The sequence below is a fragment of the Lynx rufus genome, unplaced genomic scaffold (assembly GCF_022079265.1).
Source record: "Lynx rufus isolate CCGP_SWC_20201006 ecotype Redwood Valley unplaced genomic scaffold, mLynRuf1.p SCAF_1, whole genome shotgun sequence".
In the NCBI taxonomy this organism is placed as follows: Eukaryota; Metazoa; Chordata; class Mammalia; order Carnivora; family Felidae; genus Lynx; species Lynx rufus.
The window spans coordinates 28,523,400-29,075,230 of record NW_025814823.1 but is presented as its reverse complement, the minus strand read 5'-3'; the positions used below and the strand labels follow the sequence as shown (position 1 = coordinate 29,075,230).

The 551,831-nt window shown below is 39.7% G+C and overlaps 2 protein-coding genes and 1 long non-coding RNA gene across 4 annotated transcripts; 1 reads left to right on the top strand and 2 right to left on the bottom strand.

Moving 5' to 3' along the window:
- Positions 1-40,379: 40,379 nt before the first annotated feature.
- On the top strand, positions 40,380-54,180 carry RGCC (regulator of cell cycle). 2 transcript variants are annotated; one of them, XM_047080348.1, is made up of 5 exons: positions 40,380-40,652; positions 41,193-41,378; positions 50,585-50,692; positions 52,438-52,500; positions 53,786-54,180. In XM_047080348.1, the coding sequence occupies exons 1-5, from the start codon at positions 40,604-40,606 to the stop codon at positions 53,791-53,793; spliced, it is 414 nt and encodes a 137-aa protein (XP_046936304.1). In that variant the 5' UTR covers positions 40,380-40,603; the 3' UTR covers positions 53,794-54,180. The 2 variants fall into 2 exon arrangements, with proteins under 2 accessions (XP_046936304.1, XP_046936294.1); XM_047080338.1 differs by lacking the exon at positions 40,380-40,652 and having other exon boundaries at positions 40,738-41,378.
- A 23,560-nt stretch (positions 54,181-77,740) lies between these two features.
- Positions 77,741-89,488, bottom strand: LOC124511908 (uncharacterized). Its single transcript, XR_006961989.1, has 3 exons — positions 89,358-89,488; positions 88,887-89,122; positions 77,741-80,303 (listed from the first exon to the last, which is right to left on the bottom strand). It is a non-coding gene; the product is annotated as an uncharacterized LOC124511908 (long non-coding RNA).
- Positions 89,489-107,723: 18,235 nt separating this feature from the next.
- Positions 107,724-482,496, bottom strand: VWA8 (von Willebrand factor A domain containing 8). Its single transcript, XM_047074862.1, has 49 exons — positions 482,351-482,496; positions 480,747-481,482; positions 480,381-480,601; positions 479,771-479,883; positions 464,216-464,275; positions 461,974-462,051; positions 434,491-434,621; positions 431,139-431,249; positions 413,071-413,238; positions 408,534-408,698; positions 408,137-408,186; positions 407,069-407,177; positions 404,764-404,868; positions 392,457-392,588; positions 390,450-390,584; positions 390,280-390,357; positions 359,223-359,383; positions 356,892-357,005; positions 342,301-342,469; positions 340,164-340,241; positions 331,878-331,993; positions 323,239-323,345; positions 319,831-319,937; positions 309,012-309,083; positions 288,770-288,846; positions 264,122-264,197; positions 261,613-261,748; positions 258,250-258,369; positions 255,130-255,335; positions 253,694-253,845; positions 238,795-238,903; positions 236,940-237,078; positions 235,104-235,303; positions 227,781-227,891; positions 226,798-226,862; positions 226,242-226,367; positions 224,965-225,074; positions 223,981-224,135; positions 218,911-219,106; positions 211,116-211,197; positions 206,965-207,169; positions 158,087-158,195; positions 154,868-155,024; positions 144,555-144,663; positions 128,612-128,737; positions 126,759-126,917; positions 112,730-112,828; positions 111,540-111,778; positions 107,724-109,175 (listed from the first exon to the last, which is right to left on the bottom strand). Exons 1-49 carry the CDS (start codon positions 482,494-482,496, stop codon positions 109,067-109,069), a joined length of 6,834 nt encoding a protein of 2,277 aa, XP_046930818.1. The 3' UTR covers positions 107,724-109,066.
- Between the last annotated feature and the right edge of the window lie 69,335 nt (positions 482,497-551,831).

Below are 551,831 nucleotides of genomic sequence, written 5' to 3'. Positions count from 1 at the left end.
TGTTAATAATTATGTTTAATGCTAATTAAACATTGCAATCATTTATATATATACACACACACATATATATATATATATATATATACACACACATATATATATATATATATATATATATATATATGAATGTATAGATCTATCTTGAATCATGTACACCTGAGAATAATATGTCAATTTTATCTGGAAAGAAATACTAAGTATATATCTATTATTGAACTTATATGCACTTAACATACCCTTAAATTATATCAAGCAAAAGCAGTGAACTGGAGAAATAGAAATATCAACAATTATAGTTAGAGGTTTTAATACACATTTCTCCCCCTCAAAAACTGAAGCAGAGAGAAAGAGAAGCAGAGAGCAGTTATTGAACATAAATTGTACAATTCCCTTGAGCTATTATGTATGTAGAACTCTACACCAAATAGAGTGATTGAGAATGGCTTACTGTTTTTAAGTGGGAAGGACTAAGAAGGCATTTCTAATGAGATGACATTTGAATGGCTTTGCAGATCAGATATTTGGGCAAAGAGCATTTCAGAAGGATTAGAAAGGCTCCTTCCAGGTCTTGAGGTGAGAATTGTTTAATATTAAAGGACTGATTGTCAGTGTGTCTCTAAGTTCTTTAATACGTCATAGAATAAAAACATTTGGACAGTGTAGATTTAAGTAACTATGAAGCTTAGTATAAGAATTCTAAGATTTCATGGGGAACCTGGGTGGCTCAGTTGGTTAAGCCTACGACTTCAGCTCAGGTCATGATCTCACAGTTCTTAAGTTGGAGCCCCGTGTCGAGCTCTATGCTGACAGCTCAGAGCCTGGAGCCTGCTTCAGGCTGTGTCTATGCTGTATCTCCCTCTCTCTCTGCCCCTCCCTGCTCACTCTCTCTCTCTCTCTCTCAAAAGTGCATAAACATTAAAAAAAAAAAAAAAAGAATAACAGATTTCAGTGCCTACTGACCCCTGTCCTCTAAGAAGATTGTTAGGTCTGATAAGTTTTTAACTGTGAAATAGCTTCAACTTCTATAGTCTCAGTAATAGATTTGGTTCTATGCTGTTTATTAAAGAAAATTGTTTTAGGGCAACTGGATGGCTCAGTCGGTTAAGTGGCTGACTTGGGCTCAGGTTATGATCTCACGATTTGTGAGTTCGAGCCCCATGTTGGGCTCTGCTGACAGCTTGTAGCCTGGAGCCGGCTTCGGATTCTGTGTCTCCCTCTCTCTCTGTCCCTACCACGCTCACAATCTCTCTCTCTCTCTCAAAAAATAAATAAACATTAAAAAAAGAAAAAAATTGTTTGAATCACTAACCATATGCCTATTTAGCCCTACCTACCTCATTCCCCCGAGTATGTAGCTGTTAGTCCTAGTACACAAATTTCTGTTAGTATTATAGCTGTACTTTGGGATTTTGCACTTTTGGATAACTACTGCAATAAAGTGAACATTTTTAAAAAACTGATTCTATTTAATTTTGACCCAGAGAAAGAAGTGCTTAATGAAGAAGATAGACAGGAAGTTGCATTCAGAAAATGTGATCAGATGATCTGAAAGCATTCATAATCACCAGTTAAAACCAACAACCTGATCAGAACGAGACATAAAAACAAATAAAAAGAACACATTCTTCTGAAAGTGCAGAGCTCCTTCTTTCCCTATCTTTCCCACACTAACTCCTATTCATGATTTTGATCCCTAAATCCCTAAAAGTGTTTTGTGCCCCCTCCAAATGCATCCACAATACTGTGCACCTCCCATCATTACACTATTTATCAGCTCAGTGGTTTTTATGTACCTCCTCCAGAGACACTGTGAGCATCTTGTTCACAATTATGCAATTGGCATATATGCCAGCCACCTAGTAGGCATTCAGCACCTATTTGTTGATTTACTCAATAAGGGTAGGAATGATTTCACGGTTGTTTCTGAAAAGGATGATTGCTAATAATACATTTTTTTTATTTTAAAATTTCATTTAAATCCAATTTAGTTAACATATAGTGTAGTAATGATTTCAGGAGTAGAGTTTAGTGATTTATCACTTACATATAACACCCAGTGCTCATCCCAACAATGCTCTCCTTGTTACCTATCACCTATTTAGCTCTTCCCCCCGCCGCCCCAAGAACCCTCCAGCAACCCTCAGTTTGTTCTCTGTACTTAAGAGTCTCTTGTGGTTTGCCTCCCTCTCTTTTTTTCCCCCCTCTCTCTTTTTACCTTAATTTTCCTTCCCTTCCCTATGTTCATCTGTTTTGTTTCTTAAATTCTACATATGAGTGATATCACATGATATTTATCTTTCTCTGACTGACTCATTTCACTTAGCATAATACACTCTAGTTCCATCCAGGTTGTTGCAAGTAGCAAGATTTCATTCTTTTTGATCGCCAAGCAATATTCCATTATATATATATAAACATACATACACATACACATTATATATATATATACACACACACACATATATATGTGTATATATATATATATATATATATACACACATATATATATATAAACATACATACACATACACCACATCTTCTTTATCCATTCATTAGTCAATGAATATTTGGGCTCCTTCCATAATTTGGCTATTGTCAATAGTGCTGCTATAAACATTGGGGTGCATGTGCCCCTTTAAATCAACATTTTTTGTATCCTTTGGATAAATACCTGTTAGTGCAATTGCTGGGTCATAGGGTAGTTCTATTTTTGATTTTTTGAGGAACTTCCCTACTGTTTTCCAGAGTGGCTGCACCAGTTTGCATTCCCACCAGCAGTGCAAAACTGTTCCCCTTTCTCTGCATCCTTACCACCATCTTGTTTCCTGAGTTGTTAATTTTAGCCATTCTGACAGGTGTGAGGTAGCATCTCATAGTGGTTTTGGTTTGTATTTCCTTGACAATGAGTGATGTTGAGCATCTTTTCATGTGTCCGTTAGCCATACGGATGTCTTCTTTGGAAAAGTGTCTTCATGCCTTATGCCTATTTCTTCACTGGATTATTTGTGGTTTTGGGGTGTTGAGTTTGTAAGTTCTTTATAGAGTTTGGATACTAACCCTTTATCTGATATGTCATTTGCAAATAACTTTTCCTGGCCTTTTAGTCTTGTTGATTGTTTGCTTTGCTGTTCAGAAGCTTTTTATCTTGATGAGGTCCTTGCTTTTGTTTCCCTTTTCTCGAGAGACATGTCTAGTAAGAAGTTGCCGTGGCCAAGGTCAGAGAGGTTTTTGCCTGTTTTATCCTCTAGGATTTTGGTGGTTTCCTATCTTACGTTTAGGTCTTTCATCCATTTTGAGTTTATTTTTGGATATGGTGTAAGAAAGTGGTCCAAGTTCATTCTTCTGCATGTTGCTGTCCAGTTTTCCCAACATCATTTGCTGACAAGACTGTCTTTTTTTCTATTGGATATTCTTTCCTGCTTTGTCAAAGATTAGTTGGCCATACTTTGTGGGTCCATTTCTGGGTTCTCTATTCCGTTCCATTGATCTGAGTGTCTGTTTTTGTGCCAGTACCATACTGTCTTGATGATGACAGCTTTGTAATACAGCTTGAAGTCCGGGATTGTGATGCCTCCTGCTTTGGTTTTCTTCTTCAAGATTGATTTGGCTATTTGGGTTCTTCTCTGGCTCCATACAAGTTTTAGAATTGTTTGTTCTGGCTCTGTGAAGAATGCTGCTGTTATTTTGATAGGAATTGCATTGAATATGTAGATTGCTTTGGGTAGTATTGGCATTTTAACAATATTTGTTCTTCCAGTCCATGAGCATGGAATATTTTTCCATTTCTATGTGTCTTATTCAATTTCTTTCGTAAGCTTTCCATAGTTTTCAGCATACAGATCTTTTACCTCTTTGGTTAAGTTTATTCCTAGCTATTTTATGGTTTTCAGTGCAATTGTAAATGGGATCTATTCCTTGACTTCTCTTTCTGCTGCTTCATTATTGGTGTATAGACATGCCACAGATTTGTGTACATTGGTTTTTGTATCCTGCAACTTTGCTGAGTATCAGTTCCAGCAGTTTTTTGATGGAGTCTTTTGGGTTTTCCACATAGAATATCATGTCATCTGTGAAGAGTGAAGTTTGACTTCTTCTTTGCTGATTTGAATGCCTTTTATTTATTTTTGTTATCTGATTGCTGAGGCTAAGACTTCAAACATTATGTTGAACAACAGTGGTGAAAGTGGACATCCCTGTCATGTTCCTGACCTTAGGGGAAAGCTCTCACTTTTTCCTCATTGAGGATGATGTTAGCTGTGGGTCTTTCATATATGGCCTTTATGATCTTGAGGTTATGTTCCTTCTATCTCTACTTTCTTGAGGGTTTTTATCAAGAAAGATGCTGTATTGTCAAATGCTTTTTCTGCATCAGTTGAGAGGACCATATGGTTCTTATCCTTTCTTTTATTAATGTTATGTATCACATTGATTGATTTATGAATATTGAACCAGCCCTACAGCCCAGGAATAAATCCCACTTGATCTTGGTGAATAATTCTTTTAATGTGTTGTTGGATTCAGTTTGCTAGTATCTCGTTGAGAAGTTTTGCATCCATGTTCATCAGGGAAGTTGGTCTGTAGTTCTCCTTTTTAGTGTTGTTTTTGGTTGTGGGATCAAGGTAAGGTTGGCAAGTGGACATTTTTTATCTTTAAGTAGCTAAAGTGTCTTGTTGGCACCTGAATTGGATTGTATGTTGCCTTTGGCTTTTGGAAAACTCTGAACCTACAGCCAGATGGTCAGTACACCCCACAGGTGATTTAGGACTAGCTGGAGTTCTAATTATCAAAGGCCAGGAATACCTTTAAAATAAATCCTATCTGGGCTATTGCTGAATTCTGAAAGCCTGAAAGCCTATCCCCCTATCCTCACCCTGCTTCTAATCCACCAGGGATCTTCTAGGACTAATACTTTTGGCAGATCTGTGGCCAGTCTTTTAGTGACCACTTAAGGCATAAATCCCTCTGGCTTGCTCTCTCCCATACTCTCATCCGCATCTGTTTTCTCTTCCTTAGCCAAGCCTCCCTCTATGTCTCTTCCTTGTATTCTTTGCAACTTATCTTCTGGAAGTATTCCACTCATGGTCAACACAGTTCTACACATCTTGTCTCTGCTCTTAACACTTTCCCTTTATCTTTTAACCTTAACTGACAACTGTAATTGAGATCTCCATTATGCAGCCCTTTCAACTGGAGGGCTGTTTATTTTCTCACCATGTGCTTGGAGAGACAGTTCACATTATCTTCACTCACAGCAACTGCTTCCAGCCCATTACTCTTCCACTATTGTACAAAACCCTATGTTTCTTTGAGATGAATGCCACTGGACTGTATTATCCTAGACCCCTCCTTATTGCTGTCATTTGTCCTCTCTGTGACTCACAGACTTTCTCTTCTCTCCAATCATGCTGAAATTCTGGATGGTTTTAGGATGTATTTGGTGCACTCATTCAACACTTGCCTCTCAGTTCCTTGATCCCCCTTGCTTCAGTGATTTTCATCTTCATCCTCATCAAATTAACCAATCCCCAGGCCATATCCACTTCTTGTCATTGGTAGAAACTTTCACTTCTGAAAGAACTTACAAAAGCCATGCTGACTCTGATCTCCTGTTTCTTTTAAAGTGTTCACTTGGTTATTCCTCCATAGCTGTTGCACCTCATCTAACCCTCCCATGACTTTCTCCCAAATAACTTTTACCACCAGTCTTTAATACTTCCCATTTCTATCTTTGCTTTTATAGTTCCATCAGTTGAAAACGCTTGTCAACAACTTCCTCGTTCCATTGTTCTTCTATTCCATAGGCCAAGAAAAAAATCCCATCCTTGGTTGAATTCAGCTTGTTCTTCAGCCACACCAAGACTGCGAACAAAGATCATCCGGTATCATAGACTGCTTAGTGGGCTCCAATCTCACAGAGTTCATTCTTGGTTTCCCAGTAGGCTGTCTCTTACTCAGCTATTTAAAAAATTCTCCACTCAGTTCTCAGTATGCCTTTTCTGTTAGCCCCCTTCCCCTGCCCAAAGATGTCCATGTCCTAAACCTCAAAACCTGTCTATATGGCAAAAAGTCTCTGTAGGTGTGATTAACGATCTTGGGATGGTGGAGTACCTGGGTGGCTCAGTCAGTTAGGCGTTTGACTCTTGGTTTTGACTCCGGTTATGATCTCACGGTTTGTGAGTTTGAGCCCAGAGTTGGGCTCTATGCTGCCAGTGCAGAGTCTGCTTGGGATTCTCTCTCTCCGCCCCTCCCCTGCTAGTTCGCTCGCTCTCTTTCTCTCTCTCGGAATAGATAAATAAACTTAAAAAAAATTAAAGATCTTGATATGGGAAGATAATTCTGGACTACTAGAGTAGGCTCTAAATGTAATCACATGGTCCTTTATCTTTCTATCATCTATCTACTTATTTTAAGGAACTGGTCCATTTCATCTAATTTATCAGATTTGTGGGCACAGAATTATTCATAATATTCCTTTATTATTCTTTTAATGTCCATGAGACCAGTAGTAATGGCCCCTATTTTATTTCTGATGTTCGTATTATTGTGTCTTCTCTCTTTCTTGGTTAGCCTGGTTAGAGTTTATCAATTTATTGATTTTTTTCAAAGAACCAGCTTTTGGTTTCATTGATTTTCTGCTTTCAATGATACTGACTTCTCAAATTTTCATTATGTCTTGTTTTTGTTTTTTTGCTTACTTTGAATTTATTCTTTTTGCTCTTTTTCTAGTTTTATCAGAAGCTTAGATTATTTGCTTTAGATTTTTTTCTAATATATGCATTTAGTACTATAAATTTCACTCAAAGTACTGCTTTGCCGCATCCCACAAACTTTGATAAGTTGTATTTTCATTTAGCTCAAAATACTTCCATATTTCGCTTGAGACTTCCTCTTTGACTCATGTGTTATTTAGAAGTGTTTTGCTAGTCTCCAAATATTTGGAGATTGTTCAACTATCTTTCTATTATTGATTTCTAATTTAATAGTCTGGGAGTGTGTTTTGTGTGAATTTCATTCTTTTACATTTATTAAAGTTGTTTTATGACTCAGGATGTGGTCTATGTTGGTGAATACTCCATGTCATCTTGAGAAGAATGTGTATTCTGCTGTTGCTGGATGAAGTAATCTATACATGTCAGATCCAGTTGACTGATGATGCTGTTCAATTCAACTAGAATATGATTTTCTGGCTGCTGGATCTGTCAATTACTGATGGAGTGGTGTTGAAGTCTCCAGCTGTAATAGTGGATTTGTCTATTTCTCCTTGTACTTCTTTTTTTTCTTTTTTAATGTTTACTTATTTTTTAGAGAGAGAGTCAGAGTGTGAGTAGGAGAGGGGCAGAGAGAGAGGGAGACAGAGAATTGGAAGTAGGCTTCAGGCTCTGAGCTGTCAGCACAGCCTGACGGGGGCTCAACTCACAAACTGCGAAATCATGACCTGATCCAAAGTCGGACACTTAACTGACTGAGCCACCCAGGCACCCCGCTCCTTGTACTTCTATCAGTTCTTGTTTCATGTATTTTGATGCTTTGTTGTTAGGTACACACACACTTAAAGATTTTTATGTCTTCTTCGAGAATTTACCCCCTTTATCATTATGTGATGTTTCCTTTATCCCTAATAATTTTTCCTGATGTGAGGTCTGTTTTGTCTGAAATTAATGTAGCTATTCCAGATTTTTTTTTAGTGTTAGCATGGTATATCTTTCTCCATCCCTTAGCTTTTAATCTATCTGTGTATTTACATTTAAAGTAGATTTCTAATACACGGCAAATAGTAAGGTCTTGTTTTTATAAACCCATTCTGATAGTTTGTGTTTTTTATTTGGTATGTTTAGATCATTCGCATTTTAAGTGATTGTTGATAAACTAGGATTAATATCTACCACATCTGTAACTTTTCACTTCCCTTTTTCTTTAAGAATTTTCTAAAATTGGGGCGCCTGGGTGGCGCAGTCGGTTAAGCGTCCGACTTCAGCCAGGTCACGATCTTGCGGTGTGTGAGTTCGAGCCCCGCATCAGGCTCTGGGCTGATGGCTCAGAGCCTGGAGCCTGTTTCCGATTCTGTGTCTCCCTCTCTCTCTGCCCCTCCCCCATTCATGCTCTGTCTCTCTCTGTCCCAAAAATAAATAAACGTTGAAAAAAAAATTAAAAAAAAAAAAGAATTTTCTAAAATTGATAACAGACAACAAACCAACAGATCCAGGAAGCTCAGAGAATACTAAGAGGGATAAATACCAAAAAACCACACTTAACCAAACAATATTCAAACTGTAAAAAAAAAAAAAAAAAAAGAGAGAAAATCTCACAAGAAGTCAGAGAAAACAGACAAACAAACCCTACCTTATCTGTAAAACAAGGATAAAAATTTCATCAGACGTCCCTTTAGAAAACATGCAAGCAGAGGAGAATGGAGTGAAATATTTAAAGTGTTGAAAGAAAAAACCCACCAGCCAAGAATTCCGTATGCAGCAAAATTATCCTTCAAAAGTGGAGAAGAAATAAAGACTTTTTCAGACAAACAAAAATTGAGGGAACTTGTCACCAGTAGACCTTTCTTGTATGAAATGTTAAAATTCTTCAGAGAAGGAAAATGATATCTTAGAAACTCAGATTACATAAAGAGAGGAAGAGAATTAGAGATGGAATAAATGAAGGTAAAATACAGTATTTTATTTTTCTTATCCTGAATTATTTCTTATTATTTCTTAATTCTTATCTTTAATTGATCTAACCGATAACAATTTTTCATAATAATAAGAGCAATAACATATTGGATGACTATAGTATATGGATAAGTGGTATGAATGACAACAATGTCACATGAGACAAGAGGGAGTAATTGGGAATACTTTCTTATAAAATACCTGGACTACCCATGAAGTGGTACAGTGTTACTTCAAGGTTAGATTAGTTATCCCAAAGAACACAAAAACACGAATTCAAAGGGATACATGCACCCTGTGTTTATAGCAGCATTATGTACAATAGCCAAGATATGGTAGCAGCCCAGGTGTCCAGTGATTGATGAATGGATGAAGAAGAAGTGGTATGCATATAAAATGGAATATTATTCAGCCATAAAAAGAATGAAATCTTGCCATTTGCAACAACACAGATGAAGCCAGAGAGTATAATGCTAAGCAAAATAAGTCAGTCAGAGAAAGACAAGTATCATGATTTCACTCATGTGGAATTTAAGAAACAAAAGAAACAAAGGGGAAAAAGAGAAGTCAAGAAACAGACTCTTAACTATATAGAACTGGTGGTTACCAGAGAGAAGAGGGTTGGGAGAAGAGTTAAATAGATGAAGGGGATTAAGGAGTGCACTTGTCATAATGAACACAGAGTGACATATGGAATTGCTGAATCACTGTATTGTACACTTGAAACTAATGTAACTATATGTTAACTAACTGTAATTAAAATAAGAAGCTTAGGGACCACCTGGGTGGCTCAGTTGGTTAAGCATCTGACTCTTAGTCTCAGATTGTGATCTCACGGTTCATGAGTTCAAGCCCCCATCAGGTTCCATGCTGACAGTGTAGAGCCTGCTTGGGATTCTTTCTCTCCCTCTCTCTGCTCCTCCCCGACTCATGCTCTCTCTTTCTCAAAATAAATAATTGAAAAAAACAAAAAATAAAATAAAATAAAATAAAATAATAAAAACTTTAGAGGTGCCTCAGTCAGTTGTGTCCAACTCTTGATTTTGACTCAGGTCATGATCTCATGCTTTGTGAGACTGAGGCCCATGTCAGGCTCTGTGCTAACAGTGAGGAGCCTTCTTGGGATTCTCTCTCTCCCTCTCTTTCTGTCTGCCCCTCCCCTGCTCGTACATGTACACACACTCTCTCTTTCTCTCAAGATAAATAAATAAACGTAAAAATAATGCATATACACCAAAACTAAAAATAAAAACCTTTAAAAACAGAAAGCTAAATTACTTGTAAATATATATTGCAAACACTAGGGCAACCACTAAAGAAATGGTAAAAGAAGTATAATTAATGTGCTAAGAAAGGAGAGAAAATGAAACCATATAAAATGCTCAGTTATAACCAAAGAAGGCAGGGGCACCTGGGTATCTCACTCAGAAAAGTTTCAGACACCTGATTTCGGCTTAAGTCACGATCTCGCAGGTTCACGGGATGGAGGCCTGCGTCGGGGGCCTGTGCTGACAGTGAGAAGCCTGCTTGGGATCCTGTTTCTCTCTCTCTGCCCCTCCCATGCTCTGCCTCTCCTCCCCCCAAATAAATAAAACCAAATAAATAAATAAATAAATAAAACCAGAGAAGGCAGAGAAAGAGAAGACCAAAAAAAAAAAAAAAAAAAAAAAAAATACCCCCCTGACAAGCCCCAAACAAAAAACAAAACAGGAGCAATGAGTTCAAAACAGTTTCTACCTATTCTCTCTCTCTTTCTCTCTCTTCTATTGTCTGTCTAATCTGCAATGTCCAATTTGGTAATTCTAGACACATGTGGCACTTGGACTACAGTTAGTGTGTCTGAGGAACTGGACCTTAAATTCTATTTAATTTAAATTTAAATGGCCACAGGTGGCTAGTGGCTACCATACTAGTGACATCTGTCTAACAGTTCTTCCCAAAGGGGCATCTTTTGGCAATTTATCCATCCAGAGGGATGCCTTTTCCAAATCTCTTTTTAAGACAGCTATGTGTGTTAGCAGTTGTGGACTTCTTTGGGTTCTCTATTTATTTAGCTTCATTTTAAGCTCCTTAAGGTCACCTACCTGGTCTGTCTAGAGTATGAAACCCAGAGCTGAGCACAAAGTAAGTACCCATAATGTTGATAGATGCTTATAGTCACTAAGTGCTGTCACTGATCTGACCCTCACAATTGCCCTGTGGGAGAGGCATTATCACCCTCATTTTACAGGACACTAAAACCAGTAGGGATACTAGCTTTTCCCAGGGCCACACAGCTTTTCAGTAGCAGAGCAGGATTCAAACCTACTTCTTCCAATTTTGCATCATGCTGCTTCCTGTTGGTCGTGATGCTCAGTAGTCATGTATCTTACGGATTGGTCTGGCTCTCTTTGTGTTTAAAGTCTTGTCGGCTCAGCGAGAGAGCAGTTCCCTGAGGGCCATGCCAAGGCTAAGCCCACTCCGTGTTCTCTGACATACTTATTAACCAGTTTGCGCACTTACGTGTGGTTTCAAGGCTACAACTATTGAAGTATGTGGTTAGTTCACTGTTTCCCCACTGGAGGGCAAACTTGTCCAGTTTTATGTACTTTTCTGTTTTCTTAAGAATGACCAGAAGCACCGTACAAGGGCCTGAGTTGTTTTCTGTGCTTTAATTACTGCAGGGAAATGAGATGGTTCCCGTGTGTTAGAAGTTGTGTAATATATACATTTCTGATTCAATAAGTTGCCTTCTGTAGAGACCACACAGTCCAGATGCAGCGTTTGTTAAGTGGAAAGCCCACACTGCCCTGTGGCTTGTCAGCGTGGAGTTTTGCGAGGCAGAGGGCCCTGAGTGGAGAGTGGGAGAATGGGTGCCGCTCTCGGGCAGGTCACACCCTCCCTTCTCTACAGTTAGGAGGGTTGTCAAGGCACCAGTGCCCCATGGCTCAGGACTCTGGTCCTCAGAATCCAGGATTGTATCAGGCCCATTTCAGTTACCCCACAGTTACCTCCACTGGCACAGAGGAAGTCCCCAGGAGCACTGGGGAAGTTATGCTCAGCAGCCTTCTCCTAATTAAAGGGTAGAAGCAGCCACAGTTCTGGGCACCATTTAGTGAACTTGGCTGTCTTCCTGGGCTCAAAAGTCTAGACAATGGGAGTTTTGAATGTGGGACAAAAGTGAACTTTTAATGGCACCAGTCCAACTTATTCCACATCTGAGAACGACATGGCAGCTTATATAGGCAAATCTAGCTGCCTATAGTCATGCACATGGAGATTCCAGGTTGTCTCCATGCACCTATGGGTCTGCCTTTAAGCTTCGCCAAAAGGCCTCCCTCTGCAGACCCTGAGGAATGTGTCACGGCACAACTACACACGTTCTCCCATAGTCCCCAGGGAATCTGAACCCAACACAGCCTCTTTCAAGCATGATGTGCATCAGTCACTATCACCACGGTGACTTGTATTCAATGGGTTCTGAGATGCCCTCATCTCGTCTTCCATCTGTCTTTGTGGTGGGGGGAGAGGTTAGTCAGCAGCACGCAGCACTCCATCAGGTGCTCAACTCAGGGAGGGGCACCTGGAGTCAGAGAATACTTCGAGAGCACTGCAACATTGTCAGCTATTTAATTCTATACTTCATAAAAGGAATTGTTTTACTAGCAGATATAATAACTGTCTTATCTGTATAATGTGAAATGGTAACCCCTGACAACAACAAACAAAACAAGATGGAGAACTGAGGGTTGATGGTGGCTTTTGTGAATATTCATTGGTTACATATTCTTTTTTACTTCTTCTCACTTATGAGCACATGCATGTTAGCAGGCATCAAAGCTTTAGGAAAATTTGTGACAGAAAAACTTGAAGTGGAAAAAACACCATGAGTTGTTTAATTTTCTCACCAAAAGGCTGACATTATTCCATTTCAGCGGCAAAACAATGACACTGTGTCCAGATCTCCCAGGAGCGCTAACCTTTCAAGGCTCGGCTATGGTTGCAACCCCTCCCTAAGTGCTTCCCGGATTCCTCTGGCGAAGTTAATGCACCCCAAATATACATCGAGCCACCTTACAGCACTTATCACGCTGCATTTATCGTGCTTTACTTGGTGGGGCCTTATTTGGATGCATGTCTCATCACCACTACTGGACCGTAAGCTCTTCGAGTACAGGGATGAGCCTCACTGTCTGGGTTCAAGTCTCTACTTTGCCACTGAGCAGTGGTACGATTTCTGTCAAGTTAGTTAGACTCTCTATGACTTAGTTTTCTCATCTGCACAGTGGGGCAATAGGACCTTCTATATGGGGCTGCAGTGAGGATTAAATGAGTTCACAAGCAAAGCGCTCAGAACAGTGCCTGAGCACAGTTCAGTGCCGTAGCAGTATTTGCTGTTATTATTGCTGTCTTCCTATTTCCTGCAGCACTTTGGGAGGGCTTCCTACCGGGACTTGGGCTTCTGATGGATTTTACAGAGTAAGATGGCTTTCCACTGTGCCTTGAGGAATTTATTTTTAGACAACAGGAACTTTTGGCCAGCACCTCTCCTGGGACCTCTGAGGCCTCTAGGGCGCTATTACCTTGAAGGAAGCTGAGTGCTGCATTCAGGAACTCCCCACCAGGCAGCCCATGGCCCTCATCTGGGGAGCTTTAGAAACCCATCCAGGGCCCCTCACAGAGATTCTTTTTTCTTTTTTTAAAAGTGTTTATTTTATTTATTTTTGAACGAGAGAAAGAGTGAGCAGGAGAGGAGAAAGAGAATCCCAAGCAGGCTCTGTGCTGTAAGCATAGAGCCTGACATAGGGCTCAAGCCCACGAACTCTGAGATCATGACCTGAGCAGAAGTCAGACGCTTAACCAACCAAGCCACACAGGAACCCCAGAGATTCTTTCTTAGTTATCAGAGTATAATAATGGTCTAAATATATCCATAGGTCAACTCATGCAAACAGATTTACAAAGAATGGCAATTCTAACAATACCCGATATCGGACTGTACAGTGACCTCATCTAAAAGACCACATTCAGAGATTCGGATTGATTGGCCTGGGCCGGAAGCTGGGGAATATTTCTTTTAAGAACCTGTGCAGCCTGGGCAGAGAATTGCCATGTGTGCCTCTGGGACAATGGTTCTCTACCCTCAGCCGCTCATCACTTGAAAGCTTATAAAACACACTCGGGACAGTGAGATCAACAGTAAACCATTCTGCACACCTAGAAAACTGATCTGAAGATTAACACAACAATGTGCATAACCTGAACCACAGAACTCAGCAGGTACATGGCACTGAATGGTGAGCTGGGGGAGAAGGAAACCACAGAGGGCAGGGAACTGCTTTTGCTTGTGGAGAGAGGACAGAGATGGGGGCGGGGGGGGGGAGTACAGGAAAAGCACGCCCCCCCCAAAGCATCTGGAGAGAAAGTGGAAAAGTGGAAACAGCCGCAGGGACCGAACAGAACAGGCAGAAAGGAGAAAGACGAGTGTTTAAATTCCATTAAGATTCTATGAACAGGGGGAGCACAGAGTCTGAAACTCCACAGCTCCTTACCTGATGGAACTCTGGTGGGAAGGGCAAATCCCCAGGAGCAGAGAGCGAGGTCCTCAGGGTTCTCAGGTCACGGGCAGAGGCGGTTCCCCTGCTGGGAGGGCATCTGGTAGAGGCTGTGCAGCGACCTCACAGGCAAAATGTCCCAGCAGCCTCCAGGGAACAACCACATTCGCTGGTGCTGGAACGTTAAGGCACCAGATAGGTGTTGCAATTTACCAGAATCCCTGAACTGCTGCTATACGATTGTGTGAACTTTTCCTGGGATGGACTGGACCCAGTCGCAGTCTCTGGGCTTCAGCAGCAGCATGGTCCTGCAAATGTTCCTGGGGGTGGCCGGCACCCAGCCATTGCTCAGAGAGACCCTCCTGCAGAGGGTCTGAGCCGGTCAAAGCCGCAGTCCCTCACAAGTGAGGAGTCGGGAAACAGCCGCATCTGAGATAAAACTCAGGAGAGAGGTGCTGCCCGGCAGCTTGACGGCTTGGTCACGGTCAGTGTAAAAACGGAGAGTGGACGGAAGCTGGAGACAAAGGACGGGTGCGGATGGCTGATCCCGGAGAACAGAGTTCTGGTACCAGAGACTGGAGATCTGGGGGACGCCATTTTCACCCCTCCCGTGCACGCGCATACGCACCGACAAGCGAAACAACATCCACCCCAGTAAGTAAAGCAGCGCCATCTAATGGAGAACGGAGCTGTTACACTAAGACCTGCCCAGCCGGGCCAACCTCGCTCTTCAGGAACACCCCAAGTCTCTCTGCCTGCTTATTTTACGGACTACAAAGTGCTTCATAGTTTGACTTCAAGGGAAAACTGAGGTAATTTCAATAGCATTTCAGTCTGTTTGCTGGTCCATCTATTTAATTTTTTTCTTTTCTTTTTCTTGAATACAGAAAGAAAAAATTTATTTTTATTCTCAATTTTTATTAGAAATATTTTTCTTTAATTTTTTCCACTATGTTGTTTACTTTTTTTGTAAATGTTTCAAATTCTATTTTACTTCCATCGTTTCATTTTATTCTATTTCATTGTATTCATTTTTTCAAATTTTCAAACATTTTCCTTTTTTTCTTTTTCTCTTTTTTAAATTTTTTCTTTTCTTATATTTCCCTTTTTTTTTCTCTAATCTATCAAGCTCCTTTCAACAACCAGACCAAAATACACCTAGGATCTAGGATCATTTATTTGATTTTTTTGTGTTGTTTTTAATTCTTTAACTTTAATTTTTTTTACCTTATTAATTCCTTTTCTTCCTTCAAAATGATGAAACAAAGGAATTCACTCCCCAAAAAAGAGCAAGAAGAAACGACAGCCAGGGACTTAATCAACACAGATACAAGCAAGATGTCTGACCAGAATTTAGAATCACGATAATAAGAACACTAGCTGGGTTTGAAAATAGATTAGAATCCCATTCTGCAGAGATAAAAGAAGTGAAAGCTAGTCAGGATGAAATAAAAAATACTATACCTGAGCTGCAATCTTGTATGGATGTCATGGTGGCAATGATGAATGAGGCAGAGCAGTCAGTGATATACAGGACAAACTTATGGAGAATAATGAAGCAGAAAAAAAGAGGGAGACTAAGGCAAAAGAGCACAGTTTAAGAATTAGAGAAATCAGTGACTCATTAAAAAGTAACAGCATGAGAATCATAGGGGTCCCAGAAGATGAAGAGAGAAAAAGGGGTAGAAATGTTATGTGAGCAAATCATAGGGGAAAACTTTCCTAACCTGGGGAAAGACATAGACATCAAAATCCAGGAAGCACAGAGGACTCCCATTAGATTCAACATAAACTGACCATCAACAAGGCATATCATAGTCAGGTTCACAAAATACTCAGGCAAGGAAAGAATCATGAAGCACCAAAGGAAAAAAAGTACTTAACATACAAGGGAAGACAGATCAGGTTCAGAGCAGACCTATCCACAGAAATTTGGCAGGCCAGAAAGCAGTGGCAGGATATATTCAATGTGCTGAATAAGAAAAAATATGCAGCCAAGACTTCTTTATCCAGCAAGGCTGTCATTCAAAATAGAAGGAGAGATAAAAAGTTTCCCAGACAAACAAAAATTAAAGGAGTTTGTGGCCACTAAACCAACCGTGCAAGAAATTTTAAGGGGGACTCTCTGAGGGGAGAAAAGATGAAAAAAAAAAAAAAAAAGACCATAAAGGAACAAAGACTAGAAAAGACCAGAGAACACCACCAGAAATTTCAACTCTACAGGCAACAAAATGGCAACTAATTCATATCTTTCAGTACTCACTCTAAACGTCAATGGACTAAAGATTCCAATCAAAAGAAATAGGGTAACAGAATGGATAAGAAAACAAGATCCATCTATATGATGTTTACAAGAGACCCACTTCAGACCTAAAGACACCTTCAGATTGAAAGTAAGGGGATGTAGAACCATCTATCATGCTAATGGTCGACAAAAGAAATTCAGAGTAGTCATACTTATATGAGACAATCTAGACTTTAAAATAAAGACTGTACCAAGAGATGAAGAAGGGCATTATATCATAATTAAGGGGCTTATCCACTTAATTAATTGACCTTAATTGTTAGGTCAAGAAGACCTAACAATTGTAAACATTTATGCTCCAAATGAGAAAGCACCCAAATATATAAATCAGTTAATCGCAAACATAAAGAAACTCATTGATAATAATACCATAATAGTAGGGGACTTCAGCACCCCACTTACAACAATGGACAGATCATCTAAAGAGAAAATCAACAAGGAAACAATGGCTTTGAATGGACTTAACCGATATACTCAAACATTTCATCCTAAAGCAGCAGAATACACATTCTTCTCCAGTGCACATGGAACGTTCTCCAGAATAGATCACATAATGGGACACAAATCAGCCCTCAACAAGTACAAAAGACTGAAATCATATCGTGCATATTTTCAGACCACAACACTATGAAACTTGAAATCAACCACAAGAAAAAAAACTGGAAAGAAAACAAAACTTGGAGCTAAAGACCATCCTACTAAAGAATGAATGGGCTACCAAGCAGTTAAAGAGGAAATTACAAAGTACATGGAAGCCAATGAAAATGATAACACCACAGCCCAAAACCTCTGGGATGCAGCAAAGGCAGTCATAAGAGGGAAGTATATAGCAATCCAGGCCTTCCTAAAGAAGGAACAAAGGTCTCACATACGCAACCTAACCTTACACTTTAAAAAGCTGGAGAAAGAACAGCAAATAAAACCCAAAACCAGCAGAAGACAGGAAATAATAAAGATTAGATCAGAAATCAATGCTATCGAAACCAAAAACCAAAGCCAAAACCCAAAACAAACAAACAAAACAACAACAGTAAAACAGATCAATGAAACCAGAAGCTGGTTCTTTGAAAGAATTAACCAAATTGATAAACCACTAGCCACTTTGATCAGAAAGTAAAAGGAAAGGACCCAAATAAGCAAAATCAAGATGAAAGAGGAGAGATCACAACCAACACAGCAAAAATACAAACAATAATAAGAGAATATTATAAGCAATTATAGCCAGTAAAATGGGCAATCTGGAAGAAATGGACAAATTCCTAGAAACATATACACTACCAAAACTGAAACAGGAAGAAATAGAATATTTGAACAGACCCATAACCAGTAAAGAAATTGAATTAGTAATAAAATATCTCCCAAAAAAACAAGAGTCAGGGCCGGATGGCTTTCCGGGGGGAATTCTACCAAACATTTAAGGAAGAGTTAACACCTATTCTCTTGAAGCTGTTCCAAAAAATAGAAATGGAAGGAAAACTTCCAAACTCTTTCTAGCCAGCATTACGTTGATTCCAAAATCAGACAAAGACCCCACTAAAAAGGAGAACTATAGACCTATTTCCCTGATGAACATAGATGCAAAAATCCTCAACAAGATATTAGCCAACCGGATCCAACAATACATTAAAAAAATTATTCACCACGACCAAGTGGGATTTATACCTGGGATGCAGGGCTGGTTCAATATCTGCAAAACAATCAATGTGATTCATCACATCAATAAAAGAAAGGACAAGAACCATATGGTCCTCTCAATAGGTTCAGAGAAAGCACTTGACAAAATATAGCATCCTTTCTTGATAAAAACCCTCAAGAAAGTTGGGATAGAAGGAGAATACCTCAAGATCATAAAAGCCATATATGAAGGACCACTGCTAATATCATCCTCAATGGGGAAACGCTGACAGCTTTCCCCCTAAGGTCAGGAAGAAGACAGGGATGTCCACTCTCACCACTGTTATTCAACATAGTATTGGAAGTCTTAGTCTCAGCAATCAGATAACACAAAGAGATAAAAGGCATCCAAATTGGCCAGGAGGAGGTCACACTTTCACTCTTCGCAGATAACATTATACTCTATATGGAAAACCCAAAAGATACCACCAAAAAACTGCTACAACTGATCCATGAATTCAGCAAAGTCGCAGGATGTAAAATCAATGCACAGAAATTGGTTGCATTCTTGTACACCAATAATGAAGCAGCAGAAAGACAAATCAAGGAATAGATCCCATTTACAATTGCACTGAAAACCATAAAATAGCTAGGAATAAATCTAACCAAAGAGGTGAAAAATCTATACACTGAAAATTATGGAAAGCTTATGAAAGAAATTGAAGAAGACACACACAAAAAAATGGAAAATATTCCATGCGTCTAGATAGGAAGAACAAATATTGCTAAAATGTCAATACTACCCAAAGCAATCTACATATTCAATGCAATCCCTATCAAATAACAACAGCATTCTTCACAGAGCTAGAACAAACAATTTTAAAATTTGTATGGAACCAGGAAAGACTCCCCAATAGCCAAAGCAATCTTGAAGAAGAAAACCAAAGCAGGAGGCATCACAATCCTGGACTTTAAGCTGTATTACAAAGTTGTGATCATCAAGACAGTATGGTACTGGCACAAAAACAGACACTCAGATCAATGGAACGGAATAGAGAACCCAGAAATGGACCCACAAAGTATGGCCAACTAATCTTTGACAAAGCAGGAAAGAATATCCAATAGAAAAAAAGACAGTCTTGTCAGCAAATGGTGTTGGGAAAACTGGACAGCAACATGCGGAAAAATGAACCCGGACCACTTTCTTACACCATACACAAAAATAAACTCAAAGTGGATGAAAGACCTAAATGTAAGACAGGAAGCCATCAATATCCTCAAGGAAAAAGCAGGCAAAAACCTCTTTGACCTTGGCCACAGCAACTTCTTACTCAACACCTCTCCGGAGGCAAGGGAAACAAAAGCAAAAATGAACTATTGGGACCTCATCAAAATAAACAACTTCTGCACAGTGAAGGAAACAATCAGCAAAACTAAAAGGCAACTGACAGAATGGGAGAAGATATTTGCAAACAACATATCAGATAAAGGGTTAGTATCCAAAATCTATAAAGAACTTATCAAACTCAACACCCAAAAAACAAATAATCCAGTGAAGAAATGGGCAAAAGACATGAATAGACACTTCTCCAAAGAAGACATCCAGATGGCCAACTGACACATGAAAAAATGCTCAACATCACTCATCATCAGGGAAATACAAATCAAAACCACAATGAGATACCACCTCACCCCAGTGAGAATGGTTAATGTTAACAACTCAGGCAACAACAGATGTTGGCAAGGATGCGGAGAAAGAGGATCTCTTTTGCACTGCTGGTGGGAATGCAAACTGGTGCAGCCACTCTGGAAAACAGTAGGGAGGTTCCTCAAAAAATTAAAAATAGAACTCCCCTATGACCCAGCAATTGCACTACTAGGTATTTATCCAAGGGATACAGATATACTGTTTTGAAGGGGCACATGCACCCCAGTGTTTATAGCAGCACTATCAACAATAGCCAAAGTATGGAAAGAGCTCAAATATCCATTAATGGATAAATGGATAAACAAGATGTGGTGTGTGTGTGTGTGTATATATATATATATATATATACATACACATACATACAATGGAGAATTACTCTGCAATCAAAAAGAATGAAATCTTGCCATTTGCAGCTACGTGGATGGAACTAGAGGGTATTACGCTAAGCAAAATTAGTCAGAGAAAGACAAATATCAGATGACTTCACTCATACGAGGACTTTAAGACACAGAACAGATGAACATAAGGGAAGGGAAGCAAAAATAATATAAAAACATGGAGGGGGATGAAACATAAGAAACTCTTAAATATGGAGAACAAACAGAGGGTTACTGGAGGGTTTGTGGGAGGGGGGATGGGATAAATGGGTAAGGAGCATTAAGGAATCTACTCCTGAAATCAGCGTTGCGCTATATGCTAACTATCTTGGATGTAAATTAAAAAAAAAAATTGAAAATAAAATGTATATTAAATGTTAAAAAAAAAAAAAAAAAAAAGAACTCCAGACTCTCCCTCCAGATATTTCAATTCCATTGATTTGGGTAGAGCCTGGACCCTAGCATTTTTTAAAAGCTCCCTTAAAAAAAAACAAAAGCCCACCTATTTTTTGATGTTGAGATCCTCTGCTCTCCACAGGGCAGGGTGGGATGGGAGATGATAAGCCTGCAGAGCGGGAGGTGGCTGGGCTGGAGGGAAGTAGCAAGAGGATCATGGGAAACCATTCATGCCTTTATGTGAGAGCAACATCTTCCTAATACATGAATAAATCTCTTCCCAGCACATGATCTGAGACCAGTGCATGGAGGAAAGAACACAGCTTTTGGTGTAAGACAGGCGTGGCAATCCACCCAAAGTTGGGTGACTTTGGGCAGGTCATCTACCCGCTGTGCCTCCTTGGTGCTAAGGTGAGAGCCTGATCTGATCGTAACCTGCCTAGAAGCACTCTGTGAATGAGAGCTGTTATCTTTAGTCTAGTAAATGTTTGAGTCTCCTCTTTTTCATGTCTCTGCAAGATAGCTTTTGAGCCCAAAGAGGCAATTGCTTCTTCAAAGCCCTTTGCACATGAGGTGAGGGTTGCAATCCTTTGATCCCCACAAGTGCTGGGTATCAGGACTGTCCCTGATACAGCAACCATGTTTCCTGAATCAAAGAGCCAGACTAAACCTTATAAAGCATATTAAAAATTGTGAATGTTTAGAGGAAAAGATTATAAAGGGATGAAATTTCAATGACTTTAGGTAATATTTCATATTTTTTAATGCAAGTATGTATAGATTTCTGGTTTTTATATAGTATGTTACTATGTAAAATTGGAGCCAGTCTGGAAAATTCAAGTCATGGGTTCTAACCTTGCATGTTTAACCTTGCTGTTATATTTCTCACAGCACCTGGCTGCTCAGAAAATGAAAACAAGAAAGAAACCAAATTCAGAGATCTATGGAGACAGGTAAAGATCTCAAGGCTCTCAGTTTCTGGCTTGTTGTTCTCTCTTATCCACAGTCACTGTTGTTGGAGATATAAATGGTCTATTGCTAATAATTCTTTTTTCACTTCCAATTTCCTACTGGCCTTTAGAGTTACCACCCATGCTGCCTAAAAGCATATTATGAAATCCTCAAGACTAGCTTGTGAGAGTCCAAATTAACAATGGAGTTCATTATAAGAGCTGCTCTGCAGGTTATATGCTGGCCTGAGGGCAGGGTGCTTTTCTTCTCACCAACAGTGTGTGTGTGTGTGTGTGTGTGTGAGAGAGAGAGAGAGAGAGAGAGAGAGAGAGAGAGAGACAGACAGAGACAGAGACAGAGAGACAGAGAGACAGAGAGAGTAACAGTGTTGGGGTGTGTTTCTGCCATCTAAAGATGGCCAGAACTCAGCTTACTCTCTTTCAGTAGAGGGACGCCCTCCCACCAGCTATTTTTACTCTTGTGGAAAATGATCTTGTGACACGAATACCCATGAATTCCACTCCTGGAAACTTATCATGAATAACTAATCAGAAAAAAAGAGAGCTGTTTAAACTTATTTTTATAAAATTGAGAAAAGAGAAGCAGTCTAAATATTGCTCAATACAGAATTGGTAGGATAGCCATGGTGTGCACAGTGGGACCGTATGTAGCCATTCAAAATGATATGGGCAATTATACAGATGAGAAAAGAGTTCCACTGCTATTGTTGAATGAAATAAGTCATAATAGCATATATAACACTCCATTTATATATTTGTACACCTCTAAGTATGCGCACGTACACATCTATGCGTGTTAGCACTGGATAATGTTTACTTTGTATTTTTCCATATTGTTTTATTTATAGTGAACGTGGATTATTATTATAAATAGGTATTTTATAAAAACTGCATTCATCAACATAGTTACTATAACATTATAATAGAAAATATTTAGAGAACACTGTATTAGTCAGGGTTCCCCAGAGAAACAGAACCAGTAGGATAGACAGATCGATAAAAGAGGAGATTTATTACAGGAACTGGTTCACCTGGTTATGGACGCTGAGGAGTCCCCCAGCTTGCTGTCTGCGCACTGAGTGCGGAAAGCCAGTGGGGTCATTCTACTTGAGGCTGAAGGCCTGAGAACCCGAGGGCCGCTGGTACAAATTCAAAGGCCCCGGTGCCAGGAACTCTGCTGTCTGAGGGCAGGAGACGACGGGTGCCCCAGTTCAAGAAGAGTTGGGGCATGCCCATGTACACTGATGAGGGCAGATCTCTTCAGACTACTGAATCAAATGTTAATCGCTTACCCAGAAATAGTGTTTTCCCTGCCATCTGGGTATCCCAGTCAAGGTGACACATAAAACTAACCCTCAAGCACTACACACCCAGGCACTGTGCTAAATGTTTCTTATACTTGATCTCTATAATAGCCAGAAGAACTACAAAACCAAAATTCAAACCTGAAGACAACCTGAAATATTTGACAGCAGGAAAATTGTTTAAAAAGTGGAATTGTATGGGGGTACCTGGGTGGCTCAGCCGGTTAAGCGTCTGACTCTTGTTTTCGGCTCAGGTCATGATCTCCTGGTTCTTGAGTTTGAGTCCCAGTGTCGAGCTCTCTGCTGACAGTGCAGAGCCTGCTTGGGATTCTCTCTCCCTCCCCCATTCCCCATGGAAAGCGCACTCTCTCTCTCTCTGTCTCTCTCTCTCTCAAAATAAATAAATAACCTTAAAAAAAAAGTAGAATCATATGCCCTCATTAAGATTCCAATTATGAAAGCTGTATGGAATCACTGGAATACACTTAGCATATTGTTCAAAAGGCAAAGGTACAGGGGCACCTGGGTGGCTCAGTTGGTTGAGCATCTGACTTTCGCTCAGATCATGATCTCATGGTTTGTGAGTTTGAGTCCCACGTCAGGCTCTGTGCTGACAGCTCAGAGCCTGGAGCCTGCTTCAGATTCTGTGTCTTCCTCTCTCTCTGCCCCTCCCCGACTCATGCTCTGTCTCTCTCTTTCTCTCTCTCTCAAAAATAAGTAAACATTTTAAAAACAAACAAAAAAAGGCAAAGGTTCTGATTGCTGCTCTGTTCATGTCTGTCTGGGGGTGGAGGTCTGGAAGGTGTCAGCAGAAAGCAGTGGTATTATTATGGGTGACTTTTTTTTTCCTTTTAAAAGCTGGTGATGTTGGGGCATCTGGCTGGCTCAGTCGGTAGAGCATGCGACTCTTGATCTTGGGGTCATGAGTTCGAGCCCCACATTGGGCGTGGAGTCTACTTTAAAAAAGGTTAAAATAAAAAAAAAAACCCTGGTAATGTTGTTATATCATCTGACAATTTGGAACATCAACTTATTCTTGCAAACTTATAAAAATCCAAACAATTCAGCCTGACTTCCACATTGTGCCCCAATCTTCCACATTCAACCTCACCCCTTCACATTCCACTTTGTAGTTCTCTGCTCCAAGATGTTACAGGTAAAATGATCTCTCAACTCATCGCTGCGAACAGAGAATGTACCAGAGCAATCAATTTATTAATTTTCTTTGGCTGAGAGGAAAGGATGAAGTTTTAAGGATCTCCTGTTGAACAAAATAATTTAGACTTGAAATAATTTAAAGCAGTAACAGATGACTCTTAAATACAGTTTAAATACAATTTAGTATATCCGGCTTCATGAGTCAGGCAATTTAAAAATTACTATGGAAATTTTCAAATGTACATAAGTGTAGAGAGAATAGGATAACAACCCTCATGTACTGATTGCCCAGCTTCAACTGAGAGAAATGAATTGAAAAATGGGGTCCATGTCCATCTGACTTGGCCCCAGTGGCTGCCAATCTCATTTTACCTGTTCTCTTATCTTCTAGAACATATAAAGGAAATTCCAGATTCAGATATCCTGTCCTTTCACCTGGGTTTTCTCTCCCCTCTAAACACCATAGCATTGCCACCCCACATGTAATGTTTTGGGATTAAAGCTTACACGACACAGAAGAAAGTGGTAAACTTTATTTTTTTAGTGTTTGAGAGTAGTAAACTTTAAAAGGCCACCTGCTTCCAAGGGAACTTGGCACAGGCGATCCCATAAGGATACCTTCCTGGATACAAAATGCACAACAGCACAGGTACAAGTAGATACTTTCCAGGCAAGGCCCTGTGGAAAGACAAACTGGTAGAGGGTTTTCTTCTGAATATCTTCAGCCCCCAGATCTTTCTAGTCAGTTTTTTTTAAGACTTTTTTTTAAGTTTATTTACTTATTTTGAGAAAGAAACAGAGCACACAAGCAGGGCAGGGGCAGAGACAGAGAGGGAGAGAGAGAGAGAATCCCAGGCAGTCTCCATGCTGTCAGCGTGAGATCATGATCTAAGCTGAAACCAAGAGTTGGATGCTTAACCGACTGAGCCACCCAGGTGCCCCTGTCTAGCCGGTTTTAAACAGCTCTGATTAGCATTTTGTCTATTCCATGTTCCTCCATCAACAGCTGCTCTTGTCTGTCAGTGTCTATCTTAATTAACAAATGCCAACGAGGAGACCATGTAGGCTCAAGGCTACCATCAGGATACCACCTGCCACCCCGAATCAGAAATACAGGACCCAAAGGGGGACAAAGGAATTACTTTATTTTTTAGAAAGAAAACACCAAGGTTATAAGGTGTTTATATGTCTGCTTCCGTTCTGCTTTCTCCCTCCTCATGCCAACCCTCAATCTCTCTGAGAAACTTAGTGCTCCAGCCTCCCCACCCATCCCTTTCCTGGAATGTTTGCTCCCTTTTCTCCTTCTGGAAAGTGCACCAGCCGCTAGTTATTTACCCTTTCCCCGAACACACACCAGAAGCCACATCTTGGGACCTCTCTTGTGAAGATGCTTAATGTGATGTGCAGTATATCTCCCTACCCACGCAGAAAGGTTCTCGCTTGGGATTCCTATATCCTCTCATGCATCTATACCCACAGTTGCTGGCACAGTCTCGGAAGGGCTCAGCAGCTCTTCACGGCATGAATCAGCGTGCGGCTTTTCAGGGACTGATTATTCTTGGTTGGGATTTTCCAGCCTTGCCTGCCCTTGCCACCTTTCTGCAGCCCGTGGATGGTCTTTGCATCTCATGTCTGATTTTTAGTATCTGTTGCCAGAGGCTGGGAAGAGGAAGAGAATGGGACAGACCACAGCTGCTGCTACTGCCTTTAGGAAAGTTGAACTTTGGCAGTGTGTTTGGATTCTCTGTGCTTTCAGCTTTGTTTTGCCCCTGTCGTTCGTTAAACCAAATTTCCCAACCCTCGAAATGACCTCGGGAATGGTTGTCAGAGGCTGTGTCTTCAGGAACAGACGGGACTCAGATGCAGCTGGGCAAATCCACCAAGGCCAGTCTGTCAAAGCAGAAGTGGCAGAAGCCATAGAGACCCAAGGCAGGTCTGTGGGAACAATCTCCAAACTGTGTGCAGTGGGGTGAGTGAGGTGGGGGCCGGCTCCTCTTCCAGGGATTTCTGATGTTGCTAGACCTCCAGCCACATTTTGGGACAAACTGCTTGGGTACTGGATTCTCTGTTTTTCTGGAAGTGGCAAGAATGCCAGGAGGGCTCTCACTTTTCTGTATGCCTACCCTGTGTTGGACTGCCTTCCACGTTCCATAGTATTGAATCCTCATACCGCCCCTTAGGAAGAGGTTGTCTACAGTTTAGGAGCAAGGTGCAGCAGGCTGAGTAACTTGCTGAGGTTCAGGAATTAGTGAGAAGCCTGGGATCAAATCCATGGCCTCTCCCCACCCCAGGTTCTTTCCATTACCGTTGATGCTAGCAATGCAGAGAAGTGCTTCCCACTGGGTGGGATCCAAGAGGGGCCAAGGGAATTCCCTATTCGCCTATTCATTCATAGGGAGACCCTAATTCACCTCAAACTACTCAACGAGACAAGCGTTTCCTTTTTAATTCCTTCCTTTAATCCTACTTACAGGGAACAACTCGGTTTGGTGTTAGTGTATCTCTACTACTTTGCCAACATTTGCTGATCCCCTTTTTCACAAGAAAGGAGGCCTTCAGTAGTCATCTGTATCCCTAAAATTTTATAGTGTTTTCAAACATTTTTATTATTTTTTCTCAGTATTTTCGTAGTTTTGTTTTCTCAGTATTTACACTTATGTTCTCTTCTTTTTATGGCAAATTATGATTGTTTTTCATTTACAGTATTGCTATAACATTTTAAATAACTTGTTTACATAAAAAGATGAGTTGATTTAAGGAAAAATTAAGTAAATAAAGTTATAAGTTCAGGTTCTGGGTTGACCAGAAAACCACATGCAAAAGAATGAAGTTGGATCCCTTTCTTACACCACATGCAAAAATTAACTCAAAATTAGGCACAAATATATGAGCTAAATCTATAAAACTCTTGGAAGAAAATATCAAAGCAGATTTTGAGATCTTGGGTTAGGCAGTGATTTCTCAGATATGAAGCCAAGAGAATAAGCAACAAAGGGAAAAATGAATAAATGGAATTTTATCAAAAGTAAAAACTTCTGTGCTACAAATGATACTATCAAGAAAATGAAAAAAAAACCCACAGCATGGGCAAAAATATTTACAAATTATCTATCACATATATGACCTGTATTCTGAATCTATAAAGAACCCTTACAACTTAATAATAAAAAGAGAAATAACTTAGTTAACAAATGGGCAAAGAATCTGAATAGTTGTTTCTGCAAAGGAGATATGCAAAAGGCCAATCAATAAGTATATGAAAAGAGACTTATATCATCAGTCATCAGGGAAATGAAAATGAGATACCACTTCATACCTATTAGGATGGTTATAATAAAAAAAGACAGATAATATTAAAAAAAGACAGATAATAACAAGTACTAGCCAACTTATGGAGCAATTGGAACCCTCATCCATTGCTGGTTGGAATGTAAAATGGTGCAACTATTTTGGGAAACAATTTGGCAGTTCCTCAAAATGTTAAGCATGGAGTTGCCATTTAACCCAGAAATTTCACTGCCAGATAAATGAAAACATATGTCCACACAAAAATTTGTACATGACCAGAAAGTGGAAACGAACACAAATTTCCATCACCTGGTGCATAGATAAATAAAACATGATTGTGATGGTTAATTTGATGTGTCAACATGGCTGGGACATAGGGCCCAGATATTTGGTCAAACATTATTATGGATGTTTCTGTGAAGCTATTTTTTGGATGAGATTAACATTTAAATTGGTGGATTCTGAGTAAAGCAGGTTACTGCCCCCCTCCCCCCCCCCCCCGCCAATGTAGGTGGGCCTCATCCAATCAGTTGAAGGCCTAAATAAGACAAAAGACTGACCTCCCCTGAGCAAGAAGGAATACTGCCAGCAGATTGTATTTTGGACTCAAACTGCAAACTACCTCTTCTCTGGGTCTCCAGCCTACCAGCCTACTCCATCAGATTTTGGACTCACCAAACCTCCACAAACATGAGCCAATCTATTAAAAATAAATATATACATATACATATACATATACATACACACACACACACACACACCCTGTTGGTTCTAATACAGTGGTATATACCTTTAATGAAATACTATTTGGCCATAAAAAATAATGAAGTACTAATTCATGCTACAACATGGATGAATCTTGAGAACATGATGTAAGTGAAAAAAAAACCAGTCACAAATGTTATGATTTCATTTATCTGAAAAGTCAGAATAGGCAAATCCATAGAGACATAAAGTAGGTTAATGGTTCTTTAGGGCTGAAGGTGGGCGGGTGCAGGGAATGGGGCGCTACTGCTGGTGGATGTGGACTCTCTTCTCAGGGGGACGAAAATGTTCCAAAGTTAGATTATGGTTATGGTTGTACAACTTTGTTCATACGCTAAAAATACTGACCTGTACACTTTAAATAGGGGAATTATATGTCAATACAGATTTTTGTTTTTACTCTAGGTAGGAGGCAGATACAACAGAGTTCATGAAGAAAGTACAAATATGTCTGAAATTCTGGGAAACGCTGAACTGGAGCCTGATGTGCCTCAGAGAGTCTTGTGAACCTCTCTGGAGACACACTGTCTGTACATGTTTCCTTTTTGCTCCCTGTTGTGTTATTCATAGTCACAGCAAATCAATCCAGTTTTGTCCTAGACTGGTAGCTGTATTACTCAACCTGATTAAAAAATATAAGAGCAAAATATAGGTCGGCTTATAAAGTGAGAGGTAGAGACGCTGACAGATGCTAAGGAAAGAGTCTAAAATACACGTTGGACCACTGCCTAGAAGGAGGATGGAAATTTATTATATGAGGGAGGTTTAAATGATACTTCATGTTCTGAGTGTTTCCATCCATGAACAAAGAGCTGACCTGCTTTCAACCTTACGTGGAGACAGAGGTGGTGGGGGCCAGCTGCACATCCAGCGTCTTCAATTATCTCTGAAAATCAGCGTGCCTCAGAGATTCTTCAGAGAGCTGGTGCCAATATATTCCTGAGTGGCCACAGTCCATTCCCTCAAAAAAAAATTTTTTTTAAAGAATGGGTTAAACGTACAAATCAATTCTCTAGGAGTCTATGTATTAAAAAAAAACACCTTCATATTAAATAAAAGCCTTCATTAGGTAGTCAAGCTTTTTTTAGGTACCAATCCCTTCTCTGAAAACTATTGATCATGTACTACCCACCCCCACGTAGACCCTGTTGAGTAGACAGCAAGGGTTGTGACCCCACCTCACTGGCCACAGTGGATTCCACCAGGGGCAGATGTCTGACCCACACTGGGCCATCAGATTCTCCTTCCTGGAAATTTGGGAATTGGATATAGATGTTAGTTCATATGCATCCTAAAAGAATTTTAGAGTGACTTATGCAAGTTTTCATTATATGTATATGGAATTGCAAAGGAGGTTATTTCCTGGGCTTTCCAAATTCTTACATTTTAAAATAAAATAATCATATCACTCTTACCTAAATATCTAAATTCATCCATAAAAAAAGAACAAGTACTTTATCAACAACAGGACATTATACATCATTCTTTTCTTTTCTTTAAACCGATGTTTACATTCCAAATTCTCCATTTTGTGTTAGTCATAGTATCTTAATTCTCCAGAACAAAAATACTTACATAAGTTGAAATAAGAAATTTAAAAATTTGCAGTGACCATAAACCTTTAAGTGTGTTAAAAACAAGTAAATATGCTACCTATTTTCAGTGATAAATAGTTCATATTGATGAATATCACATATTCCTATTTATCCCCATTTAAAAAATCCTATCTATAACTATGTATCTGTAATCATTATATATAATGATTGACTTTGTTCAAATAATGCGCAAAGGAAACTGGAAGTAATTTGCATATCAATGTAACTCAACTCTTTGACATTCTTCTCAGCTTTATGCCCCAAATGCCTTAGTGATCTTCCAGCAAATATTATTTTAATGATCTATCAGTGGACAATTCTAGTAGCTCCTTCGTCCAATTTTGATATAAGCAATAAAATAGAAATTTCTGACTTGCCTAGTGGCAGATACTGTCAGTGCCCCACCCACTTCTCTGAGACACCAAGCATTTCAGGATACAAAAATAGTGTCTTATTACAAATATGTATGACTGTCTCCAAGAGCTTTCCCTTTGCCTTAGTGTGAGGGAGACAAGTGTCAGGGAGTTAATGCCCCTGAGGACAGCCTTCAGTCAATGACAAGAGATCCTGAGCTTCCTTGCTTTTGCAGGTGGGATAGTCCTGAATGTGTTCTATATCATCTTCCCAAGGTTCCCTATGGAAGTGAGTGCATTTTTCTCAGTGGTAACTTGCTCATTAGGGCATTCTCTATTGGCTTCATTCTCTTCCCTGTCACTTCTCACTCTCTTGCTAATGCTTCCTGGGATCACTTCCCTCATATTGCATTTGCCCTCAACTCTTGACCTTGGCAATGCTTCTGGGATAACCCAGCTGCAGTGAGTTGAACTGTAGCCCCCACAAAATATGTCCACGTTCCAAACTCCAGAACCTGTGAATATAACCTATTTGGAAAAAGAGTCTTTGTAAAAGTCATTAAGTTAAAAATCTCATGACTAGATGATTCTGGATTACCAGAGAAGAGTCCCTAAATCCAAAGACAAATGTCCTTATAAGAGAAAGAAAAGAAGGTGCAGAGACAGAGAAGGCCATGGGAAGACAGAGGCAGAGATAGGAATGATAAAGCCACGAGCCAGTGAATGCCTGGAGCCACCAAGAGCTGGAAGAGGCAAGGAAGGATTTTTCCCCTAGAGCCTTTGGAGGGAACACGTCCTGCTGACACCTTGATTTTGGACGCCTGTCCTCTAGAACTGTGGGCAAATAAACTTCTGGTGTTGTAAGCCTCCAAATTGGCAGTAATGTTTGTTATGGCAGCCACAGGAAACTAAGTTCTGGGGAAGGATGGTGGTGAGGGTTGCACAACAGTGGGAATGTACTTAATGTCACTGGACTGTGCACTTGAAAATGGTTAAGTTGGTAAATTTTATATTTACCACTACCACCACAACAAAGTAGAAATAAAGAAAAAATAATGGAAGCTAGAGATTAATAACAGAATTAGATTTAGTCAGTCCTCAAGGGATCCCATGGATTGGGGGGGCGATGTGTGCAAGAGGACTCTGTCATGTGATGTGGGGTGGGGAATGAGCTCCAGAGGGGTTGGATATCTTGTCTTATCTTACATTCCCCATCTGTATCCTTCAGTGGGGTTAAAAGAACAAACCAGAAGGCATCCTTCCATATAAAAACAAACTAACCAAATAAACATGGCATGATTTTATCTGGAATAGAGCAAGCTTCTGCATCCTCTAGACTTGGAAAGCTCCAGCAAAGCTCTTTCTTCCCTGGCTCTATGTCTACAGATGTGATGAGTGCTATCACTGAAACCGGGCTGAGTTTGCTAGGCAGAGCCTTTCCACCAGTGAGAGTTCTTGAATTTTTGTGTTTTGGGATTCCTTTGAGCATTTTTGATACTTGAAGCAATACTTTGATGATAGGTATTAACTTTTTCACCTAAAAAGTCCACACATCCACATCCTCTCGTGGATCCTTCCAGGAGTTTGTGGATTTAGGGTTACATGTACCTGCTCTAGAGGCTAGGCAATTTCATCTCGGCGTTATGCGTGCTATGTGAGCAGCGGCCAACATCGGTACCAGTCAGGCCTTACTCATAGTTGCTTCTAGAAGTTCACTCATAGAGGAGACACATACAGTGTTAGCTGGGACTTTCCCAGGTTTAAGTGATAAAAAACGAATCTAACAAACAAGTTAAAAGTCAATATATTTGGTTCTTTTAACTGGAAATGTCAGGGATTGTGGGTTTCAGGCACCCCCAGATTTAGGCTTCAAGTGTATCATCAGGATTGAGTCTTTTTCCATCCCACAACTCTTTTCTCCAATGGGTTCTTAGATTTTCCTATGGAGGCCAAGTTCTAGGTGTCTGTGATAAATACTACTAGTGCTAGTATTTGAGGAGGAGAGATGAATTCTTTCTCTCCCAGGGTCACATCCACCCTCTCTGTGTGGCCAGCCTGCATCTGGTGCCTCCCCTGTGTGTGGGAGAGGTGGGGCCATGTAACTGACAGCCTTAGAAGGTGGAGGAAGGAGTTTTTGAAAATAAAAGATCCTGGACAGAACAAAAGTAACAGATGTCTGCTGCAGACATGTATGCAAATAATTGTAAGTCCGCATGATGGATGGATATGATAAAGGAAACACAGCAAGGTCCACTGGGGACATGGAAGGGGTTATCAACTCTACTGGATGCGGTAACGCCAAATAAAGCTTCATAAAAGATACCATGCATGAGGCATTAAAAATATATTAATTATATTCAATGTTACTCATCTACAGCTCCGTGGCTATTGTCTTTCTTGTTCATTTTTTTGTTCTTAGATCCAAGCATGATCCCTGCATATTTTGGCAACTCAAATATTTGTTGAACTGGGGTTTTAGAACAACAGTAAGATAGCCTCCTGTTTAGATGAAGATTTAAAGAAGTTGAAGCACAAAAAGATCATTCTGGTATTTTCCATTCTACTTTTCGGTTGCCTTTAGTTAACTTTTATCCAGAGAATCAGTTTTGAAATAACATCAGAACTCAGTTTTATTTTTCATGTTATTTTTTTGTCACAAACATCTGACAGCCTTGATTTTATAAGTTCTCAGGCTTCTTGCCCCATGACCAAGCATTATATGAGCACACTGTGCAAACTGTAAAATCATGGAAAAGTTTAAGCCAATCTTCTGACTTATAAAAGCTTGGTAACTCAGTCTTTAACTTAGTCTTGTGATAGAATGCAGTCCGTAAAGAATCTGGACTGTTCTCTTTCTATCTGGCACCTCCCTAGAGAACTGATTTATAGATCTTTCTTGTCCTTCTGGTCCAAACAGACCTGAAAGCACATGGAATTTAGGTAGACTGCATATTTATTAAAGCTAATCTGGAGCCAGTGAAAAAATTACTAGGGGAGGAATTTTGACTTATTACTACCTGTTGTTTATACCAAATAGGTTTTTTAAAAATGTTTATTTATTTTTGAGAGAGAGAGAGAGGGGGAGGGAGAGAGGAAGAGAGAGAGAGAGAGCATGAGCAGGGGAAGGGCAGAGAGGGAGCGAGAGAATTCCAGGCAGGCTCCATGCTGTCAGTGTGGAGCCGAAAAAGGCAGGGCTCAGACTCACAAACAGTAAGATTGTGACCTGAGCTGAAATCAAGAGTCGGACGCTTAACCAACTGAGCCACCCAGGTGCCCCTAAGTTTATTTATTTAGACATGCATCCAAATAAGAGAGTGAGAGGAGGGGCAGAGAGTGAAGGAGAGAGAGAGAATCCCAAACAGGCACTGTCAGCACAGAGCCTGAAGTGGGGCTTGATCTCACAAACCATGAGGTCATGACTTGAGCTGAAATCAAGAGTCAGATGCTCAACAGACAGAGCCACTCAGGTGCATCTGCCCCAATTGTATTTTCAATGGACTCAGGCACTACGTTGAACTCACCACCCTCAGTTTACCTCCCACTGCTCTCTGGTCTATGCATGGACCTTTTTTATTTTATCTACTTGGGTGTTTATTTGTTGATAATATAATGAACACCCGTGAACTCATTATCCAATTAGAGAAGGAATACACCGACCATAACTTCCATCTTCCATATGGCGCTGTCCTGGCCCATTTACCCCCTACCTTGGACTCCTTCCACATGATGTAACCACAATTCCAAATTTTGTATTTTGTTCATTCTTGATATAAAATATTTTTTATCACACATTACATGCATGCAAACCATATAATGATTAGTTTTAATTGTTTATGACTTTTATAGAAAAGACATTATGCCATGTATAATCTTCGGGGACACTGTTCCCATTTCGTTTTCTATTACTAAGAGTCATCCATTTGTTGTGGCCGCTGTGATTCACTAATCTTCACTGCTATGTCATATTTTATCACGTGAACACACCAGCATTTACCTATCTGGTCTCCTGAACACTGGAGTTTAGGCTTTCACATTTCTTGCTGTAATAGAGAGCTGCAGTGGAGATTCACATATGTGGTTGTCTCTCCTGGTGCGCACCTGCTGGAGTTGTCCACGGTTTATACCTAGGAATGGAATGTGGGATGATGGCAGGGTATATGAAATCCAACTTTGCAAAACAATGCCAGACTGTTTTCCAAAGCAGTTGTAGTAATTTCTACTCTCACCAGCAACGTGTAAGACATCCTATTGATCTGCCCTCTTCAGAACTTGGTATTGCCAGATGTCTTAATTTTTGTCAATCGAATGGACGTAAAGTAATATCTCGTTATGGTCTTGATTTGCATCTCCTAGATTATTTACAAGGGACTCAATAAATGGAACAGAAAAAAATGATTATCCATGTGAAAAGTAAGTCAGATCCTAATCTCACATCAGACATGCAAATCGACTCCAGATGGATTAGAGATTCAAATGTCAAAAGCAAAAACCTGAAAATTGTTAGGAGAAAATATGGGTAAATATATTTAGATCTTGGGGGTAGGGGAGGATTTCTTAAACACTGGACACCAAAAAAAACCTCACTATAAAAAAGAAGTGTGATGAATTTGACTAGAATGAAATCAAAAGCCTGTATTCATCAAAAGACATGGTAAAGAAGGTAAAAAGCTACAAATTGAGAGAAGACATGTCACATATAATGAAGAACCTATCAAAAATAGCTTAAGAATTGCTACAAAATCAAAAAGGAAAGGACAACAACCCAGTAGAAAAATAGGCAAAAGACATTTTCATAGAAAAGGAAACACATAGAGCCAATACTCATGTGGCAAACTCAATTTCCTCAATTTTGAAAAGCATCTTTTGAGCGAAAACAGGAGAGTTTAAAAGCTACTATAGTCTTCTTCCAGGTTAAGCAAAAGCCAGACATCTAGAAAAACACAATGCAACCTTAAACGTTCCTCTAATACTCAGGGAAAAGTAAAACTCAAGGAAAGTAAAATATTTACTAATGTATTTTAAGTTTACTCTCTGATTTTGCTTATTCCTGTTGCCTTACACATTGTTGGCATTCAACAATGGTTAATTAATTGATTGATTTCCTGTGCCTGGTTCTCTGTAAGCCTAACTTTGATTTCTTTCAGACTTGGAACAGATGGGGCACATAGTTTTAAGACATTAAGAAACATTATAAAACGTGACCTTCCTTCTCTGAACTCTGTGCCCTGTTCGCTATAAGAATAAAGCATCCACGCGAAGGAAGAACTCAGATTTAATCTAAAAGGCATGGTATAGCTATGCAGAGCCCAGACCCTGTGGTTGAAAACAAAGTGCTTAGTCGGCATTGCGGCATTGCGAGGGAGAATCAGAGCACAAAAGCAGATGGGAATGCCCCCAGGGCCCACCCCCACATAGGGACCTTGAAATCAAACAAATGTGCTCTTATAAAACAGGCACTATATTGTAAGGTGACCTCACAGAGCAGTAGTTTAATAAAGGTGACATTTTAGAGAGGAGGTACTTCGTTTGCATCAGATTGTTAACATGTGAGCTCACTGTATTTGATTGACAATTTTTTGCTTAGGAAAACAGCTCAGGATATTAATATTTCTGAAGACTGGTCAGGAGGGGAGTATCTAAAGGAAACGGATGTGCTAATATTACCTTGTATTTTCTGCAGAAGCTATAACTTAATTAGTATAATCTTTGTGTTGGTTGGTTGGAAATTACATACTAAGAGACTTAGAATTTTGTTTTTTCTTTGACCCAGCAATTTGTGAATTTATTCCATGAGTAAATTCATGACTTTATTTAAGGAAGCAATCATGAATGAGCCTAAATATATAGCTACTAAAATATTCATCAAAGTATCATCTGTAAAAATGAAAAAGTGAAAATAATCTGAATGTGGAAAATGGGGAACTGATTAAATTGTAGTCTATGCACATACCCATTAAAATGATGAGAAACAATATTTGAAGACATGGGGACTGATCTTATGGTCACAGGTTATAAACAGCATATAAGGCATGATTCTATTTAAAGCATATGCACCAATGTATGCCTAAAGAAAACAAACTGGAGAGATATACACCAAGCAGAAGAGAAAAGGCAGCACAAATAAATAGAGGGCCACAGGACAGCCACAGAGCACAGACAGATTGGCAGAGATAGAAAGATTATGAGTAAAAACACAAACACAAAAACAAACCAACAAAAACAGTAGGACAATATTCGTTTGAAGGAATTTAAAAAATGTAAGCTGGAATCAACTCTCAAAAAAAAGAAAATCAGAGAAGATTCTTTCTTATTGCTGCTGTAACTGATTACCACAAACTTAGCTGTTGAAGACCATAGAAATGTATTATCTTACTGGTTTGTGCGTTAGGAATCCGGTAAGTATTCTCAGTGGGCCGCAGTCAAGGTATTGGTGGAGCTGTGCTCCTTTGTGGAGTCTCTAGGGGAGAGTCTCTTTCCTTGCCATTTTCAGCCTCCAGAGACCATCCATACTCCTGGCTTGTTGTCCCTTCCTCCATCTTCAAAGTCAGTATCTCTGATCATTCTTCCTTAGTCACATCTCCTTCTGACTATAGCCAGGAAGGGTTCTCTGCTTTTAAGGATTTGTGTGAGTTATCTCTTCACCTCAAGACCCTTAACCTTCATCACATCATGTTCGTTTTGGCACATTACTATGGGGATTTGGACGGGACATCCAGTTGTGATTGCTTTACAAAAAGCTGCCTCAAGTCTTTTTCTAGAAGGAGACCTGTGTGACCAAATGGCCTTCTGGAACCAGAAAAGTGTGTTAATCCTAGTGTAAGGCTGTATGATTAATTTAGGTTCAGGGCTGGTGAAATACATATCCCCCACCTCTCCTCAGGAAGGGATAAGATCACAGTTGAACAGTGAGGTCACTTATCATCTTTGTCAATATGGCCATGTGGCTGGGACCATGGGAGCCCCTGGAATAGAAAATGGAACAAGCCAGAAGGCTCAGTGGACTAGAGGTTTAACCTTTGTCTTTTGTCTGGTTCTACAGAAGGAAAAAACAGAGGTGGACTCATGTAAGCAATAAGAGATAGGTAAGAGCATGTTAACTGAAGCATTGTTTGTGACAGAGAAAGATTGGAAACAATGCAAATGTCCATCAACTGGAGACTGGATATACAAACTGTTCTGCAGTCATTCAATGGAATTCTATTTGGCAGATTCAGTGGAGGAACTAGATCTGTGTGTATCAACATATGTGAAAACAATGTTGAGTGAAAACAAACATGTTGCAGCATTAAAGTAGTTATGTAAATTTTAAAACACATAAAGCAATACTATGCATTTTTTTCTGTAAACATATAAGTAAATTTAGTTTCACTATAAAAACATGGACTGTTTTTATAGTGGTACTTACTGAGCTCATGGTAGTGGTTGTCTCTGGAGAGGGAAGGGGATAGGGCTGCGAAGGACAACCAAAGGGATATCGACCTTACCTATATTGTTATATTTCTCTTATTAAATGTAGTTGAAGCATATGAAAAAGTGGTCAATTTAATTACTTATTAGTAAAGTGTAAATTAAAGCCACAGGAAGAAGAGGAAGAAGGAAGAGGAGGAGAAAGAGGAGGTGGAGGAGGAGAAGGAGGAAGAGGGGGAGGAGGGTGGGAGGAGGGGGAAGGAGGAAGAGGAGGAAAAGGGTGAGGGGGAGGAGGTAGAGAGGAAGAACCACAGTCAGGTACCACAACACAGTCACTAGAATGTCCGAAATTAACAAGTCTAACAATATCGTATGTTGACACAAATATGAAGCAACTGGAATTCTTACACATTGAGGGGAGTGTAGATTCATTCAATCACTGTTGGTTTGGAAACTGTTTCCCAGTATCTTTGAAAGCTAAATATATGCCTATCCTGTGATTCTGAAATTCCACTCCGAGGTATAAGCTCAAGAGAAGTGAGAATGGGCCCCAAAAGAAATCTGCAAGGCTGTTCATAGCACCTTTGTTTATGTTAGCGGATGACTAGAGATAATCAAACCAACTAAGTTATTCCACTTCTAGATATATATCCTAGAGACTCTTCATCATGTACACAAGGAGGCCCAAGAATACTTACTGTACAGCCACTTACAGGAGCAACAACAGCAAAATAACAATGCAAGTTGCCCACCAGCAGGACAATGGCTTAATACTGCAACAATATGGATGGATCTCAAGGACATTAGGTTAAGTGAAAGAAGCCAGATATAAAAGAACACATACGGTGTGATTTTAAGGAATTTCACAATTAGCAAAACTCATTTCTGGTGACAGAATTCAGAATAGGAGTTACCATAGGGGTTTACTAACGGAGTGCTATTGACTAGAAAATGGCATGGGGACCCTTCTGGGGTGCTGACAAAATACTGTATCTTGATCCGGTTGGTAATCACACACGTGTATACATAGGGAAACTTTATCAACTATACACTCAAGATTTGTGCACTTGACTGTATGTCAGTTTTGACACACACATACAAAAAAATCCAAGGCAAAAATAACAATATGTTAGTTAACATGTGTTAATTCTCAGTGGTGGGTATAGAGTGCTATTACTTAATTCTCTATATTTTCTTTATGTTAAAATTTACAATCAGGAAAGAGAGAGAGCAATAGTTCTCCATAGCCAAAGTGATACCCATCCTAGAGGGGCCCTCTGCCCAGCCATCTCCCCAACACGGGGGTGAGTTGACAACAACCAATCAGCCTGTGTTAGTGGATACAAGGTTATCTTCATGGTCACTCTCTCAGGAAATTGGTGTGGCTGCTAAAGAGTGGGGTGTTTTGTAGGCTCTTTTGAAGGTCAGTGTGGCTGATTCTTGAGCTGACAGGGACCCTGAGCCATCACGCATGAGCTGGACTAGAGCGCCAGCCTCCCTGCACCCCAGCCCCCCCAAAGAAGGCAGAATGGTATTTGGAGGGCAGCTCCGTGGCCTCAGCTTCCAGATTGGTTGCTGCTCCATTTAGCCTAGGGCATCACCCATATTGGGTGCACGGCAAGTCAAGAGGAAGGAAAAGAGAGGAACAAAGAATTTAAGGAGGTGGGAAAAATAAGAAAAAGAGGTAAAATGAAAGATGCACATGCCTTGCCCTGCAGCTTCAAGGACCTTGGTTATCTGCTTCCTTCCTTGGAGCCTCTTTCTCCTATGGGCTCAGCTCTTCACCTTACACTGTGGAGGAAGGGAGGGTGTGGTAAAGCCCAAAGTGGCTCCGAAACCAGACAGACCTGCCTTTCTGTCACTGAGTGGCAACCTGCTTGACCTCTGGTGCCTCCCTTTCCTCACCGGTGAAACAAGCATTAATTCCACCTCTCAGGGTCGCTGTAGGGGCTGGAAATGGGGAATGCCAGGACCTGACCTAGGAGGCTCTTCATAACGGGGAAAGGGGGGTAAGAAGAGGCCTCTCTTCCCTCTGAGGTCAGTTTTGTGGGTCAGAGACGCTGGCAGCGTTGTCCAATAGAACTTTCTGAGATGATGGGTGTTGAGCACTTGATAGGTGTCTGGTGAGCCCTGGGGACTGAGTTTTTCATTGTACTCTATTTCAGCTGTTATATATTTACATAGTCACCTGTGACTAGTGGCTGCCGCAAGGGGCAGTGCAAGGAGAGTTATTCAAGGTCACGACTGCTCCCCCGCCAGGCGGCTGGGCAGGGTGGCCCATTGGTCTGGACACTGAAAGGCGCTGGGTATGCGCCGCATTTACGCAGTCATTTCTTCCCCTGAAAAAACTCTTCCTGAATAAAGTCGGGGCGGGCGTGAAAGCCCAGGACTGAGGTCAAACTCCGGGCTCCGGGATGGGAGCAATTAAGGTTTGTAACCGCGTGGACTCCACGACTTAGGTCCCTTCTCGTCCCCTACTCTCTCCAGTCTGCCTACAATCAGTAAGTCCCCTGGGGATATGCGGTGGGGACACGGGAGCCTCCCTCTGCGTCTCCGCCACCCGTCTGGGCCTCCTAGGGCTACTGTATTCTTCGCAGCAAACGCTAGAGGCTCGGCACTTCCCATTTCACAGCTGAGGAAACTAAGGCTCCAGGTTAAGGGCGCGCGGCAGGAAGCCGGGGAGCTCCAGCCCAGCCGTAAACTCTTTGGGGCTCCGGTGGCGACAGAGACACTTCGGCGACTGGGGTTGTCAGGGCGCGCGGGCGAGGCGGCGAGTAAATATTTGGGGCTGTAACCCGGGCTCCGGCAACTCACCGTCACTGCGGTTCCCGGGCGGGCGCGTGGCGAGGGCGGCGCCTGGGGGACAGGGGCGTCCCCGCGTGGCGGCCGGGACAGACCTCGCGGCCCCGCCCCGGCCCGCCTCCGCCCGCGGCTATAAGATGGCAGAGCGGGAGGGTGGCGGCGGTGGGAGAAAGAGCGGGCGTGCGCACCGTGCTGCAGGCTGCGCGGCGGGAACGCGGCCGGGCGAGGGCGGCCGGCAGAGCGGGAACGCGGAGCGCGAGAGCCGGCCCGGGGCAGCCCCGGCGTGGGCGCGAGCGGCTGCACCGTTTCCGAGCCCAGCACCTCCTAGGACCCTCCGCCGCGCGCGCGGGGCCGAGCCTGCCAATGAAGCCGCCCGCAGCGCAGAGCAGCCCCGCGGCGGCCGCGGCCGCAGGTGAGTGCGGGACCCTGAAAGCCCTGGCCCCGCGGGCGCGGTGGGGGGGCGAAAGGCGGGGGATCCGGGGGTGTCCCTTTACCCGCGGGTCCCCATCCTCCCCTGCGGTACCGTGCCCCTGGCGGGTTCAGCTGCCTTCCCCGCGCCGGGCTGGGGCCACTTAACGGGCGCAGCCTGACCCCGTCTTGCCACCGCTTACCCGTTCGCACGCGCCCCCGAGGGACGAGCGTGGGCACAAGTACCCTACAGCGCGTGGGAAAGAGTTCGGCCGCGTGGATTGGCTGGGTGACCTTTGGTCTGCAGCTTCATTCAGCGGAGGCTCAGTTTCCCCATCTCTAAAACGGGCACGATTCATACCACCGCCTCAGGGGCTGGTTGAGAGTATGAAAAGATAAGCAACGGGCAGTGACAGCGTGGCTGTCACTCGGCAGGCGCGCGCTGAATGTTAGTCATCTTGGGGAATGGTGGCGGCCCCCTCCAGGCCCGGGGACGGGATAGCCGTCCCGCCCCGGCACCTGAGTCCGTCATCCCTGTCCCCAGCCCCGGCCTTGGACTCGGCGGCCGCCGGGGACCTGACGGATGCGCTGTGCGAGTTTGACGCGGTGCTGGCCGACTTCGCGTCGCCCTTCCACGAGCGCCACTTCCACTACGAGGAGCACCTGGAGCGCATGAAGCGGCGGAGCAGCGCCAGCGTGAGCGACAGCAGCGGCTTCAGCGACTCCGACAGTAAGTGTGGCCCCACCGGGGAAGGCGCGGGAGCGCCGGGAACTCCCAACCAGGGGTCCTAGGGGCTCGAGTCTCAGTCTGCTTCTCTGGAAGCCGAGGGGTGGGGAGCCCAGCCAAGCGAGCCCTAAGGCTCCGCGCAGTCCCTAGGACGCCCGCAGACAGGCAAAACCCCCGGGTTGTCACGCGAAGCCTGTTGGAGGCACGCGGGTCTACCTGCTGCCTGCAGGTGTCCTGAGGCCGGAGGGTTTAAGCAGCTGCCCCGACTCAGCCAGACCGGGCTCCCGGGACCCAAGCCAGGCCTTCCCACCGTTACCTCCCCTCCCTTCCTTTGCCCTTTTCTCTCTCTGCATGTTTTTCAGAGTATGTGTAGAAAGTGCCACAGGAATGGGGGTGGAGGGAGACATGGGAGGGCACAATACCGAAAAATTTGTGAAACCAGAAGTTTCATAAGCCGCTGTTCTTGGGATTTTTGAAATAACTTCTTGCGTTTTCTTCTGGCTCCGAGCTCCCAGACCGGCTGGTGCCCTGCATGCGGTTTTTGAAAGACTCCTTGGCACGGCGGGGCTCGAGTATTTTCGGAAGTGTTCTTCTTCCTTTAGGCAGGTCCACCGCCGGGACCGCTGGCTTCCACAGCTCCCCCCACCCCCACTCAGGCTGGAGAAGGAGCCAGAGAGCAGATGGGCACAGAGGTGCTTCCTGGAGGCTTTTCTCAGAAGGGAGACTACCGCAGGGTCTCTTTGTCCTAAACAACCTTGCAAGTAGCGAGACAATTTGTTTTTTTTGTTTGTTTGTTTGTTTTTTAATTCGAGAACAAGTGGTCTTTAAGGATTATGGATATCTTTAAGGATTAAGGATATCAGATTACCTATCTGATATTAGGTATCAGATAGCAAATTTGGTGACTTTTCAAATTGTTGGTTTTCAAATTCTGGAAGACTATTTTTCAAAGCGAATTTAAATTTTTCTGACTTATTCTTGAGACTTCATTCCCTAGCTGGGTTACCAGCACGAATGCCACTCCCTTTGCTGCCCTTGACTCTGGAAGTGAAAGCAATGACCCAAGGACCTTTCCTTGTGATTCTCTTCTTTTGAAATCTGAAGCTCTTCCTTGTTCCAGAGCAAGGATATAGTCCCAGACCCCACCGTGAGCTGTCCTCCTGAGAATGAATAAAAGTGCTTGACACCCTGTTCAGGGTTTGAGTCAGAAACCTGAGGTCCATCATGACTTTCCTTGGCAGTCCTGCCCAAGGGTTAGATTTAATTGAAGCTTTTGAAGTGAACAGGGATGGAATAGTGTGCTGCTAATATTCTGTTTTGCATTTTTGGACTTGATTGCTAATGACCAGACCACTTGTTTTCAATTTCAAAGAGAAATCTCAAAACTTCTGAAATTTGTCTCAAAGCTGTGGCCAAACTTAAATATGTCTTCTTTTGCTGGGTCATGGAGCAAGTTATTCATCAAGTGCAAATTCTCTCTCCCACAAGAAAGAAAGCTGGGACAGACTGTCCAGTACTGCACTATTGCGAAGAACAAGTCTTTTCTGACACAGGGCCTCATTTGGCTAGGATGTGGTCTGAACTTGCCCATCCTGGGTGATTGCAGCTCCCTCTGGGTAGGGTTTCAGATCTGGGGCCTGTTTTCAGGGGCCTCAAAGAGAGGGTACTCAGAAACCCATCCTTAATGGTTTTGGGGGAGAAATTTGGAATAATCTATAGTTTCTCTTGGGGTGTATGTGCGTGCATGCATTGTGCTTTCTGCCCTTGTTGCTAACTGCTCAGCTAACCCTTAGTTTGGTGGCTAGAGAGTAATGGGGAGGGTATAAAGAAGGCTCAGATGATATTTGTCTTTTTTATGAATGTGTAGCTTATCCCCCATAAGACTGGTTAGAAATAGTCTTGGCAGAATCGGTGTATATCTAAACAGTAATTTCTTAAGGAAGCATACTGTGTGTATCTTAACTGCCACCAAATACTGAGCACAGACATTTATTATGCGTATTTGTCTGTTCAATGCTTTTCTGAGGAAGAGAGTGTTTGAGAGAAGTAGATCCTACTGAGATTTAGGCCGCCAAAAGGGAGACATACCAGGATAATGATAATAAGAGCAGCTCAGTTTTACCAAGCCCTTACTATGATTATTGTTATTATTTATTAGCTCTTATCAGTAGTGATTTCTTTGTTGGGCTTTAACTGTGTTATCTCATATGACCTCTACCACAGTCCTATAAGATAGGCACTGTTATCTCCATGTTTCTGATAAGACAGCAGAACCACGTGAGCTGTCTCTAAGACCTTGCTCTGTCACCATGGATGGTTGGCTGGAATGGGAATCAGGTCCTCAGGAATAGACCTGAAGTCCCATTGGACCCAAATCATTCACCTGTTTATCAACAGTGGTTGTGTCTCTTCAAGGCAGTCGTCATCAGGCTGGGTCCAGAGGGTCTTGGTTTCTACACCTGTAAAATGGAAAGGATGCTATTTAGTAGTACTGTTAGAAACATCCATAAGCTCATGATGAGGAAGAAAAAAATCACTGTTTCATGCTCTCAAGAAGACATTAAAATGCATACACCAGGCTCTATCACATAGATCAGATGTATTTGAGCTAGTGTCTTGCATGCAAATGTTACATATGAGCTACAAACCAGCAGTACCTTGATTCTCACTCTGCCTGCTACTTACTGCTCTATCACTCAGAAGATCCACCTTCCAAGATAGCTCAAAGTAGCAGTTCTGTTTTTTGAAGAACCCTTCCTTTTCTCATTAGAAAAAAAAAAATTAGGGTTGCTTGCATACAAAGGAGAAACATAGATATTCCCTCCACCCAAAGAAGCAAGTTAGGAGAGAAGAATGGACATTTAAAAAGGAATACACCTTCCTGGGCATCTGGGTGGCTCGGTTGGTTAAATGTCTGACTCTTGATCGTGGCTCAGGTCATAATCTCATGGTTGTGAGATCACGCCTTCTGTCAGATCCAACTGGGCATAGAGGCTGCTTGGGATTCTCTCTCTCTCCCTCTCAGCTCCCCACCTCCTGCCCTGTAAACACACTCTCTCTCTTTCTCAAAAAAAAAAGAAAAGAAAAGAAAAAAGAAAAGAAAAGAAGAAAGAGAGAAAGAAAGAAAGAAAGAAAGAAAGAAAGAAAGAAAGAAAGAAAAAGAAATACTCCTTCCTGTTCCTACTGATGGGGTGGGAGGGGGAGGTCCTCCAAAGATGTGAAGAAGACCAAAATGAAAATTGCAAGATAACTCCACATTAAGGATGGCATTCAAATAGGGGTTGATCAAAACAGGCTGGTTCCTTTCCCCTAGACTTTGGTCCAGCAGGTGAGATCTCAGACACTTTAGTGGGAGCAGTTTTAACATCAGCAGTGGAAGGGCAGTGTTGTTCAAACTTGACCCTTAGAGGGATTTTAGGGGTTGTAAACTTCTTTGGTTTTAACTTTTAAAAAAATATAGTTTTCAGTATTTTCAAAATTGTAAAGGCACACCATGATTTCTCAAATATGTCTAATGAAATTTTAACTCATAATTACTGGTTTTCTAAAAATTTTTAATGTTTATTCATTTTTGAGAGGAAGAGACAGACAGAACACAAGTGGGGAAAGGGCAGAGAGAGAGGGAGACAAAGAATCCGAAGCAGGCTCCAGGCTCCAAGCTGTCAGCACAGAACCTGATGCAGGCTTGAACTCGTGAACCTTGAGATCATGACCTGGGCTGAAGTCAGACTAATGCCCAACTGACTGAGCCATCCAGGCGCCCCTTTAATTACCAAGTTTTAGCCAATGTGTTAATTTATGTTTCCACTGAATGATTTTATATGAAGTTTACAGTATTACCTTGAACTTTAAATGGTGGTATGAACTCCTATCTCTGCTGTATTGGGATTTCACTTACCTTTTTTCCTTTGAAGAGAGGAAGTGTTTTGCTACTTAACAGGAAGGGTCTGAAGGCTGCTGGGACTGCAAGAGATATTGTGATGTTGTGGAGCCGTTTTAGGGAATGAGGAACTGGCTTCTTTCAGCAGGTGCAAGACCAGAACATTTGTATATCTTTTCCTAGTCTGCTCCAGCTTGGCCCTGGGAGAAGGTACCCTGTGGACAGTGGGTGTTAGCATGACAGGTAGCATATTGGCTGATTTGGCATAGGAGATCCAGAGACTGGAATCTGAACTTGTTCAAGCCTTGAGAGAACGAGAAGTTAGGAGCTCTCGGGCTGCCCTGGCACTGTTAGGAATTCCAGATGGGTGACAGGTCTCACTCGGACGGAGATCTCGAGAGGTGTCCAAAGGGACCCAGCGGTCAGGGAAGCTGGGACAATATTGGTGAAAGGGAAAAGGGCTCTTTCTTACTCTATCCTACTTTTAGTGAGGCTTTCAGGATTTAGATTTTGTGGAGGAGATTCACCCCCTCCCCACCACCATTCACTGTGGCAAAAGGGAAAGAGGTCCAAGGCTTTCTTTTTCTCAGTTAATTACTATAGTTTGCTTGTCTTCAACGTGTGGGATTGTTCTATATTTACAGGAGCTCTGGGCAAAGTTTACTGTCTGTGGTTTTACTTCCCTCTGGAGTAGCACATGTTGGTGCTAACCCTAAATTACCTTTCTCCCCACCCCCAAACTAAAAGAGCACAACTACCTTTTAAACAAGCTTCTGTTTTTACAGCTGAGTTTCTCAAACTCTGTTGGTGCTCTTAAAGTTAGATCTTTGTATATTGAATATGCTTACATTTCTTCTGATGGTGTCTTAGGGAACTTGGTACCTAAGTTTGAGGATCCTGGATTCCGCATGCCAAGTTGACTGGCCAAGGACATTTCTTTTTTTTTTTTTTTTAATTTTTTTTTTTCAACGTTTATTTATTTTTGGGACAGAGAGAGACAGAGCATGAACGGGCGAGGGGCAGAGAGAGAGGGAGACACAGAATCGGAAACAGGCTCCAGGCTCTGAGCCATCAGCCCAGAGCCCGACGCGGGGCTCGAACTCACGGACCGTGAGATCGTGACCTGGCTGAAGTCGGACGCTTAACCGACTGCGCCACCCAGGCGCCCCTGGCCAAGGACATTTCTAATGGGCCTTTGAGATGCCTGTGAGATGGGGCTTTAGAGCTGATTGAAGTAGATTTTGTGGAGCCCTGAAATGTAGTCTTATCACCTGCTAAGCTTCCCCAAATCATCACTGATTGTGTCCTTGAACCCCTCTTAATGGCACCACCTGATATTGGGGTGGGGCCATAATACATTAATATGCTATCAGCCAGCAACACATTGCCATCATTTTATCAGACTAACAGGCTGTTGTTTTGCAAGGGATAGAGTTCCAGAGGCGTGAAAAGAACAGGAAATTAGGCTTTACTTACCTTTTAATCTACCCCAATGCCTACCATGAAGTCTTGTTCATTGAGGCTGCTTAATACAAGTCCATGGAGTGAAATTTTATGGGATAAAGGAAAGTGATGTCTAGAGCTTGGGGGCACTTCTGTGTTGGTGGTTTGTTTTAGGGAGGTTTATTCGAGGGTGCCTCAGAAGATAAGCCTCTCTTGAGAATTTTGCTGCTATCTAAAGAAGAGGAGGAAGCCCAGGCTCAGAATCTTGCTTGTTAACCATTCGCTGTGGGGCCCTTTGCTCTCCTGGACAGGTTATCCTCCATTTAACTAGGAACTTTAGAATAAAATCATGAAAACCAGGGGCGCCTGGGTGGCTCAGTCGGTTAAGTGTCTGACTTCAGTTCAGGTCATGATCTCTCAGTCCATGAGATCCAGCCCTGCCTTGGGCTCTGTGCTGACAGCTCAGAGCCTTGAGCCCGCCTCAATTCTGTGTCTCCCCCTCTCTCCGCCCCTCCCCCCTGCTCACATCTCTCTCTCTCTCAAAAATAAACATTGAAATAATTAATTTAAAAAATCATGAAAATCATACATATCATACACGGAGTGGCTAGCTTACTATTTCCCTTTTGCTAAGGAAGAGACTAAGGCTCAGAGGTGAAGTGATTTGCACAGGGCCACGCGGTTGTCATATGGCCCCTTATCCCATACAGCTCTACTGTGGCAGCTTCTGCTGGGCCTTGTGGTAGCTTTGGGCTTCCTGAAGTTACTTTTTTTCATCTTTTTCATGAATGACATATGTAGAATATTACCACAGGGTGGGACTGAACTGTGGGCAGGTTTGGCTTCAGGATGCTGAGGGTTCGCTTCCTGTTGATGGTTGAATATTTTGGAGCCTGGAGTTAGGTCTGGCTCAGATTGTGCACAGAAACTCATGGAAAGAGAGAGGAATCAAGGTGTGGCAATGAGCTGCTGTGTGAACTTGTGTGTGTGGTTGGTTAGGAGGTGTGGGGGAGAGGGGAAGTGGGGAAGTGAGTGTATGCTAAGTTGACATGCTTGTGTGTGTGTGTGTGTGTGTGTGTGTGTGTGTGTGTGTGTTTGCATGTATCTATCTATCTCTCTATATCTATATAGGGGTATACCTATATATATATATACGTATATATAGATAGATATTGTAGCCAGAATTTTTTTTCTCTCTCTCCCTCATTGGGGGAGTAGCATTCCCCCATTCATTAGCAGTAAGAGGAACTTCTGATTATGTTAAGTTTGATTTGCAACTGAATTTATTAGGCAAGTAACAGCCAGTTTGTCTATATATTTTCTGAGTTTGAAGAAAATACTTGGATCAAAAAGGCATATTAGCACCAGGCTGTAAAGGCTAAGAGGTACACAGTGACAACGTCCCAGTACCATGACTCATTCTCTACAGAGTCTCCAAACCACCTGAGTTTTTCCTGAATCCTCACTGGATTCTTTTTTTCCTACCATTTTGCAATGGCCTTTTTCCTGTCTAGATCATTCCTTCCCCGAAAGTTCAATGACATTTGGTCTACTTGCCTGTGAGGTAAACAAACTGTGTGCGTGTGTCCCTTCCCCCCAAAGGATGGCTGTATGTGGATGTAAAATTGCTGAAAGTTGGAGCAGAATAGGGATGAAGTCCAAAGTCAGGGCAAGGGCCAGTGGTGCAGGGCTGGGTGGAGTGAGGTATGCTGGTGAAACTGGCTCTCAAGGGCCAAGTGTTTCTGAGAGATAGAGACCAGAGGTGTGGCCACGGAAGCCTGGGCCAGCGAGTCTCTGGGTTCGGCGGTCTGGGCCAGGGATGGGAGCGATGCTGTGAGGTGTCCTCAGAGCCAAAGATAATGTGCCAAACGCCTCATGTTCTTTCCTTCTGGCTCAGGGGTTTGGGCATGAAGCCGGCCTCCACAGGGCTCTCTGTGGTTTTCCTGCCCCTGGGTCTTACCTCATCTTTTCCCCTACAAGTTTCTCAGGTTCTATTTGTGGCGATTCTCCTACCTATTGCGTGGTGACAAACAGTGACGCCCTGCCGTAGGTCTGCCATGGACACGGCCGCTTTCCTGTATGTAAGGGAAAGGCTTTCCCTTGAGAAAATCCAGACTGCTCTAGGGGTGGGCTCAGCTGGAAAAGCAAGCAGAAGGACTTCCCCATTTGAGTTCCTGTGCAAGTGTCCTGAGACATGTTAATGGGCTGCCACAAAAAAGGTGTCCCATAGTTAAACTGGAGAAACAAGACTTCTCAGGGACATTGAAGCAGGAAGACCCAGTAGGAGTCTCCAAAGGTGCTCAGTGTTTCTCAAACTTAGTTGATCACATACATGGTTCTTCTTTCCCAAGGACCAGTATTCTGAGGAACATTTTTTGGGGGAAATATTATGTGTGGGGTTTGGTATTTTGGATCTCAGTAGGTGTTCATCACCAAAGCCCTGAAAAGTGACTGTGGTCCTTTTAGGTGACTTAGGCTGGACCTCTGAGGGGAGAAAAGATCGTGAGAGTTGGGCATGTCTGGAAAAGTGGACAAGATAATGCGTAGGTCAGGAAGATAAGATGGCACTGGGGCCACCTGGTCAGAGGAGGGTGGGAGGAAAGGGAGCCAGGTGTAGGGTCTGAGAACTTGCAGTAGCCTTTTAGGGATGAAGCTGAATTATTGTGTGATGAGAAACCTCTGCTTTGGAAAACGCTTTTTTATCTTTTATAACTTATTCATGTTCACTTTGAGTTATGGGGACCAAAGAAAGAAGTTTTTGCCTCCTCCTGAGTTGGAGGTCGTTGGATTCAAGTGAGTGAATCCCAAAGAGGACTAGAGTCCTGGCCAGGCCCTCTTGATTCAGCCGCCCTCTGTCACCTGAAGAGACTTTCCAGAGGTCATATCTGCTACAAGTGTGCCTGGCTTTGTGTTTTGTTTTAGCCAGGAAGACTGTTACTTTGTGACCTCACAGGCCACATCCTGCTTCCGCTGGCTGCTCTGCCTTTGAGCCCTTTGAGGGGGTGGAGCTCAGCCACCAGCTCCCTTTTGGTGTCAAGGCCACATGGCTGAACTGGCTGTGGGCTGGTTTCCTCATTTTTGGCAGGATTTAGAGAAGTAGAGTCTCAGAACTTCAGAGCTGGAAGGAACTTTAAGGATTTTGTAGCCTTCCCATTTTATTGATGGCTAAGCCGAGGCTCAGAGATGCTGTCTTGCCCAAGGGCGCCCGAGTATCTAAGTAGCTGAGCTGGTTGCCTTGACTCCCAGCACAACTCTGCTTCTGGGACCTTGCCTTGCTCTTGCTCTTGCTCTGGTCTTTGGGGTACAGCAAGAGAAGAAGCCACAGGATCACTCCAAGTGTCTATAATTGACAACGTCTAGAAGAAATATTTGTCTCTGACCCTCTAGCTTATCCTCAGAATGTAGGTTCTCAGGAAAACCAGGCCACAGACAGTCTTGAGCAGTCAGGGAGGATTCTGAAGTAATGGGACCCAACCTTATGTTTGTATTTCGGGGAGTTCAGAGGGCAGAAGGGACATTTTTCAGGAGAGACGATTCTTTAGGTCTAAAATCCTGAACCAGCCCCCCACCCCACAATAGCCAAGCATCGGCTTGGCTCTCAGACACCTGGGCAGTGGGATCCTGTGTGTTGCAAAGGAGGCTGGTCTGGTCGTGATCATCCTGTCACACTCTCCCTTTTTTTAGGGAAGCAAGGCCTTCAGTGTGCCTGATTGGACACACACACACACACACACACACGCACACACACAGGCACACACCCCTATCTCAAATCATTTTTGGGCATGACTATAAAATCTGGAAATCAACCTGTTTTCTTTACAACTTTGCTCCTTTGGGAGATGAGCTGAAGACCATCTCGAACGAGTTACATTTTCTTTCCTGAAAGGTGCAGATTCGCTCTATAGGAACAGCTTCAGCTTCAGTGATGAAAAACTGAATTCTCCAACAGACGCTGCTCCAGCTCTTCTCTCCCCCACCGTCCCTCCTCGGAAAGGTAGGCTCGTGAGTGGTGGTATGAGGGTTTTGGTTTCCTTCTTCTCTCACCCTTCCCGGTCTCTTGTCTCTTCCGCCTGACCCCCGACCCTTCCCAAATGTGCAAAATAAATAGATAAAACTAACATCTTCGTATGGTGTGAGGTGGAACTGTCCTTTCTCAGGATTCTGATCGGTGTAAAAATGAAATCAGGTAATTGAGGGGCAAGGAACCAGATCCGCAGGGAGAAAGAACGCTTGTCTTTAGACTCTGCTTTCTCTCACGTGGTGTAATCAAGACCATGCCAAATGACAGTGCTCTCTCAGACTGGTTGGTTCGAGAATTGAAAACTCAGCAGTTAGGGTTTGCAGAAAGTGAGATCCTTTTTATTGCATTAACTATGTAACCAATGCTTTCAGATTACCAATTTAGCAATTCAAGGGGGTCATCATCATGAGGCAAGCCATGATCTCACATGATTTAAAATAGCAGCTCCAGCCTGTCTCTACTGTGATATTAATAGACCTAAAAAGTTTTTAAAGATGCATGAGCAGTTTCTTATTTTTTGGAACTTGTAAAGTGTCTCCAGCTAGAGAGCTGAATGTTCTGTTACATTGGACAAGTGCCCTCTTGAAAACAAAAGGAGTTTTTCTCCTCAAGAAACATTATACTTGCTGAAAATAGTTGTAGAATGCAATAAAAATGGAACATGGTTAAAAAGAAATATGAAGATTCTATTACTTTTCTCACTCTTGGCATTAAAGGCAGAATTTCCCTCTTTTTCAAAAGAGTGATTTTTAAATTCTCCTCTCAACATAGCAGTGTTGAGCAGTCACTAGGGACTCTGCTGTTGTCCAGCTCTCTGCAAAACGGAGCTATTGAATTCAGAGAGACAGGGCAGTCTAGGAAGTGGCTGAAAACGTGCCCAGATTTGCTACCTGATCTTTAAGAGGTAGGAATTAAAGAAGGAGGAAAAAGCCCTAGTGGCAAATTGACTTTAAAAGCTGAGAACAACGAGCCATTTGTAGCCAGCCAGCAAGGGTTAATTAATACAAATATCCAGGCACGCGTTTTGGACAAGGCATGAATGACAAACCCTACAGGAACGAGTATATGTCTCAGGATATAGCGGGAACAAAATCAAGACAAGGACTGGCTGCCTTGTCCTGACAGCTGGATGGGATGAGGCTGTCCCAGACCTGGAGGCCTCAGTTTGCCTTTCTGTACCATTTTGACAAAGAACAGTGGCTCCTCCTTCATTTCATACCGAGGGCTGTGGTATTGCCCTGGGGTGGTGGCACAAACAAGAATGTGTCAAAGGCGAGGCTTAGTGGGAATATTGAATCTGGGTGTCCACTCTGCACTGTGCCATGCTTACCGGACATTTTTGACTGATAACTCAAAACCTACAGAGTCAAAAAAATCAAAACTTTTCATCTTCCTTTCCAGCCTCTCCTCTCCCCTGCCCCTCAGACTTTTAAGGTAGTGAAGAGAGATGATTCTTCTAGGTTGTTGGGGTGAGGGTGGCACAGGGGATGATGAACTGAAAAAACACAAGAAGGGGACGTCTAGGTTAATCTTCAGAATCAGTGTCTGAGTTGACTGTAAATAAACATTGGAGCAGACACTTGGGGTTGGTACAGGACAGTCTGAAATAACGTCTCTTAAGATCCAGAGATACAAAATGGGGTCGCATAATCCTGGGAACAGAGGGCTTCTTGAGCTGTCATTGATATGGAAACTGAAGGTCGACTCTTGTTTTTCAGCTAAACTAGGAGACACGAAAGAGCTAGAAGACTTTATTGCTGATCTTGACAGAACATTAGCGAGTGAGTACGCGCCTCGTATTAAAAAAATCAAACAGAAAACCAACCAACACCGCTGATAAAGTGCCATAATAGTTACCAGCTTGCCTGGGGGCAGGAAGTTACATCACTGGGCTTCTTTAGGTTCAGAAACAGGACCCTAGTGGCTCAGAAGGAAATTCTGAGGACAAGTTTGCATTAATGTAGACCGTGTGCCTTTCCAAACAGTGAGAACAGGTTACCAGCAAACAATGACATTTTGTTTGAAAAATGCAGAGTAGTTATTAGAGCAAGATTGGAGCTTTACCATCACTATGTCCTGGCAGGCTTTTTGGAGGAGAAATGAGCCGACTGACTACAAAAAGCATCTGTGCTAACAAGCCAGATGGTTCCATCCCATGGGCCAAGGAAGTGTTCCCAGGTTAGATCCAAGGATTTGGGAGGTCTGACTTCTAAAGGGTTGAATCCCAAAAGAAAGAATTGGCCTGGGGAGACCCCATAGCCAAAGGCTCACACCAATTAGTGAAAAACCTGGATTAAGTACACACTACTTTGTGTCCCATTTGGCAGTTACACTAATGGTACCCCTTTATGTGACTGGAAATGTTGGGAACTGAAGATATCAGACCATAACTACAATGGGGGCGGGGGGGTGTCCAGAAGACGGGGCCCTGAGAACCAATCTACCCACTCTGTTTCAAGAGGAAAGGATTACAGGAGCCAGAAGAATCAGCTAGGACTTCTGGGATAAAAGTTTCAGCAGCTCTACTCTTGGGGGGGGGGTCTCATTCAGTCACAGAGCAGAAGAATTTTGTCCTAGGGTCTTAATTTTTTTAATGAAAGAGTTGATTTTCCATAAGGAATGTTATATGCTATCCTCTGCTAAATAGCCAGGTGTAACCTGAAAAATTAGATCCAAAGCCGGTTATGTAAAAATGACCCTGTTCCTCATACTGTTTCAGACAGACGTAAATCTCAAGTGGAAAGTCCTTGTGTATTTTCTACATTCTCTTGCCCGTTCTCTTACCTGCTATACCATCCCACATCAGAAGACCCACGCCTGTTTTGACAGAGATTATTGTAATTACAGCACAATTTGTACAAGACCCGTGGAACAAGCCTGCCTACTTCATGGAAATTGCAGCTGGCCACCCGGTTGTACCAGTTAATCAGACATACATTACGTGGGAAACCTGCCATTAAGTGTGATGCTTTGATGCCTGTCTGCAACGGTGTTAAGCTCTGGTTAAGCCTAGGAACTGGAAACTCTTATGAGTGCATGATAACCTTATTTATCTCCTTTTAACAGGTATGTGAAACAAGGAGAAGTTCTGGGTCCTTTCATCCTAAGGGAGAAGCTTCGGAAAGCTCCGAGGACCCTGGTAAACTCAGCTACGGAATTTGCTGCCAGAGCAGATAGAGATGAGAACTCACCTACCAGCAGGCCATTCTCAGACTCGTTCTGAAACCAGCCTTTGATCATCTCTGGGCAATTTAGAGAGTGAAACTGACTTTGTTGACCAGCTTGCAGCATATTAGAACAGATGACCCATGCTAATATTGTATTTTCTCTCAAAACATAGCTTTCCTGTAATTTAAAGTGCATTTATGGAGATATTTGTAATTAATTATATATAGTTGGAAACAGTAATATGCTTTTCCCAGTATAATATATTTTTGTATGCAAATAAAATTTGAACTGGAGTCTGTATGTTGTAAACTTCTTTTTTTTTTTTAAAAATATCTTTCAATGTATTCTCATTCAAATAATGTTCTAGTGGGAATAACACCCCTCTTGATGCCTAATGAGGGCATTGAATGCTCCAGATCACTCTAGACAATAGGGTGGGGAAGTGTGACTTTGAACCTCATTCAGTACTCCAGAGGGAAATGCTGGTATACGATTCACGGGAAATTTTATTTTATTTGGTTTTATTTATCTTTTTAGGCTTGTTTATTTTGAGAAAGAGAGAGTGGGAGAGGGGCAGAAAAAGAGGAAGAGAGAAAGAATCCTGATGCGGAGCTCAATCTCACAACTGTGTGATGGAGACCAGAGCTGAAGTCAAGAGTCTGACGCCTGACCCGCTGAGCTACCCAGGCTCTCCTCATGAGAATCTTAATTTGAGGGCCATGGGTTGTTTTATTGACTGAGGATTGTGGTTTCGATGGAAGTTGGGTTTCTCTTCTACCTCTCTTCTCCTCATATCTTACCACCTTTTTAGGTGCCGTGGGCTCTTTCCTTCAGTTAAGGGAAACACTATTTGCACTCAAAATCCAGGACTGAAATAGGAGTGAACGTTGGGGCAGCTGGAGGACTTGAAAGTTATGGTGCTCTTACCAGATCTGTGTGTTAGGGAAGAGCTGATGGCACTGGCTTGATACTTAGGTTCAGGTGGCTTCTGTGGGGCTGGAGGGTCCAGACGCAAGGTCTTCCACAGGGTGGGCTTTGCATGTGGAAGGCAATGACCACCCCTACTTCCCACCACCAGCCTTTTGGGGAGGATGGAGAGAGCACAAAAACAGAGAAGTTCATAATTTTCTTATCTATGTTTTTCTATCTTTAAAACCTCTAAAACAACCAAGCATTACTCTGATAATCAGAATCAAGGTAGTTACAAACTCAATCTTTTTGTTTCTAGAGGCCACAAATCTAAAACATAACTCCTTGGAATTTTATTTATATCTTCGAGAGGTAACTATTATATTTGATCTGCTTTTTAGGGCATCAGAAAACTCCATGCCTTTTCTTTAACCTTTGTCTTTTCCTCAGGTTCTGGGAAAACTTTGGGGTTGAGCCCCAAATATTTTCTTTATTTCTTTATTGAGATATAATTCACATGCCTTAACATTCATCCCTGTAAGTGTACAATTCAGTGGTGTTTAGTATATTCACAGAGTTGTGCAGCCATTGTCAGTACCTAATTATGTCTCTCTGGAGTCGTCTATTCTGGATGTTTGGAATTAGTGGAATCATACAGTATGTGACCCTTTGGGTCTGGCTTCTCTCCCTTAGCATGCTATTTTCCAGGTTCATCCATGTTGAGCATGAATCAGTGCTTCATTCCTTTTAATGAGTGAATAATCACTGTATGGATATGCCATATTTTGTTTATCCATTTATTAGTCGAGGAACATTTGGGTTGTTTCTACTTTTTTGGCTAATGAATAATGCCATTATGAATATTCATGTACAAATTTTTATGTAGACATATTTTAAAATTTCTCCTGGGAATATAACTTGAAGTGGAATTGCCAGGTCATCTGATAATCCTATATTCAACTTCTTCAGGAATTGCCAAACTTTTCCCTTTTACATTCCCATCAGTAACATACGTGGGTTCTCATTCCTCCACATCCTCACCAACACTTGTTATTGTCTGTATTTTTGAATAAAGGCATCCTATTGGTTGTAAAGTTGTATTTTATTGTGGTTTTAATTTGCATTTCCCTGATGACTAATGATGTCAAACATCTACTTATGTACTTATTGGCTATTTGTATATCTTCTTTGGAGAAATGTTGATTAAAATCTTTTGCCCATTTTTACAAAGTTTATTTATTTTAAGAGAGTGCAAGCAGGGGAGGGGCAGAGAGAGAGAGAGAGAGAGAGAGAGAGAGAGAGAGAGAGAGAAACAGAGAGAGACAGAGACAGAGAATCTGAAGCAGGCTCCAGGCTTTGAGCTGTCAGCACAGAGCCCGACACAGGGCTTGAACTCATGAACTGTGACATCATGACCTGAGCTGAAGTTGGATGCTTAACTGACTGAGCCACCCAAGCTCCCCTCATTTGCCCACTTTTAAATTAGGTTGTCTGTATTATTATTGAGTTGTAGGAGTTTTCTATTTTCTACGTATTCTGTATACAGGTCCCTTATCAGATATATGATTTGCAAATATTTTTTCCTATTTTGTAAATCATGTTTTCACCTTTTTTGTGTGTCCTTTGAAGCTCCAAAGTTCTAAATTTGATGACATGTAATTTATTTTTTCTTTTGTCACTTGTGCTTGTGGTGTCATATCTAAGAAATTATTGCCTAAATCAAGGTCACAGAGTTACTCATGGTTTTTTTTAGGAGTTGCATAATTTTTTACAACTCTTACATTATACAAGTCTTACATTTAAGTCTTTGAAGACTTTGAGCTAATTTTTGTATATGATGTGAGCTGAGGTCCAACTTCATTCTTTTACGTATAAACATCCGGTTGTCATTGCACTATTTGTTGAAAAGACTATTTCTTCCTCGTTGAATTGTATTGGCTCCCTTGTTGAAAATCAGTATGGGTTGATTGATGGACTCCCAGTTCTCTTCCAGTGATCTATATGTTTACCCTTATTTTAGTACCACACAGACTACATTACTGTAGCTTTGTAGTAGATTTTGAAATCAGAACGTGTGTGTCCTCCAACTTTGTTCTTCTGCAAGATTATCCTGGCTGTTCTGGATTTGTTGCATTTTTATGTGAATTTCAGGATCAGCTTGTCAATTTCTATAAAAAAGGCAGCTAGGATTTTCCTAGAGATTGCACTGAATTTCTAGATCAGTTTGGGTTGCCATCTTAGCAACATTATGTCTTCCTTCTAATTCATGAATGTGAAATAGCTTTCAGTTTATTTAGGTCTTCTTAATCTCTTTCAACTGCTTTGTAGTTTTCACTGTATGAATTTTGCACCTTTTTGGGTCAAATTTATTCCTAAGTATTTTATTCATTCTGATGACAACGTAAGAAAACATTTGAGAATTGTTTTATTCCATAATTTTTTTAGATTGTTTTTGTTATTGTACAGAATACACTTGATTTTGCATACTGATTTTGTATCCTGCAGCCTTGCTATAACTGTTTATTAGTTTGAGTAGTTTTTTGTGTGCGGATTTTGTATACAAAATCATGCCATTTGCAAATAGAAATAGTTTCACTTCTTTTTCAGTCTGAATGCATCTTCCATTCTTTCTGTTGCCTCACTGCCCTGGCTAGAACTCCAGCACAATGTTGAAAATAAGTGGTGAGAAGGCACACCTAGTCTTGTTATTGATCTTGGAGGAAAAGCTGATGGTCTTTTGCCATTAAGTATGATGGTAGTTGTGGGAATATTTTCTTTTTTAATCAAACAAACCCTTGGCTTGTTGTCTAAACATAACTTCTCCATTATGTGGAACTGTTTCTTATTCACATTTGGGACCTTTATTTGCTTTGGATAAATCTTTTTCATCAGGATACCAGTGGCTGTTCATTGTCACTGTCATTTTTATTACTAGCCTCTTCCAGAATTGTGGACCTATCTGCATTTGTCAGCTCTTTCTTTATGGTCTCTTGGAACCGGGACTCCCAAAGTTAGAAGTGCAGGGTATCTGGTTTTTTGGGATGTTGTGAGGGTAGGGTCAGTGGTTTGGGGAAAAGAAGTGAATTCTTGGGGCATCTATGTGGCTCAGGTGGTTAAATGTCCAACTTTGGCTCAGGTCATGATCTCACAGTTCGTGGATTCGAGCCCTGTGTTTGGTCTTTATGCTGACTGCTCAGAGCCTGGAGCCTGCTTCAGATTCTGTGTCTCCCTCTCTCTCTGCCCCTCCCCTGCTCACACTCTGTCTCTCTCAAAAATAAATAAACATTTAAAAAAATGCTTTAAAAAAAAAAAGAAGCGAATTCCTTTAGGGAATTGTTGGGGTGAGGGTAGTTTATATTTTATAAACCTCTGTTAGATGAATAACTGGAGACAAGCAAGCTGTGGGTCATGTTGCAGCTTGGGGCTCTGGGTATGTTGAAAAGAGTGTTTTCAATACTTCCCAAGATGCATTTTAAGGAACACATTCCTAACCTGTTCTGAAAAAGAGGTATTAAGATCATACGTACTTGAAAAACGCTGCATGATATGTACCCTACTTTGAGATTAATTATGCACATTAGTACATAAAATACTTAGGTAGGGTTGAGTCTAAGCTGTTGGAATCAGCAAAGCCAATTATAGTGGCTTAAACAATATGGAAGTTTCTCACTAACAGGTGAGCAGTACAGGGTGAGTGCCTCGCTGGTTCAATGGACACGACTTATTGGGAAATTATGATGGAGCCTGGCTACACAGAACATTGGCCCCAAGTGTTAGAAGGCACATCACCACGGAAGGTGGTGATGGGTGGCCTACTGGCAATCAGTCAAGACTGGGGACCCTGAGTTTCTCCACAGAAATATCCTTCTGGGTATGGGATGGGACAAAGGAAGAGAGAGTATGGGCTTTCAAACTAGACCAGGTTAAATCTCACCATACCATGCAGCATCTGGGCAATCTTGGGCATATTTATTTCCTTTCGGAGGTTGTTTCCTCATTTATAAAATGGGAGTGTAGGTCTGTGTCTCCCAGGGTCCTTGTGAAGGAAGATCAAATATAGAAGATGTAAAGCGTCTAGTATTCTTCCTCCCCCCACCCCCTCATATCACAAGGACGTTGGGCTCCTGTACCCAAGGCAAAATTAAGCTCCATCTTACCCTACAGGGGTCCCAGAGGCCAGTTGCAACCACCCAGTTCCTCATCTGATAGAAGAAAGCCAGCAGATCTAGTCTGATAGGGCCAGAGGGAGTGAGGCAGGGAGAGAGCACAGGACAAAGGGCAGGGAGAGAAGCTTCAAGCCGCAGCCTTGCCACTGACTGGATTCTGGCCCCTCTCTGGGCCTCAGCTTCCTCCAGGTTCAGCCCCTACAGTTGAGTGGGCTCTGACCCTACCTCAGACTTGGAGCTCTTCTCTGAAAAGCAGATGGGCTATTTTTCTTGGTTTTTCAGTATGTGTTTCTTCCACACCCTTCTCCAAATGTTTTCCTGTGCTAATTTATTTGGCTAAGAAGGTTTGTGGTGACAGACACCAAACAGGAAATGGCTGTCATAGCTGCTGTCTGCAACTCTGGTTTTTTTTTTTTTTTTTTTTTTTTTTTTAAGGCTTTCTCCTGCATAGCTCACCTCTGCATTGCTTGGTGTTGATTTAGGTGCAGGGCTAAGTGGAAGGGGAAAGGGAAAGGGAAACACATTTTTAGAAAGGAGCATTTTCCTTCAAGTTCAAAGTTTACTAAAGGTTAGGGATTATGCACAATGGCAGTATTAGGTGGTTTCTTTCTACCACGGGGCCTTTGCACATGCAGTTCCCACTACCACTCTTCTCTGCTTTTCTCGTTAATTCTACTTCTTTAGAATTAGCTCAAGCATCATGTCCTCAGAAAGCCTTCCTACCCATACCCCCTTCCCCAGTCTAGGCTGGTTCCTCACTGCTATTCTTTTTTTAAATTTTTTTTTTTTTAACGTTTATTTATTTTTGGGACAGAGAGAGACAGAGCATGAACGGGGGAGGGGCAGAGAGAGAGGGAGACACAGAATCGGAAACAGGCTCCAGGCTCTGAGCCATCAGCCCAGAGCCCGACGCGGGGCTCGAACTCCCGGACCGCGAGATCGTGACCTGGCTGAAGTCGGACGCTTAACTGACTGCGCCACCCAGGCGCCCCCTCACTGCTATTCTTATAGAGCCCTCTTTAAGTGCACTCATCCTGGTTTGTAATGAAATGGTCATTAGTGTGATTTTGGGGGTTGATTTCTCCCCACCCTCCTGCAAGTAGAACATAAACTCCATGAAGGCAGGGACCATCTCTGGTTTGGCTTGCCATAGTATCCCCAGTGCCTGACATGGCTCCTGGCACATAGTAAGTGCTCAGTGTATACCTGTTGAGGGCATGGGTGAAATTTCTCACCTCTTGCACAGCGCAGGCAGATCAGGAGTGAGACAGCGTCCGTGGGTGCTCATTTGTCTTGTCTGTGCTGTCCTCTCACTTCCCTTGTAGGTTTTTTTCTGCTTTCCCTTCCCCAGGGCCTTGCTCCCACCCTACCAAAGCATCTGAAGAATTGATCCAGGACCAAGATTGCAGCTGGAGGGCCCATAACAAGCCTTTCCCAACTGCTTATCATTTATAGGGGGAGAAGGGACCTCTGAAGACAGAGAGAGCTTTGAGGCCCAAAGAAACAAATCTTTAGTGGTGGAACTTCAGACACCCTCACTGATAGTAGGGAGAAGAGGCAGACGTCCTAGTCTCTCCAGGGAGATGTCTGAAGTTAAGCCGACCCTGATCCTGACACAGTGTTAATAATTTTTCCTAGAACTCAAAAATTCCCAAGTCAGTAAAATCTTCTGAGCCCCATGGTGACAGAATATTGTTAACATACTGTGTGTATCTGAACATGTGAATGAATGCATATATGTGTACATGTGCACGTGTGTGTATGCGTGGGTGTGCATGTATGTGCACGTGTGTGCATGTGTATGTTATGGATTAGTTGGAAGGAAAGAGATGAAAATGTGGGTTCTGGTTTGGAAGGCCCAGGGGAAAAAGCAGAGCCGTTCCAGATCCCTGGAGGATCTGGTGTTGAGCTGCTCCCTGGACAGTTCTGCTTCCTAGGCCTGGACTGGCCTGCTCACCTATGGGCTTGTCCTTGCTTATCAACATTTCAAAACAGGATCACCTTTGTATTTGAGGTTTCATGCAGCATATGGGGAAGGGCCCATTCCTACGTGCTCCCAGGAGGCATTTGACCTGTTGTCCTAGGCCCAGGGCCAAAGCCTGTTCTGGAATCAGAAGAGTCAAGGCTTGGTTGTAGATTCTAAGCCAAAGGAAGCCCATGCTCAGCCAAGAACAGGTCTGGGAGGGGGAGGACCAGAGTGTGACCCCTCACTTGTCAAGGGTATCTGGCGGGCAGGGTCTGGTGCTGCCGGAAGGAGGCCCTGAGAGCCACGGGAGGGGAAGGGAGCAGCAGTGTCGTGACAGGAGGGATTCTGAGTGAGAAGCTGCCCTGCTCAGGAAAGCGGGAGTGTGGAGCGAGTTCCTGGGATAACTCAGGGAGCCGCAGAGGAGTGTGGGAAACATTCTTACCCATGACTTACCCAGTGAGGGTGGAGGTAGGTGAGCAGACTCAAAGGAAAGGAATCTTAAAAGAACACAGAGTTCAGGATCATTCTGGAAGGCGGGTCAGCAGCACACCTTTCAGATGGAACAAGGGCTGCCATCTGATCCCTTGTCCCACCTCTGCCCCGACTGGCTCTATTTCCTTGGGCTGATACACAAAAAGCCTCATCTAAAATGAGGCTGCCTCATTTTAGGCATCAGAAAGTGGACGCTGGGGCCAAAGGTTTAAGTGACCCTTAGACAAAAGTCTCAGACGACAAGTTTCAGGAAGGGGAAATCAGAGACGTAAATGTACCATCGGGAAAATGAGCTCCCCAAACCATTATAATTAACCATCATAATCTCAAGTGATCCAGGACTGATAGATTAGCTGTGCCCGGAAGGACATTTGTTTGCAATTGCTTGTGCACAGATAAGAGAAGTTGCATAAGGCCAGCGGCAGGCTAGGGAGCCAGGGAGCACACAGACAAGGAAACCGCCTGGGAAGGGAGGTCGCTCTGATTTGAGGAGGCCAGTTGTGCTAAGATGAGAGTCTGCCCTCAGAGGGGCCGTGGCACTGGTTTGGGGCCACAGCCTCACGGGTCCCAGGGCACGTGGGAAAATGAGATCTCGATCCTTCTCTGATTTTTAAATCTTGATTGAGACGGTGAAGAGATCGCTTCTCCTTGGCGGGTTGCTGCAGGGTGTTTTTCAGGCTGCACCGTTTGTAATTTGCGATTCTTTGTGCGAATTCTGCCTTTTCAATCCTGCCACACCCTGGGGTTTAGGATTCTGTTCGTGTTGTCTTCAGCCCTGTTCTGGAAGGTAAAACTGTTCCCTCCTTGGAAATAAAGAGACAGATGTACTACCATGATCTGAAAGGTTGGATTAGCATTTTCTCCTGATAATTAAGACTTTGCGCTACACAATCACTACTTTATTTCTCTTAAGATGAGAAGCACCTGGCTTGCGTTTCTTGGCCCGAGCTCAGACACTGGTTTTCTGAGTCTCTTAGTGGCTGCAGGGTCCAGGAGAGACACAGGGAACGTGGAGATGGTCTGAGGGGAGGTATGAGGTGTCAGGAAAGAAAACTCTCCTTTCAAAGGGCTGGGCTTACATTGTCCTGCTTTCCCGAACGACTGAATGGGAATTTAAGACCACTTAAGGGAGGCTGCCTGCTTTCCATATCACCAAGGATGGACTAGGGATCTTGGGCTAAGCTGGACACACCAATCGGTGGTGAGTTTGTGGGAGGGTTGGGGTTTGCTTTCTCCTGAGGCTTTTTTGTTTTCAAAGGCTAGATAATCATTTGCCTGAAAGGGTGTAGGGAAGAGTCTTTCTGAAGGAAGGGGGGTGTCTTTGATCTAATAAGGTTTTTCCGGTCCTGTGGCTGTTCCTTCCAGGTTTCCCTCCGGTCCTCACTGCGGGCCTCTTGAGCTGTTCCACTTTCGAGTACTCAATTCCACCTTGACAGCTGAACAGTGCGTGAACTGGTGCCTCTGTGCACAGAGGCTGTGAGGCAGGCTAACAATGAGAACCTGATGTGGGCCCCGCCTAGAGTCACCATTTCAGCTATGTCTCATTTGGCCATGGGATGAGGGGACTGTCACGCGAAGGGCGCTGTTTGCAGCGTAGCACCATAGCCTCAGAGGTCACACTGGGGTTTCCAGAGGCAAGGACATCCTGTTCTGGGATTTAAATAGATAAGTTTGGCATTTAAGGAGTGTGAAGTAATCTTCAAAGAAGGCCACTTAAGGAGGGATGTTTCTGTGAACGCAATGCTGGAGTGAGCCCACTCTAGAGCTTTTAAAGACAAGCTCCGTGGGGCGCCTGGGTGGCTCAGTTGGTGAAGCGTCCGACTTTGGCTCAGGTCATGATCTTATGGTTTGTGAGTTTGAGCCCTGCGTCAGACTCTCTGCTGTCAGTGCAGAACCTACTTCGGATCCTCTGTCTCCCTCTCTCTGCCCCTACCCTGTTCGTGCACATTCTCAAAAATGAATAAACATTTAAAAAAAATAAAGAGAAGCTGTGTAAGAGCTCTTTGTGGCAGGAATTCAGTACCACATATGAGGCCTGTGCCATGGGTGGCCTCTCCTCATTCTCAGGGCAGCCCGATGAGCAGGCGTTATCATTGCCAGTCTACAGACGAAGAAACTGAGGCTCCCAGTCATGGCGGCGGAGAGCGGCAGAGCAGGACCTAGTCTGAGGACACTGAGGCTCCCGGTCATGGCAGCGGAGAGCCGCAGAGCAGGACCTCGTCTGGGCCCTTTGGGGTTAAGTGTCTGCTCTTTTTTGTCATCCCAGCCACCCCCAAGGAAAGTTCTGGGTCAGTTCATCTCCTGCCACTCAAGGCTCAGAGGTTGGCTTCTTTGGGACTTTGATTAGGCAGAAATTTCAGAGACTTTGCTCTTTGTCACTCATCTTCCAGCCAATGGTTGACACTCTCAGAACCAAGGTCAGTGTTGCCATGGTTAACATCTGACTTCCAGGGAAGGAAGGGGCTGATGAGTGGAGCTCTGGGGCCCTGCTTCCCAGGCTAGGCCCTGAGCAAATGTGGAAAAGCAGAAACACAGAAAGTACCTGAAGAGTGCATCGAACCAGCTTCTTCAGGAGCCAAGCAATACAGATAGCTAATCTGGCAGCCCCCCAGCCTCATTCTCAGGGTAGCCAAATTTACTGGGATGAGATTCATGCCAACTGGAAGCCATGACTGCCGCCTTAGCTTCACATCTGTCTCCCTAGCATAGCACCCGTGTCTCACTCTGCTTCAGCCACAACCAGGTTTGTACAATCTGTCTCCTCCATTACCCCATTAGCTGCTGGGAGGTGTGAGTAGTGTCCCCCCACCAGGTTCCCCTGGGAGCTGGTTTGGGCCTGGCACCTGGTAAATTGAGGCTTGGCCTAAACTGAGTAAGGAGTTCATGTTAGAAGCAGCTAAGAGATGCTTCCCGGGCCTTCTTGGCGCAAATGGTAGTTAGAAGATGAAACTAATAGCTCCTTATTTTTAAACTAGCATGGAATAGGGAGAATACGGCTGAACTACAACTTAGGGGAACTGCCTTGAGTAGTGTCTCTGCTACTTCCTAGTTGGACGACTTTGGGCAAGTTATTTAATCCATTTGAGTTTGAGTTTCTGGCATCAAATATGTGTCCTAATTAATCTGAGGCTTATTAAGAGAATTGCATGAGATTACACAGGTGAAAATACTTGTAAACGGGAGCCACAAGGTGGACAATTTTTGTGCTATTGAAAAAAATACAGTGAATAAGTCCGGTTATTGTAGCAGAGTTTTGTCGTGTTCTATTTCATCTCTCCTTCTCTTTCTCTTCTGCAGTCACCACCCAAATAACCGGCTCTTATGGAGCTCATGTCAGAGTGGGGGAAATAGACAAATGGAAATGGGACACTGTATTAACACGCATACATAGGCAGCTGGCGATTTGCCCAAAGCCTATGCTTCTCTTTGTACAGTGTAGAATTGTTACCGTCTCAACAAGAGTGAGGATTACATTTTCCTGCCTTCCTTGTATCCAAGAGTGGCCATATGATTACTTCCTGCCCATGGACTGTAGGTAGAAGTGATGTATGTTGCTTCTGAGTGGAGCGTTTAAGGAGTGGGTGGGTGTTCTCCATTATTCTCTCTTTCCCTCTGTAGTTTGAGAGGGAGGGACTTTGAGGCTGTAAATGATGGCAGGTTCACGAGATGGAAGGAACCTGGGTTCTGGAATCACCGTGTGGAAGGAAGCCATTCGCTGACCAGGAACATCACCCTGGGCTGATCCAGGAGTGAGAAATCAACTTCTGTTGTCTTAGTCTGCTGAAATGGCCTCATTTTCCTTACATGAAACATTAGTATTTTCCAGTTGACCCCCTTACTCCTAGTCACACAAATAATCTTCCTCTGGATCTACCTGCTTTAAACAGAGTAGCGCAGGGGTTATAAATACCCATCAAGTTGTTTATCACAGCAAGAACTAAAAAAGTGCCTGTTCTCTTTCTTTCTGCCTTTTAAGCACCCACAATATCTGCCACAGTGTAAACACCCCACACATCGTCTTTATTGAATTGAATCAAGGGTGCTAGGAAATACATTAAATTGACTAAAAGAAGGTACCCTTTATTTTAAACGTGGAGCTGTGAGGGCAACTAGTATCTTAACCAGTTGCATGAAACAGTTTGTTGGTCCACCGGTGATGCAGAAGGAAAGAGCTGGTTTGTGCCATGTGGTGACATCTAACAGATACCACCAGGTGTTTCTGACTTGTTGCTGGGTGACCGTTGTTTCACATTTAAGGTCACTGGCCACAGACACCTGCATTTTTGCATGTTATTGCTGAGACCGCAAAAGCCCGCTGACGGGTTAAGCAATTTGCCTAAGGTCACATGATAGGTAAGAGGAGGGAGACGGGTTTCCATCCGGGTCTGTCTGACCCCACAGTCCAGCACTGGCCACCACCACGTTTCACAGCAGAACAAGGAACTCTTGACTTGTGTGAGTGACACGAGTGTGACATTGGGATACAAATCATTACTGTGGTGCACTTCTGGGCCCCAGGCTGTGTGGTTGGACTGACGCTGGGCCTTTGTTGAAGGTTCAGGTCAGTTGGGAAGTGGGCTTGAAAAGAAGAAGGAGAAGGAAAGGCAGAAAGAGAAAGAGTGGGGTGAGTGTGTGGGGGGGAGGAGGTGGGGGAGGTGGAGGAAGTCGATTTCAGGCTGTATTAAGCATATTCTAATGCCCATTAAGGCATGTCCTTTTTGGGTGTTTCAGATGAATGGTGGTCTCCCTATGATGACAGAATTCCCAAACCTCATCTCCCACTGAAGGAACCTGATAGTATGTAGCTCAGGCTTCAGCCTCCAGCCTCCAGGAAAGATTAGAGAAATGACCCTTTAGACCTGTTTCCTCGTCACTTGATGGGGCTTTGGAATGCCGGGCAGACTGGATGGCATTGAGGCTGGCTTGGAGGGCTTAGAGGGGCTTCAGACGCTGGTATACCCAGGATAGTAAAGCCAAGATTTCTTTTTTTTCCTTAGGCTGATGTCCATTAACCTGCTGACCGATCTAGCCTGGGTCTCTGGCTCAACTCATTCCTCTGGAAGAGATGGGTATGAGAAATGCCGCTCAAGGACTGAATACAGGGGCTTTGGGGGTAGAGTTTCAACAGGGGTGTTGAGAAAGTAACTAGGAATAGGAGCTATCCACAATTAGATTTTGATTAAGGAATTAAGTCTTTGTAAATTAATTTCTACCTTCCATGTTTGCATTTTTAAATTTTTCTTTCTTGGGGCGCCTGGGTGGCACAGTCGGTTAAGCGTCCGACTTCAGCCAGGTCACGATCTCGCGGTCTGGGAGTTCGAGCCCCGCGTCAGGCTCTGGGCTGATGGCTCAGAGCCTGGAGCCTGTTTCTGATTCTGTGTCTCCCTCTCTCTCTGCCCCTCCCCCGTTCATGCTCTGTCTCTCTCTGTCCCAAAAATAAATAAACGTTGAAAAAAAAATAAAAAAAAAATTTTTTTTCTTTCTTTACTGCTAATGGTAGGCTGATTTATTGGTTCAGGTTCTTCACTCCTCCTAGGTATTCACATGCTTTTTCCCTGTGATTCTGCAGTTCCTTCCACTAGAGATAACTTATTTGTTGTCATGTGACTTGTTTTGGCCAATGGGCTGTTAACAGACATCCAAGCAGGCACTTGACATCTACTTGCATGGTTGGGCTTAATTTTTCATACATTTCCTCCCCCCCTCAGCATGAGAATATGCCAAGTTAGCCCACTGGTCTAAGGAGGGTAAGAGATGCATGGAGCAGATCTGGTCCCAGTTTGCAGCTTAGAGCTGCCCAGATGAGCTCAGCCTGTATCAGATTGGCTCCAGCCAATATACAAATGCACAAGTGAAATGCATGCTTTTTAGTGTGTGCTGTTGACATTCTATGGTTGTTTGTTATGTTACCAACATAACATATGTTATGAACAGCTGATTGATACATTACTAGAAGTTTCTTTTAATGCACTCTAATGCTTTCTTTGGTGAATTTATAAGTAAAATAATTTGACAAACCTTGGGCAGGATACCTCCTGGATTTAGATGTTCCCAAGTTCAGAAAGCCTTCTCTACATTCTGGCGAGGGCTGGGCAAGTCTGGAAAGGAAGGAGTTGGGAGATGCTGATCACTCTAGAATAAGAATCTGTTATTACACCTTGAATAAATAGTTCGTTGTACATGAAATACTCCTTTTATCTTTAGGTTAAAACTTTAGGGTGTTTAACTCTGATGAGGTAAACAGACTGAGAGGGAGTTTTTGGATGTGCCTGGAATTTGCACAGTCTGAAATACCAGACTGTGGAGACTCTACGTGAATCTCAGGATTGGGAAAAACTCTGTTGCCTTCAAATCCATCCTCCTGCTTTCAGAAAGGACTGTATATATATTTTTAAGTTTATTTATTTATTTTGAGAGAGAAGCACAAATGGGGGAGGGGCAGAGAGAGGGGGAGAGAGAGAGAGAATCCCAAGCAGGTTCCATCGGTACTGTCAGTGGGGAGCCTGACGCCGGACTCAAACTCATGAACCATGAGATCATGATCTGAGCCGAAGTCAGCTGCTTAACCAGCTGAGCCGTCCAGGCGCCCCAGGAAGGATCATATTTTTAAACATAGTATTTTCTTTTTCTGATTTGGCAGAAATACATCCCATTTTGGAAAATACAAGAAGCAATAACGAAAAAAATGAAAATAATCTATAATCCTACTAGCAAAAGATAACTACAATCAATATTTTGGGATTTTCCCTGTGACTTTTCAAAATGTATTTTATCCTGCTTATTGTTAGCGCATAACTTTATATCTTGAGGATTTTTTCATGTTGTGACTTTGTAAACATCTGTTTCATGGAAGAAGGGCAAAATGAATATTTTGAAGACTTAGGAAATAATTTCTGAAGATAATTGCACCAATTTACAGTCTTACCTGATATATGTGAGAGTTTCTTTCCTTTTTTTTTTTAACTTTAAGTTAAATGAAATTACATTAAATTTTTACTTTCATTTTTTGAGAGTTTCTATTTCACTTTTCCCAGTATACTTTGCGGATGCGTTAAACATCTTTGCTGTTAAAACAAAACTTTTTAAAAAAGGTATTTTATCACAATTCTTTGAAGTCTGTGTCGATTCCATGCCTCCTCTGGGGTTGCTCAGTTGGCTGGAAAAACAACCATGCTGGTCGGTTTCACTTAACTCCATAACTAGTGATCTCAAGTGAGCTTTTGTTTTTGCCTGGCAATCTGCCTCCATTTTCCACTCTCCTAAACTATTTCACACCTTCTCCTCTTTCCTCCAACCTTCGTCTCCCTCCTCACTCTCTGCTGATGATCTCAGTCCATATTTCATTGAGAACATGAATAGAGCTCCCACATGCTTCCTTGGCCATCCTGCTTGTATTGATGCTCATTTACTCTACCCTATCATGATGCCCATGATCTGAGATCAGTCCCTTTTGATGCTCTCTAGATTTAATCCTTTCTTGCCCACCTAAGCACTTCACTCTGGCAAGTCTCTTTTTCTCCTACATTATTATTCCAGTTATCATACAAACATGCTCTAATGTTTCCTATCTTAAAAACAAAACAAACCTCCAAACCTCCATTGACTTCACATCTCCCTCCCACATCTAGCTACTGCCTCTCTTTTGTCCTTTACAGCAAAGTCTTCAAAAGATTTGTGCCACTGTCTCTGCTTCCTCTCCTCCCCATTCTCTTTTGGCCACACTTAATCAGGTTTCACTCTGCCCAAAGGGCCATTGTCAAGGTCCCCAGTGATCCCATGTTGCCAGTGGTCAATGCATCTTCTCCACCTCTGTAGCATTTGACACAGTCGGTCATTCCTGAAGACTTGCTTCATACTGGCTTCTGAGATACTGCTGATTCTCCTGCGCTTTTCTCAGAGTCTTTGCAGTTTCTCTGTATCTCCATATCTTAAGGTTGGAGGCTCCAAGGTTTAGCCCTTGGACCTCCTCTCCTCTTTATTTACTTTCATTGCCTTTTGACCAGTTCAGTCTCATGACTTTATATGACATCTACATCCTGATGACTCCAAAATTGATATCTCCAGCATGATCTTCTCCCTTAGCCCCTGACTCATGCATCCAACTGCCTGCGTGACTTTGCCAATTGATAATCTAACATCTCAAAATTATCACATCCAAACAATCTCCTGATTCCGTCCTTATCATCAATACGCAGTCTTCCTCAGGCAAACACTCTCCTTCCACGAATTTGCTGAGGCCCAAAACTTTGGAGTCAGCTTTGATTCTTCTCTTTCTTTCATACTTCTGATCCAGTCTGCCAGGGATTCTGTTGACTCTACTTCCAAAGGATGCCACATCCCCCTCTCACTCCCTTCAGCACTTCCAGCCTGGTCTGAGCCACTACTGGTTCTCACCTGGATGACTGCAAAGCCTCCCGGTTAATCTCCATCATTCGGCCTTTCCCATTCCCCCTTTTCCCCACATCTATCCTCCACACAGTGGCTGACTCATCCTTTTAAAGCTAAATTCAGATCATGTCACTCTTCCTGGCAAAATCCTCCCATGGCTTGCCGTCCACCCCACACAGAGTAAAGCCAAGGTCCTGGCCTACAGGCCCCGTGCCCACCAGTCCCTGCTGTTCTCTACCTTCGTCTCCTCCTGCCGCCCCCCTGCTCGCTGTGCTCCAGCCAAATGGGCCTCCTTGCTGTTCCTCAGGCATGCTCAGCTTAGGGCCTTTATGCTCACTGTTTACGCAGTCAGGGTGTTCTTCCCCAGCTAGCTCATTGCTTTAGCCTCCTTTCCTTTTTGCCTCTTTTCCCGGGTGTCCTGGAAGGGGCCACCGTGAAAAGGCCTTTACAGAGAGGAGTAACAGATCAACCAGAGGATAGATGCAGGTGTTCTTGTCAAGGGGACTACAAGAGAGTGCCCCCACTGACTGGGGGTATCTGCTACGAACCCACTCCTGCCCCACGAGAGGAAGATTCAGTTTCCAACACCTTCTCGTCTCAGAGAGAGCCATGTCAGTTTATGACAGTACCTGACAAGGAGGAGGTTTCTTTCCCCCCTAATGCCTCACTTCTCCCCTCCTCCCCACCTCCCACCCACTATCCCAGGAGGGGTCAGAAATGATGGGGAACAAGATGGTGAATGAGGGGTAAGAGAGGAGTAAACATAAAATGTTATTAAGGTCTTTATCATGTCTTAATATTTTCAAAGAGAATGAACACTTTTACTTTATACTTGTTTCATTGACGCTTATTTAATATTTAATTAAAATCGTCCATTCATATTAAAAATATCTATCAAATAAAGATGAAGTGAGATGACATGTTTTGCCGCAGACCTGAGCTGAATGGTGCAGCCCAACCCACTGCAGACTATTTTCACCTCCTGAGCGTCTCTCAGGGCAGCACTGGCTGTGGGAAAAAGTCTGGGGGCAGAGCCTGGGAGCCACGGGTAGGACAATGGAGACAAATATCTTCCTGTTTTTCCCTAATGCTCTTCACTTTTTCATGTTTCACAGAAATCTGTTTTCCAACAGTACGTCAGCAGCTGAGTTTTTAAAAAAAATTTTTTTTTTTTGGTGTTTATTTTTGAGAGAGAGAGACAGAGTGCGAGCAGGGGAGGGGAAGAGAGAGGGGGGGACACAGAATCTGAAGCAGCTCCAGGCTCCAAGCTGTCAGCACAGAGCCTGACGCAGGGCTTGAACTCACGAAACGCGAGATCATGACCTGAGCCGAAGTCAGAAGCTTAACCGACTGAGCCACCCAGGCTCCCCAGCAGCTTAGTTTTTTAACCAGAAGCAAGAAACACATCGTCTGAGCACTGAAGCTGAAATAAATTTTTCTTTAGCAGCTCAACAAATAGTAAGAAAAGGCTCGCTCTATGCCAGGCCCCATGCTGGAGATAGCAATTAGGATAAGATTACCGTGGCCCCTCTCAGGGGATCAGACAGGGCATCAGGTGATATTGTGTGAACGGGGGCCCGGACAGGAGGTGCAGGAAAGGAATTCCAGCTTGTGCTATCAGGGAAGGCTTCCTGGAGGAAGTGGATATACACAAAGACTTGCAGACAGACACTGTGAGTGGATACAGCCAGGAGAAGGAGAGAAGAAAGAGTGTTCCAGCTGCAGGGGATCAGAAGATATCCCCCTCACTTGTCATATGCAGCTTTAGTATACGGATTATTCTGAGCTGAAGGCACTTCAATAGCGAATGCAGTAAGGGCTCCCTGACTTTCCCCTTTCTACCTAAAAGCGGGTGATAAAATTTCCCCTGAGAGAAATGCCCTCCCTGTACCAGGATGAGAACCTTCTTATCACTGGAGAGTGTAGAGAGTTGATGCTGGAAAGGCTCTGTACAAACCAGCCCACTAAAATAACTTATCTTTTATTGGTTTCCCCCATGTATTTCCCAGTCACTGCCGCACAATTTACTGTCCCCAGCCCGAGGCACCTTGTCTTACCACATTCCCACAACGGGTCAGGCTTTGGGGCCCAATGCCTTCTTTAGGCCTTTATTTTCCTTTTGAGGACTTGCATGTACATGTAAAAATATCAGATAAAATGTGTGCGCCTTTCTCCTACTGATCTGTCTTACGTCAGTTTAATTCCTAGCTCCACCTTAAGAGAGCCGAAGGAAATTATTCCTTCTCTTTTTTTTTTTCAGTGTTTATTTATTTTTGAGAGAGAGGGAGTGTGTGTGAGCGAGGAAGGGGCAGAGAGGGGGGGTGGCAGAGAATCCAAAGTGAGCTCTGTGCTGACAGCAGTAAGGTTGATGAGGGGCTCAAACCCATGAACCGTGAGTATAGGACCTGAGCAGAAATCTGACATTCAACTGACAGAGTCACCCAGGCACCCCAAATTATTCCTTCTCTATACAGCTGAGGATGCATCATGAGGGTGGCACTGAGGGCCTGAGAGGCTAATCATCCCTGAGCCTGAGGAGAGTTGATAAACGTTGCAACCTGCCCTCGGCTGTCTTGTGGGGAAATGGGGCATCCGGTGCCTGCACCTGGGCCATTCCCTTTGAGCCCATGCGTGGTGACTGTGGTCGTTACGGAGAGGTCCCCAAGGAGCAGGAGTTCTGGAGGACATGGGACTGGGCCTTCCAGCCGAGTCTACTCACCATGAGCTTTTTACTCTTCTGCCAATGTGGGACGATCCAGGGACTACTTTGTCAAGGGAAACGGCAGGTGTGCTTAAATACTTAGATGCAGGTCAGTTGATCGGCTGTTTTAGTCCTCAGGAACGGGATGGAGACCGTTCTGTGGAGAGGTGATGGAGACCGTTCTGTGGAGAGGTGATGATAGGGTGTTGGAGCCAGAAGCTCATTCTGGAGCATGGCGCATGGCCCCAGAGGGCACTCCTGGTGGGTGTGTGGCTGGAGGCTCTCAGAGGCTGGGGAAGTCTAAGGACGTCAGGGACCTCTATCAAACGGGGCTGACAATGAGTGGGGGGGAGCAGACCAGCAGCGTGGGAGTGACGATGGGGTTTGGAGACAGACAGTTTGGCCTGGGGCTAGCCTTGACTAAATAATTATAACTAATGCTATGAAGCGTTTATATGCTAGAATCCTTCCAAAGTGTTTCACATATATTAACTCAATACACTCCCATGGTTACTTAGGGAAACTGAGGCATGGGAGGGGTAAGTAACTTCCCTAGTACGCAGCTTGTTAGCAGCAGAGCCAGGGTTTGAACTCAAGCTATCTGACAGTACCTGCCTCTCAGTGACACCGGAAGATATGACGATGACATTAACATGCACGTGGTATGTGGTTTATTCTGGAATTGTTCTGGGTTCTGGAGAGTCAGCACTGAACAGGAGCAACACAGTCCCTGCTCTGTGGGGCTGATAATCTAGTGGAGAGATAGACAAGAGAACCACACAACAAACAGATCAAAAAATAACTTTAGAGAGTGACACATGCTATAGAAAGTTAAGGCAGGGGGCTGTGACAGAGGAGGACAAGAGAGGAGTTCAGGGAACACTCACTGAACAGATGACTGCATGAATGAGCAGTTGGGGGCTCCGAGGCCAACAGGTACCTCATAAATTAAGACAACCCTAAGCACCTGACGCTCACAGTCTGCAGCCTGAGGTGTGTTTTTAAAAAAATCTTTTCCCCATTTGTCCAGTGATATCAGACTTTTAGTCTGGTTATTTCATTATGCATTTATTCTATCATTAAATGTATTACTGCTTATACTCGAAAAGGGATCCCTTGGGAACAAAGAATCATAACTTTTGAATAATAACATTCGCTCTGCTAAGCATCCTAAAGCTACTGGTCTTTCTCGAGAAAAGTTTATCATCAGTGTATCATTGATATCATTCTGGGATGGGTTGTGAGTGGAAAGGGAAAGTATCCCAATTTTTTAAAAAAATGTTTATTTATTGGGGCACCTGGGTGGCTCAGTCGGTTGGGCGTCCGACTTCAGCTCAGGTCATGATCTCGTGGTTCACGGGTTCAAGCCCCGCGTCAGGCTCTGTGCTGACAGCTCAGAGCCTGGAGCCTGCTTTGTGGATTCTGTCTCCCTCTCTCTGCCCCTTCCCAGCTCATACTCGGTCTCTCGCTCTCTCAACAATAAATAAACCATTAAAAAAATTTTTTTTAATGGTTTATTTATTTATTTTTGAGACAGAAAGTGGGAGAAGGACAGAGGAAGAGAGGGAATCCCAAGCAGGCTCCACGCTGTCAGCACAGAGCCCAACACGGGCTCGAACTCACAACCGTGAGATCATGACCTGAACTGAAATTGAGTCAGATGCTTAACTGGCTGAGCCACCCAGGTGCCCCTCAATTTTAATGCAACTCAAAGTAAATCCCAGAGAAAGGTCAGTGCCTTTGCATGGGACCTCCCTCTGCAAAAGAAACATATGGAGCATAGAAGCATTTCAAGAGTTCTGTGGGGACAGTGTCACTGGCTCGCAGGTAGTGGAGTGTCACACAAGGCCCGCACCCACCAGCCCTCTGAGCTTTAAAATCTGCAGGAGAGGGTCCCGTCATATCTCCTAGTTAACATCTGGGTCGCTTAAAGGAGAGCGGCAGGTAGGGAAGGTCGATGCCCTGTGGTCTGGGACACCAGGCCCCACACTGGGTTCTCACCATCCCTTCACTGTCCCTCGGGGTCCAGCACAGGCACCCGGCAGTGAAGATCCTTGCTTTCTGTGCCTCCCCGCTCCCTTCTGTCCCCAATCCTGTCTCTGGTTATCACCTGGTTGAGGGAAGGTCAGGTTAACTGCAGCAGCGGTGGGGAGAGGGGCCAGTTGGTGGAGCTCAGACTCTTGGGTCAGCAAATCCGGCCTCAGGTGTGGGAACAGGAAGGACAAGGCAGGGAGCAGCTGGCAGTGGGCAAAACCCACGAAGTTCCAGCGAGTCCTGCTGGTGTGGAGATAGCAGGATTGTGGTGGTGAGTCAGGTGACAGGGGTGAGTCAGGTGACAGGTACGAGGGCTTTCTCTGGGAGCAGGTTTCAGAGGAGAGCACAGGTAGGGAAGGCACAGCCTCATCAGCTGACCGCGGTGAGCGTGGAAGAATTATGTCATTTCTCCCGGCCTCAGTTTCGTCATCCGCAAAAGGATGGCTATGTTCTTCTGCACCTGACTGGGCTTCCCGTTGAGGTGAGGTGGTTACAGCGATGGCGGGCCTGGGCTCCGGCAGGCTGCTCCTGCAGCAGGGTGCAGGCTGTGTTCTCCAGCCGAGGCACCAGTGAGGCCTGGGCCTGGAAGGTCAGAACTGGGCCTCAGGGTCAGGAAGGTGTCTTGTTAAATAAATTTGGAGGGAAACACCGCATGATATGGCCCCTTCTTGCAAAGTTCTAAAACCTCGATCCTATTAATGGCTTTCAGAGTCCTGCAGTTCAGAAGCCTTTTTAGCTTCACTGGTTCTCGTATTCACTTCCCCCCTTTCCCCGAGTACTTACTAACAACCCCAGGAACTATCCATGCCAGAGCCTTTTCGGTTTAAAAATTCTCCACCTTCCTGCTTCCTCTGGAGAGTGTCGGTCTTAGGGTTGGGTCTGGGACAGAGGCTATGGCAGCAGCCCGGCCGTGGGAAACACTGTAAGAGCATGGGGTTGGCCTGACACTATTTTCTTTCCCTTAAAAAAAAAAAAGACCTCTTAATTCTGAATAACTGCAGATTTATAGGAAAGTTGCAAAGATAGTATAGACAGTTCTCATATGCCCTTCACCCAGCTTCCCGTAATGTTAATGTCTTACACATACGCCACAGTACCTTTGTCAAAGCTAAGAGATGAACATCGCAAGGGTACACTTGACTGTCTATAGACTTCATTCCCATTGCACCAGTTCTTCTACTCCGTCTTCTTTCTGTTCCAGGACCCAATCCGTAACACCACATGACATCATGACATTTAGGTCATTTTCCTTCTTCGTTCCTTATCTCTCCCACCCCACATTTCAGTGTGTGTGTGTGTGTGTGTGTGTGTGTGTGTGTGTGTCCCTCCTGGTTCTCCCATCTCGTGGATGGGACAGGGAGACTAACGTAGGTGAAGGGGACAGTGAAGTGAGTGCAGGAGTCCTCTGTATTTGGGGACAAGTTCCCATGATGCCTTTTGTGAGGTGAGCAGTGACTGCAGGAAGAGAAGTCCACAATGTGGCCAGATGGAGAGGGACCTGGGGAACCTGCTCACCCATGATGAGCAGACAGAGGAAGCTGAAGCCGGGCAGGCTGAGAGAGCAGCTGTCTGCCTCTGGGGAGTAACAAGACAGAGAAACCCATGAAGCTTGAGGAGCCACTTCTTGAGGACAGTAGCCCCAACTATTCCCATCTCAGTCGTGGCTGCAGGTGGAGTGTGCCTGTGAGACAGCAGAACACTGGCCCTGTTACCTGAGAGCCAGATGGTTCACTCAGGCTCCACGCTGTAATTCAAGGCAACTGGCCAGGTGAGGCACCAAGGTGGTATGGTGGGGTTGTCACTCAGAGTCTGGGCTCCAAGGTGACTGAAACAAGCTAACCACCCCATTCCATGCACAGATGAAGGATGAAAGCCAGGTGAACATAGAACAGGCTGTGTAAGCTCCAGAGCTGTGTGGAATAACAGGGAGAGACACTTCTGGAGTTTTGTGAAGCCTGCCCCGTACAGAAGTGGAACAGACACTTCTGGATGCCTGCCCAACATGGATTTACACCCTTCCTCCTTGCTAACTCAACTCCGACTTACTTCAGGTCTCTGCTCCCTGGCTAAAAGTCTAAAAGGCAGGGGCACCTGGATGGCTCAGTTGGTTAAGCAACCAACTCTTGATTTAGGTTCAGGTCACAGTCTCATGGTTTGTGACTTCAAGCCCTGCGTCGGGCTCTGTCCCAAGCAGTGTGGCACCTGCTTGGGATTCTCTCTCTCCCTCTCCCTGCCTCTCCCCTGCTCATGCTCTCTCTCTCTCAAAATAAATAAATAAAACTTTAGAAAGTCTAAAAGGCAAATGCTTCAGGGAGGCTGGTTTCTGGGAGCCATATTATGTTCCCATACTGTTTGCCAGGGATTGGTTTAAGCATGGGCATGTGGTACAATTCTGGCCAACAATCTAGATGTGAGGAGTAGTCCTCTAGAGATGGGTGTGGGTGTTCTGGAAAAGTTTTCCTCACTCTCAAAGAGACTCAAAGGTGAAATGGCTTTCTGTTCTGAATCTTGGCAATGGAGTGCCTTGGATGCAATATCTGGAACTTTGGCAGCCATCTTGTGACTGAGAACAGTGAGCCTACAAGAATGGACTGATGGGTGGGGCGCATGGCTGGCTCAGACAGTATAGCATGCAACTCTTGATCTCAGGGTCTTGAGTTCCAGCCCCATGTTGCATATAGAGCTAACTTAAAAAAAAAAAAAAAAAAAAAGAACAGACTGATAGGAAGAATCAACATCCTCTGTAACATCACTGAGTGGCCAAACCAACCCAGCTTGTTTGCAGCCACCTGCCTTTGGACTTTCCCTTGTGTGTAAGCCAGGTGAATTGGGTTTTTCTATTACTCTCTGGCACTGAATCACCCAGAGCCAGAAGATCTATGACCTGCTGGGGCCACTCCCAGCTCTCCCTCCTTGTCCTATGAATCCCCACCCTAGGTCTCTGTATTCGTTTCCTATTGCTGCTACAATAATTTCCCAAAAACATAGTGACTTAAAACAGATGTATTTTCTTACCTTTCTGGAGGTCAGAAGTTTTTTTAAAGTTTATTTATTTATTTATTAGAGAGAGAGAGAGAGAGAGAGAGAGAGAGAGAGAACCCCAAGCAGGCTCTGCACTGTCAGTGCAGAGCCCAATGAGGGACTTGAAACCCACAAACCACAAGATCATGACTTGAGCTGAAATCAAGAATTGGACACTTAACTGACAGAAGCCCCTGGGGCCCCTGGGGGTCAGAAGTTTAAAATCAAGGTGTTGCCATGTCGTATTCCTTCTGCAGGCTTCTGGAGAACACTGTTCTTTGCTCTTTTCAGCATTCCTTTACTCGTGACACCTTCCTCCCATCACTCAAGATCTCTGTTTCCCTTATCACATCTCCTGTTGCTCACTCTGACCTCCCGCCTCCCTCTTGTAAGGACCTTTGTGATTGAGTTGGGCCCACAGATAATCCAGGATAGTCTCCCCATCTCCAGATCCTTAATTTAATCCCATCTACTGAGCTCCTTTGCCATGCAAGGTGACATCCTCTCAGGTTCTGCCAATTGGGGCATAGACATCTTTGGGAAGATGTTTTTCAGCCTAACACTCTCTCTCATCAAAGGTGATCCACACATCTGCTCGCAGCTCCACAGATGATGGTCATTCCTGTGGTGCCCCCTCCAGGGCATGACTTGCACAGACCGCCAGTCCAACCCTGTTCACCTGGTATTTCCCAATGCCAACTAGGGAGACTCTGCTTGAGTCTAGTATCTGCTCCTGGTGGGAGATGAGAGCCTGAGTCAGAAAGAGACAGGAATTGTGGATACAGAGTGAACTTCAGTTACTTCAAAGTGGAGAGAAATAGAGGCCTCGTGTGTTGTCAAGCTAAAAAAGATGTTGTCAGAGGCCTACCAGATGGCTTAAATGAGGTTCAGATTTCCCTTAGAAACTCACTGCTTTTGAGGACCCTCTTTGACGTCAGAGCCCCAGAAAGTCTGAGATCAGGGTGCCTGGGCATCTCTCAAGGAATATGAGCATCAGAGTTGGACTCTAACACCAATAGGCCACTGATCTGTTTCTCATCCATTCCGGACACTTGGCTAGGTTTGTGGTGGGAAAATTCAGAAGAACTGCACAGTCAGCTTTGGGGAGATTTCCAGCCATTTTCCTCCTTTTTTGCCACATGCTGGGCTTCTGGCCGGGCCAAGGAGTACCATGCATAAATCCCGAATGTATTCTCCACATTGCAGCCTGGAACATGTCTTCTGCCTTCAGCCTTTGCAGCACGTCTGGAGCAAAGGTCACCTTGACTATAAAATGACGGGTTGGGAACAGTCTCAAAGATTTACAGCTTCCAAATGCCATGGCTTGTGGTTGGGAAAGGGACACGGAAGAGAGATTTTTTGGAGCCAGAAACAATGAGGCCAGAGCATTTGAGGGCTTCTTACCCTTAGCCCAACCTTGCAAAAGGATGTGGAGGAAGATGGGCAAAGTTAGCCTCGGGTGACCATCTCTCACAGCCTGACACAGGTGGCATTTTTCTGGTGTCTTGGGTGATTCCATGTCTCCAACCCCTACCCTCTGTCTAGCCTCCTTTAAGGCAGCTCCATGGGTGGGAAGATGCACCAGCTTTGGTGTAGACCAGTCCCACTAAGAGAAGCATATCAACAATCCAGGAGATAATGAACAAATTTTGTTTGGAGAATAAGCCACTTCTTGAGGGCAAAGCAACAACATCCTTTTGTTGGTCTAGATTCTAGTGCTCATACCTTTGCCTTGGTGAATCTCCAGAGAACTATGCACTTCCCCCCAAATGCTGTATTTACTAGATGAAAGAGGAAGAATAGAAGGGAGCATATGGGAACCTTTACCTACCAAAAGGTAAGCCCGGCGGATGATGCCATCAACAGCTGATGTGGATGGATCACCAGGGCTGGCACCTGCAGCCCTCATTTGGCATGGTTCTGTCACACTGAAAGTCCTTCTTGCCTTCTCAGGTCTCATTTTTCCCAGCTGGATTATGAAATCTCTGCCTTTTCCACCCAAAGCAAGTTGTGGTACATCAATGGGTTAAGGTATGTGGCAAAAGAGCCCTTTGGAAGAGAATGTTGACCTGGCAATCTTGTACTCAGGGGAGCAGGACCAGCACAGCGTGTCTTGCTGTCTAGTGCTGACTGTCTCCAAGCCCCACAGTCAGTGTGAATCTCCCTCAGAGACCACACATGTAACTGGGGTGGGGAGGCTTCTGGGAAGGCGTCAGGCTTCTAGACACAGTCATAAGTGAATGAAAAGTCCCACAATGTGGACACTCAGTGGACTGAGGAGGTGGCTCTCATGAATGGTTTTGGCTCTTGTCAGTGTCATGGTTGGAAATTCACCCTGGTTCATTCAGTTGTTTTGGGTTCTGTGCCAAGGGTGGCTGGGGAGATCCCTGAGGATTCCCTAGATGTACAGGGTCTGATTCATCCTGCCCCAGCCCAGGGTGATGACAGACATGGTCTGATTTCAGGCAGGGAACAGCAAACCAGTGTTAATAAGAGAGAAACCTACTAGATGCTTCTGGAAGCATTTCAACTTTGTGCTCTTCCCTTATCTCCTTTCTCATACTCAATGGCAAAATAGCTAGAAAACCACAGGCTCCAAGGAGTCTCTGGAGAGGGGGTGGTGGTGGTGGTTAGAGCTTGTTTTCTAGAAAGCCAAGATAAAATGGGGAGCAGGCACACACATCCACATTGGGACATTTTGCTTCAGTGATGGCAGAAAGGTGGCTGCTGTCTTGAGATCTGAAAAGGGGAGATAGGGTATCAGGTATTAGGGCAGAGGGAGATCCTCAAGAGTGCAACCACTGGGAGGCCATTCTGTCTACACTGTCCACTGGCTAAGGACACTGGATACTTGATACACCCCTGAGAGGCAGACTTTGGGGAAGATGGCATAGAGGAATTCCCCCTCTAGGCAAGAAAATGCAAGAGCCTCCTTCAGTCGGGGTTCATAGTTGCAAGCAAAAGCAACTAACCCTGGCTGATTAAGTGGGGAGAGAATTCATGAGTAAGACATTGAGCAGCACACAGCATCTCCGGGAGCACCTGGTTTGGAAGCTGCACACCAGGGATAGCACCACAACTCCTGCCGTAAGACGTGCATATGAAGAGACATTTGCTCTGCTGAAGGGCCCACAGCCAATACCCCAACACTGGGCACTGGGTGCTGGCTGGACACAGAGCCCCTGCGGCCTCTAGAAACTGGAGGCCCTGCTCCTATGACCGTCATCGCCCATTGCCAGAATACATTCTGAGCTCTTCTAGCTGCTCCTCGTAGGTGACAGAGCCCAGACCACTTACCTTGCCTACCTATCAGGGAGCTGGAGAAGCCAGTGTCTGGCCCTTTTGGTTTTTATAATGACGTGTGGGCTCTGCCTCACAAGGTGGGTGGGGGGCACAGGCACAGAAAAAGGTGCAGGTCCTTAGGGACCAAACACAGATGACAGTTGTTCCCTCTAAGTCATGAAGGGATAGGAAATGACTGCAGGGGCTTCTGATGCTGTCATACTTCTTTGCCTGGGAACCACTATAATCTGGCTTCTTTCACTCTGAGCTCACTGACACTGTTCTTGTTAAGGTCTCCTGTGATCTCCATCTTGCTAAAATCTGTGGTCATATCTCTGCCTCCATCTTGGTCAACCTCTTAGCAACATGTGCCACAGTTAGTCACTCCTTGAAACACTGTTTTCTCTTGGTTTCCATGACACCTCACCCCACTGGTTTCCCTCCACCCACCTCCTCCTCTGACGTCTTGGCTGGTTCTGTTTTCTCTGCCTGATCTCTGAGCATTGGTGTTCCCCAGACACGGTCCTGGCCCTTCTTTCCATCTTTGATATCTCCTCCATTAGCTCAGCTGTTCTTAGGACTTTAAACACCATCTACGTCCTGATGGCTCCTGCATTTGTGTCTCCAGTTCAGTTCTCTCCTTGGAACACCAGACTTGTATACTCAATTGCAATAAAAAAAAATCTTTTTAGTTGGAGATAATTTCAAACTTTCAGAAGGGTTGCAAAAATAAAAAATAGCACACAAAACACCTGTATTCCCTTTACCCAGATTCAGTTTTCAAACTCAGTAAATGTAACATTGCTGTAGTACCTTGGTCTCATCTACCTACCATTCCTATTTCAGTTTTGTCATTTAGCCCAAAAATATTTCTTATGGCATTTTTTTCACCTTCAGTAAAGGATGTGGTCTAGGGGCGGACTTGGCACTGGATTGTCATGCCCCTTTGGCCTCCTTTTATCTGGAACATTTCCACAGCCTTTGTCTTTTACGACATTGACGTTTTTGAAGAAAACAGTCCCCTTCCTATTTTTTTTTTTTTTTAAACAGAACATTCCTCACTTTGGGTTTGCCTGATGTCTTCTCAGGATTAGCGTCAGCTTATTTATACTCTGCTGGAATACTGCCTTGGTTAGGCTGTGTTTTTCTCAGAGTATCACATCTGGGAGCACACGGTACCCCTTGCTGGTGATGTTAATTTTGACCATCTTGTCAAGGTGCTGTCTGATTGCTCCACTGTGCAATTACTGTTTTGTTTTGTTTTCTTTCCCTTGTAACTAACACATGGTCTATGGGGAGACATTTTAAAACCATGCAAATATCCTGTTCTCCATCAAAATTTGCCTCTAGATTTAATATCCACTGATGATTCTTGCCTGATTCATCCTGTGCTGGGATGATTGGAAAATGATGCTTTTAGTTTATATTTATGATTTTTAAAAATTTTTTCTTTAAGTTCATTTATTTATTTTGAGACAGAGACAGCATGAGTGGAGGAGGGGTAGAAAGAGAGGGAGAAAGAGAGAATCCCAAGCAGGCTCCACACTGCCAGTGCAGAGCCCAACGCACTGAACCCCTGAAACCGTGAGATCACGACCTAGGCCGAAACCAAGAGTCGGACGCTTAACTAACTGAGCCACCCAGGTGTCCCTATATTTATAATTTTTTTTAAAGTTTATTTATTTTGAGAGAGAGAGAGAGAGAGAGCACAAGCAGGGGAGGGGCAGAGAGAGAGGGAGAGAGAGGATTGCACGCAGACTCCATGCTGCAAGTGCAGGGCCTGACACGGGGCTCAGACCCACAAACTGAGATCATGACCTGAGCTGAAATAAAGAGTTGGATGCTTAACCGACTGAGCCGTCCAGGAGCCCCAAGAAAATGATGCTTTTCTAATTCCAGGCACCACCTACATGTTGTCACGTCAACCCCTGACATTCTGCTATGAGTAAGAGCCATCTTTCTCCCCCATCCATCCCTCCCTTCCTTCCCTCCCTCTTTCCTTATCAACTTATTACTCGTATGGACACATGAGTTTTCAATGGTTTGTAATTCATTGATGCACTCACTTAGCTGTCACACAGTTCAAACTCAACATGTCCACAATGGAACTCTCAGTTTCCCACTACAAATGAATGAACCCCCCCCAACTTCATCTTAGTCTTCCTGTCCTAGGAAATGTCACCATCAGCCCCCCAGCTACTCAAGCCAGAAACTGAGATGTCATCCTCAATTCTCGCCTTTCTCTCAGCCTCTACACCTAATTCATATGCAAGTTCTGTTGGGTCAACCTTCAAAATACATCTTGAGCCACCACCACCCCCTGCCACCACCCCAACCCCGTCTCTGTTTCTACCCCATGGCTCGCATCCCTGCCACCCTCATTTCTCCCCTGAACTGCTTCAATATCTCTCCCTACTCCACCACTGCCCTGATGCCCCCTCCCGTTCCTTTGCACACACTAGCCAGTGTGATGTTTAAAAAAAATTATAATCAGATCATGTGTCTCCCCTGCTTCAAACCCTGTGACGGCTTCTCGTTGCATCTAGAATAAACTGCGCCCTTTGGCACAGCCTCCGGATCTCTGCAGCCTCTTTGGCCACATCTCCACTGCTCTCCTCCGGGCCTGCTGGTGCTGTAGGGGGCCCACACACACTTAACACCCCAGGTACACGGCTGACTTGCCCTTGCCTACCTCGCCACATGACTTTCCCAGAGCGGTGGCTCAACAGGAGCCCAGGTTCTGGGGGTGGTTTTCCACTGGATTTTCTCCCTATTGAGCAAGGGGTCATCCTCCCAGCGCTTGGATTCAAAAGTGGTTGTGGAGATGACTCACGTGGGGCTTCATGTGCGAGAAAGCCATGGTTTGTGGTTTGGTTTGATTTGCCAGGCAAAGCAGGAGATTATGAGAAATGGGAGAGAGTTTTCACCAAAGTCAGTGATGGACAGAGGGCCGAGGGCCCTCTCTGAACCTGATCTTATCCCAGAGAGGGGACTGCACAAGCAGCCATGCGTTCAGGCGGCCCCCCTTGGCTCTTCCCAGGTGCGGCAAGGGTCTGGGGACCAGCGACCGTGGTGGCACCCTCATACCTTCTCTGGTCCCTGCAGACTTGGGGTTTTTATAGCTATCGACCTTGGTTGATGTGTTGGACTTTGACTTTTGGTTCTGTCCCTGGATGGTTGCTTTCTGGAGATGCTGGGTCACTCTGTCTTAATCTCACTTGTTTAGCAAACAAAACCAAAGGGAGACTCTCTCCTCTGGGTTCAAATGGGACTTCTGTTCAACTCTCACTCTGCCCTGTGCTACCCATCGCCGCTCATCTCCCAGTCTCCAGCCTCCCTGCCTGTTCCTAATGCCCCCCGGAACTTCGGCCTTCCCCTCAGCTCCATGAGCCACACTGCCCGAGCTCTGTCCCTCTGTCCTCTCAGGCCAAGACCTGGGCACTGGCCGTGCACATGCTGGCAGTCCCACCTAGTCACTTCTTGAAGCACCTTGTTAGGACCGGTCCTTCCCAGTAAGCTTAAACTCCTCAGAAGACTGGGCTTTGCTCCTGCAGAACAGGCCAGGGCTACGCAAACAACCTGACTCCCAGAGGGGCTCCCGGGTTGCCCTATAGGCTTCTGCATCTGGTGCATTTCTGCTTTGAAGCTTTGGAGTATTATTCACAGCTGACAGGCCCGGCTTCTGAAAGCTGAGGGCTGTCCTCGGGGGAAGAGCCTTTGGGCATTTCTGAGGCTGTCACCTCACCTCTGCCACTTACCAACTGTGTGGCCTAGCCCTTTCTGTACAGCTGGGATGGTTTGAGTCCTCTGGCACTGGAGCCGGGAACATAAGTGAGGCCAACACACCATGAGTTCTTAATAATTGGGGGTTATTACTGCTGTTGCTACTGCCTACTCATTCCGTTTGTAATGATTTGTTTACTTTCTGTCTTCCCCAGGAGCTCCTTGCTCTGTTTCTGTCCTATCCTCCTCTCTGATTCCAGAGCCTGATTGTCAATACATATAGTTTGATGAAAGAAAGAAAGAAAGAAAAAGGAGGGAGGGAGGGAGAGAAGGAAAGAAGGAAGGAAAAGAAAGAAAGAGAGAAAGGAGGGAGGGAAGAAAGGAAGGAAGGAAGAGAAAGAAAAGAAAGAAAGAAAGAAAGAAAGAAAAGAAAGAGAAAGAAAGGGAAAGGAGGGAGGGAGGGAGAGAAGGAAGGAAGGAAAAGAAAGAAAGAGAGAAAGGAGGGAAGAAAGGAAGAAAGGAAGGAAGAGAAAGAAAGAAAGAAAAGAAAGAAAGAAAGAAAGAAAGAAAGAAAGAGAAAGGGAAAGGAGGGAGGGAGAGAAGGAAGGAAGGAAGGAAGGAAAAGAAAGAAAGAGAGAAAGGAGGGAGGGAAGAAAGGAAGAAAGGAAGGAAGAGAAAGAAAAGAAAGAAAGAAAGAAAGAAAGAAAGAAAAGAAAGAAAGAAGAGAAAGAAAGAAAGAAAGAAAGAAAGAAAGAAAGAGAAAGAAAGGGAAAGGAGGGAGGGAGGGAGAGAAGGAAGGAAGGAAAAGAAAGAGAGAAAGGAGGGAAGAAAGGAAGAAAGGAAGGAAGAGAAAGAAACAAAGAAAAGAAAGAAAGAAAGAAAGAGAAAGGGAAAGGAGGGAGGGAGGGAGAGAAGGAAGGAAGGAAGGAAGGAAAAGAAAGAAAGAGAGAAAGGAGGGAGGGAAGAAAGGAAGAAAGGAAGGAAGAGAAAGAAAGATAGAAAGAAAGAAAGAAAGAAAGAAAGAGAAAGGAGGGAGGGAGAGAGGGAAGGAAGGAAGGAAGGAAGGAAGGAAGGAAGGAAGGAAAAGAAAGAGAGAGAAAGGAGGGAGGGAAGAAAGGAAGGAAGGAAGGAAGAGAAAGAAAGAAAGAAGGAAAGAAAAGAAAGAAAGAAAGAGAGAAAGAAAGAAAGAAAGAAGGAAAGAAAGAAAGAAAGAAAGAAGGAAAGAAAGAAAGAAAGAAAGAAAGAAAGAAAGAAAGAAAGAAAGAAAGAAAACTTGTCATGACAATTAAAGAAGATGCTGTGAAAACTTCAGGCACAGAGGGACACTTCATCTGGGGAAGGAAATGGACGGGCCATTAGCAGCTCGTCTGGGACAGGTGGGGTGGGCAGAGGCCCAGGTCTGAGCATCTGGTGCAGTGGGAGAGCCTGGCTGCTGCGGGAAGGTCTCCAGGTGCTTCTCAAACCAGTGGCAGCACCTCAGCAGGGGCCTCCTCACTTCTGACCTCTGTGTGAAGTTTCAGCCATCACTGTGGTATGGATCTCCTCAGAGGAGGAGAACTGGCTGAACCATCGTCCTGGAGCCTCAGACCCTCTCAGGGGCCTGGGTCTGAGCAGTGGGTGATGGCTGAGCAACCAGTCCCCAGAGAAAATGCCATCTTTTTCCCGTCAGCGTGAACCCTCACATTTACATCGTTGCCAAGCTGGAAATCACAGTAAACTCCCCTCAGTAGCCCCGACAGCCCCTGAAGAGAGAGGAGAAAAAAGCTCAGCCCAGTCCAGGAAACAAAGTTCCTTCTGTTGCAAGACATGGGCTTCTGTTCAAGTCCCGGGGGTCCCTGTGGCTGCAGTGGACTGAGCTGGGCCCGGCAAGTGGGGTTTACCACGTGGTCAGGGGCGGCCCCCCAAGGCCTGGCCTTGTTTCCCATCATGGGAGAGGGGCAGCTCACAGCCTGGCCAGGGCATCCATCGAGGGGCTGATCCTGCCAGCCCGGTGGGATCCCAGGGGCCTGAATGCCTCCCCTGTCCCAGGGGGTCAGTGCTTCCCACCCCCTGCCCTGGGAGCCCTGGTCAAGGGCACATCACATCCCTTGCCAAACTGAAGCCCAGTGTGTGCCCAGAGTCTGCCTCCTTCAGAACAGTCTTCCTTTTCACTGCCCTGCTCAGGAAATCGAAAAGGTTAAAATTTCCATCTTCTGTCTTAATTCCTGCTGTGACTCAGTCTCTGATAGGAGTCTTTTTTTCCCACCTTCCGGGGCGGAGTCTGAGCTGGGGATTCAAAGCAGAGAGGCTGACAACATGGAGCAGTTTGGATGTGCCGCTGGACAAGGCCATTTTGCCACCTCCACCCCAATGTGGCCACGGGGACAGGCAGCCCTGGGCCCAGGGCCCGAGAGACCCTTGATCTCATGCAGGTTGGAGAAGCAGGTGAGCCTGGAAGCATCCCTGTCCCGGTCTCCCTGCCTCCCTGCAAGGTACCACAGACACTCGCCCTCCCTTGCTCTATTTCTTCATCAGCCCGGCCTGCCCTCCCTCATTACCTCATGGCTCTGCTCTCTGCTTTCTCAGGTGACAGCTCATTTACAGAGAAACCCTTGCAGTGTGGCTGGGGACTTGTGGAGATGCCATACCTTAACCCTGGAAGGCTCTGGGGCCTCCAGGGCATTGACGAGGCCGACCCCCAGGAGTCTTAGTACCTCTGGTCCTGGGCTTTCTCACTCACTCTGACTTCTTGGGAAATAAGGACTTTTTCCCCAGCAGGGGCTTCAGGTCAGCTTTCCCTTACTTTAATTTTTCTTTTTTTTTTTTCAACATTTATTTATTTTTGGGACAGAGAGAGACAGAGCATGAACGGGGGAGGGGCAGAGAGAGAGGGAGACACAGAATCGGAAACAGGCTCCAGGCTCTGAGCCATCAGCCCAGAGCCTGACGCGGGGCTCGAACTCACGGACCGCGAGATCGTGACCTGGCTGAAGTCGGACGCTTAGCCGACTGCGCCACCCAGGCGCCCCTAATTTTTCAAACTAAGAGGCTTCTCACAGGACCTCTGTGGCATCCAGGCTTTTATTTTGGATAGGGGCCCAGGGTTCTGAAATAACTGCCTGCAGCTGCCTCCCCTGCCTCCCCTGAGATGGGGGAGCAGTGCTTCATGGTCATGAGGCCCTCAAGATTTGGGAAAATGTGTGCTCTGAGTTGACTTGCAGAGTGTCTGGGGCCCCATGGTGAGCGTTTCTGTGGTGACTCAGGCCAAGCCTATCTTTGGTCTGAAGATATTTTAACCCAGGGGACTTCTCTGGCACTAACGTCTGTGGGTTCAAATAAGGCAACTTTCAGATAGTAGAGTCAGAGAGAAATCATAATCAACTGGAACCATCAGTGGAAGTGAGACGAATTCTAAATTTGTGAGGAAATAATAAGTGAGGAAAGTCTAAATTTTCAGCCGGAAGTAAATTGTTCCACAGCTATTGTGGTTTTTGCTGCAATGTGGACATCCTGAAGGGTGTTTTGCCTCATTTAGGAATGCAAAAAAAAAAAAAAAAGAAAGAAAGAAAAAAGAAAGAAAGAAAGAAAAGAAAAAGAAAAAGAAATAAAATATGAAGGTGATTGGAACTCCTACTCAAGGCTTACAAAACTAAGATGTAGGTCCTCATAGTCCACAGGAAAAATGTCATGATATGTAGACTTATTTGTAGCCCCAACCCCAGAGACAGTCTCTTGTTGTTTTTTAATTGTAAAAATAAATAGGGGCCTGGGTGGTGCAGTTGGTTAAGCATCCGATTCTGGATCTCAGCTCAGGTCAGGATCTCGCAGTTTGTGAGTTCGAGCCCCGCATTGAGCTCTCTACGTGGATGGTGTGGAGCCTGCTTGGGATTCTCTCTCTCTCTCTCTCTCTCTCTCTCCTTCTCTCTGCCCCTCCCCAGCTGTGATCTCTCTCCCCCCCTCTTTCTCAAAATAAATAAATAAACATTAAAAAAAATTTTAAAAAAATAGCAGAAAAAAACGAACAAAAAAAATTTACATAGAACCCAGTCACTTAACATGCCACAGTTATTTGCTTTGATGGCTTGGTTTTAACTTACTTGAGGTGCTTCTGACTTAAATATAATTTACATATTTGAAATCTAAATAACAATTATTATTGACCAAAAAAACTGGCAAGTTTGATCAAAATCCTTAAGACAGATAAGAGGCTTCTAAAGAAAATTTCCTGTTATCCACTCATTTCTAATTTATCTAACACAGTGAGTCAACATCTCTTTCAGAAGGGATTTAACACGAATTAGAGGAATAAAGATACAAATGAACAAGCTGATCACTCACTATTGTGTAGATGGGTGGCTCTCAACTCGAAGGCAGATTTGCTTCCCAGGGAAAATTTGCAATGTCTGCAGACATTCTTGGTTGTCACAAGGAGAGAGGCTGGTACTGGCTCCCAGGGAGTAGAGACTAGGGATGTTGCTCAACATCCTCCGGTGCTCAGACTGCTCTTCCCTAAGTCCCCACAACAAAGAATTAAAATTCAATAGCGCCGAGGGTGAGGAACTGTGGGACAGAAACTGTGAGAGAGATAAAGAAACATAAGGCACAGTTACTATTTTTTAGGAATTCACCAACTAAAGCATTTTTAAAATGCATAACAGAAATAGACTTTAATCTTCCACGTCTTTCCTTGTTCTGGTCCATGTTTCAGATTCATGGAAAAGACAGGAGTCCCGCCATGCTCCTGAGCCAGGCATTCTGGGTAAGGCCGGAGCGGCAGAGCCTGGGGCTGAGGCGATGGGCGTGACTTACTATGGTTGGCAGCCACTGGAATCTGCACTCTTCTCAGGGTGACAGTGAACGACTAGACCCATTTTCCCTTCAGGTGGTCCACAGCTCTGAGCCCACCCGAGAACGCCAGGGCCGTGAGACGCAGCCCTGATGGAGGAAGATGACGAGAGTGGGTGTGACCACAGAGCGGCACTGTGGCTGCCTCCAAGTCCAGTCAGCTCTGGGGAGTCTCTTTCCTGTTTGTCTGTGGTTCTCGCTGTCCTCAGGCTCCTAGGTCCCTCGCGTTCCATCTGGCACCCAGAACTGCAGCTAATACCCTGGGGCCAGCCTGGTGCTCTGTCATCTCTCTGCCACATTCCACAGGTGGGCCTTACCTACGGGGACGCATTCCTGGGTCAGGCCTGGCACATGTTGGACTTCTCGAAGCCTATGTACTATGGTATTGTGGTGAGAAAGGATAGTCCTTGCTTCTAGAGAGGCTTCTCCAAGTATTTAGCGATGAAGCAATATCATGTCTGTGATTTGTATCAGAATCATCTGGAAGGTGGGCATAGGGGAGAGGGGGTGAGGTGACAGAAAACAAGGTTTGCCCGCGCCCAGGGTGGGGGCTCAGTCGATTAAGCTTCTGACTCTTGATTTCAGCTCAGGTCATGATCTCAGTTTGTGAGTTTGAGTCTCATGTCAGATTCTGCGCTGACAGCAGAGAGGCTGCTTGGGATTCTCTCTCTCCCTCTTTCTGCCCCTCCCTCACTCTCTCTCTCTCTCTCAAAATAAATAAATAAAAAACTTAAAAAAAAAAGATTTGCTGTGAGCCCTGGGTGATGTCCATGGGGGGTGTACTGTACTTTTGTGTCTGTCTGGAATTTTCCATAAAATATCTATAAGCCACGCTTGACCCTCAAAGCAGGGCAAGGCACGGGGTAAGTGCCAAGTCTGTGAAGGGACCTTCCAGTTTTCTTTCAGAGAGTGTTATTTGATTTCATTCCTGACTGCAGGCTTGGGTTTGGAATGAGACTTTTTATTTTTTTAAACTTTATGTATTTTCAGAGACAGAGCGTGAGTTGGGGAGGGGCAGAGAGAGAGGGAGAGAGAATCCTAAGCAGACTTCACGCTGTCGGGATGGAGCCGACAAGGGGCTTGAACTCGCAAACCATGACATCCTGACCTAAGCCGAGATCAAGAGTCGGACGCTCAATGGATGGATGCACCCAGGAGCCCTGAGAGTTTTTAATATCGTCCTGTGTATGTGGAAGATTAGAGCTCCTGTCAGGTAGATGGGTTTGGGTGGAAGGGCTGGCAGAGTTGGAAGAGGGAGGATGGAGGGAGGGTCTGTCAGGATGTGCTGGTGAGGATGGGATAGACCACCCCTTAGGACTGCCTGCCCTGAAGCAGGAGGGTCTGGTTAAACGGGGGAGGCTGAGTCGGACTTCAGGGTTTCAATGTGGGCCCTGGGCGGAGATAGTGAGCAGATGGTGAATAGGGGATCGGATCAGAGGAGGACTCTCGTGTTTTAATCCTGCCGACAGTAACACAGAAACAGGCAGCCGAGATCTCACGATCTGATGTCCTTCCCATCCTGGGGTCCTCTGCACCTACACTCTGTGTACAAGGGGTGGGGGAGTTTGACTGTGGGGTCTGTCTCATAGACGGGGGAGCAGGAAGGTACTCAAGAGCAGCACTCTCGTCCGTTATCCAGTGATGTGCAACAAACCACCTCCAAACTTAATGGCTTAAAACAGTGAGCATTTTGTTGCTTCTCAGGCTCAGCGGGGCAGTTCTTGGGCTCACTCGTGGTTGTAGTCAGGTGGCATCTGGGGCTGCAGTCACCTGGAGGCTCCTGGGGCCCGAGAACAGTTGGCCTCTCCATGTCATCTCAAGGCATCTGCTTCCCATATGGCCTCTGCGTGACGTCTCCATGTGGACTTTTTGGCAGAGGAGCTCAGCTTTTCAACAAGGAGGTTCAGGTCTCCCAAAAATGTCACAGGTGTTACAGCAGAAGCGCTCTCAGGCTTGGATTGGTCCAGCATCACTCCTACCACCTTCTGATACTCAAGCAGTCATGAGCCAACTCAGGCTTGAGGGAAGGGAAATAAACTTCACCTCCTGATGAGAGAATGACAAAGAATTGCGGCCACCTTTAATCCCCTACAGGAACCCTATTTTGGAGTCTGCTTGGAAGAAGGCGTGAGCTGCAGTCATATTAAGCGATGCCACCTTGTGGGTGGGGGAGATCCCAGCATTGCTATCCCTTGTTCCTTCCCCATTTTGTCGTGGGGATGATTGTAACATCTTTAGATGCTTCTCTAGACCTCATGTCATCATTCATGAAGTGGTGTCACGACGAACTTTCTCTGGGACCAGTGCTGGGGCTACCACCTCACTGTATTTGAAAGTCATTCACCCAACATGACTCTGGAGCCAGAACTTTCCCCACATGCTGGGGGCCTCTTCTGTGACAGCATGGCCACAACCTGGCCTACCTTGGTCTGTTTGGGCTGCTATAACAAAAATACCATAGACTGGGTGGCTTAGACAAAAATCACCTATTTCCCTTAGTTCTGGAGGCTGGCAAGTCCAAGATCAAGGTGCCAGCAGATCTGTGTATGGCAAGGTCCTGCTTCCTGGTTCACTGATGGCCATCTTCTTGCTGTGTCCTCAAATGGAAACAGTGGAAGAACTCTCTGGGATCTCTTTATAAGGGCATTAATCACCCAATTGCCTCCCGAAGGGCCTATCCCCAAATGCCAAGTCCTGGAGATAGGATTTCAACATACGAATTTTGGGGGGAAAAAGACATTGTTTATAACCTGGTTCTTTTACTCTCCTCCTTCTGGACCCACAGAAAGGAGGCCTTTAGGGCATGGCAATGAGAGCCTGACTCAGCTTTAACTGAGTCTGCCAAATCATGGGTCCAGTGGGCAGCCAAGGGGAGCCTGGGGGAGACACCATAACAGAATACCTTCACGTGTCAGCATCTGCTTAATCTTCCCGCAAGCCTGTGAGGACGCTGTAGCTACCAGGTTAAACATGGACCTTAAGGGCACGTAAGCAGTCGTGGTGGAGTCAAGGGTCAAGTCCAGGTTGGCCTGACCACTGCACTCACCCTCTCCCCGCATTCCTGAGTCACAATCCCCCTGGCTGCCCTTTGGGTGGGCAAGGAGGAGGATGTAGAGAGAACCGGCCCTGCTCTCATGCCCGGACTCCTCGGGGATGCCCTTTCCTTAGTTACAAAGAGCCTTAGCTTTGGTTTGCTACCCGGGACAGATGTTCTCAATTTTCAAGCAGCGAACGTGTCTCGTTTCACCTTACCTTAATCAAGTTATTTGGGTTCTATCCACAAAGTGTCTGGGGATTTGGATAAATGGGAAAGGGTCTGTGCAATGAATGGCTCCTCTGTCTGCTGGCTCTGGAGTGGCCGACCCAGGGGCTTCACCAGGGGGGCAGAGGGGAGCAGGTCGCTCTGGCTCCTGGGTCTGTAATTGAGATTTGACCTGTTTCCAAGTCCGTATGTCTTGGAGAAATCCTTCATTCTCTCACTCTCCTCAGGTTCCTGGCCACCACCCCATCTGTCCCAGTGCCCAGGTGGGAAATGAACACTTCAACATGCTGGGCTCAGCCCTGGGCTCTCGCCCTTCTCTGCCACATTCCACACACAGGTGGGCTCTGCTGGGAGACATTCCTGGGCAGAGCTTGGCTGGATAGCATTAAAAAAAGTCTTTGAAATACACTTATATTCAAAACAGGACTGGAGGTGGAGGTGTGGAGTGAGGTCGGGTTGATTTGCAATGCTTTCTTGGAGAGATTGATTTGGTTTCAGTTGTGAGCAGAAGAACGCTCTGCAGCCCTTGTGTGGTTCCCCTTACTCTGCAAGGATGGTGTGTGTGTGGGGTTCTCATGCCCCCCTCTCTGACTTAGCCCCTTGCTAAGCACAACTGGAATCAGTGAACACCAGGAGGCATAAAAAAAGCACTTGTTGATTCAAGGTAGTGGCTCCCAACCTTGGCTGAATGTTAGGGATCTCCTGGGAAACTGAAAAGCATGGATGCCAGGCTCCCACCCACAAGTACTCTGACAAATTGGTCTGGAGTACCATCTGGATGAGAACTCTCCCACATGATGCCAACGTACAGACAAGGTGGCAAACTCACACTCTGATGTCCTTTCCTTCTCCTCTGCCAGCCCTGCTGGGACCTGTCCATGCCTCTGCTTGGAGGCTGCTCGCATGGCTGTCCGTGGCATTGCCTCTTGTCAGCTGCTGGGAGCTGGTCACACTCTGCTAGTTCCCAGTGTAGTCACACAGTGTGATCTGCAGAAAGAGGATCTTAGCTGGAGACAGCCAAAGTGCCTCCCATCCACAACCATGGGGAAACAAAGGCTACAACTTGCAGTGTCTGTAGATGGTTCAGGAAACTGCAGCAGAAGGGCTCCATCCTTCAGAACATATTCAGATTGTGACCACGTCAGAATCCTCCGTCCTGTTGGCTCCATCTTCAGAACATATTCAGATTCTGACCATGTCTCACCGCCTCCACTGCTCACCCAGGTCCCTGCACCACCTTACCACCACATCTTAACTGTTGCAGCGAGCTCCTTAACTGGTCTAATTTCATCCTGGGCCTTCCATGGTCTCTCAATATGGCAGCCCAAGTGCTCCTGTCAAAATGCAATTCAGAGTACGTCACTACTGTGTCAGAACCCTCCATTGGCTTCCAGATTTACATCCTGTAAAATCCAAAGTTCTTACCATGATCTATAAGGCCCAATGTAGTATGGGGTGTGATATCTCTCTGGCCTTATCGTTTGACACTCTCCCCTTGTTCACTCCACTCCAGACATACCGGTCTCCTTGCTGTTTTTCAAGCTTGTGAAATCCGCTTCCACCTCAGGGCCTTTGTACATGCTATTCTCTCTGGCTGGAATGCTCTTATCTTTGATATTGGTGCAGCCCAGGACCAGGACCTTACTTCTTTCAGGTTTCTGTTCAATTGTCTTATCAGACTCAGGTTTCCCTGAGTACCTTATTTAAAATAGCGCACCCCCCCAACCCAACCTTAACTCTCTTTCATTTTTATTGTGAGAGCTTATTACTACCTGTATATTTTCTGTTTATTTTTGGTCTTGCCACTAGAATGTGTGTTTCATAGAATAAGTTCATTGTTGTATCCCAGCCTAGGATAGGGCCTGAAACATAGCAAGTGCTCAACAAATATTTGAGGCGAAGCAGTGGCAAAGAAGATTCTTGGGAAATCCTCTCTGAAGGTCCTGTGACTAGGCTTTGAAGGACTGAGAGGTGGTCACATGGGGATGGAGTGGGAGGGGGTTTCCAGCAAAGGGGACAGCAGACACGGTCAGTCGGGAGCTATGGCAGACTACAGTGAGGGGCATGGGTGGACCATCTGGAGAGGAGGCTGGAGGAGCACTGTGTCCTTGAGGGGCGTGGCACCTTGCTAACTCAGTAACCTGCAGGGCTTCCATGAGGCTGGGACAATGGAAGTCCTGCGCAGCCCGGAAGAGGTTCTGCACAGAGAGGAGGTTTATTGCGATTACTTAGTTGCTGTTCCTGGTTGATACCACAGACCACATAACCTCCGAGTTTAGTCTTCTTAGAACCATTCATAAACCACGGAAGTCTTCCTAGCTAGGGCTGGCCTGAAGTGAAGGTGGATGGAGCTGGGGTGGGTTTGAGAGGAGCAAGGTTTTCCTGCCTCCTCTAGGCTCCTGTGGCCTGAGCTGGCTGTGGCTGCCTCAGGCTCGGGAACCTCCCTGAGATCCGTGAGCAGAACTCAGTAAGACCCCGAGTTACCTGGAGAAATGGCGTGTTAGTAATTAGCACATTGCCAGCTAGCTCACATCAGACACTGAGGGAGTACAGCTTGGGAAAGGGAATGAAAGAGATGTTTGGTTTGTGAGGAATTGAATGGAAGACTAGGTGGGGCTATGTGGAGAGCTATTTGGGTATAAACGGAGTCACCAGAGGATTGTGTTGTGTGTTCCCGAACAAGGTTAGGCAGCCCCAGCACATTTCACTGCCATCTATTTCTCCGGTGATAATAACTTTCCTAATTAACTGCTAGCACCAGGTGGTGTTAGGTGCTTTACACCCAAAACGATGGAAAGATAGTAATACAGTTGAGGAAATGGAGGTATGAGAAACTTCCTTGAGAGGGGGGTAATGTGAGTGAAAATGGTGGGGTCAAGACCTCTGGAAATCCTCTCCTCCATAAAAGCCCTGACAGCACGGGCAAAAAAAAAAAAAAAAAAAAAAAAGAAAAAAAAGTCAGAATTAATTGTTTCAAAATTCTGCAAATTAACTAAAGACTTGCAACAATCAGAGAATATATTTAAGAAAAGTGGCCGAATCTTTCTAAGAACCATGAGCTTCGTGGTGCTTTAACTTGCCCTGTTACATCTAGTAAACACGCTCAGCAAGACGGGAAGATGAAAGTTCACCATCCAAAACTCAGTTGTATTTCTGTCCTTGAGCAATAAACAATCTGAAAATAAAATTGAGAAAATAATTCCGTATACAATAGCATCAAAAAGAAGAAAATGCTTAGGGATAAATAAATATACACACATACACACTTAGGAATAAAAATTAAAGACGTGCAAGCCTTAGACAACTGAAAACTATAAAATATTGTTGAATGCAATGAAAGAGGTCCTCAAGAAATAGAAACTCACCTTGTGTTCATGGATTGGACAACTTAATATTGTTAGACGGCAATACTCCCCATTATGATCCGTAGATTCAAAGCGATCCCAACTAAAATCCCAGCTTTTTAGTAGGGATTTTAATGACACACTGATTCTAAAATTGATATGGAAATGTAAAGAACAGCAAAAATAATCTTGAAAAAGAACAAAGTTGTAGGATTCATAGTTTTCAAAACTTACCACAAAACTCTACCAATCTAGACTTCACGGCAGTAGCATAAGGATAGTCATATAGATCATTAGAATAGAATTAATGGTCCACAAATAAACCCAAACATTTACAGTCATTTACTTTTAGGCAAGGATGCCATGATAGCTCAATTGGGAAAGAGCTGTCTTTTCAACAAGTAGTGCTGGGAAAACTGGATATGCACATGCAAAAGAAAAGTTGTACCCTATTTCACACAAAAATTGACTCAGAATGGATCAAAGGTGAGAGGTTAAACTATGAAACTCTTAGAAGAAAATGTAAGCATGAATTTTCATGACTTGGGATTAGGCAATGTTTTCATTCTTTTTTTTTTTTTTTAAGGTTTTTTATTTTTATTTTTAAGTAATCTCTACCCCCAGCATGGGGCTTGAACTTACAACCCAAGCTCGAGGGAAGTATGCTCTACCAACTGAGCCAGCCAGGTACCCTGGCAATTTTTTCTTAGATATAACACCCAAAGCATAAGCAACCAAAGAAAAGATAGATAAATTGGACTTCATTAAAATTAAAAACTTTTGTACTTTCAAGGGCCCTTATTGAGAAAATGAAGGCAACTCATAGAATGGGGGAAATAATTGCAAATCATGTATCTGATAATGGTCTAATATCCAGAATATATAAAGAGTTCCTACAACTCAACAATAAAAAGACAAATATCCAATTAAAGAAATGGGCAAAGGATTTGAACAGATATTTCTCTAAAGAAGATATACAAATGGTTATAAGCAAAGAAAAAGATGCTCAATATCATTAGTTATTAGGAAAATGAGAATCAAACCCACATGAGATACCATTTCACATCCACTAGGATGGCTATAATCAAAAAGATAGAAAATAACAAGTGTTAGAAAGGATGTAGAGAATTTGGAACCCTCATATTGCTGGTGAGAATTCAATGGTGCAGCCATTTTGGAAAATAGCTGCCCAATTCCTCAAAAAGTTAAGCATAGAGTTACTATATGACCTAGCAATTCTACTCCTAGAGAACTGAAAACATGTCCACATAAAAGCTTGTACATGAATGCTCATAGCAGCATTATTCATATTAGCCAAAAAGTGGAAACAGCCAAAATATCCATCAAGTTATAAATGGAAAAACAAAATGTAGTATGTTGACACAATTGAATAATATTTGGCATAAAAAAGAGTGAAGTAGTGATCCATGATACAACAAGGATGAATCCTGAAATTATGGTAAAAGAAAGAAGCAAAAAAAGGTCCCATGAGTATGAATCTATTTGCATGAAATAATTCAGCATAGGCAAATTCATTGAGAAAGAAAGTAGATTACAGTTGCCAGGAGATGGGGGAGGGGCAGTGGGGAGTGACTACTAATGAATATGAGATTTCCTTCTGGGGTGATGAAAATATTCTGGAATTAGGTGGTGATATTTGCACAACTTTCTGAATATACTCCAAACCACTGACTGAATTGTATGCTTTAAAAGGGTGAATTTTATGGTATGTGAATTGTATCTCAATAAAAAAAGTGTCTTAGAAAACTTCCCTAGGACAGAAAACTAGTTAGCATGGTAGTCATGATTTGAATCCAATGCCCAAGAGCTTAAGGACATTTGTTGCCAAGTCCTCTGTGCCTTGGTAAGCAGCATGTGGTCCCTTGGAACCGACTCGGTTACTCACAGAAAAATGGTTTCTGTTGGGTGATGTGGTGTCTTCTGGGCACAGCTACCTAGATGTCTCCTCGTCACCAGGGGCTGACCTGGACACAAACTCATGTTCAATACCACACAGCATACTTGCCTCTCCCACTTCCAATATTTTGTTATAAGGTCAAGCTTGGGTGTCTGATTTATTCTTCTCTTGGGATGACATCTTTCCCTGTGGTTCCTCATCTCTCATGTAAATGGATTAGGGGTGGGCCTATGCTGCCACTCTAGCAGATGTGACAGAATTCCTGCTTAAACTAAAGCTTAATCTCTATCTCTGCTACAGTATTGTTATTGTGGGTGCTAATCTCCTTTCCTTTAGGTATTTTGTTGTTGTTGTTGTTGTTATTATTTTTGAGAGAGAGAGAGAGAGCACAAGTGGGGGAGAGGGTTAGAGGGAGAGAGAGAAAGAATATCAAACAGGCTTCATGCTCAGCTTGGAGCCCAATGTGGGGCTTGATCTCACAACCATGAGATGACTCAACTGAAATCAAGAGTTGGGTGCCCAACTGACTTAGTCACCTAGGCACCCCTATTTTAGGTATTTTAAATAGGGTAAATTTTCTTCTCTTCAATCCATCCACCTACCCACCCACCACCCCATCCCTCCCTCCCTCCCTCCCTCCCTCCATCCTTCCATCCATCCATCCATCCATCCATCCATCCATTCAATTTGACCAATCCATGTTGTGCTAGGCTTTTTCCAAAGCAACTTGCTGAAGCACAGATTTGTCTAGGTTTAGGAATGTGCCAACTGAGTTTTTCTAAGTCTTCTAGTGATTTGTGAGTTCAGGGGTTGTCTTTCTGGGTTGTGTGTAGGCTTGAAATGCTTGGCAGCCATGATGATCAGCCAGGGGTCCCAGGCAGCCTCACAAAGGCAGAAATAATTCTGATCCTTCCTGCTGATTTTTTTCTTCTTTTCTTTTTCTCTTTCTTTCTTTCTTTCTTTCTTTCTTTCTTTCTTTCTTTTTCTTTCTTTCTTTCTTTCTTTCTCTTTCTTTCTTTCTTTCTTTCTTTCTTTCTTCTCTCTTCTCTTTCTTTTCTTTCTTTCTTTCTTTCTTTCTTTCTTTCTTTCTTTTCTCTTCTTTCTTTTCTTCCTTCTTCTTCTTTCCTTTCCTTTCCCTTCCTTCCTTCCTTCCTTCCTTCCTTCCTTCCTTCCTTCCTTCCTTCCTTTCTTCTCCTTCCTTCCTTCCTTCCTTCCTTCCTTCCTTCCTTCCTCTTCCTTCCTTTCCTTCCTCTTCCTTCCTTTCTTCCTTCCTTCTTCCTTCCTTCCTCTTTCTTTTCTTTCTTACTCTTTCTTTCTTTCTTTCTTGCTTGCTTGCTTGCTTTCTTTTCACAGAGTTCACAGAGCAAGCCATTTTCAATAAAAGGGTTTGCAAATGTAAAATTTCCTCCCCGAGGGCCCCTTCTGCATGGCACAGACCTTTCATCACTAACCCAACTTGTAATCTTGGGTAAAAGAAGGTTCTCCACTCATTTTCAAAGAGAAAAAAAAATGCAAAGCAAAACAAAACAGACACATCATGAAGTCCTCCATGTAATGAGGTTGCTCTGTTGAGCTGTCATTACTCTGGGTTCCAGGAGGGCCTGGCCTCCCACCTCACCCTGGCCAGTCAGGGCTGGAGTTAGCAACTGGACAGCCCAGAAGGCCACCCTGGAGGCTCTGAAAACAGGCTGTTTTTCAGGCCTGGGCCTCACTTAGAAACTCCTGGCTGGTCAGTAGCAGCCAAGGATGGGAGAAGAGTCCTGTCAGAACTCCCATCTCAGCTACCCCTTGGAACATTCCAAATTCAGGCTTTTGCTCAGATCACTCTTACCCCTGCCTTCCCCCCAAACTCCCGCACCTCTCGGCTCACAGAATCTCGCTCATCCTCGAGAGCCAGTAGGAGTCCTGCCTCTGGGACCCCAGAGCCTCTGCATCCTACAACTACTCATGCAATAGCAGTTTATGGAGCAGTTTTTCAGGGCCAGGCTAAAGACAGATAAGACTGGATCCTTGCCCTTCCCACAATAAGGAATGTAGATGTGGAAACAATTATGGGACAGCATACTAAGCACTCATAGCTATTCCTACTGACTTTTAGGGTGTCATATGCGCTTCCCTCGCCCTCAGGCAGCAAGTTGGCCTTTTCTTTTCCCTTTTAGGGTAGACTGGTGGTCTTTGCTTTTTAAATAAAATGAGAGGGGGAATAGTACCTGTCTCATGAAGTTGTTGTGAGGGTTTAATGAGTTTGTTTATGCAAAATCCTTAGGAGGTGCCTGGCACATGGAAAATGCTAAATAACAGTTATCTATTATTATTTTGTGTAATAATAATAATAATAATTTTTATTTTTCTCCCTGCATGTGACAGAACATGGCACCTTAGGCATAGCCTTCTAAGACTCCTCAGTCACTGCTTCCAGAAGGGTCCGACTGAAAGGGAGCCATTCTTTCTTTTTTTTTTTTTTTTTACATTTTTTTAAATGTTTATTTATTTTTGACGGAGAGAGAGAGACAGAGCATGAGTGCGGGAGAGGTAGAGAGAGGCGGGGACACAGAATCTGAAGCGGACTCCAGGCTCTGAGCTGTCAGCACAGAACCCGATGCGGGGCTTGAACTCATGAACCATGAGATCATGACCTGAGCCAAAGTTGGGCACTCAACTGACTGAGCCACCCAGGCACCCCGGGAGCAATTCTTTCAAGGGCTATCTGAATACTTAGCTGAGTTGGGGGTTCTTCCCTGGATTGAGGAAGGGGTACAGGCCAGGAAGACATCCAGATGGACTTACTATAGTCTTTATTTACTCTTAAGGAGAGAGAGAGAGAACATGAGCATGGGGGGTGAGAGAGAGAGAGAGACTGAGAGAGAGAGAGAGAGAGAGAGAGAGAGAGGGAGAGAAAGAATCTTAAGCAAGCTCCACGCTTAGCACAGAGCCCATCAATCCCACAACCTTGGGATCATGACCTGAGCCAAAGCCAAGTATAGGACACTCAATTGACTGAGCCACCCTGACGGCCCATAGTCTTTATTTTTAATACAGTTCTAGCGCTAACAGCCTCCTGAACAGACACCTGTGGCTGCAGTGTGAATGGCTTGGGGCCACTCCTAAGAAGGGCCATTTCGTCTCCCCCGGAGACAGGCGATGGCAGAGCCAGGAGACAAACTCTTGATTGCAACCACATCTGCAAATAGAGAGCATGGGCTCTGTGCTGTCCTGGAGGGACAGAAAGCCCTGGAGCTGAATGGCCTCCCGTCACTTGCCCCCAGACCCCAGACCACTCTGCTTTTATTTTCCTGTATTTGGTCCCCACTTCGTTCACCCTGATGGAGAGGATGCTCTGGGCTCTCCATCCATTCTGAGGTGTTTGACCAGACCAAAGGGTGTCCTGGTCCCCAAAGTTGGTCAGAGTCCCTCACCTCCCGAGGGGCCACGTCCCTCTTGGGAAAATGCCACTTGAACTGGATAGCACTTTCTGTTTATGAAGTGCCCTCATTATTTTATCTCGATCTTCACATACACCCCGAGATATATGATTATTATCCTCATCTCAGAGGTGAGAAAACAGTGCTCAGAGAGGCCAGGAAATGCTTCTGAAGTCATGGGACTCTGCCTGCCCCATGCAGAGGGGGAGTTTGGAGTTTCTTGGCCTGGCAGGAATGGATCTGACTACAGAAACTGGGGTGAGTCTTCTCATCGTCTCTGCCTTCTGTGCTCATTCTGTTGTTCATCTGACTTATTTCATATTTTCAGGGTGCCAGCCATGTGGCCTTTCAGTCAGACCTTGCTGGGATAGTCTCATTGAATGATGCCCAAATGACAGGACAAATGAGACTGTCATGAGGAGGAGCTGAAGTGGTTTTAAGAGAGACGCTGATGTCATGGTTTCTAGAAGCCCTTTGGGAATGGCAGTAATGAAGTGGGGGGGGGCGGTCACTGGCGGGCTCAGGAAATGCAAAGCTGTTTCTCTTTAAATGTGTGGTGATGGATGGTAACCAGACTTACTGTGGTGACCATTTCACAATCTATACATCTATTGAATCATTACGTTGTACACCTGAAACTAATATAATGTTATATGTCAATTATACCTTTATTTAAAAAACTGGTTCTCTTTGGAAGAGGAAAAAAGTGAGCCGTCTCAAAGAAAAACAAAGGAGCTTTTATCTTTAAGAAGCCATGCTCATTTTTCAAAGGTACCTGATTTTTTAGCGCTAATAATACATAAGTGTTTTTAAAGTTTATTTTTTTTTTTTTGAGAGAGACAGAGAGAGAGACAGAGAGAGATTCAGAGCATGAGTGGGAGAGGGGCAGAGAGAAAGGGAGAATCCCAAGCAGGCTCCGCACTGTCAGCTCAGAGTCCGAAGTGGGGCTCACGAACCATGAGATCTGACTTGAGCCCAAACCAACAGTCAGGGGCTTAATCCACTGAGCCACCCAGGCATCCCAATATACAAATGTTTTTAGAAACTTAGACAATAGCTTCTTCCAAAAGTCTGAATTACAGACGCTTCAGAAAACTTCCCAGTGTAAGTATGCTCAATGCTCTCCTTGTACGGGAGGAACATTCTGGGTTTGAGAGGCTCATGCTGATGTCATTCCAGTCCTTACCAGGAAGGCACTCAGGAATTTCTCAGCTCCCTCCTCAGGACCGTCCCCAGGGCTTGTGGAGCAGCCTTGTGGGGTGTGGACCAGGCCTGCTCCTGCAGGGGAGGGAGGTGGCTTCCAGTAACGGTTGTGGCCTCTCAGGGGTTTAATTCTTTTTTGAAAAGCCTACAGCACAGGGTAAAAGTCCTCTTGGCAAATTGGAAAAAAAAAAATCTGATTTGTTTACTTCACCAGAAACAAGGCCCGGGTGCTGTGAGGCAAGTGCCCAGTGGTGAAAGGCCTTGCTGGGGAATTGCCTCCCTGACATGTGCATGGCTCCTGACTCCCCTAACCCAGATGCCAGGAGGGTGGAGCTTCCACAAGACGGAAGGCGAAATGCAAGTGGAAGTCTGGGTGTCTCTAAAAAAGCGGGGCTTCAGAGGACCAAGCCAGCGTCCATCCACACCTGACAAAGCCTTCACTGAGCGCTCTCTCAAGGGGACGGAGAGACCACATATGCAGCCCCAAGCGAGAATGTCACCCCCGATGTGTGCATGTCACATGCCTGCACGCCATGTCCCGGGCCCAGACCCCTGCTTGGGTGATGCTCCAAGCTGCAAGCGCCCCCCACCCCCTCCCACTTCCTCACCAGTCACAGGCCCTGTCTGGAACCTTCATCTCAGCTGGGGCCTGGACGAAAGCATGTGAATGAAGGAATTCAAACCAAGATGAGCATGATGGATAGCCTCTCAGGGCTATTTGTACTTTAAAAGAGAAGCCCCTCTCTCTGGGAAACGCCACTCTAAAGACAGACTTCAGATGTCAGGGGGCGAGGAGCCAGGCCAGCTGCATGGGGCTGTATTCCAGCCAAGTGACTGACTGCCTGCTCTCAGGCGGTCTTGTGGAACCGCCACAAACTCCCACCTCTGCAGACAGCGCGCCCATTCCCGTCTCCACTGAAAGAGATTCTTTCGTCCGGGCACTACGTATCGAATAGCAGATCTTTGTACTTGAGGCTGCAAGGTATGGACATGCACATTCTATCTGCTTTGAAAATAGTTGTTCAAAAACATAGAAGCCCCAGAGGACACTTTTCAGATAAAAATCCCTTTGTCAACTGCAAAATAAACAGGTATATTTTCCAGACCGTGTGTCAGTTAACTAAGGAAGCCCTGACCCTCCCAGGTATCCCTTGTCATCTGCCCTCTATTTTATGCGGAGAATACCCTGCCATCTGAGCATCCTGGTTGCCGTGGAAACCCTCAGTGTCCTCACCAGCCCTGGGTTCTGTGGGAGCCGCCCCCAGGAGCCAAGGCGAAGGCTGGTCAGCAGGCTGCCTCCCCACTGTTGCCATTTGATTTCCACTGTGCCCACGTGTGCTCCTTTCTTGGGCCAGTGTTTTCAGGGGCGATACGGACCAGAAAATATTTTGTAAAAGGAAATGGACCAACTAGCTTTGCTAAGACTCACTCTATTCCTGGAGCCCTGATGATAGAAGACTTCTTAATTAGTGTTGGAATGAAGAAGTAAATAGTCTCATTACATTGCATCAGTATTTGTTAATATAAACACATTGCACATAAAAGGCTGCCTTTAATGTCCTGAGTAAATATACTTATTTTTCATTTAAATTTGTAAGGCTTCATGTATGGTATCGTGGGACCAATTACACAAAGTACTCTTGACAGGCTCATTCTTTTCTTGCCCCACTGTGGCGTGCATAAAGACACAGACCCTTTGGGATGTTCAGACAGACATTTTTTCACAGGTCAAACTCTCGCTGCCATTACTAATGCTTCAGGGCTGCGGGGAACTTTAATAAATCCTGATATTCTGAAACTCCTCTGGGATCACACCCACCATCTCTGGGGTCCAAGTTTATTGACAAATACTGGTTTTTTTTTTTCAGGGTAAAAGTTGGCTGCTCCAAAGCACTTTCACAAAGCCTGTAAGAAGAGGGGAGCCTCAAGGTGACTCTGGCGCCTGCCAGGAGGAGGACCTTGGGTGGTGGCTGAGGTTCCTTAGAGAGGACGTGTCCCTTGATGAGATTTCTTAGAGACGAACATGACGTTCCCACCACGATCCGGATCCAAACCCCTTTAAAAGAGTGTTCTACTTTGCTCCCCATGGCCAAATACCACAAGCACTAGTCAATTTAAAAATTACGTAACCCTGGCATTCCAGAGCTGACGTGCCTGGCTGCAGGAACAGACGCAGTGTTCGAAGGTGAAAGCCCCAGACGGTGCTCAGTGTCAAAAAAGAGTGTCAAATCATTTTCAGCTTGAGAGGTTTGCTCGGCAAGCATTTTTTCCCCTCTGGAGGAGATTTTTGTTTACAGGATTTAACAATTAAAAAAACTCACACACACAATTGCGCATTGTTCAGCTCGGGGCACAAAGGTCAGCTCTCGGCACCCAGTAGTTTTCCAATTCCTGATCCTTTTTGATCCACTGGGCAGATCAGCAGATATGGAGTTTTATTTTAAGGTACCTTTTTATTTAAGGTAGAGACAAAGGGTAGAAATCTTGTGAATTACTATCCAACAGAAATATCCGTCCAGATGATGGGGGAAAGCTTGCTTGTCCAATTCTAATGATGTCTTTGTAGCTTTTAGAATGCATATTCAGTTGTAACACTATATTTTTGGGTGCTAAAATCCTCTGTATAATTGGAGCTGTTTGTGGGGCTCAGGTGACAAAAATACACGAAAATGATGTTGTTCTCGTAAGACACGTGAGGGACAGAGTCAACTGCTGTATGAGATATAGAAAGAGGGACTATAGTGTTAGAGATAATTTTGTTCAACTTTTAAAATTTAAATTTGAAGTTAATTTTAAATAGGTGAAGCAATTCAGACCCAGAAGTGACAAGCCCAAGTTCATACAGGTAGCTAAGCAGCATCTAGAACTTCCTTTCTACTAATTCTACTTACTTAGAGTTTGTAAATTCTCCCACCACAAGATGGAACACTGGAATTCCTTTCTATTACCTGCAGGACTCTTGCCACAGCCAGTCTTAGAAAGAAAGGTAAAGGAAAGGCAATGGTAAGAACTTTATGATATGACCCTAACCAGAAAGTGGGAGCAAATTAGATGCTTCATTGAATAAGCCAGATATGTTACTGGTTGGAATAACTTTTTAAAAGTGGACATTTTATTGCTTAAGATGAAAAAGTTATATACAATTTACTAAATACAAGTGAACATTTGGCTGTTCTTTGATGCAGTTCCAGAAAAAAGTTTTCCAGGCAGGAGATGTTGGCTGACAACTTGTGGAATCTGAGGTGCCTGGGTGGCTCAGTCGGTTAAGCATCTGACTCTTGGTTTCGGCTCAGGTCACGATCTTACAGTTTGTGAGTTTGAGCCCCATGTCAGGCTCTGTGCTGATAGCAAGAAGCCTGCTTGGGATTCTCTGCCTCCCTCTATCTCTGCCCCTCCCCCCTCATGATCTCTCTCTTTCTCTCAAAAATAAACATTAAAAAAAAAAAAAGAAAAAGAACTGTGGAATCCCTCTCATAACTGCCATTGTTGAGCCACAATGGAGACACAACCAACAGGCCACCACCCTCTTGCTCCTCTAGTCCTACACTTCTCTGTTTTGTTTGAGGAGGAATTTAATTCTGGCTGATCTGACAGGCACAGGAAGGAGCCGGGCAGAGAAAGGGTCGAAGGCTCTGGAGCTGCCCTTTTAAGAACACTGACAGTGGTGTCCACGGAAAACTACTTCTAAATGGCTTTCAAGGCCCTCGAGTTTGTTTAGAGAAAATCCCTCTGGCATTGATGGATTTCTCCTCCTCTGACAGTTCACAGGAAAGGGCGTAGTGTAAAGAATTAGATGATTCATTCCACACATGTGACAGGCTCAAGTAGTCTGCTCTGATCCACTTCTTGCGGCTGTGTTCGAGGTGCCCCGTGTGTGATGAGGTCATCTCGCTGGGGCACACAAAAGATTCCAGGGGGAATACACCATATACTGCGGCCATTCATGGCGTTCATTCCTCCTGGCTGCTCAGGGGTAACAATGAACCTTCTCAGCATTACAGGGCTCACTACGGAGACAAGCTGGTTTAGATGCCTTTCAGTGGAGCTCCCTCCCTGGGGCAAACAATGCATTTATTATAATGTCTTGGCCCCAAGAAGGGCCTGGGAACAGCATGAAGTGGCCTACAATTAAGTACATTTCAAAATAAAGGCACAAACTTCTTAGGTATTCTAAGAAGTGAAAATAAACCCTTCTCATCTCCTCTCTTGGCCACCCCCCCTCCCCCCACCCCATCATCTCTCCCTTTTACAAAAAAAGCAAAGTCAGGGGTTACACGTTTGTTTGTTTGTTTTAAATAACAATTGCAAGGATGTCTGGCCAGTGAGGAGAGGTGAATTAAATTACAGGAGAACATTCTTCCCATGTGAAGGAAAACTGGCCTCTGCTCACTCAGGTAGTCAGGGCACAGGCAGGATTTGTTACATGGCCATTGTGTTAATGATTCTCGGATTCTGGTCCAAAGCCTTTGGGGGCTGTGACTGTCCTCAGAGGGGCACTCCTAGGGGTTAAGCTGCCACTTGAACGGGCACTTCCTCAGTTTGCTGCTGAGCCCAGGAAGGGCTGGTTAGAGATGTCCCTCCAGCAGTGTCTTGTGTCCTTGCTCCCCACATCCTCCTCTGAGTGCCCGGATGTGTGCAGGTAGCTTCTGAGTCCCAGGGAGAGGCAGACAGCTCTGTGAACTGTGGTCAGGTTGCAAGAAGAGAAAGGAGTCAAGGTAACGAGCTCGAGTACATCACGAGGGAGGCCAGCACAGCCCAGCTCCGCCCCTGCCTGCCCATGACTGAGGCCCGTTTTCTTGAACTTCCCTACACCTCAGTTTCCTTATTTATCAAGGAGGATGTTAAAAGTATGAATAGTCAGTAGTCCGGTATTGGGAAGTGACTTACTTTCCTCATCTGTAACATGAGATAAAAAAAAGAAAAAAAATGCTTCTATTTTACATGCATCTTTGTGAGGATTGAATGGAATCATACATGAAATCGTTTAGCATACATACCTGGTATGTGGTAATAATCAGTAAGTGCTACCGGCTGCTGTTGTTGTTATTATTACTGTTATTAATGCAATTACATTTTTAAAGGTACTCGTTGGATTGAAACTGCATGGCTGAATGATTCAGTACACAGAGCAAGTATCTGGCCAGAAAAATAAGAGAAGCTATGCAAACTCATTGGGCAGGATTGCACTGGAAATCTAATTACTTTTATTTCTTTGACAACTGATAGGGAATCGAGGGTGGTGGAACAAATGGGTGATACCTTTTCTTCTCTACAATTGATTAAAAAGAAACGGATCTGTATAATTCCATTACATATGGGTAAACAGGGTAACCTCATTAACAAGACTAGTTTTTCCAACTCATGACAAGAAAGCACGCACACACTGGTGCCCCCTGCAATTTTGACTTTGCATCTCTAGCTTCTTAGGTGCTTGCACAGACCCTGACTTTGGCTGTGGCATTTGATTTTAAACAAAGGGACAATGAGCCTGTTGGTAAATAAAGGTCAGCCCAAGAGTAGGTGGGAATGAGGTGCACTTTGAAAGAAAAGAGAAGGAGTCTTGACAAAAAAAAAAGCATATATATATATATATATATATACACACACACACACACACACACACACACACACACAGCTAAAGAGATCTCCAGTTACCATTCAATTCAAACATACCGCCTTGTTTTTACTTTGCTTTAAGTAAAAGCATAAGTGTTTGTTGTTTTGAACATTACATTTTGGACACCAAAATACGTGAGACTTGTGAGAAGTACTGGAAGAACAAGAGGAAACAGGAAGTTCAAGGCAAGACATCCTTTATCCTTCCATGCTGGCAGCATGGAAAATGGGAGGTTTGCTCTTTATTATTTAAAGAGTCTTTAAAAAGTCAAGTGGGAAAGATAGCAATGCAGGGATCTTTTGATTCCTTTTGGCTTTCGCCAAGAGAATGGAATTATTGAAAAAAACCTAACTGTTTATAAAATATGTCTGTTAGAAAGCTTTCCAGTGAGTTACATACTATAAAATCATTGTCTTCTGGGCAACCAAGAGTGGAGAAGAAAATACACATAATTACTGGATAGGAGCAGGTTGGGTGGGTTTGCACAGACTTGTAACTCAACGTCGGAATACAGCAACTAAAGCTTAGTTTGATGGGGTCGCTTCTGTTACCTCAGGTGACCAGACGTTAAGCCAAAAGCAAGGAATTCTCTTTCCTTCAGGTTTCTAGATATAAACCAAGCACCACAGTTCTCAAACCACTTTCCTTTAACCCTGACCTTTTATAAAATGCAGGTCAACTCACTTCCCTGTGAACCCATCAACAGTTGTCGGTTTCCATGCACAAACCTCCCTCTGGCTGCTTTCCTGAATTCGGATTGCTGAGCAAGCGCAGGAGGACCCAGGAATGCCAGAATTATCCAGTCATTGCACAGGTTCCCTTTATAGATGTCTTCTTTTCTTCAGAGTACTCTTTATCCCTATCTTATTTCAAATCCCGGGGTCACCAGGGTGACGAAGGGCACGTCTTAAACAGTGGACAACATGGTGGAGGTGAAGATCTGTTGTAAAATCTGAGGGATGTCCTTGGTAGCCATGGCAACGAAAGACCGGCCAGCTGGTAAAGTTCTCTGAAGCCTGCCAGGATGGAAGGGGAGAGAAAATTACCATTGCAAATCGAGGCTCCCCTTCCACCTCCTGCGCCCACAAACCACAGTGTCCCGATGGTTTCTTAGGAAAAGAAGTTTTTACTTTCTAATACCTTGCCCCTGCCGGCAATTGAACTGGCTGTCACTGGGCAGTGAAAGGCTTGGAAAAGCAACAAAACAGAGCGAGGCACACTGAAAGCAGTGAACCCAGAGAAAGGTCTTTTCGGTGAGAAAATCAGTTAATTTGAAAAGAAGAAATTTCCTTCCTTTTATTACTGTCACTTTCTAGTATTCCCTTGGTAGAACAGAACGCTAGGGAAGCATTTGAGATTGGCTCACCTAGGTCCAGCAAATCCATACGCTGTACTTCTAAGTGTTTTTCCTGCCTTAGAAAACAGGCCCCGAAAAATGCTGCCTGGCCAAACCCCGGGTGGTTCTTTCTTTCTTTCCCTGCTCTCTCGTTCTTTTTTGCCTCACATTATACAGCATGAAGTACACTCTGACTTATGCAATTGCAGCTTTGATGACACCAAGGTTATACAGGCTAATGATAATTTTTTTAAATGGCAATTTATCATCTGGAACAAAGGGCCATTTTTTGAAAGCAATGAAAGGACAAGACACAGTTCTATCCAAAAGAACGCCTTCTTTCACTGTGCCAACAAAGTTTGGTTTTGGAATGACATTTAATAAAAGTCAACCATCCTGTGTAGTATCATACATTTGGCATGCCTGGTAGACCAGCTAATTCTGCAACGTATCTTTTGCCAGTGGATGTTGGACCATTTCCCTAGGAAACCACAAGGGTATTATTGTACTTTCTTAAGTATTCAAACAGGATCTGTTCACTAGAAAGACAAAATAGCTATTTCAGCTCAACCAGTATTTGTTGAACTTGCCGTCTGCTAAATACTGGGCTGGTCCTGAAGGAAATCTGGGTAGAAAAGGCACGGTTTGCATTCGAGGACATGGAAGTTCTAGAAGAGGCTAATGCATAAAACTGGGAAGAATGCAAAGTCAGTTGTAATAAAGTGACTGTAATTACATGATATTCAGGCTGTTCTTTCTTTCTTTTTTTTTTTTTTTAAATTTTTTTTTTCAACGTTTATTTATTTTTGGGACAGAGAGAGACAGAGCATGAACGGGGGAGGGGCAGAGAGAGAGGGAGACACAGAATCGGAAACAGGCTCCAGGCTCTGAGCCATCAGCCCAGAGCCCGACGCGGGGCTCGAACTCCCGGACCGCGAGATCGTGACCTGGCTGAAGTCGGACGCTTAACCGACTGCGCCACCCAGGCTCCCCATAGGCTGTTCTTAACCTCACTTTGTGATCCTGCAGCAAGGCGAAGGGAATAGGAAAAGATGCCAGCTCTTTGGACACTAAAGCATTTCGTAGTCTATACAGGACTCTATACTTCAGAGTATGACAGGTAAGAGACAGGAATAATAAAAAGGTATGCATTCTAGGCAGGAAATTTATTTTTGGGGGTGGGGAAAATATACTTTCATTTGTGTTTTCTGCCTCATACAAATATTTCAAGCAAAGAAAAATCAGAAGTTCTTTCTGTTTATAATTCAAAAGAATAAACATTAGTATATTTGAGAAATGAAAGTGTTTCCAGATCTCTCCTTTTAGCTCATCCACAATGGTATTTGTTATCTGACCACACCTTCTCTACTAAATATTTAGCATGTTCAGTGTAGAATTTTACCACATATACTCTCTTACATTGTCTCCAAGTGCTTTACCTGCTTGTCCCCCCAGTAAAAAGGGATATACACATATACAAAGGGAGATATTTAAGAAGTGATATTTATCTACAATCTATGTATCTATATCCATGTATGTCTGTCCATGTATATTTATGTATATGTCTCGCTATATGTATGTGTATGTGTGTGTGTGTGTATTTTATATATTATTTATATACAGGTTTTATAGACACACACATACATATACGCAATCTCTTATGCTGGGAAAATAGATGTTTGCTAACTTTGAATATGATTTGAACATGAACTGATTAGAACTGAGCTTGAGACCTTGATGTTAAGTGAAAATATATAAAATACTGTCTAATTTATTTGTGGACAAATCAATTTGTTAATTATCCTATTGTTGGTCTAAACACACAATGGAAAACCGTTAGTTTCAAATGATTACTGCTCATCCAAACATAAGCCGGAGCATTATATCCTTCCAACTGGACTATCAGCTCCATGACAGCAGCAATCCTACCGGCCATTCCTCCTTTTTCTCTTCCACCGCCCCTCCTGATGCCAATCCCGTGAAATGGCATGTGCCAGGTAGGTCCCTATACCTGTCCTTTGCTGTATCCCGAGGAGACCCTTACCTGGTTGCTTGATCACCTAAAGATCCAATGAAAATGGCAAAAGCATTTACTTGAGGGTTGCTTGTCAGGATTTGGGCAAACTTGGCAGGATGTATTCCATATCGTGACAGGTTTGCGTCACTTAAGACGATGACAAAGTACTCGTCAGCTTCTTCTTTGACAATTTCCTTGATGGCATGTTCTGTCCCCTCTAACGTGTGGTCCCCACTCATGCAGAATTGAGCATGGGCATGCATTGTCTGGAGGTAAGAGATGTCACACAAAAGCCACAGGTGAGAAACTTTTTAAGCCAACATAATGGTTTTTCTATTGACCATGAGAATGCACAAATACCAATTATTCCATGTGAATAAGAAATCTCTGAGCAAGTTCTATTTCATTTGCATCTCAGAGTGACAACAGTACATGTGATATTTGTATGCGGTTAAGACTTTTGTTAGAAACATGCAATGTTCCCAAACTCTCCCAGTTGGCACTTACTCCTCAAACTCAAGCTGCCATTTAAAGTGAGAAAATGTAAGAAAACATAAAACTTGGTATCACACATGCACGCTGTGGTAGGCAGAATTCCAAGGTGGCCCCCAAGATTCCTGCCCCTGGTAAACACAGCCTGCATAGTCCTTTCCCCTTAAATGTGGGCAAGACCTGTGAATGGATGTGACACAAGAGAAAAATGAGAAATGGGCTGAATTTCTAATAAAGTTGTAACACTAAACACTGTACTTACAACAATAGCAATGGAGGACATTTACTTTAACTTCATAAGGTGTGTGTGTTTCTATTGTAGATCTGAGTATGTGAAACTGAAGTTATCATTAGAAAATACTACGAAGTACATAAAACTGGGAGAGTACGCTGAAAGGGGTCATTCTTTTCCTTTTACTGAAATACTTAGGGACTGAGAAGAACTGTATAGGATATAGGAGGGGGACTCAGGCTGTGGAATCCTGACATAATATTGAGTACACTAAAAATATGTAGGGAACAGAGTTTAAAATTTGTAGTGTGGAGAAGAGGATTTTAGGCACCAGGAGTGTTTTCTCAGTTTAAGGCTTCAATGCTTGTAAAACAGAAAGTCTTTTTCTTTCCTGTATCTGTTGCTGCTTCAGTGAATCTTTCCAGTCATCAGAAGATACTTTACCTAATCTGGTGGAAGTTTTCACAATATAGAGGTGATTTAACGTATTTACCTTCAGAATTTCTAGTCTTTGCTTATTGTCCTTGGGGATTTTGTAAATTGGAACCAGACCAATGTTGTAACCATCTCCAGAGTGTCCAGCGATGTCATACTATAGATAAGAGAATCAGAGTTAGAAGCCTCTGCCCACTAGAGAATTGTCATCAGACCTTTTGGCCTCCAAGTCTTTGGTCTGCCACCATACACAATTGCTCCACAGATGGCCATGGAGAAGTCCAGAGAGATGGATGTGTGCTTATCAACAAAGGCAGACAAATTCCAGGCTCCTTCATTTCTGGCTCATCCTCATGTGATTTCTGCCCTAGCAGGAGGGAGAAAGTATGATGGGGGCTTCATGGGCTACCAAGACTTCCATTCTTAACCATCAGGGGAGATTTCAAAAAAAATCACACACATACACACACACTGTGGTAGGCAGAGTACCAAGGTGGCCCCCAAGATTCCTGCCCGTTGGCATACATGGCCTGCATAATCCTCTCCCCTTAAGTGTGAGCAGGACCTGTGAATAGGGTAGGATGTTTACTTGTGATTATGTTATGTGGCAAAGGGGATGTTGCAGATGTAAGGCCGCTAATCAGGTGACTCTGAGTTAATCAAAAGGGAGATTACCTGGGTGGGCCCAATTTAATCACATGAGCCCTAAAAAGCAGAGTTTTTCTGGATGGTAGTAGAAGGGGAAGACAGAGAGACTTGAAGTCTGGGGGGATGTGACATGTGGGAATTATCTGTGGCTGAGATGGAGGTGACTATGGGGTGAGGCCTTGAGAGTGGCATCTAGGAGGGACCCTGGCTGACAGCCAACATCAAAACAGGCACCTCAGTCCTATGACCACAAGGGACTGAATTCTGCCCAAATCCAAATGGGCTTGGAAGCAGAGCCTCTAGGTAAGAGTCCAGTCTGGCTCAGATCGCAATTTCAGCCTTATGAGACCCTAACCAGAGAACTCAGCTGAGCCTTCCTAGACCCCTAAACTATAGAACTAAGACCTAGTAAATGGGTATTGCTTTGAGAGGCTATGTATGCAGTAATTGGTTACACAGCAGTAGAAAACTAATACATAAACTTTTTTTTTTTAACACACAAAGTGAAATGTATTCACCATCGAAATTACAGTAAAGCACAAAAAAGAAAGTAAAAATTAGTCATAATCCCATATTCAAAGCTAACATCTCTCAAAGTTTTGTAGAAGTTCTGAGGCTTTTATTTCTTCTCACTACATGTGAAAAAGGTTGCACATTCACACACACACACATCTACATCAACATAACTTCTAACTGCAATGGATAACATTGTTTTATAATCTGCTTTTCTACTTTATTTATTTTTTTAATTTTATTTTTAATTTTTTAAAATTTACATCCAAATTAGTTAGCATATAGTGCAACAATGATTTCAGGAGTAGATTCCTTAGTGCCCCTTACCCATTTAGCCCATCCCCTCTCCCACAACCTTTCCAGTAACCCTCAGTTTGTTCTCCGTATTTATGAGTCTCTTCTGTTTTGTCCCCCTCCCTGTTTTCATATTAGTTTTGTTTCCCTTCCCTCATGTTCATCTGTTTTGTCTCTTAAAGTCCTCATATAGGTGAAGTCATATGATTTTTGTCTTTCTCTGACTAATTTCACTTAGCATAATACCCTCCAGTTCCATCCATGTAGTTGCAAATGGCAAGATTTCATTCTTTTTGATTGCCAAGTAATACTCCATTGTATATATATACCACATCTTCTTTATCCATTCATCTATCGATGGACATTTGGGCTCTTTCCATACTTTGGCTATTGTTGATAGTGCTGCTATAAACATGGGGGTGCATGTGTCCCTTCGAAACAGCACACCTGTATCTCTTGGATAAATGCCTAGTAGTGCAATTGCTGGGTCGTAGGGTAGTTCTATTTTTAGTTTTTTGAGGAATCTCCATACTGTTTTCCAGAGTGGAGAGCCCTACATGGGGCTCGAACTCATGGACCATGAGATCATGACCTGAGCTGAAGTTAGATGCTTAACCAACTGAGCCACCCAGGTGCCCCTCTGCTTTTCTACTTTAGTGTATGACATGTATTTTTAAAATTTAGGAACTACCTTTCTATTTCTCTATCTCACAATGCACATGAGAAAACTAGAGCTGAGTGTGGGGTGCAGCATTTGAATGGAATCTGGAAAGAAGTTTGGGACCTGAAGCAACCATAACTGGAGCAAGGTGGTTCTAACTGTTGGGGTTTGCTCCCCAATTCCCTTCTCCCCTTCCATGTCCCTCTAAGAATTTTTGTGATTCTGATGTGAAAGTTAGAATAGATGTTAGGGTATCTGGGCAATTGGGGCATCTGGAAAGAAAACTCTGAGTGTGGGCCTGGGGCAAAAGATTTTCAGGAATATTTGGAATACTACTGAGGGACAAAATGCTTTAGAATCACTGCTTTCTATTCACCAACTGCCCATCAATCAACAGCTATCTTTTGAGCACCAACCATGTGCAAAACATGACTCTAGGTATTGTAGGGGAATGCACTTATTTCTTTTCATGTCTATTTCTTTTTAACTGTTGAGCTCTTTGAGGCTGTATCTTATTCATCTTCAAATTTTAGTATCTGTGAGTGTGCCTGGTGTGTTTATGGCAAAAATGCAATCATGTTGGGGCAATAAGAAGCTTTCCTTTCCCATGTGGGCTACATTCTTTTGCAAATAAACTGCTTGGAAGCTGGAATGCATTTTCCCGCCTCCCCCCCCCCCCTGCGCCCCCCATAGCCACCATGTGATAAATGGTGGTTAGCCCAAGCTGGCTGACCAAAAAGCCCATACAGTAACCAAAACCATTGTATTTAAAATGAAAAGAAGTGGAAGAATTTCTGTTGAAATAATTTTTATGCAATGATAGGGAGCCAGGAGAGAAGCTGGGTTATTTGCAGAAGATCAGTTCCATTTTGGATGTGCTGAAATTATGCATCCAGGGAGGTATCAGAGTAGAAATGTATTTCATGGAGTCAGAGATGTGGCTGTCCCTGCCCAGGAGGGACACATGACTGCCAAGGGCAAATGCAGAGACAGAGAAGAGCAGAGGAACCCTTCACCTGAACTTTGAGGAGTATCCTCTTTGGTGGGTGGAAGAAGGACACAGAGCTGAGTGGGGAAGACAGGGGAGACAGCACTTGCCAAAGCAGGATAAGCGGATGGCCCTGGGGAATCTGTGTGCAGGGTCTCCGGAAGTGGTTGTGCAAGTGTGCTGAATCACACTAACGTCAGCCATCCCAGAGAATGGGGACTAGTGACCTCTGGGTCTCAGAATCAACAGACACCTTTGTGGGGACAAGGTTAGTGAAAAGTCTGTGGGATAAAAAGTGAAATGAAACAGCATCTAGAGGGGTGTTGGGGGGGAGGTGTCTGGGCATGTTACAGGTGGCAGAGAGGAGGCAGTCGGGAAGGAGATCTTGGTCAGAGTCAGAGTGTCTAGTCTGGAGAAGGAAGGAGGACACTCCTTTTTCTGAGACTGAAAACGAGCAGAAAGAATGGGAATGGACAGAGATAAGTGTGTAATTTGAAGAGACAAGTGTACAAATGAAGGCCAATGTAAGATGCCTAAATATTTAAAACCTGTAAATCAGGATATAAATTGTTAAATAAAATATATCTGTCCTCCTTTGATAAGTAAATACAGATTATAATGACCTGGACAGCCAGGAGTCCTTGAAGTTCTGTGCAAGAACAGAATGGTGTGGGCAGCACCGGCCCCTGGCTTGCTATAGTCAGCTCTGTCCCATTTCCATGAGGCACCTCACATACATATGTATGGACACCCAGCCATCATATTCCTTCCTACAGTTGCCCCTTGGCCATACCTCAGACCTGGGTGTTTACACCATTGGCCAGTCTGCCCTACGAAGATGGGCATAAGAAAGGGGACCACATAGGAAGCAGGCTTGGAGGGTCATCAGAGGTTTCTTGGGGAGCCCAGAAACTGGGAACATGATCCAGAAACTGGCTTTAACCGAGTATACCCCCTTGGCCCCATAGGCTCTTTACCTCATGGGAGGGACATGGTTAGGGGAGGACCAGAGTGAGATCTTGGGTGTGGTTTTCAGATTTTTTAATTTATGCAAAAGGCAATACAAAAGAATTGTAAGGGAAAATTACCAATACAATAAAAAGGCTTGATAATAAATGCTTTTTAAGAGGATGTAATAAATTCCATATGTGAAAAAAAAAATCTCCTTGGATAGTTTGTTATCCATCTAATGAAAAGGTAACAGAATTTGAACCCTAAAAGCTGTACAGCTCTTGCCAATGGCAACTAGTAAAGTACTGGCTTCAGTAGATGTCTAAGGTCACCCACGTGTTCAGTGCTGGGGCGGGTATGGAGAAAGCCTGTTGGATTCCTCCATGAAGCATGCTCGAGGCCCTGTCATGTCTCAGTTGACAATGGTCACGGCAGGAACTATTTTAAGCCAAGAATAAAGTTCTCCTGAGAAGGTGCCAGGCAGACTGCTTTCGTTACGGGGCTGGTGAACTAATCTGTTAAACAGGATCTTACACAGGAGGGGATAAGATCAGTTCCTTGAAACAGAAGTAGGTTTCTCCTTTTTGGCTGAGGCAAGAGGGCTATAAATGTATTAAGCTTTTTCCTTCCCTTTAACTGGAGATGTAAATTCTTACTAATCAGATGACCATGGATGAGACTATATGAATACGTCTTTGACCATATGGTCTGCTCACAGGGTTGACGTAACTGGTTACTGTGAGGAAAAAAGTTGATTATTACACAAATAGCAGTCAAATGAGCTCTTTCTCAAAAACAGATACTGGCTGATTAAAGGCTTCGGGAACATTTTAGTTACTATCCATCTATCATTCCCTGGACTGATTTACCTACCTACCTACCAACCACTTTATTTGTCCAGGAGAACAAAACATAATATACTTTTTCATACAAGTGAGAGAAAGGTAAGTTGCCGGTCTGCCTTTCTTCTCCCTCCCTTCTTCCCTTTCTTCCTTCTGTTTTCTCCTTTTCCTCCTTCCTTTCTTTATTTGTAGTAAGGAAAGTTCTATTTGCAGAACGATCTGCCTTTGTCTGTGCCTGGTTAGCATTGCAAAGGCTGAGAAGACACACCTAAGGGACAGGATGAGGCTTATAAAATGGTTTGCAGGCTCTGGTTTTCATTTTCCAGACAGGCTTGGGGATTATTCTGTGCCCAAAGTAAATAAAATGCTTGAGAGGAATCCAAAGCACATCCAAGTGTGGAACATTCCCTGGTGTTACTGTAGATCAGTGTAAGCTTCCATTAAAAACAATATTTCTATGTCATAATTATCTAGTATCTGCTATCCAAGGATCCCAACACGTTTTACAGGCAGAGATTTGCTAATCCTCAAAACGGGCTGGGCTAAAGGAAAAAAGGTACATAAACTCCTTCTTTTCCATTCTCTGATACTTAATCCTACTGTTCACCCAGTCTGGTTCGTTTCTGCTGTGACCACCGTCAAATCAGACTTGACAGGGTCTCAAGCATGCATCTGTGGAGGAATCACAAAGTCACTAAACAAGAGTCTCACTGTCATTACCAAACCACCTAACATTCAGATCATAACTTTTTTGAGCAGCTCAAAATTTTATGGTCACGAAAATGACCGCTTCTCACGGCCTCCCATAAGTCCTTGTGGGGTCTTGCATTGCAGCATAAACATAAATAATAAACCACAGTAGTAAGAAAAACTTTGACTAGAGAAGATCAATTTTAATACTTCTTTGCTTTGGAAACTTGTTTAAATGCCCCTTTGCTATATTTTCTTTTGAAAATCTCATTCACTTAGAGAAAGGTCTTACAAATGAAAACGAATGCTGAGTTTCAGTCTAAGACATAAAGATGTATTAGGAAATAAGAAGGCTGATTTGTGATAGTTAGGTTGTAAAGAAATGTCTGCTTAGAACAAAGAGCTATTGGTGGTTTTTTTTTTTTTTAACAAGTGAGATTTACGTTTAGATTTCTGTGGGGAAGGATAATCATCTGCTAGTTAGGAAAGGCTATGCTTTATTATGCATCCACATTATAACTAGGTATGAGACAATTGTCTGAGGCTATTTCTGAAGACTGATGATGTGTGAAATTTTAATCTCCTACAAATCCAAGTACACCATTCTAAGGTGGCACCACTGACAGTGGGCAGCAAAGGATTAGAAGATGAATATGTGATCAAAAGGGTCAAGGGAAGTGCCAACAGAACCCCTAAGGTGTTAGTGAACCGATAAGCTATAGTAGTAGCTAGCTAACCTTTCTTTGTATCTTAGAAGTCAACGTAAAAAGAATACTGTTCTGGGGCACCTAGGTGGCTCAGTTGGTGAAGTAGCCAACTCTTGACCTCGGCTCAGGTCATGATCCCATGGCTCGGTTCAAGAGTTCGAGCCCTGAGTTGTGCTCTGTGATGACCGTATGGAACCTGCTTAGGATTCTTTCTCTCCCCCTCTCTCTTGCTCTCTCTCAAAATACATAAACTTAACAAAAAAATAATGTTCTGAAGGTCAAGGATTCTAGGCTTAGCTCTGATATTAACAACCTCTTTGACCTAGCACAAGTCACTTAACTTTTGTAAATCTTGTTTCTATCTTGTAAATAATGCTGGTTTAAATGACCTCTAACATTATATGCTTAGAAGTCACTTAACCTCTCTGGCAAATAGGAATAATCTCTGTTTTATCTAACCTCACAGGGTCACTGAAAGTATAGGACAATACATTTAATGAGTATAATGTCAATGTTTGTACAGTTCTTCATGTCTCAACTCATCTTGATTCTCTTCACAAGCTTTGTGGTGGGAATTATTTACCTCTTTTTACAAATGAAGAAATTAATGCTTGGAGAGGTCAACAGCCTTTCCTAAGCTCAGAGATGTAGTGGAAGCCAAACCCAGGTGCTCTGATTCTGTAGAGAAATAATCATTCCCTATCCCCCTCCCCAGTCTCTTTGGCCAGTACTTCCATAGCAACAACTGGGTCAATTCTGAATTCTTGTTTCACTGTGAATGGATTCAGAGAACTCTGTACCCCTTTCTTGGGTCTTATCTCCATGTACCAAGAAGAGTTTATTCAAAGCCTAAGCCTGATAAGATAAATGGTTTCCATTTCTAAATGTGTGAAACATTCCTGAGGCATGGGGAAAAGGTTAATTACAGACACAGAACTAAGTTTTTGATAGAAGGAATCTTCCCAGCAGGTGCTAGTTTTGTGAATCATATCTTTTCACATCCTTCTGAGAATTAGCCCAGCCTTTCTGACCAAGATATCTTTGAGAAAAGTTATGCCTACTATACCTCACTTGGATGATGAAGTGCTAAGGGAAGGAAAAGATAGAGTCTTTTATGTAAATGGTACATTTGCTTCTGAATTACAGCATTGTAAAAATACGGACTGGGCAGAAGTAAAATGGTTGCAAAAAAACGGGGATAAAACATCAACTTCTTAAGAAAGGGCCCGGAAGTAGGAGTCAGAAGTCCTGTTTTTTTTGTTTTTTGTTTTTTTTTACAGTGTAGCTGTGTGCCCTTGAGCAAAGCAGGTTACCTCTCTGGATCCTGATTTTTCTCATCTGTAAAACAAAGAAGTTGGTGAAAATAATTGCCAAGACCATTCCTGCTCCTAAGGTTCTATGAAAAGTCAATGGTGAAACAGACTGGAAAAGTGTGCTTCACTTCTCATAGGAAAATCTGTGCCTTGCTTTCTCTTGTCAAAGGAATGAATCACCTAAATCTACCTGAGGATTGATGAAGTCTTTTCTAAAATGAAAGCTCTCTGGGGCGCCTGGGTGGCGCAGTCGGTTAAGCGTCCGACTTCAGCCAGGTCACGATCTCGCGGTCCGTGAGTTCGAGCCCCGCGTCGGGCTCTGGGCTGATGGCTCAGAGCCTGGAGCCTGCTTCCGATTCTGTGTCTCCCTCTCTCTCTGCGCCTCCCCCGTTCATGCTCTGTCTCTCTCTGTCCCAAAAATAAATAAACGTTGAAAAACAAAAGTTTAAAAAAAAAAAAAAAAAAGAAGAAAGCTCTCAGAGTCTACAAGAAATAACAATCCAGTACTGGCTCTAGTGAAGGTCTTTCTCCAATGGAAACACTGCACAAAAGCCCAGATTATGAAACATCACACAAAAGTAATATAAATGGAATTGTTTTGGTTTAATTGGAGATGGAAGGGGAAAGAGTAAAAAGTCCTGTCTGCTCGTCATCGAACCCCCAACACCCTTCAAGCATTCCTTGTTACACTGTTAGGAAACCATGGCCTTAAAATAGGAGTTGTTCTCCACCAAAAAAAAAAAAAAAAAAAAAAAAAAGAAAGACAAAATTGAGCACTACTTTTCAAAGTCCCATTTCTCAAAAACTAAATAAATCTGTCTCTTTTCTGGACTCGCCACTTGAGTGCTCAGTGGACAGACAGTCACCTAACTCTTGATGTTATGGAGTGCTTTGAAGAAAAAAAATAAAGGCATGAAGAGCTTTTGAAAAGGAGGTCTACTTTAGGGTTTTAGTAAAACATTCCCATGGGCTTGCAGAAATCACAAGGAACAAACAAGAAAGCATGAGATAAAGGAAAAAATGTTTCTTGACTGAAATAAAACGGTTCGCACAACAGTTACCATTCCACTTTTCACTCCCGTGTTTCAGTGCTCTGTGAACATTAAAAATTTTGCTGCTTATAAGACTAGAGGAGTTTATGATGATTATTAGCAAATAATGTCACTTTCATCTTAAGAGACCAGACTATATATGCTGTTTCTGAGAATAACTGAATTCTATCGGTAGACCAATTATGAGAAACTTTAAAAACTCCAGATGGCTTTGAAATGTGTCCTGCCACCGAATTACCTTTTCTTCTCAGTAATTCTTACTCAAGGGTCCCTGTGGTTTGGCATGGCTCATGCTAGGATGGAACAGAAAGTGGAGGCTGACTCCAAATGAGCCTCCTGGACCTGGCCTGTAATGACCCAGAGCCTGGGAGCTGAGCCCAAGCCAAACAAGATACAACACAGATGCCAAAAGAGAGGTTTCGGGGAAGAGTCCAGATCACTGGGCCAGGTCGGTGGCTTCTGAAGGTTTCAAAGCAAATATAGACTAGACACCTTTACAGAGGAGGGATCCAACTGCAAGAAGACCATGCTAGAAGCCATCTGGAACTGCGGAGCAGGAAGTCTCCGATCACATTGCCGAATTCCTAAAGATACCACATGCGATGCCATCCTGGGCTACGGAATATAAATTTTTCACTAGGAACTCCTAAAACTGTCATTTGTTCATGCATCATTTTATGTTTGCTGAGAAAATTACATACTTTCATTAGTTATTCCTAGTCCTTATGCGTCTCTCACAAATGGGAGAATGAAAGCACAGATAGAGTGAGTTGGACGTGACCAGATGGTGTACAGATACAGAACACAGTGAATGGAATGCTGCCATTTGATGTACACGCATCAAATATCTCTGAGAAGACACCACAAAAAAGTCCACACAGGAGGGGTAAGTGGGAGCTGAGAGGGGTCAGAGGTTTACATAGAGGGCTTCACTTTCGTTCCTTTTTGAACCTTCTACACATTTACCCCAACGTATTTAATTAAACGTTCTCACAGAATGTCAGGTGGCTCCACCCCACTTTTTTCATACACTCTACAAAGGAGGCTGGAGAGACCCCAGCAGAGACTGGGTGGCCAGTGGCCACTCTAAACTTAGACATGTTGGCAGGGGTGGTGAGAAGATTATACAAAGTTTCCAGTGCACCCAGTGTAGGGGAGAAGCTGTCGGGAGTTCTGGAAACATAAGGAATGTTGGGATAAGGTAAGTGGCACCATGAGGAAATAGCCAGATGAATCCAGAATAAAGGACGTTCTGCAGAACAACTGTTCTGAACTCTCAAGAGCAAGCATCAGGACAATGAAAGATGGTAGTGTAAAAAAAATTAAAAAAAAAAAAAAATAAAAAAAAAAAAAATAAAAAAAAAAAAAAAAAAAAAAGAAAGATGGTAGTGGCAGTGGATGTGACGTGGCCGCTCTGGGTGAAAAGAGGCTAACAAGACATTACAACCAAAAATGAAGTGTGGATTTTGGATCCTGGATTGCGGGGGGGAAAACCAATTAGAAAAGACACTGTGGTAAGCACTGAGTAATACATGGAGCTGTTGAATCATTATATTGTACACCTGGAACCAATATAACCCTGTATGTTAATTACTTCATTTAAAAAAAGACACCTTTGAGATAGTTGGGAAAAGTGAATTTGGACTGGAGACTAGAAGATATTATGAAATTACTGATAATATTTTTAGATGTGATAATGGTATTGAGGTTGTGCTAGAGAATGTCCTTACTGTTAGGAGAAGCATAATAAAATATTTAGAAGTAAAGCATTATGATTTATTTTTAAATGATTTAGAAGAAGGAAGACAGTATATATTTAGAGAGAAACATAAAGCAAACAAGGGAAAATATTAACATTTGGCGAATCTAAGTAGAGGCATATGGGTGTTCATTTTACTTCTCTTTCAACTTTTCTGTAGGTTTCAATTTTTTCAGAATAAAAAAGTTGGGATAAAAAGGGGAAATTTTAAAAACAAATCAAAATACCAAAAGGGAATAACAAACAGGAGAGGAGTCCTGTCTCCAACAGCCTTCTGACTTTGGGAAAAGTCCTTAATGTTCCTGGGTCTCAGTTTCCTGTCTGAGGACTGGGGAGACTGAGTAGTGACTTGTGAATTCTGAAGTCCGTGGACATGGTAATGAATTTGCAGGAGCAGGACTCCTATGCTCTCCCCGTCTCCTGTCCCTCCCCAGCCCTCGAGATACTCGCCCGAATGCCATTTTTCCTCACAGAGCTTGTTTTGTGAAATCTTGATGTCTTTTCTTGGAAAGATTTTAATGCAGTGGAGACTTTCTATGCTCTTAAAAAAGTTCTAAAGGAACTATAGTGAAGGTAGGGAGTATGTTTAGAAGTACAAGAAAATGCACAAAATCCATTTCATAAAAGTGCTATTAAGAATCTAATAGCATAGGGGCGCCTGGGTGGCTCAGTCAGTAGAGTGTCCGACTTAGGCTCAGGTCATGATCTCGTATTCATGGGTTCAAGCCCTGCATCAGGCTCTGTGCTGACAGCTCAGATCCTGGAGCCTGCTTCAGATTCTGTGTCTCCTTCTCTCTCTGCCCCTCCCCTGCTTGTGCTCTGTCTCTCAAAAAATAAAATAAAATATTAAAAAAATTAAGAATCTAATAGCATAAAAAAAATAAAGATACTTCAAACCTTGAATAAAGCTTATCGTATCTTGGTGTCTTGCTATAATTTCTTGCTCTAAATATTGACTGGATTTGTTAGTCATATATTACCATAGTTATCTTCTCAATATATCTGTGGTTTTACTAATAAAGACTGAGGAAATTATTTACACTATTGTGGGAATTCGAGACTATGAGCAAAATATGCGCTGAAGTGGGGTGTCTGGAGATGAGCATGCTTTCTATGTGCCTCTGTTACTGCACATCTCTCATTGAATGTTTATCAGAATTGGTACTTTTTATGTGTCTCCCTCACTAGGCATCCTCAAGGATGACAGGGAACTCTGTACCTAGCAGAGTACTATCCTCAATTTATGTTTGTAATTTTATTAAAATCCACTTATAATGGCCACAATTGGGTTATAACTGTCAATTAGAAACAAAACAAAACAACAGCTTGTGAAATGCTGATTTTCCTTGATATTGTTTCTTTTTGGTGTGACATGTCCAGTCTCATTAATGTTGTCCCAAATGCCAGCCTTTTAACAGTGAGAACTGGAGAAATACCAATCTCTCTGTGCACTCCGCTGTGTGAGATGAAATGAAATATTCAACACACTTCCTGATAGTCACATCATCCACCTGCAGGCTGTTGGAACAGTTCTCAGATTTCCGTATTAGCTTTGCCACCTTCTACCTTCTAATTCTTTACACAGTCCTGGGGAGCTGAGTCAACCAATTTCTTGGTTAGCTCCTAAAAATGTTCCTAAAAACTTAGAAGAAGTAGTCTCACCTATCAGAGCGGTTCTGTTCTCAAAGGCATAAAAATCCTCTAACTGGAAATTTTATTCTAGATCATATGAGTATGTATACCAATTTTAATAGTGATATGTTGGTTACCATCTATAATGGATCACAATTTCCATATAACTCAAAAGAAGCTAAGGAAAGCTGACCTTCAAGACTCACAAAAGAGGCAGATGGGCTGATCCAAATATTAGTAGAACCCAAGGGTTTCAAAACATTCAATGAGACTTATGCCGATGTGACGAATAGATGTTTAACCATCCGCTGGTCATCCATGGTCCAAGTGATTTAGGAATTATACTCAAACTCCTACTAGACAAGATCTAAAATATTTTAAAATAAATATTTCCCAGAGACCCATAAAACATAAAAAAACAAAAAATTAAAACGAAGACACACTTACATCTGAAGGGAGGGAGGGTCAGGGGAAGGAAAAGGCTGAATACTAGTGCACAAGCCACAGGACATAAAGCTGCCAGAGTGGTCTTTGATTTTTGGCTTTGACCTTTCTGGCAACGGAAACCAAGAGGGAATCTTGAACAGTTCCATGGTTTTCACTAATCACAACCCTGTTCTTCATTCTGGGAGGGAAACAAAGCTGCTCCCTACCGTGAAAGTCTACATCCTATTTGTATTTGTATCCTGAACTTGTACAGAGCCTGGCAACCCACACCACTCCCTGACCAAAGCCGCCTTTTCCTACCACTTAATTCTAAAAGGAATCTCTTACACAGAGCTTCATGCAAGGGACCCTGGGAGAGTTGGAGCTCAAAAACGGGCTTGGAGTAAACGCAATGATGGGTTACATTGATCTATTGCTTGCTGTGCATTCCGGCACAGATCTTTAAAGTAAAAAGATAATAGAGACCGTAATACACAGATAGTAATCCTCTACGTGGGATGTCAAGCTAAATAATGATCTACGATTGCCTATTTCTGAAGGACATGTTGGATCCTGAATATGATCTAGAATACCTATGGATAGACTGAGCACCCTCTATACATGTCTGCACATATACCATTTCTGCCCCCTGCACTTTTGATAATAATTACCCAGCACGTGACTGTGTTATTTGCTCTAGTAAAGGGCCAGAAGTGCAGGTGCTCCTGTGGCCAATTAAGAGTGGACCGATGGGCAACTTGGGCAGTCACATGGCTCTAGGGGATCCCCTTTCCACACTCAGGCCTCTGAAGGAGGGTGCAGCAAAATGGACACAGTTGGAACGGGCAACTGCATTTCTCCCAGGGTTGCTGTCTTCATTCCCAGTGGGGGGGTCATCTATTACTGTTTAATCTTCGCCCACATGGAAAGGGAAAGCAAGGCTGAGAATAGTGCTCTTTGAGGGTGTCCTCAACCCTTGGGAAGGCTGTCTGCTCGGTGATGGGGAAGAATGGGCTGTGGAGGAAACTGGGATGAGGATGGCGGTTCTAGAAATTTGTGGAAGAGATCTGTGGTATTTCTAAAAAAATTTTTTTTAACGCTTATTTATTTTTGAGACAGAGAGAGACAGAGCATGAACAGGGGAGGGGCAGAAAGAGAGGGAGACACAGAATCTGAAACAGGCTCCAGGCTCTGAGCAGTCAGCACAGAGCCCGACGCAGGGCTCAAACTCATAGACCGTGAGATCATGACCTGAGCCGAAGTCAGACGCTTAACCGACCGAGCCACCCAGGCACCCCGATCTGTGGTATTTCTAAATGCCTGCTTATTGCCCCTAACATTATGGCTAACATTACACACTGGCAAAGTGCAGTGCTTTCTTCTGATAATGGGTTCTTTGAATTCTGGTATTATTGTTTTCTGATGGTTAGGGCAGAGGAAACAAAAGGCTCTCTTCCTCCGTGCTGATAAGTGAGCTGATGAGGAGATGAAGATTTTTGTTCACTCCGGTGGAGCCTGCATCCCCCTTTCCACCACCGTGCCCTAACCCGGAGTGACCCGTGGGCATAAGTGGTCAGTGGCACCCCTCATCATCCTCAGTTCATGCCATACCTTGAACTTCTCTTCGTAGTTCTCGAAGGCTTCCATGACCATACACACGGCCTCCATTGAACGCTCCAGCCGGCCATCCACCCCGTTAAAGCGGTACATACTGCCAGACACATCCACCACCAGGCGCAGGCGCTTGGGTTTCTGTTGGGGGCTGCCCAGCTGAGGGAGGAACAACAGAAAACCTCGTGAACCAGGAAACCACCCCTGGTTGGAGTTCTGAGGGTCCCACACCGGCCCCGGCGTGCCGGCCATGAGGCAGGCAGATCAGCTGGAGGCTGGGTGTGGCTCGAGGCTGTGCTGGCAGGTGGAAAGGACTGTATTTCAGTAGATGGAATTTCACATTTGTGCTGGGGCCATATGGGAGAGATTTTCCTTTAGAATATGGGCCTTCCAAGGCCTAACCTAGTGTAGTAAAACTGCCTTGCTGAGGCTGTTATTCTTAAAAATAATAATCTGGAAAGATATACAAACCCCAACATGTCATTTTCATGTCATGCCTCGGAGTCAGTTACACTAGCAAGATTGAGTTGTTTTGGAAGGCCACGTTGATTCTGCTAGTGCCTTTTATGTAGTGTCCTGCAAATCATTTTCCACATAGCCTGTGAGAAATGTTAGATTCCTAAAACAAGGTTCTGTGAGAGGGCGTCTGGCAAAGAACAGAGGGAATAGATTTCATCAGTGTCTTTTGTCATTACAAGCTTTCAGTTTCTGCTTCCTTCCAGTCGCTGCATTTCTACTTCTCTTTCCTTTTCTTGGCAGTTAAAGCATGTAAGTGGCATCTAACTGCTATTTAGCAACAACTGTCAATTAAAACATAAAGCTCCTTTAAGTTTCAGTTTGATTGTGGACTCATGCCTGCCAATTTGCAGAATTAAAAACAAAAGTACGTTTGTCGGTTTTACTTATAGGAAAAAAGGAAGAAGAAAAGTTCCAGATTATTCTGTTGTTATATGCTTGCTGTCAGGTATGAAGGCTAATGAGCAGAATTAGTAATTTCAAAAAGATTGTGTGGGTATTGGAGTGCAGTGATTTCAGACAGAATTCAGTATATTTCTTAAAAACTTGTGTCTGCCTAAATTAAGAACAGAGCCACATATGATTCCATGACCACTCACAACTCAAATATATCTAAACACATTTGTTGACCGCAATGAGTCAGTATAGAAAGTAGTTGTTGACTCATGCCAATGACACAGAAGTGAGTACTGCCCAAATTACCAAAAGATCCTCTCTGAATAAACATTTAAATGGAGTGACTGCTTTTCCCCACCAGTCACTGCACCCCCAGCTCTCAGTGGCTACTCAGCAATTTTGGTTATTCAGGAATACAGGAAGTCACAGGGCCCTCCAAGAGACTCAGTATTTCAACTGCTGCCATTTTTTTTTTTTTTTTTGCCACGGGACTGCAAATACTTTAATATTATGGCTGTCTAAAGCTTTACATGCTACAATTGGAATTATTTAAGAGAGAATTTCTTATTTTCTAAAATTTTCTTCAGTTTTGGGATGGGCACAGATCTTTGAAGTAACAGGATAGCAGAAAACCACCAAGAGTGTTCCAGGGCTTTTACTCGCACAGTCCTCCAGGATTCATGGACACTGAGTGTCTTCAGTTTCCCCTCCCCCCAGAGGCACCCTGCTCTGTGTCCTGGGAGCTGATCTGCAGGGACAAGCATTAGCCTCTTGCTCAGCTGCAAGCTTCTGGTGGATTCTGCTGGTGGGAGGCCCTGGCAGGAGACCAGGTTGCCATATTCAGGGTTTATGGTGTTTTGATAAAGATGGCAATTCTGGGAAGCATTTGTCTGTAAAGAAGACTGAACTTTACCTGAGACTACTAGTTCACCATTACTTACTTGTGGTTCCAGCTCACCCCGGCGTTTGTAGATGGCTTTTTCTCCAGTGAGCCCATCGATGATCTTGGCATCATCTAGTTCCCCTGTAGCTTGGTGTCTTAGCCACTGTCTTTCTTTACCTTTAGCCTACAACGACATGCACACACACAACTCCTTATTTTAATTACTTCTGCAGGGTATGTGACACATTTTCTGCATGATAAACAGGAAACACACACAGGATCTTTTTAAATAAGTGATGGTTCTGCATGAACACAGTTTCACAAATGGACTGGTCTCCGCTCTGCTGACAAAGAATGCCCTCTGTGTAGATTTTGTCAATTTTAATTGTTTTAACACATGGAATGATAAAATGAACTCAACGCACATACGAATGGGAAAGCAGTATGCAAATGGGCCCCTGGAGAGATGTGCAAAATCCAGAAACGTAGTAGTGGCGATGCATTTCTTAAGCATTTTCTGTCACGGTACACCTAGCAGATTTCTTAGGTAACAAAATAATCAGCTTGAACTTGTTAACAATGACTGCAAGCGCAGAGAAAATGTGATCTTCAGAACTCTTCCTTTTAGAAGAGAAGTTGATACTTGAGCTCTCTGTGACTTAGCGTGCAAGTGGAAACAGCTGAAAACAATAGTTCATGAACATGTTGTGTCCTCCATGTCTCCCTGATCAGAAATCTTCTGAATTGCTTTCCCAAAGGTATTTCCACATAATACTTTCCCACAATAACTTATAACTATGCCAGGTGGACCGAGAAGGTAGTTAAACAATAAAGAATGACAATATCCCAATCAAGACATAGATAGGTTTATTACAGCCAAGGACTCTATTTACATTAAGAAGTGGGAAGAATACCAAAAAAAAAAAAAAAACAAAAAAACAAAAAAACAAAAAAACAAAAAAACAAAAAAATCGAACTACCCTATGACCCAGCAATTGCACTACTAGGTATTTATCTAAGGGATATAGGTGTGCTGTTTAGAAGGGGCACATGCACCCCAATGTTTATAGCAATGCTATCGACAATAGCCAAAGTATGGAAGGAGCCCAAATGTCCATCGACAGATGAATAGATAAAGAAGATGTGGTGTGTGTGTGTGTGTGTGTGTGTGTGTGTGTGTACACACACATAAACACAATGGAGTATTACTCAGCAATCAAAAAGAATGAAATCTTGTCATTTGCAACTATGTGGATGGAACTAGAGGGTAATATGCTAAGTGAAATTAGTGAGAGAAAGACAAATATCATATGACTTCACTCATGAGGACTTTAAGATACAAAATAGATGAACATAAGGGAAGAAAAAAATAATACAAAAGCAGGGAGGGGGACAAAACAGAAGAGACTCATAAATATGGAGAACAAACAGGGTTACTGGAGGGGCTGTGGCAGGGGGAATGGGCTAAATGGGTAAGGGGCATTAAGGAATCTACTCCTAAAATCCTTTTTGCACTATATGCTAACTAACTTGGGTGTAAATTAAAAAATAAGTAAATGAAAAAAAAAGAAGTGGGAAGAATATCTGAAGTATTTTTATGTGTGCAAATGAGAGTAGTAGTAGTTAAGATCATGTGCTCTGGAGTCAGATAGCCTGGTTCCGATCCTCCCTTCCCCATGCTCAGATATCTGACCTCAAGCAAGTTACTTAGCCTGTCTGCATGTCAGTGTCCTCAGCTCTAAAATAAAGATAACACTAGTTCCTACTTTGAGTGATTGTGAAGAGTAAATGAGATACTACATGGAATTGGTTGAGAAAGAGCCTGGCAATCTATGTCAGCTGTTATCATCATCATCATTGCCATTATCATCAAGTGAGACACGTTAGGGACAACTAAGTGCACGTTAACTTAAGCATACTTCCATCACTCTTTCATTGGGAGTGCCTGTATGACAGTACTGTCATTGAAAATACAAAGCCAAGGTTTAGGCAGGCTTCTTTAGGCATAGACCAACCACTACACAAAGAAGCTCCACACAGTTTTACTCTAGGCAGGGCTATATAATATTAATTTCTTGTTCCTGATACCCTTGCTGCAAACAAGGGCAAAATTCCCTCATTTGAATACAAATATATTAATGTGAATGTGAAACAAAGAGAGAGAAAGTCCTAAGCAGCATAAAGTCACCACCATTCGGTGGGCAGTTAATTCCAGGAATTATCTTACATGTGCTCCTCGGGACTATGTTTTTTTTCTAATGTGTGTTCTTGGTGAGAACCCCATGATCTTATAGGAAAATGGGATTCCTTGGAGTATAGTTCAACGTGCTCATGCAACTCTGTGAGATACACAGCTATAGGTGGTAGGAGGAAGGGGTGAATGGAGTCTTCTAGAATCCTTTCCCACTGGGCTATGAATCAGACAGACAAGTTTGACCACACAGTGCTATCCTTCTTAGGCTCCCTCCCCTGCAACAGTGATTGGGACCTGGCTTCTATTTTCCCTTCCCCATCATTCCTGATGTCTGGAGTAGGATCATTCCTCAGGTTTCCAGGATACTTCACGCTGGGAAATGCGTTTGGGGGTGAGCACTGAGCTACCTTTCAATTCTGAGATTCTATGATTCTTGGAGATACCACACTGCAGAGCACTGGCTTCTAATGCCTTTCATAGATGAGGACAGACTTTCACAGACCAGTCTAGACTGGGGAAATAAGCACTGCAAAAAATACTAGAGAATGCGGGAGCAATACTTAGCTGTCATCAAAGTGACATGGAGGTTGTATTCTAGAGCTGGGTTAAGAGGAATATGGGATTACAACAGAAACAAGATTATGTGGCATGTAATGTAACAGCTGTGCCACTGTTATCATTAGTCTTGGTTTTCAAACTTTCATCAATACATTGACAAGGCAATGACACTGAAGAAGTTCAAGGGAACCTGTTACATTTCCAGTGATATGTAACTCAATTAAGTACAATATAGAACTCTCAACTTAACCAAATAGCATATCAAATATACCAAATATCACAGTATCACAGTTTTTGATAAGGCTAAAAGTTACATGTCAACCCTAAAGGAATCAAAGAGGTTCAGATAATGAGCATAGGTTATTAAAAAAGTAAAAAAAAAAAAAATTGTGTCACTTCTTAGCTCATCGTTGTTTTACTTTCTTCATTCTTATCACTGTTTACAAATGTATTATTATCTCTTTATCTCTATTAGCTCTCTGCTCCATTAGAAAGTAAGGTGTATGGGATAAGAGCCCTTATGTAACTGCAGCATCTAGAGCAGTGCTTGCTTGATACACACTTGGTGTTCAATAAAAATTTACTGACAGAAAGTTACCACTAAGAAATGTTAAGTGATAAGCATATGATAGAAAAGCATGTCTATACAGTATTATCTCAATTGTGTACGCATGTACATTATATGCATGCAAAGAAAAATATGCAGGAGAAAACAAAACATTAATAGTCATGGTTATTTTGGGGTTATGCAGTTATGGATGATAACTGTTTTCTTTAATTTCTTTTATTTTTTTAATGTTTATTTATTTATGAGAGAGAGAAAGAGAGAGAGAGAGAGAGGCAGAATGTGAGCAGGGGAGGGGCAGAGAGAGAGGGAGACAGAGAATCTGAAGCAGGCTCCAGGCTCCGAGCTGTCAGCACAGAGTGTGATGTGGGGCTGGAACTCACGGACTGTGAGATCATGACCTGAGCTGAAGTCGGACGCTAAACCTACTGAGCCACCCAGGCGCCCCTTTTAATTTCTATATTTTCTGATTTTCATATAATGAACTCATGAGTTTTATAATCTGAAATAAGCAAAAATGAGTTCTTTTTTTCTCAAAAGTTTTAAAACAATTCCTTTATATTTTAATGAAATATTATCTTTGAGACCAGTTTGCAAGTTATGGAAAGCAAGGCTTCTCAAACTTTAATTAATGTGCATGCAAATAACTTACAGATCTTGACCAAATGCAATTAAAATTTTTTAAAAAATGTTTTATTTAATTTTAGAGAGAGAGACAGACAGAGAGAGAGACAGAGAGAGGGGGAGACACAGAATCTGAAGCAGGCTCCAGGCTCTGAGCTGTCCATGCAGAGCCTGACATGGGGCTTGAACTCATGGACTGTGGGATCATGACCTGAGCTGAAGTCGGATGCTTAACTGACTGAGCCACCCAGGAGCCCCACAAAATGCAATTTTTGATTCAGTAGGTTTTGTTAAATAACTGGTCCAACATCAGTGCAGAATTTTTTTGCTAATAATTAATAAAAATGATAAAAAGGGGTCCATTTTAGGAGATCTATTAATGCCCTTGGTAGGGAGGCTACAGAATTATAAAATGCTTACTTTTCTCTTAGAATATTATGTTTGTCTGCTGTGTCTGGATTCAGCATCATGTAAGAACCTAGGGATTTTAGGTCTTAATTTTCTTATGCCGATGTTGCTTCTTTCCCTATATATGATTATCATCCTGTAATGTGCTCTCTAGCTTGAAGACTATTTCCATTATGTGTGCCAATGGAAGGAAAAAAAACTTAGTAAAATTTGGGGTGAGAGTGAGGGAAGGAATATGCTTTTTCCAATTAATATGCTATCCCTTTCTTCTTTTTGGGGGTCAGCTTTTATTTTTTTTAAGTTTATTTATTTTGAGAGAGACAGAGAGAGAGAGAGAGAGAGAGAGAGAGAGAGAGAAGGGCCAGAGAGAGGGAGACAGATAAGAGAATCCCAAGCAGGCTCTGCACTGTCGGCAGGGAGCCCAATGCAGGGTTTGGACTCACAAATCACGAGATCATGACCTGAGCTGAAATCAAGAGTCAGTCGCTTAACTAACTGAGCTACCCAGGTGTCCTGGGGTCAGCTTTTAAAATTTAATTATAACACACTTTTAGTAAAGTATAGGATTCTTAAATGTAGAGCTCAATGAACTTTAAAAGTGAACATGGGAGCCTGGGTGGCTCAGTTGGTTAAGTGTCTGACTCTTGATTTTAGTTCAGGCCATGATCTCATGGTTTGTGAGTTTGAGCCCTGCATTGGGCTCTGTGCTGATGGCACAGAGCCTGCTTGGGATTCTGTCTCTCCCTCTCTCTCTCTCTGCCCCCACCCTTCTTGTACACGCCTTCTCATTCTTTCTCTCTCTCACTCTCAAAATACATAAAATATACATTAAAAAATAAAAGTGAACACCCCATGTAACCACCTGTATGTCCACAGCCCCCCAGGGCTCCTTCTGGAATTTATTTTCCTCCTGCCAAAGGTGACCTCCTATTCTGACTTCTATCAGCATGGATTAGGTTTGTCTGGCTTTGGACTTCATAAAAATGGAATCACACAGTAGGTGTTCTTTTCTGTCTGGCTTCTCTGGCTCAACATAACTCCTGTGAGGTTCCCTATGTAGCTGTGGAGGAGCCCTTTATTCTCTCTCACTGCTCTAATGATATTCACTCCTATGATTTAGTCGTAATTTATCCATTCTACAATGGCACTGTTTCCAGTTTGGGGCTATTACGAATCATGGCGCCAGGAGTGTTCCTGAACATGTCTTTGGAGCAGATGTGTGTGTATTTCTGTTGGGTAGGAATCCTGGATACATTGAGCTGTTGCAGATACTGCTAAACAGTTTTCCAAGGTGTTTTTTCCAATTTACATCCCCATGAGCAGTGCATAAGCAAGTCTCATTTGCTTATACCCTCACCAACACTTGGCACTGGTGGCTTTTTAAAAAAGATTTTTAGCCATTCTGGTGGGTATATAGTATATTCCCTTCCTTTTTATCTGTGGAAAAACAAATTTTGGTTCTGCGTGTCATTGGTATTTTTAAGGAACATGAACCAGTAATTTCTGATTTTGAGAAGTGAAAATATGTGCTAGCCTTTTGATCCAGAACTACTGGGCACAAAGACATTTTTATAATAGTAGCACTATTCATTAGTTTTCAAGTCTAGAACTTGCAGATAAATATGGGCAGATAATTTATTATCTGTCATCTAGCCAGCCCACCAATATTTGGAAATTCACAACAGGAAGAGGCCTGTCAGAATGGATACTCTTGGAAGCAAGGGGCAAGTGGGGGAGCCCTTGAAAAACTTACTGTGGGATGGAACAGAAATATTTATTATTATAGACTGTGTATTGTATCTCAGCGAGATACATCCTTAACAAGTAAGTTCCTATTGTATTTAAATATATGCTTTAATTTATAACAAAGGGCCAAACATGATCTTTATTGTATATTCCTATTGCAAATATTCTTATAAATATGTCCATCTGTTTTGTATTATGCAATACATCCAAACTAATGAGAACTTATTATACATAAAGCTATGTTTCCCTAGTAAAAATATATGTTACAGGCTTTCTAGAAAAAAAAAACATAGTTTTATTATGTTCATGTAAGGGATGTTTAAGACTAATTGAAATGCTCAGAGGATGACGTATTCTGGTTAATTCATTTTCTGGGAAAAAAACTGGTTAACCAGAAAGCACACACACACACTCATCTGTAGCAGTGAGGACATTAGGAGGAATACACTTGACAAAAACCAGTTACTTGTGGTTTGTGACCCTCGATCTTGTGATTTTGGCACTGAAAGTATTCTGATTAATCTTAAGTCTTCACTTATCTGGGTTACGTTTACTCAAGACTTCCTTTACCTATAAACTCTACAAGTAAGTCAGTTTTCTCTTATTCCTTCAAAATTTAATGAAGAGATTAGAAAGATTTAAGTAGCAATTTTTGTAGAAAGCACATACATTCTATAGAATAAAGCATAGAGATATTCACCAATAGACATTGTGTCAATGAATAAATGTAATGGGTATTTGAGGATACGTGCCTGGGAACAATGATTCTTTTATTAAACATTATTAGCTCCCATTATTTTTAACATTTAGTCATGTTCCACCAAGATATACTTTTTATGTTATTAATCTGCACAATTAAAAAAATAACATGCTGGATTGAGGTAAACTTTTATACAGTATTTATAAAATGACAAATTATAAATCAATGGAAACAATGAAAAATTTTCTCTGTGGTTCTCAGTATTTTGACATAGCAAAAAATATTTTCCTAAATACCTGTTAGGTTGCTGGCTGCTCTAAATGGTGGAAACAGTGTTGCCCAGACAAGAGAAGATGCAGACCTTCCTTTTTAAGGAGTCCCCTGGTTCTTGAAGGGACATCTCATGGCAAGGTTAACTAGTGATTCATGTACTTAACAAAGACGACCTTCGTTAGGAGAGTCTGTTCTCTTGGATGCCGATGTGGAACTAAACTATGACTTTGAGTCACCACTTACCATCACTTTATAATTTGTTTTTATGAATAAAGAAACTGGGACCTACACACGTCAGTGTGCATGTACAGAGGCAATATAAACTTAACGGTTCAAAACTGAGCCCCAGATCCAGCCCCCTGCTTTCCCCAAGTCCTCACCTCAGTGAAAGGCAGCAGGTAGCCCCAATCTTTGGGCTGTTCGGGCCACAGGACGACAGGCATCTTTGCTTCCTCTTTCTTTCATAGCTCATGCCTAGCGGGCCGGCCAACCCCCGTGGCTTCCCGTGTACCCACCGGCTCTTCTCGTGGCCGGGCCTATTCCCAGTGCAAACACCTTTCTCTCTCCCCTGGACTGCTGCCGTAGCCTCTTCCCTGGCCTCCCTGCCTCCTTGCCTCTCTCCTGGCCCCCATGGTCCTCTCTCAACACAGGAATCAGAAGAATCTTTAGAAAAACACATTGTAATTTGCAGGCAACACACAAAAAGAAAAATTTCGGCATGATTAAATTTTTTAAAAGCCCAACTGAACTTCTCTTTCTCTAGTTATTTTCAGGAATGAAGTAGTATTTGTCTCTGTTGCATGTAGTACAAATGATCACACTTTTCGCTTACTTCTGTCCCTCATCTGTAACAACTTCTTGATTGTTGTTTCATTTTTGAGGTACCATGAGAATTTAGGCCCCGCTTATTACTATTATCATTAAATTCACTTTTTAATATTGTGCATCTTTTTCAAAGCACTATTCTTGATATTTGAGTTTTCTTTGAAATGCATTTTCCACAATTATTTAGAACTGATTCTGTGTTTAACTGAATTCTGAGGTTCATTGCTAGTCCTACGCCATGAATTTCCCATTCTTAAAGAATTCAGATTCTCTTCTTAATTGGCTGGAATATTTATACATATGTGCTTACATACGTATGTGTGTGTACATGTGTGTATATATATTTACCTCAAAATCATTTTCAAAAAGAGTACTTAAGTACTTAAGTCTCTCGATATTTGAAAATGTCTTTCTATCTCTTTGTACTTTGGCTGAGTATAGCATTCTCAGGTCACAACTTTCCCTTGTCCCCCAGATCTTGCAAACATTCTGACAACTAATGTAAGATTAATTTGTCTCTAATAATAGCTTGTTTTTTGTCTGCTGGTATTCTTTTAGGATATTTTCTTTGTTTCTGAGATGTTAACGTTCCATGAAGCTGTAAAAAGGCACTTACCTCTTTTCATTATTTTTGCCTGGTACTCAGTGAAGTTGTTTTCATCCATAGATTTAGGCCGGTCTTTAGCTCAGTGCAGTTTATGTTGTTGTTGTTGTTGTTGTTACTTTGATTATTGCTTATGTGTTCCTTTTGGTCCTCTTTGGGAATATCATTGGCTCATACAGCGTGTATTTACTGCACAACTTCTACGTGCCAGGGTTCGACGTTTGGGGATGGATCATGGCTCTGTGTGTTAGCTCTCTGCTCTGTTTTTATTGATCAGCTTTCTTTTGTTTTTTATCTCTTTATTTCCTCTACAGTCTGGAATAACAATTCCAAGTTTCCACTCATGTTAGTACTTAGACTTAGGACTGGATTGAGTCTGTTCCTTCTACTTTTAATGTAGATTTCACTTTTGGCATTGCATTTTTAGTTTTTAAAATAATCTTTCCTCATTGCATTCAACTCCCTTATTATTTCTGCTTGCTTCTTAGCCAGACCCTTTTAAATCTACGTCTCATTTCACATACTTCAAGTTTCTTTGAATTGTGAGAACACAAAGCAGATGTTTTCTAAAAATCCAGTGTTTTCTGAAGAAAATATTCTAGCCCAGTGGCACCTTCTGCCTTTACATCTTGGATGCTTGTTACTCTATCTCACTGCAGAATCATTTCATAGATCCCACGTCATTTCATTTTTGGGTGTTCCTATTCTTGAATGATGAGATGGCCCCACAAAACTGTTTAGGAACAGACTGGATAGACTCTCCTTTCTTGTATTCACTTACCATTTTGTTATTATTAGAGTTCTCCTTGAAGATTTTGAACTGGTGTCTGTAGTGGAACTAAATCTATTTACTACTTAGCTCAGGAACTCAGTAGGGAAGGAGTTGGAACTGTGGACAGTCACAGCATGAGAACTTCATCTCCACATCATTTCTTACTGTTTGGCAAAGCCATCGCAATGGGGCCACTTGGCATTTGTTTCATCTTGTCTTCAGGCCAAGTACAAGCTAAGGCTGGGCTGGCCCCTTTCCCGGTGTTATTCCCCTTCCAGCTTTCTGTTTGTCGTAGCCACTGCATAAAATCTAGATCTCCCCAGCCCCACTGCTCCCAGTGTTGCTACTTTCAACTGCTTCTGCTTGGCAGTGACAAAATGGAGGTCAAGTGATCTGCTTCCCACCAGCTTTAGGGCTCTCGCATCTACTCTCCACCTCGCCAAGTAAGGGATGTCAGTTTGATTCTGTAGGGTTTCATGCACTTCCTTCCTAGTAATGCCATTCCTTAGGGAGGTTTTTGAGTTGTTGCTAGTGCTACCATTCACAAGGGCTCATCACAATCCGTTTAGCAAATATTCTTCAAAGCTTCTTGCACGTCACTAGCACTCTTCCCTAATTTCTGCTGTCATATGGTTTTTCACTGTTTACAGCTTTTTGTTATTTTAACATTTTCATGGTCATCCGGTGAAGACTGAGTTAGATGCCTGTGCTCAAGTAGCCTAGAAGTCAGGACTGTATTTGATGGCTGCACTTCGTCCATGTTGTCCCCTAGTGGCTATGGATGCCTTGTGCTGAGTGATGAGCCGTTAGGGTGCTAAGAAGAGTAACTGGCATCTTACTGTTCTCCCCAACATGCAGATGTTCCTTGACATGCTGTTTCTACCTTTCCTCTCTCTGCTCTGTAGTCTCAACCTTAGTCAACACACCTTCTCTCTTGGCGTGGGCTGTTGCTCTACACAGATGATGATAAGAATGCAGATGTAGATATGCATGTGGATATGCAACACTATCTGGTCCTCACCTTGCTCCTGAACTCCAGATTCACATCTTCAACTCTTCAAATCTCACGCTTGACATTTTTACGTAGGAGTCCCAGTAGTGAGAGAAACATGATAACATCCAAAGCAAACATCTGCTTTCTCCACAAGCCTCTCCTCTTCCTGGCTTCCTTATTTCTGGCCTCTAGGGCTTGAAAACCTCACTGTTCCCCTTACCTCACATTCGATCAGTCACTGTCTTCTTACCTACCTTCTTGTCCAGCCTCCAAACTGTCCCACCCTTTCTATTTTTCACTTTGATTGCCCTGGTTCGGGTTCTTATCACTTGTCACCTGGATAACTGAAGTAATTTTAATAATTTGGTTTCCAGGTTCCCCCACCTCTCTCTTTTCTTTCTCTGACACTTTCTTTTTCCATGGCTTTGAAGCCTCCTAAAGAAGATGTAACTAACTATACCACTCCCTTTCTCAGTCATGTTCACACTCTTCACTGCTTATAGAATTCAGTTAGCATGGTGCTCTAGGCCCTTGGGGGTTCACCTTCTCCTTCATTTTCTCTCCCACTACCCCCAGCCTCATCCCCAAACTCTGAGCTCTAGTCTCTAGGCAGTTTGTCACTCTCCAAATAGGCTTGTATTCAAGGCTTCTTCCTCTGCTCATAGATTCCTTCTGTCCAGCCCGGAGCTATGCAAACTGCCTTTGGTGAGTAAACGCTTGTTACTGGTCCATGATGAAATCAGTAACAGAAATGAACAGTAAGCATTTAAAAACTTGTACAGCAATTTGAAAAAGTGCTTTCATGCTTGCTGAATCTCATATTAAGTAATATGGGTTTGTATCTTGTATGCTAATTTTTACATCTTTTTTTTTCAGTAGTTCATTTCTGTTTTATTTTATAAAAGCCTCAGCCCATGATTGATGAAAAATACTTGGCCTCTCTCCACAGAAGGTTTGAGAAGCTCTGGTCAAGGCTGTCCTTCCATGCCAATCCTTAGAAGAGTTACCAATTAAAACCATGCTCATCCTTCATGGTCCAGCTCAAGTGGCACTTCCTCTGAGTTTTCCCTAACTGTGCAGCCTAGAAATTGCACACACATTTGTCTACATAACACAGCACTTTATTTAAAACACTGCTGTGGCATTCACCATATTGCGTCTTCTATTATAACTACACATGTATCTTCTTTCCTAGGTCAGTCACTGAAGGCAAGAACCCTTAGGCAAAAGAGATATCCAATAAATGTCTACTGGATGAAATACAGTTATTATCAACTAAATAAAAGGAATGGGGAAATGCTTTCCATTCTTTAGATATGAGCGAAGTGGGTGCTCAGAATAGAGTCTAAATTCCTTGCCTGGCACCTACCTGCCTCTTAGCCCCAAGTCTCTGTATGCATTTTAGGCTGAATGGAATCCTGTTCATACTGGAGACCAGCCCTCAGCATACCCCTGAGACTGCACAGTGTCATGCTTTTGTCTATGCCATATTCTCTGCTGGGGCACTTTTTCACTTTCCTTTAACTGGTTAATACTTGTGTATCCTTCAAGAGCCAGCTCATGTGTCCTTTCCTGAAAAATCCATCCTGGAATCTCTTTCCTCTGGGCTTCCACTGCATTCTACGCATCTGTCTACCAAGACACCATATTCAACTGAAACCATGTGTTCAGGTACCTGTCTTTCCCACTCCTCAAAACTACAGCCCTCTTGAGTACAAGGACAGTATCCTATGAATCTTTTTGCCCTCAGTGCCAAGCACAGTGCATGCCAAATGTTAATGTTCATTTTGAACTACTAAAGGAAAAAAAAGGAACATAATTGTTGGTTCACGGAGATATCATGCTAGCGAAAGCAGTCAGGGAAAGGCTAATTTCGTTCAGCCTGAGAATGAAATTAGCCTGATTGTAGATCAGCAAAACACTGGAGAGAAGATATGATTAAAATCAGTGGCTTCTTGTGGAATGGGTATTTTCTTTTGTTAGGGACTGCTGGAATCAAGAGATTCAGATTCTGAACCAAGTATAATTGAATTTATTATAAATTCTATTCTAATAAGAAGATTCTTGCTATCGATTCATAAAAGGTCCAATAAAACCAGGACTCTATGATATTCCATGATCCAGTCAAGAAGCAGAGAGGTCACTGGTGATGGCTATCTCAACTGAGAAGAAGGACACATGTTGCAAAGACACACTCACTGAAGCAGACATTAGCAGGAGTGGCAACAACATTCCTTTTCCTCAAATCTCAGCACAGCCACCCGGGATCAATGCGTGGGCTTGAAAATGTACTTGGAAAAGTCATTTCAAATGATGATTTGCTAGTTCCTGGCCAGACTTTCTGCTGTTCACCAAGGAAACACCCATAGTTACTGGGATTATACAGCAACCTCAACACAGCTGGGAGCTATTAGTCAATCGGAGCCACACAGGACTGGCAGAAGATGGCGAAAAGGGGACCAAACAAAGCCATCTTGTTTTGGTAACAATCTGAAGATTCATATTCCGCAGGAGGCCCTGTCTGTCCTTGGCCGGTAGCTGCGTTTTCAGCTAGCACATCTCTCTAAACTGAGGACTAGAAGGCTCACCTGAGAATAACACTCCTGTGGGTTTCAAAATTACCTACATGCAATAAGGGAAGCACTTGACAATGCTACGTCGGCATCAGATTAATGATGCAAAGTGCGTTGTGAGCATAGGTGAGAATGATACTTCTCACAGAATTGTAGAGTTGGCAGCAGATAACAGAGGCCTCACAGGTAATAGGGACCCAAGCTCTGGGCTCAGATACCTGGTTCACTGCCACATGACCCAGGACAAGTTACATCATCTTTCTAGTCTTCCGTTTGCTCAAAATATCTACAGGATATTGCAGGAACAAAATATCTACATTTCAGAAGAAATGTAGAACATAGTCCTTACTGCTTATCATAAGGATTAAATAGCATAATGAATATAAAGCATTTAACTGGCTTGCAGTCCACGCTGATGAATATTAGCAAATACAACGGAAGTAATGATGAAACAAATTCTTCTATGGAGAACGCTATGTGCCAGGCATTGTTTTAAATGGTTTACATGTCTCATCTGAATTAATCTGCATAACTGCCCTATTATCTGTCATTCCATTTTACAGAACCCAGGCTGTCTGGCTCCAGGGCTGCCACTATTAGTCACTAAGTGATGACAATGATGATGATGATGGTGGTGGTGGTGGTGGTGATGATGGTGATGGAAGAGATCTTGATAATGATGTTGATAATGTAAGGCAACTAGTAGAGTCTCTGGCACATTGTAATTGCTCAGTAAATGTTTGCTGTTATTAAAATGCTTGTATTATTTGTGAAGAGTTGTAGGGATGGTAGTTCTACAACCATTTTAGGTACTCATCCAAGGATTACATCACTTTTATTCCCTTTCTTATATCTTAAAACTCTTTCTTGCTATTATTTAAGCCTATTTTCTCTTTTTCAGATTTCCAAGGAAGAAGAGAAGAAAAACATCCCTGAAATAATTACTCTATTTGAGGATATCTAGAAAGTTATGGATCCCCTTATGGTTTTTTTAATAGGTGCCAATTTCTTGTTTTCCATCCATTTCATCTTATTTGTTGCTTTTCTTTGAGCCCTTCACAGTTTTCTTTCACCTCTCTCTTGAGGGTGGAAAGCAAAACTGGGCAGTTTCTGATGCTGGTCTCATTGCTGTGGACTTTAGCAGAAGGGTCATTCCTTAACGATAACCCTAATTCTAACCCAGGTGTAAGTGGATTCCTACTTGAAGAAGTCACGATAGTGGGTCTGCCTTTTCGTCCTTTGGCTGATCTGGTGAACATAATATCATTTATCTCAAAGAGCTGATGTGAGGATTGAATGTGGTGATGTCTGTAAAAGTAACTATAGCCTGGTGCCCAATGAATACCAGTCAAGACATGAACTAATACCAGATGAGGATTCTCATCCCTTCAATTAAAAATATACTTGTGGGGTGCTTGGGTGGCTCAGTCGGTTAAGTGTTTGACTTCAGCTCAGGTCATGATCTCACAGTTTGTGGGTTCAAGCCCCATGTCAGGCTCTGTGTTGACAGCTCAGAGCCTGGAGCCTATTTCAGATTCTGTGTCTCCCTCCATCTCTGCCCCTCCCCTACTCGCACTCTGTCTCTCTCAAAAATAAACATTAAAAAAAATTTTTTTTAAATAAATAAAATAAAAATGTGTTCTTGTATTTCTCTCCAGTACTATGAGTAATCTAATGGCCTATTTGTACACAGGGTAAAACCCAGTGTTGTCTGCATGTTCTCATGGAAGCCAGGGCCAGATCATGATCTGGTCTTTGTGATTTTGATAGCCTTCTCCTTTGCCACTGTCCCCTACCACGTACATGTGCTTCAGAGTCAAACTGAACAACCTGCACTTGTACATCACGTGTCCTATGTCTGGAATGCCCTGATTCCTCAACCATCTGGAAAATCCTTAGCCTCTTTCAAGTGTGAACTCAAGCATTACATTCTCCACGAAGCCCTTCTTCGTTCATTCCATAGAATCATGCACATATTTCCCTACGAATGTAAGAAATCATTTGCCTATTTGTCTTCTTTGAAATCCTTCTTTGAGGGCAGGGGCTGCATTTTATTTTTCTTTTTTAAAAAATTTTTTGTTTGCATTTATTTATTCTTGAGAAACAGAGTGAGACAAAGCGTGAGCGGAGGAGGGGCAGAAAGAGAGGGAGACACAGAATCTGAAGCAGGCTCCAGGCTCTGAGCAAGTGGTCAGCACAGAGCCTGATGTGGGGCTCGAACCCACAAACTGTGAGATCATGACCTGAGCTGAAGTTGGATGCTCAACCGACTGAGTCACCCAGGAGCCCCTGCACTTTATTTTTCTATCCCTAATGTCTGGTGTGCATCAAGAACTTAGGAAATGAATGACTGACTAAACCACTCATTCTTCAGTTTTAATATAAACACTATCTCTTGTTGCCCTCATCTCGTGTGAACCACTCATTTTGGCTCTTATTCACCTTTTGCCTTGCCATGGAGATCAGAGCCCACCTAGAAGTTGCCTTCGATGCCCAGGGTGATGAGCACTGGTAAAGTGAGTGCCTTTACTGGAAAAAATCCAACCATTCAATGTTACTTTGTTCACCCAATTTGCATATGGATTTATTTTTTTAAAGCAAATTCTCCAAATAACAAGTCTTTGCTTAGGAAATATTGAAGCATCTTAATTAGTATTTTAAGGGGCAAGAGCAAATATTAACTTATTCTGAGGAAACCACAGTCTAAAACTGAAAAAACAGGCAGGCAATGCAGGGGCAGGGGGAGCATCGGAGGAGATGCCAGGAGACATAGAGAGTGCACAGTATGGATGATCAGAAGTGCTCCTCTGTCTATAGTCAACAACAGTGAAATGATTTGTAGGAAAAGAATTCTATCTGTGGATTTCTAGTAGAGGTGGGACGCTCATAGATCTTATATATAGGGGAATCAGGGAGTCTGGGGTCTTCTAGGATTACTGGTCAAATTATTGCTTCTTGGACAGGATAGGAGAGGTCAAATATTTTCCTTGGAGAACTGACCTAAGAAGGCCAGGGAGTGATCTGCAGTTTTACACAAACATTTTGGCATTGATTACTTTTTTTTCTGACTGGTTGATTAGGGTTTAGGTAACTTTTCTCCAGTAGTTTTGGGATGGGCCCAGCTTTGGGCCCAGATTATTTTCTTAGCCCATTATTGGAGATTACCTGTAAATTATCCAGGATGATTCGGAGGGAGCGCACCTGCCGTCGAACAGCACCTGAGAACCTTTCATAGGTTGTGGCATCATATTCACTCATTTGGATCTCCTTTAGCCTGTAATCAGAGGGCGTGAAAAAGACAGTAGCTGAAATCATGTGTATGTGGTCCCTTACGTCCATTCGTCTTCTGCTAGAACTATAGCAAGGTCCTTGGTATCTGACTTTGCCTTGAAGGAGAAAACTCCAGAAGCAACGTTTCCAGTTAGGAGAGTCTAAGGAAGAAAATGTCTAGTGGTAGGCTGATAAAAAGTTAACAAGTAGGTTTCCAGAACAAACCAAATCAAACCAAACCAACAAAAAACTCTGATTTATAGTATTTGCTGATTTCTGTGGTGTAGATACTCCCACCATGATCAACTCCAAAATACTAACAGTAAGATCACCAAGCACTGACTTGGAAAGGAATGTGCGCAACTGGCTCTCATAAGCCAGTGAGTCAGCTCTATAGCAAACCACTGCCATATCCCCAAAGACGTGTCACGATGTTGGCAGCTGGTCAGTTCATGTGGCAGGTTCCTAGAAGAGCTCCGTGGGTTGCTTTTAGAGACCAAGGACATATATTTGGTTGACCAAGATAACAGTTCAGGCCCAAAGAATGTAACTTAATGTGTTGCTATGTAGAATACAAGAGTTTTCTGCAATTGCTGTGTACTTTTAATAGGATAATTATGTTTTCATATCATTGTGGCTTTGAGGTTCTAACCTGCCAGCACGGTGCTCCTTTTTATTGTTCTTCATCATCAGCTTCCACTGTAGCCCCAGCAGCACGTTCACAAATCCCTGAACACACTGTACACCCAGAGCTTGGGCTTCTCCCCCACTGGGAACTTCCTTTCTCTGCCTCTTTGTCTCTATTCCCACTTACTCTTCAAGACTCAACTCAATAAGGACTGCCTCTAGGAAGCCTGCACTGATCCCAGGTCTGTCTTCTGTAGTCTCAGAGCATTTTGGGCTTCCCTCTATGAGAGCATTTACTACTCATGCTATACGTGTCTGCCACCTGTCTCCCCAACTAGGCTCCCTTAGGAGAAGGATTGAGTCTTTGTCATTTTTATATGTGCAGTGCCTAGCATGGTCCCTAGCACATAATAGGTGCTCAAAATGAAATCAAATGAATGACTGAAATAAAAATAAGACTCAGGATTATTTAAAATGCAGCATCTTATGGGGCGCCTGGGTGGCGCAGTCGGTTAAGCGTCCGACTTCAGCCAGGTCACGATCTCGTGGTCCGTGAGTTCGAGCCCCGCGTCGGGCTCTGGGCTGATGGCTCAGAGCCTGGAGCTTGTTTCCGATTCTGTGTCTCCCTCTCTCTCTCTGCCCCTCCCCCGTTCATGCTCTGTCTCTCTCTGTCCCAAAAATAAATAATAAAAAAACGTTGAAAAAAAAATTAAAAAAATAAAATTCCTGAACACCCACACTCTTCCAAAACTCAATCAGGAGGAAATAGAAAGCTTGAACAGACCCATAACCAGCGAAGAAATTGAATCGGTTATCAAAAATCTCCCAACAAATAAGAGTCCAGGACCAGATGGCTTCCCAGGGGAGTTCTACCAGACGTTTAAAGCAGAGATAATACCTATCCTTCTCAAGCTATTCCAAGAAATAGAAAGGGAAGGAAAACTTCCAGACTCATTCTATGAAGCCAGTATTACTTTGATTCCTAAACCAGACAGAGACCCAGTAAAAAAAGAGAACTACAGGCCAATATCCCTGATGAATATGGATGCAAAAATTCTCAATAAGATACTAGCAAATCGAATTCAACAGCTTATAAAAAGAATTATTCACCATGATCAAGTGGGATTCATTCCTGGGATGCAGGGCTGGTTCAACATTCGCAAATCAATCAACGTGATACATCACATTAACAAAAAAAAAGAGAAGAACCATATGATCCTGTCAATCGATGCAGAAAAGGCCTTTGACAAAATCCAGCACCCTTTCTTAATAAAAACCCTTGAGAAAGTCGGGATAGAAGGAACATACTTAAAGATCATAAAAGCCATTTATGAAAAGCCCACAGCTAACATCATCCTCAACGGGGAAAAACTGAGAGCTTTTTCCCTGAGATCAGGAACACGACAGGGATGCCCACTCTCACCGTTGTTGTTTAACATAGTGCTGGAAGTGCTAGCATCAGCAATCAGACAACAAAAGGAAATCAAAGGCATCAAAATTGGCAAAGATGAAGTCAAGCTTTCGCTTTTTGCAGATGACATGATATTATACATGGAAAATCCGATAGACTCCACCAAAAGTCTGCTAGAACTGATACATGAATTCAGCAAAGTTGCAGGATACAAAATCAATGTACAGAAATCAGTTGCATTCTTATACACTAACAATGAAGCAACAGAAAGACAAATAAAGAAACTGATCCCATTCACAATTGCACCAAGAAGCATAAAATACCTAGGAATAAATCTAACCAAAGATGTAAAGGATCTGTATGCTGAAAACTATAGAAAGCTTATGAAGGTAATTGAAGAAGATTTAAAGAAATGGAAAGACATTCCCTGCTCATGGATTGGAAAAATAAATATTGTCAAAATGTCAATACTACCCAAAGCTATCTACACATTCAATGCAATCCCAATCAAAATTGCACCAGCATTCTTCTCGAAACTAGAACAAGCAATCCTAAAATTCATATGGAACCACAAAAGGCCCCGAATAGCCAAAGGAATTTTGAAGAAGAAGACCAAAGCAGGAGGCATCACAATCCCAGACTTCAGCCTCTACTACAAAGCTGTCATCATCAAGACAGCATGGTATTGGCACAAAAACAGACACACAGACCAATGGAATAGAATAGAAACCCCAGAACTAGACCCACAAACATATGGCCAACTCATCTTTGACAAAGCAGGAAAGAACATCCAATGGAAAAAAGACAGCCTCTTTAACAAATGGTGCTGGGAGAACTGGACAGCAACATGCAGAAGGTTGAAACTAGACCACTTTCTCACACCATTTACAAAAATAAACTCAAAATGGATAAAGGACCTAAATGTGAGACAGGAAACCATCAGAACCTTAGAGGAGAAAGCAGGAAAAGACCTCTCTGACCTCAGCCGTAGCAATCTCTTACTCGACACATCCCCAAAGGCAAGGGAATTAAAAGCAAAAGTGAATTACTGGGACCTTATGAAGATAAAAAGCTTCTGCACAGCAAAGGAAACAACCAACAAAACTAAAAGACAACCAACGGAATGGGAAAAGATATTTGCAAATGACATATCGGACAAAGGGCTAGTATCTAAAATCTATAAAGAGCTCACCAAACTCCACACCCGAAAAACAAATAACCCAGTGAAGAAATGGGCAGAAAACATGACTAGACACTTCTCTAAAGAAGACATCCAGATGGCCAACAGGCACATGAAAAGATGTTCAGCGTCGCTCCTTATCAGGGAAATACAAATCAAAACCACACTCAGGTATCACCTCACGCCAGTCAGAGTGGCCAAAATGAACAAATCAGGAGACTATAGATGCTGGAGAGGATGTGGAGAAACGGGAACCCTCTTGCACTGTTGGTGGGAATGCAAATTGGTGCAGCCGCTCTGGAAAGCAGTGTGGAGGTTCCTCAGAAAATTAAAAATAGACCTACCCTATGACCCAGCAATAGCACTGCTAGGAATCTACCCAAGGGATACAGGAGTACTGATGCATAGGGGCACTTGTACCCCAATGTTCATAGCAGCACTCTCAACAATAGCCAAATTATGGAAAGAGCCTAAATGTCCATCAACTGATGAATGGATAAAGAAATTGTGGTTTATATACACAATGGAATACTACGTGGCAATGAGAAAAAATGAAATATGGCCTTTTGTAGCAACGTGGATGGAACTGGAGAGTGTGATGCTAAGTGAAATAAGCCATACAGAGAAAGACAGATACCATATGGTTTCACTCTTATGTGGATCCTGAGAGACTTAACAGGAACCCATGGGGGAGGGGAAGGAAAAAAAAAAAAAGAGGTTAGAGTGGGAGAGAGCCAAAGCATAAGAGACTCTTAAAAGCTGAGAACAAACTGAGGGTTGATGGGGGGTGGGAGGGAGGGGCGGGTGGGTGATGGGTATTGAGGAGGGCACCTTTTGGGATGAGCACTGGGTGTTGTATGGAAACCAATTTGTCAATAAACTTCATATAAAAAAAAAAAAAGAACAATCTGAGTTTCAAGATAAATAATTGAGGCAAGAAATTACAATTCATTGAAAAAAATAGAAAGCAATGTGTCCACGAAGATACAAATGAATAAAAATAAATGTGTGGAAACTTTTGTAAGCAAAAACTTATATTTATGCAGTTTCAAAATATTTCTATATAAAAATAATTAATTTTAAAAAGAAAAAAAAAAAGAAGAAAAAAAAATAAAATGCAGCATCTTAAACTAATCATAAGGAGAAGGTTCCTTCACGGAATGAGGCTCTCTTGGACTTTACAGTGTTGCATTCATAATACGCTAATTTGATCACGTTTCTAGAAATTTCTATAAATGAAAGGGTGCTGATACTAGGACAGGCACTAATGAATGCATGTCTACAAAGCCTAGCAATGGCACAGTCTTCTAAACTGCTCTGCATGTGTGCATGGGCGTGTATACGTGTGTGCAGTGCTGGCAGGTGTGGATCCTGTGTGCACAGCTGAAACTCTTATCTAAAATCTACATCTGTCATCTCAGGCTGGAACAGAAACCCCAGATGCCAGATGAGAATGAACGGTGTCTCTTCCTCCATGTCAGGCCAAGCACCGGGAAGAATCCAGCCATCATGGGGCAGAGTGTTGGAGGCTTACTAGAATCACATAACATTAGGGCTACCCTGCCAAGCGCAGATCTGCAGTTCCTGCCCAACCACCTGGAGGGGTCAGCTAACACTAACTCAGGTTTCAAGATCCCGCTTGAAGGCCACATCCAATGAGGTCTTGCTTGATCCCTCTGGTAAAACGGATCATTCCTATTCATAAATCTTCTACAGCTATCTACTATGAAACCTCTGCACATTACTGCTTTTACCACATAGATCTATTTCCCTCTATCATAGTGTCTCTCAAAGTTTATTTTCCACAGGAGGAAACATACTTTACGTTGAGATCCAGTGCACACAAGTATGTATGCACGTGTGTGTGTGTATAACTAAACCAAAAATACAATGAAAAATACATTTATTACATGTGATTTACTACATGGATATTTTCTCTTCTATTCCTCTGAGAGAAGAAATAGTCTTATTTTTTCTTTGAATCTCCAGTACCTAGCACAATGCCTGGCACATGGTAGCACTCAATAAATGCCATCAGACAGCAATTTGAAAGCACTGACTATCAAAAGGTAAATAATAACTGAATGCTGTTCCCCAAGGTGACATGCCAAGGGGCCTTCTAAATTTAATTTACTCTCTGTTCTGAAGAACAGCTAGGAATACGTGTATAGGACTTGACCTCCTAACAATACCTCTTATGTTTGCTTTTTGGCAATCTCTTAAACCTCTCTATAAATTTTCATTAGACTAAGTTACGTCTCAAGTCTCAAGGCTGACAGAAGCTGGGCACCATGACTACTGTGGGACATGCAACTTCCCCTCTTTCATACATAGGAAGCTAATATGCTCTGTCCCATAGAAGGGAGATTAATACTTTTCAAAGAAGGGAGGTTAGGACAAAAAAATGGAGATAGCTTGCCCTTAGCAGGGAGAAACACACACACACACACGCACACACACGGAAAGGAGTCAGGCAGTTGGTAAGTCACCTTGGGCGGACTGGTCTTTGTAGTGAGATCAGAATCCGCTCCAGTGATAGGGCTACTTCTGGCACGGTCACATTGCACCCCAAAACACATCACATGCTGTTTTAATTACGAAGAAGTCTGGAAATCATATTCCAGGTTGTTTCAGCTTTCAGAAAGGTCGCCTACAAGGTGCTCAAAGCTGATAAATTCTGAAAGATGAAGACCGAAGCAGGGAAGGGGAAAGAAAATAGGAAATCTTAGCCTCTGGACCAGATAAGCTTCCTGGTGTTAATACTCTCAAGCCCACAAAACTATCTGGAAATATGTCTTTTTGCTGCTTTAACCGATCAAAACTGCAGGGCACAGCTGCTTCACATCCTAGTAATCTATGTGGACTAACTGCATTTTGTTGGCACGGTATATTTTTAAAGGGTATATTTATTGTTACGTAACAGTCTGGGAATTTTAGTTCTCATTTTACTTTTCTTATAGGACAGCCTTAAATACTATAATTTTGGATCAGTTATGAGGAAAACAAACATAAGTTGAGATCTATGGTGTGAGGCTGATGAGTTTTACAAATGGTAGTAGGTACATTCCACAGCCGGCACCCACCTTAAATACTCTTTTAGGCACGTGAAATACCTCACCATCCATTTCATTCAGGTTTTATTGCTTTAATGTTTCTGTCCTGCCTTCTGCATGTCTTATGCTTGTCTTCCTGAATGAATCTTTTTTTTTAAAAAGAAAAAAGTTCTTAAATTCCAGTTAATTTACAGCATAATATTAGTTTCAGTGTACAATATCAATCAATTCTTGATGCATAGGAACAGGTATTGAACTGGAATCCAGATACAAATGAATGCTAACTAGAGGCTATGTTGATGATGTCAAGAACCTATCAGGAGTATTAGGCTCTTCAAGGTAATATGGGGGACCTCTAGGCTGATGGATGGGTCTGGCTTTCAGTCTGGTCTTAGCCAGTTTCTTCTTTTTTTTTTTAAGTTTTAATTTTAATTCCAATAGTTAACATACAGTGTTATATTAGCTATAGCTGTACAATACAGTGATTGCACACTTCCATACATCACCCTGTGCTCATCACAAGTGCACTCCTTAATCCCCATCACCTATTTAACCCATTGCCCCACTCCATCTAGTTTTAGCCAGTTTCTGAATTAAGTATTAGCCCGTCTTTGAATAAAGCATTATTTGTGCATATTATTTATTCCACAAGTGTACGAGTGTTTGCCATGCACTAGGTTTGGGGTATAGGTACTGGGGATATATTACAGAACACAATACTCTGCCATCAAGGAACTTAAAGCCAGTGGAGGAGAAATCAACTTTTCATATAAATAATAATATAAAGGGAAAGAGGAATAAGAACTATGGAGAAAAGGTCCAGGGTATATAAAAGCATAAATGGAGGGACCTGACCTCATTCCACATATGCCTAGCATTGCAAAATAGCTTTAAAACAGACTATTTGATGATAGTAAAGAATTACTACTTTTTCTTTCTTTTCTTTTTTTTTTTTTTTTTTGAGAGAGTGCATGCATGTGAGCAGAGGAGGGGCAGAGGGGGAGAGGGAGAGAGAGAGAGAGAGAGAGAGAGAGACAGACTCTTAAGCAGGCTCTATGCCCCGCAAGGAGCCCAATGTGGGGCTTGATCTCATGATCCTGGGATTATGACCTTAGCCGAAATCAAGAGTCAATTGCTCAACTGACTGAGCCACACAGGCGCCCCAAGAATTATTACTTTTTAAAGACACGATAATTGTATTGTGTGTTTTTATTTTTATTTTTTAAAAATCCTTATCTTTCAGAGATACATTCTGAAATATTTACAATGAAAGGATAGGACATCTTGGATTAGCTTCAAAACAAACCAAGGGTGGGGACTAGGAGTGGAGCCAGATTTTTCTCCTTGAAGTTGGGAGAACAGGTACTTAGGGTTCTTAAAGTTTTCTCTCCACTTTTGTTTATGTTTGAGAAGTTTCATACAAAAAAGCAAAAGAAAATCTTTAGCAGGACTAACCTGGATCCTCACCAAATAGGAGTATTTACTCCATGAAAGCAGAAAGCACCCTCTTTGCTGTGTTTGCTATGCCCTGTCTTTCTTAGGATCTCCATGTGTTTTTATTTCTTCCTCTCCTTTCTCATACTCTTGTCCACCTCTCATCTTTCAACCACCTTATGGCTTCTCTTTTACATGGACTAGATTCTTCTCTGCAGTAATGAGTAGACGTGTATGGTTTTCTCACTCTCTTCCCCATTTCATCTCTTTCCTCTCTTGTAGCTACTACATTTAGTTGCCTTATTATCACAGATGCTTCCTTCCCCTCCCTGTCAGCAGTGGTTAACAGAACCAGGTTCCTTCTCCCTATTACAGAGATCAGAGAAGGGGTTGTATACTTGTGCCCAAGCACTACTGAAAGGTCTTTCTGCCTCCTCCCATGAACTATGTGTGTGTCAGAGTAATCTATTTGTCCACTTAGGCAAAACTTGAGACGGGATAATTACTTATGAGGCTCTGAGGATAGCAACAATAGGAACTTATTAGTCGATGCATACCTAATGTGGTTTTGGTTCCTAATGTGGTTTTGGTTCTTTTCCTAATGGATATTTTATTGTTTGTATGAAATGTAGAGGAGTATTTGAATCCCAGCAAGACTTTTCATATAGCATTCCTACCACTTTTTTTTTTTAAGAAGTTTAAACTGCTCTCATTTCCTTTTTTTTTTTTTTTTTAAAGTTCATTCATTTTGAGAGAGACAGGGAGAATATAAGTCAGGGAGGGGCAGGGAGGAAGAATCCCAAGCAGGCTCCTCTCTGCTACCAGCACAGAGCCTGATTTGGGGCTCAATCCCATGAACCGTAGGATCGTGACCAGAACTGAGATCAAGAGTGGAATACTTAATGGACCGAGCCACCCACGTGCCCCTAAACTGCTCTCACATCTAACATAGTTATCTGTCCCCCATAACTTTTTTGAGAGGAAGAGAGAAGAAAGTCCCCCATCCCAGAAGAGCAAAGTCAGGCCTGGTGAGGATAAACAACCTGCTCCAGGCCTCCAGAGATGGCAGCAGAACAGCTGCGAGGAACACTTTGCCTTGTTTGACCTCCTGGGTATATGAGGGTCCTACTGCTGGCAGGGTTTCCTGAGGGCGCGGCCGGAGGGGCCTGCGTTTCTGTCCCTATTGTTCTGTCCTGTTTACTTGCAGGATGTGTAAGCACAGCATGTAACGTAGTACCAGATGTTCTACGTGGGAGGAATTTCATTACTCACATACACTTGAGGGGGCTTTCTTCTGACTGTACCCGGCCCTTTCACTGAGCACAACAATCAGCCTCCCGAACCACTACCAATTCTCTCAAACATGAAGGAGATATTGCGGGTCCTTTGGTATTTTTTGCTTTTAGACATGTGGATGCCTAGTGAAAGCATCATGTGGATTCTTATTTTTTAGATGGTTCCCATCAAAGTGGCCCAGAATGGTTCCGGATCGTGTAAAAGCCACAGGCTCGTTGGCCTGGATTTCAAGACCTCTGCCCTTTGAGAGGGACTCCACATTCAACCTCATTCCCCTCCACCCCAGCTGGTACCCCGTTATCCTGGATAGATAAGCTGGCTCTCTCTGCCATAGACACTATGTTCATCCTACTCTGGTGTTATCCCTTCCTGGAAGAGCCAAATCCTGGCTGAGCTCAGGCCCCACCTCACCGACCTCAACCCTTCTCTGTACTGGCAGGGGGCACAGCTCTGTACCATGTGACTGTAGCCTTAATTTCCGGAGTGTATGTGGGCATGAGTGTGCAAGTTTGAGTGTGTGTGTGTGTGTGTGTGTGTGTGTGTGTGTGTGTTTACTAGTCCTATCCCCACATCTACAAGATTCCCGAGGGCAGGAAGGCACTATCGACTATCATGTAGAGTTTTCTAAATTCCCTATGGGGCCTAGGAACAGATGTGGATAGAGTGATTTGAACTTTAATTTTTCTTCAGAGCAGTATCTTTTTTTTAATTTAAAAAAAATTTTTTTAAACGTTTATTTATTATTGAGAGACAGAAACAGAGCATAAGCATGGGAGGGACAGAGAGAGGAGGAAACACTGAATCTGAAGCAGGCTCCAGGCTCTGAGCTGTCAGCAGAGAGCCTGACACGGGGCTCAAATGCATGAACTGAGAGATCATGACCTGAGCTGAAGTTGGACGCTTAACCGACTGAGCCACCCAGGCGCCCCTCTTCAGAGCAGTATCTTTGGTTTGACTTTGCAATGTGCTCAATTCCTTTTCCTACACAATCATACGTAATGAATACATTTAACATATTCACATCAAGCAAAAAGAACAAGGGAGTATGTTCACTTGGCCTCTGCCGGGAGGCGGGCGGTGCAGGTGTCCGTTTGTGGTCCCCGCTGCTGCATGAGGTGGAAAATCACGGGATGCGGGATCTACTCCGGGACTGCCGCCACACCACACCCCAGCAGCCGCCCTGCTCTCACTGCGGCGGCCCACTCACCGCTGCTGAAAGGCCTTCTGGCCCATCTCTCTGGCGGCTCTCTTCACCTCCTCGGGAACCGCGTCTTTCTCGGCCTCAGACACCTGGTACACCGCATGGCCCGCGTCCAGCCGATAAGGACCTCCTTTGCCGCCCAGGCCTGCGGTGTCTCTTCCCCCTGGAAGGAAACCATGAAAGTCCAGGTGACAAGACTGGTGCAGACCACAAGACAAAAGTCAGATCGTACCTTTAAAGCAGTCCTGTGAAGCATATGAATGGCACCCACTTAATGACTAAATGTTCAAATGAGTTGTCTCCTGGAAACAAAGGGTTTCCCCCTGTTTAGGGTGCCTTTTGTCTTCTCTGTCCAGCCAAAGTTTACCCATATTTCAAGACATCTCGTCTGATGACTACCTCACAGGGATCATTCCTGGCCACTATTTGTTACCCTTTAATATTTATTTTTTCTTTTCTCACCAACTGTTATGATGGGTGGGATTATATCTTACATAATTTTAAATCTTTGCACCTACAAGAGTGGCTTGAGCACCGTAGATAACTTGGTATGTATTTGTCAACTAAATGAGCACCACTCCTTGTCCCTCGCATGTTACCTTACTTTTCCTTAAAAGAAGAGAAAGACAGCCAGGATATAGATCCAGTCAGCTTTAGACACTGTCAGCGGCAGGACAGCTTTCCAATATAAACCCAAGTCTGCATGCTTATAAGTGTGTGTTATGTAATATTACAGAAACTGTTTGTGTTGTAAATATAAATTAAATGCTTAGAGGACCAGGTAGATAATACTATAAAAAGTGGTGACGACTTTGGCTAGCTAGAGCAAACTTGCCTTGTCTAAATACATTCAAATTCAAGTTATTTAAAATATTGTGTTGGTCCTCAAAATACATGTATTGGCTAGATTCGGCCTCTGGGCTACCTCTGTTTTATAATGATGAAAATACTAGTAATCAGTTTCTTTTGTTCACTCACACATAACTTGGGCACTCAGAAGAGAATTCAATATTGGGAGGGGCAGTGCAGTATCGCATCGTGTCGTATCGTACACCTGTATTATATAATACAACACTGTACAGTTAAGCAGACAGGCTGAATTTGAATCCTGGCTCCAATGCACTAGTCGTGTGTCCTTGAAGGAAGTCCCTTAACTTCTCTGTGTCTCAGTCTCTTCATCTGTAAAATGGAGATACTAATACTACTTAGCTTCTTGGGACTTTCATGAAGCTAAAATGCTTAGAACAGTATCTGGTGGAAAATATAGAAGTGGTTGCTCTTACTATTATTAGTTAGACAACCTCTCATCACATAGAATGAGGTCATTTCTAAGTTTCACAAGGTGGAAATTTTGAAAGCTTTTAGGCTTTTGTTAAATTATGTTACATTGACCTTTTCCCCCTTGGAGCCTTAACTGGTATAATAAATGAAAAGTAAGAACTCAGCATGTACTGCTTCCCTTACCAAAGTCCAGGTAGGTCATTTCCTTTTGGAAACACCATGACAACAGCCTATTAATTATAGTATGTTTACCCTTTGATTTGAGCATATCTGACTTCATTTTTATTTGGAAACTGATGGTGGAAAATTTCTTCTTAGATGGTGTGATTGCTGGTTCTCACTCAGGGACAGCCTGTGGGCAGAGGGGACCAGTAACTGGACAATGACGATGAGCTACAGAGGTAGAAAAGCTATTTCTGTGACCTGACTCCCTTCCTACAGGTTCTCCTTAGGCATGGGTGGACCATGATTAGAGCTTAACACCTCCTAGGTGCTGAGATGACAACCATTCAGAGGCTGGTGTGAGCAGTCAGCATGAGTCACAGGGGCCCTCAGGGAAGTCCCATGGGGGTGGAGAGGGCAACAGGGGGGAGCTCTTCATGACCTCTACTTCTGAGAGCCTTTAACTTGTATGACTTAAATGAAAACACTGGTCAGAGGTTCTAGACTTCAAGGCATCATCTTGAAGCTAGTCTCAGGCAACTTAAATCAGCTCCTAAGGTATGGGGAGAACAAGAAAGGGAGGGGCTCAGGTGATAAAAGAGGGATCAGGTGATTTGGGTCAGAACTCTGTTCAATGTAGAGAATTCTGAGGGAGAATGACAGACAAAGAAGTTGAAGCAAAAAAGATTCGGCAGATAGAAAAATAAAGGCTGGGGGACGCAAAAGCAGGGTCTTCAGTCTGGACAGAGGTGAGCTAGTAGATTGAAGGTGATTAACAAGCGAGACCCTCAGCTCCAGAGTAGTCCACTGCTGGGAAATGTACATCAGGCCAGCTCATTTCACAACGCATTCCACATGGATTAAATCGTGCTGCCTTGACACTGATTTCGAGATCAAAGGACATTTCTAAAAATACCCTTTCTTTAAAGCTGATGCTTGATGAATAAACAGAACAGGCAAGAAGTCTACAGGCCTATTTGATAGCACATTGTCTCAGCACAGAAACCCATTTCCTCCCGAGGCTGTCAAGGCCAAGAGGCACACACCATCCTTTGGGAAGGAGAAGCATGGAGCTCGTGCCAACACGAGACAGAGATAAGATCAGACGGTGCACACACAGTCTGGCCCTATTCCTGCGGCCCAGCAGATGTGTGTGTCCGGCTGCTGCAGAGGAAAGAGGAAGGCAGCAGTCATGGGAACAATGCTCTCATCAGGCAGCCAAGAGGAAGGAACGGACCACGGCCATCAGTTCAAACTGCAGCCGACTCTCTTATCTCAAAATCCTGCATCCTCAACACACTCACTTCTGAGATGTGGAAGGCGAGGACCACTTCTTTTCCAAGTCAGCTGGGCAAGAAAGAATTTGCTATAGATTGCTGGCATGATCCCAAGGGCATGGAATTTAGAAGGGGTTAACATTTTTAATGAATACATTCTTCAGACCAGGGCTTGTGCGCAGCACTTTACAATTGTGATTTCATTCAGTCCTCACCACAACCTGGTAAGGCAGGTAGTATTTTCCAATTTACTGATGAAGCCACCCTGGGAGGGTCAGAATGGTCTTCGGTCACAAGGTGGCAGCATCTGTGGGGCTCCAAAGGCTAGAGCTTTGTCACGTGTTGATGTCACACTGGGACTCAGGGCAAAAGCACAGTCCCGCTGACTAACGGGGGAGGCAGAGAAAGGAAGAGGTCCCTGCGCCTTCTCAGGGGTGGTGTGCATTCTACCTGGGCTTGTGAAGTTTTGGGAAGCTCGACCCAGGTGGATGCGGGTGCTACCAACCTGTTCCGCCAGCCCAAGTATTCCCGCCCACGTGGGGCATGTTGTCTGGGTCCTCCTTCCCGTGTTTGGGGGAACTCACGTCTTCACCACTATCTCTGTTGATTGTTATCTACAAACGAAGCATTGAGACATTATCACTATCTCATGAGCAACCCCAGAGACTGCAGGACAGAAAGAAGAATAACCTCAGGCAACAGGACACAATAGATGCTGTTTAGAGTTTGGCAAACAACTTCATCAGATTTCACATCCATTTAGTTGGCAAGGAGACATTTGATTTAAAAAAAAAATTCTTTGAAAAAGCAAAAAAAGAAAAGAAACTGGGCTGAGTTATAGCTTCAGAATTCTCTTGGGGCAGCACGTGCCTCGAGCAACCACACCAGGAACAACAAACACCTTTGAGAAGCAGGGAAAGTGTATCTCACCAGAGACTGACACTCTCTGGACGGTTTAAAAGGATCACTGCCCAGCTGTTCCAGCTGAGTCTCAGCAGATACACGTTTACCTATTTAATTTTCAAAGACATTCAATCCTTTTGAGAAATACTTTGTATAACACATGTGGAAAACAAAAATAGCAAATGTATCTGTGTGTGCTGCAGTGGTATATTAAAGTTATACACACAGAAACTAAAAACTGCTTACTTATTTTCTGGACCCTCTCTAATTTATTATGGTACTTTGTAGCTTTCCTAATTCACCTTTATTTTAATACAGGATTTACTATTCCTGCAATGGCAAACAGAATAAGCTGCACTTTAGCCCTCTTCTGTGATAGCCTGTGACTCACTGGTCCCTAATTTCACTCAGCACAGATTCAGCAAAAGGGCTGATAATCACCCAAGAATTCCAGTCGTACTAAGTTCATTCAGTGGATACCGTTCCACAATAAAAAGAACTCAAAGCAGTCACACTTCATGAATCCTATGAGTCTGCTGTTAAATGTAATGGTTTTCAGGGCAGACCAAATCAAATATGCATTTATTTGTTCAAAAAGTCTTCTGGAAGATGTTCTGGCAGGACATCGTACGAAGTAGAAAGCCATGGAGGATTGGCCACTGCTCTCTAATTGCTGAGGGTAGAGCAGGGTGGGGCTTGCACCTGGACCAGAAGCATGATGCCAGGTTAGTCTTTAGAGCTGACCCATTCCTTGTTAGTGCCTGGACTTTCATTCTAGATGTTGGATTAATGAAGGTAGGTGGGTAATATAGAGTCTTTGCAAGTAAAATGGCTATTAAGAATGAATTCAACATAACTTCCCTTGTCTATGTCCAGACTAGTTAATTTCAAATGTTACACCATCGTAAAGAGATTTCTGCCAATAGCTTTGGCAGCATTAACAGGGTTTTGGCCACAATTTTAGCATACTTTAAGAAAATTCAGCAGCCGGGACAAGACAATTGATACGGATTCCACACACACAATCATGCTCTAAAAATGGGGGAAAGTAAATATTTTCTCCTTTTTAAAATTAAACTATGCAGAAAAGCTAGAAACATTCAGAGAACAAATAAACATTTAAAAAACTTTCCCAGAACTTGTCATCACTTTCTAACTTGTCCAGAGGTAATATAAGAGATAAACAGTAGATTAAAATACATATGAACTATAAGAATTCTAGGCCAGCGCTAATCAATAAAATTTTCTATGTTGATAGAAATGTTTACAGCTGTAGTATCTAATATGATAGCTATTAGCCCAATGTGGCTACTGAGTACTTGAGGACATGAAGTTTACATTTTATTTAGTTAACTAAAATTTAAATTTAAATAGCCACATGTGGCTAGTGGCTTTTTCACTGGACAGCACAGCACAAGGACAAGCTTGCCTCAGCCCAGCACATACTGTTTGGAGCACTTTGGAGCATTTTGTAGACGTTCTCCATGAGAAATGAGAAAAACAAGGAACATTTAAAAACTGGGATAGTGTATTATTCTGTTTTGAATTTAAGAAATCTATATAAAAGCTATAACTAGCTGAGCCTGGGTGGCTCAGTTGGTTAAGTGTCCGACTTCAGCTCAGGTCACGATCTCACAGTCTGTGAGTTCGAGCCCCACATCAGGCTCTGTGCTGACAGCTCAGAGCCTGGAGCCTGCTTCAGATTCTGTGTCTCCTTCTCTCTCTGCCCCTCCCCCCGCTTGCACTCTGTCTCTCTCTCAAAATAAAGACATTAAAAAATATTTTTAAGCCTATAACTATAGTCTAACAGGTTTTTTAAAAAACAAATACAATGGAACTTACATATTATTATTACTATAATAATAATATAAGCTTTTTAAAAGATGCTTTGATTACAACAATATTATCACTGCTCAAAACAAATTATGGACTGCTTCTGGAAGGATCTAGAGTCCATGACAGATTCTTCTTTAATATCTTTAATGGTGGAAAATATGTATTAAAACTAGGCTTGATTTTAATTTTTTTTAACGTTTTATTTATTTTTGAGACAGAGAGAGACAGAGCATGAACGGGGGAGGGTCAGAGAGAAGGAGACACAGAATCTGAAACAGGCTCCAGGCTCTGAGCTGTCAGCACAGAGCCCGACGCAGGGCTTGAACTCATGGAGCGTGAGATCATGACCTGAGCCGAAGTCGGCCGCTCAACCGACTGAACCACCCAGGCGCCCTGGTTTGATTTTTAACAAACAGTAAAAGGATACTTGGAGTTGATTTCTGGCATAAACTATTTTCTAACTTGCTATGTACCCTTTGGCAAGCCAATTGACTTCTCTGGCCCTCAACTTTCTCATCAGAACTAAGGGAGTTGAACTCAATGATTTCTGCCATTTTGCCTAGTGTTGAGATGCTCTGATTTCAGTGATTCCAAACCTTGTAAATAAGGTGATCAATCTGTGGCTTTAGTCAAAACAAGGTACACTTACACAATGATGAGACTAGTTTGCTTGTAAGAGTTGTGAGTCTTCTTTAGGCCAATTCTAAAAGATGAAGTTCCAAAAATGGTGTCAGCAATGACAGCATTATTGGAAAAATTGTTCTGAATATCATTCTTCACTTTAGGGGTGTGTGTGTGTGTGTGTGTGTGTGTGTGTGTGTGTGAAGTGGGCATGTGTATTCAGGTATGTTGTTTAAAAATAAAAAAAATTCAGGGGCGCCTGGGTGGTTCAGTCAGTTAAGCGTCCGACTTCAGCTCAGGTCACGATCTCACAGTTTGTGAGTTCGAGCCCTGCATCGGGCTCTGTGCTGACAGCTCAGAGCCTGGAGCCTGCTTCGAATTCTGTGTCTCCTTCTCTCCCTGCCCCTCCCCCACTTGTGCTCTGTTTATCAAAAATAAATGAATGTAAAAAAAATTCAATAAAAAAACTTCGGAAGAGAAAAAGAAAGCAAATTCCTATGTGTCTAGTAACTTTAACAAAAATTAGTTATCTTCTTTAGATATTTCCTACAATCCAGATATTCTAGTGTAAGAGAACAGTCTTTAATTTTTTTATTGTTTTCTTTTATTTGAGAGAGAGCGTGCAAGTGGGGAAGGAAGCAGAGGGGGAGAGAGAGAATCTTAAGCAGGTTCCATGCTCAGCATGGAGCCTGATGTGGAGTTCGATCCCACGACCTGGGATCATGACCTGAGCCAAAAGCAAGAGTCTGATGCTCAACCGAGCCCTGAGAACAGTCTTTTAAGAACAAATGCTAAAAATGATGGCACAAGATAAAAGGAAAAGCCCTGCAAATTGTCCCTCTGTGACCTCCGAAATCATGCTCTTGGAGTTGCAAAGACACTCAAAATGGGCCATCATGGAGGCAGAAAATTGGCTATGAAATTCCTGGAGAGAAAGGAACTGGTATGTTCTTTGCCGCCTGTGTCTTCCCAGGCCATCTGCTGGGAAAGGGAGATGGCCTTGCGTACATTGCTAACAAGACAGCCATATACCAATCCCAAGTGGGAGTCTAGAGATGTTTCAAAATCGACAAATTCTTAACAATAATTATCAGCCCAAATGTGATTTATTCCAGAGAAATACATACCACAAAATTCCAGGACACTTACTTAAAAAAAAAAAAAAAGGCATTTTGGGAAGTTTATCTAATTTTGTGTCACTTTATGAATGCTATTAGACTCACAGGAATATATTTCTCTAGCACATCTGCCAAGGGGTTTTCAAAGGCATTTTAGGGCATCTCTTACATGAATTGACAATGATTCATAAAAAGTACAGGGCAGGAAGTCTAGGTCAGTCCAACCCAGGACAGAAACTGAAACAGATACTTGGGAAGGCCTATCATTTGAGGAAGCTTGTCTCCTGGGGACAGACATGTGCCATGGAGCCACTGGTCATTCTGAAAGTTGATAAACTACTGAATACTTTGAAGTTTGTGTTGAGGATTTGGAATGCATTTCCTATGAGGGATGGTTTCACCTAGAAAGAGCTCAAGTAAATCATTCCAATTACTGAAATAGGCATTACTATATTCATTAAATGGATCAAAATTTCCCCCAAACCACAAATATCATGGCCCCTTACAGCTTTTGATGCAAACTGATGCATGTGCCAAGACCTCTGATGTGTTTCTCACGGCTGACACAATCTACTTCCGTTTAAGGAAGTGTGCTGTAATCCTAAAAGCTGTAATCCTACGAGTCCTCTTACATATGAATTAGATTGGAAAAAAACCATGAATCTTGTAACATATAACTCATAAAAATGTTCCAGAGTAAAGCAACCCAAAGTCAGAGCAGGGAAGGGACATGACTCACTAAAACCTTGTAATTCTGGGCAAGGCTCATATATTTTAGGCTCCTCCTCAAGTTCAGGATTTTTAAAAACCATCAGTAAAATGATATAAATAGTCAGATTATAATGCTGGAAGAAGAGTTAGCCCTTGGAGGTATGACTGGCCACCGTAGCTGATTCTCATTTTCCAGTGGGAGACTAGGTGGGGCACAGCAGATATTTCTAGCTGCCTGCCCAACACCCATCCACTCCCTCTTTCTTCTTTTTAAATGGGAGTCAGATGAATCATTGTTGACTGGGATTAAACATAGCATTCCCTTTTGCCAGTGCCTGGTTTAGGGAAAGGCATGAGACCTGAGATGGAAGAGAAACTCTATCAGGAGGTTTCTGGGAAAGATCTTCCTCCCAGGTAAAAGGAGAGCTCTCTCACTGCCCCGGATGCACTGCCCTTCTCTGCCCTGGAACACGCACGCACTTGCTGCCTTGGGAAACAGAGTCAGGATGTGATGCCCAGAGCTGCAGCCTACATCTGATAAACCACGTGGAAATAAGTCAAAAGTGGCAGACGGAAGGATGGAGGAGCTAATGTCCCCAAATGGCACTGTTGAGCTGCTGAACCAGCCCGGAGTCATGTAACTCTGGTCTTCCACATAAGCAAATCATAAATGTCCTTATGGTTTAAGCTACTGTCAGTTGGGTTTTCTGCTACTTGGAGTCAATTGCACGCACATTAATAAATTCATATGTTGAAGGATGTATGATGGGCAGCAGGGCGGAAGCTATTGTCCTGACCTTTTGGAGGATGTCCTATTTCTAACAAGAAGACATTATTTGCATTCTTGCAAAGAATCAAAATTGTCAAAATTGTCACAATAATATCAGCAGAGAAATCCTACTTAATATAGTTGCCTACAATTTTCTTGATTGATTCACAGGCAACTGAATGAACGGATTTATTCATTCTCTTACGCAAACATTTCTGGGTATGTTTATGGTACATCTGCTATTTACTGGGACACAGAGATACATGAAACAGGATCTTTGCTTCTAGAAGGAAACTTATAAAGGGGAACAAAGTCACAGCACAGGGTGATGCAGGCCATAATAAGGCACTGAGCATACAAGCCTAAAACATATTACTGTCTGAGGTTATTCTTACAGATTAGAAATTGCCTTGACAGACACAATGATAGAAACATTACTATGTCTTGAGGAATGATGATGGTCTTTCATATGAAGATAACTGGCTTAAAAAAAAGGTGACCCTCACCTAATTTTCATAAATAACATGTAGCTTCTATAATGAAATGCATGACAAAGATCCCTTTGTCCATAGGTACCTTCTATGGGTTTCAATTTCAATCTCTGGCAAGCCATCAACTTTGAAGAAGTTATCTTCAGTTCTTCCCTGGCTGGTGGCAACATTTGCTTTCAAATACTCAGTGACCCCTTGCCTTCTTTAATCCCTGTTCATTCTCACAAAGCAGGGGAGGACCTGATTTTTGCTCATTGATGTTAAGAAATTACACTATAGCTGATATACATCCATACTGAATAACCCCAAAGGGTATTCAGATTGTAAGTGCCTTTATCACTAATTGAGAAATTAGGTCTTTCTTTTGTTTTAAAGTCTAGGAAGAAGCAAACAGGCAGAGGTCACAAGTGAACATATGGGGCAGGGGTGGGGTTATACTAAGTCTGTTCCCTGGCCCTGAAGACAAATGCCTCTTAGGGTGATTGTAATACTACATGTAGTATTACATGTAGTAATAGTCTGTGAAGACTTCTGGCATAGAAAGGGTTCCCGTCCTTTCTCATGGGCTTTTTCAAGCCAACAAGCAGCTCCTTTCTCCTGACTGTGGGCTGGACCCCTTGGCCCACCTCCCCAGACTCAACCAAACTCTGTCTTACCCTCCTCCTTTCTGCTTGAACACTCCTAGAGACTTGGGTGTATTTTGTTTTCCGGCATGAGTGTTGTGCTTGGTAAGTATTTTTAAACATTTGAAATGATAATCTAAAACATCTCTCTTCCTCTATCTGATATGATGTTCTGGAACACATACCTATATATATCCTATGTTATTTCTTCATCTGAGTTTACAGTTTCTGATAAAGAACTTTCTCACTGAAATGCCCCTCTTCACTAAGTCTATTATTATGCAACAAAAATATCCAGTCTGATTAAAATAAATGACACTGTAAAGATTTCACAGCTTCGGCTAAAAGGGGGGGCAACATATCAGTTTACTATTTTATTTTACATTTTATTACCCGACAGCAGTAGTTGGCACAGTGGCTTATATGTACATCCTTAAACATAATAGATGCTTAATAAATATGTTAAATGCACATGTGTGAGGCTGCTCGCAACAGAAATGAGTTTAATCTTCTGTGTACAAACCTCTCCACAATAAGCTGTCAGCTGGGTGTCTGCTGGGACTCTTCCTGGCTCCTTCCTGCCAGCCTCTAATTGGCAAATAGCACAGCAGGGTTCAGCCATGGGCAACAGAGCCGTCTCCTCACAGAGGCAGGAAACACATGGCCCTGTGGGCTCATGGTTGTTCTTAACTCCTGATCCTGCACCTCTCTCCGCTTGACTCTGATCCCTGCAAGGCCTCAGCTCAGTTTCTGGCTGGACCTGTCACTGGGCCTGGGATGACTCCCTGTCGTGGGTAGTGGCCTCCTTGCTCTCTGACCCAGATAGAGCTCTTTGAATGGCCGTCCAAAATAAAATTACAAGGTTGCAGAATCCATCCAAAGCAACCTCTCACTTTACTTAGAGTATTTATTCATCTCTTTCTTCTCTTTATTTTTTTTATTTTTATTTTTTTTTAATTTTTTTTTCAACGTTTATTTATTTTTGGGACAGAGAGAGACAGAGCATGAACGGGGGAGGGGCAGAGAGAGAGGGAGACACAGAATCGGAAACAGGCTCCAGGCTCCGAGCCATCAGCCCAGAGCCTGACGCGGGGCTCGAACTCACGGACCGCGAGATCGTGACCTGGCTGAAGTCGGACGCTTAACCGACTGTGCCACCCAGGCGCCCCTCTTTCTTCTCTTTAAATTCAAATAGAAACAAAAGACGAGGAAAACTTTAAAAAAAATGTTTATTTATTTTGGGGCACTTGGGTGGCTCAGTCAATTAAGCATCTGACTTTAGCTCAGGTCATGATCTTGGAGTTCCTGAATTCAAGCCCCACGTCAAGCTCCATGCTTTCCTGCTCATGTTCTCTCTCTCTCTCTCTCTCTCTCTCTCTCTCTCTCTCTCTCTCTCAATAAATAAAGAAATTAAACTGTGTAGTTTATTTATTTTGAGAGAGAGAGAGAGAGAATGAGGGAGGAAGGGAGGGGCAGAGAGAGAGAGAGGGAGAGAGAAAGAATCCCAAGTAGGCTCCAGCTGTCAGCACAGAGCCTGACATGGGGCTCGATCCCATGAACCACGAGATCATGATCAAGAGTTGGACGCTTAACCGACTGAGCCACCCCGGTGCCCTGAGATGAAGGAGGCTTTTGGAAAATGTGAGAATATGGAACGCACATGAGGGAATTGGGAGGATGTTTCATGGGAAAAGAGGCTGTAGTTACAAACAAATCTTTAAGGGAAACCAAATGTTGTTATCATTGTGCGTAGGTGAGTGTCAAAAACACATGTTGAGAAACCACAAATAATTGGCATGGCGGCAGTTTCCTGGCACGGAAACGCACCCCCTCCTGCTGCCACCTGCCAGCACATCCAGTGATCTGAGCGTCCTCATGGAATCAAGTGCTAATTCAATTCAGAGACAGCAGAGGCAGGGCAAACCGTCAGGTCTTTACATGTTCCACCCTTTCTATTTTTGCCTCTTTTGTTTTCAGGAGGCTTCGACAGGTTAACATTCAACACTAGAGTAAATTCAAACCCGGTTGTCCGATGTCCATAGTCAAGGCAAAGGTTAGTGATGCAAGGTCACCTCAACTACAGCAAATCGTGTGCAGCTGCTTTGGTTTTGTTAAATATGAGAGGTGGTCCTGGCAAGAGACAGCTACTGCCGTGGACTTTTATCATTACTGTGGCAAAGTGATCTCTCGTGTCATTTCCTGGCCAGGTGATTTCAGTCTTAGACGGAACTTTTGTGTTCTAAGACACACCATCTATTTAGCAATTTTTAAAGCTTTGTGCTTTCCATGTCAACAGGATTCTCTGAGGTGCTGTGTAGCTAAGGAACCGGAGGGATGGACAGAAAAGCCATTCCTACCACTAGAGTGGTTAGAAGCAAAAGGGGCTTTTAATATGACCTACGTTCTAAAAATTCTTGGAAGCAATGATCACAGCCTCATGCAAATGCATTTGACATAGGAATTCTCTGAAAAGAGGAGCGCTAAGTGAATCAGTGCTGGCAGGTCCTTATAGCATAGTTCCTGTGGAGTATCAAACACTGGCAACCGGTTTTCCATTTTCTTTGTTTCCGCTGAAGTCACATTCTGCCGATTATTTCTTCCAGTTATCCTGCAGACAGGCTCAACATCTCAGGCTCTCATAATGTTTCTATGGTATTGCCTACTGCCGTTTGCCCTGGGCTTCCTTGACCTTTTCCTCAGGCACATGCGGTTCCTGTGGAACCTGCGCTGTGACATCTGGCAACGCATCGTCCTTTGCTTCCAACAGGACCAACATTCTCACACACTTTGACAGCCACTCTGGGCCAGAAGCAGTCATCAGAACACAAAATCAACGGCACCAAGAGAGGCCAGAGAGAAATAAGCTGCACGCGCTGCACACACACAAAACTCAGGATGCGGTGTTACGTTGCTCATTCGCTGGGCACTTATGGTTTGGGGCTCTAAGGCTCACTGAGCGAGGGAACATTCCAGGCTGCTGCACTAGCTCAAATGGGCTGAGAGTGTAAAACACTATGTGGAACCTGGGCAAATACACATGTTAAGTGATTGTGATGTGCATTTTTGTGAGTATGTTTTTAAAAGAAAAGATTTCTTTAAGTGATAAATAGCATTGCAGTGAATCGGCACTTGGGGCATACTGGAATGTGTGGCCAGACAGGTAAACTGGTGTGGATTCTATGCTGTGGCCATGCAGAGGGCAGGACTAGGTAAATAACCTGTGTGTATCGTCTTCTGCAGCTGGCACAGCCACTGTGGCCATTTCAAAGCTGCAGGGCGGCTCCAGTGGTGTGTATGCCACAAGAGCATATAATTCTGATAATATATAATCCTGATGATTGCTCTCCTGGAACTTAAGGAGGCAGGTTGCAAAGCAGGAACTTTGGGGCAGGAGAAAAGAATACGATTGGCTTTTGCTTTATGAAACATTCTTTTAACTTGACTTGTGCTTGCGACATGAGCAATAGACTAAGAACGCTAAGCACCGACGGGTAAAGCTTATGAAATTGCAGGCATAGTTATAGGACACAAATTATGTTATGTTTCATCGATACTGAGCTACATGGTAATTAGATACAAACAAATGATTCCTATAAGGACTATAATTAATTAGGGGCTGATATCATCAAACACGAGTTTGCCATTTTCTTTGTGTTAGTTTTCCAGTTTTTTCAACAGTGTGAATCTGTCAGTTTCCCATTTATACCCCAAACTCCTATGCCCCAAAAGACAAAAGCCCTCGATGCTGTCCCAACAAGTTCCCTGTGCTCCTGTCTCCCGTGGTTCCCCCTCTCTCCCTGCACCTTGCTCTGTGCCCCAGATCTAAAGATTCCTCCAGCGGGCCTGGAGGCTGACGGCAGAAGGCAGCACGGACTCCGGAGCCTGAAACTGTGTATGTTCCAGGGGTGCCGCAACAGGGTCCCAGGCAATGATGGGAATCACAGGGAAGGGAGAGGAGGGAACACTGTAAAGACTCTCTAAGTTAACCCGGGGCCTTGGGGCTGAACTGGGGTGAGCGGGGTGGCAGCCAGTCCTTCCTCTGTGCCTTCCCGGTGCCGGTACTGTCTTCTATTCATGAAATTAATCGTTCATGACACTTAGGAATGTTTTCATGTCGGTCTCCTTCCTCTGACATCATTGTCTTCCGGGTCCTCACACAGTGTGGTGTTCTAGTTGTGCAGCCATGCGAGGTAGCCTAACACAACCCTGGTTTTAAGAAATGTATTTTAGGGGCGCCTGGGTGGCTCAGTCGGTTAAGCGTCCGACTTCAGCTCAGGTCACGATCTCGCGGTCCGTGAGTTCGAGCCCCGCGTCAGGCTGATGGCCCAGAGCCTGGAGCCTGCTTCCAATTCTGTGTCTCCCTCTCTCTCTGCCCCTCCCCTGTTCATGCTCTGTCTCTCTCTGTCTCAAAAATAAATAAAACGTTAAAAAAAATAAAAAAAAAGAAATGTATTTTATATCCCATTTTTTACTCACTTTGAATGATTTTTTTTCTAATGTTTATTTATCTTGAGAGAGAGAGACAGAGAGAGAGAGAGAGCAAGCACAGGAGCAGGGGAGAGGCAGAGAGAGAGGGAGAGAGAGAATTCCAAGCAGGCTCCACAATGTCAGCACAGAGCTCAATGCAGGGCTCGAACCCAGGAACCGGGAGATGATGACCTGAGCTGAGATCAAGAATTGGATGCTTAACCAACTGAGCCACCCAGGCGCCTCACTTTTGTCTTACTCTGACATGCTTTAATGTCACTTTTGGGGATGAGTAAGTTTAATGTAGAGAATGGGCTTGGGCATGTGTAACAGAGATTTTAAACGAAGCAAAGTGTCCAAGAGGAGGTACGAGGTGTCTGGGGGGTTGGGGGTCCCCAGTCCAAGGAGCATGGGCTGAAAGCTGAACTGGAATTTCAGCCCAGTGGGGCTCCAAACTCGCCGTGTGATACTCATCAAGTCATTTAACTTTTCTGGGCCTTAGTCTTCTTGTCTTCGAAATGAAAAACAAGACGAAATTCTTTCTAGCTCTAAGTTCTTTACGTGGGCCCTTATCTACATTTATCTCTAGCTCTAGTTTATAAGAAATATAAGTTGTCACCAGGGATCAATTTGACAAAAGCCAGTTAAGTGTAAAGAATATTTTGATACAGTCACATAAACGCTAGGCTCTTCTTCACATCGGTTCACTAAGATTTTAAAATAAAAAAAAAAGTTTTTTGAGAGGCAGCTTGATGTCATGGAAAAACCATTTTACTGGGAAATAGAAGGCTGGCTTTTGATCCTGGTTCTGGTACTAACTGGTGGAATGGTTTTGGCTAAAGTTACTTATTTTCTCTTTGCTTTCTGTACCCAGAAAATGAGGCGCGGGGGGGGGTGGTGAATGGCAGACATGTAATTCAAGTACACTACATAGTTCTTCTGTCTGATAACATTTTACATAGTTAGTAGAACATGGAACCTGAATGATGCTCTAACCCAAATTCTAGCACAAGTTTGCTGGGGGAGGCATGTATCACACAGCAGGGACAGGGAGATGTGGACTGTGCGTCATGGAGTGGGATGGGAAAGCGTGAGAGTGTCAAACTTGAACTCCCGTGGCTGAAGTGAAGAGATAATACTTAAAATGGAAAAATCAAGAAGAAACATGTTATTGAGGGATAATGAGGGCAAAAAAATAAGTCAGCAAAAAGAGTTTAAAGTGTTTGTCTCTGAACCATTTTTCACAAGTTTTTTAAATTTGATTTTAAAATCTATGAACATATATAGCTTAGATGAACCTTCAGTTGCCTCCCTTTCCTCCTTTCCTGTCAGACTGTCTACCTGCCTGGAGTAGTTTTCAGCAAGCAAGGACTATGAGCCAGGCCCTCCGCTAGAGGCTAAGGATACAAAGACCGGTGACCCAGTTTTGTACCCTGGGGAGATTTCAGCCTCTGTGCTCATCAATCATCGCAGAGAGTGGGTGGAGCCCCACGCCGGTGGGGGGTGGGGGGTAAGCACAGTGTGTTAGTGGAACATACTGGAAGGGCTCCTAAGACTGGGGGTCAGGACAACTATTAGGGGAAGTTTCCTGGAAGAGGTAATGCCCAAGGAGAATCTTGAAGGAAGTGTAAGGAGGCTGGAGATTTCAGGCAGTAGGGGCGCTGGATTGAAAAACAAGGGGGGTTACATGATAGCGGCCTTGGAGAGCCCTTTGTTCGTGCTAATACAGCTCTTGCTGAGCAGCCAGGACCATCCACCTGTGTAATACATATTCATGAGGATTATGATGTTGAAACACCTCCTCCTAAAGTCCACCCATTCTGCCAAGTCTAAGTAGAATAAACTAATCTGAGCACACACAGGTTTATGTGAAAATCCTACTGACCAAAGAAGTTAGGGCTCATCATCACTCCTACCTACACTTATTCTCCTTTATTGAAGAACATCAGGCAGGAATGTATATATGATTGTGGAATCAGTTCACCCGTATTCAGTATGTACATTTAAATAAACAAACAGGGGCGCCTGGGTGGCTCAGCCGGTTCAGCATCCTACTTCGGCTCAGGTCATGATTGCGTGGTCTGTGAGTTCGAGCCCAGTGTCAGGCTCTGTCCTGACAGCTCGGAGCCTGGAGCCTGCTTTGGATTCTGTGTCTCCCTCTCACCCCTCTCTGCTCTTCCTCCGCTCGTGCTCTGTCTCTCTCAAAGATAAATAAACATTAAAAAAATAATTAAAAAAAATAAACAAATAGCCTAACTCAGTCTCTGAGCATGGATAAACACTTAGAATTTTTACTATGTGAAACTCCTCTTCCCTGCCTCTCTTCCCCATAATCACACCGTGCTACCGTAGTACACAGTGCACTTGTTGTTGCTGTGGGTTTGCCTCTCTCTATTTAGAGAAAATCCAATCTAAAAGTATAGCTATTTAACTGCACCCATGTTAGGAATGTGGGGAAGCAGTACAGTGCATCACAGTAGCCTGAGGAACTAGGTGACCTGAGTCCTGGTTCTAGGTCTCTGGTCTCTACCTATGAGCTGTGCAACAGTGGGCAAGATTCAAACTTTTAGAACCACAGTGTTCTCCTCTCTTAAATAGGAAGAAGTACACATGCCTTCCTGGAGTTCTTGTGAAGTTCAAACAAGGTGTGAAGCAGTTGTGTGACTCCAGGAGACGTACTCACTGTCTTTGGACTTCAGTTTCTGCATCAACGGAATGAAGGGGGTTGATTCAGACCTGATCCCTTATGTCGTTTAGGTCTATGTCTATGTGGGTGTCTATGCAAAGACGCTTTCCCAAAATGTAAAGTCCCATTCAAATATGTGAGGCAGTTGAGACGTATTGTTGTTGTTCCTAAATAAAACAGACGAGAAGGGAGAATTCGTTCTCTGTTTTAATATGCACTTTTAGGAATTCCTGCCATTTCGCTGGCTTCTTCATTTGTTAGGGTTCTTTACGAGCACCAACCACCTGAAATCATGGAAGGAAGTGAAGTTGCCTTGAATGAGAATGTGGAGTGAAAAGGGCAGTGGCCCAGGAAACGAAACAGCAGACAAGACTGAGAGGAAGCAGAGAGGCAGGAAGGAAGTGAGGGGGAGACTGTGACTATCACGAAGCCAAGGGAAGACTGAGCTTCAACTCTGAGTATGCGGAGTTCAGAGCAAGTGAGGGCTACATAGGGTGATGACTGAGCAAGGCCCATGGAATTTAGCAACATTGAAGGTCCTTGTGACTTTAGCGAAAGCAATTCTGTAGATGGGGAGGAGGGGCCAGAATTCATGTGAGAAGGAGAGAGGAATGAGTGGAGGTCTGGAAGTAGAGTGAGTGCATGGAAATGATTCTTTTAAGAGGGTTTGCTGTGACATGGATTAGAGTTCTGTAGATTAGAGTTTGGGTACTAGCAAGTAAGATCTGTGGGGTCCAGAGAATATTAGAGCAGGTTTCAATGCTGATGAGAAGGATCCAGAAGGGAGAGAGGAGGAGGATACCTGAGAAAAAGGAGTCACAGGATGGAGCCAGATACTCGAGAAGGTGGGAGGTGAGGCAGGTACATCTGCAGATGGGCTTGCTCATTTGAGCTTGGGAAGTTGGAAGAGCTGCATTCTGGTGGATTCTGTTATACTTGGGAAGCATGAGACTAGAATATTGCCTGAGAACCTGGGAGAGAGTAGCTTCAAGTTTGAAGAAAGTAGAGACTGTATGAAAGTCATTATGGAGATTAGGCTGAAAAGACTTTTTTTTCATCTCAAAAGAATTTTAAGATTTCCAAATATGATCCTTTAAATGGGAGTTTTGTGGAGTATAACCATCTGTTTGGAGATTGAGTATTAGACAGATATGTTGGTTGTGGAAAAAAGATAAGGAGGCTAGATTAGTGAAATCTAAAGCTATCATTTGGACAAACTGCAAATATCTGGCCGTGAGGAGAGCGATCCTGCAAATGCTTCCTTCTAGAAGTTGTTCCTTCCTGAATTTCCCAAACAAAAAATGCTTTTCTTCCTCTGGGCTCTTGTAGCACTCCTTCACTATACTGTCCTTCCTCTGTGCCATAATGGTCTGACAACACATGTGTGTCCCTTCCACATGCCAACCTCTAGGTACTTTAAGTTTTTTTTTTTTTTCAACGTTTATTTATTTTTGGGACAGAGAGAGACAGAGCATGAACGGGGGAGGGGCAGAGAGAGAGGGAGACACAGAATCGGAAACAGGCTCCAGGCTCTGAGCCATCAGCCCAGAGCCTGACGCGGGGCTTGAACTCACGGACTGCGAGATCGTGACCTGGCTGAAGTTGGACGCTTAACCGACTGCGCCACCCAGGCGCCCCGTCTAGGTACTTTAAAAGCAAAAGCCCACGTGCCAAAGCTTAACTGTACAGTGCGTCTTTCAGTACATGTTTGCAAACTTTGAAATGGTTATATAATCAAGAGGAAATGGTATCTGATGTATACAAACTGGCCTTCTACATGTTGGAGAAGACTCTCATGGCATTAAGTCAGGTATCTTTGTAAGAACAAAGGATTTCCAGAAACAGCAACATAACAAATGGGTGGGCCACACTTGGAAGCAATGTGCTCTTTACGTGGGCCACATCTCTGCTCCATTTTACAATTTCAAGAGCTTGATGCAGCCTCGCAAAGAAAATTCAAGGAAATGAAACAACTCCCTCCCTCTGCTCCTATTCTTCTAAGATACAAAAGACAGATAATTATCTAAATTGTTTCTCAATATGAACAAAATGGAAAAGTGACCTTTGAGTCTGTGACAGAGTCTATTCACGTCAGTGTTTTTAGCAGAAGCAAAGCCATGTCCAGGCTTCGAGAATGCTCACAGGAGCCAACTTTTGTTCTCCCTCATGTTACATAGACCATAAATAAATAGGCATAGTTTAGCAGGCGGCCAGACCCGAATGGCTCATACTCACCCCCGGGGAGTGATAAAATTCTCCTGCTGGTAGACTTACATAAACGAAGATGCAGTGAATTTTTTAAGGATATTCCCTTTGCTCAATAAACCTGAATGCTTTAAACTTGAAAGATAGCTTGACTACAAGGGAAAATAAATCAATGTGGCAAGAAAAAGTAATCATTCAAAGTGCTGGTAGAGTAACTGAAACATATAAGAGATCAAATTCAGTGATTTAAAAATCATATGCTTGCTAGTTAAAAATCTCCCTTTCTAGTTTTCTGCCTATTTTAAAACACACCAGAGGAGCTTTCTCTAGTGATTTGGCCATTTCATGCTACAACTGGAGCTTCTGTCTTGTTTATATTCAAAATAGAAGGTAGAGTGAATTTCAGAATCCGACGCTTCTTATAGATTTGTCTATTGGTTGGTGGCAATTATTGCCAGAGAATAAATTAATCCAGTTGATCATTCTGATGATGATGAAAATCTTAGATTGGGGGGAAAGGGGTATTTCTAATTTATTGGAGCAAAGTATCCAAACAGTTAATTGCTTTATTCTTATGTTTTAAAAGAAAAAAAAAATACGCTGATGATACCAGAATTAAAATTAAAAACTTAATAAAAAACAAGAAAAAACCCCCCACAAAAACAAAGAGGACAAAATAAACAAGAACAGGCTGGAGGAAGCAGGAGGGAAACGGTCTGAGAAGTCCTCCTATCCAGTCTCTATCTCTGATAACCACTGAGTTTATCAACTGCTTGTGGATACTGAACAGCACACGTTCTATTCTAAAGAACCCTCATTCTTTCCCCCAAGTTATACATGCATACTTAAAAAAAATCTCAAGCACCAGCTTGAATGAAGACAAAGGATAAGGAGGAATAGCAAGGGGAGGGGGAGGTTTGTTGTTGTTTGTGGACAAGATACAGATAAAAGGGTGGGGGGGGGCATTTTCTGGGGGAAAGTATATACCAGAGTGTAAAAGTAAAGTAATAATTACAGTTCTTTTAGAAAAAAGGTAATATTAAATATTTATAAAGCAAAACCAGCGCCAACTACAATATTAATTTTATGATGAACAATTAGTTTTCAAAGCATTTAGAGATGACTGGTTTTTAAGAGAATTACAATGCCAAGGTCAGGTAGATTATTTCACTTTGGAATCTCTTTAGAAATTTAATTTTTGGGGGACCTGCTTAGGGTCACACATAGAAGGTCAAGTTTGTCTGGAATTCTGAACCTCCTTATCTGTATTGGCTCAGCTGTTTTGAAAAGAGTTATTATAACATCTATATACTAGTGAGGGGCCAGTACTGCTGTGGTGCTATTAGTTTTAAGATGGCTGTTATGTTCTCTTACTATTTAATTTTTTTTAACATTTATTTATTTTTGAGAGACAGAGAGAGAGAGCCAGAGTATGAGCCAGGGAGGGGCAGAGAAAGAAGGAGACACAGAATCTGAAGCAGGCTCCAGGCTCTGAGCTGTCAGCACAGAGCCCGATGTGGGGCTCAAACTCACAAACTGCAAGATCATGACCTGAGCCAAAGTTGGATGCTTAACCAACTGAGCCTCCCAGGTGCTCCATGTTCTCTTACTATTAAAAGAAAGCAATTTCCATCAATCTTGGGAGATTCTGAACATGGGATTGATATCTCCCCTGGCAACTTCAGGATCTTAGGTGGTGAGCTAGACAACCTAATTTGTATTCACACTGTGTACTGTTCTAAAATGCATTATAGATTTATAATGCAAAGAAGACTTTTATTTAAAAAAGCAGCAAGTGGGAGGGGTGGGCAAAATCTTTTCTTGGTATGCAAATGTCTTATATGATCTTATGTTCTGGATTTATATTTCCAAGATACCAGAGGAATCCTACAAAACTGCATTCTAAATAAAATAGAACAAATGGAAATAAAATGACTAATAACCAGTTTATCATATGTCCTGCTGTGTGGGGACAGTCCCAGTTAATGCTTGCTGTCCCAGGGTAATTATTAATAGCACCAATTTAGTCTCATAAGTGGAATTATACAATCATCCTGTAATAATTGAGGATTGTACATAAAACCTAGCCCCTTGGAGGAGTTTATGACTCCATCTGGGTATTGAATTAAACTCTGTTTCTGGACAGCAACTGCCAAGGGTGATACTGGATTATACATGTCTTGCCATTTGATAGAACAATGTGTACATGATTGTCTATCTTTGTCTATACATATCTGTTTATTCCAGGCTCATATTAATAGCAGGTTTTTTTTGAATGCAGAAGTTTTTGAATTTTGAAATAAAAAAATTTAAAGTTTTAAATTTGTCTTCAAAATTTACAGACAAATTTTCTGGTATGTTTCTTACAGTGCCTCTTTATGAAAAGGTAATAGAAAATTTCAGCTTTTTAAGATAATGCTATAGGCTCTAGACTAAGGTGGTCTGACAGCTTTTGGCCACTCAGCCCCAGATGCCACTCAGCCTCAGACCAGTCCTGCCGCAAGTCCCTTCTCTTTTTCCACTTGAAGTCTTAACCAACCTTCTGACTTTTTCCTTGGGAACAAGCCCCGACCTTGAATCCCTCGTCTTGTAACCAGGCTCCAGTTCCATTTCCTACTGTATGAACCTCTGCTTTGGTTCCTTGACTTGTCCTTTCTCTGGAGTTTTAGGGATCTCTCTGTGTGATCTTGAACCTTTCCTACCCGGACTCCCAGCCATTGTTAGGCACCACACTCTTGACTCTACTTTGCTTGTGCTGACTGTAAGGTTAGACATTCAGAACTTGTCACCTTTGAAGAGCTGGAATCTGGTGCATTGCCTGGAGCATAGTAGATTCTCCACAAACAGTTGTTAAGTGGATGAAGGATGGATGAATGCTGCAGCTTCTTCTTGTTGACTGAGCCTGTGTTTCCTTCCAAGGGCCACTTCCAACCTGGCTCTCTCCATCGTTAACTGGGCTCTGGGGTGCCTGGGTGGCTCAACTGGTTAAGCGTCCAACTTCAGCTCAGGTCCCTATCTCACAGTTCGTGGGTTCGAGCCCTGCATTGGGCTCTGTGCTGGTAGCTCAGAGCCTGGAGCCTGCTTCAGATTCTGTGTCTCCCTCTCTCTGCCCCTTCCTGGCTTGCACACTCTCTCTTTCTCTCAAAAATAAATAGACATTAAACAGGACTCAGGGAGCTAATGTTGTTTGTATCTATTCCTCTTGCATGAGACAAGACAGACACAGAGTTTAAAGGATGCCAGGGCCCGGGTGGTTGGCTGGTCCCTCACTGGGCTGCTGCTGTGTCGGCTGAGGCAGTGTGAGCAGGGCTGAGATTCACACCATGGTCGTGTTGCCAGTTCCAGGCATGGGAGGACAGCCTAGAGAAGGAGGCTCTGTTTTTCCCCTAACTGGTTTGTCCAGAGATGGCCCTTTGGCAATCCATCCTCCCTGTGGGAAAACCTCTGTCCACTTGTATACAGTGGACCAGGTGTGCTGGAAGAGGCTCTCGTAGGGCTCTCACTTCCACGAAGAAATGTTTGACCCGAGTTTTGGCAAGGGCAGCTCTTAAGGAACAAGCACGTGTGAAGGAGTGAGTCTATTATCTCCTTTTCTTGCTTTTTTTTTTTTAATTTTTTTTAACGTTTATTTATTTTTGAGACAGAGAGAGACAGAGCATGAATGGGGGAGGGTCACAGAGAGAGGGAGACACAGAATCCAAAACAGCTCTGTCAGCACAGAGCCCGACGCGGGGCTCGAACCCTCGGACCGTGAGATCATGACCTGAGCCAAAGTCGGACGCTTAACCGACCGAGCCACCCAGGAGCCCCTTTTCTTGCTTCTTATTATAGGTAAAACCTGATTGCTTTGTTGGAAAGTTCATAAAGACAGACGCCATCCAAATTTAAAGAACTTCAGTGTGATAGCTAACTCAGATGTTTTTATTGTGCCAATTGTATAAAAGCATCTTTTTCCCAGGAAAGTAAGGTGAACACTCTTTGCCTTGGGAGAACCCTTAAAGGGCTCTTTGGTAGGCTCTCTTCATTTCAGCCTCTAATCTACACGTGGAACCTAGGCATGTTCCACATGAAGAAAAATAGAGTGTAGGGAGGTGGTTTGCCTGCCCATATGCACTTCGCTAGGATGGTCAAATAGAGACCAGTCTTTTTTTTTTTTTTTTTTAATGTTTACTTATTTATTTATTTTGAGAGAGAGAGAGACAGAGAGGAGGGGCAGAGAGAGAGAGAGAGAAGAGAATCCCAAGCAGGCTCCATGCTGTCAATGCAGAGCCCAATGCAGAGCTTGATCCCATGAACCATGAGATAATGACCTGAGCTGAAACCAAGAGTCAGATGCTTAACTGACTGAGCCACCCAGGCCCCTAGAGACCAATCTTTTTTTTTTTTTTTTTTTAACGTTTATTTATTTTTGAGACAGAGAGAGACAGAGCATGAACGGGGGAGGGGCAGAGAGAGAGGGAAACACAGAATCGGAAACAGGCTCCAGGCTCTGAGCCATCAGCCCAGAGCCCGACGCGGGGCTCGAACTCGCGGACCGCGAGATCGTGACCTGAGCCGAAGTCGGACGCTTAACTGACTGAGCCACCCAGGCGCCCTGAGACCAATCTTAATAGAGCTATTACTGCTACTCAAAAATGTCTTCTGATGTAGTGGTTAAGAGCACAGACACTGGAACCAGATTGCTTGGAGTCAAACCTTGGCTCTTAACACTTGCTAGCTAGGTAAGGCACCTCATCTGTAAAATGAGGATAAGCATGGTACCTACCTCATAGGGTCACTATGGGGGTTAAAAAGAATTAGTATACATAATCACTTAGAACAGAGCCTGGCCATAGTAAGTGTTATATAGGTTAGCTATTATTACCCCTGCTTTATTTTCTGAGAGTGAAAAAGGTATTGCTCAGTATAAAACATTTATTTTTCAGTAGAGATGTGCCAGATATATATCATGTTAATATCAGCACTGTGGAAAAAGTAACTCAGGGTTTTAATCAAAGATATTTTCTGAAATTTAAGTTGAATGAGAATTCAACACTCTGTCCAATTCTTATACTAACACTCACGATCTGCTGTTCATTCATGATCTCACACAGGAAGTTCAATGCTGCTCAAGTATTACAAATACCAAATTGATGTTTCCTAGTGCATCGCTCTGCCCAGAATGCAGAGGCCTCTTTTATGGCTCTGGCAGCTGGAATGAAAACTTGATTCCTTCAGAGCTCCCCAAAACATGTTTGCTCTCAGCCGCAAAAGATATGACATGAAGGGGACTCACATTTCCAGCCATGAAGCTGCTCCAAGCAAGACCTGACAGAAATGGATACCATAGAAAATGAGAATAAAATGGGCTGGAGTGCCAAGGAAAAGGCAGTTCTTTGCCTACAAATTTCCAGTTAGGATTTTCACTTCAGTGTACCTTACTTGTTCACTTGTTAGATTAAACATTTCTCTTTTAAAATCAGATGATATTATAGATAAAATAAAGTAAGATAAGATGATATTATCTGTGAATTTTGCATTGACTTCCTATTTTCCTGAGTGCATCCGGAGGACAGAAAGGTATTTCCAACAACGCAAAGGTGAAAATGTGTACTATTTTTCCTCTTGCTAAAACTTCTTATAGAAGTTTCCCTTATTAATATGTGTGGAGTTGAACAACAGAAACTACCTGATCTGGTTGCTGAAGAGACTTCACGCATTCCCTTGCTCCTTCACTCAGTGAATACTGGTGGTGAGGGCCTCCTGTGCCTGTCCATGCATTAGGAAGATAATGTGGATGATACATCCATGATCCCTGCCCTCATGCTGTTCACAATCTAGGTATTTCACACATATTATTCCTAATACTCACAATTCTCCATATTAGGCATTGTTACCTTGACTTTGCGGGCCAGCAGTCTAAGGCCTAGAGAAGTTAAACAACTTAGTGTCACCAAGCTCTCAGGCGGTGGAGCTAGGATTCAGATCCCAGTCCGTCTCATTCCCAAAGCCAGGTTTACTAGATTCTTTTTATTATATCACACTAGCTTTAAATAACAAATGGGTTCTTGAAAGTCATAGAATTCAGTGTTTTATAAAGCATCTCACAGTTTAAGAAAGCAAGGAATATTTCTCAAAAGCAACTGCTTTTTCCCTTATCATATACATCAGATTTATAGAAAACAATGAGTATCAGGAAATAGGACACCAGATCAAAGGGCTAGTATAGTTTTCAGAAGGCTAGCAAAATATAGTATGTACATATTGTCTTAGCCAGTTTTATAGCAGGCAATCTTGAACATAACTTGCAAACTCAACGCCTGCTCTGGTGGCACAAATCTGATAGTGTCACTTGCTGGCCACAGGGCATTACATAATGAGCTTCTGTTTCTTCATCTGTAAAATGGGGATATCATTACCTACCACATGGAGAGCTACAAAGAGTAAGTGGAGGAAAGTACGTAAAGTGCTTAACAGTGGTGGGCATGCTTCAGCCTCTTCCCTCCCGCCCCCCACCACAACACCTCAGCTTCTCTAACAATGCTAGTAAAGCATACCCCTGTTTAGCATTTACAGACCAAAAACACCTCCAGTGGAAACGTGCCGGAGTATGAAGATCACTGACTTAGATGCCCTGCTTGTGGTAAAATAGAAGACATAAATAAGGATTAGAAGCTTTTAGGATACTGCTTCTAGATGACTCAGGTTTAGGGTGACTGAAGAAGGATTTGAATGGCTTATCCCTAAAGCACAAGTAATCTCCCACTTATGCAAATGAGGTAAGGTCTGATAAACACATAGAGTATACCTTTGGACCAATAAGATTTGAAAAACAAACAAACACATGTTCATTTAAAAGACTGTAATTTGAAATTGTCATCCTGAAAGTGGATGTAGTTTTTTCATTCCTTCATTTAACAAACGTCAAGTGGGTGTCCAGTAAGCTCAGGGCACTGTGTTAGCACTGGGCATATGGTGATGAGTAAAACAGCAACATTTTGTCTCTTTCAAAGCCAGTTCACATACATGTGGGATCAGTCACAGTATTTGTGGTTGGATAAATAACATAGAGAATTCGGATTGGAGTGGTCTTAGCCTGAATCGATCATAAAACTAGTTCTGGATCCCACCAACGAGGAGAAAACATGGACCTATGAATATCTTACTGCATCAACACAATTAGCAGAGGGGCTCTTTCCCGACACAATAGAAAAGTGCTTTTGGACTATGTAGCCCCAAGTAAAGCGTCTCCTATTTCCTGAGCCTGATCACTGTTAATTATGACAATAAAAAAAGATTCCCTTTTTTTAGCCTTGGAAAACATCCCATCCAAATAACTTTTCTGAAGCTTGAGATTACATTATTTATCTCTTTCAGGTTTTAAAAATATTTCTGATTTTTTTCTGCCAACAACCAAGCCCTCTTTCTTCACAGAGAACAACCTTGATTTCTGAAGCAGCTCTTCCCTTGACATTACTTGGGAGGTGGGCATTATTTCCCCCCCGAAAAGCAAACAAGGGAATAAAAACAAGGTGACTCAAAGGATGAGGAAGTATGTTTTTCTAGAGAACAAAAGATCCTTTCACAGTATGTCAAAGACTCAACTGTGAACTTTCCTGAATGTAAATACTGTTCAAATGGCAAAAGGAATTTCATCTATGTCTATAAAAGGTCCTGCACAATAGTTCTTGCTGGAAGCTACATTTGGCAGGCAAATAAAATAATCTTTTCTTCAGACACTTTGCATACAGACCTACAAAAACTTTTTTATCATCTCAGGAGTGATACAATTACAATTACCTTCATTACAGCAATAATAACATGTAGATCAGAGTACTGCTAAAGGCAAGTAATGTTATAAATTACAAATAACATCATCTATGCTTAGAGTCTTTAGGAATAAGGAAATGTTTTGGGAGAAAGTTTAAAATAATAGGCTGATATTTTCCATTTAGCATAAGAGTTTAAAACTTACAGGGTACTAGATTTTTAAAGCAGATTTTGTTATGATCATAGAAGAGGACTTATTAATATTTTAAACTGACAGGAATCATGAGATATCAGTTAAAGTAAATATTCAACTTTCCCTTTTATTAAACTTTAATTCTTTGCCAACCTCTGGGTTCTAATAAATAAATTTAAAATTGACCCTGATAATGACGTTTACAATATTTAACAGAACTATATGCTATAATCAAATTATATAATTATTATGGGAAGGTCAGAGATCTTTCCTTCCTTATCTGCAGATTTTATTTTTTAAAATTATTTAAATCAAATGGTTATTACTATTATCAGTCCAAATCCTATTGTAGCCAGCTGCTGGGGTTCTCTCTCCCACTGTTACAGGAGGGTTGGACAAGTTCTAGTAAATGATCTATAAGGAGTAAAACTCAGGGTCAGAGGATGTGGAGAATTTATTTAGGGCTTTCTATTTTCAAATGACAAGTATAAAATTTCAATAAGATGTTCTCTGGGACCCTCTGGTTTGGGGTGAGGGAGTGGGGGCAGTGGCAAGGTTACTGTGCCTCAGAGATCAGCCTCTGTGTGACATTCCCTCTGTACCCCCACTCCCATAGGTCTGTGCCATGGCAGTTCTTAACCAGGATCATGGAAGGAATGTGTCATTTAGTCAAATCCTTGGGACAGGGGCTTGGTGCTTCCTCAGAGTCCCTGGGAGAGTAGGGGACACTGAGGAGATCCTGAGTGACTTACTCCTTGTGGATGAAAGAGAGTATGATATCAAGAAAGGGTGATGACATCTCCTGGAAACCACCCCTGGCCTGAGTGGGTCCAGTGCTCTTCCTGGGGGAGGAGCATGTGATTTCAGGTTCCTGGAATGGACTGAGTTAGGCAGAGGAGTCATAGATTTCATGTCCTAAAAACAGTAAGAAAGAACAATCCCTCAGATTCCCTCTTCCTCAGTTCCCTTTTCTTTTTTTTTTTTTTTAATTTTTTTTTTTCAACGTTTATTTATTTTTGGGACAGAGAGAGACAGAGCATGAACGGGGGAGGGGCAGAGAGAGAGGGAGACACAGAATTGGAAACAGGCTCCAGGCTCCGAGCCATCAGCACAGAGCCTGATGCGGGGCTTGAACTCACGGACCGCGAGATCGTGACCTGGTTGAAGTCGGACGCTTAACCGACTGCGCCACCCAGGCGCCCCCTCAGTTCCCTTTTCTTAAGGAAAGGAAGCTTCCTAAAAATACAGAATTGCCTTTTCAGCTTCTGCCATGAAGTAAATGTATACTTTCAGGAAACTCACTTAATCTTTCTGGGGCTCAGTTTACTCGAGTGCCTCGTGATCCCTGAGGTTCCTGGAGTCAATAACAATACTAAACATTTACTAAGCATTAATATTTACCATATGATGAAACAGACTCTATGTATGGATTATCTCCTTTACCTTTATAGCTCCTCTTTCAAGTACTGTCATTCTCATTTAATGTGAGGAAACTGAGGCTTGGAGAAATAGAGTAAGTTACTCACAGTCATAGCTTGTATGGAGGGGAGCCAGTATTCAAAGTCTGTTCAATTCCAGAGTTGGTCCTTTTAGGCATTATGCCAGATTGGCCCATTCCATGAGTTTCACAATAATGAACAGGTGTGAGTCATTTGTTACAGAAAAGGAGCTATTACTTCTCTACAGGAATAATAAACTAGACATGAGCTACAGCTTTGCTCCTTGTAAGAGCAAAACTTCCTTCAGGTTTTATCTGCCATATCTCCCTGGGAAGAATTGCCAATCTGACTTGGCAAAGGCCAGGACATCCACTGGGCTACATTTTCAGTGTGCAGAGTCACTGTGCATTAAACATGTAATAGGCTCCCTGGTAGCTCCTACTTTGGTGAAGTGAGCTGACCGGTAAAGGACTTATCTCCATCATGGGGATCCAACCAATCTTTTTCTTTCTGCTCTACCTCTCCGTGCTTGCATCTGAGAGGGGAGATCAGGTTGGTGCTTCTCCCCTCAAAGTTTAGGGGAGGAAGCAACAACCCACTTCAGCCTGCAGACTCAAGTTTTGCTTTCTTTGTTTTTAACTATTCCTGCATTGAGGATAGCTGAGTGCTGGTCCATTTACTAACAAATTAAATCATATACATTGGTACTTGGTGTCCCATTTGGCTAGTTTTCTTGTATTTATAGGTCTCTTGGTTGGGAATCCTGAAGACAGAAAGTGTAAGCAATAGGTAAGGCATTCCTAAATCTTTGCCTAATATCTAATACCTTCAAGATCTCAGGTTGCCTGTAACAAGTATGGAGATTGAATTAGTGGCTTAAAAACTGTTCACAAAGGAAAGTCCAGGCCCCGATTCATTACCATTAAATTCTAACAAGTATTTAAAGAATTAGTAACAATTCTTCACAGACTCCTTGAAGAGGAAGGAACGTTCTTCAACTGATTTTATGAGGCTGGTATTATTCTGGTACCAAAACCAAAAAAGACATCACAAGAACATTACAGACCAATACCTTTTATGAATATAGATGTAAAACTCCTCAACAAAATAATAGCAAACCTGAGTCCAGTAATATATTATAAAAGGATTACACACTATGACCAAGGTGGCTTTATCCCAGGAACGCAAGGTTGGTTTCACATGAAATCTGATTAATGTAATATACCACATTAGTAGAATGAAGGAAAAAAAAACAACCATTATCATCTTAGTAGATGCATAAAAAGCATTTGACAAAATTCAACACTACTTCATAAGAACACTCAACACACTAGGAATGGAAGGGATCTTACTCAACCTGATAAAGGGTAGCTACAAAAACCCCACAGCTAATATCATACTTCATGGTGAAAGACAAGTGTTTTCATTCTTGATGAGGTATGAGATAAGGATGTCCATGACATATGTATTTAATGTTTTACTGGAGAATCTAGCCAGAGCAATTAGGTAAGAAATGGAAATAAACATCCAGATTGGAAAGGAAGAAATAAAGCATCTGTATTTGCAGATAGCATGATCTTGTATTTCTAGAAAATTCTAAGAAATCCACTGAAACATATTAGAATTAATGAACAAGTTCAGTAAAGTTGCAGGAAAGAAGATCGATAATAAAAGTCAATTATACATTTGTACACAAACAATGAACAGTCTGCAAATAAAATTAAGAAAACAATTCCAGTTGCAATAGCATCAAAAAATACTGTAAAACTTAAACTCTGAAAGCTATAAAACATTCTTGCAAAAATTAAAGAAAAACTAAATAAATAGAAGTGTCTTCATTTTGATGGGTCAGGAGGCTTAATGTTTAGATTGTGCTATGATCTGAATGCTTCTGTTCTTCCAAATTCTTATGTTGAAATGCTAATGCCTGATGTGATGGCATTAGGAGACCAGGTCACTACAAGGTGCTTAGGTCATGAGAATGGAGTCTTTATAAATGGGATTAGTGCCTTTATAAAAGAGGCCCAGAGAACTTGCTAACCCCGTTCCACCAGATGAGGACATAATGAGAAAATGCTGGCTATGAACCATGAAGAGGTTCTTCACCAGGATGTTGCCTTGATCTTGGACTTGCCAGCCTCCAGAATGGTGAGCAGTAAGTTCAATTCAATCCCTGCTCAAATCCCAGCTGGTGTTTTTCTTTTTTTTCTCACAGAAATGACAAGCTGATTCTAAAATTCATATAGAAATGTAAAGGATCTGGAACAGCAAAAATAATCTTGAAAAAGAAGAAAGTTGGAGGACTCATACTTTTCAATTTTATAACTTAGTAAAAAGCTATAGTAATCAAAACTATGTGGTTGGTAGTATAAGGATAGTCATATAGATCATTGGAATGAAATTGGTAGTCCAGAAATAAACCTATACATCTACAGTCAATTAATTTTGACAAGGATACCAAGACAATTAAGAAAGAACTGTCTTTTCAACAAGTAGTACTGGGAAAACTGCATATCTACATGTAAAAGAGAAATTGTAACCCTACTTCATACCATATAGAAAAATTAACTACAATGGATCAAAGACCTAAATATAAGAACTAAAACTATATAAGATTCTTAGAAGACAACAAAAGTTATGTCTTCAGGACCTTGGATTAGGCAATAGTTTCTTAGAGATGATACCCAAAGCACAAGCAACCAAAGAAAAAAGTCAATAAATTGGACTTCATCAAAATTAAAAAACTTCTAAGCTTCAAAGGATACTAGCAAGAAAGTGAAAAGACAACCTAAAAAGTGGGGGAAATAATTGCAAATCATATAGATGATAACGGTCTAGCATCCAGATGTATAAAGAATTCTTATAATTGAATAATAGACAACCCAATTAAAAAATTGAGAAAGGATTTGAATACTTATTTCTCCAAAGAAGATATGCAAATGGCCAGCAAGCACATGAGAAGATACTCAACATCTTTAACTATTAGGGAAATGCAAATCAAAACCACAATGAGGTCCATTTCAGATCTACTAGTATGACCATAATAAAGACATACAACTGTTGACAAAGGTGTGGATAAATTGGAGCCCTCATACATTGCTGGTGGGAATATAAAATGGTGGAGCTACTTTGGAAAATAGTCTGGCAGTTCCCCAAAAAGTTAAACATAAAGTTGCCATACGGCCTGGCCATTCCACTCCTATAGATATGTACGCAAGAGAACTGAAAACATCTATCTATACAAAAATTTGTACACAAATGTTTATAGCAGTATTGTTTACAGTAGCTAAAAAGTGGAAACAACCCACATGTCCAGGAATGGATAAATAAATAAAATATGGTATATATATATGAAATGGAAGCTATTCAGCAATAAAGGAAATTAAGCACAGATCCATGTTACAACATGGATGAACCCTGAAAATATGCTAAGTGAAAGAAGCCAGTGAAAATGGACCACATACTGTATGATTCCTTTTTTTTTTTTTTTTTTAATTTTAGAGAGCAAGAGCTAGCATGAATTGGGAAAGGGGCAAGGGGAGAGGGAGAGGGAGAGAGAGAGGGAGAGGGAGAGAGGGAGAGAGGGAGAGAGAGAGAGAGAGAGAGAGAGAGAGAGAATCAAGCAGGCACCACGCTTAGCATGGAGTCCAATGCAGTGCTTGATCCCACAATCCTGGGATCATGATCTGAGCTAAAAGCAAGAGTCAGACTCTCAACAGAGATAGATAGTAGATTAATGGTCGCCAGGGCGGAGGGGAAGACGGAATGGCTAACAACTACTTCCTGCGTACAGAATTTCTTTTTGGTGATGAAAATGTTCTGGAATTAGTGCTGATGGTGGCATAATTCCAAGTATATACTAAAAACCACTGAATTGTGTACTTTAAGGGGTGAATTATATCTCAATAAAGTTGCCATTAAAGACAAACACCTCAGCTTAAACCGCCAATACCAATCATTGCTGGACATTAAGTGGTTTAATTTTTAAAATTATTGATAATTTGTTAAGTATAATACATACCAGGATCTAGAAAAAATAAATATGAGGAAAACACAATCCCTGGCTTCAAATACTTCAAAAGCTTACAAAGAAGAGTAATGCAGTTTCACAAGCAATTCAAGGTAGGTCGTGATAAGTACCATATGAAAGGACCTGGTGGGTGGGGTGGGTCAGGGGAGGTAGCATTTGGGATGGACCTGTGAGACTGGATGGCTGTGACCCACAGAAAGAGGAAAGAAAGAATGGCAGAAGGGAGTGTGCTGCAGATGGAAAGTCTGTATGAGCCTAAGCACAGAAGGAGCAAGGGTGGGCTCTATTGGGAAATAGCCACTAGTGTAGCATGTAGTGGAAACTGGGTGCTTCTAGGCTGGAGCATGCTGTGGAGGCCCTGAACCCCGGCAAGAGCAGGTTCTACCTCAGGTTGACAGTGATGCGATTTCTGAAGGTTTCTGACCTAGAGTGACATGTTCAGAGCTACTATTTATGAACATTTAATTCAGCAGTTTATGTAGAATGGATTCGAGTAGGAGGACTCTGGACCTCAAGCACATTTCCATTTTTAGGCAAGGATTAGATATTGTGATGTAACTCTTTAGTTACTCGAGAATACTATGATAGAATGCTAGCGAGGCACATTTGTTGTATTAGATGAACAACCTATGAGTTAGAGTCAGGCAGAAAATCATAGTAGCTGTATTTCCTGTGGGCTACTTTTACTTTATGTTTTTTTGTGAATAATTTTAAGTATAGCAGGTTTTTTGTTCTTAATATTTTGAGTATTGTTAAGGATTTTTTTTATTGTTAGTATTTAATTACCAGGTTATTGTTTTTCCATCAATATTAAAATTACCAAAGGTGGGGTGCGTGGGTGGCTCAGTTGGTTGAGTGTCTGACTTTGGCTCGGGTAATGATCTTGTGGTTTGCGAGTTTGAGCTCCGCATCGGGCTTACTGCTGTCAGCACACAGCCGGCTTCAGATCCTCTGTCCCCGCCTCTCTCTGCCCCTCCCCTGCTCATGCTCTCTCTCTCAAAAATGAATAAAAACATTAAAATTTTTTTTTAATTTGAAAATTTAAATAAAATAATCAAATAAAATTATTTTTATTAATTAAATTATTACATATATTATATATTTATTGTATAATAAAATATATTCTGTTACAAAAATTATTAATTTAATTAATAAAATTAGCATTTTATTTCTACCAAGATGCACTTCCAACTTTATAATGTTTCTTAGTGTTAAAACAGAATTTATTTCCAGTAAAAAGACATATCGAAGCATAGAATTTAGAGGTCAAGGAGATATACTAGAATGCTTTATGCATACACTCAGCCTCACATCTCACAAGGAAGACATTCTACTACCAGTGGTTCTTGCAAGAATGAGAGGTAAATTAAAATGATCACTGAGACAAATATCATGCCTCCACAAAACTGGCTGGGGCAGGAAAGAATCTAAATCCTTGGACTGTTCATCCCAATCCATTTAATTTAGGATCAAATGTATTACCCTCTCCCTCAATAAAAGGGTTACTACATATACTCAACAGGATTCCTAAAAATTTCAAATTTAATTCAATAGCTTTTTATGAAGTTTAAAATTAGCTCCCCATGCTCTATACTCATTCCTTTACTTATCATACAGATTAATTATCATAAATAATACATCTCACATTCATAGACTACTTTACAGTTTGCAGACAGAGCGCCTGAACATATGTTATCTCATTTGGTTTTTACAACAATTCTGTGAGGTAGCTGCTCTGAGTAGTTGCATTTCACAGATGCAAAAACGGAGCTCCAGAGAAGTTGAACGACTTGCCTAAGGGACTGGACACAACTGGGAATTAAACTCAGTTTTGGCCACCTGGTTCACAGGTGTTCATGATGCAGCCACAAAGTAACAAGTGTAGGAAAAAAGGAAGGGTGGGAGATTTATTACCATTTGGTTCTCTGCCAACTTAGGCAATAGTTGGCTTGTGAACAGTGAGCTCATTTACAGAAACAAAAGATGTAGCCTTCTAAGAAACACCAAAGGAGTTTGCAACTTTTATGACCCCTCTCAGGGATCTTATAAAAGCTTTAAGGCCCCAATTAATCATACATTCATTTATTGGTTCACTGATTCATCACAAATTTATTGAGCTCTGGTCCCATGTCAGGCTACCAGGCAGATGCCTCAATGGACAAAATTCTGCTGTGGGGCAGCCTGCCCTTCTGACACACAGCAGTTATAGATCACATGCAGCCAGGGCACAGTGATACCAAGGAAGGAGGGATGAATTCAGCTGGGGGTGGATAGGCTGGAGCCATGTGTGCTTAGCCTTGAAGGGTGAGACACAGAAGTGGGTGATGGGCATCCCAGCCAGAGGGGACAATGTGAGGGAAGACACAGGACATGAAAATGCACGTGGAAGAGCTATGTGGAGAGCGTTCTAGTTTCATCCTTCTCATTCTTGTCATGAGTAGAGAATTTTGCTTTGTCACTCATAAAATGCATTAAACAAAACCACCCTGGGACCAGTTAGATTCCTCCCCTTACAATTAAGAGCTACATTACTCCTCATTATAACTTAAACAGCATACAAACTAAAAAAAAAAAAAAAAAGTACATTTGATATACGATGGCTTTTCTTAGAGGATATGCACACAACTTAGGAAGAAGAAACATATTTTTTATCTCTTTATGCCTGGATAATATTTTGAGATATTTATGTTTACTTTTCTCCCTTTGTTTCCCCCTTTTCCTTTCCTCTGATTTAGGTAGATTCCTTTTTTTTTTTTTTTTTAAATTTCAGGGTAGGTATATAACATGGCAGTAGATTGCCCATCTTTTTGACTTTTTATTCTAAACCTGGGGGTTTAGAATTCTCCTAATTTAATTAGGAGAACTAAAAAACTTTGTAGAGCAAGTAAGGGAATTTACCAACATAGGTAAGTTATTTGAAAAAAGCTTGTAAGGGAATGGGGTTTCATTTCTTGATACATCCCCAACCTGGTGAGAAGAAAGAGAGATCTGTGGGTCCTGGAGTGTTCTGTCATCACTCTATCCACAAAAAAATGCTGAGTTGGTGCCAAATTTTCAAATTAATGAGATTTCATTTAAAAGTCTGGATTTCGGTCTTCTCTTGAAACTGTCCAAGTTGAGCCTGCGTTCTCACATGGCCACAGCGAAGTAGAGACTGCCCTCTTAGTTCGAAGGGGCATGACTTCCTGTTTACCTCAGACCCTCCAGATCTGTGTTCCCTATCCAGCACCTGTAAGCATTTGGTCTCCAGGACAAAGAATGATTTTCTCCTCTAAGGGTACAATCTCCACTGAAACTAGTCTTTTGGACCTAGGGAAGCCATGTGGTGAAGAGGAATAAAAACACGGGCTTCTGAGTTGGAGAGAGCTAGGCTGAAATCTCAGCTTTGTTCGTTGTTTAGGAGAGTGATCTGGGGCAAAGTACTTAATCTAACCTCAGAATAGAACAATATAATGGTGGTTATGTATTGATAGCACCTAGCATATCCTAAGCAGTCAATTAAAAGAAAATCACTAGTATGGAGAAGTTCTTCAATGTATACCTTAATTTAAAAATTTTAAAAGTTTATTTATTTACTTTTGAAAGAGAGAGAGAGATTGAGAGAGAGAGAGAGAGAGAGAGAGTGTGTGCGTGTGAGCAGGGGAGGGACAGGGAGAGAGGTACAGAAAGAGAATCCTAACCAGGTTCTGCGCTGTCAGCACAGAGCCCGATGCAGGGCTTGAACTCATGAACCATGAGCTCATGACCTGAGCCGAAACCAAGAGTCAGATGCTTAACCAACTGAGCCACCCAGATGCCCTGATGCATGTCTTATTTTTAGATCCTATCTTCATTGTTGCCTTTTGTGGAAGGGCCTAAAGGATCAGTTTACAATCTATCTCATTTTATAGAACAAGAAATTAAGGTCCAGAGACAGCATGACCGCTTAAAGTCACACATTAGTGGTGAAACCAGGAAGAGGATGGGGATTTCTTAATTCCTGACCTGAGAAAATTCTGTGAGCCTAACTTCACTAGAAGTTCTGAATTCTTCTCATAAATGCCGTTCATATAATAGCCAAAGGTCTTCGAATGGAGAGAGCATTGACTCATGTCTTCTGGTGACCTCAACTACTTTTTAAATTATAACTTCCAAATATAGTGAAATGACAACAGTTATTAGTTATGGAAGTTCTATTAGTTGTTGAAATTATCTGAAATATTCCTGTTCTAAGCTCACAGACACCCTCGTGTGGTCAGTAGAAATAATAATTCCAGCCAAATGAACAAGAAAAATCTGAAGCTACTTAAAGTTAATGATAAAGTGTAGCAAGATGGGTAGATAGGCATCAAATAACAATAATAAGGAGCCCCTATAATAATATTATTTTACGCCCTGGCCAATGGCCAGAGGAAGAATTATTTCTCTCTCTCTGACCAAATGAGACTGAAAGATTATAATGGATGATTTCTTAGGCCTTGTTCAGAACCTAACTCTGTAATAACATGAAGAAAAATATTCAACATATATGGTGGCTATATGATCTCATATCTTTGTTGATTTTTCTCCAATATACATGATTATGAGTGACAGAACATTCTGAGACTCTCTGAATATAACTGTTATGCATGGGTCATTCAACCTGAAGGCTCTGCTAAAACGTTTCCTGTCAAATGTCAGCATAACTCAACGAGTGGGAACAGAAGTATGAGGGCACATTGGAGACAGGCTGATGACCTGTGAATGTTCAGGGTGCTCTGGACATCCATTCAAGAGAGCAGGTTAATTTGGAGAGTTGGTTAAATGGAAGTAGGTTAGAATGCTTCTTTTTTATTAACAGGGTGATCTAAGTCAACAGATAATACCCAGAGAAACCGCCCAACGAAACAGTATTTATACCAGCACAGAAAACCAGAGACAAAAGAAACTGGATCTACTTTTTATGCCACAAATTAAAGAAGTACTAAAAAAATGACTGAAGCACGTCAAAGGGACAAAGGAACTGGCTTGAAGGAGTCCCCACTGGCTAAACGAACAATCTGAACATCAAAATAAATAAGAGTGGCAATAGACTATCACCCATCAAATAAGGTAGAAATCCATGAGGTAATACTAATAAAAAAAAACAGAGGGATAAGAAGGGAGGGTCCTTCCTTAGCTTAGAATGCCAACTGTTAATGTAGAAGAAATGATGCAATTGGAAAAAAAAAATCACTGTTTGACAACCACAGTAATAATAGTTGATTCAAATAAGAATCATTGATGGATGGTAAAATTAATGAAAGAAAGCTTGATGAGAAATAAGATATTTACATAGTCTCAAAATGTAAGCTCACAAAAGACATATATTAATTATCAAAGGAAAAAATATTAACTTCACAGTGGAGAAACACAGTGGAGATAACACCTTAACCAGATATTTGAAGTTAACATCACCAGTAATGGGACAAACCAACACTCTGTGCCACCTAATAGGACACATTGAGAGAAATACAGCATCATTTTTGTGATATTCCTGCCATAGATGCATAAACTGGATCTACAATGCAGAAACATTAGTTAAACCCAAGTTGAGGGATATTTTTATACAGTAACTAGCCTATGCTCTTCAAAAATGTCAAGGTCATGAAAGCCAAGGAAAGACGAGAAACTTTTGGATTGACAGAGAACATGATCCTGGATTGCTTCTTTGTGCTAAAAGGATGCTCTTGGGACATGTGAAATTTGAATAAACTCTGTGGATTAGACATTAATGATGTATCATCGTTAACTTCCTGATTTTGAGGTCTGTATTGTGGTTATGTAGGAGAGTGCTTTTGTTTTGAGGAAATACTCCCTGAAGCATTCAGAGGTAATGGGGTATCATGTCTCTGACTTACTTTCAAGTGGTTCATGGAAAAAAAATATATGGAGAGAAAGATAAACAGTTTAAAAAAAATTTTTTTAACGTTTATTTATTTTTGAGACAGAGAGAGACAGAGCATGAATGGGGGAGGGTCAGAGAGAGGGAGACACAGAATCTGAAACAGGCTCCAGGCTCTGAGCTGTCAGCACAGAGCCTGACGCGGGGCTCGAACTCACAGACCGTGAGATGGTGACCTGAGCCGAAGTCGGCCGCTTAACCGACTGAGCCACCCAGGCGCCCCTACAGTTTTAAAATATGTAATTAGATTTGGTGAGGAAAAATAAAAAATTAAATTATTTGTCTATACTTGAAGACAGAACTTATAAATAGGCATGGATTTAAGGCTCTGAAGGGAATGCTTTTCTTTCCTATTGTTTATTTATTTATTATAATGTTTATTTATTTTTGACAGAGAGAGAGAGACAGAGCATGAGTGGGGGAGGGGCAGAGAGAGAGGGAGACACAGAATCGGAAGCAGGCTCCAGGCTCCGAGCTGTCAGCACAGAGCCCTACGCGGGGCTCGAACTCACAGACTGCGAGATCATGACCTGAGCTGAAGTCGGATGCTCAACCCACTGGGCCACCCAGGCACCCCTCCTATTGTTTTTTTTAAAAGTATTTATTTATTTACTTATTTATTTATGAGAGAGCATGCACAAGAGTATGAGTGGGGGAGGGGCAGAGAGAGAGAGAGAGAATCCCAGGCAGTCTATGTGGTGCTTAAACTCACAAGGTCATGAGATCATGACCTGAGCTGAAACCAAGAGTTGGATGCTTAACCGACTGAGCTACCCAGAAGCCCCACTTTTCTTTTGTTTTTATCAGCAGTTGTCCTAAACAAACAATATGCTTCTTTCAAATTCACCAAAGTTTAGAAGAAACAGTGAAAAAGAGTGGAAGAATCAAGGCCTATTTCATAAAAGATATTCTATTGCAACTTTAGAAAGGTTTTATATATATACAATGCATATATACAAAAACATATTATATGTCTCATATTTATAAACATAAAAATAAATAAATATAAATGTTCTTTCTATTCTACCTATCTATCTACCTACCTACCTATCTACCTACGTACCTACCTACCTACCTACCTAAATATTTCTCAAACTGAATGAGGAGAATTATATTCAGAATCTTGAAGTCTGTTTAATCTTGGGAGCAGTCAGAAGCTTATACCTATAATCAACTGATTTTTAAACTTCTAAGTAATTTGGAATATAGGATAGGAAAAATATTATATTTTAGTATTAAGAGAGCCATAGTAACAATAATAACTTCTATTTATTGCTGTTAAATAGTCCTTATATATTTGTTGGAGTTCTACGGGTTAACTCCAACGAGATTCAGAACACATGAAATTTGTTTCTGATATTATGTCAGGGTTTCCCCTTTCTGGGCAATGACTTATATATGTAAATATGATGGCAGAGTGGTTGAGGTAATGGTGACTCATAGTCAAATGCAGCACTTTCCCCTTTGGCTAGCACAAAACCTATTAAGTTTTAGACTTTCCTATTAGGGCTCTATAGATGTCATTCCTCTTTATGGAAAGGATTATTCAACCCATACCAGCAGTGTGAAATGTAGGGCCTTTAATAGTGTTGTGTTTGCTTCTTAAAACAGAAATATCTAAAAGAAAAAAAAAATAATGAAAATGATCCAATATTAGTAAGTTCTTTTCATTAGAGGAAAAACCCACCATAATGCCATCAGAGCACTGTCAAGACAGACCTGACAATTTTATTCAGAACTTTTGCAACTGGAAAGTCTCATAAGACAATTGTAACTAGAATATTTATGTCCGCCTTACATGTGTTTAGAAAGTTAAGTATGTGTTTCTGAAGTATTCACTCTAGGACTTAAGTGGAAGATGAAATTAATGAATGCTATAGGTCATCACTGGTCTAATTACCTTCATATTGCATTTGGTAAAAGTCAGGTTTTATGAATGTTGTGCTGAGTGCAAAACAAAATGAATCTGATGATAGTTCTGGTCTCCAGGAAGCCCAACCCTAGAAAGGTTATCAGCTGTCACTTGCAAGAGGGTGGCTTTAGCTGTCAAAACTACCAAAAACAACAACACCCCCCCCCCCCACCAAAACACATGGTCAAGTCTTTTGCTTATTCAGAATTTCTTTAGGGGTATTTCCCCTATTCCTAATTCATAATTTTGTAGTTCGGGTGGGATTGATACAGCCCTCGCTTATCCCAAACTCTAGGAGTGAAGGCATGCATGACCAAAGTCTGACCAATTAAGAGTATTCTGTCCTTTTGGTCACAGTGATTGGTTCAGGATGGGCACATGACCTCACAGGCCTATTGTAATACCCCTAAAGACTGTGTTGAAATTACTCGTAGAGACGTGCCCCTTTTACTGAGATTGCCAGCTGTGAGAACCATGTATTACCTAGCGCTATCAGGGCTACTGCTGCCACTAAATGGAGAAAGGCTTTGTAACAATGAAGCCAGAAAAAAGTAGAGCCAAGAGGAGAGAGACTAGGTCACATGACGTACATTGAGCCCTTGGTTTGAGCTGAGCCTAAGGCCTAGGTCCTCTCTTCAAAGGTATAGGGATACATTCTTCTTCTAACAGTCAACCCTAGCATTCTAGATTCATTCTCTGAAGTCATAAATGTCATGCAACATGCTTGTATCCTGAATCAGGTTTAGAATTAGCATGAAGGTCTTGTCCTAAGAGATCTACTACACAGTGTGCACGGTGAACTGAAGCAAAGAAAACCAGGAATATAAAGACTGGCAACTTGTTGAAGTATTAAAAAGACTCTGAATACATTTGGGGACTACTCAGTTAAATAAAGAGGTTTCTTTACTGGGACTTCTCAAAGCCAGATATTCACTAATTGTAATTTCATCTCTAAGAGGCTAGTAAGTTACAGTGTCTTCCAACAGCTTGAACATGGATTCCTTATTAAAAAGGGTTCTGAGAATATGCTTTCAAAAACAACTGTAAGTTTTTCTAAAAACAAAGCTCAGTTGTTCTGCTCATTTTCTCTCTATTCTCCTTAGCATCTAACTGTTTTCATGGTTTCAGCTAAAAGCTCCATGCTAAAGATCATTGTAACTCTCACTAGCTTTGATCTTGGGTCCAATGATCTATTTCCAATTACTAACTGCACACTGTTAATGAAGTATCTCACCATTACCTGAGACTCAGCATATACAAAATGCCTGAATCCTATCTCCTCTCCAACCTTCCTTGTTCCTACAATGATCTGCCATTTTGCCAGATATCCAAACTAGAAATGTCCATAATGTCTGCCTCCATGACCCATACTCAGCTTTTCCCCACCAAACCATACCCGCCCTCACAGTTGCCCTAGTTCACTCGGGGTTCTTTCCCAGACTGCACATCACTACCAAGTCCCTCTTTCTGGTCTAGCCGCCACTATTATATTTTTCCTACTCAAGGACCTTCCGCAAATCCTAGGAGTAGGAAACCTAAAAGCCTCATTGGATCTTCACACATCCTAATTTCTCCTATTTGGGTGACTCCTTCTTACACCACTCCCCAGAAGATACCCTTTGCTTTTAGTTGTTTGTCTTATAATATGCTACAGATATGCCTAAACAGACCAAAATCCTTTCAACTGCTTTTAAAAGTGTCCTGTGCCAGCAAGACTGTGCTGAAACTAAATCGCACCCTGTCTTCTGAGATCCCCCAGCGGGTGTGTGTCTGGTGGTCCCAGACCCAGCTCTTAATACCCACCCCTGCTCTGGTATCCCCTTCACTGTCTCCTTGGGATAGTTGGTATTCGACCTGGATTTGCCCCCTGGGCTTTGTGCGTGCATCACACTGGCTGTGATATTTGCTTACTCTTCCTCTGGTATCTGCACCAGGTCACTCTTGGATTTGTTGTGATCCATGCCTATGGCACAAATCATCCTCTTATTAAGGAAACACACAGTACTCATTTATATCTATGCCTGTGGTATGATTTTCAGAATGTCTAGAATTCTCTGACCTCTCTTTTTGAACCATCTAAAGACAAAAATAAAATTTCAACCCAAGCCCCATTTCCTTCACTTACAACTTTCATCATACATATATACTTCCCTTCTGAACTACTATAGCACAGGGTCAAAACTCCCCAATTTACCATTGAAATACACATTGTTTTGTACTACATGCTGCTGTTTCATGACTATCATCCTCAACTCCCCAATCACATAGAATAAACTCTCTGAGGGTAGAAACCATGCTTTATGTTTTAGTATTCCACCACCTCCCCACAGGTCCTTCATTGTTGGGTACAGAGTAAGTGTCCACAAGAACATTCTGGATGGTGGTTCTCAAATGGGAATAGATATTTGAGTTCCCAAGGGACTCAAATATCTATTGTTTGTCCAGAATTGCTGTAATTCAATAGATGACCACCTGCCTATCCCACAAAGAAATTCTACAGCTTGGATCACCACCATCTCCCTAGGAAATTATGGTTTGCTATTTTCCTGAAGCCAGGTCTAGAGTATATACACTGCTGTTATATGAAAATCAACTAGAAATACCGGATGCAGGTGGGGGAACCAACAGAGCTTTTAAGGAACTGAGATTCAACTAATACAGCCATTAGATTATAGATATAATGACATGACAGGAAAACTTCTTCCTCACCAAAAAAAGTATTTATGATGACAAATATGTAATTATATTTGTATCTGTAGGTGTCAAATGTGGCTTGAAATTTGTTGCTGGGAGGTGACTCACTAGTACCTATTGAGAATATACTTAAAGGTTTTCACTATATTTATATGCAGACAATTACTGATAAATCAATTAATCGAAAAGATGCAGTGATCTTTTTTGTGGGTATACAAACATGGTTGAAATAAGATTGACACTTGACTGGTTAAATAAAATCATGAGAACACAGCGGTTTGGAAAAGAAAACCAACTTCTAAGTGAAAAAAATGCCTGCTTCCTCTAGGACAGACCAACTAGTCTAGTTCCTCTGGCTTTTTGGTCCCAGCCGGTTGTCTGGTCTGCCCTACAGCTTGAAGGTTTCACACTCCTGTTCCAGATACAGTGCACTTTTCTCCATGGGATCCAATGCTTTTAGCAGTTTTCTGATGGAAGCAGAGAGTATCGACAGCTCTGTTGTTTGGCTATATAGGTCAAGGGGGAAATACATGGGCTGTGCTCTGCCTGGAAAGTGAGCAGAAGTCCATGGGAGAAGATCCATTTTCCTACCCCTATCTTCCTATCAGCAAGTCCTACAGAGGTTCAAATGAAACTAGTTCTAGAAAATCATTTTATTTATTGCAATTTTTTTTAATGTTTATTTTTGAGAGAGACAGAGCATGAGTGGGGAAGGGGCAGAGAGAGAAGGGGGGGAGACACAGAATCTGAAGCAGGCTCCAGGCTCTGAGCTGTCAGCACAGAGCCTGATGCGGGTCTCGAATTTACCAATGGTGAGATAATGACCTGAGCCGAAGTGGGATGCTTAACTGACTGGGCCACCCAGGTGCCCCTAGAAAATCATTTTAACCCCCAATCAGGCCTTGTGTCTTTTAACTTTTAAATAAAAAAAATTTTTTAATGTTTGTTTATTTTTGAGAAGAAAGAGACAGAGTGTGAGTGGAGGAGGGGCAAAAAGAGAGGGAGACACAGAAGCTAAAGCAGGCTCCAGGCTCTGGGCTCAGAGCCCAATGAAGGGTTTGAACTCAACAGACTGAGAGATCGTGACCTGAGCTGAAGTAGGACACTTAATCGACTGAGCCACCCAGGTGCCCCTTAACTTTTAAACCTTAAAATGAGTTATAGAGATATGAGACAACACATATAACAAATGCAGTTCTGAAAGTTGACTTGGTTAAGCGAAGCACTAGCCAGTGAATGTCCAACGCCTCCTATTGAATTTATTTTTGCTACCACTTTTTATTTCTCCATATACCATGTCTGCTTGGTTTGTTGTTTATTTAATTGCAGTACAGCTAATATCCAGTGTTATGTTAGTTTCAGGTATACAATATAGTGATTCAACACTTCTATACATTACTCGGTACTAAATTTCCAAGACATCTTTCTTGTTCTTTGAAGGTTCCTATGTTAAAAAAGCATCACATTTTTGTTTTATGATCATCATATTTTCTCTTGCCTGTCTGAGAATGTCAATTGTCACTTTGTGACATGTTTTTCTTCTTTCTGCATCATCTCTATTTTCTCTGTTCATTTCCATTTTTTTTTTTGTATAAGAGGCTATCCATTAATATTTAAGAAGAAGGCATTAAAAAGTGGACTGAAGTTTTTGCATAAAGGCTGGTCTCAACAATAAGTGGGTCTTCTTGTAAGATTACTAAGGAAAAACTTCCAAATATTAGATCAGAAAGGTTTTCTTTTGGATATGTCAGTTTCTAGGAAGGATTTTTCTACTCTTCTGTTCAAAGGGTATAAATGTGGAAGTCAGCTTCATGGAATCTATATAAGAAAAGTAAACTTTCACTTTATCTTCTCATTGTCTACATGGTCTCATTCTTGTCCTCAATTGTACAAATCTCCATTACAGCTCCTGTCTTTGGTAAGCCTAGAGAAGAGCCAGTGGCCCCAGGTGCAAAATAGAGGAGAAAATCTGGCTATCTAAATGGTCTCTATACAGAATTTCAATTCATCTCCCAATTTTTGGTGCCACCCTGCACTCCAACCTTCAGAGGTACATGGTGCCTTCAAGCCCTGATGCTTTGTGGGCTTCTGCAGAGTACGGCAGCTTGCATCTTATTGGCTTCCCTCTCTGGAAGAATAGGTTTCAGCTCTCTTCAGCTGATAACTCCGTTATCACCCACCCATTTATTTTCTATCCTCCAAAGCGCTGCTGCGTCTGTATTTCTCTTTGCCCCGGTGGGTTAGGACTGTTTTTTGATCCTTTATTGCTCTTTTACTGGGATTTTGGCAAGAGACAAAACTAATCACATGCGTTTGATTTATCAAGAGTTCCTTCCCCCTTCCTGAAAAACTGGGGTTAGGCTGTTTTCTGATCCTTTGATCATGTTCCTATCAGTTTATCTGCCATATTGCACTACAACTTATTTCATTATAGCTCTACTTGACTGTAAGTTTCCTGGGTCTGCACCTGTATCTTATTTATTTCTTTATCCTAGCAATTCTGGGTACTAAGCAAATGTTAATTAAATAAATGAAAGAATGGGTGGGATTATTCAGAGAGGTTAGAGAATGGTACCTGTGGCCTGACCTTGTGAGGAAATAGAAAATAAAAAGAGAGACATTTTTGGAATGTTATAAGGAGAGACCAAAGAGTACTGTGTATGGAAAAATTAAGAGAGACAACTCCAAATTTGACTTGCTCTTTTCACTGTTCTCAGAACTCAGGACTAAAGATGATGTATATATTTGCTGTGTGTTTTCTGGTCCTGTTCTAATTTGTCTTTTGAATAAGGCTAAACACTATAATCCTCTGCTGACAATTGTCCTATCATTCATTTCCTGCTTTTCCTCAAGTTGACAGGTTTAGGCACAGACCAAAATTCCTTTTTTGGGCCTGACAAAACTTTTCCTAAATAGGATTATAAACAAACCTCACACCTTATAACACAAAGATAGATGATGAATTATGTAACTCATTGGGTCATGATTTAATATTAGGTGACTGGGTAGCACTGCTTCCTTTTAATTTGGCTTTGCGTTTCCATATAAGCATTAAAGAATTCTATGGCCCAAATTCTAAATTCTAAGTTTCTAGTTGTTATTTGTTTACTTACTCTGTGCCAGGTACTGATGCATTTCAGTCTTACGACAACTTTGTAAGGTACAATGGTATTATCTTTATATTATAACTGGAAAGCATAGCCAATAGGCTATACCTGCTTATGAGTAAAATTGCAATTTTATTTATAAATATAACAGGAGGATTTTATTTCTGTAGCCAATGTGATGTGTTGATTACATGTAACTAGACACATAATAGGCTCAGAATCATAAAAATTCTAGAGCCATTAATTGTCAACATATTCATTGCATTTGACATCTCAATTTATAACTGATATATTACAGAATTAATTTGTTTTCCTTATACTTTAAATATTCCTAAGATTACTTCTTTACTGGCTGATATATTGTTAAATAACACGCACTGAAGATATAGTACCATATAAAAGAATGATCTTAAGGCCTGTCATGAGAGAAAGGAGTTGAAATGCTTCTGTCAGTGATGATTTGAAAAGCAATTTCCTAAGGTTAGGTCTTTTCTATAATGAGAAAGCTAGGTGCTATTTCTGTTTTTAATATTAGTTTAAGACTCTATAGTACCCCCAATTATAATAATTTGTAGGATTATTATTTTTGTTGGATATGCACAAAAGGTTAATGAAAACTCATGGCCTCCCTGAAAGTCATAAGCTTGTTGATCTGCTTGTCTGAGGGAGGTGGTTGCTCATTTAATTTTAGTTATATTTAGCAATCACTGACAAAGTTGTGATCTAATGGAAGCACGGCTTCTGGAGGACTGTAAAAATCTGGTAATTTCCTTCTGAAATGATGTTTATAAGAAAGGAGGCTTGTACTTGTGAACTCATGAGTGTCATCCTACTTGACTGCAGACTTCTTTCTAATTCTTTGCTCAAACTGTATTCGTGGTTCAAAAAGAGGATCACCAGTCTGTAACTGGCACAACTATGGGCTTCAGCACTTCCCAGAGATAAGATGGCACCATCTTGTCTGTGTTCCTAGTACTTCTTTCCTTTCTCTGATGGCTGCTAAATACTCAGAAATCGAGCAAGTTGATTATTAACCTTTGGAAGCGTGAAATCGGCCACGGAGGGAGTAGTTACACCAGGGAAATTGGCAAACATTATAAACTGCCCCACCTTTACCTCACCAGAGGGCTGGTCTATCAGCACACCACCGGGTAGTACACTCCCAGTGTACCTTATTCAAGTCTGAAAACCTTATTCAAGATCTAGATTCAAAATGGATTTCCATGGCTGGGAATTTCTCTAGCAGGAATAAACATGGGAAAATCATTAGAGGCATTGCTCAAATGCTACCGCATAGGCAAATGGCTAGACCATCTTGCTGAATGTTTTTATGAAAATTAAAAAAAAAAAGCATTGCCTTTTTGGGCCAAGGAAGATCCCCAAAGATACATGTACATATAACAATCCTATGAAATATACATTGTTATACGTACGATAATGATAATGACCCACTGAATCAGACTGCTAAGTATTTTCAGTTACTGGCCAAAGTGAAGAACGTGGTGCAAGAGTAAACTATAAGCTACCCTTAAAAAGAAGAAAGAATTCTTCTGTATTCCAGGGTGGCTCACTCGGTTGAGTGTCCAACTTCAGTTCAAGTCATGATCTCGCAGTTCATGGGTTCGAGCCCCGCATCAGGCTCTGTGCTGACAGCTCAGAGCCTGGAGCCTGCTTCAGATTCTGTCTCCCTCTCTCTCTATCCCTCCTTCACTTGTTCTCTCTCTCTCAAAAATAAAAAAAACATTAAAAAAATTTCTTTAAAAAAAGAACAAAAAATTGTAAACCCTCTCAGAGTATGTGGAGAAAACATAGTCTGCATAGTGAAAACCTAAAGGTACTAATACAGCTCCAATGAAATGATCTAGTGGTTTCCAAAACTGGAAGAAGGACTTACCATCTTACTGATATCTTAAAAAAATCCTTACTGTTGGGCTTGTAGTTAAAGAAAAGGCCAGTCTTGTTTACCAAAGTACAACAACTACCTTTACTCATATTCCTAGACTATCTTCTTTAAAAGGGGGAAAGTCTTAGTGGTGCTTAATATAAATTAGTTATCTTTTCTAAGTATGTTTTCTGATGCCTCTACCATGTATCTATTGTGTACCAGGCACTATCTTCACTGTAAGAATGAGTAAGTTGTAGTCCCACACTGTGTTTCAAAGATCCTATCCATTTTAAAAGTATACAGATAAGGAAGTACTATTCAAAGGCCTCAAAGAGATTCTACCAGTAACATACAGAGGATTTACTTTCGAATTAGTTTATTGTAATCAGACAATAAAACTTGAAAGCTATAACCTTTTAGCTTTTGTGTTCCCACAAGAATAGTCACCAGGAGCTTTTTAAAGAAGATGGTTTGATTTCTGAAGAAACCTGTGGTGTAGCTTTAACAGCCTTCTTGGGATGAATCCAAGTGTAACTAAATAAAAATATGAAAAATATGCTTTAGAGAGAACACTATGAAGCATGGTCAGAAAAATTTTGGCTTATAATTAACACATGCTTCTGAAAATATGAAGTCTAAAAGTAATAAATATGAATTCTTAATCATGGACTTTTAGAACCACAGCTACAGTGACACTTTGAATTTGTTATAGTTGTTTGCTGTAAGAAAAACACACTTCCTATCAAAGCATGTAAAATTAATGAACGCATTTTATTATTTTTTTTTTTTAAATTTTTTTTTTTTCAACGCTTTTTATTTATTTTTGGGACAGAGAGAGACAGAGCATGAACGGGGGAGGGGCAGAGAGAGAGGGAGACACAGAATCGGAAACAGGCTCCAGGCTCTGAGGCATCAGCCCAGAGCCTGACGCGGGGCTCGAACTCACGGACCGCGAGATCGTGACCTGGCTGAAGTCGGACGCTTAACCGACTGCGCCACCCAGGCGCCCCTAATGAACGCATTTTATATGAAGAGCTCAATAAACACTCTCTTGCAAACTACTCATGAAGGAGAACTATCAATGAATTCATTAAGCAAAAACTAAACTTCAAAGCAACAATGGCTTCAGAATTGATAACTCTAGAAGGCTGAAATGAAGCAAGATATAAAGGAAAGTGGTAAAGCATGTAACTGACATAGTTAATCTAAATATAAACAGTTCTTTTGCTATCATTCAAAAGACTCAAGGAAAAAAGTGGGTCAGTAAGTGGTGGGGTATTTGCCCAGCCTTCACTGTTGACCTAAAGGAGCATCTCGTGACCAACAGGAACCAAACAATACAGGTGTGTGTAAACCTCCTTTAACTAGTGAATGCAAAGCAGGCCTTTTAATTTCTACGATGTAAAGTAAGTCCATTTTGCCACTAGATGGAGATCGGGTTACTCTGCCAGGAACAGGGAGAGGACTGGAACTTAGCCAGCGAGAAGTATGGTACTAAGAACATATTCTCTTTTCTCAATATTTCTAGAAAGGCATTTTTCAAGCTCCTGAACCAGGAGGAGACATATGCTGAATAAAAGGCCCATAAATGAGGAAGAGCTTGAGGGATCACACCGTACGGGAAACTGTAAAAGACATATTTTGCTTGTTATTACTACTGCTCCACAGTGATTCCCATTTAGGTCTGGTTGTGTACACTACTTGTAAATAATAACAAGAACTGGTCTACATACGAGCAGTTAAATATACTCTCATTGTTAAAAAAAATTTTTTTTAAGGTTTATCTACTTTTGAGAGACAGAGCATGAGCGGGGGAGGGGCAGAGAAAGAGAGGGAGACACAGAATCCGAAGCAGGCTCCAGCCTCCAAGCTGTCAGCCCGACGCGAGGCTCGAACACTTGAACCGTGAGATAATGACCTGAGCCCAAGTGGGACACTCAAATCGACCGAGCCACCCAGGCGTCCCTGTGCTGTCTCATTATTGACCAAGCAGGGAGAAGAGGACAGATCCGACCAAAAAATAAAACGTCAGACCATCTGGGCAATTGATCCTGTCTCTTTAGACATAAAGACGTATGCTTACAATTTGTTTCTCAGTTTGAGTATGTAGATAAATATATATTTCAATATCGACCAAAATGGATCAAGGAACATCAGAGATGTTAGGAGAAGGTTGGATAACAACTATTCTAATTTTCCAAATGAAACTAACATTCACTTCTGAATTGTGTAACTTTCTTTCTGAATAAGTCTTATTTCTGTTATAGCTGAACTTTGAACGGGAGACATAAAGTTATGCATTTTCTGGAAAATGTTAGGTCTGGGAAGGATCAGATGTTGCTCTGCATACTGCAGCCAAACCTTTTGATTATTTTTGAGATGTTAGATAATATATTTCTGTTCATTTCTAACTTAATAACTATATATATTCATCCAATAAATATTTATTCAGTTACACAAAAATGAATGAATAACTTGTGACAGTTTAAAAGAACAGTTCCATTTTTTGTCAAATAGCTTCAAAGGCCAGTGCAATTAGGATATATGAGTATGAGCATACACAAATATATTAATTGCCTGCTGTGTATCAGTCACTATGCTGGGAATAGAAAGATGAACAACAGAGTCGGGGAAGTCGCTGGGAAAGAAGAGTGTATGGCTAAACCACAAATAGGGGTTAATTTTTGTAGCAGTCAGGACCAGTTATGAAAATCATGTGTAAAATTCTTTTTTAAAGTTCTGTTGTGGAAGACACTTAATTTAGGCCACACTCTTGACCATAGGAAAAATATGACCTTTCATCTCTATGACACATGAGGAATTGAAATAAAATACAAGAAATTCAAATACAATAGTATTTGCCAAGCTCTGTAATGAAAAGAGGAACTTAATTCAAAGGGAGAAGAAACTAATGTTCAGGATAATAAGAGAATCAGAACCATAGTTAATTAATTTTCTAATTATTGTTATGGATAGTGACCAACATTCAGTCTGTTGCTATGATAGATTCATTGCGCTTAATGGCATGTTTATGTTAGAGCAATACATTTGTTTTAGCTTAATTAAATTAATATATTCATACCCTTTCAAAAGAAGTTGAAGTTGCTTGCCTACATTGGTGTCGAATTTTCAGAATGTTCCTATAAGGTTTTAAGAATCTAAGAGAAATATGTATTATTCATTCACAATTATTCTCCTTTAAGGGAAATCAGAAAAATAACCACACAAAATAGTAATTATTAATCAAGTATCAATGGAGTAGTTTGTAGAAATTTATCTTGTGAATTGGCTCTCTGCAGAGCAACACAGCTGGCAGGAACCCGCCTTTCTTTACCATCTTGCTGGATAAGAATGAAGCATAAACAGAGAAGTTTTCTTCTGAAGATTAAAATCAATCAATTACAAATAAATCCTTTTATTATATGCTTTAGTATTTATGGGTACACAGCTTTCCTCATTGGTTCCAGACCAACTAGAGTAGGTGGTGACTGAGTCATTTCTGGAGTTTCCTCTCACTTTGGTGACCTATTTCCATATTTCTTTTCAGGGCAGGGCTGGGTCTATCTACTGCTAAGTTTGCATTATCTGGAGATAAGGAAGTTGGTAAAAACACATCTTTGCTGGATGCATAATATACATATCTTCTCTAGTCTAAAGGTTTTGACCTTATGGTAATGTGCTGCGTTTTATATCAGTATTTCTGCCTCCTTGGTAGCATGCAGAGATGCCCAAGATGATGGTAGTAAAAGAACAAATGCAAAGGTGATGCTAGAAGCTGATTAATGCTTGGGGTCAAACAGAAGCAATTGTCTTGTATTCTCATGTTGTGATGTGAGGAACTTGTATATTTAAGCACTGACCGCAAAAAGGGCTCCTTTTAACTTTCCCACTATCTAGAAAAAGACACGTCTTTTTCTATTATGAGAAATTAGGTATTTAAGTAACTATATTTAAGTTTTGAGGCCAGAGGTTTACTTCCATTTGGAACTAACCTTATACGTAAATATGCACCTTTAAGAGGGAAAGTGGGTTAGAGTGGTACCTGCATATGTCTGTCACTGTCTTGTCCAATCATGTTTCTCCATTCAATGAGTGATCGCTGCAGACGTTCAAGTCCAGTTTCCCAAAGCCTGATGTGACCTCCCATATCGACAGTAATAACAGCACCTTTGCCCCACTCAGCTAGCAATGCATCTGTGTCCGAAATAGTAGACAGCCATGTGGTATATGGTGAGAGAGATTCTGATCTGAAAAGGAAATTACAGTAGTCAATCAGTTGGTAATAACAAAGCTAGTTTACCTAATTGTGGTTCATTAAACTTGCTATAAAGAATTCTAATAGTAAACATATTAAAAGATACCAAGAGATCCATCTGTAAGAAAAGAAATACACAGGAATCTATTGGTTACTTACATTTTTCTGTATTTGTGGACCCCCAATTGTATTGGCGTTCACTGTCAGAAAGAAAAGAACTCTAAACCAACTCATATCTCATGCACCTGCAATGTTAGACTCACTCCTCAGGGGTCTAAGTTTCAGTCTAAGTGCTAAAGCTGATATCTTTTCTATGGGCTTTACCTGCATTTATATTTAATATTTTGCATTTTCTGACTTAGGAAGTTACAAGAATTTATAACAAGGAATTTATATATTTGTCATATTATATATATTTCATACATATACATATTTTCTTTGCTACATATTCATTTCTAGGAATGCAGTTTTGCTTCTATGAGTCAACTGCACACTTCCTTTTTCTAGGTATAGCCTTCACTATACAAAAGAAACAGATTAGAAATTCGAATTACCAGCGTTGGCTCTCTAAATACATCTGATATTTTCTATGTAAAATAAATGGTCTAAAGGCGGAGTCTCATCAGATAATAAAAACATAATAAACTATCAATGTAGATTCGGGAAACCACAAAACCACTATGTGTTGGGTCAAATCTTGTAACCTCCTAAAGAATAAACCAAGACTACCTGACCTTTTTTTTTTTTTTTTCCAGTCTGCCTTAGTAGATACTAAACACAGGTGACACAGCCAGCTACTCTGGGACACAGAAGCTTTAAAATTTGTTTATATGAAGAAGATGGTAACTACTGCTTCAGTGTTTCAGAGCTACTTTACAATAATAGAAGGCACTCAAAGAAGGCAACATTTGACATAATACAGGATTTATCTCACGTTGCTCTGCCAGAAATATTTGCCTTAGGAAAAAAATTAATAGGTACACATGGTGAAGTAAAGGGCTATTCAAGAATAATGAAATTTATCTATGTGAAACAATAATGTTTGTAATTCTTCCAAGAGCACTCAAGATGTATGAGTGTTGAGTACTGTATCTACTGGCTAAATGTTTAACTCTTCATAGTATGAAACTTGAAATATGTCAAAATATGTCAAAAAAGGGTGAAAAAATCACATTTACTGCAATTTGCTCTAGAATCTCTTCTCCACCTTGTTTTTTATTTTTAAGTTTTATTTATTTATTTTGAGAGAGAGAGAGCATGAGCAGGGGAGGGGCAGAGAGAGGGAGGGAGAGAATCCCAAGCAGGCTCTGTGCTGTTTGTGGAGACTGACGCAGGGCTCAAACTCATGAACTGTGAGATCATGACCTGAGCCGAAATCCAGAGTCAGATGCCCAACTGACAGAGCCACCCAGGCGCCCCTTCTTCACCTTGTTTTAAATGCATATTCCCTTTTATACATAATAGCAAGGTCTTTAAGGAACACATAGAATCATAGTAGAGGGAAGCCCAGATTTACATACACCCACACATGAGAGCTAGGCAGTATCATTTTACAGATGGAAATAATACAAAAATTTGAGGAAAAATACTCAAATTTTACTGGGGGCAAAAGTGATGTACTCATTTTGGTTCTGTAGTTACATGCAATGTCACTGTATTTTCTGTTATCTGAAGTTAGCCATCAGATGGAAAATTCCAGCTATCTAGCAGAATGCTAAATTTAAGCAACTAGCAGGAAAACTGAAATCCAGATGGGTTGTTCTCTTGGACTGCATATATGCCAAAAATGGCAATAGCTAATCTCAAGAGAAATTCAGGATATACTGATAATGAACAGACTCTAAGTCACGTGGCACTTGAAATATGGCAAGTCCAAACTGAGATGTTCCCAAAGTGTAAAATAAATACTGATTTCAAAGACTTAGGAGAAAAAAGGAATGTAAAATATCTCATTAAAACTTTTATATTGAATATGTGTCAAAATGATGACATTTTAAATACATTGGGTTAATAAAATGTTTAGTTAAAGTTAATTCCACCAATTTCTTTTTCCTCTTTGAATATGGCTAAGGAAGGAACATAAAATGACATTGCATTATATTTCCGGTGAACAGTACAGCTCTAAATGAATGCATTACAGTGACCAGTTGGCACTGGCTATATACACAGCTGCTCTTCCAGATGTTGTTCCTATGGCAGGTAGAACATGGTCCACATAGAAAGTTAAAACGGAAAAACAACAAAATAAAGCCTAGGGCCAATGAGGGAGAAATTAAGAGAAATATTGGAAAAGATTATTAATGCTTTAGAAATGTAAAAAACAAAAAGTTGTTCTTTGCTTCTGTTGCTTGAACTAATAGTATATTTTAATAAGCATATAATTCATATGGAGTAAGGAATTTCCCCAAATGACCAAAAGCCATTTTCCATGAAATTGACAAGGTGAGATGCTCTAAGAAGCCATACTTCTATATGTTGGAACGAGTAAACCTATTTTTTTGAGTAATGCTTTTATTCTTCATATTTATTGACCTTGATTAAGGGTCCTAAGAAATAAAGCTGTGCTTCTGAGTTACTGTGTACTGTCATGCTGAGCTATTTACTTCTAGGGGTTAGAGGAATGGGTGCAAAGGTGGCCTGTGGGTGCCGTGGATGACTGACAGCCTTGATGTGGCTGGCTTTTCTCTCCTGTTGGATGGCTCTCCAGGGTCCTCTGCTTGGCATCTCAGCTGAGGCTTTCACCCCTGTGTTGTGAGGTCTCAGTTGCCTGTCAGGAAGTATATGTTAGTAGGGGATGTGATGTCAATCTAGGCCAAAGCAGAGTAAAAAATTAGAAGAAGGAGGAGTTGGCCCCAGGGGGGCAATGTAAGGAAGAATCTAGGCCAGGTGGAGCAGAGCAGGGGCTCAGTTAGGCTGAGAGAGAGAGATCAGGCATGGATGCATCCAGAAAGGGATGGGCTACTGGAGAGGACACCTGTGCTCCTCAAGGGTAGACACCAAACACGTTGTTTTCCTTCTGTATCCTCCATCCAACTGGTTTGAATACTTTGCTTCCGTCATTGGACAATAATAAGAGCAGTGAATGATCATGAGTTTCATTCTAAATCTCTGGAAGCCTTTAGCTACTACATAGCCTTCACAACCGCAGATGCACAGTAGCACATTTAAAAACAATATTAAACAAATGCTATTTAAATTCCTTTGACATTTTGAACACATTTGCCTCCAAAAACTAATATGTAAAGTTAATAGATACGGTGGATGGAGCTAGAGAGTATTATGCTAAGCAAAATAAGACAGTCAGAGAAAGACAAATACCATATGATTTCACTCACATGTGCAATTTAAGAAACAAAACAAGCAAGCAAAGGGAAAAAAATAAGACAGAGAGCGATGAACCAAGAAACAGACTCTTAACTGTAGAGAAGAAATTGATGGTTACCAGAGGTGGGGGGTAGGTGGGGGGATGGGTTAAATAGGTGATGGGGATTAAGGAGTGCATTTGTGATGAGCACCGGGTGATATGTGGAATTGTTGAATCAGTATATTCTATACCCAAAACTAATATTACACTGTATGTTAACTAACTGGAATTAAATAAAAACTTAAACACATTTAAGAAGCCCGAAGATTTCTGCAATACTGAAAATGCTATTTCAGTTACAGAAAAACTTATCATTAGGACAGATCAAAAAAGAGAAATGAAGCCTTGAAGTTTGTTAGACTTATACCTATATGACATTTTTCCCAAATGAAAATAAAAAATAGCAGTAAACCATGCAGAACAGCAGCAAGACATAAGCCAAGTGCAACTGGGGGGAAAAAAAGAGCTTGCTATTTAAGGAAGCAAAAGCACACATTTATTCAGAGCACTTGGGAAGACTTGGCTCACTTTCTATCTGACATACAAACAGAGGACAAAGGTGAAAGTGGATTACCTGGGAATAGGGATGTATCGGAGTTTCTTTGATCGAAGGTCAGTGATTTCCATGTAACCAGCTGTTTGTGGAGGGGTAACATCTACAAACAAGTCACGACATTGAGCAGAGTATTAAATTACAGCAGGATAGCAAAATAAGACCAAAAGAAAGCATGAATGTTGCTAAAAGTGGAATGAAGTTACCAGTACACTCAGGCAAAACTCTGAGACACACCTGACAAGGTCCTGGGCCAAGTCTAGTCTCTAGGTTATGTTTTTGTCAAGGAAACACAAAGATTGTCAAATACATGCATATTAGGCTATGATTCTTTGCTGTCAGAGAATTACCCAAGTTCTTTTCATTGTCTTTGCTAGCTTCCCAAGATGAGAAGTTTCAGCACTTAGAGTTTATATGAAATTATTTCATCACGTGAATTCTGTTTTTCCTTCCTGGGAAGTCACAATGACAGTATAACGTAGTGGAATCAGTACCCACTTTGTAATCAGACTGGCCTGGTATAAAATCTTGGCTCTGATATGTCCTAATTGTGTTTTTGGCTGGTCAAGTTAATGATCTCACTGTTTTTGTCATTTGTGAAATGGGGGTAACAACAGCATCTGAGCATCATAAACATTATTTGGGGGGATCAGATGAATTGGGTAATTGCAAAGCACTTAATTAGCAGTTGCTCGACACACGGTACCTGTAGTAATGAGGGCCACGCAAGATGGGAGAGGGTGAGGTGAGCATGGGCCAGTGGGGTGAGGGCTCTGGATCACAGAAACTATGAAATGGTGGGGGAAAAAGAGGGGAATGACATAGAGGGGCCAGAGCTCCCATCTCCAGTTCTGGAGGTGTTTCCAGGAGGATTCCAGGGGCCTGCTGATTTCTTTTCCAAAGCCTTGAGTTACACCACCCATCATCCCTAGCTGCCACTGCTGTGTCAGAAACTCTGCTTAGTCTTTTTTTTTTTTTTTTTAATGTTCATTGATACTTGAGAGAGAGAGAGAGAGACAGACAGACAGACAGTGTGTGGGAGTGGGGAAGGAGCAGAGAGAGAGGGAGACACAAAATCTGAAACCAGCTCCAAGCTCCAGGCTCTGAGCTGTCAGCACAGAGTCCGAAGCAGGGCTCAGACTCACCAACTGTGCCAAAGTCGGCGCGTCACCGACTGAGCCACCCAGGTGCCCCAGACTCTGCTTAGTCTTTACAGGTAGTATTTTTAATACTGGCAACAAAGACTTATGATTCCTGCTCGAGAGATGAGGAAGCTGAGGCTTACAGAATTATGGTAATAATGTGACTTGCTTGTGGCGACATAGCTGGAGGGTGATGTAGGCGGCTTTCAAACCAGGCCGTTCCAGCTTTGAAGTCTCTGCTCTGTCCACCACTCTACACAGCTCCTACCTAGGCTGACCCTAGGGCAACAACTTTTAAAATTGTTTTACAAAATATTGGCTATCAGTGTCTCTTAAAAAAATCTCCCTTACACAGAACCCATACTTTAAAAAAAAATTTTTTTTTAATGTTTATTTTTGAGAGAGAGAAAGGGACAGAGCATGAGTTGAGGAGGGGCGGAGAGAGAGAGAGAGGGAGACACAGGATCTGAAGTTGGCTCCAGGCTCTGAGCTGTCAGTACAGAGCCTGACGCAGGGCTCAAACTCATGAATCAGGAGATCATGACCTGAGCTGAAGGTGGACGCTTAACTGACTGAGCCACCCAGGCGCCTCTACAGAACCCTTACTCTTAAAGATTTTTTCGGTTGTCTATATCTTATTACAATTCCAGATTAGAATGAGATATCCAGGATGTTCACACTGGATTTATCCAATGTAGTTTACAAAAAAATTAAAAACTTCGCATTTTTATTTCATGTTTTTAGCTGAAGATTTCTGAGTTAGACCATCTGAAAAATTCAAAACTCAAAATACCTCTTATTTATTCAACAAACATGGTTAAGCTCACTTTGCACCAGATACTATACAAAGCACTGAGGATAGAGAAGAAGGAGGTTGATTCCTCCCTTATTCAAGGAGCCCACAGCACAATGAGGAAAGTTCCTTTTAACCAAACCAGACCGAATCCAACCCACCGAGGGCCTTTCGGGACTTGGAAAAGACTCCAGGGTGAGACTCATGGGCCTGGGGCCAGGTATGAGCTGCAGAGCAAGGCAAGAAGGAGTGCCAGGGGTCAGAGGTTTAGGAGGAAATGGAGGTAATGTCCAGGGATGACAGAGGGTAAGACAAGAGAGTTACTATGGTAATCTGACCACCCAGCTCAATTGGCTGTCCCCTGATGGCCATTTACAGAAAACAAGCATGCTTATCATCTGTCACACAGGCCTGCACTGGAAATGCTGCCTAGGATAGAAGGTCAGTCTCGGATAAAGTTTTGCACCATCTATCATTTTTGACAGTTCCTGCGGCTAAGACCCAGCTGAAGTAGGTTGAATTATTTATGGACCCAGGTTCTTTGCCAAAAATGACCAGTTATTGAAGAGGTTGGGATGCCTAGAGCTGTCTAGCTAACAGACTTATATTTTTGGCTTGTCACTCATGGCAACTTTTTCATACATAGCAGAATGAAGCTGAGCTATGGCCATCAATGCTTTTAGATGGCCTGTGAAAACAAAGTAAGTCAACTTATTTTAAAATATTTTTTTTCCCTACATCGTTTTTTTCTTTCACTGTGCAAATTAATTCCATGGCATAAAGAGGGTGAGAAAATGCAATAATGACTGTGTCTATTTCAAGAAGGAGAAAGCAAGAATTTTACTCCTGGTGCTAAAAAATATTTTCATGTATCAGAAAAGGCAATTCATGGTTATAAAGCACATCAAAGCAGTATTAAGGGTAGTGGTAGCGGTGGTAACGGTAAGTGCTTGAAAAATGATCAGAGTTGATGTTTACTGATTTGAAAACGAATCAGCTTAGAATACATGATTGAATTAAGGAAGTGAAAATCGTGGCCAGACTTCCCTGCAAACTTAGCCAAATCCTTGTCAATCCGTTTTAAATGTTTCAACGCTGTAGAGAGGACGGAGGCTCAGTAAATTTCCATTACATTTATAATCCAGGTGGATTTCCAAGATAGGTGTAAGCTACGCGCGAGGATGAGTTCACTAATGATTAAAGGGAAGTCACTGCTACAGTGCTTCCTGCATAGTTCCCGCAAACAGTGGGGACAGCTTATGTGCACAGTGCCAAGGTTAGGAGGAGGTATAAAAGCTGCAACCACGAACACATTCAGAGGGAAGATGAAATTATATTAAAAAATTCACTCCTTCTAGCAACGTAATTTGATGGACATTTGTTAACTGCCAGGTTTAACGCACTTCTGTGTTTACAGATTAAGAGTGATGTGTGCCCTGCAATCGTGCCAATGCCAAATCTTTGAATTTACTCAAAGTTCAAAACACAGGGCAGCAATTTCAATCCAGAGTCATTATTTTGTGCTTAAAGAGCTGAGAACTGTGATAAAAAAAAAACAACAAAAAAACAAAAACAGCTTACATTTCCCTAGATGAAAAATGATTGGAAGAAAGCAGTAAATCTCTCCTCGTTTGCATTAAACAAAAGCTATACCATCTTTGTAAAAGCCACCAAGAGAGTAGCCTTTACAGTTTCTATTGATTTCTTTAATAAAAGGCTGATATGCATTAGTTCCTGGATAATCAGATAGATGGTTGGATTCTATTTACTTAAAAAAATTTTTTTTATACCAGCATCAGCTCAAAGATTGCTTCTTAACTAGCAAAAGTATTTTTGACGCTATAATCTTTTCACTACTACTTTGGAAGTTATATACTCAATTCCTAACTTACCAACACATCAACTTAATATCATTGCCTTCTTCCTGAACAATGTAAGGCACTAGAACACTTTAACATCAGTTACTCCTCTCCTAACTTGTGGATGATAATTATCTCATAGTTTTGATATATGCTTCTTAAAATTTCACAAAATTTCATTACTTTTTATCCCTTATGATAATGCTTGTTAGTCACATATTTATTCTTTTTTCATATGTTCTCATCTGAATGAGTTGATCCCTAGATCTGTGCACAACTATCATCCTGGTATCTCCTTTGTCATTCTCCTAGTTTCTGGTTTTTTTTTTTTAACAGCCCACATTTATAAAATTCCTCCTGTGTGTTAGACACTATGCTAAGCACTTTATATATGTTTGGAATATTTAAGGAATTCTACTTAAACAAGTGAGGGGAAATAAAACTCCTGGCATCTAAGAGAAAAATGGTAAAAGATATAAACAAGCAATTCTCAGAAGAGTAAATTGCAACATGTAAAAAGATTCTTCAAGTTACTAGAAATTAGGGAAAGATAAACTGAAACCACAATAATGGGGTCAGATGCCTACAAGAGTGGATAAGGTTGGGGCACCAGGAACCCTTTTATGTTGCTGGAACAATGCTGGGAAACAATTTGATAATTCTACTTTTAGATAGATAGATAGATAGATAGATAGATAGACAGACTCTCAGCATATATACAAGGAGAGGGATATAAGAATATTCATTGCCCACTATCTGTAACAGCAAAAATTGGAAAGAACCTAACTGTGCATCAACAAAGACCAGATGAATAAACTGTAGTATGTGCAGCAGTGAAAGTAAATGAAAGTGCTATTGACATGGATGGTGACAAAGATTATCTCCTTTGACCAAACTCTAGTCAGGCTCTTCTGGATCCTCTTCCCAAACAGACCCCGACTTTTGGGCTTCTGTGTCCATCTCTGTCTTGTCCACTTTCAGCGAGAGTCCTGCCAATAAGTAAGTTTAGCAAGAATCCTCTCCCCCGCCTCAATATGTGATCAGGTTCCTCATCCTCTACTCCCCCCAGGTAAGGTCTGATCACCCTGGCCTGACTTCAGCAAGAATCCTGTTAGGTCGATTTAGCCCATAGGTTTCCTTATCCCTGATTTCCTCTTAGTAATTTTCTATCCACTGATCCCTACCAACAGTTAGAGGATCTATACTACTTGATTTTGACACTCATTATAAACTACAAAGCTAGGAAATAACCAAGAATGTGCTGTTAGTGAAGGGATAGATACAGAGATCAATGAACACAATACAAAATACAGAAACAGACCCAGACATATGTGGTCAGTTGATTTTCAGCAGAGGTCCGAATGCTGCAATTCAATGGAGAAGGACAGGTTTTCCAGCAAATGATGCTGGAACAGTGAGTATCTCCATACAAAACTATGAGTCTCAATCCATACCTTGTGCCATTTAAAAAAACATTATCTCAAAATGCAGCATCTAAAACTATAAAATTTCTAGAAGGGAAGATTTTCCCTTCATCAAGAAGGCAGAAAATGTTTGAAAAGAATATATCTGATAGTGGACTTGTATCCAGAATATATAAGGAACACACAAAACTCCTAAAACAAATAAACAAACAAACAAAAACACCAAATAACCTGAGGGCAAACAGTCAGACCTTTCACTAAAGAAGGTACATGTGACAAGATGCTCAACATCATTAGGCACTAGGGAAAATACAAATTAAAATCATCATGAGCTATTGCTACACACCTGCCGGAAAGACTGACGACACCAAGAACTGGTGAGGAGGCACAACTAGAACTCTCATTCATTGCTGGTAGGAATGCGAAATGATTGCCACTTTGGAACACAGGTTGGCAGTTCTATCATATAATGTAAAAATGCCATTCCTACATATTTACCCAAGTGAAGCAAAGACTTATGTTCACTTAGAGATCTGTGCATAAATGTTCAGAGTAGGCTTATTCATTATTGTCAAAAAGTGGAAATGATCTAACTATCTACCAACAAAGCATGAACAAAGCATGCACATATACACAACAGATTACTACTTGGCAATAAAATGAACTACCGGTACACAAAACAATATAAACGATTCTCAAATACATGATATTGGGTGAAAGAAGCCAGACTTGAAAGACCACATACTATATGATTCCATTTATATGACATTCTGGAAAAGGCAAATCCATAAGGACAGAAACAGATCAGTCAGGGGTTAGGAAGTAGGTAGACAGGTTGACCACAAAGAAGCACTGGGGTGGGGGTGGGGGTTCTGGAAAGATGGAACTGTCCTCTGTTCAGTTATGGTGATGGTTATACAACCGTATGTGTTTGTCAAACTCACAGAACTATATACAAAAAAGGGTAAATGTTACTCTGTATAATCTGAAACTTAATAAGAACAAATGCATACTTTAAAAATATCACTCTGTCTGATGTGTGGAGAATGGGTAGGATGCGGAAAGAGTTGGAAGAGGAAACTCTCAAGAGGCTGTTGCAATATTCTGGTGCAAGATGGCAGTGATTTGGATGTTGGTAATAGAACTCTAGTCAAGTGGGTAGATACAAAATACAGTAGTCAGGCTGTATCAAAAGGGCATGATGAGGGGCGCCTGGGTGGCGCAGTCGGTTAAGCGTCCGACTTCAGCCAGGTCACGATCTCGCGGTCTGTGAGTTCGAGCCCCGTGTCGGGCTCTGGGCTGATGGCTCAGAGCCTGGAGCCTGTTTCCGATTCTGTGTCTCCCTCTCTCTCTGCCCCTCGCCCGTTCATGCTCTGTCTCTCTCTGTCCCAAAAATAAATAAACGTTGAAAAAAAAAAAAAAAGGGCATGATGATTTGTGATTGGATTAGATAGAGAGGAAGATGAAGTATCAAGGCTGACTCCCAGGTTTCTGGGTAGTTGGAGATAACACTAAATTCTGGTATAGAATTTCTTGTATTTCCTGGGATGCCTTCATGGCTCTGTACCTTTCACATAGGATTCCCTGTTCCTGAAACAATTCCTTCATTTGATTCAATCCCATTTATCTTTCAAGGGTCAGCTCATCATCACCAGTCTGGACTGTAAGCTTCCCCTTTCATAGATCACCTTGTGAGTATTCCTACCATGAGACTGTCACTTTCTTCACCTGCCTCTTCTACCATAAAAAGCATTTTGAGGAAATGGTGATTTATTTGGAAGAAGTGAATTCTAAATATTATCATATAACCAGGACTTCCAAACCCAGTAATAGATTATAATACATGTAGCATTATAGTTCTTAAGTTCACGGTGATATAATGAATGTAAACACAGGACAACATATTACTACCACTACGATGCAAATAATAATCTGTGGCTCAATGATCAAACATTTTCATAATTATCCATTATGATGAAAGCCTATGTGGTCCAGCAAAAGTAGCTCTAGACTTGGGACAGGAAGACCTTAGTGCAGATCTGGGCTCTACCAGCCACCGGTGGTGTGGCCCTTGGCACGCCATCTTGCCTTCCTTTGTCAGCTTCCCTGCATATAAGCTAGAGAGTACACTGATGACAGAATGGGGATTTGAAGATTAAATAAAGGTATATAAGGAAAAGTGGCACAGGACCTGGCATATATCTTGCGGTAATAAATATAAGACGACTTTGAGAGAACTACTAAGTGAAATCAGTCTGCAGGAGTCCCTGGTCTTTCATCATAAGTCGGGCCCCATTTTCTATGCCTAGTAGTCTAAGAATTTTTAAAAGTCCTTTTGAAGACATCTTCTAAGTTAAGTTATTGTACAGATTATAAAGCAAAGGAAAAAGAGTTCTAACAGCAGTGGCTTCAATCAGAGACTGCGAGAAAATGACTGAAAACTTTCTGAGCCCACACCTCGGACTTTTTAAGCTGCTAGATCCTGGTAGACTTATCCACATTTATAAATACAGAATGACAATGATAAGTTAAATATCCCTACCAAAAGAAAACTAGGTTTACGACTTTGGCAAATTAGGAATTGGTTAAGTTTCTTACCTTTTGGGTAGATATCTTTTAGAGGGACTTCTCCTGGGGGCAAAATCCTGACTATCTGATTAGTATCTAAAAGAGTCACACAATTGCTCTGCTTTGGACTTTCACTTGTTTTCTTTCCTCCATAGAATGTTGTGTCAGTGACATTTGGTTTATGAAGAGATGATGGCCTTTTCCAAGAATAGACTTCACTGGGTGACTGAAAGAAAAAAAAAAAAAAAGATTAAAGTACCGAAACATAGTTGACCCTTGAACAACACAGGTTTGAACTGTGAAGGTCCACTTACATGGATTTTTATTACAGTAAGTGTATTTTCTCTTCCTTATGATTCTCTTTCTTTAATTGCAATAAGTGTATTTTCTCTTCCTTATGATTTTGTTAATGACATTTTCTTTTTTCTAACTCACTTTATTGCACATATGTAATGTATATAACATACAAAATATGTGTTGATCATTTATGTTATCAGTAAGGCTTCCAGTCAACTGTAGGCTATTAGTAGTTATGTTTTGGGGAGTCAGATGTTATATTTGTGGAGTTGTGATTGTGTGAAGGGGGTCAGCACCCTAAATCCCCTCTTGTTGTTCAAGGGGCTATGGTACTATAAACTATATTCACCACACCTGCTACAATGCAGCCCTTTAAGCAGATACCGGTGGTAAACTTGTATTTCACAAGTATAAGAAAACCAAATTATTTCTTGACCTTTTTGAATCTGGTGTAAAAACTAGCTGCTTCACCAATAATTATAATTTTTAGGCAAATGTGAAATATAAAACATATATATATATATATATATATATATATATATATATATATATATTTTACCTTGAAATAAATGAAACAAATATCTGGTTCATTCATTCTCTAGCATAAGTAACAGGACATTACCAGCATTCTGAGGTCCCTGAATGCTGTATCCCATTCATATCTCCTGTCTGCCCTAGATGTTTATAACTCTTCTGGAATTTTGTGTTATTTTTTCCCTCTTGCTTGACTTCAAATTTTTACCAAATATGTATTTATCCTTTCCTACTCCAAGATCATAGACATTCTCCTATGTATTCTCTAAACATTTTAAAGTTTGTCTTTCACATTTAAATCCTTAACCCATTAGGGATTTATTTTTGTGAATGGCATGAGGCAGGGATTCATATTCGTCCTTTTTTCACATGGATAGCTAATTGTCCAAATACCACCAGATACTAAATGGCACTGATTAACATTGCTATCATAAAATACAGTTCTCTATATGCATGCATCTGTTGCTGGGTACTTCATTCTGCTCTCTTATTTATTTTTCTTCCCCCACGCCAATAACACACTGTCTTAGTTACTGAAGCTTTATAATAAACCTTGAAATTTAGTAGGTTCTTCTTCAGCAACGTCTTGATTATTACTTGTCCTTGCTTTTCCATAAAAATGTATGAAAGTTGCATTTGCTCTGTATCCTTGTCAGCACTTGTTACTGTATTTTTTTTTTATTTTAGCCATTTCAAAGGCGTATATAGTATCTCATCATGATCTAAAAAATTTTTTTTTATTTTTAATTTTTTTATTATAATTTATTGTCAATAAAAAATTAATGTTTATTTTTGAAGGAGAGAGAGACAGAGTGTGAGTGGGGGAGAGGCAGAGAGAGGGGAAGACACAGAATCTGAAGCAGGCTCCAGGCTCTGAGCTGTCAGCACAGAGCTCAATGCAGGGCTTGAACTCATGAACCGTGAGATCATGACCTGAGTCAAAGTCGGATGCTTAACTGACTGCGTCAGTCATGATGTCCCTTTCATCATGACTTTAATTTGCATTTCCTAAATGACTAATGATGGTGAGCATCTTCTCATGTACTTAATCTCTGTATCCTCTTAGGTAAAGTCTCTGTTTAAGTCTTTTGCCCCCCCCCCTTTTTTTTTCACATTTACCTCCAAAGTTGTTTCTATATCTATCTAAATATATTGAAAACTGTGAGTTCACACAAATAAATCCAATTCCAATTCAACGAGATTCATTTTAGTTTTTTTCCTTTCTTTATCTGTAACTCCCTTCTAATGAGAAACTAGATTTCATTATCTTTAATATATTTACTTTCTTGCTCAGTTCTACTGTATGTGACTCATATCCCATCCCATTACTAACCTTCCCTCCTGGGCAAATGCCCTCCTTACTCTCCTTGGTCCTGACAGTCCACATTGGGCTACGCTCATGAAAGGATGCCCTCCTTGCCTTACTTGGGCGCCTACACCATGTTACTTCTACTTCTTCATGGGCACCGTCTGCATCTTGCCTGGAGTGAATTCCCATCACAAGTGACGACACCCTCCCCCATCACGGATGTCCTCACCTGCTCAGTCTCTGACCTCTGATACCTCACACTGGGTCACTATTTGCCCATATTCTATATTGGAATATTTGTTTTCTTGCTCTAGAGGTGTTTTATTTTGTTTTGAGAGAGAGAGAGAGAGAGAGAGAGAGGGAGAATGAGCGGGAAAGGGGCAGAGAGAGAGGGAGACATAGAATCTGAAGCAGTCTGCAGGCTCTGAGTGTCAGCACAGAGCCCAACGTGGGGCTTGAACTCATGAACTGAACTGATTGTGACCTGAACTGAAGTCAGACACTTAACCGACTGAGCCACCAGATGCTCCAACTTGCTCTTGAGTTTTAAGAAATCTTTGTATGTTCTAGATACAAGTCCTTTGTTGGAAATGTGATTTGCCAATAGTTTTTCCCAGCCTTATCTTTTCATTCTCTTAACAGTGTCTTTCACAGAGCTAAAACTTTAAATTTTGATGAAATTCAATTGATCAAAAATTTTGTTATGGATTATGTCTAAGATTCTCAGTACAATGTTTAATAGAAGTGGCGATAATGGGTATCCTTGTGTTATTCTTGATATGAAAAGGAATGCTTTTAGTGTTTCACTATTGAGGATGATATTTGCTATAGGTTTTTGTGACTATGTGGCATGAAGTTAGGAAAGTGATAATAAGCTTATAATAATTTAAGTGCCTCTGATAATGCTATAAAAACTTAATGAGAGGTGACATACCCCCTTATTGATAGCTTTATGAAGGATTAAAAGAAATTCACATAAAAGCAGGAAGGCACTGTGATACAAGAGAAAGGATACAGATTTGAGGGTCAGTCACACTTGACCTCAAATCCCAGCTCCCTCACTCATAATTTGTGTGGCCCAGGAGATATATCTTCTCTGTTTGCTTCTTCATCTATAAAACCTTGTAAAATTATTTTAAAAATTAATTATCATGCATGAAAGTTTTAGAATAGTGCAATGCCTGACTTTTGTGTTAGGTCCTAAAAGGTATGACTGTTACCATAAAATGTTGAAAGGCTCCTTAACTGACCCTAGTCTTTCATTTAACAAATATTCACTGAACACCTCCTGTATGTTGTGTGCCATATTTTTTTTTAATTTTTTTTTTTTTCAACGTTTATTTATTTTTGGGACAGAGAGAGACAGAGCATGAACGGGGGAGGGGCAGAGAGAGAGGGAGACACAGAATCGGAAACAGGCTCCAGGCTCCGAGCCATCAGCCCAGAGCCTGACGCGGGGCTCGAACTCACAGACCGCGAGATCGTGACCTGGCTGAAGTCGGACGCTTAACCGACTGCGCCACCCAGGCGCCCCTTGTGTGCCATATTAAGTAGGGGGAGATAGAGCTTTTTTTAATGTTTATTTATTTATTTCGAGAGACGGAGAGAGAGGACCTGAGTGGGGGGAGGGGCAGAGAGAGAGAGGAGAGGGAGAAGTGGGGATAGAGCTTTTAATTTAACAAGGTTACTAGTCCTACAGGCTATAAAGGATTCCTATAAGGTTAATACAAATGGTGTCTTATACTCAGTGTAAAATACTTTTACTTTCTAAATCTTTATAGTGACATTACATTTCTATACTAGTTTCTTCAATTGGAAGATCAGTATTTTAAAGAATTCCACCTCCAGAAAAATAGCTCTAGTATTTTCTCTATTGATGACAGCACTCATTAAGAAAGCATACTAAACACAACTCTCATTCAGTCAAGGCTGCAGTAGATACTATATTCCAACAACATGTTTCATTTTCAGTTATATAATACCATAGCAAATGCTTTCTCCTTGATAATTAGGAAGACATATGGCAAAATCCTAAGCCACATATTATCCACTGGGTTTTGGATTTCAAATCCCTGAAGTACTCATCGTTCATTAATTACATTAAAAAGTTGAGCTTATGTGAGATTGGTGTACCATCATGCAGAGCCCATGTTTTTATCTTTAAATGATTCTATTTAAAAATAAGAGCTACAAAGGAAATTATGAAAATTAAATGTTTAATCAAAACACATGGAGCTACCTCTAAGGTTATTAGATGGGAACATGGACTTAAATCACCTTTATATTTCATTTTCCCACATTTCCATCAGAGGAAGATGGGACCTAGCTTCACCTGAAGTCAATTACAAATAGTCCCTTCTTTACACATAACAGTACGTAATGGCAGGAGGGACCATCTAAGGCAGATTAAGTTGAGACTATCACCATAATCTGGATGCTGCAAAGACACAATAAGTCAGAGCAAAACTCAGCGGAAGGTGAATAGATGTTCGTGAGTGTTGAAAAAATTTAATTGACAGTAATGAGACCCCAACAAATTTAACTTTAAAAAATTCCGGAAGACATGTTATTTTGTTAAGTTTCCAATGTTCCTCTTGACAGATTACACGAGCACACAACAAGATGACACGAGCACACAACAAGACAATATGATATAAAATTACCATCAGTAGGTTAAGCAGTTAACTGTATCACATGAACTCCCATGTACGGAGAATACGGGCTTTCCCTTACGAACCAATATAATTGCATTACCCTATAAATGGTAATTTTAAAAAAGCAATGAAACTCTTTATGTAGAATGCATTTTTTAATGCCTGATTTGGAATATAGTCTTGATCTAAAATGTTTACCAGAATATCATTACATTTTTAATCACTCCTCAACTAGCCTTATAGATTAGAGGCTAAACCAAGTAGAAAAAAAACATCTATTAAATAATTGAAAATACTGGTGCTTACCATGAGATCTGGGAAACCGACAACAACCGTAGCATAACTAGTCTCATCTGAGAGAATTCGGTTAGGAGAGGCAATCTTTTGTCCCACTGCTGAACTTAGATTTTCAGATGATAGTTGATCACTTGAAATTTTATGAGGTATGCTGAAATCTGTTTCTGCAGTGGCAGAGAAACATTAGATACCATATGCCCCTACAATGCTCCAGGAATTAATTTTTGCAAGATTTCATTCTTGCCAACTCAAATAGAAAAGCACAAGTTAAAAAAGAGAAAACAGTTTAATTATATTCATGGCCTTTTGTTTGAGAAAACTCCGTTTTTACAGTCAAGGCGTCTTCTCTAAGTGGATGCAAGTATTTACTGAATTCAAAATTTTATTAGTGCTTAAGAGACTCCTAAAAACTGAGAACAAACTGACGGTTGATGGGGGGTGGGAGGGAGGGGAGGGTAGGTGATGGTATTGAAGAGGGCATCTTTTGGGATGAGCACTGGGTGTTGTATGGAAACCAATTTGACAATAAATTTCATATATTAAAAAAATAAATAAAATAAATAAACATTAAAAAAATTTATTAGCAATGCATATTATCACTAATAGCACCCTGCAGAAATGATGTGAAACTGCCCCAACCAGTGCTGGTAATGGTATGTTTTAGATTTTTTCCATAAGTACTATTCACCCCCTAAAACTGTGATGAATTAAGTAGACATCTGATGGTCTGTGTAAAAAAAGAAAAGATGCTACCCTAAAAGACTATTAGACTTGGCACCTGAATGTATATAAAAATTCTGATTTCTCAGTTAGAAAAATCAATGACAGAACTTAAAAAAAGAGTAGATTCTCATTTACTATTTCTAAAGTAGTTACTAAGCTTTCCCTTTTAGTATGAACTTAACATATGTTGATGTTACTGCTCTAAAAGGATTCTAGGGGACTGTAAGCACGTACCCATACAGTCATAAACACAAAGAACATGGGATTTACCTTGTATGACTCCAAATCCTGTGCTAGGCAGCTCCTCTTTCAATGCGTACAATTGGCAAACCCCGCTGTCCTCAGATTCGATGTGTGCAGGCTTAGTTAAAAGATATTTCCTGCAAACAAACAAAACATCTAAGTGAAAAAAGTTCTTCTTTTTTAATAATTGTGCGTCCAGGCTATGAAAAATCAGAATTCTACCCCTTTCCCCCAACGCTTCTTTTTTATATTCAGAGTAAAACTTGTAGTTTCTGAGTTACCTCATGAATTAACAAATAACTTCTCAATACTGTGTATAAGGAGCAGCGCATAATAACAATGCACTAATAAATATGAGCCAAAATCTAACACTTCCTGTAAGAGGAAGGGCTGCAAAAATAATAACAATAATAATAATAATAATAATAATAATAAAATAAATAAATAAACAAATAAATAAAGCAATTCTAATGAGAAACTACCCCCACCCCTGTATCATGGGACCGGCTATTGATATGACTGTTTCATCAGTCAGTCAGTCAAGTGGGAGCCTGGTCTCTGATTTCTGACCAGCTGAGGGACAGAAGCCCTAACCATTGTAACCACTGCAATCCCCTTGATCTACTTATTTTTAAGATTTCTAAAATAGGGATGTAAAAATAGGCAGAAATCTTTTGCAGCAGGCTACTTCTGCTTGTGACCCGAGGGGAAGAGAGAGTCTGTATTTAGCCAGTAGAGGTAATGTGTGAGAGAGGGGGACTTAAAATTTACTGTGCACCCTATTTATGTCAAGTGCATATAATGGCCCTTTCTTCAAGAAGTGTATATAGTCCAATGGTGGCAGGCAACACAAACACGAACATAACTAAGTAAGAGCAACCAAGATAGAATGAAGAAGAAACTTCTAAGAGGTGAATTCTGTGAAGTTTCAAAAAGGCAACAGCTCTAGGGCAGAGACTATGACCCTCTGAAGAGAGGATAAATCAAAAATCTATTTTGAAGCATCTCTGGTTTGGTAAGAATACAGTGGATTCTCAATGTACTAATAGGAAAAATCCAAAGAAATATGGATCAGACATAAAAGTCATTATGTTTCTACTGTTCATTTCAATGTCATTCTCTGAAACACTTTCATGATTACTCCGTGAAGTGATATTTAATTGGTTTTCATTTTTTCCCTCCCCTTCTTCTTTCACCTATAGAGATGCCAAATTCAGAAACTGTGTGTGAAAAGACAGACTGGAAGACAGAACAGTAAGGATGCTGGGTAAATGCTCTATGAGACGCTACGTAAATCCACCCACTGGTGTGTTCCACTCTCCACCAGAAGCCACTTGTCCTCCGCTACAAGGAAGACTGTCTTGAGGTCGATGGGAAGTGAGATGGTGTGTGTTCGCCCTTCGAGAACATCCAGCACAGTCAGGCTGTTCCTGAAAGAGGAGAAGAAAACTATCTGAAAGGAAATGATGAGGGTAATGATTGAGTAACAATGGCACAGTCATTTCATGATACTTCATGCAACCCTAAAGAGAATGTTTTCAAGACTAAATAATAATAAAGAGAAATGTTAATTGAGAAAACAGATCTATAAAACTCTAAACTCTGTAGGGGCATGCATAGGAAGAAATAATGGATGCTGATAACCACCAAGCTGGCAGTGGTGGTACTTTGAAATTAAGAGCACTGTCTTTTCTTAGGTCTGGATTTAAATGTTCTCGCAATGTGGGATGAGTTGCTTTTACAATAGCATATTTGTAATGTGGTTATATTGGTTTTATAATAAGCAAGTATAATTAAATGAGGAAACAGAATGGGCAAACTAAGGATCCCAGTTTAAATCTTCTATAGCAAAGCACTCACCCATTTTCTTTGTAGAATACTAGCCAGTTTTTGTGCGAAAATTCTTTACACATTTTATAAGTTTCCTAAAGACAAAACCAAACAAAATATTCACATTAAATGTGTGAGATGCAGTCATGTCTCTTCAGTTGCTTTCCCTTAAATAAAGTTCTCCAACATGTAAAACATGTAATCCTGTGAGAAGCCGCCTCTTTATTTACTCCAAGGCTCTTACGGTGATGTGGATTTAAATACAATTCAAAATTTATTGTGAACTATGTGCTAAAACATCTTTTAGGATAAAAGTTTAAAAAATAATGCCAAATACTGGTTAGAGATAAATATGCTATCTGGCGAGTAACTGTGGAATTTATACCATAATATAGACATAAAGGAAATACTGCTTTTTGTAGATTTGGATGTATTTACGGCATTTAAAACATCTCTCTTTTTTTTTCTTTCCATGGTCTTTTAAGACTTATGTATTGCAGGGCAGAAGGTAAGTCGTATTTTATATCCATTACCTTTCTCTGAATGGCAGAATAAATTCTCTTGGGTTGGCCTGAAACTTATTTACTAGTTTAATTTAGTTAATAAGTTCAAATGTTTATTCATCTAGTAGGTGCACCCGGGTGTCATACTTGCCAGTTTATCATATAAATCCAAAACATAAACATATTAACTCAAAAACAGTTCAGTGACTGCATGATTAGGAATTTGTCATGAATATCACCCTCAAGAAGCCCACGAAGCTCTATCATTATTATAGCTCAGTCCTGACAAGTCTTCATGTGAGTACGATGTATACAAAAAAAAGCTATTGGTGTTAGTTATATGTGTATCAGTGTCTTTTCATATTGCGTTAAAATCTACAAGCGCACAATAAGAGAATTCTCTTGTGCTGTAAATAAAAGGCCCTGAGAAGAATGGGCATGCATGCATCTTTAAGGTAGAAAACTACAGAAGTCCTTGGCAACTTGCTGGACAAGGTGGGTATTCCTTACAGCTTCCTCCTTGTTCCACCAGGAAGATTTCTTAGGTGTAACCTCTTCGGAAGGGAGGATGAGATGTCGAAGGGCTCGGCTAGTGGTGTCTAATAAGAGGATGACATTACTCTGGAAATAAAGAGAACAGTAAACAGCTCAAGATGTTCTTTTTTTTTTTTTTTTTTTTAAGCAGCAGCTTCTTGACAACCTGGGAATAAAACATATAGTGGTAAACCGAAAGGAAGATGACAATATTGAAATACTTAAGAGACACCATAAAGATACTAAATGGTTTTCCTTAATACAGAATTTAAAGTAGTAGATGGTTTTATGAAAATATTTCAATTATGTAATGCAGAAGGGAGTCTCTTTGAAGATTTTATCTTAAAACCATCCCCTTCTATACACAGGCTATTTTAACCATGGTTCTGTTTTATTATATACTTGAAATTAAGAGAATTGATAATTTTTAAAGTCCATTTACTTTCATAAAACTTACATGTCAAGAGTGTTTTGTTGAAAATTGTCTTACATTGTGCATAACTAAATCTCACTCATGCTTTTCACAAATCCAGATTTACTTCAGAAAATGTGTACATGATAAATAGATGGGTTAGCAAGAAAATATCAGGATCTCAAGAACTTAATTCATAATGAGTGTGTCTTCATTTCAAAACTCACAGTTGGTGCTGTAATAATGTACAAACAAGAGATTTCTCTCCAGTAGTATTAATCACAGTTTTGCAAATGAAGTAATAATCTCCCAGTAATTAGCAGTGTTTTTTCAAGAAAAAAAATTTAAGTAAATCTCAAGCATTACAATCAATGAACAGAAATACATGAATAAGAACTTAAAATTGAGAAAGCCAGAAAAGATTAAATATTTTAAAGAGATGCTATTAGCTTGGCTTTTTTTTTAAGTTAAAATTTAAACATGTTTGAAGATTAGACAAAAAGGTTTGCAGGGTACCTGGGTTGCTCAGTTGGTTGAGCGTCTGACTCTTGGTCATGATCCCAGGGTCTTGGGATTGAGCCCCATGTTGGACTCATGCTGAACCACTGACCATGGAGCCTGCTTGGGATTCATTCTTTCTCCCTCTCTCCCTCTCTTTCTTTCTCTCTCTCCCCCTCTGCTCTCTCTCCCACTCACACACACTCTTTTTCTAAGATAAAACAAAAATCAAAAAACTCCGAGAGCCCCAAAAACGTTCGCAAAAAGGCACGTACAAGCTGTTTGTCAAGCCTCATTGTTATGCAATGGTCTTTTTCTAGAAAGTTTTTGTTTTGTTTTGTTTTAAATTTGGGTCTTCTCCAGCTATCCTAACCCTTAGGAACTTTTCATTTCAAAAACTTTCTTTGGGGAAAATGAAGTCATAAAGCACCCAAAGAATTACTGTATAGTTTGTGAAATATAGGAGACAAAATAAAAAATGTTTGTTGGCTTGTTTCTTAGTATTTACTGAGCAGCTTATATTTAAAGCACAAAGGAGAACACAATAATGAATTAACCATGACCCTTGCCCTCTCTTATGTGGTCCAGTTAGAAATAAAAAGAAAGGCAAAACGATTGATGATGGGCATTGAGGAGGGCACTTGGGATGAGCACTGGGTGTTGTATATAAGTGATGAATTATGAGAATCTACCCCCAAAACCAAGAGCACACTGTATACACTGTATGTTAGCCAACTTGACAATAAATTATATTAAAGTTTAAAAAAAGAAATAAAAAGAAAGGCAGAAAGATTGATGATTCATCCACTAACCTGGGACCTCATAGTGCGGTTTCAAGTGTATTTTACTAGCTAATTGTACTGAAGTGCTCAAAAATTAAAGTAGTATTTGTACCGTGCAGTTTCCTTCACTGAATCCTGGCTGTTAAAAAATTCTATTAAACATGTTGACAGAGTTTAAACTTCTCCACAAACATCACTCTTAGAAAGCATCATTGGTATGACAGGCAATTTTCCATTCAGGACGTGTGTTACAGATATTCTTTTTAAAATCATTTCATACGAGAGGTATTATTTCTGGCCTTTGAAAGTTTGAAAAGGATGGCAGTACCTTAAATTACCTTAAAGTTACTTAAGAAAATGTATTAATTAACAAATTAAAAAGTGACAGTCTTATTCCATTCTAGATTAAATCTTTTTTTTGAGGAAGTATTTTTTTATTTTTATTTTATTTTATTTTATTTTATTTTATTTTATTTTATTTTATTTTATTTATTTATTTTTTTTAATATTTATTTTTGAGACAGAGAGAGACAGAGCATGAATGAGGAAGGGTCAGAGAGAGAGGGAGACACAGAATCCGAAGCAGGCTCCAGGCTCTGCGATGTCAGCACAGAGCCCGACGCGGGGCTCGAACCCACGGACCGTGAGATCATGACCCGAGTTGAAGTCGGATACTTAACCGACTGAACCACCCAGGCGCCCCTTGGAAGTATTTTTTTAAAGGAGAAACTCTTTCTTGTGTGATAAATATGAACAACATTAACATGAATTCTTAGCGCTTTAGCAGTTTGGGATAATATTAACTTTTCTAAGCAAAAGAAAGTTCTAAAAATAATGTTTGATTCCAAAATATAATTAAGCAGAAGAATAAGCAGATGATTAAACAGATACGATTAAGCAGAAAAATAAGTATGGTTTTGCATTTTTCTTCCTTTTTAGGGTCTAATACTTATATACTCATAACTTGGCATAAGCAAATTGAAAACCTGTGCCTTTCTGAACGACAGAAAGCATATATGTATTTGCAGCCATCGTTGGACTTAGAATTAGTTTTAGAAACAATTGGCAACATGAAGGAGTTCTGTTGGTCCATCCTTTTGGATGTTAATGGTTTCCTTCTGTAAATGACTAATGATATATTCTGAGTTTAAAAATAGAATTTTGCGTCACACATGAGTACATGTAACTGTGGCTTTGGTGCTCCTTTAAGGGGGGCAGGGAGAAGAAGTGAGCAATTTTATTATGTTTGTATCTGACTGGGAGAAAAGTAACCTCTGGATGACCTCAATGTCCTAAAGTCTGAAATTCTAAACTTCGTACAGATGTAATAAGTAATCTCATGGCAGGAGAGGGGGAAGGGTGGAGGGTCTTTATTTTTAGGCATGGCCAAGTTTCCCTTTCCTCACTTAAGATTTTATTTTAGCGAGGAAGCTTTGAACAACTTCTTTAACCAGGGAAATGCATCCATAGCAAGCTTTAGACAAGGGATAGTGGAATTAATGGCAGTGATTCTCTGCAATATTTTAGCTCTGCTCTCAGTGAGGGCAGGATGGGGAAGGAGGAACTGATGGCAGTGCACACATTTGTTATTTGATTAGAATTATTTATCATTTGTCCAATTTTACAGATGCATGCTGTTCATTTGAAACTAAAGAGGTCTTACCTCCTAACAGGGTTTTAATATGATGGCTAAGATACCCTCTTTGGGAAAAGAAGAGTCAGTTCAGAGGGTACAGTGGGAGTATTCCTACAAGCTAGGCATGCCTTCTCAGGGTGCTGAGGTAGCTTTCTAGAAAACTGTTCAGGCTGTGGTCAAAGGGACAAGTCAGAATGTCAGGAGACAAAGTGCTGGCCATGGAAGTTGACAGTCTGGCCACGACAGTTGTAGAATGCTGAACAGAGTATTACACTGAACAGAGTATTAATCAGCAATGTTGCCAAATAATTGGATCTTCTGAGAAAATAAAATACTTGCTAAGAATCTAAAAATCTAGTACTTTCCAAGAATTGGTATATGTAAAATTGAAAGTTAATTTGACAGCTGAAAATTTGGCAGGATTGTTTGAATAAATACTCCAAATTTAAATTCTTACTCAATTGACTTGCTGAATTAAAAATCACCAAGATAGCATGTGTTTTTTATGACAGATTCTTCTCATTGTAGAATTCAATTCAATGCCACTGATATTTTATTAGAAACCTGTAACACAAGGGGTGCTTGGGTGGCTCAGTCGGTTAAGCAACCCTCTTTTGGTTTTGGCTCAGGTCATGATCTCAGTTTGTGAGTGCAAACCCCACGTTGGGCTCTGCACTGACAGTGCAGGGACTGCTTGGAATTCTCTTTCTGCCCCTCCCCTGCTCATGCTTATGGTCTCTCTCTCTCTCTCAAAATAAATAAATAAACTAAAAAAAAAAAAAAGAACCTATAAAGTAAAACCCTTATTCCATGTGATGGATACAAACTTTTATACGCAATATGTAGATATTTATAAACTCTGCTTTGCAGGAGAAAGTGAAAATGAAAAAAAAAAGTGAAAACCTGAAAAAATTTAACTCAGAATTCATGATTATTATTTACGCAAGGCCTAAAGTTAAAGTTGACTTATTTACTCAGTGAAACACTGACATGTTATTTATGCAACATTTCCTCTTGATTAGACACAGTCTAAAAGTATTGTTTCTTGGTAACACTTTGTTCTCCCAGTGACTTTAAGTATTCGTAAGTAGCAACACTGCATTTCTTTAATATTTTCCTATTATGAATACTTTTTAATTTTTCACACTATTCTTTTCCCCAAGTAGCTATAGTGAGTGAGATGGTGGATGGAATTTAATTCTGGTGGGGCCAATCCAATCTGGTTTGAATCTCAGTTCATTATGTAGCTACCGGGCAGGTTATTGAAACTCTCTGAGCCTCCATTTCCTCAAATGTAAATCTGGCTGACAGGTATCTCAGTGGGCTACTGGAAGAATAGCATGGGATGATGTATGTAATCTTTCATTTGGCACACTGCCAACATTTAATAACTGCTCCTTCTGTTTGCGAGGCTCATCACTTAGCCTTCTGGGATACCACACTCCCTGCCCTGTCCACCTACTTCACTGGCCACTCATCGTCAATCCCCTTGGTTGATTCCCCCGTATCTCCCTGATTTCTTAATATTTCATTGCCCCAGGGCTTGGACTTCTCTGCCCACACTCACTCTCTTGGTGACCTCTTTCAGCCTCGTGGTTTTCAGTAACATGTACATGCCAAGACTCCCAAATGTTCTGATCTCTCCCCTGAACTCCAGGCTCATCTACTGGGATGTCTAACAGGCATCTCACATTTAATCAAAGGTCTACTCCCTCCCAAATCAATTCCTCATCTCAGTTGATGGCGACTCTGTTCTTTCAGTTGCTCATGCCCTAGACTTTGAAGTTGCCCTTAATTAGCTTCATCCTCTCTCACCCCATGCATCTGATCTGTTAGGAAATCCTGTTGGTTCTACCTTCAAAATATATCCAGAACCCATCGTTACTTACAACCTCCATACTCTAAACTGCAATTACCTCTTGCTGGATCACTGCAAAAATTTCTTTACTAGTCTCCTTCGTTCTGCCTTACCACCTACAGACTATTTGCTGCAGAGGAGCCAGAGAAATCTTTTAAATATGTAAGTTAGGTCACGCTACTCCTCTGCTTGAGATGCTCTAACACCTTCCTCTTCCACCCACAGTCAGGGCCCAGGACATTACAATGGTCTATGAGGCTCTGCACAGTCTGCTTCCTCACTCCCTGCACCACGTCCCTGCTCCAACTAGCTGAGTAACCTGTGATCTCACCTCCTTATGCTCTCCCCCTTGCTCAATCTTCCCCATCACACTTCTTTAACGATGGAACAAAAGCATGCTCCAGCCTCTGGGCCTCTGCCTGGAACGCCCTTATTTTAGATATCTGTTCTCCCCCTCACGTCCCTCAAGCCTTTGCTTAAATATCCCTTCCTCAGTTAGGCGATCCCTGCCCATCTACCCTACTTTGAATGGCAATCTTCCTGCCAGCCTTGCTTCTCCTCTTCTAGCTTGAGATATAATTTACTTCTTTTGCTCATTGTCTGTCTTCCTGTACCACAATGTAAGCTTTTCAGGACAAAAATTATTGTTGTTTTCTTTGCTGCAGCATCCCCAGTAATAGGCACATGATATAATTTGTTGAATGAATAATATGCTTGAATGAATAGTATGGTATTTGGTAGATACTAGGTGGATAATAAGCATGCAAAAACATTACGCACCTTTCTATTGGTATGGTACAGATTAACTTAGACCTTCAGAATTCTCACTAATTGAGACACAGCCTGCTTTTTGATCTATACCTTCTATTTGGAATTACTATTATTTTTTTTAAATTAGTGTTTTTTATTATTTATTTTTGAGAGACAGAGAGAGACAGAGCACGAGCAGGGAGAGGCAGAGAGGGAGGGAGACACAGAATCCGAACAGGCTCCAGGCTCTGGGCTGTCAGCACAGATCTCCACCCAGGGCTTGAACCCACGAAACGTGAGATGATGGCCTGAGCCAAAGTCAGACACTTAACCGACTGAGCTACCCAGGCGCCCCTGGAATTATTTTAAGCTTGACTCTAAACACCTGTACTTTTCATTAGTGCTATCTTACACTAGTAGTGATGGTTAAAACTTGAGCTTCATTACATACCAAAGGAGTTCAGTGTCATCGTGCAGTGAACGGAAGGTTTATGTCCTCCCAAAATTCATATGTTGAAATCCTAAACCCTGGCATTTAGGATTACTAGGAGGTAGGGGTCTATGGGAGGTGATTAGGTCATTAGGGTGGAGTCCTCCTGAATGGGATCAGTGGTCTCATAAATGAGACACCAATGCGATCCCTCGCTCTTTCTGCCCCGTGAGGTTACAATGAACAGACAGCTATCTAGCAAGTGGGTTCTCACCAGACACCAGATCCAGATTTGCTTATTCTTGATCTTGGATGTCCCAGCCTCCAGAACTGTGAGAAATAAATTTCTGTTGTTTATAAGCTCCCTAGTCTATGCTACTTGTGTTATAGTAGCCCAAACAAGACGAAGACAAGTCCATTCACTATATGTTTGTGGCTGTGTCTACATTAAGAATGTCATTCAGGTTTCAAATAAAACGCATCTCCTAAGGGGAGCACCCCTTCATACTGTTACTTCCACCTTCCACTTCCTCCTCCCCCACCCCTATCACTCCCCAGGACATTGTCTCGTTTCTATACAGCACTTATCACCGCCTGAAACCAGCATATTTATTTGTTGGCTTACTTTATGGTCTGTCTCCCCAAAGAGAATGCAAGTTTCACAACAAAGAATTATCCGGCCTCAAATGTCATTAGTGCTGAGGTTGAGAAATCCTAATTTACATGCTTCCAGAATTATAGGTCATGTTGAAGTCTCCGCAGAGAAGATATTAGCCTGCCTTTGTGGTACTGACATAACACAGCTCTGATCCCTCCTTGATGTTTATGAAAGCACGTATTTTCACTTGTAGGTTGCGAATCACCTTTGCCTTTTTCTTCACACAGCTTACTCTTGGCGTAATTGTACCATGTGAGTAGCCCGGGATGCCTTACCTGCTGCTCGTGGAGAACCACTTGACCCTTGAGGGGATTTCCCAGCGGTGCCACTGTCACAAATGGGTGCCAAATTCTACTGGCCATTCTTGGGAAGAGGTCAGAGAGGTCCACCATGTAGCCACTTTTCCCCGTCGTGTTCAGAAAGTATAAGGTGATGGGATTGCATGCAACTACATAGAGGGTATTTTCCTCATTTTCTGTAATGACAAAAAGGTGTTAACTGTGTGATCTGCAGTAGATTTTCTGACTGGTCAAGAGGTCCAGTGAAATCTGAATCATGAGACTGAGCACACAGCTGGAACTCAGTGGACAAACCGTGATGGATTGATTAGGATATACATACGTTATGTATATATATCAATTAACTTTGATTCTAACCTCCCAAAATGCTCTTTTCTCCCAAAAATACAGAAGAGGTATAAAAACAAAGAAACAAAAAACAATTAAAACTCTAGTTTGCATAAGTGGACAATACTGAAACAGAGAGTTCAATTACAGAAAGGGCAGCATTATTTTCATGGGCCAATTCTGACTGACGGCAGCTGCCTGGAATGTTGTTCTGAGAACCATGAGGCCAGGACAAGGTTTAACCAGAAAAGCGCTCCTGGTTAGCGATGCCTCTCACTGGCATGGGGCAGAGGATCACAGCATACTTATTTCCAATTCTGAAAGATGGGACAAGGGTCAAAGTTCAAACTTTATACATAAAATCCGTATTTATTCTCTACTGGTGAATGTAAAATATCTTCATAAGAGCACCTGTCTGTTACCAAAAACCCCTGTGTATATGTACATATATATATACATATATATATATATATACACATACACATGTATATACACACACACATATATATGTGTATATACACGTATATATATGTGTGTATATACACATACATATATGTGTATATATGTGTGTGTATGTGTGTGTGTATATATATATATAATTTTTTGCCCTCATTTTACTTATTTTGATGGGGGTGGGGTGGAGGAGCAGAGAGAGAGGATCCCAAGCCAGCTGTCAGCGCAGAGCCCGATGTGGGACTCGAACTGGTGAATCCTGAGATCATGACCTGAGCTGAAACCGAGTCAGACCCTTAACTGACTGAGCCACCCAGGTGCCCCAAAACCTTGTATATTTTTAAAGCATGTATTTTTATTCCACAAAGCTGATTTTGGGAATAAATAATATTCATAGAACTTAGATAACAAAAACTTGCTTCTGAATTTTCCCCTCAACAATCCCCATCCTAGGCAAGTTAGAAACTCTCTCCCTTTCTTCTGTCATCACCTCTGTTTAATAGGACCTTAGGAACTGCCCTCGATTGAAAACTTCTGCCAAAAAGTACCCAGGGCACACTGTATGAGTCAGTAGGAAATGGCAGCAGTCCAGAAATGTAGATGCCAAAAATTCACGTCCTTCATTTGCCATTCTTTAAAATAAATGTAATGACTGCAAAGCACTCCAGCCGTGCTTTGGTGGTTCACGCCATCATCAAACTGGAATCCCAGCCCCCAAATCCAATGTTTCTCTTTTTCTTGTTCCCTTCTATTTTTAGCACATGCCTGGGTGTGTTTAACTTTGTGCTACAGTTGTAATGAGAAACAGACATATGCATACAAACTTAGCGGTGCTTATGTGGATTCCACAATAGTATTTTGTTAGGTTGTTATAGGAAATCAGGTCTAAATTGCATATAATTACTATCCAATCCAATATGACACAGTTACTGAGTCTATCATAGACTTTTTGATGTCTAGAGATTCTTTCAATCCCTCTTTTAGAAAAAAGTCAGTACAGGAAGGAAAAATCAAAAGAATAAATTGACATACCACATGACGTAGCAATGTCACAGATTAAGTTAATTTCATCCAATGGTAATTTGCAGGAGGCACATTCTTCAGTAAAGGTTTGGGATCTTTCTTCATATCTTTCTATTGGATACTCTTGTATGTTTATAAGTGCTGGACCCTATAATGAAGTAGTTGTCTGAGTTAAGGAATTTGGATAGTTACTAAAATGTAGAAAAACTGAAGTTTTTCTAAAATATGAAATTTAAATTCAAATACCCAACATCTTGATATACCTCTTCTTATTTTGTTGACTATCATGGTACCTATAACAATAATAATACCATATACTTGCATTTATAAATGCTTTCAATTGTCCTATCTTAATTTCTCACTTTCTTTTCTTTTTACTCACAAGGTACACCAGATGAAAAACCCCATAGGATTTCTGATTACTTTATTCCTTCCTAAACAATGGTCAAGGTTTGAACTCCAAGTATTGGGACTCAGGGCTGTCCAAACTAGGAAAATAATCTGTAAATGCATGAATCAGGACCTTATATAGTTCCATTGTAAAGAATGATTATTATACCATTATATCGAATATAATGGCTAAACTTCAGTCTTTGAAATAAAAGCTTGCTGATAATTACTGTTGTTTACAAAAGGTAGAATATTATACACATAGTGAAAATTATTCAATATAAACATAAGCAGAGGATCTAATTTAATAATATTATTGATATTAGGGCTGGTACTTAGAGAAAACAACTATATAGAAGAATTATATAGATGTAACTACACTTTCAATATTCCCATGCCATACAGTCCTTTTTTTAAAGTTTATTTACTTATTGAGAAAGAAAGAGAGAGAGCACGTGCACAAGTAGGGGGTGGGTACAGAGAGACGGAGAGAGAAAATCCCTAGCAGGCTCCACGCTGTCGGCACGAACTGTGAGATCATGACCTCGGCTGAAATCCAGAATTGGATGCTTAACTGACTGAGCCACCCAGGTGCCCCCAGTCCTTAATTAATCAAAAATGTCTGGGTTAGATGGTGACTGTTGTGGCATCCCTGCCACCCTCCATCCTGCCCCTTTCTATCTAGTCTGCATCTCTGGAGCTGGAAATCTAAAAACAACATTCCTCAAACTCCCTTGCAGTAAGGGTTCTGGATGTGATTTCGGTTCTGCCAATTAAATGTACTTAAATGGCCCACAGGTCAAGTGTGAGCCATTGCTTGCTTTTGTAAATAAAACTTGACTACAACACAGCCACATTCATCTGTTAGCCTATTACCTACGGTTGCTTTTGTGCTATCACAGTAAAGTCAAGTAGCTGCAACAGAATCTGTATGGCCTAAAACATTAACCATCTGGCTCTTTACAGAAAAAGTTTGCTGATCCTGCTTCGCCGTGTCGCTGCCAGCAGCAGGGATGGTAGTAGAAGCAGACACACTGAACTTGAGACTAAAAGTCCAGTGGTGGCCCCTTGACTTCTGTTTCTTCTGTCCTTTCCAATGATATTACAAGCATCCAATTCCCCACAGTAAATCCCTTTCTGCTTGAATACCTAAAGGAGTTTCTGTTGTAACTAACAACTGATACTCCTTTCCTTTGCCTTTTTACATGAAAACAAGGATCATGGAGTAACTTTTAGGAGGACACACAACATACCTGACTCTAATTCACGTTGGTTCTTAGGAATTCTACTAGTCACTGACAATGACCTACACTGAGTTCCTCAGAGGCCAGGCTGGCTTGAGAGTTGGAGTGGAAGTTAAATCTAAAATAACCTCAGAACAAGTTATTTTGGAGATTGTATGGAGTTTTCCCCAGGGAACATATAGAAAAAGTTGTAACATTCAGTATTTGAATGAAGAAATGACGGTGTCAACCTTTACGTCTATGTGATGAGTTACTGCTGGACACAACAGTTTTTGCATTCCATTTCTTGACTGGCCAAACGTCCAGAAGCCCATGAATGTCTGCTCTGGCAGAGGCAACCTGTCAAGGATGATTTGAAAAGTAAACATTTCTTGTTTCCGAGTCATAGGAAAAACCCAACCCATCTATTATACAAGTAAATTTGAAGAATGTTTTACTTACAAGTGAATTATATTTTAAGACAGTCTATGATACAACACTTGGAATATACTTTAAGAAGAAGATTTCATTTTTGCCCTTTGCAATGACATGGATGGAGCTAGAGAGCATAATGCTGATCGAAATTCAGTCAGTCAGAGAAAGACAGACACCATATGATTTCACTCATATGTGGAATTTAAGAAACAAAACAAATCAGCAAAGGGAAAAAGCAGAGAGAGGGGGAGAAATCAAGAAACAGATTCTTAATTATAGAGAACTGATGGTTACCAGAGGGGAGGTGGATGGGGGTATGGGCTAAATAGGTGATGGGGATTAAGGAGTGCACTTGTCATGATGAGCACTGAGTGATGTATGGAATTGTTGAATCACTATATTGTACACCTGAAACTAATATAACACTGTATGTTAACTAACTAGAATTAAAATAAAAAGTTAAAAAAAAAGACTTCACATTTCTGAAACTCAGAAGCTAAGGTCCTATTTGGTTTTTATCTTGATGACAAACATAATTAAGATTTACATATTTTTCCTTGAATGGGTAAAATACTTAGCAATTTAACATCTTAGTTCCTAGCAGAGTACAGGAAGGATTTAAAGAAAAAAATGAAGCAATCCAACCATATTTTTAGTCTATTCTTTTTTTTTTTAAGTTTATTTATTTGAGAAAGAAAGATAGCGTGAAAGCAGGGGAGGGGCAGAGAGAGATGAAGAGAGAGAGAGAATCCCAAGCAGGTTTCGCACGATCAGAGCGGAGCCTGATGATGGACTCGGACTCATGAACCATGGGATCATAACCTGAGCTGAATCAAGAGTCAGACATTTAGCCAACTGAGCCACCCAGGCACTTCTAGTCTATTCTTTTAAATTTGGCATCAAATAATAAACAGTAAAGAAACTACCAATCACATATTTGTAAGTTGTACAAGGCAAGTCTCAGAGAGTATTTTAGCTCTTTAAACTTTTTTTCTACTTTGAATTGAAGTATAATATACATACAGAAATGTTCATATAAATGTGTCACTTAGCCCTGAACACACCTGTGTATCCAGGTCATTACCTCCACCAAGGGAGTTACTGTCCTGACTTTAATGGAATTATTCTGTGTTTAGATTCCTTTTTCTTTAAAGTGACTTTTAAATAAAGTGATTTGTCAAAATATGGCAATGCTAAACTATAAAACCACAGACAAATTTTTGAGAAGAAAGCCTTCGCATTTTAATCATACTATATTTTCTTCAAATCTTTAAAAAAAGAACCATTAATTTGTCATTTAATTTATTATAAATTTCTTATTCTGTGGTAAGGAAAAGCAAAAAATGATTCACAGTTAAGAAGTTGTTTAAAAATAATGCATGTATGGCTATAAGTTAAAATGCATGCTCAGAATGAGTTTGATAATCATTAAAAGGGTATAGATTTATATTTAGAAATTATTTTATTTTCAGTAAAATACACAATATTTCCATATGCATACTAAGACCATGTAAGGCTCAGATACTGTTTACATAAAATAACAGAACCAAACATTCTGGTGGAATATGCTTTGTCCCTTTGAAATGCTAATGTTTAACATATACACAAAATAAATTAAAAAGAAATTTACAGTGAAATTCTTCTAATTCATATGACATAAATCTCTCAAAGGGATATATGTGCTTATTTATCTATCACCTCAAATAACATTTTAAGTGTCTGGACAATTATCCTGATTGGTCACCCACTTCCCTGTTTTAACTGGAAATGAGGTGGGAGGGGCACTGAGTTACGGGATTTATGGTTATTGTGTTCTCTATTTTACTAAAAAATTTTTTTATGTTTATTTTTTGAGAGAGAGAGAGAGAGAGAGAGAGAGAGAGAGAGAGAAAGCTGGGGAGGGGCAGAGGAAAAGAGAGAGAGAGAAATCCCAGGCAGGTCCCATGTGGGGCTTGAACTCACAAACCGTGAGATCATGACCTGAGCCAAAACCGAGAGTCAAATGCTTAACCGACTGATCCACCCTGTGGCTCTCGTGTTCTCTCTTTTAAATGTAATAAAAACACATTTCTGTGTCAAAGGGGCAGATCCTGAAAACATCTTGCAGACTAGAATCTCTCTCTTCTTGTTTAGGGAACAAACTATTCTTCACTCGCTTTTGGCAGTTCACTGAAGGAGAGTTAGATTTTCAAATAGAGAAGGAGAAAACAGAGGAACGACACACCTAATTTCCCTCTGGCCTAGAAGACTTAGTGTAACAAAATGCAGGAGACCCGGGTTCTAGTTCTAGTTCTTTTATTAATCAGCTCTACAAACCCGGGGAGGGAACAGTCAGCTAACTGCTCTGAGTGTTAATTTCTTCCTCTGTGAAATGACGGGTGTCATCTGCAAGTTCCTCACAGCTTGAGGAATCTTGGATGATCACTGGAGTGAGTAGAGGCAAACCTCAGTGTTAGATTCAATAGTCTTGCATTACCTTGGTGCTCTGAAGTTAAAAGTAATCAGAGTGAAAATATCTATACCTACAAATAGAATCAGTGCCCTCATAGACAGGTATGTGCTTTATTAAAGCTTATAAAAAGAGACTCTAAATACATCCCCAAATTAGCTCTTTGAAGACAACAGAAACAGTTACACATCTTGAAATCTATTTAGAAGTGGACAATTGCTTTACAAAATGATCCTTGGTTGACAGGTTGCTATCTACCCTAAACAATGGATCTAAAATATCCCTTAATAATCTCACAAAAAATACAGACGCTTAAAAAAACACTTCATCCTTTGAGAAAAAGTAACTTTATTCAGCTTCCAGTTTTTATGGACAGTTTCTGGGATACTCATGAAATCTGGTTTGAACTTACAAACTCAATCTACACTAATACAGAAATTACAGGCTGCCTGTTTCCATCTAAATATAGCACTAACTGGTTGGCAGGGTATGGGAAGGACCTTCAGGTACCCCATTTAGAAACGATTCTGGAACCACACAACAAAATTGCAAATGCAATAGTAGCTATAACAGAGAGACACATGTGGGGTGTTCTGGAGTTGTACAACAAACTGACTCCATCCATCCTGCTCCTTGGTAATACGAAGTATTGTTCTAAGTCTTTTCCTGTGGGCCCCAGACTGGCCAGCTGAAGTAAACCAAAGCCCCTCATTTATTTTTCATGACTAAGTACTCTCAGTAAGCTGTGCAAAAATCTATTACTAACTCTTTCCCCTTCAATAAGTTAATAGCCAGGAGAAAGGGGAAGCATTGTATTTGGGTGAATGAGCAAGCTTTGGAATTAGAAACATAATCAACATTAATTTGGACCTAACTCTAAACGAAAGGCCCTATATTTCATTACTGAAATCTGTCATCTAACTCTAACCACACTGATGTGACAGAAATGACAATGATACTTTCCATGATTTTAAGATCCTGACACTTGTATTATTTAACTCCATTAAAGTCTTAGCTGGACTGATGTCTGGATTTGATTTGAAGGGGGAGGAGGATGAATTTAAGGCCTATAAATAGCATTACTTTTTATCTTCAATGTCATTCATGAATTTATGTTTTTTAAAACAATGAAGTATTTCAATTCATATGTTGTGATGTTTCTTAATCCCTTGTGGAAGTATTAATAGAGGCCTGGAAGTAAAAGTTTTAACTAAAAGAAAGGTGGACACCAAAATTATGACTCAGATCAAATTATAGCACTTGAGCAAGTTACAAAAGAAAAAAATTTTCTTTCTAAGCATGCATACAATTCATAACATGATGCATATGGACACCAAAGCCGAGTAATACAGTTTGAATGACACGCGAGCAATTTGTCTAAGATTGTTTCCATAAAGAGGTGAGCTGGGGTTTTGAAGAGTATGTTCTGGCAAATTTCTGCCTTCTCTGAACATTTGCCAATACTATTTCTGGAGTCGGAAAGAAACACATGAAAAAGATTTGGATCTTTCTAGGGGCATTATGCAATTAAAAGTTGTTGACGTACCTATTGTCAACAATTCCTAAAATATCTCCTTACCACAACAACTACTAATTTTCACGGGAATAGTGGAACCTCTCAGGGTAGTTCCGCCAACTCCCCAAACTTCATCAATTACTACCATCTCGGAAAAGAAAAAGAACAGCTCTGATTTTAGCAGTCCTCATTCACTCCTAATGTTTTAAATCTAACCTCTGGTAAAAATTAGGTTCGACTGTCCAACTGAGTTTGCTAGAGCCTTTCATAGAATAACCCTGACAAGTATTTCCATGTTTGGCTCCTATGCCTTCTTCTTACTCTCCAGCCAACTTAGGCCTTAGCCACCTTGAACTGCTACTTGCTCTTCTTGAACATGCTACCCATTTTCATGCTTCCATGAGGCCATTACCTCTGCCCCGAACTCCTCGCTGTTACTGCCTCTTTGATGAAATCCTTCTCATTCTTAAGGCCCAATTCAAACATTACTTCCCCTTGCATCTCTTGCCCAGATTTCTTTCTGGGCAGAACAAATCTCTTGCTCTTCTGTGTTTCCATGGAAATTTGCACATTTGGAACTGTTAGAAACTCTTAGGGTACAGTTTTATAGAAATTTGCAATTTTCAGGTTTACGGCCTGATAGAAAATAAAGTTTTAGGGGGCAAGGTCAGAAGTGAGTCTCTTGCAAATATTTATATTTATTAAAATAAACAGTGTCAGCATACTTAAAAAGAGAAAATAGAAAAAAAAAAACCCTCAAAACGCTTTAAATTGGTGATAATGGGTATTACTATTCCCAGTTACCCTCCCTTGTTTGCTAGAAGCTTCTGAATCTCCCTTCCCTATAATCTCACATGTTACTGGTAAATTAACTTTGTTTCATTGTAAGTGATGTGCACACAACAAATATGTGTATGCTTTTCCTTTCTTTGGGTGGCTCTGCATTAGACGTGATGGTTTCCACTTTATAACTTAGACGTATACGCCTCAGCCACCCAGGTCCCACTGACGTCACTGAAATGACTCATTTGGATGCATGAGATGGAAGAAGATTTGGGGAACCCTACTATTCTTGGCTGACAATTCTCAAATATGCTCCCCAAGATCCAGAATGACACTGTGCTGTCTTAGAGCTGGTGCCTAGCGTCACTCTGTGCTAAAGCAGATATTGTCAGCTTGCTCCACACATCTCTGGCTTTCCTTCTCCTCACAGAAGTTGCCTGACTATGGTTCTGGGGCCTGGCTTTCCTTTCTCTCCTCTTTCATGAAATTTTACTGCAAAAACCTCGCTTTTTTCTGCCATCTGCTTTACCAACCACATCTGAGTATTTTCTAACCTTAAGTTCTTTCCTTTTCTAATTATCCACATCAAGAATGATGACTGGGGTTGAATCTTTCCCAGTTGGAAACTTAACCCCCTCCTACCCTCCCCCCGCACCATACACAAGAAACCTCTGTTATTTCTGACAAAAAGACCGCAAGACTGTTAATTCATTGAGGGCAAGGCTTACATCTTACTTGAATCCTTGACTCTCTGGCACTCGGAACCCATCGGTTCTGCCACTGAAATCTCTCTTGCTCGTGGGCCTCCTTTCCTTCCCACTGCCACCAGCAGGGCCTCCCTGACTGTCACTTAAGATTACTGCAGCTGCTTCCCGACAGGTCTTCCTGCTGCCAGCTTCACTGCCTTTCAAACCAAGAGACTATGAATTTGACCATGCTACTGTCAGGCTTAAAATTCTTCTGGGATTCCCTCTGACTCTTCTCTCCCTTTTTAGCCTCATCATGGGGCATGCCCTCACTTAACCCTTTGTTTTAGTCACCAAACTACTTGCGGTTTCCAAAAGGCACCACAGCCTCTTAAAAGTGTCTCTGCTTGCAATGTTTTCTTCTCCTTTAATCCCTTAAGCATTCAGCCCTGTTATCCTCCCTGACTCTCCCCCCAAGGGCAGAAGGCAGCAAGCCTACCTCTCTGATTCTCTCTAGTGTGGCTCTAACACAAGTCACTCTTTTACTTGGGTGCTTCTCCAATTCAACTGTGACCTCCTTGAAGGTAGAGGTAAAGCCTTCCTTCATTCACCTTTCTAATTCTGACTCCCTACCTAGTGTTTACCACATAAATGCTCAATAGTGTTTGCTAAGTGAATGCTTGGCTGCATTAGAACGGTCAACATCTTCACTTACCTACTTATCTCTCATCTCAATGGCAAGATGCAAACCACCATAGCATTCATTCTTCCCCCGTTGCATCCTGACTACATTACCCTCAACAGATGATGCAATCTACTTTGGCAGGTGTATTGGGAAGAGTTAGTTATAGATAGGGACTGGGGATGTCTATGCAGCCAAGTGACAGATACCACTTACAGATGCTTAAGGGAATCCAAGGATAGTTCTGTGAGACTGTTTAAGATAAGTATGATAGAAGATTCATAGCTCTTGACAATTTCTATATACAGATCGGTTATATTTAAAATTTTTCGGTACCTTCATAAAGGAATTAAAAACAAATGAAATGGCTGTGAAGCTCCTTTAATAATATACCAAGAGAATATAGGGCAAAGGGCTATGAAACTATAAAATCTAATACCATCTTTTGCTTATGATAGTTCTGGAATGTCATTATGTAAATCTTATTATTTTTGAAAACTAAGAGCTCTTTTATGAAATGGAAGTCCCTCATCATGCAGGGTGGAATTGCACACCTTACAACTCCATGATGAGTACTATGTACTCATTTATAAAAACCAAGACATGAAAAGAAAATGATAGCATATTATAGTTTGGAAAATGGAACGTGAGCCACAAAACTTTAAGAGAGTCTTAATGCGATAAACAGTAAACTAATAATCATTCCTAGTTTCGAAGACAAACCTAATGAAGTTACTCCAAAGAGAGGCCCCGGCTGGAACTTTCTCTTCGATGCCTCTGGTACCCCATGGTTGGTCGTGGTCAGAGCAGAAGCCACTGCTATTGATGTCCCAATTACACCGAACAAGTTTTTAAAGCAGGAAACCAATTCTAGGCAAATACTCTTTCAAACACATTCACTATAGATGAAGCTGTTCTGTCTGCAAATGCGCACAACTGTTTTTATTTCTGCTGCTTTAGAAGTGTTTTCCTCACTTGATACTCACTTGATCCTCACTTGATGTTGATGTCTACCAATGTATAAATTTACTTATACTGTGTGGAAATGCAATAGAAATGCCTGGTTGGGCACCTGGGTGGCTCAGTTGGTTAAGCGTCTGACTCTTGATTTTGACTTAGGTCATGATCTCACAGTTTGTGAGTCTGAACCCCATGTCGGGCTCTGCGCTGGGTGTGGAGCCTTCTTGGGATTCTCTCTCTCACTTCTCTTCCCCTGCTTGTGCGCTTGCTCTCTCTCTCTCTCTCAAAATAAATAAACTGAAAAAAAAAAAGCCTAGTTAACTGGATTTCTCCTTTGCCATTGGTAAGGGAGCCAATGTTCTGCCCTTAGAGTAGGCATTGCAGTGTGGTGTAAGCTTTGCTGTACCAGGGGTGAAGGTCCCCAAATATAGCAATTTCAGAAAAGACCTTTACTTTATCGTTCTTATTTTATTTAAATAAGAAAACAAAATGCAAAATTCCAGTGCTCAGATAGTGGGTGGACATTTAAAAAATAAAATATAGAAAATAAAAACATGTTAGAATATTAAAAGGGTACAGAAAGTAGAGCTTCTTTTCTCTACTCCAGGGCCTCTCTCAAAGGCAACTACTATCAATAGCTACAATGGTATCTTTAAATTGTTTAAACTGTGAACCTACTTAAGAAGTTTAATAAAAATATTGGCTAATATGGAACTAAACTTTATTAATTCAAAGTTACTTTATTTTGCCTGAAAAATAAAATTAAAAAAATTTAAGCATTTGAAAGCAGAGAGAGAATACAGATGTCAATAGGACATCAGAAGAGTCATTCAAGACTCCAATAGGGTTTCTTCATCAGCTCTGAGACAGTTTTTTTTTTAAATAATTTTTTAAAGTTTATTTATTTATTCTGAGACAGACAGGGAGAACATGAGAAGGGGAGGAGCAGAGTGAGACAGAGAGAGAGAGAGAGACAGAGAGACACAGAGAGAGAGAGAGAGAGAGAGAGAGAGAGAGAGAATCCCAAGCAGGCTCTGCAGGGTCAGCATAGAGCCCGACGTGGGGCTCAAACTCACGAAACTGTGCGATGGTGACCTGAGACTGAGCCCAAATCAAGAGTGGGATGCTTAACCGACTGAGCCACCCAGGTGCCCCAGCTATGGGACAATTTTTAAGTGTAGTCACACATAACACTTTTAGAGGGGCAGTCTGTCTGACAACAGCATTTTTATATATCTGAACAGGATAATGATGTTTAAACACATATATAAAGAGAGTTGTTGGTATCAATTCTCTATGAGAATATCTTACATGCTTTATGAATTTGTTCATTAAGCTTAGAATAAATGAATAAGTAGGCCTAAAATCTCAAGAAACAATAAGAATGGGATAAGAGTGGGATTGGGGGAGGAGTGTCATACATTCTCAATCTAATTTATTATAGATATACAGTTGACCCTTGAACAATATGGGTTTGAAATGTATGGGTCCAACTTACATGCAGATTTTTTTTCAAAGAATACAGTAAGTACAGTGCTGTAAATGTATTTTTTCTTCCTTATGATTTTCTTAAGAATATTTTCTTTTCTCTAGCTTACTTTAAGAATACAGTAATAATACATACAGCATACAAAATATGTGTTAATCAACTGTTTATGTTACTGATAAGTCTTCTGGTCAACAGTAGGCTGTTAATAGTCAAGTTTTAGAGGGAGTAAAAGTTATATGTGGATTTTTGACTGCATGCTTGGTGTTGGTGCCACGAATCCCCATATTGTTCAATGTCTCTTTTATTAAGGAAAAACAAACAAACAGACAAACAACTCAGGGGCTTCTAGGTGGCTCAGTTGGTTGAGTGTCTGACTTCGGCTCATGATCTCATTCATGGCTTATGAGTTTGAGCTCTGCATCAGGCTCTCGGCTGTCAGCACAGAGCCTACTTCAGATCTCTGGCCCTCTCTGCACCTCCCCCACTCATGCTCTTTCTCTCAAAAATAAATAAACATTTTAAAAAAAGAAAAAACTGAAAAGAATATTTTCTCAGTGTGTGCAATAACACATAGAATCATAGGAAAAGATCTAGAAGGATTTAACAATGGTTATTTCTGGATGGTGAAATTATAAGTGTTTTCCCTTTTTGCTAATTTACTTTAAAAATGAATGGGACATTATTTTTAATTTTGTAAATGCATCATAAAGAAATCCTACATATAAAACCTTTTTAATCTCCTCAAGTTTTTTATTCCACTTGGCTAATACAAATAAATGATTGGTAGATTATAATTTGCCAGTGACAAATAGGCAATAAATGCTTTGGAAAAAAAGGTGCTAGCTTAAGAACAAATTAAGCAGCATTAAAAAAGAAATGAACAGGGCGCCTGGGTGGCTCAGTCAGTTGAGCGTCCGACTTCAGCTCATGTCATGATCTCACGGTTTGTGGGTTTGAGCCCCATGTCGGGCTCTATGCTGACAGCTCAGAGCCTGGAGCCTGCTTCGGATTCTGTGTCTCCCTCTCTCTCTGATCCTTCCCAACTCACGTTCTATTTCTCTCTCAAAAATAAATAAACATTAAAAAAATTTTTTTTAAAGGAAATCAACAGAGTTGAGGACAAAGAATTTAGAGTAAAGAGAATGATCATTTCAATATTTTGTAGATGTGTGTCTCCTAGGGAAGACAGGGAGAGAAAAACACGTAACAATAACTTCAGAGGGTAGAGATAATTTCTCTAATGTTTTATTTATTTAAAAATGACCACAACCTTTGAGAAGATTTCATAAATTAGTTTTGTGTTCCAAATCAGGAAAGGATAATGGCTAGTATGTTTTTTATATATGGCAGCCAAATAAAGTTTTCAAATTTATTTTTATTTTTCTAAATGAATTACCTAGTGTTTTATTTCATGATCCTTCACTATGTCAAAAAACAAAACAAGACAACAAAGAACCAAGAGAAAACTGGGAAATGAAGAGGTCTCTAAAATCATCTCTGTATGCCAAAAGTCTATGTTAATCCACTTTTTGACTCATTTTTCTTTGTGAAATATCATTGGGGGCCAGCCCCCTCCCCCCTACCTGAATCTTTCATAACTCTGTGAAGAATTTGTGCATTATACATGTAGAACATCATAGTCAATAATGATTCCAAGGTGCTTACCTCAAATCTTAAGGCCCTTTTAAACCAATTTCAGTAATTTTCAGTATCCAAAGAGTAACTGATTTAAAATTACCTATAATTTGCATATCAATGTGCTTATTTTAGTCTTTATATTACAGCTCTAATCCTGGTTAGCTTTTTTTTTTAACGTTATTTATCTTTGAGAGAGAGAGACAGAGAGACACAGAGACAGAGCACAAGCACGGGAGGGGCAGAGAGAGAGGGAGACAGAATCCGAAGCAGGCTCCAGACTCTAAGCTGTCAGCACAGAGCCCGACGTGGGGCTCGAACCCACAAACTGTGAGATAATGACCTGAGCTGATGTCAGACACTTAACCCACTGAGCCACCCAGGTGCCCCAACCCCAACCCCACTGCCAATTAGCTTTCTAACCTTAGGCAAGTGACATAACCTTTCTGTGTCTTAAATTCCTCATCTACAAAATGTAATACTAATATTATATGTATACATAAAACATTACCTATTATGGGTTTGTTATGAAGATTATCTAAATTCATGTAAAAAGAGTGTTTGGGAATGTGCTGGGCATGTAGTTATCTATAAGTTGCTTGTATTACCATCATCATTATTGTTATTAATTAACATGTTCACAGGTAGAGTATACTCTCCTGTGAATTTATGAAATGACAATTCTCTCATCTTAAGAAATGTCAAATTGAAAGTGGCATATATATTTAAGATAAAATATTATACAAGTCACTTAAAATTACGTTACAAAAAATAAGATTTTTTTTTCTTCCTTTAAAACAAATGTTTCCCCGCATGTTAGAGTTCATAAATTGCTCTGAAACACACTTTTAAATTAAGAAGAACTAATGCACTAGCTGTATGTTTACTCTCAGATAAAAGAAACTTCAGAAATAAAAGCTCATTTTAGGGAAAAACAAGAAAACTTTACTTTGAAATTTATTACCTATCTCTACTACAGTAGATAATCTATACGCCTTTGGTTGGATGTTTGGACCTAATTATGTGTGCTTGCACTCATTTCCGCAACCCCCCCCCCCCCACGACATTTGAAACTCAATAGCTCAGATTATTTTTAAAGAGCTCAGATTTTAACCCAAATCTTCCTATCTCTGCCTAAATTTCTCCCAGTGTGCCTCCTTATTCGGCTGTGTTTGCCATCTCTTTGGCCTATCCTATCTCGTATGTTAGAAACTGAAAAGGGAACAGTAAAAAAGAATCTCGGGAAGTACCCGTGGGAAGAGGCCAATGTAGTGTGGGAGTCTAGGTGGCCAATTCTGATCTGAGCACTAAGAATTGGGAGTGTGTTGTAGATCAGGAAGAAGAGCTGCATTATGGCACGCCCAAGCTAGGTAAAATAACCACCTGGTAAGACTCAGCCTAAAAGTAGTGGGTTTAGCAAAGGTTTAGTAAAGAAGGTAAGTCATATTCACCTCATAATGTGACACTGGGCCTTTTAAGAATGTCCAGAGACCTATGAGATAGGTACTATCATTGTGCTCTTTAGGAGAACAAAAGGGGAAGTGACAGCATCTCTTCTGGGAACTCACTAAAGATCACTAATTGGACACCACCAAACAGCCAAAGTATATCCTGATTTCAGCTGAGGAAGAAGGTGCTGTAGAAGAGTAACAACAGTGGTCTGGTGTCATCTCTGCCCAGGTGAAAACTTCCTTCTTCTACAATTTCTGCCATACCTCTCTATTTAGTTATATACAGTGGGTGGCCAGTTATTCTTCCATCCCCAACTTGAATGTGAATGTGAACACCCTATTCGGACTCAGTGGAATTTTGGTCCTAACCAATAAACACTATGATTGGATTAGAGAACAAGAAAATTAAGAGGCTGTAGCAAGAGTTTTTCATTTGGGGCAAAAGGATATTAACAATAAGCAAAACATTTTGTCTTTCTTTCTTCAGAACAGAAACCCATTGTGGAGCTTCTTCACTGACATAGTATATATGCAGAGGTGGGCAGGAGCTGGTTTAGCAAAAAGTCTAGTGAAGTATGAGCTTTAGCAAAAGGTCTAGGGAATTAGTACGAGGTTTAGCAAAAGGTCTAGAAAAGTCAAAGCAAATCATAAGACTGCATGGGGACAACTTTAAATCTTCAGAGGGCTATGTGATTACTATTAACAGTGTGTTACTCTAGAGAGAAAAAGAAAACATTAGTATCACTCCTTTCTTATTCGTTTTTGTTTTTCCAACAAGAGAAAAATAAGATTACGCTAAAATGCAAAGGATGTTAGAATAGGAAGGAATCTTATTAATAAAGTTAACCTTATTAACTTTATGAAAAGGACCTTATATTCTAGCCTCACTAGGACAGTCTTATTTTATACCTCTTTTTACAGAGCCATTATTAACAGCATCCCCTTCCATTGTTAAACATGTACTCATTAGATAAGTTATATGGTTATGCTGTCTATAATAAAATGCCCTCATTTTACCAACAGGCCAAAAATCTGTTTCTCCATCACTGACTAACCACACAGGTTGAATATGTAACTGCTGAGCTCCCAGGCCATTGCTTCGTCACTTTACCATTCTCCTCTATCAACGTGCAGGACTGACTGTTCAGTAGAAACAGACATATGGAAGCTGTGGATTTCAGTTAGAGGGCAACAAAATGACATAGCTACTTTAGAGCTGCCTGAGTCACTGCAATTTACCAACGTGGAAACAATGCCGTGAATGTCAAACTGTGGTCTACTGCTAACTCCACCACAAGGGAAAATCCACTCATCCAACACATCTCTGAGTCTACTGTTAGCTACATGCAGTGGGTGGACAGCTAGATGTTTCCATCCCCATGTCAGGCATGAGCATGACCATCTCGTTTCTAGGCTCAATATACTGTTTCCACTCACAAGTACTAGAGTTGGAATTCACTTGCCATGAAGAATTTTTTTCAGTTTAGAAGTGAGAACTGTAATGCATAAGTTAAATCATTTTATCTGTCTTCCTTAGAAACTTAAAATGCTCTCTATTTCCTTTTGATTGATCTTACCAACTGATGTCTATGTTAATTTTTATTTCAATTGTACAAGTGTACAAAAGATGTTATTTTAAAATCATAAGCCTCGTTTCCATGAAGCCAGAACTCTATAGAAATTTGTTAGTGGTAAAAAAACAACAACAAACCCATCTTATTTCCAATTGAAAAAAAAAGATCCAGTTTATAAAAAGGGAAGTAAAAAACATGAGTGCTTACAGAGGTTTCCATATTAAAGATAATTTCCTGAACTCTAACATAGAAGGTATGCTTTTAAATTAGCAAACGAGCTTCAAAATGCCTACAAAGACTGCTAATCAATCAGTAAAACAATAGTTTAGAGAAAATTGTTTGTATTAGCAACTTAGTGATTAGTGACACCAAATCACTCTTCAAAAAGAAAAATTTACTCACTCATTAATAATATAAACCAATTCACTGATAATTTCAAACATAACTGCATCTTGTGCTTTTACCACAAAAGGGAAATATTTGTTTCTCTTTAAGAATCCTTGAAGAAACTGTTAAAGCTTTAACCACTTATTTTTATTGGTACTTATCCTGACAAGTTTTTATAATAACTTCAAAGAAGAAATAAATAAGGATGATATTTAAACTTAGGATGTAAAGGTATATATGTGTGTGTGTATAGATGGACTAATCATCAATTTATATTTAACAATTTTTTCTAAGGAGGGTAGAGAGTACCTCCTGTATGAGACTAAATTTAAATAATAATTTAAAAGTAATTATTGTCCCTTAAGAATTATGGTAATTGACTATTTTTTATAGGCAAAGGTGGCATTAAATGCATTATCAATTAAGTGATACATATCTAAAACTGTTGAATTTTCACTGACTTAATTACTAGTAAACTACATCAACAATCATTCTGGTAAACAACATATTTGCAAGAATTCTCTACTAAGGTTAAGTATCTCGTCTACAATTACAAAATAAAAGGCAACTGGCCTACATGAAACAAACCCACTTGTTTTCACTACCTCTTTCATCCATTGAGCTGAAATAAGTAACCAACATTCTCTTCAGTTAATATGATTATAAATTTAGAAAACTATCAAAACAGAAAAATATATGGTGACACAAATAAGAACATCTTAACTAAATACATATCAGCCCTTTAAGTAGTTTCCATGTTTGTGCAATGATTTTGCACTAGACTAGGAAATAATGAGAGTCATAGTAATTCAACAAAAGGACAGAGACTGTTAAAGAAACAAATATTTCCCTTTATTTGATTACATTACATCTACTCATGGGATATTCAAAGTAATTGAAATTCTCAATTTACAGGCCTATAAATAATGCTATTTAACTGAAATCCAGTCAGCAAATAGCAACACGCATTTGAAAAGTTTACTCATGGAATTTCCACACCAGGTCAGTTTAGCAGCATGTAACAGTAGATTCAGAATTGTCACCATTTAAGAATCAGAACAGTAGCCCTCAAGAGTATTTTACCAATAATTAGTTTGCCTTACTCCTTTGCCAGATGCACATTGGTCGGTTTTGCTCCAATAGGTATCCCATGTTTGTGCAAAGTGTTAATCAAAATCTCCCTCATTTCGTTGTTGTAGGAATCAAAGTCAAACACATTCCGAACCACACTGGAGAGACCTTCCGTGGGAAATTTCTGTATTAAAAAAAAATTTCCTTATTACACGTGTGATAAAATATACAGTATTATAAAAATTTATAAAACTGATAGAACAATAATGATCAAATAAACTTTAGCAGATGTTTACTAGCCTGGTCAGATAATTAGATAGGAGGTAATATATACATTTTCTTTTTAATGTTTGCTGTGATCTTGGTATTTTCCTTTTCAAATAAATATTAGAATTTGAAGGGCAACAGTTCTTTCTCTCAAATGTTAAATCAGTGCTCAGATCCTGTTTGGTGACTTCCATTGCTTTCTGAAACCTCCGGCCTTTAAAATGAGTAGCAGATTGACCAAATTAAAAAAAAAAAAATGCTATTTACATAGATAGAACAAAGTGTTGAGTATCTGTACAGAAGTATTTAGAGAAGTCACAGGTCTATGAATAAATGAAAGAATAGATAAAGGAGCAAGAAAAGAAGGGAAGAAGAATATAAAAAGTACAGTGAATAAAGAAACCAAATGGCAGAGGGAAAGAAAAATATTACTAACAGCTACATTTACACTGGTTGTGCACTCTGGGTCCCTTGTTGGCTGTGTCTTGATTTTCTTTAGGCACTGGGGTCTGAGCTGGACTTTTCATGGTTTTAATATGCAGAATAAAGCTTTTTATTTCCCTTTCTAGATTTTCCTTAGAGAGTTGGGGATGGGTCAGAGGTCAAGAGTCATTAGGTTGTGACTTCTAGCTTAGAGACCATTATTTGTTATAAAAGTAGACCTGACCTGGGTTTTTTGTTTTCTTTATGAAGGTGGACCATATATTGTACACAGCTACAAAGAATTACATTCTCCTGCCCATTTATTCTATCTTATAAAACTTTCTTACAGTATTTACAGGCATATAATAAATACTGTTCTTACTGTGTTTTCTATTTTCACATCTTTTGTTTTCAAAATGAAAATATTTTTCACTCAGATACCTCATGCTTGTTGTATAAAGTCAAATAGTGGTAAAGTTTCCCTGCTGTCTCATTCTGTCTTCCCTCACCCCCCAAAAAACCTCCACCAAATTTCCTAGCTCCTTGGTAATGGCCATGGCACAGACCTTCACTTACATCAATTCAAAGGCTTCAATGTAAAATGTTCATCAGTCTTCCAGATTTAAAATTTAGATTACAAACACTTCTTATTATATCACCTAAATTGGTATTATATTTTAGAAATTAAAAGACTTGGTATAAATTAAGCAGTCTAAAAAAAAAAAAAAAGAAGACTGATGGTTTCTTTTAAATCTTTATGCACAGGCACGTGCCATACCTGTAAATGTTTCACTATGTTGACGACTTCTCTGGTAGAATAAGGATAATTAATAGTCCCCTGGTCAGCTAAACTCCTCAGTTCTCCAAAGGCAGCCACGAGCTTCTGAAGGATGGGCTCAGGCACATCTGGTCCATATTGCCTGAGCATTTCAAGCTCTGAATGGGGTTTGGGATTATCAACTGCATGGCAGCTAAAGATATCACCTGTAAGAAAAAAAAGATTCACATTCAGTATGCAAGTAATCCATTATAATGCCATAGGAGATACAGGATGGTCGTTTAAAGAGACCTGGTTGTTCATCAAAGCACTTCTATTTTAAAATATATAAAACTGCACAGAAAGCCCATCCAATGATAGAATGGTACAGAGAAGAAATGACTAGAACAAAAGAAAAGGAAACTGACAGATGTGTGATTTATTCTTCATAGATTTCTGTTAAAAATTATATAATATTTAAATACAATTTCACTGGGAGATGCTCAAATATAAAAGCCAAAAATAGAGAGGCCTGTGTCTCTGCCAATCCCACTTCTTTCCCCCACAGGCACCCAATATTAACAGTTCAGTATTTGTTCTTCCATAACTGCATTAGTCTTTTTAAAAATACATGGGACGCCTGGGTGGCGCAGTCGGTTAAGCATCAGACTCATGATCTCACCTCAGGTCATGACCTCACAGTTCATGAGTTCCAGTCCCACATCCTGCTCTGCACTAATGGTGTGGAGACTGCTTGGGATTCTGTCTCCCATTCTCTCTGCCCCTCCCCCTCTTGTACGCACGCATGTGTGCATGTCTTCTCCTCTCTCTCTCAAAATAAATTAATTAAAAAATACATACATACAAACACAATTTTGGTGATTTATTCATTTTCTATTAATTGGAAAATACTCTTCATACAGTTCTGGAATTTTTAATTTTAACACATGTTGAACATTTTCAGAAATGACATATATCTGTCTCATATGCATGTTTCTTTATGTATACCAAGATGGGGGAATTAGTATCACTGCTCTATACACAATTTATATCTTGCGCAGATTGCTAGAACTTACACAAAATATTTCAACCATAATTTAGGCAACTGAGATTATACTAGTACCATATAATCTATGCTCAAGAGAGATGGGTTTCTCATATTAAAAGTTCATGTAATTCTACTGATGCACAAACCAAGAGATTGGGGGCCAAAGGAAGTTAAAGTAAATAGCTTTGCATTATTTAATATGATCATTTTATGTTTTTTAAGTTTATTTATTTATTTATTTTGAGAGAGAGAGAGAGTGTACACACATACATGTAAGTCAGGGAGGTGCAGAGAGAGAGAGGGAGAGGGAGAATTCCAAGCAGGTTCCATACTGTCAGTGCAGAGCTGACACAGGGCTTGATCCCATGAATCATGACATCATGACTTAGGTTGAAATTAGGCCACCCAGGTTCCCCACCCAGGTGCTTAACTGATTAAGCCACCCAGGTTCCCCACCCAGGTGCTTAACTGATTAAGCCACCCAGGTTCCCCAATATGTTCATTTTAGAAAGAACCTTCTAGTTCTCAAAAATCATTCAAAATCATAATTTATCATTATTACATATTTATAAAAGTAACTGAATAAAACACAAGCCATGATAACTTCAAGCTTGTAGCTCATAGACTAAACCTGTTCAAACACAAACACAAAGTATATTTTTTTGCTGAAGATCAAATGTAACATGAATGTAAAATGATAATTAACCACTCATTCATTCATTCATTCATCAAGTAATTATTATTTTTTCATCAAGTAATTATTAAGTATCTTCCATGAGCCAAGTACTACTCTAGGTATTTTATATACATCAGTGATCAAAAACACAAAAATTCCTGTCCTCATGAAGTTTATGTTCTGGCAATGAACAGGAAGTATAAATATTAGAAACCATTTGTTTCAGAGAAGAAAAAAGTCATACTATAGGATATCAGAAATGGTAATGATGGTGGAGGTGAGTCAGGTAGTCCTTGTGGAGAAGGTAACATCTGAGCAAATGCAGGTATTGGTGGGGAAAGAGCACTTCAGGCAGAGGGTACAGCTAAAGTGAAGACCCTAAGGCAAGCATACTTCATATGTTCAAGGAAGACACAGGAGAACAGAATGGCTTAAAAAGAATGAGTGATGGGAAGAGCATCATAGAATAGAACCGACATGAAGTCATAAGAGGATGTGGGAGACATATTGAATGCTCTTCTGTATAAATTCTACACAGGTACAAGCATATTCATATATACATATCCCTCTTGCCTTTTGGTTTTTTAACTAATTCAAATGGTAGACTACTCTTCTGACTTATTATTTCACTTAATATATTTTAAAGATTTTTTTTTTTGATCAGCATAGGTAAACTTACCCCATTCTTTTTTTAACTGCTGCATAGCACCTTAGTGTGTGGACAGCACAGAGTTTCTTTATCCAGTCCCATTTGGATGGACATTTGGGTTGTTTCCATTGTTTTGCTACCATAAACAATGCCATATTGCCTATCTTTGTATTTCAATCATTGCATGGGTGAATTCTCTTGAAAAAATTCAGATACAGAATTGCTAGATCAAAAATCCTACTGAGCCTGCTCCATGTTGAGTATGAAAATTACTGGTATCTAGAATCACCTACTTGCCATAGAGAAGTGAATTCCTTCTTAAAGGCTCTTGTTGATAGAAGTCTGTCTCAGGGCCTCTCTGATCCGTGTTAATCAGTCTCCTCAGAGCTGGTCTCAAACTCTTTTGTACTTACGGGGATGTGACAAAAACCAAACACTGAAAATCATTTCTGATTTTGTGTTTTATTCTAAGAGACCCCAAGCAACAAACATAGTATAACTGTTTGAGCAAACAGGCTCTGGAATCAGACACTTAGATATGAAGCCCAATTCTCATATTCATTGTGTAAGTGACTCCAGAAAAGGTGACTCTCTCTGAAAATCTGATATTCTCCTTCTCTCAAAAGGAGATAACACATACTCTCACAAGGTGTTTGCGATGATGACACAGCATATGGTAGCATTCAGTGACAGCCACCTCATACTGTTACTAAGACAATAGTATTATTATTGCTATTGTTTTTGTTATTGTTATCATTATTATTTTACCTAAAGTGCCGAAGAAATCATTGCCTAAGAAAGGAAATCCAGGTCTGTTGGCCAGAACAATCATTCTAAAATCAGGATGAATCACAATAACGTTTTCTCTTCCATTGACATTAGCAGAATCTGAAAAACATAATTTCTCCTTAGTCTTTATTGATATTTAATAATTCTTAAGAATTTCAAGTTACAGCATTTAAAATAATATAAGTAGCCAATTAAAAAAAAAAACCTAAAAATCTGGTTGTGTCAATTTGGTTATGGGGAAAAAAAAAAACTTCCTTGAGAAAGTTTGCTTAAGAACAGAACACTGATTACGCATATACTGAATTTTACAGGAACTTATATTTTTATGTAAATTCAATGTAAATCTAAAAAGCAAACTTGCCCAAATATTATCTTACAGTATTTAAACTTGGCTTGAGATACATTATTCCTTAAAAAAAAAAGAGGTAAGAATCTATAACGAAGGATAATCCAAAGGATACCCAAAAGATAATCCAAACATCCTTCTATTTTCATCAAATCAGTAGCTGCATCACTTTGCTAACAGCCTGCCATCATGCAGCTAGGAAGTGATTCCTGGTTTAGACTATGTGCCCTGAAACTTAACACAGAATAAAGGTCTTGAACACCTAGTCAGCTCATTCGTGCAATGTTGATTTATTTCCAATTAAAGGATTCTACTTTAGTTCTTAAAATACATAGTTTCTTTTTTTTTTAATTTTTTTTTAACGTTTATTTATTTTTGAGACAGAGAGAGACAGAGCATGAACAGGGGAGGGTCAGAGAGAGAGGGAGACACAGAATCTGAAACAGGCTCCAGGCTCTGAGCTGTCAGCACAGAGCCCGACGCGGGGCTCGAACTCACAGACCGTGAGATCATGACCTGAGCCGAAGTCAGACGCTTAACCGACTGAGCCACCCAGGCGCCCCTAAAAGACATAGTTTCAAGTTGACTGAAGCTTTCTTTGTCTTAAGGAAACTGAATATGGTATTCTACTGGCTGATGTACATTTCAGATAGAACTGCTAGTCTGGACAATAATTTCAGATGGTAAAAACTTTATTGTGATTATTTTAAGAAGAAACACTTGTCATCTGGGTTTATTTAAATTCCAGCTTTTAAAATGAATAGTTATGTAGCACCTGCAGTTTTATTTGAGATGAGCCTGTACGAACCTACACTTCTACTTTTTAATATAATCTTTCAAATATGCCATATATTCGTGTACTAAATACAATCAACAATCTTAATGTTTGATCTCCATTAATTTAGCAGTGGTAAATAAACCAGTATGTGTCACAGGCAAAATTTAATTAGTTAGTTAATTAAAATGAAAATGACAATAAAAAATAAAAACTTAAAAAGGAAATAAAATGGAAAACATAGCCTGAGAAGTGATGCTTTATGAAACCATGTTCAGAAGAGCTTCAGGGGCTCTTGTGTTTAAAATGTTGTCTACAATTAAATTTGAGTTTAAAAATTAGGACGACTCTTTTTCTTCTAGACTATTCTCCAAAAATGTATTGGATAATGTAAAGGGTTACCAAGAGATAATTACTCTTTAACTACAATTTTCAGCAATTCTTTCTTGTTATCCATTTACTATTTTCAAAATGCATCTATGAAAGTCAGGCAGAATTTTTTTTTTTTAATGTTTGTTTATTTCTGATACCGAGAGAGACAGAACATGAGTGGGGGAGGGGCAGAGAGAGAGAGGGAGACACAGAATCTGAAGTAGGCTCCGGGCTCCCAGCTGTCAGCACAGACCCCGACGGGGGGCTCGAACTCACAAACCGTGAGATCATGACCTGAGCTGAAGTTGGTCGCTCAACAGACTGAACCACCCAGGCACCTCAAAAGTCAGAATTAGGCAGAATTCTAATCCTGAAAGTCTGAATGATCTAGGAGATCGTATTCAGGCTGTCTAACTCAAATGCTCATTTCTCCCACAAATTCACTGTGAAGTTGAAATATTAAAATATCTTTATTAGTGCTGAGTTTCCTAGGCTCAGAAATAGCCATCTTGAAATACTAACATCTAAGAAAAACACCTCTGGTGATGCACCTGCACATTTTTAATGGGGTTTTCTTTACATCCTCACTTTGCATACTGAAGGTTTTAGTTATTAGTCTCAATTTGTTTGATTACCTGCTATCGGCTATATATATTTTCAGTGACTAGTTATAGATGTTCAAGTCTTCTCATCACACAAAAAAATTAAATTAGAAACTAGAAAAGGGGCACCTGGGTGGCTCAGTCTGTTAAGCGTCCGACTCCGGCTTAGGTCATGATCTCACAGTGTGAGTTCAAGCCCTGCATCGGGCTCTGTGCTGACAGCTCAGAGCCTGGAGCCTGCTTCAGATTCTGTGTCTCCCTCTCTCTCTCTGCCCCTCCCCCACTTGTGCTCGGTCTCTCTCTCTCTAAAATAAATAAGATGTAAAATAAATTAAAAAATTTAGAAACTAGAAAATATTCTGACATTACATTAGACAGTTTTTCTTTGTAGGTTAAACAGACTGATGAGATTCATCGATCTACATTTTTGCTAACAAGAAAAAATTCGATCAATCAATCAATCAATCAATAAAAAGGAAGAAGGTAGTCCAAAACAGAGGATAACTTCTTCCCGAGGTAGGAGTGTGTGTGTGTGTGTGTGTGTGTGTGTGTGTGTGTGTGTACACATATTCACATGTATGTATGACAAATATATATATATAATAAAATGCCTGGCAATTTTTCTAATTATAATGAGTAATAATAACATTAATTTTAACATTATAAGCAATAGAACATGCTAGAGCTTTTTAAAAAATTCAGATAATGATGAAGGAAATTAAATTACACACAAATCATGGACAAATGAGTATAATAAAAATGATATGTTAGGGGTGCCTGGGTGGCTCAGTCACGTAAGTGCCCGACTTCAGCTCAGGTCATGATCTCATGGTTCGTGGATTTGAGCCCCATGTCAGGCTCTGTGCTGACAGCTCAGAGCCTGGATCCTGCTTCAGATTGTGTCTCCCTCTCTCTCTGCCCCTCCCCTGCTCACGCTGTATCTCTCAAAAATGAATAAATGTTAAAAAACATTAAAAAAATTATATCTTAGTATTCTCAGAGTAGAAAAATATAAAGCTGATTTGACCTAAAACCACTATGAAAATTTTCACAGATGCTCTCTGACTATAAAAATGTGAGACAAATATTGATTCAGATGTATTGATTTTTATAAATGACTGTCAATGCAAACAACTTTAGTTATATGGAACTTATGTTTGTTACTTGTAGAAAAATGGCCAGCTAAGTGTGTGATTTGATACCAAAGATGTGAAATTTGCGTATATTGAAAGCTTTTTTATACTCACTTGCAACAATGCGTCTTCCATCTGCTAGAATCATTTCTCCATTTTCTACTAGAGTTTTTAAAATACAGGTGACATTTGTTGGGGCTTTGTCTGCCTCATCTACCACCAGAACATGACCCAACTTTACTGCTTTAACCTTTGAAGACAGAACATTTATCATAAACAAAAAAATAAAAGCAAATGTCTTTAAAATTTTTTCACTCATTGCTTTGGATTTATACTAGTAGCTAGTTTTACTTAAGTTATGGATACACTATCACAAAAAAAAAATGTGTAGCAGAGCTGGAAACAAAATTTATAGATCACCTCTAAAAGCTTCACATAGTTACTAAATTGTTAACTCTGCAGTAATCAATTTATTCCCCTTTGGCAACATAATTATTCCTATGTTGGTGATGTCCACATTTCACACCCCAGAGTAGGGGAGATTTAAAACAAGCGAAACAAATACAGAAACTAGAGTTCCATGGCGGTTAAGAAGACTGAGACATCACAATCAAGAGTGGATATCAGAACACTGCATTTGTTATGGCTCTAAAGGAGTGGGGGATTTCAATAGATCAGAATGGATGGTCAAGAGGTGGGTATTCAATATAAAGGGAATCACTGGTCAAACTCAAGAAATCCTGAGGCACAATGAGGGAAGAGGGAATATGAGTAGTCTATCTTGGCTGAAGCAGAGGTTAAATGTAAGAAAGAAAAAAGAAAACAGGGTCTGAAAGAGTAGATAAGGTCTCTGTTAATTTGTCACCAGAGTGACAAATATGTACTTTATCTCATTAAGTAATCAATTCGTAAAGATTTATGAGTTCAGGCATGATAGGAATGGAGGCTGGAACTACACTTTAGGATGTTTAATGCTGCAGTGATATGCAGAGTAGACTAAAAGGGGATTACCATAATAATCTGGTAAAAAAGCAGTTTGAGGGACCTGGTTTTAAGGGAAGAGGCATGGAAAAGTGGAAATAAAAAGTATTAAATTGATCTGAAGAGTTTTCTTCTTTTAAGTTTTTAAAATTTATTTTGAGAGAGAGAGAGAGCGCACATGGGGGCACAAGTGGCAGAGGGGGAGAGAGAAAGAGAGGGAGAGAGAGAATCCCAAGCAGGCTCACAGAGCCTGATGTGGGGCTCGATCTAATGAATCGTGAGATCATGACCTTCGGTGAGATCAAGAGTCGGATGCTTAACCCATTGAGCCAACCAGGCACCTTGATCTGAAGTTTTTTGGACATATAATCTATAATCTTGGCAACTGATTACATGGGAAGTAAGGAAAGGAAAAATAAGAAAGAATCCTAGGTCTTAGGTGTCTGAATAAGTGGTGACGTTATGAAGAGAAAGGTAAAAATAAAAGCTAGGAAAAACTCTTAAAAACATTTTAAGAGGGGGGCACCTGGGTGGTTCAGTTGGTTACACATCTAGCTCCTGATTTCAGTTCAGGTCATGATCTCATGGGTCATGAGTCTGAGCCCCGCACTGGGCTCCAGGCTGACAATGCAGAGCCTGCTTGGGATTCTCTCTCTCTCTCTCTCTCTCTCTCTCTCTCTCTCTCTCTCTCTCTCTCACTCTGCCCCTCCCCTGCTTTCTCCCTCTCTCTCTCAAAATAAATAAGTGAACTTAAAAAAAGAAAACATTTTAAGAGAGTAGATGGGGGAAATACTCAATGAATTTAAATGTAAACCCAAAGCTTATTTTTTTAATGAACCATATAATAAATTTTCCTCATTACATAGTTTTGACAAATAATTTTACAGATTGAGAAACAGATGATTGCCTCTACCACAAATATTCATATTCTAAAAAAACTGATAAGGGTTCTTCTGTTTAATTTTAGGGTAAAAATGAACTGAATTAAAAAAGAGGGAGAAAACATAGAGCTTTCAAACACTAATCCAACCCCAGCCTTTACATCTCTGTTCAGGGAAAGTCAGACCCAACCTGGGAGAATTCAGGAGTGAGATTCTAAAGACTTCAATCACTTCAAAAAGCTCTGGACCAGAGAGGTTCTTATGTTGGCATATTTGTGCCATTACCACAAAGGGGCTATCTACACAGAGGGACAGGCCTGGCAGGCCAGGATTATTTTGGGTCTTATGTAAGAAGTTGAGGGATGGGTCTTTCCAGCTACCCAAAACACTGGGCTAATATTTTATTCATTAAAATCATTTAAAAAAATTCTAGAAGCATTATCTAATTTTAAACACTACACATTTGAAAACAGCCAAGTTTTTTTTCCTTAATTCTGGAATGATAAAGAAACCATTAGAGGATTTCTATCATTCCCTAAATCACCTGGAAGAGAAAAGAACAGAATAAGAAAACATTTTATTTTCTCAATGATTTGTATTTAAATATCTACTCCCCAAATGACATATGAATGAGTGTTTTCCAGGTAAGACTGAAATTCATTGAAATCTATGGGATATTGACAAATCCCTCTCAAAGGCTGAACTACAACTATCATTCAGAAAAATAGAGTTGAGAATATTCATATAGTTGGATTACTAACCAAAGGTGAGTCTTCGTATACAATCAGTCCATCTTTAACAGAAGGCTGAAGAGTAAGGGTTTGTACTGTGGTGTCCCTGAAGTTAAACCGAAACATTTTACAGTTAGTAAGAAAATAAACAGACATGAATAAAAATATAGCACAGGAGGACTTCTTTTCAAATTTTTATTCACCACCCACTTTTCTCAAAATGAATAATAACAAATGAAATTCCATTTAGCAACAGTATTTTGTGGATGTAAATATGAATTACAGGGTTTGGAAATCAATCCAGGTTTACAGATTATCCAGGTTCTTTACTTCTCCTTTCCTTTCTAGTAATTTCCTTTGTGACCATTTCACTCCTCAAAATCACCTCCTGAGAGTGAGGAGGAGAAATTAAAAATATATATATTTACATTAGAGAAATAATATTTATATTATCTGAAAGGAATTTTGATGGTGACTTTGGTGATGACTGGCATCCTGACATGACCAATTAAGGCAAGTGTATGAATTCCACATTCTGGCCCAATCTGCCCACAGCATGTGCAAAAGCCAGACTGTCTTACCTCCCTCCAGCAACCACAGGCTTTTGAACATTTCTGCTAGGATTAAGACAATCCATTCCATTTTTTTTTTTTTTAAGTGGTTTCTTTTTTTTTTTTTATATGAAGTTTATTGACAAATTGGTTTCCATACAACACCCAGTGCCCATTCCATTTTCTTAAATCTATTTGCTAGATGTGCCAGACCTTCCTTTAGATCAGAATATTCAAATTATTATTTTTTTTTTAATTTTTTTTTCAACGTTTATTTATTTTTGGGACAGAGAGAGACAGAATATTCAAATTATTATTTTTTTTTTAAATTTTTAGATCAGAATATTCAAATTATTATTTTTTTTAATTTTTTTTTTTCAACGTTTATTTATTTTTGGGACAGAGAGAGACAGAGCATGAACGGGGGAGGGGCAGAGAGAGAGGGAGACACAGAATCGGAAACAGGCTCCAGGCTCTGAGCCATCAGCCCAGAGCCTGACGCGGGGCTCGAACTCATGGACCGCGAGATCGTGACCTGGCTGAAGTCGGACGCTTAACCGACTGCGCCACCCAGGCGCCCCCAGAATATTCAAATTATTAATAGTGAGCTCTCTTGATGTTACATACGTTCTCACATGATGAGATAGGAAATTCGTATCATCTATGAATTACTTTTACCAAAAATGTGTATATAAGCTGCAGGTGATAGGTAGGTCCAGACACATTTAAGGGGATCAATTCTATATCTTCATCTTCTACATATATGCTCTCTTTAAAATAAAAAATTCTATGGCCATCTTGATCATATCACATAGAGAATTAAATTACTTTTAAAATGTGAGTAGCACTTTTCTTTATAAGAATTGAAGGTTGCCTTTTCAAATTTCTCTATCACTTATCAAGTAATATGTGGAGTTATACCTGTGTTCTTTTGAGTACCTACTATGTGTGAGGCCATACTTGGAATGTGAACTTCAGACCTTAGTGTTATAATATGCTTCTGAAACTTTTCCCCAAATGTTAACATTTATCACCATCTATTAAAATTATAAAATGTGTATTTATTTAAAAAACTGATAAATACTATATGACAATGACAAACCAAGCAAACTTAAGATATCTTTCAAGTAAGTTTTTGCTTTAGCAAAACAAATTTAATCAAAATAAGTGAATTGCTTTGACAGGCAGCTGTGGAGTAGTAGAAAGAAGACATTGGAATCAGACCAATCAGGATTCAAATTCTAGTTCTTATCACTTATTAGCCACCTGATCTTGGGTAAGTAATACAATCCACCCAGGAGGATCGATGACAGAACACTTGGAAAGTACCTAGCACAGCATATGGCAGATATAAAGAGTGTAACTACACATCAGCCTTACCAGTTTGTTATCATTTCTGCTGTTAGGACTGAAAGTTCTTGCCTGTCTAACTTCTACCTGATCTTCAGGTCTTGAGTGTAGACGGTGTTTCTTGGAAATCCCCACCATGACCCTTTCTAAAAAGACCAGGTTAGGTGACCCTATTGCATGTTCCCTTTGAGCCCTGGATCTCCTCTATTTCAACCCTTAACACACTATATTCTAATTACTTATCTTAATATCTTTCTACATAGACTGTAAGATTTAAGAAGGTAGACCACATCTACCTGTCCCTCATCCAGTTCCCTGCATCTAATGGACATCTGGCACATAGAATACATTTAATACATATTCGCTGAATAAATGAATGCATGAATAAAATGACAAAAATGCTAAAAGTTAAAAGTCAACACTGTGGCTTATAACACAACATATAGTATGTGGATTTCCAAATTTATTGGACCAGGGACCCTTTTTTTTTTTTTTTTTTAAACACAGAATCTGGAACTATAGAATCCACTTCAGTAAATGTTGGGTTAGATTAAGGCTGACTCTACTAGATATAAGAAATCTTTTTTTTTAATTTTTTTTTCAACTTTTTTTATTTATTTTTGGGACAGAGAGAGACAGAGCATGAACGGGGGAGGGGCAGAGAGAGAGGGAGACACAGAATCGGAAACAGGCTCCAGGCTCCGAGCCATCAGCCCAGAGCCTGATGCGGGGCTCGAACTCACGGACCGCGAGATCGTGACCTGGCTGAAGTCGGACGCTTAACCGACTGCGCCACCCAGGCGCCCCAAGAAATCTTTTTTATTAATTTATAAGTGTTTATTAGAAAGTACAGTCATATTGAGAAGTACACTTGCAGTTGACTAGTCAAGGGAGTATGGAAGACCTTGTTTACGGCCATCATGGACTCCAACTGAGTTGAATTTAGACTTATTGTAGTGAGTAACTCCTCCATCAGTGTCCTCACATACCAGGGCTTGAACAGGTATGTTGGCAATACAATTATTGACATTTATAATTTCTAGACTACCTAACTTATCTGCACCTAGCTTGAAAGGCTTTTCCCTCTAATTTGACGAAACAGCAAGTGGCTTCTTGAGTTAATTCCCTGGAGTCTGGTCTATTGCTCTTCCTGATCTCTATTCCAAGCTCCCACCCCAATGATTCTGGCTCTCATGGGTCTGATACCTGCCTTATTATCTACTGCTTCCTATAGCCCAAGCACTAACACTTTACAAAGAATCGGATACCACTTTTAATGTTGGCTAAAATTCAAATTCAGATGTGTTTGAAATAAAGCCTTGAGGATGTTAAGAAAAGTGAAAACAAAACATACGGTGACAATTTATTGGTGCTTATCCACTTTTAGTATGAACACAATGTTTCTTATGCAGTGTAATGATATCTAGTCATATGTCCATTTTCTCTATTCCTGGGTCTTACAAGTTTTCTATAAGACATACTTTATGCTATCTTCTGCTAAAAAATTAATTTTTAGAGTTTTAAGCAAACAAGAACACAGTTTAACTAATTTCCCTTAAATTCGTTGTTAATATTCTAGCAATACAGAAGGGGGGTTGGGTGAGGAAGAGAAACAGTGTGTTCACACAGATTTTTATAGCTATATAATGAATTTCTCACTTCATTTGTCACATATTTAATGGGCAACAACATGACACCTTCAAGCACCAAAATGGAAAAAGGAACTCTTGTATCATTGTCAGTGGGAAGGAAATTCAAGCTGAATTCCAATTTTAAAAAGGCAAATGAAATTGTTCTATAACACTTGAATTCTGATAAGATACAACTTGCCAAATTAGATTTATCAAAAGACTTTTGTGCTAGAATTAAAAACCAAAGGTTTGAGGGAACATGCACAAATCAGATGATTTCTAAAAAGGATTACAAATGAGAATAAACACAAATGGAAATCATGGCTTTCAGTGGAGTAGTCTGTGAGAAAGAGGAATTTATAGAAAAAAGGTGGTTTTGTTCTGTTCTTTTTATTGATCTTTCATCATATACATCAAAGGAAAAGCAGAGGTTAGTAAAATGTGTAAAATGATATGCTATTAAAAAATGGATTGGCTTGTATGTCAGTTAAGTTTCACTGGTCATGTAAGAGTGGCAAATAACCTACTATCTTTGCATAGTACTTAATACAATAAGAGAAAGCTTGTTTTTCAAGGTATCTTACAATATCATAAGTTTCAACTTAGTGAAGTGATAAGGTAACCATTATTGTCACAAGCAGCATATGAATTGACTCTTAAAGCCAATATAATGATTATTTTTCTGAAAAGTTGATTAAAATCATTGCTCTGTGTTTAGGAGCATCTTGGATCAAAAGATAATAGTTCTCCACACAAATAGGCAATAACCCTAAGAGAGTATTTTATTTGCTACAATTTCAATTCTATTACAATTTGTTCCTCTCAAGAACATCTCTGAAATATAAGCTTATAAAAGTTTAAATAGAATTAGTAATTTCAACAATAGAGAAGAGAAGGGAATTTAAAACACATCTAAATCACATTTTCTTAGCCTACGGCTTAATTTAAAAAATGGTTTTCAGTACATAACTATTATCTGTAATGCTTGAATTAATTAGAATGTTTAGCTAATCGCTGACATAAATGTTCTCACTTCTCACTATCTTGCAAACTAAAGTTTTCTATCAATTAAAGCCTGTGTAGATAAAGGGGCTACTCAAAGTAGCTGGTGCTACTCTCTATTCTTTTTTTAATTCTGTGATTAAAAAAAATTTTTTTTAATGTTTATTTATTTTTGAGAGAGAGACAGAGCATGAGCAGGGTAGGGGTGCAGAGAGAGAGGGAGACACAGAATCTGACGTAGGCTCCAGGCTGTGAGCTGTCAGCACAGTGCCCAACGCGGGGCTCAAACCCACTATTTGTGACATCATGACCTGAGCCTAAGTCAGATGCTTAATTGACTGAGTCACCTTAGAGTCCCCTTAATCCTGTAATTTTAAAGTTTTTTTTTAAATAGAGTTATTAATGTCTTGATAGTAATTTAAAATCATTCTACATGCAATAAAAATAATTAAGTTGTATAAAGACTAGGTTTTTGTCAAAATAAGGAAAGAAAATTGGCCTCTGGAGAGCAAGCACAATCTGTTCTTGAAATGTTACTTGTAAAGGTACATTAAGCTAATATCTGCTAATTTACTGAAGAGCAAATGATCTCAAAATAGTGATGTTTATTTTAAAAATGATATTTTAGTAAGCTGTGTTTAAATTGGCTTATGGTTAGCTTTCTTTTAGAAAAGCAATAGTAGTTAAACATAAGAGTGAAAGAAGAAAGACGACATATAAGAGTTTCAAATAGCTAACAAAAATTATCTCTAACTTTATGGTTCATTAAATAAAATTGGCTGTAGGAATAGACTAGTCATTAATAGAAGTCAAACATGGGAAAGGAAAGCTGGATCATGGCACATAGGAGACACTTAACAAATATTTGCCAAATATTTCTAAATGAGGGAAGGTCCTGAAAATAGAAGTAAATAGTAATTTCTGCCAATAAGAGATAAGCATAACATTACCCATTGAGAAGTAACGCTGCTGAATGATATTGCCAAGTGGAAAAGAGTTCATGGCATCATCAAGAATATCATTTCCAAAGGCTTATTTTAACTATCAATGAAATGAAGGTAAGGGACACTGATAATTTTCAAAAATAAAACAGAGTGCTACTTAGACATAGCTGAGGCAAACAAATGTTAAGTTGTAAACAATGTGTACAAGCGGTCTGGGCTCTCTCTTGAATAGCAACACACCCTTTCTTACTCTTGCCTGTAAAAGGCAAATGTATTTCCGCCATGTTGGAAGAGAAACTTCTCAAGGACGTCAAACAGAAAGGGCCACTAATATAAGCAGTGTTACCATACAATACAAAAAAAGGAAGACCCAAATTAACTGTGATTATTGCAGTGTTTGTTAAAAACCACCACTGGCCTAACTCTGAGTCCAGATTTAGACGTTGGTCAATCACTTCACCTCTTGAAGCTCAAGATTACTCGTGTCTAAAGAGGGAATTAAAAGAGAATAAATGAGGGAGCAGAGTAGAGTAAAAAGCAAGGAAGATAAAGTGGAGACAGAATATTATTGTTATATGTGCTCTGAATGCTTTGAGGGAAAAGTCTTTTTAATAAGATAAGCAAAATATTATTTCTGCCAAAGTGACTGAAAAGACTCCAGCTCTAAAAATAGCTGTTTTGGAGGACAAATAGTTTATTTAGCAGTCAATCACTCATCACTAATGTGTCCAGATGCAAAAAATCCTAACAAACCATAAAAGAAAGGAAGACATTAGGGGGATAATATTTATGGAAGGAAGTCTACTGTGATGCAACACTGTTCTCTTCAGGGGTAGCTTCTTACTGGGAACAACAGGTAGAAAATAGCCACAGCAAAGTAGTCATCTGATGGAAGCTAAACATTTCAAAATATGCTTAGTTTTCAAAATCTACTTCCCTCCCCACATCTCCTAGCACTGTATTAACACTTATTTAAAAAGAAACTCCTCTAATATTCAAAGCCATGCTGATAATCAAATCTCTTAAAATCTGAAAGATGTGAGTTGTCTAATCTTTAAAAATAAATCTACTAAAATGATATATTTAAAGACTGGATCTTTTGTCTTTCCTCTGAAAGCTAGGTTTCTGGCTTGGTAAATTTTAGGAACTCAAGATGACCTAATTTCTTTGTGGGAACTTCATTTCCTCTTTTCCAGCCCCAAAAAGAAAAACAGTATGCAGGTCCTTTATTACCCTTTGCTCCTAACATTAAACAATGCATTTTCTAATCAGTTCTAAAAAAGGAATAGAAGAACAAAAATGCAGATTAAATGCAAAACTAATGAGTGGGCAAAGATGTACACACAGATGAAACCAGAGCGTGAGGCTGGGGAACACTGTGTCCACTGAGTAAAGCTTTACCAGAAAATACAGTAATGAGTAGTTTATAGTTTTTAAAAGTCTCATTAATTGGGTCACAACAGAAAAGCATGAGAGAGTCAAAAATTAATGTGAATATCTTTTCATATCAGGATATTATCTACTCTTTTATTCAATAAATTTGTATTCAGCATTTATTCATGGGCATTGCTTTGGATGCTGAAGTATCTGTGAACAAAATAGGTAGAAATTTCTTCCCCTGACGAGCTTAAACTCATAATATACTTAAGCGAACTTAACTCACCATACTAATAATGTACCATCTTTGGTACAGTATGAACTAGATCTTGCATGAGATTAAATATCGAAAGATATTTTACCAGAGGCAATTCAAAGAGAGAGAGAGAGAGAGAGAGAGAGAGAGAGAGAGAGAGCGCACGCGCAGGAGGGGCAGAGGGAGAGAAGGAGAATCTTAAGCAGGCTCCACACTCAGTGTGAAACCCGACGTGGGGCTGGATCTCAGGACCCTGAGATCATGACCTGAGCGGAAATCAAGAATCGGACACCTCACCAACTGACCCACCCAGGCACCCCTGAGATACCTGTTTTTGATCACTAAGACAAATGAGAAATAGCCTGCTGCTAAGGAAATCCATCAGAAGACTTAAGTCCACCAGCTCTCCGTGAGACCGGCTTAGCACGTCTCTCATGGTTAACAACCCTAAATACATTTTCCGTGTAATACTTATTGCCTAAAACTCACTATGTAAGTTGCATTTTACATATATCATAATATTATTTGGTATATTATAATCATGAATTATTTTTATCCTCATTTCTGACTGTTCATCAACTTGAAAAAACTCACAATGCTCAGTGTTAAATTTATCACACTTCAACTACTCAAGTCAAATAGAAAATAGTATGTAAATAAGCATTATATTTGAAGAACTCTTCAAGGAAATCCATGTTTAAGTTTTCTGTAATGTACCTATTTTATGAAGTTTTTATGATAGATTTTCTTAAAGGAAGACGCTACTGAATCATAAGAAAAATGAGATATATAACATTCAGAAGCAAAAGTTAAAGAGTTCATTCATTTCAGTCACAGCCATTTTCCAGTATCATTTTAATGGCAGAGAAGGAACAAACACCTCCAAGGACTTAGAGGTCAGGGGACTGGAGCAGAGCTCTAAGCACTTCTTCTTCTTCTTCTTCTTCTTTTTTTTTTTTTGCGATCTTATGTTTTATCTTAAAATTTGCTGGGGATTTTGAAAGCTATTCCATTACATACCTAGGTGTTTCAATGCCAAAATGTTTCAGTCACCAGTAGGAAGACAGCAACAAGGAGCTGAGCCAACACCCTCAGGAAACAGGGTTGAGCTGACGACAGTGGACACTGCAGAGAAAGTTCTGCCCCTGGCCACTTTTGCTCTTCTGGTATCTATCATATTTCTTGAATCCAAATTCAAATAAATGAATGATAACTTGTTTTTCACTTCTATCCTTCCACTTGAACTAACTGCTCGAAAGGACTTTATACTTAAGAAACTTTTTAGTTGTTCCTATGACTGTCCTTCACTGTGAGGACAAGGCATACCATCTATACACAAGGGGATATCACCTATATATCTAGTGCCTGTCACCACACCTCATACCTTCTAGGCACGCAATCAATGTTCACTCAAAGAATGAATGAGGCAAGAGTGTGTTAAACAAATATTACATATTTCCAATGTATAAGGCAGACTTTTAGGTATGACGATTATAAAAGATCAGAGATTCTGTTCTCAGGAAGCACATATGACAGAAAGATAGATGTAAAACAAATATAATCCATGTCAGAGGGTGATAAGGGCAATAACAGAAATTAAATCAAAGTTCAGTGAGAACACATAGGAGAAGGCAATTAATTCTGAGTAAAGAGAACAGAGTGTTGATGATTCAATATGATTTTAACTGATAGGTATGGGTAGAAAATGCTTCCAGACAGAGAAACAGACAAACATGTAGAAGGTCAAGATACAAGAGAAATTTGAGGGAACAAGAGTATGTCTAGAATATAGTTGCACAGAAGGCAGTCGAGCTGGCCAGGTGAGGTGAGCCAGAGTGCACAGTTTTCTTAAATATCATGCTCAAGAGGTTGATTTTCATTTCATGGAAATGAAGAGCCAATCACCTGTTCATTTCCGAGAGAGGACTCTCTAAGCAGATGTCTCAAAGATGGGTGGGAAGGAAGAGATATTGCATTTATTCATTTGTTTAACAAATGTTTATCAAACACCCACCATGTTCCAGACTTGTGCTGGAAGGAGGCAGTTCAAAGACCCATCCTTGCCCTCAGGGAGAGCTCACTGATCAGCCAGGGAGACAGAAGTGGGAACACGTAATTGTGATAAAGAATGACATGTACAATAGCGGAGACTGTTCTAGGTCAGTAGCTCTAAATATACTATCAATCAAAGTTTTTTCTGAGAAGATACACTGTAAAATGTATGAAAACAGTAACAAAAACTGAGCCAACTATGGAAAACAATATCTAAAAAATGCTCTTGGACTTTATTTGTTGATAATACAAACAACTTTCATTCTTATTAAAAATTAAAGGATGTTTTTGGGGGCGCCTGTGTGGCTCAGTCGGTTGAGCGTCTGACTTCGGCTTAGGTCATGATCTCACAGTTCGTGAGTTCGAACCCCACGTCGGGCTCTGTGCTGACAGCTCAGAGCCTGGAGCCTGCTTCAGATTCTGTGTCTCCCTCTCTCTCTGCCCCTTCCCCACTCATGCTCTGTCTCTGTCTCTCAAAAATGAATAAACGTTGAAAAATAAAATAAAATAAAATAAAATAAAATAAAATAAAGGACATTTTGGGGAGAACAAAGTGGTTGATATACTTTATTATTATATGTGTGATTAAAAGGTCTAATCCTAAGTTCAGTTTATTTCAATGCCTGTTTTAATGGTTATTATAGCTGAAAATGAGCTCACAAAGATCTACAGATCCAAATAGAAATGCAGCATTCACTGCACCCCTATAGCACGACATACACTTTTCACTCATTTATCAAACATACAAAGGATTTTAGTACTATTAGGCTTCGGAATTTCCATCCTTCCTGAAGTCTATCAGTGGTTTGGCAAACAAATCAGTGCCACATTTTATATTTTGAACCAATGGGTTCAAACATCATTGAAAATCTTCATTTATAAGGCTTTTAATCATTTGAGGAAATTGTATTTCAAATTGTTTTAGCGCATAGAAGAGACCTTTTAGGACTGTATGATCTATTTCTACATTTCAGCACTCTGACACCGAACGTGGGTTTTCCAGACCCGACAATCTCTTAAGTTTCTGCATACACCAGCTGGCTGTCTACAAGGTAATTCAATTCTGACACTAACTACACGGTGGAGCTAGCACAGATCCCAGTGGGTAAGGGCTCTGTTTCACAAGACTGTCCCCACTTCACTCACCAATTCCAAGTCTCAGGCCTCCCCTACTTTTGATAGACCAGCTCTGAGTCAGGGGTTTCCACGATCCCCTCCTCGGGATCCATAATTTGCTAGAACAGCTCACAGAACGCAGGAAGGCACTTTATGTACTACTCCTGATTTATTACAAAGGCTACAACTTAGGAAGAGCCAAAAGGAAGAGATACAGAAGGCAAGTAATGGGGTGAGAGGGGCTGTGCATTGAGAGGACCAATGTCCTCTCTGGTCAGAGCACCCTCCCAGTACTTCAGCGTATTCGCTAACCCAGAAGCCCTGCAAACCCCACTGTTTGGAATTTTTACAGAGGTTCCATTAAGTGGACACAATTGATTAAATCACTGGCCATTGGCGATTAACTTAATCTTCAGTACCCCTCCTTTCCTCTCCCCAGAGCTAGGGAGCAGGGCTGAAAGTTCCAACCCTCCAATCACATGGTTTCCTGAGGAAATGGGGGGGGGCAGTCTGAAGCTATCCAGGGCCCCAAGAGTTACCTTATTTGCATAAAAAAAGAGTCTTCTCACTCCAGAGATTACAAGGGTTTTAGAACTGGGAAAGAAGATCAGTGTCATAACAGAAAGATACCCTTATTTCTCAGGAAATTACAGGGGTTTTAGAAGCTCTTGTGGCAGAAATGAGAATGAAGATGAAATATATTTTTCTTATTATATCACAATATCACAGGGTGATATGTATTATTTTCAGCAACAAAAAAGCCTAGCAACTGAAACACTTATAAACATCTGATTTTAAAATGCTCTCTCCAGAGATTTTTTAAAGTATTTTCTACTTTACTGTTAGAGCATGACCTTTACCTTGAAGGACCAAATTAAATTTTTTTTTTTTCATTTTTAAAATATTTGTTTATGAGGCATCTCTCTGACGTCGTTTAACACACATCAACAAACTGACCTCTTGACTTTGTAAGAGACGAATGTGTAGGTTTGGCAGATCTTTGAAATACTTTACAATAAAATTTTAAGTGAGACTGTAGTATAAAAGATTTTCATTGTTAGTTCCTATCTCATAACAAGATATTGAAATAATTCTGGCTTTAGTTTACATTTTTTTAAGTTAACCTTATTTATTTTTGAGAGAGAAACAGAGCGAGTGGGGAAGGGACACAGAGCGAGGGAGAAAGAGAATCTCAAGCAGGCTCTGCACAGTCAGCACGGAGTCTGACATGGGGCTTGAACTCACAAACCTCAAGATCATGATCTGAGCTGAAACCAAGAGTGGATGCTTAACTGACTGAGCCACCAGAGTGCCCCATGGCTTTATTTTAAAAGTCTTGGTTTTAAATATGGTATCAAGCTGGTGCCATCCTGTAGGACTTCGTGTAAGTCCACTTTCAACTTCTCTGCGGCAATGTTTTGTTTTGAATCATTATGAAGAGAATATTATTCATGTGTGTTGTCCTCTGTAACCTTACTCCAGAGTCTTTTCTCTTTTCAATCAAATCAGATGCACCATCTGATGGTTTTACTTACATAATTTTCTGTCGGTTTCATTTCATTTATGCTTATATTGTTAATACTATTTTCAAACTGGAGTTCTTTTTCAAGAGTCTTTAAAACCACTGTCCATTATGCGAGGGCTAGCTTAGTTAAAAGTAGGTTAAGTAAGACTTCCCCAGGCAGAGTTGATGAGAAAGGCACTCCAGGCTATAAGAGCTGCACGTGATACTCGGGAATCATAAGCAGTTCATTTGGCTTAAGCATAAGTATGTGGGAGAAAAAGGCTGGAAGTAAGACCAGTGAAGCAGATGAGGCTCAAACTAAGGAGTACAGACTGGATGCTGTTGGCAATGGGAGTCATTAGAGGGTTCTGAGCAGGACAATAAGTTATCAACTTCATTGGCTGGAACAACGGGAAACATAAGAAAGATAGACTGGAGGCTGAGTTCTTAGCCAGGAGACTGCCACAATAATCTAAGCAAGAGAAGAGGAATGGGATTATGGCCCAGAGAAGGAGGGAAGGAGATACTATATCTATTAGAAGGATGGAACTGAAAGGACTTGTTTACAACTCTGGAGTGCAGGAAAATAAACGAATGTAATAGTCCAGGCATGGCCTGTGGCTGTGGGAAAGGAAAAGAGGAAGATATTTAGGAGACTTTAAAAAATGAAGACATGATTTCATAATGAATGACTGTCAAGGTGAAGAGTAGGGAAAGACAAAAGGTACAGGGCTTACAGGCCAGGTGACTGGATACAGGGCTCTGTAAGCACAGAGAGGAAACATCTATTCTTTCCTTCACCAATTCCATAATTAACACTGCATTACTGACACCTGCCATGAACCAGGTCTAGAAAGGGGGCTGGAGAACATTGAAAAAGAAGAGTTGGTAAGAAGAGATGGATATTTTGGATTTGAAATGCCCCAGAGATACTTACGTGGATATTTGTAAAAGAAAAATGCAGATCTAAAGCTAAGAATAGAAGAAGGGGCAGAAGATGTGGCTCTCACCTATATATGGATAGAAGATGATACAGACTTATAGACAGGAGGTTTAATTTTAACTGGCTCCTTACCACATACCAGGCACTGTCCCAGTTACATGTGACATATATCATTTAATCTTTATAACTGTCTGATAAGCTTTGGGCTCAAAGAAGTTACCCAAACTCATGCTTTCCTTCAAAAAATGTGAGGCTTCCATTTTATTTTAGCCCAGTTGTGTAATAAATGGTTCCTGATTTTTGACACAAGGCATTCCTAAACACTGTATCTGAAAACATACTCATAGCCTGGACTGTAGCATTATTGCCATTTAACCAGTTATGAGCAGAAACCGGTAAAAAGTGCTACTAGTTCCAGTGATGCAGCAGCAGAACTGAAGTCCTCGGTGGAAAATGATATCCAATTATATGCAACTGCCCCTGAAGGTTGGTTAAAAATAAAACAAAACCCTCACATTCAGAATGCGTGTGTGTATATAATACAGAAGACACCTCTGTTGGTACGGAGTGCAAAGCTTATAGTCCTGTCTCTTGCTTTATTCAGTTTCACTTGGCTATAGGCTCAGCCCTGCTCAGTTCCTGACTTCCTATTCTAATCAGGGGATAAGGCACATGACTCACTGGTATTGCCCATACAGGTTATAAATCTGATATTTGGGTATTTATAACAAGTTGCATATACTTCTGCCTCTGTTCTCTCCATTTTCTGATTATCACACGAATACTCCCCTTAGTATCAGTATCCCTGGTACCCTATTTCCTCTAATCCTATCACCCTGGGTCAGACCCCAGCTAGGCCTGGGACCTCAGGCTGTTGGCTGGAGTGTTATTCCAACCTATCACTAGCCCATGTTCTCACAGCTCATGGTCATCTGCAATCTTTTATGGATTCATCTTACACTGGGTCAATTCATCCACTGAATCTCTAGAACAGACAAAGCTACTGAAATGCTGGAATGTCTTATTGCAAATTCCACCATAATTATGAAGATGGTCATTGCTGCCAAGCTTACCCATTCACTCCTTATCACATAAGCCTTTAAAACATTTTCACATAATTTCCTTCACAGCATTGATACTTCCCTGTTTATTGTGTTATTTACTGCATATTTCCTCATTACCACTAGAAAGCTTCATGACAGAAATGACCTCAGCTGTCTTGTTCAATGCTGTATTTCTCAAGGCCTAGAACAGTGCTATGGACTGTGCTGTCCCTCAGTAAAGGTTCCTTACGGTATATGCCATTGGCACCCTGCACAGATCTCCTTTACCACCAAATACACCTGGCCCCCGGCTACTGCAGCATGACTTCTGACAACTCATAGCTGCACCCTTCTCCAAAGAACTGCCCTCCACCACTGGGGAGCTACTCTGCCCAGAAATGCCTGGGAGTTAGAGGGTCCCCCTTAACCTCCCCTAGGGGACAGCCCGTAACCAATGACTTACTGATATGGGGGCAAAAAAGGCTGGCCCATCTTGCTTCCAAATGGGATAGCTGAGCAGTGCCATTCATGCTCCAGAGCTCTCTGGCTGAGGCCAGATGGCCTAAAACCTCTCTTTTCCACAGCTGTATCCTAACTCCTTGGCCTCCCTGCAAGTTTTACCTCAAAGCTCTCCCTCTAAAATTACTTACACAAACATTTCCATCTCTGGCTCTGGTTCTAGAATACCTAGCCTAGATATTTGTTGACGGCCTGAAGGCATGAATGATGTAAAAATGCAAACAACAATTCTTAGATTTTTCTAGCGATGTTCTTCGTTCTTCCTGTATGAAATATTATAGCTACATCTCAGTTAATAGAAATTACTTAATGGAGCTGTGAAGTGAGCAATCCCAGTGAGACACAAATCGGCTTACTTGATCTAAACATGTCATGCCCCGTCTGCTCATGTTGTCACTGTTGGCATCATCTGGAGTGTCTGGCCACAGCAATACCTGCCTTCCTTATAAGGAGCCACGCTTTATGAAGCATTTTAGATTTTAGTAAGTAAAAAGACTGGTGAGAAGTATAAGGCACCAGCTCAAGATATTTCTTCACTCTCCCTGCTTCTCAGGGTGCTGTGAGAAACCAGCCACTGATGCTAGCTGGAGAGGCCCAAAGAGAGAAGAGCAGATTAAGTGGTTAGGATGTGACGGTAAGCATGTTCAGAGAATCTGATATTGAAACAACTGTAAGTTTGAGTTGATTTTTATTACAGCTAAGGACTGAAACTTTTTTTGATCTCTCTCCCATCAGAGTATCACTAATTCTATAATGGAAGTCAGTGTGAGATAATAATTCTCTTAACAAAAATGTCTTTTACAAGTTAAAAGAAAAACACCCACAAAGGGTTGGAAGGTTATAGACTAAACTGACATTAGTGATTGACTTGAAGAAGGGGAGATAGGATTGGGGTGGTGGCTGAAGGGGACTTGAGCTCTAATCACAGTATTTTATTTCTGTAAAAGGAAGAGTAGAATCAAATTTGAGAAAAATATTAACAGTTGTTAAATCTCAGGGGTAAGTTTGGGTAGGTGTTACATAGTTCTATTTACATTTTTTGGATTTTTAAAGTTTTTCTCAATCTAAAAAAAGTACATAACACTTGAAAGGAATGTAGCTCTTCTCTAATGGCAAGGGATGGAACAGAACTAAGAAAAAATGCACAAGGCACTGGTGGTTCTCAAGCTTATTTAGCTTGGGACTTAGGAAGTAGAAATGAAAGCTCCTCCTTCTTTCCAGTCTTCTCTTCCAAAATAGCCTAGAGCATGCTGGTTGCTGATTCTCCTAGTTTCAGGGGTGTGTGTGCAGCTTTGACTCAGCCACCTCTCTAACCCTCAACCTGCGGCGGGAGCACGAGAGGTCAGAAGCAGTGTCGGCCCAGGAGGGACATCACGTAAAAGGCCACGAGAATTAATTTGGTTAATGTTTTTATGAATTACCTGGGTGATGGTTGATGATACACCCCAGGGGAGGTGTGATGAGGAGGCAAAGTCAGTTTAATAATCTGGAAAAGTGGTCAAGAAAACAGAAAAAGAAATTTCATTAAGAGATTACTATTGAAAAAATGGAAAAATATGGAAAACTGGCCAAAGGAAAGAACTTGGGGTCAAGTTGAGCAAGGATTAGAAATAGGATGGTAGAAGTAAAAAAATCAAGCTAGTCTATACATGGATTAGAAAGTAAGAAAGTAAGACTAGAAAGTAAGACTTATATGACAGTTTTCCACATGGCTGGCACTTTAGTAAGGAATTTACTAAAACACTATCATCACTAAAATACTATTTGATTAGCACAACAAAGTCAAGAAGCAACACGGTGCAGTGATTAGAACACATGGCTGACCCCAGATTGTAAGAAGTCCACTCTGTAACCTCAGCCAAGTTATTTAACTTCTCTGTGCCTCGGTGTCCTCACTGGCAAAACAGAAATGGGAATAGTACTGATCTTGTAGAGTTGCAGTGGGCAGAAATGAGTTACAATCTGAAAAGAGTTTACAGCAATGCTCAGTACAGAGTAGCTGCTATGTACATATTTGTTAAATAAAGAAACCAAAATAATATGGAAATATAAGTGGATTTGAAGATCATCCGGAAAAGAGTAAAAAATTATTACAAGCCTAAAGATCTACATGGAAAGGTTGGAGGGACTGACATAAATCCTTTAGTGAAAAAGAGGCAGCAGAAGGCATTCTTAGTGGGAGAACTACTGTCCAACTGCTGATAAAATAGCAGCTTCTAAAATAGCTTTTTCAAATTCATAATGGGTAGGGTGAGACAGGAGTATCTCAGAGGGTTTTGCGTAGCAGCTGACACGTGACGTGCCTCCAATTCTCTAATGCTCTTATCAGTGCTAAGGATGGCTTGATGGCTCAAAAATAATTTTTTCTATGAGACTTAGAAAAGCTTTCAGTTCTTCTATTTTCTGTCGATACATCTATTTTCCCTCTGGGACTTTGTGAATTTCTAAATTTATACTGTCATATTCAGTTTTCTTCAGCCTGAGGATAAGTCTTACATGTTCAATTATGCTGTGCCCGTATCTTCCTCTTGGCAACAACTCTTGCATCTATGCACATACAACCCATGCCATACCATGCTGCCTCTCTCACCCCCTGGCTTTTAGATAGTATGTTTTTAATAACCATGATGTCCCATGCTCTGCTCTACACTTAGAAAACTCCTACTTCTCCCTTCACACTCAGTTTGAGTGCCACCTTCTCCAGACACCTTCCCATATCACACATGGGTACACAGACTGTTGGGCACCTCTCTTCAAGGTTCCCACAGAACCTGCAAGTGCCTTTTTCATAGCTTATATTCAACACTGTATGGCAAATGTTGTAGTCTCACCCACTGACAAGCAAGCAAGCTCCTTTAGGTCAAGATCAGTATCATCATCTATAGGGCATCAGTGCTAAGACAGCCACTGACAAACAGTAAGAATCTAATAAATATAAGTTAGATAAATGAATTAATATCTAATGAATAAACCAGACTCCTGCCCTCAAAAAATTCCCTATTTAGATGGGGAGGCTTGCCTGGGGAAAGTAGAGTGGATGGAAATGAGATACAGAAATTAACTATAATGCAAATCAGAGTGAGATAAAAAAAAAGTGGGGCATGTAGCAAGAAACTAATATTTATTAGCTTGCCTACATATTTAAGTGCCTAAAATATGTCAGACATGTGAACGCTCCTTTCCATACATTCTCTCCTTTAATTTTCACAACCATCCATAATAATCTTATTGAATATTATCCGTAATAATAATATTGAAATATTATTATTTAAATTTGATAAGTAAGGAAAATAGGACTCAAGAAGTTCAAGGCCACCAAAAAGTTAATGGTAAAGATAGGACTTGATCTCTGAAACTCACGTTCTTTCTTTCACAATGGTACACATTTAGTCCATACTATGGAGTTTCAAAGGAAGGGATGGTTACACCCAGAATGACAAATCAGAAAAGATTCCATGTAGAAGTAAAACTGGGCCAAATCTGAAGGATTAGGAGAGAAACACAGTGCATTTTACTTATTTTATCAAAAATTTTTAAAATATTTATTTATTTTTGGGAGAGAGAGAGAAAAAGACAGAGAGACAGAGTGTGAGCAAGGGAGGGGCAGAGAGAGAGGGAGACACAGAATCCAAAGCAGGCTCCAGGCTCTCAGCTGTCAGCACAGAGCCTGATGTGGGGCTCGAACTCATGAACTGTGAGATCATGACCTGAGCCAAAGTCAGACACTTAACTGACTGAGCCACCCAGGCGCCCCATGAGAAACACAGTGCATTTTCGATAACAAAATAAAGACAGGCATGGATGCAAGTTCAAAACTTGTGAGTAGGACATAGAATGGTCCAGTCTGAAATAAGGTGAGCATACATGAGGAAGATCCCACTAAAAAAGTTTGAACTATACAGAGAACCTGGGAACTCTATATTTACAATGGGCATCACTATTTAAAAAAATAACCAAGAGCATATAGGTCATGCTAATGATGACCTGTGCCATCATCTTCATATCTGAAAGTTAGCAAATGAAAAAAAAAAACCTGGTAAAATAAGTATTTCAAAGCCTTAAGATAATTCTTAACATAGAAGTGTACTTTTATCCACAGAGGAAGTAGAGCTGCAAAAGGTGACATATCAAGTGTCCTCTTGAACATCAAAGTAACATGACATTGTGGAAAAACAAGTAAACAGATGTACTTCACAAACATGAGCCATGTAGTCTCTTCTATTTGCAATACGCACCGTAAAAGTAATTACATCCATTAATCTTTTAAATTACCTAAATCATACTCAGGACAACATCCTGATTTTAACTAAAGACATGAATTAAATTGTCCAGCTTCCTCATTTTATGGGATCTGATCATTAAAACATAAGATGGTAATAGTTAAAAAATACACGGGTTGTAGGTTTTATTCATGTACGTTTGGTGATGGTTTTGCTTATCAAGATTATGTTTTGAGTGGCCCATAACTAATTTCGTTGGAATGGCATCTATAAACTAAATTGAATGTGACTGATTATTTAGATGGTAATAGCACAAATCCATTAAAAGGAATCTAAAATAAACAAAGTAAAGATGTTATGTAGGTCACCCGTAGATCAGAGAAGTCCAGGATTTTTTTTGATTGCTATTTTTAGGTCTTTTAAAACATATGTTTCTCTTAAAGCAATTTTATGGCTTTAAATTTTATGTCAAATATAGCCCCAAAGCTGTGTATAATGAAAAAACTCCCCACATTGAACTTTGTGAGAATGTCAAATTTAATTAATAAAAATCCATTAATATTACATATTTCAAATAGAAATGGAGAGTTTTTACTTCAAACTTTATATAACAAATTCAGTATCAAATATTGCCAAATAGAGATACCTGAGTCCCTGTTACAGTGAGTAGATATTTTATTTATAATAAATCATCAGTCAGTAATGTAGCAATGGGTGCTATCAACAAAATTTATACAAATATTAGGCTTTGAAATTGTTATTACATTTTTAACTTAGAAAGTTTTTTCATAGATAACACATCTATACATTTATGTGGCCAATGTCAAAATTACCACAGAACACAAATAAGCAGAATACAATTCTTTACTATTAATGGATCATTTGTTATCTTAAGACAAAAAGTAGGTATAAAATGTATTGTAGGCAGAAAATGCATGTGGTATTTCTCCCTAATCTTCTGAACTTTTTAAAAAATGACTTATTTATTTTTGAGAGAGAGAGAGGGACAATGAGCAGGGCAGGGGCAGAGAGAGAGGAAGACACAGAATTTGAAGCAGTCTCCAGGCTCTGAGCTGTCAGCACAGAGCCCAACATGGGGCTTGAACTCATGAACTGTGAGATCACGACCTGAGCCGAAGCCAGACGCCTAACTGACTGAGCCACCCAGGCACCGCTAATCTTCCCAACTTTCTAAAGTACCTTGAATACCATCTTCTTGCTTATTCAAAGATTTTGGAATATAGAGCTAAAAGATGCTACAAATTACCTTGTCTACCTTTCTTAATCAGAGATGAAAGAAATGAGAGCCAAAGGGAGACCCAAAGATAGATACCCTCAAACATATATAAATAAAAGGTAAAAAATCAATTACTTCAACATTCATATAAAAGAGTTTAAAACAGAAAAGCAGATTAAATCCAAAGGAAATAAAAGGAAGGGTATAATCAAGATAAAATCAGAAAATACTGACTAGAAAAGAAACACGCAAAAGAGGTTCAACAATACCAGAAGTTGGTTGCTTGAACAGACCAATAATATTGACAACCTCCTGGAAAAACTGATCACGAATAAAAGAAAGAGAAGGCAAGTAACCAATACCAGGTATAAAAATGAAGATATCATTACTGAGCCTAAGGACGTTAAAATATCATAAGATGATATTATAACAACTTTATACCAATAATTAGAAGACAATGAATAATTCCTAGAAAAATAAGATTTATCAAAACCTCTTAGAACTATTGAAGATAATGAATAATAAACAAAGGCCTGTTTACAATCAGTGTGATGATGACATACACCCAGGAATAATTACTAAGTACCTGTTTTATTTCTTTGTCTTCTTTTTTACTGATTGTGCTAAGTAACCTCCATAATTCACAATCAAAATTAATTGATATAATTCAGCCTAACACAGCCTATTTCTTTTAAAGTATTTTGGTGTCCAATATATAGAAATGGAAAAACTGTCCATTAAACAAAGGGACTCTCACATAAAGTGACTTCCTTATTTCTGGGGCATAAATTTGTGAGCCAATTTCAATCTTTGATGTCATCTTTAAAATAAGTTGGCTTTCTGCTTATTTTAAAATCTAAAATTTAAATTCATATGTTTTTGCTCAAATTGACATTATATGCTTAAGTGGCATGGGAATATACACTAATTAAAACTTCCAAGTAATTACATATTTTTAAGGGCACCACTAAACAGTAGAAACTAAACACAATGCAAGCAAAATAAAATAGCACAAATTCTAAGAATGAACAACTGCAATGCTCACTCTATCATCCTTAAAAATATAAAATATGGGTCTTGCCATGTGCTTTAAGGCTCAAAAACTATAACTGTGATGTTATAAACAAAAGTTATGCAGGTGAGAACTAGCAAACTAGTCAAACTTTGATTCTTTCATTATTTTCTTCAAACTTTGTCCATGTAGGAAGAAAAACTTGTTTTAAAGCTTAAAGATGAGGGGAAAAGGTAGTTCTTCAGATTCAGAGGAACATAAAATATTGAAATAACTATAAACAAGGACAGTATTATAGCTCTTTAAAGATAGAAATCATGTTTCTTATTCCTTTCTAAATCCCCTAAAACACATAGTTCTATAATCTTGACATAGTAAATTCCTAAAAAAGGTGAGTTGAAATTCCCAGGTTTATATAAGTTATTATTCATAGAAAGAAGAACCATGAGAAGATGAAGGAATAGGCTAGAAATTTTCCAAAACTATGCAGGTGACCTATGCAAGTTAAGGGATTGAGATGGCCTTGCTATGCCCTATTAAAATCAGCAAATTAAAATTTGCACATATTTTGTTAAATTTATTCCTATGTATTTTATGTTTTTATCCTATTATAAATAATATTTAAAAATTACTTTTCTTTGTCCACTGCTATTATATAAAAATAAAACTGATGCTCCACATTGACCTAGTATCCTGTGATCTTTCTCAACTCGCTTATTCTGATGGCTTTTTTTTTTGTAGATTTCCTAGAATTTTCTATATATACAATCATGTCATCTTTAAATAAAGACAATTTACTTCTTTCATTTAAATATGTATTTTAGCTTTAGTTTTTTCTTGTCTTATTGCACTGACTAGGGCCTGCAGCATAATGCTGAATAGTGAATATCTCTGCTTTTTCCCCCATTATAGAAAGAGAGCATTTAGCTTTTCACCATTAAATATAAGTTAGCTGTAGGTTTTTCATAAATGTCTCTTCTTAAGTTGAGGAAGTTTCCTGCTATTTGTAATGTGTTACAACATTTTATTATGAATGGGTATTAAATCTTACCAAATACTTTTTTTTTTTTTGCAATGATTGAGATGATCACATAGCTTTTCCCTTATGCTATAGATTGAATGAGTCACATTGTTTGATTTTCAAATGTTAAGTCAACCTTACAATCCTGGGATAAAAGTCACTTGATTACGATGTATTATCCTTTTTATATATTCTGGAAGTTGATTTTTTAATACTCTTTACAGATTTTTGTATCTATGTTCATGGAAAATGCTGCGCTGTAATTTATTTATATTATGCAGGTCTGCTGTTGAAAAAATACCCTCAGCTCTGGTTTACCCGAAAATATCTATTTTTTTTTTAAATTTTTTCAACGTTTTTTATTTATTTGTGGGACAGAGAGACAGAGCATGAACGGGGGAGGGGCAGAGAGAGAGGGAGACACAGAATCGGAAACAGGCTCCAGGCTCCGAGCCATCAGCCCAGAGCCTGACGCGGGGCTCGAACTCACGGACCGCAAGATCGTGACCTGGCTGAAGTCGGACGCTTAACCGACTGCGCCACCCAGGCGCCCCGAAAATATCTATTTTTAAAGATTTTTTTTTTTCCAAACACACTATTTGACACTCACTTCTCACTTTTTTTTCTTCTTTTGGCACTTTGAAAATAATCATTTCACTGAATTGTGGTTTATATTTACTACATATGAAAAATCAGCAGTCATTTTTATCATTTTCCTTCTGTAATATGTTTTTTCCCCTGTAATATGTCTTTTTTCCTCTCTGGCAGTTTTAAAGATTTTTGTCTTCCAATTTTCAACAATTTAAATATAGTGTACTTTGTTGAGGTCTCCTGTTTATCCTACTTGAAAGTCAGTGAGTTTCCTGGATTGGTGATTTTATGCTTTCCATCAAATTTGGGAATTTTTCCACCATTATGTCTTCAAATATTGTTCTGACTCATTCTTTCTCCTTTCTTTTGAGACTCCGATTGCTCATATGTGAGACTGCTTTTTTTAGAGTTGCCATTTCTATATTGAGAATTCCTAATTATTCCCTCATTATACTCATTTTTTCTCCTTTAAATGCCTGAATATATTTATGGCAATTGTTTTATAGTCCTTGTCTGCTAATTCCACCATCTGTCATTTTGGGTTTTATTTCTACTGACCAATTTTCCTGCTTCTTTGTATGTCTAGTAATTTTCTATTGAATGCTTGACATTATGGATGCTACATATTGTTGAATGGATTTTACAGTCTTCCTTCATTTCATGTGAAGTTTGTTTGGCTAGGCAGTTAATGTACTTGTGAATTAGACAGATCTTTTAAAGACATTTCCCCCCTAACATCCATCCCTTTAATTTTTAAAGTCATTGTGCATGAGAAAAACGTCCAAAAATACTGCTAAATAGCAAGCATCCTTGTTTTCTTAAGGCTTTTTTCTTTCGTTTTTATTTATTTATTTTATTTTTTAATATGAAATTTATTGTCAAATTGGTTTCCATACAACACCCAGTTAAACTTATTAAGGATGAGCATAAAGCAGCTTTTATTTTACAGATAGATTGGTTCTACTTCTAAAGCACACACTCTATAGAATATCTTCCGAATGCCAGGAGTGTTTAATGGAGGCTCCTAATCATGTGGGACCTCTGGTACTTGTTTAGCTCACAGATCCCAGGTAGTTGTAAGTTTCCCAGTATTTGTGAGTCTTGTGCAGTTTTATAATTCTTTACTATGGTAGGACTAATCTGGTACCACTTACTCCATCTCCATAATAGCCAGAGGTATAAATCCCAAGACGGAGATTTTGTTTTTTTGTTTTTTACTATCTCTCAGCTTTACTTTGGTTCTCTTTCTTTCATGACTCATTAATTCTGCTTTTTTTTTTCTTACATTTTTCTCCCAAGAACATATTATTTAATGGAAGGACTCAAATGAGAAACTAATTCTTGCAACTCAGTCCAATGTTTTTTCCACTACACAATACATACATATTTTTAAATGTTTATTTATTTTGAGAGAGTGAGAGTGTGAGTGGGGAAGGGGCAAAGAGAGAAGGAGAAAGAGAATTCCAAGCAGGCTCCACACTGTCAGTGCAGAGCCCAATGCAGGACTTGATCTCATGAATTGTGAGATCATGACCTGAGCATGAATCAAGAGTCAGATGCTTAAGTGAGTAACTGAGTAACACCCACTACACAGTATGTTTTATCGCCTGGGATTAAAATAACAATTAAATCTAGTTTTAACCTGCTTATTACTTGGTATATTCCTTGATTTCTCTATTTTTCTCTCTCTCTCTCTCCCCATCTCTTTGTCTCTGTCTCTATTTTGGTGGATCTGCTACTTACTTTTATTTTAGAAAGATTTAGAGCAGGTTGGCTGATACAGGTAAAAACAATTCATGTCAAGAAAATCTATTTGATTAAAAGCTATCCCTGAACCAGCATTCTGACCACACAAAACTAAATAATCCACAAAGTGTTTATAAGGAAGGCAAGGAGACTAATAACTTATTCTATATTTTTGGTTTATTACCTCATTCCTGAGATCATATAGTATATTGTTTCTCCTTGTGAGCTATTTTAGCTTCCTGTTAGTGAATGGGCTTAGCCTCTAATATTTTTATTCCAATTTAAGGGCCTTTATGTTGATGAAATCTGCTCCTAGAATGTAATGTTCATCACTCTCTGTCCACAAAATATCTATTTATTCATGTTTATAAAGCATTAGTCACTTTAAAAATAAATTTTGCCATGTTTTATTGCCTTTTAAGGAGGAGAAAGATAAGGACAGGAGGAACAGAAATAAAACTGGCTTATAAAATGGGCTTTTAAAAAAGTATTTTTAAATTGTACTGGGAGAAAAATAAATAATTAAACTACATCTCAAGAGGTTGTGGGTCTTACACTCTTACCTGTGCAGCTGAATGTATTCTCGAGGTCTGTTGAGCAGGTGAAGGAATCTGTCAACAATCTTGTTCTTTCCTACACCCTGTAATTACACAAGGAGCATTAAACAAAAAGAGACTTTTGTGGAGGTAAAACAAACCAGAAGAATCTTTTGCCAAAATGTACTTTCTCAAAGTTGTACTGTTTCAGCTTATTGTTAATGAAAACATACATATATACATATATATATATATGTTTACATACAGCAAACAAATACAGCACAACTTCTGACAGAAAGGTTTTTAAAAAAGTTACTTCTAAGTACACTAGGTTAATTTACATAAAATACACTAAACGCATTCTTTTTATTTAAAAGGAACTTCATAATAACTTTTAGCCTTCTACAGCTTGTTTTTTCTGTTCTACAGTTTTACACTTAAATATAGATGTTATAGTACAATATTAATTATTTCAAATTTGAAGAATGGCATCAAAGGCAATAAACTAAGTATAAAAACAACGATTTTGCCAGTGGTTCTTCAGAAGTATGGTTTTTAAAGACAGATGAATACAACACCATACTTTGGTGTTAATCACTCATTTGTTTTTCTCCTTTTATCCCCCTTTCAGTCCTTTAAAACCTTCGAAACCTAAATTATAACCAAGGTTTATTAATAAGTCTCAACTAGGGGCACCTAGATGGCTCAGTTGAGCGTCCAATTATTGATTTCAGTTCACATCATGATCTCAGGGTCATGAGATGGATCCTCACGTGGCGCTCTGTGCTGAGCATGGAACCTGCTTAAGATTCTCTCTCTCCCTCCCTTCTTCTCAGCTCTTATGCACTCTTTCTCTCTTTTTTTTTTTTTTAAAGAAATGCTTTTTTTTTTTTTTTTCAACGTTTTTTTATTTATTTTGGGACAGAGAGAGACAGAGCATGAACGGGGGAGGGGCAGAGAGAGAGGGAGACACAGAATCGGAAACAGGCTCCAGGCTCTGAGCCATCAGCCCAGAGCCTGACGCGAGCTCGAACTCACGGACCGCGAGATCGTGACCTGGCTGAAGTCGGACGCTTAACCGACTGCGCCACCCAGGCGCCCCACTCTTTCTCTCTTAAAAAAAAAAAGTTTCGGGGCACCTGGGTGGCACAGTCGGTTAAGCATCCGACTTCAGCCAGGTCACGATCTTGCGGTCCGTGAGTTCGAGCTCGCATCAGGCTCTGGGCTGATGGCTCGGAGCCTGGAGCCTGCTTCCGATTCTGTCTCTCTCTGCCCCTCCCCCCTTCATGCTCTGTCTCTCTCTGTCTCAAAAATAAATAAACGTTAAAAAAAAAATTAAAAAAAAAAGTTTCAACTATATCTGCTCTTGTTAGGAATGTCCTCATGTCCTTATCACTTATTGATGCTGAGAGTTGTTGCCATCCTTTTGTAGAAGACAGACTGTTAAAAATGGAAACCACTCCCATGCTAGTTCCCCATTTTAAAGTTTTCTCTTAGGGGCGCCTGGGTGGCTCAGTCGGTTAAGCGTCCGACTTCGGCTCAGGTCACGAACTCATGGTCCGTGAGTTCGAGCCCCGCATCGGGCTCTGGGCTGATGGCTCAGAGCCTGGAGCCTGTTTCCGATTCTGTGTCTCCCTCTCTCTCTGCCCCCCCCCCCCCCGTTCATGCTCTGTCTCTCTCTGTCTCAAAAATAAATAAACGTTAAAAAAAAAATTTAAAAAAAAAAATAAAGTTTTCTCTTAGAGGTGGAATACTCTATTAATGGAATGTGACTCTTTTAACAAGTGGGAAGAGTAGTAGTCGTCAAAAAGCTAAATTCCATAGTCATATGTAGTCATAGCGATAAATAACACTTACTGATTTCTTATACCCTCCTGCCAAGCTCTATGCTAGGTATTTACCTGTGTTCTTTCATTTAATTACCATAACAGCTCTATGAGGTAAGTATTTTGATTATTCCAACTTCACAAATCAAGACACCAAGTCTCAGACAAGCCAAGCAACATGTTCATGGTCACACAGCCAGGATTCAAATCCAGGTCTGTCTGATTCTGATGCTCATGCTTTTAGTCCCAACATTATGGATTATATTTCTCTCAGTTTGAAATTGATTTAGGGAAATGGGGCCTTGAATTTTCTCCTCCCCTACTGCTAGGAGTCCATCCTAAGGAAATCATTAGGCAGATCAGGAAAATGCATGGTGCTAAGCAGTAAGAGCAGAACCCCAATAGAAGGAAGGAGGCATTGGTATTTCTGCTATACACTCAAATATCTTATAAAGAAAGGCATTCTACAAGCACAGAGGATAGAAATTCAAATCAATCAAATGAGTATTTATTGAGCATTCTCATAGTCCAAGAACTGTGACAGTTCCTCTAAGATAAACAAATTCGCAAAGAAAATATGAGAAGTTGTCCCTCACAGTTCTCAAAAGGAGGCAAGACACATACACAGGGAGCACAGAAGACAAGTCGCCAGTGTACATAAATAACTGCTAACTTATATGACATAGATTCTAATAACCTTAGAATCTTTCTCTTCTCTTTGGCCCACTAAATATGTCATAAGATGACAGATGCAAGAGAGACTAAGAGGGCTGGAATGATTACCAATTAATAAATATGACAGAGATATGAAGCACACACAGAAACACACAGTAGCAAGCAATTAAGATCCATTGTATACCCTCAATTCAGGGAAACAGAATGAAATCAATATTTAAAGAAGGACAATATGGCAATAATATGCAAACTATACTGAAAGAGGAGACACTGGTATCCAGGAGATTGATTGTTTATCCACTCAACATATAAACAAACATTTACTGAGTGTTGGCACATGTCAGGAGAGAGACCAGTGAACGAGACAGATAAGGTTTCCACTCTTCTGGAACTCCCATTTCAGAAGTGTGGAGACAGAAGGATTGGAAGGTAGATTAGAAAAGTAGGTAGAAAGCCAGCAACATATAGTTAGACAACTAACAAAATAAAGAAAATTATCAAGCAGTGATGTTCTCTACACACAATTAAGATAGGGTGAGGTAATACTAACTGGGTGGTTATTGACATTGATTTAGAAGTGAAGACCTTTCCTCAGGTAACTTTAAGCTGAGCTCTAGATGACGAGGAGCCAGTGCTATCAAGACTCCAGAAGGGGCATTCCAGGAGAAGAGCTGCTACAGCTGATCCCCTAAAGTACATATAAGCTTAGGATATCTGAGGAGCAGCCCATGTGTTCAAGTGTTGTAGGCAAGAGAAGAATATACAAGATAAAGAAATAAAAGTAAGTAGGGTCTAACCAACCAAGTTTACAAGTCAAGGTGAAGAAGTGGGATTTTATTCTATTCGATAGGGAGCCATTTATATATATATATATATATATATATATATATATATATATATATATATATATTTGTATTTGTATTTATATGTTTATTTATTTATTTATTTATTTATTTATTTATTTATTTATTTTTGAGAGAGAGAGAGAGAGAGAGAGAGAGAGAGAGAGAGAATAAGCAGGGAAGGGGCAGAGAGACAGGGAGACACAGAATCTGAAGCAGGCTCCAGGCTCTGAGTTGTCAGCACAGGGCCCGACGTGGGGCTTGAACTCATGAACCGTGAGATCATGACCTGAGCCAAAGTTGGACGCCCAACCGACTGAACCACCTAGGAGCCCCATTACAAGATTTTTTAGCAGGGAAGTGACATGAACTAATACATAGGTATGGAGAGTGAATTATAAGGGAAGGGGTAAGGATGGAAACTGGGAACCAGTTGGAATGCTACTTCCAGAATCCAGGCAAGAGACAGTGATTGCTTAGATTAGGGAGGTACAAGTGGAGAAAGACAGATTCAACTTGTTTTGCAAGTAAAGCTGACAAAACTGGCTCACGAACTGGATAAGGGAGGGTAAAGGAAAAGAAAGATCAAAGGTTACTTCTAGATAATTCCTTGAGCAAATGGATAGGAAAGACTAGGGGAGGAAGACCTTTTTCAGGAGGAAAAATCAAGAGCTAACCCTATCTTTCTCCAAAGCATTTATTATCATTTAACATTCCGTCAATTTATTTGCTTGTGTGTTACCTTTCTCCCGGACTGGAAATGTTAGCTCAAGAAGCTTGTCTTGTACACTACTGTATTGCTAGTGTCTAGACGGTGCTCACACTAAGTAGGTACTCAGCTAATTTGTCTAATGAATTAATGATATCTACATGTCCCCAGGTGTTTATGGCAGTGACCCCAGTCATCCTCAGTACTTCTGACTCCCTCTCAATTCATTACTATTCCTCTTATTTCTATCTCCAAAATAGATCTTAAGTCTGTCAAATTTCTCTGGAATCATCTTAAACCAAAGGAATATCTTATCTTGTCTAGAACAGTGGTTCTCAAGCTTTGATGAGCAAATGAATCACCTCTCAGATCTTAACAAGATGCAGAATGATTTGGTAGGTCTGGGCTGGGGTCTGAGACTCTGCATCTCTAAGATGCTTCCAAGTGGCACCAACACTGCTCATCCACAGACTTTGTGCAGCAAGAATATGTACCTGCAATGGTCTCACAACTGAGCTCCCTACATTCATTCATTCATTCACTCTATTCATTTGTTCATTCTATTCATTCATTCATGCTATTTTGAATGTATTTTCCACACTGCCAGCTGGAGTAATGTTCTTAACAGATAAATTAGATTATGTCATTCTGCTCAACCCCACTCAGTAGCTTCTCACCACATTTAGAGTAAGTGTGAAAATTCTTCCTGTGGCCTGTAAGGTCCTACATGCTCTAGCCTCCACTCATTCCTCCAGGCCTCCAGTGTCCACTCTTCTCCACCCAAACACTGTTCTAGTCACACTCAGCTTACTTCAGTCCTTAAAAGATTCCAAGCTCTTCCTACCTCAGGGGCCTTGCCCATGCACATCCTTCTCCTTGGGGAGCTTTTCTATCATTCACCATCTTAGTCATTCACACTCATTATCTTAATTCCCTTCTTCACAAAGGCTTCTCCTACCTCCCAGTGTAAGTTAGGCTCTTCCTCACCTCCCACACTACCCTTTATTTTTCCTTCTTAAGCATAAGTAGGATTTATATGGGTGACAACTTGTTCATAAAGTCTCTCTCATCCACTGTTCTGTGAACTGAAAATGTCCTGAGGCCAGGGTCCAGGACTATTTATTGCTGGTTTGCCCAGAGCCCAGCACAGAGCCTGACACAATAATGCATTCAATAAACATTTGTCCAATGAATTAATACAAAGAATTTGGAAAGTACTGGAAAAGGGTATAAAATCCCAGTAAGATATGAACTGTGATCATGTTAATAAAGATAGTGAATATTGGAAACTGTGATGAGTTCCAGACTAGTAAAAACTGTTCAAGTTTTGCAATGATCCAATTTACACATTTCACCTACAAAAGATTCAACGTTATTAGAGCTGACTGTCAAACTGACAAATTCACTGACGTAAGAACAATGGATCATTTCATCTTCTAGGAATCTTTTTGATATCTAACTGGATTTCTCCCCAGATAGTTCCAAGTCTAACACAGGAACAAAGAGAAGGAAAATATTTTCACATTTGCACATATACTACAAAGCTCTGTAAGCTTTAAATGGCATGTTCTAACAAACATAAAATTTTAAATAGATACATTCAGAGGAGTAAAATGTGTTTGTTAACATATCAAGTCTGCTAACTTCAAAGAATCTAGAGAAAGCAAATATCATAAACGCACTGTAATGTCAGAAATACAAAGGATCTCCTGATAGAAACAGATCATGGAAAGCTACTGCCAGGAGTTCCTGCTCCCTGCCCACCTCCAAAGTTACCTAATCAGCCATGCTTTTCAAACTGCTCTGGAGCAACATACTGTTTTAGGGGCTTACAACTCCCAGAGATGTGGGATGTGACATGAAATCCCCAGCTCTTTTTCTTTATGTTAGGGTCTTTAGAACTTCAGAACTTCTAGCTCAGCTATCTTCTTGCTCCATATACTCTCCCTGGGCAATCTCAGCCACTCCCATAACTGGAGTCATCACATAGGGCTCAAACCTCTTTCCGAAGCTCCAGCTGAGATCCCTTATCCCTGTCAACTGAACTTCTGCACCAGATGTTCATAGTGGACTCATTATGCTGCCACCGAAACCCACTCCTTTTTCTTTTTAATCCCAGTATAAGAGAGTATCACCATGTACCCTGCTACTCAATGAATGAAACTTGGAACGTTTTGACTAGTCTACTTTTTCCTATGACCCCATTCAATGTCACTACAACCTGTGTAGTCTCTACCTGCAAAATGTTTTTATTCTTTCTTCTCACTCCTTTCTCTCCTTTTCTTCCTTATTTCCTATCTTCCCTCCCTCCCTTGTCCAATATGTCAACTATTTTAACACATAACGTTACAGGTAATGTACTAGCTGAGCAAGATATGATGGTAAATAAAATAGCCATGGCCCGTGGTCACACTCACAGCTTACCATCTAGTAAGAAACAAAGACAATTAAGCAAATATAACGAGTACACCTATAATAACTGTTATGCTATGGGATATCCGAGATGCTTAGCAAAGGGCTCGGGCAGACCCACCACACATAATATTGTTTAGTGGGGATGTCAAGGAGTTAAGGAGGTAATGGGGAGGAGGAGGAGGAGGAAGAGCGTTCCAGATGGAGAGAAGGGTATGTGTAAAGACTTGAGGGCAATCGTGAGCTGGAGTGCTGGACAGGTCTGAGAGAAGGCAAAGGCTAGAGCAGGAATGAGGAAGGGAATGGTAAGAAATCAAACAAGAATGGCAGGCAGGGTCTAGCTCTGGCAAAGCCTTGGAAGCCAGTTAAAAGAGTTTGGGCTGTTTCCCAAAAGTAGAAGTAGAAGTAGAGTAGAGGAGTAATAGGATCAGATTTTGATTTTTGGAAAACCACTCTGTAGAATGATCTGGCAGACAGAAAGAATGAAAGCCTAAGAAAGCAGCCCAGAAATGCCTTAAAAAAATCCAGGCAGGAGATGATGGTGGTTTAAACTAAGGAGCAGAAGAAATGGATGGATTTAAGAGGTATTTAGGGAAAAGAACTAATGGGATCTGGTGATGGTCTGGATGTGGAGATGAGGAGACAGAGGAGTCAGTTTCTATCTGGGGTCACAGGGTGGAAGGTGGTGCCATTTACTGACAAATGAAACAGGGGAGGAGAAGTGGATTTGCTGGGAGGAGGAGGGAAGCCTAGTTTTAAAAAAAGGCAGTTTAATTTTGGATTTGTTTACTTTGAAGTGCCTGCTTCCCATATCTGCTCCTTCCTCTCCAATTCACTGTCACTACTCAAGGGCGGCCCATCGTTGTGCCAGGAGTCTTTTGGTCTCCCTCCTCTGGACTCACAACAGGCCAGCCCACAATCTGTTTAGTTATTTTTCTAAAATAGAGATCTCATCAGGTCATTTCTGACTTCATTTTGAAAGCTCTGATGGTTCCTTCGAGGAAATGCTAAAAGCATAACCTCAAAAGGAATTTCTATAAATATGCGGAGCAGAAAGGACCAGTTACAGCGATTTGTGCTTTCCAATCAGTTTTTGCCTAGAACACAAAATCCTCAGGATTACTTTAATTGAATAAATACATAAATAGTCTCTTATTTTTCCATCATAAAAGTTACACACACTCATTTTTCTCACTGGGAAATGTAAAAAACAAAACATTATACAACGTGCAGCTGCTAAAACAAACCTGCTACCATTTTCATCTTGTGCCTCTGAGTATTTATGTTCAGTTGTCATTATTCTCTGTATAAAATGTGTATTCTCTAATAGAAATTAGCATGAAGTTAACAGTTTTTACATCATATTTAACTCATATTAGGGATAATATTTAGTGAGTTGAAAATTTAAAAAGGGAGAAGGAAGCTGTGGAATGAGAAGTCTGAGAAAATACAAAATGTCTCACGAGAATGGCACTTTCTTGTATCATTACTGCTCCGTCTCACTGTGTTCTTTGTGGTAATATCCTGGAGAGAAGGACCTTCGCAGATGTAGGAGTCAGATGGTCCTTCAACTACAGGGTTAAGAGAAGCAGGGAACATGTTACGTCCCACAGACACGAATCAAACCAAGGATAGGAAGTAAACATGCTTCCAGTTTCTGTGAGAGAAAACATCAGGGACCATGACTTAAAGGACTTGAAAGATTCTGGAATTCTTATACATTCCTCAGCTTTCTTATTTTAATTATCCTGTTTCCTCAGAGAGATTAGCGGTAAAATCCTTTAAAGGAAAAGGCTGTAGGCCTTGTCTTCCTGGACAAGGAGAACATACAGAATTTTGGAAACTCCATCTGTATCCCATCAAGGGGGAGGGGGAGATAGGAGTGGAGCAGGAGAAAAGACCTAAAGCAGAATGGAGAGCAGGTAAGAGAAAATGAATCCAGGGATGAGACCTGGGCCAGTCCAGATGTTGAAGGATATGTCATAGCAGGTAAACTTGAAAGCTGCTGGCAGCCCTCTGCAAGTCTCACTCAAATGTGTTCTTAATCAACCGACAGTCTCCTGAACCTTCGCGCTCCCACAGCTTTGCTTACGTTGTTCGTTCTGAGAATAGCCCATCCTTCCCCCATCTATCCAAATTCTTCCACTCACTCTTTAGTGTTCTGATCAAATGTCTCGCTTCTCGGAAGCTTTGCCTGACTCTCCCATTCTTTTCTCTCTCTGAGCATCAGAACAATCTCCTCCTTTGGGCTCCCAAGCCATTGTCTTACAGCACTCACCACACTGTACTTTAGCAACAGGTCTGGTGCCTGGGAGGGAAAACTCCCTCCCTGAAGCCAGGATCAGTCCCCCAGTTCACACACCTCATTCACCTCACGTATAACCTGCAGGGAATAACTACTAAAATTTGAGGAAAGAAGAAAGTAAGAAAGGAAAGGGAAGTCATGCGACTTGCTCTTGCAAAAGGAGGTAGAAAGCTGTTCCAGGAAGCTTCTGCTCCCTTTGTGCAAACAAAGAGGAGGAAACTAACATTTATGGAGCCCTCTGCTGTATGCATACACACCCTTTCGGTGCTTAATCACTTGAATCCTCATGCTAGCCCATGTGAGCAGGAGATAATGTACCTGCTTGGAGAGAAGCAAATTTAAATTTCAAGTTGTTAAGAACCCGGCACACAATGGGATTTGAAGGCATATCCATTCTGATTCAACAGATTGGGCTGTTTTCTGTTTCACCATATTGCAAAACAAAATGTCAGGAGGTAGCCTCACTGAACTGACTTACATGGAAGTTTATATCCTGATGTCATACATCAGTCAAGATCAGTCATTCCACAGTTATGATATACTAAAACATGTGTCCAGCAACTCCCTGTATAGAATCCAAGGTTCAGGAGGGAGGACAGTGAGAAAGTCAAGTTCGATCTTTCCTTCTGCAGTAATTTTTAAAATCGACTCCAAGCGAGTGTTTACCACTGCCAGTGCTCCGCTTTCTCTCATGTGTTTCCCTCAACTTAGGGCATTCCTTCCAGTTCTCCCTAATTCTTTAATAACATTCATACAGTTAGACCAGTTTGTATAATATTTACAGATAATTTCTGCACAGTGTCCTAATTTCCTTTTTAAAAAAGCTACTATATGAATGCCATTAACAAATACCAACTGCAATAAAAAAAAATAACAAAGAGACTAATACTACAGTAAATTGAGAGAAATAAATTGTGGCTGCTTTTTTTAAACCTTATAAGTTCTATCAAATGTTGAACCTTCTAATTCTTTGCTTCTGCCCGAAAATATACTTAATATACTAGCAGTTGGGAAACCTGGATTATGATCTCTGCTTTATCTCTCTCCAGATGGAGGTCTCTACCACCATCTGAGCCTAGATTTGTTCATTTGAATAAAGAGGGCCTAGACATGCTGATCCCTAAACACTTTTATTCTAATATTCTATAATCGCATAGTAAAATGTGAGATTACTGCTATATAAATCACCGGAAATTTATTTTCCAAATTCTCTCAGTGAACCTGCACTACTTAGGTAATCAGAAAAAAATTATTAAAACTGAATAGTAAACAATCCTAAACATGTGCACAAGTGGCTTCTTCGTAACAGAGCCAATAAACATACCCAGAAGCCAGACGGAAAGACATACATTTCAACTGCACTATGAGTTTGCATGGCTTGAAAACACACTTACTTATAAAGCTTTCTGTCAAAGTCATAATCTCTTTTTCAAACAGGAATGATGAAATCCACATCCCTGCAACTCCTCTTTGAAATACTGTGCTGCTATAAATGGCAAAGGTATACTCTTAGGTAGTTTGGCCATTAGGTATGACCAAAGCAACCATGACAAATCTTGTGGAGGGAAAAGAAAAATCAATATGTGTGCAAGAACAACATGCAAATTCAAAATAAGTGCAAAAGAACATTCACTAAGAAACACTGAATGGTCAAGAATTTCCAGATCGTAATACAAACAACTTCATTAGGAAGCAAGGGGTTGGAGAAGGGACACAACATAATACAATCTAAAATAAAGATGACTGTTCTTATCTTTGATAAACCCAAGTATTTCATACCCTTGGGACTCCCAGGCTGCTAGAGCTCCTAGAATCATAGCACATTTAGTTATCAAATTCCCTGCTGCCACTACCAGCTGGGTACTACAGACAAGATTTCTGGACAAACTGTTCAGTCCCTTTACAGATATCAGACAATTCTGCTGGCATAGCAACGTGCTATGTTTCTAATGTTGCACAGTAGCAATCTGCTAGGGCTCAGTTCAAATTATTAATTAGCAAAATTCACACATTCTTTAATTTTGGCAATAAAATATTCACAGCATCTCAATATTAAATAATTCAACAAACATGACTTTACCAGGAGAAAAACTAAGTCCATGATCACAAGAAGCCTATGATTAACGGCTGGAGTAAGATACAAAGGATTATATACGGTTATGTAGTAACAACATGCATAGAGTTCTGCTTAGTTGGCCCTAAAGATACGCTTACTGATTTCATAATGTATAAGTATCTCAAAGTCAAAGGCTATGAAAATCAAGAAAAGAAAGCAGTTATTTCTAACCTGGAAAAAAATGGATATGGTTTGAGGTCACTGTTGTACAAATTAATGAGGGACTTAAATTGGCTCAACAAAATTTATTCTAGACAGTATTTCCTCAGACGTTCATTAACACTGGTGTAGTTCTGAATAAAATGTTTACATTCGTGAAAATTCGTTACCCTGCTCAGGGTAAAGAGGACAGGAGAGTATTACGTTCCTTTTTCAAAGAGACTTGGGAGGGACGTCAACTAAATATAATTTCCAGCCTTTGTTTAAATGCTGATTGGAATAAACCAAGTGTAAAATGACTGTCTGGAGATAGCTGTGGAAAAATGAAAAAAGGGTATCAGAATATATTCAGGGATTATTATTAATTTGTTAGGTGTACAGAATTGTGGTTATATTAGAAATAAATACTGGGATGGCTATGAGAAAAACACATTATGTAAAAGAATAATGCATGAAAAGACAACATAAAAAAGCGTTGGGGGAATAGATAAAACAAGTTAGATAAAATGCTATTAATTGTTAAAGCTAAGTAACCAGTAAAAGGGTTCGTTACATACTCTGCTTTTTATAGAAAATTACAAAACGCCCTGTACTCTGTATGTAAAGCATACTCCTTAGCCTGTGGCACTCAACCAAAGTTAGCAATTACATATTATTATTCTTGTTGCTGTTATCATTATTATTCCTAGGGTAAGCATTCCTGTGGTATGGTGAAAAATAAGTGTGAACTTTGAGGTCGGAGCCCTAACTCTGCCACTAACTAGCTATGTGATCTTGAGCAAATATTTTAACTTTTTTGAGTTTTAGAAGGCTTATTTGTAAAATGTAAACCTAAAAACATTTACCTCAAAAGGCTGGTGTAGAACTAAATGAAATGGTTTTAAAAAAAGGATATTGGAAATTGTAAAATGTACAAATATTACCATTTTTAACCCTTATACTCATAAGAAACTTGTAGTTGTAGATGAAATCTACAGTTGTAGATAAAATCAAATACATATCACAACTTAAAAAAAGTATCAAAATAGTGAAAAATACTATAGAATTTCAGAAAAAAAGATTATTATTATTTTTTAAAGATTTTATTTTTAAGTAATCAGTATACCTAACGTGGGGCTTGATCACACAACCCCAACACTAGAGTTGCATGCTCTACTTACTGAGCCAGGCAGGCACCCCAAGATTATTTCTACTTGGGAAAGACTAGGAAAGGTTTTGCTGAAGAAGAAATATCTGGGCTTTGAAAACTGGCAGGATTTTCATCGGCAAAGATGAGAGAAGTGCTGTGTGAAGCCAACAATATGAAAAATGGCTGGGGGAGCAAAAGGGCCTGGTTTACTCAGGGAGGCTAAGAAACTCAAATCTGGAAGAATTAAAATTATACAAGGAGTTTGGAGCCAGGTTACAGATCGTTTTAAGTGTCTCCCTCGGAGACTTTATCTGATAAGCAAGGAAGAGCCACTTACAACTTTTACCAGGAAAATAAAATTAAGAGATACTTTCTAAGATTTATCTCACTGCTGATAGATCAGAAATTGCCAAAGAAGTGAAAAGAATATCTAAAGAATCAGTACTGTAAAAACATGAAGCACATGAAAGTCAGGGATAGAGAAGACATCCTATGTGAAAATCAGCCAGAGCTGACTTTCGATTTGATAAGGAAGACATAACACAATAGAATTTTGATAAGGGCAAAAGTATGGGCTGTGGAATACAAGGAGAGCCTAAGTATAAAATTTTCACCAGACCACTATTATTGGTAAAATGATACAAAAAGCTAGTTTAAAATGAAGAAAGAAAGAAAGAAAAGAAAGAAAGAAAGAAAGAAAGAAAGAAAGAAAGAAAGAAAGAAAGAAAAGAAAAGGAGGAAGGGAGGGAGGGAGGGAGGGAGGGAGGGAGGGAGGGAGGAAGGAAGGAAGGAAGGAAGGAAGGAAGGAAGGAAGGAAAGAAAAGAAAAGAAAAGAAAAGAAAAGAAAAGAAAAGAAAAGAGAAAAGAAAGATCTGGCAAATTACTGGATTATATTCATTTAGAAGTGACTACAAATTATTATGTTTCATTAAACATAAATCAAAATTTGATGATTTGCTTTGCAATTTTATCTCACATTATATATAGATGATTACATTTTCATCTTTTTTTTTTTTTTAATTTTTTTTTCAACGTTTTTTATTTATTTTGGGACAAAGAGAGACAGAGCATGAACGGGGGAGGGGCAGAGAGAGAGGGAGACACAGAATCGGAAACAGGCTCCAGGCTCTGAGCCATCAGCCCAGAGCCTGACGCGGGGCTCGAACTCACGGACCGCGAGATCGTGACCTGGCTGAAGTCGGACGCTTAACCGACTGCGCCACCCAGGCGCCCCACATTTTCATCTCTTAAAATACTGCATATTAGAAAAACACTCTTAGGTAGGGATAGCTGAGCACTTTGGAACACTATATTGCTGAAATATTTCTTCCTTCTAATATCTGATAAAATGCAACTGTCTCTCAAAACTCAAGGGTTCTTACGCAAAAACGTAAGTTTATTCTTAGTGAGTTTTTAAAAAACAATAAAAACTATGCACCTATAGGTTGATTCTATAACGCCAAACACCCACAATCAATATTTTGCATATCAAATAGAATATAGCTCTATAAATCAAGAGAAAAGAAAATCTGGGAAGAAAAGAAGCTTATTCTCCAGTAGAGTTGGGAGAGAAGAAGCATCACTGACTCAAAAATAAATAGGCATTTCTTTTTTTCCCTCTCAGTCAAGCTTAAATAAATAGAAAGTCATGCTAGGATAAAAAAAAAAAGAAAGAAAAAGCCTGCACGAAAACTCCTAATTGCACGAAAGGCACATGTAATGTTATAATTAAAGTAAGTAGAAAATAATACATGTGGCGGCATACTAAAGTGGTTCTACACTCTGTAGCATTATGTACTAAGGGACCATCAGATTAGTGTCATTTCAGGCACCTGTCCCTTTTGGCTAACAGGCAGCCATTCTGCTTCTCTTATTGGAAAGTTTGCTGCACTGAGCCATAAAATCCTACGTAGAAAATCGAAAGGGTAACAAAAATCAATTCACTTCATCAAAATAAGATGTGGGTTACTTAATTTTGCTACAATAAGTGACATTTATGGAACTGTTTTCAGCTTTCCAACAGTTATAAAATCTTGTCTAATATCAGATTTCTTAGACAATATAGTATTATATGGAAAGAAAAGGTGGATTTGGGCTTATAAAGACAATAAACCGTGAGATATCTCAAAATCAACATTTACTCCTTAACTTCCTCACTGTAAAAGCTGCTACTGGTGACAGAGAAATCTTTCAAGGCATCTCCAAATTTACAACTTCAACTATTTAAAAGTTTCTTTCATGGACTTCAGCCAGATTCTAGTTTGCAAACAGAAGGCTGGGTAGACTGAATGTATCTATAGATAGTTTGTATTAAGAGCATTCATCACACTTTATTGCCAGCCCACTGCTGGTTTCTCTGCCAATACTTAATCCTCAAAGCTTCACTTCTGATTTCTTTTTTTTTTTTTGGAGTAGTCATCATGTAATGTCTTAGAAGGAGAAAGAAAGGGGTGCCTGCGTGGCTCAGTCGGTTAAGTGTCTTGACTTCGGCTGAAGTCATGATCTTCTGGTTTGTGAGTTTGAGCCCCGTGTTGGGTTCTGTGCCTCAGAGCCTGGAGCCTGCTTGAGATTCATTCTCTCTCTCTCTCAAAAATAAAAATAAACATTTAAAAAAAAGAGAGAGAGAAAGAAAGGAGCCTGATCAATTGCTACAAATAGTTTACTCAGTTTCAGAATAAATCATGTGATTAAAATAGGCATTTTCCCACTTGTCACTTTGCATTTAGGAAAAAAACACTAATAAAAACAATGATACCACTACTGTCAGTAGTCCTCAACCTACCAACTATGCCTTCACTCTCCTTTTTCCTTTATTTATTATTTTGTTTTACAAGACAGAAATAAAGGTGAAGATGAGAAGGTGCATAAAATATTCAGAGGTGCTGAAATACCACTGATAAATGAAGCAAGGCATTTTCGAAGCCATTGATGAAGGGCCTGCGTTAGTATGACTGCAAAAGTACATTCATGAAAAAGAAACCTCCTAGATGCTCAGAATTCTGAGGAAAGCACAGGGAAAGAGAACACACAACTCCATCCTTGGCAAAACACATCTCTGGGTCGTACTTGCTCTGCATTTATTTGCCAACAAATCGTGTAGGTGACTTTACACTCCCTTGTACATACTAAATGGAAGCAGTCAACAGTCTAACTGTAATGAACTTGGAGGGCATTATGTTAAGTGAAATAAGCCAGAGAGAGAAAGAGAGACAAATATTGCGTGGTATCATTTATATGAGGAATCTACAAAAGAAAAAGATAAAGAAAAAGAAAAAGCCAGACTCAGAAACAGAGTAGAAAAGTGGCTGGGGGTGGGGTAATAGGGAGAGGTTGGGAAAAGGGTACAAAATTTCACCTATAAGATGACCAGGCTCTGAAGATCTAATGTATAACATGGTGGCTATAGTTGATAACGCTGTATTACATAATAGAATTTGCTAAGAGAGTAGAATCTAAATGTTCGTATGACAAAAGAAAACATGTGAGGCAGTGGAATGTTTAATCAACTAGATGGGAGGAATCTTGTCAAAATGTATATGTATATCAAATCATCACATTGTACCCTTTAAATATATTATGATTTTGTCAATTTTATCTCAATAAGGCTGGGAGAGAAAAAGAGTCAAACTGTAGAATCTTGCTCAGATCTTAACACCAATGGTTGAAAACAAGTGTGAGAGGAACTAAAATTAGCTAAAGTATTTAAAAAGTTCTGTTTAAATTTTAACTAGCCACTTTGGTTCAATCTCTACTCCTTGACCTGGTGAATGTAAGCAGGCCCAATGTTATATGTCACTTAATTAGCTAAATATTAATCACCATTTAATTATTATTTGAAATTTAAAAATGATTACTATTCCATTATTCTGTTCTAGTGATAATGCTGCCAGTCTCTGATCCTGTCAGTATATATAAACATATCCAGTTGAATGGGCCCCTTAACTATTTACTCTCTTAAGTAGGCACTCCCTAGATTCTACCTAATTTGTTTCCTTCGTTGATAGTTACAAATTTACAAAATAAGGAATTCAGTCCATCTGTCTTAGACTCTCCTGAAAATAATCCGAGTTAACCTGAATTTTAAATTCATACTACTTCTAAATCATTTTGACTACTCATTGGGAATTTATTCTTAGTAGTCTTCTACAATCCAGCAATTTACTCAGCAAATATTTGTTGACTATCTATGTACGCAAGGCAAAAATAATTAAGGCTTTTCTCAAGGGACTCTCTCTTGGTTTAGTAGAGAGATGGCAGGTAGAGGCATAAGTCTAAGAGAAGCCGAAAGAAATCAATAACTGACCTGCTGTAACAGTTCAAGGAATAGGGCCAAAGCTTCAGGCCTGTGTTCAGGAAGACTTTATTAAAGAAACATATTATAGAATATTATAGCCAGAAGGACCTTAGAAAATACCCATTCCAGGGGCGTCTGCGTGGCTCAGTTGGTTAAGCGTCTGACTCTTGATTTTGACTCAGGTCATGATCTCATGGTTCATGGGATTGAGTCCCTCATTGGGCTCTGCGCAGACAGCATGGAGCCGGCTTGGGATTCACTCTCTCCCTCTCTCTCTGCCCCTTCCTCTCTCACTCTCTCTGTCTGTTTCAAAATAAATGAATAAACTTAAAAAAAAAAAAAAAAGAAAATACCCATTTCAATTCTATCCTTTAACAGATAAGGGGAAAAAAGAGAGAAGAAAAAAGACAAAGCCCATTAAGGAGTAATAACAATCTACCTAATATCACCTAGAGAATTGTAAAGTCTGGACAAGAAGGTAGGTCTTTGGATTCCCAGCTTTCGCTCTTCTATGATAGCACATTGCCACTCTGGGGTTGGAAGGATTTCAAAAGGCAAAGATGGGGGAAATAAGAGAGCAGGCTGATAAGATCAAAGGTTGGAATATGACACTGATACAAAGGTATGTTTGGAAAGCAGTTATATTTATCTGAGGACAAGAGTTTGAGGGGGAGGAATGAGACAGTAGGCTGCAAGCAGGGTAGGAATAGATAATGGACAAATGACAGGAGGATATCAAACAACAGACTAAGAGAGTTAGTCTTGTTCACTAGATAATTTAATGGACACAGAAGCAGAACTGACTTGGGAAATCTGAAAGTTCCTTCAACATTGGTAATATTATTATTATTAATATAATTTATTGTCAAATTGGCTAACATACAGTGTGTAAAGTGTGCTCTTGGTTTCGGGGGTAGATTCCGGTGGTTCATCACTTACATACAACACCCAGTGCTCATCCCAACAAGTGCCCTCCTCAATGCCCATCACCCATTCCCCCCTCCCCCGCCTCCCCTTCCACCCTCAGTTTGTTCTCTGTATTTAAGAGTCTTATTATATGAGACTGATGGTCTTAAAGGTATATAATGAATGAACAAAAAAGCCCTTCTGATATGAAAAAGGCCAGTTAAACATACCAAATTTAACATTGAATACGATCTCCCTTGGTCAATTTTTCTTTCTCCCAAGTGGGTGCAGAACAAGGACGAAAGAAGGCAAGACCCGCTGATGACAGGCACAGTTTGTGACAGCAGTGATGGAGAGACATTCGTGATGCCAGGCACATGCCTACAGAGCGGTAGCTGCTCTTGCCTCCACCCCACTGCCTGGCCCTGTGTCCTACTGTCCTGTTCTCTTCTTTGGGACTGGAAATCAACTAGAGATAGCTTACCGGATTTCCCACCAACATGACTCTAGCGTCATTTCAAAGCACATTGCCTCTTTTCCACTTACCACAAAGTAAAAGCAAACCTCTGTTCCACCTCACCCTCATCCTGCATGGCTCTCCTCAGCCCCCCTCCCCTCTCACAGATTAGAGTGTGATTCCTGTCTTTCTGGTTACTGGCTAGGTTCTAACTTTAACCTTTCAACCTAGACAACTCTTGTGAAACCCTGACTCTCTTAGCTGCTCAACTGTCAACTCTGCCTTTGGCAAGACACTTCTACTCCATCCCACCCACTAAACCCTTAGGGCATCAGTATAACCTAGGATATTTCCGTGCTGCTTGAATTCACAGCTTGACCTCTAGGGACCTTCCTTTTGAAAAGCTGCTTCTCAGCAAAATTATTCCCCAAGTCCCAGTTCTGTAGATTGTTGGTCTGGCCTGCTGCTGCTGAGATGCCAGCAGAGTCTCTGTCTAGGGTCATCCAGGTGATGGCAGAAGTCCCAAAAAGGACACACTGAGTGCACCAAGGTTTAACCACTTATAAAATGTTTGTGAAATACTCCGGGCTAGATAGTCAGAAATTTTCAGAGAGGCACCATTTTTCAGAGACAGATGAAAAATTTGAAATCAAGAACTGAATACTGGATAATTGCTCTCCATCCTTACTCAGGGAGGAAAATGATTTTTCAATACATAAAGGTAGGCAGGACTTTTTAAATAGTGAAAAAAAAAACCCTGAATAATTTATCACACTTCTTGTAATTCTTATTTAGAAAAATATGAAACAAGAAAATATTAAAGTCCTTTTTAACAGCACAGTGATACAGAGATTTAATTTTAACTGAGTACCTACTATGAGGTAGGCACTACATGAGGTACTTTCCACGAATTACCTCCTGTGGTTCTTACTTGAGTGCATACTCTTTTTACTTCCAGGTTAGGTATCAGGGCACTGGGCCTTGGTAAGATAAGCAATTTTCCTACAGTCACAGCCATCTGTGACAGGGTTGCTATTGCAGCTTGAACCAGTTAACTTCTAAACCTATGTACTCGATCAGTAAGCCATTCAATTGGCCCACGTTTAGCAAAAAAAAAAAAAATCAACACTTTGGGGCACTTGGGTGTCTTAGTCGGTTAACTGTCAACTCTTAATTTCACCTCAGGTCATGATCTCACGGTTCATGGGATCCAGCCCCACATCTGCCTCTGTACTGCTTGGGATTCTCTCTCTGCCCTGCCCTCACTTACGTGTATTCTCTCTCTCTCTCTCTCTCAAAATAAATAAATAAAAACTTAAAGAACGCAACACTTTAAAATTATAAGTTTGAGGGACTAAATATATGAAGAACATGTGTTGTCTTTATAAGTTAAAAAAAAAAAGGAAAAATAAAGACTAAACTCCTTCTGAAAGTTTATCATTAATTTAAGACCCATTTAAAAAAACCAAAGGTGCTGTTCACCGTGAATCTGACAATTCAACTGGGGAACATCAGAACCTTCTAAACAGAAAATATCCATCCCGTCCCTCCATAAACACATGGTGAATATCTACAATGTAGCAGACACTGTTCTAGAAACCAAGGATACAGAGAGAAGCAAGAAAACCATGGTCCCTGCCCTTGAAGATCATATAGATAAGTTGGAAAGACAGTCATTCTACACATAGACACAGTAACATGACTAGTGTGAGGACAGAAACATAGAAGGGTGTAGAAGGAGGATAAATTGAATTCAGCTAGGGACAAGGGGAGAGCTCTCAGGAGTTAGGGGAAAGGGGTGGAGGAAGAGGACTGGGAGTGCTCCTTGTAGACAGAAGGGCAGGCAGCAACGACCAGGGCAGAGATAAGAAACTGAGGAAGTTCAGAGTGGCTCAAGCTAACACTGAGTGGGAGAAAGGAAGGAGCCAAGGCTTAGGACTAGAAAGGTGGGCAGAGGCCAGATCCTACTGGACACTGTAAGCCATACTGAAGACTATACCTAAGAGCAATGGAAAGCCAATTTAAGCGAAAAAGGGAGACTTGGTCAGATTTTAATTTGACAAGTATCAACCTGGCTGCAGAGTGAGGAGTAGATCGGAGTGAGGGTAAGGTTGATGTGGAGCTATGTTAGCAAAGTACTGCTGTAGACCAGGTGACAGGTGACGGCGAGCTGGGCTAGGGTGACAGATATAGGAAAGAAGAGTAGATACTTAGGAGGTAGAAGGGACAGAACTTGATGGGTGATTGAATGGGGATTTAAGCCCAGAGATAATTCTAAAACTTAGAAGGTAGAGACCCTCTTTACTTAATTAAATCAGTCATTTTGGTAGGAAAAAGAAGAATCACTTCTAAAAACATATTCCAACAAGAAGAGACTTACTGCTTTTAAACTGTTACTATCATTTATTCATTAGTACCTGAGTTCCAGCCATAACTCACCTGATTGCCAACCAATAATAGGTGTTCTCCAAGAAGAAAGTCTTTCAGCATGTCTTCCATCACTATCATGTGCTAGAGAGAAAAGAACTAGAGGTTAATTGTGTTTTGCATAATCAAGGTGAAATAATAAAGTTAACAATAAATACCTCTTTGTGCTAAGTAAAACATCCAGGGTGACAATTCAAGATGGCAGTGTAGGAAGATCCCGAACTCACCTCCCCCCGTGGACACACAGATTGTACAGCATCAGATGAAATAATTTCCTTTTAGAAAAATCTAAAGGCTAGCTGCCTGATGATTACACACTGGGCATATGAGAAGAAAACCATCAAAGCAGGGAGGAGAGGCTGGGACACAGTCTCACCATAAATCTCACCCCCAGTGCAGCATCCTGTAACTGGGAGGGATCTCAAAACGTGGAGCTTCACCCTGAGGAACGAAGGGTCCGAACCCCACACTGAGCATCCCAACTTTTAAGACATATACTTGAGAGATGAGCCCCCCAAAACATCTAACTTTGAAAGCCAACAGGGCTTACATCCTGAGACCCACAAGACTCTAGTGATTCTGAGAAACTGCTCTTAGAGGATTGTGCACTCAGACTCCCCTGCTTATATTAAAGAACTGGCCTGAGGTACAGGCATCTAACTTAATACACACATGTAGAAGCCTGCTGGAATACTCTCTGGGGATGGAGACTGGCACAGGCCATCTTCATGCTCTCCCTCTCCCATATTCCAGAACACCAGTATCTCCTGGAAGAGAGCTTTTACATGGATCTGGTGCCTCAATTTTTGTGACCACGACCTGGGAGTCACCTCTTGATCACCTGGCTCTGGAGGCCGGGGAGTTTGCATTCCTGGTCCCATACAACTGATAATTGGCATCACCCAGAAAGAAGCTCATACCCCTATGTGGCCCCTGATTTTTGTGACTTCTGTCAGAAGATACCTCTACATCACATGGCTCTGATGGCCAGTGGGGCTTATACAGTGAGTCCCACAGGACTGTAACCAAAGGACAGAGAGGTCTTAAAAAGCTACCACCCCTAGGGCATAGCAATAGGCAACAAATTCAGGAGCTCACTTATTCTAGGAAGGAGGACTATTAGCTAATCATCGTGACTGAGGCCTGAGGGGGGCAGTATTCTAATAAAACATGCATCCTAGGGGTGGCTGTAATCCTGTCTAGAGACCTTGGAGGGCAGGCGCTATCTTTGTACTCATAGTTTATCATGCTCCAAAGCACTAGTGTCTCCTGGAAGGGAGCTTTACACACATCTGGTGCCCTAGTTTTTGTGTCTGGTGCCCTGGTTAATGCAGCTGTCACCCAGGGACACTCCTTAATATTTGGCTCTGGTATCTTGGGGGGGCTTGCATTTCTGGGTCCCATGAGACTGTGGCTATCATAAAGATGGTGCTTGGCAGGCTACCAGCCCAGGACACTGCAAGACAGCGGACTGAGGCATACTCTTCAATCTTCTGTGAAGGAGGCCTCTTTGCTTGTCCTGGAGCTTCAGCCTGAGGAACAAGCTTCAGTTTGGCACACATTTAGAAGCCCATGGAGCACTCTCAAGGAATGTAGGCTATGGATGCCATCTTGGCTTTCTCTTTCTTGGCCTTGCTCCAATTCCCCAGTATCACTTAGAAAAGGGCTTGGACACTTGTTTGTAGCCCCAATCTCTATGGCTGTCATCCAGTGGACACCTCTAGATCACCTGGTTCTCATGGTCAGAGGGGCTATAGTTATGGTACACAGGACTGTATATATTTGCATACTTTTAAAAGCTAATGCTTGAGGGTGTGGCTTCCAGTCAGCCTGAGTCCAAGTGCTGAGATCCTCCCCTATGGGACAAGAGGTCTTGGCACATCTTCAGGTACTGGGAACTATTAAAAATATAATGGGCAGCTTGAACAAGCATATAGATTTAAGAGACAATCAAGAGCTGAGGCAGCATTGAATGATAAGGTTCATCTCCTACATGAGGCCACTCTTTTAAGACTGGGAGAGGTAGTTATTTCATATATTGTATAAAACCAATAGAGTTAAGCAAGATGAAAAACAGAACAAAGGATATGTTCCAATGAAAGGACAAGATAAAACCTCTGGAAAAAATCTTAATAAAATGGAGATAAATAATTTACCCAATAAAATTTCAAAGTAATGGTCATAAGGAAAACCACCCCCCAAAACTGAAAAGGATGGATGAACACAGTGAGCACTTCAACAAAGAGATGAGAAATATAAAAAGTATCAGATAGAAGTCACAATGTTGAAGAATATAGTAACTGAGCTAATTAAGTTCAACAGCAGAACAGATGAAGTAGAAGATAGAATCAGTCAACTCAAAGACAAGGCAGTGGAACAAACCCCATTAAAGCATCAAAAAGAAAAAAGAATTTTTTTAAAAGTGAAGATAGTTTAAGAGACTTAAGGGACAACATCAAACAAACATTTGAACTATAGGGCCCCGGGAAAGAGAAGTTAAAGAGGCAGAAATCTTACTTAAAAAAATAATAACTGAAAACTTCTCTAACATGGGGAAGGAAACAAACATCCAGACCCAAGAATCCCAGCAAGTTCCGAAGAAGAGGAGTTGAGAGACCCACACCATGACACATTATAATTAAAATGTCATTTTTTTAAGTTTATTTATTTATCTTGAGAGAGAGAGAAAGAGAGAAGAAGGACCAGAGAAAGAGGGAGAAAGCATATATAAAGGTCTTGGAATTTTATTCCCATTCTGTCAGCACAAAGCCTGATGTGGGGCTTGAACGCATGAGCTGTGAGATCATGACCTGAGCCAAAATTGAGAGTTGGACACTTACACAACCAAGCCACCCAGGTGCTCCCAAAATGTCAAAAGTTAAAGACAAGGAGAGTATATTAAAGGCAACAGAAGAAAAACAACTTGTTACATAGAAGGGAACACCCATAAAGCAATGAGCAGATTTTTCAGCAGTGGCATTGCATGCCAGAGGGAATGGCACAAGGTATTCAAAGGACTGAAAAAAAACCTTGCCAACCAAGAATACTTTACCTAGCAAGTTATCATTCAGAAGTGAAAAACAGAGTATTCCAGACAAGCAAATGCTAAATGAGTCATCACCACTAACCGAGCCTTACAAGAAATATTAAAAGGACTTTAAGCCGAATAGAAAAGGTGTTAATTAGTAACGAGGACACACATGAAAATAAATTTCACCAGAAAGGTAAATATATAGTAAAGATAGAGGATTAATCACTTACAAAGATAGTATGAAGGTTAATAGGCAAGGTAGTAAAAACATCCTTGATTATAATAATTAATTGACATATAAGATAAAAAATGTAAGATGTGACAGCAAAAACAAAACATGAGGGGGAAGAGCAAGAATGTTGAGCTTTATAATGGGATTAAACTAAGTTGTTATCAACTTAAAATAGACTGTTGTAGATATATATAAGCCTCACGGTAACTAGAAAGAAATAACAAAAAATAGACAGAAGAGAATATAAGAATAACACTAAAGAAAGCCATCAAACCACTAAAGAAGAGTGTAAGAGAAAAAGAAACAGAGAAAAACTATAGAAATAGCCAGAAAATAATTAACAAAATGGCAATAAACACATACCTATTAATAATTACTTTGAATGTAAATGGACTAATTTCTCCAATTGAAAGACACAGAGAGGCTAAATAGATAAAATACCAAGACCCTTCTATATGTTGCCTAGAAGAGATTCATTTTAGACATAAAGACACATACAGACTGAAAGTGAAGAAATGAGAAAAGATATTCCATGCAAACGAAAACCAAAAGAAAGCAGAAATGGCTGTAGTTATATCAAACATGTTTACAAGTAAGGAAACTGAACCCATAAAAAAAACAAAAAACCAAAAAAAAAAAAAAACCAAAAAAAAAAAAAAACCCTCAACAAATGAAAGTCCAGACCAGACTGCTTCACTAGTGAATTCCACCAAATATTCAAAGAAGAATTAATACCAATCTTTCTCAAACTCTTCCAAAATACAGAGGGGACCTCTTTCAAACTCACTGTATGAGGCCACCTACCCTGATACCAAAGCCAGACAAAGATGCCAAAAGAAAGAAAAACTACAGGTCAATATCCTGGATGAACACAGATGTAAAAATTCTCAACGACATTATCAGCAAGCCATAATTTAACACGACATTAAAAGAATCATACACTATGATCAAGTGGGGATTATTCCAGGGATGTAAGGATGGTTCAACATCTACAAATGAGTTAATGTAGATATGAAGATAATCATCTCAACAGATGCAGAAGAAGCTTAAGTCAAAGAAAGACAAATCCTGTATGATCTCTTACATATGGAATCTAAAAAATATGTATGTGTATATTTATAATATGTAAATAAAATACATTTAACATATATATACTAAAAAAAATCAAGCTCATAGGTACAGAAAATACACTGGCTGTTGCTAGAGGCAGGGGGTAGGGGTGGGAGAAATGGGTAAATTTTTGTTTTAGTTTAAACAAACTGAATACAAAAGAAAGTAAAACATCTATTGTAACCGACAATACTCAATTTGATTTAAAAAAAAATTAATGTTGGTTGTAAATTATATAACCAATTAGGTCACTGACACTGAAAGCTTGCAACAGTCGACCTAAGCAAGACTAAGCCACTGACCATTATTTCAAAGAGTTTGCATAATTTAACCCTAACATATTTTAGCTATGGCTCTATTAGGGTTGGCTTATAATTTAATATAATATTTAAATTAACACTTCCTAATAACGTAAATATACAAAGTCTCTCTAAAATAATTGGAGATTTCCCATGGAACATGTTACACTAACTTGCTCTTAACCATTACCTTCAGAGGAAGTGTAACTTTAGAATTAGAAATACATGACTTAGTTTCCATGTTTTTTATTTGAATTAGGCCACAATATAATACAAGAACAAGATTAAGGTTGCTCACAATAGCCACAGAGGAAATTACATTGCTCTTTTGTATCTTGCAAAATAGGACAACCATAAGTAGGTCACAAAGGCTCAGGGGCGGGGGTTGGGGGGAAGAAATATATCCTAGAACAATTAATACCCCTATTTCTTTCTCTTGGTTTTCTGTATCAAAACAATAACAGCTTCATAAGTACTGAGTTACTGAAGTTCCTCATTTGTAAAAAAGGCAAATTAACTGCATTTAATACACACTGCAGATATTTTTCTAGCTTATGCTTGCTTTTCTTTTTTTAACTTGTTATGGATTTTTTTTGACATCTTGAATATTTTCCTTTTACTTGTCAAATTAAGCCATACTTTCTTTCAGAGTTTCTTTCTTAGAAAAACTGAGAAAGTTTTTTCTTTCCTTCAAAAACAGATGAGTATTTCCTAAAGTTTACCTTTGTAGTTCTTATTTTTTAAAAAGCTTTCAGATACGCTGTTGCACTAGAGTTTTAACAAAGCTTGAAGTAGGGTGGGCACATCAATTTATTGTCCACCCTGGAACACTTTTAAGACTAAAAAGAGATATCGTTAATAATAATGGGCAACAAATGTAAACAGGGACTATTTTAGGGATTATCTTAAGCAGGCCAATGTGTGTGGTTACCCTAGGGAGTCCTAGAATACCCCTCTAATCTGGGTTCTACTGGTAATGTGGTCTGGAGACCTCTTCCTTCTAAGATGAAAACTCAGTGCCAATTTCCAGACATTAAAGTTTTCCAGTAACAAAAGGGCTAATCCACATGAGGAATAGACAGAAAAGTTAGAAGGAGCACCTGTATCACCAGATAAAGAAAAGCCATGTAAATACTGAAAAATAATTCAAACTATAGTTGTATTCTTCTATAGTGTACTCATGTTCTCCTACTTTATGCCCTCATTCCATCCAACTAGAGTATTCAAATCAACAAACATTAGCTAAGGCTAAGGTCACACTGCCTATGTAATTCTTCTCTTAACCTCTTGGCCCACTCATGTACCACAGACAGTTTCTTAAAAGTTGCCCCTTCCAGTTGTTCACCTCTCCTGAATCCCTCCTACCTCTCTAACAATTTCTCTCCACAGTCTTTCAGGTTGGATCTTTTTGTTGTAGCAATTCCTTGGATACTGATTTCTTCCATATTCCTTCATTTGATCTCTCTCAGTACCTTTTTACATGGTCTCCTGGGGTCAAGGTTTAGGGCAGAGTAGCTTATGCCTACTTGTACACGGGCACCCACCGGAAGGGGAGGGAGGGCTGTGTGCAGAGTTGGGTACCCACATGTCAGTGCTTGAAGAGCTACGTGTGACTACTCTCCCTAAATCCTCTCACCTATTCCACTGTTTCGGCTACCAACTCTATGATGATCTTCAACAGCAAGACTCCTCCTCAGCTCCAGCCTCATATTCTGAGCGACTGTCAAACCATGTACTTGGTTATTTCCCAGTCTCTTCAAACTCACCGTGTCCAAAACTTGTCTCATTACTTTCTCCTCAACTTCGTTTTTTCTCCTGTATCTTTTATCCCTGTTAATAGCATCATTTCCTACCATCCGACCAAACCTCTACCGTCATCTTGCACGCTTCACTCCTTCCTTATCAAGAGCCAAACACCAAGTCTAAGCTATTAAGTCACCCAAAAGTCAATTGTATTTATCCCTCTCTTTCTATCCCCAGTTTTCATTTAGGTTTTTACATCTTTGGCCTAGATTTTTATCACCAATTTGGCTTTTCTAACTTCAGTCTCTCCTTGAGGCAATGTGCTCTTTATAGTACTGACAATCACTTCTTTGTTCAAAATCATGTCACTTTTTTTTTCTTTTTTCTTTTTTAATGAAATTTATTGTCAAATTGGTTTCCATACAACACGCAGTGCTCATCCCAACAGGTGCCCTCCTCAATGCCCATCACCCACTTTCCCCTCCCTCCCACCCCTCTTCCCCCATCAACCCTCAGTTTATTCTCAGTTTTTAAGTCTCTTATGATTTGGCTCCCTCCCTAACTTTATTGTTGTTCTTGTCATACAGAGAAAGACAAATACCATATGTTTTCACTCTTATGTGGATCCTGAAAAACTTAACAGAAGACCATGGGGGAGGGGAAGGAAAAAAAAAGTCACTTCTTTTTTTAAAATTCCTTAAATGACTCCTAATACCTTTGAAACAAAGGTTCATTCTTCCCTCCTCCCTCCCTCTTTTTTTCTTTGCTAAAGGCTATTTATTTATTTATTTATTTATGTGTGATATAGTCGACATTATGTTAAATTAGTTTCAGGTGGTACAACATAGTGATTCAACATTTGTATACATCATGAAATGATCACCACCATCTGTCACATTGCAAAGTTAATATAATATTATTGATTATATTCCCCCATGCCGTACATTACATCCTCATGACTTATTTATTTTATAACTGGAAGTCTGTACTTAACTCCTTTCACCAATGTAGCCACTCCCCTCAACCGCCCTCCCCTTCTCAACTTCTTGATTTAGTCTTGGCCTCCTCTCCTGTCACTCTCCTCCCACATTATATTCAGCCAAAAATTTAGAATAATTTTCTCTTTTCTCTTCTGTTTTAATTTCCACCAGGCTTATGTGCTCCCTGAGGGAGAATCTTGGCTTTCATCTCACACATAGTTCCATTGACTCTACCTACTGCCTAAAGAGCCCTGCTATTCGTCCTCTCCACTCTATCCCCACTGTCACCCTCTTCGTTCAGATCCTTCATAAGGACCTGACTATTGTACCTGGACTATTGCAACAGCCCCCTAACAAGTCTCTCTCTGTCTTCATTCCAACACATGGACAACATTAAAGAGTGAATGCAAAGTTAGCTAGTGGAAATGTGCCTAACATCTTCCAATGGCTTCCTCACTTCTTACGAATAGCATCCAGATTCCTTAACTAGAAAGCCAAAATGATTTGACCCTTTTCTAACTCATCAGCCGCATCGCCTGTCACTCTTCTGTTTGCAACCTCAGCTCTGTGCCAGTGATAATTAATTATATGTAGTTTCCTAACTACACATAGCTAAGTCACATAGCTAAGTCTCTGCAAATGTTAGTCTCTCTGCCTGAGAGAGTCTCTCAACTTTGCCGGGTTCACATCATTTTCCATGATGTATTTTCATTTCTATGAAAATATATGACTCTCGTCACAGCAGCAACTCTTCCAATTTTCAAATGTCTTTGGAAAGAATTTAAAAGTTTACAATGCCTTAGTAAATCCCTTAGTTTCAGGGAACTTGGGTGGCTCAATCTGGGACCATCATCTCATCGATGCTACCATAGTAACCTGTGTGCACTTTCGTCACACTATCCAGTAATCATGTGTCCTTTCTTTTCTTTCTCTGCTGATCGACCTAGGCAATTGGGCCCTGGAGCTACCTATGTGTAGCTGCGTATGTGTGGGTAGTTTAATATCTTTATCCAAATACCTTAAACAAGGCTTGACACATGGTAGATATTTTAAACATTTTTTCAGATCTAAAGTTCCTTAGGTTTAAGAGGCTATTATTTTCCTTTCCTCCAATTTCTCCTTACTACTGGAAGCGTAACATTTCTTAATGACCCATTTAATAAAATAATACTCCTGATTATGAACATTCAAAATCTTACTCTTTCTTTATTAATCCACTCAACACATATTTACTCAGCATTCCCGATGTGCTGGGCACATGATATTTGGTGACGATTCAAACTAAAGAAAACATAGACTTTACTTCAGTGGTATAGAGACCATATTTAAAAAATCAATTTCAGGGGCACCTGGGTGGCTCAGTGGGTTCAACGTCCAACTCTTGGTTTCAGCTCAGGTTATGATCTCGTGGTTTTGTGAGTTTGAGCCCGGCATCGGGCGCCATGATGGCAGTGTGGAGCCTGCTTGTGATTCTCTCTCTTCCCCTCTCCCTCTCTACCCCTTCCCCAGGTACACTGTCTCTGCCTCTCTCAAAATAAATAAATAAACTTTAAAAAAATCAATTTCAATACAATGTGGCAAAGGGACCTCAGGGCATAGAATAGAATGGTATAGAAGCCCCTAAATATTTAAGAGACAGTGGAGATTACTGCTTCAAAATGAAGTACAGCATAAAAGGAAGCAACATATGCAACAAAAGCAAATTTGATCAAAAGCCATGGTTCCTTGAATTGATACAGCTAAAATTTTTCGTTAATGGTTAATTCACAATGCTTTATGAAGAAAAGGTACATTTGGAGACAGGCTGCAGAAAATCCCTCAGGGCCACTGTGTAAAGTTCATAGCAGCCCTGTGGTCCTCAAAAGTCTGTGTCACAAACACCATGGCAACAGACAGTGTTCAAGGGCACAATGGCCCTCCCTGTTACTGAATTTTCTACATTCTTAAACGCTGGGAAGTCTTTTCAACCTTTGCTACCATGGACTTTTTCAAATTGTCACTTATAAGATTTCCTGATTCGTTTTTCTTTATTCCTCTTGACTACATGAACAGAGTACATTACTATCAATGCTTGGGAATAGTATATTTTCTTTACAACCATATTTCTGTCTTTCTTGATAGGCAAGATTCTTTTCCTTCTGTATCCTAAAAGTAACTTTCTTGTCTGCATATTTGTCTACTGCTTGTGTAAGAGCATTAATGCTTCAGAAGAAAAATCAGACCTATGTTATTAGTGGGCCATAGAACGAATACAAAATAAATTCAGGTTATGCTTTTGCCTTTGTCATAGATAGTAATTACAGTTTTGACAGATTTCAAAATATTTAATCAAGATTTTTATTGAGGAAGAAAAATTTTCCCAGATACCTTCTGCATTGTTAGTATCATCTAGGGATATAAATTATGGTACTAACTGAACAACAAATATGGGAAATGGCAGCAAAAAAACTTTTAATTTTTCTAACTCCTTAATATAGTAAAAACAGCAAGTAGAAGTTCTTCCAACATAATGTAAGGTTATTATTTACATGCAGATTAGGGACAAATTATTAGAGAAAAATTTAAATATATAACCACTTGACATAAAATCTGGAAAAGGAAAATCTCCTTTTATAGTATGGGTAATTTTCTCTGGAAAACATTCTTATTAAAGTGAATGTCTACACTAAAGCTTTCTGGGTATACACTTATTTGGGGGGCTTAGTGGAAGGTCTGTAATTATTGATTTGTTTACAAGTGAGAAATTATCTACCTTTCTCCCTTAAAAAAAAAAAGGAAAAGAATAGGAAAGTATTAGGACTTTTCAGGGAAAGGAAAGGAATATGAGAAAAAGAATACATAGGACACATCCTCTTTGAACTGTTGAGATAATTTAACTGACAGGAAAGCAAAGGAGAGGATGAGTATTAGTTCCTTTTGTTCTTAATTTCATGATACATTCATTTTATTTACTTGGAGTATAGTGCATGTGCACATAGAAAACATATGATTCTCGTCACAGCAGCAACTCTTCCAATTTTCAAGTGTCTTTGGAATGAATTGAAAAGTTTACAATGCCTTAGTAAAAGATGTTCCGGGGCACTTGGGTAGCTCAGTCAGTTGGGCATCCGACTTCAGCTCAGGTCATCTCATGGCTTGTGGGTTCGAGCCCTGCGTTGGGCTCTGTGCTAACAGCTCGGAGCCTGGAGCCTGCTTTGGATTTTGTGTCTCCCTCTCTCTCTCTGTCCCTACCCCACTAATGCTCTGTCTCTCTCTCTCTCTCTCTCTTAAAAATAAATAAACATTAAAATTAAAAAAAAAAAGTTTCAACATCTCATTTTGCATCATGTGAATTGAACTTGGCAAATTATAAAACTAATTAAATATCAGCTTCACTGTGGAGTTGATTACCACAATGTAAGAGGTGTTATCCATAAACGCAAAGCAGTGATCTTACCTGAATGTTGTCATAGAACAGAACATCAGGCACTTTCATTCTCTCCCGGGCATTATAGATCGGTGCAGTAACAGCTCCAATCCTCAGAGATCCAGAAGCTACTTCACCTAAACATTTCCCACAGGATAGAGGATTACTCGTAGCACTGTCCTCAGAGAAACCAAGTCCAATGTGACATAATGCAATACAGCATCTTTAACATCTTGTGGGCTCATTAAGGACTTCTAAATTAACATCTAAATGAAGTAAGCTTGAAGGTGGTAATAAAACACCAAAGCTCTACATAAAATGTTTAAAATGTTGCAAAATATAATAAAACTTATTTAAAATAAAGTATGTAGCAAACAGCATATAGACACAATTACAGAAGAACTGCTCCCCCCACCAGAACTCAGTCAAGCCGCCTTCATAAGCTTCTTTTATCAGAGACTATCACATAAACAAGGCTGAATACACGTTCAAAAGCTCTGAAGTACTTTGAATATTTGGGAACCTACCCTTTGAAAAAACTCCAAATGAGAATTGCCTAGAGTTTTAGTAAAAAATATTGATTAACAGGGGCGCCTGGGTGGCGCAGTCGGTTAAGCGTCCGACTTCAGCCAGGTCACGATCTCGCGGTCCGGGAGTTCGAGCCCCGCGTCAGGCTCTGGGCTAATGGCTCAGAGCCTGGAGCCTGCTTCCGGTTCTGTGTCTCCCTCTCTCTCTGCCCCTCCCCCGTTCATGCTCTGTCTCTCTCTGTCCCAAAAATAAATAAACGTTGAAAAAAAAAATTAAAAAAAAAAAATATATTGATTAACCAACCTCCCCACCCAAGACCTCTCAAATTACTATTTTCCGGGATGGTCCAGGAGATCTGTATTTTCAAGAAAGAACCCCATGTGTCACACTGTTATTCCGTGATAATTACTATTTTATTGTCTTCTATTTTCTTTATATAGTTGGTCTGGAATAGAATATGAGCTCCTTAAAACTAAATAATAAATTTGAAGTCACGGAACACATCTCATATGTATTTCTATAGTAAAGAGATATACATGTTCACTGCCTAACATATTCCAAGGTTACCAATCATAACATTAATAGTGGTAGTTGTTAAAGTAACATCGATGATCACAACAGAAGCCATAATTTATTGAGGACCTTCTACAGTCCAGATCTCAAACTAGAAGCTTCAATGCTTTCTCATATAATTTCATGTAATTCTCTTAACAATGACACAAGAATTATGAGGAAGCTAAGGACATATATTAAGTAATTTGCTTAAAGCCACCCAGCTAACATGGGTAGAGCTAAAAATAGAACTAAGTATAATGTTCTTTCTGCCGAGTGGGGTACGTTTACTCCTTTGACTCCAAATAATATTCCATCCTGTGGAAATACTGGAGCAAGGGGACAGATAATTACAATGCCTAAACAACTGACCTGTCTTCTCCCTGACCCCGCCCCACTTCAAATAAGAAAACTGCTCTTTTGTGCTAAAGCATTTTGAAAGACCAGGGAGGGGGGTGGAGGGAAAGCAACATTTGTGTTTTGCAGTGCTGTGAACTATTTTGAGCTAAAAATAATGAAACTGTCACCCTGTTTAATCAAGTGCTGAGTGCCACACGTTTGCCAAAGCAAAGTAGACCTCTCTCTCCAATAGATCCTTGACATTTCCCTTTTATTTACAAGTTCTATAGAGAAGAACAATGAGCTGTCATGCTGAGAATCTATTGTTTATTTACTACCATCAGGTCTCTGAAACAGACCCAATATAAAACCGTACAGAGAAAGACCAGAATTGTGGCAGTGACTTAACTGTATACTTTTATGTTGAGATGACAAATACAATTTCAGAATCAAGTAGCATCTGATACTATCTATGGTTTAGTTAATGGAACACATCTGTTCAGTTTGGTTTTGGGCTTTAGAACAATGTAATTCACCCAACTCAAGTTGGTTGTTAAAATTTGAAGCTTGAAAAGGGAAATGCGCTCAGAGAATGGTCATACTTATACTTCCTAGGAGAAAGGTGGCTAGCTGTGTCTGCTAAGAAATCTCATAGGATGGCATTATTTGGGTCCATTTGTCAAGGTCCTCAGTCTCGTAGACTCAAAACCTGATTTTGTCATGTCAACTGCCAACAAACCTAACTCCCAGGAGAATATTATTAAACACACATATTCTGATCTATACATAAATTCTGATATAGAAAATAAGAATTGAAAATACTACAACACAATGAAAACTGCAACTTTCCTATGGACCACAGGGTACACTCGTTGCCATTGCAGCATATTATTCAGAGGGGGAGACCTACACGGAAAGCCAAATCCTCGTCAGAAGGTTATTCGGTGAACCTTGTCCTTTGAACAAGGAGAGTACATTAAATGAATTCTCCTCAAGAGAGATGACATCAAAGATAAATGGAACCATATGAGTCAAAAGTCTTTTAGGTTTCTTATCCCCTACGCAAGGCACAGATGGGAACGGCTGACACTGACCTGGTACCAAGACTGAACAAGAATCTACAGTCAGAACGACACGGGCTTTCTTTTTATATGTTAAAAGGTTTAGTCAAGTAACATATGAGTCTCCAGGCCCCAGAGTTATTCCATCTCCTTGAGGTGGCTGGGCCTATCTGTGCCCAGATCCATTGGTATGTGGAGTTTATAATTTTACTCTAAAAAAGTCATCTCATTTCTTCAACACCAAATTCCTGTCTCGGTGTAGCCCCAACTATTAAAAGCATCTATTACAAAGAGAGTCACAATAAGCCCTCATTAGACAGTGGTCACACAGATTTTTCATACAACAGGTAATTACCTCAAAACATAGAGAACCTTTTGTTGTGTTTTATTTGAAGAACAGGGAACATTTATAGAAAGGGGTAAACCTCCCTAAAATTATACTTAAATGGTTATCCAGAAGAAGAGAATCACAAAAGACAATAAGGGTGGAAATGGAAAGATAAGAAGGCATGAAATGGTACTCTGAATATTATTTTAGTCTACATCAAACTAGAACAGTTTCCCAAACATATCCTGCAGGGCACCACTGGTCCTCAAAATGTAAATGTTGTGCAAAGGAAACAGAATTCTAGATTCTACGGTGAAATACATTTGGAAAAAAAGGTAAAACAAAATCACGTAAGTTTATTTATGGCAGGGATTCTCAGGGCCTTGAACAGGTTTGTCTCAATTGTGACGGAAGGACCAGTATCTGGTATGCATTGAAACAAAGGAAATATTCTAAGATCTAAGTTGTATGTGGGTTTTAATTTTTTTTTTTAAAGGAAAGATTCATTTCTTCAACCCAATGCATAAAACAAAGTAGATGGAAAACAAAACCATTTTTTATTGAAATTAAAACAATAATACAAATATCTGATAATTACTATTTCACTTAAGAAACAAATCTAATACTTACACTTATAATCCTCCAATTCTGGTTCCTGATTATTATCAGCACTTATTTCTATTGCAGCATCTGCCAGGTTTTTTTCTAATGCTGACCTTGCAAGGCTTGGTAAGAACCTGGTGGATGGGGGGAGGGGGTGGGGAAGGATATAATGTAAAGTCAAAGGTTTCTGTGATTCCTAAATATCTTTTGGCACGTACCCACGCAAACTCTTTCTCTCCTCCCTCTCTATCTCAATATAACCATTTATGGAGTGTCAGTCTTGCTCTGTGAAACCCATGAAAAATTTTGGAATATAAATTTCAAGCACCTGTGAAGATGAAGTATGTTTGTTGAACTCCTTTAATAAGTAAAATTTATGTGTAATTAGCAGTATTCATTTATATACAGTATTTTATAGGACAAGACTTAAAATAATTTACTTCTTAAAATGGATTTAGTGTGCCTCATAAATCTTGTTTAACTGTTTAACTGGATTATCAAATTTTCTTAACTAGATAAAATAATGCTTTAACCTGCTCCAACCTGGCAATCAGAAATTCAAATTAGTGGAGGCGGATTAATGATGTTTACTTTCTAACACAAATTACTCAATTTAGGGTTATCCAACTTGGTCTTTCCTTCCATTTAAAAAAAATACACCTGCTTGTCTATTCTATATGAATGTTGTCAAAATAATAATCTGGTGAGTGACAGAGGCACTCTTCATCTACAGGTAGATTGTACGAACATCATGAGCTTGGATGATGAAAATGGAGTTTCCCAGCCACACAAATAAAGTTATATCTGGAACTTATGATCCCAAGTGAGCCCACAGAAATCATTTTTAACCCATTACCTGTGTTATCCTACTATAAGCTAACCACTGTGTGCCACGATATTCCAAATAAACATACTAAGAACATAACACTTCTAATTTAGGCTTTCCATAGCTCTAAATCCTTGGTGGTGGTTCCCACAGCCTTGAGTGTGCGCTCAAATAAAAGAGATGTTGGTGTGAGTGAGAAGGCAAATGAATGAGCGTGTGAAGAACTGATAGATTTCCTGACCCTGTGATATAATCCACATATCTGACACTATCTCCCACCTACTGCATCATTTTGGTTCCAGGCTATGATAGGGGGATTTCTATAACTCTAGGTCAGTAGCTCATTGGTTCAGCATCAAGTAGGACTTACTGTTGCTCACCTCTGACCTTTCATCACCGTTCTTAGACTGTGTCCAAAACCAAGGCCTCACCTTCTCTCTCAGACCCAATAACTGAGCTTTTATCTTGTTTCCTGAGCCCTTATCTTGGCACCATGCCCCCCTTTCCTCTCTCCTCTACACCACAAACTGGAGTCTGGCCTGGTAACATTAGGCCCTGCAGCTCCATCTCCATTACTTCCTGTCAGACCATCGTGATTGACAATAACCACTTGCAAGCTGAGACTCCATCACTATCCCCCAAAACCCCTTTCATCTATACAGTCTGCCGTCGACACATTCTCCTTTGCCCCTGTACTGAAACATTTCTAGATTGCCCTCCAAAGCCTGTAGAGAACTGCAAAAGGTATGCATGTCTCCCTTCCAATAGCAGTGGCAGGCATTGCTTGCCAATGTGATACTCTTTTCTACTGAGCTTGAACATGTTTCCGAACTGTTTTCAACCTCACACCCAGATACAACTACCAAATAATCAGAGGTAGTATGGAAGTTGAAAATATCCCACTTCTAGAACCTACATTTTAAAAGACACTGGCTCAGGGCGCCTGGATGGCTCAGTCGTTAAGTGTCAGACTCTTGGTTTCGGCTTTCATGAACTCACGGTTTGAGTTCAAGCCCTGTACCAGGCTCTGTGCTGACAGCATGGACCTGCTTGGGATTCTCTCTCCCCCTCTTTCCCTGCCCCTCTCCCTCTTGTGCGGTCTCTGTCTCTCTCAAAATAAATAAATAAATGTAAAAAAAAAAGATACTGGCTCATCCCACAAATGAAGAAAATAAAGTGTGTCAGGTTGTATTAGGTCAACCTTAATTTTTTCTAGGTTTCAATTTTTTTCTAGTTAACGGCTTCTTTTCCTATTGCTCACTGATATTTTCTACTTGCTGTTTCCTCTCCTTCTGTGGGCTTTCACAGAATAAGTGAGTGAATGAATGAAACATCACTCTTTCTGTCCTACTTCCCTATAACAAAAACAAACACATACCCTGCTGTAAAGTTTTCAAGGGTATTTATCACTATTAGGAGCACCATAATGCCTTTTTAAAATCATTATTGTCATTAGCTTCATTTACTATCAGTAAAAATAGAATTGGAAAGTCTCCAGTCTCTACGGTCTTGGTTGAACAAAAAACTAAAGAAATATTCAACCACATTCTAGGAAACAAAAACAGAGGTAGTTTCCCTAGGCTAACTGAAAGTGAGATACAATCTTTGGATTAAGGAGTAAGATAGGGTTTCTCAGGATGGTAGTATGAGAAGCTAGAGTAAGGACAGGGATGTTCCCAAATTACCAGGGCAGGAAAGAGAGGTATTACTATTAGTAGTAAGAGTGGGAGAAAAAGACTGTGGGGGTCAGGGGCTATCAGGTAGACTGTGATTTCTATTTAGAGTGTGTAATTAACTAATTGATACCTGTGATTTTAATCTTAAGTTTATAAACAGCACTTGAATATTTAAAGTAACTTATGGCTCATTCTATTTATAAAGTTAGTTCATTATCTTTGTGAGTTATTTACTTTTCTGGAAAGGTTTTGTTTGTCAATTAAGCTATCTGAAGTACTTAAAAGGAAATAGCATACATAAAATTTATCGACAAATTTCAAATATTTGAAGACAGTTAATTTAGCCAAGATATTTGGAAGATAAATGGAACCAAACATTTTTCAAAGGCCTATAAAAATAATTCATATCTGCTAGGCTTATAAGAGTAAGTTGAATAACAGAAACCATAAAGAATATCTAGATTTTTGAAATTATACCCTTAAAACACTGAACAGCAATTGTAAAGCCAGAAATAAATCGCTAGTCTCTCCAGAAAGAAAAATAATTTTTCAGAACAACAAAAAATACACATCAGCGATAATCCTTATAATCATTTAACACTGTGTATGATTAGTTCTATCAGGCTTAATGATTTTTTAAAAATTAATTGGTTAATAATGTAAAAAGAGTGGAAATTTTATATAGATGTCATTCATTTTATGTTACAGGGAATTCTTGAAAAATATTGCCTGTAAACTGAGTTTTTGGTGACTGGGAAAATTTCCTCATTACCTCCATGTCAGAGACTGTTAATCTTCATTTCTAATTCTTATAGCTCTGCCTAAAGTTTCTATGCTAAAGGATCATTACCCCAAGATTTTCTATAAGCAGATAATGTAATGGAATACAAAATACTTGCATGGAGTAGAACCCTTGTTATAGGAACTTCTAATTAACTCTTCCACAATAAAAGAACTTTTAAAATGTAAAATACCTAATAACTTCCTAATCTTCTAAAGTTTCTTTCCTTTGGCTTCTTAGGTTTTCAACTATCCAGAAAATTAAATATACATCTAGCTCCAAGACTTGGTGTACATATTATAGGATATGAGGATAAGGCACTTAGCGAACCATTCCCTCAGATGAAGAAATGTTCCAGTCTGAACTCAACTGCCACACACAAGTAAATAAAAAAAAATTTTTTTTAAGTTTATTTATTTTGAGAAACAGAGAGAATGCAAGCATGGGAGGGGCAGAGAGAGAGGGAGAGAAAGAAAATTCCAAGCAGGCTCCATGCTTGTGAGGAGCCCAACATGGGGCTCAATCTCACAACCTGAGCCAAAATCAACAGTCAGACACTTAACTGACTGGGCCACCCAGGCACCCCCAAATAAATGAAAAGTATTTTAAAAATTCAATTAACAGGATTTTTTTTAATGTTTATTTTTGAGAGAGAGAGATAGACAGAGCGTGAGTGAGTAAGGAGCTGAGAGAGATGGAGACACAGAATCTGAAACAGGCTCCAGGCTCTGAGCTGTCAGCACAGAGCCTGACGCGGGGCTCGAACTCACAAGCTGTGAGATCATGACCTGAGCTGAAGTTGGTCACTCAACCAACTGAGCCACCCAGGCACCCCAAAATTAACAAGAATTTTAAAAGCCAAGTTAATACTTAATAAATTTAATGTTTAACAAATTTAAACTAGAGAATTTCTTTGGATTGTGTCTGCTAAATAATAGATTTCATTAATATAAATTATGTCAACTTTAAAAAAAAAATGTTTATTTATTTTATTTTTGAGAGACAGAGACATAGCCTGAGTGGGGGAGGGGCAGAGAGAGCGGGAGACAGAATCTGAAGCAGGCTCCAGGCTCTGAGCTGTCAGCACAGAGCCTGACATGGGGCTCGAACTCATGAACTATGAGATCGTGACCTGAGCTAAAGTCAGATGCTTAACTGACTGAGCCACCCAGGTGCCCCACATTATGTCAACTTTTAAAAATTTTTTGGGGGGGTGCCTGGGTGGCTCAGTTGGTTGAGCGTCCGACTTCAGCTCAGGTCATGATCTCACGGTCTGTGAGTTCAAGCCCTGTATCTAGCTCTGTGCTGACAGCTCAGAGCCTGGAGACTGCTTCAGATTCTGTGTCTCCCTCTTTCTCTGCCCCTTCCCTGCTCATGCTCTATCTCTCTGTCTCAAAAATAAATAAAAATATTTAAAAAAAAAATTTTTTTTGCGAAACTCAATTTCTTTTCAGTGCTTCAATATGGAATGAGGTCACTAAAAAAAGGAAAAAACTTTATGTGCCCATAATTTTTTTTTCCTTCCTGCAATTGTGCTATCTTGAATAGAAGGTTAGTAAAAAAAGGCTTTTGAGTTTGGTAGCCTTGCTAAAGTCAACAGATAATGAATAAACAAGACAGCTGTTTTACTTTTTTGCAAAGTGTCATAGGGTGGTGACAAAGAGAGTTTTATTGTGGTCAGGTGGTAACACTGGAAAAATTAGTTGACTATTTAATTCAGTAAAATATTTATGAGTGTTAAAAGTAAGTAATTTTAAGTTTTTGAATTTTTTTAACTATGAAATATTACAAGCATATAGAAAGTTACAGAGGATATTAAATAGTCTATTAATCTCTTTTCATCTCTGGAGGTAATTCTCACGCTGAAAGTGTTATGTATCTCTCCTGTCCACATTTTTATTTTGCTATATTAGTATGAATAAAACTATATTACATTTTTGTCACATTTAGCATTTTTATACATGGCAACATATCCCAAATTTCCTCTTGCAAACTGCCCATTTTCTGCTTGATATTACAGACAGATCTACTTCATTTTAACTAATGTGTACTATCTCATTATGTGAATATGTCAATTTATATATTCATTCCCTACTGATGGATAGATGGGTTGTTTCCAATTTTTCACTGTTACAAACAATGATGCAGTGAACATTCTTACATATGCCTCCTTATACATTCATTTAAGTCTTTCTCTGAGGTGATATCAAGAAAAAGAATTGCCAAATCATAGAGTATTAATATACTTAAGTATAAAGATAATGTGAGGTAACTCTAAAGTGAGGAGACTTCCATCCCAACAGCTTTAATAGAATTCCATTTTCTTCTATTGACAAAAAATGTTAATTTTTACAGGTAAAAATTATAAAAGTATGAAATGATAGCTGATTATTGTTTTAAAATCTCATTTTCCCAATTAATAATAAAGTTGAACATCTTTTCAAATATTTATTGGTCATCTGAATTAACTTCTGTGCATGTCTATTCATCCTTTGCCCATTTACGGTTGATTCTTTCATCTCATTAATTTGGATACTTTATAGCCCCTGAATACCAATCCTTTTGTGATTATAAATTTTATCAAACATCTCTTAGTTTGTGGCTCATAACTTGTAGACTGGCTTATAGGGTTTATATCATATATACATATTTTACTTTTTTGTAAGGGATAAAATGGGTATTTTTAATTTTTAACCATTTATTGGTAAGTATGTCCATTCCCACACTGATTTATAATGCTACTTCTAATATATACTAACTTTCCACAAATATATGGGTCTGCTTCTGGGCTCCATGGTCTATTCTAATAGTCCATTTGTCTTTCCTTGTACCAATCCCATCCTGTAATAATGAATATAGCTTCATAATGGATCTTGATATATCTGATAAAGTACAACTCCTTAATCTTCCCCAAAACTTCCTTTGTTATTATTTCCATGATAATTTTGAGATCAGCTTGTCAAATTCTGTATAACCTTGGTGGAATTTGACCAAATAATAACTATATATAAGTTTGGAGTATAATAGCTTTATAATTCTGAATCTTCCTTTCCATGAATATGATATAGCTTCCCTTTTATTTAAGTCTTTATGGCTTTCAATAAAGATTTATGCTTTCCTCCATAAAAGCATTACATATCATTAGATTTGTTCTTAGGTGCTCAAAGATTTCTACTATTATTTTGAATAGGATTATTTAAAAAAAAAGACTTCCTCAGTTGATTGTTAGTAGAATATAGAAAAGTCGCTGATATGGATTTATAAGTCATCTCACTAATCTCTATTTGTTCTAATGATTTATATATAGTTTCTCTTGATTTTTTTTATTTTGAAAGAGAGAGAGAGAGATTGAGAGGGGGAAGTACAGAGAGAGAGAGAGAGAGAGAGAGAGAGAGAGAGAGAGAGAGAATCCCAAGCAGGCTCCAAACTGCCAGTGTGGAGCCTGACATGGGTCTTGAACCCATGAACTATGAGATCATGACCTGAGCTGAAACTAAGAGTCGAATGCTTAACAAACTGAGCCACCCAGGTGCTCCTTTTGAATTTTTTATGTAGCCAATTAGATAATTTTGGGCAAATGCTCTGACTGAAAGGACAGTTAGGTGACATTCTTGTTCTGTTCCTAATTCTAAAGGAAATATGTGTATATCATCATAAATATGTTTGTTCTAAATTTGGGGTATATACCTTTTATCAGATTGAAGAATTTTCCTTCTCTTCATGGTTTACTAAGAATATTCCTGGTTTACTAAGAATTTGGTGTTTTTGCTTTGGTTTGTTTTTAGGTTCGGTTGTTAGGTTTCATCAAATCCTTTTTATTCATTTATTAAAATAATATTTTTTCTAATTTGTTAATATAATGAACTAAAAAACAGAATATTAAACTTCCTTCACATTCTTGAGATAATTCAAAATTGCTCATGATTTTATATACATGTGTATACACATACATATATATATGTATATATGTAATTAGTTAGAATTCGTTTGTTAGCATTTCTTTTAAAACTTTTGCACCTATTCCATGATTGTGACTTGTAATTTTCCTTTCATACATTATTCTTGTCTGGTTCAGTTACCAAAATCATACTAGATTTAAAAGTGAATTGCTGTTTGTCTGTTCTTTGGAATGGTCTGTAAAATGCTTTGGATTACCAGTTTTTCAAAAAATTAAAGACACTGGAAATGAGCTTTATTTTAGCTGGATATAGCATAGAGAGAACAAATTTAAGTTGCAATGCAGTAAGTTTACTTAAACTGTAAGAAAAATTGTCCACCAAACTGAAGATTGATAGAAGGCAATTATAAATTCTCGTAAGCTGAAAATAGATTCTTTTAATTCCTTTTATATATCAAGGAATGAATGGACAATAGTCAGAACCACCATAAAAATAATTGCCAGATTATATGAAAAGAGCCTAAAAGAAAACTCTGGGCTTATTGGGTATTGTTATTAATCCTTTTTTTTATTATTATTTTAAAATAGGGGTGCCTGGTTGGCTCAGTTGGTTCAAGTGCCCAACTTCGGCTCAGGTCATGATCTTACAGATCGTGGTTTTGAGCCCTGTGTAGGGCTCTGTGCTGACAGCTCGAAGCCTGGAGCCTGCTTTGGATTCTGTGTCTCCATCTCTCTCTGACCCTCCCCCACTCACATTCTGTCCCTCTCTATTTCTTGAAAATAAATAAAATGTTAAAAATTTTTAAATGTTTATTATTTATTTTGGGGGGGGGGCAGAGAGAAAAAGGGACAGAATCCAAAGCAGCTCCAGGCTCTGAGCTGTCAGCACAGAGCCCAATGCAGGGCTCGAACCCACAAACTGTGAGATCATGACCTGAGCCAAAGTCGAATGTTTAACTGACTGAGCCACCCAGGTGCCTGTTAAAAAAATTTTTTTTAAATGATTTCATGCAAGTGTGATTTTGTAAGAAAATTCTTTAAGCCAATATTTTATAATAATTTCCAAACAGGTATAAAAGTATTATTAGTATAGACTGAAAAGACATTAGTTTTGTTAAATTTAGGCAACAGAACAGTGTATCAAGCATGGAAGGTTCCAAAGCTAATTTGGGAGATGCTCAGTGTAGTGCTTAAGAACACTAGCTCAGAAGACACACAGCATTTGAATCCCAAATCCACCTTTACTTCTTCACTACTCTGACTAGAGCAAGTGACTTAGTTTTCTTATCTGTAAACTATCTCTTAAAATTGCTGTTATGTGTACGATAAAATATGTTCTAAAAACTGAACACAAGGTTGAAATAGCTACATATTCAGACAATACATTCTCCAGACCTGTGAGAACTGACTACCAATTAAACTTACGTTATCGTTTTAGCAAAGACCCAGGAGCTTGAATTCAGTGAGAAAGGGGAATATGGTTACCTGGAAAGGCAGGCTTTAGTAACTGCACTGTGAAGATTTTCATGAGGGTACTGTGACAGCCGACGAGAAATCCGCAACAGCTGTCTGGTAGATAGTGATGCTGCCAATGACTGGGCCTATCAAAAGACAAGGACAGCCTGATGACAGTCTTGTTTCTACCTGCTGAAAGTCCCTTTAGATGAGTATCAGCTCATTATTCCTGATTGGACAAGGACATGATTCCTGATGGACAAGGCCAGACTTAAAACAAATATGTACTGTTAATGAATTACAAATAAAAATAAACAAAAGCCGATTTACACTTTAAAAATCCTTAAAGAGGGGCGCCTGGGTGGCTCAGTCGGTTAAGCGTCCGACTTCGGCTCAGGTCATGATCTCGCGGTCCGTGAGTTCGAGCCCCGCGTCAGGCTCTGGGCTGATGGCTCAGAGCCTGGAGCCTGTTTCCGATTCTGTGTCTCCCTCTCTCTCTGCCCCTCCCCCGTTCATGCTCTGTCTCTCTCTGTCCCAAAAATAAATAAACGTTGAAAAAAAAAATTTAAAAATCCTTAAAGAGGGGCGCCTGGGTGGCTCAGTCGGTTAAGCGTCCGACTTCGGCTCAGGTCATGATCTCGCGGTCCATGGGTTTGAGCCCCACATTGGGCTCTGTGCTGACAGCTCAGAGCCTGGAGCCTGTTTCAGATTCTGTGTCTCCCTCTTTCTCTGACCCTCCCCTGTTCATGCTCTCTCTCTGTCTCAAAAATAAATAAATGTTAAAAAAAAATTAAAAAAAAATCGCTAAAGATAGGTTTTTTAAAAAAAAATCTATAAAAAGTGTTTATAAGTTAAATTCGACAGAAGTGTTTTCATTGAGCTAAGTGCTGTATACACACGTTTTGGGGTTTGGGGGGGAAGAGGTTGGAGGAAGGAAAGATGTTACATAATACAGTTCACACCTGACTTACAAATAGCTTTTCTGTGCCATGAATTATTTGTTCTTTTTTTCTCCCCCCCTGCCTACACAAAGCTGCACTGTTAAGATATCCTGAAAATGCTTAGAGCTTTAAGTAAATCGATGGTTTCTAAAAGGGAGAAAAGGAAATGTGGACAGTTCAGGTTGCTGATCACAGAGCTGTCAACCAGTGTTATCACTTGGGTGGCAGCTTGCAGTTTGAAATCCTTTCCCTACACTGTCAGAATAATTTCACTTTTAAAATTAATAGAGCTGCTAGTATAGAAATCAAGACATGTGAGTACCAATAATATTTGTTGTTGATTTTGAAATTATCTTAGTGGGCAGCATAATATAAAGTTCTTAAGCTTTGGAATCAGACAAATCAGGCTCCCTCCCATGTATTAGCTTGGTGGGTTAGTTAACACCTTAAAGTCTCGGTTTCCTTATCTTTAAGTTGGCGATAATAATGCCTTTACCTTTAAGATTGTTAAGAGGGGTTTAATATCCAAAATCTATAAAGAGCTTATCAAGCTCAACACCCCAAAAAACAATTCAATTAAAAAATGGGCAGAAGACATGAACAGACATTTTTCCAAAGAAGACATCCAGATGGCTAACAGACAATGAGATACCACCTCACACTGGTCAGAGTGGCTAAAATTAACAACATAGGAAAACAACTCTTGGGGAGGATGTGGAGAAAGGGGAACCTTGTTACACTGTTGGTGGGAATGCAAACTGGTGCAGCCACTCTGGAAAACAGTATGGAGGTTCCTCAAAAAGTTAAAAATAGAACTACTCTATGATCCAGCAATTGAATTACCAGATATCTATGCAAAGGATAAAAAAAAATACTGATTTGAAGGGATACATGAACCCCAATGTCTGTAGCAGCATTATGAACATTAGCCAAAGTATGGAGAGAATGCAAATGTCGACTGACTGATGAATAGATAAAGAAGAGGTGGTGTTTATATTCAATGGAATATTACTCAGCCATAAAAAAAAGAATGAAATCTTGCCATTTGCAATGCTGTGGATGGAGCTAGAAAGTATAATGTTAAGCAAAATAAGTCAGTCAGAGAAAGACAAATACCATAGGATTTTACTCATTTGTGGAATTTAAGAAACAAAACAGATGAACATGGGGGAAAAAGACAGGCAAATCATAAAATAGATTTTTAACTATAGAGAACAAACTGAGGGTTGCTGGGAGATGGGCAGGAGGATGGGTTAAAAATGAGTAATAGGTAAGTATTACAGAGGGCACTGGTTTTGATGGGCACTGGATGTTATATGTAAGTGATGAATCACTAAATTCTACTCCTGAAACTAATATTACACTGTATGTTAACTAACTGGAATTAAAATAAAAACTTGAAAGAACAAAAAAGAAAGAAAAAGGACAAAAGAGAAAATTGTTCTCTTAGCAGAGGTCAGTCACATGGATGCTCAACAAATGTCACCAATTATTATTAAAAGTCAGCCTCTTCAAAATGAAGAAAATCTAACAGGAAGGTGATGTGACCTACACTTTAGTATGAATTTAATGTATCAGATTATTATTGGATTTAGATCAGCAGCATTAGGAAACAGCAGTTTTCACTGAAAACCAGAAGAGAGAAGAACTTTTAAAGAACAGGCCAGGGTGAAATGAGGGCACATGTGAGCCCCTAGGGGAACACAGAAGAGGACTCCAAGAAGTGAACAGAGGGTTCAGGATGGATGGTGGTAGGATGCCACAATACCAGAGACACAGTTTATTTGCTTGTTTCAACATTTCACTTGAGGTGATTTCTGCATGTTCCAAGGAAGAACAAAAGGAAGTGATTTCTCTCCCTTGGGTATTTCACGGCTCCATGAGATGCTGTTATGCTAATACTAGAGTTGTATTTCAGCTACAACATGGGTTAAAGAGTCCTCTGGGGACTAGGTTGGGAGCAAGATCACCATTTACAATGTACCCTTTTTTCTATTAAAAAACACATTCGATGTCTCAAAGAACTCATTTGTAAGCAAACATTTGGTTCATCCTTGTTTTCAACAAATTTGCATTCTAGACATGGAGGCAATATTTAAATATAAGAAAGTAGGAATTGCAATTCAAAATAGCATATAATTTAATGCCAAAGCAAGTGAAGCACTTGACAACTGCTATAGGGGCTTAAAATTAAATTGTTCAAGTGGGCAGGAGAAAGGCTATGAACAAAGGCATGAAAGCAAAAGAAACAGAAATCGTGCAGACTGTGAGGAAACCAGCCCAGCTCTATCACAGGGTCTTGCTGGAGAACTTGCTCCTAAGTAACAAAGACCTGGGACTCACCCCTGGAGGAGTTTGGCTTTACCCCGAAAGGCAATAGGACTTCTTTTGTGCACAAAGTGGTAATATGATTTTAGAAAGATTAATCTGGCAGGAGCATGCAAAGTAAGTGAAGGACAGGGGGAACTGAGACAGGAAACAGAAAGCTCCTTCAATGATCTGTCTATAAAATGATGAGGTACTACAGTAAGGTCACTGGCAAAAAGGAGTAGAGAGAAGGAATCAACAACTATTTCAGAGAACTTGGCACCTGATGGATATGAGAAAGAAGGAAGAAGGAAGGATAAGGTTATTTCAGCCAGTATGATTTAAAGTATCAGAAGCCTAATATGATTCAGCAATCCCCATTCTTAACACCTGGGTCCACAAAAATTCCTATTTTCATCATGGAAAATGTATGACTAATGACTCCAACCCGAGCATTCTCATGACAAGAGTCCCAATAAACAGTACAGTAACTTCCTAGTATACAATATTCTAATCTCATCCAAGAATGACATTGAATTCAGGCTTCACATTTCATTCCAGTGATCGGTAAGGACTTTCTAATGAATTTGAAAAACACAAGCTTTCTCAGTTGATAATACCGAAATGCTTTATGATAACATCCAGTGTCAAAAAAATCAGAACAAAGCTTTATGTTGAGCCATTTAAGTGTTGAATAAAGGGTCTGGTTATTTCTTCTCTCACATTATCAATTAGAAATTGAGAATGCACTTTAATTACAAAATTCCTAACATGTTTAACGTTTATAACATTACATTTCTAAGTGAGTTTCATCTTGCAAAAAAGAATGTGAGGATATGAGCACATTCTCTTAGTTACCATGGTTATGGAGTTTAAGAGCACACTTCAAGGGTTTTTTGTATTAGCATGATTAGTACCAGTAATTCAGCTTAAAAATATGAAGGTTCTGATCAGAAATTTTTTCAAATAAATTCTCTCTTTTTCCTCTTAAAGAATTATTTCTTTTATGAAAATGTAACATTCTCTGGGAGAGAAAACTGAAGGGACAATGTGTTAATAAATTAGTAATTAGTTGATTAGTCATTTTATTCATTCATTCATTCATCAAACATTTATTAAGTGCCTCTTATGTGCCAGGCACCAGGCTGGGAAACGGGAATAAAAGAATGAACACTGGGGCACCTGGGTGGCTCAGTCGGTAAAGTGTCCAACTTCGGCTCAGGTCATGATCTCACAGTTTGTGGGTTCGAGCCCCGTGTCGGGCTCTGTGCTGACAGCTCAGAGCCTGGAGCCTGCTTCAGATTCTGTGTCTCCCTCTCTCTCTGCCTGTCCCCCCACCCCCACTCTCGCTTTGCTCTATCTCTCAAAAATAAATAAATGTAATAAAAAAATTTTTAACTAAAAGAATGAACAAGGAGTTCAAACAGTCGTTGGGGAGATAAAAATAAACAGAGATAGAGCCACCACAGGTCTGTAAGAGAATCCTACGTCAAGTGTCATGAAAACAGACTGCAGACTGAAGTTACTTCTGCCTGAGGGGCTGAGAGAGACCTGACGGAACAAGGACCTGTGGGAGAGCAGACAGGGAGAAAGCACATTTCGGGCATCACCTGACGTGGAGGCATCTGGTTATGTGCTGGGCTCAGGAACCAGTAAGAAGAGGAGTGTGGGAGGCCTGAGGGTGCTTCAAGAGAGGCTCTAGAGAGCGAGGCTGAGGACGGCAGCACACAGCCAAATGGAACTTGGCAGGCATGCATGTTTTAGCGGGTTGTCCTTCGGTCTGTAAGCGGAGAATTCAGCCCTTAACAGTTCAGGAAAGGCCACTCCAGAGATAACAAGGAAGAGTCACTCATTCATTTATTTAATAGATATTTGTTGAGCATCTACTACACAGTAGGCAAATTCCAGATGCTGGGGATACAGCGGGGACCACAACAAAAATCCCTGTCATCCTGGAACATAAATTTGAGTCAGGGAAAACAGACAATTTAAAAAAGTGAGTGAAACATATATTATGTCAAAGGGTTAAGCCTCAGGAGGAACTTGAAAGCCCAAAGAGAGCTGGGAATGAAAAGGGCGGAAAGCGTGATTCTAAATAGAGTGCTTCAGGTTGGCCTCTCTGAAGAGGTGACATCTGAGCAAATCCAAAAGGGGGAGGGGGCAAAGCTACAGTTATCTGGGGAAGAACAATCTAGCCAGAGGAAATGCTGAGTGGCAAGGGCCCTGAGGCAGACACTAGTGGGTTTAAGGAACAAGAGAATGGTATAGCTGAAAAGAACAAATAAGGAAGCAGAGTTGCAGATGAGGTCCCAGGAGTTATTAATAGGGGGCCTGTGACAGCTAGAAAATGCTCCCACCCCCTATACCCCAAGATACCCACATCCTAATCCCTGGAACCTGTGAATTTTACTTTATATAGCAACGCTGACTTTGTAGACCACATTAAAGACTTTGAGATGAAGAGATTATCCTGGATTATTTGGGTGGCCCCTAAATGCAATCACCCGTATCCTCGTAAAAGGGAGGCTGAGAAAAATCTGACACAGACACACAAAAGAGAAGGTGATGTGAAGACGGAGGCAGAGGTTAAGATAACGAGGCCACAAGTCAAGGAATGCTGGTCACCAGCAGAACTGGAAGAGGCAAGGGACAGATTCTCCCCTTGAGCCCCTGAGGGAGTGTTGCTAATACCTTGATTTCAACTCAGTAATATGCATTCCAAACTTTTGGCATCCGGAACACTGAGAAAATAAATTTCCAGTGTTACAAACCATTTATGGTAATTTGTTAAACAGGCACAGGAAAGTAACACAGGGTCATATTAGGAATGAATTGTTGGTGATGAGGGCGGTCAAAAGGAAATAACGATATTCCAGGAGAAAGATTATGAAACCAAATACCAGGACAATTCTGATAATAGGTAAGAGAATGGATGAGACATCATGATGCTAAATTGATGAGATTTTCTTTTAGGGTAAGTGGAGATAGTGGGAAAGCAAGGAGACAGATTATTAACAAAGTCAGGGGATTAAAAAAGGAAGTAGGAATAGATTTAAAGGGGAAAGACAGTTCAGTTGTATAAGATAGGTTGAATTTACAGCAATCCCAGAGTATCCCATTGAGCAGTGAAAGAAATGAACATTTATTAAGCAGCTACCAAGAAAAGGATTCTTCACATACATTTTCATGTTTAATCATTACAACATCCTTATGAAGTAGATGGCACTTCCCATTTTACAGATGAGAACACCGAGATTCATAGAGTTAGTGACAGTCCTTGATCCTTCCAACATACACAGTGGTTTCCAATGATTTAAGCATCAAGTCCCATATTTTTATTCCCCATGTGCCCTGTGTATTTTTTAAGTAGGCTTCATGTCCAGTGTGGGGCTTGAACTCATGACCCTGAGATCAAGACCTGAGCTGAGATCAAGAGTGGGATGCTTAACCAGCTGAGCTACCCAGGTGCCCCCTGTGCCCTGTGTTTTAAAAGGTTTAGGGGCGCCTGTGTGGCGCAGTCGGTTAAGCGTCCGACTTCAGCCAGGTCACGATCTCGCGGTCCGTGAGTTCGAGCCCCGCGTCAGGCTCTGGGCTGATGGCTCGGAGCCTGGAGCCTGTTTCTGATTCTGTGTCTCCCTCTCTCTCTGCCCCTCCCCTGTTCATGCTCTGTCTCTCTCTGTCCCAAAAAAATAAATAAACGTTGAAAAAAAAAATTTAAAAAAATAAATAAATAAATAAAAGGTTTTGCTTACCAAGCTGCATTTATTAAAGAATTAGTTCTCTATTTTTTGCTATTCAAATGCATGTATAGTCACCAATCGTGATTCTGATTGGCATAATATAACCAGGCTTAGGTATTAAAATTCCAGCCCAAAGCCAATAACATTTTCATTAGTCCTTTTATTCCTCTGTGGGAAAATATACAACTTGCTTTGGTCTACTTAAAATATTAACTATTGCTTGAAGACTTCAGATTAAAAACGAATAACCTTTTCATTTCACCCCAGATAGAGCATGAATTATACCGAGTGTATTGGACTTTTGACAGGGGGGAGTTTTTGTAACAGTGCAAAAATGTTTTCAACTGTGAATGCTGAAATAAACGTTAGGCAAGAAATTTTAAAAAGGGTGGGGGAACATAATATGCCACCCCAAAATATGCCATTTTGACATGTTTATTATTTTGAATTAAAGTTACTTAAGAAACAGTCAGTATGAGAAGGACACTCTGACCCTCCTCTGTCCCCCAAAAGCAGGAAATAAATCTCCCACCTGAAAGGCACCCTCTCTGTCCCAGGAGGGTAGAGCCCATCCTTAATGCCAGAAATAGGGAACAAAGGGCTAAGATGGCAATATAAACAAACTTTGTTACTTTGTCACTAATTTACCATCCCAAGCTCAAACTTTTTGCCTTGTCAATTCTTGACAAATTTATTGTTTGTCTGAAAGGTATAAAAGCTGCCTGCTTTGGTCATTTCTTTAAGTCTAATATTTTTATAGGGCTCCCGTACATATGACATCAAATTGGGTTTTCTCCTGTTAATCTGTCTCATGTCCATTTAATCATTAGGCTGACCAAAGAACCTGGAAGGAAGGAAGGAAGGAAGGAAGGAAGGAAGGAAGGAAGGAAGGAAGGAAGGAAGGAAAGGGGAAGTTTTCTGCCCCTATACCATCCCAAGACGGAAATACAGTTAGAAACAGAGAATCAATGAGAAAAGAAAAGCTAGAAGCTGAAGAGAAATATGTTGGTGTTAACATAAGAGGTCGTACTTGAAGCCAAAGGACTAGGTGAGACCACTCAGCACAGGAGACCAGGGTAGCAGAAGTGAAACCCCTAAGAACATCAAGCACTCCTCTAGAGCTACTGGTTTTTGTATGATACCAGCCACGAGTGGCTGGAGCAAATGTTCAAACCACCAAGAGAGTGAAATATATGCACAGGGCAAAGCACAGCATAAGAGATAAAAATACCAGCTTGAAAAATAGATTTTTAAGCATTAAACTCTGAGAACATAAAGCAGCAGCATGTCAACAACGAAAAATCCTATGGGAAAAAGCCCAGACTTACCGTGGGATCCTGTGTCTCTCTGAGTTTGTGTGCAAATGATAACAATCTGTCCAAAGCTTCCTGAGGTATATTTGGGACCTATTTTATGAGAGAATTGAGAAAAGAAAGAAAGAATAAGTTGGGATATCTGATCAATCAACCAGAAATTATGGCTAGTTAGCAAACAATATTAGAATTACATTTTTAGAAAGTCTCTGATGATAGGTAACATGTTTAACTCCTAGCTAAATTTGCTTATTCATTTTCTCAGAAAACACTTACACCTCTACTTTCTCTTTAACCATCAGGTAACTGAGGCGAAGCTGCCCTTCATTTACACTTCCATCACGAGGATAAAAGATGAAAGGAGTTGCTCAATTAAAAACTGGCATAAAATGTGCCCATAAAAAAACTTTTCATAATATTTCCCTGTTTGTTAGCTTCAGCATGATTTTTTAAATTCTAATTTCAGCATTTTTTCTTACTGAAACCAAACTCCCTCATTTAATCATCATCTTGTATCTACAAAGTGACATAAGGTATCCTTGTACAAGGACTGGATGCTCAAGCTGTTCATTTTTTCAAGGGCTTTTAAACCACACACCTAAGGGGTATAATCAGTTTATCAATGAACTGTGAAGAACAATGGCCCAAATAACACACACTTGTTGCCTGAACTGTAACAATTTAGCATCCGACTCTTGATTTCAGCTCAGGTCATATACTGTGAGATCACCACATCAGTCTCTGCACTAACACTGCAGATTCTCTCATTTTCTCTCTCTCTCTCTCAAAATAAATAAAAATATCACAGAGATGTTAGAACAATGACTGGTATGATGCAACCATTTCAGAAGTAAACTGCTCATGATTCCTTTGATGATTTTTAAGTGACTGGAACTTGAAAATTCTAAGTTCTTTTCAGTATGTACTTTATTTCATTTATTCTTTTAATCAATCCTGTGATATATCCCCAACTTTGGTTGAGTAATTTACCCAAGATCTGGGAGCTAATAAATAGCAGATTTGGCATTTAAAAGCAAGCTGTTTGGGGGCACCTGGGTTAAGTCGCTCAGTCGGTTAAGCATCTGACTTCGGCTTAGGTCATGATCTCACAGTTTGTGAGTTCGAGCCCCACATCAGGCTCTGTGCTGACAGCTCAGAGCCTGGAGCCCGCTTCAGATTCTGGATTACATGTTTCCCTCTTCTCTGCCCCTCCCCCATTTGCACTCTGTCTCTCTCTGTCAAAAATAAATAAACATTAAAAAAGAAAAAAAAAACTTTAAAAGCAAGCTATTTGACTTGAAAGCCTATGCCCTTATTCACCATCATGCTCACAAGACCTAAAATTAATCAGCTCATTCTGGTCTTTCAGAGGGGATGGGTGCATTCATGTAGAAAGGTAATTATTCGTGATCTAGAACAACACTGCCCAGGAAGACTTTCTATGATGATGGAAATGTTCTTTACCTATGCAGTCTGACATGATAACCAGAAGCCCCGTATAATTATTGACCACTTGAAACATGACTGAGAAACTGAACTTTTAAAATTTCTGTAATGTGGCTAAAGCTACACTGAACAGTGAAGTTCTGGAGTTCCACAAGTGTTAAGCACAATACTTGGTTAAGGCAGACATTGAAATAATGCATTATGTATACTGCAAGCCACTAGGTAACTGGTCAGGTAAGTAGAGGATATATTACAGTATTGAGGGGAACAGCATTACTTTATATATTCTAAAATCTAAGGAACTAAGATATATTTGGCCTCCCTGTATAGGAACTTAAAATGATCATCTTTGGCTGATTAGAAGAGGAAAAGGAATCCAAATCTGCCTCCATATGAGGAAAGTGGAGAGCTAGCTTACATCCATGGTTCTCAAAGTGTGTTCCCCAGATCAGCAGCATCGGCATCACCTAAGAAATGCCAAGTTCTCATGTACCACCCCAGACCTAGACACTCAACAATCTGTATTTTATCAGACCCTCCATATGTTTCTGAAAAAATGCTGAAGTATGAGGACCGTTATATCAGGAAATGTGGGAGTAAATGCGAAGAAAAAGCCAGGAATGTCCAACTCTACTCCAGCAGGTGTCAGAGTGCCTTAAAAAAGGAACAGTTGAAGGCCACAGGCTAGAGCTAGCCTCACTCTTACCATTTCCTTAATCACTTGAACTTCTTCACTTTTGGCAAGTGGTTTCATATAATGGAAAAAGAACATGGTTAAGAATTCTGGTCCCAGCCATTGCTGTGTGGTGCTTCCAAAGACAGGGGGTTCTGCCAAGGCGATGATTCTGAAGGAGGGGTGGACAGGAAAAATGGATCTAAGGGGGGGGGGAAATAAAACAAACAAACATAATCATTCATATTAGAAATTAGGTCATGGGAGCTAAAGCCTAGGCAGTGATAACCCCATCATGTTGCTGTTAATATAGTCAAGGCTATTATCCAAAGAACAAGCTTTGAAAAAAATCAGGACATCCTAAGAACCTATTATTAACACAAAAAAGAATCACCTACTGTTAAAATATGTTGGATTATTTCCACTGATGGTCTCCATGCCTTGCACAAACCACCGTTTGGGATATGCTGTTACATGCCCAGCAAAATTTCTCCAAAGTCCCTCAGAACAAAATCCCCTCCAATTCACATTCATTACACAGCTTCCTTTTCTTTATTCAAAATCCCCTCAAAATCTCCTGTCTTGCAAGGAGCCCACTCTATGTAAATCGTAGAAAGACCAAGAAGTATGATCCAGGATGAGAAGGCTTTTTACAACACAGAAAATTTAAGCAGCACAGGGGCTGGATTAAATTTAAAATTTGCAATTGACAATAAGAATAGTCTTCAAAAAGTAGAGAAAATTCAACTTTTAGATCATTCACTCTTTTGTCATTTTTTTGGAAATATTGTGATTTTTTTAAAGTGATCTCTTTTATAAATCTCTGCTAGGGAATCTGACGATATAAATATTCTAGGACACACAGAGGAAGAAGATAAGACTTGCCTTGGTTTATGAAATGACTTAGTATGTTTTGGAGAAGGGACTAGACACCCCTTATCATGATCTAATCATGGGGTGATATTGTCAGTTCTTATGAACTATACTCTAAACCCCAGTGGAAATACAACTTTAGAGGGTAGTATCATCCTTGTTATGTGAAAGAAGATCTGAAACTCAAACACCTGCCAAGATCTTCACAAAAACAAAAATATAGGTACATAACTGGCATTTCTCCAGAAACGGAATACTCATTGCCATTAACTGTTATAATAGAAACCAATAGTTAAGTGCTTAGGCGGCTAGAATATCAGGAGGTAGGAAATGTGTGGAGAGAATCAGATAAGTACTCTGAAGATTTCAGATAAGACCATGTCCTCCCAATAAAACAGGTAGGTCCACGGACTCTCTGACCATGTGATCTGTACATTTAGAGGCCACTCCATGATTTGTAAACCAGGGAAAAGCAGTTTTTGGAAATGGTCATATGAGAAAGGTCTAGAGGAATTCATGAAAGCTACCAGATATCATTTCATTTCTCCAGGTGGGAAAAAAAAAAATCCTTATTTACAGATATTCAAGCAGGGCATGGGAATGATCTGTCCAAAGGAGTTGTTCTGGGAAAACAGGAAAGAACAGCAGCATGAACAGTGCCCGGAAGGCCTGAGGATAGCATGATCGCTGAGGACCGCCAGCAATTAGACAGTCACACAAGAGAACCTGGACACAGAGAATCCTGTCATCTAAAAGCTAAAAGGGAAGGTTATTCCATTTTCCACTCCTGCCAAGTGGTTTGCTACAATCCAGAAAACTCCTGCTTCGTGGCCCAACAACAGATGTTGGATTCATCCCTGCTCCTCCTCTTTCCTAGCTGGGACAAAAGAAGGTGGGAGAGACAGAGCTGCTTTTTTGTGCTTTCACTGCACAAAATTAAATCTGCAGATGTAGTTTCTTACTCAAGATAATGAGGGATACTAAATCAGGGAATAAACAAAGCCAAAATCCAACAAGTAAGCCAAAAGAGGAAGTCTAATTTATATCCTTCAACCAAAAGATCAGGAAGCAGGGACCACAGCTGAGCTGTGGGTTTAGTATCAGAAGAGCAATTAACATGAGAACAAGCAACATGAGAGCAAGCTAGGGGGGTTGACTTTAAATAGGTGATGATCATTGCTTGGAACATACATTGTCTGTGGCTTGCTTTTTGGTATTGACTCTAGCTGGGTACACCCAAGTGAGCTGGCCCAATTTAAAGAGCGGCAGTTTCCGAGACTGTTGATGTATCAGGCAGAGAAGTGTATACTATGAAAACAGCCAGCAAACTACTGAATAACAGGATAAGGACCGTTTTGTTGCTAGGTCACCCCAAAGGCTTCCTTACATATAAATAGGTTATATGGAAAGTCATTTCCTGATGATGATAGGATCTCCACCTCTTAAAGCCGCTGAGTAGAGTACTCCTAAGGATCTGCCATGTACTTTCAGGTGCTTTGAGACACTGGTGTGTAATACAAAGGCTGAATATGTGGTAAATAGTTGAGAATTAGGAAACAAGCACTATCAAAAGTTAAAACTAAGATTAGTGTTCATTTTACTACAATTTAACAACAAATAACAAATGAAACTAAAGATATGGCTTGACTGAGATAAATAACTATTTCATAAGAATTAAAGATGAGAAAAGCAAAGTGCTCTTTTAAAAAGATTTCAGGAATAGAAGTATTGGGGTCAATATGTTTGGGCACATAAGTTTTAGAGAGAAAAGCACTTTCCACTGCTTCTTAGCGATAAGAAGGAATGAAGTATTGATATACATAACAACATGAAATATCTCAAAATAAGTATGCTGAGTAAAAGAAGTTAGATCAAAAAGAGTATATACTGTGTGATCCCATTTATATAAAGTTCTAGAAAATACAAGAGAAATCAAGAAACTTGAAGCAGAGTCTGAGGGTAGCAGAGGAGGGTGACAAGGGTCAAGAGAGAGGGATTACCAAGAGATCTGAGGATACTCTAGGGTGGTGGTCACAGATGTATTCATTATCCTGACTGTGATGATAGTTTCATAAGTATATATAAATATAAAAATTATCAAACTGTACACTATAAATATTCACAGTTTATTAATGTCATTATACATCAAAAAAGCTATTCATTTAATAAAAGAAGAAAGACTTCAGTAAAGTCTAATATTTGGAAGGAAATTATACAGTACATTTTTGTCAAATGTGTATATTGAGGAATTTGAAAGAATGACATAGAAGGTTTTTATAAAGACATTAATCATAAACCAGAAGAGGATCTTGTAACTGGCTTTCTGTACTATAAGACTAGTGCTGAACCTACAGGCTATGTAGTTTTATCTACAGCCCATATTTCACCTTTTTTTCCCGATGCAATGTAGCAAACTGCATGGGCACATTTCTTGCTCATCTTTATGGCACACGAGGTCTAGGGTGGTACTTGGATGACAGCAGATGCTAAATAACTAAATAAATATATTACTGTTGTTAAGAACCATCACAGCAAGAAACTTTTTGAAGACCTCTGATGGCAAGGACAATGGAGGTAATTGATAAGGACTGAGAATAATGATTTTCTACCCAAAAGCAGAGCAGCTCATCTAAATGAATGAATATGTTAGAGAAAGTGCATCCTCTGTATCAAAAAGACAAAACCACAACATACAATAATAATTAGATTCTTTAGAGATACTAGGAAGATGGCGGCGTAGGAGGACGCTGGGCTCACCGCGCGTCCTGCTGATCACTTAGATTCCACCTACACCTGCCTAAATAACCCAGAAAACCGCCAGAGGATTAGCAGAACAGAGTCACCGGACCCAAGTGCAGACGAGAGGCCCACGGAAGAGGGTAGGAAGGGCGGCGAGGCGGTGCGCGCTCCACGGACTGGCGGGAGGGAGCCGGGGCGGAGGGGCGGCTCGCCGGCCAAGCAGAGCCCCCGAGTCCGGCTTGCAAAAGCGGAGGGGCCTGACGGACTGTGTTCCGACAGCAAGCGCGACTTAGCGTCTGGGAGGTCATAAGTTAACAGCTCTGCTCAGAAAGCGGGAAGGCTGGAGGACAAAGGGAGGGTGAGCTGCGGAGCCCCCGGACGACAGAGCTCAGTTTGGCGGGGAACAAAGGCGCTCGCCAGCGCCATCTCCCCCGCCCATCCCCCAGCCAAAATCCCAAAGGGAACCGGCTCCGGCCAGGGAAATTGCTCGCTCCGCGCGAACACCCAACTCTGTGCTTCTGCGGAGCCAAACCTCCGGCAGCGATCTGACTCCCTCCGGCTGCACAGGGCCCCTCCTGAAGTGGATCACCTAAGGAGAAGCGAGCTAAGCCTGCCCCCCCTGCCGCCGTGCACCTTGCCTTCCCACCCCAGCTAATACGCCAGATCCCCAGCATCACAAGCCTGGCAGTGTGCAAGTAGCCCAGACGGGCCACGCCACCCCACAGTGAATCCCGCCCCTAGGAGAGGGGAAGAGAAGGCACACACCAGTCTGACTGTGGCCCCAGCGGTGGGCTGGGGGCAGACATCAGGTCGGACTGCGGCCCCGCCCACCAACTCCAGTTATACACCACAGCACAGGGGAAGTGCCCTGCAGGCCCTCACCACACCAGGGACTATCCAAAATGACCAAGCGGAAGAATTCACCCCAGAAGAATCTCCAGGACATAACAACAGCTAATGAGCTGATCAAAAAGGATTTAAATAATATAACAGAAAGTGAATTTAGAATAATAGTCATAAAATTAATCGCTGGGCTGGAAAACAGCATACAGGACAGCAGAGAATCTCTTGCTACAGACATCAGGGGACTAATGAACAGGCACGAGGAGCTGAAAAACGCTTTAAAGGAAATGGAAAACAAAATGCAAACCACCACAGCTCGGATGGAAGAGGCAGAGGAGAGAATAGGTGAACTAGAAGATAAAGTTATGGAAAAAGAGGAAGCTGAGAAAAAGAGAGATAAAAAAATCCAGGAGTATGAGGGGAAAATTAGAGAACTAAGTGATACACTAAAAAGAAATAATTTACGCATAATTGGTATCCCAGAGGAGGAAGAGAGAGGGAAAGGTGCTGAAGGGGTACTTGAAGAAATCATAGCTGAGAACTTCCCTGAACTGGGGAAGGAAAAAGGCATTGAAATCCAAGAGGCACAGAGAACTCCCTTCAGACGTAACTTGAATCGATCTTCTGCACGACATATCATAGTGAAACTGGCAAAATACAAGGATAAAGAGAAAATTCTGAAAGCAGCAAGGGGTAAACGTGCCCTCACATATAAAGGGAGACCTATAAGACTCGTGACTGATCTCTCTTTTGAAACTTGGCAGGCCAGAAAGAATTGGCACGAGATTTTCAGGGTGCTAGACAGCAAAAATATGCAGCCAAGAATCCTTTATCCAGCAAGTCTGTCATTTAGAATAGAAGGAGAGATAAAGGTCTTCCCAAACAAACAAAAACTGAAGGAATTTGTCACCACTAAACCAGCCCTACAAGAGATCCTAAGGGGGACCCTGTGAGACAAAGTACCAGAGACATCACTACAAGCATAAAACATACAGACATCACAATGACTCTAAACCCGTATCTTTCTATAATAACACTGAATGTAAATGGATTAAATGCGCCAACCAAAAGACATAGGGTATCAGAATGGATAAAAAAACAAGACCCATCTATTTGCTGTCTACAAGAGACTCATTTTAGACCTGAGGACACCTTTAGATTCAGAGTGAGGGGATGGAGAACTATTTATCATGCTACTGGAAGCCAGAAGAAAGCTGGAGTAGCCATACTTATATCAGACAAACTAGACTTTAAATTAAAGGCTGTAACAAGAGATGAAGAAGGACATTATATAATAGTTACAGGGTCTATCCATCAGGAAGAGCTAACAATTATAAATGTCTATGCGCCGAATACCGGAGCCCCCAAATATATAAAACAATTACTCATAAACAGAAGCAACCTTATTGATAAGAATGTGGTAATTGCTGGGGACTTTAACACCCCACTTACAGAAATGGATAGATCATCTAGACACACGGTCAATAAAGAAACAAGGGCCCTGAATGAGACACTGGATCAGATGGACTTGACAGATATATTTAGAACTCTGCATCCCAAAGCAACAGAATATACTTTCTTCTCGAGTGCACATGGAACATTCTCCAAGATAGATCATATACTGGGTCACAAATCAGCCCTTCATAAGTTTACAAGAATTGAAATTATACCATGCATACTTTCAGACCACAATGCTATGAAGCTTGAAGTCAACCACAGGAAAAAGTCTGGAAAACCTCCAAAAGCATGGAGGTTAAAGAACACCCTACTCACGAATGAGTGGGTCAACCAGGCAATTAGAGAAGAAATCAAAAAATATATGGAAACAAACGAAAATGAAAATACAACAATCCAAACGCTTTGGGACGCAGCGAAGGCAGTCCTGAGAGGAAAATACATCGCAATCCAGGCCTATCTCAAGAAACAAGAAAAATCCCAAATACAAAATCTAACAGCACACCTAAAGGAAATAGAAGCAGAACAGCAAAGGCAGCCTAAACCCAGCAGAAGAAGAGAAATAATAAAGATCAGAGCAGAAATAAACAATATAGAATCTAAAAAAACTGTAGAGCAGATCAACGAAACCAAGAGTTGGTTTTTTGAAAAAATAAACAAAATTGACAAACCTCTAGCCAGGCTTCTCAAAAAGAAAAGGGAGATGACCCAAATAGATAAAATCATGAATGAAAATGGAATGATTACAACCAATCCCTCAGAGATACAAACAATTATCAGGGAATACTATGAAAAATTATATGCCAACAAATTGGACAACCTGGAAGAAATGGACAAATTCCTGAACACCCACACTCTTCCAAAACTCAATCAGGAGGAAATAGAAAGCTTGAACAGACCCATAACCAGCGAAGAAATTGAATCGGTTATCAAAAATCTCCCAACAAATAAGAGTCCAGGACCAGATGGCTTCCCAGGGGAGTTCTACCAGACGTTTAAAGCAGAGATAATACCTATCCTTCTCAAGCTATTCCAAGAAATAGAAAGGGAAGGAAAACTTCCAGACTCATTCTATGAAGCCAGTATTACTTTGATTCCTAAACCAGACAGAGACCCAGTAAAAAAAGAGAACTACAGGCCAATATCCCTGATGAATATGGATGCCAAAATTCTCAATAAGATACTAGCAAATCGAATTCAACAGCATATAAAAAGAATTATTCACCATGATCAAGTGGGATTCATTCCTGGGATGCAGGGCTGGTTCAACATTCGCAAATCAATCAACGTGATACATCACATTAACAAAAAAAAAGAGAAGAACCATATGATCCTGTCAATCGATGCAGAAAAGGCCTTTGATAAAATCCAGCACCCTTTCTTAATAAAAACCCTTGAGAAAGTCGGGATAGAAGGAACATACTTAAAGATCATAAAAGCCATTTATGAAAAGCCCACAGCTAACATCATCCTCAACGGGGAAAAACTGAGAGCTTTTTCCCTGAGATCAGGAACACGACAGGGAGGCCCACTCTCACCGTTGTTATTTAACATAGTGCTGGAAGTTCTAGCATCAGCAATCAGACAACAAAAGGAAATCAAAGGCATCAAAATTGGCAAAGATGAAGTCAAGCTTTCGCTTTTTGCAGATGACATGATATTATACATGGAAAATCCGATAGACTCCACCAAAAGTCTGCTAGAACTGATACATGAATTCAGCAAAGTTGCAGGATACAAAATCAATGTACAAAAATCAGTTGCATTCTTATACACTAACAATGAAGCAACAGAAAGACAAATAAAGAAACTGATCCCATTCACAATTGCACCAAAAAGCATAAAATACCTAGGAATAAATCTAACCAAAGATGTAAAGGATCTGTATGCTGAAAACTATAGAAAGCTTATGAAGGTAATTGAAGAAGATTTAAAGAAATGGAAAGACATTCCCTGCTCATGGATTGGAAAAATAAATATTGTCAAAATGTCAATACTACCCAAAGCTATCTACACATTCAATGCAATCCCAATCAAAATTGCACCAGCATTCTTCTCGAAACTAGAACAAGCAATCCTAAAATTCATATGGAACCACAAAAGGCCCCGAATAGCCAAAGGAATTTTGAAGAAGAAGACCAAAGCAGGAGGCATCACAATCCCAGACTTCAGCCTCTACTACAAAGCTGTCATCATCAAGACAGCATGGTATTGGCACAAAAACAGACACACAGACCAATGGAATAGAATAGAAACCCCAGAACTAGACCCACAAACATATGGCCAACTCATCTTTGACAAAGCAGGAAAGAACATCCAATGGAAAAAAGACAGCCTCTTTAACAAATGGTGCTGGGAGAACTGGACAGCAACATGCAGAAGGTTGAAACTAGACCACTTTCTCACACCATTTACAAAAATAAACTCAAAATGGATAAAGGACCTAAATGTGAGACAGGAAACCATCAGAACCTTAGAGGAGAAAGCAGGAAAAGACCTCTCTGACCTCAGCCGTAGCAATCTCTTACTCGACACATCCCCAAAGGCAAGGGAATTAAAAGCAAAAGTGAATTACTGGGACCTTATGAAGATAAAAAGCTTCTGCACAGCAAAGGAAACAACCAACAAAACTAAAAGACAACCAACGGAATGGGAAAAGATATTTGCAAATGACATATCGGACAAAGGGCTAGTATCTAAAATCTATAAAGAGCTCACCAAACTCCACACCCGAAAAACAAATAACCCAGTGAAGAAATGGGCAGAAAACATGAATAGACACTTCTCTAAAGAAGACATCCAGATGGCCAACAGGCACATGAAAAGATGTTCAGCGTCGCTCCTTATCAGGGAAATACAAATCAAAACCACACTCAGGTATCACCTCACGCCAGTCAGAGTGGCCAAAATGAACAAATCAGGAGACTATAGATGCTGGAGAGGATGTGGAGAAACGGGAACCCTCTTGCACTGTTGGTGGGAATGCAAATTGGTGCAGCCGCTCTGGAAAACAGTGTGGAGGTTCCTCAGAAAATTAAAAATAGACCTACCCTATGACCCAGCAATAGCACTGCTAGGAATCTACCCAAGGGATACAGGAGTACTGATGCATAGGGGCACTTGTACCCCAATGTTCATAGCAGCACTCTCAACAATAGCCAAATTATGGAAAGAGCCTAAATGTCCATCAACTGATGAATGGATAAAGAAATTGTGGTTTATATACACAATGGAATACTACGTGGCAATGAGAAAAAATGAAATATGGCCTTTTGTAGCAACGTGGATGGAACTGGAGAGTGTGATGCTAAGTGAAATAAGCCATACAGAGAAAGACAGATACCATATGGTTTCACTCTTATGTGGATCCTGAGAAACTCAACAGGAACCCATGGGGGAGGGGAAGGGAGAAAAAAAAAAAAGACGTTAGAGTGGGAGAGAGCCAAAGCATAAGAGACTGTTAAAAACTGAGAACAAACTGAGGGTTGATGGGGGGTGGGAGGGAGGGGCGGGTGGGTGATGGGTAGTGAGGAGGGCACCTTTTGGGATGAGCACTGGGTGTTGTATGGAAACCAATTTGTCAATAAACTTCATAAAAAAAAAAAAAAAAAAAAAAATAATTAGATTCTTTATAGACACAGAGTTTAGAACTTTTCCTTGACCATAAAAAAAAAAAACGGTAATTTTTCAAAATCAGAATCTGCTGAGAATCAAACACAAAGACGTGGGCAGAAAATCCTGGGTCTATCTTGAATTTTAAAATTTACATGGCCTACATTGCTACTAAAAAGATGCTGAGGTTTCTGGGGAGGTGGAGAGAATGCTGAGATCCTACCTATCTTCTAACACAGGAGTAAAAATAAAAGGGTCTAGAGAAGCTAATCTATCAAGGATTACGCCCAACGTCCAGTTATGGTTCAATACCGATCTAGAAAAACTGGAGACTGTAAACCATTTTCGATGTTCACTCATAATTAATACTAATAAAATATTCAATAAAAATGCAAAACACCAGACTACATATAATTATAACTGAGACTAGGCCACTAATCTTTACTGCTTCCCTGAGATAACCATAAGCCCTTTCTTGGCAAAACAAACTATTAGTAATGCACAGAAACTCTCAGCCCCCTCATCTAGGCTCTGACCGATGGCAGGAAGGGACATATTTAGCAGCTTATAGTATTTGTACTCTCCCTTTCCCCAAAGAAGTTTTTCTCATCAAAGGAAGCAATTCTATTTTGGTCCTTGCTTCCTGTGAGAAATGCAGGCATGGCGTCTGATGTGCGTGGCCATCATGCTATTTCTAACCACCACGTCCACTGTATTCTTGGTGCCTTGCAGCAAGGGAAGGAAAGTTGCTAACATTTCTTACACCATATTTAAGAGCACATTAGCTACGTAGTTACTTGCAGACAATGCCTGCAGAGCATTCAGATCAAGACATATGATCTTCATGAAGAATTAGAATTAGAATACAACAGAGGTCAGCAAAGGAGTCAAGTACAATTCTTTCAAAACTGGGTTTCACACTATGAAGTTGACAGGCACAGTAACCCATTGCTAGTAGCTGTTAATTACTAGGCAGTGTGGTATCAGAAACATTTGCTAGCTCAGAAGGTTGTCTAAAACTGGATTAATGGAGTTACCTTTACCTTGAGTTTCCTAGAATTTATACTAGGTTAAGATTTACTCACTTGCCCAAAAACATTTGCTAAGTGGTCTACTATGTGCCAGGTGCTGTGACGTTAGAGACAGAGATGAAGTACAGAGCAACAATGTCCTGGCAACATTCAAGTCCTGGGTTGCAGTTATTTCCTGAGGTCCAACTGCATCCTTGCCTCTCCTTTGAACACATGATTTGCAAAAATTTAAGGTTTTTTTGTTACCTGTAACTAAAGAAGACTTGCTAAACACAAATATGAAAATTGGTCCTATCTGAAAAGAGACAGGTATCCAAATTTATCAAACTGGGTCCAGAAGCAAAGACGCTCTTAAATCTGCCTTCCCTTCATTCTACATTGACTTTTCCTCTATCTCAAAATCCCCCAAGGAAACAAAGCATTCATAGCTGAGTTTGTTTAAAGGCTATCAGATATAATAATGATTTCACTGAACTTCAAGTCTGTGCTTAGGTAGAGAAATAAAGGGATAGATGATTCAGACGCTGAGTTTCTTGTGTAGAGTTCAAATACTAACACCAAGAGTAACATGTTAGATATGCATAGCATATAGGATCAACTCACACTAGATAATGGGTCATATGACTTATAGGAACAACTCATGAAATAAATCAATTTCCTCACTGAGTACAAATTTCCCACTTTATACTATGCTGTATTCTTTTTGGTCAAACTGTCCTCTTCCTACCTAATAAACACAGGCTTGAAAGAAATACTGCCAATGGCATTAACATACTATAACCCACCCTATTATAACCTATTATGACCCTAAAAGAGAACATATTTATTCTCAGTAAGACAAAAATGGTCCACAAAATTAAATCAAGTTTAGCCAGGAAAAGATAAAGAAATTTACTAACAATCCACCTCCGTCAGAGTGAAGAAGATTCTGTAACATGACTCTTTAACAATGAAATAGAGAAAAGCTGTTTATGTTCATAAGAAAATAAATAGCATGTTTCTCAGGCCAAAAAACAAACAAACAAAAAAACAAAAAACAAAACAAAACAAAAAAGGAGGAATACTGATAAGGAAAGGAATTAGGATTTCAACTCGTAGAAATATTTCAGACAGAGAAGTATCAACTCCTAGACATTTTGCCCCTGAAAAGTCAATGAAGTCCTGACAAACTGGCCGAACATAAGACAGAAAATTAAAAGTTCAGCCCAAGAGGTTCAACACCTAACAGATGAAAGTTGCAGAAGGAGAAACCGGAGGAAATGGGCAAGTGGGAGTGGACAGAGATCTAGCATGACATTTGTGCTGTAAGTATGAAGGACAGCAAGTCCAGATTAGGGCTAGTCAGGATGCACTACGAAAGAAAAGATGGAAACCTGATAAAAGCCTGATGTGCCTGCACACGCCGAGAGGAGATTTAGACAAGAGGGGAAATACCTGGAATGAAAAAGTGATAAATACATGGAAAACAGGGTCACTTCCTCCTCTGTGTTCCCATAGCATTATTGTAGAGATCTCTGTTCTAACATTTAAAAGCTGCATTGTAATGGGCACCTGGGGGCTCAGTTGGTTAAGCATCTGACTCTTGGTTTTAGCTCAGGGCATGATCTCACAGTTTGTGAGTTCGAGCCCCACATTAGGCACCATGCTGACAGCGCAGAGCCTCCCTGGGATTCTCTCTCTCCCTCTCTCTCTGCCTCTCCCCTGCTTGCTCTGTCTCTCTCTCTCAAAAATAAACTTAAAAAAAAAAAGCTGCATTGTAATTATTTACCTACATATCTGCCTCTCTTCATATGTATACAATCGCTAACTCTAGGAAAAACAAAATGTATGCAAGACAGGAAAAACAACTGTATTTTACTAAATGACTCGACTGTATACAGTCCTTACACCGTGATAATAATGCAGACATTGAGTGAAGTTCTAAATACTGTAAGATAAAGAAGTATCAATGAAAGCACATTATGATATTGCAATAGTGATGTATGGGGACAGATAGTATCTACCCACGCTTGTGGTGAACACAGCATAATATGGAAACTTGTGGAATCACTATGTTGGATACCTGAAACTAATGTAACATTGTGTGTCAACTGTACTACAAAAAAAAAAAAGTATATTATTTAGTGATACGGAGGTAAGTACCTTGAAGAAACAGCTCAGAGTAGAAGTAGTAGTCTCTGGGGTGTGGGAAATGGGAAAGTGTCTGAGGACCGATGAGAGGGGACTGGTATTTTTCGTCAGATGCCTTGAAAAACTATCTGGCTCACGTTTCATCCATGGTTAACAATGACACAAAATTCAAACAAAAATAAAAAGTAAATGACAGAAACCAAGCAATACTCTTATGACTTGTTTCCGCCTACTCGCAGAAACCTCTTGAGATAGAACTGAGCCTGGTTTGTATTCATGGGAGTGATGAAAATCAATAGTGACGAAGATAGGACACTTTGAGAAGGAAGTCCTACTGACCAGTCTGAGCCACAACCTCAACATGATGTACAGGGCCACTCTGTTCCTGAAATGGTTTTCATTTGTAAAACCGCTTGTGACCATCAGGGAGAACTTGGGTCCTTCTCAGGAAACAGGGCTGTCATTTCCTGGACATTTGACTACAAATACAAATGTTCCTGAAGTCCTAAGGGAGCCTGACAAGCAGGCTTGCAGAGAGCTACTGCCCCACTGTTTTGATCCAGCTCCCTGAAAATACAAAATACAAAAGGTATGAAATGAGAGGAATGTTTAAAACTTACCTCCCTAGACACTCAACTAAACTATTCACTGGGCTAGAGGAGTTCAAGGATGTCTATCCTAGAAGCATAAATAGCTGTGTATAATCAAGTGCATTTTTTAATAACATACACAGAAGCAGTAAGGAGTTTAATATTTCCTCTCTATAAAAACTTCCAAGAACATTTTTGAACAAAATTCTCCTTAAAACATAAACACAATAAGAAACACGCTTAATTATCATTTGTAAAATTTTAACGTTTTCAATATGTCAGCAAGCCCTTTGTGGGGAGGGGAAGCTTTAATTAAATAAGATTCAATTAAGTCACTACATATTTGCCAAGGTAGCAATCTCTAATTATGTCAAAATATCCATGGAAATGGAATGAGACAGAAAACTTATATTTGCCAAACCCCCTCTAAAGGAAAGTGGTGTGTAGTTGGAGGAAATATTTTGAAATTTTTCAAACACACAGAAAATTTGAAAGAATAGAATATGAACACCCATACATCCTTTACCTAGGTTTCACCACTTATTAAGATTTTACCACTTTGTGTTCTTACTCCCACTTGTTCTTTCTCTGTGTGTGTGTGTTGTGTACATGTACACACACGTTCGTGTCTTTTTCCCCCTGAAATGTCGGGAAGTAAGTCACTGACATTTTTTTACATTATCCCTTCAATATCTCAGTGTGCATCTCCTAAGAACAGGAATATTCTCCTTCATAGCCAGAACACCATTATGATATCTAAGAAAATTCATATTAATTCAATATGATATAGTATATATTTCAAATTTAACTTTCCCAATTGTCCTGAAGTATCTTTTATAGCTGTTTCCATTTTATTTCCTGATTCAGGATCCGAGCAAGCCTCACACATAGCATTTGGTTGTGACATTTCTAGGAGGGAATATACAAATAAGCCACAAAGGGCACACCTGTATCAGGTGGCTTACCTCAGTAATAACCCATCACTTCCTGGGAGGGAGGACCCAGTAAATTACGAGAGTTTTTGGTGTTGCTTTTGTTTTGTTTTTGTCTTGCTGAAGGGAAACAAAGTACCGGACAAAAACTGAGTCACCAGGACAATGAATAGGGGTTACCTTCTGAGCACTAAGGATCTTATGAAGTGTTCAAACACTTAGGTGAATGTTCGGCTGAGAGGGCAGAACATACCTTGGGTCATAAACCCAAGTTTTAAGAAATGCCAGATTATGAGCATGCCCAGGACAACAAACTATTAAATTCTTCGAAGTTAGCCTGGCTTGGCCCTCGGTTTAGAAGGATAATAAAAAGAAGGCACACTTGACCACAAGAACGAGGGCAGTGCACTCAACATTACCTCTTCCGCAGCTGCTCGTCAGACAGTTGTAGCTCCTCCTTTAAGCGCATATACCTGTCTTCTCTCAGCAGCCTGGAGCCATCGTACAGGCTTAGCTCCCGGTCGTGGATCAACCTAATGGGAGAGGCGAAAGTCAGGGAACAAATTCATCTGTTTTGAATGCTCAAGTTACAGGAGGTAGAATCGGCTAACATTTTAATCACGTCTATTCTTATGGGCAATGGAGTCTAATAATTTTGTTAGCGGCGCCTTTTGAAACTTCAAGTTGGCTAGTACTGCTGTACTTGGCAAAACTATTGGTTTCTGTGCTGGAGAGCGGTCGTCATGGTTACGAGATGTGGACAGTGGGGAGGAGAAGGACGAGGAGAAGCTGGAAAGGGGAAGGAGGAAGGAGGTGCAAGGAAACAGCCGAATGAGTGACTCAGGACCATCAGGAGGTGCATATTAATGACCAAGGCAAGTGGTACATGCTCTGAGTCTAATGTAAGTCTTTAAGGGCTAGTATTTCCAAAAAATTTCTATCTTTGGAACTATAGGATTTTAAAATATCAAAGATCTTTATAATGAAATAACTGGTACTGCTTTATCTACAAACTACGATGGTGACTTGACCATCCATAGCACCAAGAGCACTCCCTTCCAGATGTTGCAGAGGGTGAAAAGCACCAACCACTGAAGTCTCCTGAAGCCTGCATTACACTTGCCCCACAAGGACCTCCACTCGGTGAACACCAAGGAGAGGGGAGACTGCATAACGCAGGGGTCAGGAGCATGGACAGCAGACTCAGTCAGATCTGTGTTCAAATCTAGCTCGGCACCTTATAAGCTGCCTGGGGAGGGGGAGAACTGCTATTCCATCTCTCTAAATTTTTCTCTTTTATAAAATTAGGGCGATAATACCAACCTCCTAGTATCGCTGTGAAAAGTAAACACCTAATGTAAGGCAGATGCTATGACAGTTGTCAATCTTGGCAGCACATTAGAATCCCCCAGGAAGGATTTGAAAATGCCCATTTCCGGGCCTCACCCTGGATCAATTATATATGAATTTGAGGAGGCAGAGCTCAGGCCTCAGTAGTTTTAAAGCCCCATCCCTGGAAGGTGCTTACGGCTGAGAACCTGAGAAGCACTGGGCTGGCACAATGCCCAGTACAGAGTAAGCACTCATAGCCACTCCTCTTAAGTGCTTGGCCTAAGGGCAAGGGATAACCAATAAAAGGAGAGGGCTATTATTTTGTTTGTGTCTGTATTTATCCGTTCAGAAGAAAAAAAAAATACTGTAAATCTACGGAATATTTATGGCAAATCACTGAAAGGTTGTGATTATTATTTTCAAATGCTCTCAAACCTAATTAGGACTAACAATGTTTTTGGAAAGTTTTGTAAAATTTATTTATTTTGAGAGAGAGTGAGAGTGCAAGTGGGGAGAGAGCGGGGAGAGAGAATCTGTGGTGTCAGCGCAGAGCCTGATGTGGGGCTTGAATTCGTGATCCAGGAGATGATGACCTGAGCTGAAATCAAGAGTCAGACACTCAACCAAATGAGCCACCGAGGCACCCCTATTTTTGGAATTTTTAATTATACTCAGGATGTGACAAAAAATTTTGAATATTTAGTTGGGGAAATGTCTTATGCCATAGTTAAAAAAAATCTACAAATGACAGAATCAAGACAGAATAAACAAAAAGTTGGTATCATTCATCTTCTTAAATAACGGGATAGACATATTTCCCATGAAAGTTACACATGAAGTTTTCTCTTAACATTACACTCTAAAGAAGTTAATTAGAAATGTTTTCCCCACCTAAAGGGAAATAAGGAAACAATAGTTACATAAATGTTCAAGTTTATAACCACAAAGTGAGTTTTCTAGTCTATATAAAATATCATCAAACACCTATTACATATTTTATATAAGGAACTACCCTTTCTCTCTCAAAAAAAATTCCAACATGACCAACGAATAATTTAGATCTATGATTCATAAGGAGGTTATAAACAGTGAAGCAGTAACTGACAAATCGTAGAAACTTCAGCTGTGTAACTTATTGCATGTATCAACCAGCATATACGAAGTCTTTCAAAATTACTACCTGACAGCTTTTTTTTCCCACTCTTATACAGAGACTGCTGCTCTGACAGTGGTTTTTCCCAAAATGTTCATTATTTGAAGTTTCGCTACTGTTTACAACGACAGAAACATCTTCTGTTCTGGTTGGTTACAGAATTAAGTTTCTCAGTCTCTACATAACCCAGTTTAAAAAGATTGATAGAGTCCCCACCCACTGTTTCCATGGTGTGTTTTTCTGCATGTGTGTGACTCACGCAAACCTTTGCAATACAGCGAGTGTGCCGGCGTTGACGCGGTGAATGCCATCCAAGAGGACAAGCTTTCCTTCCAGAGCGGCATTCACAAGGGGTGAGGACCGCCAAGCAGTGTCTCCATTGGGAAGAGTGTATCTCTGCTGTAGCAGATCACGTGCTGTCATATCCTGGAACCAAGTGCCACCACCCACCAAAGAAAACGCAGAATTAGTTTTGAAACTAAGGTTGGTGGCTTACTTAGCTTTAGAATTAAGTACCTCTCTGAACATAACATTTCACACTCTAACTGGGAAGTCGTCTTCTCCAATTCAGTAAAGAGCGAGATATCCAAAAGCTTCCCCTGGTTATTTGAGGTTGGTCCTGTTACTCATCCACATAACATAGTAAGAGTGAGGGCTCTTCCCCCTCTCCTTATTAAGCATTTTCCCCCTCCCTTGAAATGTTCATTTGGTTCATTTAGATGGCATTCATTTCCACTTGACTGTAATGAAATTCAATTCAATCAGCTTTATTTTTGCAGGGATCAAAATGTGTGGATTCCTTTTTAAGAAGTAGAGGCCATACAAACTCAATGGGAGGCGATGCTTATCAATAATGTGCATTGTCTTATAGTTAAAGTCTCCTGAAAAACCATGCTAGGAACCCATCACAATGACTCAGTGTATTTAAAGAGGTCTGAAAATGGAGGAAGCCGAGGAGGACAGTCGTCAGATGAGGTACAGGAATTGACAAACAATAGCATGGCACTCACAAGCAAGTCTTTAAAGCACACACGCAATGCGCTTGTGTTAAAGCAGTGTAACAGATTTAAGCAAACTATAATAGCAGTGGCATATAAATGTCTGCTTACTTTAAAAAATTAGAGGTGCCATGTAACATGAATAATTTTTTCTTACATGTATTAATGATGAAGATAACAGTTTGCTTTCTGTTATCACCTTCAGATAACTTTTGTGCAACTTATAGCAAACAAAATTTCAACTTTTACAATCGATTTTATCCTGAAACTTAAAGTCTTTTGTAAATTCTTTGATATCCAACTCCAGTTTCAAGAAGACAGAAAACTAATACATTTGCTTATATTCACAATGGCAACAGATCTACACTGAAGCCAAGATGAAAATGTAAGTATTCATCATTTCAGTTTTCTCACTATCAAAAAAGTACTGACTTAGGAAGTGTGAATAGGCCTATACTGAATCATAAAAGCACTTGAGAATGGTAACATTCAAACTCACCAAGTCCCCATAGCCCTAAAGGTCTGGCTTTGACACTTATCAAAATTTGGCTTAGCTCATTAATTTCATTTAATTCTTCAACTATGAATTTTAAGTTCTATGCAAATTATATGAGCATGGCATTCTATGCAGCCAGTGATAGTTGCAAGTCAATACTAAATTGATCACCATTGTCAGCATTTACTGAGACGGTTCAGAGTGAGAATGAGATCACTCTTACCCATGGGTATGCCATGTAAGAACAAGAAATGGATAAAAATGGGACAAATTAAACTAAATCGTTGTGGGTCATTTTCATAATCAAATTCTGAAAAACAACCAAATACACAAATAAATCTTTCTAAAATTAATATAAAATAGGTAAATTAAAAAAATTCTTGGCAATAATTATTTCAGAAAAATATTCACTATAGAGTTACATCATGTATTGTTCTAGAGAATAAAACAAACAGAAAACATGTCTTAGCACAGTACTTCTAAGTCAAAGATATATATCAGAAATAGCTGGGGGAAATTTTGGAAAATACATAAGCATAAGCATAAGCCCCTCTCATCCTGAAGATCTGGATTCAGCAGATCCAAGGTGGGGCTCACCACCTTGTAACATTACCTTATAATGTTTAATTAAATATTAATTACATGGTAACTTAAATGCCCCCTCAAGTGGGAAACTGCTTTAAAATAGAAACATTGACTCAATGTGAAAGTCTGTCTCATCCTATTTATTTATACCCCTTTCTTATTCTAGTAGGAATTATGAGATTATACAAGGACGTACAAAATGTGTAACAAAAGAGTATAAATTAAGAGGTGAAAAAAATGAAGGAAAAAAAAAGGAAGGAGTAGGCCTTGTTTCCTTCAGGTGTTCCTATTGGTATTCAGAGGGGATGAAGAGAGCATCCCATTGATACTATATTTTTAAAGGAATGGATGGGTGTTAATTTTGAAAATGCCAGCTTCATATTGCAAATAGATGGTATCCTGACTCATTTGAGCTCTTGAGTCTTTTTGCGTGGGCCCAGGAAAAGGAGGTGAGAAATGGGACGGTGCCATGGGACGTTCAGACTCCTGAGTGGCTGAGGCTGGCAACTGGTAACTTTTTTTTTTTTTTTTTAATTTCAGTAGAGAAAATTCCTTACTCTCATACCAAGATACCCTCAATCACCATTCTGTGAACGCTACAAAAAAGCACCGCTTCATTTGATGAGGATTCCAAAATACTTTCACATCTTGTTAATTCATTCAATGCCTACCAAAACTTGCCTCGTTCAAATGAGTAAATATTTACCAGTAAGACAGCCATCGCTGACTGAAGTAAAACAAGATTATTTGTTGCTACATAAGGAGCAGTCATAGATCAACAGAGCTCGGTGCTGCTAATGCCAGCCAGCCACAACTACAGACCAGAAATACTCTCCCTTTCTTCAATCCTTACAGGAGTAAAAAAATGGAAAACACTTGGCATTTCTTGGAAGACTAGCTCACTTCAGTTTTACCACCTAAACTCTCTTACACTATTATGCAAAAAAAGAGTCATTCTTCACTTCTAGTATGACTTCGCATTAAAATAAAAATCCTCCTGAGAAAGAGAAGAAACATTCCTTTTAATACAAGCTTCTAGTTTTCATAATTAAAAGCCTGTACTGGGAGAAAAGAGGGAGATTCCAGCTTTTCCTTAAAGAGATAATTGTCCCCACTTTCCATAATATGAGTTAAAATCAGAAATTATTTTTGATTGTGCAAGAGTGCAAGAACACCAAAATAAAGCTGAACTTTCATCCAACTCAACCTAATCAAACCTAATTATATTGATAGGCTTTTTTTCAGCATAGTCTGAATTGCTCAGTAATATGAATTAATTTCAACAACAGGCTAATCTCTAAAATAGAGTAACAGCATTTTCAAGTGTTCCGGTCCATAGAATATTTGTATTTTAGTACTGTGAAATTGTTATAATATCTGTATTTATTTTAACATACACTGGGTCATGAAATTGTTGAAAATATATCATTTCTTTATTCTTCCTGCCTACTCACACATCCCCAAAGCAAGTGGAAGGCCAAAATTAAAAAAAGAAAATGTGCTTGCTCCATATGATTATTTTGAAGGTACACTAATAAAATCAAAAAAAGATGCATACCCCAGTTTTTGCATATATTTTTCTTATCCCTGAAACTTTTGAACTTAACAGAATAAAAATAGTACTAATGATATCATAGAGCCCGGACCATTTCCTCTTTCTGCATTTCCTTAAAAATTTTAAAACAACAGGACATGAAATCCAGTTCCTTTAGAGCTACCATTGTCTAACCTTCAACACTTCACCTTCTCATTCAGATTCCTGGAAAACATCCGTATATCTCTTAAGATTCTGGGTCACTTGAAATTTTGCTTTTTTTTAATTAATAATTTTGCTCTTTTCATTTTTCAGTAGGGAAAAACCCTACTGAAAAAAAAAGTTTTATTACAATGAGAAGCATAACTGCATGAAATGTATCATAAAACATAGATCTGAACCCTAAGGCAATTATATGCCTTAAGGTTTTTAGCACCTTCGAATGATATATGCTAATTTTCTGACATTTCCTTGAGAGACCTGGATGTAAGTCATTAGTTAGATGGAATAAGTCCCAAAAGCATCTGTGTGTCAAGGAGCTAGAATAAGACTAGAATTACTTGTCCAAGGCATAATATCATTCAGAAAGATATATAAAAATATTATAGTAAATTTTCAGCATATAAAGGAATTTGAGCTGTCTTTCTTCCTTTTTTATCTTTCTTTCTCCCTTCTTTCCTTCCTTCCTCTTTCTTTCTTTTCTTTTCTTTTCTTTCTTTCTTTCTTTCTTTCTCTTTCTTTCTTTCTTTCTTTCTTTCTTTCTTTCTTTCTTTCTTTCTTTCTTTCTTTCTTTCGGGAGACACAGTGTGAGCAGGGAAGGGGCAGAGAGAGAGGGAGACACAGAATCTGAAGCAGGCTCCAGGCTCTGAGCTGTCAGCACAGAGCCCAATGCAGGGCTTGAACTCAAAAACCGTGAGATCATGACCTGAGCCAAAGTCAGATGCTCAACGAGCTAAGCCACCCAGGAGCCTAAAGCTACCTGTCTTGAAATGCAAATATTGATAATAGAGTAAAATTTTACAGTAAAAAGCATATGTAATTTTTCTGATGGAAAATTTAAATTATTGCAAATGTAGTATTCAAAGTATATATAGAATATGGCTTTAATTAGATTAAAAATACATGTTTCCACCACATATATGAACCCAGAATTTCAGAAAGTGTTTAAAAGTTGGCTTGCAAAAATATGTATGATGTATGTTATAAAATCTGAAATAAGTGGATACAGAAAACTAAACAAGGGAAAATGAAATGAAGAAAGGTAAAGATAATACACAAAGCATGCATTGTAAGAAGAATCTAAAATGCGGATCTAATTTTTTTAATATCTAACACACACACAAAACAAGTGACATAAAAAAAAGTTATGTAAGTCCTAATAACCATAGCATTGACACCAAAAAGAAGCAGTACTATAATTCTTGGTGATGAGACAGAGGAAAATTTCTTCCATGGGTCAGGTCATCATATAAAGAACAACATGTTAAGAACTTAAAAATAGAAATAACAATAATTATAGCCACCAATACTTATGGAGAGCTTACTAGGTGCCAAGTACTGTACATAAATTAACTTGTGTAATCTTATAACCCTAAGAGATAAGAACAATTATTGCCTTTATCGTACAGATGAAGTAACTGAGGTATGAAGAGGTTAGCTCACCCAATCAAGGACACGCAGCTAATAAGCAGAGGAGCTGGGTTGTCCTCAAAAATATTACAATAAATATCAGTGAAAGAAGTTCCACAGAGAAGGGGCTAGTTTGGATTGATCAGTACATGGATATATTGCAGAGATAATATAAGAACGTAGCAATTTTACACCTCTCAGGCTACCTACCCTCCACAAACGCTGCTTCTCAATCAAGTTCTTTGAAAAGAGTCAGAAATTGGTGACTGTGATGTTTCCACACCCCAAGATGTCCCTAAACACAGCTAGTCTACACTGTTGTTTAAAAATATCTTTGAATACATGTATAAAAGATTATAATAAAGATGTTTTAGTTAACAGTAATTACATAATTCTTCACTTTCTGATTTCTGAATCAAAAACATAAACTGTGAGGGGCACCTGGATGGCTCAGTCGATTAAGCGTCCGACTTCGGCTCAGGACATGATCTCACAGTTCGTGGGTCCGAACCCTGCATCAGGCTCTGTGCTGACAGCTCAGAGCCTGGAACCTGCTTGGGATTCTGTGTCTCCTCTCTCTGTTCCTCCCCTGCTCACGCTCTGTCTCTCTCTCTCTCTCTCAAAATTAAATAAAGATATATATATATATATATATTTATTTATTTATATATATTTATATATTTATTCATATATATTTATAAACTACGGGCATTTAATTTTTTTTGATTGGGGTAAGTAGTATTAATGATTTTTCTCCCCAAAAGAAACTAGCTGAAATTCTGTGGGCTTTCCAGCTCTATCTCAAATAAGTTTTGCTCAAGTAAGTAAAAATACCCTGCCAAAAAATACCTGTCAGTAGAGTATAAATACCAAGAAAATCTGGGATTTAACTGCATAAAAGAATACACCAAGACTAGCTGATGTAAGCCATCAATTTTGCAATAAGGGATTAATTATGTCCATACCTATTAGTGGCAGCATAGTGCATAAATACTGTATAAACACAGAATGTTAATAATTTTTAGGTCCTAGAATAGAAATGAAGCCATTATTTACAGTCTAAGCATGCTCACTGAACAGAATACAAGGCATGTTGCCAACATTCTTTAGTGTCATTTATGTTTGATCTCAAAGAAGCCTCTCGTTTTACATATTGTAAAATTATTTATAAACCCTTTCATGCTTCTCCCCCAAGTTCTTCTCTTAAAGAGCTATTTTTAACCCATCACACGTATAATAAATACCTCCTTTATGTACACAATGATGGCCTTACAAGCCTACCATGATTGTTTTAAGTTACTCTGCTAGCATTGGGAAAAAGTTGATTTGAATAATTTATAGCTCTCTTCATTGTAACCAGTGGGATCTATGCAAGATGATCTCTTCTGGTCAAAGACTTATTCTATGAACACAGAACAAAATTCTTCTCACTAAAGCTAACCAGAGGTCAAACCCACTGTCTCACTAACAACTGACCCAACAAAAAAACATCTTAATAAAGTTGCAAAATAAAACATAAGTCAAGGTCACTGTAGGTATAAAAGATATCATATGTATTCAGTCAAGATACCCAATCAAATACCCTTCTATCCTTCTTGTACTACAGAGGCTAGAAAACTGGAAACATTACTTCTTAGATGCTTTGCAACTAAAGTTCTAACTATGCAACTAAAGCATTCTTGCACAGGCACAACTAGGAACTGCAGTGAACAATGAGATTAGGTGACAGCCAGCTAGAGGGGACTAGGGTAGCTATGGCTGCAGTTCTCCTGGCTCCGTCAACTCCATCTGGGTAAAATCTAAACACTGCTCCCTGTCTCTCCCAGAAATTTTGTACGCTACCTGATACCCAGTGAGAAATCCCTCTCCATTTTAGACAGCTAGAATGGATGCCATGGTCCGCAGCAAAAACCACAACCTAAAGATAACAATATTTTAAGAACGAGCAACTTATTAAAGCTCGTGCAGAAATGCTCATGGACAACTAAGTATATAAAAGAGAATGAGAAGACTTTCAAAAAAGAAAGGTAAAAAGCAGAGATGTTCCCGAGTAGAACCCCGACACACACAAACTGGAGAACCACATTTTATCCAAATGGTAGGGCAAACTTTCCTGCATTTTATCACAGGGGTATGACTCTGTTAGAAGAACAGGTGAGAAAGGTGCAATCAATTCTAGCTTAAATATTTGCAATAATATTTGCCTTTTACTAAATTAGTTTTTAAAAGCAAGTCACAAGATCATAAAATCTTGTTGTTTTAAGTACTAACAAGCAGTTCAGTATTCAGTAAAGACACCTGGAACAGGTTTGGCCTCATTCAACACTCAAATCCCTTCCGATCAGCCAACATGGAAACAGCAGGTACAGAATGAGGAAGGCTGGGTTTCAATTCCAAATTTGCCACTTCCTTGCGATAAATGGATGACATGAGTAAAGTATCTTTGGAATTAAATGAGACGTCTGGCATTTGGTGGGTATTTAATACATAACAGCTGAATTAGAACCAAGTGGAGAAAAAACAATACAAATACATTAAAATTTAATCTAAGTTAACAGTTCAGGATACTAATAGGAGTCATAAAACAATGCTATATGACAGAAGATATTCTTATTTTAGGATTTAAAGAAAACGTAACAGGAAAACGAGTAGGAATTAGTAAAGAAAAGTTGACAGAGGTCAAATTTGAGCTGGTCTCTTAAAAGTGATGTGAATTACCCCAAATTTATTTATCTTTTCCATCATATATTGACTGCTGACTACATGCAAGGCACAGTTCCAGGTGCTGAGGATACAACAGTGGAACAATAAACAGTCCTTACATTCCAGGGGGAAGAGAACAAAAATAGACAAAGGAAAAGGGACAGAGGACGAGAAGGAAGGAAGGGAGGGAGGAGACACAACTAAAAAAAAAGATCACATAGTGGGTCAGGGCTATACAGAAAATATCATGTAATGTGATAGCAAATGACTTGTTGGGTCAAGGATGCTTTCTCAAAGCATATTTAAGTTGCCAGTTTGAATGACAAGAGTCCGTGTGAAATCAGGGGTTAGAGGTCTGGGCAACAACCTGTGCAAAGGCCCTAAAACAGAAGCTAGACAGATATAAGGGACTGAAAGTAGCAAGAAGGTGCAACATAATCAGCAGGGGGTCTAGCAGGGAGCCAGGAGGCTGGAGAGGCAGACATGGGCGGTGGTTCTCAACCTTGACTGTCTGTTAGAATTACCAGCTAGCTTCTGTAAAAATACTGAAGTCTGAATTCCATTCAGACCAAATACATCAGACTGTCTGATGATAGGGCCTGGACACTGGAAGACTTTCTCTCTCTCTTTTTTTTTTTTTTTAAATTGTTTTTAATGTTTACTTTTGAGAGACAGAGAAAGAAAGAGAGACAGAGTGCGAGCAGGGGAGGGGCAGAGAGAGAGGGAAACATAGAATCTGAAGCGGGCTCCAGGCTCTGAGCTGTCAGCACAGAGCCTGACGTGGGGCTCGAACCCACGAACTGTGAGATCATGACCTAAGCCGAAGTTGGATACTTTACTGACTGAGCCACCCAGGCGCCCCTGGAAGGATTTCAAAGTTCCTTGGGTGATTCTAGTAGGCAGCCAAAGCTGAAAAGCAGTGATGGAGGGCTCATAAGTGAGGGTAAGGCATTCTTGTTTTATTCTAAGTATGACAGGAAGCTATTGACAGATTCTAAGCAGGGAAATGACATGATCTGATTTACTTCTATTCCTTACAGAATAGATTATGGGATGCAATATATTCTAATTAAATACCTACACATGTTTAATATCTACAAAAAGAGTATAATTTAAATGTTTTCACCAAAAGAGATAAATTTTAAGATAAATAAATTGAAAACTGTAAAATATTAATGAAAGAAAGTGAAGAAGGCAAATAAATGGAAAGATCTTCTGTGCTCATGGATTGAAAGAATTAGTATTGTTAAAATGTTCCAAAGCCTAAAGCAATCTAAAGGTTCAATGTAATCCCTACCAAAATTCCAATGGCATTTTTCACAGAAATAAAACAAACAATCCTAAAATGTGTATGGAACCAACACAAAAGGCACTGATTAGCCAAAAAGTCTTGAGAAAGAACGAAGCTGGAGACATCACACTTACTCATTTCAAGCTAAAGTAATAAAAACTATATGATACTGGCATAAAAAGACACATAGATCAATGGAACAGAATAGGGAGCTCAGAAATAAACCCACACATACATGGTAAACAAATTTATAACAAAGGGGTCAAAAAAAAAAAAAAACCAAAGGAATCAAGAACATACATTCGGGAAAGGATATTCTCTTCAATAAATGGTATGAGGGAAACTGTAGAGCCATACGCAAAATGAAACTGGACCTCTATCTTAGACTATACATAAAAAATCAACTGAAAATGGCCTGAAGACTTGAATGTTAAGACCTGAAACCACAAAATTCCTAGAAGAAAATATAGATAGTAAGCTCCTTGACATCAGTCTTGGATTTTTTTTAATGTTTATTTATTTATTTTGAAAGAGTATGAGCAAGCATGAGCGGGGAGGGGCGGAGAGTGAGAAGGAGAGAGAGAATCCCAAGCAGGCTCTGTGCCGACAGCCAACATGAGGCTCAATCCTACGAACTGCGAGATCATGACCTGAGCTGAAACCAAGACTCAGACACTTAACTGAATGAACCACCCAGATGCCCCAGTATTGGATTTTTTGAATGTGACTTCAAAAGCAAAGGCAACAAACCCCCAAATAAACAAGTGGGACTGCATCAAACTAAGAAGAAAAAGCTTCTGCACATCAAAGAAAACCAACAAAATGAAAATGCAACTTACTGAATTAAGAAAATATTTGTAAGTCATATATCTGATAAGAGGTTAATATCCAAAATATATGAACAACTCATACAACTCAATGGGGAAAAAAACACAATTTGATTTTAAAATGGGGAGAGGACCTGAACAGACATTTTTCTAAATGGCCAACAGGTACAAGAAAAGGTGCTCAGCATCACTAATCATCTGGAAATGCAAATAAAACCACAATGAGATCACCTCATACCTGCTATTATCAAAAAGACAAGAGATAACAAATGCTGGTAAAGATGTGGAGAAAAGGCAACACTTGTGCACTGTTGGTGGGAATGTAAATTGAATGTACAACCACTATGGAAAGAGTATGGAGGTTCCTCAAAACATTCAAAATATAACTACCATGTGATCCAGCAATCCCACTCCTAGTGCAGGAGATACCTGCACTCCTGTGTTCACTGTGACATTATTCACGAGAGCCAAGATAAACAACTTAAGTGTCCATCCTCAGATGAATGGGTAAAGAAAATATGTTTTTACACATATAATGGACTATTATTCAGCCACGAGAAAGCAGGAAGTCCTGTCATTTGTGACAACATGGACGGACCCCGAGGGCATTATGTTAAGTAAAATAAATCAGACATAGACAAATACAAACTCTATGGTATCACTTACACGTAGAAACTTTTAAAAAGAGCCAAACTCTTAGAAAAAGAGGGTAGAAAAGTAGTTTGGTTGTCAGGGGCTGAGAGGAAATATGGAGAGGCTGGTAAAAGGGTACAAACTTTCAGGTATAAAATAAATACGATCTGAGGATACAGTGTAAAATGAGATGACTATAGCATTATATAATTGATACTTGTGAAAAGAGCAGAACTTCAATGTTTTTATCAAAAGAGAGAGACAGAGACAGAGAGAGAAAGAAATACCTACAAATATTCAACCAACATAACTGACGTGTTCTTAAAAATCCAATGAAGTAAAATTCCACATGCCAAATACGCTTTCCACCAAATTCTCAACAACGGGTCTACAGATAGTGGGCTGGAGCTACTGGAGATGTTCATCACTACAGTAGATCCTGGCAAAAGCAAATGATGCTAGACTGCTACCTGGCTGTGGGGGTTAGGGTGGATGAGGAGCAGGCTAAGAAGTGGGCCATGGCTGCATTACTTGACAACTCTTCTGATCAGCTTAATGTGTACCCTGTGGCACTTTCCCCGCAAAACCAGAGCTGCTCTCTCTAAACTGGTCCCCATGGGAGAGACACTGTGCAGCAGGGAAACAAGCACTTCTTCACGAGGTGGGAGACAGGGAGGAGTTGATGGATTCAGGGAGGGTCGTTAGGGATAAATGTGGAGTCTCCTGCCCGAAGCAGCACAGAAGGAGGTTTGCCAAGAGGAAAGAGACAGACTGATGGAAATAGCGGTCAACCTCACTTGGCTCACCTTCTCACCTGGGTGAGGGCGTTAATGGACATCACTCCTCTCCTGTGTAGAGCGTGTCTGCCTGCAGCGACCTAATTCTGGAAGAGTTTAAGGGAACCACAGGAAGCATCACAGGATCTGGGAACTACCAAAGGCCCCCTTCAGATTGTTAATCTCTTAACAGGAGTCCACAGAACATAAAATCAGGAATGTGGCAACTTTTACCATCTTAAATCCCCGGCTACTTCAATTCTAAGGCCCCAATGGCACTAAATGAGCTCTGGTAAAGAATACCTTTCCCTTTGCTGTCCGTTTTCACTATCTCTCTAGTTTTGTCAAGTGGCTTTTATTTCAAATACCTCAGAAAGCCCTGTTTCTACGATGAGACTGGCTTGTAAATCAGCAATAAAGTTCTACATATTCAGAAAGTGGTTTGGATCCTAAGTACATGTATTTTTTGAACAGAGGAAAAACAGAAAAACAAAGCATTTAGGAATCAAAAAAGGCAACTAGACAAAAAAGATTAGAAGGATATATTTCCTTTTTATTTCCAGGTATAAAATGTTTACAAAATACACTGGCACATACAAAAATTGTGAATTTCAAAACCAAATCAAAGTTATATCCTTCTTTCTTTTCTTTTTTTGACATATTCCTCATAAAAAGAATATAGATATATAACATCATCATTAAATTCACTAACTTCTAGCAAACTCCTCATTCTTACCGTAATCTTTGATGACTATAAATGCCTCAGGACCCTTAAAAGATTGCCCTAAGGATTGCCCTAACTTCTTTAAGTGGAAAATAAATGGCCATGATTAGATATAAGAAAATTAGGAACAAAAATATATAAAAAATAACAGCATATACATGAGACATGGAGGAGGGAATAAAAAAGTTTCTGTTTTTTCTTTTAGAATGTGTTTGAACTTAAATGACCATCAACTTAACATAGACTGCTATAGAGTGTTATAAGTTAACTTTCATGGACACCACAAACCCAAAACTTATCATAGATACACAAAAAATAAAGAAAAAGAAAGCCAAATACCACACTACAGAAACTCATTGATCACAAAGAGTGCAAGAGGAGAAAGGAACAGAGAAGAACTACAAAAATGACCAGAAAACAATGAACACAGTGGCAATAACTACATACCTATCAATAATTACTTTAAATATAAATGGCCGAGGGGTGTCTGGGTGGCTCAGTAGGTTAAGCGTCTGACTTTGGCTCAGGTCATGATCTCACGGTTCATGAGTTCGAGCCCAGCATCGGACTCTGTGCTGACAACTCAAAGCCTAGAGCCTGCTTCTAATTCTGTGTCTCCCTCTCTGCCTCTCTCCCACTCGCGCTGTGTGTGTGTGTGTGTGTGTGTGTCTCCCAAAGATTAACATTAAAAAAAAATTTTTAACATAAATGGCCGAAATGCTCTAATAAAAAAAAAGACCCATCTATATACTGCCTACAGGAGACTCATCTCAGACCTGAAGATACATACAAAATGAAAGCTAAGGGATGGAAAAACCTTTAACATGCAAATGGACATTAAAAAAAAAAAAAAGGCCAGGGTAGCAATAGGTATAGTATAGTATCAGGTATCCCAGACAAAATAGTTTTTAAAACAGACTGTAACAAGAGATAAAAAAAGGGTATTACTAAATGATATAGGGATCACTCCAACAAGAGGATATAACAATTGTAAATACCTGTGCACCCAACACTGGAGCACCTAAACACATCAAGCAAATATTACTGAATACAAAGGAAAAAATTAATGGTAATACTATAATAGTAGGGGACTCTAACACCCTGCTTACATCAATAGATGGATCATCCAGGCAGAAAATCAGTGAGGAAACTATGTTTGAATGACACATTAGACCAAATGAATTTAACAGAGACAACAGAACATTCCATCCAAAAACAACAGATGACATACTCTTTTCAACACATGTTGACATTTTCCAGAACAGATCACATGTTAGGCCACAAAACAAGTCTTAATAAATGTAAGAAGACTGAAATCTCTTCTGACCACAATGGTATAAAACCAGAAATCAATCACAAGAAAAAAACTGGAAAAAACACAAACACATGGAGGATAAATGATACTAAAACAACGAATAGGCCAATGAAGAAAGTTAAAAAAATACATGGAGACAAATAAAGATTGGAAAACATAATGGTCCAAAATTGTTGGGATACTGCCAAAACAGTTCTACAAAATATACAGCAATACAGACTTACCTCAAGAAACAAGAAAAAACTCAATCTAATTTTATACCTAAATGAACTAGAAGCAGAAGAACAAATAAACCTATAGTGAGTGGAAGGAAAGAAATAATCAGAGCAGAAATAAATGGCATAGGGACCAAAAATAATTAAATAAAATTTGAAAAAAAAATCAAATCAATGAAACCAAGAGATGGTTCTTTGAAAAGATAAAACTGATAAGCCCTCAGCCAGACTCATTCAGAAAAAGAGAAAGGACCCAAATAAATAAAATCAGAAACCAAAGAGGAGATATAACAACTGACACAACAGAAATACAAAAGTTTATAGGAAAATACTATGAAAAATTATATGCCAACAAATTGGACAACATGGAAGAAATGGATTAATTCCTAGAGACATATAATCTTCCAAAAATGAATGAGGAAGAAACAGAAAATCTGAACAGACCAATTACTAGTAACAAAATAGAATTGGTAATCAAAGAACTACCAAAAAATAAAAGCCAGGACCATAAGGATTGACAGAAGTGAATTCTACCAAACATTTAAAGAAGAGTTAGTACCCATTCTTCCATTCTTCTCAAACTACTCAAAAAAAAAAAAAAAAAAAAAAGGAAGAGGAAGGAAAGTTTCTAAATACATTCTATGACATCAAATTACCCTGATACCAAAACCAGACAAAGATACCACAAAAAAGAAAACTACAGGCCAATATCCAACAAAACATTAAATGGATCACTCACCATGATCAAGTAGAATTTATCCCAGGGATGTAAGAATGGTTTAATATTTGCAAATCAATTCACATGATACATATTAACAAAATAAAGGATAAAAATAATGACCATCTCATTAGATGCAGAAAAAGCATTTGACAAAGTACAACATCCATTCATGATAAAGACTCTTAAAAAAGTAGGTTTAGAGGGAACATACCTCAACATAATAAAGACCATATATGAAAAACCCACAGCTAACATACTCAATGGTGAAAAACTGAGAACTTTTCCTCTAACATCTGGAACAAGATAAGGAAGTCCACTCTTGCTATTTTTATTTAACATAGTTCTGGAAGTTGAAGCCATCATACTCAGACAAGTAAAATAAATAAGAGGCATCCATATTAGTAAAGAAGAAATTAAACTGTCACTATTTGCAGATGAAATGATACTATACATAGAAAATCCTAAGGACTCCACCAAAAGACTATTAGAAGTGATCAGTAAATTCAGTAAAGTTGTAGGATACAAAATTAATACCCAGAAATTGGTAGTGTTTCTATACACTAATAACAATTTAGCAGAAAGAGAAATTAAGGGAAAAAAACCTATTTACATTTGCACCAAAAAGAATAAAATACCTAGGAATAAACCTAACCAGGAAGTGAAAGACCTGTTTCCTGAAAACTGGTGAAAGAAATTGAAGATAACACAAATGGAAAAAGACATTCCATGCTGTTCACGGATTGAAAGAATTAATATTGTTAAAATGTCCATGCTACCCACAGCAATCTACAGGTTTAGTGCAAACCCTACCAAAATACCAACAGCATTTTTCACAGAACAAGAACAAATAATACTAAAAGTTGTATTTTGGAACCACAAAAGACTCCAAATAGCAAAAGCTATTTTTTTTCAATATATGAAGTTTATTGTCAAATTGGTTTCCATACAACACCCAGTGCTCATCCCAAAAGGTGCCCTCCTCAATACCCATCACCCACCCTCCCCTCCCCCCCCACCCCCCATCAACCCTCAGTTTGTTCTCAGTTTTTAAGAGTCTCTTATGCTTTGGCTCTCTCCCACTCTAACCTCTTTTTTTTTTTCCTTCCCCTCCCCCATGGGTTTCTGTTAAGTTTCTCAGGATCCACATAAGAGTGAAACCATATGGTATCTTTCTCTGTATAGCTTATTTCACTTAGCATCACACTCTCCAGTTCCATCCACGTTGCTACAAAGGGCCATATTTCATTCTTTCTCATTGCCACGTAGTACTCCATTGTGTATATAAACCACAATTTCTTTATCCATTCATCAGTTGATGGACATTTAGGCTCTTTCCATACCTTGGCTATTGTTGAGAGTGCTGCTATAAACATTGGGGTACAAGTGCCCCTATGCATCAGTACTCCTGTATCCCTTGGGTAAATTCCTAGCAGTGCTATTGCTGGGTCATAGGGTAGGTCAGCAAAAGCTATTTTAAGAAAGAAGAGCAAAGCTGGAAATATCACAATTCCAGGTTTTAGGACATACTACAAAGCTGTAGTAATCAAAACCGTGTGGTACTGGCACAAAAACAACACACAGATCAGTGTAACAGAATAAGAGCTCAGAAATAAACCACATCTATAGGTTCAATTAATCTATGACAAAGGAGGCAAGAATACACAGTAGGGAAAAGTCTCTTCAATAAATGTGGACAATTACATGCAAAGAATGAAAATGGACCATTTTCTTATACTGTACACAAAAATAAACTCAAAATGGATTAAAGACCTAAATGTGAGACCTGAAATCATTAAAATTCTAGAAGAGAAACAAGCAATAATTTCTCTAACACCGGCCCTAGCAACATTTTTCCTAGATATGTCTCCTAAGGCAAGAAAAACAAAAGCAAAAATAAAATATTGGGATTAGATCAAAATAAAAAACTTTTTTTTTTTAAATAAGTCTTTTAATGTTTATTTTTGAGAGAGAGAGAGAGAGAGAGAAAGAGAGAGACAGAGAGAAACAGAGAGTGAATGGGGAAGGGGCAGAGAGGGAGGGAGACCCATTATCTGAAGCAGGCTCCAGGCTCTGAGCTGTCAGCACAGAGCCTGACACCAAGTCTGAACCCATGAACCGTGAGATCATGACCTGAGCCACAGTCCAACGCTTAACAGACTGAGCCACCCAGATACCCCAAGATAAAAAGCTTTTGCATAGCAAAGGGGACAATCAAAAAAATGCAATGAATGGTTAAAGATATTTGCAAATGATATATCTGATAAAGGGTTAATAACCAAAACACATAAAGAACTGATATAATTCCACACCAAAAAACCCTCAAATAATCTGAGTAAAAAATGGGCAGAGGACCCAAACAGATATTTTTTCAAGAAGACATACAGATGGCAGACACATGAAAAGATACTCAACATCACTCATCAGGGAAATGCAAATCAAAACCACAAGGAGATATCACCTTATAACTGTCAGAAGGGCTAAAATAAAAAAGACAAGAAATAACAAGCATTGGTGAGGATATGGAGAATAAGAAACCCTCATGCACTATTGGCAGAAATGTGGGAAATTGGTACAGCCACTGTAGGAAACAGTAGAGAGGTGCCTCAAAAAATTAAAAAATAGAAATACCATACAATCCAATAATTCCACTACTGGGTATTTACCCACAGAAAATGAAAACACCAATTCAAAAAGATATATGTGGGGCACCTGAGTGGCTCAGTCGATTGAGCATCCAACTCTTGGTTTTGACTCAGGGCATGATCTCATGGCTTGTGAGTTTGAGTCCTGTCTGTGCTGGCAGCACGGAGCCTCTTGAGATCCTCTCTCTCCCTCTCTCTCTGCCCCTCCCCTGCTTGCACTCTCTCTCTCTAAATAACCTTATTTTGAAAAGATCTATGCACCCCTACATTTACTGTGGTATTTACAATTGCCAGTAATTTACAGTTGCCAAGAAATCGTAGCAAACTGTATCCATCGGTAAAGAGATGTATGGATAAAGAAGATGTGGTGTGCATGCACACACACATACACGCTCACAATAGACTATTACACAGCCATAAAGAAGGATGAGATTTTTGCCACCTGCTATTACATGAATGGACCTAGATGGTATTATGCTAAGTGAAATAAGTCAGATTGATAAAGATAAATACCTTATAATCTCATTCATATGTCAAACAAAACAAACCCACAAAATGCAGAATTAGACCTATGTATACAGAGAACAAACTGATGCTCGTCAGGCGGGTAGGGGGGATAGGCAAAATGCATAAATGAGAGTAGGAAATACAGGCTTCCAGTTATGAAAAGTATAAGTGACAAGAATAAAAGGCATAGCACAGGGAATATAGCCAATGATATTGTACTAGAGTTGTATGGTGATAGAGGTTGCTACACGTTGTGATGAACACCGCATCACACATAGAGAAGTTGAGTTACTATGTTGTACACCTGAAACTAATATAACATTGTGTGTCAATTATACTCAAATAAAAAAAAAGAAAAAAAAAGATTACCTCAAGACCCTCGTCAAAATTACTGTAAAGTACATTTAAAACCAAAGTACTGGCTAACACAGAGGGTCAAGTATAACAATGTGTTCTTACCAATAGTACTGGATTTTATTACACAGTGTCCTTAAATTTGGAGCCATTCCACAGAGAATCCCCAAATTTGAGATTCCTTCCCTCTTCAAGTTTACGGATCTCATGCTTTTGGATCACCAATGATGGTAAATGAAATACCTTTCAGACTAAAGTTCCTTATTTGGTAGGATTCCTTGGTCACTTGTTTTCTTCCTTGGGCTAATGGATTTGGTTTTATTGTAATGTTTATTTTTATGCACATGCCCAAAGGCCTCCTTAGTGCGTTTTTAGAAATCTAATAAATACCTCATGATAACTAAATTTGTTAAGATAACACAAAAGATTTTGTCCATTATTTAAGAAGTACATGGTTTCAATTAAAAAAAGGAGTCCAGTGCAGAGTTTTAAAAAATTATAAAAGATCCGAATATCAAATTTGGATACTTAAAAAAAAACAAATATAAAATCTATTGTCTTTTAAATGGAAAATGTGTGTTACAAAAGCAGTTCTTCAAGATGAACCTTTATAATTGCCCAGTTAAACATTAAGGCACACTTTGCCTTTTTGCAGTATACAAGTTTAAAAGATTATGAGTTAAACCAGCAAATATCCAGCCTTTTCAACACATTAACTTTGTGCTGCATCCTGTCATCTACACAGTCCAAGTAGTTCTAGTTGCGAGCTTAAGGTAAAACACTGTAAGCGTCACTGCCCTCAACTTTTGACTCTGTCTCTGTCAAAATGAGAGCCTACGGTACATTTTATAAGGTTTCAGTTATAAAAATAACACACTCTTGAGATGGACTTCTATCAGTTGAAGACAACCATTAATTTTTTGAAATTCCTCCATTCCATTATGTTGTTTTTAAAAAGCTGGCAAGTGGAAAAACAGACCAATACTGAAAACCAAACTGATGTGACAAGAATCCTAGCATGCTAAAGCAAATGAGGCTAATGTGAAAGAAAGCATTCCAAATAAAAACAGATGGTCGTGCAGGGCCTCAGCCCAGTTCCCTGTTATCTCAGAGTGAGCCTCATTGTCTGCTGCTTATTGTTTTTAAAGATGTACAATCTAGCAGGCAAAAAAAAAAAAATGGCTTGAAAATTAATAAGCTAGAAACCATTGTACAAGCTTTGGCTAATTTGAGGTATAAACTCTGGCACTTAACCTTTCTCATCCTTAATTTTGAAAGTCAGGAAATTCCACTTCACTGGCATATTTTAGAGTAACTAGTCAGTTAACTTTTGGTAAATAACTGTGACCACTTCAAAGAGGCTGCAAAAAGAGATTATTAAATTATCACAAAACTTTATCTTGGAAAAACATTGGAAATACATAGAAAATTATAACTCTAGAACCAAAATGAGTTTGTCTCAGAATAGAGTCTCCTGCTTTATCCTATAAGAACTTATTCTCAGAAATCAGAAGTCGATCTAAATAATCTCCCTTTTTCTATATTACAGAATGCTATAAATAGAGAAGCTCTGAAATGTTTTATGAGAATGAGAACAATGTCTGAAGAATCACACCTATCCCTGACATGCATAAAAATAAAAGTCATTCTACTTAAAATATTTTTAGATTTCCCAAGCCTCAAAGATGGTGCATATTTAACTGAGTATCTTCTTCATGCCAAACACTGTGCTGTGGTCTAGCCCACCGGTTCTCAGTTCTGCTGGGCTCAATACCCCTATTTTATAAACAATACTTTGTAACATTTGCTTTATAAGCCTGAAAAAATCATAGGTAATACAATGTACTTACACACCTAATTTCAAATAAAAACATTGGATAATGCCTAAACTTCAGTATGGAGAAAGTGACTTGTTATAAAGTAGTACATAACTTCAACAGATATATGGGCACAATTACACCAAAACACATAATGATGAAGTCAGATGTCTATAGCTACAGATATAGAACCACTATGGATATGAAAACAATATAGGCTGATGCAGGTGTGCTATATTTGTAACTCAAATACCATGAATGGCAATGCTTTCAGTGACGTGATCTTCTAAAATGGTCAGTGTGGTAGGAAGAATAATGCCCCCAAACAAAGATGTCCAGGAGCCTGTGAATACATCACTTTGCATGACAAAAGGAACTTTGCAGATTTGACTACATTAAGGACCTTGAGAAGGGGAGATTATCTTGGATTACCCATGTGGGCCCAATTTTATAACATGAGTTATAAAGCTGCAGGACCTTTCCCAGCTGTGGTCAGAGAGAGGGCAGCATGATCACTCAGTGCTCCCTTGCTGGTTCTGAAACATAAGGGCTCTGGGCAAGGACTGGAGAGAGTTCAATCTAGAAGCTGAAAAAGGAAAGGCACAGGCAAATTCCTCCATAACCTGGGTATAAGGAAAGACTTTCTAACCATGACTCAAAATCTACACATAATAAGACAAAATATTAATAAATTTAACTACAAAACAATCTTTTTTTTAATTTTATGGGGCACAAAATAATTTATTCATACATACAGCCAAAGGACAACTGACAAACTGAGAGAAAATACATGCGGCATATATCAGAGACAAAAGCAAAATGGCTAATACATCATAAACTCAAAAACTGATGGGAAAAAAGGCCAAAAACTCAACAGGAAAGCAGGCAAAAAAAGTGAATAGATAATTCAGTAAGAAAAGACATGATATAATGATATAATGACCCTTCAAAATAGAAAAAATTTTCAATTCTCTCACAATATAAGAAATGCAAATTAAAACTACTCTTTAGATACCATTTCTAAGTATCAAATTGGAAAACATTAAAAAGCTTGGTAGCCCTGTCTGTTGACATTGTTGATAGGAATGCAAAATAATATAATCTTTATAGAAGAAAATTTGGCAATTTCTAACAAAACTACATATGCATTTACCTAGTAACCTCACAGTCCCACTTCTAGGAATTAATCCTGAAGATATACTTCTAACAATATAAAAACATGTACGCACAAGGTTATTCATTGCAACTTCGTGTGTAATTATAAAATGTCGGGGATAAAACTAATATTTAGGAGACTGGTTAGATAAACTCTGGTATGTCCATATGAGGGCAAATACAAATGAAGTATGAGGACGATCACTATGAAAAGGAAAGAGCAACTTCCCTCAGTTTACAATTTGTTACAAAATTCATAGAGGACATAGAATTTGCAAGCTTCACTTTTTCATCCCGACATCTACTATGTGCCCATTAAGGGAACAGAGAGTTAAACAGCACATTGTCCCTGCCTCCAGGGAGTTTACAAAGGATGGGAGAGACAAACAGCTAAATTCCATCAATTCCAAAATACATTTTACATCTCTGAAATCAGGATGCACCTTCGGTGGACAGAATCTTACAACTGCTGGCCAGCTAATTATTCTCTGACCATGTCTGAACCTGGCTTTGTATATCTCTCTGTAGCAAAAAGGGATAACTATAACCCATTTATGGTTTAGTCAACAAATTAAAGACCACTTGGGAAAAGGAATCACAGCTATTGCCTTAAAACATTTCTGTCAACACCTTCTGTTAAAATCAAGAAAGTACCAGTATTGAAACCTAAATGGCTATCAGTAGCTTGGAAGAATATCCTGGAAATGTCTGTTGTTGACAAAGCACACAGGATGCAGACAATAGTATGTGAAATGATATGAACATCTACAGCTGAACCAAAAAAAGTCATACTCTGAAGGTAAAGAAGTTTTAGAAATGCTTCAACCATTCATCCCAGTTGTATTTTCTTTTTTCTGCATGCACAAGAGATAATCTAAATTATATCTGAAAGAGATCTTTCATTAAGAATAAAATAAAACTGCTAACTGACAGTCTTATGTAATAACTTAATTTGCTGCACTACTTTCTTATTGGAACACAAAATAATGGCATGTCTTATAATTGATGGCACATTGGACTTAATGAAATACAGTCATTATCACAGGACAGAGCCATAAGTGTTATCCAAAAGGACATTTAAGGGCCAGTGAAACAAAGGAGTACATATAAATCAAACTGGGGCCTTAACAGAAAACACAGAGATGGTAGCAGTGGAGCTAAGGCTTTTTTGTTTCTTTTGGTTGTTTTTTTTTTTTTTAATGTTTGTTTTTGAGAGAGAGAGAGAGAGAGAGACAGAGAGAAAACGAGCAAGCAGGGGAGGGGCAAAGAAAGAGGGAGACACAGAATCCAAAGCAGGCTCTAAGCTCTGAGCTGTCAGCACCGTGCCTGGCCTGGCGCAGGGCTCAAATTCACAAACCATGAGGTCATGACCTGAGCTGAAGTTGGACCCTTAACTGACTAAGCCACCCAGGCACCCCAGGAGCTAAGTTTTGAAGAGCAAGCCAACTGGTCCTCAGGAGAAGGAGGTTCATAGAGCATGAATGGTGCAAGAAAGCATGGCTGCCTAACACATCAAGTCATGCTGAGGAGACTACAAATCATTCTTTATGACTGGAGTTCAAAGGTGAATGTTAGCTGTATGGGTTGAAGCCTCAAACCTGGCTAAGAGAGGCCTGGGGGGACACCAAACAAAAAAAAAAGCACTGTGCTAAGCAACAGAATTTGAATATTATCTTACAAACTACACAAAGCGATTCAAAGGCTAAAAGCAGGGGGAAAATAGAAAAAACAAAATTCAGAGCTGGAAGGATGGATTGGGAAAAACCCAGGCTGGAAACAGGTGGAAAGCCTAGGAGGCTTGATAAGTGAGGTGAAAAGGGCTGAGCACCAGAAGTAAAGCTACTGTAGCAGGAACATAGAGAAGTACTCACATAAACACCAATAAAAATGTGTTAAGGTTCTCAGCAATTAAAAAGAACAAACTACTGATACATACAACAATGTGGATGAATCTCAAATGCATTATGTAAGTGAAACAAACCAGACTCAAAAGGCTATTTAAATCCATTTATACACCATTCAGGAAAAGGCAAAATAGGGATAGAAAACAGATCAGTGGTTGCCAGGTGGCAGGGAGGGGGTGACTACAAAGAGGCACAAGGGAATTTTCTGAGCTGATGGAAATGTCCTATTATCTCAGTTGGGGTAGTCGTTATACAACCGAATGTATCTGTCAAAATGGACTGAATTTTACTACACGTGAATTATACCTCAATAAAAGAAAGAAAGAAAGAAAGAAAGAAAGAAAGAAAGAAAGAAAGAAAGAAAGAAAGAAGGAAGGAAGGAAGGAAGGAAGGAAGGAAGAAAGAAAGAAAGAAAGAAAGAAAGAAAGAAAGGAAGGAAGGAAAAACAGGCACCTGGGTGGCTCGGTTGAGTGTCAGACTCCTGATTTAGGCTCAGCTCATGATCTCAGGGTTCATGGGATTGAGTTCCACATTGGGCTCACTGATGTTAAGGGCCTGCTTGGGATTCTCTTTCTCCTTCTCTCTCTGTCCCTCCCCAGCTTGCACACATTTGTGCAAGCGCGCGCTCTCTCTCTCTCTCTCTCTCTCTCTCAAAATAGATAAATAAACACCAAAAAATGTGATAAGGTGGATCACAGCCACACTCATTCATTCACATATTGCCAACGTCTGCTATTCCACTACAATAGTAGAATCATATTGTTTCAACAAGGTCCACATGGTCCACAAAGACCAAAATATTTATGATCCAGCCCTTTAAAAAAAGTTTATCGGGGCGCCTGGGTGGCGCAGTCGGTTAAGCGTCCGACTTCAGCCAGGTCACGATCTCGCGGTCCGTGAGTTCGAGCCCCGCGTCGGGCTCTGGGCTGATGGCTCAGAGCCTGGAGCCTGTTTCCGATTCTGTGTCTCCCTCTCTCTCTGCCCCTCCCCCGTTCATGCTCTGTCTCTCTCTGTCCCAAAAATAAATAAACGTTGAAAAAAAAAAAAAAATTTTTTTAAAAAATAAAAAAAGTTTATCAACCCTGTTATAGAGTATTGTCAGCCATTTGTATGGTTCTCATTCAAAACAAAACAAAACAAAACTTAATTGTCCATAAAAGGAAAAGGAAGACAATAACAGAATGTGCATCAATACTCTATTCAAACTAACTGGAGGAAAGAAATTAGTTGTTTTCTTTCTTTCTTTTTTTTAAAATTTATTTATTTTTAAGTTTATTCATTTTTGAGAGAGACAGAGCATGAGCATGAGCAGGGGAGGGGCAGAGAGAGAGAGGGAGACACAGAATCCAAAGCAGGCTCCAGGCTCTGTGCTGACAGCTCAGATGCGGGGCTCAAACGCATGAACCGTGAGATTACGACCTGAGCCCAAGTTGGACGCTTAACCAACTGAGCCGCTCAGGCGCCCAAGAAATGAGTTGTTTTCTAAATAGATCCTGAATTAAATCTCCCAAAAGGAAAGAGTATGTATTCAGTTCTAAATAATAGCCACAGATTTCTTTTTATAAATGTTCACAAAATCCTCATGTTATAATCCCCGCATCTTCCAATTCAACCTATTGTTTAAATTATATATTTGTTGGATATTTTTTCCTATTTTTTTCTTTTTAAGTTTATTTATTTTTGAGAGAGAGACAACGAGAGTGAGTAGGGGAGGGGCAGAGAGAGAGGGAGACAGAATCCCAGGACAGAAGCTGCCCTGTCAGGACACAGCCCGATGCAGGGCTCGATTTCATAAACTGTGAGATCATGATCTGAGCTGAAGTCAAGAGTTGGACACTTAACTGACTGAGCCACCCAGGAGCCCCAATATTTTTTCTTGTTGAAGTGACATGACACTGGCTTTTATTTAAGTAATTAGCTACACTCTATAAAACTGCTTCTTTATATAACTTCTACATGAAACAACTAGCTTTCCCATGTATTTGAAGTGTGAAGCGTGCATCCAAATAATTAGAGATGATATCACTTCTCATTTTAAGCTGCAAAATACGGATAACAAAGCTTGTGGCATTTTTACATAAAAATCAAGCACAGGCACTATGTGAAAAATTTAAAAATATGGTAAGGAAAAAAATTATGCCAGATGCCTACAAATGATTTTGATATATATGAGTTGCACTCATTTCATTATTAATATTTAAAATGAAGAAATGTAATAGTGTTAGTATGCATAGGCAATAATCACAATGATGATTTTAAAATTAGTTGAGTATAAACTTGAATAACCTTTTCCAATAATGGTGATACATTACAGAGAGTTATCTATACTCTCTTGGTTCTAATAAAGTGTATTTGTGAAGCAACTTGGAATAAGGTTGTAGTTTGTGGCTTTACAATTTAATTTGCAAAATTCCCTATGTGTGCAATTGTCACATGCTTAGTAGCACCCTGATGAAATTTACTGAGGTAACTATTCCATACAATTATACAATGTATAATATTTATAATCTTATAATTATGAATAACATTATGCACTATAACTTATCTATGAAATTACAACAAAGAACATTATGGTTATTGGTCCTCCTAGCATGACTCTGATATTACAGGCAAGAAATATGAAATCATATTTAATAAAAATTCCCTTCAAATTAGAAGGGATGTTTTATTCTGCTAACTTTTAAAATTTTATAAGTGCATTGGGGCGCCTGGGTCGCTCAGTCGGTTAAGCGTCAGACTTCGGCTCAGGTCATGATCTTATGGTTTGTGGGTTCAGGCCTGGTGTTGGGCTCTGTGATGACAGCTCGGATCCTGGAGCCTGCTTCGGATACTGTGTCTTGCTGTCTCTCTGCCCCTCCCCTGCTCATCCTCTGTCTCTCTCTGTCTCAAAAATAAATAAAACATTTAAAAAAATTAAAATTTTATAATTGCACTAAATTTTAAACTTTGATGAACTACAATAAATTTTAAAGCACATTCTACACAAAGGAGGTAGGAGACAAGACAACCTCATTATCAAGGAGAAACTGAAGAACACATGAGACAGGAGCCTTGGTGAGCCTGGGACTTGAAAAGGATTGCTCAAGTCAACAATTTTGATGATGATGACATACATTGTTCTTTGAAAATAACTTTCATAATGTAAGAAATTTAAAGGAGCTGAGGTAAGTAAATTCTTAGAGTGTAGCAAACTACTTAAATTCTTAGCTTTATGAAGGTTAGTCTATGTGGCGAAAGAAAAAAATATAAAGAAGACAGGAAGGATCACAGATTGTAGCAAAATAAGAAATCAAGAAAACAAGATGAGTTACACACAATCATGCAGAAAGTCAGCCTCCAAGGTTGAACATTAACCATTTAAATAAATACAGCTATCTTACAATCTTGATGAGAGAAAAGTACAAAGTCAAGGCAAAGACAAGAAGCAAGCAAATAAATCCAAGACACACAGCAATGAAAACAAAGGAGAGAGAATGAAAGAAATAAAGATACTTCTACTGTATCTGGATGAACAGGAAGAAGTAGAAATTGTAGATTAAAGATAGAGAAGAGAATTTGGTTTGAGTTTAGCTCTAGGAAGAAAAACTTAACTGAAAAATCAAAATGATTCTAAGACCTCAATCTGTTTTAGATAGTGATTATTTTCATTACAGGTCCCATGAACTTATTTGTGCTTAAATTTCTTATTGGAGCTGACTTGGCTTTTATACAAATAGTACTTTAACAAAAGAAAGATATCTCAGATCTGATGCTGTTTATGATGATGTGGAAAGAAATCTGGAAACATGCCCTTATCTGGTTGTGAAGGAAAAGAATAATAACTTGGATTTCTTTGACACTACGAAATCACTGGCTTCAACACTAAAAAAAGAATAACCGTTTAAAAGAATCTGACCTAACACTTGAGCCAAGTGATTTAAGATTTTTATAACCTATTATAAAACTTACTTTATGTACTGCCACAAATCTGTGTTAAGGCTCTGTTTTTCTTTTTCTTCATATGAAATCCAGTTCTAAAAATAGTCAAGTCTAAAAATAAAGCAAAACCCACAGATTAAGTGTAGCTTCATACATGTACAAATAACAGGGAAATCTCCACATCTTCTAGGAAAACAGATGTTGGGTTACTTATTCCCACTAAATTCTCTATGTTGGGTCAAACTTCCAGAATTTTTTCCATATTTTTCATTAATATGGACTGTATTATTATAAAACCCAAACCTGTCTTGAATTCTATTAAATTAGTTCCTCTGTCCCAGAGAGCTCAATGAGCTCTACTAATAAATATGAAAGTACGAACAAAGAGTCTTATATTTGATCTCAGGAGCTTGGTTTCTATCATGAAAACCAACTGATTAACAGTTTAAAAAATCTGCAAATGTCAATACAGTACCTATTGATTCTTTGATCCAGTTCATGGAGACAGACAGAAACAAACTCACCTACATCCCTTTCTGAACTCTATGCTTTCAGAAATCACTTTTCTTCTAGATATTCCTATAAAGACTAATGAGCAGAAAAGCAAAATTGGAAAAGGAGTTTCAGAATATGTGGTTTATTTGCTTATCTCTGTGCCAGTTTTCCCAATCCTCAATGGTAGCATCTTCCTACCTTTGTTTATCCATAAATCAACAAACTTAACAACAGAGTAAAAAAACCACATTAAAATAGTATTTTTGTTAATTTGCTGTCATTCTCCAATAATATATAAGAAGTCTGTTCTCAGCCTCTTAAACTAATGCTTTCAAATGTACAGATAACATTCTCAATGGCAGGATACTTTGGGTACTTTTCCAGTGGAGCTGAGATCTGATGATGGATACATACATACTCTCTTGTTTGGTTCTTCTTTTAATGAAGGGCAGAATGAGGTGACCATAATTTTCACACAGCTCAAACATATAATTTTAGGATGATTTACCACTACCAAATCACCATAAAGTGACTACAAAAACCTGAAACCGTATTGTGTGGAAAAATTGATGAGGCATAAATTATTTCCAGCTTTCATTAGAATGAGTGTTTTTATTTTAACATGAAGAAAATAATCATGTGTATAATTCTAGAGATAATACTATTAACAAATTAAGTTAGAGTCACAAAGAAAAGAAATATTGTCCTCAAAAGTTCTCCATATGATTCGAAGTAGTGGCACTTGGGAAATACATTGTGCTTGTATTTATCCTTAATCTATAAATGGAAAATAAGATATTTATAGTACAATTTAACTTATTTTACAAATATATCGATGATTTGGGTGTTTCCCCCCCTCCCAATTACTTGGTAGAAAAGTATTTTCATTGGAAATTAAAAAGTTGATAATTAACAGGTTGGTGAGATGATAAAATATCATCCTCAGATCACTTCTAACGAGCTAACGAAAGAATATAGACAGATAAAGTAGCATACTGAGTTAACCATCTGCCTTCTGATCTCTGACAAAGACACCAAGAGGAGTGATTCATAAAAGGGGAGGGTGTTCTTCATGGCATCTGCCATAAATTAAGTTTAAGATATACTCTCTCTCAATTTCCTTAATTGTCTTTAAAAAGCCAGTAGACCTAGAATCAAATCATAAAACTCATTTCAAAATATATTTTCAGTGAGTTCCAAGACTTGCCACCTTCTATAGAGTGTAGAAATTCATTCTTTTCCCTACATGTGTATATCTAAAGACCAAGGATATCACTACTAGTTTAATCTCTTCACCTGAATTTTTCTTAGTGATTTCAGAAATCATATGCTTCTTCACAGATTTTATGTAAACTCTGGCCAATTCAACCAATAGACACAAAGTACCTTAAAGCAGCATTGAAAGGAATCTTCTCAACAGAATCATTTAAAGTATGAGCTGTTAACATTTTCTATAATCCAAAGTCATAATAAGTAACTAGTTTAAACATCATTTTTCAAAAATAAAAACATTTTAACATAAGTATATTTAGTATCAGTAATAATAACAAAGTTAACTAAAAAATAAACTAAAAAGGCAAACTACAATCTAAAATGTAAGTAAATAATATCACATCCACTCCCCAAACTGTTCAAAAATAAAAATGGAAACTCTGCCGTAAGTGAAAAGATACTATAATCAAAGACTAACATATAGAATCGATAAATTACACAGTATGAAAATGTCTTAGGAGTGATCAATACAAACAAATACACGAGAGAAAAATTTACTGTGTAAAAACACCAGCTGTAAGTTTGATTTTTAATCATACCATATGCAACATGGACATTCACAAAAACAATCTATTCAAAAATACTTAGGAATAAATTTAACCAAGAAGATAAAAGACTTGTACACTGAAAACTATAAAAGAAATTATTGCTGAAAGAAATTATTGAATACAAATATATGAGAAGACATTCATGTTCACAGATTGAAAGACTTAAATATTAAGATGACAATATTACCCAAAGTGATCTATATATTCTGTGAAATTCCTATAAAAATCTCAATAGCATTTTTTTTTCATAAATAGAAAAACCTATCCTAAGATTCATATAGAAACCCAAGGAATGCTGAATATCCAAAACAACCCTGGAAAAGAAAACAAAGTTGGAGGTCTCACACTTCCTTATTTCAAAACTTACTATAAAGCTATAGAAATCCAAACAGTGTGAGAATGACATAAGGACAGACAGAGCAATGAAATAGAAGAGAGAGCTCAGAATAAACCCTCACATATATAGTGAATTGGTTTTTGACAAGGATGCTAAGACCATCCTATGAGGAAAAGACTGTCTTTTCAACAAATGGTGCTGGGAAAACTGGATATCCACATGTAAATGATTTGAAGTTGGACCCTTACTTTTCACTGTATACAAAGATTAATTCAAAACAGATCAAAGACCTAAATGTGAGATCTAAAACTATTAACACTCTTAGAATAAAACAGAGAAAGTTCATGATATTGGACCTAGCAATGATTTACTGTATATAACACCAAAAGCATAGGCAACAATAACAAAAAGATAAATTAGACTTCGTCAAAATTTAAAATTTTTGTGCATCAACAGATAGTATAAAGAAAGTGAAAAGACAACCTACAGAATGGGGAAAAAAACATGTGTAAATCATAACAGAAAATGGGTTAATATCCAGAATATATGAAGAACTCCTACAACTCAACAACAAAAAGATAACCCAAACTGAAACACAAGCAAGGAACCTGAATAGGTTTTTCTCCAAATAAGACATACAAATGGTCAATAAGTACATGAGAAGATGCTCAATTTCATTAGTCATTAGGGAAATGCAGATCAAAACTACAATGAGTTACGACTTCACACACTGCTGGTGGGAATGTAAATTGGTGTCACTGCTACAGAAAGCAGTATAGCAGCTCCTCAAAAAGTTAAACATAGAAATACAATATGGTTCAGTAACATCACGTTAACATCTAGGTATATATATATAATAAGAGTTGAAAGTAGGGACTCAAACAGATACTTATATACCAATGTTTATAGTCACATTATTCCAAAAATCAAAAGGTAGAAACAACCGTGTGTTCACCAATATTTGGATAGAAAAACAAAAGCTAGTATATCCATACAACAGAATATTATTGAGCCATAAAAAGAAATGAAATTCTGATATATGCTATAACATGAATGAACCTTGAAAACATCATGCCAGGTAAAATAGAGACAAAATGACAAAAAAGTGCTTGGTTCTACTTAAATGATGTACCTAGAATAGGCAAATTCATAGGGACAGAAAGTACCATAAAGGTTACCAGAATCTGGGGTGGGGGATGGGAAGTTATCATTTAATGAATATAGAGTTTCTATCTAGAATACAAAATGTTCTAAAAATAAGTCAGACAAAGAAAGACAAATACCATATGAACTCATTTATATGTGGAATCTAAAAAACAAGACAAAAAAAAGCCAAGACAGACCTATAAATACAGAGAGCAAACTGGTGGTTGCCAGAGGGGAGGAGGGAGGGCGATGGACAAAATGGGTCAAAGGGAACAAGAGATGCAGGAAGGAAACAAAAAAGTTCTGGAAATAGATAGTAGTGATGGCTACACAACATTGTGAATATACTTAAAGCCAGTGAGTTGTACACTTAGAAACAGTTAAAATGGCAAATTTCATGTTGTGTGTATTTTTCCACAATAAGAAAATACTCTATTCAGTGAATACCTAATTATCTCCCATTGCTGCTAAAACCCATTTTATTTCGATATCCAAATTACTACTAAATGCAGTCTGTGTATGTGCGCACATGCAGGTAAATTGAATCTCTCTTGAAAAACAGACACAGGTGCTGATATGGTGTGCACATTCAACACTCTAAAATGCACTTTCAAAAGTTGCAAGTAATTACAATTGTACTCCAATTTGATTTTTATTTCAGTTATTTATGTAGACCAAAATTAACAGGTCATACATAACTCAAGGAAGAATATCCATAACTTCTACTGATGGTCTAAATATATATGTTTATAGTCCAAGTACTAAAAATGAATATCATACCTGATAGAGCATGATGGGTTCTATGTTGTATCCTAAGTTATCTGCAAAGTTCTTAGCAATGACCGTTTTTCCACAACCCTACAAATGGAAACACAATCATTCAAGGGAGAAGTCAAAACAACCAAAAGTTGGGAAACAGAAATCCGCAGTGAGACTGCTGCTATTCTTACTTTTCCTCCAATTAAACATATGTCCTTAACCATGTGTGACTGCATCATCTCAGCCAGTAGTTGTTTATGGCTTAAAGTCTGTACAAAACGCTCTGATGCACAAGGTTGACTTACTGGCCTGGTCCCAGCTGGCACCTATAATTAAAGAGAAGTAAATATAATATGCATATGTGTTTCTCAAAACATTAGTAAATGAAAGAACATAACTGCCATTTAGAAGCCCCTAATAATCCCTTGCTCAATTCAATTCTGTACTGTTTTTGATATTTCAATAGAGCAGCAACTGTTTTCTTATTCACAGATCTGATTATCATTATCACCAACCCTCCAAATCAATCATCCCTCTAAAATTAAAGCCCTGTGCTGTCAGACATTTTCATAATAATCATGTCATTTGGGGGTTATTTATAACTTATAATAACAATGTCACTACTTGAGAATGAAGTTTTTTGTCCAAATTCCAGTGCTAAGTACAGAATTTCAAGTCAGTCTACTGGGACTCTCCAAAGTCACCAATGATGTCCTGATTTCTAAAATCCATGTCCACAAATCCTTTTCCACTCTTAGTTTACAACTCGGAAGTATCTGGTCTTAAAATCTGCCCTCTCATCCTTCACACCTGCTTCTTTTATTTTCTATCTCCTCCTCATTTGTCTCCTGGGGACTCCACTAGGAGATTTCCATGTTCTGCAGAGGACTTGGGGCCCATCATAACAGGAACCCTACAGAATTATAAGTTTGGAAGTGACAAGATTAGATTTGCATTTAAGAAAGATCATCATGGTGGTAACATAGAAGGCTGACCGGAGGGACTGGAGGCAATGAAGTCAGAAAGCCATCACCAAAAAGAAGCAAACAATGAAAGCTTTCTCCCATTTCATGCCTTTGGACATGTCTGAAGTGTCCTGAAGTGTCCTATCACCTTTCCACTCCTGAGCTACTGGAAAACTCCTATGTCATACTTGAAGACAGCTTACTCTATATCCCCACAGCCATTCCAATGCAGTCCTTACTTATCTGCCTCTATTTAGACCATCAGCTTAATGAGGTCATTCATCTGAAGTAGACAGAAGAGTGTAGTGGAAAGTGATCCTGTCTAGAAGTCTTATCTGTGACATTTCTTAGCTAGTAACCATGAATGAATTGATTATCCTCTTTACATCTGTTTTCCAATCTATAAAATGCAGATTATAAAACTTGCCTCCAGGATTATTGGGGGATTTAATGGCATAATGTATTTATGGTATTATATATTTGTCAAGAGACAAATATAGTGACTAATACACAGTAGACACTAATAATTTTTAATACAGAGCCTGGCTCAGAGTAGACATTAATCAATGTTCAGCTTGATAAATGAATAAATGCAGCAACATTAATAAGTATTAATAATATCACATTAGAGCACATAAAAAGTCTATATAATTAAAGTGCGCTGTGGCACATAAGAAGGCAAGCCTTCTTCTTCCCCACATTCACTTACAATTCATTTAAGTCTGTGTTTTTCAAGCTGTGTTTCCTTGTGATAGTTTCCCATCCCCTCTTGGGGTTCTCAGGGCTCTCAAAGGGTTGGAAGAAAGGGAGGCAGAGCAAGCATATAGAGCCCTGTGACCAAATATCCTTCCCTTTTCTAAAACCTCTCCAACCAGAACAGCTCCTCTTTTAACTGTTGCATGTAGTTAAGAAAGATTTTATTTGAAAAGAGTGTTCCACAACCGCTAAAATATGTTTGAAAACACTATTTCTTATCAAGGACTCAGAATACAAAATACTTTATTCGGCACTTCATTTGATTTTCCCAGAGATCAACTTTAGTTTTTTATGAGAAACTACGCTTATGTTTCTCCTGAACTTTTCCAGTTTACAAACATACATGACTGTGGATACATGGATAAATACAGATACAGATATACAGATGTGACACTATAGAGCCAAAGAAGATTTAAAAGGGGATCATAAATGGGCAGAACAAAGCACATCTCAGAAAGTATAAACTTTATCCATTACCTGAATGGTCACTTCTTTTTCTGCAATCCGGACAGTCACAGAAGCTTGGGGGGAATGGCTTTCAGTCAGCCTCTCCACTCTCACAACCTCTTTAGGAAGCACAGAGCTTCCTGAATCTTGGAGTTCAAAGCGCTGCAAAATTACAAGAAAATCATGTAATTTACTTTTTATTTTAGTATTAATTTTTTTTAATGTTTATTTATTTTTGAGACAGAGAGAGACAGAGGACGAACAGAGGAGGGGTAGAGAGAGAGAGAGACACACAGAATCCGAAGCAGGCTCCAGGCCCTGAGCTGTCAGCACAGAGCCCAACGCAGGGCATGAACCCACGAGCATGAGATCATGACCTGAGCCCTAAGTTGGACGCTCAACCAACTGAGCCACCCAGGCGCCCCTTTACTTTTTATTTTAGTATTAATGTTGGATATCTGGAAGATTCATCGTAATTAGAACTGAACCTCTATATTATAAAAGTAGAGGTAAAAAATTAATGAGAATTTTTCCTATTTTTACAAAAGTCATTCTACTTAAGCCAATTACTAAAGGTGATATGCAAATCGCTCCTAAGATTTACTCAATGACAAGTAATGAAGTCACTTAATTCCTGAACTGCTAGAAGTTCACAGCCTCCATTTCTTGCTGATCAAAAGTTCCAGTTTCCAGGAAAGGATGATGAGACTCTCGACAGCATGCCAAAGTTAAATAAGACTTACTTTGGTTGATTTCTTAAATCAACTGATGTTGATGTTGCCTGAAATTCATGAAACCAAACTTCCTGGACACCATTCTGCTGTTGGCTTGTGTGATTAGCCTAACTGATTACAATATATGACAACAATCACAGATATTTCCACAGTCTCTGGCACAGTGCCTTCTATGGTGTAGGTTCTCAGTACTTGTCAAACTGAGTATAAAGACTAAGACCATTGATTCTTTCTCCATAGAGAACAATTATCAATGTTCTAACACTTGTTTACACACCTCATACCAGCTGGTTATATAAAAATGCACACAAAGAACACAAACAAGTGTATGGAAAATGAGAATACTAATAGAAAATTAATTAAATCCTATGCCCTAGACTAGCAGCATGTTCAATATGAAAAGCTTAATTCATTTTCAGTATAAACAGGCAGAAACTAACCCCTCAAAATCCTACCACAGTTTTAGAACATTATCACTATCGTGAAAGAGTTGAACCTCAATGCAAGGGCAGATCGCTGCTTATTGAACAGAATGCCACAACTCCAGAAAATAGATTTGGGGGAAGAAAATCATTTTCAACCTCAATGTTCTAAGCATAGGAACCCAATTCAAGTCTTTTTGGTGTCCTAAGTACTTAAGACACTCACTTACTCCATTCCTCAAACCTAAGAAAAACTGTCTCTTTGTGCTATCATTTAAAAATATGTTTTATGTTTTATGCATTTTATACATGCAAAGTCCCATAGTATTACATAATTTGGTAGGAGCTGCTTCTATGTTGTAGACAAATAACAATTATTGACACTTTAATTTCATGCAAAAAAAAATGCTACACTGTATTTTAAGGGAAGTTCAACAGGAAAGGAGTAAGGCCTTAGAATTAAATTAAATTCTTTAGAATTTAGAATCTAGAGTCGTTAAATTCTAAGAAAACAAATGTATTAGCTTAAAGGTATACTTTTAACCCCAGCTATAATAATGTCAGTCTAACCTGATACAGGATTGACTGCAGAGCAATTATATTCCAGAAATGAACACTAATGCCTCAAACCTCTTGCTATAACTGGTTATGTCATTTTAAATAATTCAAGCTAAAATATATCAATAGAATCAACCTAGTAGGCTAGAAGACCCTATGAATACCCTAAGTAAAAGAACTCAAGTTGCAAGATGAATTACCATCTGCTGGCATGGGAAGTTTAAAGAACTGTTAACCAAAAAGGTAAATGAGAAACAAAATACATATATAATTCTCATAGACCATATGTTAGCAAGAAGTAGAAAATCAAAGTTTATTTGCCTCACCATTTTACATTAATGAGTAGTTCTTGTTGATTCTTGAATTTCAATTAAACAAACAATACTAATGTGTTTTTTTTTAATATACTTTCTTTGGGATTGCATTATTTGAACTGTGAAATATAATGTAATAAAAGAAAATGTTAATTACGTGTTGGCCTGCAAGGCCTCCATATTCACCCTCACTATTCTCAGTCCTGTCCCTCTAAGCTATTCATTTTCCTCATACCTTTTTCTAGGCTCTGAAGAACTAAGAAAGAAAGTCTCCGTACCATACTTCCTGACTACCAAAAAAGTAGGCAGCCCCCAGTCTCTGCTGGGCTCTCTTTCCAGTGCCAATCAGCAACCAATGCCAACCAACATCACTCTCCTTAGGGGTCCTCTGAACCAATGCATTCCTATCTCAGCTGGTCATCTAGCTGCCTCCTCCACCCACAACAGAGCCTTCATGCACGTACTCCTCCATTTGCTTGAAAATAAACCCCATTAGGATAATATCATAATGTATCTATTTGGCTCACTCCAAATCTCCAGAATCTAGAACCATACATGGGGCACAGTCGGCGGCCAACAGAGGTTTGTTAAATGAACACATAAAATTCTTTCCCCCTAGTCCTCAAAATCCTCTATATTTTCATCAATCCTCACTTCTTTTCCCAGTGTCTCAGTAGAAAGGACTTCTGCTTTAATTATGAGTGAGTGGAAAGCCACTGGAAGTCTGCTTTCTCCATCTCGGTTAATGATAATTCCATCACCTCAGCTGCAGGGTGGAAAAATATGGTCTTCCATCATTCCAAACCAAGGCAGAATGGCGCTCTGGAAATGTCCTTTCCTGCCTCTCTCAGGCCGTATCCATAAATATTCTCCATGTATTCCACAGATTTCATCCCCTCTTCCTATGAAGATGTTTGTCTTCCCATTTCAAGAAACAAAGTCATTTCTTGATTCTACATAATCCTTGAGTGAACACTATCTTTTCGCTTCTCACCATCACACTTATTTTACAAGTAGTATATAATCACTGTTTCTGCTTTCTCATCTCTGATTTACCAGTCAGCTGACTGATTTTTGGCTTACATTCCCCCCACTCCACTAACATTTTGTTTCCGTTAAGTTCACCAATAATACCCTACTCACCAAATTAACTAAATAAATAAATTCGTTTTCCTCCTATTTTACTGTTCCCTTCTTCTCAGTCTTTTCTGCAGGTTCTTCTTCAATTACCTGACCAGTGCACATCAGGGTACTTCAGGAGTGGATCTTTTATATGTTTGCTTGGTGTTCACTTTTTTAGTAATCTCATCCAGTTTCAGACTATGAACCATTTGCATGCTCTGACTACTCTTTCTCTAATTTGAAGGTTCTCTGTGTGCTGTTCAATCCTTAAATGTTGGTTCTTGCAGGGTTTAGTCTTCAGACAATACTTCTCACCATATACACTCCTCTTCAGTTCTTTCATTTACGTGATCAATTCAACTAACACCCATATATTTATTACTAGCTCCCAAGTATTTATCTCTAATATCAAAATAGCTCCAGGTCCACATCCATGTTTTCAAGTGTACTAGACAGACCCAACTGGTCCTACCTAAGAAGAACAGAGAGCCAAGACATGCTACTAGGAGACCAAATGTACTTGTTACTATCCTGTAACAAAAGCGTACTATTCTCAAAGTATAGCAGATTCAGAGTGAGAGTATTTTCTTTAAGACATCCTTAACTAAAAGCTAGAAGTGATTTATGACTACAGAAACATGTTTTTAGAGTACCAACATCATACGACAAGTACCATCTTAGGAATGAAAGACATTTTAACCGTTTTTATTGCTTGTTTTGGGAAACAAAGGTGTTCTGAATTTTAGCTTACTGCATTTTTCAGTGAGTAATAACTTTTCCTTAAAATAGTCTAATTAAGGGATTACACTAAAATCCAAACGGGTATCTAATTCATACACAAATATCTATGAATTTCTATGACAATGTAGGTCAGAAGTTATTACTTTTAATTAAAAATTTTTGTTTATGTTTACTTATGTATTTGGGAGAGAAGAGAGAGAGGGAGAGAGAGAAAGTACAGGAGCACAGGAGGGGCAGAGAGAGAGAGAAGGAGAGAGAGAAAGAATACCAAGTAGGGTCCGCGCTGCCAGTGCAGAGCTTGAGGCGAGACTCAAACTCACAAACAGTGAGATCATGACCTGAGCTGAAATCAAGAGTCAGATGCTTAACTCACTGAGCCACCCAGGGACCTGAGAGGTTGATTATTTCTCAAGGAAAAGTTATTATACATATATACGTATCTTCCTGGTTTGCAATTACAATAGATATTGCTATTCCCTCATTCAATATTTTTTCCAATTCAACAATATTGCCTTCAATTTCACCTCTCTTAATTCAAAATCATTTGAGGATATATAAAATTTTGTCCATCTGTGAACATTAGCTTGAGAAAATAGAGACACTTAGAATAACAAATGAACCACATGGACTGTCCTAGAACAGATTACAAAAAAATTATACCAATCACTAGACTGTCACCATTTTTAAAGAGAACAATTTAACACTCTAATCTGGTTGTATATATCACAATGATCTTACAAAAAGAAAGTTTTTCTTTAGGTTCAGATGAATGAATTTAAGGTCCCCACCCACCCTTATTTATCTACTGAGGAGTTAGAAAAAGAAGTTAACTATTCCTTAACTAGCTCTTCACACACTTACGATAAGAAAAGATAACCACTTTTTCTAATCTTATCTAAGTAATACCATTCCCTTATCAATTTTTTAGACTCTGAAATTTAAATTATTTCCTGTCTGTAATACAGTCCTTCAATCATTTTTCTATGTTCCCCTGTATCATAAAGGGCGAAATAAAGGCCAAACAAAACACTGCAATACTAGCTACTTTCTTTAAAAAACTCAATTCCTTAAAGGTATTCTATAACTTTAACTCATTTGTACTAGTTGTTTTTTAATTCCAGTACAGTTAACATACAATGTTATATTAGTTTCAGGTGTACAATACAATGATTCAACAATTCTACACATTATTCAGTGTGCCCTTAATCCCCTTCACCTATTTCACCCATCTCCCTCTGGTAATCATCAGTTTGTGCCATATAGTTAAGAGTATGTTTTTTGGTTAGTCTTTATTTTTCCTTTGTTCATTTGTTTTGTTTCTTAAATTCCACATATGAGTGAAATCATATGGTATATGTCTTTCTCTGACTTATTTCCCTTAGCATTACACTCCCTAACTTCATCCACGTTGCTGCAAATGGCAAGATTTCATTCTTATTTATGGCTGAATAATATTCCATTGTGTATATATATCTACACCAGTTTGCATTCCCACCAACACTGCACAAGTGTTCCTTTTTCTCTACATCCTCACTAACACTTGTTGTTTCTTGTATTTGATTTTAGCCATGTTCATAGGTCTGAGGTGATATCTCATTGTGGTTTTGATTTGCATATCTCTGATGATGAATGATGCTGCATTTCTTTTCATACTTCCGTTGACCATGTGTGTATGTCTTCTTTGCAGAAATACCTATTCATGTCTTCTGCTCATTTTTTAATTCATTATTCGTGTTTTTGGTTTTGAGTTGTGTAAGTTCTTCATATATCTTGGATACTCTTTATTGAATATGCATTTTGTAAATATCTTCTACCATTAAGTAACTTGTCTTTTAGTTTTCTTCTTGATTATTTCCTTTGCTGTGCAGAAACTTTTTATTTTGATGTGTTCCCAATAGTTTATTTTTGCTTTTGTTTCCCTTGCCTCAGGAGATATATCAGAAAAATGTTGTTATGGCTGATGTCAGAGAAATTACTGCCTATGATCTCTAAGATTTTTATGGTTCAGATCTCACATTTAGGTCCTTAATCTACTCTGAGTTTATTTTGGTATATGATATAAGAAAGTGATCCAGTTTCATACTTTTGCATGTACAAGCTGTCCAGTTTTCCCAACACCATTTGTTGAAGAGACTGTCTTTTCCCCATTGCATATTCTTGCCTCCTTTGTCAAATATGAGTTGATCATATAATTGTGGGTTTATTTCTGGGCTATTTTATTCTATTGATATGTGTGTTTATTTCTGTGCCAGTAGCATACTGTTTTGATTACTATGGCCTTGTAGTATATCTTGAAATCTGGGATTGTGATCCCAGTTTTGTTCTTTTTCAAGATTGCTTTGGCTATTTGTGGTTCCATACAAATTTTAGGATTGTTTGTTCTAGTTCTGTGAAAAATATGGTTTATATTTTGATAGAAATTGCATTAAATCTATAGATTGCTTGAGTAGTATGAACATTTCAACAATATTTGGTCTCCTAATCCATGAACATGGAATGTTTTCCATTTGTTTGTGTCATCTTCAATTTCTTTCATCAATGTTTTATAGTTTTCAGAGTACAGGTCTTTTGCCTCCTTAAGTTTATTCCTAGGTATTTTATGATTTGGGGTGCAATTATAAATGGGATTGTTTTCTTAATTTCTATTTCTGCTCTTAAGTCTTAAAGACATGCAAAGGATTTCTGTATATTGATTTTGTATCCTGTGAGTTTACTGAATTCATTTATTAGTTCTAGTAGTTTTTTGGTGGGGTCGTTAGGGTGTTCTTTATATGTCATTTGCAAATAGTGAAAGTCTTACTTCTTCCTTACCGATTCTTGTCTGATTGCTGTGGTTAGGACTTCCAGTACTATGTTGAATAAAAGTGGCAAGAGTGGACATCGTTGTCGTATTCCTGATCTTAGAAGAAAAGCTCTCAGTTTTTCACCACTTAATATGATTGTTAGCTGTGGGTTTTTCAGATATGGCCTTTAATACGTTCAGGTACGTTCCCTCTAAGCCTATTTTGTTGAGGGTTTTTCTCATGAATGGAAGTTGCACTTTGTCAAATGCTTTTCCTGTATCTATTGAAATGATCATATGTTTTTTATCCTTTCTCTTGTTGATGTGAGGTATCATGTTGACTGATTTGTAAATATTGAACCATCTTGCATCGCAGGGATAAATCCCACTTGATTGTGGTGAATAATTTTTTTTAATGTATTATTGGGGGCTCTCTGTGCTTCCTGGATCTGAATTTCTATTTCCTTCCACAGATTCAAGAAGTTTTCAGCTATTATTTCTTCAAATAAATTTTGACCCTTTGCTTTCTTTCCTTCTTTCTCTCTTTCATCCTTTCTTTCATTTTTCTTTTTTCTTTCTTTCTTTCTTTCTTTCTTTCTCTCTCTCTCTTTCTTTCTCTCTCTCTCTTTCTTTTTCTTCCCTTTCTTCCTTTTCTTTCTTTCTTTCTTTCTTTCTTTCTTTCTTTCTTTCTTTCTTTCTTTCTTTCTTTCTTTCTTTCTTATGTTGCAAATGTTATTATGTTTGATGGTGTTGCTGATTTCCCTAAGTCTATTTTCATTTCTATTACGCTTTTCTCTTTCTCCTGTTCAGTGTTATTGTCTTCCAGTACTCTGTCCTCCAGGTCACTGATCATTCTTCTTCTCTAATCTACTATTTATTCTACCTACTGTATTTTAAATTTCAGTTATTGAGTTCTTCATCTGATTGTTTTTTGTTTGTTTGTTTTCTATCTCTTTGGTAAGGGTCTCGCTGATGTCGTCCACTCTTTTCTCAAGTCCAGTGACCATCTTTATGAACATTACTTTAAATTCTCTATCAGGCATATTACTTATTTTCATTTTATTTACCTTTCTTGCTGTGATTTTGTCCTGTTTGTTCATTTGGGACATATTCCTCTGTCTACTCATTTTGTCTAACTCTTTGTGTCTGTTTTCATGTGTCAGGAAACTCAGCTACATCTCCTACTCTTGAAAGTAGTGGCCTTATGAAGAAGATCTATAGTGCTCTGCAGTGCAATGTCCCCTATTTACCAAGACCTGGCACTTCAGGTGTCTCCTATGTGTATTGTGTGCACCCTACTGTTTTGGCTGAGCCACTTTTGCCTTCAATCCAGTCATTTGCAACGTGTCTTTTTGCCTTGTGGGCAGGGTTGGATCCCTGTGTTGTTAGTGAGCCAGCCTGAGGCTGCCTTGGCCTTGATTTGAGTCAGACCAGGGATTTGCCAGAGATGCAGTGGCACCAAACTGCAGAGTGCTTTCCCTGTGTTGTCCCTTGAGAAGCTTTTGTTGGTGGGCAGAGTCCGCAATCAACCAGATGTCTGCCTCCAGACCATGACTGGGACTGCAGTTGGACTAGTGTGTGCGATTATCTTCTCCTCTCTCTGGGGCAAGAGTCACTTTGGAGTGGTGCTCACAGTTGGGACTGCTTGCACACTGCCATCCTGTGGCACCACTTTGGGTGTGCTCTGGCCAAGGATGCACTGCAGGGGTTGTGTCCGCAGAATGCAGGACTTGGGTGCACTCTTAGCAAGTTAGGCAGGGCATGTTGGTGCTGTGCTGGTTCTTAAAGATGGCCATGTATCTAGGCTGGGAGGGTGGGGGAAGAAAATGGTATTTGCCAGCTCTTTTGTTCTTGAGGAAGTCTCCCAAAGATCCCTACCCCTCCAGCATGTGCACTGAAATTGGCAAACAAATCCTCCCATATACCCCAGCATTTTCCAAACTGCTGTTTCTATGCTGTATCTCTGTGGGGCTATTTGTCATGCTGTTTCTACAAGGGTGGGGACTTAGATTCCTATCACCCTCCCAGAGCTGAGCCCACAGATTTTCCAAGTTCCACATGGTAAGCCCTGCTAATTATAAGAACTTGCAAAATTCAGCCCCTCTAGTTTTCAAAGCCAAATGTTATGGAGATTCATCTTCCCTTTGCTGGTCTCCCATGCCTGGGATGCCTGGTGTGAGGGTCTGTTCTTTTCCCCTCTTTTGTGTCCAAGACATCCCTCTGCTCCACAAACAGTCCCGCCATTTAGCTCCCGACCACATCTTCACCCTTCCTATTCACTTCAATGTGCTCCCTTCTCTTCATTTAACTGTGGATAGTGTGTTCTCCCAGTCTTTGGGTTGTTTTCTGGGTTACTTACACGAATGTGGGTGTTATCTAGTTGTATCTGTGGGACAAAGTGGGCTTAGGATCTTCCTACTCCACTATCATCACTGGAAGTCTAATTTGTGTGACTAGTTTTTTATTTTTATTTTTTTTTTAATTTTTTTTTTCAACGTTTATTTATTTTTGGGACAGAGAGAGACGGAGCATGAACGGGGGAGGGGCAGAGAGAGAGGGAGACACAGAATCGGAAACAGGCTCCAGGCTCCGAGCCATCAGCCCAGAGCCTGATGCAGGGCTCGAACTCACGGACCGCGAGATCGTGACCTGGTTGAAGTCGGACGCTTAACCGACTGCGCCACCCAGGCGCCCCTGTGTGACTAGTTTTTTAAATAAGAGCTCAGAAACACATCAAAGTGGCTTCTTTATAAAAATAAAGGCCTTGGTTCATAACTGACTTTTCTAGGCACTGAATATCTTCTCTCAGCTCTGTCATGAAAAAGTGTACTTTGCTTCATTTTATCAGACATTCCCATGACATCTTCTTCATCCCTATCTACCTACCATTGTTCTCCAGGCATTGGGCATTGTGCTGAGGGGCAATGAGGGAGCACATCTGGAATCACAGCCTTTTTCATCAACACTAGGTGCTCTATTCAATGACCAATGTCAACTTAGTTCAGATGTTGATTAAATCAAAGATGAATTCTAGTTCTTTTTGTCAATGTCTAGAATAAACTTAAAGTGAACTATATGGTTATATTTTCTCCTTGCTTCTTTATGCTTTTCATTTAGATTCTATCCCCAATGATACTTCTCAGCATCTATGGGGAAGAACTTTTCATTAGTTTTATTTTTTTATGTTACTATTATTGTTATCATTATTGACATCACCAATAAATGAAAATAATGTTTCTTTGGCTAGCTGGTATGTGGGAAACACCTGCTGAAGTACCAAGCATCTACTTCCAAGTTCTTCTCACTATTAGTAGCTGCATAAAGAATACCTCTTTCTGTACTCCCCTTGTAGATATTGGAATAAGGGAGAAACAAATACCACTCCATTTGCGTAAGGTTGTAAACTCCTGGCCTCCAGGAAATGAAGGGCCTATACACAGAGCCAACAGCTTAGTGTTCACATTCTACCTACTCCTTAGAAATCTGCTCTTTGAGCCAAACTGCAAAAGAAAAACAAAAACTGTCTGTTGTAAAAAGGAATTTGGGTAAGTCAATAAATTCCTGCCAGGAGTTAAACCCATTTAAATATATAGTCATAAGATATATATTGTGATTGGCCCTTTAGAAAACACTACCATTAACTATACAATGAGGAAATTATGGCATCTGTATTTTGAAAGAAAATACTCCATATATTATGAACCACTCTGACAAAAATAAGAACTTCATTAATTTAAATGACAGGTCTACAAGCAATTTCCATAGTTTTATATAAAGTCCTTACTTTTCAAGTTAATAATTTAAGTTACAGGCAGATAAATTTTAAGTGTTATATTTGTTTAATTTTTTTTTATTTTGAAATGAGTTATAATGGATATTCACTTTGTAAAATTTTTTATCTTGAAATAATTTCAAACTTACAGGAAAGTTACAGGACAGTTGTAGAAAGAACTTCTATTTTGCCTTCACTCAGATTTTTCAAAGATTACCATTTTAGCATATTTATTACCTCCCTCTTGCCGCCAGCATCCCTAACACACCCATTATAATTGGTCTTTTTCTGAACCATTTAAGGGCAAGCCACAGATATGATGCTCCATCATTCCTGAATATTCTAGTTCATATTTGCTAAAACAAGAATTGTGGCCAACATATTCACCACATAAGCTTCCAAATCAGGAAATCATTTTAATAGAACACTGTCATTCAATCCACAGACCATATCAACTTTAACAAAATGTGCTAACAATGTCATGTTTTCCTATCTGGTCCAGGATCCAACACAGGATCACATGTCAATCTAGTCATGTCATTTTAGAATGTCAATTTAGTCTCTTTCAATCTAAAGCAGTCTTTCAGTTTTTCTTTTCCTTTTATGAACGGGACAATTCTAAAGAATACAGGCCTCTCATTATGTAAGAGGGCCCTCAACCTAGGTCTATACAATACTTTCTCATGGCCAAATTCATGCAATGAATTCTTATCCAGAATATCCTGAAATGAGGCTGAGCCCTTCTCAGCTCAACAGTCAAGAGACACATAATGTCGATTGTCCTACCTGCTCAAGTTGGTATTTACTATAAAAATGCCATTTTTTTTGTTTTGTAGTCAAGTGAGTATTTTGGTAGGAGATATTCTTAGATTACATCAATATCCTATTCTTCATAGACCCTCCACCCACCAGTTTTAAAACCTTTGATGACTCCTACCTAAATCAACTTCCACACTGGTGGCTGCCAAATAGTGACTTTTCTGCATTTATTCATAGTGTTCTATATTAAGAAGAGATTTTTCTTCTTCCCCTTTATTTACTCATTTGTATCAATATGAACTCAGGGATTCCTATTTTGTTCAATGGTTTATAATCAACTGCTATCTTTGTTTATTTTCATGCTAAAATTGTCCCACATTTTGGCCAATGGGGGCCACCTCAAGCTGGCTCCTCTGTCACTTTGGTATGTTAACATCATTTGTTAAACATTTCCTTACTTTTGGGCACAATAAGATGATCCAGGTTCATCATGTACTTTCCCTGTGCTGAGCCTTGAACCAGCACTACTTTCTAGGAATCCTGATTCCTTTTAGGAAGTGTGGTATTTAGAAACCAATGTCTTGGCACTTGGTATGATCATTGCCACTGGAATGTCATAGTTTTCAGGCCCTTTTAAGGGGACAGAGCTAGAAAATATGTGTCTGTATACTCATACATACACAGTATCTATATCTATTACTCTGCTTATATATATTAAAATATTAAAAAAAAAAACAAACATGAGTTCATACTGATTCCTCCAATTCCAATCTAACACCTCAGGGGTCTTTCTTTTCTTCTCCCTTGCTATGCTTATAAATTCCTTTCCCAATGGTAAGAAACATAGCTCTTATAATCCTCAATTTATTCACTCATTTCCTCAATTGATTTACTCATTTGTTCAATACAACCAGTCTCCCAACCACAGCAGCCACCTCTGTACTTGCTTCCCTGTCACTGGCATGCCAGTGGCTCCAGGACTAGAAGAAAAACGGAAGGAAAAGTAAGGGAAGGCATGGGAAAGACAGAAAGAGAAAAAGAAGGAAAGAGGAGGAAGAGAGAAATGGTAAGAAGGGAAGAGAAGGGATGAGAAGAGAAATGGAAAAAGAAAGAAAAGTGAAGCAGATACTTACTTTCAAAACACCTTCCACAGCCATTTTCCCTTCATGTCCTAGTAAGATAGTGTATGGATAAAGCCACTGGATTGCATGTTTGATTGACATCATAGGAAAGGAATCCTATTTAGGAGCAAAAATACACAGGCATGAAGAACATCCAAAATAATCACAAAAAATTTATCTGAAATGCATATTTGACATATATGACATATCCAAAATGTATATATGATTATAAAAAATAACCAAGAGGTTTCTCATATTTTCCACAAGTCCACAAAAAATATTCATTACTCCCTCTTCTTTTCCTGTTCCACACCCTTTCACTGGGTAAGCCTACCCACCCCCATCTTTCAGCTACCATCTATCTGTTAATGGCTCCCATGTATCTGGTCCTGAGCTCTAGACTCGAATTCTCAATTGCCCAAATGTGACCCTTTAGATATCCCATTGACCTCCATTCAACATGCCTGAAACTACATGTCTGAACACGTTTCCCTACCCTATTCATCCCAAAGTATGCTCTTCACTTGTATTCCTTGTTTTTTCATGTTTATTTAGTTTTGAAAGAGAGAGAGTGTATGGGTAGGGAGGGGAAGAGAGAAAGGGAGACAGAATCTGAAGCAGGCTCCAGGCTCTGAGCTGTCAGCACAGAGCCTGACATGGGGCTTGAACCCACAAGCAGTGAGATCATGACCTGAGCTGAAGTCGGATGCATAACCGACTGAGCCACCCAGGTGCCCCTATTTCTAATCTGAGTTAATCACATCCACATTTACTTAGTTTCATAGTTATAACTACAAAGTTAGAAAGTGTTTATTATTCTCAAAAGTTTTCTCCAAGTTAAACTGCTTTCCCAACAGGGACAATTAGAGAAATTTCAGCATAGGTTGTCCTGTAGATGATATTATAGCATTTCTGTCAACATACTGAAGGGTGTGATAATGGTTCTGGTTATGCGGAAGAACGTCTTACGACTTTTTCCAAGTTGCATACTAAAGTATATAAAAATACTGATCACAATTTACTTTCAAATGGTTCGGAAAAGAGAGAGAGAGAGAGCAAACAAATGTGGCAATATGTTAAAAATTGGTGATTCTACTTGAAGGGGTTATAGATGTTCATTTTACTGTTTTTGAACTTTTATTTTTAGATTTGAGAACTATCAAAGTAAAATGTTCCAAGCAAAAACAAAAAGAACAAAAAGCAGAAGACGTGATAAAAAGGAAGAGAAAAGCCGTTCTAAACACAGAGGACAGTGCGAACAATACCTGTGAAACCTAACTCACTGAGTCTCAGGAAACCTAAATGAATAGGAACAAAAGTTTAAAAAGAAGTCTCTTGTCTCGGCAGTATCCCTACTACCTGGGATTACACTCTCCTTAGCACAGTCTCTCACTGACTGTTACAACAGTTTCCTATTTGGTCCGTATGTAACCAGGCTCTCCACGTCCCTCCTCCCTGCCCACAGAGGTATCTTCCTCCAACATAGAACTGATTACTCCACGCTTCACCTACTTAGTAATATCTAACAGGCCACTTCTTCCACACCATGAAATCCAGACAACTTCACTCACCATGCAAAACACTTCACAATAAAGTTCTCACCTCTCTCTTCACCCTACATGCTTGCTCTAACGATACAACTTATCATTCTTCAAACATACCAAGCCCGTTTGTGATTCAACACCTCTGTGCATGCTGTTCCCTCTGCCTGGAGGGCATTTCCACCAATCCTGACACGACTGTCACGACCTTTGTTGAACTGTAGTGGACAATGTTTACGCTCTACCAAACACCTCGGATCTGTTTTTATCTTTTCCAAGCTTCCCACCTTTCCCTTTCAACAGCTAGCTGCTGCAGGGCTTTTAAAGAAGACTACTTTTGAACTCCCAAAGCCAGCTTTGCTCACAGCCAAGAGAGCAGCTACTGCCTGGAAATTTGTGTCCCTTGTGATGACCCACTGACCAATGACTGCTGGTGCCTGAGTGCGAAAGCCCCAGCTCCCTGCCTCAGGCTGCAGGCCGCCTCTGCAGGCTCCTCAGGCCTCTCCAGGCTGAGTCATCCTTCTCTCTGTGGAGTTTTTACCTGAACTGCATGTCTACCTACTTCCCTCCTAGGCTATGAGCTCAGTAAGGGCTCACAACACATTGCTGGTCTCCGTACAGTATACTGCACGGCATGGGTCGGCGAATCTCAGGTCTTGTAATATTTATAGAGGAATATGACAAGGCAAACTGAAATGATGAATCCCCAAGGATTAACTTTTAAGTTCTCTTTGCCACATTTGGGTATACAAGTCATTAATTTATTTTATACATACCAGGATTTGAACTGCAGCTGGTAAACTATCTAAAGGAAAATCTGGAAGTCCGAGAGTAGAAGATTCTTGGGAACAGAGAGTGGTGGCAAAGGACAAGAGCTGAGAGATTCTAGGGGAAAAAATTAAGTAATGTTAAATGCTATTCTAATAGTTTTAATGCATAAAATGCATTCACTTGTTAAACATAAAATAGCTGAGGCATCTTAATTGATATAAAATGACATTTACTATTAAATTCTTTTTAAAAAAATTTTTTTAATGCTTACTTATTTTTGAAGGACAGAGAGACAGAGCATGAGCAGGGGAAGAGCAGAGAGAGAGGGAGACACAAAATCCAAAGGAGGCTCCAGGCTCTGAGTTGTCAACACAGCGCCTAACACGGGGCTCGAACCCACAAACTGTGAGATCATGACCTGAGCCAGTCAGACGCTTAACTGACTGAGCCACCCAGGCACCCTGATGCTTACTATTAAATTCTTAAGAAACAACAGCTTCATATTCTGTTTAAAACTCAGAGGCTGACTAGATACCCAGATATATTTCTTAAATCTATCACAACATGTGAGGTTTTTCACAACCTGCCCCAAATTTATCCTGCCAGCCTCACCTCCCTCCCTTCTCAATCCAAACCTGAACCCCAGCCACCAAGAGTTTTTTATAGCCGCAAGAACAAGACATACACTCTCCTATCCCATGCTTTAAAAATAATTTCTTAGGATTCGTTAATTCCATTCTTTATATGGCAAAAGCCTACTCATTCTTTACGATGCTTCTCAAATGCCAATGCCTTTTTGAAATTATGGCCCTTACTATATAATGCTAAACTAATGTATTCTCATGTCTTTAAACTCTACTAGATCTTGAGTTTCTTGTCTCCAAAGATCATGTCTTATTAACTTTATCATCAGCACTTACACAGTTACTAAAAAATTCTTCAGAGCATAGTTGTTGAATGGATGAATTAATCAATGTGCAAAACAAATAAACAAATTCAATGTTAAGTGTCCAGATATTTATATAAAAGTGTGTGTGTGTGTGTGTGTGTGTGTGTGTAGCAGAAATACTTACTTCTCAGCAGAAACATTGGCTCCAACTGAATATAACAGTTTAAGTTGGTCCTAAAATAACACAGAAACATACCAAATCAATAAGGAATGTAACAAATTAAATGCAAATTTTATAGACACACTTCATACTTTTAATTAAGCAGACACTATGTAAGTAATAGCAAAAAAAAAACATTGTTTGATACGCATCATTTTCTAAAAATTAGCCTTTTTAAGCCCATCACATAAGTAATGCCCCAATAATTTTTCTTCTGAATTTCCAGAGATTTTCTTTACCCCATATCCTTTTCTCTCCATTAACTACTGAGAGGGACATACAAACCTAGTAACATTTTTATAGTAACCAAATACAAATAGATAAAATGTTTAAGAAATAAATTATTCTTGTTCGTACTTACCTTAAAGGGTAGATAATAAATATCTCTGGCCTGAAATCGAGAACGGAGCGGGGGGTCTAAGGGATTCCCAGAGTACTTAGGCACTGGCAAACCCAAGGCAATGACTCGGAAGTTTTCACTAACTCGAACAAGCTTCCAGGCATCCAACTCTGTTTTGGTATGATCCTAAAAGAAAGAGATCAAAACTCACAGCACCAACGATGCAGATTACAACTGCAAGAGCTGCCCTGCTGCGGAATTTAGGCCCTGACTGCTGAGTAAAGTGTATTTGAGAACAACCTCAAGACCAAACCATCAAGGAAGGAAGCAAAGTCAAATCAGGAGAAAAGTGCCAGGGAAGGCTCATGACATGAAAACTGGTGTGGAACAGACAAGTAGCTAACACATCAAGGAACAAAGAAAAATGTGGGTCAGACCTCCAAGCTGTAGTCATTAACACAGAGAAACTGAGTGAGGAGAGTCAGAAAATATAGTGGTTCAGACCAGAGAATGTGAAAAGGTAGTCCTAGACAGACTTAATGCTTACTGGCAGAGAAGAGACTGCCCCGTGGACCTCAAATACACAACTACATGTATGGGTACATTTCTGCCAAGGCATATTAATAATAACAACCAACATGTGCTGAAAACTCACTACACGGTAAGTACTTTCAAAGAATTTTACTCATTTAACTTTTACCAGAATGCAAATAAACACTTAATTCCTTTTTATGGATGAGCAAACTGATGTTCAAAGGAATTCTAAAACTCCCCATCGTCCAGCAACTAGCATATTTTGGAGTTGAGAATGGAAATAGCACAGGGTTTGGAGTGATAAATCCTGGCTCTAGCGCTCAGCATAAACTCTAGTGAAGTGACCAAGAGCATGTTGTTATACCCTCTGACGCTCAGCTTTGTCATCCATAAAGTGGGAATAATATCACCAGCATTACTATGGCCATTTGAAAGCAACTGGTCCACAGTAGGCACCGGTTAGATGTCATGTCTTCCCTCTCTGCCTGACCCTATCGATGGCTCTTCACTGTCCTCAGCTGTTGGAACTTATAAAGTTTATAAGAACATGTACATGTTCATTCTGAGAGACAAGTCCTCAGTTTCCAGTATATCTTCGGGGATGGGGGGATGCAGCCCATATGACAGTGTAGAAACTCTTAACGGACACTCAAGGCCCTTCCTGGCCGGATTCATGTCCGAATCTCCTAGTCTCATCAACCACTGCATAGCCACCCCCTAGCCTGCCTTCCCCAACCCTGTGCTCCAGTCCATGTCACAATGGTGGCTCTCCAGACACACCATGCTGCTTCACCAACACTGCCCCACTTGCTTGGAATGCCTTTCCACTTCGCACAGCAGAAATACAAGCATCATTTAAAGCTCAGCACAAAGAACATCATCACTAAAATGGGCCTCTTTCTAACCCCTCCCTCCATCAGAACCATTTTTGTACCCCTCCGCTCTATCCTATGCAAGCTTCTACCACTATGCATGTGTGCAATGACTTCTGTTCATTACCACCTCATGCTGGATCCAGGCTCATAGGAGGACTTACTACCTCTTAAACATAATAGGACAAATGTTTTTTGATTGCATGAAGTAATTTAAAAACATAACCAAACCTATGACCCCACATTTAATTAACAGGACTAACAGTGATACTATGTCACATGTGCTAGAAAACAAGAGCCTGGATCTAGACCATCTGAAAAGCCAAGAGTGTAATCTTCAGAGAGTTAAATATTTTTATTTTCCACTTACCCAAAAATAATAACCTGGATATAAATGAAATTTATACAGACTGATTATATCCGTTTCCATAACAACAAAATTCTACTACAAACACCTCTATGAAACCATTAACATTTTGAAACATTCAAAGTTAGTACATTGAATCTAGCTAGAAATAAGTGGGACTTAAATGGTGTTGAAATCCTTTTATCATAGAAATTGTCTTAAGGTGGTGATGTTCTGTGAAGGGATCTTGCCTATATTCTATGACATTCCTATGAGACAGATTCTATAAATATAGAAATGACAATTATGAATTAAAACTATGTATTTATACTGATATTTACATTGGGAAAAACAATGTAATACATCCTTCTCAATATTAACAAGCACTCCTTGTATACTAAAACCCTCTTGACCCCGTATCTCAAATTCTTACATAAAGTAAAATGTTTAATAACTCTGCAAAAATTCTCACACAAAGAATATATCAAACTTTTATTGTGAAGTAACTTCTATACTTTAAAAAAAATCCATTTCTGAATATGAAATCATTTACTAAACTCTAAATCATTTAGTAAAAATGGCACATAACGGGGCACATGTAAGTGTCTGACTCTTGATTTCGGCTCAGGTCATGATGTCATGGTTTGTGAACTTGAGCCTCCCCATCGGGCTCTGCACTGACAGTGCAGAGCCTGCTTGAGATTCTCTATCTCTCTGCCCCTCCCCTGCTTTCTCCTGTGCTCTCTCCCTCTCTCAAAAATAAATATTTTTTAAAAAATCTATTAAAAATGGGAAATAACTAAAAAAAATAGCAAATAACTATACAGGGGCAAATAATAGTTCTTTTATAATTAGAAAGTATCTAAAGAGAAAATGTCTCGCATACACCAATATCTACCTACTCTAAAAGTAATAAATATAAATTAATATATTTATCTGAAGTCATTTTATTTGTAAAATATTAATTAAAATTTAAAATAAATTTAAATAAAGAATCGTCTTTTAGTAAATTAACTATAACAATATGGATGAATGAATAAATTTAACTTTTCTTACCAATTAAATCCTCAATTATCCCCTTCTAATTATATTAGCATGATGCCATCTTCAGATAGAGGTCCAAAACAAGACAACTATACCGCACAATGAAAATAGCATCTAGAAACTCCCATAAACAGTAAAGAAACAGTGCTAAAAGGATAGCAAGACAGATTTCTGAGAAAACAGACTTGCACAGTGGAAATCAGAAAGAGATATTTCCGGTCCTGCTAGCCTTGGAGCATCAGGTCAATCAGACCCTCTGGTGTCAACACGTATTATTTAGTGCCTAGTGTGTCCTAGGCTTGTATTAGCTTTATCTAGAAGAAACATAAGACACAGATTCTGCTCTTCAGCAATCTGTAGCCAACTTGGGGCAATAAAATTAGCATACATATGTATGTCACACATGACAGCACAGGTGTCAGAGAGACTCTAAGTCATGGAATACAGAGGCAGAGCTCTCGGTTAGAGCAAGGGCTCTATGAGCCCTTTTTTGTCCTTTTGTGACGTCACGTGAAGCCCTTCTCCAAAGCCTCTAAAGGGCCCCACACTCTCTTATTGTTTTTCTTTTTGTATCAACTGGCATCACAGCATTTAAAGTATTGCACTTATCCATCCATTCATTCAACAAATAGTTACTGAGCACCCACCAAGTGCCAGGCATTGTTCTAAGAGCTTGAAATAGCATCAGTGACAAAAAGCCCTGCCCTAGTGAAAGTTGAAATCTAGTGGAGGGAGGCAGTGAATGAACTAAAACATTGCAAGTCAGTAAATTATGTAGGATGTCAGAAGACTAAGGCAATGAATAGAGCAGGGTCAGAGAGCATGGGGCAGAGAGGACAATGCAATGTCAAATAGGAGGTGAGAGCAGACTTCATCAATAATGTAACATTTGAGCAAAGGCTTGAAGGAGTATAGAAGTGAGCCAGGCAGATATCTGGAGAAAAACCATTCTGGAAGAACAAAGTGACTTGCAAAGCACTAGGAGAATGCCTACCCAGCAGTAAAGTTTTAGTAAAGTTTAGTAAGTTTTAGTAAAGAGAATACTATTAGCTGGAGTGGAATAAAAAAGGATAGCAGGTGATAAGCCCAAAGAGGCACTAAGAGCCCAGATCAGACAAGACCCTATTCTCCATTGTAAAACTTTTTTCATAGCGAGGAGAGGGTTTAGAACAGAGAGGTCTGACCTAACCTGTCCCATGTTTTAAAGTGATCACTAACTGCTGTGGGGCAGCCAGAATGAAATTGGGGCTTTTTAAGAGACTCTTACAATTATCCAGGCATCAGATATGGATAGCTTGGATCATCTAGGTATCTTTTAAATATCATATTCAATTCTGGCAATATCTCCTGGAGTTTGAGCTTCTGGAGGGCAAGAACTACACTTTATTCAGCTCTGTCTTCCCAGCACTGTCTAGAAGCCATTAGACTTTCAGTACATAGTTGTTGAAGGACAGAAAAGGAAGATAGGAAAGGAGGGAAAAAGAGAAGACAGAATTTAAAGGAGAGGGGAGAAAAGAAAAAAATAGTTATTACATGGGCAAAAAAAAACCAAACTAAAAATCTGAGAGGTCGTCTAATATGATCTGCAAACCGAAGAACCTTGTGAAACTGCAACCTCATGACCGTTAACTGCAGCAATTCACCACAGACATGAGCCACCTGAACACTGTCCTCACTCTGATACAATCATGTCTTATACAACAAACAGCACCATCCATAGCTCAATAGCCAAGATAAGGGAGCCAGAGTTTTCTTTTCTTACTTGGAGAAGTTTGTCGTAACGCTCTGCAGACATTAGGAAGCGTCCATCTTCAAGCTGCATCTCCCTATTTTCCAGCAAGTTGTTCAAAACAGGCAGAACATTCCTCTCCGCCTTTTCCAAGCCTTCCAAAACAAGAGTTCTGCCTTCTGTGGCTGCACGAACCGCACACTATTTCCAAGAAACAAAAGCAACATGAGCATATTGAAGATTCCAGAGCATGGCCTAATTTTACACAAATTACACTTGTAATTTACACAAATTACACTTGTGGTCGTTATTATAGGGACCAGAAATCAGGAAAGCTGGGTTCCAGACCTTGATTTTGCTTTATCTGCCCATGTAATCTTAGGCAAGTGATTCTCTCTTTAGGCCTGTTTCACTAGTTATAAAATGGAGATGAGAAGAAATGATCTCTGAGTTTTCTTTCAGCTGCAACATTTTATACATATGCCTGGTGAAATAGACAACTAGGAGCTGTCTTTGAATCAGTCACATAATTAAACAAGAAAATGAATTCCTTAACTAGAACAAAGAAATGAAGATTACAATCTGGGGTATCTATCCCATAAGCTTCTGGTGAGGATCAAATAAGCTAGGTGAGCACTCGCGGGGATTGTGAGCTTTCAAACAGAGTCACCAACAAAATGAATTCAGCTTTAGGGTAATGTTCAAAGCTGACAACATCACAAACTTACCAAACCAGAAAGAGTCAGGTTTTACATCAGACTGGTTATAACCATAGTCCTGTAAGTCTTCCATGTAAAGTTAAAAAAATTAGTAATAGAGAAAAATAGGAAATAAAGTGGGTCCCAAATGGTAAGAGACAGGAAAACTATAATACAAAAATGTACTAAAGATGTGAAAAAAATATCTTTCTTTAATCGATAAATCCTGAACAAAATAGAAAAAAACTACTTTTGGGTCAAAACCCTTGAAAATCTGATTTAAGAAAAAGAGGAAGAAAACCTCAATGACATTTCTCCTGCTCATTCAACAACAGGCAGAGGATTAATGTGCTAAATGTATGTTCTCACTCTCTCCTTCAAAGTCTCCTTCCTCAGCATCCATGCCACTGCATTCTCTTACAAAACTGTTTCTCTTTTTCTGCCTGTCCATTCCATGTAGGTAATCCAAGAATCACATCTTTAACCCACAACTCTTCTTACTCTATGAGGTCTGGCCTGAGTAATCTCACTCAGTAACAAAGTTCCAATCACCTTTATGCAGATGATTCTTTAATCTTGAGCTCCTCCCAGCTCGACCACAGTCCCCCCATCACATGGATGTCTCCAACCACAAGCTCACCTCAGCCTCCCCTGTGCAACACTGAGCACATCATCTTTTCCCCCAAATCTGCTCTTCCTCTCATACTTTCTATTTAAGGTGGGAAGACCATTCACCCATGCCAGGATCTTTGATTTCTATCTTACCTCCTGTATTCAATTCATCACCATGTCCTTGATGATTTATCTTCTTTAATATTTCTTGAACTCATCCCTTCTACCACCTCTCTACTTCAGGCTCCCCCTTACCTCTCAGATCTCCTCCCTACTAAGTCCAAGCTCCCCAAGAAATTTCCTAAGAAATTTCTCAAACAGCAAAGCATTGACTTTCCAAGTGTGGAAAAGAAAACAGACATTGTTTATTCAAGCATTGTTGCAACAAAATGTTGAATTTTACACTGTATTGTAGAATTTGGTTTATTTCAGATATTTATGTATTATTTAAAGATATAAACTTTTAGGGGCACCTGGCTGGCTCCGTCGGTTAAGCACCGACTTCAGCTCAGGTCATGATCTCACGGTTTGTGAGTTCAAGCCCTGCATTGGGCCCTGTGCTGACAGCTTGAAGCCTGGAGCCTGCTTCGGATTCTGTGTCTCCCTCTCTCTCTGCCCCTCCCCTGCTTTTGCTCTGTCTCTCTCTGTCTCTCAAAAATAAATAAACATTAAAAAAATTTTTTTAAATATAAACTTTTATGAAAACTAAATTAGACTCAACATGATCATCCCATTAAATTACATAAATTCATGCATAATCCTTCAGAATTATAATTATCACATATATTTTAATTCTTTTCTGCCAAACTAGCCATCTTGTGGTAATACCTTTATTTAAAAAAAAATGCATGCATATAAGTGATATAGTATTTCCTAAAAAACAAAAATATAAGAATCTCATTTTCGCCAGCTGTATAAAAGACAAAACCATAGAAATGTTTTTGGAATTAAAAATAAAATCATAAACTACTTCTTATAAAAATTCATGTTTCAGCTAAGGTCTCAATAAAGCTTTCTTTCACGAGCATCTATTTACTCCAAGAAAGTATAACTTGTAATAAAAGAGAAACAATTACAATTAAGCTATCACAACCTGTGGCAATATTCTTTTAAAAAGTTTTATCAACCTTTGTTACAAGACAGGCTAAATTCTGTATCTGACTTTTAAAAACTTCATAAAGATGAAAATACATGTTCTCTGACATAAAACTAGAAATACAGATATCAAAATTTAATGGTTTCCCAATTGTGGGCCAGGGAAGACAAAGTCTAGACAACATAAGACAACAACAAATACTGCTTTTATTCACCTCAGGTATATTTTGGTTTCTTATGTACAGAATCTTTTCAGAGAGATGTGGAATAAGCTACAGTGAAAGACCAGAAACAGAAGCCAAATACATAAGGAATTCCTTTCATCTGCTCTAATGGATATAGGTGCTGTGACCATAAAGTTGAGGAAGTAGTGATAGATGAAAAAAGAAAACACTATCTAAAGACCTCTTGGAAACCTGACAAATGCTGTACCTCTTCTCCGAGTAAAATGCATGAGCAAAATATGTATGTATATGGATACAAAATATGTATACCACGGAAACCGCAAGTTAAGGACCTCTACTATTAAAAACTGATAGAAAATCCCCATAACAGTAACTACCGGAAACAAGAATCATCAATGGATGGTAAAATTAGTGGGGAAAAGTATGATGAGAAATAGAATATTTGTAGAGACTCAAAGAGACAAAGGGAAAAATAATGCAACAGTGGAGGAAGCCGGTAGTTACCACCTTAACCAAGTGATCAAAATTAACATTACCACTAAAGAGATGTATCAATTTCATGTACTAAAGTTTTAATATAATGCCCTGAGAGGGATACAACATCACTTCTACAGTATTCTTACTAAAAATGCATGATCTCAATCAACTCATGAGGAAACATAAGACAAGCCCAAGTTGAGCAACATTCTACAAAATGGCCATGAAAAGAAGGGAGAGGCCAGCTGCTGCCAGCTGGGGACAGTGTGGATGATGGTAGCCTTTTTTTTTTTTTAATGAAGCAAGAAATTGAACACGTTCAAATGGTGATGAGGAAGAGCTGGTAGAGAAAGACAGAAAAGAGAGTGCATAATTACTGAAATAAAACTGAAGAAGTTGGTACTTGATGTTGGAGATAGTTTGACCCAACTACTGAAAGGGAAAGTGGTAGGGTCTCTACAGAGTAATAACTGGCATGTATGTATCAAGTTCTTCCATTTATGTTATTTAATTTAATCTTCATGACAGTCCTCTTAAGTACACAATATCAGGGTGCCTGGGTGGCTCAGTCGGATAAGCATTGGACTTCAGCTCAGGTCAAGATCTGAGTGTTTGTGAGTTTGAGCCCCCCATGTTGACAGTTCAGAGGCTGGACCCTGCCTCTGATTCTGCATTTGGGTTCTGTGTCTCCCTCTCTGTCTACCCCTCCCCTGCTCACGCTCTGTCTCCCTCTCTCAAAAATAAACATTAAAAAAAATCAAAGTACACAATATCTTACCCAGTTGTTCAACTGAAGACAGGTTATACAGCTTGAAAATGGTAATGCTAAAATTTTAACCTATCCTTAAGTGATGGAGAAATGGAGTCGATGAAGAAGAGGTCAATGAATAATGCAAACGCAGATGATTATAACTTCGGAGTTTAGTTTTACTAGGCCTTGGAATTTGTTGTGTGCCTATTTAGAAAAACAAAATCTGCACAATACATTTATACACACACAAGCGACTCCATTCAACTCAAAATTTACGTGACTCTGCAGCGTGCCCTAAAGACTTCTAGAGGTAACTACAATCACATTTCCCCAAATTCATATTATTTTTCAAATCAATTGTGATATTGTGATATAATAAGAAATATATATTTGGTCTCATCCCCAGTTCCTGCTGCAGGCTCCTAAAACCCTTGGAATTTACTGAGTGATAGGGGTGAGAGGAGTCTTTTTTTATTCAAAATAAACCTCTTTCAAACACACCTGAGTTTATGCAAATAAGACATATCTTGAATGGCCCCTAAATAGCTTTAGGGTTGGGGCTGGTTGCCCGAAAAACCTACCACAGTTTGAGCTGGAACTTTAGGCCCCAGCCCCAGAGAGGCAAGATTTAATTAATCACTAATGGCCACTGATTTATTTAATGACTCATGTCTATGTATTGGAACCCCCTTAAAAGCACTACACAGTAAGATTTGGAGAGCTTCCAGGTTGGTGAACACATCCACATGTCAGGGGGTGGCACACTGCAAATGCCACAGGGACAGAAGCTCTTACGCTTAGGACCCTTCCTGTCTCCACCTAATGCACTTCTTCATCTGGCTATTCATTTCTATCCTTTACTATGTCCTTTATAACAAACCAGTAAATAGAAGTGTTTCCCTCAGTCCTATGAGCCATTCTAGCAAATTATTAAACTGGAGGAGGGGGTTGTGAGAATCACTTACATACAGCCCGACAGTCAGAAGTATAGATGACTCAAACTTGTGACTGGCATCTTGAAATGGGGCCTGTCTTGGACTGACCCCTAACTTGTGGGGTCTGTGTTTAACTCCAGGTAGTTAGTGTCCGAATGGAATAAAATTATGGGATACCCAGCTGGTGTCCGCAGGGAATTGGAGAACCGCTTGGTGCAGAAAACCCATACGTTTGGAGTCAGAAGTGCCATGACTACTACTACAAATCCTAGCGGCAGTACATTGTCAAATCAAAGAAATCTCTGGAACCGAGTAGCAGTGAACTAGTCTTTTGCCTAAATTTACCTAGAGAAAGAGGTAGTTCAACATAACCCATTATTGTACTATGATCCCTATGTGATGTAATCAGTAACTGACACTTCTTGATAAATTGTTTTGAAAATGTAACAAACTCTAGTTTAAGCTTCTTTTTTTTTGTTTGTTTCACTAACAAAATTGTTTTTTATTTTACTTACAAAAAATTGCCTAAGTTCTTTCTTTCCCCAACTAAATATTAATGTAAGAAAAACAAATCAGGCAAGGATCCAGTTTCTGACAGTGCCTTCTAAATGTCTCTAACTTCCCCTTAATAATTCATTAGAAACACTGCCAGGAAGGTCTGTAAAAGAATAAAGGAGAGACCTTAATTTAAAAAATAGATGAAAAAAATGAATACATAGGCAAATGAACAGAATAGAATAAAATGGTATGATGTAGTATATGTAGAAATTTAATGTGTGAACAAGAAACACTGGGAAAGGAGAATAAGGGGTGAGAGATTCTTTCATGTGAATCCTGTGTACCACGTGCATTTTTTTTTGCCCTGATCACATGGACTACCTTTTCCATATTTAAAACCTAGTTAACGAAAATTCTTAAAGATTTTAATATATGAGAAAAATGGCATTTCAAAATAGTGGAAATTAGGAATTTGGAAAAGGAATCCAAATGAATTAAAAAATTTAATGGTAAATGTAAAACCACATAATTACTACATGAAAACATGTGACTTTTTAAGTAATCTTAAAGCACAGAAATTCTTTCTGCTAATTCAAAAGCAGATGCCAATAAGGAAAAGACAAAATTATTACATTAAAATTTTTACATATAGTAAACAAAAAAATTAAAACACAGACTGAAAACTTAGAAGAAATGTTTGCAACATATATAACAAAGGCCAAATAAATGTTTAATATAAAAAGATTTTTTCAGATTATTAAGAAATGAATAGTACTGCTATAAAATACCAATGAACACCATAATAAAATATTTTCAATTTCATTGGTTAACAAGGAGCTACAGGGTAAAACAAGATGTTTTTAGAACTTCAACCTGGCAAAGATTTAAGAATGGTAATACCCAGTGTTGGTAAGGTTAAGAGGAAACTGGCATTCTCATTTGTGGTTGGTCTATGTACAAAATGACAACCTTATGAAGAATAATTTGGCACAATATTTTTAAAAATGTAAATGGCTATGTTCATTAATCCAACAATTCTATTTCAAGGACTTTATCTTAAGAGAATAGTCAGGAAAATATACAGTGATACATGAAAACAATTTTATAATTGCAAAAAAACCCCAAATGCCATGCTAGAGGATTGGCAAAATATACCTTAATAACTCAATAGGATGGACTACTACACAGCTATCAAAAATAATGAGTTAGCCCTATCTTTACTAACCTACAGAAAGGTCCACAATGTGTCATATACTGAAAAGGCTATAATCCCCTGTCTAGGACTAAGGAATAAAAGAAAGAGAATAAGAGAACTATGCAATTTCTTACCTAATTACTAAACCCCAAGTAAATATGCTTCTTCTTTTAACAACCTTATTTTAAAAGTCCTTAATTCATAAGTCCATAGGATGATTTGGGGAAGACAATCACAATGTTCTAGAGATGGAACATTTGTTCCTTCCATTAGCTCTATTACAAATCTCTGATACAATGTGAGGAGAGGCCACTACAAATTCGCATTGGTCAACCTCAGCTAAATCCTCACTACTATTTAGAAAGAATTTCCTTCACATCCTATAAAAGTTATTGCCAAGCCAAACTGCCAGTCTTTTTCAACTCTTTCACATGATTTTGTCCAGTACTTTCCCATGATGATTAAAGTCATCTGAATTGAGATTCCATGACTTTTCTTCCCTCCATCACACAACCCCTCTGTGTCCTCATCTTTCTACTCTACTCTGATTTCTGTTCTTGACAATCACTCCTCCCCCCCTCCACCCCCCACCCTGGCTCTAAGACTAGCTCTACCTACCTTGAGCTTAGTGGCAGCCCCTCCCACCTCCTCCAAAATCTTCCACCAACTATATGACCTCTTAATTGCATTTTCAAATTCTTTCTCTTCTACAAACATGTCTGTACTTGAATAAAACCTACAGTCTCCTGATACCTAAGATCCTCTCTTCATCTTCAAGCCCCTTGAAAAACAGTCCACATACACACTGCCTCTAATAAGCCTCCATTACCCTTATTTTACTCAAACTGTTCACTTGCAAGCATTGAAAATCAAACAGCCAAAAATCAGGTATTTTCTTGATCTTCATGTTCTTTTTCCAACCCTCTTCCCTTGATCTTATCTTATGCTTCATCTTCTGCCTTAAACATTTATTAAGTAGGTTTTCCCCTCTGCCTTTCCCCAGCCCTTCCTCTGACTCCTGCTCTCTTAAAAAAAAAAAAAAAAAAGAAGAAAGAAAAGAAAAGAAAAGAAAAGAAAAGAAAAGAAAAGAAAAAAAGCAAGCATTTCCCAAGGCTCTACCCTTAACCTTTTCCCCTCCTCTTTTCTCACTTGTTACTTCATTGGCAAAGACCTAGCCTACTCCCACAAATCCTCATTCACTCATCTAGTACCCATTATATGGCAGGTGCTATGTTATGTGCTACATCAACTAAACAGCAACAACCACAGGTAACAGTTGTTTCATTTTTTTTATTTCCTTATTCTTGAGAAATATACTGTGAGATCCTAACCTTCCTCCTGAGCTCTACACTCCCATTTCCAAATATTGTTTTTAACATCTCCATACAGGTGTTCAACTCACATGCTGAATCAAATCATGACTTCTTTCCTAAATCAGGCCTTTTTCCTGATGTCTTTTTCAATTAAAATTTCATTGATTCTTCTGCCATACAGAATTCATTACTTCTCATGTCTCAAACAATATAAGTGTAACCTCTAAATATCTCATGCATCCATCACCCTTCCCATCCACAATCCACCATCCCAACATGAGCCTTCATTCACTTCCTGTTCACTTTACTAAAAGAGTCAATTGGAACAGGCACCATATCTCAGTATCTCTAATTCTCAGTTGTCCTAAAGATGATGGTATTTTACCTGCTAGAAGTAAGAGACTGAATCATGCAATCTGTAAATTCTATTTCAACACTAAGAACTATGATTGCACAACTTACCTCAACATTATTAAGAATATTATTTTTAAAAATCCTCCTAAGCTTTTTTCTTGTTAACTCAATGTTAAATTATTTACTTATTTTACACACAATTTAAGTGGCAATGAGAATGGCTACTATAGGACTATAGGAGATAGGACTATAAGAAGAGAAATATAAATGTGTAAGAGTGGTATTTTTTTTTTACAAAAAAAAAAAAAAGAAAAAACTTATCATGCAAAGGATCACCCAAGATTTTTAACTTTCTTCTCAACTTGCCCTGTATTTACATGGTTATAGACCCAGTATATATATGCAAATTAAAAATTTTTAATGTAGGCAAGAACACTGGCTAAAAGGAGAAAACCTTATGAAGATGCTTTTTAGTAACAAAATCTGAATCACTGAATTTATAGAAATTATGCTAGTTACTAATTCAGTATCATCTTTCTTCCTGTAGTCTTCCTTAAAATAGTCTATAGAATGATGAAAATACTTTAATAAGTACTGTCAAACTTTATTAATACAGTCTCATCACATCGGTGAAGAATGTTAAAAACAGCTACATAGTAAATCCATTAAGTAATAGTACATATTGTACCCTGCTGTCAGTCTCAAACTTAATTGGAGATGCATGAGAAAAAAAAAGATTTTACAAATTTTGTGCCCAAGAAAGATCCAAACATCTTACCCTCCTTACACTGGTGCCCTCTTTGCCCTCTGTTTGCTCAGCACATATGTGAGGAACCACAATGCTGAAGTTTTCTTAGTTCTCCCATATGCCTGTTTCATCTCCCTAGCAAGATTCTCAGGTCCTCAGGGGGTGAGAACCCTGCCTTTTATGTCAGGCTGGAGCAAAAGTGGCTCACAGAGGGCTTTTAGTGTTTATGGAATAAAAATGTAATGGCTCAGTTAAAAGATGCTGTTATGTAAGTTTAGGAAGAATTTTTATATGAAGGATAATAGTTATCCATGCCCACACTTGTTATAAGAAGAGAACAGAACAAGTTTAACTATCAGCAGGAGAGATTTAGGCTACATATTTCAAAATTTTTCTATACAGATTTTTAAATAAAATAATTGTGGTATACTTTTTCTCCTGAAATCTAAAAAAAAAAAAAAAAAAAGGGAGCAATGCATACATATTTTATGTAGAATGAATACTTGTGATAGTTACTCAAAGTAGAAAATACATCAACCATAAGAATCCTTTCCTGCCCTTCAAGCTATAGAACCTCCAGAGACCTAATTTCCTCAAAGAGAAACCAGAAAAATGCAGCAAGAATCCTTCTGGACAAACTATCTTATATCACAGCTTTAAACAACCCAACACATAGGCATGAAGGGTTTCAAGATAAAAGATGCTGTATGACCTAAAAATCAAAAACTGTCTAAGCCCCTGTTCTAGATTTGCTTCTGATTTGATACAAGACCTCAGGCAAACAATTAGTCTGGAGGTCTGTGTCCTCATTTACTAAATGAGAATATCCTCAAGGGGTACGGCACAATGTCACTATTTATGAAAGAAAGCAGTACTGGAAAAAGAAATTTAAAGCGATCGAATCTATAAATAGAAATTATTATTAATATAGACATAATTCAATGAAAATAGACTCCAAAGGGTTCCAAATGACTCAGAATGGCTACAGTGTAACAGCACTGATGAAGCCAAAGAAAAACGAAAACACATTTTAAGTTCTTTATTTTAAAGTATCAGAATAGGATCAAATTGGTTTTTCACTGCTCTACCACTTACAGGCTGTGGGTAATTTAGGTTAGTCCTTTACCTCTCTGAGCCTCCACTTCTTTCTAAAGTTACACTATTTATGGTGCTTATTTCACAGATTATGGGGAAGACTGACCATAACCTCTGGCTCACAGTAAAGCTTTACAAAATGATTAGCTGTTATTACTAGCAATACTATAATCCTTGTAGTCATTGTGGCCATTAGCAGTATCGTCATCATTGTTCTTTCAGGGAAACAGTATATGGTACAAAAGAACCTAAACTTTGGAATTGGGCAGATCCTGGTTCAAATCCCACCTCTGCTATTTATCAGTTGTGTGACCATGGCCCTCCAAGACTCGGTTGCTTTACTTAGAAACGGGGAAGTCACCTCCCTCCTAAGGATGTTTTGAGGATTAGACACAGCCACACGAAGCACAGAGGTCTCAGTAAAAGTTGTTTTTATGCCTTGATTTTTATATTTTATTTTAAATTCCATTATAGTTAACCTACAGCGTTATATTATGTGCCTTGATCTTTTTAATGAATTATACAAATCTGCCAAGCAGTTAACATCGTATAAGTACATAAAAATTGGCCTGAGCAAGATGGCAACACGGTAAGAAGCAGAGGCCTGAGTTCTAACACAGAGGCCAGAACATAGGGAGACCTTTTCCAACAATCCAAGTGACAATTAGAACATATTATAACCATATGGTTACAGAGGGCCTAGTGCAAGTAACAGAGTTCGGCCACTCTCAATAGCCTTGTTTCTGGAGGTGATGCCTTCCAAATTCCAGCTAGCTTATTTGAAATAAATATTTATTTGGAATACTAAATAAATATTTTATTCGGAATACTTCATTTATCAATGAACTTCTGAAATACAACTTTGTAATTTTAACAGTGATTACGTGGGGAAAGTGGCTTCAGCATCCACAAATAGGATTAAGTTGACAAGTAAATGTTCTTCCCCATTTGCTAAAATAAGTAAAATGCATTTTCACAAAATAGAAATCTTATTTTCTGATCAATAGCACTGTTACTCAATTTATTAGGAATTGCTTTTCAATGACCTACAATGTTTAGGCAGTGCATTATAAAAAGGTTAACCCTAATTTTTTCTATTAAATAAGGGAGACTCTAGAATAAGCCAAAACAGAAGAGACTACATTAAAATATTATATGATTGTTGGGGCGCCTGGGTGGCTCAATCGGTTAAACATCCGACTTCAGCTCAGGTCATGATCTTGTGGTTCCGTGAATTTGAGCCCCATATCAGGCTCTCTGCTGTCAGCATGGAGCCTGAACCAGATCCTCTGTCTCCCTCTCTCGGCCCCTCCCTTGCTCATGTGAGCACGCACTCCTTGCCCTCTCTCTCTCAAAAAAAAAAAAAAATTAAAAAAAAATTTTAATATTATATAATTATTTAAAATGCATTCTTGGGGCGCCTGGGTGGCGCAGTCGGTTAAGCGTCCGACTTCAGCCAGGTCACGATCTCGCGGTCCGGGAGTTCGAGCCCCGCGTCAGGCTCTGGGCTGATGGCTCAGAGCCTGGAGCCTGTTTCCCTCTGTGTCTCCCTCTCTCTCTCTGCCCCTCCCCCGTTCATGCTCTGTCTCTCTCTGTCCCAAAAATAAATAAACGTTGAAAAAAAAAAAAATTTAAAATGCATTCTTATGCTTAACGTGAAACACATATATCACACATTATGGAACTGCAGTTTCGTGTCAAACAAATTAACAAGATTCTAATGTGAAAAGGGTTCCTGGCTTAGAAAAAGCTACAGAAAATCATTTGAACTTCCCATCCTGCCTTTCTACTCCCCAGATTATCTTGAGTGTCTCCTCCCAGCCAGACATTAAAGTTTAAACGTAATTTATTTGTAGCTTAATTTGTATGGGCTCACACTTCGGTAATGCAAGCAATCTTCTATTGACTTAAAGTCTTCCACTCCAGCTCTTTGGAGTCACATGGCAATACACAGAATTAATAAAGAGAATGTCAACAACTAAGGTAAGAAAAAAAATACAGTAATAGAATTTTAAAGAGTTAGAATATCAGTGATTTAGGGGTTTGTTTCAGGCTATCTCATCTTCTGAGACAAAGGAAAGTTAATATATATGGTAACAAAATATTTTTTAGTCTCCTTATTTCTGCATGGGTGTCAAAATACCAGTCATATAAATTTTGTTATTTGTTCTCTAACCAATTCTTTTTAAGAAGCTTAATCTATAATCTGCTTTGCAAGGCAACTATATAAAAAATATTTAAATTGGGGCGCCTGGGTGGCGCAGTCGGTTAAAGCGTCCGACTTCAGCCAGGTCACGATCTCGCGGTCCGTGAGTTCGAGCCCCGCGTCAGGCTGATGGCTCAGAGCCTGGAACCTGTTTCCGATTCTGTGTCTCCCTCTCTCTCTGCCCCTCCCCCGTTCATGCTCTGTCTCTCTCTGTCCCAAAAATAAATAAACGTTGAAAAAAAAAATTAAAAAAAAATATTTAAATTATCTTTACATCAACAAGTGGATACGTTTTGGCAAATATCTACATAGACAAGCATAGTGTAAATTTCAACATTTTCTCGACAGACTGTAAGTTATTTCATCAGTCCCTTTCTCCTTTCCCAAATCCACTCAATTCACTGATGTTTTACAGAAGCAATAGCCAAAAAAACATATAAAAGATTCAGCCTACTTAGTAATTTTTAATGCAAATTAAAACCTATCAATTTGGCAAAGTACATATAAAGAAAGACCCAACACTGACAAGAAACCATGAACATACTTCCTGGAAAGCAATTGGGCAACATATATTATTCTTGAATTATTCTTGAAAATGTCTAGACCTTTTGATTAGTAATTACACTTCTAACATTCAAGCCTAAAAAATAGTGATTACAAGATATAAGTACAATGATATTTACCAAAGTGTTATTTAGAAGAGTGAAAACTTAGAACCCAAATTACCAACAATGGGAATGTGGATAAAATGAGAATGTTCAATAAATAATAGCATACCTATTTGATGAAATACTGTATGGACACCAAAAATTATACTTTTGAGGAATATCTAATGTCATAAGAAGATGCTCCTTATAAAATATCAGGTTTTTAAAAAAGCAGACTATAAAATTTTATATACATGGTATACATTTTTTGTAAAAATTATTGTACTTGATTAAATAGATATGCATATAGGCATTACAGAAAATAATATAGAAAATATTTACACTGGGGCGCCTGGGTGTCTCAGTTGGTTAAGCAGCTGACTTCGGCTCAGGTCATGATCTCGCGGTTCATGAGTTCAAGCCCTGCTTCGGGCTCTGTGCTGACAGCTCAGAGCCTGGAACCTTCTTCAGATTCTGTGTCTCCCTCTCTCTCTGCCCTTCCTTCGCTCACAGTTCTCTCTCTCTCAAAAATTGAATAAACGTTAAAAAAATTTAAAAAAAGAAAAAATGTTTACACTGTCAGTCTTGAAGGGGAAGATAAAAAGTAACTTTATTTTTTATTATTACTATTTTATTTTAGAGAGAGAGAGCGCACAAGCTGCGGAGATGGGGAAGAGAGAGGGAAAAGGGGAGAGAGAGGGAAAAGAGAGAGAGGGAAAGAGAGGGGGACAGGGGGAGAGAGGGAAAGAGGAGGAGAGGGGAAGGGGGAGAGGGGGAAAGAAGAGGAGAGAGGGAGGGAGAGGGGGAGGGGGAGGGGGAGAAAGAGAGAGAGAGAGAGAGAGAGAGAGAGAGAGACAGACAGACAGAATTTTAAGCAGGCTCCACACTCAGCACAGAGCCTGACAGGAGGCTCAATCCTATGACCCTAGGATCATGACCTGAGCCCAAATCAAGTCAGACACTCAACTGACTGAGCCACCCAGGCGCCCCTAAAAAGTAATTTTTATATTCCTCCTAATGCCCTTTAGCATTTACCTTATCATACCATCCTTCTTTACTATGTTTTTGTTTCCCCCACTGAATCATAAGCTCCATAATGACAGGAATTTGTTTCTTTTGCTCACTGTCCCTAGATAGTGCCTGACACATAGGAGTCATTTTGATAAATATTTATTAATACTATACATATATATAAACACACACATATAGCTACAAAAAGCATTTTTAATATTTATTTATTTATTTATTTATTTATTTATTTATTTTGAGAGAGAGAGAGAGAGAGCAGGGGAGGAGCAGAAAGAGAGAAGAAGGAAGAGAATTCCAAGCAGGCTCCATACTGTCAGAGCAGAGTCCCACGTGGGGCTCAAAGACACAAACCGTGAGATCACGACCTGAGCTGAAATCAAGAGTCGGAGGCTTAAACGGCTGAGGTGCCCACGTGCCCCACATTTTTTATATCATCAGAAAAAAATAATACAAATCCCCTACTATAGAATTATTAACCTAATTCCAACCTTCAAGAGTAGCAGTTCAGTTTAACCTCTTACCTTATCATCAATCATCTTTAATCCTGCAGGAAAATAAGTGATTAGGTTGATAGTCATGACCCTCAATTGGAATCAGAGGTTTTGGCAAGGTTTCTGGCTGAAATGTCAATTAGTAATTACTTGAACATCAGTCATATGTGCATACATCGACCACACTGAAAAATCCAAACCTCTCCCAGCACCCACCTGATGGCCACAGGTATTTTTCCCAACTAGGTTGGCCACCTAAGTTGGAGCCATCACCTACTGATGAATGAAGATACTGCCTTTCCTTTGATCGCAGACAACAATTTAAGAATATTTATTATTCTTACTGTTCTATGACTATGGTTAACAATATTAAATAAATAAAAGAAATTTCTAAATAAAGACCTTTCAGTCTAACAAATATATGACTAGCTGGTAATCAATTGGCAACTTCATCTAGAATTCAGATGGGAATTATTCATTCTGAGGACTCCAAACAGGCGTCAAAAAGACAAATATTTTTCCACTGGTGAGCATCCTGGTCTTATCCAGAACCTATTTACTTAAAAAAATTTACTTAAAAATTTAATTTTTAATTTACTTGAAAATTTAACAACAATGATTATCCAAAGGAGAAATCTGTCATTAAATATAAGTGTCAATTATATTCCAGACAGTTTTTAGATGTCAGAGTTAAGCATGAAAGTTACATTCCAGTGGGGAATATGACAATAAACATGGAAACAAAGAAATAATTAGGTAAATTCAAATAGTGATGGATACTCAGAAGATCACATTGTGTAATATGTGATATATAGGGCTATATATATGGCAATGGGGTGGGCATCATCAGTGATTAGTTAAATGTTCTGAGAATTTACAATCTGAATGATGAGGAAGCAGGAATATACAAATCTGGGAGATCATACTAGGCAGAGGGAACGTTAAGTACAAAGGTTCTGAAGCTGGAAAGCATTCAATCTATTTTTAAGAGAACAAGACCATGTAAGCAGGAGCCTAGAAAGCAAGGGAAAGAGGGAAAGGAGCTGAGGTAGACAAGATTAAGTCCTGTAGAATACTGTAGGCATATTAAAGGGATTGGATTTTATTCTGGGTGTGATGAGACTGCACAGGTGTAAGCAAGGAACTGTTAAGATCTGATTATGAACAAAGAATAAAGATTATTAAGAGACAAAAGAAAAAATATGGAAACCAGATACAGTCTCAAGTCTGAAGTAACAGGAAAAGGACCGATGTTCCTATACAATGATCACAGGCTCTGAAGGTGTCAATGCATTACATCCTGAACAACTGATTTTCGTCATAACAAGAAGGATTTGCCAAGAAAACAAAGAAAAAATACTACCATACATTTATAATAGCACTTTAAATATTTTATAAACTGTAAAATAGATGTCACCTAAAAATATGCTTTTTAGAACAGCAGGGAGAGTATATTACACAGTGTTATCTAAATAATTTACTTTATGCTTCAAGAAATACAAAGTCTTAAAGTGCCTTTAAAATAATAAGCATATAAAAGTCCACTTTCTCTTCCTCACTATTTGCATTGCAATAATCAATCCAGATATAAAATTCATTCAAAAAGTATGTTTTAAAATCTATACCAAACAAAGCCAATTCTTTCGGTGTCATTAAATCTATCCCAATCTCCTCTGCACTATTTAGGCTGTAGTCTTGTTTTCTAAGCTCTCTCCCCAGTTCCTTACTCTCGGCCTCACGGGGTTCAGAAAAGAAGCAGGCATTGTCAAGGTACATCTTTTCCCATGAGTAATTAGAAACTACGTATAAAGTGAACCTTGGCATTATGTGAACAAAACAGAGTTCTTTAAAATATACTTGTGCACTTCATCTACAAAGGATTGCTTTTTAATTGGAAACATGAACTTCTCAGATTTTCTCACTACAGGATGCTAAATGTGATCACCATCATTTCATGTGGTGACAGCCAAATCTCTCCATTTTAAGCACATTTTTTCTTTTCTAATTAATATGTAATCTATGAGACAATATGAATATTCTGGTGTCCAAAAATTCTTTCACTCGTGTTTTGTTTTGTTTTGTTTTATAGTTACACGTGGTCCTTGAATAACGCGTCTGAACCGGATGGGTTTATTTATATGCAGATTTTTGTCAACATAGTACAGTACTATAAATGTGTTTTCTTTATGATGTTCTTAATAACATTTTATTTTTTCTTACATTATTGTAATAATACAGTATACAATACTTATACAAAATACATTAATTGACTTAGTTATTGGTAAGTCTTCTGGTCAACAATAAGTTATTAGTAAATAGTTAAGTTTGGGGGAGCTAAAAGTTATATGCAGATTTTTGACTACGCAGAGGTCATCACCCCTAACTGCTTCATTGCTCAAAGGTCAAACGTATACTCTAATTATAAAGTAATAGTGTGCTCATGAGGAAGCTTCAAATTTAAAGAACTACGAAAATTCCTTCCTCGCCCCACCCGAGATGCTGTCACATTTCCACAGAAGTCAGCTCTTTTAATTGATTCTTGTGCATCCTCCTGGAAATTTCCAACACATACACATTTATATATTTCTTTTTCTTTTTACCATAAATACAATCATATTATCTATGTTGTCTTGCAACTTTATTTTTTATGCTTTATCCTGGACTTCTTTCCTATTACTACATATAGTAATCTATATAGATTCACATAGATTCATCTCATTCTTTTTAATGGCTATAAAGAATTCTACTTGCCATTATTTATTTAACTTAGTTTAACTAGTTTCCTAAATATACATTATTACAGTTTTCACTTACAGTTTTATGATACTGAACAATGCTATCGTAAATACCATTGCATATAACTATGTATACTTTATGTGAATAACATTTGGAAGAAGATAAAATTGCCAGAAACGTAACTTCTGGGTCCAGATATATTTAATTTCTTTTCTTTTAATAGATATTGCCAAATTTTCTTTCAAAATTGCACCAACGGCAATGCTGTTCCTCCTTCTTCCTCATCAATAATGGACATTAGCAAATTCTTTAATCTTTGCCAATATGAGAATTGAAAGAAAAAAAGCAGCTCATTAATATTTCAATTTTTATTTTTGTAAACAAGAAGCATCTTGTCATGAATACATTGGACATTTGAAATCTTTCCTCTATGAGTTGCTTATATAAGGTCTCTGTCCTTTTTTCTATCAGGTATTCCTAATGGATAACAATATTTAATATTTTAAGCTATGTATTTGAAGAAATGTATAATAAGCTTCATTATAATATTCATAAAATATTATTATAGTTGGTAATCTGTACCTAAGAAACCCTCCCTCAAACAAAGCTATAGTTCCTGAAAGTATATATTTAGTTTCATTATGTTTAGTATACCTTTAACTCCTTGACTTTTAGAATGAGAATACTGTTATAAATGTGCTAGAGAACTTCCTATATTAAAATCTCAATTCTTTCTTAAAAATTCAAATTTCTATGTGCAAGTAGTAGGAAACAATTAAAAATTAAGAAATCAGCATCTTGTTCTTTAGGTAACATTTTAGAACCACTAATTTCATCTGCAGTTTTTTATTTAGTGCTAAACCCAGAAGGCATTTCTAAGAACAAGGAAACCAAAAATCTAAATTAAATCTGCCTAGAGAAAGCACTGTACATCTATCTTTCACTATTATGTGAGCTAATCTCTTTCTACTTTAAAAATCAATTTTGCCTAGACCTGGAGTAAACACTCATGTGCTGGAGTGTGATAAGAACTTGCCTGATCAATGTAAAAAGCCGTGCCTGCGCGGATCTCTCGTCGCTGTTTGAGATCAGTTTCAGTGGTGTCCCTTGATAGGGCAATGTATTCAACTTCCCGTTTGGTCAGCTCCTGTAGAGCAAAGAGTGAAATTGTTCCAGAATTAAAACAAATTCTCAACATATTCTTGGGAGCCACTTATCTGACAATGCCACTGCCCTAGAGATGAGCATTTTAAATGAAATCATGAGTCTTAGCTTTGAGAAAAATGCAAAACATTGAGCATTAATCAAAACATGTATGTACCTCTCCTCAGAGCTCTACTGCACCAATAGTTGACTACTTGATAATTATGTACTTCCTTAGCAATTATTATTATAATCAGATATTATAAATCTTAATATCTTCTATAGAATTCTTTTCAAATATCAAGAGTAATAACTTGCCAACTTGGTGTTTTTTTTTTTTTGTTTTTTACAAATGATAGACATTTTAGTAAGTAATGTTCACCTTATTTTAAAAGGGTGATCTACATTAATTAAGTCCATTAACCAATATTTACCAACTGTCTGTGATACATTAGATCACACTTTACCAAGTGTGAAAATAAGGTAAATACCAGTAGTCAGGTCAACAGAAGAGAGAAGGAAGACATACATAGATAGCTATGCAGGGGGAGAAAGATGAAGAAGGATGAAAGCAGGAGGAGAGGGAAGAAAGAATTCTTTCATAGAAAACAAACATTTTTGATTTGAAGGAGAAATCATCCAGAATCCATTTCTTTTAGAATAATTTATCCATCCCTAACATCATTTTTCCCTGCATGTGACAACCATGTACAAACAGGTTTTAACATTAGCCTTGGTTTTACAACATTGAATTAAAAACAATGATGTTCTCCAGTTGAGTAAGGCATACAATATGTTCTTATTAAACAGAGAGAACAAATTAATTTACTGAAGTATAAGGGAAAAAATTGAATGAGCACGCCATTAATGGTAAAAGAGGGTATTTCACACAACAGAATTTTTTTTCTCTGCCGTACCATGTTGATAAAAATATATCATAGTTGTCATTTTGGTTTTATAAAATATGCCTGTTCCCATGTGCTATAAATTTAAGTATGTATGGAAAGTAGAAAACATTTTAAATAGAGAAAACACACGTCATAGTGGTAAAGATGTGTTGATACCAAACAATATTTTTCTAAATAAGAATGAATTGCCTCTGAAAGCACAATTTTGGACTAAAGACACAATTTCTCTTTTTAGCAGATGCCTCCTTCTTGTTTCTTAACATATTATTGGTACCTTCATGTCTATTTCATTGATTGGCTGAATGTGATCACTGAAAAACCCTGTCATATTGGTTGACAAAGCGACGCCTCTTATTGTTAAACTGTACCTAGTAACACCCTGAACTGCCACACTGAAGATATAATCCTGGTTCCTCAGGCAAGACAAACGCCAACGTCTCCTCAGCTGCTGCTTCCCAGAAATGGTATGAGCAAGTTCAAACAGTACCAGGAGCAGCAGATCAAGGAGGCAGCAGGGGTGTGTTGAGTTTGTTGAGCTATCTATACAACTCCTTCTATATAAATTAAGTATAAAGTAAACACAACTATCAAATTATGCCCCCAAATCTCTGCCTGTAAAGACTTCATCTACTCTGGATATTACTAAGCATGGGATCTTATATCTAACAGCAACAGTACCCAGGGCAGAGTTTGCAAGGCAGCTTAGGCTACTGTTTTCTTATGTGTATTTCCACATCCTTAAGCTGCCTTGGCTCTGATTCACAATTTAAAGTTTGTTGCTGTTTTCTTTTTTTAAAGATACAGGTTATATTGCATCTTTGAACCCACAAGACACCTATAATGTCCTAGCCCTTCTCATTCCACACTCCTAACAAGCTTCAGAATCTTGCCCAGAAACAAAATCAGAGTGAGATATTATGGTCTTTGAAATGAACCAGGCGGAATGGATTCTCGGTAGCTGACTTTGCATTCTTAGGCAAGCCGCTTTTGCCTTATTTATCAATAAAATGAGGATAATACTATGATGACCCCTTATACCTCACAAGCTCATTCCAGAAGCAAATAAAAGATATGGAAGGTACAGGCTAGAAAGAGTTAAGTTCTGATTTGTCCATTGTATTTTGATCATCCTCACCCTACATGATTTTGGAAGTACCAAAATAAATTCACCACTGAAATAAAAGAGGACATGAAGCATATTTCAAATAGCACAGAAATCAATTCTTCAATATCAAGTAACACAAGGAAGCTTAAAGTAAAGTTCTTCCCCTTCATCCTAAAAAATATCTTCAGACAGAACAACTTCACCTGATGGCAATCTTCCTCCCATCAATACAGCAATGCCTATTAATGCAGGCAAACTGGGGGAAAAGGTCTCATACAATTTTTTTTATTTGGATTGAGATTTTAATATTTCAACTCACTTCACAACTGTATTCAAAGAACTACAAACATGTAAGAGGATAACAGGTCAGAAAGAAGACTTGAAGTCTAGCTCTATCATTTACTAGCTGGAAAAAAGCTTGAGTGAGTTATTTCATAAACTTGTTTTCTCATCTATGTGAAGGAAAAAAGCGTGTAACATATAAGAGATATTTGACAAACTGTAGGCTCTCCTTAAAGACCATATAACAACAAAAAGTCAAGAGAATTATTTGGCTTTTTAAAATGTGGGCCTTAAATACAGAGAACAATCTGAGGGTTGTTGGGGGGGTGGGGGAGAAGGGAAATGGGTGATGGACATTGAGGAGGGCACTTGTTGGGATGAGCATTGGGTGTTGTAGGTAAGCGATGCATCATGGGAATCTACCCCAAAACCCAAGAGCACACTTTACACACGGTATATTAGCCAATTTGACGATAAATTGTATTTTAAAAAAATAAACAAAAATTTAAAAAATTTAAAAAAGAAAAAAGGATATTTCTTGAGTAATATAAATATAAAATATATAATATGAAATTAATATAACAAAATAATATAATAATGTAATACAACATATAGTATTATATAATGTAATATAAAACTAAGTTTTGTTTTGTAACCTCATAGTTGCTGATTCTATCTGCTACTCATTGCCTGAATTTGTATTTCTTTTTTATCAGAAGTTGAGAACTTTCTAGTGACAACAAAATTTTGTTAAAGCTATGAACAATATACATCTGCTTCCCAAATAACTTATTCCACACTCCTTATTAAAGAAAGCATCCTTCAACATTAAAATTTTTTCAAGTAATGAATAATCTTGATATTTTTGTAAATTCTTAATCTTAATTTATGTTAGAACACAATTAATCAAAGTTAAGACCCTTAGGAATCCATAAGAATTGATTGCTTACCAGGTACTGCATAGCAATAGAGCGTCGAAGAGGCCCAGGAGGTCCTATGAGAAAGACATCTTGCCCCAAAAGATCCTTCTGCATCATCCATCTTAGATGCTGAATTACAGATTGAGCCAGAGAGTCTGAAACTTCAAGCATGAAAAAACAAGATGAAATGAAATGCAAATCAGACTACTACTTATAAACCTCTAAGCAATCAAGGCATATAGTGTATTATATTTTAAAAAGTGTATCTAAGGGCGCCTGGGTGGCTCAGTCGGTTGGGCGTCCGGCTTCGGCTCAGGTCATGATCTCACAGTCTGTGAGTTTGAGCCCCGCGTCGGGCTCTGGGCTGACAGCTCAGAGCCTGGAGCCTGTTTCCGATTCTGTGTCTCCCTCTCTCTGACCCTCCCCTGTTCATGCTCTGTCTCTCTCTGTCTCATAAATAAATAAACATTAAAAAAAATTTTTTTAAGTGTTATCTATCTCTCTATATACATGAACAACACACATATTCATCAATACATCGACCTGGTGAATTCTCACACTGCTTTACTGCTTTAAAACCATTGTTACCAATGTTAAAACAGGACAAAGCTTATGATATCAAAAAGAATCACATAATATCACACTTGTTATTTATTTATTTTATTTACTCATTTTGAGAAAGAGGGAGTAAGAGAGCATGAGCAGGCGAGTGTCAGACAGGAAGGGAGAGAGAGAGAATCCCAAGCAGGCTCCACACTGCCAGCAAGGAGCCTGATGCAGGGCTCAAACCCATGAACTGGGAGATCACTACCTGAGTCAAAACCAAGGGTCAGAGGTTTAATTTAATAAGCCACCCAGGTGCCTTTGATATCACATTTAAAAGCTTACAAGAACATTCGAATGGTCACATTTAAGTGTCACTAAAGAAATACAAGTGATATTCAAGGGTGATATAAGGAATTAGAATCATTATCACAATTCTATAGCCCAATGCTTTTGTTCTAAAAGGGACATGACTAAATCATCCCAGACAATTAATGATTATCACAGTCTTGAAAATTTTAAGAAAACTATATTATAACTTAAGTTGGCAATGGGTTGTGAGATCTTCCAAACTTCACAGTTAGAAGGTTTGAAGACTTACATGTGCAACTGTTGGGAATAGAAGACTACTTCATTCAATGCCCTTCTAAGTCTACTATTAAATCTGTCAATCTGCTCATCTGCCTAAGCATTTTATAAATGTTTGAATTAACACAATTAATTTGTGTTTGCTCATTTGTAAATCACTCAGTGACCCAGAAAGTGCATTCCTAGGTACATAAGAAAAACTCTCGCCCTTGTACATTGGTAGACACATAGAATAATCATGGAGTGTTATTCAAAACAAACTGAATACAACAAAGAAAAATATAGCTTATTAATTCTTTAAAAAATAAAAATACAACTGGAGACTGGAAGTGGATAAAATACACATGAAGGAATATTACATAACAACAAAAACAGAATGAACTACCACTACTTCTAACAATATTAATTCCTTAAAGGTATAGTATTGAGCGAAAAAATTAAGTCACAGAATGAATCCCATATGATGCTATTTTTGATAACGCTCAGTAAACTAGCAAACTGAATTCATTAGAAATACATACATATGTAATAAAACAGTGCTTGAAAAGCAAAAAATCAAGAGAATGATAAACTGAGAATAATGGACACTTGGGCATGGAATCAGAGATTCTCACAGATAGCTTCAATGATTTTGGTAATATTCTAGTTCCTATACTGGATGTGGGTTACAGTTTTGCTTTATTATTGTGTTGAATTTTACACATAAACACACACACACACACACACACACACACGTATCCTAAAAGTCTTTTACATGTACTGAATATATTCCATACTTTTTACACTTTGTTTAATCACCCAGTGAGGCCATGAAAGAATTCAAACTAAGAACACCTGCCAAGGCTAAAGCTATGCTTCCCCGACAACCTTCAACAGCACATTACAAGGGTAGTATCCCCCTAACCCATCCCCCAAAGCTAACATTTAATCATTGGAAAAAATAAAGATAAATTTCTGATTTTCTTTATCAGGGTGAGACGGTCAAGAACAAGGTTTGGGGCAGCCTGCTTGGTTTATCGTGTCACTGGGATCACACCAAAGCATCTTGTAACCTCCCCAAATCAAGTGCCTCTATGTCTAAAAATAAGGAGACTCAACACCTGATCAGAGGTGCTTGGTTTCTCTCCTGTCCTCTATGAATCCTCTACAACATGCATAGGGAGCATATCACCCCCAAGGGAGCAAAATATGAAGTTAAAGAGGGGTTGAAAAGAATTCTTAGATATTACAAGGGTCTGTTGTCCACTAAAGGGATACCGTGCATAAAAGATATACAGTATATCTGTGGTACTGATGTTTCATGAGATTGGGGAAAGACAATGGGGACGGGGGAGGTAAATGTCTTTAGTAGAGCAATAATGAAAAACATATTGAGAAACATTGCTCTAAGACCTAGACCTCTGAGAATCTATCAAGGAGTTTCATGATGCAGTGGAAGCAATTCACCCGAGATTGGAGATTCAACCTCATTTATAACTATCAAATGTCCACTTAACTATTTCCTTTCCTACTTCAGGCTTAAATCCACCTTTGTGATATATAGTCTACTCTTTCTTATTTCAAGATGAGTTCAGTCTGCTTGCTGTTTAAGGATGACACAAGATAAAAGTTAAGTTCTAACTTCTCTATCATAAATTACACAATGTTCCCTATCCTGCAGATCTATTATCTCTTCTTACACTGGTATCAAATACATAATTAAAAACATAAACATTTCTGGGATTTCTTTCTTTACATTTTTACAAATCTTCACTTACTTTGGCCACAGGCCTTCTCTACACTTCAGTGTCACTCCTTTGTATTCAGCTTTGGCAATGTGCCTGACCTTCCATTACCTGGACTTGACTATTTAAAATACGACATTTCCAAAGTTCTAGAAGGTAAAGCCAAGTTGGTCTCTTCAACTTCCTTCCACTGTCTATTATTTATAACTGTTGTAACTATTCATAATTACAGAGTCTCCATTTAGTTCTATATAGCTCCATTCCATTTTGAATGCCTTGACCTTGGAACTGTATACATTTTCAAGGCTTTTTTAAAGTTGAAGGCACCAGTTCCTAATCAAATGTGAGGTCTGCCTCTCCTAAGTTGTCAGTGTCGATGAAGTGCTGAGGTTTCGCAATAATATATATATTTTAGCAAAGTCAAGAAGAATCAATTATGCCTGTATTTACAGAGCAGTTTGTATACCATGTACTTTCTTAAGTAGGAGAGAAAGGCATAGTTATTTAAAGCGGGAATTCTGGGAACTGAGTATAACTGCAAGGATGCTCATAGGTGTTCTTCCACTCGACGTGATCCTAATGTGTTGAGGACCACTGGCCTAAGGCACATCTGGCAATTCTCAGCAATCCCTTCCTTTCCTCTTGCCACTCAGTAGTGGTTCTCAACTAGTGGCAATACTGCCATCATGCTATGCCCGCCAGAGACATTTGGAAATGTCCGGGGTACTTCAGGTTGTTGCAAAGCCTTGGGGGACGAGGGATGACTGGGTGCACTACTGACATTTAGTGATTCTACATATGATGTCCAAGACAATCCCATCTGCCCAGTATGTTAATGGCACCCTTGTTGAGAAATACTGTGCCTGGGTTGACATGTGTGGGTTTTTTTTTTCCAGGGTTTCTGTTGCTTGCATGCCACAAATGCATTATTTCTATTTAGTCACAAGTAAGCCCAGAGGAAGAGTTCCCCTTAGTTTCCCCTATTTTCTGAAAGATGACATTGTTAGGGAGGCAAGTCAAGAGTGATTAAGTTCTACCTGTAGACTGAGATGTTAGATGTCAGAATATCTAAGGCTCTCATCATCACATTCCAATTCTACATAATTTTCTTAATATGTATAAGCAGCTTCTGAATCGTGTGGCTGGCCTTGCAGTCAATGCCATATCTTCAAGAAGACTTTTTCCTTTCCCTTATTTTTCTTTACCCAATAAACAGTAATAATAATGGTTATAATTTAGTGCATTCATTTCATATGCCAGATAAAAATACAAATGACTTTTCATACAGGATCTCATGACAACCCTGGGATTTAGCAGACTATACTGTGTACAGATACGGAATCAAGCCAGACTGCTCAAATCCCAACTCTGCTGTTTACCAGCTATGTAAACTTAATCAGCTATTTAAACTCTCTGTGTTCAGGTTCTCCATCTGTATAACAGATATAATAAATGTACCTACTTATAAGGTTATTATGAGGATTAAGTTAGGCACTTAGAACAGTGACTGATAATAGTTAAGTGTCATACAAGCACTTCATTAAATATTCATTCCCTACGTTTTTCAAATAAGAAAATCAAAGTTCTTGAGGTGTAGTCTTGAGGTGTTCACAGTTTGTATGTGCATAAACCAAGACTTAGATCTCAGCGTTTGAGTTCGAAGTTTGCACTATAACCGTGATGTCCTATTGCCCCTCCAAAATCTTTTTAACAGGCTCTACCTTCAGATCCAAGACTTTCCCTACAAGTGTGTGCCTCATGGGGGCTCCATCGAACTTAATGGAGTTGCTTTTCTGGCCATTAATTTTATTTCTTGGTTTTTCAGGATGTCAATGATACCATGTTTTTCTTCTTTTATTGAAATTTCTAATTCATTTTATTTTACATTATGTTATGAGAGGGCTGTTTCTCTAAAAAACCTCCCATTTCCACTTGCTCATATTTTAGGATAGTATATTTTGTCAAAGAAAATATTTAATTTGTCAAAAAATTACATTAAACTACTGAGAGAACGCATTATGTAGTGCCGTGTGGTGTCTGTGGTGTATTTTACATTAATGCTTGAAACTAGCTGTATTTTTAGGATGGCCTCAAGAAAACATGAGTCATACTTAAAAGCATTCTAGAAATAGAAACAAGATGTAAGACTGTACATTACGAACATCTGCAAAACAAACTGCCAAACTGCCACGCATAACCTAATATAAACACAGCCCTGTGTGCAAGAGAAATCCCTGACTTCATTGTTTTCAGGCACAAGATGCTACCTTCCAGGAGTCCACATAATGATAAACTGATGTCCAAATAATACCGGAGAGCTTGATCCTATAGTCTAACATTTCCTTCTCTATGTAAAAATCAAACATCTGGTTCATGTTGGGCTACATTCCTTATTCAATCCCTAGCTGATACTTGTTTTAAAAAAAATGTGTACTATTTTTGCCCGGGCGTATTCAAGGACTTTAAAATAAGTCTATTAAAGTAATCCAAATTATGATTTTCTCCCTCCACAGACTTCAATTTGTCATATATATAAAGATTAAAATTAACATTTCAGAAAATTATGCTAAGTTCTCATCCCATTATAATAAATCCTTTAAAACTAGTGGTGTTTCCTAAGCATCCGAAGAGGAAACATAATATAATGGAGGAAAAAAACAAAAAACAAAAAAAAAAAAGCCTTTGAAGCCAAACAGATCTAGTTGTGATTTCTCATCCTGTCCTTTATCAGTGTCCTTGGACAAGAATTCTGAATCTTCCGGGCTTTTCTTACTTTCAAAATAAAGGTAATAATACTTATCAAGAACGGCTAGTATGAGGATTACAGGTAAAGCACCATGTCAAACCTCTCAGCCAGTGAGAACCACGAATGGAAGGATATTGAAGCCTTATCCTCGCCTGCAAAGTCCTCTACCTGGTGTGTGTCCTAGATAGCAGGCTGTACAGTGTGGACTCGGTGGTAATGAATGGGCTTCTGAGTTTATACTCAAACTACCTTCTGGACCTACATACAGCCCACCCCGAAGAGATAAAGGAGAATGAACCCAGTATTTACCATATCCCTGACTAGTAGAGCTTATGTCAGGTACCTTCTCATGGCATTTCATCTTATTCACCATAGTCGTCCTACAAAATAGTTCAGAAAGAATCTCAACACAGGCCTGCCACACTCCCCTGCATTCACTCCTGCTACCTCATCACAATGAGAGATTTCAAAAGAATCGCAACGAATCTCACTGCAAGTACATGCTCATTTACTAAACTGTCACCTACCTATCATATATCATTCTGTACTTGGATATAATGGACAAGGGAGAAAACATGAGAGGAGGGGACACAATACAGTTATGTGTAGAACTTAAGTCCTCGTTATTTACCACATGGGCTAACTGAACTAAGAAATTACATCATTCACACAGCTACATTTATTAAGGATCTACTATATATGCTTAGCACCAAGAACAGCAAAATGAATACAAAAGGTCCTCTGAATGTGTCAAAGGAAACCACAGCATATATAGAGAGCCTCAGTTTACATAAAGCCACTCATCTATAATGTAGACTGAGGAGTCTGATCCAATATAGCTGTAATCAAAATTACATGAGAAGTACAATATTGGCCAGCACAGTACTCGGCATAGAGAAGTTATTCAGTTTTTCTTAAAACTAGAAAAACACATAAATATACATTAAATACATTAAAGCATATCCATACACAATGATTAAGTGTCAAGTTGTTTATTTTTTGTGTTGAGATGTTAGAATATATATGCATGTGTTTCTTGTACTCACATAGAAAAATACAGGAAAGATACCCCTAAAACTAATAACATGGCAAGTAATGTAGATGAAAATAGGAGTGAAACTGAGATTCCTCAATGTGCAGTTTTTTATATTATTTTGACTTCTGAACCATATAAATGTATTATTTCCACACACAAAAAGCTAAGTTACTTTTTTAAAGTCAAGTTTTAGAAAATACTTGACACAAGAAAATTTATATCATATATGGTTTTTGTGGAAGTGGTCACAAAATAGCAACAAAGAATATTTTCTTAAATGATGTATGCAAATAGTCATTTTTTAAATGTTTTATTTTTGAGAGCAGGGGGAAGGGGCAGAGAGAGAGGGGAATAGATGATTTGAAACAGGCTCTGTGATGACAGCAGAAAGCCGATGAGGGGCTCAAACCCACGACCTGTGAGATCATAACCTGAGCTAAAGCCTGATGCTTAACTGTCTGAGCCACGCAGGTGCCCCACAAAATACTGTCACTTTTATTTTTATTTTGAAGTTTATTATATTTTTGAGAGACAGAGTGAGAGAGAGCAGAGGAAGGGCAGAGAGAAAGAGACAGAGAATCAATCCCAAGTAGGCTTCATGCTCTCAGCACAGAGCCCAGCACAGGGCTCGAACTCACGAACTGTGAGATCATGACCTGAGCCAAAACCAAGTCATTGGCTTAACCAATTGAGCCCAAGACACTCCAAAATATAGTCATTTTAAAAAATATTGGGTACATTTATAAGATTCGACTCATAAAATTATGTTCTCTGACCAAAATTAAATTAAATTAGAAATTAATAATAAAAAGATCTTTGGGAAAATCTCCAAATATTTAGAAACTAAACAGCACACTTGTAAATAGCGCATGGGTCAAAGAAGAAATCCAAAGGGAAATTGCCAAGCATTTTGAGCTGAACAAAGGTGAAACCACAATGTATCAAAATTTATGGCATGCCACTAAAGCAGTACTTAGGGGAAATTTTATAGTACTAAATGCCTGTATTGAGAAAAAGGAAGGACTGGGGAGCCTGGGTGGCTCAGTCAGTTAAGCGTCTGACTTTCATGATCTCATGGTCCATGGGTTTGAGCCAGGCTCTGTGCTGACAGCTCTGAGCCTGGATCCTGCTTCAGAGTCTGTGTCTCCTTCTCTCTGCCCCTCCCTTATGTTCTGTCTCTCTCTATCTATCAAAAATAAACATTAAAAAATACAGAAAAAGGAGGACTTCAAGTTAATGGCCTCAGCTTCTGCCTTAAGATACTAGAAAAAGAAGAGCAAGAGAAACCCCAGGAAATGAAATTCTACTGATCAGAACTTAAATCAATGAAATAGAAAACAAAATAATTTTTAAATTTTTTTAAGGTTTTATTATCCATATTTGAAATAGAGGGAGACAGAGCGTGAGCAGGGGAGGGGGAGAGAGAGAGAGAGAGAGAGAGAGAGAGAGAGAGAGAGAGAGACACATAATCTGAAGCAAGCTCCAGGTTCTGAGTTGTCCGCACAGAGCCTGATGCAGGGCTCGAACCATGGACCGTGGGATCATGACCTGAGCCAAAGTTGGACGCTTAACTGACTGAGCCACCCAGGTGCCCCAAAACAAAATAATTTTTAAAAAATCAGTGAAACTGAAAGTTCTTTGACAAAATCAATAAAATTGACCAATCACGAAAGACTAATCAGGAAAGAGAGAAGATACAAATTTCCAAAATCAGGAATATGAGATTGGGGTTGACATGAAGTACAGATACTATAGATATTAAAAGGAGAATTAGTGAATATTGTGAAAAAGTTTATGCCAATACATTCCAAGACTTAGATGAAATGGACAAATTCCTTGAAAGACAAATTCCTTTAAAAAGTCAGCTTTTTCATGGGGCGCCTGGGTGGCGCAGTCGGTTAAGCGTCCGACTTCAGCCAGGTCACGATCTCGCGGTCCGTGAGTTCGAGCCCCGCGTCAGGCTCTGGGCTCATGGCTCAGAGCCTGGAGCCTGTTTCCGATTCTGTGTCTCCCTCTCTCTCTGCCCCTCGCCCGTTCATGCTCTGTCTCTCTCTGTCCCAAAAATAAATAAACGTTGAAAAAAAAAAATTAAAAAAAAAAAAAAAGTCAGCTTTTTCTTAGCTAACATAAGAAAAGGTAACCCCAATAACCATATCTAACGAAGAAACTGAATTAGTGAATAACTTTCCCACAAAGAAAACCCCAAGTCAAGACAGCTTCAAGGTGAAGCCTACCAAACATTTAAGGAAAAATGCCAATTTTATACAAAGTCAGTCAGAAAATGGAAAGAAGTAAATACTTCCCAATTCATTCTATAAGACCATCATTGCCTGAATACCAAAATTTGACAAAGATATCACAAGGAAGGTATTATGGACTGGATGTTCGTGCTCCTCCAGAATTCCCATGTCTAAGTCCTAACTCCCAATATGATCAGTAGTATTAGGCAGGGCCTTTGGGAGGTGATTGGAAACCCTCATAAATGGGATTAATACCCTTATAAGAAAAGACACAGAAGCTTTCTCTGTCTCTCCACGCTTTTGGCCATGTGTGGATACAAGAGGTCAGCAGTTCACAACCAAGGAGAGGGCCTTGCCAGAACCCTACCATACTGGTGCCCTGATTCCAGACTTCCAGCCTCCATAACTATGGGAAATAAATTTCAGGTTTTTTTATAAGCCACCCAAACTATGATGCTTTGTTAGAGCAGCTGGATCTAAGATGAAAAGAAAGCTGCAGATCAATATCCTTCAGAAATACAGATGCAAAAATTCCAAACAAAATTTTCTTAAACTAAAACCAATAATATGTAAAACCAACAACACAATACAACCAAGTGGGATTTACTTCAGTAGTGCAAAGTTAGCTTAACACTTAAAAATCAATCAAATATAATTCATCATATTAACAAACTAAAAAAGAAAAACCACATTATCGTGTCCAAGAACACAGAAAAAACATGACAAAATAGAATATAGGTTTCTAATTAAAATCATCTCTAAGCAAAGCACAAATGGGAGAAAACTTCCTCATCTTGATACACAACGAATATGAAACACCTATGCCTATCATACATCAGAGTAAAAGGCTCAATGCTTTCTCCCAAGATCAGAAATAAGACAATAATATTCCTTCCTCTGACCACTTCTATTCAACATTTACTGGAGGTACCAACAAATACAGTAAGGCCAAAACAAAAACAAAAAACAAAAAAAACACACCTTCCAGATTAGAAAGAAGTAGCATTTCCTTTATTTATATACAACAGAATTGTTTATATGGAAACTGTGATGAAATCTACCAAAACAAGTTCTAGAACAAGTGAGTTTAGCAAGGTGCCAAGATACAAGATCAATATACAAAATCAATTGTACTTCTATGTTGAAATTAAAAAACAATACCACTTACGATAACATTAAAAAATAAATACTTGAATGATGACTCTGACAAAATATATGCTAGACCTGTACACTGAAAACAACAAAACACTGCTGAAAGAAATTAAAGTAGATCCAAATAATGGAGAGATACACCTTTATGGATTGGAAAGCTCAATATTATTAAGATATCAAGTGTCTCCAAAATGACTAATAGATTCAATGCAATCCCAATCCCAACAGTTCTTTTTTGTGGAAACTGACAAGCTGATTCTAAAATCACATAGATGCAGAGGACCTAGAATAGCCAACATCTTTGTAAAAAAGCAAAGATGGAAGACGAACATTACCTGATCTGAAGACTTATTGTAACACCATATTAATCAAGATAGTGAGACTTTGGTGTCAAGACACACTAAGAGATCAATGGAACAGTTTAGAAACGGATTCACAATATATATGGACAACTGATTTCGAACAAAGGTACAAAGGCAATTCAGTGGGACAATGATAGTCTTTTAAGCAACCGGTGCTGAAACAATTAGATATCTATATGCAAAAATTGAACTTTGATCCATACTTATATAAAATGACCTTTGACCCATACCATATATAATAAATTAACTTAAAATAGATAATAGACCAAAATGTAAATTATGTATACAACTGTGAAGACATTTAGGGAAAAAAAAAAAAGAAGAAAATCTTTATGATCTTTGGTTAGACAAAGATTTCTTAGGTATGATACCAAAACCCCAATACATAAAGGTAAAAACTGATAAATTGGACTTCACTAAAATTTAAAACACCTGCTCTTCAAAAGATACAATTAAAAAAAATTAAAAGACAAGTCACTGACTGAAAGAAAATACTTGTACATCTTATATCTGATAAATTTCTTTTACCCAGAATGTATGAAAAAATCTCAAATCTCAAAAGAACACAAACACCCCAATAAAAAAGTGGGCAAAAGATTTAAACAGACACTTCACCAAAGATATACAGATGGCAAGTAAGCACATAAATAAGTGTTCAACATCTCTAGTCACTAGGAAATGCAAATTAAAATCACTATGAGATACCATTACATACCTATCAGAATGGCTGAAATTAAAAAGACTGACCATACCAAGAGCTAGCAAGAATGTGGAAGAACTGGAACTCTCACACATCGCTGGAAGAAATAGAAAATGACACAACTACTTTGGAAAACAGAATGGTAGTTTCTTGAAAAGTTAAACATCTTCTGTGTGATATAGCCATTCCACTCCTAGGTATTTACACAAGAAAAAAAGAAAGTACTATGGCCATATAAAGACTTATACATGAATGCTCAGTGCAGCTTTGTTTCAAGAGCTTCAAAATAATAACACTGATGTCCATCAACAGATGAATGAATGAACAAACTGCAATTATTTCCATACAATGAAATACTAAGCAGCAATAAAAAGTTATAAACTATTGACACACGCAACATGAATCTCAAAATAATGATGCGAAGTGATAGAAATTAGACAAAAATTGAGTATATATTACAGAATTCTATTTATATAAAATTCTAGGAAATCTGAATATATCTACAAAGCAGATGAGTCATTCCCAGAAAAAGGAGGAACCAGGGGATATTCTAAAGAGGCACAGGTATACTTTGGGGGGCGATGAATTTATTTGATCAATATTTTGACTACGGTGATGTCTCATGATTACATACTTATGTCAAAACTTGTGAAACTGTACATTTAACTATGTGAAATTTATTGTATGTAAATTATACTTACTAATATTATTTTTAAAAGACTAGAATAACACATTGAAATGTCAACAATGTTCTTATAAATGATTTCAGTTTTATCCTTTCGTTTCTCAGTATCCCAGGTTCTCTGTATTGATGATGTTTTATTTTTGTAATAGGAATAAAAAATTATATTTCTTTTGAAAAACCACATTGCAAAGTAATAACAGCCAAATGGGAAGCAGAGAATAACTGTGATACACAGAATAAGTTGTAATATGATACATAACATATATTAGAATATTTTGACTAATCAATAGATCACAATTTAACCCCAAAATTCAATTTGCAACTCAGCTTCTTATAAAGTTCTTATCCATAAGATACTGTTACACTGTGATAATTCACTGAAGACATCTTTGTTGGTCTTAGTGTAGCTAGTCATATTCATCACAAGACTTACAACAACCAAAAACGTAAAATGAAACCAAAGGAATAACCTTTAGTTATAAACACATCTCAGAAGATCCAAGAATTTCTAGGTCCTGTCAAATGAGTCCAAGTTATTTAAGCATACAGCATGAACTTTTTATTTTTATGAGTCAGGTTACAGAAAAAGCAGTTATAATAGATGTATTCCTTAATCAGGTTTCACTTTAAACATGAGGGTTTTATTAACTATTTTTAAAATTACAATCCAATACATGCTTACTATAACAAAGAAAAAAAATCCAAAAATGTAAAAAGAAAAATTATCTCTCTTGATCCCTATCATTCCTGGCCTTACTCCTAACCCAATGCCCGCCCCCCCCCCCGCCATAAAACTCAAAATTAAGAACCTGGAGTATAGCCTTCCACACTTTTCTCTGTATACAGAAAGACATACAATACACCTGCAAAAGGTGTTTAAGTTGTTTAAAAAAAAAATAGTATCATACTTTATATACTACTCTGCAATCTACAATTTTTGCTTAATAATATGGTATAGACATCTCAAGGTCCACAGATATATTCTTTTTTAGCAGCTGCATAAGATTCCATAATATGGGTAAGCAATAATTTATTCAACCATTCTCTACTGATATACTCATTGTCTCTAGTTTTGGTCACTATCAATAACACCAAAATGCTGGAATATATATTATGTACAAATATCCTTTATATACTGATTTTTTTCTTTAATGAATACAACCTGAAAAAGAAACTGCTACATCCAAAGGTATATAATATTTTTAATTGTAATAGCTACCACAATATTACTTTCCAAAGAAGCCATATGAACTCAGACTTCTACCAACAACGAACGACAACACCGTTTCCCTGCAACCTTGTAGTTACTTGACATTATAATACTTTTGAATTTTGGCCCAGGTGATGCATAGAATTGATATCTTATTGCATAATTTACATCTCTCTAACTATTAAGCAGGGTTAGAACATATGTTCATATACTTATTGGTCCTTTGGATTTCCTCTCCTGTGCCATGCTTATTTAAATCCTTTGCCTATTTTCCACTGGATGATATGGTGTTTCTCATCAATTTGTAAGATATATTTGTCTATTGAGGGTATTAATCCTCTATCACATGTGTTAGATATCCACTAAAATGTGAGTTTTAAGCTAGGGGTTTACTACTTGAATTCATTTTTTCATTCAAATAATGTCATAAGTGACGGTTAAAGTATTACCACATACACCTGAAGAAGACTATTTATATATTACACAGTTCAAAAATTGTACATCTGCAATGAAAGTTGCAGAAAGCAACAACAGTCATTAAACAGAAAATAAAAAGCAACAAAATGCATCAAGAAATGTTATCTTCAGTGTGGTGCCCAACAGAAAGAAGATTAAAGAAAATTTAGGCACTGAATAAAGATTGCTGTAGAGAAGCTGGAGAAGACTTCAGGTCATATTACAGAGCTTGAAAAGTTGATGGGGCACTCCCCTTTGAAGGCTCTATTTTATATAAAGAAATCTCAAATTAAATCCTTTTCTCCAAGTAAATTTTCATGTAATGAGTGGCAATTACTGTGCTAGTGAAAATAGGGCAAATCTTAAGGACTGGAGGCTCTGCTCTCTAAGTTCTGTATAATAAGTTTCTGTTCTGTAAGGGAACCTTAGTTAACACCTTCCTGGAGGCCTTATGTGTAAGCTTTGTCAGTCATTCATTAAAACTGACAAGTGCCACAATGATTGTTCCACATTATCTACAGACACAAAAATGGCATAGATTCTCTATGCTATTCTGTCATTTACATGCTGATGAATTTCTCAAACCTCTTAAAATTATTTACAAATGTCCCCCTCCCCCATAAAACCTTTCACACTGTTGACTTTATGCCAAAAACCATCATTTTAAGAGTACAATGTTGTACTTCTTGCAGAAAACCTTTGTGGGTGCTAATTGCTTGCATAAAAGTTCAGTGTGTCCAGTAAACCTTAAATGACCTCACATATAATTGGTCCACTGACTGCAGCAAGAAGATTATGTAAGGAAGCAGAAATACAACTCTGAAGTTGACTTTGAAGGCATCTATTGAAAACCTGCCGCCCTGGAGCGTCACCTCTTAAGGCAAACACTAAAAGAAATACCAGCTTGACTCAATATAGTTTAACTTCAAGAACAAAAACATGAAGGAACCCCTTTTCAACAGCTGACAATTTCATCTAAGCCTTGAGATTCACTTTTCAGACAAAAAAAAGCAAAAATCTTCAATTATCCACTTCAGCACTTGCAGGGAAGAGACTAGAGACTAAGATGATAAGTGGGAGTTATAATGGTCAAGGCAGGAGGTGACAAGACCTAGATAATAAAACAACTGAAGAACAGTACAACTCCTTTGTCTGCTTTGTGCCAGGCACTGGACTGGGCTAGATGCTGCAGCTAGAAAGACACCCTGCTGTGCCCAACACTGTGAAGACAGAAATAGCTCAATGAGAAGCAGACAACAGACTACAAAATATATTTGTCAGCTCAATCAGATGGCCAAGGAATTAAGAAATTTTGCTTTCGTAAGTAATGCTGTTTTCACGTAGTTTTAAACCGAATTTTAAGGGCGCCTGGGTGGCTCAGTTGGTTGAGGGTCTGACTTCGGCTCAGGTCATGATCTCAGGGATCCTGAATTCGACCCCCACATCGGGCTCACTGCTATCAGCACAGAGCCTGCTCGGATCTTCCGTCCCCCTCTTTCTCTACCCCTTCCCCACTCACGCTCTCTCAAAAATAAATAAACATTTTAAATAAATACATAAATTGAATTTTAGATTTCCACTTAAGAATATTCTCAGTCTATTGCATCTCTGCCAGCTAACAGGATTTCTACTACTTCTATCAAATAGATGTTATATATGAATATCAGGGTTCGTGGTCCAACATTGTGATTTTTATTTCTTCACTACTAAAAGACAACAGTTGATTTTCAGTGCTCTGAATAACTCTGAAAAAGAAATAAAATATGACTGCCATGTCTCAGCGATTTCAATTTTTTCAATATTTTTCACACTCTTAAATTCCAAAAGAATTATCTAACATACCATTCTTCTTTTCATTACAGGACTTATTCTAAAGAAAAGTAGCCAGAGATACCGTGCCAAACTATAAAAGGAAAACCAAACGGAAGTCAGGGAATCTGGGCTTTGCTACTAATTAATTAATTAGTCTTCTGACCTCTTTCTTGTGGTCCTATTTTCCTGATTATGAAATGAGTTTTAGAGAGGATAATAATTGCTAAAGTTCCTTTCCTTAACAAAATATTGAATACCCAAACACGAAGAGCTGAAATGAAGCATAAATATGGATAGGAAAGTAAGAGGGTATCAAACTTCAACAAAACACTGTTTTGAAAATATTTTAAAATATTATTTACTTATTGATTTTTATTTAAATCCAAGTTAGTTAACATATAGTGTAATATTGATTTCAGATATAGAACTTAGTGATTCATCACTTACAGATAACACCCAGTGCTCATCACAAGTACCCTCCTTAATGCCCATCACCCCCCCATTTAGCCCACCCCCCTCACCTCCCCTCCAGCAATCCTCAGTTTGTTCTCTGTATTTAAGAGGAACTTATGGTTTCCTCCCTTTCTGTTTTCACTTATTTTTCCTTCCCTTCCCCTATGTTCATCTGTTTTGTCAAAATATTTTAAAATATTTTTTTGAAGTTTATTTATTTATTTTGAGAAAGAGAGAGAGAGAGAGAGAGAGAGAGAGAGAGAGAGAGAAAGGGAGGGGCAGAGACAGAAGGAGAGAGAGAGGATCCCAAGCAGGTTCTGCACTATCAGCGTGGAGCCTGATACAGGGCGTAAACTCACAAGCCGCAAGTTCATGACCTGAACCAAAATCAAGAGTAAGATGCTTCACTAACTGAGTCACCCAGGTGCCCCAAAATATTTTAAAAAGTAACTCCAAAAGAGGGGCACCTGGGTGGCTCAGTCGGTTAAGCGACCGACTTTGGCTTGGGTCATGATCTCACACTTTGTGGATTCGAGCCCCGCGTCGGGCTCTGTGCTGACAGCTCAGAGCCTGGAGCCTGCTTCCAATTCTGTGTCTCCCTCGCTCTGCACCTGCCCTGCTTGTGCTCTGTCTCTCTCTGACTCTCAAAAAATAAATGTTAAAAAAATATATAAATAAAAATAAAAAGTAACTCCAAAAGAGGTAAAAAAAAAAACCTATCAACGTTCTCTCATAGCCAAAAACCCATAATCTCTAATCAGTCATGTAATAGCAAGAGTGAAGTCAAAGAATTATAAGTTTCCCATCTTGGAAATAGTCTGAGAGAGGGAGAAATATTTCAAAGAATATATTTGAACCTAATATAGTAAGTAGATGCACAAAAACATGTTTCATTAATAAATATATCTAACCTAATAAATATGTAGCAACATGTAATGCTTACGTGGATATGTAAGATTTGGGTTGACTTATTAGCTCAGCCATTTTTCCTACTTCAAGTTAAACAAACTCCAAATAGTCTTTTCCTTACATATGGGTACCGTTGCTCATACAAAAGACTAGTAGAGACAACGTTAGTATTTCCTAGTGGGTAAAACGTGCTACCGTCATTTTGAAATACAAACAATAATATATCTAAGGATACTTGTATTATGAATATGGTGGGAACAATGATGAATGGATAGCAAGCACAGAAAATGAAAGTTGGAGCCTACACACCATCCAACAGTTTTCAATATAAATTCTCTTCTGATAAATTTCAAAGGGAAAGCTACTAATAACTAAACACAAAAGAAATGAAAAATTTTGACTACATAAGAGATGTATGAAAACAGCAATAAAAATCATAAGTATATAAAGCCAGAAAATGTTGAGGGTTTTTCTTTGTTTGCTTTTCTGGGGTCTTTGGTGGCAATTTATAGTTTTGCTATATTTAAAAACAGATATCGTTTATACTTGGAACTTGATTTGAGTCAGCCACTGCTGTATTGCCCCCCAGTCATTTGCAAAATATGAAAATACATTCATTCAAAGCATATAAGTCTTAAAATTGATATTATTACTAAGATCCCTTGAATCCTTAAAGCTAGTATAGTCTTATTATACATTCTCTTACTTAATAAGAAGATCCCCCAAATAACTTAGCATTTGGGCTTCAATAAAATATTTTAGCAGACCCCCAAGAGGAGGGAGACTATGGCATCTTAGTTTAAGTTAAAAGAAGAGAAGGATAGTGCTATCCCCTGCTGAGAGCTGTCAGGCAATGACGATGCTTCCTGTCTAGGTGAGACTTGAAAGGCCAACATTCTTTCCACACTGTAAACACATGAAGTGTTTGCCTTTAAAAGAATATTGAAGCTTTTTTGAAGAGCCTACCACCACCATGTGTGATTCTGGAAACAACCTAAGTAGGAGCAAATTCAAAATCAAATCTAGAGAAGATGCATTCCAGATTCATTTTTTTTAAGGGTAAGACTATAAATGACAATGAAAATATTTTTAGCATATCTCTTAAGCAGAATCATAGCAGCCTTTAGTAATAACCATACACAACTGTGTTACAGACATGGGATAATGGGGAAATGAGAAGGAACACAATCAGGAGACTGAGGAAATGGTTGTGTCAGGGACTCATACAGTTATTGAGCACCATGTGCCAGGCACGATGCCATGCATGTCACATAAGCTATTTCATTCAATCCTTACAGTATATCCATAAGGTTGAAATGATCGTTCCCATAATGTCAAGGAAATCTGGAGCAGTTAAATGACTACAGAAATTCACACATCTAAAAAAAAAAAAAAAAAACATAAAGAAAGAAAAGAAAAAGAAGGATAGAAACTCTTGTCTAGGAAAGAGTACAGACAAAATTTTAAACCTAATCCTCCCCCTCTCAAATAGATGTTTCCATATAGAACCCAAACTATGTATCAGTCTTCCTATCATCTATCAAGAGTGGATGTTATTCCTCACTTTAAAAGTTAATTATAAAAGTTAGCTACATTCATAATAAGATAAGATTCAGGAATCAGGGGGAAAAAATGAGTGTTTTCTTCAATTATCACATACCAGTATCATGTAAGGTGTTTTAAATCTATTTTGTTAATTTTTCTCTGGGTAAATATAACAACTTGTTCAAGATTTAAGTCCCTAGTCCTACCCCCAGAAAACCTATCAAGTATAATAATATGACTAGGTATAATCATTAAATAATAAATATTAAAAATAAATGTTCCTGACTCCCACTTCTAGTTAGGATGAAGAGAACTGCAACAGAATTTTACTTCCAACCTAACAACCAGAACAAGGCAGTTGATCTGTAAAACTCACAGTTTCTTTTTTTTTTTTAATAATTTTTTATGTGTATTTATTTTTGAGAGAGACTGCATGCAAGAGAGGCATAGAGAGAGGGGGGGACAGAGGACCCGAGGAAGATGCTGTGCTGACAGCAGAGAGCATGAATCAGGGCTTGAACTCATGAACAACGAGATCACAACCTGAGCCAAAGTTGGATGCTTAACCGACAGAGCCACCCTGGGGGCCCCCCAAATCACAGTTTCTTAAAACCCATCATACAGCTAAGAATACAAAGAAACCTGAATGAACCAAATTCTAGAAAGTAATGAGTACTTTCAAGAAGAGAAGAGACCCAGAGCTAATTTTCCCCCTAGTAGACTGGCAGGAGAAGGAAGAATCTGCCATAGGTGTATCAGGATAAGCAAGCTGAACTTTAAAACTGAATTTTAAAACTTACAATGGCCTCACACGAGCTGACACGATGAACTAGTCTCCTGAGAAGCCTTAGCCACAGAGAGAGTCTACACCTACCCACCAACTCTTTCCCATTGGCCCTCACTGAGTACATAGGAGTGCACAATAAAAACCAGGCGCAGGGCAAGAACTGAGAGGATTCTTCCTGAAGCATGCTGGACCTTTTCTTAGTGCAAGGCAACAACCCATTGAAGGCTGGGAGTGGGAGCAACAGAAATCCCTCCAAGGCACTTCATGGCCTTATACGGTATTAGGGAGCAGTCACACTCAAGGCATTAGGGCAGAAGAGCTGAGATAAATCCTGTTGGGGCACTCCTGGCCTTCACTGACATGTCCTCTGGAGGCTGGAGGCAGGGCAACAGGATAAAGGAGATCTGGGTTGGAGAAAGCAGAATACAGGACTAAATGACTAAACTCCCCAGCAATCCAAAGATGCAGCTATAAAGCTAAGAGAGATTAGCCATGGCTGGTAGAGCTGGAGATTCAGCTATAAACCATAAGAGAGCCCTGGAATCTCACCAGAATTCACATCCTGAACATTGCTATAAAGAAAGTCCTGATGTCTTTCTCAAAACCTTTAAAGGTAGAGATAAATGGAATGCAACTAAGCTAAAACAAAGGCCAGTCCCAAGTCAAGCACATATTAGACCAAATCACCTCACACTCCCTCCTCCCATGCTCCCACCCCCCACCTCCATCACACCTCCAAATCCCTACATGGGGCTTAGCAGATGAAGAGACATGCCCTTTTCTGGGGTAAATATCATTTACTTCAATCTCTACTGTTCCTTTATACACAACATCTGGCATACAATAAAATATTATGAGACAGAGAAGAAAATGTGATCCATAGTCAAAAATCAATAAAAACAGTTCTAAAAATAGTCTAGGTGCTAGAATTATTAGACCCTAAAAAATATGTTAAAATACTTGTGGAAAAGGAGGAAAACATGAGTGTATTCCAGCATAAGAGATGGAAAATATAAAGAAAAGTTAAATGGACATAGAAATGAAAAATGTATTAACAGAAATGAATGAATCATCAAAAGGGACTAACACAAGATCATACAAAGCTGAAAAGAAAATCAATTAACTTAATTATGGCCAAGAATTTTCCAAAATTGATTAAAGTTATTAACCCAGAGATTCAAGGAGCTCAGAAAAACACAAAGAAGTTAAATTCAAAGAACACCACAGCTAAGTACATCAAAGCCAAATTTTTGGTTAAGAAAATTTAAACGCAGATAGAGAAAAAGGACAAATTGCAAATAGGAGCCCAACAAAAATGACAGCTGGTGTTTTGTTGGAAACAACAGAAACCAGAAGATATAAAAAACAAAACAAAACAAAAACCTGGCATTCTGTATCCAGCAAAAAAAAAAAAAAAAAAAAAAAAAAAAAAATCCTTTGAAAATGAAAGTAAAATAAACACATTTTAAGATCGACTATAGAGATACAGGGCACCTGGCTGGCTCAGTCAGTAGAGCAGAGTAGACTCTTGATCTCAGGTCATGAGTTTTTGAGCCCCATGTTGGGTATGGAGCTTACACTAAAAAAAAAAAAAAAAAAAACACAACATAAAAATAAAAAAAAAGACAACAGAGGAGAGAATTCATATCACAAATCTACTAAAAGAAGTGGTAAAGAAACTCTTCTGGCTGAAGGGAAATGCCTTCAGAGAGATGTCTGAATCTGCAAAACGAAATGAAAAGAAGCATAAAGCATCAAAATATGAATAAATATTAAAAACTTTAAAAACCATCTCCATTTTACATATATATATTCAATTTCTTTAAAATTCCATTGATTGCCTAAAGTAAAAAAATAATATCAGTGTTTTAGCATATTTAATTTTAACGAAATTAAAATATATGAAAATGAGACTACCAAAGGTGTGAGAAGTAAATGAAAGCACAGTGTTGAAAAGTTATCACATTGTTCCTAAAATAGATGTATTATTTGAAAGTAGACTATGGTAAGTTGTAGATGCATATTATAATCTCTAGAGCATCTCTGTTCAATAGAGTACCCACTAGTCACATGTTGCTATTTAAATTTGAGTTTAAATTAACTAAAATGAAATAAAATCTAAAATTATTTTCCTTGATTGCACTGATCACATTTTGAATGGTTAACCACATGTGGCTAGTGCCTGCTATATTGGACAGCACAAATATAAAGCATATCCATCACTACAGAAAATTCTATTGGACAGAGCTACTCTAGAAAAAGAGGCATAACGAGATAGCCTATGAAAGAGACAAAATGGATATATTATCCCTAAAAAGAAGACAAGAAAAGATGTATCACAAACAGGACAAAGAGCAAAAAAACATCAAGATGGTAGACTTAAACACATCTAAATCAATAATTATATTAAATGTAAATGGGCTGAACATTCCAATTCAAAGAAAGAGCTTGTCAGAATGGATGAATAAGCTGTTCAAAAGACACACTTGAAATATAAAGGCACAACTAGCTGAAAGTAAAAGAATGAAAAAGAACATACCATACAAACAGCACAAGAAAGATGGTATGGTTCACATTATTATCAGACAAAATAAACTTTAAGAAAAACAGTGTTACCAGAAAAAGACAGCATTGCATAATAAAAAGGACCATTCATAAAGAAGACATAACAATTATAAATGTGTACATACCTATTATAGAGGTTCAAAATATACAAAATACAAATGAGTAGGATAAAGGGGAAAACAGACAAATCTACAATCATAACAGACAGTTTAACACCACTTTATTGACTGAAGAGGTAGATAAAATCAATAAAAACACAAAGGACTTGAACAATATTGTCAACATTGACCAAATCTGTATTTATAGACTACAACAGCCAATATCAGCAGAACATCAATTCTTTTCAAAGGTTACATGAAATGCTCACTCAAAGAGGCCATATGCTGATCATAAGTCTCAATAATTTCAATTTCAAAGAACTGAGAATATTCTCTGACCATAATAGTATTAAATTAGAAATCAATAACTTTAAGGTAAAGAAAAACAAACCAAATACTGAAAATGAAGCAAACACACTTCTAAATAACTGTAACCAAAGAAAAAATTTGTGATTTTTTAGTAATATCTTGAGAGAAATAATAATGAAACCTTAACATATCAACTTTTATGAGGTAGAGCAAAAGCACTATTTTGATGGAAAATTATAGCTTTGGAGATCTAACTTAGGGTAAAAAAGGGGGGGGGGGAAATCTGACCCTCTATCTTAAATAGTTGGACAAAGAATAGGAACCAAAGTAAATAAAAGTAAGGAAGTATTAAAGAGTGGAAATCAGTGAAATAACAAATGGACAAACAACAGAGAAAAATCAACAAAAGCTATTTTTTTGAAAGTTAATATCACTGATAAACTCCTTAGGGTGATTAAAAAGAAAGAAAAAAAAAACCCTCATTTCCAATATTAGGAATAAAAAAGGGAATAGCAATGCAGATTCTACAGATATTTAAAGAATAATAAAGGCTACATTATGAAAAAATTGCCAATAAATTTTAAAACTGAGATGAAATGGACCTATCCCTTTCAAATAAAACAGAGCTCTAAAGTTCTTAGGAAAAAAAAAACAACAGACTTATCTTCACAACCTTGAAGTAGACAAAGATTTCTAAGACATAATAAAGCACTAGCCACAATGAAAGATAAACCGTATGTAACCAAAACTTCTGCCAACTAAATGATACCACTGAGAAAACGATTAGGCAAGGCAGAGACTGAAAACAAGTATTCATAATAGGTAAGCATGACAAAGGACTTGTGTCTAGAGTATATAAATAACTGTTACAAATCAACAATAAGAAGGTGAACTCAGTTTCTTTCAATAGGCAAAATATTTTAAGATAGTTCATGAAAGATATGCAAATAACCATTAATTATAGGAAAATATCCTGAACACCATTACTCATCAGCGACATGCAAATTACAACCACAGTGAGAGGACATGCACTCCTGGAATAGCAGAGTAAGGACCTCTGAAAATCCACTCCTCCAAAAAACCAATGGCAACACTGCAAAAAACTGTCAAAATCATTTTTTTTTTAGAACTCTAGAAATTAACAAGACTTCTAACAATCTGGCGATCATTTATCCAAGAAAAATAGGTGACCCTTAGTATGAACAGTAAGTTCTGTGGTATTTTAACTTGCCCTTTCCCCATCTCTCTTCCCAGCTCTCTGGAAACCTTGAAAAACAACTGCCTACAATGCTGGTGAAAACGAGCAGCCTGGCAACCACTGGAGGGGACAGAACAGGGTTGCAGCTTCCTAGGAGTCCCACCCCCAGAAAACTATCCCTACTTGACTTATCTAACAGCTTGCCGAAAAGCTCCATTTTTTAGAATTTGACTTCATGTGACCCACTCGGAGCTCCCAGTGTGCAAATAACAACAAAAAATCAACAACTGTTTAACATCACAGTTGGAGGCACCAAAACTAGTTGGAGCTAACAAGAGGATGACCAAACAAACAAACAAAAAACTTAAAAGGAAAACTGGGAGTAAGATGTCCAAGGCATACAGTGTACAACTAGGAATCTAGAAGGCCATGCACATGTCTGGGAAAGTTCTGAGAAGGGCCTAATCGCTCACCTTCAGCTGACATTGAAGATTTGCACAAGCAGGAAGACACAAGCAAACTTGTAAGCTGCCTGTGAAGCCCTGAAATCATGTCCAACATACACACAAGAGACCCTGGTCAAAGGCTAAGAGAACTGATTTCTTTGAGGCATTTAAGAAATCTCTTTTCCATCACTGGCTGGCCATTGAACTAACTGAGTAAAAACTTCAATGGCTACATATGGCAAAGAATATAGACTTCAGAAAAATAGTCTACAAAAGTCATTAAACAAACAGGAGCAAAACCAAAGCCTAGGGAAGGGGGCATCTGATTTCCAGAGTCATCCAATTATACTAGTTAACAGCTCTACTTTTCAAAAGAAATATGATAAGAAACACAAAGAAACAGGAAAGTATAGCATATACAGAGGAAAAAGGCAGTCAAAAAAAAAAAAATCTTTGAGGAAGCCAGATACTGAATTTAGTAGACAAACACTTTAAATTAGCTATGACAAACATGTTCAAAGAACAAAAAGAAATCATGTCTAAAAATTTAAAGTATGACAATATCTCACTAGAAAATATCAATAAATACAAATTATAAAAAATTCAAAGAGAAATTCTGAAGTTAAAAACTATAATAAGTGAAATGAAAAATAATCACCAAAGAGGCTCAACAACAGAGGTAAGCAGGCGGAATAATCAGCAAACTTGAGCAAGTCAATTGAGATTATCCAGCCCAAGAAACAGAAAGAAAAAAGGATAAAGAAAAATTAACAGACCCTCAGAAAGCTATAGTACACCTTCGAGTATATTAACACACACATCATGTGAGTCCCAGAAAGACAGAGAGGAGGGAAGAAATAATAATGAAGAATGATTACAAAGAACTCCCCCAAATTAATGGAAAACATTACTATGCATATCCAAGAAGCTCAACAAACTCCAAATAGGGCAAACTCAAAGAGACCACACTTAGACACATCATAGTCAAACCATCAAAAGACAAAGATAAATGGACTGTATGAGAGCACAGAGAAGTGGCTCATCATCAGAAGGGATTCTTGGTAAAATCAATAACTGATTTCTCATCAGAAACTATGGAGGCCAGAGGCAGTAGGATGACATATTGAACGTGCTGCGGGGGAAAAAAACCTGTCAATCAAGAATTCATCAAACAACAAAGGTAAAATTAATAAATTTCCAGATAACCAAAACTGAGAGAATTTATCACTAGCAGCTCTACCCTACAAGCAATACTAAAGTGAGTCCCTCCTTCAAGCTGAAATGAAACTACACTAGATGGTAACTCAAATGCACACAAAGAAACAAAGAATACTAGTAAATATGTAAATATAAAGACAGTATGAACATATTTTTATTTGTAATTCCTTTCTTCTCTTAAGAGACAAATTCATGTAGTGATAATTATAAAATTGTGATGATAGATTTTAATGTATAAATATATATTTTGGGGGTGCCTGGGTGGCTCAGTCGGTTAAGCGTCCGACTTCAGCTCAGGTCATGATCTCGCAGTTTGTGAGTTTGAGCCCCATATGGGGCTCTGCAGTGAAAGCTCAGAGCCTGGAGCCTGCTTCAGATTCTGCGTCTCCCTCTCTCTCTGCCCCTCCCCCATTCTCTCTCTCTCTCTCTCTCTCTCTCTCTCTCTTTCTCTCTCTCTCAAAAATAAACATTAAAAAAATTTTAAAGACCTATTTTGTATGATAACAGCAAAAAGGAAGTAGAAGGGAAAAGAGCTACATTAGAAAAAGTTTTTGCACACAACTGAAATTAAGTTATTAATAGGAACAAGTTTGTTTTAAGCTAAATTGGTAATTGTGGTCCCTGGAGTGACCACTGAGAAAATAACTCAAAAAAAAGAAAAAATGCAGTAAAAGAAAAGTGAGGCAAAGAGGAGAGGACAGTCTGCAGAGCCATTCAGGAGGCAGAGTCATTGGAAACTTATGTCAGATGAAAGTGAGACATTCTCCTCAAGGAACACATAGTCTAGTGGAAGAATCTGAAAAGTGAACCAAAAAAAAATAGCCGTTTTGTGTCCAATGACTGGAACATAAAATAAGGAAGGGGAGTCATAGGAGACGAGGCTGAGACTAGATCATGAAAGGTAAGGAATGATCTTTGTTCCTAAAGTATTAGGATTCATTTAAGGAATTGTGAGAAAAGAAGCGGCATGATTTTGAGCAAAAAATTGCCTGTGAGGCATTAGGGAGACGCACATCAAAACAACAAGATACCACTTCCCATAATAAAAACAGGTAATAATAAATGCTGGTGAAGATGCGGAGAAACTGGAACCCCCGGACACTGCAGGTGTGAACATAAAATGGGGCAGCCTCTGTGGAGGGCAGTTTGATAATTCCTCAAAATGTTAAACAGAGGGCTACCATCTGACCTAGCAATTCCATTCCTAAATATATACCCAAGAAAACTGAAAACCCGTATCTGTCAAAAAACTTATATGAATGTCCATAACGGTATTATTCATAGCAACCTAAAAGTAGAGAAAAACCAAATGTCTGTCAACCAATGACTGGATAAACAAAATGTGGTATAGCCACACAATGGAATATTATTTAGCCACAAAAGGAATCAGGTACTGATACAGGCCACAATGTGGATGAACCTTGAAAACATTTTAAGTGAAGAAAGCCAGACACAGGCCACATATTGTATGATCTCATTTATATGAAATGTTCAGAGTAGGCAAATCTATAGATACAGAAAATATAGTAGCGGTTACTGAAGGATGGGGGGGTGTGGGGTGTATGAAGTTGTTGGAGAAGGAAACAAGGAGTTAATGGTACGAGGTTTCTCTTTGGTGTGATGAAAATGTTCAAAAGTTAAAGAGTGGCATGGTTGCACAACTCTGTGAATACATTAAAAACCACTGAGTTGTACATTTTAAGAAGATAAGTTTTTAAAAAATGTAAATTTTATGGTATATTAACTGTATCTCAGTAAAGCTGTTACAAAACAAAAACCATGACTAGTTATTATTTCACACCTAGTATAATGAGTAAAATCAAAAAGATTAGAAATACTAATGTCGGCAAGGATACAGAACATCACCGTCGGTCAAAGGCTAAAACAGCACAAGTACCTTGGAGAACAGTTTGGCAGTATCTCATGAAGCGAAACAGCCATCCACCCAATGACACATCCACCCAACTCCTCATTATTTATTCAAGAGAAGTGAAAAGTCATGACTACAGGACTTGTACAGGAATGTTCATAGAACCTTATTTGCAACAATCTAAAAATGGAAACCCCCAAATGCCTATCGACAGAACAGATAAATTATGCTGTTATTTATACAACGGGACACTACTCAGCAATTAAGAACAAACTGATCAGTACAGGACCATGGATGGTCCTGTAAAATCATTACCTTGATGGAAAGAAGCCAAATACACACACAGGAAAACTATACTATATGATTCTATTTACATAAAGCTAAAGAGCAGGCAAAACTAATCCATCATGGTAGGAAAAAAGACCATTGGCTTCCGGGGCAGATCAGAGGGGAAGGGGCACAAAAGAATATTCAGAGGTAATGCAAGTAATCTTGGTGGTTATACAAGTTTATAAAATTGCCAAAACTAACCAAAATGAATACTTAAGATCTGTGCGTTTTATTGTATGTAAATTTGATCCCAATTGAAAAAAAAGAAAGAAAAGTATGTGAAAAATAAATGTTTTACTGAAATATTCAGGGGTGAAGTGATAGGATGTCTGTCTGGGATAAGTTTTAAATACCCCAGAACAAAGACTAGAGGAGTCAGTTAAAAGAAGACTGGCATACACTGATAAACGTTAAAACTGAATGATAAGTACATCACGTTTATACTCTTCTCTCCAGTTTTGGATATCTTTGAAAATTCCCATAATGAAAAGTTAAAAGGCATTCACTCATAAATAAATGAGTATTTCTTACTGTAATTCTGTGGCACAAGTTCTGGGCTCTTAGGAGTTTTCAACTTGTAGGATACATCTCCAATATTAACTGTATCACCTAAAAAGAGAAAAAGGAAACATACCTTTACAAGAGACAATAAAACAACACACTATGCCTTTCCCAACAACGACTGCCCTGAGGACTTTATAGAAATGCACATGTCTGCCTATGTTAGGCCCCATCGACACACCTATGTCAGCCACTATGCTCTAAAACTTGTATCCAAAGTATAAGTTATATAATGGAGAAGTGACGCACTGGGGAAATTCAGATTTTAAATGCTACATTAGCAAAAAAAGGTGAGGTACTACAGATTTATCAATTTATTATTTTCTCACTAACAGCAACACTAATAAAGTCAACAATACAGAAGAATGCATTTTAAGATCATCCAAAGCATCCAAAAGGTGGCATCTTTAATACAAATTACAAACTTATTACATCTTTATAAGTTCCTATTTTTTCTATAAACATGTTCCCCAGCAACATAATCCAAAAATTCAATATTTCTAGGAAAGCCCCAGCCTATATGCCAAGAATTTCTACGTGAAACCAGCACAAAACAGGCAAAAGTTCTCAGTAGATTCTACATGGTTCTAATTTTAAGTAGCATTAATTTGTGGCTGTGGCTGATCTTCTAAAGTGCAGGACTAAACCAAACAATCTCTGCTTTGCTCTCTCCAACAGCAAAATAGACATACTGATCCCATCTGCACCTGGTACTTCCTTTGTAAAGGGCTCAATGATACTTAGGAAAAGTAGCTGTGCAAAACACAAATTCCAACATTGCCAGTTGTGAGCTAGTTAGGTGTCCCAGAGACTAAGGCCTTAAATCATCGTAATAACAAAAACTGCCAACATTTGTTGAATGATTACTATCTGCTAAATACTTTATACATTCCCAGAATAACCATATGAGACAGAGGCTTTACAAATGAGGAAATCGGCAACTCTGTAAAAAAAACTAAAAAAGATTTTATAGATGAAGAAATGTATTATAGCTAAGTGAAAAGTTGAGAGAAAAGTAGAAACATCATCTAAAACTCAGGTGTACCTTCTCGTACAGAATATGTGTATATTTAGAGTGTAAATCAAAGGAATTTTCCTGTGAATTAGTCTAGACATCAGCTAATACTTACTGAATACTGGCTATTTGGCAAATATTGTTATAGACACATTATTTATGTTACTTCATTTAATCTTGGCTCTAAGCAACCTGTGATTCCTGGAGTTATTTCATATAACTGCTACAGCAGAAACCCCACCTCAAATTAGAATAGTAAAAAGGCATTGCAACCACAATGAGGTACCACCTGACACTTGTCAGAATGGCTAAAATTAACAATTTAGGAAACAACAGATGTTGACGAGGATGCAGAAAAAGGGGAACACTTCTCCACTGTTGATGGCAATGCAAACTGGGGAAGACACTCTGGAAAACAGTATGGAGGTTCCTCAAAAAATTAAAAATGGAACTACCCTACGACCGAGCAATTGTACTACTAAGTATTTATCCAAGGGATACAGATATGCTGTTTCGAAGGGGCACATGCACCCCAATGTTTATAGCAGCACTATCAACAATTGCCAAAGTACGGAAAGAGCCCAAATGTCCATTGATGGATCAATGGATAAAGAAGATATGGTACATATATGGAGTATTACTCGGCAATCAAAAAGAATGAAATCTTGCCATTTGCAATTACATGGATGGAACTAGAGGGTATTATGCTAAGTGAAATTAGTCAGAGAAAGACAAACACCATATGATTTCACTCATATGTGGAAACAAACAAAACAGAGGAACATAAGGGAAGGAAAAATAATACAAAAACAGAGGGAGGCAAACCATAAAAGACTCTTAAATGCAGAGAACAAACTGAGGGCTGCTGGAGAGGAAGTGGGTGGGGGTGATGGGCATTAAGGAGGGCACTTGTTGGGATGAGCACTGGGTTATGAATCACTGGGTTCTACTCCTGAAACCAATACTACACGGTATGTTAACTAACTTGAATTTAAATAATTTTTTTTAAAGGTACTGGAGTTTGTTACAGCAGTTATAGGAAATAGCTCACAGGAGCCATGGGTTACTGAAGAGACCACGACTCAGTTACTAGTCCACAGCATGGTAGAGAAGGCAAAGGAGAAACAGAAGTCACACAAAGTCACACCTTAGGAAAAGCTCACTGAGACACTGTCCCTTGTACCACTAGACCCACACCTGGGACATCATAACCAGAGGACAACTTTTTCCCCCATTTCATTTTGGTAATTTTTAAACCTGTAGGAAAGTTGGAAAAACACTATCTTAAGTTACAGAAATCATGATTCTTCATCTGTAGTCTAGTCTTCAGATACATCTTCTAACAATAAGGACACCGCCACAGGTAAACTGTTCATACAGCCTCTGCGTAATTCCCTCATGACTCAAGAGTCCTGGGCAGGGCAGTTAACTGGCGGAGCCAAGGTTACTACCCACAGCCTGGCTGCAGGAGGCAGGCAGGAGGAAGAGCTGACCACTGTGATTTCCGGGGTAGAGTCGGAGCGCTGCCTCCTTTCAAGACTTACACCATAGGGGATTCTACCACTTTCTCCTTCTCCCCCCATCTCCTAGCCCCATCACCTCCTCTATTTCCTTCCTACCTCACCATGACCCCAAGTCTTCCTTGCTTGCTCTGCCTCTTCTCCTCAACTTCCTAACACTGCGTGCAGAGGCCCAGTTCTAGCCTCTTTTCTATTCCACCTACCACCTCTCCTTGACGAGCTCACCCAGTCTTACATCTTTCAATGCAACTAATATATTGCTGGCTCTCAAATTTGTATCGCTAACCCAGACCACTGAACTCCAAACATGGATACCAACAGACACTGAGATGCCTAACATATGTTAAACCTAACATATTCAAAATTGAGCTTCTGATCTTTACACCAAAATATGCTCTACGCACAGTATTCCCCAGTTCTGCAAATGGCAACTTACTCCTTCCAGGGGCTCAAACCAGAAATCTTGCAGCCATTCTTAACTTTTCTCTCACCTAACACATCTCCTGCCTCAACCCTTGCACCCTGCAGTTTATTCTCAACAGAGCAGCCACAGTGATCATAATAAAATAGGAGTCAAGTAATGCAAGTCCTTGCTCAATCCTCATCTTTGCAATGGTCCGAAAGGCTATTTTGATCTCACTCCGCCATTTCCTCTTACCTCATCTCCTACAAGTGTCCTCCTGACTTATTCTACTCCAGCCACACTGGCCTCCTCACTATTCCTTCAACATGTCAGACTCATACTCATTTCAGGCTTTTGCACTGGATTTTCCCACTGACTGAAATGTTTTTCCCACACATATCCATTTAGCAATCAGGGCCCAACCATTTGTGAAGATGGGGCAAGGATAGTGCAGTATCCTGGGACTAGCAATAACAGGAAGCCATGGCCACCACTAGGCCTGTAAGGACCTAGTGCAAGTAGAAGGGGACAGTGCCTGCAGAGAAAGTATATTTAGAAAGCTTCCTAAGTGAACTGTGACCCTTTGTGGAGGAATACAGCAAACCTATGGTGGTGACCTGGCAAGGAGGAGGCTGGGGAATAAACAGGAAACAAAACTTGACAGAACTAAAAGTAGAACTAGATAAATCCATAATCATACTTGAATATTTTAATATATCTCAGCAATTCATGAAGAACAGGAAAAAATAGAAGGATATAGAAATAAGAATACTTCTTTCTCAGCCTTTGGCTAAAATCAACTGGAAAATAGGATAGAGAAGATATGAAAACACGATTAACCATTCAACATAAATGACTTTTACAGAACTCTGCACCCAACAAGGGCAGAATACATATTTTTTGCAAATACACATAAGACATTCACCAAACTAGATCTTAGGCTGGACCGCAAAGCAAATCTTAATAAATGTCAAAGGGATGAAATCATACAAAATATGTTTTCTGATCAGAATGTAATTACCTAGAAATCAATAACTAAAAGATAACTGGAAAATCTCTCAACATTCGGAAATCAAACCAAAGGCTTCTAAAAAAAAAAAAACCCAAAGAAGCAATCACAATGAAAATTGGACTTGTGAAGAAATAAGGATAGCGATCTAGTCATGCCTGCTGTAGGCAAAGAAGAAAATGACATTCATAGGCAGTAGGTATTTGACCTTCCTGCCTCAAAGCTGATGTTCTTGGCCACCTTCTGTTACCATGCTATACTTTTCCTGAGTTATCTAATCCCTGCTACTGGCCCAACTCTGACCTCTGTACACTAAAGCCTTAAACGTCCCCTTTGGCTCAGATCTCTCTCCTGAGATCCATATCTATCAGCAGGCTACTGGACATTCTTAGATATTCTAGAGATAATTCAACTTTAACATGAGAAAATCAGAACTTTTTACTTTCTGTGTGTGTTGTCCAATTATGTCCAATCAGCTCTACCTCTTCTATTCCTATCTCAGTGATTGATGCTTTATTCCCTGGCCTGAAAGTTCTTCCACAACTCTCTCACACCCTTTCCCTTCAGACCCCTACTCCTCAAATCTCTTCATCTCCCCGTTGAACTTTCCCTAACTTTTCCTTTTGCATGATCTCCACCTCCATCAAGAATTGATCCTCTCATTCCTGTCTTTCTGCTAGCACAGTATCTGGCTCATGCTTCTGTAATAGCATTTCTCACACTGTATTACAAGTATTGATTATTGTTCCTCTGCAATAATTCTCTTTAAGTTAGGATACACACTTCCTAAGGGTCCAGAGCACGGCAGTCTTAAGGAGATCAGTTTCTAGATCCGTTCTTCCCGAATGCTGACCTGACAGAACTGGCCCTGCAGGTCCTTCGTTCCCAGAGGCTCTTTCAGAAGCCCTCCCCCTTACATTTCTACAGTGGATGGTGCACTGCTCCAGTGGACTAAACAAATGAGGCATTTTCAATTATGGTCTAGGAGAAGCTTCCTTTAAAGATTATTCAAGTCAACATAAACTGCCTCAGAATAGTTTCTCCATGTCTTCCATATTCCTACTAAAAGTGAAGAGTAGCTTTAGAAATGCCTGAAGTATTTTTGGCCTGTGTCAGATACAGTATATTGCAGAGTAGGGAAGCGGGAGTTAATATTGTCAAATAATCCAAGATGGGAGAGCTCAGAGTGCAAACCTGGCTTTTTACGTACTTAAAGGCAAGCTGCTTTTTACCTTTCCTCAATTCTTACCTTGAGAACACATACTATTCCTACACACACACAAGAAGGCACTTCTGAACACCTGAAGCAGCACACATAATTGATGCTGCTCAGTTTTAATGTCACTGAAGTAACTGTCAGTACTACCAAGATTTTCACAATATGGTGGATAAAGACCACAGAAAAAACTTTTAAATGTCTGTTTCAGATCAGATAGGTGTCTTTCAAAAGCCTGTTAAAAATTTCTTCTCAAATGTCATCATGAACCATTCATTCCAATTACAGTCATTCCTCATCTTATAAAATGGCTATTTTCTAACTCTTACGGTGAAAAGGACATACTACCTTCTGAACCAGTTAGTTCTCATTTCACTAAATACAGTGTCAAAGCTGGATCATGAGGTTTAAACAAACTGATGCATTTATTTCTGATTTTTATACATGATTTTAATTGTTCTCTAAAACGCATCAACAAAGTTTATTACACATTGAATAAAACAATATCATGTCTTCTATCAGAGACCTCACTACATAAATAACTTCCTTTAACTATTACATTACTTATAAATTATACTAAAAAATAAAACTGCAAAGCATACATTATGAAATCGATGACTTAAATATGTGACCACTAGATTTTACTGCATTTAGTAATCTAGCCTATAAAATGTGGCCTGCAATTTCTCATTCAGTGGTTTTTTTAACATTCCTTATTATATATACTAACACATTCATTCGAATTGAAAGGAAAAATGTTTTTTCTGTCAGAAAGCCTAATTAAGCTGATTGAATTGATAATACAGGCTACCTTTTTTAATTATGAAAACTAAAATTTGATTAAAAAGTACTTAGGCACGCGCTCTCTCTCTCTCTCTCTCAAAAATAATTAAACACTAACAAAAAAATTTTTTTAAGAATTTATGTTTCGGGGCGCCTGGGTGGCGCAGTCGGTTGAGCGTCCGACTTCAGCCAGGTCACGATCTCGCGGTCCGTAAGTTCGAGCCCCGCGTCAGGCTGATGGCTCGGAGCCTGGAGCCTGTTTCTGATTCTGTGTCTCCCTCTCTCTCTGCCCCTCCCCCGTTCATGCTCTGTCTCTCTCTGTCCCAAAAATAAATAAACGTTGAAAAAAAAAATTAAAAAAAAAAAAAAAAAAAGAATTTATGTTTCAACTGGCTGCTATTTGTAAACTCACTTTATACTTCTCTCTCAAAACAACTTAGAGATCCATAAGTGGCTCAGCACTGAGGTAAAATGATCAAAATGCCCGAAGAGCATGAGATAAAAATGACCTGAGGGAAGATGGCAGCGTAGAAGGCCTCTGGGCTCACCGTGTCCTGCTGATCACTTAGATTCCACCCACACCTGCCTAAATAACCCAGAAAACCGCCAGAAGGCTAGCAGAAAGGATTCTCCGGAGCCAAGCGCAGACGAGAGGCACGGAAGAGGGTAGGAAGGGCGGAGAGGCGGTGCGCGCTCCACGGACTGGCGGGAGGGAGCCGGGGCAGAGAGGCAGCCCGCCGGCCAAGCAGAGGCCCCGAGTCTGGCTGGCAAAAGCGGAGGGGCGGGACGGAGTGTGTTTGGACAGCAAGCGGGACTTACCATCTGGAAGGTTATAAGCTAACAGCTCTGCTCAGAGAGCGGGAGGCCTGGGGGACAACGGGAGGGAGAGTTGTTGAGCCCCGGAAGACAGAGCGCAGCTCGGCGGCGGGGAACAAAGGCGCTCGCCAGCGCCATCTCCCTCGCCCATCCACCCCCAAAATCCCAAAGGAAACCAGTTCCCGCCATGGAACTTGCTTGCCACGGATCTTGCTTGCACCCAACGCTGTGCTTCTGCGGATCCATCCCTCCGGCGGGTCTTACTCCCTCCTGGTGCCGCAGGGCCCCTCCCAAATCGGATCTCCGAAGGAAAAGCGAGCTGAGCCTGCCCCTCCCGCCCCTGTGCACCTTGCCCATCCACCCCAGCTAATACGCCAGATCCCCAGACTGATCCCACAAGCCTGTCAGTGTGCAAGTAGCCCAGACGGGCCACGCCACCCCACAGTGAATCCCGCCCCAAGGAGAGGGGAAGAGAAGGCACACACCAGTCTGACTGTGGCCCCAGCGGTGGGCTGGGGGCAGACATCAGGTCTCACTGTGGTCCTGCCCACCAATGCAAGTTATTCAAGACAGCACAGGGGAAGTGCCCTGCAGTTCCACACCACTCCAGGGACTATCCAAAATGAGGAAACGGACGAATTCCCCTCAAAAAAACCTCCAGGAAATAACGACAGCCAACGAACTGATCAAAAATGATTTAAACAATATAACAGAAAGTGAATTTAGAATAATAGTCATAAAATTAATCGCTGGGCTTGAAAACAGTATAAAGGACAGCAGAGAATCCCTTGCTACAGAGATCAAGGCACTCAGGAACAGCCAGGAAGAGCAAAAAAATACTACTAATGAGCTGCAAAATAAAATGGAGACGACCACAGCTCGGATTGAAGAAGCAGAGGAGAGAATAGGTGAACTAGAAGATAAAATTAAGGAAAAAGAAGAAGCTGAGAAAAAGATAAAAAAAAAATCCAGGACTATGAGGGGAAAATTAGAGAACTAAGTGATGTACTAAAGAGAAATAATCTACGCATAATTGGTATTCCAGAGGAGGAAGAGAGAGGGAAACATGCTGAAGGTGTACTTGAAGAAATCATAGCTAGAACTTCCCTGATCTGGGGAAGGAAAAAGGCATTGAAACCCAAGAGGCACAGAGAACTCCCTTCAGACATAACTTGAATCGATCTTTTGCACAACATATCATAGTGAAACTGGCAAAATACAAGGATAAAGAGAAAATTCTGAAAGCAGCCAGGGATAAACATGCTCTAACATATAAAGGGAGACCGATAAGACTAGTGACAGATCTCTCTACTGAAACTTGGCAGGCCAGAAAGGAATGGCAGGAAATCTTCAATGTGATGAACAGAAAAAATATGCAGCCGAGAATCCTCTATCCAGCAAATCTGTCATTTAGAGTAGAAGAAGAGATAAAGGTCTTCCCAAACAAAAACTGAAGGAATTCATCACCACTAAACCAGCCCTACATGAGATCCTAAGGGGGATCCTGTGAGACAAAGTACCAGAGACATGGCTACAAGCATGAAACCTATGGACATCACAATGACTCTAAACCCATATCTTTCTATAATAACACTGAATGTAAATGGACTAAATGCACCAACCAAAGACATAGGGTATCAGAATGGATAAAAAAACAAGACCCATCTATTTGCTGTCTACAAGAGACTCATTTTAGACCTGAGGACACTTTCAGATTGAAAGTGAGGGGATGGAGAACTATTTATCATACTGGATAGTATTGATCATATCTATCTAGTATCTATCATACTGGATAGATTGCTACTGGAAATCAAAAGAAAGCTGGAGTAGCCATACTTATATCAGACAAACTAGACTTTAAATTAAAGGCTGTAACAAGAGATGAAGAAGGGCATTATATAATCATTACAGGGTCTATCCATCAAGAAGAACTAACAATTATAAATGTCTATGCGCCGAATACGGGAGCCCCCAAATATATAAAACAATTACTCACAAACATAAGCAACCTTATTGACAAGAATGTGGTAATTGCAGGGGACTTTAATACCCCACTTACAACAATGGATAGATCATCTAGACACATGATCAATAAAGAAACAAGGGCCCTGAATGAGACATTGGATCAGATGGACTTGACAGATATATTTAGAACTCTGCATCCCAAAGCAACAGAATATACTTTCTTCTCGAGTGCACATGGAACATTCTCCAAGAAAGATCACATACTGGGTCACAAAACAGCCCTTCATAAGTATACAAGAATTGAGATCATACCATGCATATTTTCGGACCACAATGCTATGAAGGTTGAAATCAACCACAGGAAAAAGTCTGGAAAACCTCCAAAAGCATGGAGGTTAAAGAACACCCTACTAAAGAATGAATAGGTCAACCAGGCAATTAGAGAAGAAATTAAATATATGGAAACAAACGAAAATGAAAATACAACAATCCAAACGCTTTGGGATGCAGTGAAGGCAGTCCTGAGAGGAAAATACATTGCAACCCAGGCCTATCTCAAGAAACAAGAAAAATCCCAAATACAAAATCTAACAGCACACCTAAAGGAAATAGAAGCAGAGCAGCAAAGACACCCCAAACCCAGCAGAAGAAGAGAAATCATAAAGATCAGAGCAGAAATAAACAACATAGAATCTAAAAAAACTGTAGAGCAGATCAACGAAACCAAGAGTTGGTTTTTTGAAAAAATAAACAAAATTGATAAACTTCTAGCCAGGCTTCTCAAAAAGAAAAGGGAGATGACCCAAATAGATAAAATCATGAATGAAAATGGAATTATTACAACCAATCCCTCAGAGATACAAGCAATTATCAGGGAATACTATGAAAAATTATATGCCAACAACCTGGAAGAAATGGACAAATTCCTAAACACCCACACACTTCCAAAACTCAAACTGGAGGAAATAGAAAGCTTGAACAGACCCATAACCAGCGAAGAAATTGAATCAGTTATCAAAAATCTCCCAACAAGTAAGAGTCCAGGACCAGATGGCTTCCCTGGGGAATTCTACCAGACATTTAAAGCAGAGATAATACCTATCCTTCTCAAGCTATTCCAAGAAATAGAAAGGGAAGGAAAACTTCCAGACTCATTCTATGAAGCCAGTATTACTTTGATTCCTAAACCAGACAGAGACCCAGAAACCCAGTAAAAAAAAAACTACAGGCCAATATCCCTGATGAATATGGATGCAAAAATTCTCAATAAGATACCAGCAAATTGAATTCAACAGCTTATAAAAAGAATTATTCACCATGATCAAGTGGGATTCATTCCTGGGATGCAGGGCTGGTTCAACATTCGCAAATCAATCAACATGATACATCACATTAATAAAAGAAAAGATAAGAACCATATGATCCTGTCAATTAATGCAGAAAAAGCATTTGACAAAATTCAGCATCCTTTCTTAATAAAAACCCTCAAGAAAGTCGGGATAGAAGGAACATAAACATCATAAAAACCATTTATGAAAAGCCCACAGCTAACATCATCCTCAATGGGGAAAAACTGAGCGCTTTCCCCCTGTGATCAGGAACACGACAGGATGTCCACTCTCCCTGCTGTTGTTTAACATAGTGTTGGAAGTTCTAGCATCAGCAATCAGACAAGAAAAGGAAATCAAAAGCATCAAAATTGGCAAAAATGAAGTCAAGCTTTCACTTTTTGCAGATGACATGATATTATACATGGAAAACCCGATAGACTCCACCAAAAGTCTGCTAGAACTGATACATGAATTCAGCAAAGTTGCAGGACACAAAATCAATGTACAGAAAGCAGTTGCATTCTTATACACTAATAATGAAGCAACAGAAAGACAAAGAAACTGATCCCATTCACAACTGCACCAAGAAGCATAAAATACGTACGAATAAATCTAACCAAAGATGTACAAGATCTGTATGCTGCAAACTATAGAAAGCTTATGAAGAAAATTGAAGAAGATATAAAGAAATGGAAAAACATCCCATGCTCATGGGTTGGAAGAATAAATATTGTTAAAATGTCAATACTACCCAAAGCTATCTACACATTCAATGCAATCCCAATCAAAATTGCACCAGCATTCTTCTCAAAGCTAGAACAAGCAATCCTAAAATTCATATGGAACCACAAAAGGCCCCGAATAGCCAAAGTAATTTTGAAGTAGACCAAAGCAGGAGGCATCACAATCCCAGACTTTAGCCTCTACTACAAAGCTGTCATCATCAAGACAGCATGGTATTGGCACAAAAACAGACACATAGACCAATGGAATAGAATAGAAACCCCAGAACTAGACCCACAAGGGTATGGCTAACTAATCTTTGACAAAGCAGGAAAGAATATCCAATGGAAAAAAGACAGTCTCTTTAACAAATGGTGCTGGGAGAACTGGACAGCAACATGCAGAAGGTTGAAACTAGACCACTTTCTCACACCATTTACAAAAATAAACTCAAAATGGATAAAGGACCTCAATGTGAGACAGGAAACCATCAAAACCCTAGAGGAGAAAGCAGGAAAAGACCTCTCTGACCTCAGCCGCAGCAATTTCTTACTTGACGCATTCCCAAAAGCAAGGGAATTAAAAGCAAAAATGAACTATTGGGACCTCATGAAGATAAAAAGCTTCTGCACAGCAAAGGAAACAATCAACAAAACTAAAAGGCAACCAACGGAATGGGAAAAGATATTTGCAAATGACATATCAGACAAAGGGCTAGTATCCAAAATCTATAAAAAGCTCACCAAACTCCACACCCAAAAAACAAATAATCCAGTGAAGAAATGGGCAGAAAACATGAAAAGACACTTCTCTAAAGAAGACATCCGGATGGCCAAGAGGCACATGAAAAGATGCTCAACGTCGCTCCTCATCAGGGAAATACAAATCAAAACCACACTCAGATATCACCTCACGCAGTCAGAGTGGCCAAAATGAACAAATCAGGAGACTATAGATGCTGGAGAGGATGTGGAGAAACAGGAACCCTCTTACACTGTTGGTGGGAATGCAAACTGGTGCAGCCACTCTGGAAAACAGTGTGGAGGTTCCTCAAAAAATTAAAAATAGACCTACCCTATGACCCAGCAGTAGCACTGCTAGGAATTTACCCAAGGGATACAGGAGTACTGATGCATAGGGGCACTTGTACCCCAATGTTTATAGCAGCACTCTCAACAATAGCCAAATTATGGAAAGAGCCTAAATGTCCATCAACTGATGAATGGATAAAGAAATTGTGGTTTATATACACAATGGAGTACTACGTGGCAATGAGAAAGAATGAAATATGGCCCTTTGTAGCAACATGGATGGAACTGGAGAGTGTGATGCTAAGTGAAATAAGCCATACAGAGAAAGACAGACACCATATGGTTTCACTCTTATGTGGATCCTGAGAAACTTAACAGAAACCCATGGGGGAGGGGAAGAAAAAAAAAAACAACAGAGGTTAGAGTGGAAGAGAGCCAAAGCATAAGAGACTCTTAAAAACTGAGAACAAACTGAGGGTTGATGGGGGGTGGGAGGGAGGGGAGGGTGGGTGATGGGTATTGAGGAGGGCACCTTTTGGGATGAGCACTGGGTGTTGTATGGAAACCAATTTGACAATAAATTTCATATATTAAACAAAAAAGTATTTAAACATGATAAAAGCATTTTCTCAAATACTATACTGGCAAAGGTATACTGAATGAAGGGTTCATTTTATCACCTCTTTTCTGAGTACATTAAACAAGCAGCCTCTACATGAGGAAAAAACCATAACCTTTTGATAAATTTTGGTAAAGCTTTTTAGTGAATCTTACAGAAATTGAGGCAGAGTGATGGTACTGGCTGGTTAGGTCAGTGACTCTACCTGCCAGTCAAGTGGTTTCCAATTATTGGCTATGAACAAAACTGAAAAGGCTATAATCAAGTTGTCAGTTGATAGACCACTAAAAATAACATTTTTGATAATTAATCAACATATTACTTTTGGCTCATATATAAAAAGTCTGTAAAGAACGGAGTGATATTCCTATATCAAAATTATATACATTGCAGCAAAATTAGTACTCAATTAGGAGCTATTAATTACATTAATATTTAACTGGGGAAAAGCACCACTCATGTTGTTGACAGGTACATTTCCACAAAATTTTACATTTTTTTAAGAAATTTGAAACATATTGATGTTCTTTTGAACAATTATGCTTTAATAATTGTAGTGATAGATATGTTTTAACACTTAAACATTTTTGTGCAGAGAAATCTAAAGATAAAACATTTTAAGAGTAAAAATATTAAGATAAAATTATGATGAGTAGTGGTAATTGAAATATAAATTCAAGGAGATAAAAAAAAAAAGTAACATGAGCTTCCTGATAGTTAAACATGAGCTTTTTAATCTATTTTTCCAAACAGAGATAGTGGCTAACATATTACTAGGATATTCTAATTTCACTTAAAAGATACACTTTCAAGACTGTTAAAAGTTTTTATTTTAAATGTCAATATTTACAACACACTGGAAACACTGTACTCTGCAATTATTTATTCTTTTCAGGAAAATTTCTAGATATCAACTTCAAAATATAAAAGGAATACATATTTTCAAAATCCTTTGAGGAGGTAAGTGTGAAAATTTTTGAAGACCACTGTTCAGTCTGTAAAAGTGTAGCATTTTGCGGGCAGGGCCTATGTTTTAATCACCTTTGTACCTTTGTAAGAGCCAAAAATAATATCTTAAACCAACTGGGTATTCAAGAAATGTTTGGTAAATGAATACGTGAATGAATATAGCTTTTAATTAAATACTGTTTTCTTAATTAAGTGTTGTTTTAAGCCCTAGATCACTGATTTTCTGCACTGAGAACAGCCTATCTTTCAAAAAGCTCAGAAATCAAGTCATTTGTAAAGACTTGATTTAAATGAAGTAGTGTAAGTATGACTCTAAAGGGAAGTGAAAATACTTATATAACACAATAGGTAATACAACTTAGAAGAAACTAAGGTATACCTTTCTTCAAATACACTATTTTGGTTAAATACAATCATCTTTTTAGACACTGTAGCTAATGATATAAGATACTCATAATGGAAACTACTAGAATAACTAGAATGGGTTAACAAATAAGTACAGATTGTTATAGAATATACTGCTTAACACTTAATTACATTTATTACAAATAATGCAAAAAAGCAACCACATGTAACTAAGATTACTTAAATCCCTGTATACAGCATACAAACTCTCACACAAATACTACCACCAATAAACTGATATGTGTTTTATTCAGGCATGGAGTATCGATTTGAAAATTAAAAGCCCTGAAAAGAATCCAAAAGATAAAACCTTCCAAATGAAATTAACTTTAAGGTTCATTTAAAGTAATAAGGTTTGATTTTATCACTTGCAATCATCCTACTTTAAAGGAATTTCCCAAAGGTTTATAGGAAAATAATCTCTATATTCAAATAATAATTAATAGTGTATTTTATTTTTTTTAATATTTATTTATTTTGAGAGAGAGAGTGTGTGAGCAGAGGAGGCAGAGAGAGAGACACAGAATCGGAAGCAGCCTCCAGTCTCAGAGCTTGACATGGGACCCGAACTCAAACCGCGAGATCATGACCTGAGCCAAAGTCAGACGCTAAGCCACCCAGGCGCCCCAATAGTGTATTCTAAATAACACTTATTCTTGTAAAACCCCTTTGGATATTACACACTTGAGTTTTAGTAGACAGCTGTTTTGTTTTACCTACTCAATATTCTTTCCCTTTTGACAACAGAATCCCTCTATCCAGTGGAGAACCCATCCCATCTGGTTTGGGTAGAGTTTATACCATTAATCCCAACCTTTATCCCTGCACCAAAACCTCCAGAAGTGAATATCCTGCACAAACTTGTCAGAATATTCCACTCTCTGGCCACAGTGATTGTTTTAGAGATGGACACATGATCCAGGCTTGGCCAGTAAGAGTTCTCACAAGGATTTTTGTCAGAGCTCAAGGAAAAGATGTTCTTTCTCTCTTTAAATTTTTTCTTAATGTTCATTTTTGAGAGAGAGGTGGACAGACAGAGTGTGAGCCGGGGAGGGGCAGAGAGAGAGGGAGACAGAATCCGAAGCAGGCTCCAGGCTCTGAGCTGTCAGCACAGAGCCCGATGTGGGGCTCGAACCCACAAACAGTGAGATCATGACCTGAGCCGAAGTTGCTTAACCAACTGAGCCACCCAGGCATCCCCCTCTTTTTCTAACAGTGTGAAGTGTAAGGACCATCAAAATCTGGGGCTGTCAGTAAGGCTATCATTGCTACCACTTGAAGAAATCCCAACAGATGTTGAAACCAATACAGCAAAAATAAAATCCAACAAATGGAGAGTAGAAAGGAGGCGGGGGGGGGGGGGGAGGGAGGGGACCACGGGGAAGGGCAGAGAGGGTCCAAGCCCTAAAGACGCTTGAACATCCTACATCTAGCTTGAAACCATTAGATCTCCCACCTATGTGAACCCATCACCATGTTTTTCTATGCACATTTTCCCCTGGGGGAAGGCAATCACTCTTGGTTAAAAAGCACTGGTTTAGTGTCACCACTTTTTTTAATACAAAACTTAGACCCAAGAGAAAACCAAATATATCAGCAATTTCCAGATTAGTCGGCATGTTCCTAACACGGGTCTTCCCAATAATTTATTAAGTTACAATTGCTTTGGGATTTTACTGCTAAATGCTTTAATATAGAAGGGTCACAATGTCCTCAGGGTCAAAATAGCCTACTGCAAGTTTAAAGTAGTTAATAATTTTCCCAAAGTTCAATACCTAGTAAATACAGAGCTAAGACCTGAACCATCATAATGTAGTTTTTCCCTTTACACTGTATTCTTCATGAAGCAGGAGTTCTCTATTTCCCCTCCCCAAAGTCATTACTTCTATTGTAGCTCTGGAATAAAATCACAACAAAATGCATTATGGGTGGATGTCTATTGCACTTTTTATATATTTAAAAACAGACAACCTGTGGCACCTGGCTGGCTCAGGTCAGTAGAGCATCCAACTCCTAATCTCAGGGTCATGAGTTTGAACCCCACATTGGGTGTAGAGATTTCTTTAAAAAAAAAAATAGAAAAGTAGGCAACCTGAATGTCCAACAATGAAAAACTGGTAAAACAAATTATATGAATAAATATATGACTTTAGGATCTACTTAAAATGAACACGTGTAGCAATATTTACCACTTTGTTAATATGTTACAATAATGGTTAAGTGAGAATTATAAAAAATACATGATCCTATTTTTAAAAAAGAAATGTGCAGTTGTACAAATATATGTATTTCACAAAATCTGATAATATTAACACCATAAAGTTGACAATGATGACTTTGAATGGGAGATTATATCTCAGGGGATTTGTCTGCACTTTACTTTTCAACAATGAACACAATTTCTTATACAAAAAGTATTTTTAAAGATTCCTTTATCAAATGTATTAATATACAAAAGTCATAAAAGATAAACCAGAGTCCCTTTAATAACAATGGTGTTAAATGACAGCACTAAACATGTCATGGTGGATTACACAGAGTTATGCTTCCAGGTTTATCATTTGAGCCTGCTCCATGGTATATCTAAACAGTTTACTGTCAGAGTTCCACTGAGCCAATTTACTTGCCTCCATCTGTGAAACCCTACAATAATCTTTATTGAAAATTCTTTGCAGTAGCTAACCTCCTTGTAAGCCTCTTTGTTCCTAAAACTAAGAGACAACACTACCAATTGAAGCATAAAGAGATACAAAGAATTTACAAATTATCGATACTTAAAACTATCCAATAGCAAAGGACAAAAGGCAGTGGGTTTTGGGATTTTTTTTTTTTTTAACATAAATGACCCTCTCTTCTTTACCAGGCTTTATAAAGCTCCTATCTTGAAAGCCAACAAGGCAATTCCAGCCTCTCCTGGAAGGAAATAGTTAAAACTCTGATAGTTTTAAACCTAAAGTACCTGGTTTCCTTCTCTGTATGAATTTTAGTATTATAAGTCACTGAGTGCTTGTATCATGTCAACACGATACAAAGTGTTGACAGGTACCAAAGGAATATAAAGATAAATAAGACATACATACAGTCCAGGAAAGATAAGAACAGCATAGAACATGAATCTACTGCTTATGTACCCCAATGCTCTTTTTCCAATCTACAAGGAAGCAAGGTCAATTACATGCAGAGATGAGTTACTGGTCACATGTGTATATGCAGCTGGGAGCATCTTTCCAATCTAAATTGTAATTCATTACATCACAGTGCTATTTGTGGCTTTTATTTTGTCTATCTATGACCTCTGGTTCAAAATGAGACACTCCAACCTTTATGACCAACATTATGTCCCAGGGTAGCCAAGAGCTTGCCTCCAATTTACCTGGCTCTCAGCTGTTCTTAATAGAGTCCAGATCTCTCATAAGGTTCCAAATGAATTTACTCAGTCTTCACACCTACAACATTGGGCATCTTTGCAACAGCAAGGCAAGTAAGTTTAGCACAATTTACTCCTTGTGGTCTGATTCTAACAGTCAATGACTAAGTCTAAGAAGTTAATATGTTGCCTATAATGTGTTCATGAGTCTCACATTTTAAGCAAAGCCTGTACTTTGATTTGTTGGACATAATGTTGAGGACAGTTTTAATGTTTTTATAATCACCACGTATTATTCATGTACAAAGACCAATTTTTTTAAAGGTCATATGACTTAACTTTTTCCCGTATGCCTAGCCAGCTAGCTGATAGTTTTAAACCTAAAGTAACTGGTTTCATTTCATCTAAGCCAAGGAAACAGAACAACTCTCCCATAGCTAAAAATATATATACTAAGAATAATAAGCTAACTTTCATTGAATGTTAACATGTGCCAGGAATTATATGAACTAATTAAATCCTCATAATAATCCTATCAAATATACTCTTTTTATCCTCATTTAAGAAAACTGGGACACAAAATTAAGCAACCCACCCCTCAGATCTCCATATCCAGATGGTGCAGAAATGGACTCCAACCCATACTGTTTAACTCCAAAGCCCAAGTTACAGATTATGCTGCACTTCCACCCTTGTCCTCCCTGCTTTCTAGGACAAAGAAGCAACAAACAAACAAAAAACTCTTAATATCACAATAGTCACAATAACTGGTAAAGGAGCAAAATTTGAAATCACAAAACGAAAAAAAAAAATTTGTTCAGTAAATGAATGAATGGATGGAACATACGGGACCTAAACCTGGCAAGGAAAATTATTGGGGCCAGTCTTTGCAAGAACAATGAAACCTACAACTTCCAAGTAAAAACGTCTGGTATTCTAAGCAGCAATGACACTGACAAAATCTTGCCTAGAATCACTTTGCCATTCAAGAACAGCCAACAACATACATCCTTCCCCTTAACCAGCACAAATGCTCTAACTGCAGCATGTAACAAAAAAAGATTCTGAAAACCAGCTCTAGTATAACCAAAAGGGAAAAAAAAAAAAAAAAAAGGCTGAGTTGAGAAATCAGACACGTGATTCTAAAGCAGTCACTAGCTGTGTGATCTACTGCAAGCCAGTTTTCCCTTCTGGGTCTAAATTACCTCATTGGTACAATCAGGAGTTTTAAAATTAAGTTGTGATTTTCAGCTCTAATAAGATGTGAACACTTTGGGAAAGGAAAACTCCTGGAAAATTCAGAAAGGCTTGCGTATACATTTAAAACACTGTTAACGATGGGATCCTTGGCGAGAACATACACTTCTAAGCCGCCACTAGCCCTGGTTGGAACGTGACACAGACTGGCTTCCAGGCCCTTGACACTCTGAGAGCAAGGTCAATCCCAGGTTTCAACAATTTCTGAGGGCTCCTGCATTAAACCCCAGCGTGTACTGTAGTCCAAATCAGCATCCCAGGGATAAAAGCAGCGGAGGGGGGAGGCGAATGCACTATTCCAGGTCTTCATAAACCTTAGCCCAGATCCCTCGGACTACAGAATGAGGCCCAGAGAGTGCAAGCGCCTTGCCTCGCGATACACAGCAGTTAGCCGCGAGGTGGAAACTAGAATGTCTTATGTCTTGGCTTCCCGCGCGGCGCTCCTTCCCAAGCGAAGCAGGAGGGAGTGGGGTGCAGAGGACCGCAGGGGCCCCGCACAGACCGCAGGGGCGGCGGGGACGTCCCGGGGTTACCTGTGTCGGCCCCCGCCCCGGCATGCAGCAGTCTGACCTCCGACCCGCACCCGTCTCCGCCGGGCCTGCCCCGCACCACCTGCCGCAGGAGCAGCCGCATGCGCCGCGCGGCCGGGCCGCCGTGGCCGCCGGGCGCCCCGAGGAGCAGAAGCCGGGACTGCATGGGGCCGGACGTGTTGCCGGGGCAGGGGAGCGGGTCCCGAGCGAGCCGCGTCCGGGACGGGCAGAGTGAGGCGGCGCGGCGAGCGGGACAGGAAGCGGCTCCGCGCTGCGTCCGCCGGAAACTCCTTCCCCCGGCGCGGCCGGCTCGGCAGTCTCGGGCCGGCCGGACCCCAAGCGGACCGAGGGAGCCCGAGAAGCCCGCACCCGCCGCCGAGGGACGACCCGGAGCAGGTGCGGCTGAGCGCTGAGTCCTACAGGCCGCCCGGGTGCCTCTGCGGCGGAGCTGGGGGGACTTGGCTCTGGTGCGGGTTCACCTGGCTTCACCAGGCCGGCTTCCAGTCGTTCCCCTGTAGTCCTGTGAACTCGGAGTTCAGGAAATGCCCCCAGGTACTAGGACTGTTTAATGGTGTGACTCTTCAGATGCTTTTACCAAGTCTTCCCTTCCTTTCTTGGTTAATGGCCCAGTCTTATTATATTGCCCTTTTCCTGTAGGCTGCTTCAAATCCTTTTCAGAAATTGAGTCCGTACCCTGGAGATTGTGGGAACTCTCACCTATTTCCATGCATTGTAACCATACCTGTGTTTCCATACAGCATTTGAAAGCCTTGTCCTTTATCTTTTTTTTTCCCCTGTATGCTTGTTGTCTTGTATTTTTTTTAAATTTTTTTTAACGTTTATGTAATTTTGAGACAGAGAGAGAGACAGAGCATGAATGGGGGAGGGTCAGAGAGAGGGAGACACAGAATCTGAAACAGGCTCCAGGCTCTGAGCTGTCAGCACAGAGCCCAACGCGGGGCTCGAACTCACGGATCATGAGATCATGACCTGAGCCGAAGTGGGAAGCTTAACCGACTGAGCCACCCAGGCGCCCCTGTTGTCTTGTATTTTAAAGGCAAAACTCACATCTTGGTGATTTATACAAATTGTCAAAATGTCAGAAAGGACCCAAATCAAGTACTTGTTCAGTCATTCTGCGGTGGAAGTGTTATATAAACATAATTTATGTCGTTAGTAAGAGAAAAAAGTAGGACACTGGTTAAAGCTGACTCCCTGTCACACATGCCAAAGGCAGAAGAGGTCCTACCACAAAGCAGACTAAGCCTAATATCTCCAAATGTCTCCACAGCATCTCCAAAATGTCAGGAGTGAATTGGCCAACGCAAAATGTTTAAATCAGGTTACTCCAAACCAACAGCAAACCAAAAGAATGCAGAGGGCTTCACTTGCAGTTAGAGGCCTTGGTAATTCTGGAGTTGTCCCTATCTGAAAATCTATATTGAGCACCTGCCGTGTCATAACCCTGTGACAGGTGCTGAGAGGTGATGGGTGTCTGTAAAAGAACAACAGTGCTGGATAAGGCTTTGTGCATCTTGTCGAGGCCTTGGACCTAAAGGGTGAAGGCTGAAACAGGCTTCTAACCTAGTTAAGGGGCTGAAAATCAAGGTAAATGTTTGCATAGTACATTGCAACATGGTTTCATATGCATGTTCTCCTGTAATCTTCACTACAGCCCTATGAGACTGCTAGGAGAAAAGGACAGAAATGTAAGATGTAGGAGTTTATGAAATGTTTTTCCCACTTTGAGTTCATACTGTGCCAGGTATTATGCTAAATACTTCAAAGCATTACTTCATTTCACACAGGCCTTTATTATCTATCCTGTTTCATAGGTGAAGAAACTGAGGCTGGAGAAATTAAGTTCCTTGATTAGGACATCTCTACTTAATCTTACTGGAATCCAGTGCACACTTGAAACAGTAGAAAAACAATGTAAGGTAATTTAGCAAAGTGCTAAAAGCTCTTGGAGTCGAGGCAATGGGGAAATCAATACAGGTTTACAAACAACATTTTTCAAGCAACTGTGGTATAAATGGTACCCTTCTGGGTACTATGTAGTCATGGGCTCACATCAAGTGAAGAAGACAAATACACAAATGAGTTATAATACAATGTGTAGGATACTACATGTTTAGGATGTTTAGACTCAAGGTACTCTGGGCTAGAGTGCTTCACCAGGGAGAGGTCAGTGAGGTTTCACAGAGAATTTAATGATTAAAATGGGTCTTGAAGGATAGTTGAGATCTTTTCAAGTGGAGAAAAGGGCAAGTCATATCTGGCAGTAGGAAAAGCATTGACAAAGGTACAGAAAGCTGGATATACATGGCAAGACTGAGAATCAGTGATTCACTGTGTCTGGAGGTCAAGTACATAAAAGTTGGTAGAGATGAGCCTGGAAAGAGAAATTGGGGCCATATTGTATGTGAGGTGAAAGAGTTTACATATTAACCTCCAGGAAATGGGAAAATGAAGATATTTTAGAGTGACAGATCTGCAATATGAGGGGAAATTTGAGCCAGAGAAAAAATGACACCTGAGCTTTATGTTGAATTCCACTTTAGATTTGGATAAACAAAGAAGTGGGTATAGAGCAGAAGCAGGGGCTTGGAGTCCTGACAAGCATTGTCAATTTATAGGGACAAAGAGACCAGCCAGGTGAAAAAGGCATAATCTTAGGAGAGCACGAGTGGGGGAGGAAAAGATTATACAGTGAAAAATCTTGAATGGCTTGATGAGGTTGGAAAGTTGGACTTCATCACATAGGTAGATTGGGTCCCCTGGTTGTTTTGATCATGTTTTAGATATGAAATGAATTGTGAATTGAGTAAGTAAGAAAGGAAGCATCAAATTCTAGCTATGTGGCAGTAAAAATAGTCTCTGCTTGAAACAGTGAACCCCAGCTGGTGGCAATGAGTCTGAATGGGGAAAAGTAGACCTCAGCAATGTTTGAAAGATAAATCAAAGGTCCTTGATTTAAAAAGACGTCTATCACAACCTCTGTGTAATTTCTCTCAAATTCTCACTAAAATAACTGGTCACATACTTAAAAAAAAAAAAAAAAAAAAAAGCCAAGCTACCAAAAACTGGGATTGTTAACCTTTTTCCAGAGTCCAGAAGAAATATTTTTCCTACCATATTAATGTAACTCATTGGAAAATTCATTTAATAATCTATAATATATATTATAATCTATAATCTATAATATAATATAATAATGCTAATAATATTAATAATTATTAATATTAATAATAATCTAGTAATGCTATGTCTTATTTTTAAAAGGTAGGTGCTTCATCCCTCCTTACTGTTCACCCTCCTGGGAAATCACAGGTCTGCACCTGTGCTTCCCAAAATTCAGTGTGCATCCTGATCATCTGGAGAACTTGTTAAACTATAGATTCTCAGGCTTCACTCCCCACCCTGAGATTCTGACTTAGTAGGTCTGAAAAGGCCCAAGAATGTGCATTCTTGGCAATACGTATAAGAGATAACCTGCATGCCACACATTTTAGTCATAAAACTAGATAACAGTTCTCTCCATTGTTTTGTTTTGCTCTAAGTCTGTCCCACCTATTCATCCTCTTCAGCACTTTTTCTAAAACAATTTGTGAGTGCTCTCCCCTTATCCACAATAAAATAAAATAAAATAAAATAAAATAAAATAAAATAAAATAAAATAAAATAAAATAAAAACTGAACGGGGAATTGGAGAAGAGAGGAAAGAACAGGTGATGGCTCCTTTATATCATGAAATGATTTTAGACAAGGACATGGCAAGAATAGCAGCCCTGAGAAGACTTTAAACTGGAGAGTTCTTGAACTCCCATCTATTCAGAGAATAGGAAGGAACCCAACAGAACCACAAGATCCATACCCTGCTAGATCTTAAGATCTGTGAAGGGGATTCCACCAGCACACAAGGGGACAAACGAGGGCAAAGACAATTTGACCAGTCTGTCTGCTGGCAAACACCAGGTCAGGCTAGGTAGAACATTCTGTATCCAAAATTAAGTAAAAAAGAGGATAATGGAATCCATTTTAAAAATAGTATACTATGGAACAAAGAAAATAAAATAGCATGTCAATTTAGGAGGTACATAAATCACTGAAAATTTATTACCCTGCTGAGGGGGGAAAATGCCACTTGCCATGGTTAAGGATACAAGAATACATAGCCTTTATGAAATAAAAGTGAGCAAGAACATGAGAAGTTGAGAGAGAGAGATGAGAAGGGTAAGAAAGGGTAAGAAAGATAAACTAGAAGAACCCCCACCCCCTGCAAACACTTAATGCTGGAAAAAATAGTTTAAAGCAGCACTTAAAATGAACTTGGAAGCTTATGAGAAAGTAGGGAAAATTCTGTAAATCGACAAGTAAATCTGGGAGGAAGAGTCTGGGAGGGTGAGGAATCACCAAAGGTGCTGGATGCCCTGAAAACCTCTACTGTCCCAGGTGCCTATAGCTTTAGGTGACACACAGGACAGGGAGTGGACTAAAGACCCCAGCATAAACCAGGACGGGAAAACGTCTACACAAATGGTAAACTAGGGGGGAAATTGCTGAGGTAGACAAAAAGGCATCACATCTATCTGCTTGATTCTAGATAGATTTTTTTCCTTTAGACTTTGTGGCTTCTGCCTGAAATTTAGATGGGTTTGATGCCTGAATATACAGGATTTGATTGCTATGAAGAAAAATATAAGCCATAATTTTAATTTAGATGGACTCAGTCATTATATAGGATATTTGCACAGCACAATTAATAAGCTCTATTTGATTAATGTACAAAAAAATGGCAAGCATAAGTTGAAGGCACATTATCTGCCAGAATAAATAGAACATTAGAAATGAGTTATGTTAAAGGCTATAAAGCATGTTTCAACAAAAATCAAAGAACAGAGAACACAATTTCAGATCTTAATGCGATTAAGTGAGAAATCAATTTTATGACTTTTTTCAGATATAGATATGTTTCTGTGTACTCATGGGTCAAAGAAGAAAATAAAATTAGAAAACACTTGGAACTGAACAATAGTGAAAATGCCTCCTATTAAATCCTGTGATGTGCAGCTAAAGTTTTCCTGTACTTAGAGGCTAAAAATTTAATGGACTAACCTTTCAACTTAAAAAGTATGAAAAAGAATAACATATTAAATCCAAAGGAAGTTGAAAGAAGGAATACTAAAGACAAACAAAAATTAATGACATGGAAAGCAAAGATAAAAGAATAAGCAAAAACAAAATTTAGTTATGCGTAAAGACTAATTTTTGTAGCAGAAATAAAGTAAACTCAAGAGAAATGTTGGAAAATAAAGTTGAGTAAGTCTCCCAGAAAAAGGAACAGAAATATTAAGAAAAGAAAAAGAAAAGGTTTAAAAATTAAAGGATCAGTCCAGGAGTTCTAATATATGAGTTTCAGAGTTCAAGGGTTTCTGAAATAAAGAACAGAATGAACAGGGAAGGAAATCATCAAAATTCAAGAAAATCTCCCACAAATGAAGGAAGCAAGTGTTCAAATTAAAAGGGCTTAGCCAAAGGAAGCTGTTTGTGAAATTTCAGTAAACTGACAAGAAAGAAAAAAATTTGCCAGCTTTCAGGAAGAAAAATCAGGCTTTATATCAAGAATTAAGAATCAGAATAGCATTGAACTTCCAAAGTCATACCCAAAAGGAAAAGAGGGAGACAATATAACCCCAGGTGCCTGTTTATTAAAGCATAACTAGGATGGCAATAAGGTAACTTTTTATTTTACTTTTGCGCTGAGTTAAAATACCTAAATTTTTTGAATGTTGAACGCATACATGGTGTATTTTTTATTTATGGGTACATTAGAGCAAGAAGTATACTCTCTATGCATTACATCTGTCCCCAGGGAGATATTTGCCTGCTATAGCAATAGAGGAAGCCAGAAGACAATGAAGCAATGCCTTCAAAATTCTGAAAGAAAATTATTTTCAAGAATTATATACCCAGCCAAACTGTCAATTAAGAGTGAAGGTAGAAGAGAGACATTTCAGACATGTAAAAATCTCAAAAACAATGTATTTCAATTCACCTTTTCTCAGGAAGAGAGAGAGGAAGCCAAGAAAGAGAAAGACATGTGACCTTGGGAGATAAAGATGTAGCACAGGGAAAAGGAAAAGGAGATTCCTAATTGACAGTGAAGAGAGATCCAAAGGAGATGGCTATGTGGCAGGCCAAAAGGCCATAGTCTCCATAGGATCTGGTTAGAACATTCAAAGAGACTTCAAGAAAATCAAAGTCATTTAGTATTATCAAGAAAATAGAAAACAACCCTAGTTAGTGAGTTAATAAGGAAGCCATGAAAAACTAAATGAACAAATTATAAATCTCAAGGAAAACGGAATGTGCAGGAAAGGTAAAGGATAATATAGTATGTGGCTTAACTGTGACTGATATTTAGTAATAATAATATAAACATTGAATATTAAGCTAGCTGAAATTATAACTGCACTAATAAGATAGGAGGATAGTGACTGGTGAGGGCCAAGCTAAATTCCCATCTACTAAAGTAAAAAATCAATAGATAATGCCTAAAACTGAAAACTCAAGAAAACACCTAAAATTGAAAACTCACAAAGTAGCAATATAAGCATGTTGTAAGAGATATTAAGAATTAAGATGACACCAAAAACCATAAAATACCTGGGAATAAATCTAACCAAAGAGGTAAAAAATCTATACGCTGAAAACTGTAGAAAGCTTATGAAAGAAATTGAAGAAGACACAAAAAAATGGAAAAAGATTCCATGCTCCTGGATAGGAAGAACAAATTTTATAAAAATGTCAATACTACCCAAAGCAATCTACATATTCAATGCAATCCCTATCAAAATACACCAACATTCTTCACAGAGCTAGAACAAATAATCCTAAAATTTGTATTGAACCAGAAAAGGCCCCAAATAGCCAAATCAATCTTGAAAAAGAAAACCAAAGCAGGAGGCATCACAATCCCAGACTTCAAGCTATACTACAAAGCTGTAATTATCAAGACAGTATGGTACTGGCACAAGAACAGACACTCAGATCAATGGAACAGAATAGAGAACCCAGAAATGGACCTACAAACGTATGGCCAACTCATCTTTGACAAGGCAGGAAAGAATATCCAATGGAATAAAGACAGTCACTTCAGCAAGTGGTGCTGGGAAAACTGGACAGTAACATGCAGAAGAATGAACCTGGACCACTTTCTTACACCATACACAAAAATAAACTCAAAATGGATGAAAGACCTAAATGTAAGACAGGAAGCCATCAAAATCCTCGAGGAGAAAGCAGGCAAAAACCTCTTTGATCTTGGCCGCAGCAACTTCTTACTCAACACATCTCCGGAGGTAAGGGAAAGGGGTAAGGGGCTAAATGTGTAAGGGGCATTAAGGAATCTACTCCTGAAATCTACTGGGACCTCATCAAAATAAAAAGCTTCTGCACAGCAAAAGAAACAGTCAGCAAAACTAAAAGGCAACCGATGGAATGGGAGAAGATATTTGCAAACAACATATCAGATAAAGGATTAGTATTCAAAATCTATAAAGAACTTATCAAACTCAACACCCCAAAGACAAATAATCCAGTGAAGAAATGGGCAAAAGACATGAATAGACACTTCTCCAAAGAAGACATCCAAATGGCCAACTGACACATGATAAAATGCTCAATATCACTCATCATCAGGGAAATACACATCAAAACCACAATGAGATACCACCTCACACCTGTCAGAATGGCTAACAGTAACAACTCAGGCAACAACAGATGTTAGTGAGTATGCAGAGAAAGAGGATCACTTTTGCATTGTTGGTGGGAATGCAAGCTGGTGCAACCACTCTGGAAAACAGTATGGAGGTTCCTCAAAAAATTAAAATAGAACTCCCCTATGACCCAGCAATTGCACTACTAGGTATTTATCCAAGGGATACAGATATGCTGTTTTGAAGGGGCACATGCACCTCCATGTTTATAGCAGCACTATCAACAATAGCCAAAGTATGGAAAGAGTCCAAATGTCCATCAATGGATGAATGGATGTTTTATATACACACACACACACACACACACACACACACACACGCAATGGAGTATTACTCAACAATCAAAAAGAATGAAATCTTGCCATTTGCAACTACATAGATGGAACTGGAGGGTATTATGCTAAGCAAAATTAGAGAAAGACAAATATATGACTTCATTCATATGAGGACTTTAAGAGACAAAACAGATGAACATAAGGAAAGGGAAACAAAAATAATATAAAAACAGTGAGGGGGACAAGACATAAGAGACTCTTCAATATGGAGAACAAACAGAGGGTTACTGGAGGGGTTGTGGGAGGGGGGTTGGGCTAAATGGGTAAGGGGCACTAAGGAATCTACTGAAATCATTGTTGCACTATATGCTAACTAATTTTGGATGTAAATAAAAAATTTTAAAAAAGAGTTAAGATGAACACCTTGTGGGAAATGGGTTGATGGGGAGGGGGCTTCAGGACTGGATGTTTTCTCACAGCAATCACAAAAACTAGATTTGGGGAAGATAAAGGGATTGTGCCAATATTTACTCTCATCAGTTTGTATGAGGATCTCTGCTTCCCTGATCCCTTTCCTACACAGGATATCACCATTAAAAGAAGGAAGGAAAGAAGGAAAGAGGGAGGGAGGAAAGGAAAAGAAAGAAGATCATTATCTACTTGGTACCCCCAAACTGAAACTGTTATTTTAATGTTTATGCCTTTGGTCATCAGTGAGGATGAACACTTATACATACGTTTAAAAGTCATTTGCACTTTTGTTACTAACTGGTCTAATTCTTCATGTACTTTTTGAAATATTGTTCTGATTTTAAGAGCTCTCCATATTAAGAATATTGACACTTTTTTAGTAGGTTGTCAATACAGTTATGTAGTTCTTTCCCTCCACTACATTATCTAGCTCAATCCTCAAATCTTTGTCAACAAATACATTGAACTAAGGAATGAATGTGAAGTAGTAAAACTAGAGGCTTTGGAACCAGGCAAATCTGGTTACACTTCATTTCTAGTTGTGTGACACTGGAAAAATTACTGTCTGAGCCTCAATATCTTTATAAAATATTAATAATACTTAATAGAGTACTGTGACAATTCACTAATAAATGCAAAGTGTCTAGAAGATCACCAGTAGGTTTTCAGGAAATGTTTACAATTTGAGTAACCAAGCTTTGGACGTGAGACAACTTGACAATTTAAAGAATTTTAAGTAGATATTAAATGTAAATTAAGGGGAGGGAAGATCTAGAAGTCTTGATTACTATGATAAGTAGCTTTTGTTTTATATATATGTATATATTTTTTAAAAAGCATATAAAAGGGTGCGACAGTCTTCTGGCCCTTTTCCTCCAAAGGAACAATTTCTTGGTTTCTTTCTCTGCTACATAGTCTGTTATATTTGCCTGCCAGAACTCCCCTTCCACTTTTTCTAATGAGAGTAATCCCTTTTCCTTTGGGCACCTGCATCTTCCAGACCTGGTAAGGCTGTGAAGCACCTTATCCTACCTCACCAGGCAGAGGGTTGGACATATGACTCATGCTCATAGAGCTTGACCCAGCACCAGTCAGAGAATTTCATCAGGGGTGGCAGTGGGTACAGAGACTCTTCCTTACTCAGAGTACAGGTGCTTACATCCCCCTTGTAATTCAAGAACTTCTGAGGCCATCTTTGCTGTGATTCAGAGAGCCTGCCTGAGACAAGAGAAAAGCAAAGCAAATGATTAAAACAAAGAACAAGGTGTCCTGGCAATATACTTTGAACTCTGAGTCAGCCAAATCTGAACCACCCCTTTAGACGTCTATAAGCCAATAAATGTTTATTTAATGTAACTTTAACTTAGCTTTTGTTACTTGTGATTTCAAGAGTTCTGACTGATGCCAGCTCTCCCACCACCCCTTCTCAGCCCAGAAGCCTTGCAGGAGTGGCTTGGCTAAGAGATGTGGCTGTCCTTGGTATCAACCACTTTACAGTACCTCTCTCTATATGGGAAAATATGGTGGGCTGTAGATTATAGATGTAAGTCACATCAAGCTCCTAATTTATTAACAAAGGAAAAAGATCTTGGTGGAAGCAAGATGGCCATACATGTATATTTCCTTTGGCCCCCAAAATCCCTAATGGGGGCACATCCTTCCAGCACAACTGCTCATTCGAGGTAGGGTATTGCCAAGTGTGGAAAGCTCAATTCCGGTAGCACCATAATTCTCATTACGTTCAAGGCCTATTCAGGAAAAATGTTATCAATCTATATATTTCAAGCTAAAGGAAATACTTATGTCAAGCTTTTTTGATCCTTGACTTCATTCCTGCATTAGCAAAGGCCAGCAGGGAGAGCAGAGTGAGCCCAAGTGTCCCTGCTCTGCACTGTCCAGCATTCTACAAACCCAATTTCCCGAAACTACCCTTTGATTCTGATTTAATAGCTGTTACATCAATTGTTCTAATATTGTGTTTGGTCTGAGAACCACAATCATAAATTCATTTCACCATATATGAGCTTATCAAGAAATTAAATTAGAGACCAATTTTCACTATTTTAAAGCCACCTGTGTGGCTCAGTCGGTTAAGTATCCAATTGTTGGTTTTGGCTCAAGTCATGATCTCATGGCTTCATAGGTTCGAGCCCTGCATGAGGCTCTGCACTGACAATGCACAGCCTGCTTGGGATTCTCTCTCTGCCCCTCCCTCACTTGCACTGTCTTTGGCTCTCTCAAAATAAATTTAAAAACTTAAAAAAAAAATAAATAAATAAAAGGATAGGGTCACTTGGGTGGCTCAGTCAGTTAAGCCTCCAACTTCGACTCAGGTCATGATCTCATAGCTCATGAGTTCGAGCCTGCGTCGGATTCTGTGCTGACAGCTTAGAGCCTGGATCCTGCTTCAGATTCTGTGTCTCCCTCTCTTTGCCCCTCCTCTGCTCATGCCCTGTCTCTCTCTGTCTCTCCCTCTCAAAAATAAACATTAAAAAATGTTTTTTAGAAATAAAAGTATTATCTGTAAGATTCCTTTAAAATTGTCAATCCATGGTGTATATAATTAATTGATAAAAATCAACATGTGTCCATATTTTCAAGAACTATTCTCTTTATTTTAGATATTTTTTCTTTTGTACACGATTTATTTTTAAATTTCTTCCAAAGCATCTAGTTACCTTATAGCTGAAAATATCATATCTCTTATTTTATTTTTCCTAACCTTATGGAAGTCCCCCTCGTTCAGCACCATTCAAGGTATGCAACTACATATACAAGTACCACTTTCTTCGGTAGTTCAGTGATTACTGAGCTTGTACTATCACTATTCCCTCCTCCCAGAATTCTCTTCCCCCATACTTCTACAGGCTTTTCTTTCTGTCTCAGGTCCCAGCTTAAAGTGCTGTTTCTCAGAGAAGCTTCCCTATTCCCTGTCAAGGGAGACCTCCTTCCTTATTTTATATCCCATTGCCCTTAACACAACCTGTAAGTGCTGTATGCCCTTCATTGTCTCTGTTCTTCACTGGGCCCTAAACTGCAGGAGGCTATCTGGCTGAGCATTTTCTCCCAAGTGGGTAGCACATGACCTGGCAGATTAAGTGCTCATTAAATATTTTTTTGAATAAATGAAAATGTTCTTTTTTCTACATTATTAACAAATCTCAAGAAATTAGCAAAGGCTGATAATAACTGCCATTACACCCACCAATACCAGATTTCATAACACAAACCATGGATAATGAGGTTGGTAAATAATACAAAGACAGTCACACTGCTACATTTGGTTGTCATCACGGCTAACTTTGGTATGTTTAATAGTTAAAACTATTAGTTGGTTTTTTTAACATTTTTAAATTTTTTAAAAATTGTGGCAAAATGCACATAACATAAAACTTACCATCTTAATTATGTTTTAATATACAGTTCAGTAGCATTAAGTACATTCACATTGTTCTGTGACCATCACCACCATCCATCCCCAGAAGTCTTTTCATCTTGCAAAACTGATAGTCTGTACCCATTAGACAATGACCCCCCATTCTCCCTGTTCCCAGCCTCTGCCAACCACTGTCCTACCTTCTGTCTCTATGAATGTGACTACTCTAGGTACCTCATATGTATTAAGGCTCTCCAGAGAAACAGATCTAACAGAATATATAGACATACACATAGGTATAGATATAGGTTTAGATTTAGATACAAGGAGATTTATTATAAGGAATTGGCTCATACCATTATGGAGGCCAAGAAGTCCCAAGATCTGCAGTTAGCAAGCTGTAGATCCAGGAGAGCTGATGATGCAGTTCCAGTCTAAAAGCTGGCAGGCTCACAACCCAAGAAGCGCTGATGTTTCTCTTTGAGTTCAAAGGCAGGAGAAGACTGATGTCCCAGCTCAAAGAATCAGGCATTCAGAGTTTAGGGTCAACATTTTAATTCTATTTAGGCCTCCAACTGACTGGACATTCATATCAGGGAGGACAAGTCACTTTGCTGATTCAAATGTTAAACTCACCCTCCAATTGCATCTGAGTTATGCTAATGAGGAGACTCACGGTGGGCCCCTCAATAACCTGATGGTGGCTGGCCATGCTGGAAAGACCAATGGTATGATTGGAGGGTTGTGTCTTTGAGCCACATGATAGCAGTCCAACTTCCTGACCTCTGGGGCGGCAGGGAGGCTAGAGATTGAGTTTAATTATGGAGTCAAAGCTCCTATAAAAACTGATCACCAAGTCACATGGCCAAAACTCTGGACAGGGAGCTTCCTGGTTGGTGAATACATTGATGAGCTGCGAGGTTGATACATCCTGGTACCATAGGGAGAGGGCATGAAATCCATTTGCTCGGGATCCTTCCAGACCTCACTCTACGTCTCTTTATTTGGCTGTTCCTGATTTGTATCCTTTAGAATAAAACCCTAATCTTAAATGCAGCACTTTCCTGAGATCTATGAATCATTCTAGCAAATTATCATACCTCGGAGGGGTCATGCAAATCCTCCAGATTTGTAGGTAGTTGATGTGAGGTGAGGATGGTCGTGCTGTGGACTGTATCCTTCAGCTTGTGGGGTCTGGGCTAACTCCCGGTGGTTGGTGTCAGAATTCGGTTGTAGTACACCAGTTGATGTCAGAAGAGAGCCCCTTCGGGGGCTACAAAGGAAGAGGAGGAGAGGGAGGCTCCATACTAGTTGTAAATCCTGTCTTTCTTATTCGCTTCCTGAGTGACCTTTATTGAGTGCTTATTTAGTTTCACTCACTGTTATTTCTGTTTTACAAATGGGAAAACCGAGGCTTAGAGGGGATAAATAACTTACCCATATATAAACATGAAATGGCTAGGGGCTTGACTGTCATGAAGAAAACGTTAAATTCAAGAACCACTGTGGAAGAGAAATTACCAGGTGGCTAATTATCTGTGAAAATCAAAAGAGAAAGAAGAGCCAAAGCTAACTTAAGGTTGTTGCCCAAAGGAAACCAGTGTTTGGGAACATGGGCAGCCACAAAAGAAGAAGGATGTCACTTTGAAAAAAGGTGATTACTTTGCATAAAAGAGAAACAAAAACATTTAAAGTTCAACTGTGAGTGAACAGGGGGAATAAGGAAAAAGGCTCTTTACTCTTCATTAAAGCCTTTGCTTCCTCATCGATAAAGTAGAGAGCTAGTGACCCAAGGACTCCAGGTTAGTTATCCAGCATCATCTTGGCACGCTTCAGGTTCTCAACAGATAATAATCCCCTTTCCTTCTCCCTAGTGTGTACAGTTAGAGCACAAAGGAAAAATGATCAGGGACCCAAAACAACAACTCAACCACATGAGCCTATTCAGTGTCTACCCTGTTTTTTAAGACCCATTTACCACCCCCATGAGATACTGTAATTATAGCAGAAATGCTACAGTGTGCTTCATGTACCCTAGCTAAAAGTTCAGGATTTTCAGAGAAGGGTCACACTAAATCACAACCCATAATCACTGCATGAGAAAATTCGGCATATATTAGGACATTGTAAATAACCTTTGGTTTTGTATTTAATATTTCTACAGTTACATAAACATTCAAATGAAATTATAAAAATATTTCTATTTAAAGCATAGTTAGGTCCTAGGCTCAGATAATTCCGTGTAGGTTTCTGACATGAATGAGCCAAACACTGGATAATTGTGTGGGACAAGTTTTATAGTCGGATAGCATCTGTGCACGACAGATCATCTAGCATCCTTAGTCTCTGACAACGGGGCCAGGAATTGGTCCTTGTCATTGTGGAAACTCCAAAAACCACCTCCACAAATTTCCAAGCTGCACCTTGTAAGGTACTACTACTCCAGATAGGAGCTATTGCTCTGTGCTTCCCAGACAGAGAAGACATCTAGGGCAAAGAACAAAGGTCTTTTTATTTACCTGGTACAATTATCATCTTCTCTCCTTGTTGCTTATCAGTGGTTCTAGCTAAATTGTGGTCATCACTGCCCTGCATAGCTGTTGTCCAAATGCAGGCACTTAAAGTGCTGCAGGCCCAGCTCCTTCAGAGGCCCCTCTCTGCCACATGTTGTCCCAAGGAGACCATCCAGCCCTTGCCAGCTGAGCTCCTGCCGCGTGGCACATTCCACAGCCTTTGCAGCTGGGGTTGCCCTCTGGGGTGGAACAGCCATATGGCTCTCATTCAGCTGCATGCAACAATGTCCCTGACTCACAGGAAACTCCAGCACCCTCACTGAGTAAAGTCATGAGGAAATGACTGTGTCGCTGCCAGCTCCAGTCACTGTCCTTCCTTTGGACCCTTCCCTCTTCTCTTGGCTGTGGAGGTGGGAGGGGTAGTACGTAGAAGAACACTGTCTTCTCTCCCCTTGAGCTGTGGACAGTGCCGAAGATCCCATTTCCTCTCACTTCTCCTGCCCTCCTCTTACACGCTAGGGAGTTGGGCCAGTGCCTGCTGGGGGTGCAAAGGTACCTTCTGCCCGCTCTGGACAAAGTGCCCTGCTCCAGATGTTGGTAGGAGTCTTTTTTTTAATTTATTTTTTATTTTTTAACGTTTATTTATTTTTGAGACAGAGCATGAACAGGGGAGGAGCAGAGAGAGAGGGAGACACAGAATCTGAAGCAGGCTCCGAGCAGTCAGCACAGTTTACTTACTGAGTTAAGTAAACAAAGCAAGCTGCAGAGTAATGGGCATAATCGTAATAATAACAATAGGCATAGTAGTAAAAGGAAAAGCACGTACCGATGCTCATGTTGGTACATGTTTTGTAAGAGCAGGGAGAGGTGTGGAGAGTCACATACCAGTCTGTTAACATAAATGCCTCAGAGGCATAGATGAAGGGATAATAGAAAAACTTTTGCTATTTCCCTTGATATTACTTTAAATTACAAAAACAACACATGCTTGTTGTAACAAATGCAGGTTCAAACAAGAGTGTTGTTTTTGTAATTTGAAAAAGGAAGGAAGGGAGCGAAGTGAGAGAAGGTGGAAGAGAAGAAGGAATCTCTCACACCACCATCCCCACAATCCCCAACCCAAGGAGCAAGTCAATGAAATAAGCTAGTGCTTCCATCTACGGGTCTGCCAGCCACGGGAGGCAGACGTATTCACTCCCTTCCCTCTTCTCAGATACTGGCAACAGGTTTCAGGAATAGCTACTTACCCTACAGGCATTGATCTCACTCTCTCAGGACCAGTTCAGTCTTCAGGAACAGGGATCTTGTCTTAAGCCCTCCAAGGCTCGTAGGACCCCATATGGACAGAAGAAATATATCATTGTGTTTGTAAGTAAAAGAAATAAAACTGAAGTTCAAATACCCATCAATGGTTAAGACATTTTGCCTTCCCCAACATTGATGAATTCCTTTTGAGAGCAAAATCTGATAGAGGAAAAAAGCATAAAGATGCTGGATGCCCCCAAGACAGGTGAGGTTGGATGAGGCACCTGTTCTTAAAGGAGTTTGGGGGTGCAAATTCACCTCGCTGCCCTGCTCACAGTGACCTGGCCAGGGCTCTCCAGCAGCAGATGAGCCTGCTTTAACAATGAGTGCTGTACCCCTTAGGAAACAACGAATAACACAAATCTTATTGCCTAATTTAAGGTGGAAAAAAATTATTATGCATATCAGACCGGCAAAGATCTTTTTTTTAAGCCTTGATGATAAACGTGACAATGGGGTAAGAGGCTCATCTTACACATTACTAGAAGGTGCATAAAGTGGCACAGTTATTCTGGGTTGCAATATGACAGCATGGATTAGGAACCTAGAAACATTTTACACTCCTCTAGGACTCTGGCTTGAGGAAATATACAGGGATGTTATCAGAGATTTGGCCTAAGAATGTTTTGTGCGGTATTATTTATAATTTTAAAATATTGAAAGCTAATTGCTCAATAGGAATATCTATGATATGATCATAGAATCTTCGCAATATAATGTTTAAAAAGCTGGAAAGAAAAACCATATGTCCAACATGATTCCAATTTTTAAAAATGTATAATGAGGATATAAAATCTAGAATACACCTGAATGGTCAATTCATGAATAATTGTTTTTTATCCTTTTTATGTTTTAAAATGTTTCTACAAGAAATATATATTCATTGTATTATTGGAGAAGCTAATAAAATGGAGGGAAAGAATCAGGTCTATTCCCACGTAGAAAGAATTCTCCTTGACACATTTGAATCCATGAATTTAGGACAACCCTATTATCTCACCAATTGAACAGTCTGTTTCTGAATTCATAGATTTCCCTAAGGTCCTGAAAGATCCACCTATTTAGCTACTAAGGGGCCATTACTCCCAGGAAAAAAGAGAGCTCCAAAATTTTTTTTTCCTTTCTCATTTTCCTCTATTTCTGTCTGTTTCTCTCTACAGACAAGAATTTGACAAGTTTATGCCTCTTATGCATTTTGAAGAACTGGCACCTTGAATGGGGTTCTGAATGGACTCTGTGCAGATGGGATGTAAATATCATCCTGCACTGAATTGGGCCCTCATCCTGTCCAGCCAATCTGGAAATGTCTAGTAAGCTGTTTATTGTCTGAGTCCAGAGCTCAGAAGAAGGTGTGGGCTGAGATGCAAATATGAGTATGTTAGTTTATGCAAGGCAGTTGAAACCCTGGGAACAGCCTCCATCTGAACCAATGACTTTCAACACAGATTTTGTCCCCCAAGAAACACTTGATGATGTCTGGAGGCATTTTTGATTTTCAGGACCAGGGATAGAGTGGTCCTGGCATCTAGTGGGTCCCAGGCTAGGGATGCTGCTAAACATCCCGCAGTGAACAGGACAAGATCTTACAAAAAGAATGATCTGGCGTAAAATGCCAATAGTGTCTAAATGGAATAATCTTAATCTAAAGGACTCACAGGTATTTTAGACTCAAAACTGAACTCATCCCATCTCTCAAAACTTGCTTCTCCTATGTCCCTATCTTAGTTAATAGTAACCCGTTTTAACCTTCAAACCAAATTAGAAGCCTTAGGTACCCCTTAAACCTTTTTATACCTTTACCTCTTACATCCAAATGATAAGCAAATCCTGTTGAATTTACCTCTCTCCTAGCCATCTGTTCTTCCCTCTCCTCAGTCCCTCTGTCATTGCACTGGTTCAGACCTCAATGCTCCCTTTTCTGTTTGCTGCCGGAACCTCCTAGAGTTTTCTCTCCCCAATCTTGTCACTCTCTCATCTCTTCTCCACATCTTTATATATACATATACATATACATATACATATACATATACATATACACATACATATATTCATATGTATATGTATATTCATTATTCAAACCCCAACCCAATTTCAATTTCTTGGGGAAGTTTTCCATAATTTTTTGGACAAAGTCAGTTTCCTGATGATATTCTTTTTTTTTTTTTTAATTTTTTTTTCAATGTTTATTTATTTTTGGGACAGAGAGAGACAGAGCATGAACGGGGGAGGGGCAGAGAGAGAGGGAGACACAGAATCGGAAACAGGCTTCAGGCTCTGAGCCATCAGCCCAGAGCCTGACGCGGGGCTCGAACTCACAGACCGCGAGATCATGACCTGGCTGAAGTCGGACGCTTAACCGACTGCGCCACCCAGGCGCCCCCTGATGATATTCTTTTATACTACCATGTATCTCTCTTTTATAGCATTCAACAACACTGCAATTTTACATTTATTTGTGATTCTTTGATTAATACCTGTCTTCCCACTAAAGTGTGAGCCCTGTGGGGGTAACAACTATGTGTTTTGTGGTTGTTGTATTTTATTATATTCCCAACATCTATTACAGTGACTGGCACATAGTATGAATTCAGTAAATATTTGTTGAATGAATGAATGCCTGAATAAAGTAAATGAGCTAATACTCTGAAATCTCTTAGCATAGTGCCTACTTTGTAGCAAGCCATCAGCGAATCTTAGCTATTAGTGATAATTAAAATTTCCAAATACATTTACCCTAAAATTGCTTTTTAATACCATGGAACTAGTATTGCTTGGATGCTTTGGAAAATGCTGGCAGAGACATCTTTTGAAGATTTGGGCTGTAAAAAAAAAAAGTAAGGGGTGGGAAGTTGCTAGACAAGGATTCAGAATCAATGAAGAGTTTTGGTTTCTGAATGGAAAAGGCTTGGAGTATCAGGACAGAGAAGCTCAGAAATATTTTGCCAAATTACTTCCTTTCCACAGAAATTATTTTATCTCAATAAACAAGTTATACATTATACCATCTTCAAGGCACATCACAGTCTCTTAAGGCTCCATTGATTTAAGGAATATTATAATAGTTTCTGTTGAAATCCCCTCCCTGCTATAGCAAGGTGGGTGGGTAGTTGATGTTGAGCTGCAGGGGTGGTTATGAGTTGTTGCTACACAGTGGAGGGCAGGGTAGAATATGCTTGGTGCTCAAGTAATCCATGTGAAGCATCTTTTGGTTCTCAGTTGCCCCACTTTTTTTAAAGTTTTTGGGGCTCCTGGGTGTCTCAGTCGGTTAAGCAGCCGACTTTGGCTCAGGTCATGATTTCGTGGTCCATGAGCTTGAGCCCCGCGTCGGGCTCTGTGCTGACAGCTCAGAGCCTGGAGCCTGTTTCAGATTCTGTGTCTCCCTCTCTCTGACCCTCCCCTGTTCATGCTCTGTCTCTCTCTGTCTCAAAAATAAACAAATGTTAAAAAAATGTTTTTAATGCTTTGTTTTTGAGAGAAAGACAGAGTATGAGTTGGGGAGGGGCAGAAAGAGAGGGAAACACAGAAATCAAAGCATCAGTTGCCCCATTTTAATAACAAATTCACAGATACAGAAGCTGCAGGATCATGGTAACAGGAGCTCAGACCCCTCAAGAATGAGAGTCTGGGTCATTGTAGTAGGCAAGCCACCTAGACTGGCATAGCTCCTGGCTGAGGTTAAGGGGAATGGACAAAGGAAGAGGTGGGTATCAAGTATTAGTACCGTCTCCAGATCAACTGTGGCAGTAGAGGCTTTTGTTCTTCCCACTGACCTTTTTTTGTTAAGTTCCACAGGAAACAAGACCTACCAGAATCCTGGGTAGGCTGTTTACAGACCAAGGGTACTTGCCATTAAAACGCATATGGGTATGAGGGGCATAAAAAGTGGACTGTAGTGGATACTGTAGTGTTCTGCTTAGAAACCTCTTTGGGGTGGGGCGCCTGGGTTGGCTCAGCGTCAGACTTCAGCTCAGGCCATGATGTCACGTTTCCTGGGTTCAAACCCCGCATCAGGCTCTGTGCTCACAGCTCAGAGCCTGGAGCCTGCTTCAGATTCTCTGTCTCCCTCTCTCTCTGTTCCTCCCCTACTTGCACTCTGTCTCTCTCTCTCAAAAATAAATAAACATTAAAAAAAAAACCTCTTTGGGGCTGGGGCACCTGGGTGACTCAGTTGATTAAGTGTCAGACTCTAGATTTCGGCTCAGGTCATGATCTCACAGTTGGTGAGGTCGAGCCCTGCATAGGGCTCCACACTGACAGTGAGGAGCCTGCTTGGGATTCTCTCCCTCCCTTTCTCTCTGCCTCTCTCTCTCTCTCTGTCTCTCAGATGCTAGGATTATCACCTGTTGATGTTTCCATGTCTTGACTATGGTGACAGTTACATACCACCTAGAACTATATGCCTAAATAGGTAAGTTTTACTATATGTAAATTATTTCTCAATAAACTACCTAAATAAATGAATAAATAACCTCCAAAAGGTTCTTAGACACCCTACAGTGTGAGAACCACGGCTCTGAAGCAGTGGTCTCTGAAGTGGTAACACCTGTCCCCCTGGGTTTTGGAAGACAAAACCACTAGGGTATAGGAAAAAAATAATGGAAATCCTATCTACATATTTTTTAATTTCCAGATGAGAAGGAAATTATGCTTTCCTAACATTTGGAAGTTCAGTTTAAAGGCTTTCCCGATATTTATACGGAGAATAACATTGTTGCCTCCACTCCATCTGTGTCACGTGGGTACACAAAATGTTCCAGGGAAGACTGGAACATCTTGCATAATGAGGAGGTTCACCGTTGTGATCTCACTCATTCACCTGCTTTCAGCATACTGCCACAAACCACTGTTTACGTGGATTTCTGGATTATAATATACACCTCTAAACAAACCAACCCTCAAAAAATGGACAAATCATTTTTTAAAAAATCACTGCATCCATTTTGAATTTATTTTTGTGTATGGTGTAAGAAAACGGTCCAGTTTCATTCTTCTGCATGTCGCTGTCCAGTTTTCCCAACACCATTTGTTGAACGGACTTTTTTCCATTGGATATTCTTTCCTGCTTTGTCAAAGATTAGTTGACCATATAGTTGTGGGTCCATTTCCAGTTTTTCCATTATCTATGTGTCTGTTTTTGTGCCAATACCATACTGTCTTGATCGTTTAGATGAAAGACCCAAATGTGAGACAGGAAACCATCAAAATCCTAGAGGATAACATAGGGAGCAACCTCTTTGACATCTGCCATAGCAACTTCTTACCACATATGTCTCTGGAGGCAAGGGAAACAAAAGCAAAAATGAACTATTGGGACTTCATTAAGATAAAAAACAACAACAAAAAAAAAACTTCTGCACAGTGAAGGAAACAGCCAACAAAACTAAAAGGTAACCTTTGGAATGGGAAAAGGTATTTGCAAATGACATATCTGATAAATATTAATATCCAAAATCTATAAAGAACTCATCAAACTCAACACCCAGAAGACAAATAACCCACTTAATAAATGGGCAGAAGACATGAATAAGACATTTTTTTCAAAGAAGACACCCAGAAGCCTAACAGACACATGAGAAGATGCTCAACATCACTCATCATCAGGGAAATACAAATCGAAGCTACAACGAGATATCACTTCACACAGGTCAGAGTGGCTAAAATTAACAATACAGGAAACAACAGGTGTTGGAGAGGATGTGGAGAAAGGGAAACCCTCTTACACTGTTGATGGGAATGCAAAGGGGTGCCACCACTCTAAAATACAGTATTGAATTTCCTCAAAATGTTAAAAATAGAACTACCCTACGATCCAGCAATTGCATTACTAAGTATTCACTCAAAGGACACAAAAACACTGATTCAAAGGGACACATGCACCCTAATGTCTTATAACAGCATTATCATCATAACCAAATTAAGGAAAGAGCCCAAACACTGACTGACAAATGGATAAAGAAGTTGTGATGCACACACACACACACACACACACACACACACACTGAAATATTACTCAGTCATAAAGAAACAATAAGATCTTTCCATTTGCAACCATGTGGATGGAGCCTGCAGAATAAGTCAGTCAGAGAAAGACAAATACCATGATTTCACTCATATGTAGAATTAAATGAAACATGTACATAGGGGAAGGGAAGGAAAAACAGAATAACATAAAAACAGAGAGGGAGGTAAACCATAAGAGATTCCTAACTATAGAGAACTGAGGTTTGCTAATGGGGAGGTAGGTAGGGGATGGGCTAAATGGGTGATGCGCATTAAGGAGGGCACTTGTTCTTATGAACATTGGGTGCTGTATGTAAGTGATGAATCATAAAATTCTACCGCTGAAACTAATATTACACTATGTGCTAACGAACTGGAATTTAAGTAAAATTAAAAAAAATCGCTGCAGAGAAGCTGCTGATTAAAGATGGTGCTAATATTGTGAGCCAAGAGATTATGAAATGGCAGAACTGACCTTTTAGTAAGTGCTCTTTCATCAGCCACATTGGGAGGGGAAAGCAATCACATACTAAACAGATCTGAAATGAAGTCAACTAAAGAGAGAGAAATTAATTCCTTTTCACAAGAAACTTGTGTTATGTAGAGAGCATTTTGAAAACAGAAGTTTGGCAATGTCTCCACCATTAAGTGACTCTCTTGTCTAATCCATGTAAACATGACACCTGCTAAAACTTTCGTATCTGCACACCAAAAATATTTGGGAAAACTTGGTAATATAAGTTTCTAACCCATTTAAACATCTACCCAATGAAGAGTTTCAGTAAGCTTTCAACCCATTTGTTACAAATTTTAAAATACACTTTCCAATTTGAGAGAGCAACCAATTGATATCAGGGAAGATGTAAATCGACCACCTGGATTTCAGCAAATACTTCTGCATAATTAATGTATAGGATAGAAAATGAGTGTCATTATTTAGGAAGTGCTGCTTCTTCCTTTTGATTCTGTGTATCTTTGTGAGATCCTGGACCATTAAAACAGAGTAAAGCCACAAATCAAATTAGCAATAGACATTTAGATCAACGTATCACAAAATGTCAAACCCAAATGTTTGCACAATAATGCAGCATATTCCATCACATGGTTTCACTGGAAAAAGCTATTAACAAAAGTTTAACAACATCATTCTTTAGCATTCACTGTGGGTCTCTTCTGCCTTTGCTCTCCACCTACCACTTTTTTCCTTTTGTTTCACACCGTTGGTTGCCATCTCGAAGGGGATGAACTCTGAATTTAAGTCCCTTTCTCTGAGTCTTGTAATTCCAACTCCTGAAAGGCAACCTCAGCCTGGTTCTGGGACAGGTCCTTCAAACACGTTATGCCCGAGACAGAACTCAGTATTCTGCCTCATTGCTACCCTGTTCCTCTCTTGGTCTGTCTCACCAGGGTTAGTGGTACCACCTTATACGGACATTTGAAACCTCTGTATCTTCTCTTTTTACCCCTCACATTCAATCAACCACCAAAATTTAACCCTTCTACCTATCTGGTTCTGCTTTTGTCTTTATCTATCTTCCCGCTTGTATACTGATTTCTCGGTGCCTGTCTCTCATCTTTCCCTCTTGTTTATGTCTAATTCTGTTCCCTTCATCCTCCTTCCTTCTCCTCTGCCTGCCCTGTCACCCAAAGAAAGTACAAAAGCATTTTTTTGTTTGCTCTGTTTATTAAATATTTATTGTACTAAAGCATGAAATGGAACACTTTCTCTTTTTAAAACCTGTATTAAGCTACATATTTGTGTATCCCTTGACTGATTTCTGTTGTTGCTGCTGTGCATCGGCAGGTGTAGATAGAAAAACAACAACGAAAAAGGAATTTCTGCTCCAGAATTAGCAAGTTAGTGTTTCCCTTGTAGCCTGACGTAGTTAACACACAGCCACTCTCAACTCCTAAGGAAGAAAAATTCTTGGCAAATGTTTGTGTTACCAGGAATCTGGGGCTACTTATGTTGCTCTGGTCAAAAATACTATTTTTATTTTTTTCATAAAAATTTTTTAACGTTTTTATTCATTTTTGAGAGAGAGAAAGAGACAGGGTGTGAGCAGGGGAGAGGCAGAGAGACAGGGAGACCCAAAAGCCGAAGCAGGTTCCAGGCTCTGAGCTGTCAGCACAGAGCCTAATGCGGGGCTCAAACCCACGAACTCTGAGATCATGACCTGAGCCAAAGTTGGACGCTTAACTGACTAAGCCATCCAGGTGCCCCAAAAGTACTATTTTTAAAGACAAGATTTGCCTGGGAGGAAGAAGCTTCATAGATTGAAGGAGGGCATTCTAATACAAAATGGATCTTAATTAATACTCCTTATTAATAATGCTCATTCAGCACCATTCAGCAAGGTTTGGTTCATAATGTACATTATTCATATACACAATATTGTGTACATTATTCACAGTATATATGACTTACAAAAGTATCCTAGGAAGATTTTTTTTCACAAAAATTACTGCATTTCAAAGAATTTTTAAAACAAGATAGATATTTAGCATTCATTTTCAATGGGGCATCTAGATCTAAAGCATCTGAGCTGTGATACTGACTTTCAACATTTGCTTTTGTTGATGCTATGATATATTAAAATGAGAATACAGGAATTTCCTGACTTAGTTGTGCTCAATTTAGTCCAAGTTGCTCGCCTGTGCTCTAGCCGCCTGCTGTAAAAGTGGCTCTCTCTTACATCAGCTGCTGAGAATTTCCCTCCTTCACTTGGATCCCTTTCCCTCATGCTAAAGCAGGCCCTCTGCAGTCCAGAGTGACACATGACTGTCACGTGTACTGCTGTTCCTTAAACCTCATCACTCCTGGTCACCTCTCGTCTCATCCAGGGCCTCACTCCTCTTGTCACTGTGCCCAAAACTGGTAGTAGAATGGATTTGATTCTGTAACACGGCACTACAGACAACAGCCTTAGTGTCCATCCTCGAAGTGCTCACCATCTCATAGGAGAAACAGAAGGAAGCAACTAACAATGCTAAGTTAAAGGTGTTACACTAAGGAAGGCTCAAGGAGGCCTGCCCAATCTAGCCTGAGGGGACAGGAAGGACTCAGTCAGATGAAATGGGTGCAGGTGTGGCAAGGACATGAGGCCCAAAAGGAGGCAGGAGCCAGCTATGAGGGATTTAGATTTGATCCCCCAAAGTATTAGGGTCCTTAAGGAGGAGAGCAACGTGATGAAATGTGTTGTACCTATAAGATGGAGAATGGATGGGATACCTGACAGTAGAGACAGGGAGAATCATGTGGGTTGCAGGGGAGAAATGGTGAGAGCCTGATCCAGGCAGTGGCCACGGGTACAAGAAAGAGATAGACCAGAGAAGAATTTAAAGGTGGAAATGAGGCAACATAAGGCATGATGGGACATGTGGTTCAGGGAGGAAGAAGAATAGAGAAGACTTTGAGAGAGGGGGGAGACAGAAGATGGAAGAGAATGAAGAGGAAAAATGGAGGTGAGAGGTAGAATAGGGAGAAAGAGCAGAGGCATGGAAAGAAAGGGAGGGAGGGACTTCTCATCACTGCCCTCACACCACTCCTGGAAGCACAGGTTTGTGTTTGCTAGGGGATGGACTCTATGGTGGACGTAAGAAATGGTGAAAGCCAAGACAAATTGAGATTGGCATGGGGGAGGGGTAATTCCTCTTAGCCTTCCTCCTCAAGTCCACCTTCCAAAGCCTTGTCTCGTCCTCTCTTCTGAGTTTCTGTTCCAATGTTTTGAGTCTTCTTTACACTGTAAGTTGCCAGGTTGAATTGAACGGTGAAGGAGGTGAATGATCTATCTTTTTAAAAATGTTTTGATATGCATCATACCCCTAAGAATATTTTATAATTGAAGAAGAGGTAAGTCCTTACAGTTCCAGGTACTTTTCCTGCTGTGGGTTCACCCAGGAAAGTAAATGTCATCTTGTTTCAATGGGAAATATGTTCTGAGTTTCAAACACATGTCTTAAAATTAACTTTTGAAAAAAATCTGTATTTGAGCTTGAGACTAACCATATTAAGTATATGCTCTGAAGAGGAAAATCAAAAAATGCTTTAAATGCTCTCTTCTTAAACTTTGGCATGTTCTTGCTGATTACTCACTATTTGAAAGTGCATGATAGCTATATTTAGAAGGAAAGTGAGAAATTCAGTCAAGAATGTTTTCATACATCCATAAATATTTGGCACTATATGGATAATTTCTTGCATTTACATAGAAAATGAGTCTCAAAGCACTTTAGACATATATTGTTTTTTTAAATAAGGTGCCCCTGGATACAACTGGATTCCAAGATTATGGCACCTTGAAGAAAAGAGACTGGCAAGGATCTTTATTGAGGTTGGCACAGTGCCATTTGGATTAGCTGCTGAAATGCCACATGTGGTACTTTTCAAGATGGAATAGTCCATATTTGGGGAATATACTACTACTAGATATCTGTGTGATTGTCTTATTAGGGCCATAGACCAGCCACACTCTTGTGGATGGCAGTATGTCTCTATGAGTGGAATAGACTTTTCCATTGTCAGTCATGTGGGGGTGGAGGGGGGAGTCTGTAGGGCATGAGGCAGGACCTGAAGATATAGGAATCAGGTCTCAGACTTTTTCTCCTTTCTGGGTGAGGGGTCAGTTTGGTCACTTGGGAGGCCAATTGATGCAGAGGCCTTTCTGATGATGTGGAGTGAATACCTAGAGGTGTTGAGTTGTGTGCAGACACAGGAATGTACACTGCTCAGAGACCCCTTCAAGAAAGACTCATTGCCCAGCTGTGAGGAGTATGGTCAGCTGATAGCCTCCAGCTGTTAGCTCCTTCAGGTCCACCTCAACAATGACAGTCTTTGCTCTGGAGCTCCCATTGGACAAGAGAGACTTTGTCAGATCTCTATCCCAGTCTAATGGCTCTTCTACCCAATCCCAATCTTCCTGTGGGTCTTATTCCCCAGTAAAGTCTTTGCACTGCCAATTCCAAGCCCACATCTGCTTTCCAAAGGATCTAACTGACACAACCACCACAAGGAAGCCAACTAGGAGACAGTTGGGAGTGGTCACTCTAAGCAGCCCTGGAATGACTCTGGGCCTGTGCAGAAATCATTCTTTGTGTCATACTTTCTAAGTTCCCTTAAATGTCAGAAAATCTCACTAAAAGGCACATGCTAGTATCCACCATGTTGTGAGGAAGGGGAAACAGTCCACCCCTTGGGAGAGGAGAGAGGGAACATCTCAGGAGAGCTTTGATCCTCATAGCAGCAGGATGGCAGCTTAACAAAGAGGTTGGAATGGAGGACCCAAGGGCTCAGATCCAGAGCTCACCTGTGCAGCCCTGTGGGGGCCCCTCACAGACAGCTAGGGTCACTCTGAAGGTCTCTTTTCCCAGTAATAAGTCCAGGGGTGACTTATGCCATCACTCCTGGGTTGCAGTCCACTAGATTTGCACCATGAGAACCCAAAAGGTAGATAGATTTTATTATCCTCATTTTGCAGATGAAAAAACTGAGATACCATTCTGGAAGTTAATTAGGTATTCTTTTCACTATCCCATAATAGCCACCCCCCTCCAATCTTTCAAAACAGCGTAACTCTCGGGTCACCATTTCCTGTTAAATAATTGAGTCTAATGTCAAAGGGCATCTCAGTGGTCTGAAATAATTTAATGCTTTAGGTGGGGCAGTCAGTCCTCTAAAGAGCAGCACCATGGCGCTCTTTCACTATTGGATGCCTTTAGTGTTACCAGGAAGTGCATTTGTTTGTTTAAACAAGACCGCAGTAAGTTAAGTTTTATAGGGGTTGCAAGAGTCTGTGATAGTAAAGTTAAAAAAAAGAAAAAGTACGCATTTCCCCTGTGGTTTTATTTCTGACTCTCATCCATCTTATGAAAGGACTTTCTGTTGAAAGACTTAAATGAGCAGGTATTTTTAAATATGTTTATTATTTAAAAGAAATTTAAGGTTAAAATCCTTTTTCCCAGTAATTCTAAGTTTTTTGAACCCAGTTGTTTGATCCCCTTTGATCCATGTAACTCCTCCTACTCTCAGGCCTCCCCTCAGAATCCGTTATTTCCTGCAACAAATATTTCCTTACAGGTAAGGAATGCCTTGTCCTTTTCCCTTTCTGGTGAACTTGTTAGAAGTAATGCTGCACTTGTCTCACATTTTTCGTTGCTTTTCCATTACTCGGTTAGCTTTTCTTTGCTTGACTGTCCCAATTTGTGTCGCCGTTGCTGCATTTTAACATTTGTGGTGAATCTCCTTTGTTTAAACCCTGGAAGGGTCTGTGCTCTACTAGCTCACACTCTGTTTTCTGTTTTGTTTTGTTTTTTAAGTTGTAACTTCTTTTCTTTCACTAGCTCCTCTGGGAATTTTATTTTTTCTGCCGTCACATCTTTCTTACACAAAAATGAAAATGTTTAAAATATTACAAATTTCTGATTTTGTTTCGGCTACCTAAGCCTTCCCATAAGAGTAAAATAGTCAGGGGCACCTGGGTGGCTCAGTCGGTTAGTCATCTGACTTCTGCTCAGGTCATGATCTTGCAGTTCCTGGGTGTAAGCCCCACATCGGACGCTGTGCTGACAGCTCAGAGCCTGGAGCCTGCTTCGGATTCTGTGTCTCCCTTGCTCTCTGTCCCTCCCTTGCTCGTGCTCTCTGTCTCTCAAAAATAATAAATAAACATTAAAGAAAAGCAGAGTAAAATATTCAGGATTCTTCATTATGTCTTCATCTGGTATAAATTCTCAGCTGCCCTGGGCAAACAACTGAGTGGTTATTGCTAAGCCTGCTTTATAGGAGTAAAAATAATTATCCTTGGATTTCTTTTTCATGCTCAATTTTCTCCTGGACTTTTTATCTTTTTCAAGGAAAATGAACAATGATTTTATTGACTTTTATAGTGCTTCAAGCTCTTTATACCACTCTGTGTCTAAAGGAATTTTTCTTTTATTCTCTGTATCATGAGCCAGGAAATATTTTAACCAGTGTTTTCTGGAACTTTATTCCCTGGTTGTTATGCTCTGTGAACAGTTTAGCAATTTCCTTCTACCTGTCATGACCACAGAAGGAAAATGGAGTAGTATTGTTCTATAAAGATAATTTGACCTGACCTCTGCAACTAAGAGGCAAAAAAATAATAATAATAATAAGTTAAATGGGGAAGATTCATGTTTATTTTTGTCTTTTATGTTTATTATTTGTATTTAACATGTGACAGGCACTATTATACTCTGAAATAATTAACTGTATAACACTGTTTTTACTGAGATACTGAAACCTTCAAACTTTAAAAAAAAATTTTTTATCTTTATTTATTTTTGAGAGAGAGACAGAGTGCAAGCAGGGGAGGGACACAGAGAGGGAGGTACAGAATCTGAAGCAGGATCCAGGCTCTGAGCTGTCAGCACAGAGCCCGACGTGGAGCTCGAACTCACGAGTCATGAGATCATGAGCCGTGAGATCATGACCTGAGCCAAAGTCGGATGCCCAACTGACTGAGCCACCCAGGCAGCCCTGAAACTTTCAAACTTTTAAGGTTTTGAGCAGTGTTTCTAGAATGGCTTCTACTGGATGACTTTTTGGGGGGAGAATGGATATTTTTAGTATCATTTTAACATGACTATTCAAAATTCTCACACAGCTTGATTAAGTGACAAAATTCTTTTATGTTGACCAATATGATCTCTTATGATTTGAAAATGTGTACTTTAAAAGAATCATAGAATTTAGACAAGAAGAAAACCACAAGATTATCTAGTTTAACTTCCCAGAGAATGTTCAGTTCTCTCTAATACGTCGTTGAGGTGTGACCGTTTTTACTTGGATGTGTCCACTGTGGAGAGCTCCTCTGAAGCCCCGTTTTTGCTGAACAAGCCTTAGATCTGAAATATTTGAACCCGAATCTGCTCTAGTACTTCCATCTTTGGTAGCAGTTTTTCCTTCGGGAGTAACTCATCTCATGTCTGTTCTCTGGTTTTTATGGCAGCCCTTTTTATATTTACTTATTTATTTTGTTTGTTTTTAAATTTACATCCCAATTAGTTAGCATGTAGTGCAACAATGATTTCAGGAGTAGATTCCTTAGTGCCCCTCACCCATTTAGCCCATCCCCCCTCCCACAACCCCTCCAGTAACCCTCTGTTTGTTCTCTACATTTAAGAGTCTCTTATGTTTTGTCCCCCTCCCTGTTTTTATATTATTTTCGTTTCTCTTCCCTTATATTCATCTGTTTTGTCTCTTTTTTTTTTAATTTTTTTTCAACGTTTTTTATTTATTTTTGGGACAGAGAGAGACAGAGCATGAACGGAGGAGGGGCAGAGAGAGAGGGAGACACAGAATCGGAAACAGGCTCCAGGCTCTGAGCCATCAGCCCAGAGCCCGACGCGGGGCTCAAACCCACGGACCGCGAGATCGTGACCCGGCTGAAGTCGGACGCTAAACCGACTGCGCCACCCAGGCGCCCCTGTTTTGTCTCTTAAAGTCCTCATATGAGTGAAGTCATATGATTCTTGTCTTTCTCTGACTGCCTAATTTCACTTAGCATAATACCCTCCAGTTCCATCCACATAGTTGCAAATAGCAAGATTTCATTCTTTTTGATTGCTGAGTAATACTCCATTGTGTGTATATGTGTGTGTGTGTGTGTGTGTGTGTGTGTGTGTGTGTGTGTATACACACATACCACATCTTCTTTATCCAGTGGCCGTTTGCAGCCCTTTATATATTTAACCATTGAGGTACATATCTCCTTACTTCCTTCCATGGTCAGCACTGACTCCTCCTTCAGCCATTCTTTATGGTTTACAATTCTTTGTCCACTTTATTTAATTCACGAATGATTCTCTTAAGTGTGATGTGCAAAGTTATACTCATTCTTTTTTGTTTCTGTTTTTTATTATTTAAATTTTTGTTGAGGTATAAGTGGCATATACATTATATTGGTTTCAGGTGTACAACATAATGATTCCATATATGTATATATTGCAAAATGATCACTGCAATATGTGTAGTTAACACCCATCACCACAAAAAATTATAATTTTTCTTGTGATGAGAACTTTTCAGATCTATTCTCTTAGCTACTTTTAAATATACAATACAGTATTATTAACCATAATCACCACACCGTACATTATATCCTCATGACGGATTTAATTTTGTAAGTGGAAGTTTGTACCTTTTGACCACCTTTACCCATTTGCCCCCCACACCCTATGTACCTTTCCACTCCCCACCCCTCCGCCCCAGCTGCCACAATCTGTTCTCTGTGTCTTTGAGTCTGGTTTTGTTTTGTTTTTAGATTCCACATATAAGTGGGGTAATACGGTATTTGTCTTTCTCTGTCTGGCTTACTTCACTTGGCATAATGCCTTCAAAGTTAACCCACATTGTCGCAAATGGTAAGATTTCCTTCTTTTTTATGGCTGAATAATATTCTATTATACATGTATATGCTACATCTTCTTTATCCATTCATCTAGATGTACACTTAAGTTGTTTCCAAGTCTTGGCTATTTTAATAATGCTGCAGTGAACATTGGGGTGCATATATTTTTTCAACTTAGTGTTTTCATTTCCTTTGGATAAGTACTCAGAAATAGAATTGCTAGATTATATGGTAGTTCCATTTTTAGTTTTTTGAGGAACCTCCATATTGTTTTTCTACAGTGGCTCCACCACTCTACATTCCCATCAACAGAGCACAAGAGTTCCCTTTTCTCTACATCCTTGCCAACATTTGTCATCTCTTGTCTTTTTGATAATAGCCATTCTAATGGGTATGAAGTGATATCTCATTGTGGTTTTGATTTACACTTTCCTAATGATGAGTGATATTGAGCATCTTTTTGTGTGCTGATTGGTCATTGCTATGTCTTCTTTGGACAAATATCTATTCAATTTTCTGCCCATTTTAAAATCAGATGACTTTTTTTCCTATTAAGTTGTATGAGTTCTTTATATATTTTGGTTATTAATCCCTTATCATGTATATGATTTGCAAATATTTTCTTCTACTGAGTAGGTTGCCGTTAATTTTGTTGATGGCTATACTCAATTTTAACTTTTAACTTGCTATTATGCTCATTTATTGCTTCAAAAGATACCTTCCAGTAAGTGAAAACACAGCTCACAAAAAAGGGAGAATATATTTGCAAAGCATATAACTGATAAGAGACTTGTATCCAGAATACCTAAAGAACTCTTACAACCTAAAGATAAAAACTACAAACATCATCCAATTTAAAAATAGGCAAAAGATTTGAATATACATTTCTAAAAAAAAAAGATATTAAAAGTCTAATAAAACCATGAAACCGTACTCAACATTATTAGTCATTAGGGCAATGCAAATCAAACCACTCAGAGATATCACCTCACACTCCTAGGATGGCTATAATAAAAAAAGACAAATCTTGGCAAGGATATGGAGACATTAAGACTTTCTTACAGGGGCACCTAGGTGGCTCAGTCAGTTAAGCATCTGACTTCAGCTAGGTCATGATCTCCCAGCTCATGAGTTCAAGCCCTGAATCGGGCTCTGTGCTGTGACAGTTCAGAGCCTGGAGCCTGCCTCTGATTCTGTGTCTCCCTCTCTCTCCGCCCCTCTCCCTCTCATACTCTCTCTCTCTCTCTCACACACACACAAATAAAAAATAAATAAATAAATAAATAAATAAATAAATAAATAAACATTTAAAAAAAAGACTTTCTTACATTGCAAGAATGTAAAAACCCTTGGATAAGAGTGTGGCCATTTCCTCAGGGAAACAGGGCCACCCCCATCAACTGAGCATCTCCCAGGACAATATTGGGAGCAATATGGCTCTTCTCATTCTTTCAATTTGGCAAGTCCAAGTGCGTCTTCCAAAAACAGGGATCATGTGTGAGTTCTAGAGACAGAAATCAGTTACAGGAAAAAGGAAAGCTATCATTTAGTGGACTGGAGACAAATTGAAAGCCCAGATTTCACTTTATTTCTGGGAGGAAAAGTAAAATAATGGAAAAACTACTAAATTCATTTCCATCTCCAAGCTTAAGTTCTCATCAGCTCCAGTTGCCTTCCTGCAGCAGCAAAGGTTTTCACCACCTACAGGGATTTTCAGGGAAACTAAAATCAAGGTGAGTGGAACCCACCCACCGGGCAGAGCTGCTGTCTTAGCAGAGTTGGGGAACCATCAAGTGTGTGAGCATCCTATGTACGTCAACAGATAGAATCCAAGGCAGGAGACACACACACTCTGGAGGAAGGAGAAATGAAACCGTCTCAATGCCGCCTCCCCATTCAGTTTCTGAGTATATATTATCGACTTTCCCAACTTAGATGAGCCTGAATCCTGCCTGTTGCCTATTGCTGTGCTATGATATATAAGAAATACAATACAGGGAATTATTCCAGCCCAAGCGCACTCTTCTCGAGTTTCATCCCTACATCTTCACCTGCTTTTCTATCCTGTTGAACTAGCTGGAGAATATACATACTTGACATGCAGTCTATCCTCTTCCTAAGCCAGTGGCCAGCGCTAAGCAGCCAACCTTAGCCTTACTAAGAGAGTAGTAAATCCTACTCTCTTTGACCTTACCTTGTTTCCTCTTAAAATTCCAGAATCAAAGATACTGCCTAAGATGGCATGTACAGCTCGTGCCTTATTCTGCAAGAGAGAAAGCATGAAGAAAGGAGAGAGCAAGATGACGTTTGTGATCCTGTCTCTCCACCAGCTGAGTGCTGTAGCCTTCCACCCTGAGGAGCCTCTCTCTGAGGAGGCTGTAATGAAGGGGTAAAGCTGTGGGGCTAACACCTCTGCACATTCTATAACATAAATTGCCTTAGTTTCACCAGGCTACAGGTATAGATAAGGCTATGTTAATAGCATTTACCAAATTTCTTTGGGTAAATGGATTTTTGCCCCATCCAGTTTACCTATGAGTCCTGCAAAGCTTCCTTTAGATATTTCTAGGAGCCCCCAAACAATATCTTATATGCCTTTGCAAACAAATTCCCTCTCACACGTGGCATTTGCCACCTTACTGGGGCATTAGCACCTCCTGAAACAGCTGAGGACACAGAGCTTTTGAGATGTTAAAACACTGCAGTGTTGTGTTCCAAAGCAGGAGAGTGCTGTGCCCCTTACGTGTTATACCCTTACAGGGGCTGGAAAGCTAAGCTTGTCCCATGAGGTTATCGCCATTCCTTTTCTTTTACAGGCTCCCTCCTCCTAATAACCCAGTGTAAACTCTAATGAGTTCTGGGTCAGGAAACACATTTCATTATCAGTATTGGATATTTGAGATTGATATTTGAGGATCAACGCTATTTCCATAAAGTCCCCTCCTCCTCCAACAACCAAAGCTTTCTTACTGGAGTCAAGCTCTTACAATGTCTAGCATCTGCTTTCTGCAGGATGAGTTTCCCCCAAGAGGCTTTTCAGAGCACAGGAAACTGTGCTTCTGGAAGACTCATCCCACTGTTTTGTCAAATATGTTCAGACACATCTGATTTTCAGTTTCTCAGCTATACAGATACATTATTTCCACAGTAGCCCTTTCTCAGCCAAGACAGAGCATTGGTTTGGTTAAGGAGGTGTTCCCAGTGCAGATAACACGAAGCCTGACTAATGAATGGTAGCTTAAACAAATAGGATTTCATTTGTGTCTCATTACAAAACATTCAAACATAGCAGGCTGGGGCCAGTGCAGTGGCTCAAGGAGACTGTCAAGGACCCATAATGCGCTCTTGTTCTCTCTCTCTCCGCCCCCCTGCCCCCCACCTTGCCCTGCAATCCTTACCTCATCAGCTTTTATTCTTAAGTATCTCATGATCACTGTATGGCTATTGCCTGGCCCAGCCACAGGTCAGTATTGTGTGCAGAGGAAGAAGGAGAAAAGGTATGCCGGCAGATTTATACTTAAATCCCTTCCACCAGCACTGCCTGCAGTGAATCACTGGTGTGGGGTGGGGAGGGTGCTCTCCATTTGGTCCAAGCTGTCCAAGCTGAAACGGATTCTCCCGTGAGGTATCACAAGGACATCTACAGTGTAGAGTCTAACTTAGATATTCTCCGGGCAGCACTGACTGTTGTCCATTCTCTTTGTGTCCCACCCTCAACGTGGGCCACACACCTTCATGTCTCACCTGTCTTTGTGTAAATAAGAACATGAAGCTAACTAATTAAATGGACAATTTAGGACTTTAAGACTTTTTAAGAAGTTTTTCAGTGGCTCCTAAAAAGCAACTAAAATGGTTTAGGACATGACTTCAACTAAGTCTGTACCATGCTAGACTGTTCTCTAGGTTAAGAATTTTTTGCATATTCCAGAATTTCTCAAAGTGTGCATTGTAGAACACCAGTCCTATCAGATAAAACACGGGTACAAACACATGTTAGAGATGCTGCCTGTTATACTGGACCCTTAGAGCTCTACAGTGCACATGGGCATTTTAAATGTTCCCAAAGGGTGCCTGGCTGGCTCAGTCGTGGGGTGTGTGACTCTTGATCTCAGAGTTTGTGTTCGAGGTCCACACTGGGTGTGGAGATGACTTAAAGATAAAATCTTTAAAAAAACTAATGAAATAAATATTCCTAAAAGGCACACTATAAATAAGCTTGTTTAACTCTGTTTAACCCACTGCTTCCCAATTTTTTTGGATAAAAGAATTTTTTGAGGCATAACATTTTATGCTATGAAAAGTTATCCATAACTTTTTGGCCATGAACATGTTAAGGAGCTAAGGTTCTATGGAATACACTTTGGAAAATGCCAACATTCTCTTTTCTTGTGTTAAATTCTAGCTGTGTTGTCCAACTAAGCTTATCAGTTTGAATTTTCAAGTGTGAAATATAAATAATAAAATACATGTAAGGCCATGCTTTCAGTTTAACACCCTTCCAAGTGGTTGTTTTTGCCTTACCCCTTTATTAATTTGAACATTTATTAATTCAAGCCCTTTCCCTTTAACAAAAAATCCATATTGTAATTTCTTATTCATATAGATTAATTAAGAAAAAATGTTTTAGTTATATAGCAAAGCTTTTAAAATAAAAAACAGTTTGGGGCGCCTGGGTGGCACAGTCGGTTAAGCGTCTGACTTCAGCCAGGTCACGATCTCACGGTCCGTGAGTTCGAGCCCCGCGTCAGGCTCTGGGCTGATGGCTCAGAGCCTGGAGCCTGTTTCTGATTCTGTGTCTCCCTCTCTCTCTGCCCCTCCCCCGTTCATGCTCTGTCTCTCTCTGTCCCAAAAATAAATAAACGTTGAAAAAAAATTTAAAATAAAAAACAGTTTGATTTCTTTTTTTTTAATCTTTATTTTTAAGAAAGACGGAGAGACAGACCATGAGCTGGGGAGGGGCAGAGAGAGAGGGAAACACAGAATCCGAAGCAGGCTCCAGGCTCTGAGCTGTCAGCACAGAGCCTGACACGGGGCTCAAACTCACAAACCACGAGATCATGACCTGAGCCGAAGTCGGACGCTTAAACGACTGAGCCACCCGGGCACCCCAAACAGTTTGATTTCTTAAAAAAAGGAATAATAACTGCACATATTTAAGGAATGAAAATAATATAATAAAAAAAGTAAACTTAGAAACATCTAGAGATACTCAGAGAAGAATTTTTTTTTTTTTTAAATATGCCACAACTGGGCAGGAAATAACCAGCCTATGATGCTGTAAGCTACCGATGTGAACTCAAAAGAAATCAGTAGCTTCGGCATATAGCCAAGGGGGAGAAAAAAAAAAAAACAACAACCATTGGATCTTAACTGCTGACAAGTTTCCACAGAGGCAAACGATTTTGAGAAATCAAATAATTGAACAGAACCCAAGTTCAGATTATATGCTTCATTAAAATTTTTGGTCAGTGAGCAGAACATTCTCGAGTACCTTAAGCCTGTACTAATTTTATATCATGTACACATATTCACATGCAGAGTCATGGTGATGAAACACCCAACAAGGACAATAGCCAAATACGGCTATCCTCATGATGACATTGGAGAAGCAGTGGAGGCCTTGGCCCCCAAACCCACAATGTGGATATGTGAATGCCAACAGATCAGGCGCAAGAAGAGGGTGCCTTCTGTGAATGCAACTAACCACAGTATCATATTTAACTCGTAGAAGGCAGTCTCTCTGACTTAAGGGTGGAAAATTTAAGTAGCCTCTACAGCAGAGTTACGCATGAGCCAAAATGATTAATCAGAAAATACATGACTCTAAACCCCTGCCACAGAAACAAACAAGTATTGATGTCATCATTTATGTACATGATTTTATGTGAACTTTTTACTGACTTTTAATAGCTATTTTACATCTAGTTTCCCTAGGAAAGACTAAAATTTTATTTATTCTTACTATCAGATCTATTAATGAGTTGCAACAAAACACTGGTGTTCTTTTCTTAGTCTTATAAAATAAGAGAGGCTCTTGTAGAAAACATGTAGCCCAATAAGGTGAGGTTCTTTGCTGAAAAATCTTTGTGAGTGTTGGAAAGATGAGCTTGGGAAGCAGGGGAAGGGGAATTTCAGTATGTCTCATTACACATTTGATGGCTTCTGAAAGAATGGAACCTCAAACACTATGCTGATGTCAAATTTAATAATTGCTTGAGGGTAGACGTTTTAAAATCTAATATTACGTATGAAAATTTAAGGAAGAAGGATTTTTTTTAAAAAAAGAGAGAGATTGGGGCGCCTGGGTGGCTCAGTTGGTTAAACGTCTGACTTCAGCTCAGGTCTTCATGATCCTGTGGTCATGAGTTCGAGCCCTACATCGAGCTCTGTGCTGACAGCTCAGATCCTGGAGGCTTGGAGTCTGCCTTGGATTCTGTGTCTCCCTCTCCTCTCTCTGCCCCTCCCCCACTTGCACTCTTTCTTTCTCTCTCTCAAAAATAAATAAATATTAAAAAAATAAATAAAAAATAAAAAGGAGATTAACCCATGGTGTAGAAATAGACTATAAAATAGGAGTTCTCTTGATAAAATAATGATTAGCACTGTATGCACAACAGCATTTGTTTCAAGATAGGACTTGAGTACGTATGACATTTAACCCTCTGTCTGTAACTAGAACAAGGCAAATTCAGCACCTAGACACAAACATGGAAGTAGGTGGAATTTGGAACTCTAAAATTTATTTACTTGTACATTTATTTCAGAGGAGGAAGTGGTCCTATTCTATGTGACCTATTCTCACTCTGTGAAGACTTGCCTGTTGAAAACAAGTCCTGGTGTTTGTGTTTCCTTTCTATATCACAGTCTAATCAAGTTCCTGTTTAATAATCTATACCACACAAGTAAAATGAAATAGATTTATTAAATGTTGTTATATTCAAGGAGCCACGCTCCAAAACATGGCTATCCTGTGACTGAAGCTCTGGGTTCTTATAATCATTAAATTGAGTGAGAAATTATTTTCTGTCAAAGTGTTTTAGTTCTATGAGGATATAGTAGGAATCCTCAGGGAAAGAAGCTTGCTAAGGAACTCTTGTAACTTTTCCTTGGTACGGTCTCTCTTAAAACATTTTTTTGAATTCCAGTAAAATATACATAACAAAATTTACCATCTTAAACATGTTTAAGTGCACAGTTCAGTGGCAGTAAGTACATTCACATTGTATGCAACCCTCACCATCGTCCATCCCCAGAAGTTTTTTCATCTAGCAAAATGGAAGCTCTGTACCCAATACAGCTGAAATTCTATTTCCCCTTCCCCCCAGCCCCTGTCAATCACCATTCTACTTTCTGTCTCTATGAATTTGAATGCCCTAGGTACTTCATGTAAATGGAATCATACATTATTCTTTTGTGTTAAGCTTATTTCACTTAGCTTAATGTCCTCAAGGTTCATCTATGTTGTACGATGTGTCTACAGTCTCCCATTTTGGTGGCTGAGCAAAAAAGAAAGCAGCTCCAAACACTTAATTTTTTATATCTATATAATATTTCATATCAATTTTCTTCTAAGGGACTTTAGAAAGTTTGCCTGGGGTGTGAAACACAATAGAACAGAGTAGTGTTATCGGTGGTGGGCTAAGTATAGAAAGAGGCATGAAGAGGCAGTTTCACTCTAGGTTAAAGTTATCTGCTCTGCTGTCAGAGATTCTGGAGTCCACCTATTTGGGTAAGGTCTCACAATCAATATTTTTTAAGAGCCTTTTTAAACAAATGCAAAGAATGCAGAGAATACAAATTCTTCTTTGCACTGCACTGTGCTATTTCTACCTGTGACTTCCACCCACTGCTACCTGCTGCAGAGATAAAGCCAATCCATCCTCTTTGACAGCCTTTTAACATTTGACTTTGTCTCCTCTTCTTGAGGCAAAACACCTCAGTTTTGCTGAAGTAACAGACTTTATTTTATGTGGTCTTCTTCTCTAGTAGGTGGTCAATATGCATTCAAAATGAGGCATCTGAAACTGCTGCTTGTTCAGCATCGTTTCCTAAGATTCTAACTGTGCTGGGCAGAATTCTAAGACAGCAGAGGGAATCAAGCTTATTAATCACTTAATAGTAAGATAGGAAGATTGTCCAGGTTAGCTTAAACTAATCACGTGAGCCCTTTAAAAGCAGAGAGATTTCTCCTTCCCATTGCAGAAGGAGAAGTCAGAGAGATTCAAAGTGAGAGGGATCCACTACAAGACGGGATCTCCATTGCTAGAATGGAGGGGGCCACATGGTGAGGACCTGAGAGTGGACTCTAGGAACTGAGAGTGGTCCTCAGCCAAGAGGCAGCAAGAAAACGGAGACCTCAGACCTACAAGCGCCAAGAACTTGAGAGAGCTTGGTGACTGATCTTTCCCTAGTCGAGCCTCCAGGTGAAGTTTCAGCAGCCAAAACCTTGATTTTAGCCTCAGGAAACCCTAAGAAGAGGACCCAGCTAAAATGTGCCAGACTCCTGAATAACAGAAACTAAGATAATAAGCAGGTGTTGTCTTAAGCCTCTGAGTTTGGAGCAGTTCGTAAGGCAGCAATAGATAACAAGCACACTGCCCCTTTATGTTCCAACAATACTTCTCTACTTGCATTTCCTGAACATAGCTTGCTGTCGGGCTTGCATACTTTTGTTCATGAAGTTTGCCCACCTAGGATATCCTTTCTTACCTGTTCAGATGGACAAACTCTACTCTTCATGTTCAAGATCTATCTCAGGCATTACTGCCACCAGAAAATGTCACTATCCTCCCGAGGCAGACTTACTGTGTATTAGTCCTTTTGACTGTAGGAATTTCTGCCCTGATAAATTCCACTGGAAGAATTTTCAATTAACAATCCTAAGATTATATGGGGACAAAAATAAGATTATAAAGATTGAAATTGTGAGAATACATGTATAAAAGTACTCGTCGATGTTTTATATTCCTTGAAATAACACACAAAGTTTATCAGATAAAGACAGTTAACAATTATATTCTACACAATATTGGCAGCGATTAATGATTGGCAGTCTGCTTTCTGTATTTACCACACTTTGCTAAGTAGAAACTTTTAAGGATTTCCTTCCTCTGCAATTTTAGTGAGATGCTTGTAAAATTCTCCTGGTTTTGTTCCAGGGGTTGTGCCTGTGGGCACGCACGTGTGTGTGTGTGTGTGTGTGTGTGTGTGTGTGTGTGTGGATTCCCCGATATAGTCCAGGATTCTTATAACTTTTAACTCTGAGGTTTTGACTCTTCTCCTGCCTCCTATTCTCCTATTCTGCAGAGAGTGCCACTTGGATGGCACGGAGAACAGTAGGAACAGAGTAGGTGTTCCTCAAACCACTCCCCGGTACCAAGAGGTTACATAACCTTGCTGATCACTTCATACCAAACCACAGATCCTCTTAGGCTCTCTCCTTCCAACCCGCTGAGCTCTGCCTTTCCTTTGACTGTAGCACTAAAACCAGGACATGAACACCATCAGTTTCATTTCTCTGGCCCCCAGAATTACAAGAATTCTATTTTTGCACTCCTCTCTACTTCCTTTTTGTGTCCTAATCCTAAATTCATTTTTCTAATTACAGTATATCCTTTGTACTCACAAGCACCGTATCCTCTAATCTTTGATAATCCTCAGATTCACAAGTGCATCGTTGCATGTAACAAACCCCTATCATGAGACAGGCCTGCAGACAACAAAAAGATAATATATAATTTTGTGTTTTCAAAAGTTCACTTGCAGATACAAATAATCCAGCTCAGTAGATAAAGGAGTATCCAAAAATTAAAGCAAAAAAATGGTAGTCAATGTAAACAGCATCAATGGGATACAACAGGTATCCCAATAGGCAGACAAAGCATGGAAAAAAATTGGGGTATGGAAAATATTTCAAGATTCAAGTAGACATCAGAGAAGTCTGTTAGGAGGTGGAAAGATAGCGAGATGTCTAGAGGTTCAGATGCAGGATTTTAGTCTCTGGTGGGGAAATGACAAAAGCAGAGCAAGGTCTTGGTTCTTTAGAGATTGGAGTACTGGTAAAAGAAAGGCAAGACTCCCAAGTGGAAAAGCAAATCTGTGACCCAATTACCAGAAGTAGGCCACAGGCAGGGAGCAAACCCAAAATTCCATGTCATTGTACAAATCTACTTGCATAAGTATGCAAATATATTCATGCAAGGCTGTTAGTTACAGCCATTAGTAATGGTGAAAAACTTAGAAACAACTAAATGCTCACAGTGGGGGTCCTAGTTATAGAAATGATGGTGTATCTAACCAAGGGAATACTTTGTAGCTCTTAAAATCAATGAGGCACCTAGCTGAGATGAGCTGATATGGAAAGATTTCCAAAGTGTATGATTAATTAAAACATTGAAATAGACGACAATAGGAATAGTTTGATATCACCAGTACAAATAAAAGGATATATCGTGGGGGCACCTGAGTGGCTCAGTCGAGAGTGCCACTTGAAACACCCCACTCTTGATTTTGGTTCAGGTCATGGTCTCAGGATTGTGAGATTGAGCCCTGCATCAGGCTCCATGCTGGCCATGGAGCCTGCTTAAGATTCTCTCTCTCCTCCCTCTACCCCTCTCCTGCTTACCCGTGACTTCTCCCTCTCTCTGTCTCTCAAAAAAAAAATATTTCTTAACCATACATGCACACACACACAAGTACACACACTCATACCTGTATATATACATGTATGCATATGTATATATTACATGTATGTAATATATATATACATATATATACACATATATATGTGTATATATATGTGTGTGTGTGTGTGTGTATATATATATATATATATATATATATATATATTAGTCAGTGTCCTTTTTGAGGTAGGGGGAAGAATATTTGAGGTATTCAAACAGAGGAGATTTAATATAGGGACTATTAAAAATTGTTGCACAGCCAAACAGGGAAGGTGAATTTACCCAATGGTGGACAACTTTAGGAACACTTAATGGAACAAAAGAAAAAGCAATTTAACCAAGAGTCCATAGTTGCTGTGGTACCGGGCCTGCTAGAGGATCTGTCAAGGATAAATCCTAAAAATTCCATGCTCCAACCGTGATATCCCTTTCATGTGCTTGTTTTGGACTCCCATTAGGCTGAGGGGTGGTCTTAAAATGGCAATGTACTGGTATTCTTATTGTACATTTAATGGAATTAGTAGATTGTGTCAGGGAAAGGATCTTAATGTCAATCCTTTGATTGGTTGGTTCGTTGGTTTTTAGATACACTCTCTTGTTTGGTAAATGTTGCATGATGACAAAAAAGACCTAACTTTTGCTTGACTAGTTGGGGCAGTGGGGGTGAAGAGAATGGGGGAAGAGCCTGACATATTATTAAATATAAGATAATTTACAATGATAGTCTATGAATGGTTTTATTTTAACCTATCAGAAAAGAAGAGTCTGTTTACAACTGCATGAAGCCTGTTGGATTTTTTAGATTTCCAAATAGAGATGTATAGCATATCTTTAAGAGACAAGTATGTTACTTTTTTATACTAGTCAGTTGAGTCTATTTCATCATGAAGATAGAAGGTCTTTGTATCTGATACGTCTTGGGCATAACTTGAGTTCTCTCGGCCCCACCTATCTCATTCCAACCCCTACTGTGGCAACCAGTTTTGGGCATGCTCCATTTTCCTACAAATACAACCAGACAGGCACAGGGTTCCCCTTCTAGGCGTTGCTGTTGATGCTGAGGCAGAGACACAGTGGGAACCCACAGCATGCAACAAACTGGAAGGGCAGAGACAAACTTTTGATGGACTGGAGCCCATCAATAAATGATTTTCCTGCTTTTTGCCCTGGCTGTGTAGCTCTGAGTTTCACAAGGCAAATCACCAGTAAGGGAGTGAGTGAGCAGACAGGAATCCATCTTTGTGTTGGCTCTCCCCACTTCCCTGCTTTGCTCCCCTGTCCTTCACTCCTGCTCTCTAAATCACACTCCTCTGTAAAGTACTTGAACTTAAGTATTTGCTTGAGGCTTTGCTTTATGGGGAGCTCAGACGAAGACAGCCTCCAGTATACAATACTGTGGTTCTGATGATGATCCAATTCAGTGACTGCTGGGGGGGAAAATGCATGGAAGATAATATTACAGCCAAATGAGCAAAGCCAAAACCTGAGTTTGAGCACTTTGTTATGATTTTCATGAAATACAGCAAAATGGAAAAATCCGTAAGTAGGAGGAACTACTGAAACCAGAGAGTCAAATGCTATCAGGGCTCTCCCCACATCTCATCTGCTTTGTTTCTGCCTCTGTCTCTCTCAGTTTCATCTGCTTCTCTGGTTCACCTGGAAAGAGAGTGCCCAGGTTGGAGGTGGGGAGACTCTCACCCCTTTTCCTGTTTCCATGGGGTGGCATTGCTGTAACTAACACTCCTTCCATTTCTCTGCAGCCTGACTCCTCAAGTCCCCCCCCCAAAAATGTGTGATTTATGTGATTTGTGAGTTTGGGGAAAGGGATTGGATAAATGTGGCTCAGCTATGTCCTTCCTCCTTCCCTTTTGAGATCAGTCAGCCCGCAGGGAGCACACATTTTCCACTCCTTCAAGCAATAAGTTTTAGAGGATTAGACACATGGAGGAAGCCAGCTCGCATGCAGCTGTGCCTGTGACTGGGTGGGTAATTCTCTTTAATTTAGGGGTGGAGCATGGGCAGGACTGTGTGTTACACACTCTGCTTTGATCTCCAGGCTGGCTTTGATCAGTGATAAATATGATATCTTGATCTCTGATTATCCGAGTCCTGCATCTATTTCCCAATTGGTTCTGAGCTTAGGTGGATATGTTTTATATATCGATTCTTCTGAAACCCCACAGCCACCAACATCCCTCAGGCTTTTATATTTCATAGTCTTTCTGCTCAAAGAGAGATGGTTTCAGAAGGTTAAGTCAATTGTAACATGGCATCTCCATCCCACTGGAGCTGTGCCGCCACTGTGGGCACAAGCCCTGTAGAGTCCATCAAGGGTCACCGAATTTCTGGGCAAGACTGGCTATCAGGGACAGTGCTTACAAGTGTGCATGGAATTCATACATGACACGACTGCTCCATCATCTAAAACATGCATCGCCCAGTGTGTGAGGGCAACAGCTTACTCTATCAGAATCACCACACTGAACCTGATGCCAAATCCTGAATAGCTTCACCCATTGGCCTAAGTGGATGACCTATGACTACTAAAGCATTTATGTTATGTGGGCTAAAAACATAACATGGCTGACCCAATTGCAGCTGGAAAGATGGCAAGAGAGATGAGATACTTCTCAAAAGCTGAAGGGCTTTGAGGTCCCAGATTTAGACATGTTTGCTCCTACCTCAACCAGTTATCCCAAAGTTTTGTCTCTGTCCTGTCTCCCCACCATATCTTCATGTTGCTCTTCTTTGCCTCAGGGCATCTTAATAAAAAGAACAGAGGCTGATGTGAATTACAAAAGCTCTCTCCACTTCCACACAACAAACATCTGCTTCTACCCATCTCTTACCTTCTTTCCTTCTGTCTCAATGGGAAAGGTGCCCTTTCTCCACGTCATGCCATCTATGGGGTGTGACAATATAATGTTGGGCTTGGGAATCAGATGGCCTAGATGTCAATCTTGGCTCTACCATTTCCTTGGCTTATGACATCATCTTTCTGTGCGCCCCCGCCCCCCGCCCCAGCTCATCTGTCAAACCCAGCCAAAAATAGTGGTAACAACTGAGAGGGTGGATTTGAAGATTAAATGAAAGAATGGACACAGAGAACTTACCCCTGGGCCTGGTACAAAATAGGAATAGCAGTTTTCTCACCGTGCTGTGACCACCACCAACTTCCTGGTCACTAACCCAAAGGCTACTTTTCACCTTTATCTTCCTTGACCTTCCTGGGATGTCTGACATTGTTGACCTCTCTCTCTTTAACTGTCTCTTTTCTGTTGACTTCCATTTTACCACTTTCTCATGGTTTTCATGTTATACCTCTAATCATAGGTTCTCAATACCCATCAAAAATTTTCTTCCTCTGCCTGCCATTTCAACATCAAGGCTCTGCCTATGACCCTCTTCTCTCATTATTTCACATACTATCCCTTCACAGTCTCACTTACATCTACATTCTTGGGTAATCCCTGAGGGTAGGTTTACATAAATTGCATTTCTAGCCCTAATTGCTCCCCTGAGCTCAGAGATAGTTAATGTATGGCCAGATGTACCCAGAGCTTAAATAGACTCAAGAGTGCTTTCATAAATGCAATAAAGGCAAGTATCTAATGGATTCATATTTTTAAAGATCCAGATATCCACCTGTATGTTCTACAGGCACCTTAGACATCTCCTGTGCAAAGCAAATTTATCGTATTCCTCACCCTACAAGTGGGTTCTTTATCCCTCCGTCTGTATCACCTGCTCTGTCACCCTAACCAGAAACTTCTTCCTCCCTTTTACTCCTATTAAAACACTATTTGTCCTTAACAAGTCTTATCAGTCTACTTCCTAAAGCTCATTGGATTTATCTCTTCCTTTTGTCTCACATTATCCCAGCCAACCAAAACACCTGCACTTCAACAAGTGTGCTATCTCCCTCCTTTGTTCAAGCTCCTCTGTAGATTGGGATGCCCTTTTCTCTTTTGCGCACTCCTACTCTTTCTTTGAGATTTAGCTGAGACCTTGTTTCCACGAAACCTCCTATACCTCCCCCAAGATCAAATTAGGAGCCCCTTGCTGCTCTCTGTGGCAGGTACGCGGGTGCACTGTGCCGCATCCACTCAGCCTCCCTGGGGACAGCTGTATGTGCTGTGCCCACTCCTCACTTCAAATCCTCCCTGAAGTGTCTCTGCACTTAACTGCTTTGCAGCTTTCTCTGAATCGACAGGAAGTTAACTGCTCAGCCTGGTTGCAGGAGCAACGTGGAAGTGTGGCAGAAGCTAATACCTGCAGAGCCAGCTCCCAATTAATGGGGACAGGAATCAGTAGATCCTCCAAGCGGTGATCTCAGGTCCTTTCTACACAATTCTGAGGGTCTCCAGTGGGATTGGACCCCAGGTCATCGTTGCTCACCGCTGTCCTGTATTAGCTTTTCTCCTTCTTGCTCACTTTCCACACTTCCTCAACCCTGCTTCCTGGCATGACACCAAATAAACTACCTGTCCCAAATATTTTTCATAGGCTCTGATTTAGTAGGGTGGGGGTACCCAAACTAAGACATGTTCTAAGAGTATCCAGTCTATCCCTCTGCCATCACATTCATTATATTACCATTGCTGCTTTACCTTAATCATCTTTGCATTGTTAATGCCCAGTGCCCTTATATAGAGCCTGGATTAAAATAGACATTATGTAAAATATGTAAAAGCAGATGGAGTCGGGGCGGGGTGGGGGGAGGCAGAGGAGAGAGGGGAAAGAGAGAGAGAAAGAGGAAAAAGAAATATGGAAGGAAGGGAGGAAGACAGACCCTTTGGCCAACATCACTCTTCTTGGTGCTGATTAGTCCTACTGCTACACATTTCATTTTATGAAAGTACAAAATTTGAATAGCACATTGCCAATATATAATATTGTTGAAAAATCACCTACAAAGTAAGACACAGACACAGGGTGGGCTTTTTGTTTGTTTTGTTTTGTTTTTCATTCATGTTAAGGTGATTATGAGGCTAAGCCCCTCCTTGGAAATGTGATGCACTGACTCAGACTTGCTGTGAACAAAACAGAACAATGGTTCTTTGGGGGATGCAATTCGAATAAAGTACCTGTGAGACAGCGGTAAAGATGGAATCAACAGAGGCGACACCACTGAACGCTTTTCAACCTCCTCAGGATGTTTGTAAGCAAGATGGAGTATGGGAGACCAGAGCCAAAGTAGGCTGGGTTTAGAGGGTATTAAAAAAAAACAAAAACAAAAACAAAAACCCGATGAATCTTTTACTGGAATTTCACAGATGATTTCTTCACAACCACTTAAAGCTTGCTTTAAAGAGAGCAAGCTTCATTAGTGAATAATGTGATAACCTAGCGTATAATTATTTATGAAGTTTTCACACTGGCACTTAAACACTTCCGAGATACTGGATGTGTGGCCTGGATGCACCGAGAGCTTTATTAGACTCAGGGTGCATCTACAAATGTAATAAAGGCAGATGTTTAATGGGTTCACATTAAAAAAAAAAAACTCACTGCCAAGGCACTTGCAAATGCTCACTTGTTTCCTACTACCCAAATACCAAATCTCAGGAGAAATAATGGTAATAGAGCATAAAAAAGTGGGCTAGAAGTTCTTGGTCTCTGAAGGGGAGTAGTGCCAGGAAATAAAATGGTAATTTAGGAAAAGTAAGAACTAGTCACAGCACATGCTTCTATTTCTTGTTTGATCTTTTTTTCCTTTTAATTTTCAATAATTTGTGACTTCGTTTTCCTTTCTTCTATTTTCATGTTTTTCATTCTGCCCTTCTTTCTCTAGTTATTTCGTTTATATTCAGAAAGTCGAGAGAGCCAGGGCTCCTTGGCACAAGCCTTTTCCTTTTAAAGAGATCTGTGAGGTTAACAGATATATTCCTTTCCTGGCCTATTTCACTGAAGCAGACTATCTGCAGAGAAGGATTTTCACACAAAATGAATGTTTTAAAAACTTAAAATACATCTATATTTGGATCTGTGATCTATAAACAGCAGGAAACCTGCAAGGTTCTAAAACCTGCTATTTTCCCTCTTATTATTTCTATTTTACAAAGCTTTGTGTGTCCCATCTTCAGAAGTGGTCTCAATTCTTCCAGTTCAAGAAGATTTACCTTAACATCGTGTGCAGCCTTTGGATTTCTCTGACTTTACCCACAGATGTCACCCCAGAAATGATGCATACCACTCAGCTCAATTTGCATCATTACACAAAAGGGACTCTCCTTGGAAACCTTTTATGTGCTTCTAAAACATAATAGCATTTCAAAGAAATGTGTTCTTTTTAAGATAATAACTGCAGTTAACTCCCCCACTAGATCTTGCTGAAGTATTTGACAATTAACCCAGCTTACCACTGGCTTGAAGTGATTTGACAGTGATTTAACTCTTTGGGGAAATGCTTCTCTTTAACTTACTACTAAGCTTTTTTTTTTTTTTTTTGCTTTGCTTTTCAATGTGTTTTAGCACATTTAAATTTCATCTCTATTCTTCTACATGTATCCCTTGGAGTACAAATCCATTTTTAGTTATGTGTCTTCGTGGTTCTTGAAAACATACAGAATCATTGTGTTCTGGGCTAAATTGTGTGACACCCCCCGCCCTGGCAACTCATATGTCAAAGCTGTATCTTCCAATACTTCAGAATGTGACTGTATTTAGAGAAGGGTCTTTAAAGGGGTGATTAAGGTTGCATGAGGTCGTACGAGTGGGCCCTAATCCAATCTGACTGGTGCCCTTATAAGAAGAGGAAATTTGGACACACACCAAGACATGAGGGATGTGTACATGCAGAGGAAAGACCATGCAAGGGTACAGCAGGAAGGCAGCCATCTGCCAGCAAAGCCAAGAGGCCTCAGAGGAAACCAAACCTGCCAATACTTGATCAGGGACTCCAGACTCCAGAACTGGGAGAAAATGCATTTCTGTTGTTTAAGCCACCCAGTCTGTGGTATTCTGTTACGGCGGCCAGAGCAGACTAACACACATGGATTCCGAGTGATCTTTGCAGCTTTGGCCTGAAGCTCTTCGGTGTCAGGGAACATAACACTCACTCCTCACTACCTATTCTATTTAGGGCAGCCCTTGAGGAAAGTGTTTCCTCCTGTTCTGAGTAACTATGATTTCTTGCTATAATTCTACTGCTGAAGCAACGTCAGGATGCACAAAGGGCCATCCCCAAATCTCCACAGAAGCCCAGTGCTTTCCAAATGCCGTTATAATACATTGATTAAAAATGGCGTTAAGTTTTTGAATTGTCAGCCAGTGCCTCTGAACTCCTCTAGCTATCCACACAGACTTAGTTGGTGAACTCAGACTCCTCAGTCTTTGCCTCATCCCTTAAGGCTGTCTGGTCCCTTCCTAATTTCCTCATTCTCTGCTGTCTTGACTACCATCTTTCTGGTCTCCCTGTCTATAGCTTTCAGTCACAACTGAGAGAGGTTATTTTATGAACATTACAGGGGTAAAAGATTCTGTGGGCTAATCACCCACCTTGACCATTTTTATTTGATGAGATTAAATCATGGTGAATAATGAAACCTGCCTTAAAAAGAGAAATAAGACACCTGGAGGCAGTTTAGGAGCACCAGAGGGGAAAGGCAAATGCTTTGTCTTACCCAGAATGTGTGAGTGCCACTATCCCCTGCCACCGATGGTCCACTCGGATCATAGCAGCCCAGTGATGATTTTAAATTGTATTTGCACAGCCATCTCTCTCCTTGGCTTCCTGTCTCAGTCAGGGTAAAACCTGAGTCCTTGAAATGTCGCGCTCACGCCTGGCTCCCTGTAAGCTTTCTGACCAGTGTGGCTTCCTGCTCTCCTCAAATGCCTCAGGCTCCCACATTGTGGCTTTTGTTATTCCCTCAACTTGGAATTAATTTCTCCCGTGTATCTCTCTGAAATTTGCTGAGATGATACTTTTCACTTTTTCACCTTCCCCAGTTCCACCAGTAAGAAGAAGAATATTGATGATAATAACAATAGTAATAAAAACATTATCTTTCCTGCCATCGTTTAAAGTTCCACAAATTGTACCTCCACTCAGCATGATTTAAACTGTGTAAAAGCAGTAGTTAAGGACACATGTTCTTTACTGTCTCACATGTACGACCCTGGGGAATTCACATGATGAAAAATGTTTCAAGGATACAGTTTGGGGGTCGCTTACTTGCAAAACTGGTTCTAATTAGATATTTTTTTAAAGTTACATTTGATGAAAATACTCTGTATGATACTATAATGAATAGATGCATGTTATTATGCAGTTGTCTAAACCCTTAGGAGGTACAACAGCAACAGTAAATCCCAGGCAAACTAAGGACTTTGGCGATCATGATGTGTCAGTGTAGATTCCTAAGTTGTAACCAATGTGCCACCCGTGGGGGATGTTGATAATGGGGGGGGGCTGTGCATGTGTGGGGGCAGTGGGTAGATGGGAAACCTCTCTACCTTCCCTTCAAATGTTCTATGAACCTAAAACTAACTCCAAAAATATTCTTCAAAAAGAGTTAGATTTGCAGGCTTTTGCATGGATCAATGTAAGGGAATGAATGAATTGGTATATCTGGACTGCTCAAGTATCCTTTTCTTTTCTTCCTGGATTTAGGTCAAAAATTTAATTCTTAGTTCACCCTCTTCTCACAGATTGGTCCTCGGGGAACATCTGAAATAGTCCTAATGGAGGCTGCACCTACTACATGTCTTGGGGTCCTCAAAGATTCATCCGAACCTGGCATAGTTACCTCTAGGGAACATTTGTTCTGTCTCATGTGTGCTTCTGTGGGCATTGGAAGGGAGCATGGATCACACTCTGCTGCAAGTATGTCTTCAACTGTCTGCTTGACCTCACGCACTCTGAGTGCTTTCTAGATGGGGTCATTAAGATTTATTATAAAATTAGTACATGCTCAAAAACTCAAATAGTACTGAAGTGAAAAATCCCTTATATCTCCATCCCTTCACATCTACCCCCCAAAGGTGTCCCCTGTTAAATTTTGGAATACCTTTCTGAATTTCTGTATTTATAGACAAGCATATGTCTATACATAGCAGGCGTGATTATTTTCAGGATACCATATGTAGGGGTGCAAAAATATAACTTAAAAAAATAACATCTTAAACAACAACAAACAAACAAATAACATCGTAATCTTTGAGTACCAGTTCCATCAAGTGGCAGAAAATATTTGTCAACGCAAGGGAAATGCAGGCATTTCAAGGTTTTCTTAATCAAGTAAGGATCTTCCTCTCTGCTTGCCTGCCTTGGATTGTTGCTCTAGATCACAGGGGGACGGAACAGAAGTTTTGCAGAGGAGATGGCCAGCCATCAGCCAGCTCTGAACACGCAGGCATTTACCATGTTAGCCACCACAGTGCCCGGCTGCCGCCGCCTGTAAGTCCTCCATCTTGGCATCTGGTACACGCCAGGTAGCTGAAGCGGCAGCTGCTGATGGGGCTGTCTCTTGACAGCCAGAGGTCTCAACTGGCTGTTGATTCCTTGCAGGAAACCAGAGGCTGCTCCCTGGTCCCAGCCAGTGAGTGAAGCTGTCCCAGGCCCATCTGCCTGGCAGACCTTATACCTGCCTCTCCCCTGTTCTGTGTCCTGACACCGAAGAGAATTCTATAGGAGCCCTAGACAGGAGACTGGGCACCGCTCTTCCTTCTCGTTGTCCCCCACGCTGCGGGGCTCACGCCAAGGTGGGCAGTGTGCTGACTGACCCTCATCACTATATGTTCCGGCCAGCTCTCCTCTCTGCTTCTCCTTTCTCTCTTGGAGTATTTTATCCAGTTTAAAGCAGGAAAATTGGCTCTTAAATCAACATTCATTTTTTCAAAACTATTGTTGAACCTATTGTCTCTGCCAAGAGTTCCAGAAGGTCTATTTTGAAACTAAAAAGCCAAGAATTGATTCTTTTGTTCTCTGTTCCACGTGGCCTTGCTCCCCTGAGGCCTGGGCTGCCCCAGTGCTGCCTGTGGTGGGTGGAGGGGCACGGCCTGGTGGTGATGACAGGGGGCGGGGTGCATCGTAAATATTTTGAAGGATTATCCCACCACACCTATAGATAGCCCTATTTTGCCCACAAGTACAATCCCTCCATTCTCACTGTTCTATAATTTGCTTTTTCCACTCAATGAAATACCAGGTATCTGTTTCCAAATCAGTACATGTATGTTTACCTCATACCTTTTCACATTTGCGTATATGTCATTGCCTCAATATATGCTGTTGTTTATTAACTAGTCCACTGTTGATGGATATTTAAGTAATTCCAAGTTTTAGCTTTTCAAACGAAGCAACAATGAGCATACTTATAAATACCTATCTGGTTATTTATGTGAGATACCCATAGTATACTTTACTAGAAATAAAATTGCTATATCACAGAGCATATCAATTTTACAGTTTGGTTCTTGTTGCCACACTGTCTCTAAAAATGTGTGCCAATTTACATTCCCACCAAAAGCATTTAAGAATGTTAATTCCCTACAACATTTACCAGCACTAGGCATTTGTTGAACTAGAGATTGTTCTTGGTTTCTTTTGGGATTCTTTTTTTGTGTAAATTGCTCATTAATTTCCTGAAACTATTTTCTTCTATTAAACATTCTTTTTTCTTATTGATTTGTACAAGGTCTTTATATGTGAAGGAAATTATGCGTTTGAATAGTTTTCTTTATTTGCTTTGTTTTTAACTCTGTTTATGTCTTTTTTTTCTATAAAAAGTTTATGTTTTGTTAGAGTAAAATCTATGAAATCTATCAAATCTGTACATTTCTACCTTTCATGACATCAAGGAAAAGCATATTCCATTCTCATAATAAATGAATATTAATTTATATATCACTATATTCCTTTTTTGTTTCTCCATTTTAGACTTTATTGGCATTTATTCAGGTGTAAGGTATAAGGTGTAGGTGGGGCTCTAATGTTATCTTTTTCCAAATGTTTTGGTCCCACTTATTGAATATCATATATCGTGTATATTTCAGGAAGAAGTACTAAATTTGGTTATATATTAGAGTTTTTTTTAATGTTTATGCATCTTTGAGAGAGAAAGAGACAGAGTGTGAGCCGAGAGAGAGGGAAGCACGGAATTCGAGGCAGGCTCCAGGCTCTGAGCTGCCAGCATAGAGCCCGATGCGAGACTCTAACCCACGAACTGGGAGATCATGAGCTGAGTCAAAGTCAGACGCTCAACCGACTGAGCCACCCAAGTACCCCTATATAATCTAGTCTTAATAATTTTTGGAGTATCTAACGTAATCAAGGTCAGTGTCTTCTCTTCCTCCTTTTCCCCAATATTTCAGATGATAATTTCTTCCAGAAGGTAGACAGAAGTAGTATTTGCTTTTATGTGTGTCTGGAGAGGAGAAGAGAGGAGACCAAACCTAATGATAGCACTTGCCTCTCCTTCCTCCCAAAGGACAGGAGCTCCTGTGAATGGATACAGATGGATGCTCCCCAGAAAGGTCCTGCTTGTTAAAGGTTCACAATTTCTGTTAGCAGTGTAAGGCTTATTGCTAAAGCCACAGGTGTTAGTAGTAACGTAGCAGGCTGTTCTGCTGGAAGGTTGCATGACTTCTACAGTGTCGCAATTCTGAGCAAGTTATAGCCAAAATGCTTGCCCTGGAAATGCAGAAAATACACCCCTTGGAGTTCCGAGCCTAAAGCACCTTCCCTCCTCCTTGGCTTACACTTTCTGAGCAGAGTAAACAGGTGGTGATGTCTTCTCACCTTTCTCAAGAGTGGGAGTGAGCCTTCAGCTTCTCTCCAAATTCCTTCACAGTGACCGTGAAACCCACAAACTTATCATGGACATAAATGTTACAGGGAATGTGTGAGGATAACAAATGCTAAGGACAAAAGCAAAGCAGAATAGGGTGTGTGGGAGACCCCGCATGCTTGGGGATGGAGGGACAGGTTGCAATTCTAAATAGGGCCGTCAGAGTAGGCTTCCTAGAAAAGTGACATTTGAGCAAAGGTGTGTAAGAGGCAACGTTGTGAGTCATAAGGGCTTTTGAGTAAAGAACATTCCAAACAGAGGGAACAGCCCTTGTGAAGGTCCTCAGGTGGGACATGACTGGGCTTTAAGGTAGAGCAACGAAGAGCAACATGAATGAGGAGAAAGTAGAAGGAGAAAAGGCCAGAGAGGTAAGGAGTAGGGGTAGGCACAGATCATGTGGGGCCTTGAAGGCCTACTTTCTTTTTTTTATTTAATGTGTATTTATTTATTTTGAGAGAGAGAGAGAGAGAGATTTAGAGCATGAATGGGAGAGGGGCAGAGAGAGAGGGAGAGAGAGAACCCCAAGCAGGCTCCATGCTGTCAGTGTGGAACCCCACATGGGGCTCAAACTTGTGAACCCTGAGATCATGACCTGAGCAGAAATCAAGAGTCAGTCACTTAACTGACTGAGCCACCCAGGTGCCCCTTGAAAGCCTACTTTCAAATTATGGAGCCATCACGCCTCATTTTTTTAATTATTTTTTTTCATAGTCCAAAAGACTATTAAAAACCATCCTTCTCGCACTAAAATGATTCATTTAAGTAACTTATGGAGAGTCAATCAAATTGGGAATTAATGTTATCCAATACAAAATAGGATGGGTATTTACAGTGAAATAATCCAATGTTAAACTATTAAATAAATATACTATTGAGTAAACTAAACATATCCAGATGAAGAAGTTTGTTATATCATAACCTGACTAAATTAAACCTATTTAAATGAAACTACTTTTCAAAACCAAAAATAGTATTAAGGGTGGAGGAGAAAAAAAGGTGGCAAGATAGAAATATGCATGTATATGGCTTTTTCTTAACTTCTTTCTCACAGAACAAACAAGTAAATTAAAATAGAAACAATGAAATGACAGGGAAAAAGTGCCTGATTGAATTGTGTCACTTCCTTGGCAATATTTATTTGCTTATTATTTGAAGAGTCCCCATTGTCTCAAATGAGAGATCAGAACCAGGGATCAGGCTGGTATAAATGCTGCTGACTCTTTTGTTTTCAATCACTTGGTAGATACAAATGCATGACTTCCCTCATGCCCAGGTTTCCTGTTTAGCAAAGTAAAATAAATGAACAAACAAACAAACAAACTGCTCCCTTGCTCACTTGCTCGCTCACTCTCTCTGGGGCAAAGTGCTTAAGCATTGATAGCCTAAATTTTTTTGGTGAAAGATTTGTAAAAAGGTTGTTTATATTAGATTATGAATCTTTCTGATGATCAATGCTAACTTAATTTGCTCAGCACATAGTTCTCAAATAATAAGGTAGGTGGAAGAAGAAGACCACGTGAAGAGTCTGAGAGAGTGGTTGAACAGGTAAGGGAACAGAGAAGTATCAGAGAACCAAAGCAAGGGGAAATTTCAGGAGGTAGCAAATGTCCATCAGCTATTGCAAAGAGATTAAGTATGTTAATGCTATCAACTTCTGATAGACTGGCATTTAAGAGTTCATTGGTGACTTAATTAAGATTGGGTCCATTGTGTGTGGTGCTTATAAACACTCTAACATGTGTTTCATCATTGTACTAAGCCCTGTCTGTTGAAATACCTAGAGTGGTTTCTGTGTTCCTGATTTGGCTCTCATTAATACACAAGGTACAACAGCTAGGTCATGACTGAAGTTTGAATTCACTGGGTAGGTGGAGATAGGTGGTGCTTACTATCCCTGCCCGCCTCTATGTGCATCACTGACTTTTACGGAAGCCAAGAGACTCCTGGGGAGACATGAAATCTCGCTTCTACCTGCCTTGTAGACACAGATGTCGACACATGGAGAACTGATGTGTGGGTGGGTTATGAGGGTAGGGGTTGTGATGAGAGGTGATAAATTACTAGAAGAATATGGACCCTGTGGCAGAGAGTCCACCATAAAAACGGAGTCAGGTGCCATGAGGAAGAGACTCTGAGAGTCAAAAGAGAGTAATGGCCACAACATGAGTGAGTCTCAACCAAGTCGGATAATTTGGGCCCTGAGGGTGAAAAAAAGCTGTGTGTAAACCAAAAGAGGGACCTTAACAAACTCTGGAACACTTCTACACCCAAATAATCTACTGTAGGATCCCTTTAACACACCTCACTTAGGTGGAAGAGAGCTGCGACTCACTCAAACACACCAGTTTCTTGTAACATGTGAGCTTTGAGGAGATGTGCACCTCAGAAGGGCAAGGGCAATGTCATCTGCAGAACCTGACAATAAGCAAAGGTGACAACACCTTGGACTGACTACACCTCCCAAGAAGTACCTTCTGGGGACCATCCCAAAACTTTGGGAGACCTGAGAAGAATCAATGTAACTTAGGTTACAAAGAGAAGACAATGTAATTGACTCTATCTCAGACTTCTGGAAATGAAAGATTTTTTGAGACTTGAAACAATAGGATAATTATCTGTTTTATATCATGGCAGTTTTATATTTGGAATTTTCACCTAGGTTTAAAAATGAGTGTACAAATTGCTGATGATAGTCTCTACTCACTTTTCATATCAGTTATTGTAGATCCTTCCTTATTTCAGATTTTTAAAAAATGCTTATTTATTTTGAGAGAGAGCGAGAGGGAGAAGGTAAGTGGGGAAGGGGAAGAGAGAGAGAACCCCAAGCAGGTTCCACACTGTCAGCACAGAGCCCCATGTGGGACTTGAACCCACTTGAACCGTGTGATCATGACCTGAGCCAAAATCAGGAGTTGGATGCCTATTTGACTGAGCCACCCAGGCTTCCCCTTATTTTAGATTTTTAAATTTGATTTCTCTCTCTCTTGGCCTAGTTTTGCTAGTTGTTGAATAATTTTGGTAACACACACAAAAAAAACATTCTTGCTTCAGTCTATCAATAAAATTGCTTTCTAATTTCTCAATATGATGTATTTATTTTTTATAAAACCAATATTTTTCCCCCATCTCTGCTTTGTTTTTCTGTTTTTGCAAATACTTTTGGTATAGAAAAATAAGGAAATTAACATTTATTGAGCTCTCTACTATGTACCAAGTTTCAGTATACATCAAGATTATGTTTCCTTTAGTGTTATTTTCATACTTTAAATTTGGTTCAGAAATAGTTTTCACACTGTTCTCCTTTTGTGTCCTGGATTTCATAACAATAATACTTTACTTAAGGTACTTAATTACTATTGCTATGATAGTCATCTAAATCACTTAAGTTTATTGTTCCTCCAGATAACCCCAATGTTCTGTAGTTTATTTTGTAGATGCAGTTTGTGTTAAAATATGCCTTCAGGCTCTACGTTTGCCAAATATTTTGTCTGCCTTAAACCAAAACAAACAACAACTAAAAGCCCTAAGAAATCAACTAATATATATATTTTAAAGTGCATTATAATGGATTTGTAGTGAGAATCTAGTGTTTTTAAGAGATTCATGGCAGTTTTATTCTTAGGACTTGCTTATATTCTATTACATAAATCCAAACATCTTTTACTCTGAATCTTTGAATGATAGCTTTCTCTCCTCTTTATCTATTTCCATTAAATGTCACATGTCTCTATAGCTCAAGAATTTGACAAGTAGATACCCAGGAATAATTCTCCAGATATTCAAGATACTCAGAGACTCAGAGACTCAGATATTCTTGCTCTTTCAAAATTGAGGATGAGTTAGTTTCGGTGATTTCTTTCCATATGATCTCTGTGATAATTTTCTCCTCTTTTTCTCTGGCAACACTATTCACAGATTGAATTGGCGAGATGTTTCTTTAGGTCAATAGGTTTCTTTTGAACTGCTTTAAATGTTAAAATCATCTCTCTTAGAATTTGATTTTCTATAACTGCTGAACTTTTAAAGATACCTACTGCTGTCTTAGTGGGCTTAGGATGGAGGTGGCCCCTATGTTGTTCATTTTTTCCTTACAGGTTAATTCAGTAGAGTCCCCAATGGCCAAGTGACAGTCTCAACTTCCATTTCAATAGAAGAAATGTAGTTGTAGGTTTTGAAGAGAGTATTACTTCCTTGAGAACCATGACCTTAAACCAGCAGAACCTAAAGTTGCAGGGATGGGAGGCAAACATTTGTGGGTCCTTACACGTGATAGTGAAAGGATAGATCCCCATCCCCAAACCTTGATTCCTGGGCTGGGCATTCTGGCTCTGGGAGACACACTGTTGTATATTGATCACTTTGATCATGGATTCAAAGCATGTACTCCATCCTATAGGGCCACACTCCGACCTTGTACCATGTCAGCATTCCCTAGGGGCATCTAGATGATGGGGACTTGGGAAGATCAGTGAATTCCATGGACATGAGCCCATTGTATCACTCCTTTTGCTGTAAAATTATTTTCTTGGTCAGAGGCAATTGCAAAATTGATTATTTTCATTCAAATCCCCAATCAACCCAAGTTCATTTTGTAATATGTCATAAACTATGATTCTAATTGCTCATTTATAGTTTACCAGAGAAAATTGCCTCATTTATACTCAATCTGTTTCCTCTTCGTCATTGTGTCAAAACAAAACAAAACAAAACAAAAGATAAAGGAGATGACAAAGAAATGTGAAATGCTCTGATTAATTTTATTATTATGAGAGTATTGGTCTTTGTTCCAATTAGTAGTGTGAAATCTACTTGTTTGCCTAAAATAGATTAAATAAATTAGCTAAGTAATCCTCAAAGTATTCAAAAGTAAAAACCTTAAGCAAAAAATTCTAGGGACATCTGGGTAGCTGTGTTGGTTAAGGATTCAACTCTTGGTTTTGGATCAGGTCCTGATCTCATGGTTCACGAGTTTGAGCCCTGCATCAGGCTCTGCACTGACAGCATAGAGCCTGTTTGGGATTCTCTCTCTCTCTCTCTCTGCCTTTCCCCTGCTTATTCTCTCTCTCTCAAAATAAATAAATAAGTAAATAAATAAATAAATAAACTTTAAAAAACTTTAAAAAAAAAAGGAAGGTTCATCTTAAAAAAATTCTTAAAAGGAGCTTCAACTTTTTGGTATATTATGAAATGGATACTTAATGAATATAAAATTTTAGTACATGATTTATTGGGTAAATTAATATTAGTTATATTGATTGATTATATGTGATATAATAAGTTTATAGATTTTATATATATAGAAATAGATTTGGTTTTATTAATTGTATTGATGTGGATAGATATTTAGAATTTTTCTTGAATTAATAAAACCCTGCTAATAGTTTACTGTGCAACCTTCCAAGCTTTTTTGTATGCATGTCTATATGTACACACAGAGGTTTTTTTGTTGTTTGTTTTAAATGTGGCACCATACTGTATATATTGTCCCATTAGTTGCCTTTAAATATACTAAGTACATCTTTGCATGTTAATGTCTATGAATGGATGTAGTCAAATGGTTTTAGGAATTGATTTTATATATCAACTGAGGGAGAATTAACATTATATAACATTTATATAAATAACTTATAATAACATAAATATTTAAATATATAATATTTTTAAGTCTTACCATGAAGGAATTAGATATATCCATATCTTCTTAACTGCCCCTTATAGTCTTCTTCATATAAATCTTAATTGTTTCTATTTACCCTAGGTATTTTATGTCTTTTGTTACCATTATGAATAGGATTTTTAAAAGCGTTTCTTTCTTTCTTTCTTTCTTTCTTTCTTTCTTGAGAGAGAGGCAGAGAGAAAGAGAGGCAGAGAATACCAAGCAGGCTCCACGCTGTCAGTGCAGAGCCCAACACAGGTCTCAAACCCACGAATTGTGAGATCATGACCTGAGATGAAATCAAAAGTCAGACACTTAGCCGACTGAGCCACCCACATGCCCCATAAATAGATTTTTTTAAAAAAAAACAACTGATTATTGCTATTGATTTCTGTAAAAGAGTGTCTGTAGCAGTAATAGTGAACATTTTCTGTCTTGCTCTCTTGGCTTTAATGGATAAATATTAAGTGTGATTTTTGCTGTTGTTTCTGATTGATGCCTTTTTACAAGTTGGGCAGTTTCCCTCTTTTCCTAGCTTATGCAGAGTGTTGCTGGGAATGGGTGTTGAAGTTTATCAAACAGTTATTGAGCACATCAATTTTGGGATGATTTTTTGAACATTTCTCTCAAGAAATTTGATTGTGAGAATCTAACATCCGATTCAATCATTATCTTTTGGATCTTTATACTAATGTGCAATTGACAGTTGTAAAATTGTTATATTTATTGAAGAAGCCCTTTAATATCATTCTGATAAATCTTAAGGTTAGAGCTAGTTATCTATTAGTAACACCTGATTTGTATATTGTGCTTACTGTTTGAATTAATTCTACCGAATTGATGTATGGAAGTCAACCAAGCCTTACAGAAGTCAAGCATAGAATGGAAAGCATAGTAATATGGAATTAAGAGAGATTGTTTTTATATTTCTTCCAACAAATGGTAAAGCCATTTATAAATTCATGCACAAACTAAGAACAGCCTTATGATCTTTACAGAGCATCTGCCAAAGTAAATTATAAATACCTCAGTTAAACTTTGAAATTATATTGGAAAATAGCATAGTTATGCAGTATGGCTGACAAATGACAAAGATGAAAAATCACTAAACATGTTTAAATACTTCTAAACTATATATGAATAAAAGACAAGCTCCTAACTCAACACCCAGGGAGAATGAAGTGAAAGGTGCACGTATAGAGAATAGTTAGGGGGACTGAACAAGGTAGTCTTCAAATGCTGGTCCCATACGAATGCCAGTTCATCCCCTTATCTTCTGGCCTACAGAATCTCTCTGGGATGGATTTCTGACTGTGCAGGGCCATGAGAGGCTTGAGCTGGGCAGCCCTAAGCAGAAAGTCTTCTGCAGAATTTTTCTTGCAGCCCTGACCAGCCAGACACATGGCTTGATGCTCTGAGGACAGTACAGACACAGCAGTGAAAAGTGTGGGGACTGTTGCTCCATAGCCTTTCTCACTCCACCCGGAATATTTTTGGATCATGTGAGACTATGACATCCATTTGATTGAAATCCTTCGGTAAACCTATTAAAAACCACACTACTAAAACCAGGTGGACATTGAGTTCTTCTTCCTTATTGCAGTGTCTATAAAGTGCCAAAGTCAACAAACTTGTATCAAAAAACTACTACAAAAAGTGTATATTTTAAATTATAGTATGATTTTTCTACATTTAACAACATTTTTATCTTCTCAAAATAAATTTGTCTCTTTCTAAATATTTTGTTATTAAGTGATGGTGATAGTAGATAGTGTCTTTCTGCACAATTGGTTATTTATTCAAAGTAATGATCAGTACTAAAATGAAGACAGGTGCAGTACCATGTGAGTTTGTAAAGAGGGACCAACCTGAGTTCAGGGGTCAGGGAAGGCAGTCTCAAGGAAATGGCGCATCCACTGGCCTCATTTAGGTGGGATCTATGAAATCAAATTCCATTTACCACCTAAATGATGGTTATTAGAATTAAATATGTCAACATAGTACCCCACAAGCAGTATTTTTGCTCATTTCCCATCCCAGGTGGCAAATGGTGGACCCAATCCTCCAGAAGCTGGAGGCAAACATTAAAATATAAGTTAGCTCTGCAAAGAGAAAAGAGAATTAGGTTTTAGATGTTCTCTAGACTTGAAATATGTTCTTTCCTTCCCTTTCTTGGTGTTCTTCTCTCCTAACCCCCTTAGTTCTAACTTCTCCTTATGATCTATCTGCTTCTTTCTTCTTTTTTTCTTGTTCTATCTAAGACAAGGATCTTAGAGAAAAAGACATTAATGGAAAAATAAATGTCCAAATCATCAAGGGTAATGGATTCAGAATATTGTAACGATAAACTACGATAGCAGTTGAACAGATTATACAGACAGTTGGTAGTGACAACTTGTCTTCATTGTAGAGATCTTTTCTTTGGGAGTTCAGCTGCAGAACTCAGGCTGGGTATTATTCATAGGACAGCAGTAAGGGAAAAATAGAGGAAGTGAGATGCCTGTGCTATTTGCCTTTATTGAAACTGTCTAAAAGAAGCTAATGTTGTTCTCTGGTGCCATGTTTATTAACTCTCCCTGGACTGATACGGGATCACATCTCACTTCACTACATCCTCCAACTTAACATATTTCTGAATAATAATTGCCATTTGGCCTTTATATCCCCAGAGAACAAAAGTCATAAACAGACATGAATCTATGTTGCCAACTGAATGGAAGGCAAGATTGGTTTGTTCTTAAAATACCTTCATTTGGCAGGGCACTTGGGTGGCTCAGTCTGTTAGGCATCCAACTTCGGCTCAGGTCATGATCTTGCAGTTCATGGGTTGAAGCCCTGCATTGGGCTCTGTGCTGACAGCTCAGAGTTGGAGCCTGCTTCAGATTCTGTGTCTCCCTCTCTCTCTGTTCCTCCCCCGCTCATACTCTGTCTCTGTCTCTGTCTCTCTCTCTCTCTCTCTCTCTCAAAAATAAATAAAAGCTTAAAAATTTTTTGTAAAAAAGAATACTTTCATTTGGCAAACTAAAATAATAAACACCTCTCTTGAATGATACTCTTGATTGAAAACAAAAATATTCACTCCAGCTAATCTAAGTACAAAGGGATTTATTAAGTTATATAGACAGCTTGTCCTGAAGCCTAAACAGGTGAACTCTAGCTCGAACTCCCAGAACCGCTTTGCAGAACTGGCCTCCCAAATGAACTGCTGCTTCTCTCAGGATCAGGAATCCAGTCAGGCACCACCACCATCACAAGCTGCTGACACGGACCACACTGCCTAGTTGGAACCAACCCTCTGAACGAGCCTGGATCAAAGTCTCCTGGGGATATGTCTTATCAGTCTAAGGTCTGAAGCCTAGAGAACAGAGACGCTGGGAAATGGAGCTTTATGGACTTTGGGAGGGAAAGTATACAATTATCACACTGTGGAAAGGTTATTCAAAAGATTTGGGGCAGCTATGAATGAATGCTCTTCACTTTAACATCCTCCTATTGATCTCTCAACTAAAAATTTCTCTCATTTATGAAATTCCAGAGTCTGGGAACTCTGGTGAGCAAATAATAATCTAAAAAGGGAGCATGGGTGAAGCTTAATTATTGAAGACCTCAGATACCACATGATAGAACTTGAACTTGATTTGGTGAGCAATAGTGTGCCATTGAAGGAGCAAAGTAATTTCACTGGAATATATATGTATGTCCACAGACAAAATTGAAATTCTGTCTTCTAGTCAGGTTTTTCCCTTTATCTAATTTTGTCTGTCTTGCCCGCATGTTACCTACTGCTGGCCATATGCAGTAGTAGTAAAATTCCATGTGATCGCTATAGGTCACCCTCAGATAAACAGTCTTGGTGTGTGAGAATTTTGACCTTGTAATTGTTAATTCCATATGCTTCTGGATTGGTTGCTCTGGGTCATGCTCCTTGTTATAAATATTCCTTACCATTTTCCTATCTTCGCCAACATCTTAGAGCCAATCCAGGACCAAGGAAGGAGCCAGGGTAGTATTCAACTGTGGGAATACCTGGGGCTTATCACTGGTCTCTTTGAACCTGCTCCTGTAAGTTCTCAAGGTGGGTCTAGTTACAGACCTCTGCTCTCTATAATTAAGAGGAGAGCTAGTCAGAGAAGTAAGCAACAAGGCCAGTCTTGGTTGTCCATATGATTTGACATCAGGATTCATGGAGGTCCTCATGGCTGTTAGGTCGACCTAGATTGTGGGCATGGATTTCAGGGTCCCAGTGTGATAAAGCCCATCAGTGATCAGATACAAAAGAATAAGCAGACTTGCCACGTAGCAAAAAGTAATTTCTTCTTAGGGAGAAGCAAGACTAATTAGACCATGGAAAAAACTAGCCATCAATAATATTACTAAAAAAGACCCTGTATTTGAAAGTCTTGCCTATGAGGAGCCAGGCTGGTACAGAAACCGCAAGATGTCTTTGGCAGAGTGGCACTGGGTGTTACAAATGCACAGAGAGCTGTTGCCCAGGAAACGATCTTAGCCTTAGACATCACCACGGGAGACAAGGATCCAGAAAGGTGATGGCTCGAGATCTTAGTGGTCAGGCTGTCCCGTGTGAAAGGGGGAAGAATGCATATCTGGGTCCAACCGCTTTTCAAGTTGAGACCTGGAAGAAGCAGTGGCATTTAACTGCTCTGCGGTCAGGGCTAGTGACTGGACTGCGCATGGTTTCTAGAGGGGGAAGGATGATCTCAGAGAGGAAACTGGAATCCCTGCTGAAGAGATGTCTCAGGTCCCTCAAAAGATGAAAGGTGGCCTCTGAGTTCTGTGGCTTGAGAGTTATGGCAAGATCATATGGGGACCCTGAGAAGCTGAGCCCCTCCATTTCATGGATCCTGGGTGGATAACTCATGGGCAAAGACACAGATGAGCAGCAGCCTCTTGAAGATATAGGTAGGGTTCTTCAGCTGTTGTACCGATCTCCTCCACTCTGACTTACCATTGCTGTGACTTAGCAAAAAATCAGAGGAATGTTGGCTCTTGATCACCTTTCCTCCCTCTCTGCACTGGCAGTGGGGTGTGGTGGGGGTGAATGCCCATACGCACATACACTCTGCATGTTGTATCAAAGCACACAGTGTTTAGAGCACCCCACTATGTCAAGAAAAGCCATAAAGTTCTAGCCCAGGCTGGCGTGTTCTTTCTTTAACAGTGTTCAGCTCTTACTACTTTGCCTTAGGGTTCTCTTTCCCTCAGGGATGTTAGGGTTGACAGGCCAGAGGGTCCTTTCCTGACCTGAGAAGGCCACAGGTGAGCAACCTAAGCCAAGCAATGTCATACAGTATTGAAGAGCATGGGCTTTGGAGCTAGGTTGCTTGGGTGAATCCCAGCTCTGCTCCTTGCTAGGTGTGTGACCTCTCAGTGCTGTATTTTCCTCATCTGGAAAGTACAGAAGTAGCAGTACCTTGCTCTAGGGTTGCTTGGGGTTGAGATGAGGGCATATGTGTAAAACTTTTATAACAGCCTCTGGCTCATAGCAGCTGCTATACAAGTGTTAGCTGGTAGCCTTGGGGTAAAGTCTTTATTTGACAATAATTTATTGAGCATCTACTATGTGTCAGGCACTTAAATACTGGGAAGAAAGCAATGAACAGGACCAGGTGTGTGTTTGTCCAATGCTTACATTCTGGAAGGGAGACAGTTAGTAAACAAATGAACAAATAAAGTAATTGGCAGTGATAAGTGCTATGAAGACTATAAAACAGGGTGAATGATTGAGAGAGACTGAGAAGGTACTTACACACCCTTATGTTCATTGAAGCATTATTTACAATAGCCAAAATATGGAAACAACCTAAGTGTCCATCACTAAATGAATGGATAAAGAGGATGTGAGATATATGTGATGGAATATTACTAGGCCCTAGTAATAGGCTTTAGGAAAGAGTAAAATCTTGCCATTTGCAGCAACATGGATAGACCTAGAGAGTATTATGCTAAGTGAAATAAGTCAGAGAAAGACAAATGCCATATGATTTTACTTATAGATGGAGTATAAAGACAAATGAACAAACAAAACCAAAGCAGACTCATAGATCCAGGAAACTGTCAGTTACCAGATATGAGAGACATTTGGGGGTGGGTAGGCGAAATAGGCAAAGGGGATTGAGAGGTATAAACTTCCAGTTGTCAAACAAATGAGTCATGGAAATGTAATGTACAGCAGAGGGTATATAGTCAATAATATTGTAATAACTTTGTGTGATGACAGATGGTAACTAGACTTATTGTGGGGACTATTTCATAACGTATAAAAATATCAAATCTCTATGATATAAACCTGAAACTAAAAGAATATTGTATGTTAACTATACTTCAATTAAAAAAATGCCAAGACAGGACATGACATGTTTGGAGAACGAGAAGGGCGGTATAACTGGGGTACAGAGAATGAAGTGAAAGTTGTATGACATCAGATCAGAAAAGTAGGCAGGTGACAGTAAAAGGACCCTGAGAATTTTGGAATTTCAAATATCTTCGGAGTAGTGTTCATAACCATTAGTAAATGCTAAGCAGATAACTGACATGACTTGATTTATGCTGTAAAAAAACCCAAAAACATTCTGTCTGTTGTATTGAATGTGGATTGTACAGGAGGGGTAATAGTGGAAGCAGGGAGGCCCGTTAAGAGACCAGCACGATAATCAGTAAGAGATTGTGGTGGTTCACACGAAAGGAAAGTAGGGACAGCTAGAAATGGATAGATCAATTTTGGAGGAAAAGTTGACAGAACTTGCTGATGGACTGGATATTGGATTTAGGGGGAAAAGAGGACTCATTTTAGGTCTTTTATTGGAGCTACTGTGTGAATATTGGTATTTTTTACTGGTATGAGAGAGAAGCAGTTTATAGGTGAAAGCTATTTTGGATATATTAAACCTAATGCACATATTAGATACCTAAATGGAGATGTCAAGTATGTAGGTGGGTGTATAAGAACAGAGCTTGGGGAAGAGTCAGGTTGGAAATATAAATACAGATGTCCTCTGCATATAATTTAAAAGTCAAGGCATGAGACCCAACAAAAGCACCTGGGAAGAAGGTATAGATAGAGAAGAGAAAGAGGCCTAAAATTGAGCCTTGGGACTCATCTCATTCAGAGTTTGAGCTAAAAAGGAGGAGCCAGCCAAGGAGATTGAGAAAGAATGCCCAGTGAGGTGGGAAGAAAAGGAAAAGAGGGTAGTTTCATGGTTCTCTGTAAACATAGAAGTCAAGAGGAGGGAGTATTTTAAAACGTAGGGTGTAATCAACTGTGTTGAAAGGTCAAGTATTGTTGAAAAGCTAAGTGAGGTGAGGACCGAAAAGTATCCATTGGATTTGGTAACATGGAGGATGACGGTGAGCTTGACAAGACTAGCTTCTGTCGTGGGAGAAGGACAGAGAGCTGGATTAGAAATGGGTTAAGGAGAGGTGAGGAAACAGGGACTATTTTCTTTGGACTGTTCTTTCCTCACCATTAGAGTAGCAAGGGAAGAAGGCCTTTGACTCTAGACCTGCCTTAGCCCACCGAAGCTTAGCAAAGGACCTCATCACAGTTTGGGACAAAGCTTCATAGTAATTCAGAGGCACACTGCTCCTTTCCACCCTTTTTTTTTTTTTTTTTTTTTTTAAATCTCTGAAGAAGCTTCGGGGAGGGCTGGCCATGGTGGGGCAGGATAATTGGTCTGTTTTTCTCTCTGTTCACTGAGAAACCCAACCTATGCCTATCCTCAAAACTGACAACAAAACATTAGAATATTAATATCATAAATCACCACTTCATTTTTTTTGGAGTGTAAGCGTTTAATGCTAATGACCCTTAACCTTCAATCCCGGCTTTTGGAAAGCTTTTAATCTTGTTAATGATATGCTTAAACAAATTAAACAACATGACTAATTCTGTGGCCTAGTCACTGACTGATTCCAACAGGAAATTTCTCTTCAGGAAAGTTCACTCTGAAGGTACATTCATCTGATGTCTAGTCATAGACAGGGTATTTTTTTAGATTGTGAGGCAAGAATATCATATTCTAATAATAGGCCAGTCGAACCTGCAATTGTTTGTTCATTTTGATTTCTTTATTCAAAGCAGTATGCTTTAAAAAATGAAATTATAAGAATCTTGTGTTTGAAATAAGTTTCCAACCTCATCCTTCACCCGCTCTCCAAAGGGTAAAGCCTGTTCCAGCATGTATTTCTTACTCTGCCCTGGAGGAAACTGTTAATTTCTAGATCTTCAAAGATGCCAGACTGGTTAGTCAGATGATTTCTAAGCCTGTTCAAAATGGCTCCTTCCCCCTTCAATCATCATTCCTGTGATTCTCCACTCCTTCAGCCTTTATTTAAAAAAGAAATCAGAGAAGAGAAGTAGATATTTTAAAATGGTACCTGTGCCCTCTAGTTTTGAAGACATAATATCAGGGTATTCGAGATGGAAGATAGTAAATTGTGTTAATCCAACCTCCGTTGCCTACTAGGAGTTAAAAGGATTAATTAGTCAATCAACTGATGTGCTCACTGCTTGCTATTATTACTGTGTTAAAGATGTGAACCCATAAAGTCTTTGCTGCTGTATTAAGCCCTTCATGATCCATCATATGCTCACTTCTTCAGTGTCATCTCACATCCACTGCCTCATGCTATAGTTAACAATAATATTACCATTCTTTTCAGAACTTGAAAGAACCAGCAGAGCTCTCTTTTGCCTCTAGACTTTTATAAAGAGTTCCTTTTCCCCCACAGGACGGCTTCCTGCCTCACAGCCCCTCCCTATCCAACGTGGTCTAGCTAATTCATAAGAGTTAAGTCTCACTTTCCATGTCACTTCCTCCAGGAAGCCTCCCTTGATGACTCAGGATGGTTTTGCGCATCGCTTCTGTGTGTCCAGTACTCCCTGCATCGTGGCGCTTACCACACTATTTTATAAAAGTACAGATGTCTCCCTGGTACCAGGCCTCAGGTGTAGTAAGTTCTCAACACATATTTGTTGAATGAATGAATGAGTGAATGAATGCATGCATGCATGGAATAACCATGATTTAAAAAACATTTTTCTTTAACGCATTCAAACACATTGCACTGGTAAATAAGACACGAAATGAACTATAACTTTAACTTCAGTCTAACAGTTTGTAAAGTTCTAAAAGTTCCACACCTTGTGACCAGAGACACTTACCTAATGAGAACTGTTTAACATGATTCTGAACAAGCCAATGTTAATGATTTGCACAAAGTAAGTGTTCAATGAACTCTTTTTTTTTTTTAATTTTTTTTCAACGTTTTTTATTTATTTTTGGGACAGAGAGAGACAGAGCATGAACGGGGGAGGGGCAGAGAGAGAGGGAGACACAGCATCGGAAACAGGCTCCAGGCTCCGAGCCGTCAGCCCAGAGCCTGACGCGGGGCTCGAACTCACGGACCGCGAGATCGTGACCTGGCTGAAGTCGGACGCTTAACCGACTGCGCCACCCAGGCGCCCCTCAATGAACTCTTATTGGTAAAGAAATTAAAACGTAAGGTATTGATACACTTCCTTGGCGACACAAAAAGCAGAGGTGTCATTAAATGATTTTCACATCGGATTTAGGGGCCCAAGATATCCTCCCTGACTTGCTGCAGGGCACACGGCCCCCATCCCCATGAAGATTAAATGCAAACAGCCCCAGTCCTCAAGCTCCAGTTTCCACCCTTTCCCTACACCTTTGGCCACCATCCTTGTGATCCCCAGACTGCTGCCAGCCTCACAGGAGCGGGGCCAGGTAAGGGGGAGAGGCGGGACTGGGCAGACAGAATGGCAGGTACTTTGCTCTGGGCTTGGGTGCAACTGGGACCCACTTGTGGCAGAGACGTAAGGCAACGCCAGCTGGGTCAGGAAAGGCTCCCGAGCTCCCATCCCATTATCTGCTTGTGATTCTGCAGGTCCCTTTCTGGACTAAAAAGGCTAGAGTTGGAAAGGTGGAGGAGAGGAAGGGGCACCCAAGGTAGACTGGCCAGGCCCCTGGCAGGGTGGAAAGGTGGTGGAGCCGGAGACAGAGTCAAAGCAGTGTCTAGGAAAGCGGGCCTCATGTGCAAGAGTCTGGGAAAAGGACCAAGAATGGACCCAGCCAGTCTTAGACCTTTGTACTGCGGGCAGTTGCTGTACCCTGGGGTGATAGGAAAGAAATACACGCTTTAGACCTGGATTCCAGTCAGCTCATAACAGTCAACATTTGTGGCGTGTTTTTCTTCCTTGACTCCTTTATTCTTGGCTCTGAAGAAGCAGGGTTTCAGAAGCCTTATTCCTCAACCTGTGCATCAGATCTTTTCCCAGGAATTAGTCTCTCTCTCTCTCTGGCATTCCATCATTTCCCCTGGACTAATTCCTGCCCACTCTATAAACAGTTGTTTATTTCCCCATGCTGTAAAATGGCGCTAACTTCCCCCAGCAAAATTCTTGAGGTGTATGTAGTCCATGGTCCTTGTTGGTCCTTCCTCTGTATCTCTGTTTCTTGATCCTTCTTCCACCTCTTTCATGGGACCTTTACATGGTGAGAATTCCACATGCCAGCTCTATAGCTCTGACAAGTTCTGTGACCTCAGGCAAATTGCTCAATCCCTGAACGTTACTCTCCTCATCTGTAAAATGGGGCTGATGACAATTACCTCATGTTGTTGTTGTGATGATCAAAGCCAAGTGTCACGTACCTAAAAGGCACTTTTAAAACCTGGTATGTGCAAACTTTTGAAAAATCTATGGTTTTCTCATTCCGGTAGCTGCTGATGTCAAAGACTGTATGACATCCCCCATGAAGGAATGAAAGACAATGTTCCCCATCTAATCTAGGTGACATAGATTTAGAAAAGTAGTTTTCCCCTTATTTCTTTTCCTTTTCAGCTGGAACTTTCACGTGTGTAAAAAGCACCTATACTATACCAGATGTTTTTAGTACAGGATTTCACTTGTCCCTTAAACAGTACTGAGAAATTGGTATTATTATGCTCCTTTCACAATGGAGGAAACAATTTGCCCAAGATCTCAGGTTAGTAAGTAGAAGAGCAGGAGTTTGAGCACAGTTCTCTTCAACAGCAGATGGCACGTGCTTTCCACTAAATATTAGTGTTCCTCAAATGACAAGGTGCCAAACCTCACTCTCCTTGCCTTCATCTCTTCCTTGTATAGTTTTCCAAAAGAAAGTACAGTAAAACCTTGGTCTGGGAGCATAATTCACTTCAGAAACATGCTTGTAATCTAAAGCACTTGTATATATCAAAGTGAATTTCCCCATAAGAAACAATGGAAGCTTACATGATTCGTTCCACAACCCAAATATATTCATATAAAAATGATTTTAATGCTATAATACAAAATAATAAAGAAAATACAAAATATAAAGAAAATAAACAAACTAACCTGCACTTACATTTGAAAACCTTTGTGGCTGGTGTGAGGGAGACGAGAGATAGGAGGGTTATTGTGTAGGACGACTTTCACTATCACTAACAGAATCACGGCTATCTATTAGCTCAGTGGAATCTTTTTCTGCATGGGGGACTTGTATATGCTCACACGGATGTTGACTAGAGTACAGAATTAGTAAACTCTGGTCATATACTGTATTTAATGTAACTGGTAATAAGGCAGCAGAGGAAAGGGTCTGTATCTGCA

What these genes read in the sequence shown, in the direction of transcription:
- RGCC (XM_047080338.1), top strand. Translation starts at nt 41,114, where the DNA reads ATGGTGGCGGCCCCCTCCAGGCCCGGGGACGGGATAGCCGTCCCGCCC. An exon ending in CGGCTTCAGCGACTCCGACA is followed by an intron (nt 41,379 to 50,584) that starts GTAAGTGTGGCC and finishes CTTTCCTGAAAG; the next exon opens with GTGCAGATTCGCTCTATAGG. An exon ending in CACCGTCCCTCCTCGGAAAG is followed by an intron (nt 50,693 to 52,437) that starts GTAGGCTCGTGA and finishes CTTGTTTTTCAG; the next exon opens with CTAAACTAGGAGACACGAAA.
- VWA8 (XM_047074862.1), bottom strand. Translation starts at nt 482,496, where the DNA reads ATGCACAAAGCCTTATCCAGCACTGTTGTTCTTTTACAGACACCCATC. An exon ending in CAGAAGGCCTTTCAGCAGCG is followed by an intron (nt 144,664 to 154,867) that starts GTGAGTGGGCCG and finishes CTCTGATTACAG; the next exon opens with GCTAAAGGAGATCCAAATGA. An exon ending in GGGGTGAGCTGGAACCACAA is followed by an intron (nt 126,918 to 128,611) that starts GTAAGTAATGGT and finishes TTCCTCCCTCAG; the next exon opens with CTGGGCAGCCCCCAACAGAA.